Source organism: Toxorhynchites rutilus, chromosome 3 (genome assembly GCF_029784135.1).
Source record: "Toxorhynchites rutilus septentrionalis strain SRP chromosome 3, ASM2978413v1, whole genome shotgun sequence".
Taxonomy (NCBI): domain Eukaryota; kingdom Metazoa; phylum Arthropoda; class Insecta; order Diptera; family Culicidae; genus Toxorhynchites; species Toxorhynchites rutilus.
The window spans coordinates 83,944,764-84,521,479 of NC_073746.1; the positions used below are offsets into that span (position 1 = coordinate 83,944,764).

Sequence of the window (576,716 nt, forward strand, 5' to 3'; positions counted from 1 at the left end):
AAAATTCTCGTTTTAGTTTGGCCTGTATAAAAACTTTTCTAAACTCTAGTCCATCAAATTTGGAGCCCTGAAAAGGGCCGTTGATTATATGCTAAGCTAATATAGCACCCTTTCCTTGGATTCGATGGGCCAGCTGAATGTCCTTGGGCATGATGTGACGCGTTTTGCGTGGATAGCACACAAATTTGTATCTTCGAATAAGCCTCTTGCAGCGTCATAACCGCGGAACTTTGGAAGCGCAAGTCTGTTTTGAAGTCCTGAGCAATTCCACGATCCAAAAGCTGCAAAGGTAGCTTGCGGATCAGCAATTCGGTCGACTTCCGATAGCGATGAATTTCACGCAAAGTTCCCGGTCGATAGCGATGTGGCTTCTTCACCTATCCTGCGGCTGGTGCGCTTATCCGAGCTGCTTTCGTGTGCCTTACCACTGAAAGACTAACTAGCTATCTGCTTGATCCCAAACAAACGAGTCGTCACGGTGCGAGAGTAGAGTAAAGCCGGGTTCAGACGGTGCGAGTAAGCATACGAGTCGGTCTAGTCAGTTACTGCAGTGCAGCTACTCACACCGTGTGAACACATCATGCCAGTTATTGTCATGTGTGATCCGGCGTGCGAGCTACTTCAAAGTTTTTTGAATTTACTCGCACTTGCATGCTTCACAACGTCAAAAACAGAATTTAGCGTTCGAATCAGTGATGCCAAATGTAATGAAATGTCTCTATTTTTAAGATATTTGAAAATATGTGAAGATATTTATAGACTTCAAAATTATTGGAAAAACAAATAAAACCCTCATAGTTTCTAAACGAAATAATTGTTATTTCGTTTTGCACGCTGGCGGGGCACGCTTTCTTTTTGAGATAGTTTTCTTGAGAATCTCTAATATAGAATCATTATCAGATCACAACTTACAAAAAAAAGTATTGTTCTAAGAAACAGAATACATATTCGATTTAAAAAAGTACATTTTCATTCATTATTAAAATTTTTGAAGCGTATTTATTGCACCTGCAAATCGACTATCATTTTCATTTCACAAAATAAATAAAATTAAAAAAAAATCTTTTAGACTACCATTTATAACATCACATCCTTTCGGAATTATCTGAGCTATGGATGTTTTCGAGATTCTAAAAAATATCGACAACAATCCCAACGATATTCCAAAACAAAGGCACATCAATGTCATTTCTAATTTAACTCTTGCAGGTACAGCATCCCTCATGACTGTATCTTGGCGTTGTATTCGTGGAGCAATTAAATCCAACAGTTTTTTTCACTTGTTCAGGTGTTATTATCAACACTGCTCTGTAATCTCGGGGATCCTCATCGTAGAGTTCCTTCAATATTGTATTTGTTGCTCCTTTTCTTTGCATCTAATTCCTGGCCCGAATCCTTTTCTCTTTCTGCTTTTTCGGATAGTACCTTCAGTTCAAAGAAATTCAGCACAAAGTATGTATTTTTAAACACGATCAGCGTTTGTTTTGCTATAAAATTGTGTGATGATACATTCAACTGAAAACCTAAGATGAAAACTGCCAATAAAGAAGTCGATTTTGGACCAATCATTTGACAAATTCGGACCTGATTGCTGTTTCTGACTATTTGATGGACATTTGAAAAGTCGCCTGGCATCCCTGGTAAACCCGTGCCGTAGTATCTAGTTTCTCGCCAGCAGCTCACACTGTGTGAACGGACAAGGCGAGTCAACCAATTGTCAAGCGAGTCCACCGGGTCAGTAGCTGCTCATTGTCAAGTCAGCTACTAGCAACGTATAAATGGGCCTTAAGAAATGAACGAAAGCAAAGGAAGCGTCATTTAAAAACCATAAAAGTATAGAATCTAAACCCCACCCTTATTATATTCGTTGCTTACCCTGAGAGAGAAACGAATCCGCGTTGACGGCATTGAACTTCGTATTACGAAATGGGGGAGCAGGCATGACAATATGGGTTTGCAAAAGACATAAACGTGCTTTTAAAATAAAAATTATGAATGAAAATTATTTTTACCAAACCAAATTAGTACTCTAGGTAAACTAAAATCACTTTTGCTTGCAAGTAGTAAAAAAATTTCATACACAAATTGTGTTTAAAGATAATTTTGTATTATAATGGCAAGTTTTGGTGAGAATATCTGAAAATTGATAGAAAATAGTTTGAATTGGGGTCAGAACAGCGTACTTATAGAAGGCAAATAACGCAAAGAAAAAAATTTCATTCAAATTTTAGCAATTTAAAACTGCCTTAGGGTCGACTAAACTGATAGAGAATAGTTGACCTCATACAAACTAATATCGTATCCAGATGTCGACACCATTCCGCCGTCAACGCGAATAACATCGAAGTAAGTATACAGTAATGTATTTGAATCCGGACACTTTGCGTTACATTTAATACCATACCGCAGCCACAACATCTTCTGCATGTTGAATTAATGCGATTGATTAGTAACTATCAAGAAACTATCAGTAACTATATTAGCAACTATTAATCGCATAAATTCAACATGAAAAAAATGTTATGGCTGTGGTATGATATTGAATGTAATGCAAAGTGTCCGGATTCAAAAGTATTACTGTAAAAAAGAGTTAACTCGACTGAAATTTTTTCGGTTCGGCCTGCAAAAACGAAATTAAGAGCCCTCGCCGACTGCAGACTGACTTGTCGACCGATAGTTCGGTCGGCTTCTTAATCAGTACGGAGAAAAAAAGTCTGTAGTGTACAGCATAATGCATAGACGTAAGTATGAGCTTCCCCATCTCACATTCCAATAAGATTAATGGGTTTCCAAGTGGGCGCGCTAACATACGGATACGAATGATTTCAATAACCTGTTTTCGAAGCTATCATTAAGCTATTGAAACAATTTTTCGACTCAATAAATAGCAATCATATAACTCTTGGACATTTTATCTTTTGTATGGAATGATTATCATACTGTTCCGTTGATCCGAAGCAGAATGAATCACGCTTAAAGAAGGAATGGATTTTTTCTTGGAATTTAGTCAGCAGAAATAATGCCCTTTCCCAACAATTAAAAACGACAAACGGTAAACAGTTTCATCAAAGTGATTTCTTCGATATGGGGATATATTCACTACATCATGTCATATATTGCATATTTTTCATTATGAAATCCATATCCATGGCACCTATCGGTATCGAATTATCATCGACACCACGATTTTCGCTAAATGCTCCTTTCAGTTCGGCCTGTAAAAAACTTTTCTGAACTCTAATCCATCAAATTTGGAACCCTGAAAAGGGCTGTTGATTATATGCTAAGCTAATATAGCACGCTCTCCTCGGATACGATGGGCCAGCTGGATGTCCTTGGGCATGATGTGACGCGTTTTGCATGGATAGCACACAAATTGGTATCTTCGAATAAGCCTCCTGCAGCGTCATAACCGCGGAACTTTGGAAGCGCAAGTCGGTTTTGAAGTCCTGAGCAAATTCCACGAACCAAATGCTGCAAAGGTAGCTTGCGGATCAGCAATTCGGTCGACTTCTGATAGCGACGAATTTCATGCGAAGTTCCCGGTCGATAGCGATGTGGCTTCTTCATGCTTCCTGCGGCTGATTCGCTTATCCGAGCTGCTTTCGTGGTGCCTTACCACCGAAAGACTAACGAGCTGTCTGCTTAGTCCCGATGAAACGAGTCCTCACGGTGCGAGAGTAGAATAAGAAATGAACGAAAGCAAGGGAAGTGTCGTTTTATAAAACATAAAAGAATCGAATGTAAACCCCACCCTCTTTATTGTATAAGCTTACTGTATACTCACGAATATAATAAGGGTGGGATTTAGATTCTATACTTTTATGGTTTATAAAATGACGCTTCCTTTGCTTTCGTTCATTTCTTACTCTACTCTCGCACCGTGACGACTCGTTTGTTTGGGATCAAGCAGATAGCTAGTTAGTCTTTCAGTGGTAAGGCACACGAAAGCAGCTCGGATAAGCGCACCAGTAGCAGGATAGGTGGAGAAGCCACATCGCTATCGACCGGGAACTTTGCGTGAAATTCATCGCTATCGGAAGTCGACCGAATTGCTGATCCGCAAGCTACCTTCGCAGCATTTGGTTCGTGGAATTGCGCAGGACTTCAAAACCGACTTGCGCTTCCAAAGTGCCGCGGCTATGACGCTGCAGGAGGCTTATTCGAAGATACCAATTTGTGTGCTATCCATGCAAAACGCGTCACATCATGCCCAAGAACATCTAGCTGGCCCATCGTATCCGAGGAGAGCTTGCTATATTAGCTTAGCATATAATCAACGGCCCTTTTCAGGGCTCCAAATTTGATGGATTAGAGTTTAGAAAAGTTTTTTACAGGCCGAACTGAAAGGAGCATTTAGCGAAAATCGTGGTTTCGATAATAATTCGTTACCGATAGGTGCCATGGATATGGATTTCTTAATGAAGAATATGAAATACATGACATGATGTAGTGAATATATCAGAAGAAATCACTTTGGTGAAACTGCATTATAAAATTATTTGTGTACGAATGCCGCAATCGTCGACTATCGACTCTAATTTGCGCTGGGTAATTTCCTCGGAGGACTCGATTCCTCCTTTGAGCATTAATAATCTCTTTCTGGCAAAACGATGTGGTATGAATCACATTATTTGAATGATAGAATGAAGAAGTTTTCTGCCAATTTCCTTCAACCTCCAAACGTATCTTTCTCCCGTTTGTCGTTTTCGCGTTCGCTAATCCTTTCTCACAACACCCATTTCTAGTTTGAGAAATTGTTGAGTAAACATTGTTTGCCAGTGCGCGTAGAGCGGGAATTCCTAAATATTCATTGCACCTCTAATAAATTGCCGAAAGACGTGGTCTTACGTTGATCGCACTTGATTGAAAAAATCCAAAACGAAATGTATTTGGTCGCAGCATTATATGAGTAGAAAGCAAATAATCGCTCGAAAATGACTTGATTTTCGCGATGTAAAACATTTTCCGTTTTTCATGTTATGCATCCAACATTGGATACGAAAATTTCCACTGAAGGGGAAAAAAATATTCAGAAGCTTTCCTGTTAATTGCGATTGATTGAAAAATAACAAAACCAAATGTATTTGGTTGCAGTGTTATATGGATAGAAAACATTAAAATAAACTATTTCGCATGAATGTATTTTTCAATTCCCAGGGGAACTGGCAGATTATTTTTCAGCAACGAGAATTCCACGCGTGTATGTGTGTGTGTGTGTGTGTGTGTGGCGGCCGCTCCGATGTTTCAAGCGGAACCGTGGCATCACTCTCCTCCTGATGGATTCCCTTTTGGCCTTAGGTGCACAAACAGGCTCTTGGTGACACCGTTCATCAGCGCTTTCATGATAAACGAAATTAGCTTCACAACAACAGCGACAACATGCTCCAATCGCTGTTCAATCATAACTGAGTGGGTTTACGAGCGGCGCTCGCTTATATACCGATTTGTGATTTCAATAGCCTGTTTTGAAAGCAATTTTAAGACTATTGAAACAAGTTTTTGGATGAAAAAGTAACAAGTATTTGACGCGTAGACATTTTATCTTTCAAATGAAGTGTTTATCATACCATTTCGTTCAGTTGTTTAAGAGCTATTAACGCTCAAAATCTCGGTCTCCGGCGTAACGCTTTCGTTCTCGAAACTTTGGTTTTACACCCCGGTATAGAAATGAAAGACGTAGTCCTACGTCAAAACATAACGGTTATTCTTCAAAATAAGTCAGTGAATGTTGGCAAACGGGCAGTGCTCAGCCATACGGCACAACTTGGTGGAGATGCTCTCACAAGAGCACTGGATGGCACTGACATCCATCTTCCGGTTGCGATTCCGGATCCTCGTGGTCAGCTGCTCGGTGTCCGTGGCCCGCCAATTATTCTAGTACACTTGCGTATTAGCGTCACCGGAGCCAAAATTCGATAGATAACAATTTTATTTTTCGCACGGGCAATCAGTTATCTTTTGTATTGTTGTTTTTACTGTTTTGTTATTTTTAGTGCTACTAAATTGCGTATTTGAGATTTACGGTATTTACGTATGAACGCCACCGGAGCTTCATTCATATTTTAAAGCAACAATTAACCGGACAAACGTAATGCGCCAGGTAAGCGTATGCCGTCAGATGCTCGCTAAAACTCGGTCGAGCCAAACTGAGGGACCGTCTCCTATGTTTCAAACTGACTGGACAATCAGTGGAATACAGGTATGTTTGCGAGAGACCACCGCTTGCGATGGCAGGTCTGCGGTCGACTCGGATTGTGTCACCTCGGCGACTTCAGGCCGCTTCAATTTTTTATCCTCGTTAGATGGAGACTTCATCACCATTATATTTACCCTAGAATAAATTTCATTAGGAAAAATAAATTAATAATGAAAATTGCGCTCCAGTGATGTTAACGTATAATGTTCGATTCACATAGAACGATACAGAAAAGAACGTCCATGTTCCGTCACCGTCTCCACCAATTCACACATGCAGTCTACGCTTGCAGCAGCACCGTCACGTCAAATGTCAAACAAATGATTTATTCAATGTTATTAATGGTGTCGCTATCTACAACAGTATTAAATTGCAATGCCCTCTTACGAATCAGCATGCCTAGAACCAGTTCTAAATTTAGAAAAATTCAATGAAAATCATTGAATTATGTTATTTAAATGCTTAAACCCCGTAGTCCCGATCCTTATTCAACAATAATCATATATAAACTATTTTCCTCAGCTAGTCGCGAATGATTTTGACTCCGAAATTTGGAACAAAGAGATATGTTGGCATAACGAATATAACCAAAATCAAAACAAAAGCCGAGACATAAAGTTCATACAGAAACCCAACTACAAATCCTGTCTGTCGTTTTCGTTGAACGTATGCTGACGGGTCGTTACGTTGCCGGTGTATGTGAATGTTTTCATAAGAATTGCAAGGCAACGACAATACAAAAGATAACTGGGAAGGAGCCGAAAAAATCCTCGATCGAACGGCACTGGGGCAAGTTGGTTGTGTTCCGTTCCTTGGGTACGTACGGTATCTGTTTTTCCTCGAGATACGCCAACGTCTTCGTGGTGTAATAAGAAGACCCCTTGTCTGGCCAGAAGACGTACTTTCCATCAGAATGATGCTCCTCTAAAAACGGAACCAGAATCTTCTCCAGGCACTCCTCCTGGTACGCCTTCTGGTTGATGGAAAGTCCGCTCGGCTTGTCAAACAAGGGCTTTGAAATTCTACTGTCGGAGATTGCAATATCTTTCCAATATCTTTGCATAACTTTCTTCTCAAACTTAGGCTTGCATTTGTATTTCACCCCGAGGGTGTGGACGCCTTGTCGCTGGTATAGTACTGGTCATTGCCGGGAATGTGGGACTCTTGTCGTCCAGCACGAACGACGTCCCGCGATAATTCTTTGTCATCCACTGGCACTGAAATTTCAGGGTCGCTATCTGCTCGTCCGTGTAGACCTAGTCTTCTTCCGACAGACCATGCCCTCCTGCTTGAGGGTTCTGTTGATGTAGAAATGGGAGTGTAGGAGATGAGATAAGGATAAGAGAAGAAATTCTTAAATAATTAAAATAGGTATATGTATATGTAAATTTAAATCGATTATAAAATCCTTGTGTTTCATCTGCTCATGGTCTATGGTAAAGCTTTGGCTCTGTGTGAAAGTTAATTCATGGACTACGCATACACACGAGCAAGACGTGAGAATATTCCTCCACAAACAAGGAGAGGAAAATAATATAAGAGTGAAAAGAACCAGCGTTGCCAAATGTCTTTTACAATAATCCAGATGCATGAGAAGTATAAATAAGAAAATTGGGAAACATTGGCACCATTGGTCCGAAAGAGTATACGAAAAATGAGCAATTATCGGATATCTCTTTGGCTGATGCGTATCACTAGTTCGATGGAACGTCAGTCTCTAGAGTAAAGTTAAAAGAAACGGTCGCTTAATTTTAACGATTCCAAAACGGAAACACGACAGGGAGCCGCGAAATTTTCGGCCGGCGTCACGCAAACTTGTACCGTCTTTGTTGTCGAACAGTTTTTTCAGAGATTCCTTTTTCTTTTTCGTCATAATCTTCGCCGGACGGCCACTACCGGTCTGCCGCTCGACGTGCGGGATGCCAGGATCCAGTAAACAGTTTTCACCGGCACACACCCGAAAGTAAGCCACTGTCATCTTTTCCCCTTGACTTTTACACGTTTCGAAGAACCGTACAACGCGCTCGCCGAGTGCTTGTTGTTTCGACACCATCTTTGATCGAACTGACAGCACCTGAGCGAAAAGAATCGAGCAACCCGCATTTCTCTCGGTCAGAAAAAAAATGTTATGTGGTAGAATCGGTAAAAAAAGTTGTGTTTTGTGTTCCTCGGGTGCAGTTGAATTTTGGATGAATGTTGTTCTATTGCAGACTATTTACGCCACATTTCATACACCGAGATTGTGAGCTTTGAAAATATAATTTTGTTTCAGCGATACAAAAAAATATGCTTGTGTCCGTGGAGATAAGGGGATTAAAATGACACCCAAAAATTTCACTTTTAATTCGAATGAAGTCAATCACTTTGAAGGCAATACTGAAGTAAGTATTGGTTTCCATCCTGTCTAACTAGAGTATTTGAATGAAAATCTTTCAGGATTCGTCAATGTCTCTTGAGATTTTCATTTTAAAAACGTTTTATATATAGAAAAGTAGAGTAAGCTGAGAAGAATATCTGGGACTTTGGAGGATCTGACCTTTGCCCTAGTTATTGATAAACATATCAGACATTTCAGAACACATGGAATGTTTTGTATTCCCTCGTAAAAATACCGATCACCGACCAAACATCTAACAATGAAATTTATCAATCGAAATTCTATATATATTTTTTGGAAATTCTATTACATTTTATTTTTTTCTACTCAATCAGCGAGTAATTAAAACGTAATATCCATATGCACTTAATATCTCACCTGTACTTAGAAAAATCCTCGGTAGAAAACTACCAACTGCCTTCGGTAATGCAAACATTAGTAGAATGTATAAATGATTTGTACATATTGTTAACAATCTCACATCCCTACTAGAGGTTAGTATATTTTACTCGATAATATTAGTAAACATGAATGTTGTCATATCTGAAGGCTGGTGAGAAAAGCGTGTATCAATCATTTTTATTGTTGCCATAAGGCAATACGGAAATATAAACAGGAAATACAGTAGAACCCCGATTATCCGCGGAATAGTCGGGCTAGCTCCCCGCGAATTACGAAAATCACGGATAACGCAATAAAAGGCTAAAAATAAGGTGCAAACACAAAAAAAAAGATATTTAGGCATGAAAACTATGTTTCACCAATACAGAAATCATTAAACTATCCATCTGTAAGAGCGTTTACACCAGTAATCAGATAATGTGCAAAACATGACCAAAACAAAAGAACAAAACCCTACCGCTCACTGGCAAATTACGGGAAGTTCTACAGAATTATAAATGAACTTGCTTTCGCGGATAATCGACTACTGTAATTCTAATATGTGCATTTTCGTCGGGAAAATGTAGCCTATGTTCTGCTTACGGCTTACGAATCATGGTTCTGCTTGACATATATCTTTATTAGTACGGTAGAAAATGACTATAGATTGGTAGTATTTACCAAAAAAATCATTATATTTACTAATTATTTCCCTCAGTGTGGCATCTCTGATCAGTGAGGATTGATTGATGACACTTTATACGAAATCCACTAAACATTTTTGCAAAGGGCCTCCGAATTGTATGAAAGGATATATACGCTTCATTTCGTTTTCACCATGAAGTGGCGTTCGTGATCAGGCGATGATTCCTCTCTACACTGGAGAAATAGTTTAGTAAAAGCAGCTACCAAATCTTTAGTAGCCAAAACATTGGTAAAATATACAAATGTTTTGTAAATATTACCAAAATTGCGTAAAAGCGATGTCAGACGCAATGAACGTTCCTACCAGAGATTCGTAGATTTTACTTCATACCATTAGTAACTTTGTTTTTTGTCATACCTAACATCTGTGATGTGCGCACTTTGCAATCGCCGATTCTGTTTTGGAGATGAAGCGATTCGGAGGTAAGCATTTTTTTGATGTTACGTTTCATTACATATATACATATTTAATATTATTAACATATGTATTTCTTTTCTTCATAGAGACACGAGAGAACAAAATGCGGATGAAACGTGATGGTGCTACCGACACTCCCTAAATAATGCAAACTAGAGCGATGCAGCAGGAAGAGAAACGGGAACTTTCCTCGTGTACGCTGCTCATAGAATAAGTTATACATTATTATTATAATGTATTCTATGTATGTGGAGTTAAATGTAATCAAATAGAATTTTTTAAATTAAAAATAATTATTAAAAAAGTCACAGGAGGGTTGTGTCCGAGACACGACCGCATAGTTGACGTAGGATTCCGTTAGGTTATCTGTTACATCTTCTTCTTCTTCAATGGCACTAACGTTCCTAGAGGAACTTCGCCGTCTCAACGTAGTATTACTTGCGTCATTTTTATTAGTACTTAGTTGAGATTTCTATGCCAAATAACACGCCTTGAATGCATTCTGAGTGGCAAGCTCTAGAATACGCGTGATCACAGTGCAAGTCGGAGGAAATTTCTTGGACGAAAAATTCCCCCGATCAGAACGGGAATCGAACCCGAACACCCGGCATGTTAGTTATGACGCTAACCACTCGGCCACGGGAGCACTTGACATGCTGTTACATGCTGACTTTGGATATGTTTGAAGAATTACATCGTTAATCTCTTGGTGGCCCTGAAAAGGGCCGTTTTGTCTGGTTGTTAGGTATTCTTGGTTCACTCCACCAATGTCCATAACCGAGTGATAATGATAGAAAGATGGTGATTAGTCATTTGATGGTGTGTATCACGATAGGAAATGCCTAACTGGAATGAGATATGATGAAAGCCGCGCTCTGTGGCCCTGGACGAGATGGCTCCTGTGTTATGTATGGATGAAATAAAGAAAAAACTCATCAATGTAATAAAAGATAATTATCATTATCGAACACAATTATCAAGTTTTCTCACCAGAAAAAAAGTGTTGTTTTATTATAGAGAAAATATATTTGAAATGGAAATGGCATTTTCGCTTTAAACCCAACGGAACACGATGCTACATGCCTCAATGCGAATTTCAATTGGACAATAGTATCGGTCATTGATATGAAATTTCACGAAGCAACCAACATAAAAGTTCCAAATTTAAAGTTTATTTATATTCTATCACACATAGGTTTTACTCAGTTCATTTAAATATCATTCTTCAATTAATCCATCGAAAGATTCTTATTGGAACGAACTCATTCATCGCTCCCTACTAATTCGCCAGCAAGTATGCAATCAGCAATACCCACGCTAGTTACAATAAGCACTATCCATTTGTTCGCGTCGTTAGTTAAACTATCGACCACGAGGGTATTTACATGCTGATTTCCCCCAGGCAGCTTGGTTTTGATGTCTCTGTTAGGGAATACACTTCGGTGGGAACAAAAGTTCCCTCTACTTCGATGTGCCGATTTCTCCGTATATTATATTTCGACCAATCAGAACGAGGTATTTCCGTTTGGAATTTTTTTTATTGTTTGCTAGTTAGTTTCATATGATATATTATTTTATCAATTGTGATGGATAGTTATGGAGTGCTCAGATCGATTGATGCAATTATCTCGTAAATCCATCAGGAAATAACTTACCAATAACTGTAAGTACATGAGCCACCGCATGTGTCGTCAATTTCGACCAATCAGAAGTGTGTATTTCCGTTAGGATAGGGGTTGAGATTTTCTAATTATTCGTTAGTTAGTTCCATGACATATATTATTCCATTCAATGTAAAAAATTGTTATGGAGTGCCGAAATTGATTAACGCAAAAATCTCATCAATCTATCATGAAATGACTGAGCAATAAGCGTTTGAAATCGGACAATTTTCACGATGTGCTAGAATTTTCGATTTTCAATTTGTACCCCAATATGTTCCCGAAAGACGTAATCCTACGTCAAAACATTTTTATTATCCCTGATGATTATCTCTCACAAATGAGAAGCCAAAATTTTCATTGATATTGCACCAATGTTGGACCAACAAATCGTAGTTTGCTTGACGTTTGTGCCTACCATTTTTCATTCGTAATATGTACCAATGATTAGTAGGGTAGAAAATGACTAGAGAATTGGTAACATGTACTAAAAAATTCGTCGTATTTACTAACTATTCCTCTCAGTGTATATGTCAATCGTAGACTCTGACTCCGACTCCCCACAATTATTAGTTTCGACGTAGACTCCGACCCCTTCTGAATAAAATGAAATAATTTGAAACCAGGTTTTACATTTTACGATTTTCTCTGATTGGACAGTTTAGACAGTTGCACCAAATTTAGAATGCTCGTAAAAACAGAATTGCTTCAGCCAAATCTTCCTCCATGGAGGCTCGAATGTCTGACATCACGAATTTCAAAGCAGAGACCAGCTTTTCAAAGCTAACTTGAGTAGGTGGCGTGGCAGTGAACGTTCGTGCAACATCCATGATAAGCTCAGGAAACACCAAAAGATGCAAATCAGCAATAGAGCGAAATTTGTTTGAAGGCATCGTAACCGTCCAAGCACGAGGAGGAAAAGACCACATGGTGATTTCAATGAACTGGAAAGCATGTGCAGTATTTTACTTTTAATGCGATATGCCGAGGCACCACTCAGTGTCGCATTGGATTTTGACCTGTAATTGGACATTGGCGATGAACGTGGTACAGTGTCGACGTCTGGTGGCGACTGTCAATGTGGGGCCATAATTTGGGCCCCGAACTCGATGTTTGAAAAAATGTCCAATTAAAGGTAAAAATGTTCAATTAAACTTGTCGCATTACAGGTCTGTCCAATTAGCCAAATGTCGCATTAAATGTAACTTACTGTAATATTTTTCATTTGAAGGTAAATAATTTTTCAATCTACAGTGTATTTGTGGATTACATTTCCACAAATTTATATAAACCACTTGGTAGTATACTTCTGTTCATCTTGCGGGAAACAAAATCTGAGAAAACAAAACTAACTTCATTTTCTGTTTACCTTCAGTCGAATAAACAAATCATTTCCTTCTGCATTTAAACTCCGATCCATTCCGAAGCACCTACAATGTCTTGTTGCATATTCAAGGACTGCTACAACCGGCCAAGGCCATTCTCGAAGCTGACGTTCTTCAACGTCCCGAAGGACAACCGACGAGGAATATGGCTCGCGTTGTCCGGCAATGAGGACGTTGAAGACCTACCGCTGAATTCGAGACGAGCTGTTTGCGAGATACATTTCAGTGAAAAGTACCTCCGGAGACAGTTTCAAAGAACGACGCTGAGCCGAGATGCTATCCCGTTGAATTTCAACATACGCAAGGACACACCGCGCGGTAAGTGGAGAAAGCTCCCGTGTTTACCTACATACTTCTTATTATTTAAATTCTAGTTGCTGTTCCCAAAGTTTCGATTGGGGTAAGAATCGGAATGCTGGATACTTACCATGAGGTGCCCGATTCAAGGTAAAGTATAGATTTGAATTTAATCTTTTCTTTGCTCTAAACTTTTCGTTTTTTGGTTACAGTTCTGAAACAAATCCAGCAGATCTGGAGAGCGAATTCACATTCGGTGAGGGGTATTTCACTGGCCAGCGAAATTCTTCAGAGAATAACTTTTCAGCAAGAGATCAAGCTGAACAAGACGACGACGACGACGACGACGATTCGATGCAGGAAGACTCGTTTTCGCAAAATGATGAATCTAACAAACGGAAGCTAGATAAACGTGTAGATGATTCGACGCCAGCTGCAGGCAGTTCTACAGCCAAGCAAGCAAGAAGACTTGCTGAAGCCGAAGACCATGAACCACCACAAGCGATGACTCAACATTGTACGAAAGATTCATCTGATCGAATATCAGAAGAGGAGCATTATGCCCTTTCACTTGTTGGTCCGTTACAGAGACTACCGCCAAACAAACGAGCTGTCGCAAAAGTGAAAATACTAAGCTATCTCACACAGTTGGAATGTGGCATGGATGTTGAATTGTGAATAATCATCAATTTGCCCATTGAGAGCAAGATTTCCAAAACACGAAACATACTTATGTTGAGATTTGTAAAATGTTTCAACGATATATTTTGCGAACATTCAACTCGCATTCATGAAATCACTATCAGTTTCATAATCTTCAGGTATATGATACAACACTTGTTTGTTCTAATATTCAATGCATTTTTTTAATTTCTTTTCCACATGTTTTTTTCAATATATAATATGCAATCAACATAAATCAACAAAGTATTGGCCGTTTTATTCGATGACCATCCTTCTCAGGCAACTTCATGATACTGGGTTTTGGGAAATTGCTTTCTCTGTGGATACTTGTCAAGATCGATTTTCAAAAGCGTTTCGCCATTCACGGAGGTTTGTGAGATGTGGAATGTGCACACATCTGATGCGACATATTCAGGGCTGTAAAGAGTGCGCCACGCAAAAAATACGAAAATGTTATAACTTTAATATTGGCTTAATTTGTACAACTAATGCTTAATTTATGTTAACCGTGACAGTGTTGACGAAACGCCACTTGATTACTAAAGGAACTATGAGTGACTTGTTCAAAGAGATTGCTTTCTTTGTTGAAGAAGAAAAAAAAATGATAATTCTGTTCTTTGACGGAAAACTGTTCAGCATCCATGCTATGTCCAAACAGTCGCAGCACAGACCGGTTCATTTTACTGAAAAAAATTGAGAGGATGTTTATAGTACGGTACTGATTTCGATATTTGGAAGCCGCTCGTTTCTTAAATTTGAAGTTCAGATCCAACACAAATTTGCTTGTGGGAATCTCTATTCTCTGTTCTACATTTGTATTGCATGAATGGCTGCACGAGCGCGAGACTCATGCTTTCTTGTTTCTCTAGCTATCAGAGTCTTTCGGCAGGGGTTTCCTTGTTCATAGAATTTCAAAACCTCGCGAGCGCCTCGACATGAACTGTGCTCAGGATGATAAAGGGTATCGCTCGCGAAAGCGCGACCAATGAAAGCACAGAGGAACTTATGACGGTATGACTTGGTTCTCACATTGGAAATCGAACCCGGGCGTTCCGGACGAGAGCCGGATATCCTAACCACTAGACAATATGGCTCGGTATGAAAACAATAAAATTCGAGGGGTTGTATCCGAAACAGGACCGCTTAGGACGTAGGACCACGCAATATTTTTTTTTAAATTTGCTGGTTTATCATTTGGTAAAAAGTTCCGGGGACCCTGAAAAGGTTTAATGGCTTGCGTGGTTTTGTAGGACCATTTCGAGAAGCAACGATTCTTTCTTCCCTTTGTGAGAACAATACACTATTGGTCATATGTCGCAAGGTTTTCATATCAATGCACGCATTGCACAGAGTAATTAACGAGAGGCATCCTCCGTGTATCGTCATTCAACAAGCATCAAACACGCTTCAAACAGATGCACACAGTTGCAGCGATAAAAATGAAACATCGCAAGAATTACCGTTTATGAAAAATCGTTTCTCGACTCTCGGTCAAACCGTCAACAAAGCTAGGAACTTGTTGCATCAGAACAGAGCTGATGCGCACGAGAGCAAATACGAATGGCAACTAATAGTATCGAAGGTATGCTATTTAAATGTACAAAAAATGAACAAGTTCTAAGTTTCGCGCAACGAAAACAAGCAACACACACAAAGCCAAACACTGATGGCTAGAAGCGACCTAAAATCATTTGCACTCTTCTTATTTCCTCTTTCATGGCTCGGATGGTTGTGTTAAATGCAATGCCAGATGCACTTCAAGTGAAATATTTGCTAGCGTTCACAGCTCGAGAGGAAACATAAAACACAAAACGAGCAGACTAAGCGTCCTTTGTTGTTTCGAGCACAGAACGATTCTGAGAATTTTCCTCAGAGGAGATGCAATACTTATACGCTAGCGACAGCTTACTTGCTATGCAAGGGTAGAGTTTACTTCGCAAATATTCTCTTTTCGCTATCCTCCTTCGTTGTTTCCATTCTGCATAAGCTGCATAAGTTGCCCGTTATTGACAGCTCTGTTCGAGAAATCACACAAATGGAAAGAACAAATGTATGGGGAAATGGGAATGTTTCCAATTCTCATCAATACAAACAATATACAGACTATGGGATTGTGATGTATAGCATATCACACAAATCTTAGAAAATTTCCGATTCGATTGAAATTCGTTCGCAGCAAAAATAGTTATTAACGTTAACTTGGTTCATAAAAACTTGACCTGTTTTCTGATTTGCCCTTAATGCAAGATGAAGTCCTACGTCAAAAAACTTTAACACACTGGCTGCATGATGCAATTTTGCATCGATTTTTACCCGTTATTTTTACTCTAATACGCGAGTCTCTCCTGCCTCTTCCACGTCAGATCAGCGAGATACTATTTGGAACCGGAACTATGTAATAGTTAACGATGTGAACTATCCAACCATTTTTTTTTCTTTTTTTTATGTTCAATAGTTCTCAATAGTGTAACCCGCGACGCTGGTGGAAGCGCGCGAGCTAGTCGCTACCGGGGTTTTGCGCAGATTAGCGGCTGATTTGAGCGCCACTCCCGCGAGGGAGACCAACCGCCGTGTTCTTAGTTGTTGCCCGACTATTGAGACACCCAACACCTTAGGGCGGGTTTGTCCTTTAATCTCGAAAACCCGGTTTGTTCCACGACTGCTTCCTGCGCTCTACAAAGACCCGCGACACCACTCGACCGCGATAAAAAGAAAGCACAGAAGAGCTACAAAATCGGTTCCAGAAACGTCGTTTCTGCCGAAAATCTCCTCATCGGCCCTACTCGTTATAACGATCTTGCATCCACCTTGAAACTAGCTTCAGAGGTCGGGGAACGGGGGTTGATGAATGTACTACAAAAGAAAAGGAGTCCCAATCCTGGGCTCGTGACCTAATTTCAAACTAAACACGGTTTGTCGGTAATTAGGCTACCGCTGGCCAGTAAATGAATCAGATTTTTTTCTAATTCTACATTGAACGTTATTTATTGTTCATAACAAAAAAAAACAGAACGCCAATTCAATTCTAGCGATGCATAGATATTTAATTAAAAAAAAAGAACAAATCATAATACTACGTTTTCAATATTCAATCATCCTATCATATAACAAAATTTCGTTCATTCCATTCCTGAGTCTTGAACCTCGACTCATCGAGCTCAGAATACGACGCGTCTTCTCACTGACCTAATCCTCCATTCCTATATGCATTCGTTTTATTCTGATGAACTTATCATCATCACTGTGCTATTTTAGCACGCTTCAAAATGTGTGGCTTTGTGCGTGTGGCATTGTTAGTAGGGTTGCATTTAGTTCTCTATTGTTCTCTTATTTTTGGATATATCCCTACATGCGCATGTGTTAATGGGTATATATTTAGAACGGTACTCACGACCTTTTACTTGGTGAATTTTCCGCCGGCGGCTTTTCCCCACTCATGGGGTGGTTGACGATGAACGCAGGTGGTGAATGCTGGCGGCGAATCCTGAAGATTTCCACCGCACACGCGATCGTCGTGCGGAGTTCCTTCCAAACGAATCGTTTCAAGCTTGCCGATCCTTACGTGGTCACCTTTATCGACGGACGTGTTGAATAAATCCCACGTGATGAATGTGGATGGTAATCGATGATGAATGCTGCGATGAGCGATTTTACTCGCACACGTGTTCGTCGTGCGGTGTCTCTTCCGGGAGCAAATTCGCGCTAAAATGACCTTGCGCGGCCTCGTTCAAGATGTAGGTGATAACAGAATCCCAAACGTTGATCGTGGGGTCAGAAGCGGCCTGTCCGAAATGCACACACAGAGAACAGAGAACAAAACCACACATGCCACATTGATTAGATTCAGCCACATGCCAATAGGATATTCAACCAAGCTTACCTCCTCTTTATTTCAACGGATGCACTGGAGAAACTATTTATAAACTATTTTATAATCTACATCTGCTAATCTAGCTAACTAAAAAGGGAAAAGAAACTGTCAGCACACTAACCACGAGGTAACTATTACCGACTACCTTTCCGTCTATATAGCGCGATATAAGAAAATATATCCGCTCCTGTCCTCTTCCACGGTCACGATCGGAATGAAAGACTATAGTTTTTGGTCCTCAGATCAGCGGGACATTCTTCGAAACCGGAACTACGTAATTGTTAGCGAACAATTCCGTAGTTATACCGAAGTTCTTCTGTGCTAGCTTCTATCTCGTTTTTAAACATTCTCGGGCTATATTGTCTTTAACTCCCGAGCACAGTTGAAGTCGATTCTCTTCCCGGGTTTTGAGACAAAAAACCCCACCAAGAGATTTGCGGAAAAGTGTTCATAACGAAAATGAACAAGGTTTATTTGATGATTTCGGGTTTCAATTAGCGTCCTGGCTTAATTGAGCCGCCGAGTCACATCTGGCACTCAAAATGGTTAGCCGCCCAAATGTAAAAAAAAGAGTGGCACTCGCATTGCCGTCCATCCAAGACACACACTTCTGAACAGAAGAACTCAGACTCACACAAGTGAGTTGTGTTGAATGTGGATTTCAAATATAAGAATCGAGGGGATCTACAATGTTGGAATATGTGGTACCATGCTACAATAGATAGCTGAGCACTTTAATAAGGTGCTACGTGACCCGTAAAATCTACCTGAATTCAAGAACATTCGCGGAAGATACACTTGAACCTGCTGTGCACAGTTCAAGTCGAGGCGCTGTGGGTACCCGCTGAGAATGTATTTGTATTGATTGCTCAATTCCGAGATGACCTTCAAACACTGCTGAATGGTGAAGTCGTTCCAACTAAAGGGTAAGTTCTTCACGTGGTTATTAGCATTTTTGATTCGTTGGGCAGATCCGAGCGAACTCGTAGAGGAATTGTGAGCAGTCCATGTACACCACGAAGAGAAATTTTAAGAAACTCTATTCAATGTCAATGATTTTTCTCTCTCGTCCAACGGAACTATACTGCGGCAGACAAAAATATGTAGAAAATTGTGAAAAAAAATATTTCGTTACGAATTAGCTTTCCTTCAAAAGAACGCAAATCTGCCACTGAACAAACGAAAACGTCGAACGAGGAAATCAAAGAGAATATGACGAGGGAACTAAAGGCCATCCCTTCGTCGGTCTACCAGGGATGCATGAAGGACTGGGTCAAGCGTTAACACATGTGTGTTGCTTCAGATGCAGATACCGAGTAAGTCGATAGCATCGAACGTTTGAAAGCTAAAGTTGCAACTGTCATAGTTTTTCGAGTTGTTTGATTTGTTTGTTGCACATCTTCATGGAAATATTTCGTTTTGGTTTGCGTCCCTGATTTTTCCCTTTGGGAAACGTTTCAGCATGAATATATGCAATTTGCAACAAATGAAGTTCAAGCTCGGTAAGAGATCATTTCGATTAACAAAATACGAAATTTTGCTCGGTGTGAAAGTGATAGTGATTGTATCGACTAATCGATTCGATTTATATAATAGAGCCCATAATAGCAAATATACAACTCTCAGGGTCAAATATACAACTTCCCAACGTCCTGTGATTGATACTGTCTTTCGACAGTATAAAACAGCACTTTTACCAGTTTCTCGCCGAGGAACCAAACGAGTTCAGGGAGGATTAAATTTTCAAACTGCGTGAGCGACGTCAAAATATTGTGGAACAGAACGTTGCATATATATAACTGATTAAATGTAAAATATCTTCAACATTTTCACTAAAAATCGGCAAAAACTTTCCGAACAATCCTTTTAAATTTAAATCTGTTGCAAAATAAATTAGCGTAAACTTAGTAAGAATATTCTGGATTTATTTGTTATTCATTAACATTTCAACATTCTTTTATTGATTAGTGATATTCCTGATGTGTTAGACCTTCAGGAGTGGGAGGAAAGGAGAAAAGAACCTCAATTTTCAAACAATGTGGCAAAACTGGCGCAAAATCTGTCTGCAAGGCCGTGGTTATCGGAAAAGAAATTCAATGTTGGTAGGTTCTTTTCAAAAGTTATGCGAGATATAATTTTACAATAATTTTTTTGACAAATTGAAATCCAATCGTAATGATTGCATGAAAAATAAAACTAATGTCCATACATCAGCTGTCGAGCTCACTGGGCAGCGGTGACAAGCTTCGCTCAAGTTATCAAGAAAGTTTTCCCCTACGTAAGCAAGATCAAGCGGGTGAAGCCCGCATGAGCCGAGAGGGTCTCTCACCGCCGGGAGTACGCAAGAGCCTTCAGTTATCGTTTCGCTCGCGCACTGCGCTGATGTTTTTGTCCGTTTGCTCCCGTGTCTTGTATTGTTATTTTTCTGTGTGCTCTTGTTGCGTTGAGGAACGATTCTCGAACACACTCAAGCCCTGTCCGGTGACAGCATTGTATGAGCGCCCTGTAGTGTTTTAGCATAGGAGGCTGCTGCGCGCTTGGGTGATCGTGTGGATTTGTGTTGGTGTTGTTCGTCGCTCGAGGAACATCATCACACAGAGAAGGAGATATCAAAATGGCTACTAGTGATGATGAACATTACCATCTCTATGAAGTGTTTCAAAATTGCTTCAACAAAATCGCCAACAAGCAGCCTGGTAAGTGTGCAAGCGGATCCCGAAGTCTTCAATCCACCCGCTAGCGTTGGAATTGGAGCTTGAAGTGCGGTTCGAAAGTGCGAAATTGCTAGTGCATGTTGTCGGGTTCTGTCCGTGGAGATTTTTTTTTGTCATTCGTTTCACTTTATAGTTCGGAGCTCGTTGCGTGTGTGGTGGTGTTAGTGCGCTAGGTGTGTTTTAAAAATTTGATCGCTGCTGTGTCGTCGAGCAGTCCCCCGCCTCCCGATGAAGTGTGCCTGTGTGTGTAGAGCACTGACGACAATCACTCGGATTTTGCTTATGTGCTGCCGCCTTGTGTGTACAAGTGTACGGATATATCAGTGCGCTCCAACGGGAAGAAAAACGAATCCAAAGAAAAAGCCTTTATGTCAAACTTCGATAAATATTTTGTTGTCAAATAGTGCTGCTGCTGGCCGCAAAAGACTGGTGAACTCCAGCTATACATGTGCATATGATGCAGTGAACCGCTCCTGCTGTTGTTGAAACATTAAGCGTGATGCAATGGTGGAGATAAATATGCGTTGAAGCTGTTTAGGCTAATGATTTGGGCGCTGGATGGATGCAGCGAATCGGAGAATAATGGTTGCCAGAGTTGCTCATCATGTGGAGGGAATGGAACACTACACGCACTGTCGGATGATATTGGTATCTCAAGGGCTCAACAGATAAGCGAAACATTTTTATTTTTGGAACTATTAATTTGATACTGTTATATTACAAATTTATATACATATATTTAGACGCACGCTCCATGCAAAATGCAACATGATTAAGCAAAAATTTCATTGAACAGATTTCTATTTCGTGTTATTATCTTATTGCATTTGAATTCATGATTCTATAGTCAATATATAGAATTTGATTGGAATCGCCACCTTGATTATCACAATATATCTGTTCTGATGTTATTGTCTTTATAATCAGTTATGTTATTCTGTTGAGTTATGATAATCGTCAATAAATTACATAGTTTCTCCAACGACTATTGGATACAGCCGACATCACTCGACAAGACCGATTATGTCGAAAAATGATGCACTACAATAAACTACAACCATTGACTTCTTCTTCAATGGCACTAACGTTCTTTTAGAGGCGAATGAACTGAAAAGTTTAAAGCCTCTTTAATCCAACATCATCATCATCACTAACGTTCCTAGAGGAACTTCACCGTCTCAACGTAGTATTACTTGCGTTATTTTTATTAGTACTTAGTTGAGATTTCTATGCCAAATAACACGCCTTGAATGCATTCTGAGTGGCAAGCTCTAGAATACGCGTGATCACAGTGCAAGTCGGAGGAAATTTCTTTGACGAAAAATTCCCCCGACCAGAACGGGAATCGAACCCGAACACCCGGCATGTTAGTTATGACGCTAACCACTCGGCCACGGGAGCACGTTATTGCATTGACTTGCAGCATGTATCTTTTTTTTTGTTTACTGAAAGTCAATGATATAAATTGGAGTTCGTTAACAATTGGTCGATGTTATGTCAGAGAGGACTAAGTCGCATAACAAAAAAAATGTTGATAGGTCTAGGGGCCCGGACGGGATCTTGACATAGGACAGTAATTGTGTGTAGTAATTGCATTTAAATTGAGTTTTCATTTAATCTTTTTTGATACATCAAACGGAATCCCTGACCGTTTCCTGTATGAACTTGTATCTTGTATTGTAACTTGTATACCGTTTCCTGTATGAACTTGTATCCTTTATGGGGTGAATGAGATATCGTGATAGGATCCGAAATCACATTCTATTCAAAAATATACACAAACATATCATTAAAGCCATTAGGCGTCGTGCACAAATTACGTAACGTCAGAAATCCGGATTTTGGACCCCTCCCTCCTACGTAACGCAATTTCCTTTCTCTAATACACAGTAAATAACGCAACAGAAATCAAAGACATAGTTCTATGTCAAAATTGAGTTATTGAATGCATTAGGTTAAGCATTTTGTATGCTACATATCATATTAATCAGAGTTGCCAAATCAAGCGTACAGCAGGAATAACGTATCGAAATTGTTTTAAATGATCTAAGAAAACCCATTGTAGTACTAAACTTTAAGTTCGTTTTTCTCGAAATCATAAAAATGTTACATAGTCCGGTCTGACTTATCAACGACCAATTTACCTTACCATTTAATGCCTAAATTTCATAAATAACGTATAGAATCAACACATTGCGAAGCGTATTTCCATCGAATATCTTAGAAAAATGGTCCCGAATTTTTGCAACTAGCGAAGATGTAGCGTTTAGCCCAATCAGCTCTACAACGTCTCTGTCAAGATATGAATGTTTAAATTTTGACACCACTGTCCTACGTACAACATGTATGTATTGGTTCTAACTTAACAAGTCTCTCTGATACGGCGTTGCAGCAACAACATAGGGTCTGATTCTCGAATACACTTCACGGTGGAAACGAAATAAACGGCACGCCATTGAACTACGTTTTACGAGTTAGTGAAGTGTCGAAGATAATAATGAGTTTTCAGGCAGAATGAGCACTTTTCAAATAAAAATTCATTAATGAAAATTAACTTCTTCGTATCAAACTGGTATTTAATGTGAGTGGAAAACTTTGTTTTCTTCATGTGATGCAATAATCTCATACAAAATTTTCATCTGAAGATAGTTTGATATTATAATGATAAGTTTAGTGGGAAACTAATCTCGTATCCAGATGTCGGCACCGTACCGTTGTCATCGCGGATACGTTTCATTCCGTTTCCACCGTGAAGTGTATTCGAGAATCAGGCCCATAATATTTCATGGACGTGTTGGATGTTTCGTATTCGACCCCTTCTCGGAACGGGTTTATTAGAGAAAATTTGTTTGTAATTTTTTTGAGGAAATGTTCAAATAAAGCATGAGAATAGAATGAACATGTTTTTTCATGGCGATGTGCGCTACAACCCGTCTTGATGTCTGGTTTTCGACTGGCTGTCTGAGGTGAACGACGATTAGGCGAAGGCAAAGGTTTAGGAAACAGAGTTAATCATCGGCGAAATTTTCATTTTAAGAGATTAGAGGGGTGGAGCCCAGGACATGACTATATTGTTGATTAGGAGGTTTTCTTTTTAACGAGCGCATTTCTGAGCATGCATTTTGAAAGTGGAAGATCCTCACAAGAGCAACGTTGTATTAAGAGGCTTGAGACTTTTCATGTCTTTCTACTCGAGTTTTTAAAATGGTCTATTAGAAGTTCTAATTGGCCATTTTAAAAACTCGAGTTCTAATTTAAAACATCAAACCAACACTTTGGAAGCTTTCAAAAAACACAATTCAGAAATTTCCGAATAAACTCAGGATTACGAAATGTTGTTGAGTGAGGGTCTCCGTAGCCACATTGGTGGCGACAATTGGTGGGTACAACTGCTCTGCTCTGAAAGAAACATCGTACTGTTGTGCTATGAATAACACAATAATGATCATATCGTCTCCGCTGTCCGGTGTTCTAACAGGAATACTCTTACACCTGAATGGCTACTGTGTAATGTATCATATGCAATGGCACACGATTGAAATCCGGCTCTGTTACAGCTAAAAATGCTAACGAGTCCTAAATAAATAAATAAATGGAATAAGAAAATGTTGACTGTTCGTTGACAGGGTCGAGATAAGGATGAAATGAATGACGACTGATGTGAATGTTTCTGTTATCTATAAAACACTGACGAGTTTTATAGATAACACGACGAGACGAGATTTTTTTTTATTTGTTTCATGTTCAATTTTGAGACTTTTTTTTTCCATCAACGTATTGCTTAGCCATCATTCTGACTGAAGACTGAAGAACTTTTTTCACAACTTATCAAAACTGGAATTAAGTTAATTACGAATTGAATGTTGACGGTATGACATTTTATTTCTCTAACGTCATATGGAATGGTTTAACAATCTAAAGGGTTCATGTGGAATGAAAATCTCACTTTTTTTGAGGCATGCCGCTTCTCTGCATATTAAAACAGGAACGCAGTCGTTGGCAGCGCCTTCTGCATACTCAGAAATCGCCATCCTCAAAGATTAATTACAAATTAGTAACGTTTGTAACAAGTGCAAGTAACGTTTACAAAAGACTAAATGCGGATCTTTACAAATCATACGTGCTAAGGGTGCAGTTTGGATCTAAAATCACTATGGACTTCGCAAACAGCAAGCGAAAAACGTGTCAGTTCCTATAAATGTGATTGTTGGTGGGAGAGAATTTGAAAGTGAAACAGAAGCGTGTGATTTCCTCGCGATGCGCATTCCCTCCGTTCTTTAAACAGCCAACGTCATATAGAGCGACAGAATATGCTGCATCAAATGTTTCGCTAATGCTGTAGCTATTGACGAACGAACAAACGTGATGAATTATAGAGGTTTGAAACTTTTCAGTTCATTCGCCTCTAGTAGCTATTGACACGTTTTGAGTATTACCCGTAAAAATTGTTGATGCGTTTAAAAAGCAGTAGAGTTTCCATGCTCTTGGTCCCGATGGCATACCCACCGTTGTTTTCCGTTAATGTGGAAGAGCAATAGCCGAACCACTAGTCACCATTTTCAAGCGCACTTTTGTGCGAAGAGTTTCCAATGTGTTGGAAAACGTCTTATATGTTTCCCGTAAACAAAAGTGGCGACAGGCGGAATGTAAAAAAACTATCATGGGACAACCAGCCTCTCTGCTGGATCTAATCTTTTTGTTCGATCACATTCTGCGAGCCACGATGATCCATATTTCGTTCGATCAACATGATTGAATTTAACTATCATCTGTTTGGTGGCGATGGGAAGAAAACACAGGTTGATGTTATTTATACGGACCTAAAACCTTCTGAATTCGAGTCCAAGAGTTGTCAGCTAATAAGACCTGCCTGGTGAAATTTCCCCTTTACTAATTCTTAAATTCCAAAACTTATCTATTTCATAAATTTGTATATAGCGTTGCGTACGTACGAGCCATCGACTACACGTCGATTGAAAGTCGCCTGGCCAGTGTGCATTTTCAAATTGCGCATCTTAGCCTTTATATAAAATAGCCTTCTTTGTTCAAGTTTAATTGGTTCAGCGTTTGGGTTGACAAATATTATAAACATTAAAAGTTCAATAGAACACTCAAATTTGTTGATACTTGACTTTAGCAATGATTGTCTATCGTTTAACTCTTTGCGGTCGTATTTAATTTTGGCCCGGGTGTCGTACTGTTCGGAGTTAATTTCCCATGAAATAGCAGTGACACATATCGTGTAAAATTATGAAAGGTAACTAAGATCTATTGTTTTTATTGTGAGCTGTATATATTCACTGAACAATTCCATTCCGTCATTTTGGATGGTAGAAAAGTTCGTATATGTGTTATTATAACCCCACATTATCTGCAAGTTAGTGGTGCAGAATTATTTAAGAAAAAAACAATTGACGCGAGAAGATTTTGTTCCCAAAATACATTCCTTTTTAATCCGATGCATTCGATTCACCTTATTACTGCTCAAATAATACGATATTATTCATTTTGAAGTTTTAAATTTCGAAGCACAAATTTAAATTAGATACAACAAGAATAGAACAAGCAAATGTTAGATTCTTCGCAATGCTAATTCTGTTCTAAAGAATAATAAACATATTTGGCAACCCTCCATCGAATTGGCTTTTGCACACATAGCCACAGCGAAATGACACCTTCAGTCGTATGTAGTGGCTTTCCCACCCTCATCTACTCGTTCCCTCCGTCATCGTTTGAATGCTACATTTGCTTTGGCTGGCTTGCTGTCTGACATAGTGTGAGTGTCGCTACAATGATTGTTATTCTTTTTGCCCTTCCTCCCTCGGTTGCGCTCCGTTTGGTTGTGCCACCACCAGCAGCAAAACCAGCAACGGACGGGGAGAGAGAGAGATACAACACAAGAAAGCGCACACGACATACGCATACAAATCCTGCCCCTCTCCGTCGCTACGCACATTGGGTGAACCCCGCAACCTCCTAGAGCATATCTATCTTTCATCGCAGCAAATCTATTTCGTTTTTCGGTCAACTCCCTCGTTCGCTTATGGGCGCGAATCACGCGTCATGACTTCCCTCGAAAAACTAAATAGTAACTTTTTGATTTCACAATCGCGCATACTTAGGACTGCACATACATATTTACATACACACACGTGAACACATTCAGCAATAGTGTTGTTGTTCAGCGCTATGAAATATGAATTCCATCTTCGAGATTACTATCGCTAGAGCAAAGCTCTGCTCCCTTCCTTCCAAACGTCCGAACTGAGTGCCTTCGCGCACAGTGCATAAAAGATTCTGAGTAGGAGTTACCGTCTTTTTTTCTTGATTTTCTCCGTCGATACCGCGAGATACTGCGGCGGATAAGCAAAGCATGCAAACTGTGTGTGGAAATGGTTTGTGCTCTGGCAGTCGCCTAGTAGCACAGCACCACGGCCAAGATTGCGACGCGCTATAACGAAAATAGAGAATTCTGAGGAGCTCTGATGCTGATGATGAGTTTTTGCTGCTGTGGGATCCGTCGTTCTATGCTTTGTTTTGATGAGGTGGATATGTCATGGACGAATATTTATACGAATATCGTATATTCACCAGGAAGCAGATGCTTTTGTTGAACGGATTCTGCATTAAAATATTCTGTTTTGGGAAGAAATGGCTATATTGGAAATATCCTATTGTCATTCATATAATATGGGCGTTTGAGGCGCGGAGCTGAAAGATCGCCATAAGGAAGTGTGATATCTTCTGGACGCTGTGTAAAGTATCGTTGACATGAATTTTGCAAATTTGCATTCATTAGTGTTAATAAAATTGACAGTTATTCGGAATTTCCGCATATATATTGTGGTCATCGACCAATACTGGTAACATTTGCCCGGAGCAAGCTTTTTTTCAAAGATGCTTGTAGTTAACACTTGATATTTGAAAATCTTGCGATCGTTTGTAATTACTAGTTTTATCCACTTTGTGATGTTGAGTGTGGATTAATAACTAATGATAATCACACGGTTTGAAATGGTGTAATGGAACCTGTCTGATTATTAAATTGGCTACCGCAGTAGATAGCAATAAGCAGTTCGTTAAGTTAAATTTTTACTTCGTTGAAAAAGCCGAATTTCGTTGAAATAAGCACCATTTGCGGGAAGTTTTGATTTTCTGTTTCCATTGCACAATAAGAAGCTTTAAAAGTCGTCCGAAGACATTTTTGATATAAAGTTTGAAATATAAAAGTTAGAGTAAAGAAAACCTTTTTTTCATGGTGACTACATAGAAAAAAGCGCTAAATCGGTTATTTTGAAAGATTGAAAAAAACCTTGTTCTACAAAGTTGATTAAAATAACTGGAGCTACAATATTGTCGAACTATGTTTACCTTTATCTATAAAAATAAGAAAGTCAAATTTTGAAAGTTTGAAGACGACGAATTAGAGATATAACTACTTATAAACGTATCAAAGTCGCAGGACACCTCCCAAAGCAAGAAAATTATATTTTATACCAATTGAAAGCGAGAATTAATAACTCGATTTTTTAAATTTTTTTAAAGATAACTCGATTTTTTAAAATTTGGTCCCCTCTGACTTAAATCGGGAGAAATGGGGGAGTTCAAAAACTGAAATAGAGTGGTCACCCTGTAAAGTTTGTAAACCACTTCTGCACGGCTTCGATTTTGTTCACCCCATTGAGGTAGTACGGATTTCAAATCGTGGAAGCATATTCTATTGTTCCAGCACTGAACAGAGATTTCAAGAAAAGTGGACATTGGACGAATCTCTCGCAGTTCGCATAATGAATTCAAAGCTGCGGGAGGCTTTTACAACGATATAGTTGACATGAGCTAACTCATCCAAAGAAAAAGAAGAATATCCGTCGACAATACCGTATTGGAGACATCCGGTTCGATGGATTTCAGTTTGTTGAAAGCTGGTCAGCACTGGAAAAGTGACAGACAGGTTTCATGAACTTAAAACTATTTCAGATGTTTGAATGATTGAAAAAAAAACTGATGAAAGTGCTTCGAGTTAATAGATTATATTGATTTGGATTGAATTCTGGTACTCTATCTTTGTTTAAATGCGAGCCGAGAGACTTCTCTCAACGAAAGGTATCTGGTATATTTTAATCTTCAGGGATAGAACCGGAAGATTCTTTAGACAACTTCAATTTATACTCAACTTGTTCCAGCCACCTTCTCTGTAATAACCTCTATCGTTTCAACAGAATGCGACGTAAACACGAGGCTAAATGTCCCGCCCATTGCACTACGCACTTGTAGATCTGGACTGGACCGCCAAGGGCTTGAGAGTGCTCCACAACAATTTGATAAGGGGTTTTCGTACCTGTACTAGTTACGCCAATAATGTGAATTGCATCACAACTGTTTCTGTCTGTTGTCATAAGCGAATCGTGGGAGACACTCTCGTCGATCATCTCGAGACTGTGCCTTACATGACATTATGATTAAGAGGGATCCTGTTTCGTTCTGTTTTCCCCTAACATAAATTTCATTCAAAATGCTATGAATTAGTTACAGTCGCACACCAGAATAAGTCAACTTTACGGGAAAACCGGTTTCGTGCCAATTTCCCGCAGTTATCTTCAATCGATCTATCCTATGTAGAGCTTGAGAAACGACCAACTTCTCTCATTTTAGGGCTTAACTTTTTGTGGTCGTTTGTCTGCTCTAGCCACCACAGCAAGGAACCATGTTAATCTTTAATTTTACTCAACCAAGTATCAGTTTATGCTTTTCCTAAACGAAGCTTGATGTCTAGTGAAGCTTTTCGAGAATCAATACGGTGGTCCTATGAGTAATAGATAACGGTACTCAGTGTCAAACAAAGTAGTCACCCACACAAGACAACGCACAGTGCGTTTTTTTTATCCCTTTTTGTTTATTTTAGGCTCATTAGCATTTTAGCTGTAACAGAGCCGAATTTTAATCGTGTACATGTCACATATTTATCATATCTATAATTAGCACATTACACAGTTGCCATTTTTCGGCGTTAGAATATTCCCTTCTATACCATTGCAAATGGTACATATTTACACAGTAGCCATTTAGGCGAAAGAGTTTTCTATCTGTTCTTCCATTATCCACAGCTAAGACTAGACAGCGGAGACAGTCGTTGATCCATTGTTGAGTTATTTTTAGAACAGCAGCCCGATATTTCTGCAGAGCAGAGCAGTTGTATGGATGAATCGATCTTATTTCGACCGTGGATCGATCTCCATCGCTGATGATTGTTGCGTGGACGTAGTTATTCTGTAACAATACAAAGATGGTCAATGGGGGCCCTGAGTTTTGAACTCACGATCGATCGCTTACTAAGCGAACGCGCAACCAATGTAGCTACGGAGACCCCCGCACAGTGCGTTGAATGCATAGAAATGTGGGACAAAAATCATAACAGCAGAATTTAGCCATTGTAACACTTTGGTGTGATTAAAAAAAAAGGTTGTTTATAAGTATCAGAACTACTGTTTGCATAAATATCTCATGTTATTTGAATAATCACATAAGTGTCTCAATCGACAAAATCTTTTTTATGTAAAAACATCACATTAAAAAATATTTTTCATAATTTTGCATGTATCACTGCGTTTACAAGGAAAAATAATTCCGACCAATACGACACCCATGTCCAAATTTTATACGTCCGCAAAGGGTTAATACGACTCCGTTTTTCATCGAGCCGGTGAAGTTTGCGACACAATACTTTTATCGGAATTCTTTTTTTATACTATTTCTCTATTTTTAAGAACAATATTGTTGTTTGGCGGTGAGTTTTGCTGTCATCTCGTCTGTCAGTATTGTTACTTTTTCTCAGCTGAGGTTCTTGTTTGAGGTTTGTTTTAGATGATGAAAAGTTGTATAGCATGACAAAAGAATCAATGTGAGGAATTATTGATAGGATTGGAGATATGATCCTATGTTCTTTAATATCGAAAGTATGCAAAAAAGTGCATTCTGTGTTCCTCAATGTCCGCAGTCAGTTAATTTATCTATTTATTGTCGTCAATCAAAATTGTAGACCGATACATTCTTAATACTACTTAAAACGACTTACTTAAAACTAAAAAAACTAAAGAGAGCTGGCTGGATAATTTATCCGTTTGATTCAAAATAGGATTTTAGCAAGTTACATGATCTAAATTTTTATTTATTTATTTTTTCGTCAAACCAGCGTAGACTCAATATGCTGCCCAAATATTACAGAGAAATTTAACTATTGGGTTTGGGAAAAAGAAATGTCGTATATTGTCAATATATGACAACACTTAAACATATCTTGTGTTGTACTTATCGCATCGGGTCATACGGCTGTTTAAAGACGACCATCTGTGCTACAAGTGTCGTTTTGACAGTGTTGTCCTTTTCAGTCTCAAGCTATAACGCGTCAAAGATGGAGTCCACCATGCAAGAAATTCGCCATATTTTACGTTTTTAGTACCTGCGAGGTAAAACTTCAACGAAGGCGGCCGAAGAAATTCGTGTAGTTTATGGACCCGATACTGTAACGATTCGCACAGCACAGCGTTGGTTTGATCGATTTCGTTTTGGTGTAGTGGCTGTCGAAGATACACCCCGAACTGGTAGGCCAATCGTCGTGGAAACCGATAAAATCGTTGAAATCATCCAAGTAGACCGGCATGTGAGCACTCGCTCGATTAGTCAGGAAGTGGATATAGACCATAAAACCGTTTGGAACCATTTGCAGAAGATTGGATTCCAAAAAAGCTGGATGTATGGGTGCCACACGAGTTGACGCAAAAAAAAATCTTTTAGACCGAATCAACGCCTGCGATGCACTGCTGAAACGGAACGAACTCGACCCATTTTTGATGAAGATGGTGACTGGTGATGAAAAGTGGATCACGTACGACAACCTAAAGCGAAAAAAGTCGTGGTCGAAGCGCGGTGAGCCGGCCCAAACCATCGCCAAGCCCGGAATGACGGAAGGTTTTGCTGTGTGTTTGGTGGGATTGGAAGGGAATCATCCACTATGAGCTGCTCAACTATGGCCAGACCCTCAACTCGGTTCTCTACTGTGAGCAGCTTGACCGTTTGAAGCAGGCGATTGACCAGAAGCGGCCAGAAATGATCAATAGGAATGGTGTTGTTTTCCACCAGGACAACGCTCGGCCTCACACATCTTTGATGACCCGCCAGAAGCTACGGGAGCTCGGATGGGATGTTCTATTGCACCCACCGTATAGTCCGGACCTGGCTCCAAGTGATTATCATCTCTTCCGGTCCATGCAAAACGCTCTTGGTGATACTAAGTTGGCTTCAAAAGAGGCTTGCGAAAACTATCTGTCTGAGTTTTTTGCAAATAAGGAGGTTTTTCCCCAACCCAATATATCTTATTCTATACAGATAGTCTTTAAGCATTGACCTTGACATGGTTACATAAATTATTTCACTGTGTTTGTTACAGAGGCTCATAATACGATTATAACGACTATATTTGGTATAATTCGTAGTAATCTATGTAGAAAATGTTAGGGTTCCTCAGGTGCCTAATCTGTGCGTAAAAACTTAGCATTCCTAATATTTTTTCTGAGTCCACTCGTTGTGATATGATGTGAATAATAAATAGAATCATGGCAGAGTTCCGACGTTCTTTTAGGCTTTTAATATTGATTAGCATACATCGTACTTCATATGGAGGGAGATGATACGAAGACGAGTCTAAAGGGTGTGTCACATCAAATTGCATCACGGAAAAAACGCTGTAGAAATTCGCCCAGTAGACCGATCCTTCTGAAAATTTTAGACAGTAAAATAAAAACTATTAAACAACTTTTGGCATTTTCTTCTTATTCATACTTCGAGCCCAAGCCCGTATGCTCGCACCTTCCTCTTTACCTCGTCCATAAGGTTCTGTACAACGTCAGGTTGTAGTTTTTTTTGAACAGAAATCCATTTTCTCTTGAAGTCCGCCTCCGATTTGACAACTTTTGGGTTCTTCCGGAGGGCCTGCTTCATAATCGCCCAATATTTCTCTATTGGGCGAAGCTCCGGCGCGTTGGGCGGGTTCATTTCCTTTGGCACGAAGGTGACCCCGTTGGCTTCGTACCACTCCAACACGTCCTTTGAATAGTGGCACGAAGCGAGATCCGGCTAGAAGATGGTCGGGCCCTCGTGTTGCTTCAATAGTGGTAGTAAGCGCTTCTGTAGGCACTCCTTAAGGTAAACCTGTCCGTTTACCGTGCCGGTCATCACGAAGGGGGCGCTCCGTTTTCCGCAAGAGCAGATCGCTTGCCACACCATGTACTTTTTGGCAAACTTGGATAGTTTCTGCTTGCGAATCTCCTCCGGAACGCTGAATTTGTCCTCTGCGGAGAAGAACAACAGGCCCGGCAGCTGACGAAAGTCCACTTTGACGTAGGTTTCGTCGTTCATTACCAGGCAATGCGGCTTCGTCAGCATTTCGGTGTACAGCTTCCGGGCTCGCGTCTTCCCCACCATGTTTTGCCTTTCGTCGCGGTTAGGAGCCTTCTGAACCTTGTATGTACGCAGGCCCTCCCGCTGCTTGGTCCGCTGGACGAATGAACTTGACAAATTCAGCTTATTGGCGACATCCCGGATCGAACTTCTCGGATCACGTCTAAACTGCTTAACTACGCGCTTGTGATCTTTTTCACTGACGGAGCATCCATTTTTGCCGTTCTTCACCTTCCGGTCGATGGTTAGGTTCTCGAAGTATCGTTTTAGTACTCTGCTGACCGTGGATTGGACGATTCCCAGCATCTTACCGATGTCCCGATGTGACAACTCCGGATTCTCGAAATGAGTGTACAAGATTAATTCACGACGCTCTTTTTCGTTCGACGACATTTTTCCAAATTTACGAAAAATTGACAGTGAAGCATGGCCAACGTGATCTATACACTCTTATCTGATTATAAAACCAAAGCTGAAGATATAATTCCTAAAAATTAAATTTCTGCAGCGTTTTTTCCGTGATGCAATTTGATGTGACACACCCTTTAGTTTACGAAGTGCAAATAATAAAAATTGTTTTTGTACAGATTGAATTCTGTCTCCGTGTGAAGTTATGTAGGTGGACCATACAATACTACAGTACTCGAGAATTGATCTTACGTACGTAATATACAATGTTTTTATTGTGTACGGATCGTGGAAATGATAACTAAAGCGTTTGATGAAGCTCAACATATTATTTGCTCTATTGATGATTGTATTATAATGATCAACGAAGGTTAGTTTCGAATCTAAGACCACGCCTAAGTCTCTTACTCGTTGACATCTTTTGATGGGTTGATTTCCCAGCTTAACACCATTGTTCAATGGTGTTCTTCATCTTGTGAAAGTCATCAAAGTGCATTTCCTAACATTGAGCTGTAATAAACTCTTAGTGCACCAACTATATACTATGTCAACTTCATTTTTGAATGTTAGAGAGTCTTCTTCATATGTGCTAATGACACATATCGTCTTCTTTCTAATTCCAGTCCAGGTCGGAGAATTTTTTCACAAGAGATCATTCTATTCCTATATCAGGAAATTATTCTCTGGTGTCTAGTTGCATCAAATCGGTATGTGATCTAAGACTTGGACAAATTACAAACAACATTCGCGACAAGAGGAAAAGATTCGCATCAGACGGAGGCAAAATTGCCCAACTTATTCGCTTGGCTCAACGACGATACAATGACGCAAATACAAACCTCACAATGTTCCCCCGATAAAAGCGGCGGAGAACGGTAAAATTTAAATCAGCCTCCCTCTCACCCCTCCCCCACCACTGGAATGGGGCCTCGAGCCGCGTGACGTTTCCGTCCGGAACACGTTTTTTTCGGGTGACATCGACATAAAAACGTGTACATGCTTTCCCTTCACGCGTGGTAACACGCATGGTTATCCACAGGGGGATAGAGGAGACAGAATCGCGAGGCTCTGTTTGCAGCAGCAACCAGCGTCAATATGCAACCCCCTCACTCTCTCGAAACACGTCGATTCCAGGCAGGAGTATAAAATACACATTATGTTGATTTGATTTGCTCCAGTGGGTACTGGCGTTGAGGTTGCTCCCGACTGGCTGTGAACTCGTTGGATTGCAAAACGTTAAATAGACCCCAAATCATAACTGCCGATTTCGGTTCTGGCGCGCGCCTTCCAAGACACCACCAACCTCCAACTGTGTGGCTTGGTGGCGGCGGCCAAGGGGAGCGACAATTGAAAGCCCTCGTCGTTCCCTGCATCTATTACTCTAAGCGTGAGTGGATTGTGTGTCGGTTCGCTTCTTTCTCGCACTCTTTTGCATCACATATAGTATATGTTGCGTCCCTCGACCGATATCTCTCGGTCTCGGGCGGCTTCTCTCCATAGGGTCGTCGGGTGTTGTGTGTACTTTCTGGTACACTCTCCTCCGGTGCTGTGAGCGGCGGTGAAGGTGGCCACATACTGACACTGGCAATGCGCTCTACACCTAATGCTGCCGCTGCTGCTGTGACTGTGTGGTGATGGTGCAGCATAAAACGGGCGACCGAGAGAATACATGAGCACCACAACATCATACACGCACGTACAGTAGATGGCAGACACAGGGGATAGGGACGTGGAAGTGGAAGGCAGCCGAGAAACAACAACAGCGGCCACAGCAGTAAAAAAGTAAGAAAACTCCATAGAAAGAGGCTTTCGTTCCTTTCTTGAGAAAACATATAAAATTATACGGTGCCTACAGTCGTCAGGTTCGCTTTTGCTTTTGCAGCAGCAGCAGCCAAAAGGGCAAGAAGCGAGGATAACAGTTCAAAATTTTATTATATTTTGTGCCCCAACCGCGCGTATTGCGTATTCCGAAAGGAGGAAACAGGGAGACACAGCGCCCAGAGCCCGTAACAGGGGCAGCAGGGGTGTTATTTGTCACGGTTCGTTTTTTTGGGTCATTTGTAATTTCGTAGACAGATATTAAAATTGCAAGCTTTGTTGGAGGGTAAGATTGTCACTGTTATTCCTTTCCTGCGACTTTCCGCGAATTTCCAACTGTGCAATTTGCAACGACTCTATATGGCCGTATACATTTCATTTTTTTATGTAGTTCGTGATAAATATCGAATAGCGATAATTATTTTAATGGATATAATGAGTATGCTTAACGTCAAATATTTTTTTAAACCGCGCGGTATCATTTCAAGATTCGATGATAGTTATCCAGTTTTCGGTTGGAATACTCGAAATGGAAAGTAATCACCCTGAAAACAGCGGTGGGCTGTTTCATTAGAAATACATTCAAATTCGGGCTTCGTTTTTCTAATATGATCTCGCTTCCCGCTGCTAATCAAGGTCACCAAAACTACTTCTGCTGATTCGCGGTTTCCCTGTCATATTCAGTATGCTAAGATGTCCATATGTGTAAAATTCCTATTGGAGAGATTTGGCAGACAGATAAAAATATGAACATGATTAATGTGGCGTTAAGTTAACAACTTGACACTTCCCTTAGTTTCTAGAAACAAAATTCTACAGATCCTTATTCCTTGTCGGCATAGTTTCTGTTAGCGGCGGATAAATGCGAAAATTATTCAATTTAAAAAAAAGAGTTAAATATTAACGCGTAACACAAATCAACTCGTTGTTTTTAACGTAGGATTACTTATTTTAAAAAAAACACTTTGGAGTTGTAAAGTTAAAAAATCGGTCGTGTACACGGAAACTTGTCAAATTCTGAGCATTTATGGCTCAGTCATTTCTTGGATTTACAAGATTTTGACACCAATAGTTCTGAGCACACCTTAATAATCTTTTTCAATTTAGAAAATTTCAACAAATTTCAATAGCTGTTTCGTTAAAATAGCGTTGTATCAGATTCCCCATTTATTTGTGCAGACCGCAATACAAAACGATATAGGCGAGCGCTAGAGATGAATGATTTCAAAAAGAAAACCAGCTTTTTTCTCTTTTTTGAGGTAGGACTACGTCTTTCATTTCTATACCGGGGTGTAAATTCAAAGTTTCGAAAACGAATGCGTTACGCCGGAGAACGAGATGTTGAGCATTAATAGCTCCTAAACAACTGAACGAAATGGTATGATAAACACTTCGCGTTATATACTTGTTATTTTTCGATTCAAAAACTTGTTACAATAGCCTTAAAATTGCTTTCAAAACAGGCTATTGAAATCACCAATCGATATATAAGCGAGTGCCGCTCGGAAATCCACTCAGAATGCTGTCGCTGTTGTGGTGAAGCTAACTTCGTTCATCATAAAAGCGCTGATGAACGGTGTCACCAAGAGCCTGTTTGTGCACCTTAGACCAGAAGGGAATTCATCAGGAAGAGAGTGATGCCACTGAAAAGGCGACCAAGAAAGTAACAGCATCGAAAATTGGTTCCGCTTGAGGCATCGGAGCAGCCGCCACACATACACATACACGTGCGCAACTCATTTCGTTTGGTGGTTTTCGAGCATCGAGAAGAATCCGGAAAGATGTCATGGTTGCTGCAAAATAATCTGCCAGTTCCTCTTGGAATTGAAAATTACATTCAAGCGAAAGAGTTTATTTTAATGTTTTCTGTTCGTACTGCGATCAAATGCATTTCGTTTTGTGATTTCTCAATAAAGTGCAATTAATAGGAAAGCTTCTAAAGATTATTCTTCCCCGTCAGTAGAATATTTTCGTATCCAATATTGGATGCATAAAACCTTGTGCCCCCAACGTAACGTTCTCGTTTTCGAAGTCCCCCAAACATTTATTTATTCATTCATTCAGAATGGATTCAGATTCAACTTCAAACAAATGATCACTAAATCAACGATAGTCCTACGTCAATCTTGAGGTTATACCACAGATATAACCCACTTCCTGTTTTTTCATTTCTTTCACACATTGACAAATTGTTTAATTCTCATTATAATATCAATATCAATATTTGCTGACATTCAATGCCATTGAATGTTACAACATTGGTAGGATGATTGGTAGAAAGTATTGTGCTACTAACAGCACAAATATTCCGATGTTTGTTGTTAGTATGCAGAGCGTGAGTAAAGGGAGAGAGGCTGGATCACCGTCACTTGATGATTGTTGCTAGTCCTAAATGATAAGGCACGAAGATGATTACTTGAGGGTCCTGAGTTTTGAACCCAAAATATCTTTGGTAGAAAAAAATGCTTTTTCGTTTGCTGAAGGGTGCACCTTTTTCAAGAGTTTTAAAATGTTTGTATGCATGGAAGTAGGCCTCTCTTTCTCTCAGATTGAACGTCAGCTTGGAATTGTACCAAAAAAAAAAAAAAAAATTCAACTGATGCCAAGCAGGGATCGAATCAAGACCGGATCTATGGAATGCAAGCCTGTTTTACACGATTACGCTATCCACATAGCCACTGGGGTTGTTGTGCAAAAAGTGAGAATTTCACATTACGAAATAAAATTGGATCATATTAAAGTATGCATGGAAAGTTTTCTAAGTGTAAAAAGGAGAGTATAAACCGTGAATCAGTATTGTTTTCGGTCGGGGCCGTGTATGTAGCAAAGTATGCGGAAAGGGTTAATGCGTGATTATCTGCAATGTGACTCTTGTTTCGTTCTCTCATATTGCTCTTATATTGATACGGCATATATTTTAAACAAATGCTGTACCAGTATGGGAGGTTAGCATTTTTGTTGTTGTTGTTTTTAAGCTTATTTAATGTTATAAATCAGGATGTCAAAAGATGTGTTTCTATTACGAAGAATAAATATTCAAAATCTTCATTCATAATTTTTATATTAGAAGCATGTTATTTTACCTGAAAATCCATTATGATTTTCGCTTTATATGATAGAGCACGGGGCTCAATGCCGTCAATGCCAATTGAATGATTGAACATTGAGGATAATGTTGCGAGATCTCATTTCTCTACTTCTGAAAATTTACGAAAAAGACGACAGATTTACAGAACAGACATTTGACATTTGACAGATTCGCTGATTCGATATATAATATATGTATAGAATATGTAACATTCTTATGCGTATTCAAACACATATATTCAAAATTTGAATTGCGTCTCTACATAATCATTCGAAATTGATCACGAAGCTGAATTCATTTATAAAACCGTTAGGATGTGTGCGTTGGTCATTATTTGACCGAAAAAAGTCATTCTCTGTGTCTAAAGGGATTGGAAAGGAATTCTGTATTATGAGCTTTTACCAACCAATCAGTCGATAAATTCGATAAAGCAGTATCACATCTGGACAAATTAGAGGCAGCGATAAAATAAAATTTTGGAGTCCGGCTATCCTCTAGCTAAACTAACCCGATATTGTATCTTCATCTTTATCATCAAATCTCTCTCAAAGTTGGAAAAAGTAGATTTTACGGACAACCCTAAAATGGAAATGGTCACCCTACTGAAAAAATAAAAAAATATGGGTCTAATGTTTTGTACCACTTTTCACGAAAATCTGAGAACCACTATATCAGTTTGGCATGGAATGGCTGTAAAATGGAATCAAATAACATCGAAATAAAAAAAAATCTATAATTAATCAACTGCTGATATGCTTCCCTCATTTAGTGAGTGATGATTCATTTCAAAGTATGGACAATGAATTCAAAGAATTTAGAATATTGATTTATCTGCCAGTCACTGTAGTGATACTGTAGGTTTTTGAGAAAAAAATATAAACGATCGAAAGATTCCTGCAAGATTTTTTCAATGGTAAAACCTTCAAGTCTATGGCCGGCCGAAAACATATCTTGAACAGTTTTTGACATAAAACCGTTGTTTTGGAGGGGACAGATTTTTTAAGCCGCGCGAAAAATGGGGAAAGATTGTAATACAAAATGATGAGAACTTAGAATCTATATATATATAAAAATGGATTTCTGTCTGTTTTTCTGTCTGATTCTTATGGACTCGGAAACTACTGAACCGATCGACATGAAAATTGGTATGTAGGGGTTTTTGGGGCCGGGGAAGGTTTTCATGATAGTTTGAGACCCTTCCCCCCTCTCTAAGGAGGGGCTGCCATACAAATGAAACACAAGTTTCTACATTACTCGAGAATTAATCAAGCAAATGCAACCAAATTTGACATCTGAAGGTTTTAGGATGCAATAAATGATTCTATGGTGGTTAGATACTCCTTCCCCCTCTCTTAAGGGGAGCTGCCATACAAATGGAATGCAAATTTCTGCATTAATCGAGAACTAATCAAGCAAATCAAACGAAATTTGGCATGTGGAGGTTTTTGGGTGTAATAAATGTTTCTATGGTGGTTAGACTCTTCATTCCCCTCTCTAAGGGGGGGGGGGGTGGTCTGCCATACAAATGAAACACAAATTTCTGCATTACTCGAGAATTAATCAAGCAAATGAAACCAAATTAAGCATCTGAAGGTTTTAGGGTGCAATAAACATTTCTATGGTGGTTAGACACTCCACCCCCTAAAAATCTTGAACGAGAATTGTGTCTGAAAATAATCTGATATTATAATGATGAGTTTTGGTAGAAGTACTAGGAATTTTTTAGTAAAAGGTAAATTCAACGGTGTCGATTAGAAGATAAATCAATGAACAGTTCTGCGGTTGGACTCATGAACTTGCGCTTAGTAAGAAAATGTGAATGTTTGAAGGTATTGATAACAAAAAACAAATTTTGGGCGGGCCGAAGTTTGCCGGGTCACCTAGTGTATAATAGAATTGAACACATGTAAGTTCACCTATTAATTGCTTTTATTTTCCTTAAAAACCGGCATGAACCTTCCAGTTGTTGGTGAAGATACTAATACCAAGATGCCAATAACTTCTTATTACAACTGGCACCTTCTCCCGAGAGTATTCTGAGGTGGCGGAGTCTTGGAACTGACCCATCCTGTCATATGAACCATTTGAAATATCAAGAATTTTTTTTGTAGCCGATAGAATGTCAATTTCATTTGGATTAGACACACTAGTCTTCTATTAGTCATAAAACCGGTGGTAGTCGGCTAAAATAATCGTTTTTGAATTTGAATGACGGCTCAATAAATTTGTCGTTCAGAGCAAAAAAGTAAACTTAGGTCGACTTACATGCCAGGAAACTTGTTTGATCCAACTCAACCAAAAAAAGGCTTGGACAGAAAACGAGATTATGTTTTATGCCACAATTCCAAGTGTGGCCCAATTGAGTGTTTGAACTCAATCAATTAAAGATAGAAGAACAGAACAACAAAGCGAGTTTCTAGAGCAATTACACTACGATTGGGCGATCTTGGATTGATATTTAGGATATTTAGAAGATCGGTCTTTTTTCTTTCGAATTTCGATTTTTTGGATCGATTCTCTGTACTCCGAAAAATTGCGAAAATCGATCTTTTTGATCGTAGAATTTTTTTGTAAATTCTTCTTCAGTGTAAATTGTTCTTCAGTAAACATTGATTTTATTCTTACCAAAATCCACCCGACAAATTTCATAAACATTGGGTCCCTTTCAAAGTTGTCAAATTAGCAATCGAAAATTTTAGGAGAAGCAGCTTTAGTGGTCTGGTCATTACAAAACAAGTGGTCGCAAGATATATTTATGGTGACATCAGGTCTAGCGGAAGCATTCTTTTCTAGAATTGGGATTACTACGAAGATTTCGACAGAATCTATTTATTTATTGTTAATTTTTTAATTAAATTTATTTAATTTAATTAAATAATTGCATGACGGTACAAGATGAATGCACTGGTAAATACCTGATTCCTGCTGAGAATCAAAATAATATACCTTTAATTTTTAAATAGAGTTTGTGAACCACTTATATAGAGCAAGTAACAAACTGGAAAAAATCATTGGATTTTTCAAAGATCGATTCAGCAAAGATCGATTCTTTGGTACTGATTTAATCAGTGAATCGATCCGTACGCCATTTAGAAAATCGATCCGTAAGAATCGATCTTTTTATAAAGATCGCGCAATCCTAATTCACACAGGAGCAACATAGGTATTCGAATACAATTTATCCGTATAGAACTTTTATGTGAATGTTAAATGATCCCGAATGAGAATGAAAGAAATATTGTCAAAAAGGCCACAATTTTTGTTGATAATCTTGCTAATAAATTAAAATCAGTTGAATACCACTTGAATGAGAAGCTTATTTGTTGAAGAAGGAACAATTTTCAGAAATCATTGCAATTTTATATTTACATTTGGTGATCCCAAGATAAAAATTTAGAAACAAATAAACGTGTAGAATAGTACATGTTTAAAGAAGGAAAAAAAAATCAACAAATGCTGTAAATGTTAAATGTTATAGTCAAATTACCTGCTTCAGTTTCGAAATGTTCTGAAGCTCGAGGAGAACTAACAAAACTTATAATCGTATTTTGCGGAATTCTTTTTTTTTCCTTTCGGGTAAACATTTCATTCGGCGAATGTTGCTTTCGGGTGAATGTTACATTCGAATGATTGTTGCTTTCGGGTAAATGTTACATTCGAATGATTGTTGCATTCGGGCAAATGTTACATTCGAATGATTGTTGCATTCGGATGAATTCGAAAGAAATTCAATTCACGCTTCTGGTTTGAATAGATATTTCCTGAAAAACTTGTCTAAACTCCTCAATTTGCCAAGAATTAATGCAAGTAATACCACCGTCATCAGTGACGAGACTTCTTCGATCATGCCACTCCAGAAACTGTCATAAAACAATAAAATAATCCACCTTTAATCCGTACCTTTTTTCTACCAATGCGCTTGATAACATTGATTGAATCTAAGGTTGATAACCCTGAATTCGCTTAGTCGCGTCAGACGTTTTTCGGCAGCCGGACGCAACTTTGTTGCCGTAAATCGATCGAGATAAGTTCGCGCTGGAACGGAATCCACAGTGAGTGGCAGAATATATCCGATTACCTCTCTCTTCCTCTATTCAGAGGTTACAAATAATAACTTTACACAATCAAATCACGCAAAGATGATGATCGTCGGAAAATCAATTATTCGGAGAGGCAATTATTTTTTTTCGCCTAACCGGCGCAATGTTGCAACGGGGGTATATCATTACCGGGGAACGATCGTAGAAACGAGCCAAAATTAGAAAGAAAAAATCAATTAAAAAGGGAAGATGAATTTGAACATTCAATTTATGATTATCCATCGTTTTATGGTGGTTGTATACGCTCTTCGTTGTTGGTCCGGTGCGGTTGGTTGGCTGAAAATGGATCTTCTTGATAGAAAAGAACGGCCGAAGCGAGACGTGATTGATGGGCAATGGAATTATCCCTCTCGATCTCGCACTTCACTCATTACCGATGCCGCCACCATCACCACACCCAGAGGGAGCGGATCATAACGGCGCACGCGAGTATGTTATTATATGCTCGTGCTGCGAAGTTTTTCGTTCGATCAGGAATATTTTGACAATTTATACAATCACTTCTCGGTACTGCTACGCTTCAAGTTATGTAACGCACTTTAATCTGGGAACGACCTTGGTCAACGGTGATTCCACTCTCTGTTAGTGTCTTCGACGACTGTCGACGCATGATCAGGTGCTTTACCCCAAAATATCTCGCATGTAGTACCCAAAAGTGCATGAACACGAGGTTCCTGAATCACGTTCCCGTGCCGCAGAGAGGGAGTGAGCTCTCAAGCTGAGATTTTAATTGATTTTTTACACTTCTAGCGGTGGGGTAATTGGTGTTGTTTCAATTCCAACGGGAGTAAAGACGCTGGATGGCTGGCGGTGGTGGTGTTGCTGCTTTAGCGCGCATCAATCACGCCCCAATATATCCATCCAATTTCGACCTTCCGCTTCAAAAAAGTTGTAAATGGACCATAAGTGCTGCTGCGCGCCTTCACCACCGGGCGGAGGTGATTATTTGCTTCCGAATTTCACTCGTTCTTGCTGTGTCTCTTTGATCTCTCATCTCATCAACATCGGTGCGTTTATGATTCGTGTTCATCTGCGTGGTCTGCTGCGCGGATTTGTTTGAAGCAAATGCGCGCATAGGAAGCGCATAATGATGGTTCGGCGGCGCTAAGCTCTAGGTTGTTGCACCGGCGTTTTGGGTCATTGCCAACCACATTGTTCGTTCGTTGGTTGGTTGTTGATTGCGAGATGAATTGTTTAGAGCGGGCTGCACTGATTGATATGGTGGATTATAGGTGAAACGGACGTCCGCAATTTGTTCTGAGATATTTTTTAGCCTTATCATTTCTATAATAATGTTTGTGTCTGATAATCCTATTGTAGATACTAGTCGAGGTTTTGTAACTTATAGTTTGACAAACATGAAAGAAATCAATAATGTGAGACAGATGACGACTTTCTGCCGGATATATTAGAATTTTGGAATTGTTATGTTTGAATTTTTAGAAACACATCATATATCTGACAACTTTTCGGTTTTTCTTTTTTCCGCGTCGTGATGAATCATATCCAAGAACATTCACGATGACACACTGATTATCGATTTTTGTTAAATATTACCTTCGATGGTTCGTCGTCCGCTATCTAGTCCAGACTAACTGTAGTCTGGTGTATTTCAACAGCGAGAAATATCCACATGCTTCGTGTATGGATCGCAGGATCTTGCTTTCAAATACAAAAAGTGCTCGACAATTGGCGTTTTTAACGTCCTATCCTAGCTGACTACCCAATCCTTGAAAAAAAACTTATTCGTGGTCTCAAATTCGTTTCGTGGCTTATATCGTTATCACACGAATTTACCAAGATAAAAGAATTCGTAGACATTCTCAAAAATTCGTAGAAATCCTCATCGAGCATCGTCGCATTACCAAAACCAGATGGGCTTTCTATCAGTCAACGTGTAATTTGTTTTGATAGAGTTTACGATGGTCCAAGTTCTTGCTTTAATATCAATTGTATTGACGATATCCGTGAAATCTGGAAGTTTATGAGATGATTTGTATCGCTCCTCTGTACACCCAATCCAAATTTTCTCTAAATTTTGTAAACTACATCTTACCAATATCCATAAAAAACGTTCTATTTACTACAATGATTCTACATCCTATCAGGATATTAGATCTTCTTGGTAATGTTTCGCCAATGCACCCGATCCAAGGTTTGAATACCATATCTGCGGGACTGTTGTTCGACATTCTAGCGTTCGTATGTTCGTACCCTGTTCATCGCACTTGTCCTGCCTTGACAATTTTATGGATGCTGGATCTGCCGTAAAGTTGCGCAAGTTCGTGGCTCTCTCTCATTTCCAATATTCCGTTTTTTAGTATACCTCCGTAGATTGTTCTGAACACTCAACGTTTGCAAACACCAAGTTTTTCGAACATTATCCATGTTTTGTGCCCGTGGAGAACTGCCGTACATGGTACACTTCGTACGAAGTCGGATTTTGGACGACCTTAGAAATTAATGGAGCCCATAGCCTTCCGTCAAAGAAATTCCTTCCGACTGGCACTGTGGTCACGTGTATTCTAGAGCATACCACTCCAGAATACATTCAAGGCGTGTCATTCGGCATAGAAATCTTAATTAAGTAGTACTAATAAAAATTACGCAAATAATACCTACGTTGAGAAGGCGAAAGTTCCACTGGGAACGTTAGTGCCATCCAAGAAGAGCTTCCGTTAATTTTCCGTCTTCGAATTTCACGACTATTTATTTTTTTGGTTGTTATCAACGAGCCAAGACAAACTCGCCGACAAACTACGAGCTCATCGCCGTCGATTACAACATTACTTTTAGGAAGAGGGAGCTTGCTAACCTCTTCCGTTAGTATATAGTTAGTCTCAGACACCTTAGTCCGGAGCCCGGAGTGTTGATGCGGGCCTGAATTCGACCTGATAACCTTGTGCTCCCTTGGCCGAGTGGTTAGCGTCATAACTAACATGCCGGGTGTTCGGGTTCGATTCCCGTTCTGGTCGGGGGAATTTTTCGTCAAATAAATTTCCTCCGACTGGCACTGTGATCACGCGTATTCTATAGCTTGCCACTCAGAATTCATTCAAGGCGTGTTATTTGGCATAGAAATCTCAACTAAGTACTAATAAAAATGACGCAAGTAATACTACGTTGAGACGGCGAAGTTCCTCTAGGAACGTTAGTGCCATTGAAGAAGAAGAACCTCTGGTAATCTGGGGCAGACCTAGGACTTGTGGTGGCTTGATTATCTAGGGTAGAATTTTGTAGGCATCATTCAGGATCGTGATCGAATGGAAGTTCTAATAATCCAGTTTGTCGCCTTTTCATCGATGGGGGATATTACCCAGTCTTTCCACCTCATTCGGTAGATTTTCTGTGTCCCAGATTGTGACTATCAACCGGTGCAAATATTGTATACGTTTTACCGGATCTCCCTAGGATAGCTCCGCTGCGAAGCCATCTTTATCAGTTGATTTGTAGTTCTTCAGCTGGTAAATGACCACCATAACACCACTCATCGTAGGGGGTTGCCTCCAACGCCGTCTTAGTCTCTTATATGCACGCTGATCAGGTGTTCTTCGTAGTATTGTCTTCGAAGTTCGTTAACTTCGCGTTTGTTCGTTAAGATGCCCTCTTCCTTGCTGCACATCTCGACCTACGGGACAAAGCTTTTGTGCGAGGTGTTTAGCTTCTTGAAAATTTTCCACGATTTTCGAGAACGATGACACAGATTCAATTTCTCAAGATTTCTTCAAGACGGCGCTTTTTCCCGGAATTGATTCATCATGGGGAGCAATACTTAGTTCATTTATTCGCGACAACGCAGCTTCAAGACGTTCCGGTCCTGTAGCCTCCATAGGCGGTACGCAATTTAACCAGCACCATCTGAACACCGCGATAGGTTATGACGTCGATGATGTCTGAGAAATGCCGACCATCGATCAGATGATGAGATGATTTCCAGGTTTTATCAATTTTGGAGGCTGTCCTGGAAGAAGGCACGAGCGGGTGCTAGACCAGTCTCTTGTCGGTCGACATCAGAGTTTAGATCCCTGAATACGATTTCCATGTAGTGTTTTGAACATAGATCGTATTCACGCTACAGGTTTGTGTCGAATTCTTCTTCATCGTCATCGGTGCAGCCTAGATAGCTGCTGTGGACGTTCATGATACGAATCTACGCAATCCTTCGCATATCCTTCATCATGATGAAAGCTGTTCCCAGCCTGTTTGTGTTGCCGCTGCTCTGGTAGGTGGTCCTGTCATTTTGAAACGATCGTATCTTAGAACTCAAAACGCGGGCTCTCAAAATGTCCGAAAGAATTCGGGGACTCACAAATAATTTGAGAGACTCTCAAATCCATATAACAAGTCTACATTCGCTAGTGTGGGTTCTTTGTTTGAATCTAGTCTGATTGTCCTATCTCGAATTTATTAGTGAATTTTCCTGCGCAATTTGTGTTCACGGATCGGCTGCAGGGTCCGCACCGACTCCCCGTGTCGACGAAGAACCTCCGTGAATACACCCAAAATTGATTTTTAGCTCATGTTTTGTCATCCCGATTTATGACATTAAATGAGACATAACATAACAGAAAATGTCATGACTTACAAATACTGGTAAGAAATTGTATAATATACATGGTACAGCAATATAAGATGAATACGAGCGAGCAAAACAAAAGACAAATAAGCTTTCCGCATACTTTGCCACATACACGGCCCAGACTTAGATAGACATTTTTCTCCTTCATGCGCTCCTTTTATACTCTTAGAAAACACTTCCCAACTTCATTTTATAATCAGGTGCAATATTAGCACGTATTTGCTGAACTACTGCTGAGGTATCATTAGCCATGTGGATAGCGTGGTCGTGTAAAATAGCTTTGCATTCCAGCCGGCCTTGGTTCGATCCCCATTGACGTAGTATGGACTTTTTTTTTAGCACAATACCAAATTAAATGAGAAAAGAAAGCAGAAAGAGATGTCTGCACGCATACATACAAACCATTTTTAAGCTTTTAAAACAGCTCATTATTTGCGCATTTGACTCTCCCGCACACTAAATGGCATCATTTCTGCCAAAGATGAAATGTTTTCTGCCAACACTAGTTTGGGTGTAGCATCAAAAATAATGCTTGAAATTCTACAATTATTCAATTATTTATTTTAAAACTATGAATGGATCATATCTATGATACAACCGCAAGGTTGACGTAGGGCTATCGTTGATCTAGTAATCATTTGTTTGTATTGATCAAATTATTGATTAAACTAGCGACTGAATGAAACATTTTACGAATTCAATTGAATTCAACAAATTTACTTTACTCAATTCTTGCATTGTAATAGATTTCGTTCTTCGTTGTAATTTAATGAATAAGTCTGACCGTACGATCATTGCATTGAAGTGAATTGAAGTTATTGCATCTCTCAAGTGTACGTATCTCTCGAACCGCAAATGCACATTGAAAGCATTGCCTAATCATCAAATGGTATGCGTAGATGTTCAGTAAGCTGAAGGTATGAAGGTATATCTTCCAATGCCGCTATGATTTACTGAGTCAAAGTGTTGTGTTCGCACCCGCTTTTGTAGTCCGTTTAAGGAAAACATTCCAGTGCACAATGGTCCAGGAGATGCATTTAAGTGGAAATTAGCATTTAGAGCTCGACAATTATTCTCTAGACAAAAGCTGTCTTAGACAAAGTTGTTACTCATGATAGAGCGCTCGTTTTTATGTTGTCAAAAATAGGGTGATTGTCAATGAAATGAAATAAAAAATCTAACTTTCTTATCTTTATAGATAGAGGTAAACATAGTTCGACAATATTGTAGCTCCAATTATTTGAGACATCTTTGTAGAACAAAGTTTTTCTCTATCTCTTTAAATAACCGATATAGCGCCTTTTTTCTAAGTTACGTTAGGGTCACCATAAAAAAACTGTTTTTGCTCTAACTTTTATATTTCAAATTTTGAATGCAAACTGTCTTCGAAAGACTTTTAGAGCTTACTAATACAAGCATTTTTCGATGCAGAACTTGTCAATATCTCAACTTTACTCAAAGTTATTTATATTTCTTCCCAAAAAACATGCTCTTTTCATTTGTTTGTCATTCTTTCTGGGGCAAACATAAAAAAATGTTTGTTGAAGGAATTTGATAGAATAGATTTCACTCTATATAATGTGTGATTTTCGAAACTATGTTATTTTTGGTGTTTGAGTAAATCAAAATTGAAATCATGAGTTTTTGGATGAAGAGCCATCAATAACTTTGAGCAGGATTAAGATATTGACATGTTCTGCATCGCAAAATGTTGGTATCGATAAGCTCTAAAAGTCGTACGAAGACCATTTTGATGGATTTTGTTCGCCATTGAAAACGCGTTATCGATAAAAGGGGTGGTCACATCGAAAATGTCCTAAAATAAGCTTTATTAAATCGGTTCACTTTTGTAGAAGTAACTGAAACTTGTTGCGTGAACGTTTAATCTGAAAGACCCTGTATTTGTCTACCAGAAGCTTTAAGCATTTCAGTTTGGCAATACACCGGGTTTCTATAAGCAGTACACTTTGTTTAATGAAATGTGAAAAGTTCCCCTCAATTGAATCAATCAAGCTTGATTACGGTTTAAAAATACATGATGGGACAGTTATGCCTAGAATAACATGGGACAATTGAACTTGATATTGTTTTTTTGAAATACTGGGAACAAACAACAAGTTTTTTGGCGTTTTTCCAAGAGATTATTCATAACAACATCGTTTATGAAGAAGGGAGTGATCTGCACCATCTTTGCAGAATACAAAGCTAATTGTTATAAGGCATTCGCTAACAAAATGTACACGTGTTCTGCTAAACTTTTTTTTATTTGTTTGAGAATTGGTTTGTTCTTTCAAACCAGAAATGAGGGCAATAGTCCTGCCGGAAGCGTGACACAAAATTGTTGTACTTGAGCTTGAGCTTGGGTAGACTGTACAATTCGTAGTTGCTCTCCGTGATTGACCTGAACCAACCAAATTGTACAAAGAACACACAGAATAACGCTTGGGGCTAGCAAATCATTCTCGTTGTGCAATTTTCGGTGATTCGAGCTTTAAATGGTCAATAACGACGCCGGCCACGTCCTTACAGTCACCAGGGGAAGGGAAGGAATGTTAGTATGATATTCGCCGCCCGAAGGCCAGAAGGGTCGCCTCTATAGCGTGGTTCCCTAGCGTTTATCGTGGGAGGGATAGCTGTTAATGGGGAGAGGTATGAATCAGGATTCACTGAGGTAAGTGATGTGATTATGTAACTATTATTCTAATCTATTATTCTCACATACTTTTTGTCAATTTTTAATCTTGACAACTGTAGGAAACCTGATAAGGTAACCGAGTGAACTCATTAAAAATCAGTCGTCTCCAATTGCGACGGTGGTGAGTTATATTTAGGAAACCTGAGAGGGGTAAACAAAAGAACTCCTCTAACCTTCTGGTACGAATGGTTTTAATCATCGAGTGTACTCTTCATCGAACTTTAATCGCGACGGCGTAAAAGAATTTGAGAATTTAAAAACAGAAAAATTAAAGGAATTATTAATTAAATTGTCAGAATTTTACAATTATACAATTTTATTATTTAATAGTTTTATTATTCCATGATTTTTTAACTTTATAATTTATAATTTCACATTTTTAGAGTTTTAAATTTCAAATATTAGCTATTAATTATTAGATAAATTCATGTGAACCCACAGTGAATCAGACACACTCGTACTAAACATGTGCAAATTTTCAAATTTTACAACTATGTTTCACAAAAGATCGCGTCCACAAATAGCTCCCTCAGAACATAAAATCCGTATCAACCTTTCCGATAAGCTAACATACGCGCCTTTCAAGCTATAACTAACACACCTATATTAAATTTCTAACACTTTGATTGCTGTTAGCAGTTGTCACATACTTTTGCATTGCATTCCATTGCGTTCCTAGAGTTCGCTCTGATTTTTGCACTCTGTATGCGTTTCTCTTTCTTACACTCGTGCATTTTATACACACATTGTAGAGTGGAACCTGTTTTGCTATACTCGTCAAAAATCATACACATACACATGCACGAATGAAGAAACAATTCGCAACACGAAACCGAGTGAACGACGAATTCAAGCATATTGGTGTATAAATACAGACCAAGTGGAAGTTTATAAAAATTTGGATTGAAATTAATTCCAGGAAATTGGAAAACATCCATCAAGCTTTAATGAGCTAAGGTAGAAAGCACATTATCTAACGAAATAATTCTACTCTTGTCGAACCAAGCAATAAAAACACTCTCGAATAGAGAACAACGCGCACGCTTAACCCGTATTCCCTTCAGCACATTTCCTTCTATTTAATTGCAACATTTTCTTTTCACTACTATTTTTATCACCCGATTTGAAAACACACAAAATAACATTTTTCGATGAAACTTTACGGACGCTTCACAAAAAATCCAAACACTGAGATCACACGTCAACCGATTTCTCACACCGACAATAAAATGGATGAAGCCAAAGCATGTTCAAACATGTCGACGATGCCTCTTCATCTAATACGAACACTTTTTTTGATTTACAAAACTACTCGAAAACAAGTTCACATTCGGTATCTTCACGGAAAACTTTTGAGCTGTGATGGAAACCATGCAACATAGCAACAAATAATACGTCTATTCACGACGGCTGCTCACGAGAGACTCCCGTGACATAAAATTCTTGTACTTGAATCGATTTATTTACTATGGATCTACAAAAAATACATGGTCGGACAGATTTGCCTAGAATATCAACATGGGACAATAGGGCTTGATGTAGTTTTTTGAAAATCTGGGAACAAACAAAAAGTTTTTTTTTGTAGTTTCTGGAAGATTAGGCATAAAAACATCGTTTTCTGAAGAAAAGTGAAAGTTGCCCAAAAGTAACATGGGACAACTATGCGTAGAACGGCAGTACTGCTCTCAAAATTACAGAAATATATTGTTTCGGTTAATCGAATGTCCTAGAACACTGCTAAATTGAGCATAATTGAAAAAAATCATCATTGTTCTCCCCTTTCGTGTCATTTCGTCATGTATGACATATTTAGTCCGGGCCCCTCGGACTATCGGATGATGTGTTTGCGATGGGGAACGAATGAACCCTCCAAAAATTCCCGTGATTAACAGCAGCAATCGTCCCCCGGCACTATCGTTTAGCCGCCGTCGATAAGATAGCGGAATTAGATTATAGCCGAAAAAGCGCTAAATTTTTCGCACTTTATTCCAGCCATCAGCAAAATAACCTCAATCAACTAAGCCCCATGTTATCGAGTTCCTCCTCGTATTCCGATTCGCTTCATAACTTTTCGTATTGATTTTTGATCCGATTGTGTGCGACGGATTCCAGCGGATTGCAGCTCCACCAGTACTGTGCATTCCATCCTGGCTGGCAGCATTTTCACACCTAGCCAGCTTATTTCATGAATATCATGCGGCTTGATTAATGTTGGCGTCTTTAAATGCAGTGAATTAGATTTGGAAATTTCTGCTGTGAACCACCATCATGCTCCTTCCTTTTCCCTCGCGGGGCTTTTGTGTGAGGTTTATGACTAGCTAGCGACACGACGATGCGTGGTGTGGCGTGAAAGGGGGGCGTTGGTGAGACAGTTTGCGTTGAAATGAAATTCATAATCCAATTAGTCACCCACTCCCGCCGCACAAAGAAGCTGTCTGAAGGGGCCAATAAATCCACCACGTAATCTGGGGAATTGGCGATAAAAAAAGCGAAATTCCGTAATCGTTAGGGACCACCACACTGAGAGAGTGCCCCGAAGAGTCTTATGGGAGGAAGATTAAGAAATGCGCTTAGTGGCTGGCTGACCGACTGACTGTGTCTCATGCGTCAGTTTGAGTAATTATGACTCTATTTTGATTAATTTCATATGTAGCACAGAGAGACAGAGGACCGGTTTGCGCAGCAATACGTTCGGGATTGGAATGCTGGAATTATCGTATACTTTGTATCAATGGTATGTTGCGAAGGACCGCAAAGATCTGTACATTTTAAGGAAATCGTCACTAACGCACGCGGGTCTAATAATTGGCACATATTACAGCTAGCATTCCGTGAAATATGAAGAGATGACTCAGATTACTGACTAGCGGCGGTTCTTCGTCTGCTTAACCTCCGCATCCAGTTGCGTTTTTATTGCTTTTTTCCATTTTTTCGCTCCCGAAGATTAACGCGCGCGTTCGCTCTTTTCACTTTCTGCCACTAATCTCCCGACTCTAGCCTAGGAGAATTTAGACGCGGGGATTTCCCGGCTCTCGGAGTGGATGTTCTTTATTTCGCTAATGTTTGTTGTTATTTCGCTTTTGCGTTCGCGTTCTTGTTGTGAACGCCACGCAACCGCTTCTCTTCTTACCGCCCATCACATCACTTGCATCACACTTCATTGCGTTTCCCCTCGATCGACTTATCGACCAACCCCCTGACGAACGACGATTGAGACGTCGGGGAGGCGCGTTTTGCTAAAGCGCACTGGTGCTGGTGATGGTGATGATAGGTTCTTCTGTGCTGCGCTCTAGGGAGAGTATCATCATTACCACCCATCTCAGAACACAACGAGCGCTAGTTTTTGCTGTGAACCAAGCCAGACTCAGCGTTAGTAAGGGAATAGATACATAAATAATGAAATTATTGCTTTTTCATGGATTATATTTTTGGACGAGAACAAGTTTATTAGAGCCCGTTCTGTGCTACTATTCCGCCACAAATGCTTCTAGAAGTATGTGTTGTTGGGCTATCGACTCGAGGCGAGAGCTCTGTTTTCATTCTAAGCGCAATGTTGGTTGATATTTCGATCAGCTTAGAGTCCGGCTCGCTCTCTCTCTCTGTCTCGTTCTTGCAATGCGGGGGGAAGGAGTTTTGCGAGTCGGTTGAATCGCAATTCATGCGGATATATTTTCGCCTGGAGGCAATGAAGTTAACCTAAATTAAGCATTTGAAGATGGTTCGTCGTTGATCTCGGAATATTATTGCAGAAGAAAATTTCAAACCGGTCCTTTTGCTATACGGTCCATGGAGCGCACGCCACAACGCACTATCGTACTGTTCGACCATTCAATTAGCCAAATTAGGATCGTAAGTTTCGCTTTTTAACGAGGGCTTTACCGTCCGTGTTCTTATTAAGCTTCAAGCATTGAATTTACAGTTCAGATTAGATTCTAAATTTTCAATATTTCTACTTGGAAGGACAGCGGCGTAACGTCGAATACACGGCGCATATGATACCGTGGAAATGACACTATTTCAATTTTGCAATCCTTATCGTTAAAACATTTTTACGTAATCGAATTCAGTTCTCTCTGCAAACTCGAGGAAGCGCGCTGCAAAAACGTGGAAGATTTCTATCAACTGAAAAACTATGGGTGGGTTATATCTAAGATAAAACCGCAAGGTTGACGTAGGATAACCGTTCGCTCAGTAATCATTTGAGTGTATTTCAGTGATCGAATAAAACATATTCAATTGCGAACAAATTTCAATTTCAATTTTATGCATCGTGATAGATTACGTCTTCCGTTGCAAGTCTGACGTATGGCATGATACCTTGTTCATTTCATTCATTTATCGTGGACTCCCAATGTCCTGGAAAAAAGGTAATGAAGCTGGTAGAGTTTGGAAGGACATAGCATGCGCTGCCAAAACCTATTTTTCAAATAGTGACGTCAGTCGTCGTGTTTATCGTTGATTGCCCACCGCAACCGTGTGAAAATTCATAATAACTTTTTTCAATAAGTGTGTTATCAATGAAAAACATACATTTTATTGATGTTTCCGCATAATGTGATAGCGTGCAGTGGAAATTTGCGAAATCACGTCGAAGGAAACCAACAAAAGTTATATTTTAGCGAAACATTTTCACTCCCCCACGGCAATAGAAACAAACGAACTTTCCTTATTCTAACGATACCATATCAATATTACTATGGCTCTCAGTGTGGGTGTGTGTGATGTGAGAATATAGTGTTCAATTAAGCAGCGTTTCACTGAAAATGTTACTGCTTTCGAAGACTAAAACTACGACTACTCTCTGGATTTTTTCACCATATTAATAAGGGAAATAGGCCACAATACAATTGTCATCTGTCAAAATACAAAAAGTTGCAAGATTTCATGAGACATTTGGCACAAACCATCATGAAACCGTGAGTATTTTAAACATTTGTTTGTTTCTTCCATATACACTTCGTCAAGAACGCAAATAATTACGAAACCACATTTTGGTCGCCAATACAAGTATACTTCGCCTACTGCTTCACCTCCATATGTACCGCATTGGTGGACTCCCAAAATATGTGAGCGGAAGAAATCTCCCAAGTGTAAATACCCGCAGCTTGTATCTACTTTGCAGTGCTCAATCAATAAGTAACATCAATAAGTAACAAGTATATAACAAGTATATAACGCGTAGATATTTTATCTTTCGAATGAAGTATTTATCACACCATTTCGTTCGATTGTTCAGGAGGTATTAACGTTCAAAATCTTATTGCCCCGGCGTAACGTTCTCGTTTTCGAAACTTTGAACTTCCACCCCAGTATAGAAATGAAAGACGCACGTCAAAATGGTGTCTTGAAAATATAATCAGGGTAATTGGGCAGAGGACAACGTCAGTCCTTGCCATATCGAGTGAATACGGTGGCTGCTCGAAACTATTTGATGGCTCTCAGATTTCGCGGCGGGCCATAACCTCCGTGCGTGAAGTTTGGTTGCTCGCTGGCTAAAGCAGAACTAGATATGATCTTGAGACGAAATTTATTCTATATGCGCCTAGTTAGTATTTCTTTTTTTGTTTCGCCTTTGTACATCAATACAAGCTTCGCACTATGCTTGCTTTTTGCATATTCTGAGAATGTATTCTAAGGCGAAAAACGTTGCACGTCCGTTCAAACACGGTGGCAGAATAGAAGCTGTGGTTGGCCAGAGCGAGCACAATATAGTGGCTTCTTTTTCTTTTACTCTTGGAGAGAATACGTGTGGAAATTCAAGGCATGGCCTAAAATTTTAAACACATCTAATATCAACCTTGGTATATTTTCAAAATTTCAACCATCTTAAAATTAAATGTATTCCGATGATGTAATATGTCAATATGTTTTCCTAAAGCTAATGATAGTAAGTATCCATTTCGAGTACAGTAGAACCCCAATTATCCGCGGAATAGTCGGGCTAGCTCACCGCGGATAACGCTGTAAATGACTAAAAATGAGTTCCTAACACGAAAAAAAGATATTTCGGCATGAAAACTATGTTTTATCAATACATAAATCATTAAACTATCCATCTACCAGGTGGAGGACACCAGTGATCAGATAATGTGAAAGTCAACACCAAAACAAAAGTGTATGAGTCTATCATTCACCGACAAATTCGGGGAAGGCCTGTAGATTTACTATGGGGCTTGCTTTCGCGGATAATCGGGGTTCCATTGTAATTTCAATTCTAAGTTCAGCACGCCTTCTTCTTCTTCTTCTTCAACGGCACTAACGTTCCTAGAGGAACTTCGCCGTCTCAACGTAGTATTACTTGCGTCATTTTTATTAGTACTTAGTTGAGATTTCTATGCCAAATAACACGCCTTGAATGCATTTTGAGTGGCAAGCTCTAGAATACGCGTGATCACAGTGCAAGTCGGAGGAAATTTCTTTGACGAAAAATTCCCCCGACCAGAACGGGAATCGAACCCGAACACCCGGCATGTTAGTTATGACGCTAACCACTCGGCCAAGGGAGCACGCCTAAAGAATATAAAAAAGTCACAGGAGGGTAGTGTCCAAGGCATGACCGCGTAGTTGATGTAGGATTCCGTTATGCTATCTGTTGTATGCTGATTTTGGATATGTTTGAAGATTTACATAGTTAAACTTTTTGTTAATGATTTGATGGCCCTAAAAAAACGTTTTGTACCAGGATAGAAGATGCCGAAGTGGAATGAGATATGATGAAAGCTGCCCTCTGTGGCCCTGGTCGAGATGGATCATGTGTTATGTATGGATGAAATAAAGAAAACTAGAAATGGGTTATATCTGTGATATAACCGCAAGGTAGACGTAGGACTATCGCTGGCTCTGTAATCATTAAAATCGTATCTGAATCAATTCTCAATGAATGAGTATATAATTATTTCTAAAGATTGCTGAAAGTTATCCTTGTTAGTGTGTGAGTGGATGAGTATGAGTATGAAATTGTTATTAAAATGGAATTCAACTATTTCGAACTTGTTGGTTCAGAAAAGAACTGTTGGGTTTGCGTGGTTTTGCTAAAGCAACTGATACATAATTCTATTTTGTTCTCTTGAGAATAATACACAAGAGTTTTCATGATCAATCCACGCGCAAGTAGCATAGAAACTGATGCTCTTGGATAGGATTGCATCACTGAAACCGAATGCGCAAATCTTTCTTCGCTCGACCGCAATTACAGGCAAACATTTTTTCGTGACCATTACATGCGAAAGCAAAACAGAAACTGATGCTCTTGGATACGATTGCATCAGGGGAACCGAATGCGCAAATCTTCCTTTGCTCGAGCGTATTTCCAAGCGAATATAAGAAATTACGGCCTGCATGCATGTATTCGCGATGACGGTTTCTCCAGGTGCCTTGATTTTGCGACCGTGTTCTGGAACACATTCCGATCACCACAAAAGCAATCATCATCAATGAGCTAGATTGATTTCAATAGCCTGTTTTCAGAGCATTTTTAAGCTATTAAAACGATTTTTTTACCAATAAGTGACAATCATATAACTCTTTGACAATTTATCTTTCGAATGAAGTGATTATTATACCACTCTATTCAGCCGGTAAAGAGGTATTAACGTTCAAAACCTTGCACTCAAGTGTCACTCTCGTTTCCGAAACTTTGAACTTACACCCCGGTACAGAAATGAGAAACGTAGTCCTACGTCAAAAAAAACTTACCAATGTAATATAAGATGATTATCATTATCGAACACAATTATCAATTTTTCTCACCAGAAAAAAACATGTTACTTTATTATAGAGAAAACATATTTGAAATGGAAAAAGGATTTTTTTTTATAATTTTTACTTCATGAGTGCTTATTCAATCCATTTCCATTTTCGCTTCAAACCCAACGGAACACGATGCTATATGCCTAAATGCGAATTTCAATTGAACTAACATCTAATACGATATCTAGAGCATATAGGAAATCACTTTTTCGAATATTCATCCACTTTTCCAGTTTTTCACGCCGCTTGAACTTTTCTTGGGTGAAATGAACAAAAAAAACATAAAGCCTCACCCGGACGATCCGTTCCCGAGCGGGAACACATATTGGGTTTTTTATGAAAATTGAAATAAATCGTTTCATATTTCTAGTCAGTCAGACACAACCGCTACCATATACAATTTTACACTTACACCTGTGCTAAATGTTTCACAATGCAAGATCGGTCATTGATATGAAATTTCACCAAGCAACCAACAAAAGCTCCCCCTACTTTCACTTATTTGCAATCTTTTCCTTCTTCTTTTTGGCTTTAAGAGGCTCTAAACTTCGCAGTTCATTCGCCTGTATTCGCATGTATTTGCAATGCCGGGACACGATCTGGTGTAGTGGTAACATCCGTACCTCTCACTCTAAAGGTCAAGAATTCAATTCTTACTCCTGACTGAACTGAATGACTGAACAATAAGCGTTTGAAATTGGACATTTTTCACGATGCGATCGATTTCCGTTTTTCAATTTATATCCCCAATATGTTCCCGAAAGACGTAATCCTACGTCAAAACTACACTCTTTTCATAAGTGCATATCTCCAGTAATGAAAATTGGTGTTCGAATCGTGTTCGATAGCGTGACGGATAGGTGAACAGTTTACAAGATATAATTATTACAATTAGCTTGATTAAAACAACTATTTTTCATTTTATTTACATTTTTTGCTACCTATTTTTATATTCTAGAAAAATCATATTTATACATTGAACTGTTTTTTTACTACATATTTATATACATAAAGGATCCTCGGTACCAGGATTCGTTATTTTCGAAACAGAAAAATGAAAACGATTTTACTTGTTTGTTGTTCTTCAGCCAGAGTCATTTTCGGTTGAATCATTTTAGTGTACCAGGGTGATGTGAAATCGGTATATTTAGTACGATACTGGGACCCTTTTTTCTCTGTTTTGTTCATACTTGCTGTGCTCGATTGGGCTTAATTCGTTGTCATCGTCGAGCATGCGAAAAGACGCTCGCAACTATTTAATTGAATGTTTCATCCGTTTCACTTCACCAAAATGTGGATTATGGATTTTTGTTCCATAGTGGTTTATTAGAATGTATTGCCTAGTCTCACACGCTTTAATTTTGTCAATAAGCGTCGCGAATGGTTGTTTTTTTTACTTCCAAGAGTTTCTTCTTTGACTTTCTGTAGACAAATTCCTGGATTGGTTACTTTGGTTTTTGAACACTCTCAGTTCATTCGTCTCTAGCTTTGAAAAAAGGCTAATTTGGGAAGCTTGAACTAATTTCTCGGCTTTGAAAAAGGCCGTTTGGAAAACCTCGCTACTGCTATTGTCTGGTAGCTAGCTGGAAGATTGATGAATCGTGAATGCAGAACATAAAGTTGTTCACTAGATCCAAAGGAAGTCGTCCTGGAAATGCAGATTTTAGAAATCTACATTTTTATTTGGATGGAAGTTTGTATTTGTTTTGGACTAGAGGAAATATGATTTTTCCACAGGAATTGGGACCAATCTGACTCAGTATCTTTTTGAAGGGGGGTATCGTTTTTGTAGGAGAAATCTTGGATCAATTTTATCAATTTAAACTATGAGTCGTACCGAAATAGTCTTAGAATTACTCGTAGGGAACCGATGATTAAACGTGGAATTAATATATAAGGCGTCGTGCACAAATTACGTAACGTGATCATTAGAGGGTCGTTAGCGTTAGAGGTTGCGTTACTTTATGTGTATTAGAGATAGGAAATTGCGTTACGTTAGAGGGGGGGGGAAGGGGGTCCAAAATCCGGATTTTTAGCGTTACGTAGTTTGTGCACGACGCCTAAGTCTAGAATAGTATATAATCGAATCTCTATACAATCTAGTTCGACAGGTACAATACAATCTCTATACAATCTAGTAAATTTTATAAAAATCTATCCGCAGCAAGAATAGTTATTAACGTTACACTATTTCTGAAAGACTATCTGTACTGAAAGACATAGTTCTACGTGAAAAAGGTATGTAAGCAGCTCCAATTTCGATGAAAAATTTGCTCGCCGAAATATAGGCGACAATTTATATACACAGAACACGTGGAACGCGACAGGACACAACACTTATGGTTCTTACAAAATTAAAAAAGGTTGGTAAATTTACCTTTCTTAGTCGACCGGTTTCGGGCTCGATGCTGCCCATCTACGGGACGATGTCCGACTGATTACAACACAAAGAAACAGCTTTGCACTCTACGGGGCTCAATCATGAAATTGACTGGGACAACGCGAGACTCAAAAAGTGGATCAGGAAGGCCTTCCATCTAAATGCATGGGAATCCATGTACATTCACACTGCTGAGCCGCCGCTTATGAATGAGTTTGAAGCTCCGATAACATCGAATTTATTCAACTTGACCAAACTAAACATCCAGTGACTTCATCTTTCATGACGTGTAATATCTTTTAACCATGTACTTTTGATTTGAAAGTATAGGGTGTGAATGGAAATCTGAAGAGTTAACATGTAACGAAAAGATGAAAGATTTCGAATGCTTATATCTCGACTATTTCTTGATAGATCGTCCAGATGTTTGCATCAAACGATTGGTATTCGATATGTTAAAAATACGGTCGAGTTTTTAAAAAAATGTTTCAAATATATCAATAATGTTTTATACAGCATTTACATAAAAAAGATATGCAAATATTAGGGAAAAACCCAAAGTGAAAAAATGGGCCTCCGAATTTTTGGTGTAGATACCAAAGAGACTGTTTACATCATTTGTGGAAGGCTGAGATTTTTTACATATATACTCTTTCCCAGATGATAGAAATAGTCTTTTTGGCATCTCGATACAATACCTTGAAACCTTAAAAAACTTTTTTTTTTGAATTTTAATCTTTTTAACACAAATTATTTTAAAAAGTTAATTTACATGAAAAAGTAAATTATGAAAGTAAATTAAACTCACCCCTGTTAAGCTGTCAATGACTAAGAAAAGAGTTGCAGAAGATATCGATTTAGCCATCGGAGCTGCTGGTAATTCACCCGAATTGATGGCTCACAAAAAGCACATTCAACAAGCAGTGCAGCCGTTCCAGTTTTTCGACTCACCTAAAATTCGATTAAATCCGACTATAAACACAAACAACAACCAGCTTTCCTGTCGAAAGACGTAGGTGGATATCGGAAATGCAATGACACTGGAGTGGCGAGGTAGAAATAATGCTACTGCTGCTGCTGCTATTTCCCCTTCTCTCACTCCCCCTAGCCGCCAGGATTGGGCAATCCGCTTTACCACCAGACGTGTGGCACCACCCTCGCAAAGCCCCATGCTACCTGTTTACGTTGGGCAAACACAAAAAATGGGTACCAGTTTTTGTTTGCAGTTTTTTTTTCTTTGTTGTTGCCTCCCTTCCCGACCAAATTCATTCCATACATACTTTCAGAGTGCGCTCGTTCAGCTTTCTGGTTGTAATTGACTCGATTCTGGGCTGCTGCACGGCTGAACTGATTATACGGAACAAATGGAAGCGAGAAAAAAAACTATGTATACAGTTATTGCCAGGAAGGACAACCGAATCGGCATGGTGGCACAAAGGTGTTGGCTTTGGTGGTGGTAACGGCAGCCAGGCAGAGGATAAAGTTTATCCTTTGTTCCATATTTTTCATTTCATTAATTTTTCAACTTTTGCTATCGCCGGCATATAGCACACACATCCACATATACGCAGAGGGAGGCAGGGATATCAGGAAGGATTCTCGTATATCCATGTATTTGTTTCAAAACGCATGTATGTACTGTTGTAGCCTTCCCCGCCAAAAGATATCCTATTTTGGTTTTTGTTTTTTTTTCTTTCCTTCTCCCCCAATCTGCTTCTGCGATTGACTGGTTTGTTTCCGTTAAAATTCCATTATAATATCGGTACCTGTGTGTTATTCCCACTCGTGTATGTGTATTCATTTTGGTGTTTTTATCAAATTCTTATTTTTCCACTCGTTAGTTATTTATTGGAGCTGGGGTTCCTTGTCGAGGATTCACTTGCTTTTTGTTCTCAACATTCAACCATCATTGTCTGTTTTGGAAATGAAACGCTGAACTCCACAACAATTGGTTATTCGCGAGTGGCGGGGTAGTAAACGGTGAATCGAATAAAAATTACTTTATGATGCGATTTTTTAAATCAGTTCACGCTTCGTTGGGTTATACACAGTGCGTGTAGGTTGTTTATCATGGAGATATAAATTCAATAACAGTTTTTGTACTGCTCTTGTTTCAAAGGTGCGTGAGAGGGTGGCTGCTTCTATCGAATGAGCAATTGGTAATTTTAACTCGCAACGTGTACATTAGGGTGGCAGCCATGTACATTTTGTTAATTGGCACGAAAAATGATCTGTGCCAAGTTTCAACTCAATCGAACATGATTTAGGGGTGCCTCAACCCGCTCAAAGTTTTGATTTTTTGATTCTCGAAAAACTTTATGCAAAATCGAACTTTTTTTCGATGCTGAATGACTTAAAAATGCATGATACGAGATCTGCTGTCATCTTGAAAAAATTTTTTTTTTGCCGAAAATCGGCCTTCTGGTACTTAGCTTGAGTGACAAAAAATAATCATCGAATTATAAAAACCGATCATGTACATTTGGTTTATTGGCCCAAAAAATGATCTGTGCAAAATTTCAGCGCAATCCGACACGATTTAGGGGTGCCTTAAAGCTCTCGAAGTTTTGATTTTTTTGTCCTCAAAAATTTTCCAAGTGGAATGGTAAAGGAAATTTAGAAAATCGAAATTTTCTTTTCGATGCCAAATGACTTAAAATTAATAAAACGTCGAGATCAGTGTGTTATCCCAAAAAAAAAATTTTTGGCCGAAAATCGAATTTTTGGGACTTAGCCTGAGTGACCGAAAAATCAAAACTTTGAGTGCTTTGAGGCACCCCTAAATTATAATGAAAAAAAAAAACTTACAGCACGATTTAGTTCGATCAACGTAACGTGCACTATTAATAGTTTCAGATTACATTTCGTTCATCACAGAAAATCCAAAACATTGTATTTTAAGAAGCAATCTTCCTCGCGGTTGATGTAGCCGTTTTACCGGATCTTGCGCTTGGGATTCTCGAAATATATACACTTTCATCCCCGATCAAGATCCGGTGCAATTCGTTCCTCGTTCCCTACATCCAAACTACAATTACCAATTTGCGAATCTGAACCATTTTTTTCGTCTATAGAAAATAAAATCAATTATATTGCCAGATCATAGTTTGTAGGCACAAAATTCATCATTTTGAACACCAAAAAAAAAATTCCCTTAGTTCATATTTCTCCTTATCTTAGTGGCGCATTCTATCAAGATTCTCACGTGAGTTTTTTCACCCGGATTTTTCAAATAACGCGAGTTTTTTATGCGGATCCAAATGAATATTTGAGGCACTTCGAAAACGAGAGCTCTTTCGCTTGCATGTTATTTTCAATGCCAAGAGGAACTGTCAGATTATTTTGCAGCAGCGATATCTTTCCGGATTCTTCTCGAAGTCCACCACCAGTGGTTAATGCTAACTCGATAACCACCTGTTAATAGCACTTAATTGAAAAATATTTGGTCGCAGTGTTACATGGATAGAAAACATTAAAATGAACTCTTTCGCATGAATGTATTTTTCAGTTCTCATGGGAACTGACAGATTATTTTCAACAACGATTGAATCTTTCCGGAAATTTCTCGATGCTGAATGGCATCCAAACGAAAATAGTTCCGCGCGTGTATGTGTGTATTTTTTGGCTGCTCCGATGTTTCAAGCGGAACCGTTTGTGGCATCACTCTCCTCCTGATGAATTCCCTTTCGGCCTAAGGTGCACAAACAGGCTCTTGGGGACACCGTTCATCCGCGCTTTTATTATAAACGAAGAGCTTCACCACAACAGCGACAACATGCTCCAATCGCTGTTCAATTATAACTGAGTGAATTTCCGAGTGGCGCTCGCTTATATACCGATTGGTGATTTCAATAGCCTGTTTTGAAAGCAATTTTAAGACTATTGAAAGATGTTTTTGAATCAAAAAGTAACAAGTATATAACGCGTAGACATTTTATCTTTCGAATGAAGTGTTAATCATACCATTTCGTTCAGCTGTTTTGGAACTATTAACGCTCAAAATATCGGTCTCCGGCGTAACGCTTTCGTTTTCGAAACTTTGATTTTACATCCCGGTATAGAAATGAAAGACGTAGTCCTACGTCAAAAATCTTCGGTGTACAGTTAGAGCCCGATTTTTCGCGGAATAGTCTAACAAGGTTATCGTGGAAAACAAGAATCGCAGATAACGCGATAAATTACTAAAAATGTGGTGCAAACACAAAAAAGACATTTCAACGTGAAAGTATATTTTATTAATATGGAAATCATTAATATGGAAATCAAAAACTTCTTATGTAAAATTTCGTACAGATAATGTAATGTGAAAGTCATGATTAACAAAAAAGAGCAAGAGCCTACCACTCAATGGCAAATTTCGGAATGTCCTAAAGAATTGAGATAGACTTCATGGCGCTACCTAGTGATTTATAGTAGTTTCAAATAAAAGGTGTCACAACGTGGACAATTTGTATATGAACCTTTTTACCGCTCTCGCCATTCAGGCGTTTCTGAACCATTTGTGTTTCCGGTGCTTCAAAACAGGAAAAAATACATTTTTGATCTTTATAAAACATGAGTCAAATATTTTTTTAGATGGCGAAAAATTACATAACAAGGTAATACCGGTTGCTGACAATCTGCTCATCAAAACAAGCTTTATAAATTGGATCCACCTGTTGCCTGTAGTACACAATATGCCGTTATTTGAAACACAGTCGAAGAGGCCACGAACCGACTTCAAAAAGATGATCCTATACCGATCCCCTATTTTTGCTTCGTAGTGATTTAACGGTTTACTCCGGCGCCATCAATGGCTCGCACAAGCCTGGATCATAGGGCGGCGTTCACTACCAGGGGAATGCATTTGATTGTACTATTAGATACCTTTGCGTAACTCCCGTCCGTCGTCAGCGGCGTGATCGTGTTAAGAAATGCATTTGCGTCTGCGTGTGTATGCATGTGCTCGTATCTGTGTACTTCTGTTTTCCTTCTGTTTTGTTTTACGTGTTTTCTACACTTATCAGTGCTTTCACCATTCATTCAAATTTGAATGAACGAACCGTAAAACAGTTCAGTTGCTCTAAAGCTCTCACACTAACGTACCGAGCAACTGCTGTTCGCGCTGAAGATACCACACGAGAAATAAAAGTGAGAACGATTGTGTCCATCCATATGTGCTGAAGAATTTGTACTCATAACGCTGAAAAGTCGTGAGACTATTTGGAAGAGAGTCTAGCAATTCTTTTTTATCCCCTGAACGTAGGCTGTAAGCAGTATATTTGGTTCAGTAGCATATGAGATTCACGTGCCAGTTTGCAGTTGAATCATTCAAATTCAGTGTGTGCTACTGAATTTGAATGCAAATAATTCCTCAAGCGTATTTCATTTGAGCCAGCTAGAACCTATATTTTAGAAATGCGCGCGAGATCGTCGACATTATTTTGAAGCAGATTCATATGGCGCTCCTTCATATGTTTTGAGTTTAAGTTTATGTGAATATAATGTGATGATTGGGTGAGCGATGCAATGTTCGATAAATTATAAGATATTTTTAGTCTCACTTGAATTACCGTATAATTATCTTTAATGATATTTCATAACTTAACGTTCATACGTTATATACTGGATTGATATGTAATATTACTCCTTCCACCAAGAAATTTACGGTAGACAACACTGTACATATTTGCTGTATTTCGCTGTACGAGGAATGTACTCACGTGAATAAAGCAAGCAGTAAACTTACCTCAAAACTTTCTGAAATCGAATTTATTGCAATATCGTGTAATAGGAACGATATAATGTATTTTCTAACAAACTTGTCTATGTCTTTCTGTAACTTCGATTATGTTTTTAATAAAAACGCGCATCGATAATGACAAGTTTAATTAACAAATCGTTTAAAAGTTAAATGTTTAGATTTGTACTCTTGGAATTATTGCTTGAAATAACAATCAATTGTTTTGAAACTACTATGCGAAGCAGTATGTAGTTGTTGTTCTGGACATCGCGTATAGCAGTTTCTCTATAGTTTTCAACAGCGTTTCATACTTTCTTACAGTTTCGAAATTTGCTAATATACATTACGAACTTTTGACGAACTTTGAACTGTATATAATCGAATTCTGTTTTTTATCGAGTCAAAAACATTGTTCTATTCGTTTTTTATGCATATATTTTCGTTTTATTAATATAAAAGTAAAACTTAATTTTTTGATTCATTTCCTCAAAGTCACACCTTTCTCATACGAAAAAAATAAATTTATTCAGAATCTCTCAGGAGATGATAGACGATCATATTTGATGAGAAAAATCCTTCTACGCATATGTTTGAATTTCAACAATGACAGAGTTATAGAACTATTTGTTGTTTCCATTTCTGATGCCTCTAACTGGATCTACATTAAAAAGTACGCTAAAGTATAATGTACTGGAACATCTATATTAGTGTATTTAAATAACATTTTGGAAGTGAAAAACTTAAAAGTTGGTAATTTTCAATATGTCATTATTAGTTTTATCCCAGAAATTCATATTAAACATTATTGTTTCTATCGATTGGATTAAAGTTCTCTAGTTCTCTACAATTTGTTCTTCGACACCCAACTTCTGTCTTTCTTAATTTTGCTGCAATATCGATATAAAAAATTCCTGGTAAAAATTCAACTAAATTTTCAAAAGTCACGATTTTCACCCCACTGTACTTATAATAGGCACTTATAATTCACCTTAACGTTAAAAGGTAACTTTTTTTTCGAAATAAGTCATATTCGAAAAATAAAAAAAAAATATTTCTCTTTCAAACTGTATACAGTTTCGAGTCCAAAATTGTATATCGAATAACTTTTTTTGGGTCAGGTTTGTCAAGTTGTGCCTTTCATCAAACTCTACCATGCCTAATAGAAGTATAAGGAATGGCTTTGTTCTGATACTGTATATAAGTTTAAGTCAATACATGCAACACCAAAGCGCTTATCTTCGCGTACTAAAGTTTTTTACTTTATAAAAAGCGCCAGTTTCCGGTTTGCAGTTGAAAAGGAAAATGTAATCCGTGTTACATTCCTAAATGAAACAACATAGCCCTACTATTGAAGTTCAAAAATTATGATGATTTTCTGAAAAACCTATTTTGGTGGAGATAATTCGAGCCTAAAACCATTGTTAGGTAGATTAACTTGTTATAAATAGAATATTTGAACTACCATAATAGTTCAAGTTTCATATTATTACCTGAAAGATACGTAACGTTCAAATAAAACGTTATGACATTAAAAGTTTAATAAACTTCACGTTTAAGCCTAGTAGTTTGCTGTGAATAAAATAAATGCGAAACTAGAAAAATGCTTCAATCCAATTCTCCTCCCGTGCACCATATGTGCAGCCAAGGCTCGGCCACAGCCCGCTAAGAGAGCACAAGCGCCTGTATTTAGTTTACAGCTGTGAGTGGATGACGTCCGCAAGTATGTATCATAGCGAATAGAAGAAAGAATGAGCTGAGAATGCTCGAGCTCCTCTTTTAAAATTCAAGCTTCGAATGTTGATGGTTCACCGATGTCGATGGCAGTGAATCAAGGCAATTCGCCTGGCACCGTAGTGTTGAATGGTTCAAAGGGAGCAACGTACATGAATGAGAAAACGAATGAAGGGCATAGGCTCATATTCAGTTCATTCAAAATCCAAGCACTGACACTTATGAATAATACAAATCAGCAGAAAACTCAGTTAAAGAGTTATACTATACATTTAGATTCTGAGGTCGCAAAAAAACTAGAATTTTATGTCATAAATGGTCGTTGTTCACAGTTCGACTGTACACAGCGGGACAGTTGATATGAAGCTTCCAATTGTTGTGTTATTAATAGCACAAATAGTCCGATGTTTCTTGTTGCAAAGCAGTGGAGCGTGTTTGAACGGAAAGCGTCACCGTCACTTGACGGTTGTTGCGTGGACGAAGTAACTATTATAACAAACAGCTGAGGGCCCTGAGTTCTGAACTCATGTTCGTATGGTAAGCGGAGTAGTCTGGCTACGAAGACCCCATTGCTCACAAATATTTTATTTTGTGAATTTTCAAATTGCACAACTTATCTCCCAAAACGCCCAATTAATCTCGCCCTCCATTATTTGTCTGATCTTCTGGCAAATAATGATTACACATAAGATTTTTTGACTGAAAACGATAAGATCTTCTTGGAAATAATCTCAATGGTTAATGGACAATATGAGAGGATTTCTTTTTGTGTCTATCATCATTGTCACCGACAGTTGTGTATAGAAATAAAAAAAAAATTTAAAAAAATTACATCCATACGCGGAATCATGTTTGCTTTTTGGTTTTGGTATCCGTATTCCACTTTTGATCAGTATTTATTGCCATAGGGTGGCTTAAATATTATAGAATAACATGTAGAAGGTGTTCTCATTAACAGAAATCTGGAATTCAAAATGCAACTATACAAATCAACCACCTGTCCATTTTACCCTACTGTCCGTATTACCCACGGTTCCCTTACTACTCTGTTGGAAAAATATTGCTTCTTTTTGGAATTTCGTATGTATTGCCTGTCGTTGCATCAAAATAATTAGGCGTTTAAAGTTTGTCATAGACATAGGCATAGAACAATCTATACTTTCTTATTTTACTGTTAGTTCTTACCCTTAGGGTGGTCTTAAAATTGTTTTTTTGCCGATGTTGCCGATGTTGCCCATTTTTCAAAGTTCGTTACCTTTGACCCGCTGGATCGACTTCTGATCTATCCCTAGCAAATGAATGGTATCTAAGTGAGCTTCCTATCAAAAAAACTGAACAGCACGTCAATTGTTTACTTTTAGGCGAATCTTTTTTAAAGTGTTCTTTCGTGGTATTTAAGATGTCGAAACCAAAAAGAACCTGCTTTTTTTGACATTTTTACATAACATATAAAACATAGTGCTCCCGTGGCCGAGTGGTTAGCGTCATAACTAACATGCCGGGTGTTCGGGTTCGATTCCCGTTCTGGTCGGGGGAATTTTTCGTCAAAGAAATTTCCTCCGACTTGCACTGTGATCACGCGTATTCTAGAGCTTGCCACTCAGAATGCATTCAAGGCGTGTTATTTGGCATAGAAATCTCAACTAAGTACTAATAAAAATGACGCAAGTAATACTACGTTGAGACGGCGAAGTTCCTCTAGGAACGTTAGTGCCATTGAAGAAGAAGAAGATAAAACATTTCGAAAGAAATATTTTTTCGAGTTTGAGATTTTTTCTTTTTTTTTGCTGATTTCAACACATTACTCAATTTCAATTTTTTATTCTAACTTTTGAACCGCTTGACTGAATTTTGATTCTATTTCCACAAATGAAAGGTATTTGAATGACTTTTCTGAGAAAAATAATGAACCATACACAAAATGCGTACTTCTATGCAAAAACTTTAAACATTTCGTTTGTTTTAAATGGTTTTTGATGTGTCAAGATCAAAGAGACCCTCGCTCTTCATATAATTTTTGGAAAGCTGAGACTCCACATATCGTGAATAAAATTTAGCAAGATAAGTCATTTTGATCTGAATCTCGAGATATATTTTTTATTCAACGAAATATATGACATAATATTGAGAAAAACTATATCTCAATTAGCAGACCCGGCGAATTCTGTCCCGGCCAAAATTGATTTCTCTTGAAATCGTTTTTCACTCGTATATTCGACATCGATAACATCTCCAAAACGAATACGCAATTAGATCGGCCATTCTGCACAAGAGATGACAGTCATTCGAACAAACAATTTGATTAATAAACAGAAGTAGTTTATTAAATAGAGATGAATGAATTAGATGAGAGAACTGAAACTGGAAAAAAGAAACGAGAAATATTATTACTAATTTATAACTAAAAATTGAATTAAATGAATAATAATGCGTATTTATTCATTGTTCCCTGACTATCCTCAGTTGAATATGACTTTGCCGAGCCCTGGCTGCGATTCTTATTCCGAAAGATTTCTGTCAATAAATGGGAACTTGGACCAGTTTTACTAGTATGCATACGAACTCCAATTAACGTGTTCACCTGCCCATGGTTTGATCGGTATGGTATGTTCTCTCCCACCAATCGCATTCTGCGAATTCTTCACTATTTTAAACAACCAACAGAATCATTGACCTACCGCAAACCACTTGTATAGCCCAGCCAGTCCCAACAACGTGAGCCGCTCAGATGTGCGTCTGTCGACGATTTCGGCTCACGTGTTACCACCACTTCACGGACGCAATGAGTGCACGGTACACCACGGAACGTGGATTCCGTATATATCGCCGTTTGCCAGTTGGTTGTGCGTCGCTCCATCTGTGGGTTGTGTGGAAGTATTTCACCGAGACAAATGACGAAAAGTATTTTTTTTCCGCAACCCACATTTTAGAAACAGTGATTGAACCTCAAAATACGGTACATCATATCATTCACTATTATTATAGCAAATTAATGGGTCTCACGATTAAATTTTGTTTATGTTCAAAGCTCCAAATTGAATTAGACATGGGAAAATATTACCTAAAGATGATGTACCCTCTCAACCATATGTAAATATCTCATCTCCTTTCCCTTTCACGTTTCGTACATCCACATGACAGACAGGAGCATTCGAGACAAAAAAACATCCTAACTCTTTTTTTAACCACCGCGCGCATCTTTTAAGGCTTCTCGCGCGAGAGGTTCCTGAACCCTACTTGTGTCTGCTGTTTTGGTGTTCTGTCGTTGTTCTTCCTCCTTTTCGTTCGTTGGTGTTCAACGATGGGGGGGGGAGGGGGGGGGAAGATTTTATTCACGCTGACATCCGGCTGGCAGACTAATTTTTCGAAAAAAAAACGCTCTAACGATCGAAAGGGGAGGGGAAGATGAACAGCACGCACTGGCGGAACCGAAAGTGCTGGTGGTGGCACGATACCCGCAATCGAACAACAACACCACTAAGAAGTGCATCTCAAACACCGGTGGTGGTGCAATGTTCTGCTGCGGGTCGGTGGTGTTTGGGTGGCCCTTTGTTGGATTATTTTTAATTATTTTGTTTTGAATCGCTTATCGTTTGAGCCCTTCATATTCCAATGTCAACAGACTTTGGGTGCAGTATTTCCTCCGTATACGCATAGATGAGTAACTCGCATTTATTTCGATACATTCTGTTTATCCATTTCAGCCGCTGGATTTACGCACCTCCCTAAAAGCCAGCACACGAATGTAAGCGCATACACACTGACGCAGCAAAACACTCCTGGTGGTAACTTGTTGGATGATGATGATTATGGGAAGGATGCATCAACCGTAACGAAACACGTACTCGGAGAAATGAAAAAGGAAACACACACAAACACAGGTCGCCGTTCCCCTGTGTAGTAGGAGAGATAGACGACGAACATCATGACCTGAAAAAAAAAGAATCTTGTGCACATATTGCCTGGCGGAAAAAAAGAAAGATCGAAGGACAACGACTGCCACGATCGAGGAAAAGAGAATTGATCACGGATGAACTTTGGATGGAACCCCAAAATCCACGTGCATGGCTTTAGCTTTTACTCCTCGTCGTCTGTACTCTGCTCTGTACGTGTGGCGTATGGGTCTGTTGGTTTTAGCATTTTAGGGTCAGGTTGTGGGCCCTCTTGAACAATATTTCTTGATCGATACTACGAAGATTTTCAGTTAAAGCTCGATTCCGTTAAAATCTGGACACATAAGATTATTCCCTTATTCCCTTATATTTTTTATGAAAAAAAAATGTTGATATGTCAGAACTGGGACGTGGGATTACCTTAGCTTGGCAATCATTTGTTTGTATTGATTCAATTTTTGATTGAATTAAACAATTTCCGAATTCAATCGAATACAATATATTTGCTTTGTGAATAAAGAGATTGAATAAATGCCATGTAAGGTCAATTCATGCATTGTGATAGATTATGTTCTTCGTTACGAGTAAATTTAAGGACAGTCCTTTTACGTTTGGTATGATGCATAGGAAAAAAATATGTGAACGGAAGAATTATTAAACGTTATGGTTATCAACTTTTTACCTAATCATCAAATGGTATGCGTAGAAATTCAGTGAGCAAAAGATATGAAGGCATATCCTTCAATGCGATATTGAATAACCGAGCCAAAGCGTTGTGTTCGTACCCGCTTTTGTAATACGTGTCAGGAAAACAGTTTTCGGAGTGCAAAAAAAACATGCGGGTGCAGAAGTACCACCGGCTTGCATTAATCAACAACTTCAACTTCTACTTTTTATACTATAGAGGCTTTGAACTTAAAAGTTCATTCGCCTCTCATGTCTGCACGATTTTCCCAGGCTCCTAAGTTTAGAAGACCGTGTTAAGGAAACATACTCTAGTCTGCACAAAGACAAGCGAGTACAAAAGTACTCGCAGTTTGCATTTATTTGCAAAGCCGATTCTCCCAGACACCTTGATTCTGAAGTCTGTCTTGGGGAAACACATTTGAACCGGAAAAAAATACCCCCGACTTGCATGAATTTATAATGCCAATTTCCCCACGCTTCATGGATTTGAAGTCTGTGTTAGGGGAACATATTTCAGTGGGAACAAAAGCTCCCCCAACTTTCATGTATTTACAATGCCGATTTCCCCAAGGCTGCTTGGTTATGATGGCTGTGTTGGAGAAACCGTGAATCGGACCAATCAAAACGAGGTAGTTAGGGCGTTTAGATAACGCTTAACATTTTACAGTTATTCAATTGTTCATTTAATGAAATATAACATTTTATTAAATGCGCTAGATGCGTAGAAATATTCCCTATCAATTGATGCAAACATCTTTCCGATCCAGTAAGGAATGTGCGAGTTATAAGCATTCAGAATCTTTCATTTTTTCCTGCATGTTCTAAGTTTAGTTTTTCATTTACCCCCCATATACTCCGGTTAGACGTAGTCTCACGTCAATATGATTTTGATGAATTCGAGAGTCTCTGTTGCTCGATTTTTGAATCATTTTAACGATCTCATTAAGTTTTGCTTAATGATTGCCCAATATTTCTCGATTGTGAGATTGTGAAGACAAAAGCTTCCAACTGGCTCCTTGTTTGATTTTATATGTGGTTCAGCAGAACGCTGAAGGCGATCGAACCGATCTATAATAGCGACAAAGATAGCCGTCGAAGATTTTGTAACCTTTGTCTACCCTCGCTGTTTTAGCAGAGATTGGACAACTACACTTCGACCGTCTCGTTATGAAGATAATAACCAGTAGGGCTATCTGTTACCTTTCACTTACATGACTACAATGTCCCATTGATATCTCGCGAATCAATTCAACGAACACACTAATCAGTATCTTTCCGATATATACTATGACCAGAAAGTACCGGGATTTTTTTTTACTTAAACGTGCATGCGGGAACCGGTTTTTTTCCTATGTTGGTACGACTGTAAGACGCAAATCTGTGTTAGGTTTTGAGTGCCATCCGATCATTAGTATCTGCCTGTACGTCGCAAACGGCCGGAATTGTGGGCTTGGATTTTGCATGATGATAACGCACCATCGCACCAAGCCCGAATTGCAATGAATTATTTGACCAAACGTCAAGTAAATACCTTCGAGCAAGCACCTTATTCACATGATATGGCCCCGTGCGTTTTTTTTTTTGTTCCCCCAGTTGAAGTTGCAACTTCGTGGAAACAGATTTCAGTCGATCGAGGAGATCAAAGAGAATGCGACGAGAGGCCATCCTTCGTCGGTCTACCAGGGATGCATGGAGGACTGGGTCAAACGTTGGCACATGTGTGTTGCTTTAGATGGATCATATTTTGAAGGAGATAAAATAAATTTGCCTGAAATTTTACTCTATTTTGTTTTATTCAAAAATTCCTGGTACTTTTCGATCATAGGGGGTGTATACATTTTACGGCCTTGGAAAGGAATTGGAATTAAAAACCGCCGATTGCCAATTTGGATAAAATCGAGCATATTCTTGCGAGCGATCTTAACCCTAAAGCCTGCTTCAAACCGCCTTATTGAAACACATTTTAAAATGGAACATCAGATCTACATTAGTAGTTCATAAGGCATCGACGGTGTCGGTTGCGGAATTTTTAGGGGAAGATATACTGGTAGCTTCTTTTTGCCTTCCCGATGGAAAATTTTGTGAGCTGTCTCCAAGTTCATTAAAAAAATAAAAGTCTACACCCATGGATTGTTTAAATAGAGGAAGGTGCATCGGAAAAGAAATTTCCCGGTCATTCCAGAATTCCTGGAGATGTGGTCGCCTAACATGCCCTGTCGTCATTCTGATGTTTACCTTTGGGTTGAACAACATATCCCCGAAAGTTGGAATATAGCCTGAGGAAGCGCTACCTCATGCGCCATTCAGTTCATTGTGCAATTTTGCTTGTTTGTGTCAATCACTTAATTAGCTCCAAAATTCGACAAACTTTTCGCTGCAAAACATATCAACGTATGCGTAATCGAGTTTTTGGAATTTTCCCTTTTTTTCTACTATATTTTCCAATCTATTTTATCACTCTAATTTGGATGGAGACGAACACAAGAGTATAAGGGCAACTCAAATCTGACCATCTTGTGATGATTAGTTATACATACGAAAAGATGGGTTCAGTGCAAACGTAATGTAAGTAAACTAAATTCTTGCATTGATCGCAAAGCATCGGAGCAAGGAAAAATTCGAAAACTTACTTTCAGTTTTAGCATGAACATTAACAACATTAACAATTGCTCGTTGTCTAGAGCGACATTGAAACACTGAATTTATTGAATATCCTAGTACCTTCTCAGTATCTTTTAGCAAAATTACATTTCCTTCAATCTCAAAGGCATCATTCTCAATTGAAAAATCCACAAATCAAAATATGCCAGCATCTTTCGCAGAACGGTAACAAAAAATCCGAAAGATGAGATGTGAATTGGCTGGTTTTGTGCCTTTTAGAAGACAGAACTGGCCGTCAAAACGTCGAATTTTGATCTAGATAAGGCTTGTTTTAATTTCTGTTTCTAAAAAGTGTATAACTAGAAAATAATAGTAAGTATGCATTTATACTGACGCCCGGAGCAATCTTGCATAATTTTACGCAATGATTTACTCTCGGACGAATATTGGCCAACTGCGTATCGCAAGTCCATGATTGCAAATAAAGCATAAACCGAACCCCGAAATAGTCCGTTTAAATGGGCGCATATCAAACATGAAAATTTGCATCGACACATAAATTTTCATATACACCAAGGTTGTTTTTACGCGTTTTTTACGAGGTTTTTCTACCTGGATTTTCCAATTAACGCGGTTATTTTCATGCGGATCTTCCAATTAACGCGGTTTTCTTTTACGCGCTACCAGCATAAAAAAAACCAGAGCAATATCACATCTTTCCCTCATGCCCCCTAAGATAATATGATAGGATTGATAAGAATTTTCTATCACAATAATGAGAGTTTTGTGGGGTGTGCCTTCGGGGATGATTATCTAAGAAACTTCACTACAAAACATGCTTTATGGCTTTATGGAGCAATGCGGTTGGCTTCTGATATCGTTTGATTAAATAACATGAATTATAAGTTCTAACCTCTCTTGTATATTAGAGGTAATTTATCATTTTCGTGCATGAAAAGCATTTGGTCTAAGAAGAGATTGCACATATTGCCAGCGACGGGTTCAGGAAAAATATTCTAATGTTAAAGAAAGCGACTGTTATGTGAAAATACTTCGAATCGATCGCAAATCTGACATTTCAGTAATCAAACATTGTTTTTAATTATGTATGATTGATGTTAACGGTCCAGTGTTGAATAAAATCATCTTCGCTAAGCTCAAATGCATAGATTTTCGGGTTAGGTTGCATCGGAAACCTATATATTCCAAACGAAAATTGAATTGTTCTTCAATATGTTTTGAAGCTCATTTTTCCACCCAGTGTCATTTGCACCTTGATTATTGAAGATGCCAGAATTGAATTTCATTTTAGCCAAATGAATATCAGCTGTTGTTTACTTTTAACCTGAGGCAGCTGTGTGCGGTTGGTTTTTATTTATGCCTTTGTTATCGTCTCGCCAAACAAAATCCTGCGTGGTTTCTTGCAAAGTTCGTTTCATCGTACTCTGGCGTTTTTGTTCTCTAAATGGTCCAGGCTGACTAATATTTTTATTTTTGAGTTTTGACTCAAAATCAATCCAGAACGAATATCGTTTCTAATTTTTTACTTTTGATATTCAAACTATAAATAACAGCGGAGTTATGAACCCCACTCAATGTCGCATTCATTCATTACAGCAAATTTGTTCATATATCAGCGATATGAACAAAATTAACTCGTTTGTTATTGTCATCAATATAATGAGGACAGTGTGTATCAAGCTGAAAAAAGTCATTCACACTGAAATAAAATCATATTCGTTACTCGTGAATATTTGTTATTCTAATATTCTAAGACACTGTCTAGGTCTATTAGGTTATGGTTTATCTCGTGTTAATGAGAATTTTTTTTAATTTTATAATATCTGGTACCCGGCCGGATATACCGGATATCGGATAGTTACCGGATATCCGTTCCATCTCTAGTAATAAAAGCTTGTGACGGAACTTAGTTCTTATGACGAAAATAAGTGCCTCGCCTGCGCCTAAATCTTAGGTGGATTTTAGGTGACCTGTTTTGTAGGCGGGTTTTCCAAATGACGTGGTTTTTTATGCGGATTTTCGAATCAACGCGGTTTTAAACGCGTTTTTACGAGGTACGTATCCCCCGCGTAAAAAACTAGGGTGTACGCTAATTCAATCAATTAGAAGGTCAAAACAAAAGCTTTGCTCCCACACGCCAATGCCAGCTCAGTACAATACTGCATATACCGAGAATGCATCCTGAAGCTAACCACTTCGCATGTCCGTTCAGCACGATAGTAAACCATAAAGTGAAGAACTACCGGCGAAAATTTATTATGCTGCTTTCTTGTGTTTTCTTCCTTCAGATTGATTGATGCCTGTTTGTACCCACGGTTTTTTTTCGCAATCGTATGGATATATCTTAATAGTGATTTGGTGTTACTCCACTTGCTCCTTTTAGACGGCAATTTTGCGGAACAGAAATTGAACAAATCAAAAAGTGGCATTCAGCGCATTTAACAATTAGTCAATAGTTTGTTTAAAAAATGTATAATTTGCTTTGTCATGATCGATGTGTAGAAATATTTCCAATCAATTGATGCAAACATCTTTCCGATCTATTGAGAAATGGTCGAGTTATAAGCGTTCGATGTCTTCCACTATTTCCTACAGGTTCAGTGCCTAGATTTCCATTTTACCCCCACATCGTTCGTCTAGACGTAGTCCTACGTAAAAAAACTTTGTTTTATATACAAGATATCCGCAGTAATAAACAAGCGAATTCAATCAAATAATTTCGTAGTCATACGTCAACAATGCGGTCGTGACATGGACATAACCTACGATATAAAAAAAAATAAAAGGAACAGAAGAATCGATGTCCTAAATGACTCTGGCTGAAGTGAAAGAATCGAGTAAAAATATTATTTTCATTTATGAGTCCTTATTTATTATGAATATTCCGATCACTAAGATCTATCCGATCGATAGTATTTCGTTCAATCTTTAAATACACCACAGTTAATACGCTTATCCCAATTCAACAGCTACAGCATTAATTTTCTTGTTTTTCTACTTTTTTTATCTGCCTTAAACTTTTTTTTTGTAAATTGAGTAAGGATAAAGTTTTCTGGAACACATCATCAGGAACGTTTCAGAAAAAATCTCATTGCGTCCAGATTTTTATTGGTTCTACCTTTGTCAGTTTCATTACTATAACTGAAAAGATAATTTTAACCAAAAATAATATAAAGCAATCATTTCCGCTAAAAGTTAATGAGCCTTAAAGAGAGTCACACCACTATGTAAAGGAGTTGCACCACTATGTAAAGGAGTTGCCATTTCCGCACTGTGTTGCCGACAACTGAGCGAATATTTTGCAGAACGCTTCAACCTAAATGCTTTATATTGAGCTATCAGTGCATGATACCGATCCTCATTACCTCGAACGGCGGTCACACCTTGACAAGGCTGCATTAAAAGTGTGGAAATCTAGTAGTGAGCTCTCTTCAGTTGTAGAAGCGAACAGAATTATGTCAACATGTGAATCAGAGGCTGGTACGTCTGGCCTCTGGAGACATAGTGCCGATGCGCATCCAACCCGAAGAAATCATACGGCACATAATTTCAAATTTCGTATCAAACTACCAAACAATCGTTCTGACAAATTATTGTACAAGTATTGACCAGTGGCTGTGGGGCTTTAGGAAGAACCTAAAAATTGCCCAATTTCTCGGTGAGAATTAAAAAGCAAGGGCATGCAGATGCGTGCCTTCCCCGGAGTCTAGTAATTTGGCAATTAAGTCCGGAGACAAGCGAATCATTTCAGGGTAGTTCGTGCTATGAATTTGGTAGCCATCTACAAGACAGGATTATGCGAACAAGAAATCGGTACGAGCGATACGTCTAGTATAATCACGTTGAAGACATATACATGATGTGCAATCTACTCCAAGAAAACATAGATCCAATAATTTCAGACGTTCTAACGCGTTCTAATCAGTCTACACAGAGCACCGCAACAACGTGATACGTATTCTCCATGAACAACTAGCGTTCCAGTGTGGTCTACTGGAAGGCCTCGAATCCAACTACCAGTCTAAAGCTGCCCTAGAAAATGAATATGCAAGAAATATTGATCACTAGCCGTGGAACTCAAGGATCTTTATGAGCTTGAAGTCGGTCCCAACAATTATTCCAGTAGTTTGCAGAAGCGTGTTTTCCGCAGAGTCTATCCCCTTTTGGAGTCAGAGCCCAAGGGTTTGCCGATTCTTCTAAGTGCAACTAACAAAGACGAAGGCTTACCGCCGTTGACATTGTCGTTCGCCGAAGGAGAGTATTTGATGGACATTATCCAGCTCAAATTTTGATGGGATTACATCGAAGCAAGAAAGCACACAAACTCAAATTATGTAAATGCCAATGAAGCTTGATAAACAAACGAATCGAGAATACCTGTTGACTGCAGCGGTGTCGCGCGGCGTTAGTTTGCGGTCCCAACGGGTTGTTGTTGTTTTTGTGCATTCACACAGCATCCATCCCGCGCGTCGGACGTGTGACATCGATAATACGCTAAATCCCTCCGAAACCAGTGTGTGTGGTATTGGTGGAACAGGTGTTGATAAACACCCCCCGATCACAAATCCCCCAAAGCGAGTGTGGAAAAACACGAAGGAAAAAAGTAAAACCAGAGTCTACACAGGCGAACCCTGTCCCGTCCCGATGAACTGTTGCATTTTATGTTTTGGTTGTGTAGGCTAAACGCAGCGGAGAAATTCGATACATCCATCCATCCATCCATGCCTTGCTGCTGGCGGCGACGCGGCAGGTAGAGAGGGAAATGGCCACGGCGAACTGTGCAATGTGTTTGGTCTCCTTCTGCATTGTTATATGTATGATGATGTTTAGCGAGCGGGGTACAAGCTTTTGCAGGACATCATAACCACCGGTGCATGCAGTTCAGAGCCTAGATATGGAGGGAGCAGCAAAGCGCCGCGTGTTCAACTAGTGTCAGAGATAGATACACGATTGGCGGCCGATCGATGGTTATAACCCTGCAGAAATAAATTGTTGCAAGGTTCATTTTTACTTATTGTGTCTTTCGAAACGGTTGGCGGGTTGCTTCTTCCTGCTTCTTCCCCTCTCGAACGTCTGGTCGTCGTTCGCTGCGATTCCAGTTGTACAGGTGGTACTGTGCAATTATTAACATATTTATGGTTTCACATTGGCGACGGATGACGACCGATGATGGTGGTTTTGTTATTATTGTTGATTGGAACCAGTCCTTCAGCCTTCCAAGTTGTATGATCCGAAAAATCATACCCCCTTCCTCGTGTCTCTCGTCGGCATATTACGGGTACGAATGAATGTGAGAGGAGGATTTTTCGAGTGTATGCTGTGTATTTTGAGTGAGCAGATGGCTTTTTTTGAAGGCTCTTTCCACAAATAAGAATTGATTTTTTAAATCGCCTTGATGATGATGATAATGTGTTTGCCATGGATGGATGATAACCAGTTAGGGCATCGGGTGCGTTTGTATGCGTGTTGGCGTGCGTGATTATGCGTACGCGCTTCCTCTCTGTGTGTTTGGGATATGCAAAAGGTGTTTCTTGTGTTATTTTCGAAATGATTTTAATTCCTTTCTCCTTGTCTTTTATTTCTCATTTCCAGAAAAAGCAGGCTATCAGTCTCCATATGGCGGCATGGACAATGGCGTGGTGAGTTACCTTCTTTGTTTTCCTTTTGCTTTTCCCCACCCGAAACTGTTCATTAATGGGGCCCCCTTTCTGGGGGCTGGGATCCTGCTGCCGTCGCTGCTGCTGCTGCAACTGGTCAAGCTGAGCCAGGCGTGCAATCAACTTTGTAGGTTAAGTATAGGTTCTCGCGAATATAACAACACAGCATGATTTTGAGCTGATGGATGCGCTAAGGTTGTTCCCCTCTGGACGGTAGGGACTGAATTGACCCTACGATATGTGGGGATCTGGATACGTAACCGGGACATTGAACTTCGCTGTGTACGGTGGGGAGATTGTCATGCTTGGTTCCAAATTAAGACGACGGGCCGTAGAATGCATAATTCAATAATTTTGGGTACATTGTTCGACACAAAGTAATTGAACTCTGAACATATGAAAATGTAAGGTTGATAATACGTTGTGTAGTCCACCGGACGTTACTTCCAATATTACCCCATAACCTGCGGCGCCGAGTGCTGTTAATCGATTTGCTCATATGTTCATATCTTTTAGACTCTATCTTATCACAACGATCACATGCGAACTGGAAGAAGAAAATCGGGTAGTTGGTCGTATCAGGTTTATCGGCAAATAAAAAGAGCCAATCCAGATGGACAGCACAGCTGAAATCTTCATCATTAGCATGTGTCTTCATGTGTTGACAGAAAACAGGTCATGGACGAAAGTTTTCTTATGCAGTTCGAGTTTTGGGAGTAATTCTTAGTTCACTTAGTTCAAAAGATGGCAGAGATAAAAATAGGCCACTCAAATAAAATTATTAACAAAACGCTGAAGCTGAAATCTATCCAAATGATTGGAATACTTCCGGGTCAATAATTTCATCGTGTACCGGAATGACGAGGAATTCCAGAAACGAGGTGTTTGTTCGCAGTGAAACTTGGACAACGTTACGCAAAAATCGGTTGTAGATTGATTTTTTTTGTCCCTAAAACACGAAGGAAAAGGCTATTCGTATTCCGGAGAGCAATACGACATTCCTTGGATGTGTTTTTCTCCTTTCTGGTGAAATTCACAACACTAGATTCCGATGTTTTTTTCCAATCGAAAAATCCGATCAAAATATTTATATTTTTTTTATGACTCAAAAAGCACGAGCGCTTCAAAGTGGAGGGATCCATTCCAAAATAAGAACGAAAACAGAAGCAATTTGTTTTGAAACAGATTTGAAATAATTAATACAACAATTGGCACGAGCAAGAACAATTTCTCGGCTGTTCCCTTTTGAAACTGTCGGTCTTCTTGCATGATTGTCAATATTTTATCTCAATACCCTCATATCATCTCCCCTTCCTGAAGAAAATATGTTATTCTAGAGCAATTCCACGCCAAATCGACCAAAAAACTGCAAATTTTGACCCGACCCCCCTACGTTTTTTTTTTGATACATGTTACTTATGATGAAATCCACCCAAAATCACAATTTTCATTATAATATGACCAATATAAATCGCGATTATTTTTTGAAAAGGGCACGTTCAAAATCATTGATATTTCTTCAACAAAATCGTGACTCAAAATCCAAAATCCAAATCCAAACATTTAGAATATATCGAATCTTACTCGAAAAATGAGTTTAATATTAAAAACTTGCATATCTCAAAGTTCCCCCTTTCATTTTTTTTGTATATTTTTATTGGAAAGCCCTTCCAATTTAACGGTATCCTTTTGTTTCGCCTTTATCTTCAAAAATTGTTTCACGGCTAAACTAGTATTGCATAAGCAAAAAAAAAAGACATCTTTTATACTCTTGTCCGGTGCAGAATTGCAGAATTGCCACCAATACACAGAGCAGCAGAAAAGCAAACGCATATTCTTTCGCCCATTGTTTTTCTTTTGCTTTTGATTAATGATGCATGATGCTTAGCGATGATCAGTTTCGCAAAATCATTGATTGTTTGATTGCGGACGATCCAAAAAACTGACTTCATTCAACCCGTAGCGAATTCTTTTATATAATAACTAGCTGACCCGACGAGCTTCGTCCTGCCCAAAATAGATTTTTTGATTTGAAAACTTTCAAACATCGACGTTTTCTTACTAAGTGAACGTTAGTGAGTCCAATCACTGAGCTCTTCATTGATTGATTACCCTTTGACCCTTTACTATAAATTGTCTAGTACTTCTACAAAAACTTATTCTTATAATATAAAATTATTTTCAGACACAATTCTCGTTCAAGATTTTTCAAGCATTTGGAAATAACATGTTTCTCCGTTGCATGGAATACATGTTTGATATTGAGAATATTACAAAATAAAGACAGCTCAAATCGGACCATTCCTTCCTCGGGTTTAGGGCACACCAACACATTTGGCCTTCCATTTTTGTTTATATAGATAGAAGATTCGCGTTGACGGCGGAATGGTGTCGACATTAGTTTGTATGAGGCAAACTATTCTCTATCAGATTAGTCGTCCCTAAGGCAGTTTTAAATTGTTAAAACTTGTATGAAATTTTTTTCTTGGCGTTATTTACCTACTTCTGACCCAAATTTAAACTATTTTCTATGAATTTTCAGATATTCTCACCAAAACTTACAATTATAATATAAAATTATTATTGGACACCATTTTTGTATGATATTTTTTCACTACTTTGCAAGCAAAAGAGATTTTGATTTACATAGAGTACTAATTTGATTTGGGAAAAATAATTTTCATTCATAATTTTTAGTTTTGAAAGTGTGTTCATTTCTTCTGCAAACTCATATTGTCATGCCTACTCCCCCATTCCGTAATACGAAGCTCAATGCCGTTAACGCGGATATAGGAATGCGTTATTCCGTCTGAAAATTCATTTCCCCTTCCGAACAAAAATCAATTTCGTTAGCACCAACATCAAATGGACTAACAACGCTTAGCTAATTTGTAGAACATATGGGAATTCAATTTTTCGAATTTTCCGATTTTTCTCTCCGCTATATTGATCTACGGGAAGAGACGAATACAACGAAATATAGATGACTCAAATTGAACAATTCCTTCTTCGGGTTTTCCGCTTACCAACAGATTTTGCCTTATATTTATATTTATATAGATAGATAGATAGATATAAGATATGGTAATGCGTTATTTCGCCTGAAAATCCATTTCCACTTACGAACAAAGATCAATTGCGATAGCGTAAACATCGAATGGACTAACAACGCTTGTTATGATGTAATTTTCGAACATGTTGGAATTCAATTTTCCGAATTTTCCGACCTTCCTTCAGAGTTTTCGAAAATTTTCCGATTTTTCTCTCCACTATATTGATCTACGGGAAGAGACGAATACAACAAAATAAAGAAGGCTAAAATCGGACTATCCCTTCTTCGGGTTTTTCGCTTACCAACAGATTTTGCTTTACATTTTTATTTATATAGATATAAGATATGAAAATGGGTTATTTCGCCTGAAAATCCTTTCCATTTTCGAACAAAAATCAATTTTGTTAGCGCCAACATCAAATGGACTAACAACGCTTAGCTAATTTGTAGAACATATGGGAATTCAATTTTCCGAATTTTCCGATTTTTCTCTCCGCTATATTGATCTACGGGAAGAGACGAATACAACGAAATATAGATGACTCAAATTGAACCATTACTTCCTCGGGTTTTGCGCTTACCAACGCATTTCGCCTTCCATTTTTATTTATAGATATAGAGCAATTTTTACTTTTATTGAAATTTGGTACATATGATGGAAGCTACCCAAAATCAAAATTTTCGTTATCATATGGCCAATTTGAATAACGACTGATTTTTTAAAACGGCGTGTTCAAAATTATTGATCTTCCTTTCAAAAAATCGTAACTCAAAATCCAGATGTATGATTAAGATATGTTGTTTGACAAAATTAATGAATTATTTAGGAAAATAAAAAATAATTTAATATTTTAAAACGTTTATATGTTGAACACGATTTTCTGTTCCATAAATTGTTTAAATTGTCCTATATTGGAAGCGATCTCATTTCTCATCCATTTGTTTTGTACATCTCTGTGTTTTCCTACTCGTGATGTCACTAACGTGTAAATAATGTAGCGGCGCGGCACATTTTTTATATATCACTACGTATCAGGCGCACGTTAATCGATCGCGCGAAATGAAAATGTTCTGCTGGTTCTGCGAAAATATTGGAACTACGCTCCGCCCGTTTGCAATGTATTGGATATAGAAGAAGCCAATCGCGATTTCTATTGTATACATTACACACTATTTCTATTGCTTCAGCCCAGCGTTGACAACTTTCCAGATTTATCTGGAATCTTCCAAACTCTTACAGGTTATACAGAATTCAGACCATCATTCGTCAAATTCAGACTTTTTATGATCCGTCCAGATTTCTCCAGATATATCGCAATAACATAACTTTATCTTGTCTGACTAGCTTCAACTTTTACTAAAGTTGATGAGCTTATAGCAATTACTCAATTACATCTCATAGAGAAATCAATAGATATGTCATGACGTTTATAGCAATCTAAGCTGTAGTCTCTTGCGAAGCAGCAAATTTGATGAGATTCGGAAGCATCTGGAAATGAAGAAGAATGTTACATCCATGCGCGGAAAGAAGGCCGCCATTAGAAGCAATTGCTTGTGGAGTCCTTGCATCATGTAATTGTTGTATGACGCTTTTTAATTTAAAACATTCCTCAAAACATACCATTATTAACGGACATAAGATAACACTTTGAGCTTCAGAAAATGTTTAGTACGGTACGGTACGGTAGCGATTGTTTGTTACAACTCCCTGTGTTAACATTCTGATCCAAAATTTGTCTTTGGGTTGGCCAATTATTTTTTTTGACGTAGGATTACGTCTTTCGGGAACATATTGGGGTACAAATTTAAAAACGAATATCGATCGCATCGTGAAAAATGTCCAATTTCAAACACTTATTGCTCAGTCATTTCATGACAGATTGATGAGATTTTTACATCAAAACATTGCGGCACTCTATAACAATTTTTCACCTTGAATAAAATAATTTATATCATGTAATTAACTATCGAACAATTGAAAAATCTCAACCCCTATCCAAACGGTACTGATTGGTCGAAATTGACGTCATTTCTTCTTCTTCTTTTTGGCTTTAAGAGGGTTTAAACTTTTCAGTTCATTCGCCTCTAGCTCTGAGAAGAGCCGTTGAGCACCAGTCTTGAGGAGGCTGGTGAAAAAGAAGAAAAAAACATATTCAGCGGACCTGTCTGTTCAGATGTAAAACCGGGCGAAGGTAGGAAAGAATCCTATGCCATGTAAGATGTTTAATATAAGCTGTAACGTAATAGTATTGTTATTAATGAGTACCAAAGCAGCGACAAAGCATCGTAGAACCTAGCTCTAGATCAAAAGGAAATGTATGGGGAGGGGGAGGTGGGGAGGAAAAGGAAAGGAAAGGTAAGGAAAAGGGGTGGGATGGAGTGGGAAGGAATGATGTGATGTTGGATGATTTATAAATGTAGTTAAATTTAATGGTGTTAGTAAAATGCTGGATAAGTATGAATTAGTGTGGTTAGAATTGAGTAAATAAAATAATAATATGTTTAAAAGGTATGCTGTTTGATTATATAGTACTGCTGCATATGCTGGAAAAAGTTAATTTGTGAGTTATATATGGAAGATGTTTATTTTTATATATTTTTATTTGTTTTAATATTTTTGTATGTTTTATGTTTATAGATGCATACACATACATACGCCAATTTATTTGTTAGATTTGTAATTTTGTACATATACCTGTGCATGCATGCGCATATATATACACATATATATACATTTTATTTATTTATATCTACATGTATATGCATACGCGGCGGTGAAGTGACTAACTGAAATAAGAATGTATTTTAGATTTTACCAAAGAAGCCGGTTTCTTTCAGAAACGCAATCAAATTGGTTTCCTGTGTCTCGTCTCTACTGAGAATGTCTCGGAGACTCTGACCTATATTGTGTCGGGCACGAGCATCTTTGGTGTGTTGGCATTCTAGTAGAAGATGCCTAACTGAAACTTGGGCTGAGTTACATGCGCAAAGTGGTCTTTCGGTTGTCTAACGTCATTTCTTTTTCGCCTGCTTCGCTTCTTTCGTTCTCCGATAAGTCAAATATTTGCATGGCGAGCGAGTGGGGGCGCCTATTTCTCACATACCAACTGATATAAAAGGACGGTAGCATTTTTGGATTTCTCATTCTCGTTCAACGCTCAGATCGGCAAACATCTGGGCTTCTAGTGTGCAGTGCTCTACAAATCATCCAACACCATACGGTGCGGCAAAGGAGAGAAAGCCATCGGCAACCAACGATGGATGCGGTGAGGCAAAGGGAGCAAAGAAGAGGAAGCAGTGGAGAGCATCGAATTAAATCTAGTGTGCATTGCTGATGCGCTCCTCTTCACATCAACAATTGGATGCGGCAAAGGAGCGAAGTGCATGGTATCACACTCGCTATCCGTCGTTTAGCTCGTCGTGGTTGTGCCAATCAAACCCTCGCAAATCGACGCACAGAAGCCGATGGCGCCAAAGTCAAGGAAAGCATCAGCGAATCCGTAAAAGCACCGCTCCCAAAACTAAACTGCTACATCCGACACAGCATATTCCGTACAACCCATTAAACCATTCCAGTCCTTCTCAGGACTATCAATTTGTTTTGAAACAAAAGAGTTTATTTTACTGTTTTCCACTTACCACAAAAACTATATAAAACTATGAAAAAAAATACTGTTTATTTTTACATTTTCTACTAACAACTAACAGGAAACCATCATATCACGTCTAGAAATGTCTAAAATTTTCGTAGGGGCATATTGCAATAACCGATTCATTCGAGGAAATGTCTATAAGTATTCGATTAATCGAGCGAATATTCGTTGACCAGACATCGATAAAAGTTACGTCAAATATAATTTTAAATAAACATCGAAGTGCTAAATAATATATTTTTAATGAAATCGTTTTGACGAAGGATTACGTCATTCGGGAACATATTGGGGTACAAATTGAAAATCGAAAATAAAGCACATCGTCAAAATTGTCCAATTTCAAACGCTTATTGCTCAGTCATCTCATGATGGATTGATGAAATTTTTGCGTCAATCGATTTCGGCACTCCATAACAATTTTTTATATTGAAGAAAATAATATATGTCATGAAACTAACTATCGAACAACTGAAAAATCTCAACCCCTATCCTAATGGAAATACCCACTTCTGATTGGTCGAAATTGACGACACATGCGGCGGGTCCCTAACAGAGACATCAAAACCAAGCTGCATAGGGGAAATCGACATTGCATATACATGAAAGTAGAGGGAATTTTTGTTCCTACCGGAATGCGTTCCCTAACAGACACATCAAAACCAAGTGTCTTGGACACAACCCTCCTGTGACTTTTTATTGCTCCCTTTGTGCTTCACAGCCTTTCCTACATTTTTGTCTGCAAGTTTCTACCCAGACTTTGTCCAAATTCGTAGCTTTTGTCCCCAAACAGTTCTCACGATTCCAAATAAGGCATCATCATTGGTTGTAGACATCCGATTCTTTTTTCTCTGTCAGTTTTGTCTGTCACACATCGAAGTTCTTCAATTTTTTTTTGCATAGTTTTTGAACTCCTACCATAGATTTTAATATTTTCGAGCAATTTCATATTCAAAAGACTTTCAATTTTTTTTTACGACGAGCTAACAGAATTTCCCATCTCATCAGTAGATTCACTTGCCAAGTTCGTCAAGGTTATCTTGGCAACTAGGGGAGGACTTCGGAGTATGTTTCATTTGGCTAAACGGTTACTGGAGAATATCATATCAGGGTTTGGAATTGAAGCAAATTAGGTTCAAAATCCACCGAACTCAACTTGAATACACCGAGTCCACAGGTAACAGAATGTGCGTAAATTTTTGACTCAAAATAACGTCAGTCAGCAACGCTTAATCATCATCCACCGTATTCACATGATTTGGCGTTCTGTATTTTTTTCCTTTCTCAAAATTTAAGACAAGTTTAGAAGTCATTTTTTGATGATATAGAGGCCAACAAAACGAAGTTTTAAACACCATTTTTCAATATGAACTGGAGCACGCATTTAAACTGATATTAAATCGATTTAAAAAATAGTCTTGAAGCTAGAGGAAACTAACTACATTGAAGAATAAAATAAACTTTTTTTTTATAAAATAAAATGAACAAATGAAAAGTGGGTTTATTTTGAGAATCCCATGCACAAAAAATATTACACATAGATGCAACTTCCACATTGACCACAAGTGGGATTAGTAATATCGGTATTATCATTACTGAAAGCCAGTAAAAGCCAGTATCGAAATGCCGATTTTGTATTGCAGAAAATTCCTTACCGAACGAGGTAAAATAATCGAAAATACCGATAAAATATCAAAAATACCGATTTTGTATTGCAGAAAATTCCTTACCGAACGAGGTAAAATAAAAATTTCAAGAATTTTGTTCAGTTTTTCCAATTCTTAGTAATTTTAGGATAAATATAGATTCGTGATGCGTAAGCCATTTCATAAACTTGGTGAAATAGCACATACATGCACTTTATGATACCGATGTGAAGTTGACCAAGATCAATCACGATCTACAGCGAACTAAGAATATTTTGATGCACTGGAATCATCAGAGGCATATGTTCAACAACTATGCCGTAAGAATGTTGAACTATGATGACCTTTAACTTATACTGACTCATGTGTGTAAAAAGGAAAACTTTCAGAACTGTTGGAACACTTGACGACCTAATCTCGTAACGAAGTTTTAAACTACAATTGATCTATTTAATGGGGATCGATTGCAAATTTGCAGAAGAAATTAATCGATTTAAATTTCTAGTGTTGCTCGAAAGAAAAACAACTAGAATTCCAAAAAAAGCTGAACCAATTGGTGATTGAATGATTGGTTCGCAGCAAAAAAGGGTATGTCCGAATGATCGGGAAAACGTTCAACTAACAATGGAACTCATTCTTGAATTAATTTCTTTTTATTACTTTTTCAAATTCAACGATTTTTTCAAAACATATTTGTACAGCGGCTACAAAGAAAGGTTAAAAAAATGTTTGTGTACATTACAATTATCTCTCACAATTGCTCGCAGAAATCTTTCGATCTAATTGCCAAACCAACCACCAGCGAATTACATAAAAAAAGCCAAGCCTGCAGTGAGAGGTAGCATAATTCGTACAAATTGCTAGCAATTCAGGAAATTGCTTTTTTTTACGAAAACTATGGGAGGTTAAAAAAGGGAACATTAAAAACACGAGTTATTATGCTGCACATGAGCATAAAAAGGACACGGAGAGGAGCCAACAAATTGCTAGTCCCAGACACAAGTCGGGACCAAACTAATCGGTTGATGATACGAAGGAATGGAATGGCGAGTCAGTAGACTCAGCACGCGAAAATTGGGAGATGCGAGTGTTCGTACGGAGAATGCACCACGGAGCTTAGGGTAGTTTGGTTATTTGTTATTCGCTTTACATAGTGTTTCATCTCAACATAAAAGCTAAGAAAGGGATGAAATGTTCTATGTGACCACAGAACAGAATCCTCAGGAGAGAATTATCACACACTTACCAAGTGAGAAAAAGTTCTCCAAATGAATAATAACGAAATAAAACCGTTCCGTCGCCGCGAATAGTACGAGTTCATTCTGGAAGATAATTCCCATCCAATGCAACGCGAATATATGCAACGACGCGACAACCCTAAACCCTAACCCTAACCCTAAAAAAAAATTTGAAATGCAATTACGCGATACCTCTTCAATTTCCTCCGATTCATCTTCCGAGACGTTTCGATTGATGCTCTCCGCCGCCAGAAGGCTATTGTTTTTTCCCGAGAAAAAAGGGAGAAATAAGGATGGAGGTTATTTAAATCTAGATTTAAAATGTAGGACGATACTTCCGGCTCAACGAAAGGGGTAAGAAATAGCTGCGAAACCTGTTTCTTAGGGGTGGTGTAACGAATTTGTGTTGCCTGTGCGTGGTAGCATCCGAATGTGGAGTAATGGATTATTTAGCTTGGGCAATGAATCGAAAAGGGTAGCCTAGTTGGGGGATGATTTCACGGTTGGCGGCGCTGATCAAATTGAAGGACACGCGCTCCCCATCGATGGGAAATTTGATTGTCATGATTATGATGTTTGCGTTTGCCATACCAACAAAAATCAGCAATACCATTCACTCTTGCATGCGTGAAGATAAAACGTAAAACTAAATCTCATTGAACTCTGCTCGAGGTTTCCTTCCATGTATGTAGTTCAAAGATCTTCCTTTCGTATCCCTTGCTCTGCATGCGTCTATCGGGGAATGAACCGCACTGCATAAATACATATACGATGCCTCGTTTTTTTGGCTTTCTACGAGAAAACATCTGTTAACCTAAAATGCGGGCCCTTCAACTTTTTTCCACTTTATTTTATTATTTTCGTTGCTTTTTTATACCCATTCTCTGTATCTTTACTGTATGTTATAAACACACACTCGCTCACACACAACCACCTTCTCAGCTCCTTCAGCCTCCTTCGCGCCGCACGGTTTTCTGGTCCTTTTTGATCTCCTTCTACGCTGACTGTGTTTTTCCATGTACACTTACCTCCAAAGTACCACTTCTTAGTTTTGTTATACTTCTTATATCTCTTTCTCCCTCGTGTTCAGGTTTTTCGGTCAAATTTCGTCGATCGTTGTCTCGCACCGTTGCCTAGTTCTCGTCTTTTACGTGCTCCCCCTGTGTCGTGTGCACGACAAATTTACTACACATCCCAGACCCATTCGAATTTCGGATACCAACTGTCCTGCCCCCACGCTCCCGCTCCGTTCCAAAGCACGTTTAGCTGCCTTGTTGTTCCCCCGTTGTCACCATCGTATCACACGGGGGCAAATCCGTTCGAGAGAGATAGAGGAAGGTGTGTGTATGGTGGTGGCTATCGGCTGCTACTTGCTTTCTCATTACTTTGCCCCGTTCACTGTCCATTTGGAGTCGTTATCGTTGTTGTTGTTGTTATTACTGGTTGTGCCGTTCGGCGATTACGTTGCCTCTGGCACACTTCGGCAAAAAGGGGCAATAAAAACCATTTCATATTATTTCTCCCTTTGGAATCAAAAGCAACCAGAACTCACAACAATACTACCACCACCATCACCAGAGTCGACCATTCGTATGATCGCTCGTAGCACCGCGCAGCGTGCGCGACCTTCTCCACTCTCCGAGTATCCACCGAGTGTAAACACGGTTGACTGTTTACGCCAGAGACCCTCTGGAGGAGGCCAAGTGGTGAAGAGGAGGAGGTTTCGAGGGGACGACAAATAACCCTGATGAGACACGGGACCGGGTACAACTGCAAGCTGAAATACACTGAAGAAGAGCGACCCGAGAGTTTTCACAAATTATAATTTTACTTTCTCTGAAGCACAAGTGTGATGCTGCAGCATGCCTATGATTCATAGAGATTCTTCGATGAAGAACCGTTCGAGATGTTAGAATTTTGGGACGATACCTTGTGAAATATACCTGTTCCGTTTTCTATGTTTGTTTCGCAAATTTGGCAATCTGTATATATAAAAATGGATTTCTGTCTGTCTGTCTGTCTGATTCTACTCGGAAACTACTGAACCGATCAACATGAAAATTGGTATGTAGGGGTTTTTGGGGCCGGGGAAGGTTTTCGTGGTAGTTTGAAACTCCTCCTTCTTCTCTAAGGGGTGCTGCCATACAAATGAAACTCAAATTTCTACATTACTCGGGAATTAATCAAGCAAATAAGACCAAACAGTGCACATTGAGGTTTTATGGTGCAATAAATGATTGTATGGTGGTTAGATTCTCCACCCCCCTCTCTAAGGGTGAGCAGCCATACAAATGAAACACAAATTTCTGCATTACTCGAGAATTAATCAAGCAAATGAAACCAAATTGGGCATATTGAGGTTTTAGGGTACAATAAATGTTTCTAGGGTGGTTAGACTCTCCACTCTTCCTCTCTAAGGGGGGGCTGCCATACAAATGAAACACAAATTTCTGCATTACAGGAGAATTAATCAAGCAAATGAAATCAAATTAGGCATATTGAGGTTTTAGGGTGCAATAAATGTTTCTATGATGGTTGGACTCTCTACCCCCCTCTCTCAGGGAGAGCTGCCATACAAATGAAATTTAAATTTCTGCATCAATCGAGAATTAATCAAGCAAATGAAACCAAATTTGGCATGTGGAGGTTTTAGAGTGCAATAAATGTTTCTATGGTGGTTTGACACTCTTCTCTCATGTTTAAATAACTCATGAACGAAGAAAAGCAAATGGAATCAAACTTGACATATAGAGGTTTTAGGGATCGATAAACGTTTCTATGGTGATTCGACACAAACAAATGAAACACAAATTTCTGCATAATTCGAGAACTATTCAAGTAAATCGAGCCAAATTTGGGATGTGAGGGTTTTTTGGTACGTAAAATGTTTCTTTGGTGGTATGACACTCCTTTCTCCGATTTGGAATGGAGAGGGGGTCCCGAAAAAATAATACACTTATTTCATCCAAACATATTTCAACCAAACATGACAGTTGAAATTTTTCGTAAAATTCTGAAGGAAAAGGAGAAAATGGGAAAATTCGGAAAATTCAATTCGCATATGTTCTACAATTACATAGTGACAAGCGTTGTTAGTCCATTTGATGTTTGCGGTAGCGAACTTTATCTTCGTTCGAAAGTGGAAATGGATTTTAATGTGATAAAACTCACTCCTAGATCTTCTTATATCTATATAATTAAAAATGGATCGCCGAATGTTTTGATAAGAGCAAAACTTGAGAAAGGAATTGTCCGATTTAGGGCTGTCTTTATTCTATCATATTTTCTGTATCAAAGATTTATGCCATGTAACGGAGCACATGGGAGGCGTCGTGCACAAATTACGTAACGCGTTAAGGGGGGAGGGGGGTCGAGGTTGCGTTACTTTCTGTGTATTAGAGATAGGAAATTGCGTTACGTAGGTGGGGGAGGGGGTCCAAAATCCGGATTTTTAGCGTTACATAATTTGTGCACGACGTCTTATTTGCAGGTGGTTGATAAATCTTGAACGAGAGTTGTGTCTGAAAAAAATCTGATATTATAATGATGAGTTTTGGTAGAAGTACTAGGAATTATATAGTAAAAGGTAATTTTAAAGGGTAGATTAGAAGATTAATCAATAAACAGTTCTGCGATTGGACCCATGAACGTGCGCTTAGTAAGAAAACGTGAATTTGATTACGAAAAGTAAATTTTGGGGTGGACGAAGTTTGCCGGGTCAGCTAGTGAATTATATTTGTAGCTTGAAGAAAGTTATTGGTTTCAGTTGTTACATAATTTTGGGTCAAAGAACGAATTTGCTGGGCATAAAAAAGGGTCAGAAATTTAGTTTGAATTTCTGTGAGAATGCATCGGCCGCACATGTAGCACACATTCAAATTTCAGAAAATTGATTCTGACATTTGCAGCAGTGATCAACATTTTATTGTTCATTGTATTCATCGAAAGGCGATATACAGTTCATTTTGTAAATTGGACACATAGTTTTCATTGGCGGTCGTTCATTTTCGAGCAAATTCGTTAGTTTAAGTATCGCACATTGAGAATAAACCATGTGAATCAGGAGATTTGTTCTTAGTTTTAGGGAATCTTCCAACTTTTCTGATGCTATTATGTCTCACAAGGTTTTTCATAACTTTCATCGTAACATTCCATACGTAAAATTTTCTTAAGTTTTCAATGGATGTAGCTTCTTTTTCATTCTTTTTAAAATGGGTTTTGTAAGCTAAACGGAAATCTGAATGAAGAACAACTGGAATGAGATAATAAACACAACAAAATCATTCTAGAACATCACGGACCATATGTTTATGGATCTGTCAAGAATTATCTAGAAAGAGTAGAATGGAAAGCCCTACTTCATGCGCCATATTCCCAGACATTGCTCAGATTACTGTTCCAATTCACGGACCAGCCCATTTTGAAGAGCGGTTCCGATCTTATGGAAAAATCAAAATTGACATGATAACTAGATCGCCTCGAAGCTACCAGACTTCATTCATCTTGTAATATTTTCCCCGAATGATGAATCATTGTTGTGGCTTACGTAGGAGCATACATTCTGTCATATACGAGAGTCGTTTAAAAAATTAAGTTTCAGTGCCTCAGAAATCGCGGAAAAATAAAGTTAGGACAAAAAACAAGGTGATTTTCGTAATTTACGTATTATTTTCTATTTTTCTACATAATCGTCGTAACGTTCGAGGCATTTTTCATAGCGTGGCACGGGTTTTTTCTATTCCGAGCGCGAAGTGCGTAGCGTCCAACTTTTTGAAGTACGACATAACTGCGTCACGAATTTCTTCAGTGTTATCGAATCGTTGACCGCCGAACGCCGATCGTTTTTTCGACTGGACAAACCAAAATCATTTACCTTACCATCTTTCTAAAACAATATTTTGAAAATTAAAATAGATTTTTTTCAAAAACGTATTTTTTTAAATTCATGTTGAAAAATCAGTTCCATTTATTACTATTTTATAAGCAGGTTCTGGGTGCCCCCCATTGACATTTTGTCTCAGATTTATTGAACACAATTCTGAATTCAATCAAATCAGATACTTTGTACTCGTTTACTCCCGACAGCATATCTGACCATATGATTTGGATTGGCTAGAAAATCAAACTTTTCATTTTACCTTAACCTTACCCTGAACTACTACTACTTCTAAACTTGATTTTCTGAAGACCCTCCATTCTGTACCAAACATAATGATCACATTAATACATATATGACGACAACCTTAACAACTTCCTCAAATAACACAAGCTATTTAGCCTCTTTTGTCAAAGGTGTGAATGTGAAGAATGAATGCTCTTTTCAATAGAAAGACATTGCATCAGGTCACCGAACTGATGATGTTGAATATAAATTCGAAGCAAATAGTACTATGATGGTCAAGATTCCTAGCAGGCTGGCGAAGAAACTACAAGTTATGAACATTTCAATCAACAAGGCCAAAGGTCATCCCCTAGCTTAATGAGAAAATTGAATGATCGACGAATTTAAATAATATACAGGGTTTTCCAACTTTAAATTCCGAAAGTAAATTGAAATAAAACACACATAGAATTCGAATTTCGATGAAACTTTTATTTCAAATTAAACTTTGGTTTATGCCATTATGTGAGAAATACAACATAATTCAAATGTCCACCTAGGGCTTCCTCGCACACCTTGATCCGTAACAGGTAATTTTCGATGACTTTTCGGCACATATGGAGCGGTATCTCGGTCATAACTTCACGAATGTTGTCTTTCAAATGTTCAAGAGTTTGTGGAGAATTGGCATAGACACGGTCTTTCGCATAACCCCACAAAAAAAAGTCTAGCGGGTTCAAATCGCATAATCTGGACGGCCAATTGGCATCACCAAAACGCGAAATTTTGCGTCCCTCAAATTTCGTTCGCAATATGGCCATGTTCGGTCGTGTTGTGTGGCACGTGGCGCCGTCCTGCTGAAACCACATGTCATCCGTATCCATATCTTCAATTTGCGGCAAAAAAAAAATCGGTTAACATGAGGCCATAGCGCTCACCATTCACAGTTACCGTCTCGCCGTCCTCATTTTCAAAGAAATACGGCCCGATGACTCCACCAGACCATAAAGCGCACCAAACAGTGACTTTTGGCGGATGCAATGGCCTCTCAACAATCACGTGTGGATTTTCTGAGCCCCATATACGGGAATTTTGGGTGTTCACATAGCCACCGAGCTCGAAATGTGCCTCATCGCTGAAGAAAATTTGATGCGAAAATTCAGCATTTTGCTGCTGTTGTTCGTTCACCCAATCGACGTATGCCCGACGCATTCCATGGTCACCACGCTCTGATTTTTGTACCAGTTGGACTTTATATGGATGTAGGTGCAAGTCCAAATGCAAAATTCGCCACAACGATGTGTTTGACAAGCCCAATTGCTGAGCACGCCGTGGAATCGAAACATTCGGGTCATCCTCCACACTGGCAGCAACAGCAGCAATATTTTCGGCCGAACGCACATTACGATGATGCACAGGTTTCACAATATCCGCTACGGATCCAGTTTGTTCGAATTTACGCACTACATTAGCGATTGTGTGCTCTGTAGGCCGTCCATGACGACCAAAATCCATCCGTAATGCTCGAAAAACATTTGCCGGTTTTTCATCATTTTTATAGTATAATTTAACAAAATTAACACGTTGTGCGATGCTAAAACGATCCATATTGTAAAATGGCAGACATTCAACTAACGATATGACGCTTTGGTTGACAGCTATGTCAAACGGTTGTCAGCGCAGGGCTGGAAAAATGGAAAACCCTGTACAAAAAATATCATTGTAAAATGCGTATCTTAAAAATAAATTTTTGTCACTACAATTAAATTCTACCTCAATTACTGAAACTAAGAGTGAACACATTAATTTGTTGCTGATGAGAGCAACAGTGGTGATAAGAATGAGAAGAAGAGATTTACTATGAGAATCGATTTTTGATCAATTGGCTGACATCTTTTTGGATAGAAATCACTTTTCCAGTAAAAGAAAAGAAAACGAAAGGGTTGATTATAAAAATTCATCGGATAAAATCTCTCCGTGTACTAAGGTGCTATTTTTGCGAAAAAAAAATCTTCAAATTCTTCTAAGGTAGCACCTTTTAAAATGAAAACAGGGTACTTTTATTTGCTTTGAAACGCATGCCGTGTAATCGAATCGTGTCATTTTTAAACCAGTACATGTTCCATTCGATGGCGTACGCTGAACTCAGATTTAATTACAGCAGCCGGTGTGTCACGTCGTCATTTTTATTATTCATTTGGTCGATAATTGATCATCAAATCGCGCACACCCGAGAACGGCTCACACCGATCGAAATCTCCAGATTGCACGTTAACAGGTAATTTGAAAATCCGCAGAACAAAGTTTGCGTCGTAGGTCGTCTCCCCCCTCTAGCGAACAGCAAGAATAATGTCGATAAATCATAAATAATAAAGGGTTTCCATTCGAATGTCGAATGCCAGGCTCGTATGTGTATATGCATGTTATCACACAGACACTACACCGGAATTATGTCTCAGAATTATACCCTGCTGAATAAATTAACAGAAGAATAAAAAAAAATAAGAGACAGCAACAAGTTATCTATATTCAGCAGTCGTTCGTTCAGAACCGATTGCGATTGGAAGCGAACAGTGTTTTTCAAATATTCATGAATGGTTGAAGCAATGATTCACAGCTACGCGTGACAAAGCTGCCAACTCTCTGTCCCGGTTTGAAATCGGAAAGCAGGCACACTGGCACACTGACAGAGGCACACGGCACCAGGTTTGTTGTTGCCTGCTACCACCCTCACCTACCCACTCGTTGTTCTGTTGGGTCCTAGCCGCATATTCAAGCACAAACTCCCCCCGTACTCCTGCTGTGAGTATGCTTTTGCCTATTTTTGCCATTTTTATTCTTACTGATTTTATTATTGCTCTGCTATTGTTATTGTTATTATTCGTTCGTATTTGTTACAACAAACGAAAGTGCTCATTAGAGTCACACTGTGTGGAGTCGACGAGTGGAATGTCGCAAGGGACGTCACCCACCACATAGCCACCCGCCACCATTTCCATAGGTCGACCACCGACGACCGACGTTCGGTGGGTCTACCGTTGCTCTTGCATTTAGTTAGTTCTACTGTTGCTGCCAACAATACAGCAGCATACGCGCGTATGGTTTGACTGCTTTCAAGCATCCGCGTGTTGAGTCGCGTGGTGTGGTTTCGACCCGCCGCCAACCCGCCGTTAACAAACATTCGGCAAGGGTCTCTCCTCTCCCGGAGTAGGGCTGACTGGCTGGCGAAGGGTAGGTCATCTACTGCCGGTTTGGTTGTCCGGGTGTTTGTGTGTGCGCACAAATAAATGTACCTTCCATAATGGAAATGTAACCATTTCAATAATTAAATTTCACGAGGAGAACACGATACAAGTTTGCCCCTTTTGAATTGAGTGGGATGAATAAATCTGTTGTTACGCTGCTACAGGGTGAACGCGCAGTTTTTAACCGCACACTTTATATTTTATTTTGAGTTAATACTTGAACGTCAAATTTTTATGTTAGCATTCTGAGCGAACGCAAATGATTAATCGCAATGACACAAGGAACATGATCTTACGTCACCACCTGCACTCGTTGGAGTTCGCGAAATACAGCATAAACCATGGCAACAGAGAGTTTGACTCTCTCCATGGTGGATTCCTAAAGTCTCTTCTGCATCCGCCACACGCATACTCTCGGCCGCTGTGTGTTCTTGTTATGATAAAGAGCTACTTAATATTTTTTTCGCCTCGTACAAGTATAAATTGCTAATATGTAAATGAAATCGTAAACCGTCCAGAATTTATGGATTTTGGCTGGTTCGAATCGTTGATGCGCGTTCCCTGGAGTATTCCCGTTCCCATCCCGTGCTCCCTCTGCACCAAGCTTCCTGAAACACAGTAACTATAGCAGAAGACGAGAAGAGCCGCGTACACACCCATTTCTGTTGGACGACGAACCCCCTTGAGTTCAGATTTTCACCCCTCGTCCTTCGCAAGGCAAAAAAAATGATAATAAATGGGACAGAGAGAGGGTGAGATTTTTTTTGTTGGTTCTGCTTCGGATTCTTTTCTTCTGCCCGCGCTGTTCCGCCGCAACTTGTATCTTCAACCGGGGTTTTTGTGCCTCTTCCACTGTGCCTATCTGATCTAACGCTAACGACCCACAAAATTTGGTTCCGACCCGGCAGAGTACAGTGGTATGAGGATTCTTCGCTATTGAATTAAATATGCGCGCCTCTGCCTGCCTTCAACTTCCCTATCGGGATTCGCCTTTTGTGACGGGAAATCAGCTCCGATGATGTGATGGTGTTTCTGCTTGTTCGGGTGGATGGTTAATGTGGCGTATGTGTGGGAAAATAGTTCTTCTAGGGTTGTTGCAATTATTGCTGAAATTTGATTGAAGGTGGTGCAAAGCACTTTCATCACCCATAAGAATGATAATGATACCATGAACATGATTATGTACGGCAATCTCTTTTTCTTTTATACTTTTTAAATTTTGAAGAATCCTTCATATAGCTCAATAGTGTTACGGAGAACGGGGAAAATATGTACCATGATTATTATGTTATTGAGATACGATCTGCTCGTACCAGATTGTTCAATGAATTTTGTTGAACGATAATAAAAACACGATATCAAATTTTGAACTACAGTATATCTGCTCCATATCACCATTTTTCCAACTTCGATCCACACCGATTCTAATCAAGTTCTGCTCCACCTGGTCCAACTACCTCGCCCATTGGGCTCCCCTTCTTCTTGTTCCCTTCGGATTCGATGCAAACACTATCTTTGCGGGGATCATTGTCCATGCTTCGTGCCCGTAGAGGACTACCGGTAGAATCAAGCATTTGTACCATGTTCAAATCCCTGATTCGACACTTCGTCCGGGGCGGAGTTTGTTGGACCTTAGGCATTTGTGGAGCCCATAGTCGGTTCGACTTCCTCTGACTGATGTTGTTGTCGGTTGTCAACGAGCTAAACTAGACCAATTCGTCGATCACCTTGACTTGTTGTGTGACTTGTTCGTCGCTCTCTACCTTCTCGTTTTAGTTTTGGATCATGGATCTTTTAACCCCTCTGAAACCCTAAAACCCTAAATCCCTAAAAGATGGCAAGTATTTATTTACGTCGCCAAACCCGTTAAAACTTACACCTGAAACCCTCAAATTGGCTTGATTCGTCGTTAGCCTCCAAAGATGAAGATTTTTATCATAACGGTATTCGAGCTCTGTCAGAAAGGTGGATAGAAAGATTTTAGCTGGCGATGGGCAGTATATTATATTTGACTCATTTGTCATTTTCACAATAATTTTATTTGAAAAAAGGGCGGGAACATATTGAGTGTGCAATTTAATTCGTTCCGGCAAAGCCCGATCGAAACACTAGGAACATCAACGCCGCAACATCAAAAGGCTGTGATCTAATATGAGTTACCAAAACCTCAAATAATCAATGGAGACTTCCTCTGACACTAATTGATCCGTTTGAAGTTTAAGCTATTGCCGAAAAAACAAACATAATATAATCATATTCCATCATGACAACGTTCGGCCTCATGCTGCTGTTCGAGCTAAAAACTATTTGGAAAATAACTGATGAGAAGTTGTGGTTCACCCGCCTTATAGCCCAGACCATGTCCCTTCCGACTAACATCTGTTTCGATCGATACAGAACGCTTTGAGTGGAATACGTTTTACTTCAGAATAGGTTTCGCATTTTATGTACGAGGTCTGTTGGTTCATCTTCGATTGTTGCCTGTTGCAAAAATGGATCAAAGAATCTGTATCAAATTTTGTGTGAAAAACAAAATGAAAGTGAAAGTGCGCGAACACCTTTCGAGTGTTGATTGTGACATCTGGTGAACCTACCTTGGAGCGAAACATCGTTTATCGGAGTTCGAAAAAATATTCTCGAAGAGTCGAAAATATGTAAACGACACAAAGCGAGCCGGAGGCCTGAGCACGTCAACAGCTGAAATCGAATGTAAGTAATCCGTGGGTATACAAAAATCGTGATACTTTTATAACAGCTCGTGTAGATGGAGTGGTCCACTCTTTTTGAACAGACCTCATACACATCGTAGCAAGAATTCGCTCCACGAAAGTGAATTCCTCTATGGCAGTGGTACTCAACCTTTTTAGAGGGACCACAAACACGTGTTAGTTATGGTGTCACGGGCAACCAAAAATAGATAAATAATGAAGGATGATGTCTAAAACACGACTGCTTTCTTAACATACGACTAATAAATTATATCCATTTTAAACGCTTCCAGAAATAACGCTCAAAAGAACACTCAGATCGATAACAGGAAATCCGAACGGAACGATATGTGGTCGGGTGACGGCGTCTGCAACAACTGCTGCAGTACAAAATTTCACCTTCAGTTTTCCACCGAGGACCGCAGCTCTCACCGCTGAAAAATATCTTCCTCATATTCGGCTTGAAATGCGCTGTAATTTTACGCCACTTTTAACCCGGAAACATTACTCGCATTCACGAAAACGAATTGATCGTTCGGTCACCAGTAAGTCATCCATGATGGATCAGTCAACCTGTTAACGACCACATGACAACCACAGCGAGGATTTCCAAATGCCTTTCTCAAGGCCGACTGTTTAGTTTAGTTTTCCAATCCTTTTTAAGGCTAGAAGCGAATGAACTGAGAAAGTCTGAGAGTTTCTATAATGCAAAAAGCTCATTATCATTACACCACCAAATCCATACAAACTCCTAAAATCATAGAACTGTTTTCAAGTTGAAATTTCGATTCGCTTTTGATTACTTCGAATATTATTTTAGAATGCATCGAAACTTCAAAAATAACTATTTTAAATGAAAGTTACGATGGCCCTGAAAAAGACCGTTTTTGTTGTTCATTCTTGTTCTTGCGAGAACGATACAAAAGATTTGTGTCCTGGTGCAGCTCGAGGCGATTCCATATTTGTTCCCCCCGTTTCCCGTTATGCTCGAATCATGTATCGCAGGCAACGATTAACGAATACCTGGAGTTTTTGCGTTGTCTCCGCCGCCACGTTTCGCAGTCGTACAGCAGTACGGAATTAACGTTTGAATTAAAGGTTCGGGTTTTTTGTGTAGAGTGATCTGCTTTAAGCGCCAGGTATTTCGTAGACCTGCAAAGGCAGCTCTGGCCTTTCTGATCCGTGTGGCTATATCGGTCTTGGTCTTGGCAATTCTTTGTCCCGATACTGTGAAGAGGTATTGTCAGTGTTCACTACCATGGAATTAGTTTCGGCGACATTTACTGCGAGACCTGCTGCTTTGGAACTCTCGGAGAGGTCGTCTAGCTTGCTCTGCATATCACTGCGACGTTGGGAAAGCAAAACAATGTCGTCGGCTAAATCCAGGTCGTTTATGTGCTCCATTCTTAAAGAATTCCAAAGCAATCTTCTGTTTGGTCCCCTGTCAGTATACCGTATTGGGTCGGACAAGACGCCATTGTGCAATACCTTGCACGAAAAAGCCTCATACTGAGCCTCTATAAGATGGACTAGCTTCTCTGGGACTCCTCTACGCCTGAGTGCGCCCCAGACGTTGTCGTGGTTGAGTCGGTCGAACGCCTTTTCAAAATCAACGTACGCCAGCAGGAGAGAGTCCTGGAATTCGTTGATCTGCTCCAGAATAATACGGAGCGTTGCAATATGGTCCACGCATGATCGGCTGGCACGGCTTGCTGCCGCCAGAGAGTGGCGTCGTTTTTTCCTGAATCCGGTTAAGGATTACCTTGCAGAGTACTTTGAGAGTAACACAAAGCAGCGTAATGCGCGCCAGCTCCCGCATTCAGTTGGGTCTCCTTTCGTATGGCGGGTTTACATTAGGGAGATCTTCACTGTGGTTTCTCGTACCCCAGGCGGCACCACGGGGAGGTAGGGATAGGAGTTATTGGACTATTGGGGTCTATTTTATACCTGCAGGTACGCGAAGTATCGATTACGCATTATTCAGTCATTTACCACCCAAAATGAATGGATTCTGAAGCGATTTCGCACGTCCGTTCAACATGGTAGCAAATTGAAAACTGAGATTTGCCAGGGCGGGCACAATATTCAAGTTGCCTTTACGGCCACCCGATGGCAAGCGTCAACCACTGAACAATCTTGACTACGATGGATTTTAAAGAATTTTTATAGATTTTTGTGATTTAACCAATATTTCTAGATTTTTTTTTTTTTATTATTAAATCGTTTATTTTTACTGGCTCAGTTACATAAGTTTAAAGGAGCCAAACTCCTGACTGTATTGTTACAAGTATATATAAACTTTTTTCCTTAATTCTAATGTTAATGGTGTAGAAAACCGATTACTCGCGGTCTACTCGAGTTTAGAAGGGTGACATATTTTCTTCAGGAAAAGGAAGGGATAAAAGGTTCTAGATTTTTGTTCAATAAGTAACAAACATTATTCATACACGTTTTATCTTTCGAAAAAAATATAACGAAATGTGTTAACACTCCAAATACTTGCAAACGTAACACTCTTGTTTTAGAAATTTCAAGCTTACACTCCAGTACAGCGAAATGCAAAAATACAGAAGCACTCTCCACCAGATGGCATGAAAATCGATGCGGTGTCTCCACCGAACAACATAGCACGATATCTGCGATATGCGATGCGATATCATTCTTCCTTCTACCTTTGTATCGAACAAATCAGCTGTGTTCGACATCAGCATTCAGAGAGACTATAGTCTGCTAACTGGAGCGAGAATTTGAATATAGATGATCATGCCTTGAATTATGGAGGCGTTAAAACTTGTTTTAAAAGTTCGTCTCTAGCCTTGGAAATGGTCAATTCGGAAAACTCAACTAAACTCCCGACCTTGAGAAAGGCCATTTGGAAAACCTTTCCGCCGTCTAGTCGATAGCTAGATGACTGATGAATCGTAAATGCTGTAAATGCCTAGTCCTCTTATTTTCATTCTGTACATTAAAACGTTCCGAACGAGCAATGTGACCTACAATGAACATTTCATCTGGCTCACTTCGGCCCCTGCGAATTGATAGTGGACTTTTCTAAAATTCATTTTGTAACTCTGTAACTGTCGTTCCCAGTGACATTCTTCAAATGAACAGCTTTATTCATCAGTGTCATTTAGTCTCAGTGACGAGAGACCGACCCGGGCCAATGAGCAACGTATTTGATGAAGTTTTCAGCTATTTCGTTTTTTCACGATCCTGATTTTTTTCGACGTTATCATTAACCATCGGCAGTCATAATCCCGTTGACCTGCGCTAAGTTTCCAACCCCATGCTTCCGTGCTTCATAGTCGGTAGAAGATGCCAGTCTTGGAGGCCCTCGTCGCTCTTCTGTTACTCTCGGAGTCGCCTTTACTTGTTAAACAGCTCGAACTTGGACTCGTCCGATCAAATAATGCGCTTCCAGAACTCTAGCGGCTTGTTGACATGTTCCCTCGCAAACTAAATCCGTTTTTTTTTTGTAGGTGTTGTTGATCATCGGTTGCTTTTTGGCGAAGTAGCTCCTCAGGTCCCGTTCCACCAAGCATCGTCGAGTGGTTCGATTGGAAAGGTTTCAACGTTTAACACTTCAATCGCCGAATGGTCGTTCGTGGATTTTTCTTTACTTCCCGGATGATCAGCTTGTCCGTTCTTGCATCAGTCTTACGTTTCGGTTCTCTTCTCGGTCGATCGGCCACGCAACCGAGCATCTTCTTCTTCTTCTTCAATGGCACTAACGTTCCTAGAGGATATTACGACGACTGATTTGTCTCCTTGAAAACTAGCCTCGTTTCCGGTCTGCAAAATGCATGATGCGGCTTATTACTGAGCCGCCATCATGTTCAAAGTGAATTCTGCTGTATACAGCTTGAATCGGCACCGACACTCACACACCTGACCACCAACACGCATGCACAAGTAATAAATGCTCACTCACCAATATAGCCAGATCGTCCACTCCTCTGATTGGCTGCCTGGGCGTCCCAGCGCTCTTTGTCCTCAGCACTTCCGTTTTCTTTCTCGGTTCGCTTCCCACCAAGATGGCCGCCACCACGTTGCTGCTGATCCGGCGACTGAACCACGGTGACGCGGGCCAGACAATGCCACCACCAATCTTCGCAAGTCTCAGCTGCTTCCACCGTTGACGATCTGCGTCGATCTGCCTGCCTACTGTGATCTGGCGTACCTCGACCACGACTTCCAAGACGATCTCCCCACGTGTGCCACCGACAAACTATGACCCTAACGGCAACTTTGTTCCGTCGGCTTCTAGCACCCCGCGATAACAATATAGCAGCGGCAGCACCAATCACTATTCAGCGAATACCGATCTCAAAATTTTCTATTTAATTTTTTCCAATTATTCACTCCTAAATTCCATAACAGGGATCGCAGCCCCACTTGAATGCTTTCTGCGAATTATCATTCACCACTCGAGCACTTATGATTTCGCGAACAACGCGCAAGCACGCTTTATCGAGAATCAACATACAGACGCCCCAGAACTTATGAATTTGCAGTGACCGCTCACGTCTCACTCCGCGGTAATAGCAGCTTCGACGCCTTTATCCTTGGCGGGTCAGTTTTCCACGGAGAGCTGACGAGCGGAAGCAATGGATTTCACTTTGCGGTAATAGCAGCATCGACGCCTTTATCCTTGGCGGGTCAGTTTTCCACGGAGAGCTGACGACCGGACGCAATGGCTGCCAATTTAAAGCTCCCGCATTGGACGCCGCGTTGTTTGCCACCGCGAAGATAGAAAAAATGAACCGTTCACCACCGTGGTCTCGCAATTAATCCCCTTTTTATCTCGCTTGAGGCGTGCGTGGTTAGTTTGCTCTCCTTTGTGTTAGTTTTCTAATAGCAGTCTACCACCAATACTACCACATGTGTGTGAGTGTTTGTCGGCTGGTGAGTGCCGTCATGTTGCGTGAGTGAGCGCATGTTGTGTTGCGTGTTGGAATGTGTGAGTGCCACATGAATAGCTGCAGCAAAAGTGACTGCAAATGTTACACAACTCCACCATGAGAGCAGAGTTTTTTGTGAGACGTTGCTGAATGTCTCACAAAAAACTCTTGAAGGTTATGATGATTTTGTGGTATGAGTGAAATGTGCAGATTGACGTATTGTGAAGTCGAGCTTCACTTCTGGAATCCTGACCTTGAAACTGAGTTGCGCAAGCCATTGTGCTCGCCATATCTAATGTATACAACTAAAACTGATCTACTATAACAAATAATACGAACTAACCGATACATTCGGTTGAAAATTTTTTTGTTTCTGCTCATCGCTTTTGCGAATAAAATTTTCACTCGGTCTGAATTTCATGCTTTCTTGATTTGCTCCCATGGTGTGTGGAATGTTCGAATCGATGCGTAAATAAACATGATCGAACCATAAAATTTTGGATTTCGTTTATACTCATTTTTGTGTTGATGTGATATCAATTCTCAGCTTGACCGCACCCTGGGAAAGGGAGCATTTCCTCTACCCAAATCGCCATGAGCCCTATGAGTGGATTTAAGGCCGCGCCTCTCGTTCGCGTTGCTTTGGTATTGGTACAGTTTCATGACGATCCCCATTTGGTCTGTTCGAGAATTGTTTTTATCATGAGTGGAAAGAGGCATTTCGCGAACCCTAGATACACACACTAACGCTTTTGTACGGAGTTTTCTTCTGTGTCAGAATATGCACGCAGGGTCTTGATTTTGAACTTCATTTATGTCGAAGTTTGTCCATATGTAACGTTGCATAATAAGCTGCTTACCAAGATGGTTGTTGTCTCTCAATTTTTATATTCCGTACTTGACAATTTTTTTTTTTTTTTTGTGGGATTTGGAGGGGTGATAACGTTGAACAATAGTTTTTTCGCGATTGCGTAACTCTTCGTTTGAATGGACTTAGTGGGTTTATTCTCTGCGATGTCTGTTTTTTTCGGCGATATTTAGCAGTACGTTGTCAGCGGTTTCAGCCGTTCGTTGCTAGCGGGGTTGGCACTTCGTCTCCAACATTGTGACAGTCAACGGCATTTTTGGCAGTTCGTTGCCAGCGCTATGACAGTACGTTGTCAGCGGGTTTTTTGGCAGTTCGTTGCCAGCGATTCAGCAGTCCGTTGCTAGCGGTGTTTGGCAGTTCGTTGCCAGCGAATAGATAGGATTTTCCGTGCCACGACAGTCCTGGCTGTAACTATTGCTCCATAATTTTTTTTTTTTTAATTCTTCGTGCCACGTCATCCTATAGCTGTATAATTCTGACCTTGTCTTGGTGGGGAGGTAATTGTAGAACTGTTGTTGCTCACCGCACCTTGACGAATGTCGTGTTTTCATGAGTACGAGACTCTTGGTTGGTAGGTTTTTACCTATCGACATAGCTTTATTGATTAATCTGCTTTTATGTCCTTCGCGTGATATCGACCTTTCTTTCCAGTCGCCACATCTTCTAGCAAGTACAAATTTGCGCCCAGCATTTCTTTGATGATTGCTGGTAAAAACTTCGGATTTAATTTCTGATTTATTCTGTCTGTTTTTGAAGAGAGACTAAAATTTCTTCGCCATACTAAATCATTAACTTTAAATGCCACAACTCTCGTTCGAAGATTGTATCGCTGTTTGGTTTTTTCATGATTGTTTTTGATTCTCTTTGTTATGAAATCTTGTATGCGTTTTACCGATGATAATCGTGTATCTTGTGCGAGTTTTGGGTCCTCTTTTGTGTTCAATTCTTGCTGAGTATAAAGATCTGTGTGAAGGATTAGCGACCTTCCGAAATTAGCGAAGTGTGGACTTACACCTGTGATGTCATGCTTTGCGCTATTTATCGCAGCAGTTATGGCTGATAAATTTTCATCCCATGCTTGATGGTCTTCATCTAGCAACGCTCTGATGCTCGTTGTCAGTACACGATTCACCCGTTCTGCATTGTTCACCATGGGGCAATAATAAGCCGTTTTCATGTGCGTTATTTTGTGTTTGGCAAGAAAGGCCCTGAATGCTGCTGAAACAAATTGTTTTCCGTTGTCTGATAGTATTATTCGAGGTCGTGAAAATCTCAGGAACACTTGTTGTTCGAGGAAGTCGATCATCTTCAATGAATCTGCGGAGCGCATCGGGTGGACTATTACGTATTTCGTAATCCAATCGACTATGACCAGCATTACAGTATTTCCGCGACGTGAGCGTGTGAAAGGACCAACAAAGTCTATACTTATCAGCTCCCATGGCAAGCGCGCTGGTTTCGATGCCCCCATGCTCGGCATCATTGCGGTATTCGGCGCTTTAGAGGCTTTACATACGTTACAGTTCTTGATGTATTTGGAGATGTCATCCCTCATTTTGGGCCAGTAAAAGTGTGATTGTATTTTTTGCAGCGTTTTATGATACCCTAAGTGCGCTGCTGAAGACTTGTCATGAAATTCGTGGATGATTTTAATTCTTTCTGGTTCTGGTACAACCTTTTTCCATACATGAGTGCTTGATCCCAGCTCGTCCCTACATAAGCAATTTTTGTACAACTCGTTGTTCGCGATTCTGAAGTCGGGGAAGTCATCCTGGTTGGTTTGGACACGTTCTGAAAGCCGCTGGTACCATGCATCTGTTGACGCATTGATGGCGAATACCGCTATCGTTTCTATTCTGGATAGTGCGTCTGGTACTACATTTATCGCCCCTTTCCTATATTTAATGTCGAAATCGAAAGCGTTGAGGCGTAACAACCATCGGCTCATTAAGGCTGTGGGGTTTTTCATGGATTTAAGATAACTGAGCGCCGCATGATCACAGTGAACTGTGAAACGTACTCCTTCTATGTATCCTCTGAACTTTTCGATTGCCCTGATTACCGCCAGACACTCTTTTTCAGTTACAGAATATTTTCGTTCTGATGACGAAAGCTTCTGCGAGAAGTAGCAAATTGGGTGTTCTTCATTATCGACTTCTTGTGTGAGGACGGCTCCTATGGCCACGTCACTAGCATCGCAAGCTATGGCGAATGGTTTTGAATAGTCTGGCATTGCTAAAACTGGCGCAGCGACTAAAGCGGATTTTAATTTTAGAAACGCATCTTCGGCTTCCATTGACCACTTGAATTTTGTCTTCGTTTTTGTCAACTCCGTAAGTGGTGCTACAATTTTTGAAAAATGTGCGATGAACCGACGATACCAGTTGCAAACACCCAGAAACCGCTGTACTTCTTTTCTTGTCGATGGAGTGGGGAATTTAACAATACATTCTATCTTTTCGTCATCGACATTCCAGCCGTTCTCATTGAGAATGTATCCCAGATATTTAAGTTCACTTCGACAGAAATGGGACTTTTCTATCGAAATGGTAAGGTTAGCGTTCCTCAACCGGTGTGCTACTTCCTCTAGTAACTGAATGTGTTCTTCGAAACTGTTCGAACATATTATGATATCGTCCAAATAATGAAAGACTTTAGGCTCCATATCAGCAAAAATGTGAGTCATTAACCGTGCCAACGCTTGACTTGCTGTGCATAATCCAAAAGGCACTACTTTAAACTGAAAATGCCCACGCTGTGGTATAGTGAAAGCCGTCATCGGGCGAGATGCTTCTTCCAAAGGCATTTGCCAGAAAGCGTCTTTCAGATCAATGGATGAAATATACGTGCAACTGCTCAGGTTGTTCACAATTGACGATATTTGAGGTATCGGGTACCCCTCAGTAACCATTATTGAATTAAGATGACGGGCGTCCAAACACACTCTGTATCTGCCATTTTTCTTCTTCACCGCGACTAACGGGTTGTTCCAGGGTGAGAATGTTGCTTCTTCTATTACATCTAGTTCTAGCATGCGATCTACTTCCTTATTAACCTCGTCCAACACATACTTTGACATTGGGAAGTGACGTTGTTTGCGCGGTTTTGCATCGCCTACATCTATCTTATGAATATATTTATCGGTTCTTCCGAGTTTCTCTTCTACGGCGCCGGGGAACTTTTTTATGGTATCTTGCAGGATTTTCATTTGATCTTCCAACAGTGGTCTTGTGAGTTCTATGGGTGGCTCCTTCCCTTCATTTTGTGCCGTTTGTAATGAGCAACATACAGGTTTTACGCCGAAGGTGTTCCAGAAATTCATCCCGAATATAATGCAATCTGGGAGTGTTGGCAATAACAGTGCCGTTATCGGTTCATTTTTGCCGTTATAAACCACGGGAAGTCTAACATAGGATTGAATTTGGTGCTCTGTCCCATCTGCCGTTTTTATCGCGCCTTTGAGCGCTATTTTCTGTAGCTTCATGTCATTTACCGTTCGCACAAGGGAGCCTCCTAATATCGAACAGTTTGCCCCGCTGTCTAGCAAGCCAGTGAATCGCTTGCCCAATATTTGCACCGTTGCATGTGGTCTATTGTCGTTTTCTAGGTTGATGATTAGCGAGTTAATTTGAGGTAAATCGGTTCTGAGCGAGGGGTCGTTGAAATAAGGCGAGGATACCTGCCCCTCTGTTATAGGTTCCCCGCTTGCGAGTTTCCCGGACGTTGACGGCAGGTTGGACAACTCCGAAGCGAGAATCCCTTCTGACCACAACGATAACAGAACAACACTGCCTGCGGTTTTGTGCAGTCCATAAAACGATGCCCGTTCTCATCACAATTCCAACATATCCAGTTGGCTTGCCGCTGGATATTTGTTTCGGACGATTGTTCGACACGTTGTTCTTGCTGTCTGTTATCCTGATGATTTTGCCTCCCTTCTCTTCTCTCGAAGCTCATCTTCAATGCACTGACCTGTTGTCTAAGCATTTCTATGTTTGAGTGTACGTCTTCCGCGTCTTGCTGCTCTTGTTCGTTTTTCGAGCGTATATTTTCTGATTCCGGCATAGAGCTCTCCGTTTCTACAACGTGAACCTTTCCATAGCGTGGAATCATTTGCTGGCTTTTCGAAATATTGCTTTTCATCACAGGAGTGGCTAGTGTGGGCTCCAAAAGAACATCATGTGGAAGAGGGATGCGTCGTTGTACATCTTGTAGCTTCTTCAGTTCGTCATATTCCTTGCAGGCTTGGACAAGCTGGTGCATTGTTGTTGAATGCTGAGCTGCCACTATCGGAGCGTAGGTGGAGTTCATGTTCTTTTTTATAATAAACACTTTTTCCTGTTCGCTCATCGGTGGATCCACATAGTGGAATAAAGTCGATATGTCTTGATAGAATTTGTGGAATGACTCGGTCTCCCCTTGCAAGCGATGGTATGCTTCTACCCGTAGTATGAATGCGTAGCTACTTGGGAGAAACTCGCAACGAATCCTCTTCTTAAACGCTTCCCACGAATCGAGTTGACCACTAAGGTATGCGTTCCCATACCATGTGAGAGCATCATCCAATAGCAAATGTTTGATGTTCTTCAATAAAACTTGCTCTGGCACCGTTTCAGACAACGCAAAAATTTCTACCCTTTGTAAAAATGTGTTTAACGACGTACCATCTTTCTCGCCTTTGTAGCGAAAAGGCCAGTTATGAATTGCTTTGCATACTCTCCTTTCATCTATCTGCGTCCGCCATGCTGCATTTTCCTCGGGCCGTAGATAACTCGTCACCCATTCGTTTCGCATGCGATCGTTGTTAAACTGATCTCTCATCATCGGTCTGCTACTCGGGGCAGCGTACGGAGGAGGTGGATACTCCTCATTCAATCTTCCTCGCGATGTCGGATGGTTTGCTGTTTCATTCACACCGTGTAGAGCTGCAGCAGCTAGTCGTTCTTCTACTGATCTCCAACCTCGACGATTTAAATTTGGCAGAAGGTCGAATCTCTGACCCCACGATTTATCTGCTCTGGTTTCTTCTTGTGGATGTTGGTTTACAGCGCCACGGTCACTTAGTTCTACCCGGTCGACTGGTTGATATACGCTCGGCGTTTCCTGCTCTGAATGAGTCCCCAGTGGTGATTCCTGTTGCGACTGGCTTTCCGTATGTTTCGCTGTCGTATTGACTTCTGTTTGTGCCGACGTACGCGTCGTCTTCGGTATTGTTCCGGTGGCACCCAGAGTATCATGTTTATTATTCAAATTTAAATTTTTGTTGCCCTTCCCCAGTGCATCGTCTATGTCTTCCAGTGCGAACTGCACTAATAGGCATAGCGAAGTGTGTGTATCTAATAGATCGGCTGTCGGCTCAATTATTGCCAAACGGTCACGATAATGAAATAATCGAGATCGAGCTTGGCGAATAAATGGTAAGTCGCTCTTTTGGAAGGCCGTGTCTAAAGTCAACAAAAGTTCATTGACGTTGAACTGGCATGCATTTATATTTATATCTGCTTCCATCACATAGGACGATGTCTCATAAAATTTATGCTTCGTTGCATCTTCCTCCATCAGTGCTCTCAAGCGCACTGCTCTAGCCCTGCGTGGAAGGGAGTTTAGACTCGAAACGTGGCGTAACGCCAATTCATAACTTATTTCCTCTTCCGTGAGGCACGCAGGATCCATAATTGCTCTTAGTTATGGATTTATTATTCTCTTATATTCGATACGAAAAATAAATTTAACTTAAATTCATCAAAAATTAGTTCTAATTATAATACACCGAAGCTCACTGGCTTCAAACATGCACCATGTGCGAATATGAAATTCAAAACCTAAGCTGAAATCCTCACCAATTATAAACAACTTCAAAGTTTTTCAAGAACAGATAAAATCTTTCAAACATTTGAATTGTTTGTATTATAGACTACGATATTATTGAAGTTTTACATCAACACGATAGAGCATGAGTGGTTCGGGATTAGTTGGGCGCCATTATTACGACGACTGATTTGTCTCCTTGAAAACTAGCCTCGTTTCCGGTCTGCAAAATGCATGATGCGGCTTATTACTGAGCCGCCATCATGTTCAAAGTGAATTCTGCTGTATACAGCTTGAATCGGCACCGACACTCACACACCTGACCACCAACACGCATGCACAAGTAATAAATGCTCACTCACCAATATAGCCAGATCGTCCACTCCTCTGATTGGCTGCCTGGGCGTCCCAGCGCTCTTTGTCCTCAGCACTTCCGTTTTCTTTCTCGGTTCGCTTCCCACCAAGATGGCCGCCACCACGTTGCTGCTGATCCGGCGACTGAACCACGGTGACGCGGGCCAGACAATGCCACCACCAATCTTCGCAAGTCTCAGCTGCTTCCACCGTTGACGATCTGCGTCGATCTGCCTGCCTACTGTGATCTGGCGTACCTCGACCACGACTTCCAAGACGATCTCCCCACGTGTGCCACCGACAAACTATGACCCTAACGGCAACTTTGTTCCGTCGGCTTCTAGCACCCCGCGATAACAATATAGCAGCGGCAGCACCAATCACTATTCAGCGAATACCGATCTCAAAATTTTCTATTTAATTTTTTCCAATTATTCACTCCTAAATTCCATAACAGGGATCGCAGCCCCACTTGAATGCTTTCTGCGAATTATCATTCACCACTCGAGCACTTATGATTTCGCGAACAACGCGCAAGCACGCTTTATCGAGAATCAACATACAGACGCCCCAGAACTTATGAATTTGCAGTGACCGCTCACGTCTCACTCCGCGGTAATAGCAGCTTCGACGCCTTTATCCTTGGCGGGTCAGTTTTCCACGGAGAGCTGACGAGCGGAAGCAATGGATTTCACTTTGCGGTAATAGCAGCATCGACGCCTTTATCCTTGGCGGGTCAGTTTTCCACGGAGAGCTGACGACCGGACGCAATGGCTGCCAATTTAAAGCTCCCGCATTGGACGCCGCGTTGTTTGCCACCGCGAAGATAGAAAAAATGAACCGTTCACCACCGTGGTCTCGCAATTAATCCCCTTTTTATCTCGCTTGAGGCGTGCGTGGTTAGTTTGCTCTCCTTTGTGTTAGTTTTCTAATAGCAGTCTACCACCAATACTACCACATGTGTGTGAGTGTTTGTCGGCTGGTGAGTGCCGTCATGTTGCGTGAGTGAGCGCATGTTGTGTTGCGTGTTGGAATGTGTGAGTGCCACATGAATAGCTGCAGCAAAAGTGACTGCAAATGTTACAAGGAACTTCGCCGTCTTAACGTAGTATTACTTGCGTCATTTTTATTAGTACTTAGTTGAGATTTCTATGCCAAATAACACGCCTTGAATGCATTCTGAGTGGCAAGCTCTAGAATACGCGTGATCACAGTGCAAGTCGGAGGAAATTTCTTTGACGAAAAATTCCCCCGACCAGAACGGGAATCGAACCCGAACACCCGGCATGTTAGTTATGACGCTAACCACTCGGCCACGAGAGCACAAAAAAGCATCTGATGCTACCGAATGACCAGTTGTACCGCATCACGTCTTACTCCATACTTCCCAGCAATGTTTCGTTGAGACTACGCTGGAAGTCACGCACAATCACAATTCGGACCTGTGTTGGGATTTGTTTTCCATCCATTTTCCGGAAGCTTCCTGAGCCTCAAAAACTCGTCCCTATACACAAAAAGTTGACTAAACAGCTACGAAAATAATATTTGTGTCAGATGTAAACAACCAGCTTTTGAAAACCGAGGGGTGTATCGATGAAGAAAACAGGGTAAAATAAGTTTGCCCAAGTGGCTTTTTTATGCCATAGCCTAAAAGTACCCATTTAGGAACGAAAGTCATTTTTTGTTTCTCTAAAAAATAAATCAACTATATTGAAATGGCAAAATGGTCTACTAAATACCTACTTTTACGTAGTTTTATCTTGAATACCGAAAGATTTGAAAAAACTTTTAATGTTAGAACACATTGATTTCAAATGGGAGTTGATTTGTGCCCATCACTGTATAACTTTCATTGATCGTACTTTATTTTCTGTAAATAATTGAAAGATCTACGAACCATCAGACGAGGTAGAATCACATGTTCTTCCGCTGACACGTGTGTGAAGCAGAAAGTGTAAATAAACAAACCCCCACAATGACGCTACGATAATAGTAAGTTCAGCGAAGAACGACAAAGATTTCCAACCGTTAATCAAAACACCACGACCCTTTGTTCCAGCCACCACTCACGTAAGCCACTTTTGCAGCTATCGCCGCAAGTTGCTCCCCACCCCGCAGAATTGGTTTAGCTCCTTTCTTCGACTTCTCAGCCTATTCGCGTTTCGCACTAACGACCGTATCATCTTCTATATTGACATTGTGGGGGAAAGAGGAACACGATGGGCAGGCAGGCGGGTGGGTGGCTGAGCGAGCCGACGCACAAAGAGACGAGAACAGAGTCAGGCAGCGGGCGGAGGAGAGGTGGATGGATGAAGTGTGGGTTTACGGGGGGGCGCAGTGTGATAATACTTACTCCGTGGTATATCCGACGCGGAAGAAGACAAAGGAGAAGCAACAGCGAGAAAAAGGTCTCGACAGCGATAGAGAGTAAGGGAGTGTGTGGAGGGGCAGTTAGACGAGTTAGCGTTAGATAGAATGTATCGCTTGATTCGCGCAAAAGTTTGTGTATTATCTCTCGCTCCTTTCTTCGCCGCTTATTGTTTTGGTGATGCCGTTCCGCGTGGATAACCGGACTTCTCCGGCCACGGTAATCGTGTTGGTGAAGCACTGCCAAATATTGATATACGGGCCTCGACAGGGGGAGGAAGAAGAGAGGAGATATGCGGTGTGAATGAACACAGTGTATCCATTCCGGGTCGAACAGGAAGTAATCCAAAATGGTTAAGAAAATACCCACAACAAAGCGGAGATCCACTCGTTTGGGCTGATTAAGATAAGTATGCTAAAAAAAAGGAAAAGTTTTTTTTCGTTGTTCTTTTCGGACCGGTCCCGTGATAAATAGTATTAATTTGTCAAATATGAAAATTAGTTTCACGATATTGGAAGGGACTATCCGTCTGTATCACGACTTTTCTCCCTTCACACACACACACACACACACACACACATACACACACGCCGCATCAATCGTGGCTAGAAAACTGTGTCTTTGTTGCCATTTTAATGCCATTTTTCATAGCCCCATCAATCTGGGGGAAACTCTCGATTGATGTTTTATGGTTCCAAGGTTTACTGGTTTTGACTAGTTGTGTGTTTGTGTGCATGCCGCTGTCACTCTCTGTCATCGTCACTTGCTAGAGCCAGGACAGGGGAGATAGTAGTGTTGATTGGTTTGGATTTATTAGCACGATGATCTTTTCGTGGTTAGGATCCTTTGTTCCGCAAGATGTAGACGGGTTGGCCCCGAGTGCGTTCGTTGGACATTTTCATTCGTGCGGTTCATGGGGAGACTATTTCTGTTAAAACATGATTCACAGAGATTCGCGCAGAGGGCATTGTACAAAACGGTATTTCTTTCGGTCTTCTCAAAAATTGGCTTTAATTTTATGCGTCGATCATCTAAATCGGTCTAGTAGTTCAATAGTTATGAATTTTTGAAAAAAAGTCATTTTTGGAAAAAAGAGGAAAAAGTTGATATTTCGGACAATCCTGAAATGGAAATGGTCACCCTACTGAAAAAATAAAAAAAGTACGGGTCTAATGTTTTGCAGATAAAGAACAAACCTACCAAAACTACCCACTTATAACGGTTTGGCATGGAATGCTTGTCTATGTACTCATTGAATAGTTCGTTTTTATGATGAAGTGTTCAGAATGCATTCAAGGCGTGTTATTTGGCATAGACATCTCAATTAAGTACTGATATAAATGGCGCAAGTAATACTACGTTGAGACGGCGAAGTTCCTCTAGGAACGTTAATGCCATTTAAGAGAACAGAAGATATACAGTATACGTCGGGAAAGAATGAGACTAAAACAATCTCTTTGAACCGACTACTGACATCTGGAACACGTTACCCGTGCGATGATAAATGACGAAAACTTGTCAATTCTACACCCACAATTGATTTTTAGCTCATGTTTTATCATCCCGATTTATTACATCAAATGAGCCTAAAAATAACAGGAAATGTCATTCTCTCAAATACTGGTAAACATTTGTAAGCATAATATATATGGTACGGCAATATAAGAGTAATACGAGCGAGCGAAACAAGAGACACGTTGCAAATAAGCACGCATTACATATGTACACGACACAGACCGAGATGGATAATTATAAGTAAAATTAGAAAATACTTTCCAATTTCAATTTGTAATGAGATGTAATATTATCACGCGTTTGCGCAACAGCATCATTTGTTATGTGGATAGCGTGGTCGTGTAAAACAATCTTACATTCCAGTCGACCTTGGTTCGATCCTAGTTGACTTCGTTTGGACTTTTTTGGGTGTAATCCCAAAAAAGATTAAAAAAAAAGAAAGAGATGTCTGCTTCAATACATACAAACATTTCAATGCGCTGGGGGACAGATGATTTTATTTGCTTATTCGACGCTTTAAGACACGGACAGGCATGGTCTCTGCCGAAAATGAAATGCTTTCTAGCAACGATAGTTTGGGCGTACAACCGATAAAAACTTCAAGTTTGTACTAATTCAAATGACGCTTGTAACAGTACTTCGTTGAGACGGCGAAGTTAGTGCTAATAATACTAGTGCCATCTAAGAAGAAAAAATGGGTCAATGTGGGTCAAAAAATGGGACCTTCTTGTCATCTAAGATATACAACGCGTAACAACTAATTTGTGTTCCCTGGTAGACTGGAAAACTTCTCGAAGCTTAAAAATTTTATACGTATAAAAGTATACTCCCATCCTTTAAGAACATCGTCCTGGGGTTCCTAAAATCGAAATGACATACCGCTATGAACCATCTGAATCGATACCGCAAATAAGATTAGAACATTTGAGATGTCTACTGGAACCTACGGAACGAAACAGGTACCATTCTTGACTATGGAGCGATAGATCCTCAAAATCAACTGATAAAAAGCGAATGATTTAGGTTATGGGAATGGGTTTCCAACTGCGAGGATGAATTGCAAGGCTCACCGGAGCAGGATTTTGGCTTGGGAACACGTTACCAAGTTAAATATGACCTTGATCTAGCAGAGCGATTGGGACGGAGAATGACATGGTTGTCGAAAACTGATGTACTAAACTGCAGTTCGCAAGACCGGAGACACATTCAATCGATTCATTGTCAAAAAAAATGTTCAGGACTGTTCGATTGCCAAGGTGCAGTAATCACTTCTACAGTGATAGATTTTCATGTAACGACTGTGGGAATCTGGCAAGAATTTCATGAACAGCTTCCTATTTTGAATAGTATAACCTGATCGTGATCTTGTATGGCAGCGAATAATATTGCTTTCGTCAAAATAAAAGGTAACACCGTCAAAAGCTCAACAGAGCGCTGCTAGTATCGTAGTTATCGGAATATATTCTAGCCATCAAACTTAACCTAGCCATAGACATCCTTCATAGCCAATCCAGTAGAAGTAGATCCCTTTCGTAACCTGTTACTACTGGATTGGCGTGTTAATGCGGCAAAACCTTTCCCGGCAAGTCTGGTATTGATTACATTGATTGTTTGTGTTAGAACTAACCATTCCCCATAAGTGTAAATGTATGATCCTCTATCCTTAAAAATGTCTAAACTATTCGTCTGCAAAATCTCTATTCAATCCTTGTCCACGTAAATTATGAGAAATTATTAAGTTATAGCGAATGGTATTCGTTAAATGCAGTTTAATGTATTGTAGCGCACATGTTTGAAACTTTGGAAGATTTCGCGTGTGCATTGCTGCATTCATGGCCCCAGCGGAATAATTTTTGAGTGCAGTACGGCACTCATGGCCGTCTGAGTGTGAAAGTCAATGAGGAACCGTTTTCCGTTATCTTCGTTTGACTGCATTGTTTTCTTTTACTAATTTTCTTTACATAGAATTCGATTTTAAAAATCTTGACAGACGCGTGCTAGAGTCATTCACAGCTGCTGGATAAAACGTGTTCAGCTTTCGATGGGCTTTTGAAAAAAAAATTATTAAATGTTTGGGATTCAAACTCATGACTTTTGCATCGATGATCCTCCTACTGTTGTACAAAAGCTGCTTTGCAGTTGAAGAAACGTTTTCAAACTTAACTTTAATTTGCTTTAATTTGGTGTAGATAATCTTTTATACAACCTATAGTTCAACGTATCGTTTTATAAAGTACTCAGTGATAGTGTTCGAACATTTTTCGGCTGATTACTTTAATAACAATTAATGATTGTGTGTTGGGTATGGTAATTCATCAAGCACCACGTCGATCTGTTTTCAAGTCTCATGTTTTGCCATGTTTGTCTGCGTATTTGCAAAGACGGTGCACCTAGAGATGATAATTGACCTTTGTACTGAACGTTTTATTCAGTTCGAAGAGCCAATGTTCGTTAGGGATATAGACTCTTGCCCTCGATTACTTTGAATTTGAAGAAAATGAAAATCAACTCGCGAGCAGCAGCAGCTACACTCCTGAAATACTTCATCTTTTTCGGATCTATTTCGGAACCATGTTAATGAAATACAAATGTTTAGTACTCAAAACAAAGGTGTTTTTTTGCATTTTGGAGGAAAAATAGCATAACAAATATTCCTATCTATTTTTGATAAAATTTAGAACTTTCGAACTTTTCTTTGAATGCCATTCATCATATTTTGTACACTCTGTTAGCTAACCTGAGCGTTCATATCACCATCTCTTAATTTCAGTAGCATCCTTAGTCATCTTTCCACGACTTCTTCAACTTTTGTATGGCTATTCTCCACCAATCTCACCACCACTGTTGTACTTCTCCGTAGTAGTGTCAGCTTGCCAAAACGGGCCAAATCACTACAGGTCCATTGTAAGCTTTAATGTACCTGGAATACCTTTTTTCAAGCACTCCTGTTTGTACATTTTGGAATCCATAGTATTGTCTATCACGAAAACTTGTTTTTTGTCCGATCCTGATCATATGCTTTCTTGCGAATTCATCGACAATAACAAATTTGAACGTACTAAGGACATTACCTCTACCAGTGGCTCTATAAAACTTTTGTCCGGGAAGCTATTCATAATCCATCTTCTCGTACGTTCCGTCGTCCATGCACTTCGTAAGATCCCCACCGTACAACTTCCGGGCACATCTTTTGGCCACTAGATTCTGCTTCAATGTATCCTGCCGATCTATTTCGTATGCAAAAATATTTCTACAGCAGAAAAATTTTGAGGTGAAATAGTCTTTTATTTCTTATGCTCAATAAATTACAATTTCTGTTAGATAATCTCCATTTTTTTATTGTTGTGAATTAACCTTTCATTCATCTATAATGAACATGTCCTCATATCAAGCCTTACGAATGTGATATTCTTGAACTTTGCGTCGAATGTCTCCTGAGAGTTCTGTACAGTGTTTCAAAGCCGATGCATTTGGTAGTCTTTTAGGTTTCAAAGAGATACTACTACAGGGTTTTCCATTTCGGGCTTCCGAAAGTATACAGCCCTGCGCTGACAACCGTTTGACATAGCTGTCAACCAAAGCGTCATATCGTTAGTTGAATGTCTGCCATTTTACAATATGGATCGTTTTAGCATCGCACAACGTGTTAATTTTGTTAAATTATACTATAAAAATGATGAAAAACCGGCAAATGTTTTTCGAGCATTATGGACGGATTTTGGTCGTCATGGACGGCCTACAGAGCACACAATCGCTAATGTAGTGCGTAAATTCGAACAAACTGGATCCGTAGCGGATATTGTGAAACCTGTGCATCATCGTAATGTGCGTTCGGCCGAAAATATTGCTGCTGTTGCTGCCAGTGTGGAGGATGACCCGAATGTTTCGATTCCACAGCGTGCTCAAAAATTGGGCTTGTCAAACACATCATTGTGGCGAATTTTTCATTTGGACTTACACCTACATCCATATAAAGTCCAACTGGTACAAAAATTAGAGCGTGGTGACCATGGAATGCGTCGGGCATACGTCGATTGGGTGAACGAACAACAGCTGCAAAATGCTGAATTTTCGCATCAAATTTTCTTCAGCGATGAGGCACATTTCGAGCTCGGTGGCTATGTGAACACCCAAAATTTCCGTATATGGGGCTCAGAAAATCCACACATGATTGTTGAGAGGTCATTGCATCCGCCAAAAGTCACTGTTTGGTGCGCATTATGATCTGGTGGAGTCATCGGGCCGTATTTCTTTGAAAATGAGGACGGCGAGACGATAACTGTGAATGGTGAGCGCTATGGCCGCATGTTAACCGATTTTTTTTTGCCACAAATTGAAGATATGGATACGGACGACATGTGGTTTCAGCAGGACGGCGCCACGTGCCACACAACACGACCGAACATGGCCATATTGCGAACGAAATTTGAGGGACGCATAATTTCGCGTTTTGGTGATGCCAATTGGCCGTCCAGATCATGCGATTTGAGCCCGCTACACTTTTTTTTGTGGGGTTATGCGAAAGACCGTGTCTATGCCAACTCTCCACAAACTCTTGAACATTTGAAAGACAACATTCGTGAAGTTATGTGCCGAAAAGTCATCGAAAATTACCTGTTCCGGATCAAGGTGTGCGAGGAAGCCCTAGGTGGACATTTGAATGATGTTGTATTTCACACATAATGGCATAAACCAAACTTTAATTTGAAATAAAAGTTTCATCGAAATTCGAATTCTAGGTGTATTTTATTTCAATTTACTTCGGAATTTAAAGTTGGAAAACCCTGTACAATAGAGCCATGTATTTTTCAATTGAGTCAAGCACTGTACAACTTGACAGATAAATTGGTTTGGGAACAACGAAGCTGATTTTCTTTCCCATAAATGTTTTTGCTGATGATGCTAATTGAAGCGAAACTTTTAGACATTCACTCATAGTTGCAAATGATTAGTCAAATAAAATGTTTTTGGGAAATTTGAATGCTTTTTTCCGTTTGGAAATATTCAGCAACGGTATTTTTTTAAAAGCGCTGTATAGAAAGCTCAACCTGTAACTGAATATATAAATATATAAATATATAATTAAGATATACAATGATTTTTCCTCGCTATTCGGCACTGTTTAACTTTGTGTTTCCAATCCATTCAGTTGCTTGCCGGTGCAATTTGGTTGGTTCAGGTCAATCACGGAGAGCAACTACGAATTGTACAGTCTACCCAAGCTCAAGCTCAAGCCCAATCCATTCCGTTGCTTGCCCTTTCATCAAGTATAATTATGGCATACGTTCTCAAACTCACCACTATCTGGTACCACCCAGAAACGTTTGGAGCCTAGGAAGCGGAAGTCAGAGCAAGATTCTGACATCGTCTTCCAATGGAACACTGGGATTTATTATATATATTTAGGAAGAGGCCGAATCTTCGTATAGAGCCAGAATCAACCTTAACGACTTTACAAGGTTGTCTTGCCTTTTTAAGATTAGATTTCACATGAAATTCAACGTGTCGACGGGATTACAAGAAATGAAGCTATATCAAATCGTTACATTGCCTTTCTGTATATTTTTATAAGTTTTCCTATATTTCCAAATATTTATTTCTTCAGCGTTTTCCGATTCCAATTTCAACAATTGTCCCCAGTAATGAGTAATCTGAATGCGCATTGATTAGCGTAAATACACTCATTTAATGTTGTTTTATGTTATCTCATTTAGTGTATTTCAAGCATTGATCGTTCATGGTCCTAAGTTTATTAAACATCTTCCTATTTATTTCGTTTTCAGTACGCGCCAGAGGAATATACTCACGAGAGTCCAGTGTCCGGTGGCCAAAGGTACACATCGCCCAAAACGGGTGGCGCGCTGTACCAACAGGATGCATACTACGATGCACCGGGCGGATCATGGTACCCCTCATCGTCCAGCGGTGCGTACGCCCCCCACACAACCGGAGCAGGCTATCACAACGTAGGACATGGGGCACATCTCGGAGGACCCCAACATAGCCATGATCAGTATGCAATGTCGCCTGTTGGCGTTTCCCACATGGACGGACATTTAAACCAAGTGAGTAGCGCCTTCAATGTCAGGCTTCTCGTATAAACGAACAGCTACCTTTTTTTAGAATCAAACACAAGCACTTCCACCGATGAGCACGTTTAGGGGAAACACTGCTCAGATACCGTCAATAGGTCCTCAAGGACAGAACTCACCTGCAATCTACAACGCAATCGCCGGCCATCACAATCAACATGCACAACATAGTCCAATTGTACAAAATGATACACTCGTTGGCAACGCACTTAAAACGGTTAGTAATTTGAGTAAATGCTACTGACAAACAAATAAAAACTCTAACATTCCACTCCAACTGCTGCCCCCTCCTTCGTACAGATGTATCCTACTGAGCAAAGTATCAGCAGTTATGGCTCGAACCCAACGACACCAGTGAACTCACCCCCTCCACTAACATCACAACAGCAGCAAGCGGCCGCCGTGGCAGCAGCCGCCGCAGCCGCAGCTCATCAGCAATCCGCCGTCAGTATACATGTTCCCGGTGCGCCCGGATCCTCCAGTGGTGCTGCCGGATCTTCCGCCGCATCTTCAGCGGCAGCAGCGGCGGCGGCGGCGGCAGCGGCAGCAGCTGCAGCGGCCGCGGCTGGTCCCTGGCAACAACTCAACCCTGTGATCAACAACGGTGCTGGACCGGCGGCGGCGGCTGCTGCTGTGGCAGCGGCTGCGGCTCTCAATGGCCTACCCAATGGTTCCTACGCCCCCGAGCTCGTGCATCGAGGTCTTCAGCACATGGTAATTGCAGCTTTGTCTTCTACTTTTTTTTGTTCCGCGTGCACCCAAGAATGTTTCTTTCCTTCTTTTTTCATATCCCTTCTTCACAAACACGCTTGTTGTTCCACCTAGGTTTGAATTTGGCTGTTTATACAGTGATCCACAACGAAAAAAAACCACCCGAATTCATTTACGCTTTCATGCCTGAATGATTAGAAATATGCAATTGATAATTAAGGTATACTCTCAAATTGAAGTTCATATAAAGCGTTTTTGAACAGCATTGAATAATTTCAATTCGATTCGCATTTTTTCATGTTCTATGCATAATTGGTATTTTTTTGTTAAAACAGATATTACATGGAAATATATCCACAGGAAAATTTCACAATATCTTGAAACAAAACATTGACGCACCTCGTTATTGTTGTTGCCTTGCAATGATAGGCATAAAAAAGCCTTAGAAGCGAATGAACTGCAAAGTTTAAAGCCTCTTAAAAACAAAGAAATGAAAAAAAGCCCTCCTTGGATGTTTTGAAACTTTTCTCAATTTCTCGCCTATTTTATTTCTCACTACTACCTTAATTTTATAAAATTGTTGGTTAATTATTGCTCTTTCAAGTAATTGACAAGTTTTGCCTTTTTTTGCCAGATTTTGTTCACTCCCTTACATGCCTTTATTAATGTGTGCAAATATGCGTTGACAAAAATAAAAGCCCACCCAAAAATAAATGCAATCCCTCTCGGTTCTTGGGTCTCTGAACGAAAGACTTGGACAGATTCAACTTTTTGGCCACATCCCTGACATGAACATTGAGACTCCTCTTAAACGCTTTCATGACACGCTTGTAATCCTGATCACTAATAGAACATCTATTTTGACCGCTTTTCTCCTTCCGTTCGATGCTCAGAGTTTCGTAGTAACGTTTAATCACACAACTCACCGTTGACTGCACGATTCCGAGTTGTTATCCGATGTCCCGATGAGAGAGGTGAGGATTTTCCAACTACTTGCGCAAAATCTATCCCCGACGATACTTTGTGGGTGACGTCATTTTTTTCAATTTTCGGAAAACTGACTGCGGCAAAAATACAGTGTAAACAATACACTCTAAACTACTTCTACCCAAATTTTCAAGAGAAAACACCCAGTGGGCAATTTTATACAGCTTCTTTTTTCGGTGATGCAATTTGATGTGGGACACCCTTTAAACTACGATACATCAGTCCCAAAATTAAAAAAGCACGACTAGAGTTCGCAAAAAATATCTCTACAAGCCGGTATCTTTCTGGAAACGTGTTTAGCGAACTGACCAATCGAAATTTGAGATCTTTAATCAAAAATGACGAGTGAGAGTTTGGAGAAAATCAGGTGAAGCGCTACAAGATCTTCATCTACAGCCTACGGTAAAGCACGGTGGTGGAAACATTATGGTTTGGAGCTGTTGCCTGGGCCGGAGTAGGAAACCTGGTTCAAATCAACGGCATAATGACAGCTGATGCCTACCTTAACACCATCAATAAAAATCTCCATGAATCCGTTGCAAAACCGGCGTAGGCAAAGACTTCATTTTCCAACGGGACAATGATCTTAAACATACTGCCAAAAAAACGAAGAATTTTTTTGAAGTATATGCGAATGAAATTCTGGAATGTCCATATTTGAACATAATTGAAAATTTATTGGCTATTCTGGACAATAAGGTGGATAAAACAGGCGTACCGAACAAGGACACGTACTTCACAGCATTATCGAAAACCTGGAAGGAGATTAACGCACAACATCTGAAAAATTTGGTGGAAAGCATGCCCAAACGTCTGCAGAAGGTGATTAAGGCTCGCGGTGGTCATAGTCCATACTGCAGATCTTGAGTTTGCGTCATCACATCGTTTTTTTGTTATGAATATTTAAAGTGGATTTATTCTCTTGTCATGTTGTTTTATGAATACATTTCACTAATTTCCTTCGCCAGAAAAAAAATACTATATTGTTGTTTCAATCGCTGTGTATATAGGGTATAGGGTAACAAACATTGTTTATTTAAGTCTCATGATATGATGATGGTTCAAATGGATTTTTTTCGTTGCGGATCACAGTAGTGTTGCTTAATGATTTCGGATGATTGCTTCATTCTACGCTCTGCCCATGAAGCATATTTTGTCGGCTATCAGTTGTTCAGTTATTAATGCGGTCAAATATTCCGATCAATATCCTCATTAACCCTTCTTCTTCTTCTTCAATGGCACTAACGTTCCTAGAGGAACTTCGCCGTCTCAACGTAGTATTACTTGCGTCATTTTTATTAGTACTTAGTTGAGATTTCTATGCCAAATAACACGCCTTGAATGCATTCTGAGTGGCAAGTTCTAGAATACGCGTGATCACAGTGCAAGTCGGAGGAAATTTCTTTGACGAAAAATTCCCCCGACCAGAACGGGAATCGAACCCGAACACCCGGCATGTTAGTTATGACGCTAACCACTCGGCCAAGGGAGCTCATTAACCCTTCGGCAGCTCAATTTCAGCGTCGATTCTTGTCAGCCAAGACTCATTTAAATTTTTTACGGATCTTCAGAACAACAAAAAATGTCCTACATTTTTTTAAGTAAAACAATAACACTACTCCCTTTCTGTAGCTGCTGTTCCTTTTTTGTAAGCACACTTATTTTGCAAGTCCACAAATCACCGAAGTACAATATGTTGCACATTTCGTTTGTATGCCCTAATTTTTTCTCTTTCACTTTGATCGATTCACACCTTATCACACCGTACCCAGTTTACTGCTGCAAATACTACTACCAACCGGGCAGTTTAATGATTTTACTTGCGTTTATAATGATTTTCAATATATTTTTTTCTTGAAACGATTATGTTGATGCATGTTTTTCTTTTTTCTTTTTGTGTTTCTCTTTTTTTTCGTCGTATCTCTCCATACATAAAAAAATACTCCGCGTCTAGGCTAACTCGCCCGAGATCCAACCGCTGGACGATGCGATTGTGTCACTGCTTAGAGAACACTCTGAGAACGGAACGGTAAGTGGTGGTACTCGATGTTTGTTTTTCGTTGGATCCCCTGATGCGACACACTTATGGTTGGGGTTGAATGTAAAATATACCATCGAATTAAGTTAGATATCATGTAAAACAACTATTGATCTGTTTTCTCATAAGTCTAGTTATTTAATGTGTCGTACAAGATACGGATTGAAATTGAATGAAAAAATCGAACAGCAGATCACAATTTGTTTTGCGTGCGTTTGTGTTTGCTTTTGAATATCTTTAAGTATTCATGAATATTTACTCTCACAATCAGCTACACACTAAATCAACGTGTGTGCGGGCCATTCCTTTAGCGTACTGAATTCATCCCTAACGCTTGTCTCTGCGCTTCCAGGGTACCCGAATGGAGGAGCGTCTCGATGATGCGATCAACATCCTTCGGAATCACTGCGAACCACAGGTCGGTGTATCGCTCTCTTCGCTCGATGCCAGCTCACCGTACGGTAGTGCGTCCGGAAGTGGGGCACAGATCATTCCACCACCCGGCAGTGCCCAGCTACGCCAGGACCCGAACAGCGATCTACCACCATCGGCGGTGACTGCTAGTGGACTCGTCCCGGTGAAAACGGAGAGATTACCAAACACCCCCGTCGGAGTTAATACCAGTGAGTATTTTGCACGGCACGGAAATACATTACCATATAGATCGTATTATTAATGCGTCGATTTTCAATTCACAGAGAAACGCAAAGAACCTCCAGATGCGGATAGCAAGCCCAGCAGTTCCGTACCAGGCTCAACGAAAGGTGCAAAGCGGCCGCGAAAATAGTAAGTAACGTAGTTTTATCATATTTTTTTTTGTTTATTCCAATTGGTCACTCTTATCGAAAAAAGTTCGTTTTACCTGCCAAAAGATTAGGCTTCATTACAGTAGCAGTAATTAAAATATTGTTTGTTTTTCTTCTTTCTTTTCATTTCACCAACCTTACGTTGACGTGATGTGTGTGCGCCTGTATGTGTACTTCTTAATTTTCGAACATATTTTCTTTCGGATGTGCCTCCTCCTATGATTTCGTTTGCGCCTTTCGCCATAAACTCTGCTGTATTACATCTCTAGTAAAAATTCGCGTAGTTGTTCTAGTGCTGACGATGATGATGATGACGACGACAATGATGATCCGGTAATGAAGGACAGAAAGGAGAAGGAGCGAAGACAAGCGAACAATGCGCGCGAGAGGTGAGATTCCCTGACTCTGGTTTCTTAGTCATTATTTTTTTTCTAACGGTTATTGGTAATTGATTCCGTATTTCTTATCTGAGAGGTTCAAGTATGCTAATGAACTATGAATGCATAATTCATTATGCTTCTGGTGAGATGAGATATGTTTTGTACCCTCAAAATTTGACGATAGCAATCTTTGAAGCGCTAATGGTCCATTATTTCAGGATATTGTTTTACATTGAAAAGATTTATGTTATATGTAGTTGATGCCAAATGTCTTAATGTTAGCATTGATCGTATCACCTTGAGGAAGGAGCACGTAGTACACTGCATCTTTCCAGTCCCACTGAAAGCACAAAAGAATCATCTTCGGATGAAGTTCAGGCTTCGCAACAGTTAAAAGCCTACTTTCCTTCGATCAAGTGCGTTTTCGATGCTCATTTTGGTATGAAATCCGTGTCCCGTTTCCGGTGACAAGCTTCGTCAAGAAAGGATCCCGATTCTTAAGTCAACTCAAGTCAAGAGGTGCAAAACCCAAACTTCATATCGATTCGTATATCTCATCTTGATTAAATGCTTCTTTTGCCTCTCCATTTTGATTGATGCAGACATCTTACCAAAAATAACTCTCCGTCGTTGCGATTAGATTTCTATGAAGTGCACGTGCGATGAATAAAATAACATATCTCCTGGACGATTGATTTCAAAAATCGCATATTTAGCGTTACGTAATTTGTGTACAACGCCAAAGTACACATGCGTAAGCCTGCATGTTTGTACAAACAGAGCATCTTAGAGTCACTCATAGCATGGTGCGGAAGAAACGTGTAGGACAACTCTATAATATGTTTTATGTTAGTGAGGTGGTAATATCTGGAACCTGGTGTACAGTAAGCGCTGTTGAATGTGGCCGGACATAACGACAACTGCATCCACGTGGGACATCGTCGTTTGCGCCGAAATGTGAAGTATGATTCGAAAAGAAAATGGCCCGATTTCCGTCCCCAAAGTATTGGAATCAAGGTCTAGTTGGATGGGAGATCTAAGCTACGCCGACTGGTGATGAACGACCTTGAAAGAAGCAACGCCAAGCCGGAAACTTATATTATTTACGTTTCTTTTAACCCTGTACAGCCCAAGCCCGCTTTTAGACGGGCTTCGCGAATTCTATTTTCAAATTATTCAGACATTATTTTCAATGTTCACCCCCACTAGAACGTCTTTAGAATATTTTCATCTATCACACATACACATTGTTTTTATGCTGGCAGCATTCTGCTAGGAGTAATTTATGTTGAAATCCGGAAATTCAGAATAAAATTGGAGTAGGTTTTTTTAGATAAATAAAAAAACTTGGGCGATAGAGGGTTAAGCCCTTAGTTTTTCCTTTTCCTTTTCCTTTGTGAGAGATCGGATCCCTTCTTAAGAATAAGATGAAATGTAAATACATATTAGATATAAGATAGGTTTAAGAATTGAGTGTGATGAGTGTGATTGAGAGTGTTATTGAGAGTGTGAGTGTGATCATTGTCAATATATCCTCATATCCCCTCCTTTTCCTGAAGAAAATATGTCACCCTTCTAAACTCGAGTTGACCGCGAGTAATCGGTTTCCTATATTATTAACATTAGAATTAAGGAAAAATGTATATATACTAGTAACAATACAGTAAGGAGTTCGGCTCCTTTAAACCTATGTAACTGAGCCTGTAAAAATAAACGATTTAAATAAAAAATAATAAAGAGGGTTAAGGGCTGCATCAGAACATCGGAATTGTTTTATTGCAAATTTGTGGAAATGTGCACCAAAGGAGTGATTACGAATTTGCTGCTCGCCCAAAAAACGTCGAAGAGGATTGCCAAAGTGGTAGGAAGTCATTTAGTCACAGTTTATCCCATCAAAAAGTCTCCACAGGATGATCCGGCTCGTATGCCAAACGTGAAACGTGTTGAAATCGGTCCGTACAAAGATTGATCGCAATCTTCCAGTCTTCCAGAGCTAGATTGAAACGTTTGATTACGGAGCGGGTAAAGAAACTACGAGTGACTCGTTCGATGAGATGGTTGAAGAAGGATACTGTTCCAGCAGAATCGAATCTTGTTCCTGGGAATGGAAATTCAACCTCGCAACGAACAGTACATCATTCCACTGGCAACATTGACAAGATTGTGTATCGTTTTGGATGCCAAGATGACAAAGCCTCGGATAGTCCCATGGATACGGGATTGGCATCGAACATCGATACAAACGCAACGTCTCCTGATAACATCGAATATAGAAGCCTCGTCGGAGCGCCATTTTATGTAGTTTACTGTATATCTACTGAACAGCAGCTAAAAGAGTGATTCGAGGGCGACTGAATTTCGGTGACGATACAGGCTTCGTTGGATATCCCGATGCAGACTGGACCGGCGATTTGACAACACGTCAGTTTACTTCCTGATACTTATTTATGCACGTAGGAGCAGCAGTATTATTGGCAAGCAAATTGCAGCATTGCGTGACCCTCTGATATCGGAACGTGACTATTCAGGAGGCTTTGTAGTTGAGTTAACTATTAGGAGATCTCGAAGCGACTTTATGTGGAGATGAAAGAGCGATAGATAAAGGATCTGTGAGATAAAGAAGTACAACAGATTGCCTATTGCCTTGAGGGAGACGCCATTTTTAACGAGCCAAGGATGAAGAAGTTCAAGAAGCGTTGCCATCTATTGGATCTGTACGACTGTCCGATGAATCGTTGAAGCTGCTATAGCAGAGGAGTATCGTACTACCTTCCAGTACCTTAAGCCGAACTAACTGACAGCGTGGATCTATCCCCACTCGTGTTGCAACTATAATTATCTTTCGTTATTCTCAATCGAGTAACAGAACTGTTATCGTCAACATAAAGTAGATTGCCGAAAATACGCTTTTCTTGTTCGTCAAAACTGATTCTGACCAAAAAACATAGTCTGGCTGCTCAGAAGTTCCGCTTGTATGAAGGCATGAAAAATGATTTAATTCATGAATAGTCGCAAAAGTCGAAGACTTCAACCGTAACAAACCGACCCCGGATACATGATTTTAAGGGTGCAGAATGAACCGAACTTATATGAATAAATTGAATCAAGGCGTCGCACAGTGGTCTCTCAGAAATTCGGATACGCAAAGTTCATTTTTCAACTCGGTTTCGCCTAAAAACCAAAAGGGGGTGGGGGGGGGCAAGGTGGCAAAGTTCAAAATTTTCAGTTTTTATCGTGTTTGGTATCAAAATGCATGTTTTCGGATACACAGATTTCATTTTTCAACTCGGTTTCATAAAAAAAATGAGGAAAAAATTGAGTTTTCGAACCATCGGTTAACTTTGAAAAATCATAACTCAAAAACTAAAAAAACGCCTTCGATTCTGGAACGGAATGATGTGTGTTTCCTGAGGCAAGATGATAAATGGGCTAAAAAGCGGTCAATAAGCAGGCATCAATTAATGCATCTCGAATTAACGCGATATTCTTCTAGATCATGATTCTGTCGTGGCTGCTAATCATAAGCTTATTCCATAGGTTATAGCAGATGCAGAGAGAAGCTAGGGCACTTTGGTCATGCTGAAGCAGTTGGATTCAGTGGTCCGACGTACGTTGCAGTTTGTTCATGAAGGTACTGTTCATCGAACACTGAGGCTGGATTTTAAAAAAAAGTTAGCGAGCTCCCTGAATTCGAAATTATTCGGTATCGAGGACTGATTAAGCCAGTAATCATGATTAATGTAGATGGAGGACCGGACGAGAACCCTCATCTTAAAAAAGTCATAGATAAGGCGATTCATCATTGAATCAATTGAATCTTGATGCAATATTCTTTGTTACAAATGCTCCAGAACGCTTGTCTTTCAACCGAGTTGTACGCCGGATGGCTCTTCTTTCCGAGAGTTAGAGGGTTTATCTTCCTCATGATAATTATGAAATTCACTTAGATGAAAAACTCAAATCAAGACAGTGACAGTGTGCAGTGATTATTAATGAAATGATGTCGGATAATATTAATAAAAGTGATATTTTTGTGTGTCATTTTCACTCTCTCACCTTCATAGAAACAAACAAATTTTCGTTATTTTCGCGATTATATGATGATGTTTTGAGGGCTCCCAGGATGTTTGTTTTCGTTCGTTTAATAGTGTTTGTGCAGTGTTCGAATTTGATATGTCCAAAAATATTTTTAAAAATAGGATTACGGCTTTATCGATTTAAGTTCAGTCTGTGGAATTGTTCATTAACATTCGAGACGTTGCAAATAAATAAATCCATTTGTATGGTAGCCCACCTAAGAGAGGGGGGAGGAGTATCTAACCACCGTAAGAACATTTATTGCATCCTAAAACCAGACAGACAAACAGACAGACTGACAAAAAACCATTTTTATATATATAGATTGAAAAACAATCAGTTATAAGATTTGATGTGTATTTTGGCTCATGACATCATCAAATTGAGAGTTATTTAAATATTGTTCCGTTTCTTCCATATACATTCCATATTGAATGCAAATAATAACGACACCTTATTTTGTTTACCAATACAAATATACTCTGCCTACCAGGAACCGAAATCTTCGAAGGTGAAAAATGAAGACCGACTCTACTCTCAGTAGCTTCGCTTCGACTAGAACTGCTTCGGCAGTCGCCGTCAACAAAAAGTGACTTGAATAGAAAATGAATTGACTAGCGTTGACTTGCGAGGATGATTGGTGAACTAGTCCAGTCAATGGTTATTTTAACTGACGCGACTAATGAATACAAATCTGCCTCTTTCCATTTTCCCTTGACACTAATTTCATACCCGCGTACGCAATCTTATTATACGTCCATATAAAGAGGAACAAAAACCTGATTTCTGATGCAGAAAAGTAGTTACCCCATCAATGGACGGTTTATTTTCTACCCATCGTGAACGCAAACCAACGAACTTAGACATTTATCAAGTATGCTATAATGGTCCTCGCGTTAGTATTAGTATATTGCGAGCAAAATAGCGCACACACACTGCACGCTATTTTATGCGCGTGAGTAATTTTCGTGTACGATACAAAAAAATGTAGCTCACCTGTAGCTTCAAACCACGTTGAACTCTAACATCGATGCATGCATAATGATACTTGGGGAGAGAGATGAACTAATTCGTTTCGGGGGAAGTCACTTCAAAATGCAATGGAGACAATTTGACTGGGAAAAATGAAATGATATAGTCGAGTCGGTAGAGGGAGATAGCGACTAATCGCCCGACTGACTGTTTAGTCGTTTTGGCGGAGAAACTGCGTGAAGAAGCCAAAAGTCATTTCCGACTGAATACGAATGTAGACAGCATCTAGAGTCATATGTGAATGAATGTCGAATTTAGTCAAATATATAGGGGAAGGTGATCCTGATCAGACCCCCTAAATTGCGAATGCGTTCCCCCAATTGATGGTAAGCACATGAGTGAACGTGTTGAATAACTACGAAGCAAACACAGAGGGTCACAGAGGGTTTGTATAAATCAACATTAATTCATACCAGCTCCTGTTCCTCACAGCCAAACACTAGATGGTTTAAAAGCACAAATCTCAACAGATGTGAGCATTAATTTCCTTCTCTGTTTGTTCGAAATTCTATGAACTTGTCAAACTTCATTCGAAGAACCTTTGATTCCGACCTGGGCAGATGTCTGATTTTCTACGTTGATATTTTCATTATTTAATAAAATCTGAAATGTTATGAAAATGAAAAAAACCACTTTAATTTTGCGTTATGATGGGAAGGGGGTTTGACTTGCGTTACTTATTGTTACACAGGAGGGGAGGAGAGGTGCTCCAAAAATCGCACTCGCGTTACTTAATTTGCGCAGCACGCCTAATATGTTTCTTTCGTTTTGGGGGCGTTTTTTTGCTGCTTACTTTTGACTTAGTTGTTTGGGTAAACCTTTTTTTAAAATCTCTTCATAGCCTCCTTTTAGGCCTATAAACATCGTCCAATGCTGCTCTAGTTTGTTCCGAATGATAGGATTTCTCCAAATCTGAAAAATGGCCATTCGTTTCTACAAATACTTGCCCATTTAAATAAAATCTTTTTCCCGTCAGTCTTTTCTTCAAATTGGGGAACAAAAAGTAATCCGAGAGAGTCAAGTCTAGAGAAAAGAGGGATGTGAATCGAGTTTCCATTAATTTTGTGACCACGACTGCTGAATAGTCTTCAAAAACATACGCAGCGGTGCCCTTCTAAATTCTAGCGCCCGCTTCGTCTTCGCTCGTCTTAAGCAAAGCATAAAAACAACAGCGCGTCTCTATACGAACCGTTTACGCTTGTGGGAAGAAAAATATCTCAACAGAGCGTGCAATCCAGATTCAAGCACGCAGTATAGAAGTACGGCGCAAGCACGACGCAAAATACAGCGCAAAACTGGGCGCAATAACGGTGCTGACAACAAAACATTCCATCTATGTTTCGCAGTGTTTGCCAATTGATTCATTCACTGAAAAAATCGCTTCCGTTCGTTCAAATATGATCATACAGGAATAATTTCCCCCAGCGGCATTATTTTGTTGTTACGTGCTACAAATCACGACCCAAAATAGAACGAGACAACTCTGCATCGGTTCGCACTTCATGATACACCAGCACGCAAACAAAACCGTCATGTACGCTTTCGGTGCAGAAAGTTTATTTTCTTCTTTGCCTCTAACATAAACATATCGAACCTCTCCATGCATCATGAAACAGCAGGATCATACGGACTACGCAAAGCGAATAATTCATATTCAGCTAATGTAGCAGATCCTGATTTTTAATGGCGGGTTTACATTAGGGAGATCTATAGCTATAGATGGATTTATTCACGTGAAATAGGTGTAAACGGGTGAGAATAAATATGATACACTTATTCGAGGTATATATAACTTGAATAAATTCAGCATATGTAAACGCTTGAGAATTTCTCACTGGTGAGAAATCACTAAAGTTGGATGCAGTTCTACTTCAGGTGAATAAATTCACCTAAAATATGAATATATTCATTATAGAAGTTCACGCTAGTGTAAACGGTTGAGGCGATTTCTATAAATCTCATCATATTTCTTCACATGAATATATCACTAGTCTAAACCCTAGTCTATATATATATATATATATATATATATATATATATATATATATAAATATATATAAATATATATATATATATATATATATATATATATATATTTATATATATATATATATATATATATATATATATATATATATATATATATATATATAAATATATATATATATATATATATATATATATATATATATATAAATATATATATATATATATATATATAAATATATATAAATATATATATATATATATATATATAAATATATATAAATATATATATATATATATATATATATATATATATATATATATATATATATAAATATATATATATATATATATATATATATATATATATATATATATATATATATAAATATATATATATATATATATATATATAAATATATATATATATATATATATATATATAAATATATATATATATATATATATATATATAAATATATATAAATATATATATATATATATATATAAATATATATAAATATATATATATATATATATATATATAAATATATATAAATATATATATATATATATATATATATATATATATATATATATATATATATATATATATATACATTTACCGCTGAAGTTTCGCAATTCATGTTTGTTCAACTCAATTTTTGAAACAAATTTCATTTCAACCCTCCATCACCTTTCAGAATACGCATTCGTGACATCAACGAGGCACTGAAGGAACTCGGCCGTATGTGCATGTCCCACCTAAAATCGGACAAACCGCAAACCAAGCTCGGCATACTGAACATGGCCGTTGAGGTTATCATGACATTGGAGCAACAAGTGCGAGGTATTCAGTGTACAGCTAACATTAAGGTTGATTGTTTTAACTCCTTTCTTCTTTTTCCAGAACGCAATCTAAACCCGAAAGCTGCTTGCCTCAAGCGGCGGGAAGAGGAAAAAGCCGAGGACGGTCCAAAACTGCCCCCACATATACTGCATCAAACGCCGTATCCCTCACTACCCGTAAGTAACCTCAAGCAAGAGCGAGAGTGAGAAAGCGTGGCAGACAAGGCAAAAAGAAGCGACCATGCTTAAATAATTTAGTAAAACGTAAAAAACAACAACCCCATTGAATGACCACCCCAGGCTTGCGCGTGCAGAGATGAATGGAGTGTTACGAAACCAATACTAACAACAACAAAAAATGAACCCTAAATGCAATCTTTTTCTTCTCATATCTCTCCTCTCACTGCTCACGTAATGTGTACCTCCATCAAAAACTGGATGTTGGTTTGGCTGTGCTATCCATCCAACTAACTACAAACAAACAACCATTGTGCATCATCAAAATATGATGTGTGGACCCTCCGAAAACAACAACAACATAACAAATTTGTCCAAACACACGTTCATACCGTTGCCATCGCGCGCGCTATTCACGCGCAAAGTAGGGTCCGCCGCCAAATCTTCCCCACAACCCCGGACCGCCACAATAGCATAATAATTTAAATAATTTAATTCGAAGATAACACAGCAAGCGGCAGCAGCAGCAGCAACACACATGTACATATACAACAGTAGTAGGTGAATCGTGCGAGTGCTCGGACTGGTGCATGTGGATGATGTGAGAATGAGTTTGCCGTGGTATGTGTAATGAGAGCGCGCGCGCTGTTGTGAATAATATGAGGCAAGTTTACGTTTTAAGACGGAGTGTGTGTTATAAACGCTAGGAACAGGAACAATATGGCAAGGAAAAAACAATGTTTTGCCGACACGTCTGTGAAAGCGCGGACCCCCAGAAGATTCTCTAGTATTCTATAGAAAATAAAACGTGGATTGAGGCGGAGTAGTAGCAAGGACAAAAGCGATGAGGAAAGGATGTAATCACACACAATCACAGCTTGCTGCAAAAGTGAAGGGGAGTGCACTCCATTACTACAGGTCAAATCCGCGAAAAAAGTGAGTCAAATCCGAGAGTGTTTTTTTCGCAACTGAAGGAAACTGTCCCATTTGTGAAATTTTACCAAAATTATGATTATTTTTCAATAAAACGATCTGATGATTGAAATATTTCACATCAATGAATGCATTTTGTTGTGAAACATTTCACTCGATCGGTGTGGGAGGGATAAAAAGTAAATAATGGTGAGTACGAAATTATTGCCACACAGTATATTATTGAATCAGATATTCAGATCGAAATATATTTAGATCAGGGCTGATGGGCTACATGTTACAACACAGTTCGGAAGCAAAAGGCAGTGCCAATTTCGATCAACTTGACCACAACAAATCTGTGGCTAACGTGCGGTGAGAGTCATGTCAATAGGACACTCAGGCTGTCCCAATTTAGCTAACAGCACCGATAGTCACGTGGCATGAATTGTCTATAGACGATCGTTATTGACCTGCATCTGTCAAAGATGTCAAAGAAAATGCCCGCTTCAAGCTGTACAGGGACCACACGATTCTGACTGATTTCTCGATCCCCCACACACGTTCTTATATTGGATCCTATTGTATAAATCGAGTCGATAAGAGTTTTGGTCGTTAGCTCTGTTTTGCTTTCATAGTCGATCGCATCGACTCTACATCGATTTTTCGAGTTGTTCTAATGTTTTCCTTTGGTAAACATTTCAGAAACGCTTAAATATATGCAATTAGCAAGAACTCGACTCGATTATCTCGATTTACAAAATACGATTTTGCTCGATGTGATAGTGATAATGATGGTCGATTCGATTTACATAATATTGCCTATCATGGTAGATGACAAGAGCTTCCGATGAGCCATCGATGACTTTATTCCACTGAAGGAAAATCAAGAGGAGGCTCATGGTCACAAAATCTGAAAGTACCGGTCTTTGGCCGTGGAATTCATGGTTTTGTGGGGTTCGAAGGAGGCCCACGAATTGATCCAGCCGTTCTCTGAGACCTTAGTCGTTCCAAATAAACTTCAGGAAGCACTAAAGGTGTTGAACATGGAGAAGGAATCGACTGGCATCTCAAAGATGACGGTTCTTAGCATCTGTGTGATCGTCAGGACTTAGAAGCACGTGATACGTTCATTCTACAGAACCTTTTTCCCCTTTGACAACAAGAAATTCGGGCAGACAACTGTTTCTGGTAAGGCTGTGTCTGAGCGAAAGAGTGTCAAAATTCAACACTTTTCTTGACTTCTGAACCCTAACTTTGTGGAACCACAACCTTCTGACGTAGGAATACGAATTTCATTTCTGTACTGTGGTGAAGGTTCAAAGTTTTGAAAACTAGAACGAGAACGAAGTGGTATGATAATCACTTCATTCGGAAGATAAACGGTTTACGAGTGATTTTTGATAATTAATGATCCAAACACTTGCCCCTATAGGCCAAAAAATGCCTTGAAAGTAAACTATTCAAATCCCGACAATCTTACTTATTGACGGTGCACGTAAGCCGGGAACACTTCTATTCGTATGCTTCGTATGCAATTGCACGCCGGAATGTGTTTTCCAAACACGAACTACGGAAGCGTGTGCCATTAGTGTTCTCCGAGGGAACCTTTTCCCTGGATTTGTACAATCTTTCCTTTCGGCTTACTTATGGACTGAATCCCCTAAACCGTAGCAAACCCCAACTAGGGCAGCCACTAACTCGTCATGATCCGCCAGCTCCAAAATGGTCCATTCGATACGGCGGAGCACGTGATCTGCTATTCAGTTTGGGATTTACTTTTCTTTATATTTACCTTGAACTCCTTCCCTGTTAGGAGTTCGGATGACGATGGTGATTTCGAATTTGGAACTTGTGCGTTGATTGATATTTCTTGAATAATTTTTGCTTGATCCGGTATCCTTCATTGGGCGCAACTACTTGTCGGTGATTGAACTGAACTTATTCGACTTCGTCCGTCCGTTTTGTTCCTCTATTCTTAGCTTTCACCCGCATAGGGTCCCAAATAAACATTGCATTATGTGCCCTATTCTTTCGTGGCCTTTGCGCACATCCCATGCGCGATGAAGGGTGAGACCTAGAAATACAATTTTATCACCTCTCTGGCTCATACAGCGCTCTCGCCTTGGGTCTTATCAAAACATGCTTTCCACGAAAAAAAGTTCAAGTGGGAAACATGTGGCTAATTGCGAGAAATAAAATGTCTATTTCTATTCCTTCGCCTAGCACACTACCGCTAGAACTAGAACGCTAACTAGTTTATTCGCCCATATCTCGCTTGGGTCTTGTTTATTATAAATTCTGGCGCATTTATCTTTGAAGCTATACATACAGATTTTGAAAGAAAGGAACAGACACGTGGTTCTCCCGCTGGCATTGATTACATTCGATTCTTTTCTTTGTTTTTCAAATGCGCCTGTATTTTATTTATTTATTATGCGCTTGTTTGCGCTCAAATTGCCGGCCCTGTTATCTAAGCTGGGTCCGTAACAGCGGGATTATCGTCACTGATGATGCAAGCAAGCTGCGAGAGATCCCGATGTCATTGGACCTTGTTAAGACTGCCAACTAAGAGTACTTTATAATGTTCGTTCACGCCGACAATAATTTTCCAGTCCTACGTTAACAATGCGGTAGTGTCTTGAACATCACCCTTCTGGTTTTGGCTAAACCACGGTTTCATGGTTCCTCGGTTTTAGCTTAAAAGTTTTAGCGGTTTTAGCGGAAGACAACGGGAAATGAGCAAAACGCACCACAACATGGGTGATTTTGGAACCAACTCAACCAGCGGATGCCGAGCAATGATCTCTGGGGTCGTTTCGGAATTCGAGTTGAGGACTTCGGGTTAGCCATAATGGACCGGAGATTTCGAGATTCAAAATGAAGACTTCCGGTTAACCAAACTGAACCGGAAGTCGGTAGGGAATGGCCATAAAATCTCACAACATCGATATTTTCTCAACAGTCTCGGCTCAAGGAAGCTAAATATTGATCTTTTTTTATTTTGGAATTCTAAATGGCGACTTGCGGGAAACGGGAAATGGCCAAGAGGCGCCACAACATGGGTGATTTTGAATCCATCTCGACCAGCGTATATCAAGCAATGCTCTCAGGTCATTTCGGAATTTGAAATGAGAACTTCCGGTTATCCAAACTCGACTGTAAGTCAGTCCGGAATGGTCATAAGACCCCCCGCTCTTAATATCGACATTTTTAGAAATGCATTGACCAGCAGAAGTTTAATCTTTCTGAGGTCATTTTGGGATCCAAAATTCCGACTTCAGGTTGGCCTAAAAAAACAAAAGTTATCCGGAAATGACCATGAGGACCCATTAGAACTCACAACGATAGCATTTTCGGAATCGATTCGACCAGCGACCATCTTAGAGTTCATTTTGGAATCCAAAATGGTCACTTCCGATTAGTCTGGATTGAGTTCGTGGTTCAATAGTTGTCAGGCTTGACATAATATCTTTGGCGTTTCAGATTGACGTAGTGAATCCGATTTTTGTCCGCAGTGACGATTCAATGCAAAAAAGACAAAATCGTCATTCGACATCTGTCACCTTCAAATCGTGTGGAACATAATTTCCTTGCTCTTGGAGGTATTCTGCGGCTTTGAGTCGTTTAGAAATAGCTTGTCGAGTTACTCCCACTGACTCTGCGAGCTATGTTTGCGTTTGACACGAATCTTGAGCGAGTAATGTCTCTGATTTCTCGTCTTCAAACTTTTTCAGTTGACCCAGATGCTTTCTGTCTTCAACAATAGAATCACCATTTTAAAATCGTCCAAACCACATTCCCTATCCGATCAAATTCGACAAGCATTCGATGCGGTTTAGCTGCATTTTTCTTTAAATGGGAATAGAAAATCAAAACGTCCCGAAAATCGTGCTTATTGGCAACGAAACTCGAATAACGCAGTAAAAATTGAACTTATGCAAAACTCAAAGACTTGTAGAAAATGTTTAGATGACAGAAGTTGACACTTCCCGAATCAATCGACTATTTATAGCACCTTGAGTCATCTTGCGGAAACGAAATTACACAATTTTTTACGTCATTTTTTTTTTTTTTGCGCGGACGCATCGACCTCGAGAAAAGTGATTCCAGTCTAATAATAAGGCCACCCTAAATTTTTCGCATTTGCTCTCATCTCGGCAGGATGTAAACAATACACTACAAAGTAAACCTATGCAGAGTTGGGTAATTTCTGTGTAATGTGACCAAACAATTACAAGCATTCGAAATTGTGGCAATAATTTCCTACTCGTCATCTGTATTCATTTAGCAATTTTATAATTTTATTTTTTCCAGGATAATGATTTAAAACTATTATTGTTGTGTTTTGTGCTCGATCAATGCATTCTGTTTTAAAATAAATGTTTTGTCGGTAGACTCGTCATCATTTTGATATCATTTGCTCAAGATGAGATGACTCTACGGAAGGTAGTTTCCAAGCATGTTACTAAAACTGCACTCGGAGAGGGCACTCGCTAATAAAATCGAACATTTACCGTCAACAGTATTGCTCCTTGTATTCACTACACAATCACTCAATCATAGAAAAAAGGTTCATGAACTATGAAAGCAATCAATGTAATCAGGCAGACTCAAAACATGATATGAGAAAAAGTCTCATCTAATCTCTCGGTTTTGTTAATCATCGCTTTTTGTGTGACTCCTTCTTTCCCTTTTCACAACAAGCTCCATCCACAATACGGAAGATTTCCACTTAACCTGTACTGGTAACCGAAACAAAACTTATTTTCGCAACAAACAGTTACTTACATTTATATACTTAATTTCGCGCAAAATTTCACATAGTGAGATAGCATCAGAGAGACCGCCATTTAGACCCCAGGACAAGAATATGACCGCAGAATATGCACAAGTGACAAATCAGTTTTATATTTATGATTTCATCATCCTCCATCCTCTGTATGTATGTATGAGTAGAAGCAAGAAAGAGTCCTATTTTTTCCTCTCGTTCACTTCACAAGCGTATTTAGTACTCTTAGTAGGCTATAAGTTTCTTCGTTAGCTTTAGTTTTCCTCTGTTTACTGTCTAACGAAAGGTGTAGAGTTAAGCTTCTAGTTTTGTTTCCTGTGTAAGGCAATCATGAAAAAAAGGTAAGGTGTATCTCTGTAACGCACACAAGAGTGTTTTACGTTGTGTTTTTTGGTAACCTATTTCTTCTGCATACCAAGAGCGAGAAAGAGCGGGAAATAATAAGATGTAATGTGATATGTAAAATTAAAGCAAGGCTCGGAAATGATGCACACCACCCCCACACTTTTATTCAGAAACAGAAAAAAAGCGGCGCACCGATTGTAGGGATTCCCCTATGGGGAGGGATTATCACCTGGAGGTGGAGAGCGGAAAAGGTAGCTAGGCATTGAAGCATCACATTTTTTTCCCACAATTGAAGATTTCCGAAGAAATCTCTCCATCGGGACATCGAGGTGATAAGTGCTTTCCCACTGGGAGTGAAAATTTACTTAATATTCTTTTTACCTCTAGTTGCTAAGTAGATGACAGGACAAATGAGTTATATTATTTCAATACTGTAAAATGCAAACACAGCAAGAAAGATAGAAAAATTTTATGGTTAGTTATTTTTTAATTTTATTTTAGTTTTCCTTTTATGAATATATTAAAAATTGTATTTTAACTGGTAGTTTTATTGCTATTTGTAACAGAGAATAAGCACATGAGCGCAGAAATAAATCGAAAGCAGATAAAAAAAAAGTTCATTTTTGGTATGAGATAAGCCCGCAGATAACGCAAGAAAAAAAGAGTCTAACGCGCAAAGAGATGTATAATTGATTGTATAAAGTATCGAAGAAACAGCATTTCTTCGAAATCTGCGGAGTGAAACTTTGGATCACAAAGCAGAACATTTCAGTTTTTTTTTGTATTCAAATCTTGATAAACCGTTTATTTTATTAACCTAATTTTAATAGAGAAGTAGAATGCTTTCGGCGAAGCTGAGTCTTGCACCGGGGCAGCAAGGAAAACAAGAAACAGAAAGGTATTTTTATGGAAAAACTATATTTTATAACGTTTTATATTCGAGTCGTGAGCGTGAGCTTAGAGTAAATATTTCTTGAAAGTGAAATTTTTATCGTCTTGATTTTTCATCATCAAAATGCAGACACCATTTGCACAGTATCTTTTTTTTTATTGAGTCAGACACCAACGACAACTGAATGAGAGGCACAGAATATAAACATTTTTTTTCTTCTGGCGGAAGCTTGTTCTCACATTGTTTTATATTAATTTTCCCCGGTAAATTTCTGTCTTATAACTGAATAAACACACACACAGGCGCTCAAACTTTGGACGAAACGGAATGGTCAAAACATAATTGTTCTACCACTAGAAAAAAAAATATAAGAACACGGAATATTATGAAAGAGATGGAATTTGATCAGTATCATATAGGATGTAAGCAACAAAAAACGCATGGCAAACATTTCACTCAAACTCTTTTAAAAATTAATAAAAGAAATCGAGCCAAGAGACACACACAAACGCGCGAATTCAGCTCTATATAAAACGAAAGTATTACGCAAATCAGCAGAAATATTTATCGCAAAACAAAATAAAAAGAAATCCAAGTAAAAGTTTCTGTGTTACAACAAAAAAATGCAAGTAAAAAACAATGAAAATTAGTATAAAATGATGATTGGAAAAACGGTGGAGAAATTGTAAATGCTACAAAAGAAAAAAGAGGAAATCAGATAAAAAGAAAATCACAGTGTATATTATGTTATAAAAATAAATGTGCCATTTTTCCATAATAAACAACGCGAGGTAGGGTTTTTCTTTCATCCGAACAAATTCTACTCTCTGTTCGTCGTTTACGTCAGAAACGTCTTGCATTTGCTACTATAAGGGCACACACGGTACAAAAAAACAATCGAAACGCACAGAATCGCGTTGTTAATCGATCGACGGAAGCGACTGCATCTTTCGCTGGACGCGAATTTTCTCCTTGAAAACCGGAATCTCCGCCTTCATGACTTTCCCCTGCAACATAACGCCATGATCACTACCTGCTACTGCTGCATTAGCATCCGTCCTCAGCTGCACTCGGCGAAGCAACTCGTCGCCGAACGTTGCCGACATTGTTTTCAGCAGTATTGGCGAGCGAAGAACCGGTTTCCGGGGCACCTTCGGACCATTCTGACGCCGGGAGGTAACTTGGAACAGAGAGTTCGCTGGGAAGTGTGCTCCGATGTGGCAGGGGAATACGGCGTCACCCCCCGCTGCTGCACTGCCGCCGCCGCTGTCCAGAGAGGATTTGGAGTTGTCGGCCGTTTTCGCTTTTTCCTCCTCGCTTGCAACGGCACGACGTTTCTTCTCTAGCTTGATCGTTTGGAAGTTCTTGATGAAGTTGCGCGTCGATTGGGAGATCATCTTGCCGTCCAGGAGTACTAGAATGATGATAGATGAATTATTTGAACACTCAGGTTTCTACACCAACAAGTGCAATACATAGCTTGTGACCGGCGGCCGCCGTTATCTTCTCCCGGTAGTGTACATCCTTTTGGGCGAAACATCCTTGGAGGTCCAACACTCGGAGTGAGTAAAGTGCGCTGATTACGGGATTGATATCTTCGGTGGTTTTAAAATTGTTCTCGGAGGCCAACAAAACTTCCAGCTTCCACAGAGGCTCGAGAGCGGTCATGTGAGTGAGTTTGAGCTTTTTGATGTTTAGCACTTTGAGATGGTTCTGGAAATAGGTTTGTAGATAAAAGGTATGTAGATTTTTTAACTGAACTTATTCAATTAATTTTTAAGTTGGTACTACCGTCAGTGGTCATTTTGATTAATTTTGAGCGCAATCTGTTATTCAGTTTGTTTACAGCGTCAGTAGAAACAACTTTTTTTGCTCGGAGATTTTTGATATGAATAATCCTACTGGTCAACGATATTATGTGAAATTTTGTGTTGCAAACGAAGTTTGTTGCGCCGAAACCTTGAAAATGTTGCAGAACACATTTGGTGACTCAACTACGCCGAAAACACGAGTTTATGGGCCCTATTCCAGAAAACGAGACGAGCAATTCGTCTCGTCTCGTCTCGTCTCGATTTCAGTCACTGTCGAGTCGAGCAAAATATCCCATTCCAGTACACGAGTTTCATTGAAATGTTTTATTTGGTAGACTGGAGAGACTTCAGTCAGTTTTTCTCGGTATGATCAGTGATGTCAGATGAGAAGACATGTTTTTGTTTTGAGAACAGTTTTAAAGTTGATCAATCGATACTCTTTTCTCAGTACCAAAATATTTAAAAAAAACACAACAAAAAAGAATAAGTTTCATATATCTTTTGGTTCCATTGATATTTTTCCTCGAGCATATGGGTTCAACACTCAGACGTTTTGTTATTATGGATTTATTGGGGGCAATGTTTGTTCTTCACCTAATCAACGATTTATCAAAAAAAGTTTGAAATCTATATATATGTATTTCCAATAAAGTAGTTGTTTTGAATTACTCATTTTCGTTCAATATGTGAAGACCCTTTTCGTGTCGTGTTAATATATTCAAAACAGTCATCTAGCATAGAATACCGATGCTTTCAATCAACAAGGTGAACAAACACACCAAACAAACTAGACGATTCGACTGATTCATCGGCGAACGCGGCCGAACGGTCGTCGAGCCAGACGAGCTACTCGTCTGTTTTCAGCCGAGCTCGGCTTCTGGAATATGAAAACAAACGAGACGAGCGCTCGTCTGCTGGTGAAAAATGGTGAAAAATCGTGAAAAATCGATCTTTTTTTGCTTGGAGGTAAAGTCACCTAGTGGGGGCAAAGCTAAACAGAATAGATTTATGCGTTTTTTTCGTCCAAATTCATATTCAATATAGTAGGTATATGTATGAAATAAGCTTGGTCTATTCACCTAGAGTCTCAATTTAAATTTTCTCATGCATACAAAAACGTTGTAAGAAACACATAACTTTCCGCAAAATGAGGCTTGGTTTAGTTGGAGTGGTATATTTTTCCAGGGTCAAAGCCACGAATAGAACCTCTTCAAGAGCAGAATGTGATGAGGTTAGTAAATAGAACATTGTAAGTCGTTATGCACCTATGACCACTTTGCCCCCAAACATCAAAGTATGTTCTATGATAATTAATCACTGAGATTGAATAAAATCACCCCTATTCTGTATTTCGAACGATTCGAAATATTTCAAACGACTTCATAAAATTCCATTATGTATTCCGTTCGAGTTGTTTTTGCATTTCATTCGATCTGTTTCTCTTCGAACATTAAGGGGCAAAACGTTCGAAATAGGGAATGCGAAATTATAACTCGAACGAAATAACGGTTTCGAACGAAATGGCAATCCGTCGGAATACAGAATAGAGCTGAATATCTTTTCACCTCTCCTAGGATAAGTGAACAGTAGTCCAAACTGATGATTGTCCAAAATATCAGATTGAATAAACTAAATTTTACGAGAAATTCCTTAGATACCATGCGCACAGAACTACGACCGAACGGCTATCAAGAGAGCAATTTCTGTTTTTATTTGTATTTTTACATGCGACAGGTCTATTAAAGTACAGGGTGACTCAAAAGTCATTAAATTCTTCAAACATAGACGACTATCAATACGGTGTCAATAGTCAATAGTTATACTATCAAACAAGCAGGTAACCACTTTGCCCCCCATGACCAATTTGCCCCCACTACCCTTAGTGCCATTTGTCTTTCAACAACATAATTAAATTCGTTCTGTTTGGAAAACGAACAGGAGTTGAATTATTTGGAAATTGTCAATATAAAATACTAAAATGACGATAAACCAAAAAAGGTTGGAAGTAGACGGGTAAAAATTTGAGGTTATAGATAATTTTGATTGCAACTTAAAAAAAGGAAAAACATTCAACACAACAAACGGACATCGTGCGGCACTTTGTGGACGCCGGATACGCCCGTTCCGGAATTTACAATATCTTGGCACTATTGGACAACAATCAGAGCATCGAAAGAAAGCCCGGTTCCGGACGGCCGAAGACCCTGATCGACAAGAAGCTCCAAAGGATGCTGAAGAGGAAGATCGAGAGAAAAGTGGCTACATCACTGCGTGCGGTTGGCCGGGAGGTCAGTGTAACCGGCCAAACAGTGAAAAAGTACCTGGCGAACATGGACATACATGTCAGGAACGGACAACGAATAAGATGCTCAAGTCGATTTTCCCGACGAATCGCGACGTGGCGGTGGTGATGAACGACGAGACCTATTTCACCCTGGATGGCAACGACTGGCAGGGCACTTCGTATTTTACTTCCCCTACGAAGGAAGTAAGCTCCGAAGGTGCTGCTGTGGCTGGTAATCAGCGAGAAGGGGATATCAAAGCCGCTCTTCTTTAGCTCCGGACTAGCCATGACCGGGGAATTTTATAGTGCGAAGTGCCTGCCGGAAGTTGCGTCGTTCATCAAGAAATACCATAAGGGCGAAGACGCTGAGTTCTGGCCAGTTCTGGCCACTATTCGAAGCGATCTCTAGAAGAGATGGAGCGACTGAATATCGATGTGGTACCCAAGTCGGCGAACCCACCCAACATCCCCCTGCTGCGTCCCATCGAGAATTTCTGGGCAAACCTGAAGCGTCAGATTTACTCCAACAATTTAGTCGCGAAAACTGAGAAGGAAATGATAAATAAACGAAAAAAGAATTTAAAAACATGCCTACACGCATGTTTTCGTCCATCATGACGAATGTTCCGGTTAATTGCTGGAAGGCCGCTCGCAAGGGCGTAGAATTTTTTTTGCAAGTAAGCTAACATAATTACCTTCGATGAGAAATTTATCAAACTCAATTATCTGGCTTAGTCTTTAATCACCATCCGAGAAAAGTCCTTTTTTTAATTCCAACGATAATTATCAAATATTTAACTGCTGCATCATTGAACCTCAATTGCGGATCTCGATCGCCGGTACCGTCCAGAAACAGCCAGAAAAATAAACACCCCAAACATTTACTCACAGCCAGCGCCTTCATACAGTCAGCGTCAAATTCGAACCGGGCCGCACCCTCCAGCAACTGCCGTTCCACATGGACCTGTTCCAGCTTCTTGAGGTTGCCCAAGTTTTCCAACCGAGCGATTTTGTTGTATCCCAGATAGAGTTGCTTGAGGTTCTTCAAACTGTCCAGATTCTCCACCTTTCGGATGTTGTTCCACTGAAGGTACAGGTGGGTGAGATGCGTAAAGGCTCCGAGCTTTTCGATTCGCGATATTTGGTTGTTGTGGAGGTATAGCACCAGGATGCGTTTCGTTGGGTAGATCCTCGTCTGGGGGAGCAATAAAAGGACAGGTCGTCATTTGCAGTGAAAATCGGATATTGTCCCCGTAGTGTGGAGACGTATTAAATCAATAAAACATAACAGCGAATAACTGAGCAGTAGTGCTTCAATATATTTCAACCATGAGAGCAGTTTGACTTCAAGTGCATAACCCGGTTCTGTCTACGGTTTAAACATGACATGCACTATTTAGTCTCATCCATACCTGAATACATACTATCAAAAAACCCTGAATGTGAAATGAAGAATTACAAAATGGATAAATGGAGTTACAATTCATGGACAAATCATGCAAAACCAGTTGCTCCGGCGAAGTATATTATCACATTAGGGTACTTACAATTTGGGTAATGTTCTTATCGTTCAGGTAGATATGGGTTAGGTTGGTGTTGGCTTTTTTGGCGGATTTCTTATGTTTCATTGCGTAAAATTCCAAAAGTATTATGCTGCCGGTGCAAAAATGATTTATCCTTCAAATAACTAACGTGTTTCTGCTAAACGTAAAGAGAGACAGACCAAAACGTGGATAGCGGCGAAATGTTCTGCGTTTCCGTTGTGAGAAGCCAGTAAACAACCGCTTCCAGTTGGCGGCTGGTAACCGTTGCTATGTCTAGCCTGTAGAGCGGCATGTTTTTTTGTTATGATTAACAAAAAAAGAGCTGCCAATGACGAGTCACAGGGAAAGGGTAGCCTAATACCACGAAAAGCTCCTTTGATTGCTAATTTGTTATTATTAGATTTGTGGGAGCATTTGGGTGCGGCTTGGTGGTAGGGTTGTTCTTATGCTGTTGAGATCAACTCAACAGAATTCTTGATTATTACTTGAATCGAAATTAACAGTAATTCATCCCAATATGTTCGTCGATTTCGCTAAAAAGGAAATATTTCAATCATTGGTCATGGTCATTCAATGTAATTACAATCTGTCTACACCCAAAATTGATTTTTAGCTCATGTTTTGTCATCCCAATTTATGACATTAAATGGAACATAACAAAACAGAAAATGTATCACAAATACCGGTAAGCATTTGTATAATATACATGGTACATCAATATAAGATTAATACGAGCGAGCGAAACAAAAGACAAATAAGTTTTCCGCATGCTTTGCCACATACACGGCCCAGACCGAGATAGATACTGTTCTCCTTCATGCGCTCCTTTTTTACTCTTAGAAAACACCTCCCAACTTCATTTTATAATCAGGTGCAATATTATCACGTTTTTGCTGAACAATTTCTTAAGCACCATTAGCCATGTGGATAGCGTGGTCGTGTAAATTAGATTTGCATTCCAGCCGGTCTAGGTTCGATCCCCATTGACGTCGTATGGACTTTTTTTTTGATACAATCCCAAATGAAATCAGAAAAGAAAACAGAAAGAGATGTCTGCACGCATACATACAAACCATTTTTAAGCTTTTAAAACAGCTCATTATTTGCGCATTTGAGTCTCCAGCACACTAAATGGCATCATTTCTGCCAAAGATGACATGTTTTCTGCCACACTAGATTGGGTGTAAAAGTTGATTTTTTTTGGTGAGTAAAGCATAGTCTAGCCTGTAGAGCTTTGAACGGATTACAGACGAACGTCGTTTGCTAGTGACGAAGCGTTGACGACGTTGAGCTTCGTATCACGATTTTGGGAAGCCACAATTACTATAATGGATTTTCACTTGGAATGAGCACACTTTAAAATTAAAATTATGAATGAAAAAATAACTTTTTTCTGTATCGAATATGTATTTCATTCACACGAAATCCACATTTTGTTGTAAGTGGGGAGAAATCTTATACGAAAATTTCGTTTGAAGAAAAATTTACACTATAATGATGTGTTTTAGTTGAAACATCATTTTCCAATCTATATAAATAAAAATGGGAGGCCAAATGTGTTGCTAAACGCGAAACCCGAAGAAGGAATGGTATGCAAATCACACCGTCTTAATTTTGTTGTATTTGTCTCTGTCCATGGATCAATCTAGTGGAGAGAAAGATTGGAAAATTTTCGGAAAACTCTGAAGGAAGGTCGGAAAATTTGGAATATTGATTTTTCATATGTTACATCATAATAAGCGTTGTGAGTACATTCGATGTTTGCGCTAACGAAATTGATCTTTGTTCAAAACTGGAAAAGGATTTTCAGGAGAAATAACGCACTCCTATATTTAATAGGGTGATGGGCGTGATTTAATAGGGTGAGGGCGAAAATGGTCATGTTAAATTTAAAAAACCGATCATGTACAATTTGTTTATTTGTCCTGAAAATGACTTGTGCAAAGTTACAACTCAACCGAACATGATTTAGGGGTGCCCCAAAACGTTTTAATTTTTTCGACCCTCGAAAATCTCTCAAGGGGGAAGTAGGGCAAATGGGGGGAAATTGGACCCCCTAAGCAAATCGCCTAGTATTTCCAAAACAATATGGTCTAAATAAAAAAAATCACATTGTACTCTTAGTTACACTTGTTTTCTCTCAATCAATAATGTTTAATCATTATATCAAGCTTCAAATTACCAAATATATCATAAAATAAGAGAGACGGTTTTTGGACATTAAAATTTGATGCGGGGTGATTTGGACCGTCTGTGGGGTGATTTAGTCCAGTGTGTTTTTCATCGAAAAAAACATACCTATGTTTATGTAATCTTGTATTACGATAATATTACAATCAGTAACAATGTTCTGGGATCGATACCAGGTGTCTTGGCCAGACTCCTGTACACAGAAATTGCATTGAGACCATTTCCAATTCTGCATGGATCTTTTCACTGTTGTTCGAGCATTTTCAAACACCTTCGAGGCTTGGTCAAAGAAAATCCGTCCTTGATGGCCTGCGTTGCTCTTTCAAGCTCCTACTTCTTCCAACATTGTCTGCCCATTCTTTTTTTGTAATTCGGCGGCATCTGGAATCAATTAGACCAAAGAAAAACTTCAAATCCGTATGACCAATTCACCCCACAGAAATGGACACGCTACAAAAATTCACCCCACACTACAAAAATTTAATATGCAATAATATGCAAAAATAATATGCAATTAATATTATTTATTGTTATCAAACATACTGTTTCGCTGCATGTTCCTGCATTGTTCCTGTTCCTCAGGCGAACAGAACTTTACTGCACAATACACGAAAAGTTTGTTTTATCAGCGGAAAAAACCTTAAAACCACGATCGAAAAACTCACATTTTCTGACAATCAAAGTGCTTGATGTGTACATGCTACCTGTTAAATGTTACCAAAGTTTTTTTACGTTCGGTACGTAGGGTCTAACAATAGAAGTAGATGACATTATTAAAAATTCCAGTTGGGCCGTACTTTTCGAGATAAAGGGGTGGTCCAAATCACTCCGTATGTCCAACTCACCCCGTGTTACGCTCCATGAATTATGAAATCGGTTTGGTATGGAATGGCTGTATATAAAAATGGACGGCCAAATGTGTTGCTAAGCGTAAAACTCGAAGAAGCAATGGTACGATTTGAGCCGTATTTATTTCGTTGTATTTGTCACTGTCCATAGATCAATGTTATGGTTAGAAAAAGTTTTGAAATTTTTGAAAAACTTTGAGAGAAACACATAACATTGTCGTTAGTCCAATTGGATCTCGCGTTTGCGCGTTCAGTTAGTGTAAATCGAAAATGATTCTCAGGCGGAAAATAAAAATTATGAATGAAAATTTACTTTTCTGTATCATAGAATATATATGTAATGGAGAAACATGTTATTTGCAAGTGAATGGTGAGTTTTGGTAAAGGGTGTGTCACATCAAATTGCATCACGGGAAAAATGCTGTAGAAATTCGCCCAGTAGACCGATCCTATTGAAAATTTTAGACAGTAAAATAAAAACTATTAAACAACTTTTGGCATTTTCTTTTTATTCATACTTCGAGCCCAAGCCCGTATGCTCGCACCTTCCTCTTTACCCCGTCCATAAGGTTCTGTACAACGTCAGGTTGTAGTTTTTTTTGAACAGAAATCCATTTTCTCTTGAAGTCCGCCTCCGATTTGACCACTTTTGGGTTCTTCCGGAGGGCCTGCTTCATAATCGCCCAATATTTCTCTATTGGGCGAAGCTCCGGCGCGTTGGGCGGGTTCATTTCCTTTGGCACGAAGGTGACCCCGTTGACTTCGTACCACTCCAACACGTCCTTTGAATAGTGGCACGGAACGAGATCCGGCCAGAAGATAGTCGGGCCCTCGTGCTGCTTCAATAGTAGTAGTAAGCGCTTCTGTAGGCACTCCTTAAGGTAAACCTGCCCGTTTACCGTGCCGGTCATCACGAAGGGGGCGCTCCGCTTTCCGCAAGAGCAGATCGCTTGCCACACCATGTACTTTTTGGCAAACTTGGATAGTTTCTGCTTGCGAATCTCCTCCGGAACGCTGAATTTGTCCTCTGCGGAGAAGAACAACAGGCCCGGCAGCTGACGAAAGTCCGCTTTGACGTAGGTTTCGTCGTCCATTACCAGGCAATGCGGCTTCGTCAGCATTTCGGTGTACAGCTTCCGGGCTCGCGTCTTCCCCACCATGTTTTGCCTTTCGTCGCGGTTAGGATCTTTCTGAACCTTGTATGTACGCAGGCCCTCCCGCTGCTTGGTCCGCTGGCGAATGAACTTGACAAATTCAGCTTATTGGCGACATCCCGGACCGAACTTCTCGAATCACGTCTAAACTGCTTAACTACGCGCTTGTGATCTTTTTCACTGACGGAGCATCCATTTTTGCCGTTCTTCACCTTCCGGTCGATGGTTAGGTTCTCGAAGTATCGTTTTAGTACTCTGCTGACCGTGGATTGGACGATTCCCAGCATCTTACCGGTGTCCCGATGTGACAACTCCGGATTCTCGAAATGAGTGCACAGGATTAATTCACGACGCTTTTTTTCGTTCGACGACATTTTTTCCAAATTTACGAAAAATTGACAGTGAAGCATGGCCAACGTGATCTATACACTCTTATCTGATTATAAGCGAAAGCTGAAGATATAATTCCTAAAAATTAAATTTCTACAGCGTTTTTTCCGTGATGCAATTTGATGTGACACACCCTTTAGAAGTAATAGGAATTTATAGTAAATGAAAATTATAAAGAACCAAATGGAAATTGAAAAGATCAATCAATGGAGAGCTCTGCGATTGAACCCACAAACGTTCGATCGGTAAAACAACGTGAATGTTCGAAAGAAATTCATAAAAAAAAATTGAGTGGAACAAAGTTCGTCGGGTCAGCTAGTATATATATATATATGAAAGTGGGCAAGTATTGCTCAGTACTATATGTTTTATATAATCAGATAACATGAAGTCAAAATGTTCATTCTAATTTTAAAAGTTTAAACAAAGGCAGTTTAAACTTTTAAAATTTGAATGGCACTGCTAATTCGATAGAAATTAATCTGCCTCCCTAAATGAATACTGCCAAAAGATGTCGACACTGTAGCCAAGCGTAGCTACTGATAGGTATGGGCAAAATCGCATCGAAATTCGTTCAACAACACTCATTCACAGATAAAACTCACCTTTCTATTCTGCGTTTATGCCTCACTTTATTTGAGACAGAAATCATTCACCTATCATCTTCGCAAAGTTCATTCTCTAGTTAAACGGAAAAATACTGTCTCGATTGCGCTCATCTATTCTCAGAAAATTTTGCATTCCCTCTTTTGCCTCTCGGGATCACGTTAGATGGTGAGAGAATCAAATTGGAAACTTTTGCTTGCGCCAGGGAGTGTCTCTGTAAAATAATTCGTTTTTCACTCAAATAGCAATCATTGAGCCTCGATCGTGGCAGTAAAATATAGGTAGATAGTTGAAATGGAGTTGTTTCCTGTGCACTATTGCAATGACTTTTTTGTTTGTTTCTAGTATGATACGATCTAAGCCAACGCAAACGACCACATTAACGCATGTTATTGGTGAGCGGGAAGGTGGATTCTTGTGCACTTGAATGCTGACAAGGAAAATAGTAGAAGGGAAAATAAAATCATACATACACAAGACTCAGTCTATTTTGACTCAATTGTTATTTTGTTTCGTGCGATTCTTTCAAAGGAGTATTCATTCATTGAATGTTGTTTTCCACTCTTTGTTTTGTTATGTTCACTCTCAGTCCCGATTGAAGATGGTCGGGGAGTGAAAAATGATTAATCGTGCAATCTCACTATCACTCTATCACTACGTATTGGTTTTTTTATATACTACAAAAGAATCAACAAATTTCCCATTGAGTGATTTTTTTTTATCCAAAATATATATTTTTATTAAGGTTCATATGGCGTCAGCCTAACGGGGCCGGGAGTTCAGTATTTCGACAATGTTTGCTTACAACTATGTTAGTAATATGTAACCGATTACTCGCGGTTGGCTCGAGGTTAGTATTACAAGTGTTCTCATAATTGGTATGTTGCAGTCTTCGATGCTCTGTACGTGTGCCCGACACGGGATACCTCCTATTGGGATGCAGCTGACCATTAATCAGCAACGCCCCCCTAGTCTGTACCCCATGTTGAGTGATGTTTTTGGTCACTTTACACACTACCTTTAGTTCTCTGTTTATAATTTCCTAGTATTTCTCAATTGGCCTGAACTGAGGACAATTGGGTGGGTTGAAGATTTTTGCAACAAACTGGACTGGACCTGGGATCTGACTGAAATAGGCCTTCACGTAGGATTCATCGCTTATGAGCAAACATCCGTCGAGTTTGTTCACCTGCTGATCTCTGTATTTTGTTTAAGGCAGTATTCTAGTCTAGAAATTAAAAAAAAATCTCATATTTCTGAAGTTCAAGCATTCAAGAATATACCCTAGAAATGACTTTTTGAAAACCCCATTATTTTCCTAGCTATGGCCATTTCAGTGATGCGGTATCTAATTTAGTATGGGCATTACAATTTACTTCAAACCCGTTTTCCTCGAAACTTGTTTCTTCGAAGTGGCGTACACGATATCTCAAGTGTTACTGAACCAATTTATCTGTATGCATCTCTCTATCGCATGAACCAATAAAGAATCATAACTTTTTAATTTTACTATTTTAAGAAAAGGGAAACGTAAAAACGGTTTAAAACAGTTTTTTTTTCTTCAAACAGCCGCCATTTTGTCAGAAAACATGTTTTTGAGTTGTCCAAGGTTCATGCGATAGGATTGGTCGAAATTGACGACACAAGCGGCGGTTTTTGTTCTTACAATTATTGCTCAGTTATTTCCTGATGAATTTACGGGATTCTTACATCAATCGATCTGAGCACTCCATAACAATTCGTCACGATGAGAGTGGTACAGTGTCGACGTCCGGTGGCGACTTTCAGTGTAGGCCCATAATTTAGGCCCCGAACTCGATGTTTATAAAAATGTCCAATAAGAGGTAAAAAGGTCCAATTAAACGTGTCGCATTACAGGTCTGTCCAATTAGCAAAATATCGCATTAAATGTAAATTACTGTATATATGTTTTGAAACTACAGAGTCCAAAACCAAGGTGCCTGTAGAAATCGGCATTGCAAACACACGAAAGTAGGAGAAATCGGTTTTGTAAACACAAGGAAGTAGGGGGAGCTTTTGTTCCCACCGAAATGTGTTCCCTAACAGAGACCAAGGTGTCAGGGGGAAATCGGCATTGGAAGTATATGCAAGTCGGGGGCATTTTTATATTGCAAGTAAGATGAGAGATACGATTAATGCTAGCAATAAAATTCAAATTTGGAACTTTATTGTTGGTTGCTTCGTGAAATTTCATCATGCATTGTGAAACATTCAGCACAAGTGTAAGTGTAAGTGTAAAATTGTATATGGTAGCGGTTGTGTCAAAATGACTTGTAATTCGAAACGATTTATTTTTATTTTCATAAATAAAAAACCAATATGTGTTCCCGTCCGGGAACGGATCGTCCGGTTTAAGCTGTCTATTTTGTAGTGTTCATTTTCACCCAAGGAAAGTTCATTCGGCGAAAAAAATTGGAAAACCTAAGGAGTATCCGAAAAAGTGATTTTCCATATACTCTACATATCGTATTAGATGCTATTAGACCGATTGAAATTCGCATTGAGGCATATAGCGTTGAGTTTAAAGCGAAAATGGAAATGGGTTGAATAAACACTCAGAAAGTAAAATTTAGTTAGAAAATTACCTTTTCCACTTCAACTATGTTTTCTTTATAATAAAGTAACATTTTTTTTCTGGTCAGAAAAATTGATAATTGTGTTCGAAGATAATGATTATCTTTTACTACATTGGTGAGTTTTTTTTCTTTGATTCATAAATACATAACACAGGAGCCATCTCGTCCAGGGCCACAAAGGGTGTTTCGTCATATCTCATTCCACCTCGGCATCTTCTTCTATACGCACCTTCAACGACAAATCACCACCCTTCTGTCATCATCACTCGGTTGTAAACACTGGTGGAGTGAACAAACAATACACAACAACCAAGAAAAACGGTCCTTTTCACGGCCACCAAATCATCATCAAAGAGTGTAACGATGTAATTCTTCAAACATATCCAAAATCAGCATGCAACAGATAGCCTAACGTAATCCTATGTCAATTATGCGGTCGTGTCTCGGACACCCTCCTGTGACTATTTCCGTTCAAATTTTGTTCTATTGTTAAAAGATAGATAAACAAATATTGATATAATGGATAGTAAAAAAATGTTTGCCTTAATTCGAAAAAACGTCTGAAATTCATACCACTAGAATACATCCATAAATCTTCTTTCTGGGAACAATAAAAACGTAAATAATATCTCATGTTATGGATAATACAAGCGAAGCAAAAACGCAGCTTTTAACATTTTGCCACCCCACGATTGGTAAAAAGGCTAATTCGCTATGACAGTGGTACAGTGTTGCCGTCTGGTGGCGACTTCCAATTGGAGGCGAATGAACTGAAAAGTTTATAACCTCTCTAATTAATCATTAGTCAGTCAGACTTCCAGTTAGAGGCCATAATTTGGGTCCCAAGCTTGTTAGTGTAATCTCAATCAGATTAGCAGACACGAAGCCGATATTAAAATGTTAAAATTTGAATGAAAATTTTCGCATCATGTTATATAATTACTTGAAACACGTATTTCTGACTCTTATTCAAACATATGGCTATAAATTTTCAACGCTGTTACTGAATCTTTTCATTATAATATAAAGTTGTCTTCAAAAACAATTTTCGTATGAGATTTTTTCACCACCTGCAATTACAATTCTGAACGAAAATCTAATCAAATTAATATTCTATTTAACACTAGAACTACCGACAGTTTTCATAAAGGTGCCTTTTTTCACCAAATGTAATATTTAGTTGTTTATATATACAAATTCCAAAGGAAACAAACTTTATTGAGAAAAACTTATAACATTATTGGAAAATATTTTTGAAAAGTTCAAGATGAATTCTTGTGAACAAATGATACAACTGGTCATTTTGACCGGTTGGTAGTTCTAGTGTTAAATATAATACCAATTTTATGAGAAAAAGTTAATTTCATTCAGAATTTTAATTTTAAAAACGTGTTAATTCCGCCTGAAAACAACTTACGAAAATGTCCATGATTGTCCACGGTGAGGGGGGAGGGGGTATAGATTACATTCACGTGGACACTAACAAATATTTCGAAAAATATATATATCCGTATTCAACAATATATGAAAAATATTTTCATGATACAGCGCGGAGGAAATTGTATGTTTCTTCATATCGTTGAAATTCTTTGCTGAAATTTGTATTTTGAGATTATCGCACATGAGCTGAGAGTGATCGATTTATTTTCATTGATTTTATATTAGATGCCATTATCGGCAGGATTCAGATGCCACAAAAGCATGTTGGGACGTTGTTACATTAAAAATACACGACATTGTTTCCGATGTTTCGATTCAGCGTTCACTCTCATTGTAAAACCCGTATATGTTTTTTTAGAACTCGAACATTCTTTTAGGGGCCCTGGAAAAGTCTCCCAAGCAATGATGCTCTTCTTCGTTGAATTGTGAAATTTTCTGGAATACGCTTCTAGTTATTGATGTTCGTGTGCGCAACTGATGATAATCGAACGCTGATCAGGAATAATCCTTGGTTTACGACACATCAATAAGCAGGTTTCTTACAAGCATCTATGTGCTCATGAACCTGGTGTAGCTTGATTACGTAAAACGCTACAATGTATGAGTTCCACATTTTTTTAACGAAAACATTAAAAGGATCACATATCTATCAACAACTCGCTTTATAAATGTAATGAAAACTCGCAGTTTGAAGCAAAACGTGACAGGCGAAGAAAAATATAATCAATTACCAGAATGTTGAGCGAAAAAAATCTTTGAAGTGAGCTAAATGAATCATCATTGAATATCTCAAAAGCCGGTCTTCACGACCAGAAAGTCATTTTGTTTGTCTAGTGAGGAGAGAAATTTTGCTTGTTTCTGATTGTTTCTACAAAACAATCAATCGATAAATTCCAACAAGTACTATTTACAACTAATCGAATCTAAATCGGCAATCGGCAACTCAATATTTCCTAAGATTTATGAAGTTGAACGAAGAAAGATCATTGGTAGAGTTATTATTGAAGCTTAGAAGAAGAAAGATTTTGCAATAGTAAACTGGTCTTAATGGGATGACGGATTTGCGGATTAACTAAGTGTACGGCATTAAATATTAGGCACTGCCTTACATCTATTAGTTTTATCGGCAATTTTGGAAAAATGACATAGCATAACACAATGTGTTTATATCATCAAAGGCATGATAATACCCATATCGATTCCAATAACGAAGCACTTAATTTCATCGTCTGATTTTCTTGGAAACTTGAACATTTCAGCCAGTTTGCGACGGTTTATGATAGAAATATCCGAGATTAGATTCATATCTCGTGATCGTGATCACAATGTAAATGGAATTTGGAAGAAAACTAACAGCCATACAACTAACTTCACAAGTTGTTCTTCCTCAAAATCGTTCAAATAATTGAGAAAAAAATGTTACTATTAGTTAAGTTTACATTTCTCTAATGTAAAAACATAGGATAACGAATAGAAACAAACATAAAATTGAATTTAGGCGCTATTTAACTATTTTTCTGATTATTTTTTCCAATAAAATAGAGAAATTTCCACGTGGACAAAAGGTGGAGGGGTATAGGAAATGTCCATGCTTGTCCACGGAGGGGGAAGGGAGTGTCTGAAATCGTACTTTTTCTGTCCACGTTGTATGTGGATAGCCCCAAATCAGTTATTCGCTCCCCTAAACTAGTAAATGAAGCTCAATGTCGTCAAAGCGGATAGGAGTAGATAAATTCTCCCGACAAAAGCCACTAGTTGTTTTAATTAAAGGTGGCTCTTCGGAAAGGCTGCAAGATCAACCTGGAGATTAGGATAGGCTTTTATACTTGTGTTTTAAATTCTTGAGAAAAATATATTTTTCGAGAAATATGATTCACCTACTGCACATCCGCTCCGCTGGATACCACTTTGATCAAAACACCCCTCGACGGCTGGCTTTGAATTCACCGCCATTACAAAAGTACACAATCAGTACATCCAACATTGAACGCACTCTTCTCGCTTCGCCGTCAATCGCACAAGTGACAGTCCCGTACTCACGGCACTGGGCAGCACACACACACACACCGCCAAGGTTAATATTTTTTTGCTTCTTGTTTTCACAATGATACAATGGCCACACAGAACTATGCATGAATGAAGCAATTTTCCTGCACTGGCATGTGTACGTGTGTGTGTGCACGCGCTGAGCGATGTATCATTTGAACTCACCAATACCGTTCGCTGCCGCACTGGTACGCGCGGCAGTGCTGCCGAGTGTGATGCTTTGCTTTGGAAGACAATTAGCAGCGATTTGTTTTCAATCGGAATGAAGGGATGTGGTGGTGGTGACGTTATTTTGATATCAATTGCAATATTGGTTCATATGCAATATTGGTTCATAACATGATTAAAGGTGCAATAAAAATGATATTATGAAGCCAATCTGCTAGCACTGGTCGTTGTGTGAGGAATCTAGCTGGCGTTGTCTGACACACAGTCGCGCGAGCAGAATAAGTTATTGATTTGCCACAGAGCTGGCCGGAGGAGTCGCCGTTCTACGTTGGAGGAGTGAGAAGAGAAAAAAAACGGGGAAGATAGTCATTTATGATTTGTGATAGTTAAAATGAATTAGCAGTAACCGAGGGCAGTTTCATCGCGAGATATAGCCAAGAGTGTTGTGTGTATATAGGCGAGCGCGCGAGTGCAATAATTTTTAGGATACTCGAAAGTCAAGCAAAGGTATTTTTCAGTGGCTCGGGGCGGGTACGAATCGAGAGTATCTTTTTTGCCCTTCGACGGCCACAGCGCGTTTGTCAGATCACATCGATAGGAAGTTCGCCCAGTGGATGAAACACCAGGCAGGCGAGGTCGAGCGTTTTGTGTTTGTGATTTGTTGCCCCTTTCATCGCCTTGGAATTCGAAGCATCAGTAATTCCACAATAGCCCCGCTGCAAAACTGGCCGAGGAGAAAGCAGCTTCGAGACGGTGGCAGTCGATTACACGGACAAACATCGCCTCCCGATTGCCCAATTCGGCGGTCCGATAAGAGAGATAAGTCCGGGCCTTCCTGTTAGGTGGTGGTGATGATGATTTTTGTGTGATTTGTCATAATAAATCACTAGCGCTCTGCAATCTTTGGAGAAAACACGAAACATTGCCAGAGAGCGGAAAAATAGTGCCAATATTTAGTTGGATGTGTTGAATGGAATCAAGTAAGCAAGGGAAATGTAATTATCCTACATGTGTATTACATCGGAAGAAATTTGACCGAAGAAAATCGATCCTTGTCGTGTCGGGCAAGAAAAAGTGAGCCCACTGGAGTTTCCGGTGGAATGCAAGTGTCTATTTTCGGGCACTAGTTCAACCTGCTGAAGAAGTGAATCGAAGAAAAGTAGGAAAAAAATCAAATAGAAATAGTATTAGTTTTTGCGCTGTGAGAAGAAAGTGTGAAAGAAACCAGCATTGGCTGAAAAAAAAAATAGTGTAGTTTCACTTCCCTCCGTGTAAAGGAAGGAACACAAGAAAGCAAAAAATTCGGGCGACACTGATAGAGACGAAGGCTGGAACTAGAGCCAGAACGTCGTCGTCTTCATCGCCGTCGGTTTGAAGCTAGAAGCAGCACCGAAAGGACTAGTAGAGTGGAGGAGCTTAGCCAGAGTTGCAGCGGAAGATGGCCTCCGGGGATACGGCAGCCATCGACTCGATTGATGTGGAATCGGCGCTATCCACCAAGAACTCCGAGTACACCACCAGCAGCAGCAACTACAACAGGGATCAGATAGTGGAACAGGATGAATATGGTAGGTTTCTTTGCGTCGATGAACCTGCTTTGAATTACTTAATCATTAAGCAGCCCTTTGGGAACAGGTGTCTATACTTTTCATTACCTCTCAGATTAATTAGGAATCATGACCTTTGAATTCCTACGAATGATATTTCTACTGCCATACCCATCACGGCACGAATCTATGCAATATACATCGAGTCTGAAAAAAGAATCACATTAAGAAATCATGAGGTGACAACATGAACTCTCTACATTGTGAACATATTGCGCAAATTCAGACCACAAAACATCAGTCGACATTGATAGACGTTGCATAAGCCTAGCAGCTAAGCTAGGTCAGAACAAATGGCTTTGAAGATTTATGAACAAAGTGTCGGTCGGTGGTTTCTGGTGAAATTTAGTTTCTCCTCGGGATGCCCTTATGGGTTTGGCCATGCACTGGAATCCGCTTCTCCGTCGAGGTAGTGATTACTACCGTTCTTCACTGTGTCCTCGATAATTTTAATGTATTAGGACTAGTGATGAAACCGATAGTAGTTTGGCCGGATACCGGATATCCGGTAAGCTTCGAGGCCGGCTGCCGGATATTCGACTTTTTATTTGTGAAGAGCAAACTGAGAGAAATTGCATGTATGCATGAAACAAACAAAAGGATTACATTTTAGAGACAAATAAACACATTTTTATATGAAAATAATGAACGATGATTCAATTTTCCGTTTATAATAAAAATTCTTCAATAGATTATTAAGTTTCCTGCAAGGAATCTTGACTAGACTTTTTTCTGATAAGCTTTTTCTATTACAATGATGAGATTTTTGTGAATACACTCAATTCTCCCTTATGGCGGGTTTACATTAGGTAGATCTATAGCTATAGATGGATTTATTCACCTGAAAATAGATATAAACGGGTGAGAATATATATGATACACTTCTTCGAGGTATATATGTATAGAATAAATTCAGGCATATTTTTTTTTATCTGTATTATAGTGATTTTCAACTCATTTGGCTGGTTCGTCACTTTTTACTTCCATTTATGGAAGAATGTCGGGAGTGAGAATTGAACTCGTGACCTTTAGCGTGAGAGGCATGGATGTTACCACTACGCCAGATCGGCTCCACAAATTCAGGCATATGTACTCAGGGTGTCGACTACCTTGAAAATCAGGGAATATCAGGGAATTCAAACAATGTCAGGGAAAGTCAGGGAATTTCAGGGAAGTGCGTCACCAATCTGGAAAAAATGAAATTCCGTCAATTAGAATTTTGATCAGTAATTAGAAAGTTAATGATACCAAAGAAGTTGTATTTGACTAGTTTGACTCTCTGTAGGTTTTTCAGTTTGCTTTTGCCTGTAGGTTAACTTAGTCCTTCCGAGGAGTAAAAAGCGCAAAAGTAGACGTCTTTCACATGAGCGATGTTTTTCTGGCACTTTTTGGCATCAGTATCTGCCGTCCAGCTTCAACCAATTCTCTTCCTTTTCTTTTTTGAAAACTATCGATAAATCAATGTTTGAAAATCATACTATGAAAGCTGAACTCCTGTGGTGCCTGGAGACAGTTATGTTGCACAAATCACTCCACACTGCTGAAAAATACATGGTTGTATTGAGAAGAATGTTTCATGACAATCAGGAAGCTGAGAAGGTCTAACTAGGGCGTGATAAAATTAGATTTATGATGATTTTTGGTTTGATGAGACTTTGTAAGCTACAAATTGTCGTTGGTTTCGGCGAGTCTTTGAACAAGACTACAAAGAGGCTACAGAGGGATCTGAAGGTCAGATTTTGGGATGAAGAGGTTGGGTTTGGTGAATCGTTACATGACGTCAATGTTCTTGGGACATTCTCAAGCATCGGGAATGGACTTGCAGCTTTTGAAGAAGGCATGGGAATTATACATTTGAACAAACTTCTTTTTGTGTCGATGGACAGTATAAACGTGAATTGGTCATATAACGCGAGCTGCGACTGGTTATTCAAAATGAAGAAAAAAAAATAGGTTGGGTTATATCTATGATATAACCGCAAGGTTAACGTGGGACTACCTTAGGTTAGTAATCATTTGTTTGTATTGTTAAAATTTTTAATTGAATGAAACGAATTCCGAATTCAATTGAATTCAATATATTTGCTTTGTGAGTAAAAAGATTGAACGAATGCCTTCTTCTCGAATGGCGTCACAACCGCTGTGGAAATTTTTCCATCTCAACGTATACATTAACTAGCGTCATTTATTAATACTTATTTGAGATTTCTTAAGCCAAAAAACACGCCTTGAATGTATTACGAGGGGCAAGCTCTAGAATACGCGTAACCACAGTGCAAGTCGAAGGAAATTTCTCTGACGATAAATCCCCCGGCCAGAGCGGGAATCGAACCCGAACACCCGGCATGATAATGTTAAACGAATGCCATGTAAGGTCAATTCATTCATTGTGATAAATTATGGTTCTGCGTTACAAGTAAATTTAATGACTGTCCTTTTACGTTTGGTATGATGCCTAGGACTAACAAAATATGTGAAAGATGCAAACTAAATGTTTTAGGAGCTACATTAGGTAGATCTATAGATGGATTTATTCACCTGAAAATAGATATAAACGGGTGAGAATATATATGATACACTTCTTCGAGGTATATATGTATAGAATAAATTCAGGCATATTTTTTTTTATCTGTATTATAGTGATTTTCAACTCATTTGGCTGGTTCGTCACTTTTTACTTCCATTTATGGAAGAATGTCGGGAGTGAGAATTGAACTCGTGACCTTTAGCGTGAGAGGCATGGATGTTACCACTACGCCAGATCGGCTCCACAAATTCAGGCATATGTACTCAGGGTGTCGACTACCTTGAAAATCAGGGAATATCAGGGAATTCAAACAATGTCAGGGAAAGTCAGGGAATTTCAGGGAAGTGCGTCACCAATCTGGAAAAAATGAAATTCCGTCAATTAGAATTTTGATCAGTAATTAGAAAGTTAATGATACCAAAGAAGTTGTATTTGACTAGTTTGACTCTCTGTAGGTTTTTCAGTTTGCTTTTGCCTGTAGGTTAACTTAGTCCTTCCGAGGAGTAAAAAGCGCAAAAGTAGACGTCTTTCACATGAGCGATGTTTTTCTGGCACTTTTTGGCATCAGTATCTGCCGTCCAGCTTCAACCAATTCTCTTCCTTTTCTTTTTTGAAAACTATCGATAAATCAATGTTTGAAAATCATACTATGAAAGCTGAACTCCTGTGGTGCCTGGAGACAGTTATGTTGCACAAATCACTCCACACTGCTGAAAAATACATGGTTGTATTGAGAAGAATGTTTCATGACAATCAGGAAGCTGAGAAGGTCTAACTAGGGCGTGATAAAATTAGATTTATGATGATTTTTGGTTTGATGAGACTTTGTAAGCTACAAATTGTCGTTGGTTTCGGCGAGTCTTTGAACAAGACTACAAAGAGGCTACAGAGGGATCTGAAGGTCAGATTTTGGGATGAAGAGGTTGGGTTTGGTGAATCGTTACATGACGTCAATGTTCTTGGGACATTCTCAAGCATCGGGAATGGACTTGCAGCTTTTGAAGAAGGCATGGGAATTATACATTTGAACAAACTTCTTTTTGTGTCGATGGACAGTATAAACGTGAATTGGTCATATAACGCGAGCTGCGACTGGTTATTCAAAATGAAGAAAAAAAAATAGGTTGGGTTATATCTATGATATAACCGCAAGGTTAACGTGGGACTACCTTAGGTTAGTAATCATTTGTTTGTATTGTTAAAATTTTTAATTGAATGAAACGAATTCCGAATTCAATTGAATTCAATATATTTGCTTTGTGAGTAAAAAGATTGAACGAATGCCTTCTTCTTCTCGAATGGCGTCACAACCGCTGTGGAAATTTTTCCATCTCAACGTATACATTAACTAGCGTCATTTATTAATACTTATTTGAGATTTCTTAAGCCAAAAAACACGCCTTGAATGTATTACGAGGGGCAAGCTCTAGAATACGCGTAACCACAGTGCAAGTCGAAGGAAATTTCTCTGACGATAAATCCCCCGGCCAGAGCGGGAATCGAACCCGAACACCCGGCATGATAATGTTAAACGAATGCCATGTAAGGTCAATTCATTCATTGTGATAAATTATGGTTCTGCGTTACAAGTAAATTTAATGACTGTCCTTTTACGTTTGGTATGATGCCTAGGACTAACAAAATATGTGAAAGATGCAAACTAAATGTTTTAGGAGCTACAGCTAAAATACATTTAGAGAATTTAATTACTAGTCTACACCAGGAATTTTTCTGAAAAATTACTGGAAAATCAGGGAATATCAGGGAATTTATTTTCGGATTTTGTGTCGACACCCTGTGTAAACACCGGTGAATTTCTCACTGGTGACAAATCACTAAAGTTGGATGCAGTTCTACTTCATGTGAATAAATTCACCGAAAGTATGAATATATTCATTATATTAGGATGTCAAAAAAGTCCTGCGGTATTTCCGCGAAGTGTCGTTGTAAGCGCGTAGTTCTAGTTGTATTCATTGTATCGAGTCATACTATAGCTTGTTGGAAAGGTATTTTTGCGCTATAATATAGTCCTTGACAGTGTTTTGTTTGGTTAAGTCGTTCGTGAGTTATAGTGTCGCAAATATGAAGCAACATAAAGTGAAAATCCGACATATTTTACAGTACTACTATGACAAAGGCAAAAATGCATCTCAAGCTGCCAATAAAATTTGTGCAGTTCATGGACCCGATACAGTTTCCATTTCCACCGCACAACGATGGTTTCAAAGTTTTCGTTCTGGTGTAGAGGTCGTCGAAGATGCGCCACGCTCCGGAAGGCCTGTCGTCGAAAATTGCGACAATATCGCTGAATTAGCCGAAAAAGACCGGCATAGTAGCAGCCGTAGCATCGGCCAAGAGCTGGGGATAAGTCATCAAACCGTTATTAACCATTTGAAGAAGCTTGGATTCACAAAGAAGCTCGATGTATGGGTGCCACACACGTTGACGCAAAAAACATCTTTGACCGTATCGACGCATGTGAATCGCTGCTGAATCGCAACAAAATCGACCCGTTTCTAAAGCGGATGGTGACTGGCGATGAAAAGTGGGTCACTTACGACAACGTGAAGCGCAAACGGTCGTGGTCGAAGCCCGCTGAAGCGGCTCAGACGGTGGCCAAGCCCTCTTTAACGGCCAGGAAGGTTCTGCTGTGTGTTTGGTGGGATTGTCAAGGAATAATCTATTATGAGCTGCTTCCCTATGGCCAAACGCTCAATTCGCACCTGTACTGCCAACAACTGGACCGCTTGAAGGTAGCACTCATGAAGAAGAGGCCATCTTTGATAAACAGAGGCCGCATTGTCTTCCATCAGGACAACGCCAGGCCACACACTTCTTTGGTGACGCGCCAGAAGCTCCGGGAGCTTGGATGGGAGGTTCTTTTGCATCCGCCGTATAGCTAGGTAGTCAGAAGTTAGCCACAAAAGAGGCCAGTGAAAATTGGCTATCCGAGTTTTTTGCCAATAAGGAAGCGAGAGTACTTTTTCCTTTTCATCTCGCGCACGCTCTTCGTATACAGCAATAATACTTTCTACTAAAATATTAATCTTTCCTATAACAGGGTGATCCACGTAACACAATTTATGCAGAATCTTAAAGATTTCAAATAAGAAATTTTGTTATTTTACAGGGGTAGATTTTCAGACCTAGTCGGCCCCCAGAATCAATTTTTGTTTGTGTCGACCCCTGGGAAACCGAATTCGACCCCAGGGGGTCGATATCGACCACTTTGAGAAACCCTGGTCTAGTGTATGTCAGAGTGAATTTCGTTAAGTATTCAAAGTAGTTCTACACGACGATATTTATAAAGGTTACTCAGCCCTAAATAACGCGAATAAATAAATCAATGTTTATCCATTTATCACCGTTTATTGTCTTCCGATTCGTCTGATTCGGATGATTAGTAGTAGACGATTATTCATTGACGAAGGTCAATGCATGATCGTCAATACTTCGGCGCTCAATGTCAATTATTCACTGAGGCAACAACCGGAAATTGTCACAATCGTTACCTGCAGTTTTTACCGGCTGGTATCTGTATTCTTCATAAATGCGGAAATGGATAACATTGTTGCTCAATTTCTCCGGTCTTGTAACCGATCCAACGTCTTCGATGCCGTCCTTCACGAAACGATTGACAGCGAGCTCTGCAACAAGTGGGGGGGAAAATGTGTGAAAGAAGAGCATTCTTCTTATATGTACTACAATCTATGCTAGGTTTCAGAAAGGATACAGAGTGTCGCTCATATTTGCAATTCAATTTTTTATAAAGACTTCTCCATTGTGCTTGAGGAAGGGTGTAAACAACTTGTGATACGAACAATAATTTTCTGTATAACTGTAACTTATGATTCTCATTTCTTTATTTTGCAGGAAAATTCATCAAGGACAGCTCCGGCAAACAAATCCTACCGGATGGTGTAAGTTGTAATGCTTCTGCCTCTCATTTAACAACCTATAATTACTGGTGCCAAGATGTGTACCTTCCGCTCTCTCTCTGTCTTCGGGGGACTATTCGAACATGAACGATGACAACGACTACGTCGATAGTCGTAAATGGGGGGGGGAGGCTATGGTTAGGAACCGATTATCATTGGACAGTGTCCGTTAGTAAGGCAGCAAAAAATGAAAAAAAGGAAAGAAGAAGAACGGTTGAGCACGTGCTGCTGTCATCGTTCTATGATTGCATCACGTTACTGGAAGCCTTAAATGATTCGTCACCTTTCGGTTTTCTATTTGTTACACATCGATTTGGATAATGTTCGGCTGTTAGGTTCGAAGGTGGTGGCTCTTATCTGTGCAAAGTGAAGGATGCGTTTCAATTGCGCACGATTTTGGACGTGCTAATAATGAGTGATGAATGGAAAATAATCGTAAAATTTAAACTCTTCGAACTGTATGTCGTGATAATTGATTATGATTGATTAAATATTGTGTGTGAGAACTATTAAAAAAAAAACAAAGGTCTTCAGTCAAATCTTTTGACCTTTTTCAGATTCTTTCAAGTTACGATATTAGTATTTGTATGGACGTTGATGCTATTATGAGCTAAATTAATTTGAAAATAACACCAAGTATACATTCCATGTAATATGCAACAACTCTGGGGATGATTTTGACATGCCCCTTCACTTGCCGTCACTTTATTCGCAACGATATTATGTGTGCAGAACAGAACCCGTTCCACGATGGTAAATATGGTCTGCAAATACCTATTTAGAAGAACTGTGGTTTGATCTGAATTTTCAATCAGCGAAGCATGAAAAATACTATTTTTGAACCATGAAGCCAAAAGTTTTGCGAGAAAAGAAATCAATAGAGCTATTGATTTGATTTTTGAAAAACATCTGTTCATGTGACAGTATAGACAAACCGGGAAACAAACTCAATTCTGCCTGGGTTCCACAGAAAATCACTTTTTCTACACCAATCTCTTCCCGTTTTTCGTTCGTCGATTTGCTTTCCATCCCATTGCCCTCGTGAACAATACTGAAAAATTCATACAAACCGCAGCAGAACGGGTTTTCTGGTGAATCAAACCCTGCGCATAGCAAGGTGTTAATAGTCAGCGGTAGACAGAGGAATAGTTGTATCCGTTTTGACTGACAACCTGTCAGCCACACAAGAGATTTTTTTTCTGCTTATTGTCTGCGCTAAACCACAGCAAAAAACCGCCATGCGCTGCGGTGCGTAGTGTTCCATTCTCTAAGCAGGAAAGTACCTACATATCCACCGGTGTATGCGCGCGCGTTCGGTTTGTGTGTTTGTTGTTGATTCATAAATATTAGATCCATTCACGTTGCTCTCCGCCGTCATGAGCATACAGCAGAGAGCAGAGGAGCGCAGGATGAAGAAAGAGCGCACAGAATGCCACAAAACCTCACACACAGCTGACTCTCGGCAGAAGGTTATCGTACTTTGCGGATGAAGGCAACAGTAACAATTACAATTACTGGTGGAACCGCGAATACAAACTGCGGTGGAAAAAAAATGTAGCTCTCCCAAAGATCGGGCAGAGGAACAGCGTTGAAGAAACTAATTCGTAACCGCAATAAAAATCGACAAAATCTTAATTCAAACGGTCAGTTTCAAAAAAAAAAACTACATGAAATAGGCGTTTTCCTCGTTCAATATCTGAGCGATACCGCCGATTCTCACCAGAATGGTTCCAACCAGACAGGAAGCACATTATTGCTATTGTGGCAGAACGAGATGTAATATACAACCGTTTTTTTTTTTTTTTTTTTTCCAAAATAATTTTTTTATTAAGGCACATGTGGCGTTAGCCTGACGGGGCCGGGAGTCCAATATTAATATACAACCGTTGTACGGGACTACTTTCGACTTTTCAAGTTATTTAATGTTTTGTACCGGTTTATTTAAATTTTATTTTCAACAAAACGACAGCCAACATCCGTATCCTAAATATTCGTGTGGATCTAGGATGCATGCAATAGTTCCACACGACGAGCCTCGAGGTTCTGGCAAGTTTATTCATACATATTTCTCATTCGCTGTAAGATTATGAACTCATCATAATTTTGAAGAACTGCTTGGATTAAATTCAGAGTCAAGGTTTTTTACTTTTTATTTTCTCCAAGAAATGCAACCTCCACTATGAATCTTCAACCAAGTCTGCCTTTCCTTCTTCTGCCATCTCGCTGTAGCTACCGATCTATTAATGCATCAAGGAATACATGCAGAGATGCCAACCTTCCTGATTTTTCAGGATTTCCCAGACTTTTTGGCACGCTCCCTGATATCCTGACAAACACTCAATTTTCCCTGATTTTTATAAAATGATCCGGATTTTTCCTGATTTTTTACTTTTTGCTAAATCAGAAAAAAATCCACATAAATATAGTGGGAGTTTGGCTGGTTCTGTATGAGAACTGTCATAATAGTCTACATTAATAAGCTTTTGGGTCCGCGCTTATATAATGCTTACTCTTTCTTTCGATTATACTCTATCTGTTCGCATTTTCGAAGGTTCAGTGTCGACATTTCATAAATTTTGAAGTTAACGTGAAAGAAATATAATCTATAAGAATCGTATGCCCGAAGGTTCTCGCAATTTAATCTCAAAAAAACGAAGATTAGAAACAGAATAGGAGCGGAAACGATGAAAGGAATATTAGCGACCAAAATTAAGTACAGGACGGATTTCACGCCAACTCAACCGGTCATTGGCAGCACCATTTCAGATTGCAGTGAAACGTTTTGGGTGTAAAGATATTCGTCATTCAAGCAACATTGCATACTTGAAATATTCCAAAAATAATTAGACTACTTTTTAAAAAGGGCCAAAGTTTTTTTTAATTTTTTTATCAAAAATTTATATCTTAAAAACTATAACACTTGCAATATTTTGGTCAAAGAAGAAATTATAGAAAATCGTTTAAATTTTCATAAAAAAATATTTAAAAATTTATTGTTTTTAATTTACAATAAATTTTTTTTTTTCCAAAAACTAAAATTCAATTTTTACAAAAACGTATTTTTTTTTAAATTCTCAAAAAAATTTGTGTGAATGGCCCGTACAATTATCAACAAGTCGTCCATACATCCGAAGATGAGCACTTTTACAGGAAAAAAGTTTTTCTCACAACAACTTTTCCATGTTTTTTTTGAAAAAAAAACAACGAATCCTAATTTTGTTTGAACTCACGATATCGATGTAGTATGTTCGACAAAGTTTTAGATGATATTAAAATATGAACTTTTGTCGAAGACTTTAACTTTCTATCATTAATAATTTCTTGAATATATGGCATTTTCCCTGAGGACTCCTGAAAAAATATAATTTTTTTCAAATTTTTTGATAGCACCCCATATTTTTTATAATTGGGGGTGACTGTAACACCGTGCATGCACACTTCATTCAAGTAGCTGCTGACGACGATAATATTTCATGTGCTAGTATTGGGCACTGTTCAACCTAGTGAAGCTAGCTAGATACTGGTTCCTCACAGTTCTGTCGAAATGAATAAGTTTAATACGCTCTATTGTCGTGCTGGTATTTCGAATTCAAAGTGTAATAGAAACAAGCTACGTTTCTTAACGCCGGAATTGATTAAAAATATATATACTATGGGATATAATCACCATCTGGATGAAAATATTCGGATTTGTGAATCATGTCGTGCTTTTGTGGTTCACAATAGATGTCCACCGAGAGAATCACAGCAGTTGGAAATGAACAAAAGAATATTCTCATTCGTCGACCCTACGCAGCCTTCAACAAGTGGAAAACTAGTGGTTCAAGATATAGAAGGTAAAAACAATATCTAGTTGATCAGTGTGATGCAAGCACATTTCATTTTTGTTTATGAATTGGGGATGTTCGCATAGGTAGCAAATTCAAAAATTCAAACGTCAATTATAAGATAGATGTACGGTTATTGTGGAAGCATTTAACAGCATCGTTCAAATGTTGAAAATTTCACAAATTTCAATGAGAAATATGAGGAGCTTAGACTACCGTATTAAAAAATCGGAAGAAATTGCGCAAGCAGTGCGGTAACATCTGTTCGCACTGGATCCAGTGGACAAAAACAAATCAGATGATTTTGACGAGATTGTTATGCAATTGAAAGAAAAGTTTAAATCATCTGCTAACGACAGAAGCGAGCAGATAAAAATATTATCAGTATTACCCAAATCTTGGCCTATAACCAAGATCGTAGGAGAGCTTGATGCACCGGAATACATGGTTAAACAAATGCAAAAATTAGTTTATGAGCAGGGAATCCTTTGTACCACCAAGACCAGAAGTGGCCATGGAATCAGCGAACCCGAAAAAGCCTTTGTAACAAATTTCTACGACAGTGATGATATAAGCAGACCTATACCAGGAATGAATGACTACGTTTCTGAACTCAAAAATGGCCAAAAAGAAAGAGTTCAAAAGCGTCTTTTGATTATGTCTCTTAAAGAGGCATTTATGATTTTCGAGAAACGGAATCAAAATTTGAACATCGGTTTCACCTCGTTTATCATGCTAAGACCGAAACATTGTAGGCTACTCGATAGTACAGGAATTCATAATGTGTGTGTATGCACAATCCATGACAATGTGAAATTAATGTCTAAAAGTTTAAGAAGTCCCAAGAAGAAATTACTAAGAAATTGCTTTGTAATACATCTGTAAGAACGATAGAATGTTTTTTTCGTGCTTGTAAGGAATGTGCATTAAAGGAAGAAGTAAAAGAGGAACTTGAAATGCTATTAGAGGAAAACGAGATAGAACACATTGTTTTTCAACAATGGTTGACAACTGATCGTTGTTATTTAGAAAACATTATGAAGCCGGTAGATGAGTTTGTTTCATATTTTGTTGATAAAATTGATATGTTGATCACTCATGATTTTATTTGTAAAGAACAGTCTAAGCCTTTCTAAGAAACAAAAAAGAATCTTTAAAGCATGGTGAATTACTTGCAATTTGCGACTTTTCAGAAAACTATTCATTTATAATCCAAAACGCTGCTCAGGGTTATCACCGGAATAATTCGCAAGCAACAATTCACCCGTTTGAAGTATACTACAGAAGTAGTACAAAATTAAAAAATATTAGTTTCATTATTATATCAGAGGTACTAGCCCACGATTCAAAAGCAGTTCAGTTGTTCATTTCAAGATTAATAGGATTTATGAAACAGTTTACTGATTTTACAAAAATGACATTTATGTCAGATGGAGCAGCTAGTCATTATAAAAACAAACAAAAAATTGCCAGTCTGTGTAGGCTTAAATCAGAGTATAATTTAGAAGCTGTATGGCATTTTTTCGCGGCATCGCATGGGAAAGGGCCTTGTGATGCTATTGGTGGAACACTTAAACGAATGGCAAAGAGAGCAAGTCTTGCTCAAGAATACAGAAATACTATTAAAACTCCACGAGAGCTTTACGAATGGGCAGAACAACAAACAGATAAAGGAATAACTAAACTAAATTTCAGTTACATAACGACTAAGAATATAAAAAAATGTCGGAGAAACTCGAAAAAATATTTAACAACGCAAAGACAATTTCAGGAACCCAGAAATTTCATTGTTTTGTACCTATTAATGATGAACAAATAGCTGCTTTAAGATATTCGAAATCGAAGGAAACTCCACGAATTTTCACATTGTTGGGAAAAGCCAGAAAATAATATGTATAGTTATTCTATAGCATTATATGTATAGTTTTTATATGATGTTGAATAAATTTTCTAGTTATGATATTCACCGAAAGTGTGTTTTGAATAATGAGGAAATGGTTGGAAACACCATCTCAGATTGCAATGAAATTTTGTGGGTGTAAAAACATTGGCCATTAAAGCATCTTTCCATACTTGAAATCTTCTTGTTAAATCTAGGTGACTTTTTGAAAAGGGCCAAATTTTCTTCCTTAAACTGTTACAAAAAAAAAATAATCAAAAAACTTTAAAATTGTGCCCAAAGACCAAATATAGTGGCCAAAGAAATATAGGAAATTGCTGAAATTTTCATTAAAAATAACTTTTTTTTAAATTACGCTGGAGAAAAGTATTAAAAAAATAAAATTCATTTTTCTCGAAAAAGTTTTTTTTAATTATAAAAAAAATCAGCTCATATTTTAACCAACAATTCATCTAAACATCGAAAGAAGGGCACTTCTATAGGAAAAGAGTTTTTCTAACTTTTTATTCCTTTGAAAAGCTACTACTAAGGTTTCACTTGACATTTCCATTAGCTAGAAACATTAGTTTTTCAATAGTCATCAGGCAACAATGCCGTATATTCAAGAAATTATAAAAGATAGAAAGCTGAAGTCTTCGACAAAAGTTCATATTTTAAAATTATCTAAAACTTTGTCGAACACATTATATCGATATCTTGACTTCAAACAAAATTAGGATTCGTTGTGTTTTTTTTTAACATGAAAAAGTTGCTGTTAGAAAAACTTTTTTCCTGTAAAAGTGCCCATCTTTGGATGTTTGGACGACTTGTTGATAATTGTACGGGCTATTCACACATTTTTTTTTGAGAAATTTAAAAAAATACGTTTTTGAGAAAATTGCATTTGAGTTTTCGAAAAAAAAAATTAGTGTAAATTAAAAACAATAAATTTTTAAATATTTTTTTATGAAAATTTGAACAATTTCCTAAAATTTCTTCTTTGATCAAAATTAATAGGCTTATAGAAATTTTTGAAAAAAAATTAAAAAAAACTTTGGCCCTTTTCAAAAAGTGGTCCAATTATTTTTGAAATATTTCAAGTATGCAAATTTGCTTAAAAGACCAATATCTTCACACCCAAAACGTTTCACTGCAATCTGATATGGTGCTGCCAACTAGTTGGCGTGAAATCCGTCACAGTTAAATAAAAACGACGGTTACATTTCCGACATCACATTTCCGCAGCATCCAAGTATAACAATCGATTAATCTTTTTTTTTATTAAACTGTAATTATTATTAAAATGTGTTTTATTTCTTGAAGAATATATATCAAATTGTTTGTAAAGCAAGAAGTTGCGAGAATGATCTGTGAGACACGACAAATGAATTAGCAGGTTCACTACATATGTTTAAAATCTCCGTTCATTTGCATCAGTTGAAACATGGTTACGTAAATGGTTACGACTTGTGCGTTTCATCTATGCGTCGATTTTTTTTAAAGCAAATTTTGGCGGGTGATGAAAACGGGTCATTTGAAACAATCCGACTGACTCGGTCCCGGACAACCCAATATGAGCTATCCTGATTTTCCCTGATTTTTTTTCCATTCTCCCTGATTTTTCAAAAAAATAGTTGGCAACCCTGGGTACATGATATCCTAGATCAGGGGTTCTCAAACTGTTTTGGGCAAGAGACCCCTTTTCCAAAATTAAGTCATTCCTTAGACCCCTATAGCCAAATTTTTTCTTTAGTTTTTTTTCTTACTGAATAATTTGAAAGCATTGCAGGTGGTATATGAATAAACTTTACATTATTTTTTTCACGGAGGCGGTCTACCGTAGTGGTAACATCCGTACCTCTCACGCAAAAGGTCACAAGTTCAATTCATACTCCCGACAACCTTCCAAAAAATGGATGTAATGTGACAAACAGCCAAAGATGTTGAAAGTCACTATAATACAGAAAAAAAATATTTTCTCATCATATTCAACAAAATAAATAGAGAAAAAATAGTAAATACAGAGTTTGATAAATAATTATTAATACAAATTACTCACAAACTATAAAAACATTCAAATCGCAAACCAATCTATCAACAACTACCAAAATATCAACATACGGTTCAATATTGGTTAAAGCCTTAAATCTTCGCGTTCGTTGATTTTCAAAGGGTTCCTTCGGTTTCGCGTTATTTGTAACCATGATGAAGCCTTTTTCGACAAAGTATGATAATGGAAAAACGAGAAGATATTTTTCAGCAATGTCTCACATCGCAGGATACTACTTTTCAATGTTTCATTATAACTAAAACACATGACAACCTTGGTTGTACCAACTTTTCTTGCATTAACACCATGGATGTTATATAGTGCTGATTTATTATCCATTGAGGAATTATAAAATTTTGAAGATCTTAAAACATTTTAGTAAAATCCTTGTGTAATGCATCCAAGTGATAATATGACACGGTCTTGAAGTTTTTGTGATAATTTTGAAAAAAAAGAAACTGTGAATCTTCTACTTAATTATTTTTTTAAGTTTTGTCAGAAGGGCTGTTATTACTGATATTGTTTCAATCAAGTTGAACCCTGCAGCTGAAACACAAATTCAAAAAAGCTGAAAATTCTGCTATGCAAGAGGCTCTTGGTGGTCAGCGAACTCCAGCGTGTAGAAGTAACCGAGTAAAGATTTCGTCGTTTTTCTCATATAGCTGAGCAAATAATCGAGTGTCCAATGAATTGCTTCGAAGGTTTTTGATAGCACTCATAGCATATAATAAAGACTGATACGATCTAGGGCTCAGATTTTTTGCTACTAAATGCTGTCTGTGAATCACGCGGTCTATGACCAGTCCGTTACGCAGTTGTAACTTTGAGTGAGGTGTAACACCACGATGACGACCAACGTCATCCGTCCGTCTCAATGATCTCCCATGGAATAGCTTTTTCGGTAAAAAAAACCGATCGTTTCTCCTGAGTATCTCCAGAGTCTTCATATATGTAGCAAAAATCATTTCTTTGCACATATTTTCTTCTTTAATACATCGAACATACCCTAACAACAAAGCTTCATTGCTGGGTGATGTAGACTCGTCCAGCTGGAGAGAAAATCTGTTGGTCTATAATAAAATTAAATAAAATTTTTCCCTCTTCGCGACACATCTCAGGTTTCCTGAAATAATTTTAAAAAAAACTGTTGTTGCGCCATGCACATAGGTGACTTAGCATTTTGTAAATTATTTTTCAATCAATTTATTCTAGTTCACTTCATTTAGCTATGTAAATACCTTGTAATCTCTTGAATTAAATTTGAAGTTTAGTACATTATCATTCAAGCTCCAACGTATTTCAGAACGCAGATGAACTTGCAATTTAAGGGCAAGCTTGTTATACAGTAAAATATTGAGAGCCTGTTTGGACATGAATTTGATGATGACGCGATTTCGTGTTGAATCGCGTATATGTTTAAAATACAGTGAAATGTTAAACATACCTGAAGAACTCGTACGCTCTTGCACGAACCTGTACACGTTTTTTTACTTGCCGAATTTTTCATCTTATACTTTTTGTACTTTTATATTTTCACCTTGTGCACACTCATCGTCTTGTTGAGTTTTTAAAATGTACAGCAATAATATTTTCTACTAAGATATTAGTCATTCTCAGGATTGCCATATATATTTTACAGATTTTTCGCCAAATTTCAGATACAGAATTACAGAATTTCTGCAAGATAGAGAATTTAAAGATATTTTTCCAAGTTCGAATTTAAATGTTAAATTATTTACATCAATTACATTTTCTCTGCCTACCTTCTTACTAATAAACTTTGTTTTTTTTTTTGTTATTGTTGAGTCATGAAGATATGTACCTTGATTTATAAAAATGTTGAACCATATGTCACCTAACTTCTCCATTCCTGCTAAGGATGTTTTTGGGACGCTTTTTGATAATCCATAGAGGCGAATGAACTGAAAAGTTTAAACCCCCTTAAAGCAAAAAGTAGTAGTAGAAGAAGAAGAAGATAATTCCACATTCATCAGCGTGTGTTGAGTGAATATTCTCGCTTCACAATTCCAACAGAACAAAGTTCTTCCACAATGATGGATTATATTTTGAAAGCAAAGAGCTTATATCGGCTCAAGGAGAAGCGTCAAGGATGAAATTTACTGAAAATTTAAGAAAAACAAAGTACAACAAAACCATGTACAAACATCATACAATTTATTATGAGAAAACTTTTTTTATGATTTATTTTGTTGTATGTAATGTAATAAATTCAAAATGAAAATAAAACTTTCTTTTCATTAGTTTTGAACAATTTATCCAAATCAGAGAGACGTTTTTCGTTTTTGAGTTATGATTTTTCATAAATATTCGATGGTTCGAAAAATCATTTTTTTCTTTTTTCTTTGCAAAAAAATCCGTATGAATAAAAGTTTACTTTACAAATTTCATTTTCGAATTCGAACATAGTTTTTACTTTGTCAAACATCTGTCAACTGATTGTTTAGGTTTCGTTTCAAAACGTTTTTTTTTAACAAAGCGTGAAATCGCGTTGAAAAAGGAATAGTGTCGACGTCTGGTGGCGACTTTCAATTAGGGACCATAGTTTGGGTCCCTATCTCGTTAGTGTAATACCTATCATATTAGAAGACACGAAGCCAGTTTTCAAATGTTAAAATTTGAATGAAAATGTTCACATCATGTTATTTAATGACTTAAAACATTTTTTTCGACTTTTATTTAACCCTTTGTTTATACATTTCCAACATTATCACTGAAACTTTTCATTATAATATAAAGTTGTCTTCAAAAACAATTTTCGTACAAGATTTTTTCACCACCTGCAAACAAAAGTGTTTTTTATTTAAACAGAATGCCAAATTGGTACGGAAAGGTTATTTTTCATTCATAATTTAAATTTTAAAAACGTGTTCATTCCGCCTGAAAATCAATCAATTTTTTTACGTTCCCCTAAACTAGTAAACGAAGCTCAATGCCATCAATGCGGATCGTTAACTTGTTTAACTTCAAGCGCAAGATAGCAGTATTAAACCTAAATCGGATATGACATCAAAGCGAATGAAAGTGTTTTCAGATCCAAAGTATGCTCATGAGCATACTTGATAATTACAAAGTAAATACTTGATGAATGCTGTTTTATTCATACGAAATCAGCTAAACATCCATTTTCGAAAAGTAAATACTTTGTTGTTTCTTTTATTCATACCAAAGTAGTAGTAAAAACTTAATCTCACTGCTCGACTGCTCGTATGAAGTAGAGTAAAGGTGATTTTTGTTTTTATTCATACGGCCTATAAGCTGTAAGACGAGCTTGAGACGAGCTTCCCAAAGAATCGCACACGGCACGCACCTGGTCCATCGGTATCTCGTTCCAGACCTTGGAAATGAGCTCCTTAAATTGGTCCATTGTGCTCACTTTATGTTTGCTCTGCTTGGTCAGCTTGTACGTTAAAAGTCCAGGGGATTGAGGCCCGGAGTGCTGGGATGGCACAAAGTCTTATCGAGACAATCAGTCAAATTCTCCCGACACCACGATTGGACGATATTCGCCGTGTGAGCCGGTTCGCCCTCCTGTTGAAAGACGTAATGATTCTTCCCGTATAGATTCCGGAGTGTCGGGTCCACAACCCCTTCAAGAACCTCGGTCTTGATTTTCACGTTTTTCCAGATAAACACAAGTGGATGCTTCCCATGCCTGGATACGGCCCCCAAACAATCACCGCGTGGCGCACTGATCAACATCGGCGCCCATAGCCAATCATTTTGGACATTGTGCAGCTGTTGCAAGGCAAAGAGTTTCTCATCAGAAAACACGAACTTCTGACCTGCGTGCCGCGAAAGTATCAGTTTGGCTCTGTCCAGCCTTCGTTCTTCATTGTAGTCTTAGTTACCATGTGAATCTCGCGTTTCTTGTACGACTTGTATGCCAGATCCTTTGTCATGATGGTGTGAGTAGTCCCGATCGACACATCCAGGTCAGCTACGGTCTTCCGGATCGGTCGGTTTATTTTTCGACGGACCCGCTCACTCACCACCGCCCGGTATCGCGGAAAAAATGCTGTAGAAAGTTACTCTGTACCAAAACCGTATGCTCGCACCTTACGCTTAACTTCACTCATAAGGTTGTGTACAACATCTGGCTGTAGCTTCTGCTGTACGGAAACCTTCTTTTTCTTCGTGTCTTCCTCAGATTGGACTTCCTCGGGATGCTTCCGTAGTGCCTGCTTCATAATAGCTCAGTATTTTTCGATGGGCTTTAGTTCCGGTGGTTCTTGGGTACGAAAGTGACCCCGTTGGCTTCGTACCACTCCAGGACATCCTTTGAATAGTGGCACGAAGTTACATTCGACCAGAAGATCATAGGGCTCTACTGTTGCTTCAACAGAGGAATAAGACGATTCTGTTGACACTTCTTGAGGTAGATCTGCCTATTTACAGTCCCGGTAGTCACGGCTGGCGCACTCCGTTTGCCCCATGAAGTATTCAACATGAACAAATCATGAATTTCTTGGCAAACTTTGGAAGTTTCTGCTTCCTCACTTCCTCCGGAACATCGAACTTGTGCTGGGCGGTGAAGAACAGTCCCTCCCGGTCCTTGGCTCTCTGAACGAAAGACTTGGACAGATTCATCTTTTAGGCCACATCCCTGAGTGGAGCATTGGGATTCCGCTTAAACGCTTTCACGACAAGCTTGTGATCCTGCTCACTTATAGAACATTCATTCTGACCGCATTTCTCCTTCCGTTCGATGCTCAGAGTTTCGTAGTAACGCTTAATCACACGACTCAACGTTGACTGCGCGAGTCTGGATGGCGCCTACTTCTCCAATTTTCGAAAAACTCACAGCGATATAAATACAGTGTAAACAATACACTCTAAACTACTTTCACTTAAATTTTTAAGAGAAAATACCCGATGGGTAATTTTCTACATCGTTTTTTTTTCCTTTATGCGATTTGATGTGGAACGCCCTTTAGATTGATAGCCTAGGTAAAAGAACAACTGGACAGCATCAGAAAGTTGGAACGAGACTTCAGTCACGATTTAGACACTGAAAGATCGCTGAAACAATCGTGTTAGTTCCTCGTTAGAGTGATATTTTTTAAGCTCTTAGTCCGAAAAATCTCACGGTATTCCATTCCAGGTCGGTACGCGCCACACAATTGGAGCGAAGATAACAAGGGTCGCGGACTGCACATAATTATTTTAAAGGTATCGACAAATTCATCTCAGCACTAACATGTTCATTGCTCGCTGTCTAGAGTGAGCAAGAAAATCCGAACCGAATCGAGAGTGAGATGGCGGTGGCGGTGGTGACAGTAACCGTTGTGGAACAAGTTTTTATTTTTCCACCAAAGAACACTTCTCACTACTGGAAAACACCTTCACCACATGCACTAAACTTGGTCCCCACTTCTAATCCGAAAAAATGCTTAAATTTACTCCTGAATTCACACAAGCTTTTTATTGCAAAGACGTTATGGAAATCAATTCACCTTTTGTTGTTTTCTGATATTTTTTTACAATGTATCGAAATGATTCAAATGACTCTTTTGTAGAAGGTTTGGGGAGCATGAAAAGGGTCGATGAATGGTTTTTAGCAACAGTTGAAGGTGACTCGATTACTCACTTTTGACTTCGCGAGAGTAATTCACTCGAGGAGGCTGATAATATGTTCAAATTTTGTTCCCTTCTAACAATGCAGCAATGCAATATTCATAGCGAACTATATCGCAGCAGTCTTTTTTGCCAGTGACACGTTCGATCACAGACGATTATATATTCGTTCCCCTAGCACCTTTGGTGCACATTTCTTAGCCACGCAACGCAAAAAAAAACATTGTATGACACACCCATGCATACAGTAGTGGCGTCTCGTCTGCTCAAACTGTTCATAGGATAGGTAGACAATCTCGGAAAAAATGTGTATTATTTCACATTTAGCATGAATGAGAAATTATCGAAGGTTATTTATTTGTACTTTCCATATTATCTCGAATACTCTTTTTAGGTGAAACTTCTCCACCGTGAAGAATGTAAGCTGATAGCTACACTTGACTACACCACACAACCCGCACGCAACACAATACTACGGTATAAACAGTAATGCAGACCGAGTTCAAACCATTCATCTGAACCCGTCGTCATTTAAACACTTTGCATTTTCAAGTGTGACAAGGCAAACGCATTCAGCTATGTATGAAGCGATCACTACTACTAATGGGCCGCTTCACTTAAAAATTACATTTGAGGTTCAAAGTTTTCTTCTGAATGAGGCCGTTGAAAACGATATAAAACACACAAACATTGCCACTTTTCAGCGTTTGTCTATTTAAGAAATAAAAATGGTCAGATCAGAATACTGTTGTTCTAATGTTGAAAATGTTGATTGAACCGGTAGCTCACATGGTCACGCGTCGCCCCTGGCATACAGAACCATTCTCTCCAGAGGACATGAAAGTCTATTCGATGCTCGCATACACCACTGTTTGCTTTTTCTTCCGTCTTTCTATTCTTCCTATGTATCGTGCAAAACTTTCTCATCATCAGGAAGGAATGTTGTTTGCCAGGTCGTTGGATTGCGACCGTTATTTGAAATCGCTAATGGGTAATTGATACTCAGTTGAAAACAGGCGGAGCTTACATTGCTGTATTTCCTCTCTTCACATTGCCCGTAAAACGAACGCTGCATTTGATTCGCAGTGGTATATGAATATTGTGACTCACCGATACATAAGTGGAACCTTATTCACAGCACGGATTGGAGAGCACACAAATGGAATAAATGTGTAGGAAAATGGGAATGTGTTGATATTTTAGCCCCACATTTAGCAACCTTGCCGTTATCAGTGTCAATCACTGGCTAGAGAAGGGAACTGACACAAGATTAAGCAAACGAGATTGGTTGAATACTTGACGTAAAAAAATATTTTTTTGTTATATGAGGATAAAAGGTTAATTGGTTTTATCAGTGTTTGCCAAATGATCCATTCACTGAAAAAATCGCTTTCGTTCGTTCAAATATGATCATACACAAATCATTTCCCCCAGCGGCATCCTCTTGTTGTTACGTGTTGCAAATCACGACACAAAAGAGAACGAGACAACATTGCATCGGTTCGCACTTCATGATACACCGATACGCAAACAGCACTATCATACACGCTTTCGGAAAGTTTATTTTCTTCTTTGCCTATAACATATGCATATCGACCTCTCCAAGCATCATGGAACAGCAGGGTCGTACGGACTACGCAAAGCGAATGATTCATATTCAGCTAATATAGCAGATCCTAATTTTTAAGTCTCAGAGAGTGCAAACTATATGATTATTTAGCTCGATAGAGGCTATGGGAAGGGTAGACAGATAATATTTTTCTTTTTTAACGCCGCTATCCCTTGAAATATGTATATTCATATAGACCGCATAGTTTTACTAGCAACACTGCTCTTTTTTCACATCCGTTGCTCTCCGCAAATGGTGACCGAATGATGACGTAATTTTTCTTGCATCATTTATTGCTTTACACTTGTCTGTGCAGTGGGTTTCGCTATAGTAGAGCGGGACGATATATGCGGTTCAAACTTGTATGCAGGCTTCGAAAATGGTTTGCGATGTTTGCTACAGCTCGAATATGCAAACAACAGTCTTCGGTTCTCTCTTGGTTTAATCATGTAATGTTATATAAGTGATTACTGTCATTCATACAAGTATCTGAATGATCCTCTCATATTTAGTTATATGTTCGTGAGAGGTTACTTGCATGACACATTGTGTATCATTTGATTTTGATCGAAATCCAAACACTGGGTTTTATTGCATTCAATTTTGAGTTATATTAGTGTAAAACATTTTCTGAAGTAATTAACACTACATTATAGCTGTCGACTACAGATAAAAACTTATTACAATTGTGTATGACCATTCCTAAAGATTAAACCATGTTTCCATAGCAATCCCAAGAGTAAACGCACGCACAATTGAGTTATTCTTACAAAGTATAGTTCAATTTAATTTAGAAGTAAGTCTCCTATTCCTATCAGTTATCAGAATTTTATTGAAATTAAATCCATTATTAGGATCTCAAAAGGAAGTTGATATCTGTTCGAGGAGTAATAAGGCTAGAAAGCCGTACCGAAGCTGTGAGTTCGTTGTACGATAGACTTGTTAAACGTGTAATAATTATTGAAACATGGAATTTCTAGCTTTAAGCATTACGCTAAAAAGAATCGGAGTTTTAATTCTATTCCCGAACAGGAATGCTTCCAATATTCGTTGATTCAACAGTTTACCGATTAGCGAATCAAAATGCATAGAATAACAAACAAATCTTAGAGAATTTGCGATTCGTTTGGTGTACAAATCATCAAAATTGATCAGTTGCGTTATATCATAAAATCTCGACCTGTTTTCGAATTTGGCACCATTACTGAAAGTCCTACGTAAAAATGTTGACGTTGTTAAAATGGAGGAAGGGTGTGGAAAACATCCAAAAAGTTCGAGGACAGAGAACTGCGAGCACTTGACACGAAGATGACACTCAAACGCAACGATAACCTACGGAAAAATCGAATGTGACTCAATAATCCATTTCCATATGGCCATGACAAAGATCCAGAAAATGGGTTCTACGTTAACTGAGGAAAAGACGGCAGAAAAACAGGAAATCACGGATTGTGACTGGTGATGGAAAATGAATATATTTCGAGAATCATAAGTGTCAAAGATCTTGGATAAGTCCTGGTTCCATCGGTTGTACGGTCAAACCTGGCAAAACTGTAAATACTAAATTATCGACTATAGATACTACCGACAACAAATGATCAATTTAAAACGCGCTTTTGGTGAAAAACGACCAGAGCACAAAAAAGGCAACACAAAGTGATTTTGTTGCATGACAATGCTCCATAACACACTGCAAAATCGGTCAAGAAAATGATTGGGTCATTTGGAGGGGAAGTTCTTTCACATATGGTTTACTCACCAGACCTATTTGCATAGATGGGACATGGGACAAATTCTGGTTTCATATTTGTACACCTGGTATACAAACCTCAACGAGAACGATCTATAAACTATGCAGCACAAGGATCACTTTGTATCAATTAAATTGAAACCAAACTGTTCGTCGTGGAAAATAACCTCCCATTAAAGCTCATTGCTTTTAAATGCATTCCGCGTAGCTTCGGAATGTGAACAACGTGACTGCTATCGTAATTGTACACATGAAGTCATCCATTTGGGCAATTTAGCTATGTGATTATCCGGAAAAATAAGATTTTCATCGTACAAGACATTTCCAACCGTTTCTGTTTGTGTGTGTGTTTAATCGTTGTTCGTGAAGTGACACGAGACGGAGTGTTTTCTCTCTCTCATTTAATTACATTTGTTAATTATAGTAATATATAGAAACATTACACTCGAGAAAATGTAAACATACACTAATGGGACCCCTCGCGATGTACACTAACCCTTTCATAGGCGGTCGTGTTGTTTGTTCTTATGTTTCTTCCTCATTTTTGTTGTTATTGCGTTCAATCCTGATAACACCGGAGCTGAGAAGTGTGTCTTTCCAACAAGCAGCAAATCTCTTATCACCACCGAGTAAATGTACTAGTTTAACCCGACGAGAAGAATGCGAACTGCCGATAAGCGTTATTTAGAGTTTTCCCTACCGACGATATTTGTTCCATTATTCCATTCAAATATTTCATTATCATCGGAGCACCTGACGGTTGATAGTGAACGAAAATGTTGTATCAAAACAGGTCAACGAACCACGAACGCATGAGAAAGAATATTTATACAGCAGTTGTTAGATGAAAAACAAGCTCAAAAAGGAACCAGATAACAGAGGAGCGCGTCTCTCCTCACTTGAAATTATTTTCCATGACCAACAACAGCGGAGGAAATATTTTGCATAAATACCGCACAAATTATTCTGTGTACAAATATTTTGCAACGCTCAATGGAACACAGCGCGCAAATTTCACCGGTTGCATCCAACAGCCGGGTTCCTGCCGAACGACCGATGTGATTCATTTGCAAGAATTATGACCGGCTAATAAATTACTTTCCTCATTCGTCGTCGTCTGATCAGCAAAAACAATCGCTCCCCACAGAACTGCGTTTTCCTACATTTTTTTTTGTATTGAGAATCTGTAAACTGACAAAGCCTCAGATCTTGCTCAAATCTTCTGCGATATAGCCCTATACAAATTTTGTAATTTATGGGAATGCTATGCCGGTGAAGCTACACAAGGTTAGATTACAAAACACACATGAGCCAAGTGAATTCCGGTCGTCAGCCGCACTTTGTTCATCCAACTTTTGAATATTTGAATTTGTGTAACAGGAAAACACTGATGGTCGTAATCGACTCCGCCCACCCACGTTTCGGGGTATTTAAAACAATATTAATTACCGGCAACAGAATTTGTAGACTTTTCCCTCCTTCCGCTTTCGTCAAAAAAAAGGTACAAAATTACCATTTTAGTAACCCGCTGTTCTGCTCCCGCTGCCGGGTAAACGATGTGATTTGAAACGACTACAATAAATATATTTATTAGACACACACACACACATCCGGAAGTAATACTGGAAAAATCTCGATAATTAGCGGGGCGAATATTTGAAGCGTCCGCAAGCTGAATAACCGCTCACGTTTCTCTCTTTTTCACCCGCTCACGGTACGCAGTTTTAATTTATGCTAAAGCAATGCATGTTACACGAATCGAATCCCAATTATTTGAAAATCAGGCGCGACATAAAGCACACATCGGAGATGGGATACGGCTCGGGTTGTCATTCACAACTGTTCCATTGATTGATCGTGTGTAGAAGCACACGAACCCGGTGGAGGAAGACGAGCTGAAGATGTGTTACGACAGGCTACGTGAGAATATTGTATGCGCCTTGCAGTTGTTTCTTTGATTAGTCTAATTTGCATTGGAGATATTCAGGCAACCATGTCTTTCGCAGTTTACAAGCGATAGCAAATCGCTTCGAAGTGGAATAAATTACGCTTTCCATATTTATGAATATCGTATTGGGAAGTTTTCCCCAACCGTCATGAGCTCTGCATAATATGTAGCAGTTTGATGAAACATTACGATTTACGTTAATTTGAAATCAATTGTCAACGGAGCAAAATGATTGCAGAACTCCTCCTAAAGGGTGTGTCACATCAAATTGCATCACGGAAAAAACGCTGTAGAAATTTGATTTTTAGGAATTATATCTTCAGCTTTCGCTTATAATCAGATAAGAGTGTATAGATCACGTTGGCCATGCTTCACTGTCAATTTTTCGTAAATTTGGAAAAATGTCGTCGAACGAAAAAGAGCGTCGTGAATTAATCCTGTGCACTCATTTCGAGAATCCGGAGTTGTCACATCGGGACATCGGTAAGATGCTGGGAATCGTCCAATCCACGGTCAGCAGAGTACTAAAACGATACTTCGAGAACCTAACCATCGACCGGAAGGTGAAGAACGGCAAAAATGGATGCTCCGTCAGTGAAAAAGATCACAAGCGCGTAGTTAAGCAGTTTAGACGTGATCCGAGAAGTTCGGTCCGGGATGTCGCCAATAAGCTGCAAACGAAAGGCAAAACATGGTGGGAAAGACGCGAGCCCGGAAGCTGTACACCGAAATGCTGACGAAGCCGCATTGCCTGGTAATGGACGACGAATCCTACGTCAAAGCGGACTTTCGTCAGCTGCCGGGCCTGTTGTTCTTCTCCGCAGAGGACAAATTCAGCGTTCCGGAGGAGATTCGCAAGCAGAAACTATCCAAGTTTGCTAAAAAGTACATGGTGTGGCAAGCGATCTGCTCTTGTGGAAAGCAGAGCGCCCCCCTCGTGATGACCGGCACGGTAAACGGGCAGGTTTACCTTAAGGAGTGCCTACAGAAGCGTTTACTACCACTATTGAAGCAGCACGAGGACCCGACCATCTTCTGGCTGGATCTCGCTTCGTGCCACTATTCAAAGGACGTGTTGGAGTGGTACGAAGCCAACGGGGTCACCTTCGTGCCAAAGGAAATGAACCCGCCCAACGCGCCGGAGCTTCGCCCAATAGAGAAATATTGGGCGATTATGAAGCAGGCCCTCCGGAAGAGCCCAAAAGTTGTCAAATCGGAGGCGGACTTCAAGAGAAAATGGATTTATGTTCAAAAAAAACTACAACCTGACGTTGTACAGAACCTTATGGACGGGGTAAAGAGGAAGGTGCGAGCATACGGGCTTGGGCTCGAAGTGTGAATAAAAAGAAAATGCCAAAAGTTGTTTAATAGTTTTTATTTTACTGTCTAAAATTTTTAAAAGGATCGGTCTACTGGGCGAATTTCCACAGCATTTTTTCTGTGATGCAATTTGATGTGACACACCCTTTATAGGGGAAGAGGAAGCATAGTGGTCACCCTAAGGAATATGCCCATTTCCAGTGTCCACATACCGCTACAATTCCCGTTTTTCTTAGAGTATTATAGTTCAACTCATTGTTTTTCAAGATAGCATACGGCTTTTACTATAAAAATTCAAAATAGTACGTTTTTCATCATTAGAAAAAAAGTGAAAAATCGATTTTTTTTTTGCTTGGAGGTATAGACGAATTTCATGCCAACTCGTCTTAGGAGTTGACCGCACCATCTCAGATAGAAGTGAAACGTTGTGGGTGTAAAGACATGGGTCATCTAAGCTACTTTGCATACTTGAAATATTTGAAAAACAATTAGACTACTTTTTGGAAAAAGCCAACAAACATTTATAACTTAAAAATTATGACACCTACAAAATTCTTGTCAAAGGATGAAATGTAGGAAATTTTTCAAATTTTCGCCAAATATTACCAAAAAATTGTTGGAAAAAAATTTCGCTGACAAAAAAGTTATTTAAAAAATTAAAATTAATTTTTCTCAAAAACATTTTTTTTTTAATTCCTAAAAATATACATATGAATAGCCTTTACAATTTCCAACAAGTCGTCCATACATCGGAAGATGGGCACTTTTACAGGGAAAAAGTTTTTCGAACAACAACTTTTTCATGTTTTCTTTGAAAAAAATACAACCTATCCTATTATTGTTTAAAGTCAAGATAGCGATATAGTGTATTCGACATCTTGTTAAAATATAAACTTTTTTTTTATAGTTTTTGGAACATAAGCCATTTTTGTATGAAGACTCCTGAAAAAAATAATGTTTTGCTCGTAACATTTTTGTGTGTGAATTCTCACGTTTGACATGTTCTCGACATGTTTCCAAATAGAGAAAAGTGAGCAGAGCATTCAAAATGCGATAATTTATACAAAAAAGTGTTACGAATTAATAGCATTTTTTCAAAGAAAAACATGAAAAAGTTGTTGCTCGAAAAAACTTTTCCCATGTAAATGTGCCCATCGTCCGATGTATAGAAAACTTGTTGGAAATTCTATGGGCTATTTATGTCATTTTTTTCAGAATTTTAAAAGCATATGTTTATTAAAAATTATCAAAAAAATTTTTGGAAAAAAATTTCATTGAAAAAAAATATTTTGAAAAAAATATTTTTTTTCAATGAAATTTTTCTCGAAAACATATGCTTTTAAAATTCTGAAGGAAATAGATATAAATAGCCCTTAAAATTTCCAAAAAGTTTTCCATACATCGAACGAGGGGCACATTTACATGAAAGAGTTTTTCGAACAACTTTTTCATGTTTTTCTTTGAAAAAATACTATTAATGTTTAATTTGTAACATTTTTATGTATAAGTTATCGCAATTAATGTGCTCTGCTAATCTTATATTCTATTATATTTTTCATGATGGTGCTGCCAACGGCCAGTCGAATTGGCATGAAATTCGTCTATAATAATGTAGTTTTTTAAACTCGCCTCTCTCAAAGGTTGGTGCATAAAAATTTAATTTATTACAAAAAAATTATGATATAACTAGTGCTTATTCAAATAATTTTGGGTTGTATTTTGTTTTTGACAAATTTAGTGACAACAGATTATCTTGAAAATACCTACAAAGAACAGTCGGCTAATTTTCTATATTTGATACGACGAATCTAGAGTCAGAGCATGGATAAAACAATGCTGTATCGTCAGTGAACAATCTAGCAGTTCCTATCAATGGCAGATTACCGATATCATTGTTGTACAACAGAAACAACAGAGGTCCAATTTTGCTGTCCTGTGGTACACCAATGTTTATTGGGTACTTTTAGTATTGTTCACCGCAACATCTTGCTGTCTACCGGTGAGATAGCTATATACGAGGTCGCTAGCTATTCCTCGGAATCCATAGATATTCCATTTTTTCAATAATATGTTATAGTCGATTGTATCGAAGGCCTTTTTGAGGTCAACAAAAAGTGCACCAACTATCAATTTGTGATCGATTTCATCTATCAACTCATCCACAAGCTCAGTGATGGCAGCTATAGTGCTGCTGTCACGCCGAAACCCATACTGAAGCTTGTAAGAGATTAGATCAGTATTTCTCATTTTGAATTTAGATTATTTAAATGAATAGTTAATAATAATTAACCCAAAATTTTGTTTTTGTTTCCGAATGTTTTAAACAACAACTTTGCGAAGGACCACTTTCCTATTAGACAAGAGATTGCCATACAAATGAAACACGAATTTCTACATTACTCGAGAACTAATCAAGCAAATGCAACCATATCAGGCATCTGGAGGTTTTAGGGTGCAATAAATGTTTCTATGGTGGTTAGATACTTGTGCTTCCATACAAATGAAACACAAATTGCTTCATTACTCGAGAATTAATCAAGCAAATGAAACGAAATTTGGCATGTGAAGGTGCAATAAATGATTCCATGGTGGTTAGATACTCCTCCCCCCACTCTTAGGAGGAGAGGGGGGTGTCGGTCTGCCATACGAATGAAACACAAATTTCTGCATTACTCGAGAATTAATCAAGCAAAGAAACCAAATTAGTCATATGGAGGTTTTAGGGTGCAATAAATGTTTCTATGGTGGTTAGACACTCCACCCCCCCCCCCCCCCCTCTCTAAAGGTGTCCATACCAATGAAACACAAATTTCTGCGCAACTCGAAAAATCAAGCAAATGGAGCCAAATTTGGCATGTGAAGATATTACGGGGCACGAAACGTTTCTATGGTGAATAGGTACTCCTCCCCGTCTCTAAGTGTTGGAGAGGGGAGGGGTCTGTCTTTATTTAATCATATCTTCTGTATCAAACATTTATTCCATGTAACGGAGAAACATGTTATTTGCAAGTGGTTGAAAAATCATGAACGAGAATTGTGTCTGAAAATAATCTGATATTATAATGATGAGTTTTGGTAGAAGTACTAGGAATTTTCTAATGAAAGTAAATTCAACGGGGTCGATTAATAGATCAATCAATGAACATTTCTGTAATTGGACTCGTGAGCTTGCGCTAGTAAGCTACTAAGAAAACGTGAATATTTGAAGGTATTGATAATAAAAAACAAATTTTCGGCGGGACGAAGTTTGCCGACTCAGCTAGTTACGTTATACAAAATAGCCGCAACTGAAATTGGTCGTATAAGCCGTCAACATAGCTGAATGTTCCAATCAAATCGAGAGCGGGTCAGCTAATAGATTGCTCAATGATGTTCTGAAAGTTGTACTTTAATTTATCAAATCCATGAACGGTATATAACGGTATCATTTCTCTAACTTCCGATCTAGTTTGATTTATTCTGAGCGTACTAAGTTACACGCAACCTCGATTCTATTTAATTTATTCTAAACAACGGACTTCGCGGACTTCCGAAGCACGATTTCTCATTATGGCATATTGTGTCAAAAGACAAACGAGTTTCGACCCCAAGGTGAGCATTTTGTGTGATGTATTGCTTTCTAAATTTCCAGATAGGGAGACAACAGGTGCTCCACGAAGTCGAACACGAACTGATCAACAGTTTTGCCTTTAGTGTTCGTGTACTGCTATCACGATAATTCGAAAAGTGTGGCTTTCTATAAGCAGAACTAAAAAAATACGATGATTCATTTTATATGAGAATATACTTCAAAGTAGAAGATAACACAGGTATGGGTATGTGGAACCAGCTAAATTGACCTGTTTCATTCTGTAGTAAGCCACTGATTTTGTGGCGTAACATAATTCGTATCGTTTAACTGTGCCAAAAATGAACGGAATTCCACCACCTGGTTCCGTTTTTTTTGCGCTTCTAGTACCAGAGAACAACCGGTAGAGCACGAAGAAAGCAATTAAATTTACTGCATGTTTACTCCGCACGAGCCCTGTGATTCTCAGTGTTCTCGATGTTGGCTGTTGGAAGTTCTTTCACCCCCTTCTGTCGGTTCAGCCAACTGTGACGACGTCTAGCGGTTTTTGTTTGAGCTGACGAACAAATTTCCCTCCGAAACAACGGTGGTTCATGGACGAATTTATATTCAACAGAGTTGTCATCATATTACGTTGAATCGAACCACCCAAACACACTCGAGTGGTTTTCTATGGATGCGCAGTATTTATTATTTTTCGTCAGAATTAAACTGAATTCGCTTTCTTCTGTGTCTCCTTTGTGCAATTTCGCTCTTTTTCATTCTTACAGCGGATTTTGTTAGGCACACGTTAAGTTCAAATTGTTATTATTCCATTAGATTGAAATATATGGCCAGACTCGATTTATGGCACCACATTTCTCGAGAAGCTGTTGTAAATTTGCACAACACGGCCAATGATCCCTTTTTGTTCAATTATCAAGCCAATTTATAGTTCAGACATACAAAGAATTTCTCCCGGATGGGTTTTTCTAGACCCCCACTAACGTTATCAACGGATCGCTTTATTTGCCGCTATTAAAAGTCCAAGTTTGTCCAACTGTTGCCAAATATTTGACAGCGCGTGTATGTGTGCCTGTGTAAACGCATCTGAATATTTCAGGAAAACTTTCGCGTGCCAACACACGGGACGATCTTTTATCAGCAAACATGCGCCGCCACGAAAATATATGTTGACATGGCAATAGGAAAACCTGGATACGCGACATTTCAACATACTCACCAACATGATAAGTTTGCGGATAGCCACATGAATAAGCAAGAAAGACAAACGACATTACAGCAGAAGCTTCGTTTTTTCCCCTCTTGCCGAAAGCTTGGTACTGGTTGGTTTGCCTTGCGTTCCTCTTCTGGCGGTGATATTATGTCATCACATCATAATTCACCCCGTACCTTGGTGCTACCTTTACTTTTACGACGAGGACGAGGACGAGGCAAATGGGCTAGGTTGTATCCGAGCACATCTACACTCGGGCATAAAAGTTTTGACCACGAAAAGCGCACATCGAACCTACACGTTCATGTGTGTATTGCCAACCGCTTGAAAATATCGTTCCTAACTTTTTTTTTTGGATAGCTACAATAATCAACGATGGCATTTATACCATTTATACCCAAGAGTGGTAACAGCCAGTCAGCAGAAACTTTGGAAAATCGGAGCTCTGTGCGAACCATTGGACATAACCAAAGATATTTAGTTCAATTTTGTGCTGTGCGCAGGATAGAGACAAGGTGGTGGGACAAAATTCAATCAATTACGAAATTGTGCTACTCGACTTGGAACATGGAATGGAAGATGCCGGTAATGTTCACCACATTTGAAGGGTTTCGCTGGGGTTGGTGGGTCGACCTGGTCATGTCGGAAGTATTTAGGCCACATGTATCGCTTTCAGTGCTTTGGTTGACCACTTTTTTCCCTGATTATAGCCTTCTTATCATGTTTCTATTTGCCTTTGTGAAAGAAACAGGTGATTGTATTTGATTACTTTTTAGAAATATTATTCATATATTTTTTTTTTTGATGTTTGATTTTCAAATTTTTATTTCTGATAGCTAATTGTTTCGAAGTAAAAAAATTGTAAGGGGATGTATCTAGGACACGACCGCATATTTTCGACGTAGAACTACGCAATTATATTATGCACTTGTTTACCACTTCGAATATTATTCTAGAATGTATCGAAATTTTGGTAACAGATTATGTTCTTCGTTATGAATAAATTTGATGAACGTCCTTCTGCGTTTGATATGATGCCTAGGACTACCAAAATATGTGAACGGAAAAATTGTCAAACGAGCATTGTATTCTACATTTCCCTCTGAAATTATTGCACATCTCATGTTTATGTCGTTCTCGAACCGCGAATAGCGGATTCCCCCAGGCACATTGATTTTGAAGTCCGTGTTAGGGAAACACAACTCGGTGGGAACAAAAATACCCCCGACTTGCATGTATATTTGCAAAGCGGATTTCCACAGGTGCATCGATTTTGAAGTCTGTGTTGGGGAAACCGTAAAACGGGCCAATCAAAACTTGGCAGTTAGGGCGTTTAGATAACGCTTGGCATTTTACAGTTATTCGATTGTTCATCTCATGAAAATTAACATTTTATTAATTGTGATAGACGTTATAAATATTTCCTATCAATTGATGCAAACATCTTTCCGATCTGTTAAGAAATGTTCGAGTTATAAGTATTCGAAATGCGGGTAGGGTTAGCACACAAATCGGCAGAACTAATGTATGGGAAAAAAGGAAGTTCTTCCAGTTTTCATGAATTTAAACCGCTTAGAGATTAGCGAATTGTAATGTGCAGCATATCAAACAAATCTTAGAGAATTTCCGATTCGATGGGTATGCAAATCATGAGAATTCGTTCACAGTGAAAATAGTTATTAACGTTAACTTTATTTCTTAAAAATGTGACCTGTTTTCTGATTTGGCACCCTTCCTGAAAGACGTAGTTCTACGTCAAAAAATACTTATTTTGCATTGCCATTTTATCATGGAAAGAACTACACCCACGCAACACGTTTACAATACATTGAATTTTATCATCAACATTCGTGCTCTACGAAAAATGTGTTTCACAAATTCGAACAATATTCATGTATTCAGAGGTGAACAAAATTCCTGGTTGAATGGATACGTCAACAAAAAAAGGGAGATTTGGTATGATGAGCAGCAGACACATACAGTACATGAACTGTCAGTGCATTAAGAAAAATGCACTGTTTGATAGTGCTGAAGTACAGACGGTATTATTGGTCCGTATTTTTTTCAAAGATGGCACTACTAGCCACACAGCACGCGAAACAATGATCTAATCGAGATTTTTTTGACGTAGAACTACGTCTTTCATTAAGGGTGCCAAATCAGAAGACAGGTCACGTTTTTATGAAATAAAGTTAACGTTAATAACTATTTTTGCCGCGAACGGATTTTGTCGATTTACATACTAAACGAATCGGAAATTCCCTAAGATTTGTTTAATATGCTATACATTAGAAAGAACAATTTACAAAAATGGTTAAAATTTATGAAAACTTTAAGCGTTTCCATTTTCCCATACATTTGTTCTGTCCATTTGTGTGCTTTCCCGAACAGAGCTGTCAATAACGAGCAACTTATCGACGACCAACGGAGGGGAAATCGTGGGATTTAAAGTCTCCATGAACAAAGTAAAAGAAGAAGAATGAAGGGGAATACTTGCCTAGAGTATAAACAGTGGATCTCGCTGAGGAAAACTTTCATTCGGCATCGGACTGTTGAGCAATCCAGTTCACTTTGCTTTCGCTGCGCTTCGATCTAAGATTGGACCCCACCAGTGGTAATTCAACTTGAATATCGTCGTGTGGTTTTTCCAGTTCGTTTTTCGCGTTATTCGTATCGTGTGTTTTTTTTTCCGCGTCATAAATTGGATGATTCGCATAGTATGTGATGAAGAAGAAGAGGAAGGCAAGCTCGAGCCCTGCAAAAAACGAACGCATTGCCAGGGGCGATGAAATTTCGAGGCAAGCGTCATCTAATGATGCACGCGATGCTGGTGCAGTGAAAAGCGCTCGCACTGAACCGAGCCTTCGCATCGAACAACAGCGAAGTAGGCGACTTCGGCGCGTCGGTCGAAAATGTAAACGCCGTTACCCAGGCAGCAACCAGCTCCCCCCCGCTGGTGGTGAAGGCGGTTGCTCTTGACAAAATCATCAGCGAATTCGCATCGACGGGTGTTACAGCAGACTACAAGCTGTGTGGCATGATTCAGTCTTTGTTTGTTTTCCGTCATCATAAGGGCTTCGTTGGTGCTTTTGACATTGCATGAATGCATTAAACTGACGTTATGGCGAAGCAGGCGTTAGGTTGTGCGCCAAAAAATCATTTGGGGAATACCAAGCATCTTGAATGTCGTACTGGGATGTTATAAGTTATTTGGGTTCGCGTGCCAGTCGCAAAACTGCCTTCAGCTAGGATTGCATTTGCACTAGTTTTGATCATAGTGAAGCAATGCTACTGTTTTCGAGGTTATTGATATTAAAAAAAGAGTTTATTTGACTTGTTTAATCACCAAGAAAGTGAATGTCGTTCTGGAATTTTGTATGTGATTTGGTTTCGCTTGCCAGTAGCAAAACTTCCTCCACTAAGGGTGACAGCTGCGCTTATCTCGAGTATGAGAAAGTTATTCAACTTTTTTCGAGGCCAGTAATATAAACAGAAGTGTTTCTTTTGAGAATAGTGCAAAATGATGAGAAGTGTTTATATTCCTAGTAGTTTCAAGCCACCAATGTATGGCTCTGTATGCATGCTATGGCAAACGCTTGTTTGGCGCTTGGCTTACTTTGTACGAACGATGATTGGAGGTGCAATTCCACTGAGACAATACTAAAAACATGTAGCATGATATTTGATACTTGCAAATGTTGTCATTGTGCCAAAGATATATTGATATAATCGACTGTAACCGAGTCTATGTCAATTGCGAAAAAGGTCACCGGAATAGCGTTCGAGGTAAATTTTCAATGCATTGACATGAAATGAATTTCGACATACGATCAGCTAGTGTATTGTTCTGCGAAGGCAATAATGAATCATCAGTCAATTATCGTCAACTGATTCTACAATGAAAAAAACATTTCAGAGATTATTCTACTAAGCAGTTGTTTCTAAAATTTCACAGCATTATAGAATAATATCCGAAGGTTTAAACAAGCGACTTTTATAATATAACAGCGTAGTTCTACGTCAACAATGCGGTCGTATCTTGGACATAACCTCCTATAATTTTTTGTAATTTATTAGTATTTTGATTTTGTAATAGAAACTTTCACTTGTATTGGTAACAGTTCGACTGAAAAGTTTATAAGGTAACACAGTAAAACTATTTTTGTTTGCAAAAGTTAATTTAATTATTCAACATAATTGCCTTCGAGGGCGATACAGTGATTTTAGTGATCTTGCATCATTTCGATATTTTATTACTCTTTTGGTTTTTTCCAAAATAGACCTCAGTTTCGGTAATCACTTCATCATCGGTCTTAAATGTCTTGCCAGCGAGCATTCTCTTCAGCTCTGCGAACAGAAAATAGTCGCTGGGGGCCAGATCTGGAGAATACGGTGGATGCGGAAGCAATTCGAAGCCCAATTCATGCAATTTTGCCACCGTTTTCATTGATTTGTGACACTTTAAGGTGTTTCACAATAACAAAAGTAACTTCACTCTCAATCCTGTAACTCACGAACCAATCGACCGATTGCTGTCAAATTTTGACACGTATCCATTGAAAGATGGTGCTTTGTGATAGTCAAGTAGATTTTTGCAAGAGGCGCCATCTAGACGTCAACCTTATGAACTTTTCAGCCGAAACAGTTAGATGCATATTCTCGAACATGCCACTCAGAATACAGTCAACACATGTTATTGGCATAGAAATCACATCAACTTAAGAAAAAGAAGAAGAATCATCAAATAAAACACACGATAAAGAAAAAGACGAAGAATTTTGTTTCATATGATGAAACGAAATCACCCTTTATGAATCATTATTTTGGTCTGTTGTTATCTCTCTTAACATATGATTTCAAAGGCGGACCTCTATAGATGAATTTTCGTAACATCAATATTATTTCTCGCAATAATTGTTAGGTGGACGAAACTTACTGTTACCGCTTTGTCTCAAATTCCTATAACTTCATTTTTAAATTTTAACGTACTAAACATTAATGTTTAAAACTATTATTAATAATTGAATAATGAAAACCCTGACATTCTTTGGGGTATACGCCTCATTTTAATATCATTTACAGGTATCGATACAGCCTATAATTTATAATACTAAGCATTTGTAAAAAAGTGATAATCAAAACTAGTGTTAAAATGTTGGTGTTAGCAAACTACGTAAAAACAGTTCAGATTTTGTAGTTGTTTTAATTATTTTGTTTGCTGTTTTCATGTTAAGTGCTGGAAAATATAAGAATCTATTATAAATGGATCAACAAATGATCTTTCATGCAGAAATCTTTATTAATATTAGTATTCGAATAGTGATCGGGATCTGAAAACAAATGTAATTGAACATATTTTTAGTTTTTTTTTCCAAGAATATGTATTTCTAAATCAATTTTATTGCAGTCATGTAAAAAAAGGCTCTATTTTTTCCATAAATCGAATTAATTTCTCGAAACAGTACCATTTTGATTAATGAGACACTGTTTAATGGCCAACATAGCTTATGTGTTCGAAATTTGTGACAAAACGTTATGCAAAGTGTTCTCCATCGGAAGCCACAACTTTAGCCCTTCTTTCAGGAAATACACGGATTCCTCTCTGGTAGACGTCTGGTTGTTTTGTAGCGATACGATTATTAAATCAATTTTCGTATTTCTTTGAAAGTTAGGAACTGCTCTTCAGAAAGTGCCGATGCTATGGGCCGGAACAAGTGGTAATCTGAGAGAGCCATGTCTGGGGAATATGGCGAGTAACGTAGAACCTCCTAGTGTACTCTTTCTAGATAATTCTAGACAGTGCTCTCGAGATCGAGTGGTTAGCGTCACACATTATTTATTATGCCGGGGGTTCGGATCCGATTCCAGGAAGGTTAGCGTCATTGAAAAATGTACTGAATTTGGAATCAGGTATACAGAATATGCTTTCTCAACCTGATTTTGTAAACCAAATTTGATCCGATCTTGGATTTTAACTTGAAAATGAATCAGTATCTGCAATGTGGAATTTGTAGTTTGGAGCCTGTATACTGATTTTTTTTTCAAGGCAATAGAGATAGTAATTCAATCATGATGATATATTTTTACCATAATGATGTATTCGGAAAAGTTGTTGAAAATTATAAGAAAATTCATCAAATTTCTTGAACATGGCGGTATAACGCAACAAACATATTAAAAGAGCCTATCTATCTATATATATATAAAAATGGAGTGATGTCTGTCTGTCTGTCTGATTCTTATAGACTCGGAAACTACTGAACCGATCGACATGAAAATTGGTATGTAGAGGTTTTTGGGGCCGGGGAAGGTTTTGGTGATATTTTGAGACCCCTCCCCCCTCTCTAAGGGGGGGCTGCCATACAAATGAAACACAAATTTCTGCATTACTCGGAAATTAACCAAGCAAACGAAACCAAAGTTGGCATGTGAAAGTTTTAGGGTGCAATAAATGTTTGTATGATGGTTAGACAGTCCTTCCCCCACTCAAAGGGGGGGCTGCCATACAAATGAAACACAAATTTCTGCATTACTCGAGAATTAATCAAGCAAATGAAACCAAATTTGGCATGTGGAGGTTTTAGGATGCAATAAATGTTTCTATGGTGATAAGATACTCCTTCCCCCTCTCTTAGAGGGGGCTGCCATACAAATGAAACACAATTTTTTGCATTACTCTTCCGAGTAATTAATCAATCAAACGAAACCAAAGTTGGCATGTGAAAGTTTTAGGGTGCAATAAATGTTTCTATGATGGTTAGACAGTCCTTCCCCCACTCAAAGGGAGGGCTGCCATACAAATGAAACACAAATTTCTGCATTACTCGAGAATTAATCAAGCAAATGAAACCAAATTTGGCATGTGGAGGTTTTAGGATGCAATAAATGTTTCTATGGTGTTAAGATATTCCTTCCCCCTCTCTTAGAGGGGGCTGCCGTACAAATGAAACACAATTTTTTGCATTACCCGAGAATTAATCAAGCAAATTAAACCAAATTAGGCATATGGAAACTTTAGGGTGCAGTGAATGTTTCTATGGTGGTTAGATACCCCTCCCCCCTCTCTTAGGGGTGGCTGCCATACAAATAAAACACAAATTTCTGCATTACTCGAGAATTAATCAAGTAAATGGGCGGGACGAAGTTTGCCGGGTTAGCTAATTTACTATAAAAAAAGATGATACATTAGAAATATTTTTTTAAATATCTCGAGAATGACTGTATTTAGAAGGAGATTGATAAAGAGTTTTTTATTTTAAATCACATCAGGGTTCATAATTTGTGGCTAAAAATGATTGTTAACATACAAAAATTTGATGTTTCGAAAATTCATAAAAATTCGATGTTCCACAAAGTTCATCAAAAATAGTTCTACATCTGGTTTCCTTTTTTTAAATTTTCTACATGACTTCTATTTTATATGAAAAAATTTAAAAACAAAATAAAAATATGTATTTAGATATTGCAAATTAAAGTTTTTTTTGTAAATAAAAAAAAATATACTTATTTTTTTTCTCAGTGTATATTTTTTTCGCGTTTGGACATCAATACTCTATAACTCTTTCTAAGACGCTATTTCGGCAGAACTCATAGTTTTTGAGATATAAATTATAAAACATTTCTTTTACTAAAATCGATACGCTCTTTCCAAAAGTTACACTTGAGTAAAAAAATTCACAAATGCTGTGGACAGCTCATAGTTCTTCCAACCTGAATGAAATACAAACTTTCATTCGAATCAAAAATACTCATGTTTTGTCATTTGTCGATTTCATTTGGAATTGCTCTAAAGTAAGTCTTCACCCGATTTAACTTGGTCATTACCTTGGATTCTAACTAGTATAGAATCTGAGGATTTTAGGGGATGTTGAAAATTTCGATAATGTAATCGAAGAACGAAACTTTTCGATTTTTCGATTTTGAATCTCAACAAAAGATTGAATTTGTTTTTGAAATTAGAGTCAATTAGAAAGAATAAAATTATATAAAAAAAAGTTTTTTCTATTAATATTAATCCAAGGGGTACCTTGGGAACGATACTGAGGTTTTTATTAGTTAGGCGTGGATTGACTTGGACTAACAGTTACTAAAAAAGAAAATTTAAAAAAAATGTTTTTTTTTCGGATATGTTACTAAATGTGACTACTTTCTAGTCGAATTTCTGACGATTTTCTTTGGGAGCTAAGATCTACACTGATATTGTGCTAATGCTCTTGATGCGGACTGAATGAACAGCGCAGCAAGAACGGGGCTCAACGTGTTGATTTTGAGAAAAGAATCTTCCCATTGTCTATTTTGATCCCACAGTCATCAAATGCATAATGCATGCATGCGACAGGGGACGAGACATTGATATATGAGTACGACACGCGGGAAGAACATCAATCAAGTGGACATCGAGCGAGGACAGTTTTCCAGTATCCTTCAGATGAAATTTTGTATTAATAGAATAGTTGAAATTTTTAAATATTCCCTGATCATTCATTTCCTCTGTGAGGATTGTTAGATTAGATCACCTTCATTCAGTGTATTTGCATGTGAATTCGCGAATTACTGTTGCGAACCTATAAAGGGTGTGTCACATCAAATTGCATCACGGAAAAAACGCTGTAGAAATTCGCCCAGTAGACCGATCCTTTTGAAAATTTTAGACAGTAAAATAAAAACTATTAAACAACTTTTGGCATTTTCTTTTTATTCATACTTCGAGCCCAAGCCCGTATGCTCGCACCTTCCTCTTTACCCCGTCCATAAGGTTCTGTACAACGTCAGGTTGTAGTTTTTTTTAACAGAAATCCATTTTCTCTTGAAGTCCGCCTCCGATTTGACAACTTTTGGGTTCTTCCGGAGGGCCTGCTTCATAATCGCCCAATATTTCTCTATTGGGCGAAGCTCCGGCGCGTTGGGCGGGTCCATTTCCTTTGGCACGAAGGTGACCCCGTTGGCTTCGTACCACTCCAACACGTCCTTTGAATAGTGGCACGAAGCGAGATCCAGCCAGAAGATGGTCGGGCCCTCGTGCTGCTTCAATAGTGGTAGTAAGCGCTTCTGTAGGCACTCCTTAAGGTAAACCTGCCCGTTTACCGTGCCGGTCATCACGAAGGGGGCGCTCCGCTTTCCGCAAGAGCAGATCGCTTGCCACACCATGTACTTTTTGGCAAACTTGGATAGTTTCTGCTTGCGAATCTCCTCCGGAACGCTGAATTTGTCCTCTGCGGAGAAGAACAACAGGCCCTGCAGCTGACGAAAGTCCGCTTTGACGTAGGTTTCGTCGTCCATTACCAGGCAATGCGGCTTCGTCAGCATTTCGGTGTACAGCTTCCGGGCTCGCGTCTTCCCCACCATGTTTTGCCTTTCGTCGAGGTTAGGAGCCTTCTGAACCTTGTATGTACGCAGGCCCTCCCGCTGCTTGGTCCGCTGGACGAATGAACTGGACAAATTTAGCTTATTGGCGACATCCCGGACCGAACTTCTCGGATCACGTCTAAGCTGCTTAACTACGCGCTTGTGATCTTTTTCACTGACGGAGCATCCATTTTTGCCGTTCTTCACCTTCCGGTCGATGGTTAGGTTCTCGAAGTATCGTTTTAGTACTCTGCTGACCGTGGATTGGACGATTCCCAGCATCTTACCGATGTCCTGATGTGACAACTCCGGATTCTCGAAATGAGTGTGCAGGATTAATTCACGACGCTCTTTTTCGTTCGACGACATTTTTCCAAATTTACGAAAAATTGACAGTGAAGCATGGCCAACGTGATCTCTACACTCTTATCTGATTATAAGCGAAAGCTGAAGATATAATTCCTAAAAATTAAATTTCTACAGCGTTTTTTCCGTGATGCAATTTGATGTGACACACCCTTTAACACTTTTTTTGTTTGCTTTATATTTCCTATAGCATTTTTTCTACAGAGCACCAATGTTCAATATTTGAATAAATTTTCAAATTCTCAGTTCATTGGATTGTTTCTTTAAATATATTTTAATAAATATAATTTTTAATGGTGGTGTTCAAACAGATGTAAATTCCTCCAATTTTATGTTGGTTGCGGATGCCTAATGCGTACCAACGGAAATATGACGAATTTGAAAAAAAGCGTATCTTTTCGATTTTGGAAATCATTGCGAGCTAATTTTGGTTAAGAAGTTTTATATTGCAATGCAAACCGATTTGAACTTGAACAAAAAAAAATAATTTCAAACTGTTAAAAATTTTCAAACAAAGGGGCACTTAACATTCCTCTCGAATATAACACTCAAGTACTGAAGGTAACATTCATGTCACAAAGATATTAGCGTTGACCTTTCCGCGTTCTGCTTTTTTAAAACAAAAACAACACTTCAGAAGGCTTCAGATTTGGCCCTGGAGGAGCAAAAAGAAACATTCCACATTTACAGTCAGCAGAAGTCGTAAAGCCAACTCGATTTCGTTGTGCCCAATTTATCGCCCCCTCTCAGAAGTCAGCGCGAGCGAAAATTCTTTTATTTCTAATTAGACTATTACTAAGCTCCGTAAGCAATAACAATCGGACGGTACTGTTGTGGAGAGTTGAGGGTTGCCCATAGTGGTAATGTTCATTCACGGCACTAACCTGAACGGCCGCTGGGAATCGCACGGAACATTGGGGCCTGATTTATGGTCGCCTTGGTACGCCACTGGTACGATGGATGATGGAACGCGTGGAGATAAGTAGCTGTTTTAAATCTACGATATACGCTAAGCCCCTCGAGGGGGCCATCGAAAAGGGGTGAGGTATTCACCCCCCAGAATCCCGCCTTTGGTCCTAAAAATAGACCCTAATTAAGATGCGAGAAGCTACTGAATGCTTGAATGTGGAGTTGTTGTATATAATCAGTATGACTTTGTGGAAACGACCGGCATTGAAATATTATGGATTCAAGGGAAAATCGCAAAGATAGAGAGAGAGCTGCTGATGGTAATATAGATATGAACAAAACGTTCCGACAGTTTGTAATCACCATCCATTAGTTGTTGGGTGCGAGATATCGTTCCGATGAGAAACCGGCACGCTATGAAGGGAGCGTCTTAGTGTGACAATGACACATGTGACACAATGAAGGAACGACTGATGAAACGACTCAATGAATATTCCAAACAGATAATGCTTCTCATATTTGGGTTGTCCACAAAAAAATTATAATATTTGGACAAACAGGTACCGAGAAAAATCCGACTTTTAAAACAAATTACACAAAACAGTTTTAAACGATCTCGCAAATTCATTACAGGTTTGTCCTCAATTAAAAAAAAAGTCACTTCAGTTTGAACGTTTAGCCCGTGAGGCTAAACCGCAAATTCTACCTCACGAATACACTGAGTCACTGAGTTTCGTCGGCGCGTTTTAATCGGATATCCCTGTATGTGAAGAACCCCGAAATGGGAAATATAACATCACGATTGTGAATTCGCAAGCCTCGAGGGTACGTCAACCGAGAAGATGTGCAAAAACGTTCTAGCTTTTACCCCACTGTTTATGGACCTCGTTCCACGAAAACAAATTAAAATCCAATACACAGACTGTTTGAAACAAGGATAAAAACGGTTGTAAGGGGTTGTATCTAGAACACGACCGCATATTTTCGACGTAGAACTACGCGGTTGTGTCCCATTCACCCGAAACACGTTTACCCGAAGCACATTTACCCGAATGTAACGCATACCCGAATGACATTCACCCGAATGTAACAAATACCGAATGCTACATATACCAGAATGGACATTTACCCGAATGCGACATTTACCCGAATGTGATGTTTCATGAAAAAAAATTCCGACAAATCAGTTTATGAGTTTTGTCGAATCTGCTGTTAGGAAGTTACGAAGTAAACTGAGAAATTGTAATGAGGTAATTCGAAAAAGATGTTGAAGACTTCGCTGTGTTATTTTTAGAAATTAGTGTAGGCACAATTGACATGCTGTCTTCTTTTCTTCCCGTATTGCTCTTTAAGACCAGGATCATTCAGAAATTAGCATGGGTTATCAAATATTCCGAAAATTAAACAGGTAACTTTAACATAATTTTTTTTAATGAAAATGTGAAAAGAATAGATAAGAAAAAATGGTACTTACGTATTTGCCGCCGCAGCGCAATTTTTATCATGAGTTATTATTTCGTGATGAAATTTATTTTGAGATCAACGTAATGGGAGCGAAGTCCCCATTTAACGAGGATAAGGAATCGAGGCGGCACCAAGCCGCAGAGGTGACGCAATCCGAGTAGGCCGCCGACCCGCCGACCCGCCGTCGGCAGCGGCGGCTTCTCACAAGCAAACCTGTGTTCCACCGATTGCCCGGTTTGTTTGAAACATAGGAGACGATCCTTTAGTCAGGTCCGACCGAGCGTTAGCGAGCGTCGGACTGCATACGTTTACCTGGTGCATTACGTTTGCCCGGTTAATTATGCATGTCATGCATTTTGATTGCCTGGTTGCAAACGTGATGCACCAGATAAACGTATGGCGTCCGACGCTCGTAAACGGGTTGCGTCATCCATAAGAATGGATGGACTTAATAATACGTTATAAAACTGCTTTCTTCACTTTTCATTATTTTGAAAAGGATTTTATTCAATGCCGGTATTTCTCGTATTGTACTTCCCACGAAAAAATACTTTTTGAATGAAAATGAAAGTATGAGACAAATATGATCTTTATATAACACTGATCAGAATTAAATATACAAATACAAATACAAATATAGTAAAATTTGTGTATTATTTGAATATATCCTTCTTTTGGGTAAGTGTCGCTTTCGGGTAGATGTTACATTCGGGTAATTGTTACATTAGGGTAACTGTCGCATTCGGGTAAATGTTACATTCGGGTAATTGTTGCATTCGGGTAAATGTCGCATTCAGTTTAGAGATTTTCGAATTGTAATGTATAGCTTATCAAACAAATCTTAGAGAATTTCCGATTCGATTGGTATGCAAATCATGAGAATTCGTTCACAGTGAAAATAGTTATCAACGTTAACCTTATTTCATAAAAACGTGATCTGTTTTCTGATTTGGCACCCTTCCTGAAAGACGTAGTTCTACGTCAAAAATGATATTTGGTGAACGATATGTTTTTATTGCCCATTGAGTGAGGTGATTATAAACGGACATTTGGGACATTTGTGGAGCATTTTTCCTCCTCAATGATTTCGAACTGAAGTCGTCTTATATGTTCACAGCAAATCTCAATTATTGCTGAATATCCGCGGAAATGGAAAACGAAATTTTCCCCAGAAGGAAGCATTATACTGTCTAAAGAGCAATTTTTGAAAAGGGCTATTGTATATCCCAGAACAACTTGAATTAAAAAATTTAAGTTCTGAAGCCTTTGGTTGTATAGATTTTCTAAATTGCAGGAATTTGATAAGGTTTTGTAAAAAAATACAAGCTGAGAATATATAGCAATTGTTGAAAGTTAGCTCTAAATTACAACTTTACAACTTTTATTTTTCTTAGTGGCACAGAAAACTAAATGGCGTTTGGGAGATGTCATCTTTTACAATTCGTGACAGCGGAGGTTATCAAACTACTATTTTAGAAAGAAACCAGAAGACTTCTTTATAATAAAAAAAAAAAATCAAATCAGAATATCCCCAATTTTTTGGGGATAGTTTTAATGCTACTAACTATTTTTTCTGCGAACAAGTTTTGATAATCTGTATATCAATCGAATCGGAAGATTTGTTTGATAAATTATGATTTCCTAGTTCGCGAATGATTCAAACTGAAGAAAATTGGAAGCATTCTCATTTTTCAAATCTTTGTTTCTGCGCACCTACTCGTACGTGGCAGCGCGGCACAATTTTTATATACCACTGTGAATCTGGCGCGTAAAATGACCGCTCAACTTTCTAGATACATTTTGTAGAGAGGAAATATTGCAACTTAGGCCCCACCAGTTTGCAACTTATTGGGTATAAAGCCATTAATAAGCGATTTTTAACAAACAACCGAGGCTCTATGAAATCAACATTATTCATTACTGCTTAAGTCATCCACAGCTGTTTTGCTTGATACCAAGCGTGAGAGCAAAATCGTTACGGAGGGTCGTTATTGTGTTGTGAATTATTGAACACTGTGTGGCGATTTTGCTCGCAACTCGCAATCCAAGGTTGAGGCTTTATGGAATTTTCTCCGTTTGTTTATTTACGGTGTCTTCAAACCACTAGATTCATTCGTCTCCGTCTCGATGATATGATACACCGCGCGGGTTTTAATGCCGTTTTGTGTAGAGTGTTTGTGTATTTTTGCTTCATACGCACAGCCGTTGTTGTTTTTGTGGAGGCTTGAAGTAGTTAAGAAATGTGTGATAATGTGATAATGGTGGTGAGATATCGCATGTGACCGAGTGTATGTCAATTGCCAAAAAAGAACGCCGCGATAGCGTTCGCGATGGATACTCAGTGCAGTGCGGGCATTGACTAAAGAAAACAAATTGCGACATATGGCTAGCTTGTTTATTGTTCCCGCGAGAGCAAGAATGCACTTCAATTAACTTTCTTTAACCCTCCTGTACTCGCGTGCAAAATTATAACACATATACTCGCGCACGGTGTCACAGACCGAAAATTGAACTTCTCTGTAATGATGCCGTTGTGTATTTTTCAGGCTTTATTGGCATTTATTTGAAGAAGAGGGTATGATTGAATGAAAAAACTCCAAAAAATATGTTTTCTTCATCTTTATTAGGTTTTAATAGTCATCTAATTCAGCCTCCTCAAAACAGAGTATTTTTTGATACTCTAACACAAATAACGAAGTTCGAATTTTTCACTGTTATTAATTAAAAGTAAGCAACTGAATATAATTCATGGAAGTATAAAGAGCTATAAAACAACATAAAAAAGTATCAATCGATTGTGGTTTCATTGGAGTAAGAACATAACTGCATGCTCGAAACGAACATATTTTGTACATTTCATGCAGTATTTTTGCGTATTTTTCGGGTCTTTTATCAAAGAGAATAATGTATAACAACCTTCTAGACAATTACCAGATGATAAAGGTTCTGGAATATAAAGTTTGCATATTTCTAATATTCTTTGCCTCTGTATTCTTGACAAACTACAAATTAATGCCTTTTTTTTGATGGGGCATAAAAAGATGATATAAAAGGATTTCTAGGAACTTCCTTTTCTTTTTCTTGTTTTCTTGTCGATAAAAAAAAATATCCCCAAAATTATAACTGTTAAAAATTACCATTAGGGGGTCTTCGTAGCCACTTGGTTACGCGTTCGCTTACTAAGCGATCGATCGTGAGTTCAAACTCAGGGCCCTCAATTGACCATCTTTGTGTTGTTATAGAATAACTACGTCCACGCAACCATCATCAGCTATGGAGATCGATCCACGGTGGAACAAAGATCGATTCATCCATACAACTGCTCTGCTCTGCAAGAAACATCGGGCTGCTGTTCTATAAATAACCCAACAATGATCAATATCAACTGTCTCCGCTGCCCGGTCTGCAGAACAGATAGAATACCCTTACGCCTAAAAATGGCTACCACAGTGCAATTTACCATAATGTAATGGAACAGAAAACCTAACGCCTAAATGGCTACTAATACTACTACTGTGTAATTTACAATTTATAGAAACATAAACATATGTACATGTACACGATAAAAACCCGGCTCTGTTACAGATAAAATACTAATGAGCCTGACAAATAAATAAATGGGATAAGAAAAAAATTACCATAAACCACCGATTAGTTTATAGTTTACTGTTTACAATTATTCCACAAGTGGAATTCTTTCACAAGTGTGTATATGTATGATCATTATATTTAGCGAATAACTATACAAAAGTGTTAAAAAAGTGGCACACGCCCCCTTTGTACCAACACATGCAATACGCTAAACGATGACGAACGACGAATAACGAAGCTAGAGAGAATCGCAATGTCGTAGTGTTGATATTTTCTGAGAAATGAACGATTTATTGATTTCTCGGTCTGACAGACCAATGCGCGAGTATAGGAGTGTTAACAGTTTTCATAAACCAATTGAATAAAATAATTTCAAATCCCTTTTTAAGCTCAATTTCCAGAGAGCTTGAGCTTGGATGGACTGTATACTTTCTGGATGCTTTTCATGATTGGCCTGAAATTGCACAATGAACTTGGGAAAAAAACAATTCATTTTTATCGTGCAATTTCCGTTTATTATAATTTTAGATGGTCAGTAACGACGCCATCCCCGTCTTAACATACACGCGGTGTTTCTTCCCGTAATAAGAATGAGGATTGACTGCGGTTAATGATGTGGTTACGTAAACGCAAACAGGAGGCGATCTGGTGTAGCGGTAACATCCATACCTCTCACGCTAAAGGTCACGAGTTCAATTCTCACTCCCGACATTCTTCCGAAATGGAAGGTAAAAAGTGACGAACAAGCCAAATGTGTTGAAAGTCACTATAATACAGAAATAAAAAAAATAAAAAAAAAATAAATAAACGCAAACATACGAACTGAAAACATAATCGAGCCATTTTCTCTATTTATGACATCTTAACACTCCTATACTGCCGTTCTACGCGTAGTTGTCCCATGTTTTTTTTGACAATTTTCACTTTTCGTCATAAAACGATGTATATATACCTAATCTTCTGGAAAAACACAAACAAAGTTATTGTTTGTTCCCAGCTTTTGAAAAAACAAAACCATGCTCAATTGTCCCATGTTGAGATTCTAGGCATAGCTGTCTCGCCATGTATTTTTGACGTAGAACTAACCCTTGTTCATTGAAACTGTCTTCAGCTGCCGTTATATTCGATTTTTTGTGTATTCTGGAGGAATATTCATCCATTCATTCATCAGGTGATTTTCAAACTCGTTATTTTCAGAAATCTAATGGTGTGTAGCTTTCCTACCCAGATTACTCCCATAGTTTTTTTTTTACTGGGATTGACATCGGGAGATTGTGGAGGAATATCAAAAACTTTTGAGCAATTGTAAAGTGACCATGAGTGAACTTTATGTGCCATGTGCTTTGGGTTCTAGTAAAATTTAAATCCTCGATTCAATCTCATTTTGTTTACACTTCGTTTCATATTTTCCTTCAGGATGTTCAAAAAAAAAATATCACTTAAGTATCATTCATTTGTTGGTAAAGTTTCGAAATCGACAAACGGTTTTTCTTCTAAATAGGCTACATTAGGGTGGCAATGAAGGTATGGAAAAAAAATAATTGTCGAATTTAAAGAACCGACCATGTACGTTTTGTTTTTTGAGCTTGAACTTGAGCTTGGGTAGACTGTACAATTCGTAGTTGCTCTCCGTGATTGACCTGAACCAACCAAATTGCACAAAGAACACACAGAATGACGCTTGGGACTAGCAAATCATTCTCGTTGTGCAATTTTCGGTGATTCGCGCTTTAAATGATCAATAACGACGCCGGCCACGTCCTTACAGTCACCAGGGGAAGGGAAGCAATGTTAGTATGATATTCGCCACCCGAAGGCCAGAAGGGTCGCCTCTATATCGTGGTTCCCTAGCGTTTATCAAGGAAGGGATAGTTGTTAGTAGGTGGGGGTTGTGAAATTTAGGATTCACTGTGGTAAGTGATGTGATTATGTGAATACGAACTATCGACCACTCGACGAAACGAAAACTTAAAAATCAGAATCGAATATCGAAGCGGCAGAAGATATCAAAGCTTGACCTGAAAAGGTTTCCTTTGCAGTAGGATCGGAACTGCGGTAAGTGATGAGATTCTGTGAGTGCGCAAACAATCACTAGACGAAACGAAAACTCTGAATTGAAAACCATTTCAATCCAGAGTTTTCCAACCACTAGACGGAACTGAAGATATTGAAGGATTGCTTGAAAAGGTCTCCTTTGTTCGACGAAATGAAAACTCGAAAATAAAATCCATTTCGCAGGTCTCCTCTGTAATAGGATCGGAACTCCGGTAAGTGTTTTGGTTTTTTTAAGCGCGGATACGGTTACAGGACGAAACGAGAACTCGAACATCAGATGCATTTCGAAGTAAAACTATTGCAGGGTGTCCTGAAAAGGGTTCCTGTGTTCGATGAAATGACCACTCAAAAAATGGGTGGGTTATATCTTAGACATAAACGCAAGGTTGACGTGGGACTATCTTAATTTAGTTAGTTAGGGACTATCTTAGCTAGTTAGTTAGTTTAGTAATCATTTATTTGTATTGAATACATTTTTGATTGAATAAAATAATTCCCGAATTGAATTTAATTCAATATATTTGCTTTGTGAGTAAAAATATTGAACAAATACCTTGTAAGGTCAATTCATACATTGTGACAGATTATGTTCTTCATTACGAGTACATCAAATTACTGCCCTTTTACGTTTTGTATGATGCCTAGGACTTATAAAATATGTCAACGGAAGAGTTATCAAACGATTATTGTATTTTACATTTCCCTCTGAAGTTTGTATCTCTCGTGTGTACGTACTTCTCGAATACTGAATTTACTTGATTTGATGAACTTCAGGCACTCATTTTCTATTTTGACATGTACTTCGAGCGCATATTGTTTAATCAATAGGCGTTCTCGCAGCAAATGGTTGTCAACATTTTGCCTAATCTTCCAATGATATGCGTAGAAATTCAGATAGCAGAAGACATGCAGGCATATCCTTCAATGCAATCTTGAATAGCTGAGCCAAAACGTTGTGTAATCCGTGTTAGGGAAACACTTTCCAGAAAGCAAAAAAAAACATGCGGGTGCAAATATATCATATTCATATACTATATTCCAGTCTGCACAAAGGCAAGCGAGTACAAAAGTATTCGCAATTTGCATTTATTTGCAAAGTCGATTTCCCCAGACACCTTGTTTTTGAAGTCTGTGTTAGAGAAACAACTTTTAGTCGGAATAAAAATGGCCCCGACTTACATGAATTTGCAATGCCAATTTTCCCACGCTCCATGGATTTGAAGTCTGTGCTAGGGAAACACATCTCAGTCGGAACAAAAATACCTCCAACTTGGATGTGTTTGCAGTGCCGATTTCCCCCAGGCACCTTGCTTTTGAAATCTCTGTTAGGGAACACATTTCGGTGGGAACAAAAACTCTCCCTACTTTCAGGTATTTGCAATGCCGATTTCTCCAATGCTGCTTGGTTTTGAAGTCTGTGTTAGGGAACACATCTTGGTGAGAACAAAAATCCCCCTACTTTCATGTATTAGCAATGCCGATTACCTCAAGGCTGCGTGGTTATGAAGTCTGTGTTGGGGAAACCGTAAATCGGACCAATCAAAACGAGGCAGTTAGGGCGTTTAGATAACGCTTAAAATTTCACAGTTATTTAACTGTTTATCTAATGAAAAATAACATTTTATTAATTGCGATAGATGCGTAGAAATATTCCCTATCAATTGATGCAAACATTTTTCCGATCCAGTAAAAAATGTTAGAGAAATAAGCATTCGAAATCTTTCATTTTTTCCTGCATGTTCTGTGTTTAGGTTTCCATTTTACCCCCCATGTATTCCGGTTAGTCCCACGTCAAAATCAAATGCACATCGCTGCGGTTGAAGATATCAAATATGAAAAGGTCTTCCCTGCAATAGGATCGGAGACGCGGTAACTGATTTGATTCTCTAAGCAAGGACACAACTACTCTACGAAACGAAACTCGAAAATCAAATACATTTTACTACGGTTGAAGATGTTAAATGATGGCCTGAAAAGACTATTGTGTCTTTACAATATATGTTATGCCTAGTCGCACGTAGTTCTAATAGAAATCAACCGAGAAAGATCATCACAAACACATCAAATCGATAATATACCTACTATTACTATACGCGCGTAGTACTCTCTCATTCCGATACGTGGCGACGGAGGATTTCAAATGATAATCTAATAAGCGAACCTACGAAACTTACCTAAATAGGTTGGACCGCCGATATATTAGTGTTTTAATTGCACTCTTAAAAGATTGACATTAAATCGAATAAGTAAGTAGGGGAAATGGGGGGAATGTGATCACCCTAAGGAACATGTCCATTTCCTGTGTCTACATACCACTACGATTTCCGTTTTTCGAAGAATATTGTAGCTCAACTTATTGATAATCAAGATAGCAAGCGGTTTTTCCTATGCAAATTCAAAATAGTACGTGTTTCATTTTTAAAACAAGATTAAAAAAACGAACATTTTTAGTGAGGAGGTAAAGTGGTCACTTGTGGGGGACAAAGCGGTCACTCGCGCATATCATGCTAGAAGGGATATATTTATGCGTGTTCTATTGTCCAAATTTGTTCAAATCATTATTGAAATAGTAGGTACATGTATGAAATGAGGTAGGTCTATTCATCTATTCATATTCAGAAGTTGATAAGGTATAACAGCTTTTGAAAAAAGGACACACTCCACAGACCACTTTGTCCCCAAAAAAAAGGTAATTTCTATGCGAAATAATCGCTGAAATTGAACAAAATATCGGTTCGCCCTTTCTATAATATGTGAAGAGTTGTACAAACTGTTGATTTGTCTGAAATATCAGGTCAAACAAGCTAAATTTCACTAGAAATTCCTTAAAATCGAAACGCACAAAACTGCGGCCGAATGGCTACCGAGAGAGCGATTTTTGTTTTTATTTATATTTTGACATGCGACAGCTCCACTGAAGTACAGGGTGACTCAAAAGTCATGAAATTATTCAAACATAAGGTGACTATCAATACGGTGTCAATAGACAATAGTTATACTACTAAACAAGCAGGTGACCACTTTACCCACCGTGACCACTTGTGTGATGTCAACTCGTTATGCCTGCACTTCCTTCTATAGGGCTCTTGCTACACATACAGTGATACAAACTCGTAATCGTACTCCACCGTGCAAATCTCTTTTCCCTTCTTTTGAAAGTCGAAAACAAGGTTTCGGAACATTCTATTTAGATGAAGTCATAGTGTCATGTGAGAGTTAAAAAGTTTGCTATCTGTTTTCAGAGTAATGGTTTTTATTTTTCTATGAATTGAGAAGTATGTGCGAATGTATGGAAATTGACTCAAACTCATAATCGTACTCTGGTTGAAATTTCAACTCGATTCATAAAGCGTTAATCAATTTCAGGATTCCATCATTAGTATGGTATCCCTTGTTCATTGCAACTATCTTTAGCTGTCTTTAGCCGTTATCTACGAGTTTTTTGGTGTATTCTGAAGGAATAGTCATCCATTTTTTGATCAAGTGTTGGTGGTGGAGGGATGGTATGAGGGTGCATGTATGGGGTAATTTGGTTTCCATCGATGGTGTATTGGGTCAGAATGTTTAACTGTACACACCAAAGAAAAACATGTAGCAAAGTGTGAACAAAATGAGATTGAATCGAGGATTCAAGTTTTACCAAGACGATGACCCTAAGCACATGTCACATATAGTTCGCACATGGTTACATTATAATTGCTCAAAAGTTATTGATACTTGTTCCCAATCTTCCAGCACCAATCCCATTTAAAAAATATGAAAGTCATCTGTGTAGGAAATTTAGAAATCATCAAATTTCTAAAAATAACGATTTTTAAAACCACTTGATCAAAAAAATGGATGAATATTCCTTCCGAATGCACCAAAAAACTCGTAGATAACGACTAAAGACAGCTAGAGATAGTTGCAATGAACAAGGGATACCATACTAATGATGGAATCCTGAAATTGATTAACGCTTTATGAATCGAGTTGAAATTTCAAGCAGAGTACGATTATGAGTTTGAGTCAATTTTCATACATTCGCACATACTTCTCGATTCTTACAGAAATAAAAACTATTATTCTGAAAACAGATAGCAAACCTTGTAACTATCATATGGCACTATGACTTCATCTAAATAGAATGTTCTGAAACTTTGTGTTCGACTTTCAAAAGAAGGGAAGAGAGATTTGCACGATAGAGTTTGTATCACTGTACATGCAGAGCATCTGTTGGGCAAACATCATTTGTTTACATTCGTAGCTTTTATGCAGCAGAAGCGGATTCATTATCAATCGACGTTCTTGTAGATGATTTAAATATAGTTGCGATCTTTCTATTAGCGCGAAATATTTCATAGAACTAACATGAACTTTGTGAAGCAGTTGAGCAAGCTATTTACCGAATAAGAGCTTTTGTATGACGCATATTGCTTAACTTACTAGCACCTATTTCGCTATGTTCATTGAGCGACTTTCCCACTTGATTTGAATCGGAGAAAAAACAGGAAAGGTTTATCAGCATGTTCGGACCTAAATTGAAGACACAGAGGCTCGAGCTCACGTTCGAATGCTTCCTTGTATTTTCCATGAATTAGAGAATTGATGGATTCTCTTCGTTTCCGATCAATTTTCTTATAACCATATTTCATTTCTCCGCGAAGCATTCAGGTCCCGGAAATCATATCTGAGCGTTGAATGATCTTTCTGGCTGAATATGTTCTTAATTTCAACATTATCATCTGCTTTTTTGGCGAAACTAACCACAGATTAAGGATATCTGCAAAAGAATTTTCATTATAGTTCACTTTATCACGAGACCAGCATTTCAGGGCTAAAAGCACAAAGCCTAAATGAGAGCACACTTCACCTAATCCGGCTATACAATCGCAATGTGCAATTTGCATTGTTTCTGTGAATTTTTTTGAATAATCAATCTGCTTCCATTGATATGGATCATAGCCATAACAGGAATTTCGCATGTTATTAATATAGTGTAGTGCGCAATTTCTGTAACAATTTCGCTAAAATTATTATTTAAGGTGAAGGTGGAAGCTAGCCATTGTAGTAGTATAGGTAAACCCACGAGTAAAAATGGGGTAATAGTGTTTGTGAGAGAAGAGCAAAGCACACGTAAATAGATCAATTTACTTATCAGACTGTGTGGCGCTTCATTGACACGAGTCTTTGAATACATTTGAAAAAAAATAACAATTCAATACTAAAGTTAAATGTACGAACGATATGTTCCGATGAACAATTGCAAATATAAATATATATAGAAGGTGCATTTGCATATGAAGCAAAATTCTGATTATACGCGAGCGTAACATGAGCAAATTTATAACACATGCGAATTGGGGGTCTTTTGGTATTAAATAGGTTCTTCCGTAACTCGTAACTCGATGTTGATAATTCCTTAATATTTTCCTTCGTTGATCGTATTGTTTTCACATATTCACGTTGGAGAGCCTTAATTTTGATTGAATGTAATACTTTTCCGTTTACTTTTTTTGAGAGCATAGGCAGCCGTGGCAGTGTTCCGAGCTCTGCGATACAATTTTCTTACCCAATGTTAAAGTTGCTAAAACATACATTATAGACCCATTAAACGTAAAAATAATAATTGTATTGATATCAACACAATTTCATTCTATTGATTTTCATGACATGAAACGCTATGACTCACAAATAACATTTTATTGAGTGGTTTTTATAGCTGTTTCGATGATGTTGTCTGGCATCAGTGTCGAAAAAATAACGATGCTTTCACCAATACAAACAAAACCAATGCCGAAGATTGAAAAACGAAAATTTAACTTTCAGAGCACTTGCTAGAGTTTTCCGACGTTTTTCACTATACAGTGCGACAGCAGATCAAAATTCAACATCTTGTAAGTAATCGATTAGAATTTGGTTGATATTATTCGATGGGAAGTGTGCGAAAACGATCATTTTCTTCACACTGTTTCGCAAAATTATTGATTTTCGGGCGAGAGGTGAGGGAGGGAGATGAATGAAATGAGCGCCATTGTGGCAGCCATTTGTGGCTAGCTTCCACCTTCACCTTAAACAAGGCTCAATCTTGTTGATCCATATAAATCCTATGCAGCGATCTCTTTTGCCTGCCCAACAGATCACTAATACATATGCACGCTGCAAGCGCTCTATAGTGATATCGACACTGCGGTACACACTCTTGCTACACATACAGTGATACAAACTCGTAATCGTACTCCACCGTGCAAATCTCTTTTCCCTTCTTTTGAAAGTCGAAAACAAGGTTTCGGAACATTCTATTTAGATGAAGTCATAGTGTCATGTGAGAGTTAAAAAGTTTGCTATCTGTTTTCAGAGTAATGGTTTTTATTTTTCTATGAATTGAGAAGTATGTGCGAATGTATGGAAATTGACTCAAACTCATAATCGTACTCTGGTTGAAATTTCAACTCGATTCATAAAGCGTTAATCAATTTCAGGATTCCATCATTAGTATGGTATCCCTTGTTCATTGCAACTATCTTTAGCTGTCTTTAGCCGTTATCTACGAGTTTTTTGGTGTATTCTGAAGGAATAGTCATCCATTTTTTGATCAAGTGGATTTTATAATCGTTGTTTTTGAAAATTAATTGTCTTGGAAAAACTTGAATCCTCGATTCAATCTCATTTTGTTCACACTTTGCTACATGTTTTTCTTTAGGATGTTCAAGTAAACATTCTGATCCAATACACCATCGATGAAAATCAAATTGAACAAAAAAAAAGTTTGTTATGTGCCGAGGAAGAACATCTTGAATGTCCGAGCACAGACGGAAAAACCGTTCAACGGTAAAATAAATCAGTAACTCCAATTTCCATTTTTTTTCAAACAGCATGAAACACACCAATGTCTTACTAGGAAGATGTTATTCCCGTAGGTGAGTCGAAATTTAATATTTTTGACTCTGATGATTGTCGTTTCGTATCGAGGAAGCCGAACAATGAATTGAGCATAAAAATCTGAAAGCAACGTATAACATGTTGGTGGTGGAGGGATGGTATGAGGGTGCATGTATGGGGTAATTTGGTTTCCATCGATGGTGTATTGGGTCAGAATGTTTAACTGTACACACCAAAGAAAAACATGTAGCAAAGTGTGAACAAAATGAGATTGAATCGAGGATTCAAGTTTTACCAAGACGATGACCCTAAGCACATGTCACATATAGTTCGCACATGGTTACATTATAATTGCTCAAAAGTTATTGATACTTGTTCCCAATCTTCCAGCACCAATCCCATTTAAAAAATATGAAAGTCATCTGTGTAGGAAATTTAGAAATCATCAAATTTCTAAAAATAACGATTTTTAAAACCACTTGATCAAAAAAATGGATGAATATTCCTTCCGAATGCACCAAAAAACTCGTAGATAACGACTAAAGACAGCTAGAGATAGTTGCAATGAACAAGGGATACCATACTAATGATGGAATCCTGAAATTGATTAACGCTTTATGAATCGAGTTGAAATTTCAACCAGAGTACGATTATGAGTTTGAGTCAATTTTCATACATTCGCACATACTTCTCGATTCTTACAGAAATAAAAACTATTATTCTGAAAACAGATAGCAAACCTTGTAACTATCATATGGCACTATGACTTCATCTAAATAGAATGTTCTGAAACTTTGTGTTCGACTTTCAAAAGAAGGGAAGAGAGATTTGCACGATAGAGTTTGTATCACTGTACATGCAGAGCATCTGTTGGGCAAACATCATTTGTTTACATTCGTAGCTTTTATGCAGCAGAAGCGGATTCATTATCAATCGACGTTCTTGTAGATGATTTAAATATAGTTGCGATCTTTCTATTAGCGCGAAATATTTCATAGAACTAACATGAACTTTGTGAAGCAGTTGAGCAAGCTATTTACCGAATAAGAGCTTTTGTATGACGCATATTGCTTAACTTACTAGCACCTATTTCGCTATGTTCATTGAGCGACTTTCCCACTTGATTTGAATCGGAGAAAAAACAGGAAAGGTTTATCAGCATGTTCGGACCTAAATTGAAGACACAGAGGCTCGAGCTCACGTTCGAATGCTTCCTTGTATTTTCCATGAATTAGAGAATTGATGGATTCTCTTCGTTTCCGATCAATTTTCTTATAACCATATTTCATTTCTCCGCGAAGCATTCAGGTCCCGGAAATCATATCTGAGCGTTGAATGATCTTTCTGGCTGAATATGTTCTTAATTTCAACATTATCATCTGCTTTTTTGGCGAAACTAACCACAGATTAAGGATATCTGCAAAAGAATTTTCATTATAGTTCACTTTATCACGAGACCAGCATTTCAGGGCTAAAAGCACAAAGCCTAAATGAGAGCACACTTCACCTAATCCGGCTATACAATCGCAATGTGCAATTTGCATTGTTTCTGTGAAATTTTTTGAATAATCAATCTGCTTCCATTGATATGGATCATAGCCATAACAGGAATTTCGCATGTTATTAATATAGTGTAGTGCGCAATTTCTGTAACAATTTCGCTAAAATTATTATTTAAGGTGAAGGTGGAAGCTAGCCATTGTAGTAGTATAGGTAAACCCACGAGTAAAAATGGGGTAATAGTGTTTGTGAGAGAAGAGCAAAGCACACGTAAATAGATCAATTTACTTATCAGACTGTGTGGCGCTTCATTGACACGAGTCTTTGAATACATTTGAAAAAAAATAACAATTCAATACTAAAGTTAAATGTACGAACGATATGTTCCGATGAACAATTGCAAATATAAATATATATAGAAGGTGCATTTGCATATGAAGCAAAATTCTGATTATACGCGAGCGTAACATGAGCAAATTTATAACACATGCGAATTGGGGGTCTTTTGGTATTAAATAGGTTCTTCCGTAACTCGTAACTCGATGTTGATAATTCCTTAATATTTTCCTTCGTTGATCGTATTGTTTTCACATATTCACGTTGGAGAGCCTTAATTTTGATTGAATGTAATACTTTTCCGTTTACTTTTTTTGAGAGCATAGGCAGCCGTGGCAGTGTTCCGAGCTCTGCGATACAATTTTCTTACCCAATGTTAAAGTTGCTAAAACATACATTATAGACCCATTAAACGTAAAAATAATAATTGTATTGATATCAACACAATTTCATTCTATTGATTTTCATGACATGAAACGCTATGACTCACAAATAACATTTTATTGAGTGGTTTTTATAGCTGTTTCGATGATGTTGTCTGGCATCAGTGTCGAAAAAATAACGATGCTTTCACCAATACAAACAAAACCAATGCCGAAGATTGAAAAACGAAAATTTAACTTTCAGAGCACTTGCTAGAGTTTTCCGACGTTTTTCACTATACAGTGCGACAGCAGATCAAAATTCAACATCTTGTAAGTAATCGATTAGAATTTGGTTGATATTATTCGATGGGAAGTGTGCGAAAACGATCATTTTCTTCACACTGTTTCGCAAAATTATTGATTTTCGGGCGAGAGGTGAGGGAGGGAGATGAATGAAATGAGCGCCATTGTGGCAGCCATTTGTGGCTAGCTTCCACCTTCACCTTAAACAAGGCTCAATCTTGTTGATCCATATAAATCCTATGCAGCGATCTCTTTTGCCTGCCCAACAGATCACTAATACATATGCACGCTGCAAGCGCTCTATAGTGATATCGACACTGCGGTACACACACAAACATATTTCATATTCAAACATATGGAGAAAAAACACACACGAACAAAGCTGAACCAGTCCAACGAAGCCTACCGCAAACCATCACGCCACCGCTGGCAGAAGCTGTTTCCTCCTTGTGCGGAAAAAACGAAACAACCTATCACTGCACCTCACCTACACAGAACACACAATTTTTCACTCAACCGACCCAACACTGCACATCATAAATTGCGAATCGACACCTGCAGTGCGATAACCCAACTTTTTGGAAAGAGGAAAATCACTGCTATTTACACTATAAGAAAATTGAACCAAACTTCCCGATCATGTACATTTTGTTTATAGGCCCAAAAAAATGACCTTTGCAAAGTTTCAGCTAAATCGGACATGATTTAGGGGTGCCTCAAAGCGCTCAAAGTTTTGATTTTTTTACCCTCGAAAATCTCGGAGTAAAGGAAATTTGGAAAATCGAATTTTTTTTCGATGCCAAATGACTTGAAAATGCATGAAACGTCGAGATCTGGTGTTATTCAAAAACTGACACTATCATCTTCCGTCACAGATTATCCTCCAAGCTTATCCCAGCGCCTAATTGTAAAGTAGTAATTGATGGTGAGCCAATAGAGTGCTCTTCACAAGTCACTTATCTTGGCGTAACCATTGATTCCAAACTACTCTTCAGCCAGCATGTGGATAAAGCTTTATTCAAAAGCACGATTTTGATCAAAGCCCTATTCCCGCTAATTTGTCGAAAATCCAAGCTCTCCAGGTGTTATAAACTTGCCATATACAGACAGATAGTAGCCCCTGCATTCTTTTATGGTTCGCCGGTATGGGACTCTTGCGTGACAACGCACCATAATAAAATCCAAAGAACACAGAACAGGTTCCTGCGAATGATCCTTAACATGCCTCATAGAACCAGAATTGCGGAACTCCATGAAATGGCCGACATAAAAATTGTGGAAGCAAAGCTCTCTGAAACGAAAACAAAACTTTTCCAACGATGTTTTGTTTTCGTTTCAGAGAGCTTTGCTTCCACAGTTTTTATGTCGGCCATAAGGCTGACATAAAAACTGCTGAGGCACGAAAAACTTACATTCCAATTTAAAATCATGGAGTCAAATAAGTTGAAAGGAAAACCATTAGAACTAAAGATGAAAAGCCTCTAAGCTGTATCACTTGAATTAAATTCTGTAACTGTGTAATACCCAAAACAAAAACTATAAATACATACTCATTTTATGTATATGTATGAGATCTGGTGTTATCTCGAAAAAAAAAAATTTTGGCCGCTCACAACATGCATTTGGCCGCGTTTTATGCATTTTTTTTCGAGATGACACCAGATCTCGACGTTTGTATGCATTTTTAAGTCATTCGGCATCGATAAAAAAATTTCGATTTTCCAAAATTTCGATTTTCCAAAATTTCGATTTTCGAAGATTTTCGAGGATCAAAAAATCAAAACTTTGAGCGCTTTGAGGCACCCCTAAAGATCGAGCTGAAACTCTGCACAGGTCATTTTTTTGGGCCAATAAACAAAATGCACATGGTCGGTTTTTGAAATTCGATGATGATTTTTTTTCCATACATCCATTGCCACCCTAATGATCATGTTCGCTACCACCCTAGGCTACATATAAGAGCAAAATCAGAACAATTTTATTTGAGAAGAGGTAAAAGTGGCCTTCTCATATTACCCAGGAATACTTCCCGCCGCCGCTTGTATAGTACAGGGTGGCCACCCATTCGGAAAAAGCGGGAAATGCGGGAAAAAGTCGGGAATCAAAATTCATCGGGAAAAATGCGGGAAAAAGTCGGGAATTGTTCCACGAAGTCGGGATTTTTTTGCGCAATGTTTTTTTCAGCTCTCTAATAAGTTACTGCATGTGTTTTAGCGCATTACGTCCTTTCCTTAGCAGTTGCAAGGACGTGGCCAGGACAATTCTTAACTGTTGGAGAAAGCACACCTTTATCTAAGAGATAATACTAATCATCAGCAACGGATGGAGGCTAGCTTTTAACTGAACAGTTCTGAATTCGTACCACCTACGATATTGTGCAACTTGCTCAATGCTAATGCATGTGTTTTAGCGCATTACGACTTCCTAAGCAGTGTGAATCTTTGTTTTTCAAAAAATCCTGTCGGCGAGGTAAGGAAACAAGAGAAGAATAAACTTTAAACGGAGTTTTGCATTAGTTTTCCGGTCAAAGATGCTGGAACTAAAATTGTTTTTTTTTTGTGTTACGGCAGCATCGACTGAAAGTAAAATCTAAATCGCGTCACAGAAACCATTCTACTGCTAGCTGGAAGTATTAAAATTGGATTTGCAACGAAATCCGCAATCAACAAGCAAGGAATTCCGCAAAATTTCTGATGAAGGTGTTCTAATATTTCGTACCAGCTATCGTGAGTTCTACTGTGGATTTTTAAAGAAACTGTTCATACAATCTCCTTTGACATATCGCACTCGTTACCTAACTTTCCGGATATAGCGAAGAAACGGACGGAGTTATGCTAGGAAGTATTCGTCGATAAACAACATCTGCCCGGCGTTTATGCAGATAAAATAAAGAATGAGTATGGACAATTGTGTCCAACGTCTTTTGCTGAAATTGTATTATCTGCAAATCAAATAAAAGGTCAAAGATTGCATAACTCTTGGATGTAAATTATCGCTCAGTCGCAGAAGGAGCTTCCAATTTTGACCTTGTTTGCGAAAAAAGTTCTGAACCTATCGCATGGCAATGCATCATTGAAGAGAGAGGATTTTCTTCAAAAAGCACGAACGAAGCTAGAAACTCGAAGATGTTGGGCGAGAGACATGCAGTCTTGATGGCAGAGAAAATTAAATGCTTGAAAGTGTTGAAAGTTGAACTGGATTTGTAATAACGCTCAATAAACATAATACGTTTAATTCAACTTCTCATGGTTTCCTTATGGCATCCAATAGAAACATTCGTATCATTGAAAAAATAGTAGTTGATAGTTGAAATGTAGATCCAGTATACGGGTCGAACATGTCCTTAATAAATCACAATTTTTGAATTGGGAATAAGTAGAGGTGGGGTGGATTTGATACGTTTGAAACCGATTCAGGCCCCAAATACATATATTCCAGAAAAAATTTCGTCCGTATCTCCTGAATCCAATATTCAAGCAAAAATCTGTTGCTGAGATACACACCGTCCAATATTTTGTCACATGCCGAACTTGGAAACATAAAGTAAAAAAAAAAAACATTTGCAATTCGGGTTTCAAAAATCAATTTTTAACTAACGAAACGACAAAACATTATTAAATTCATTTCTGTGAGTCGAGAATTTCGTGAAATCATGCGGGAAAAAGTCGGGAAAAATGCGGGAATTCAAAAATTGAGATTGGGTGGCCACTCTGTATAGTATACAATAGATTGTAATACCTGGCATGGTGAAGTCTCGGTTGCCAGCTCAAGTTCCTCAAAGATGTCACCCCCTAGTCTGCACCCCATATCTAGCGTGGTGCGTCTTTTTCGACTCGAGGAATCCAGGATAGAATGGTCACTAGCCGGCGCAATCATCAGCTCGTGTAGAGTTGTCATGAGCGGTACAACCTTTGGCTCTTGTTGAATCATCAGTGGACTGCACAACCTTCGGCCCGTGTATCTGTAAAGAGTGTGTGTATGTATTGCCGCGACTAAGTAAAAGTTTATAGATCGTTCATGCACATTTTGCAAGTCTGATGAAATAATCCTTGGTTTCGTTCAAAGAAAACATTCTCTGACTAGAAAGAAGCTTTCTACTTTTTTTTTTGCGTGCATGTTGGCAATTAAAGTCTGGGGAGCCGACTGCATAGCGGGCGACGTCGTACAAATGCTGACCAAAAAAATAAATACCCAAAAATTAGTTTTAGATGCAACCTTCAGCGGCACACAGCAGAACCAGCAGAGAAATTTCAGCGGCTAAAACACACCATTAATTTCTCGATGTTATCACAAACTGAATGAAGGAAAAAACTAAAAGCTACACTTACACTGCACTACATATGCTATGTGTGCATGCGATTGCATCATCCTTTCTTCTCCTCTTCTCCGCTCGTTTTATAGCTCGGGTCGCGATCGTCGCGAACAAGCAGTATTGGCCATTTGTATTCAAAGATCCAGCCAAAATTGTTGCTCCCGTGTTCGAGTGGTTAGCGTCACGCCTAACATGTCACTGCTGAATAATTCAATTTTAGTACTTGTTCAAATAGCTAATAATAGCGAATGTTACATGAATTCAATATATAAATTGATGCGTGCACTAAATAATGATATTAAATGTGAAAAACTCTCATATCAATCGATGTTTATTTTGTTCAGAACAGAAAAAGAGGTTTATTTTATTTGCCCAATATATTTGATGAAGCACCCATTGTGATGAAAGGAAAGCATTTTTTCCATGTCAACATACCAACACACCACGCGTTGAGTGGTGGTGGTGTGGTGTCCGATTCGCTTCTTCTACTCTACGCACTGCCGGTGCGTGGGGTGAGAAACTGTACACCATGTTCGAGCATCATGTGAAACATTGGGATTAAACATCGTATGTCCAAACAAACCACGAATACAAACATGTCACATTTTCTAACATAGGTACGAAAAAATCATGTTTGTACTCAAACACAAAACTGTGAACAGCAGCGTGGACATGTTTATTCCGGACGCAGTGTTTTTTATGAAACATGGAAGACTGATTCAGATTAATCATAGAGAATAACTGCGATTTGTACTGATTGTCTTTCTATACTCGAGTTCTGAAAATAAAGAAAACATTGCTTTTTAGATGGTATTTTGAAATTTAAAGTTAATTTTGATTTTTTATCTATGAAAAAACCTAATTCGAAAAAAATATCTCTATTGCATTTGTTCGATATTTTTTAAATTTCCAGTATTTTTTGGACATTGGCCCAAAAATCCATGCAGTGTAGATGGTCGAGCCTGATCGATTCGTCAATTTGGCGTGCAATCGCTCTCCATCGAAGGATCATGATCTGCTGTCGAGCGAGAAGCGAGGAGTTTGAACGCAATATTTGCTCCGCTTGAACCGAAACCACAAAACTACACCGTGGCCATCATTGTTCGCGGGCGACTTCTAATTAATGTATGTTCACAAACGGGAAACTTCCCGAGTAAATTAAAACAAACAGAACCGCTTCTACTGTGCTCGGCAGGTTTCCGCCGCAGAACATTGACGTACGAATTTTGTTGGCAGTTATGCAAACAGCAGCAAAAGCAAAAGCGTCCTCCCCCGCTCTCTCGCTCTATTTGCAGAGACGATAAACGTGAGTGTTTCCTCTTATCTTTATTGAGCTCGCTTTTTTTTTTGATAGCGCAAGCACTTCTTTAAAAAAGGGGGGAATCGTCGTTATCTAATTTTAGAATGCAACAAAACCATCCGCCGCCGCCGCCGCTGGATTTTGTTTTCTGCGAGTCGCGCTGACCAAGTGTGAATTGCGTTCAACGCCGGAGCGTCACACCACTAATTGATGCTATCGGTCGGTCGGTCGGTGACGGTCGTAGATGATAATTGTGAAAATATTCACCACCAGTTGAGCTGAGCGTTTCGCCGAATTGGTCGCAGAAAGTCGGTTGACGCTTGCAAGTGGGACGCCATATTCGAAGAAATCGAAGAACAAAAAAAAAACAAACAAACAATAAGATCTGGGGAAGGGCCCGTTACGACCACGGTACAAAGTGTGAATACTGATTAATCGCAAATATCTTTATTCTGACGTCATCCGTGCGCGCTCACTCGGTCCGATTCGCAAAGTGTGTATACCGGTGTGAGAACTTCAGTGATTCATTATGCTGAAAGCAACATTTATGCCGGGCCTGATGCTGGATCTGTTCGAAGTGAGCGAAGTAAGCAACGTACTTGGCGATCATTGTGTAACAACAAAAAAACTGAGATGCCCCTGGTCACAGCCTGGATTCATTTGGTCCAGGTTTTTCGCTTTGTGATGAGCAGTCATGGGGCGCGGGGGTGTAGGTAACCATGCAACTTCATCGCTCCAAGCTGCCTTCACTGCCGGCTGATTCGTTGCTGGCTCAATGAGCAAGCAAAGTGCATACAGACGACTAATGCGTTCACATTTTGTGTGATTTTGTAATGTGAGTGTATGCGAGTACGCGAGAGTTGGACGAGAATGCGACGAAATGTGTACAATCATCCATCCATCCACCTTGGCATCGTTTGTGCCGCCGAGTGACTCCAAGGTCCTACTCTCTCACTTGCTCTTGCTTGGTTGAATGAAGATTTGTTTTGTGTCGGGTTTGGTGGTGGTGGATATGGGGCGCGAGGTGTGAATAGCATATGCCTGTCAGTTTGTGTGGTGTTGTGAGCGATGTGTCGGTTTAATGACTGGAACACATCAGCTGAGAAGAGCAGGCTTCGAATCAGGCATGGCTTATTGGAATGTTGATTAGCTCTCAGTGTCGGTTATTATCGTTTGGAAGGACGCTGCCTGGTAATAAAGATGTAGGCAAAAAAAAAATGATGAAGAGGAAATGTTTTCATCTATAACGCGCTAATGTACATTACTCTCGCATTTTTTCCATAATAATATTCGGTTTTGATTCAATATATTTGTCGATGAATGAGATGTAATTATATCCTGAATCAATAAAAATACACACCTTCAGTTTGATGTTTAGTGTATTTGGTGGTCATACAATGAGCAGTTGCACTTCGTAATTGTCTGGCCATAATCGGTGTAAATGCACGATAATATACACCAGGGATGGCCAAACGATAGTCCGCGATCTACCGGTCGCCCGCGTAGGTATTCCTAGGCGCCCGCCACATGGTCTAGGATAGTGTCACCTCCAAACGCAAATCGCACTTCACTTTTTACTGTGATCATTCCATAAGGTGGTTAGGCTAACCACAATAAAATATATTAGTTGGAAGAGTAGATATTTCTTCGTTAAAGTTTCCGTTTTAATATTTTCATTCAGATTGTTAGTTGTTTAATATTAACACATCCAGTTGCTCAACCATAACTCGCGATTAAGCAAAAAATTGTCACTAGGAACAATTTAAACAATGTTTTCTCCAAGCATAACATTTGTTAAATGACCAATTGAAAATGCTGGAAACATTCGGAAACAAACACAATTTTGTTTTTATTGATATTCGAAACCTTATAATTAATATGAACTAAATTTTTGGACAAAAATTCGCCTTTGAAGACTGCGAATGCAAGTTTTGACGAAGTATTGTTAGTTTGATATTAAAACTATGATAAATAATGTGAATTAATTGCGCAGATTTCTTACAAGGAATATATATTCTGCAACTAGTGAATGAGAAAATTCAAAAATTAATTATTGAACTCTATGATGTAATCCAAGTTGAACAGAATTTTGCTCGTTAGCTCTATTTTGCTGTCATAGATAAAGTCGGGTGAAAGCTGTCGGCATAATTTTCCGAGCTGTTTGGTTTGCTTGTTGCATTTCTGATATTTTGCTTTGAGAAAAATTTCGGCAATGTTTCAAAATATGCAATTCACCGACGTACGAGAAATAAGTCGATTCGATAAGATTCTATTGATTTACAAAATACGTTTTTTTTTTCGGTGTGATAGTTATAGGGATCGAATCGACCGATTTCGATTCAACTAAAATAATAGGGGCCAATATTTCCGATAGATAGTTTCATGAGGGAAGATAATGAGTTCAAATTTATTCTGGCTGTAGTTCAACTCTTACATTATAAGAATAAAATTCTATTTCAGTTATATGACCATAACGGGCCCGTTTACAGTGATCGATCGGTGAACCCAATTTTCCACTACTCGATCACACATTTGGACCGAAATGTTGCGAATTTCCCGTTGGATGTTGTCTCTGAGCTCTTCTAAAGCTGCTGGCTTGTTGGCATAGACCAGTGACTTGATATAGATCCATAAAAAGAAATCCAATGGCATCAAATCGCATGAACGAGGCGGCCAATCGACATTTCTCGAAATAACACATTCACCAAACTTGCTTTTGAATACATCCACTATAAGGGCGCTGTGTGGCAAGTGCCACCGTTTGTATTAAACCACATATCATTGATGTTAAGATCTCCCAATTCTGGTCGAAATCAGTTTTCCAACATGTCGCGATAGCGCTCTCCACATGACGATCGTTCTCATCGACGAAGAAATGCGGCCCAATCACTCCCCCGGCATTAAAACAACACCAAACAGTATTTTTTCGGATGTGATGATGTTTCTCAAAGCACAAATGGGTTTGTATCTGACAAATAACGCACGTTTTGCTCGTTGATCATTGTTGGTCGTTTGGCCAGGAACGAGCCTCATCGCTGAATATGATTTTGTGATAAAAATCTTTTTTTCTTCTTGATTCGCTAGAGCCCAATCGGAGAAGTTTCGGCGCCTCATATGGTCAAGTGGCTTTAGTTCTTGATTCAATTTGTTCCTGTAAGGATGCAGTCCAAAAACTTTTCGCAAAATACGCCACAATGAGGTCTGAGAGTTGTCAGTTGGATTCACTACTAGCGGCCGCGATATTTTCGTTGCTTCGTGCGGGGCGGCTTCTCGTTAACACGAGAACCTCCAACTCAAACTTGGTCACTAAACTATGCGCAGCCTGTAGGCTGGGACGATTATTACGGCCGAAAATTGGAGTAAGCGCTCTTAAAGTTGCAACCACTGACTCCGAATTTCAGTAGTAATTTTTAACAATTATTAAGCATTGCTCGTTCGTGTACTTCACATAGTTGAAAATGTTGGTTTTGACTAACGTTTTGACATTGACAGATCATTAAAATAATTTAAGGATTCGTTCACACGAAAACACAACACTGTCAAGTCGCTTACCCTTTGCCTCTAGATATTCGAGGGATATAATAGTCATCTCGGATCTATTTTTTTGAAAATAATTGCTTTGTATAATCATAAATGACGATTTCCTTAAACAAATCAACGATTTTGATTGATGAAACTTTACAGAAAGTAAAGTAATACTTATCAATTGTTTAGCAACCAATAATGATTTTTATTATTTTTAGTTTTTTCATTTGACTATATCTGTTTATGCTTTGAAAAAAGTTTCGTATTGCTAAATTACAGAAACACGCACAGTCTGTGGCATACGAGCTATGATTTTGCGCGGGAGTTATGGAGGGCCAAAACGATGTTTTATTGTCTTGTACTACATTCATGGTAGACCGCGGCCTAGTATTTGAACAATCAGTTGCCCGTAATGCCCAAAAGTTTGGCCACCCCTGATATACACTGATGTTTAGCCGTTGCAATCCTCTTTTAATCAAAATTTTTTGTTAATGGACAGATTGCCATTGATGCTTCAATTTGCTTTTTTCACTCAAGCATCAACTAATCGCTATGTTTATTTCTTGAATTGCGATTTCAGCGATACTTGTATAATGGAATTGGTAATACAGGTCGGATTGGATTATATACAGACTCGATTATATGTGATTCGATTACAGTAAAACCTGTTTTAGCGCGAATTTTTTTGTGCGGTTTTTTTTGTGCGATTTTTTTTGTGCGGCATCTGAAAAGAAGCATGTTTGACGAAGTTATCGTCCATTTTGTTTTTTTCGATGGTTTATTTGCATTTCAGTGCTAAAAAAGCATGTTTGCGTCTCAATTATCCACTTTCGAAATCATTACCCTCCTCCCATCAAATGCTCTAAGTTTTTCTAAGTTTTTGCATGACATGATATCTAACAGCATCACGTTCGGCATGCAACTAAAAGCACAAACAGCCACGCGCAACCGAAGGGGCAAACTGTCCCATCGCAAAACAGGGAAACAAAAGGAATTTAAACGGTGAACGGCGGGGATTTGAGTTATTTTCTTGGGGGAAACTTTTTTATGCGGTCCTCTCAGGAGATGAAAGACGATCATATTTGATGAAAAAAAATCCTCCTACGCATATGTTCGAATTTCAACAATGACAAAGCTATAAAAAAATTTTTTTTTCGGACTATGTTGCCTCAAACTGACTCTAAATTAAAAAGTACGTCACGGAAGACGATTCTGATGGTTTCATTTGAAAGATGAGAAAATTTAGTACAGAATATAGTAGTGGGACAACTAATGTAGTGGATAATAATTTTTAATGTGCTATTATTAATTTTATCCTAAAAATTTAAATTAATCTAGATTGTTTCTATCAATTAAATTGAAGCTCTCTAACCGCTCTACAATTTGTTCTTCGACGCTCAACTTCTATCTTTCTTAATTTGGCTGCAATTTCGAATCAACAATTCCTGGTGAAAATTCAAGCAAAATCTTCGAAAATCACGATTTTTACCCCACTGTACATGTAATAGCTACGCCTTAACGTTGAAAGGTAACATTTCTTCTTGAAATGAGTCATATTTTTTTTTTTTTTTTTTATCTTCGCTTATTTTTCGTCGGCCTATTTCCGCCACTTTAGTGCCAATCACCGACAACAGGGAGGCGACTCCACCTGTTCCTACCTATCAGACTCAACAACTCATGAGCCGGGCCAACTTCTTTTACTTCCTCTCCGAAGGAAGACGTAACCAGAGATTTTTCGCCTCAGAAAATCCCAACGACGCCAGCTGGGATTGAACCCAGGCCGATCGGATTGTGAGGCTGTTACGCTAACCACACAACCACTGGCGCCGTCTGAGTCATATTTGAAATATAAAAAAAAAAAAAAATTCCAAACTGTATATAATCGAGTTTAAAATTGTACATACAGGTAAACCTTTTTTTGTGCGGGGGATAGGGACTGCATAAATAAAATCGCATTAAAAAAATCGTGCAAAACTTCACCTGGAAAATCCGCGTAAAAAAACCTTGGTGTAGAAGGCTACAAGATGGACGAGGCAAAACTTCCCATTACCGTTTTTTTTTTAAATTTTGTATATACCAGGTGGCACCCAAATTAACAATTTTCATCATTGTAGGTCCCACTCTAATGGTGACTGACTTTTTGAAAGGTTGTATTTAACATCATCGCCTTTTTTCGGAAAACCTCAACACATGCTTAACCGGCCAGAAAACAGCAAATTTTGATCCGATCCTCTCCGACTTATCTGAAACTTGGTACTTATGATGAAAGCTACTCAAAATTTCAATTTTGATTGTAATATGACAAATTCAAATTACTGATTTTTAAAAATGGCGTATTCAAAACCATTGAGCCGGTTTGGCATGGAATTACTCTTTCAAAAAATCGTAACTCAAAATCCAGATGTCTGATCAAAAATTGATATCTGAGAAATTTGTTGAAAAATCAATTACCTATTTAGGAAAATAACATTTAAAATATACTCTTAAAAAATATAACCCAAAAATTTAATGTAATATTAAAATGGGGAAATGGGAATGCTTCCTATTTTCATCAATTTGAACCATATACAGACTATGAGATTGTAATGTACAGCACATGAAACAAATGTTAGAAAATCTCCGATTCGATTGGTATGCAAATCGTTGAAATCCGTTCGCAGCAAAAAAAGTTATTAACGTTAACGTTAACATAAAAACGTGATCTGTTTTCTGATTTGGCACCCTTAATGTAAGACAAACATGAAGGATTTTAAGTTTGAGATTTTTTGAAAGAAAGATCAATGGTTTTGAATACACTCTTTTCATAAATCAGTCGTAATTTAAAGTGGTCATATTATAATGAAAATTGTAATACGTACCAAGTTTCAAAAAAAAATCGGAGAGGGTCGGGACAGCGGCCGGAGGATTCGACGTGGAATTGCTAGATATGATGTTGGATAAAGTTGTTGTGAAGTCAATGTTCTCTCTAGAAAAAAGCGACATATAAAACACATCGTTGGAATTTAATTGAACATAAAAACTATTATATCTAAAAGCATCCTTTCTTCGATATTTTTCGAATATTGTTTTATTAGAACACTGTTTCAATTGGTGCATTATCAGCAAAGTTTAAAGCCTCTTAAAAACAAAGAAGTGAGGTGAAGTGTTTTTTCAAGTTTTTCATATTAAATTTTTGAACGTTTTTTCCAAGAAACGACTATATTGTTAACGTGAAACTCATTATTATTTTATTTGAATCTGTTTATAACTTCTGATGTTATTTTAGAAGAACCGAAATTTTATAATTACCAATAAAATTTTGTTTGAAAAAGTTATTTTTGGAAGAAGGAGAAAAAAATATTTTTCCGAGCATCGTTTAGCTTAAAAAGAATAAAAATCACATCTCTGACTCTTGCATATATAATCAGTCATTCCATGCCAAACCGATATAGTAATTCTAAGATTTTCGAGAAAAGTTGCAGTTTTGTTCCTTATCGCAAAACACTAGACCCCTTTGTTTTTCCTATTTTTTCGTTAGGGTGACCATTCCCATTTTAGGGTGGTCTGAAAAATCATTTTTTTCTCAGTTTTTCCAAAATTGACTTGTTTTAAAAAAAATTCATAACTTTTCAACTGCTGAACCGATTCAGATGATCAACATATCAAATTAAAGCCAATTAGTTGAGTCGCAGAGTCGCAGAAAATTTGAATTTTGTTTACGTTACTAATTATTGTATTTTTTTATAGCTTTCATGATCCCGGGACCAAAAGCGCTACATTTTTTTTCTGGAAAGCTGATAATTTTTCACGAAACATATCTCGAAACCAGAGAGGCTTTTTTTTTGTTTTTGAGTCATGATTTTTCAAAGTTAACCGATGTTCCGAAAAATAATTTTTTTCCTTATTTTTCTACCACAAAAATTCATAGCCTTTGAACTACTGGACCGTTTTAGACGACCGATAAATCAAATTTATGAGCTAGTCTTCTTTAAAAAAATATCACATTTGCAAAAACATGGGTTTTGTTTTTGTAATAATTGATTGTAATTGTTTGGTATAGTTTACGTGGTTAAAGATAGAGTGCGAATTTTGTTTTAATATTTTTTTTTGCAAGCTGAAGATTTTAAACGTAACATATCCATGATGTGCTTCTCTTCGTTTTTGAATCATTATTTTTCAAAATTATCTTGTTTTCATTCTTCGTTCCATATTCCTATGCGAATAGACTAGATCTATGCGACTAGGAACCTATTTTTCGTCAGTCTAATATTTTTTTTAAGAAGAAATAGCTGATTGGCTTCAATTTGACATTTCGATTGTTTAAATCGGTCCAGTATTTAAAAAGTTGTGAATTTTTGAAAAAGGTGTTTTTGAAAATAAGGGGTAAAAATGATTTTCCGGAATATCGGTTAACTTTGAAAAATCGCAACAAAATACGAAAAAAACACATCCAAGAATCAGAATATGTAATGTTAAAAAACCTCAGCCTTCAAGAAAAAATATAAAAAATATAGCGTCCTCTACTCAAAAGCCATGAAAACAACAAAAATAAATACAATCAAAAATTACGAAAAAAAATGTTCAAAATTTTTGCAAGCGTAATACTTTTCCAAAAAGATAAATCCTGCAGTTCCCTTCCGAGTGGGTTGATCCTGCAGTTACCTTCCGAGTGGGTTGCGACGAACATGAAAAACATCTTGATTCTTTAATTTCTCTTTTAGAAGCTCCATCGTCGTGTTGATGGCCTCATAAAATCTCACCCCACATTTGATAATGTTCTCCGTTAGGTGTAGCGTGACCTGGAAACCATCAGCAGAACGATCAGGTTCGCTCTGTTTTCTTTGGAGCCCCCTCAGACAGGTCCATGGTCCCCGGGAGTATTCACACGAATATTAAATACCTCCTATAGTAAAGGGTGTGTCACATCAAATTGCATCACGGAAAAAACGCTGTAGAAATTTAATTTTTAGGAATTATATCTTCAGCTTTCGCTTATAATCAGATAAGAGTGTATAGATCACGTTGGCCATGCTTCACTGTCAATTTTTCGTAAATTTGGAAAAATGTCGTCGAACGAAAAAGAGCGTCGTGAATTAATCCTGCACACTCATTTCGAGAATCCGGAGTTGTCACATCAGGACATCGGTAAGATGCTGGGAATCGTCCAATCCACGGTCAGCAGAGTACTGAAACGATACTTCGAGAACCTAACCATCGACTGGAAGGTGAAGAACGGCAAAAATGGATGCTCCGTCAGTGAAAAAGATCACAAGCGCGTAGTTAAGTAGTTTAGACGTGATCCGAGAAGTTCGGTCCGGGATGTCGCCAATAAGCTGAATTTGTCAAGTTCATTCGTCCAGCGGACCAAGCAGCGGGAGGGCCTGCGTACATACAAGGTTCAGAAGGCTCCTAACCGCGACGAAAGGCAAAACATGGTGGGGAAGACGCGAGCCCGGAAGCTGTACACCGAAATGCTGACGAAGCCGCATTGCCTGGTAATGGACGACGAAACCTACGTCAAAGCGGGCTTTCGTCAGCTGCCGGGCCTGTTGTTCTTCTCCGCAGAGGACAAATTCAGCGTTCCGGAGGAGATTCGCAAGCAGAAACTATCCAAGTTTGCCAAAAAGTACATGGTGTGGTAAGCGATCTGCTCTTGCGGAAAGCGGAGCGCCCCCTTCGTGATGACCGGCACGGTAAACGGGCAGGTTTATCTTAAGGAGTGCCTACAGAAGCGCTTACTACCACTATTGAAGCAGCACGAGGGCCCGACCATCTTCTGGCCGGATCTCGCTTCGTGCCACTATTCAAAGGACGTGTTGGAGTGGTACGAAGCCAACAGGGTCACCTTCGTGCCAAAGGAAATGAACCCGCCCAACGCGCCGGAGCTTCGCCCAATAGAGAAATATTGGGCGATTATGAAGCAGGCCCTCCGGAAGAACCCAAAAGTTGTCAAATCGGAGGCGGACTTCAAGAGAAAATGGGTTTCTGTTCAAAAAAAAAACTACAACCTGACGTTGTACAGAACCTTATGGACGGGGTAAAGAGGAAGGTGCGAGCATACGGGCTTGGGCTCGAAGTATGAATAAAAAGAAAATACCAAAAGTTGTTTAATAGTTTTTATTTTACTGTCTAAATTTTTCAAAAGGATCGGTCTACTAGGCGAATTTCTACAGCGTTTTCTCCGTGATGCAATTTGATGTGACACACCCTTTAGGTTAATACACTTGCCAAATAAAAATAAAAATCTTCCAACGGTTAGCGATTCAGTCAAAATGGCTAGTCAATCTACTATCAGATATGCCAATAAGCCACTTTGACGCAAAAACGAATTGTGGTTCGCCGCTGCATTAGTTGCTCGTTATTGACGGCACGGGTCGAATAGCACAGCATACAAATGTATAGGAAAAAGGACACGCTTTAAATATTCGTTAATTTAAAACATTAGGGAACATTCAGGAAGGAAATTTTTATGTACAGCATATTAAACATATTTAGATAATTTCCGATTTGATTGGTATTCAAATCATTAAAATCAAATTTTCAAGGTTAACATCTCCGGATTAGAATTTATGAACCAACGACAGTGAATGCTTCTTCGGTGCTATTCGACTCCAATCAAAACATTCACTACAAATATTCATCGAGCGATATTAGCAGCCCAGATTGATAGTTAGATAGTGACTTTTTTTCCTTTTTGTCAAGACGCAATAACGAAAACATTTAAATTAACAAACTGATTCCCTCGTTTGAAAACAGACTTCCTGTGCGCGCGCTTTATTTTCGAGAGATGAGTATCGATTTTCTCTTCTTCACAACCCTTCCATGTGCAAGCGATGAGATCGGGCTTTAGCACGCGAGCTTGGGATTGGCTCTTTCTGTTTTCTTTCGTAAAATATTGAGAGGTTCTCAGACTTCCTGTGCGCGCGGCTAAATTTCGAGAGACGAGTATTGGTTTTCTCCTCCTCACAACCCCTTCATGTGCAAGCGATGAGATCGGGCTTTAACACACGAGCCTGGGTTCGGCTCCTTCTCTTCTCTTTCGTGAAATATTCAGATGTGCTCAAGAATACTTCGTTGCACCTCAACATGTGTGATACACATGTGTTGGTGCTCGCGAGACTTGCTCGTGTGCCTCAAAGTGACATTTGGTGCTGTCGGGGGAAGTTGTGCTTCTGGTGTTAAAATTTTAATCTTTGTAATATGGCACGTAGAACAATCAGTGATGAAGAACTGTTTCACATGAATATTGCTGCTAAAGTCATCCAATCAATTCATTCATTTGTTGCACACAGCTCATAATTTTTTTTTATCCCATTTATTTATTTATCAGGCTCATTAGCATTTTATCTGTAACAGAGCCGGGTTTTTTATCGTGTACATGTATATATGTTTATGTTTCTATAAATTGTAAATTACACAGTAGTAGTAGTAGTTAGTTTTTTTTTGTTCCATTACATTATGGTAAATTTACACTGTAGTAGCCATTTAGGCGTTAGGGTATTCTATCTGTTCTTCCATTGTTCAGCAGATCGGACAGCGGAGACAGTTGATATTGATCATTGTTGGGTTATTTATAGAACAGCAGCCCGATGTGTTTTGCAGAGCAGAGCAGTTGTATGGATCGATCTCCATCGCTGATGATGGTTGCGTGGACGTAGTTATTCTATAACAACACAAAGATGGTCAATTGAGGGCCCTGAGATTGAACTCACGATCGATCGCCTGGTAAACGAACGCGTAACCAAGTGGCTACGGAGACCCCCATAGTAGTTCGCAATGATTGTGTGAGATATGAGGCTGACTAGGGCAAAGCACATTGTCTCTTCTACATGCTGTGCGAGATCTCAGAAAGTCTATTTGAAACTCTTGTCAATGTAAAGCAGATTCAAATTGCACCCAAATAATTAGCACCATATAGGCAGGTGCTGTATCAACTCACCTAAATTGGTTTGAGGTTTTTTAATTTTCAATCTGAAACTTTTAATTTATGTTGCCCTGCACGAAGTACAAGAGGATTTTTCCACATTGTACACAAGAGAAGAAAACATGTTTGATTGAGCTATGCGTTTTAAGTGGAAGATTGTCAAATCAATTATGAGCCATCGCAAAATTTAGACCTATTTATTGTCCAATGAAGTTAACACGTTGAGCCCCGAATTTTTGTTCCTGCCCTTTTCATTCATTCAGGGCCAAAAATTTTCGAAGATGAAATATGAAAATCGATTCTCCTCTCAGTAGCTTCGCTTTGAATTGGATTACTTCGGCATTCGCCATCAACACGATTTAGATTGACTAGAAAATGAATTGACGAACGTTGAGAGCGAGGATGACTGATGAACTATTCAAGTCAATGATTATTCTAATTGACGTGACTAATGAATACAAATCTGCCTCTTCATTCAACTGACTCCAATCCACACTTCTACTTCCCCCTGACACGAATCTCTTCACCCGCGTACACAATCTTATTTCTACGTCCTTATAAAGTGAAACGAAAAATTGATTTCTGATGCAAAAAAGTAGTTACACCATTAATGGGCGGTTCATTGTCTACCCACCGTGAACTCAAACCAACGAACTTGTTATCAGGTACCACTATGTCTTCGAGTTTATATTTGTCAAAAAAAAAACAGAAAAACGGGTTTATATAAAAAAAACACAAATTTGTCAGTGTTTCTGAACACAACACTGCACGCTTTTTTTTATACGTGTGAGTAATTTTCGTGTACGATACAAAAAAGGTCTAGCTCATCTGTAGCATATGTCAAACCACGTTTAACTCAAATATCGATACATGCATACGGGATACATGAGAGAGAGAAACGAATTCATTTTGAGAGGAGTCACTTCAAAATGCAATGAAGTCCATTTGACGGGGAAGAATGAAATGCGATAGTCGAGTCGTAGAGTGAGATAGCAACTAAATGCCCGAATGACTGTTGAGTCATGTTGACAGAGAAACTACTGGAAGAAGTCGAAACTCATTTCCAATTGAATTCTAAGGAGAATTTCTTCATAGTCCGCTGATTATCCTCAGTTGAATATGACTTTGCCGAGCCCTGGTTACTACTTTATCAACTCAACAAAATTGGTTTGAGGTTTTATATTTTTAATCTGAATCTTTTAGTTTATGTTGCCCAGCACGAATTAGAAGAGAATTCTTCACACTGTACACAAGAGAGAAGACACGTCTGATTGAGTTATGCGTTTCGAGTGAAAGATTGTCAATTCAATGCCATGAGCCATTGGAAAATTTTGATCTGTTTATTGCTCAATGGAATAAACTAATTAAAAATCAATGTAAAGTAAATCTAACATCATGATATCATGGCACAAAGACTGATAAGGGCAATTTACATTCATAAACATCTTCATCGGTCCGCTTTCAATATTTCAAGTGCCAGTGGCCCAATCAACATGGTTCACATTTTTTAGAATTGGAACACCACCAGTGTGTCCCATATCTCACGCACACAGCAGCATCCCTTGACAATGAATTATGGCGTCTGTGTCGTCAACAAGACATCATTCAGGCCAGCTTAATAGCACAGCGCGTCAACAAGTCGTGTAACTCCAATTAAACAATTTGTAACAACAACAGCACGAATCGCCTATCATCTATCGAACACCGAGAGAGAAACAGAGACAGGCCGTCCGGACATTTAGGGAGGAGGACCTTTGTAAATCCAAACTGACAATGAAAGCAAACATAATGAACGTTATTTATGGAACGCGGCGTTTATGCAATCGGTTGGCTTATTAACCAGTAGCACCTCCCATTAACAATTCCTACAGAAATCCAGTTGATTGTTAAATTTTGTTATGTAATTCGTGGCAACTCTAGCCTCCTCAAAATTTACAACGCTTAATTTTCGGAAGATCAAAATTACGGAAGGCGAGCTGTGCCGCCGTCACATTATGAAATTTGGTTTCCAAACGCGCCGTCATCTTATTCGGGCAGGTTCATAAATGAATTCATTGATAGCTAGACCTCGAGTCTGCAGCTTCAGCTCCTACTGTGATTCTGAAAAAAGCTTACAGATTATTCATCATCCGAGAGAGTCTGTGGCAACCAGATTGTGTGCGGCGACGACGAACGAACACTTTATGTGTCGTTTCGTTGATGATAGGGACAGAGCTAGAGAATATAAAATTATTGTACATCTAAGCACATATATCTGGTTGAGAGTCAAATTGCGAAAGGCCGTTGATTTTTCAATTAAATTTTTATTCAACACGCTCGCGCTGCTGCTGCCACTGCGCGTTCCTCACTTCCATAGATCACTTTTTCAATTAAATTGATACAAATAGTTCTCTGAGATGGTGGCGATTGGATTATAACCATCGCTACTGCTGTTGCTAGGTTGCGGGAAGTCGGCGTTTTTCTTACCCTAAAGACAAGCAAGAAACGAAGCATTATTGTGTTGAACAGAGACCTCGACGTGACGTGAGATTGGGCCACCACAGAAACAAAAGTGTAAGGAAAACGCTCGCACGCAACACCTCAACAACTGTTAAAGAATTTTTTGTGGGTCAGCTTCGAGCCAGCGGAATTATGCAATTTGTGGGAACCAATGTCTCTGTTGATTATTGCATTCAGGCAGTTTTTAATGATCTTTCAAAATATTAGGTTTCACGTTTACGTTTTTTTATGCGCCCCCAATGGTTAACTCGGCTAGGTTTTAGTAAATTGCTAATGCACGCGAGAGGGTTTGTATTTGAAGTGAGCAAATAAGTTTCATTCTGTAGCTCCCATGGTCGTGTCGTTAATCACGTTAATTTTGCGGTGGAAATACATTTCTTTCCATTTCCGATCAGGCCACTAAGAATTTCATCGAAATGAAAATTAAGTCGGCAACCAAACTATGCTATTCGATAATTCGAAAATTCGAAATCTCAACTAAGTACCTGCAAGATTGTTGTAGTATCAATATTTTTTTATGTTAGAAACGAGTACCTTTTTCTTTATCAAAAGTTTTAGGGGGTTGTGTTCAATACACGATCGCATTATTGACTTAGGATTACGCGATTATTTTTATCACATCGGACATTATTTTGGATATCTGTTATTCCGATATTCAATTTCTGATTACATTATTCCGACTCGGCTTTGACTTACATCGAAGCATTTTCGTTTCAAAGCTCTAAAAAAACAACATTCTAGATTTATATAAGTATAAGCGGATGACGAACTTACATTCAGATTCCAGATTCTGAATCGCTAATCGATCGTCGTTTCAATTGTTGGGAAGGAAGTGATTCCGGAATCCATTCCTTCTTTAAGCGTTAATAATTCTGCTTCGGATCAACGAAATGGTATGATAATCGTTCCATACGAAAGATAAAATGTTCAAGAGGTATATGAGTATATGATTTCTATTCATTGACTCGAAAAATCGTTCCATAGCTTAAAAACAGCTTTGAAAACAGTTTACTGAAATCACACAAATACGTATACACTATGGTCAGAAAATACCGAATTTTTTTATTTAAACATACCATGCATCCGGTTTTTTTCTTATGTTAGTACGACCTTAAGACGCATATTTGTCAGGTTTTTGTGCCACTCGATCATTAGTGTCTGCCTGTACGTCGCAAACGACCGGAAAGGCGGGCCGATAATTCTTGGATTTTGCATGATGATATCGCGCCATCGCACCGAGCCTGATGTGTACTGAATCATTTGATCAAACATCGAGTAAATACCATCGAGCAAGCACCGTATTCACCTGATATTGCCCGGTGCGCCTTTTTTTGTTCCCCAAGTTGAAGTTGCAACTTCGTGGAAAGAGATTTTAGTCGATCGAGGAGATCAAAGAGATTGCGACGAGAGAAATAAGAGCCATCCCTTCCTCGGCCTACCAGTTATATACTTATTAATTATAAGTTATATGCTTGTTAATTATTGAACCGAAAACTTGTTTCAATAGTTTGAAAATTGTTTGAAAGTTGAAAAACTTGTTTCAATAGCTCCCGTGGCCGAGTGGTTAGCGTCATAACTAACATGCCGGGTGTTCGGGTTCGATTCCCGTTCTGGTCGGGGGAATTTTTCGTCAAAGAAATTTCCTCCGACTTGCACTGTGATCACGCGTATTCTAGAGCTTGCCACTCAGAATGCATTCAAGGCGTGTTATTTGGCATAGAAATCTCAACTAAGTACTAATAAAAATGACGCAAGTAATACTACGTTGAGACGGCGAAGTTCCTCTAGGAACGTTAGTGCCATTGAAGAAGAAGAAGAAGGGGGGGGGGGGGGTGGCGTTCATTTTGGATTTACATTTTTCACAAATAACTGTGATCTACTAGTCAAGCCCTTTCATTTGATACCCATATTGATGGGGTTTTGACAAAATTAGTTGTCTGCCATTTTGTAACGGCCACCATCTTGAATTTCCATTTTACATAAATAACTGTGTTCTACTAGTCAAGTACTTTCATTAGATACCCGTATTGAGGGGGTTTTGAAAAAAAAATACATATTTCGCCATTTTGGAGTGGCGGCCATTTTGGATTTACATTTTTCACAAATAACTGTGATCTACTAGGTAAGCCCTTTCATTTGATACCCATATTGATGGGGTTTTGACGAAATTAGTTGTCTGCCATTTTGTAACGGCCACCATCTTGGATTTGCATTTTCATAAATAACTGTGTCCTATTAGTCAAGTCCTTTCATTAGATACCCATATTTATGGGGTTTCGAGAAAATATGTAATCCGCCAAAATTTACAAACATACAAACAGCCAAATGAAACCGCTTAAAAAGCAGCATGGGAAACATATATTTCTCCCGCACCACCGCAAGCCACAGTTCGTCGAAACAAGCGTACTATTCACGGTTCTCTATCAATAAGCCGACTCTTTTATGAACCACAGTTCTTTTTTTAACTGTGGTTCTGAAATGAACGGCTCTTAAATGAACCGCGGTTCAAAAAGAGCCACGGCTCATAAAAGAACCGTGGGTCTTTTTTGAACCGTGGTTCATTCAAGAGCCGTTCATTTGAGAGCCGCGGCTCATTTTTAAGGAACCGTGGATCGCACGCTCTTTCTGACATACCGGCTCGAATGAGCGGCTCGTGAACGCTCGCCCATCTCTAATATAAATAGCTGCCCGCTCGGAAAATCCATTTCAAGAACGTCGTTTGATATTTGTTGAACGACAAAGTGTGTTTGTCAAGGCAGATGGAGAAAAAGTTTGGATTTAGTTGTCCCCAAGGGCCCTTCTCAGGGTTAGAGACGAATGAACTGCAGACGTTTGGAATCTCTATAATTCAACAAGAAGATGAAGAGATTCATTTAGTTTTGACATGAGAATGGTCTTGCTGGCTCGCCAAGCACTTATCTCCCAATCCCATTTCTTTTCTGCCGCCGGACTGAACAGAGCCGCATTTTTTGGCAAAAGCGGTAGTTTTATTATCGAATGCTCACGAATGCCGCTATCGACCGAAGATTCCAACTCTGTCTGGGGTTGAAGAGGGGCTATTATTCGTGCTGGGTATTTCCGAGGAGGAATCGATTCCTCGTTAGAGCGTGAATAATTCGTTTCCGGCTAAACGAAGTTGTATTATCATTTCATTCGAATGATGAAATGTCTAAGATCTATATGCTTTGTTACATATAAACTCTAGTTTTGTTTTCAAATTTCGATTTTTGTATGATTATTTTGATTTTTGATTTTTGAAAGGGAAATATCTATAATTTCGAATATTCTCTAATGAAAAATTATTGATACTTGTCTTCATCTGCTGTTTTTCCTTTGAATCAATATTCATATGCTTTATTTACTTTTCATGCTAGTTTGCATATTTCGTTCTAGCTTCTCGTGATTCATTGCCTATAATTGCGTCACTTCGAAAACCTTGACGGTTTCACACACATCTCCGTACTACCGCATGACGTCTCCCAGCGATAGTCATCATCCTTCAACGTTCAGGAATTCCTCTGACTCATTCAATCGAGATAACGATTGACCGTATCGCGTTTAATATTCAATCACAGTGGAGCATGGCATGGCATCGCTCGCTGGAATGACTAAGTCTACGACCGATAATTCGCGCATGAAAACAAAACTTTCGCAGTAACGGCTGCCATGCCGCTAACCGAATTCGTTTTCCGATTTGTGTGCTATCGTAGAAATTCTCACGTGCTCGTTCCGCCCCTCCGCCACACAGTACAGAGAGCTATGCTCTGTTATCTCTGGCTTGTTATCGAGAATATTCCACCCACATTCCATCAGTACTGCTGGTTGGTATCCCCTACCAGAATGGATCAACGTTGCTATGCTCGCCGTCGGTTATCGTGCCAATTTGTTCCCGGCTACGATTTCAGATTTAAGCTCGCAAATCGCCGTTCGATTGGACGAAACTGAAAGTGCTCCACAGGACGCGGCACTGCCTCTGTCACATGGGTGGCGAATACCGATGCCGCCGCAGGGAGGAAGATGCTGAGTAATCTAATAACATCATCAGCTCGGAAGTAACGACGAGAGACACCTACGCTGCCATCTTCTTCCAGTATTGCGCCAATCTATTCCATTAAAGTCGTAAAAGGTGGCAATTTGATCGCGTTCCTAATCAAATTACATACAGATAGGGGCGGCAGCACATACAACATACCTTGTCAGAGAGCAGCGCGCACACCCACCAACAATTTTCAGACTCTCCAAATGAGGAGAAAAAAAATCAATTGCAACAGCTTTGTCGCTGTGTTGCGGGTGTATTTGTTTGCATAGGTATGTGGGTATGTGGGTATGTACACATGGAACATTAATCGACACGATCACCTAACCTGCTAGCCTGACATCGGAGACGGCGACGAAGGTGTCGATTCCGTTGGGGTAGGGGAAGGGTCTCGGTCGGAGGGTAGATAAAATCCAATCTAGCAATGCAAATAAATTCTTGGCTTTAAGCGATATATTTTTGTTGCTGTTACTCGTCGCTTGGTGCTAAGCGCCCAATCCGACAATCGCGACAAGTGGCTGTTATACGAAGAGATGCGATTATTTGAGACGATTGCATCTTTGTGGAGAGCGCTGGAATGCAAACTGAATGCCGAAATGGTCTAGATGGGACACAAAGTTCAATAGGTTGTGTCATCCAAATCCATTCTCATGGCCGTCGTTAGGTCCGCGTAAACATGTTTACCGTTTATTTCGTCGACTCCGTGGTAACTTTCGTTCGCAAATTGACCATACCAACAGCAGAGCGTCGTGCCGAGTCAATTCGAACGTTTCTGAACGCTGTTATAAATATCCATTCCGAAGTCTACTTGTTTTTTTTGTTCGTCTGTGGAATAATCATCAGCAGAGGTTTAATACACACCAGTTGCGGTTTCAATTGCCAATATTTTCCATCAAGCATATATATCGCCATGTTTGATCCAGAGATGCCAAATCTACGTAGATGTAAATTTGTAGGTAAAAGTAAGAACTTCAGTGTTCTTTTTTCGTATTGCACAATATATTCCCGAGCTTCGATATATTTCTTTGCTCAGGGTACTAAAGGGTGTGTCACATCAAATTGCATCACGGAAAAAACGCTGTAGAAATTCGCCCAGTAGACCGATCCTTTTGAAAATTATAGACAGTAAAATAAAAACTATTAAACAACTTTTGGCATTTTCTTTTTATTCATACTTCGAGCCCAAGCCCGTATGCTCGCACCTTCCTCTTTACCCCGTCCATAAGGTTCTGTACAACGTCAGGTTGTAGTTTTTTTTGAACAGAAATCCATTTTCTCTTGAAGTCCGCCTCCGATTTGACAACTTTTGGGTTCTTCCGGTGGGCCTGCTTCATAATCGCCCAATATTTCGCTATTGGGCGAAGCTCCGGCGCGTTGGGCGGGTTCATTTCCTTTGGCACGAAGGTGACCCTGTTGTCTTCGTACCACTCCAACACGTCCTTTGAATAGTGGCACGAAGCGAGATCCGGCCAGAAGATGGTCGGGCCCTCGTGCTGCTTCAATAGTGGTAGTAAGCGCTTCTGTAGGCACTCCTTAAGGTAAACCTGCCCGTTTACCGTGCCGGTCATCACGAAGGGGGCGCTCCGCTTTCCGCAAGAGTAGATCGCTTGCCACATCATGTACTTTTTGGCAAACTTGGATAGTTTCTGCTTGCGAATCTCCTCCGGAACGCTGAATTTGTCCTCTGCGGAGAAGAACAACAGGCCCGGCAGCTGACGAAAGTCCGCTTTGACGTAGGTTTCGTCGTCCATTACCAGGCAATGCGGCTTCGTCAGCATTTCGGTGTACAGCTTCCGGGCTCGCGTCTTCCCCACCATGTTTTGCCTTTCGTCGCGGATAGGAGCCTTCTGAACCTTGTATGTACGCAGGCCCTACCGCTGCTTGGTCCGCTGGACGAATGAACTTGACAAATTCAGCTTATTGGCGACATCCCGGACCGAACTTCTCGGATCACGTCTAAACTGCTTAACTACGCGCTTGTGATCTTTTTCACTGACGGAGCATCCATTTTTGCCGTTCTTCACCTTCCGGTCGATGGTTAGGTTCTCGAAGTATCGTTTTAGTACTCTGCTGACCGTGGATTGGACGATTCCCAGCATCTTACCGATGTCCCGATGTGACAACTCCGGATTCTCGAAATGAGTGCACAGGATTAACTCACGACGCTCTTTTTCGTTCGACGACATTTTTCCAAATTTACGAAAAATTGACAGTGAAGCATGGCCAACGTGATCTATACACTCTTATCTGATTATAAGCGAAAGCTGAATATATAATTCCTAAAAATTAAATTTCTACAGCGTTTTTTCCGTGATGCAATTTGATGTGACACACCCTTTATATCCTTCGCTGTTGTTCCAAAAGATTCTTTGTTCAAAGCTTTTAAACTATTTTGAAAATTCAGAACATCTAGCATTCACGATAATGTGTTGTTTGTTCTGATCTATTGAGACGCGTTCTGTTGATTATGATATCGTCCTTGTTCATGTTGATATGATCGACGTGAAGTCAAAGCGGAATAATTAAATAATTATTAAAAAATGACATACTGAAAGAGTTGAATCAATATGTTTTTCATCTACACTTTTCTGTTATCAGATTCGACAAATATTACAGAATGGCATACAGCATGCAATCATCTTGAATGATTAACTAAACCCAATCTTAGTATACATTTTTAGACGATTCTACGGACTTACTTACACTTATTTCCTTATTCTGAGTCTCAGTCTCAGTTTCGATCTCACTCTCACTCTCACTCTCACTCTCACTCTCACTCTCACTTTCGCTCCCAGCGCCCTCTCACTCTCACTTACTTTTATTCTCACTCTTGCTTTTCCATCCCGGAACGGAATCACTTCCTGAAAAATACAACACGCCCAAAAATTTAACATTGCCAAAATCGATTCTTGTCAATATAAAAAACTATGGATGGCTTATACCTATGATATAACCGCAAGGTTGACGTAGGACTGCCGTTGGCTTAGTAACCATTTGTGTTTTTCAATTAGCAATAATCGCACTTCGGATGTTGCTCATTGGGTACGATATCGCTGCTGCGCAGAGCTGTTTTTTATATGTATTGATTAAACTAGTGAATGAATGAAACAATTTACGAATTCAAACCATTCTATTTATAAATCCCAGTTTCCCCAGGCTCCATGGTTTAGAAGTCTGTGTTAGGGAAACATTCCGATTTTCAAAAACGCGAACGAGTAATAAAGTTCCCGCTGCTTGCATCTTATTTGCAATGCCAGTTTCCCCTGGCTCCATGGTTTTGAAGTCTGTGTTAGGGAAACATCCATTCATTCCAGCGATAGTACCTCAATCGTTGCGCAATCATAACTGAGTGGATTTCCGAGCGACACTCGCTTTTATACCGATTGGGGTGATTTCAATAGAGTTTTGAAAGCAATTTTAAGGCTATTGGAACAAGTTTTTGGATCAAAAAGTAACAAGCATATAATGCGTAGACATTTTATCTTTCGAATGAAGTGTATATCATACCATTTCGTTCAGTTGTTTTGGAGCTATAAACGCTCAAAATCTCGTTCTCCGGCGTAACGCTTTCGTTTTCGAAACATTGGACTTACGCCTCAGTATAGAAATGAAAGACGCAGTCCTACGTCAAAATTGTCCACTTTTATCCCGAGAAGGAATGATTCAGTTTTCTTTTTTTTTGTTGTTGCAAGACCTCTCCTAGCCAACCACTAATTGTGTTTTTTTGCTGTTGTAATATGTTAAGACGTTGTTGGTTTGTAATTGCAAGTTGCGGAAAACTTCAATTTAAAAAAAAAATGTATATAGAGCGTAGTGGCTAGAACGCGACCGCATGGTTGACGTAGGATTGTGGAATTCTTCGTAGAATTATGGAATTCATCGTAGGATTGTAGAATTCATTCATCAATCATCATTTCGCTTTTTTATTACTTCAAATATTACATGTATGTTAGGGTGCCAATGAATGTATGCGAAAAAATCGACCCTAAAATTTCGAAAAGTTACCCTACACAAAATGTTCACTACCACGAAATAACACCCTATGCAAAATATCAGCTCAATCGGACTTGAAGGGACTTGTTTTTTCGAGGTAGTGAACATTTTTTATGAAGTAACTTTTTGAAATTCGAGATGATTATTTTCATTGGGCGAAGTGAATTGTATACAACGTTATTACGGCTGCCACCGTGTGTGTATAATTCGGAAGAGTTCATCCGCCGTGACAACTTTGATGAACTCGGTGTTATTATGAATATCACGATACTGTCACGTCACGGGGAAAAACAAATACATTTGTCACTTGTGTTTTAGATGCTGAAAGCTAGTCACGCGGAATGGAGTACGTTTAATTTCGGATTTATTTTGCTTTTTTGCTAACATTTTGAATCTTGTCTTGCTTTTTAAGAAAGAAAAGATAAGCAAACCGCAATTTACCCGCTTGGTAGCAATTTTAGAACGAAATCCTGACGTATACAGAGGACATAAATTTGTTCATTTGGATTCGATGAATGCGCTATGGGATGTAATTGAGGACTAGAAATGTAGCTCCCGTAGACCGATTGAAACATGGGGAAAGATCTAATTTTGATTGTTCTAAATGAATAGAATTTTTTTGTTTCTATTTTAAGGATTAGACTAACAGAGAGTTGCAACCCCATAAAATGGCAATGGAGGTCAATGGCCCAAAACGATCATTATGATTGATTATGTATAATATTGATTTGTTGATATTTTGAATATAAAATAATAACTGTAATGTTTTTCCAACATTGCAGAGCTGGTTTTTGTAATTCAAACATTCGCAATTGGTGGACAAGTCCCGAATCAGGACGATAGTTACATCGAATAAGGCAATTGATCTTTTGTTTTTGCGTAATAGATATATTTAACGATATTGTTTTGAAGACATACTTTGAATAAAAGAATATTTAAGTTTCAAATAAGAAAAAAAAAATAATCTATCATTGTAAAGCTTTTAAATTCATAATTTTTAAATTATTCTCTAGTTCTTTTTCCATAGTTTTGTTATCCGTCTAAAGAAAATCTGAATCATTTTCTGCTTTCGGCAAATTCCTTGTAACTCATCAGATGTTTCATATGAAAATTATGCTTCTGACCTACGCTACTGACCAGTTTCTGTTTAAGTAATTATATCAAACCTCATGTCCCGTATATCAAATTACACCAGAATGGGAAGGAAAAGAGGATTAAACTTCAGAATCTCATATGGACGTAGCTCAGATTATACTGATCATGAGATGGATAAATTCGGGTTTCGGGATATAGAAGAAACTAACGCACCAAGCAAATGATTCATGGAATGAGTCCGAATAGTTGGCATTGAAATACCGAATCATCGAATATAATCGCAAATTGTCATTCTAAAACATACGTTAAATTAAATGGAATATTATCTCATACACTTATTAATTTTACCTACATAACGTTCAAACGTCCGTGGCACCCTAATGTAAGATTCACTCGATACAATGTCAACTATGTATCATTACTGGAAAGTTCTGAGCATGTTCAGTATATCATGAAATTGTATAGCTGCGTCATTGCAATTGCATGTGGTTTGGAATCCCGTTAAAGTTCATCTAGATTTTTAAATCCATAAAAAAATTCCTAAAAATCTAGTCAAATTTCAGTCAAACACAAAGTTTGAAAACAATATCTCTTAGTTAACGTCAAGACAAGACCAATACGGTAATACAGAATGTAATTTCATAACAGCTGAAAAATTGAACAAATTTTTCACGTCAAGTGTGGAGTTAATCCACAATGGTATTGTGCCTCCTACAAATCGACTAAATCTTGCTTTTCCTAGTTTGTCTTCACAATGGAGATGCTTTAGAACCATCAGTATGGAAACACTGAGGAAGGTTGTGATGGATTTAAGAAACTGTGCGGGTGTTGACGATATCAATAAAACGGTATTAGTAGATGCATTTGATTTAATCAAAGAGAATCTACTATATATAGTAAATGAGTCGATGATTCGAGGTGAATGCCCACATAGTTGGAAGAAATCCGTTGTCATACCGATTCCAAAAAATCCGAAATCGACCAAACCAGAAGACCGTAGACCAGATATATTAATTACCAATGTACGAAAAAATCCTAGAAATCGTTGTCAAAGATCAACTTCTGGAACATATAACGGAAAATGAAATACTGGTAGATGAACAGTCTGGATTTAGGAAAAACCACTCTTGTGAAACGGCTCTTAATTTGTTGCTTCTAAAATGGAAACAGGCTATAGAGGAGAAGAAAGTTATTTTGACGGTATTTATTGATTTGAAAAGGGCCTTCGAGACAGTAGACCGGTGTAAATTGATAAAGCTACTTTCCAGTTATGATGTAACTGGACCTGTATTGACGTGGTTTGAAAGCTACTTAAGCGGGCGAACACAAATCACTATTTATAGGGACAGTAAATCACCGGCGGGATCAGTGAATCTGGGTATGCCTCAAGGAAGTGTTCTGGGGCCGTTACTTTTCTTGCTTTATATCAATGACATCAAACAGGTGTTAAATGACAGCGACGTGAATTTGTTCGCTGACGACACAGCGATATTTGTTGTGGCAGATACATTGCAAGACTGTTACAGAAAAATGAATCTTGAACTACAAAACTTAGATAACTGGTTAAAATGAAAAAAAAAATGGAAATTAAATATAAGTAAAACGAAATACATGATAGTATCGACTTCATATTTAGAACTTTTAAGATGCTGTATAAGTTGTCTTACGTGAACTAACTTGACTGCTATTAGATAAAAAGTATTATTATTGTAATTCGTATTAATTATTATTAATTACAAGGGGCTGTCCATATACCACGTGGATCGAAAAAAGCACAATATATGTCAATTCAAAATGATAAAAGAAATTCAAGAAAATAATTAAATATTCAAAAAGTAAAAAGCAGTAGGTACTACAATTAATTTGTCCACCTAGTTGATCGTTATACACTCGACAACAAAACTAGAGGAACAGAGTAGAAAGTCAAAATTTTTAGTTGATTTTTGGAATGATGTAACTTTGTAAAAAAATCATTGAATGAATATGAGATACACATATTTTTAAACTTTCAACTTTCACGTTTTGATACACTCTTCGTACACATTCTCATCTTGATGTGTGTAAGTGTGGTGGACAAAAATATTGGAAAGGAATAGAAAAATCGTTTTTTTTCTATGTTCCCTTAGCTTTTGTAAACAAACAGAATAATGTTCTAACCAAGTCAATAGCAAATTCAGTTAAGCTTATCAGCCCTCATTTGACTCTTAGAATGATCTAGCAAGACCTTTCACAGCAGAGAAATTTTGATGGAATAAAAAATTACCCTTTCGTCTTTGTTGATGATTTTTTTTAACAAATAATGATCGCACCGCAAAACGAAACGCGCTTCAAAAAACCGAAATTTTCTACGCCGATTTATAATTAACTAGAAACTTTGACGGATCAGCTAAGAAAATGGAAATTTTTAAAGAAATTTGGCTTAGGGGTCGATGGTATCACTTCATTCTGCAAAAGGGGTCTCTTGCCTAAAATAGTTTGAGAATCCCTGTTTTAGACGAAACGCTGCTTTTTGAAGAGAACATTAATTATACTATAAAGAAGGCAGCTCAAAAATATGGAGTGCTTTGTAGAATAAATCGTTTCGCGCTGATCGCTCCACATTTTGATTATTCATCTGTACTATTTCTTGCAAATAAGAGACAGATGCAAAGAATGCAAATGTTGCAAAACAAGGCTATGCGCCTGATATTGAGATGTGATCGACGAACTCCGCGGAGATTCATGCTAGAATGCCTACAATGGATGTCAGTCAGTCAGCGTATTAAATATTGCACGCTCACGTTTATATACAAAATGACTAATAATATGACGCCGAACTACCTACGAAACACTATAATGTATGGAAGAGACATGCATCGATATAATACAAGACAAGCAAACGACCTCAGAACCATGAACTTCCGAATGTCGTGTACCCAAAATTCAATTTTTTATAAGGGATATCGACTGTATAATACCTTACCCAATGAGGCAAAGACAGCAACAAGCCTTCGTATGTTTCGTAGTATTTGTAAAGAGTTTTTGAAGCATGATTTAAATTTTTGACCTGGGGTATAATCAATGTTAGTATGTAAGATGACGAAGCTATAACGGATTTTTTTTTGTGCTTTTGTCTTTTTTATCATTAGACTATGATGATGGTGGTATTTTATTTGTTTGTACTCGTTTTTAATTAATTTATTTTTTTTATACATTTCGAGTAGTCTACAACAGTTTGAGCATCGTGCACGTGAAACGGCATAGAGAAGCTTAAAATTGAGCATTGGCTAAAAAAATGGTTCTGTTTTTAAGAAAATCATATTCTAAGGGATTGAAAGTGGAAACTGAAAAGAAGCTAGGGATAGCTCAACCGGAATACTTGTAAATTTATCCTTTTGACAGATGATTGACGAGATCTTTTTGTGTTGTGGCAGATCTCATTGCAGGTTCAGATTGACGCGATTATACCCCAGGTTGAATGAAGGGCCTGAAGTATCGGCTGGAATTAGGCTTAGGTTTGCTCAGCTGTCTGGTCTCGAAAACGATTAACAGATCGTTGTCGGGTATCCAGTAAAGCGGGATTTCCTTTGTAAATTCAAGGCTGGTACTGACATAGGTATTAGGTTCAATTCCTGATCGGTCTAGGGTCTTCCCGGATTGGAAATTCTCTTGACATGCCATGGAATATTTAGCGTTCAGATAATGCCCTTACTTGTTCTTTTGATAAACAATCTATGCCAGTGGTACAACCGGACCGTTTTTTGTTTTTAACTTGCTTACTGGTTGATTTGATATTACAAAGAAACTCCTCCATATAATTATCCACAAGATAACTCGTCCAGCTCAAACCTATGTAGGGGAAAGAGGTGGGACCATCATCATTTAAAAAAAAAAAGACCAGGTATAGATTCCAGCATTTAAAAACAATCAACAAAAAAAAAAATAGCGAGCTCATCATAGTTATAAAAAGAACTGGACAATCAGTTATGAAAAATAGACATCATTTAGGTAAATTTCAAATGGTATTCATCGCCGGTTGATTTTCAATACGCGTTTTTGAGACTTCTAATTGAAGAGCTTCCTTGTTTGCTTTTCCAAGCTACAAAATCCATAAAAATCGTAGACTCGGAAAATCTTGCGGATTTACACGAAAAGAAATTTGGCATCCATGGTTGGATCATGCGGAGATCGGAAAACCAGCAATCTCGGTTGCGCCATAAATTTGTTTATTCCGGTTTTTGGATGCCAAATTTATACGTTTTTCGATTGTTTTCCCCTCGAGGGGCTCAGAGCAAACGCTCTCTATCGCAAACGATGACGACCTGGTCCTATTGGGGGGGGGGGGGGGGCGCGGTGGTAGGGGCTGGGGGTTGAGTATAGATAGGGTGCTGATACTCAACAAGTAGGAACGAAACGTTAATATCGTGCGACGTTATATTTGTGCGAATATGTATCTGATTTTGTTTGGTACTATCGGAGTGGAGCCCTTCATACGTAACGGGCTCCTTCCGGTTCGAGTAGTTCTTATCGGTGCATTTATAGACAGAAGTCAATGTACCTTTGTCGAAGTCATAAAATGCATGCTGACTCATCGTGAGAGATCTCCTTGTTTTTGAGGTTCCAGTTGAATAAACTTTCTGGCCATGGAAATTCATCGATTTACGCAATGATCGTATGACGCCTATGTGGCACTTGACCTGAATTCATCAATTCTAGTAGAAAAAAAGCAACTAAAAGAAACGCCAGCTACACCCGATAGTAACTAAACATTGTGCTTGGACAGCTTCCAAATCAGCATTCGCTCTCGAGACAGCCCAGACATTGTGTCGTCACATCATACCAATAGCTCCAGATTTTTCTGCTGCTGCTGCAAACGCCGTGTTCTCTTTTGGGAGCTTTTCGAGCTATCGCGCGTGTCTTTTGTGAAATTCAGACACGTGTCAAACTGACAGAGAGACGGGAGACCAAAATGAAAATAATCTGTCTCTGGTATGGATATATAGCTGTATTTTGGTGTCCGGTTGGGGTGTCAATTGTGGCTTTGTGTTTGTCGCAATTACACAGAAAAAAGAGTCGATATGAATGAACGCACTGTCCATCTTAATTCTGCCTAAGCAGAGTGACCATTTTTTTTAGAAATGGTTTATTTATAATGTTTATTGTGATTTCGAGTCATATGAGTGATATGCGCGCCTTCCTTCGCTTGGGTTTCAAATGCAGACAAGATGTGTTGATGATTAATATTGATTATGCAACGGTGCACATTGTTATTGTATTATTCTAAGAATATGGGAACTGTTCACGAAATTATTATTCCACCTTGAATACCATTCATTCCATCATCTTTTTGCACCTTTCCACTACCTGTACACATTCATTGGATTTTGGACAAAAGAAGATTTTTTCCTCAGCTGTTGCTTCATTATTTTCCATTATTGAGTTCTGTACTGTCTTGCGGATTTCAGTAATTGTGTCCAAATTTATGTTGTTTGTTTGGTACTTGTCTAGTGCCGTTTTTACATAATGACGCGATGCCAAACCAAACCAAAAAAGTTTGAAACCACAATTTATCCTCGAAAAAGATAGATTATGGTTTTGATGGAATTTCATAAACTAATTTCTTTTATTATAGATTCGTTAGTGGAAAAAAGAATTCTATCGTTTGTGATAACTACAGGCGCATGAGACGATTTCATGTACGATTATTATTTCTATAATTATTGGTTATCAAAGGCAAAGGGTTAACTTCGAGATATTTCTGTTACTTCAAAGAACCTTATGGAACGTTCTATGAATCAAAGGAAACCTGAATTATTGGGATACGTTATTGGTTTGGGTACTAAAATGTCAACGAGATCAATTAAAATGAAGTGACAGCCTTTCAAACATCACTTAAAAAATTATATAATTAAAAACTCCCAGCCCGTGAGTTTTAATTGACAAAAGTTGAAAGCATGAAAGAGCCGATAAAAACGAGCACCTAATGTAGCGTTCCATTTCCACCTTCGAACAAAGTTCAATTTTGTTAGCGCAAACATCAAATGGACTAATAACGCTTATCTTTATGTAATTGTATAACATATGGGAATTCAATTTTCCGAATTATTCGACCTTCCTTAAGAGTTTTCCGAAAATTTTCCGATCTTTCCCTCCGCTATATTGATCTACAGGAAGAGACGAACACAACAAAATAAAGAAAATGAAATCGGACCATCCCTTCCTCGGGTTTTGCGCTTACTAACACATTTGGCCTTCCATTTTTATTTATATAGTTGTTGACTTTTACTTTCGATACGTCTCAAGCAAGCCATCGGCATTTTTCGTGGTCCCAAAATTGTCTACAAGAAGTTTAATCAATATTTTCATTCCATTCTAAAATAATATTCGATGTAACAAACAAGCGAGTCAAATGAAATAATTTCACAGTTCTACGCCAGTATTGTTTAGCATTCACATATGTATTAAGTTGTAGTCTGTTCGTCGTGAGCTTACACAATTAGTCGATAAGTATGCAGATTTCGATGACCAATTTCCTTCAAATAAAATTAACAGGAGATCCAGCTTCGTATAAACCCATATGTCTGTTGGATACAGTTGGATGTACTGAGAAGGATCGTAATTCAATAGACCATTTAAATTTTCCTTGAATTGCATAAATTAAAGTCAATCGTGGATGCTATCAGTATGTACTGCCGGTTGGAAGGCCATCGCTATCCTATGAATTACCCTGAACCGAATTCTGATCTACGAAATATTCATGGAGTAGAGATCTATGAAGATCAGGGCAAAAGTTCCACAAGGCTCCTGGAACATAATGTATGACGGTGTTAACAGCAGGGTTACCATATCTACAGAATAATCTGTATTTATACAGATTTTTCTGACTTTTTGAAAACAAGAATCTGTAGATACAGATTACAGATTTTTTTTGGTTTGAATACAGTTTTACAGATTTTTCAAAATAACGATCCAAAATTAGTTATGGCTTGATCTCAATGATACTTTTTTCCCAATTCATTAATTTTATTCATCTAGCATTCGAATCAGTTTGAATGAGAGTTACAATAAATAAATACTAAAGCACACTGAATACGAATACGTGGATACCATCAACATCGTCAAATTCATAATAAATAACTATGCCAATTAATGAAACTAGAGCTAAGATTATGCTTCAAGATTGAACTTATCAATTAAACCTTTTTTATGAATTTAACCGGACGGCGCCAGTGGTTGTATGGTTAGCGTAACAGCCTCACAATCCGATCGACCTGGGTTCAATCCCAGCTGGCGTCGTTGGGATTTTCTGAGGCGAAAAATCTCTGGTTACGTCTTCCTTCGGAGCGGAAGTAAAAGAAGTTGGCCCGGCTCATGAGTTGTTGAGTCTGATAGGTACGAACAGGTGGAGTCGCCTCCCTGATGTCGGTGATTGGCACTAAAGTGGCGGAAATAGGCCGACGAAAAATAAGCGAAGATAAAAAAAAAAAAAAAAAATGAATTTAACAATTTTTTTACATGATAAAGCAGTTATGTATAATTTTGTGAGATTATGAAAGATGAACAAGATTCCTTTATTTGTTGTAAACTTTTGATAAGAGTTTACTAAACCTTGTTCTTATGTTTATTTTTAAAAATAATTGCTATAATTCTTCATCATGTGATATCTTTCACATGTATCACTAAAATAATTAGTTTAGCGTCTTTCGCCGTTTTCTTTCTGTTTGAACATAACGAACAATGCTCTTTACATCTATCTTGACAGTGCCGCAATACATGGAGTTTTCCATAAATTTTTTCCTCAAGCATGGATGGCAATTGAGTACCGTTCTCTATTATTCATAGTAGCGCCGTTTTGGTTCGTGAATAAGTTCACAATACATTAAACTTCGCCTAGAAAAAGTGTGAACTGATACATTGTTGCATAAATTATAATATTAGTATACTTCTTTGCTGTGGTGGCTGAAACAACCGCAAAGGGTTAATACAGATTTCGATACAGATTTTTTGAAAAAAAACACAGATAAAAAGATTTTTTGAGACCAAAAACACAGATTTTATTATGGCCCTGGTGAACAGTAGCGGACAGTCTGAGAAGAAATTTGATTGTGTCTTTGACGCATATGTTTCCCAAAACTTATTTGCATCGTTGCATCGAGCAAAAATATACATTGTTCTGCTTCGTGGTTTTATTTTCAGTTTCATCCTAGGCAGCGATCAGCAAACACCATGTGTTAAAAACACCTGCAAGCTGAGCTGAAAATATTGCTGCTGTGCCGATTGTTTGCGCCGCTTAATGGAGACATTCCGAGGAATTAAATTGGCGTTTGTTGAATGGAATAACGGACTGTGCTATGGAATATGGTTGTTGTTTCTCTCTGTCGATTTGAGAGCCGATGTCGTGCATGTCACGTTGCATCGAGCGAGAGGTATAAGTTGTTTTGCCATTTGGTTTCAGAGACGAATGAACTGTAAACATTTGAAGCCTCAAAAATGCAACGCATACTTTATTTTTTTTGATTTTTTTTTTCAATCTAGACAACGATTAGCCAACACCACGTGTTAATTTTTCTAATTTTTTTCCTTCTGGAGGGGGTTTGTATGAATTAAGGAGTGTCTGCGGGCATAGTGATGGCTTTTTCCGATCGATAATTCAATTTTCGAGGATTCGAGCATTGTTTCCGTCAAAGTTCAGTACGTTCCAATCCGGATGTAAAGAGCGTTGAGATCTGTGTTCTTCGGTTATACACTAAAGGTTGCCGACATTTGTTCCTCTGCGGTTGCTGTCACCGCCACCGTCATCACACTATCGATTCGGTTCGGATTTTCTGTTGCCGTTCTGTGAAATTTTATGGGAATAATGTTTTTAGGGGCGTTGGCGATGTAAATTTGCTAAGGGATACTGGAAAACTACACCCAAAGTTAATTTTTAGCACATGTTATGGCATCCCGATTTATTACATTAAATGAGCTGAAAAATAACAGAAAATGTTCTACTCCCCAACACATGTATATCATTCGTATAATATGTATGCTAGAGCCAATATGAGCGAGCGAAACTGGAAACACATTTAAATGAAAACATATGAAAGCTTTTCGTATAGTTTGCCAAATACACGGCCCAGACAGAGAAAGATATATTCTCGTTCATATTCTGCTTTATCCTCTTAGAAAACACTTTCCAACTTCCAACATTTTATGATGAGGTGTAATATTATCACGCTTATATATAACAGCACTGGCAGCTATATGGATAGCGTGGTCGTGTGAAATAGCTTTGCATTCCAGCCGGCCTTGGTTCGATACCCATTGACGTCGTATGGACTTTTTTTTGGCACAATCCCAAATGAAATGAGAAAATAAAACAGAAAGAGATGTCTGCTCGTATATATACAAACCATCTTTAAACTTTTAAAACAACTCATTATTTGCGCATTTGACCTTCCAGCATACGAAATGGCATCATTTCTGCCAAAGATGAAATGTTTTCTGCCAACTCTAGTTTGGGTGTACATGGATAATCATTGAATTAATTAAATTGACAGCCCTTGATGGAGTCCTATGTCCCTCCGGTTATGTTCCCGACATCACTCATCTTTCTTATAAATAATTCGTTTTTTACATGCTCAGTTAAATAGATTTTAAGAAACCGAACTGTTATGTTTTAGCATTCTCACTCAACTCTGTCTTTAATAGAATACTAAATCGATTACTCGCGGCCGACTCGAGTTTAGTGAGGAGATATATTTTCTGGAGTTGAAGTTGATATCTGGATATCTGGATATCTTTTACGCGGTTTTTTTTTCGTGATTTTATTTTACGCGAGAGCGTGTGCGAGTGTGGTTGTGACGAGCGCGCGCCGGTGACGGGGCAATATTTTTTATGCGATTCTCTCGAAATTACGTGATTTTTCTTGCACGCACGCATCAGTCGCTTAAAAAAGAATTCAGTGTAAGCAGAATGTGACAATGTTGATGATTATGCCAAAGTCTTAATGCTATTCTTTTTTCTATTTTCTATTTACATTTTGAACTAGTTTACTGTTAATAGGAAGGAAACCGATTTCTCGCGAAGAAAGAAAAAAGGTATGAAGATATAAAGACAATCATACACGAAGAACGATATCCTTAAGGCCATCGATTCGGGCCATATAATAAAGTTCTGACCGAATCAACAAATTTTGTTTAAATTGTCGATAGAATGAAATGTGGGAGTTGTGGGGCCCAACATAAAAATATTAAACTCTTCGTCTTACCCACATCTACGCTACATCTAATATATACAGCAAATAAAGACATGAATATGTGAGATCTTCTTCTTCTTCTTCAATGGCACTAACGTTCCTAGAGGAACTTCGCCGTCTCAACGTAGTATTACTTGCGTCATTTTTATTAGTACTTAGTTAAGATTTCTATGCCAAATAACACGCCTTGAATGCATTCTGAGTGGCAAGCTCTAGAATACGCGTGATCACAGTGCAAGTCGGAGGAAATTTCTTTGACGAAAAATTCCCCCGACCAGAACGGGAATCGAACCCGAACACCCGGCATGTTAGTTATGACGCTAACCACTCGGCCACGGGTGCACATAAATGTGAGATCTGGAAAATGCTAATTTTGATAAGTTCCGAAATTATTTTAAAAGACTTAACAGTTCCACTATTTGAGGTACAAAACAACCTTTCAAAATTGATTTCCAGAAAAAAAAAATCATCTTGGAAGGTTGCCTTAATCAAATCAATTTGTTTCCTGAACAAAGTTGAACGTTTTTGATAGAGTCTGATTACATTAAACTGCAATTGTATTGCAGTGGTTCATAAAATAGACCTCAAACGCAGGAAAAAGTGTGTGTTAAAGATTTTTGAAAGCGGATTGATATACCGTAGCATAAATTGGCTGTTTTTCTATTTTCAGTCGCAGACTGGTTCATCTCTGATTGACACTTATTGTTTTGATAATACCGGAGGTAATATCTGTTATTGTAGAGATATTTATGTATTTTTATTTATCTTTACAGAATGTCATCGAGCTGATTGATGTTGAATAATTGTATTTTTATACACATCAGAGATATTTGGAATTATACTTGATATGTAGCTTATGCCATAAACCGGAAAGCTTTAGTCACATTTACGGAAGAAAGAAATCGGAAATCATAAACACCTTTGAAGCTTTTTTTCTGTTGTCGTTGGCATAGTATTCAACGCCCCATAGACGCTACGTTTGTTCGCAAACAGAGCGAGAAGGTAACTTATGTCTTTTGTTGGCTTGTTTCCGGTGCAAAGTTCTATCAACTTTTCCGATGTTTTTTCGTTCGCCGAATATCGGAAGCAATTCGAGAAAACCTTTTCTTTTGTTTCGATAAGAATCAAATACACAGACTCTCTGCAAATTGCACATTGCGATGACACTCGGACGGAACTTAGTGCTTTATCAAAAGTTAATTTTCAAAGCGAGAGCAGCTTAATTCCACCACCCGTCCCGCATCAATCCCCCCCCCCTCGTTGGGGTGGCGAGAAAATAAAACGCATGAGATGAAAAGATTACATACGTGTGGGAAATACAAACGAGAAGAGTTTTAATGCTCTGTTCATTCGAGAGATGAGGAGAGGCCCTCTGCTCGTCGTCGTCGTTCGTCGGGTTGAAACCCATTTAAGTGCCTCATCTTAGGGATAAAAGGACTTCTTACCTTTATCGTAAACATACATTTGGCAGTGGAACTTGAAAGGTTCGGAGAAGATTATAAAAAAGGTTTTTTTTTTCACATAAAATAACATTGTAGAAATTAGAACACGATACAGTGGGAAAATCGATTTTCAGCAAAGTTTTATATCAGATCGTTTTTTTTTTGTTTTAGAAATACTCCTTTCGATCGTTTTTAAATCATGTTATCACATTTTCATAGCCTCCATCCTGTGAGGAGTTCTATTTCTAACACAGCTCCATGTTCAACGGCACATACAAACACAGCGCAACATTCTGATTTCTCGATTTCTTTACGACGAGGAAATGGCCGAGGGAAGGAGAAAAACGGTCACATTATCATACTGTTATCGCTTGTATGCATAATGATATAGTTTTTTTTCCTTTTTTTCAAGTGAAAGCATAGCTCGCCCGTTGCTTGCGCTAATCAATGTATTGAAACAATCTCAGTATAAATTGCTGCAGTTTTTCTTCTTTTTCTACTCACAACACTGTGGTTCTCAGCTCAGTCCTGGCCAATAAAAAATGTTATCCTTATTCAGGGTTCATGTTTCCTGAGCGAACTAATGAAATGTATTCAGGTTAAGGGATAGTTTTTGTTTGTAGAGCTATTGCCTTGAGATGCTACTAGCATATTCAAACAATTGCCGGCTGTATACGTAATACGAGCATCGTCTGGTGGAGAAGATTGTGATACTATGTAATGTAATCGATACAAAAATACAGGGTGATCAGGATGAACGATCATTTTGGACTTTTTGCTATGAAAAAAATTTTGGTGGAATTTGCGCAAAAAAAAAAGGTTAAGCAAAACTGTGATATCACAGCTGCGGTTTTTGAGCCTGTGTGGGACCGCGGATAAGGTCAAAATTCCTAGTTGTAGAGGGACTTTGGTCATTTGAAAAATACGAACGCTGATAACCTTTTTTTTCTGATCACCTTGTAATTACAGATATCTAGTTATCAAACAATGCTCTAATTATTTTCGTTTTCTTTTTTTTCCCCCAGATGTCGGCAGAACTGGGGCCGCGGCCCCACCGGCCGAAGTCGGACAAGGAGCGCAAGATTGGCCATCGGCGGGTGGGCGAAGGTGGCGAGATTACCTACAAGAAGATCCAGACCACCCAGATTATGGGCTCGATCCAGCTGGGGATTCAGCACACGGTCGGCAGCTTGGCCTCGAAACCCCGACGAGATCTGCTGATGATGGACTTCTGGGAGCTGGAGACGATATCGTTTCCGCCGGAGGGATCCAGTATGACGCCGGCGCATCACTTTAGCGAGTTTAAGTTCAAAATCTATGCTCCAATAGCTTTTAGGTACTTTCGGGATCTGTTCGGCATCCAGCCAGATGATTTCATGGTGAGTTTGGCGGTTATAAAACATTTGCTTGCATCTGCCCGAAACACATTCAACCGGAAGATATCCATCCTAAAGTAACAAATATCATAATGCCGTTCGCTCTAATTCTATTTATCCGGATGTTTAACAATGAGGAAGGAGGTAACATTCCAGATTCGAAGATGATGGTTTTTATCAAATCCCCTAACGATACATCAATTCAAAGGATGAAAAAGATCTGAATAAATACTTTCAATTTTGCTTAATCTTTGTATTTTTATGTGCAGACTATTAAATCATGGAATCATACCGATATTATCGATTGATAAATAAAAAGTGGAATCGTTTATCGTTTTATCTTTTGAACGAACTGATTATCAAACCACTCATATTTGCCGGCAAAGAGGTACGACCGTTCAAAACCTTGCATTCCAAGAGTCACTCTCTCGTTTTCGCAACTTCGAACTTACACCCCGGCACAGAAATGAAAGACGTAGTCCTTCGTCAATAATGAAGGATTTCGAATGTCTTTAACTCAACCATTTCTTAATAGATCGCAAAGATGTTTGCCTGAATTGATAAAAAAATAGTTCTACGCAACCATCCATAGTATCATAATGAAGAAAATTATATATTTTTTAAACGAGTTATAGAATAATTACATTATCTAAATGCGCTAAATCCTACATTTTGATTGGCTCAATTTTTGTTCCTCAAGTTTTTCCGTCTGAATGGAGCAACCAAAGAAAGCACAATTTGAATACATCCATACCATTGCGGAAACAACCGTAGCTACCTACCATCAGGTATCATTCTATCTAAGGGAAGAGAAGACTAAGACTTACATTACATCTGTACTGAAATATGAATAGGAAAGCGCTATGTAGTTCTACGGCCCTCCGGTTATGTCCCCGACATTACCCACCCTTTTTGACTAGTCTTATTCCGACGACATCTCAAAATATCCATTTACTTATCATCATGTCTAGGTCGGTCATCGCTTATTTGACCCAAAATGTCTTAAGCTGATTTTTTTTTTTAAAATTCGGAAACATGAAAATCTGTAGCGAAATTAGTGATTTTTGGATACAATCTTTTTGCTAACTGTAATTTCAGGAGGCTTCAATTAATCTGTAAGATGAGTGCAAACGATTCCACTTTGAAGTATGCAAGAAGTTATCTTTTGTACTTCTATACTTTTTTTCTCAGCGAACACTATTAGTATTCCAACAATGTTTCTTGAGAGAAAAGATCACAGATAGTAGATAAGTCGTCTTATAAACGATCCCAATAAAAAAAATGGAAATGGAATCCTGACTAGCTACCACCAAGTTTTAAAAATGATTAACGAATGAGTATTAGGGTTGAATCAGCTATTTTTGTCTTTGTGAAATTATGCAGATAACCAGTACCCAATCATTAAATGCCTGATACTTGGCAACGAGACATGAATATAAGAGTATGACACGCACAGAAGTGCATTTTGTTGCAACTAAGGCCGTTAACCGAAAATTTTTATAGCAATATTTTTTATGTATGTCAGCTTTCGTTATGAACAAGAGTTACATGATTGTTCATGATTGATCCGAAAACTTGTTTCAATGGCTAAAAATTGCTTTGAAAACAGACTATTGAAATCACACAAACCTGTATATAAACGAATGCCCGAAATGCCCGAATGCCGGAAATCCACTCAGTCATGATTGCGCAGCGGTTGATGTACGATCGCTGGAATCTGTCAGATTTCAAAACGAATAAGTTAGGGGAAATCGGCGTTGCAAAATAGATGCAAGGTGCGTGTAATTTTGTACCCGCATGCATTTTTGCACTCCGGAATGTGTGCGGACTTCAAAAGCGGTATGGACACAATGTTTTGGCTCGGTTATACAAGACTGCATTGAAAGATATCCTTTCATGTCTGCAGCTCACTGAACTACTACATATACCGTTTGGCAAAATATTGATAACAATTTTCTGCGATAACGTCAATAACGTGGGTTGAACAATTTGCGTTCAACTTGCATGTCAAAATCAAAATTAAGCCCCTGAAGTTCATCGAATCGAGCAAATTTGCGGTTCGAGAAGTACGTGAGTCCACGATAAATGAATGAAATGAACAAGGCATCATACCATACGTCAGACTGGCAACGAAGAACGTAATCTATCACAATGTATGAATTGACCTAAATTGGATTTGTTCACAATTCGGAAGTTGTTACATTTAATCACCAGTTTTATCAATAATTTAATCAATACACTCAAATGATTACTAAACCAACGGCAGTCCTACGTCAACTTTGTGGTTATAGCTTAGGTATAACCCACCCATAATTTTTCATGCATGTTTGGTGTTTAGATTTTCAATTTATCCCCCATATCATCCTGTTAATTACGATGACGATGAAGTAGTCCTACGTCAAAATCTTTGAGCAAAGTGTGTTGTGAAAGATGAAAATATATTTTGAAAAATAAATGGTTTTGATAAAACAAATAATCATTTTGATGTCGTTGCTATGTCGAGAATTTCCCTCCTAGCCCGAGTAACCGGGATATATTCATAAAAAGCAATGAACACGAAACAAACACAGGTGCACTCTATCTTTCAAAGTAGTGACGTCATTTCCTCTTTTGTACTTAGTTGAGATTGTGATGCCCCTGGACTGGAAAAAAAAATTTGAGTGGTAAGCTAAAAAAACGCTTGTGCTAGTGCAAGTTGAAGTATTTTTCTTTGATGACAAAATCCGTCGGCGCATGAACGGGAATCAAGAAGTTTCAACACGTCAAGAGATTCGTCCTCGAAGGCTTTCTGAAACATGATTTTTTGCTGGAGGCATGACGTTTTTTTCTCTTTAGTGGTTTTTTGAGTTGGTCACATTAGAGGTGGGCAAAACGGTTCATTTCAGTGAGCGGCTCAGAGCCGCTCGTTCATTGAAACGACTCAGCTTATTTGAGCGGCTTTTTTGATCCAAGACTCTTTTGAACCGCGGCTCTTTTTTGAGCTGAGACTCTTTCCAAAAGCGGCTCATTTTTGAGCCGAGACTCTTTCCATAGTGGCTCTTTTTCGAGCAACGATTTTTTTGAGCCGAGACTCTTTCCAAAAGCGGTTCTTTTTTGAACCGTGGCTCTTTTTTGAGCCGAGACTTTTTCCAAAGACGGCTCTTTTGTGAACCGCATCTCTTTTTTGAGCCGGGACTCTTTTGAACCGCGGCTTTTTTGGAAAGCGGCTCGTTTTTTTGAACCGTGGTTCATTGGTAAAGAACCGTGGATCGTACGCTCGTTCTGACGAACCGGCTCAAATGAGCGGCTCGTGAGCGCTCGCCCATCTTTAGATCACATTGTGCTATTTCAAGACGATGAAAAATTTGTTGAGTGAGATTCGTATTGTTTTGCTCGCGAAAAAAAAAGACATCATGAGATGCACGAATCTATGATTCGTTTAAAAAAAAAGGGATTTTCTCTTCTCGTATCGCCAGCGTGATATTCTTTGTTCACCATTTGGCTCACGTGAAATAAACCTATCATGGAAGATCGCTCTAATCGTTTGAAACAGTTGGGTAAATAATTTCGTTGCAAAAATTGTCATAACCTAATAATATTTAATTATATTCGCATCGACCGATTATGTTTCTGAATTTTAATAGTGTAAAAATGTTTTATTTTGATTGATTTTTTTTGCTATCGTGATTTTGACGTAGGACTAAGTTTAACCTTTCAATAGAAGGGCCTATTTTAAATGTAGTAGACATTTCGAGCGCAGTTTAATTTCTTTGACGTCGGATTACGTCTTTCATTTCTGTACCGGGGTGTAAGCTCAAATTTTCCAAAGCGAGAGTTACACTTAAAGTACGAGGTTGTGAACGTCAATGCCACCGGATGAGTGGTATGATAATCATCCGACCCGAAAACTTATTTCAATAGCTTTTCTTTGATTTGGAATCAGGACATTGAAATCACACAAATCACAGTGTTTGAAATCACACAAATCACAGTGTTTGAGTATATTGATATTAAATTACTGTTTTAAAAACTACTTTCTACACTATTCTCTTTCTATAAACTACTTTCTACACTATCGAACCCGAACCCATGATAAGGTGTGATGCTAACCACTCGGCCGCGGGAACGCTAACAGGGCGAGGTAGTCTAACCATTTTATGCATATGTGGCAGGGTTCGCCCACATGTTGCTCTCCGCGATTGGCACAGCGCTCTTTGGTGCAATAAGCTGCTGTGTGACCAACTGACTTGAATTTTTGACAAGTTATTGGCTTTGGCACGAAGATTCGCACGGGTAGTCAAAATTTTACTACCAGAACCTATTCAGAGAGGCGGAACCAGCAAAAGTGTCGCTCGGCGTAAATTCCTTTCCCGGGTTGACGACCGTCCAAGATTTTAGTCATTTATCAATCTTCTCTTTTTCTACGTCATGGGAGAGAATATATACTAGCTATTCTAGGGTAAAAGGCTTATCAGCAATAATCACAATTGCTTGCTTTCGATCAGACACGACAGTTTGCAGTTTATTCGGTCTAACCTTACAAATTTCTGCTGCGGAGTCTGTCATGATCTGAATGACCTTCAGAGCTTTACTATACGGTTGGGATCGGAAAAAAACAACCAAGGACCAGTGCATTGTACGGCACATGGAGCGGAAACAGCAGAGGGGAAATTCGAGAACAGTGGGAGAAGTGAAATCAAAAGTGGGAGAGGGAGAGTAGAAATATTGGAGGACTGAGGGGAGACGCTGACATTTTTTTTTCGAGGAGAACTGGTATGGTGAGCTGACTCGTCTCTGGAAGAACCATCATCCAACGTAGAGACACGTTCTGTGTTTTCATACAAAAGAAGGAGTCACTCGTTCAAAATCTGATAGTCTCCTTTGACCACTGTCTCCACACTTTTCGGATTCAATCAACCGAAGACTTAGCTGAATATTTTTTTGTATTTTATACTAATTGACATACGAAAGAGAAACAATTACCTACGAATTCTTGTTCGACCAAATTTTGATCGTAACACCCTTTATGTTTAACATGTGAGCTACCCTTTCACCTAGTCTCATTTATCATCAGAAGATTTTACAAAAATCATAATCTATTTTTTGAAATTTTTCCTTTTTGATTTGAGTGGATATTAGATAAGGGTTAATTGAACTCCGACGAATGTCCTTCGATGAATGTGTGGTATAAATAGCTTTCGGGTGAATGTTATAAAATCTTGTTTGGAAACATGTGATCGATGAGTAGTTTTAAACTAACACACGTTATGCCTACCTTTTTTCAGATGTCAATGTGTTCAGCTCCACTGCGAGAGCTCTCGAATCCGGGCGCGTCAGGTTCGATATTTTATTTAACCGACGACGATGAGTTCATCATTAAGACTGTGCAGCATAAGGAGGGAGAATTTTTACAAAAACTGTTACCAGGGTAAATTACAACTGTTATTTCTCACCATTGGTTTTTCATGCTAATTCCTCTCGTTTCCTTTCTAGATATTATATGAATCTGAATCAGAACCCCCGTACGCTATTACCCAAATTCTTCGGGTTGTACTGCTACCAGTGCAATAGTAAAAATGTCCGACTGGTGGCCATGAACAATCTGCTGCCCTCGTACGTGAAGATGCATTTGAAATACGATCTGAAAGGATCAACATACAAACGAAAGGTATGTGTTTCTTCTCAATCCGACAACCAGCAAATTATTTTCTTCTAAACTACTCAACAGGCCAACAAAGCGGAACGAGCCAAATCTTCGCCCACCTACAAGGATCTGGACTTCATCGAGCACCATCCGAACGGCATATTCCTCGAGGCGGACACCTGCAACGCACTGATCAAGACGATCCAGCGGGACTGTCGGGTACTGGAGTCGTTCAAAATCATGGACTACTCACTGCTGGTTGGGATCCACAATCTGGATCTGGCTCTGAAGGAGAAGCAAGAAGCAGCGGCCAAAGCGAAGTCCGAGGGCGAGTCTGACTACGAAGATGCACCGGAGGCGGATCAGTATATGGTACAGGAGCGGGAAGAACAGCGGACGACGGCTCTCAACAGGAGTAGGTAAGATGGACAAAATCTGAAACCAACACTCGATGATGGCTGTATATGTTGCCTCGCTTTCGCTGTTTCTAAACGGTTCTTTTACGGTTGATGTCCCGATAGCCGAGCTCTCAGTCGTCGGTTTGCGGCTTTTCGGTGGAAAATTTTATGTTTGGGTTTGTTGCTTTAATTGCGTTTCTCGACGACGGCTGAGGGATGCATCGCATGCAGGATTGGCTTTGAAGATTGTCGTTTTTCGATGGTACTGCTGCACCCACACTGAACCAATGACACGCATATATCCCCGGTATACATAATCGATTTTTGATTGGATTGTATGCAGGGATAATTCGGGAATGGTATTCATAACAAATATACTCTACAGATGTGTTTTTAAGGTGCATGAATATATAATAAACTGTTAGGACAGTTAATTGGGTGTTCAATGTGATCATAACCAAATTATGGTTGTGATAGATAATTTAATTTACTAACAGTTAAACAGACATTCGATTTTTTTTAACAAATCGGAGCCTGAACATTCGTTTGAGTTCATTATTGTCGTTAGTTTTAGGATTGTAAATATTTAATCATCAGTGTATGCATCATCCACATTTCATATTCAGAAAAACCGTTCTTTTATAAACTTCGTTTCTGATCGTTTGTGTCAACACACAATCTGGAAGGATTGAGCACTGGATGGGAAATTAGGAGACAACAAAGAGTTCAACGTTCATTGCTCGTGTGATAACGGTTTTGTACATATACCCCAACCAGGGATACATTTCAGAGGACCAAAGTTAGCACAATTATTTAAACACCTCACAGCCAATTGCACCAATACCCTTCGATGTCTCGTTTTATTAGTTCTCCAGTTCGGTTCCTTACCTACGCAAGCAGGAAATGATTTCTTAGCGAAGAACTGTGCTGATTTGCGTTATTCGCTTCATATTTTAAAGCCTGTTTGTTCCTTTTTCCTTCGATTTTTCCGCGCCTCCCCATTTTATCTAGCGTTTATTTCACTGTCACTAGCTGTAGTTCCGGATGCAGCGTCTGCCCAAAACTTTCCAGCACGTTTCTCGAGGAAACAATAATATTAAACCACTCATTTTTCCCGTTCTCAACCCGATACAGGAACACTAGCTACGGAAGAATGCTAATTAGGTATGGTTGATTCATTGATATGAGACACATAATACTAGGAAATGCCCTTGCTTCATCATACTCATCTCTGTCAGACCTTTAGCTAGGGAATTGTGAATCCTAGAGATGTTACTTATTTATTTTATGTTTACTTCATTAAAATTCCGATTATGTTTCTATATACATAGCGTGATGTTTGCCAGGGGTCCAATCTTCCAATGATTCCAAATATACATTTTTGCCAGAAGATCAAAAAACAAAAACTAAGGATCGCGATACGTACGGGGTATTTGTCGAACGCAGTGTATCCATTCCTATGGAACGTTCGGACAAATACAAACTTTTGGTAGCCCTGACAAGAGCCGATGAATGAATGCTTTCATTGCGTGAGAACGCGAACGTTTCGCGAAGCAAGGAAACACCAATTTGAGCAGGTTTTCAAGTAAACTCTCAAAACTAACATGTATTGTTGATTGCTCACTGTCTAGAGCGGCGCTGACACACTGAATTTACTAAATATTTACGTAGTTTTTCAGTATCTCATAATAACATTGTATTCCCAACGCTCCAAAAATACTCTAACCAGCAACAGAAACGCCACTTTGACGCCACTTTTAACCCGGATACAATGCTCGAATTCACGAAAATTAATTGTCAATCGGAAAAAGTCACCAATAAGTAATTCACGATTTATCAGCAATCCAGCTAGCGACCAGATGCCAGCGGAAGCTAGGGTTTCCAAATGGTTTTTCTCCAGGCCGAGTGTTTAGTTTAGTTTTCAAATATTATCTTTTTAAGGCTAGTGGTGAATGAGCTGAGAAAATTTGAGTCGGAGAAAGAATTATTTGGAAAAATTCGATGCACTCTAAAATAATATTCGAAGTAATCAGTAATGATGATGATGTTTTTAATAGTACAGAATATATTCTATTTATTATATATATATATATATATATATATATATATATATATATATATATATATATATATATATATATATATATATATTATTTTGAAGTGCATCGAAATTTTCTAAATGATCATTTAGTCGAACGTTTTCATGGTCTTGAAAAAGACGTGTTTGTGTGGTTTTGAAGAAGTTCGAGATGGGTGATTTATGATTCATTTTTCTCGCGGGAACAATACACGAGATTTTTGCCCTTATCGCCAGTGTTCGTAGTGCACTCAGCATGTATCGCGAAAATTATTCTTATGCTAGACACAGCGCGGCCCGGGGACATTAAATATTCCCCCCTTTCACCGTTATCTATTTGATAGCGCATGAAATCTACAACTCGTACGTGTGGTTCTATCAAACACAACCGGTCGCCACATAACAGTATAAAAAAAAACGATGCAGTAAGTTCTTCTTAATATTTCTTTTCTGCTTTGCTTCTGCTCGTCAGTGCAAACTCTGCACTATGCTTACTTTGCGCATATCCTGCGAACGCATTCTGTGACAAATAAAATTGCACGCCCATTCAACACGGTAGCAAAATAGAAACTGATGTAGACCAGATTGAGCGCAATATTTATAGTGCTTTCAGGGCCATCCAGCGACATGCATCAACCGCTGAACAATCTTGACTTCGATGGACTGGAGCATATCTATAAATTTGAGTGGTTTCAGTAATTTGCTTTCAATGGAGTTTATGAGCTATGGTGAAACATTTTTGGGTCATTAAGTAACCAACATCACTCATACACCTTGTGTTTTTCGAAAGTATTTGTCTTACTACTTCATTCAGCCAACAAATTTATTATTCCTCAAATCCTTGCACCTCAAACGTAACGCTATCGTTTTCAAAATTTCAAATCTAGACCATTGTACAGATCCAGAAATGGAGTGGTGAAAAAACACAGAAGCACTCTCTACCAGACCCCCTGGGCATCGACGGACAAAATTGTATCATTGTGTGCGATATCTATCTTCCATTCTTCCTTTGTTTTAAGCAAAACAGCTCTGTCTTACATCAGCTTTGAGAAGGACTGCTGTCTGCTAGCTAGTGCGAAACTGTGACTCACATAATGATGATCATGGTTTGAATTATAGAGGCTTCAACATTTATCCACATTGTCCGTTGAACGAATACTGCATTTACTATTTCCATTTCATAAAATCATACCTTATTTTCTGATTTGGTAATGCTTAGTAAGAACTCTTACGTTTCCGTTATTGTCACACTTACAAATTTATTTCAATTAGTTTTGATGTGTTTTGAAAAAATTGGAAGTGTTTTTGAGAGCCAGAAACCGTTATAGTATAGTAAATTTGAAAAAATGTCTTCCCGATTAGAATTCTAGGAATTTCTATGAAGCATGCTCGTTGACCTTCTCAGGTTGCTCAAAGATAACCCTCCGTTTTGAAGACTACGCGTATTGAATAACGGAATATATCGCCGGTCCGATTGGATTTTGAGGAGTTCCCTCGGTTACCTTCTCAGGTTTCCCACAGTTAACTTTCCACTGTCGCGATTAGATTTCGTGAAGAAAGATGCGATTAATAATAGAATAATGGTAGCCGGTCCAATAAATTGTGCAGGGGGCCTTTCTCGGGTTACCTGAAGATAATCTCTGCCACGAGTTGTTACACATGAAATTTTGAAATTTTCGTTTCGCCGAGTAGTGGATAGTTCGCGTGTACATAATCGTATCATTCTCTTCAGTAAATCCTGGTTCTTACCTCTTCCCACTTACAACTATCCATTCCATGATAATCAAAAAGGAACCACGCTATAGAGGTGACCCTTCTGGCCACGAATATCATGCTAGCATTCCTTCTCTTCCCCTGGTGACTGTAAGGACGTGACCGGCGGATTGCTTCTCTCAAGAGTCATTCAGTGTCTTTTTGTTCAATTTCGCTGGTTCAGGTCAATCACGAAGAACAACTACAAAGTGTACAGTCTACCCAAGCTGAAGCTGAAGAAGAGCCTGCCGGGCCACATGTGGCTCGCACGTTTTTCGTTCTAACCATAAAATATTGCTCAGAATTCCCGAATTGGCCGAATCCGATGATATTCATCAAACGCATCACTACTGAAGACGAGACGTGGGTTTATGAGTAGAATATGCAATTCAGATATTAGGCGACAGCTAAATCATGTCTACTCAAAAAATGAAAACTCTTTTCATAATTCATCCTCCGTATACACTAACAACTAGTAGAGTTCATTTATTCATTCAATCAGCCAACATGACACGCTGACAATAATTTCATCAAAATCGAAAGTATGATTTAAAACTCCATTAACAAAATCATCGAAATATATTATAAACAAAATATAAAAAAATATATATATTATACTTTGAGGAAACTATTATTGTTGACACCGTTTTCGAGCAGCCCGAGACTTATGCATTCTTTTTTTGAGTAGGTCAATCAACCGGCAGCGGCTTGTTGCTCATTCGACTGCAATGGAAAGTATTCAGGCTGAGAGCGAACCGATCGATGAGGAGGATGACGTACCGTAAGTTGGCTCCTCTACACTACATCACTAGATCTCTTAATTGTTTTAACATTAACTTCCTGTTCATCGCAGACCGGGTGGTATTCCTGCGCGTAGCGAGAAAGGTGAACGACTGCTGCTGTTCATCGGAATCATCGATATCCTGCAGTCCTACAGGTTACGGAAAAAGCTGGAACACACCTTCAAGAGTATTATACATGATGGTGTAAGTTGTGTAATGTGGAGATAGAAAATTGTGGTTGTTCTGACCGAGCTGTTCTTTATTTTAGGATACCGTATCGGTACACCGGCCCTCCTTCTATGCACAACGCTTCCAGGACTTTATGGCCAAAACAGTTTTCAAAAAAATTCCATCCCGTAAGTATGTCGATGTCCGGTTGTCTAAACTAGGTTTTTTATTGCGAAAATTCTCGTGTGGTTCTAGCGAGTAGTGTTCCAATGGTGGAGAAAATTCGCCTTAGTTAATTTGAATTTTGCATTGTATTCTAAATAGCGTTTGAACAACACGGCTTTCCAACCTTCTCGAAGAAAATGTGAAAAAATAATTTGATGAAAAAAATAGGGTAGATAGGATTTGCCCAATATTTTTTTTTATCTTTATCAAGAAGGCCATCAATCTTTGGTCGGTTCGCCGCTGTCGACTCCTTCTTCTTTCTTTGTTTTTAAGAGGCTTTAAACTTTGCAGTTCATTCGCCTCTAATGTCGACTCCTTGCATGAGAAATACATAAATCCTACTTATTAGCTCTCTCAGAAATATTTGAGATTAGTAGTTTATTGATATTACACCAAAATACTCCTCTGGATTACTTCATGGGCTACTCTTCTCTTAATTTTCATATTTCAATGAATTTAAAATATTATTCGTATTTTGAGCTTATTCTTAAACTTATGAATTGACCTTGTAGGGGATTTGACGATAATAATCGTTAGATTGAATTTTTACAGGCTAATATAACAATTACACAGTAATTATAAGTAATTTGACATCGAATACTCAACTGTATAAACAATTCACATGTTGATACAAATGGCAATTCATTGAACTCATCGCTGATTTGTCGGTGACATTGCACACATGAGGACCAACGTAATCAATCATGTATTTTTGTCTCTTCCAGTTGTGATGTTTCTTCAACCACGGAAATCAATTTCAGATTGTTATAAAGAAGCATAACGTTTTATGGCTATTGCCTATGCTAATGGGTTTATATTCCTGAGATCCACATAAAATTAATGAAAATACATTTTTGTCATATCTCTGGGTTTATAAATATCGTGATAAGAAAGCGACGCGATTTCGGAACGAGAACATTCATTCAATCACTTCTTTGGTATTAGCCAAGTGCTGTCCATCCGGGCAACGTGAGCGATCGGATCGGATCGAAACGGATGGGATAAAGACTAGCGAATATGACGGAACAACAGATGACATATGTAACCTCCGCACAAGACTTCCAGTGTCCCAACCGGTTTGCGAACTTCGACGGAGTCTGCCTTCCCATTGTCAACGATTGACCAATGTGAGGAGGCCCATACAAAGGTTATCTTGTGAAACCTTTCAATCAGTACACTCATCTGTTCCCTCACTTTTGTGAGAAAAGTAGATGAGTGCCTACTAGGTTACATTGATCGAAAAGCTTGAATCTAACTGAAACTATCCGGAAGGATGAAGTAATGGTCTTCAGACTTGTTGGAAATAATCCTTGATGCGAAGTTGATGAAACGGAGCAAGGTTTCTGAAGTTCACGGAGGACGCAAGAGTTTTCATTGAATTTCACTAAAGGCAGTGGATCCATTGAGACAAGACTCAAGAGTGGGAGTGAAATATCTTTTTATGCAATTGACTTTTTAGTACTTTCCAGTAAAAATATGAGGAAGAATAGTAGATCGAACCTGATCTGGGATCACAAGAATTGCTTGTATGATCGACGGATCGTATTCTATTGAGGAACGGATAATAGTGAAATGAGCACGGTCTCGAGTAGATAATGGAAGGCAAATACCAGACGATGAATAGTGGTGATAAATTCTCATAAACCTAGATTGTGTGTTTAGCCTAAGAATTTCTTAAAAAAAAATAATTAAAAGTCTGTTCGTGACTCCAAATTTCATTAGTATTCTGAAGAGATTTCCCAGAACCGGTTCTCTAGAGGTCATATTCCTGCCAAAACTCATGCATGTGTTGGGTGCATACAACCGAGAGCTACACGCAGACAATGTTGATGACAATGTGATTGTATTCGTTCCATTTTTGGAAGGTGGCTTCTAGCTGCTGAAGAGTGCGATGAACGCCCGGATGAGCCTCACACCATTTGACGCAAATCTTTTGGAGAAAGTTAATCACCTTTTGGCACTTTTGCTTCAAATACGTTTTGTGGTGGAACACCCAGTGTATTTTGAATCAAACCAGACCCTAAGGTTATTGAGGGTCAATGACTGGGTGATATTACTACCCAAAATATTGAGTTGCAATTGGGCTGGGAATCGCTTTCGAGTAAATACTACCAGTTCGGTTTTTTGCGGCGAGATATAGCAAGGCAATGAATATAGTCTGGTCTGCAAGTTTTCGGAATGTGGGCCTTTTATGGAAACCACGTCGTCGTCTGTCTTTGCGTGCATTGTTATGTCACTGATCTATTGATCGAGTTTCCAGGAGGTCATTTCCTCCGATAACTTCCCGGAACAGAATGAGATTCCCGGAATACGATTTAGTTCGACCTGATTCCAATCAGGCGGAGCCATGTTGTTTTCTCGTTGCGATACCAGGAATATTTATCAGAAGAAAGAATTTGATAATTTCGCTTCCGGGAGAAGAGTTGCTCGATGAAAAACAGGCATAGAATATTACAGCATCGTGAACGGTCTATTCAAAGAATCGCCGCCTACAAACGTTATTTGAAGACTATTTTGTGCTGGTAATTTTTTCCCTTTGATTTACTTCTGCAAGCAGCAGCGAAGAACGATCTAATGATCTGCAGAACTGAACAACATGTTGTTGTTTACATTGTGCGAGTCGAGTTTACAACAGGCTGAAGCATACATTAAAATGCCGTCGTTATGCAACTCTGTACGTATCTGTTGCTAAAAAATCGTAAATGTGGTTTTCGTAATACAGTGCGAGAAATTCCAATGTATAGTTGAGCAACTATTGGAAATGGTAAGGTATATAATCTTATCTGACTACAACGTGCTTCCAATAGCGAACAACAATTTGAGGTTATTGGAAGCACCTTTCATCTTTCATTTTCAAAAATCAATTTAATTTTTTTTTTTTTATCCAAAATATATATTTTTATTAAGGCTCATATGGCGTCAACCTGACGGGGCCGGGAGTTCAATATTTCGACAATGTTTGCCTTATAACTATGTTAGTAATATGTAACCGATTACTCGCGGTTGGCTCGAGGTTAGTATTACAAGTGTTTTCGTAATTGTGATGTTGCTGTCTTCAATGATCTGTACCTGTGCCCGACACGGGATACTTCCTATTGGGATGCAGCTGACCATTAATCAGCAACGCCCCCCTAGTCTGTACCCCATATCTAGCGTGGTGCGTCTTCTCGAGGAATCCAGGATAGAATGGTTACTAGCCGGCGCAATCATCAGCTCGTGTAGAGTTGTCATGAACGGTACAACCTTTGGCTTTTGTTGAATCATCAGTGGACTGCACAACCTTTGGCCCGTGTATCTGTAAAGAGTGTGTGTATGTATTGCCGCGACTAAGTAAAAGTTTATAGATCGAATAGGAGGGATACGAAACAGGGACACAACGAAGGAAAAATCATTAAACGTTGACATCGGCGATCAGGATCACGGCTACCTAAGATATCCCGGACGGGGATATCCGATTGTCTGCCTTTTGCTCTCAGTGCTCTAGAGAGCTGAGAGCGAGCAGCATGGAACCGGATACACGACCAGACAATATGCTCGATGTCGTGGTAGCCATCGCCACAATCACAAAGATTGTTTGCTGCGAGCCCAATTCGATAGAGATGCGCGTTTAGGTTGTAGTGATTGGACATAAGCCGAGATATCACGCGAATGAAATCACGACCGACATTCAATCCCTGAAACCAAGCTTTCGTCGAAACCTTAGGGATAATCGTGTGTAACCAACGACCGAACTCATCTTCACTCCACATGCGTTGCCAACTAACGAGTGTGTCCTGACGAGGAATGTGAAAAAATTCGTTATAAGTAATTTGCCTTTCAAAAAGTGTGCCTTCTGAAGCGTCCACCTTAGCTAGCGAGTCCGCTTTCTCATTCCCCGGAATCGAGCAATGAGAGGGAACCCATGCTAAGGTAATCTTGAATAAATTAAATCAATTTAATTGTTAAATTAAAAATCAGTTCATCTGCAATTTTGAGAAGTGTTCCATGAATTAAATTTTGCATTGAGTTAACAGGCTGTACGCTTTTTGAAATCTCACGCCATTCATCCCTTGCACTCTGTTCCGAGCTTAAATCCGCCAGAAATATACATTATAATTGAAGTCTAGACTCCGTATAGGCCTGGTCAAAACATAGATTTTATCTCGGAAAACTATGACATCGACTTTTTCCGGGGGTAAATTGATCACCGGGGTGAAATTGATCAAACGTACTAATGAAAACAAATTGAAATTTTTGAAGGTACAGTAGAACCTCAATAATCCGTGAGTATGAACCTTCTCTAAATTTTTCGATGAGTGGTAGGTTTTTGTTTTTTTGTTCCACATCAATACCGGACATAACAAGTAATGTCCGTTATTCGTTCGATTAATCAATTAATGACAGCAAAAGGGCTGTTATTCGACCAACTATTATTCTAAGCTACTAGAAAACAAAGCGAACCAATAATTTGTGCCGATTAATTTAATGAAAATTCAGAGTAAATCCCGAGTGAAACCACATCAGGTTTATCGGATTATATCAAATTTACCTCGTTGTGATGTTTCATTCCATCTTTGCAAAACACCTTAGTCCGTGTGTCAGTGGATTTTGGCACTGTCATTGGTCATTTTACGAGGGCGATCCGATAAGCACTTATGGCGGGTTTACACTAGGGAGATTTATAGCTATAGATGAATTTATTCACCTGAAAATAGGTGTAAACGGGTGAGAATAAATATGATACACTTATTCGAGGTATATATAACTTGAATAAATCAACATATGTAAACGCTTGTGAATTTCTCACTGGTGAGAAATCACTAAAGTTGGATGCAGTTCTACTTCAGGTGAATAAATTCACCGAAAATATGAATATATTCATTATAGAAGTTCACGCTGGTGTAAACGATTGATGCGATTTCTATAAATATCATCATATTTCTTCACATGAATATATCCCTAGTCTGAACCCACCCTTAGCCTCATCGCCCGATGGTATCAGTGTCGCATGAGAGATTACTTATCGTGTAGTTCATTCTCTTAAACGGCTACTGTCCAAATTACAGTCGAATCGGACTCGTAGTTTTGTTTTGACCGTGTGTGGAAGCGGACGTGTCTGCGGCTTTTAGAAAAATAGAAATTCCGCCGTCGCCACGGCCAAATTGGTCGAATTGCACTACGAACTGCTGCCCCATCCACCGTATTCTCCAGATTCGGCCCCGCGCTACTTTTTTTTGTTTCGAAACTTGAAAAAGTCACTTGCCGGGCAGAAATTTGAGTCGAATGAGGAGGTCATAGCCGACACGGACGTCTGCTTTGCAGGCCTCGAGAAAACGTATGTATTTTTCAGATGGATTAAAGAAGTTGGAGCATCGCTGGGTCAAGTGTATCGAGCTAAAAGGAGACTATGTTGATAAATAAATCGCCACTTTTCCAAGATTTTTGTTTTTTTCTGTAGGCTAAGTACACTCTGTCCAACTTCTATAAGACCACCCCGATTCTATATCGTTGCAACACAAACAGTTAGAATTCCAACAAGATACAGTTTTTGGTTCATTGGTTCGACAACTCGCAAGCAGATCGGACAAGTTTTTAATCGATCCAACAAAGGTGTTTTTTTCACATCGAATAATAGTGTTCTTTTTCACCGGTTGCGCTTGCGAGTGGAGCGAAGTTTAAAGTGGTGCGCGCTGAGGATCCAAATCAGACACATTCATCACACACGCCACACAGCCGCGGCAAGTAGAAATTTATTTTTCTTTTGTTTCCCTATCATTCCTTCTACCTTCTGTGCACGATTTACACCATTGTTCAACTTTGTGTTAACCAAATCGGCAAACGTTGGCATTAGGGGTGATCATTATTTCTTATATACCGTTGAACTTTTATTGGATTTTTTTTTTCATTTTATCATTTTATTTAACATAAAATAAATTGATTTTAATATTCGCATCATAACCCTATAAAAAATATTTCGAGGCAACAGTCACAATCTGGTTTGCTTGCGCTTTCTGACCTGGTGGACAACATTTTAAATGCTCTAAATATAAATGACCCTCTTAAAAGCATAGTATTATGTTTGCTTCCGATTGTGAGAACATTTTTGAAAGAAAAATGTGGTTTTTTAGCAGCGTTCATTTCCCTCGATGCCTGATTCAGTGCAAGAGGTCAAGGATTTGACCACTGTAATACAGTGGAATTGCAGAAGCATCATCCCTAAACTAGATCAATTTAAATTTTTAGTTCATAGTTCTAACTGTGATGTATTTTCCCTCTGTGAAACATGGCTTTCTTCAGCCGGCGAGCTGAATTTCCACGATTTCAACATTATTCGCCTCGATCGAAATGACTCGTTTGGTGGCGTATTATTGGGGATCAAAAAATGTCACTCCTTCTATAGAGTCACTCTCCCATCGATGATAGGCATTGAAGTTGTCGCTTGCCAGACACAAATCAATGGCAAAGACTTCTGCATTGCCTCGATATATATTCCTCCAAGAACCATGGTCGGCCGCCATCAGTTTTTTGATATCATCGCGGCATTGCCGGAGCCGCGGCTAATCTTAGGTGACCTCAACTCCCATGGAACAGCATGGGGGTCACACTATGATGACAGCCGTGCCACGTTGATTTATGATCTGTGCGACAACTTCAACATGACAGTTTTAAATACAGGGGAAGCAACTAGGATAGCCAACCCTCCTGCACGGGCAAGTATGCTAGACATATCACTTTGCTCTTCTTCATTATCCCTGGATTGCACGTGGAAGGTAATCCAAGATCCCCACGGTAGTGATCACTTGCCAATAATTTTATCGATCGCCAATGAATCAGGTTCTCGTGAGTCAGTCGATATTGCGTATGACCTCACGAAAAATATTGACTGGAGAAAATTTGCAGAAATAATATCTGAAGCACTTGTTTCAATGCATGAACTTCCTCCACTCGAAGAGTATAACTTTATATCGAGTTTGATTTACGAAAGCGCACTTCAAGCTCAAAGGAAACGTGTTCCTGCTACCACTTTCCGACGTCGTCCTCCATCACTTTGGTGGGACAAGGAGTGCTCGAAGGTCTACCTTGAAAAATCATCCGCTTTCAAAAAATTCAGGAAAACTGGATTAGTGGAATGGTTTCGAAAGTACCAAGCTCTAGAAGCCAAACTAAAAGGTCTGATTAAAGCAAAAAAGCGTGGATATTGGCGGAAGTTCGTCAATGGTTTGTCAAGGGAGACAGCTATGAGCACTCTTTGGAATACGGCTAGGAGAATGCGTGGCTGGAACCATACAAATGAAAGTGAGGAATACTCTGACCGTTGGATTTTCAAATTTGCAAGGAAGGTTTGTCCCGATTCCGTTCCTGCACAAAGCGTCGTACGCAACATTCCGCTCCAAGGCGATTATGAGAATTTTTCGATGGTAGAATTCTCAATTGCACTTCTCTCATGTAACAATTCAGCTCCGGGGTCGGACAAGATTAAATTCAACTTATTGAAGAATCTTCCCGATTTGGCAAAACATCGTTTGCTGAACTTGTTCAACAAGTTTCTGGAGCTGAATATAGTCCCGCATGACTGGAGACAAGTGAGAGTGATAGCCATACGAAAACCCAACAAGCCGGCTTGCGATCACAATTCGTATAGGCCGATTGCAATGTTATCCTGTATTCGTAAATTGTTAGAGAAAATGATTCTACTTCGTTTGGACAAGTGGGTTGAAACGAACAATTTGCTGTCAAATACGCAGTTTGGCTTCCGCCGAGGTAAAGGGACGAACGATTGTCTCGCGCTGCTATTTTCTGAAATCCAAATCGCATTTGCTCGCAAAGAACAAATGGCTTCCGTTTTTCTCGATATCAAAGGGGCATTTGATTCAGTTTCCATGGAAATTCTCTCAGAGAAACTTCATAATCGTGGACTTTCACCAATTCTAAATAATTTCCTGTACAATTTACTCTCAGAAAAGCACATGTTTTTCAATCATGGCAGCTTGAAATCTTCTCGTTACAGTTTTATGGGCCTCCCACAAGGCTCCTGCCTAAGCCCCCTCTTGTACAGTTTTTACGTCAATGATATAGATGATTGTCTAACTAGAGATTGCACGTTGAGACAACTTGCAGACGATGGAGTTATTTCCATCACGGGTACTAATCCCGCCGTTCTGCAAAATTCCTTGCAAGATACCCTGAACAACCTGTTCACGTGGGCTCTCAAGCTGGGTATCGAATTCTCTACGGAGAAAACCGAAATGGTCCTTTTTTCTAGGAAGCACGAACCCGCCCAATTCCAGCTTCACCTATCCGGCAAAACGATCAAGCACTCGATGTTTTTCAAATACCTTGGAGTATATTTTGACTCTAAATGTACCTGGGGAATACACATTGCGTATTTGAAACAGAAATGCCAGCAAAGAATCAATTTTCTCCAAACAATAACCGGAACATGGTGGGGTGCCCATCCAGGAGACCTCATTCAGTTATACAAAACAACGATATTATCAGTGTTAGAATATGGCAGTTTTTGCTTCCGATCAGCTGCCAGGATTCATATTCTCAAGCTGGAGAGAATACAATATCGTTGCTTGTGTTTGCATTCGACACATACGATGAGTCTCGAAGTTTTGGCAGGAGTACCCCCGCTTACTCTTCGGTTCACAGAATTATCCTACAGATTTCTCATCCGTTGCAAGATCATGAATCCATTGGTGATTGATAACTTCGAAAATCTACTCCAACTGACTCCTCAGTCAAGTTTTATGTCTCTATACCATGAGTACCTTACCCATGAAGTGCACCCTTCACCGGGCATCTCCAACCAAGTTTGCTTCCCATACTTTTGCAATCCCTCTGTCATTTTTGATCTGTCCATGCGACAAGAAATCCATGGAATACCAGATCACCTACGCTCCGATTACATTCCGGAGATATTTTCGGCAGAATATGGGAAAGTTGGATCTGATAAAATGTTCTTTACTGACGGTTCATGCATAAACGGGTCCACAGGCTTCGGCATCTTCAATGAAAATTCCAGTGCCTCTTTCAAACTCAAAGATCCTTGTTCCGTGTATGTCGCTGAACTGGGTGCGATATATTACGCATTAGGGATCATTGAAACATTGCCCATCGACCACTATTTTATTTTTTCAGACAGTCTCAGCTCAATAGAGGCAATCCGCTCAATGAAAGTTGATAAACGCTCATCTTATTTCCTAACAAGAATAAGACATCTATTGAGTGTTTTGGTCGAAAAACTATTCAAGATTACCTTAGCATGGGTTCCCTCTCATTGCTCGATTCCGGGGAATGAGAAAGCGGACTCGCTAGCTAAGGTGGGCGCTTCAGAAGGCACACTTTTTGAAAGGCAAATTACTTATAACGAATTTTTTCACATTCCTCGTCAGGACACACTCGTTAGTTGGCAGCGCATGTGGAGTGAAGATGAGTTCGGTCGTTGGTTACACACGATTATCCCTAAGGTTTCGACGAAAGCTTGGTTTAAGGGATTGAATGTCGGTCGTGATTTCATTCGCGTGATATCTCGGCTTATGTCCAATCACTACAACCTAAACGCGCATCTCTATCGAATTGGGCTCGCAGCAAACAATCTTTGTGATTGTGGCGATGGCTACCACGACATCGAGCATATTGTCTGGTCGTGTATCCGGTTCCATGCTGCTCGCTCTCAGCTCTCTAGAGCACTGAGAGCACAAGGCAGACAATCGGATATCCCCATCCGGGATATCTTAGGTAGCCGTGATCCTGATCTTCTGCTTCATCTATACCTGTTCCTCAGGAACGCCGATGTCAACGTTTAATGATTTTTCCTTCGTTGTGTCCCTGTTTCGTATCCCTCCTATTCGATCTATAAACTTTTACTTAGTCGCGGCAATACATACACACACTCTTTACAGATACACGGGCCAAAGGTTGTGCAGTCCACTGATGATCAAAAGCCAAAGGTTGTACCGCTCATGACAACTCTACACGAGCTGATGATTGCGCCGGCTAGTGACCATTCTATCCTGGATTCCTCGAGAAGACGCACCACGCTAGATATGGGGTTCAGACTAGGGGGGCGTTGCTGATTAATGGTCAGCTGCATCCCAATAGGAAGTATCCCGTGTCGGGCACAGATACAGATCATTGAAGACAGCAACATCACAATTACGAAAACACTTGTAATACTAACCTCGAGCCAACCGCGAGTAATCGGTTACATATTACTAACATAGTTATAAGGCAAACATTGTCGAAATATTGAACTCCCGGCCCCGTCAGGTTGACGCCATATGAGCCTTAATAAAAATATATATTTTGGATAAAAAAAAAAAGATACAGTCATACATTGTTGAATGTTTAGAATAAAGTATATTTAACGTCAATTTCGTTCAAATGATCTGTCCAGTTGAAGGATATTATCGGCAAAAAGAGGGCCTACGTGATTTTGCGGATTATAACTTTGTCATGACATATCTTGACCCACTGTCGGTTCATGTGAGCTTTGGCAAAACTCAGACGTCTTCCGATGTGAGATAGTGTAAGATGAGGAGTTTTAACCTTTTAAGCCCTCTTTATATGAGGATTTTTTACCAAAATTTGACGAATTGTCACCCGAGTAGTCATCTCCTGGTCTTATAGAAATTGGACAGAGTGTAACGGGTTTAAAATAAAAAATGAGAATTTTTTCAATCACATATAAAAAATATATTTTTTTTTTCATCGATTTCAGTATTTTTTATTAATAACATAATGTATTTTCTTCAAAAAAATGTCAGTGAATGTTTGAGTAAGGGCCGTGGTCTGCTGTTCGACGCAACTTTGTCGCGATGCTCTCACAAGAACGTTGTACGGCACTTACGTCCATTTTCCGGATACAATTTCGGATTCTTGTAGTGAGTTGCTTCGTGTCCTTGGCCCTCCAATTGTTTTTATACACTAGGGCACTGAATGAGCCAAAGAAATCCTCTATTGGGCGGCACTGGGGCAAGTTTGTTGGGTTACGATCTTTCGGCACGAATGGTATCTTTTTCTCCTCAAGATACGCCAGCGTCTTCTTGACGTAATGGGAAGACGCCTTGTCCGGCCAGAAGACGTACTTCCCATCCGCGTGATGCTCGTTCAGGAACGGCAGCAGGATTTTATCGAGGCACTCTTCTCGATAGATTTGTTGGTTGATTGCCAGATTTCCGGCTTAAACCAAGGCTTTGAAATGCCCCGGTCGGAAATGGCGATGTACAACATTACCTTTTTTCAAACTTGTGCTTGCATTTGTATTTCACTTCAGGCGGTGTGGATGACTTGTCGCTGGAGTAGTAATTATCATTTCCTGGAATATGCGTTTTGGACAGCGGAAAATAGCTTTCGTCGTCCAGAACGAAAGACGTCCCGCGGTATTTTTTGGTCATTCACCGACACTGTGATTTAACCGTCTCAATCTGCTCCTCCGTGTTCTCCGGTGACCTCGTCTTCTTCCTGCAGACGATTCCTTCCATCTTGAGGGTCCGATGGATCAATACGTGGGTGCAGCCATATTTCCGACCGGCGTCACGCAGGCTGGTTGCGTCCTTGTTGTCAAACAGCTTCTTTGACGATGTCTTCCTCTGCTTCGTCATTATCGTCACCGGACGACCACTTCCGACCTTCCGCTCTACGTTCAGGGAACCCAGGATACGATATACCGTACTGACAGGTACATTTTCTTCCTTAAATGTGCCACCGTGAACATTTTTCCTTGCTGGGAATGCGTTTCGTAGAACCGTACAATGCGTTCGCGGAGCACGTGCTGTTTCGAGGCCATCTTTGCTTTGACTAAATTCAAACTAGCACAACCAAACAAGCCTACTGTTTCTAGGGAACCCAAAGAGCAATTTTCTTGGAGAAATAAAATTTTACGCTCTTTATTTGAGTTACTGAAAGGTATTGAAAGGTTCTCATTTTTTATTTAACACCCGTTACTTATCGGATTGCCCTCGTAGAATCGCCTGTGGGTGTTCAAAAGAAGGGGAGCATATCGGCAATAAGGATGCAAGATCAGCGATGAACAATGACTTTCTAAAAGAACCACTGGAACTTTCTACTAAAGAGCTATTCAAAATGTTTCGATTTATTCTAATATAATATCTTAAGTAATAAAGAAGCAATTACTGTTATAAGTTATAAGGCATCGTGCACAAATTACGTAACGCATGAAGGGAGGGGGAGGTGGGTCGAGGTTGCGTTACTTACTGTGTATTAGAGATAGGAAAATGCGTTACGGAGGGGGGGAAGGGGTTCCAAAACCGGATTCTTAGCGTTACGTAATTTGTGCACGACGCCTAAGTAATAGAAAGCACTTTGAGGAGGCGATCGGGCGTTAACCCATCCATACCTCTCAGGCTCAAGGATACGAGTTCAATTCTCCCTCCCGACATTTTTCCTTCGAACTGGATGTTAAGACGTGGTCCGTGGTGACGTACGAGCTAAAAGTGTTGAAAGTCTATATAACACAGATTAAAACAAAAGAAAGCAAATTGATGTTTTTTTTGTTTTTTTGGGGATGTTGATGATGATGATAATGTTTTGGATTGTAAAGGCCAATTTGGCAAACATTTGTTGATTGTGAATGAATTCTTGGTGACTTGGTAAATTCAATATATTCCATGGTGACGGTTGTGTTCTTCGGTGCTAATATGAAGTGAAAATTTGTTCCGCATCGGTTGCTGCCGCCGCCGACGCCTGATTCTGTTCGGATTTTTTATTGTCATTCCGCGAAAAGTACTACATAGTATAATTTGTGGATTATTTCTTTGGGGAATAAAGGAATATGTTATTTCGGGAAAATAATTAAAACTAGTATCAGAACCTCTCCGTTTGCTTTTATGCATGATTCATGCAAATTAATGCGGTGTTGTGTTTGATCCTGTTTTGTTTCTCATTAAATTCATTCATCAGAATACGCAATTTCTGTGAGGCATTTCCAGATTTAATGCTAGAATAATTCTTAAACGGATACTTCATTTCATAGAATGAAACGTCAGCGGTGAACGCATTGGATTTCCATCGCATCAGAGAACGCAAACACGATGCATCGTATGTCATACGTTTCCGATGCATCGCAACAGTGCGAACGATTCGTAGACGGAGACGATCTGGCGTAGTGGTAACATCCATACTTCTCACGCTAATGGTCACGAGTTCGATTCTCACTCCCAACATTCTTCCGAAAATTTAGAAATGAAGTGAAGTGTGGATAGTGTGGGACGTTAACCACTCGGCCACGGGAGCCTTCATCACCTCCTACTGTGTTTAAATGTACGAAACTGCTGACTATGGATGTTTCGACACTATCTCGGGGTAGAACTCGTTGTTGTCTCTTCCTGATTAAACAAGATTTTCTGGAGCTAAGTCTATGGCTATTACCCCTTAAGAAAGTCTACTGGGATTGTGTGGAGTAAACACAAGTCAAGTCTGATGACTCTGACTGATTTTTAATTCCTTACATGGGAATGGGGCTGTCATGAATCTTTCAACGGATAATTGACGAACACATTTTGGGGGTGAATCTATAACTACAGGGTGGGCCATTTAAAGTGGAAGCATCTGGCAACCCCATAACTTTTGACAGAGATGTCAGATTAACAAATGTCATACCGCGTTGTAAGCGTCATTTCAGTACAATTTTAACCATGGAACAATACACACCTAAACAACGCGCTGAAATTGTTCAGCTGTACATTCAAAATAACTTCTCAATTGTGTTAACTAAACGTGCGTGGAAAAATAAAAATAAAGTTAAAACATCGCCTGGAGACAACACTATACGTCGATTATATGCCAAATTTATATCGTCTGGTAGTGTTGGTAATGCCAGTCATCTGTCCAGACAACGACCAAGACGTTTCGACGAGAATATTGATGCCGTTCGAGCCAGTGTTGCAGAGACTCCATCGACATCAGGTCGCCATCGTTCGCAAGAGTTAGGCATCTTTTTATTGCCATTTGTTCGTGAATATGAATTGGACAATTACTTGTTCCAACAGGACGGCGCTACATGCCATAAACCACTTCTTTACTTTGCTATTGCAAAAACAAATCCTTCCACTTTTAATGGCCCACCCTGTATTGAAAATAATATAAGGGGTCGGTGGGTCAATACATGGTGTCAATGAAATGAATCTGTGCCAAAATGAGAAAGAAACTATCGTAACAAGCAAATTCGCAAGTTGTCAAACTTCGCACTGCTAATTATTGCAGAGCCAATCCATCGGAATCGATGTCGACCCATGCTACCCTGTTCTTGTACTATTTTGATATAACTCAATACAACAACCCACCGCACATGTTCTCTCTTTCATTTCTCTCTTTCTCTCTTTGCATACACGCTGCATTAAACTGTACGATACTTGTATAAAAAAAACAAACAAATAATGCCCGACGAATTTTGTAACCATGCATTACAATGACGGCACAAAACCATTTGTCAATAAAAAAAAAACTCCCAGTGGATCTTCCCGAGATCAAAGGCAATCATAGAAAATTTCGCACCTTGGTCACCAGCTACATAGGTAATCTAACATCTCTCTGATTTCCACTCATATTCTTTTTTCGTCTATACTATGCCTATGTAAACTAGCGTTTTTACTGCCAGCGAATAAGTTTATAGCGTTGAAAATCAAACTAAGTTAAATTGCTTCTTTTCCCTGTTCGAACGAGTGTTACTATTTTCCGATCTTCTCTGCCCTTTTTGTTTGGATCCTTAGTTACTGGTAGTTGTGCTTCCCGAGCAGCTTCTACTAATTTGTGATGACCTCTCTTGTGTCGAGTGATTACCGATTTTAAGTTGTGGTTTTCCTAGCATAGACTAATAGAGTTTGAACTTTCGTTTCTGCTGCCTGCTTGCTATCTTGATACGCTCCCGACTTGCATTTTCAGTTGATTCTTTTCCATCTAGCCTCGAGTAAAAAAAAAACTAGCCTATTGGTTTGACCTTCCTCATACTTGCTATGGATTTTATTTTTGCGAAATGATTGCTGTATATAAGTTCAATTTTCGAGATATTTATTTTTAGAATTTCGTTGATAATTGGTTGATTATGTTTTGAGTTGAACGGAAAACAATCATATGAAGTAAATATTTTCGATGATTTCTAGATGAAAATCCTTAGGATTGTTAGCAGTATTATTCTAGACCTAGGTATACTGCCGAATGCTATGATTTCTAGTGCTTATGCACGGTTTTCCGAAAGCTGTTTAGCCGATGATTGTGTAAATATTGCAAACACCAGAGAACTTTTTGTGAGGCGTGAACATGTAATTCTGTGGTTGGCACTAGAGAGCGTTTTTTATAACACTGAGCGCTTTTCACCCGTACCTGTACAGTACCTTGCATAATCCTCGATTCAAGAGTCCTGAGTTGAATCCAGTTTTGGCTTTAGTTAGACCGTCAGAGGATCTGATGGCGACGGATAGTGTGTCTAATCCTTCGTTCCACTTTCATTTGAGTTTGGCATGATTTTGTTTGAATCCCAGTTCTCAATGCTAAGGAAGTAACGATAAAGAAAAAAAATTAGTTTAACTTTTAAACATTATGTTTGTACACTGTTTCTAGAGAACATCCGATTAAAATTAACGGTCATGCGCCATTTCATTCGCGATTTGTGTTTCGTTCGTATATTTTGCTTGATATACAATATTTTTCTAATTCCCTACAGTACTTGATTTTTTGAACCCTCACCGAGCAGAGTTATTCCATTTTTTTGTTTTGTTCCACTTAGCATAAAACTTGAACTTGTTCCCAATCGTTCCATTATATGTTTTTCTTTTTTCTCTCTCTTTTTATTTTCAATTCCCCGATCATTCCCGAAATAAACAATCAAAACTGCCTGCGCGCTGCGAACGCTGCAATCGCAAACGCATTTTTTTCTCTCGAAATATGATATCATATCTCGCTTCGCGTGAAATCGAAATCTCAGCGCTAAAACACTCACCGTCGAAGAGAAAAAGCCTCTCGAAAGCAGCACAGAGAACTAGAAACGATGAAACCGATAGTCAACGTAAGTGTGAAGTATCGTTTTGATTATGCTTTCGTTTGTTTTTTGCTAAGCACGTTTTTTGGTTATGGAAAACAGCAACAAAAACCTTGCGCGATTGAAACTTTTGAAAAAGCTTTGCGCAAATCGCATGGGTATCTTTGGAAATGAAAAGCTTTACCAATGCTTCTACTATCATAAATTATCATTCTAAAATGTCCAAAAGATGTGCTTCGAGCTATACGCGTTTGGAAAGAAGTTTTCTGCCAAACAGTTTTCTTTCGTTGTGATGGTTTTTTTATAGGTACTTCTCTCACCCAGTGCGTGTTAACCTCTCTTCTTCTCTGACTGAGTTTTTGTTTTAATGTTCGTGTATTTTCTTTTTTCCGAAATGTTTCGTCTTTCTCTCAAACCAGCCTCTTCTTTCGATGCTTGCACGGATGTTGTGTCCGATTAATAAAAAAGAAACAAGAAACATTTTTTCCATTCATGTCTTCTAACAATTTCCTCGAATTTCTATCCTTCCGAGATTTGTGTGTAAGCTAAAGCTGTCTAATAGAGAAAAAAACTCCTATGACATATTTTTTATCTGCAATTCTAACAATACATCATATTTTTGTCGTTTTTCAAAATTATTCGTACGGGTAAATGCCGATACAGCTGTTGCGGGCAGTTCACACCAACACCACCATCACCACCATCAGCATCAACAGCAACAGTTCCATCCAACACAGACGCATTTCAACCAGCACACGACGGGTACATCCAAGCCTGGTGAGTAGCAAAGATCGCGGTACCGCTTGGTATCTGGGTGAGGTAGAACAACCACATATTTGTATTTCCATGACCTGTTCGAGACTTGTAAAGACACTGGACTTGACAATAGGGTACGGGAGCATAAGGTCTGAATATCCAAAACGGTTTTTTAATAGGTGTGGGGGTGTGAACCCATTTCACCGGTTAACAGTGCGGTAACTAATAGCGAATTTGTTCAGTTTCAACCCCAGTGCCGCACTAACTGCTGTCAAAACGTTTTTTTATTCACTCAGTTTCGCACTCAGTGTCGCACTAGTTCGCCCCGAAAGCTGTTAGTTTCATACTGAGATGTTTCACGGGTTGGCACTCGGGTTCATCAATACAACTATACTGAACTGTCAAGTTCCGAGTATTGTTTTGGAAAATATAAAAATAAAGACTTTGAAAATGGAAAACCTGCTGCTCTTGCTTTTGTATTATTGGAATCGTAATCCAATTCGCATTCTGATTTTGAAGAGTATATTCGTGTAGACGGCATTAAGCTCCGTGTGCTTTCATTGGGAGGCGAAAATTACTATGGATATTCAGGAGGAATAAACATGCTCTCAAAATCAAAATTATGAATGAAAATTTACTTTAACGTATCGAATATTTATTTTATGGAGAGGATTTTTTCGATATCGCAGAAACATTGAACGAAAACTGTGTCTAACGATGATTTTATATTATAATAGTAATTATTTGTGGAATAAACAGGAAATGCATCGACAAATGGTTAAGTGAGTGTCAGGACTACATGTGTTAGGTAATCAAACAATATGAAGTAAAAAATTTCATTCAAACTTTTATATTTTTACACTGCACTTCGCCCTTCTGATCTGATAGAGAATAATTTACCTCCCAAGCACTAATATCGCCACCAGACGTCGACACTGTACATTTGTCGCCGCAAATATAAACAAATCAGACTATATAACGCACACCAACAAACCACCGCATTCATGAAACTGAAAACGTTTTTTGACGTGGGACTACGTCTAACCGGAATATATGGAGGGTAAAATGAAAACCTAAACACAGAACATGCAAGAAAAAATGAAAGATTTCGAATGCTTATAGCTCGAACATTTCGTACTGGATAGGAGAGATGTTTGCATCACTTGATAGGGAATATTTCTACGCATCTATCGCAACTAACAAAATGTTGTTTTTCATTAGATAAACAATTGAATAACTGTAAAATATTAGGCGTTATCTAAACGCCCTAACTGCATCGTTTTGATTGGCCCGATTTACGGTTTCCCTAACACAGCCATCAAAACCAAGCAGCCTAGGGGAAATCGGCATTGCAAATTCATACAAATCGGGGGTATTTTTGTTCCGATTGAAATGTGTTTCCCTAACACAGACTTCAAAACCGAGGTTTCTGGGGAAATCGGCTCTGCAAATAAATGCAAACTGCGAGTACTTTTGTCCTCGCTTGCCTTTGTGCAGAGTGGAATATGTCTGTCCTAACATGATCTTCTAAACTTAGGAACCTGGGAAAATCGTGCAGACACTAGAAGCGAATGAACTTCCCAGTTTCAAGCAAATTCGAGATTCGAGAAGTATGTACACTTTTGGGATGTAAACTTCAGAGGGAAATGTAAAATAAAATAATCGTTTGATAATTTTTTTTTGTCTTTATTGGAAAGATTTTCAGCCTTAGGCTGGTTCATCAAACGTTTGATAATTCTTCCGTACATATATTTTGTTCTAGTCATCATACCAAACGTAAAAGGTCCGTAATTAAATTTACTTGTAACGAAGAACAATCAATCACAATAAATGAATTGACTTTACACGGCATTTGTTCATTTTTTCCACTCACAGAGCAAATATATTGAACTCAATTGAATTTGGAAACTGTTTCATTCAATCAAGAATTTAATCAATACAAACGAATGATTGCTAAGCGAAGGTAGTTCCACGTGAACCTTGCGGTTATATCATAGATATAACCCACTATTTTTTTTATTACAGAGTCAGTGTGGCACTGATTCAGTTTTAAAAACGAATTCGCTATAAGGGAGCGTGTTGGCTTAGCTTTAAATGCCGTGAAGATGTCCCCCTGGGTACTGGGAGCAAACTAATCAGTGCTTTTCTTGATCAATTTTAATCTTCTTCCTATACCATCCTCACCCAGAATTCAAACGAGATCATGTGACCATTTTCCTTCGAAATTGATTCTTCCCTACCGAATCAAATTAAAGTCGGTGACTTGTCGGATCTTGTTCCATTCTCAGTGTTGAAACCTTTTGAAAGCTTCTACCCTTAACCCTCGTCAGTCTGATAAACCAGCGGTGGTCAGTGTTGCCACATTTTTATCTGTACCAGAGGGGTAAAAATCTGTCCCATCTGTACTTTTTTCCCAAAAATCTGTACCATCGAAAATATTCGTTGTAGAGAAAAAACTATTTTTTTAGCATGAAAAAAAATATCATATATATATTTACTACAAAAACTACATTTACATTTGCAAGTCATTCGTGTGTTTGATGATGCTTATACATAGTTTTTCTGAATCTAGATAGCATACCATAATTTATTAAAATTTGCGAGTTGACGCCACAATGTTTAATCAAATACATTGATCTCAAAATAGCGTTCATCGTATCGCTGCTGAGCCGATTTCGAAGCTTATTTTTGTTCTGATTATATTCAGAAAAAATCGCTCGACATTTGCCAAGGAGCGAGACATAGCGAGAACGTTACAAACAAGATATCGAAGCGCCGAAAATGCGAGCCCACCGTCTATTAATTTTAGACATCCAATTTTTGTCCACCAATCCTGAACATGCTCGTTTTCTGAAACTGTGATTTCTTTGCAGAGTAATTTTATCTTTAGGGTACGGATTTGTTTCTCCAGATCTTGTATATTCCCATTGCAGAATCCTGGAAGCGCTTCTAACACAACTGCACTTGTCAAACTTGGAAAAGTTTCTGGGATTGAACAATGCTTCAGCCTTGAGCGTCGGATCATTAAAATCGAATCTTTTTCTCATTTGCTTGATCAGCTCCACAAAAAAAACTGCAACAAATATCGATCACCTCAGTCATCTCATTCTCCATTTCTACGACATCATCTGCGAAACAATAATCTTTACACCTTTCCTACCTTAGTCTTCGTCTTTTTCTGCCACATGCATATCTCGTAGACCAGCAATAGATCCTGGAAGTGGCTTCCTCAAAATTCACATAGGTAGCCAGGAAGTGTACTGTGGTGAAGGTGCGACGGCCTCCCAGCCGGCGATTTGAAATTTTTCGACCACTATTTGGATACATCCACAGTAGACTTTTCTTTTGGGATCTCTCCGTGAGTTTAGTTAACCTCATTAAGGATTATACTCTCTAATAGTTTTCCGAGTGAAGCCAGCAGAAATATGGGTCTGTTCGGAGTAGGATCTCTCGGTGACTTCCCTGAATTCAGCATCAGCATCAACTTCTGGATTTTTTATTTGTCAGGGGTGTGATCTTTCAATGCCACCTTCAATGCTATGTTGCGGATACCATTGGGACCGGGCTTTTTTTCGTCACTCCTACTAGTTCCTTGTTGGAGACCTGTACGCGTTTGGCTACTTCTCCGCGATATGGTTAGTCACACGTGATTTAGAGGGAGTTCCTCCACGATAACCTTCAATTTTTCTGGGCACGATTTTACCGATATCCTTAAACTTCGGATCTCAGCCATCACTATTCGGTATGCGTTCTTCCAAGCATTAGCTACAACGTTTCTATTTCGCGCTCTGAAGCAAATCTTGGCCTCTAGGATCTACTTCCCCATTTTACAACCCAAGCAAGGAAATCTCTGAAAACGATGGATTTTCAGCTGGTTTAACGAGTTTTTCCATAAGTGCATCGTCTGGTGGAACTGATCATTGATCTATTGATCAACTTGACGTAGACATTGCACATATAGCTCTCATTGATTTTTGCGATCACGCGATCACCACAATTTGTATTGCAGTCAATCTTGACCTGTCCGCCATCCAGTTTACATTATCGAGATGAACTCGATACAGTTTTGCGATGATTGCAACGTCGATTTTTGTTTTCGTCGCCGATCGCTACAACAGGTGCATCGCAGAGTTGATTTGGGTTACCTTCATTACCGCCGATAGACTTTCTGCCGTATGCTCGTTTTTCAACTGGAAGGTTAATAACCCAGATCAAATTGTAGCACTTCTCAGCTCCTCCTCCGTAATGGTCTCGTCTAGGTTATTTTACCCAGTCTTCGCCTTGCGACATGGCGACGAGTTTTTTGAAAACTGCACTCCTCACCGTTGAAGTTTTGTACATCTCGCCCCTATGAAAGCGCCTAGTTTTCGTTATGTTTTATCCCAGCATCTTTAGATTCGAATCGGCTTCCAGAGGAAACTCGCGTATATCAGCCCTTCCTTCGCCTTGACGATTAAGGGTTTCCTCTGGTTCCGATCTCTTAATTCAAGATTTTTTTTCGGTGTCTCTTCAATCTCAAGGGTCGTCTGCTGTGTCGTGTACTGTGTCACCTCTGAGTCTCTCTTTTCGACAACCTCTGCTCTCTGTATCAGCGCGTTACTAGTTGCTCACCGAATGCAATCCTTCTTTAGATGTTCTACCGCTAGCTTACACCGAAAGCTAGCGGTAGAACATCTAAAGATCTGGTTCAGCATTTGTTGCGATACTTACTTACGATATATTATGGGGACTATCGTACCAAGAGGCCAAGAGGTTTCACATTTTCAGGGAGCAGGATAATGATGTCGGAGCATTGAATATCTTTTATTTCCGTATCTTCTCCGTTGTCTATGTTGTAATCTTGACCTTTATTGCGTCGATCGTAATGTGCTGGTTGGTACTTCTTCCATTTCTGCTGTTCACATCGCTCTTACCCGCGTTGTCATCTGGTTATGGACCAAGACCCGGACCGGTAGCTTCATGCAACATTCTCAACGGATGTATGAATCATATCTGGCTGCGGAATTTGAAAAGAGTTTCAATCGAAGCTCTATCGTGGAACCGGTGAACTACTGAGTGCTCTATTGATAGCTTTATTTTGGTGCTGGAAAACTATAGAAGATTGATTAAAACACACGATAGCATTGTTGACGTAATATTACGGAATAATTCTATTCGATTCGTTTGTTTATTGCTTAGGACATTATTTTATTCATTTTTCCCATCTGTTTATTTTATTTAGGCATATTAGCATTTTAGCTGTAACAGAGCCTAATTTGTGGTATCGCCGAAAAGCGTCAAAGATTTACTTGGTTTTGTCGCTTGGGACGCATCGGAATTCTTGATCTACCTTAGATCTCAACCATTTTTTTACACCGATGTTAATGAAATAATATAAAATAGGAGATGATGTCCAAAACACGACTGCACTGTTAACGTAGGACTACCAAATCATCGCAATCTATTAACCTATTTATCGCTTCCGTTATTCTATTTGGAAGGAACGAAATTTAATAATTAACTCTTTAGTAGATTTTCAACTGATTTATGGCAATCTGTGACTTTTTTTTTTGTTCCAAAAATTTGAGAAAATTAGAAGCACATTTCTTGGTGACACTAGGACTTTTCGAAAAGCTTCAACTTCAACAAGGTTTAAACGTCTTTTCTTCAAATTAGCTAGGGCAAGCATTTGAATCGCTATTAAATTGATGTAAGAAGTGGAATCTGGGGATTGCTTTGAATAAATAAAATAAAAATATTAACATAATTTGTTGAAATTTCGCTACCAGTCCTTCTTTTAGAATGCCACATTACATTCTGTGATTTCTGGGAACCTCTCACATTGATCACTTTTTTTTTAATAAATCGTTTATTTCCACAGGCTCAATTACTAAAGTATAAAGGAGCCAAATTTTAAAAAGATTTTTAATTCTAAAGCATATTTACATTTTTACTTGTACTACGGTTGATAGGAACAATAGCACTTTGTTATGCACGAACGAGTGAGTTTTTTGTTGTCTGCAGACCCTGACCTCGATCCTTGACATCTTGCCCACAATGTAGACACGTGTTTCAAAAGTAGTCTCATCATGGCTCTCCACACAATTGGTGTAACATAGGCTCAGCTACTGACACATGCTGTGATTCATTAGCCAAGGACAAGCAATCGAACAAGTAAATGATGTACCGCAATTGTAACGTAGCTCGGAAGGACAGAGGCCTCAAATTTAAAGAGAAAATAGATAGTTTGTTTGATCATACCTTTGTTATTTTGCAGTATTTTTAACACTGATATTGGTCAATCGTATTTGAAAACCTTTACTGTTTTAGTGGAGAGTTCATGAAACGTCTAGCTCTGCTCTCGAGTATTTTCTGACGAGTTAAGCCCTTCCCGGCGATTACCTTATCTTTTGCTAGGTCACGAAAAGACCTCACGATACTCTATCGCAGAAAGGATTTTTCCGATCCATTCGATTTGTCTCGGTAACATCAAAATGCTTCGTCATCTTTTTTGGGACTCATTTGAATTTTTAGACTTCCGTCTAAAGTGTACATTTTCCGATACCTTTTCGGAATAGAAGGAAGAAGGATAAACTATGAATTGGTGCTGCACTACACTAGGTCCAGTATCTTGAATATCGTCTAAAGGGTATAAAGCGTTGCTTACATGTCGTACAGCAGACGGCTAAGATGGCATTTCCATAAAATCTGGTGAGACAAAGAAGAATTCAATTCAGAATTCAAACCAATTTTCACAAAAATCTGTGTAGATTCCGCGAGGTTCGAAAACTCCGCCAAGGGCTGGGTTTATTGGTTAAGGGCTGTGGAAAAGATCTTGTCTCCCTGTGAAGCAATATCCAGGGCCTTACAAAGGCACTCTCATTGACAAATCGTCACCCAATAATATACCTACTGCATTTCAAGTTGTCGCTCATTCACACTAACTGATTATTTAACTGCTCTCTTTTCACGCTCAATAAAGAAAATATCTCTTCTCCTTCTTGCCCTCTCCTTTCGCTTCGAGTACATTTGTTTGATTCTTTACAATGAAGCGAACTATTAATAGCAAATTTCAGAGCGATTTGAATCATTCATTTTTGCGAGCAGCTTATATTGAAATCAATTTTTCGTTGTTGTATTCGAAACGTATTCACCAAAACAAATAAAAACCGCCGGTGGTGTTGTGGTAAGCGCGACTGCTATGTCATTCTATCTCTCTTATTATCTTATTACTTTTTTCGGATGACGGCCCGAGACAATCCCTTTTTGGTGAGATGAGGCGAGTTCATTCAATTGAAGATGCGAGCGCCTCTTCGCATTCAAGCCCACGCTTTGACGACGATAATGCATAGAGATCCCTTTCGAAAATTTTGAATAAAAGCTTCTGCTATCAAATTTGTAAGAGACAGCAGAAATGAACGCAACAGGAAAACTTTTGTTCGGTGGACGTAAAGAATATACCGAATATACCATCGGTAATGACTCTGGCTGAAGTAAAAAAACATCATGTAAAGTAAAGTAAAGTAAAGTAAAGTGAACATCATGTACATTTCTTAGTCTGGAAAATGTCAAGACCTGATAATATCAATGCGAATAAATGCGAAAAACGTAAAGATTACAATTCAAAAGAGTTGTTTTCATATTAAGAGCACTTTGGAAGAGATGTAACAATAATTTCATCATCACAGATCGGTGTGAACGGTCACCTGTCAAATGTCAAATTTGACATCAGCGTTGCATGATTCGACGTTTTGACGTAGGACAAAAATGAGAACGTTGCGTTTGGTTTGTGAAGTTTTGGGCCTTCACGAAAAATTATGGTGAGAGTCCGAATCGGGCAGTCGTCGGGCGCGGACGTGTTTTTTTGTTACTCCGCGCACAGTTTCGTTTGAACTGTTTTTTTTTCCTTCATAGTGTGGAGCGGAGGGCTTGAGCTACGCCCTAAACTAGATGTGCGAGTTTATGCTGTGTTAATTATATTTTGAATTTACGAGAAAGTGTGTCATCAAACCAGCGGAATTTTCTGATGAAAAAATGATTGGTGAAGTGAAATATTAAACGAAGCCATTACCATCCTTCGTATGTGATCGTGAATACTCTATCGTTTTTATTGCATTCTCACTCTCGCGTGTCGCGTGTTGTGATATTGTGTTCTCTTTCCTATGCGTGTATGATTTGTGGCGAAAGGTCGGCTTGCCTTCGTCTGATAGAGATATGAAAATGTATAAGTGTTCGTTTTTGAGTGCGATGTTATTGCGTTGTAGTAGATATATCACAAACAAAAGTATCTCCGTCATGGATGAACAGCTAAGTTTTTTCATTTCATTCTCTTACACACAGCTTATTTCTTCCCATAATTTACACTTTACCCCATACATACAACTTGAATGTTGGTTACTTGTTTAGTTCTATTCATAACAGTCCGCAAAATTACGATTGCATTCATGTTCTTTGTGTTAGGCCTCTATCGAACTATTATTTTAATTTAGTTTTCTATCTCGCTTGGGGGAGAAGCTCCACCTTTGCCCATTCTGTATCAAGAAATAGCAATTTCAACAGGAATCGTGGGTCTGCCGAGGTGGAAGGTGTTAGAGTGTGGGAGAAAGAGAAGTGAACGGGATAGATGTTGCCCCGTGTGCCAAGTGAACAATGAGAACGAAAAAGCGAAGAAGGTTCCTAAATTAAACTCTCGGCTCAGAGTTCTAGAATTATAAAAACTCAAAACATAAAATTCTAATGGTTAAAATTTTAATGGGCAACTTAATTTTTATTTTTCGTTCTATCATAGTGAATGTCTCTCATGATTACACCCAATATTTTTTATGCGGTGAATGGGTACCTCATAAAAAACGCGTAAAAAGCCGCGTTGATTGGAAAATTTGCGGCCCCAGGAGCCAACATGGAACTCATCGTGTTAAGGGAGAGTAAGTTACAGTGGAACACCTCGATTATCCGCGAGCGGAGCGGATTATGTGCGACAAATTCCCGGAATTTGTCAGTGAGTGATTGACTCATGCACTTTAATTTCCACAAACAGTATCCACAAACTTGTTTCAATAGCTAAAAAACTGCTTTGAAAGTAAACTAAAGGGTGTGTCACATCAAATTGCATCACGGAAAAAACGCTGTAGAAAAAAATGCTGGTTATGTGAATCTAACCGTAATTACGTTATATTTCGTGAGGAACGCCCCAAAAAGGCTGTTGAATCAGACTTTGTATGGACTTCTTGGGCAAAAACATTGATATGATGGGTCACCCATCCGCTTTATAGCCCGGAGCTAATCCCAAATGATTTTTCTTATTCCCACACATCATGAATTAATTAATAAATTATATGCCCTATATGAAAATAATTTGAAATGATTTTTGATTGCGACAATTTATAAGTCTAAGTTTTGCTGTGCACATACACTAATACTGATTATTTTTATAGACATTATTGACTTTTGAACTGACTGGTACTTTTTTTTGTAAAACAGGAAGATATTGTTATTGACCACATGGAAATACAAATATTTTGCTCTATTTTCACGATACAATAGATAACAGTACTATTGCTATTGGGGACTTATATTTGTTCAAAAAATAATTGTCACAAAAATACGCAAGTTTATTCATATACCATTCGCTCTTGATACGCTGCTAACTTCGGGACCTGTATTGTCACTGCCATTATCCGCTCAAATCTGTAATCAATCCAACCAAAAATAAAAAAAAACCTAATCTAGACGTGGACGACTCGTCCAATGTGCATACGATAGGCGCGCTGACCACCACTTCGAGCAGCAGTGGTGGGGTTAATGCCGCCGCACTGGCGGGACCGAGCGCCGGAACGACCGGTAAGGGTGGGAAGGTGACCAGCGGCACCGGTAGCGCCATAACCCCCACGATGCCACCGTTGAAAAAGAAGACTTCCATCGTTAAGGCAAGTGTTCCGCCACCCGTTCCACCCCGGGGTTCACCCAAAATGAGCAAAGCCGGTATGAAGGGTGGAGCAGGGTCGGGTTCGCTTCCCAACCAATCATCCAGCCATCGGGGACGGTCTAGTGCAGGTGTGTGTGTGACGCAAGCCAGCGAAAATATTCACTTTTCAACTAGACTCGTAGACACACTTGTAGCTGTTTCACTATTGTGTTTCCTCGTTTCCACGTAGAAGGTTGTATCTCATGATTTGATTTGTACTGCATGAGTTGTCGTTGTTGTTGTTTGTTGTTATTGTTTTTTCTTCTACTTCTATTTGTTTATTCGTATCGGTGGCAAATTGTGTCCGAAAACAGATGAGTACATCAGAGAACCCTGGCGCTAGACTAATTCATTATTTGGTAGATAGTCGCGCTCGTGTGTAATCTGTGGCCATCCGGTCCATCTCACAGTCCATTAACTAACTCATCACTTTCGCTGACATTTCGTCCAGGTAAGATTGATCAACGTTTCAAGCAAAGGTTTACACCGCTCAGTCCGACAACACCCGAACTGTTAGATACTGTTGACAACTTTGTACGATCTCCGAACAAAGTGCTTAGCTGGCTAAGCCATCCTGAGTTTCAAGTGGTCGAGAATGGAGAACAGATGGAAATGGGTGAGGAGTCATCGCAAGAGGTCAGTACGACTGGCGGCGGTGTAAGAAAACTCAAGCAGAATTTTGAGAGATCCTCCCCCGGGATGAACGACAGCATGTCTTCGGTGAAGCAAATGATCCATAACTTCGAGCGGTATGCACCCGTCAGAAGACCCGATACGCTTCGGGAAAGAACTAGGAGATTCTCGGTGCGGGACGAACCAGCAAAGGTTGAGCTCTCGAGACGAAGTAGCTTCGTTGTGCCGTCCGTCAGGGAACATTTGACGGACGATGAAACCAATAGTAATGTGGAGAGCAGGAAGAACTTCGTTCCGATGGCGGAACGTATCCAAGAGTATGAAGAAGAACGAAACGATGATCTGGTGCTGTCAAAACTAACGGACGTTGTTCGCAGTAGAAGGGTAATGTTTGCTTCGCCGAACTCTACGCTGGAACGGCCGCAACCAACCAAGAAGCAGGTCGGAAATGGTTCTGTTGTCAAACATGTCACAATCAGACTGGACAATGATTTACCCAGGAAAACAAAAAATCCGGATGAGCTTCGGCGACGAATCGAAGAGATTGAGCGCGAGATACGTGAAAATGAGAAGCGCCTGAAGGCCATTCCGGATGTGATCAATAGGCGGCCTCTGAAATCGACCAGAAAAGTTACCAAGAGCGACAGTCTTTTATGTCGTCTTAAACCCAGGTCTGCTGTGGTTGAGCCGCCATCGACTAGGAAAGCGAACATTATACGCCAGCTGGGACTGCCTTTGGACGAAAATCACAACCTGGAAAGCTACCTGAGCCAATTCAGCTTGGAGGGGGAGTTCGTCTAGACTGCTAGTACCGGTGCTCTTTGGATCCTATCGAGTTCTCATTCGTTTCGAAACCTTCTCCTCCTATGCGTAGCATTAGTATTGGGGACTATATAGTGTAGTGTTGGAAATAAGTTTTTTCGTGTAGAACTATGATTTTGCGAGTTTGTTTTTTTTTGGCTTTTTACACTGTCTATCTCCAAGGATATATTTTATATTTTTGTGACAAGTGGATCTTCAGTAGATGAAGATACTTCACGGAACAAAAATTTTAGAAAGTGTACACGACAGAACAATTTTTGTGCTTATTAGCAACATACTTTAGCTTAAATGTTTGGAGACGATTTTATTCTTTTTTTTCGTTCCATCAATACAGTTTTGCCAGCTCAAATAATTTGTACGTTTGACACACAGTTAGTGTACACGTATAATACATAACATTCATTACATACTTTTGGGAACAAATATGTCCACAAACACACACACACTGAGTTAATCACCGAACGGCAATTGCAACATACATAATTTAGCCGCTTCTCCTCGTATCGCGCTAGGCACATCTCCTTCCTGTTCTTCCACCCCTCCTCCCGCTTTCGACGATATCTCCGAGCACGGTAGCAGTAGTCATCGGCACTCGTCGGACGATAAAACGGTCAGCGGTGGCGGAGGTGGCGGCAGTGGCCGCAATGGAGGACTCGGCGGAGGCGATGGCGGTGGAACAGTCGATCGGCGGAGCACTTCGTGCCGGAGTGATAACTACAAGGAAGACTCGATAAGGTATGTTTGAGAAACAATATTATCCGTTATATTGCGGACAGAGAGAGAGAGGAACGGTGTTATTTGCATTCGCGCGTGTTCTTTGGAATGATGATTTAAGCCTGTGTTAGTTTATTAATTAATTCATTAAATTTCGTTATTTGCTGAAGATGTTGTTGAACAGAAATAACTGCACTGCAGAGTTTGATACGAACAAATAGAACTAGATGCGGTATTTAATATTCGAATCAAACACATCACTCAATAAGTTCGCAATACGACATATACAGTGTCGGACAAAAAATATCATTTATCATTGAAATAGATTCAATTGCCAGCATTATTAGAATAAATCTTAAATTGTATGATTTCCATCACGATAAATTACGTAAAAAAAATACATTTAAGAGTTATAAAATTATTTGAAAAAAAAAACACTACCCTTCCAGCATTTCTTGGTACAAAAACTTAGCGTCAAATGATAGGACTATTCATTTTGTTATTTAACAAATATACTGCTTTAACCATTAATATTTGCTGATGCAACCATTGTACTGGATCACTCCAAGCACTCTCTTCGGCTTTGATTCATAAGGTTCCGGCTCCTACTGACAGGAACAGCACATCATGCTTCCTGGACTTTTATCCACAGTGGCTTATACTTATTCTCCTGAACACAAATGGATTTATTCGCGATGTTGCATGAGTGAAGGTTGAATTTGGAATGTAGAATTGTGGTATTGGTAGGGATCGATTGGAATGCTTTCAAATCCTCGCTTTTTTTTGAAGTGGGACTACGTCTAACCGGAGTATATAGGGTAAAATGAAAACCTAAACACAGAACATGCAGGAAAAAATGAAAGATTCCGAATGCTTATAACTCGAACATTTCTTACTGGATCGGAAAGATGTTTGCATCGATTGATAGGGAATATTTTTACGCTTCTATCGCAATTAATAACATATTATTTTTCATTAGATAAACAATTGAATAACTGTAAAATGTCAAGCGTTATCTAAACGTCATAACTGCCTCATTTTGATTGACCCGATCTACGGTTTCCCTAACACAGCCTTCAAACCCAAGCAGCGTAAACAATATGCGTTCGACATGTATCAAAATCGGAACCAAGTGCCTGAAGTTCATCAAATCAAGCGAATTCGCGGCTCGAGAAGTACATACACTTGAGAGTAAAATCGTAAAATAAAATAATCGTTTGATAATTCTTCCCTTCACATATTCTGTCCTAGGCATCATATTAACCGCAAACGAAGAACATTATTTAGCACAATGCATGAATTGACCTTACATGGCATTATACAATCTTTTTGCTCACAGAGCAAATATATTGAATTTAATTAAATTCGGGAATTGTTTCATTCCATCAAAAATTTAATCAATACAACCAATGATTGCTGAGCTACGTAGTCCCACGTCAACCTTGCGGTTATATCATAGATTACACCAACCCATTTTTTTATCCTTCATATTTCTGTTGTTTAGGCATTCAAGAATATACCCTAGAAAGGACTTATCGAGAATCCTATTATTCACCGAGTTAAAGCTATTTTAGTGATGCGGTATCCTAACCTGGTACGGCCAATGAACGTTTTTCTCGAAACTAGTTGAACCGATTTATATGGATACAATCTGCATGCATCTCGCTATCACATTAACCTCCAAAATATGATATTTTTAAAGTTTCACTATTTAAAAAAAATCGGGAAACGTAAGAAAAATTGTTTTAAACCGCATTTTGTTTTTCAAACGGCCTCCATTTTGTCAAAAAAGATGTTTCTGGCTTGTCCGAGGTTCATGCGATAGCGGTATCTTTACTGATTTAGAATCTGTTCGATTTTTTTTGTTTCAGATAACCAGAAGGGTTGGAATCGTGCGCGCCATGGCACAACTTTTTTTTGAAACTTCTGACTTCATCATATTTGTTCATATTTGTTCATCTACCTTTTAACAACAGAACAAAAATTGAACGGAGAAAAAAAAATCATAACTAGAATAGTTAAGAGCTTAACTATTCTAGTTATGATTTTTTTTTCTCCGTTCAATTTTTGTTCTGTTGTTAAAAGGTAGATGAACAAATAATGATATAATGGACACTAAAAATATTCTTTGTTTTATTTTTACGGAGCTCGAAAATCGTCCGAAACGCGTGTCTCTACACTAGTGTACCCCCTTAAAAGTATTTTCAAATTTTTCGTTATTCCAGTCGATACTACGTAAAAGTAGGCAATTAGTAGACCATTTTGGCATTTCAGTACCCTTGATTTATTTTTCAGCAAAACCAAAAAAAGAATTTTATCCTAAATGGGCTCTTTTAGGGTATGAAATAAAAAAAAACCACTTCATGGTTTATTTCATAATTTCAATATGACCCCCCTTGGTCTTGATAACCAACTGACAACGCTTTGGCATATTCTCCGCGAGGTCCCGGAGGTGTTGATGGTGCAGCTCGTCCCAAGGCTTCTTCAACGTTGCAAAATAGTTTTACTTGTTTTTTAACGTCAGTTTTGTTCACCTTGTTGTCCAAAATCACCCATATGATTCAAGTTGGGGCTTTGGGGTGACCACACCATTGGTTTGATCCACGCCGATCGGAAGAATGCTTCTTTTTCCTCACAGTATGCTTCGGGTCATTATCTTACTGAAAGGTGTAGTAATCATCCAGTCCCATTCTCAGCATGGATTCTTCCAGGTTCTCGCACAAAAGTTAGATGAAACCATCGTCAGTCATAATACCGTTGACCTGCGCTAAGTTTCCTACCCCAACCCAAGAGAAACTGCTCCCTACCATGATGCTGTGACCACCGTGCATCACTACACACCAAAAGTTGACTAAACAACTACGAAACTTATGTAAAAATCAGCTGTCAGAACCGAGGGGTGCATCGATGAACCAAACACGGTAAAACAAATTCACCCAAGCGGGTTTTTTTCATGTCATACCCTAAAATTACCCGAATGTCATTTTTTGATTTTCTAGGAAATAAATCAATGATACTGAAATGGAAAAATGGTCTACTAATAACATTCTTTACGTTGTATTGAATAGAATACTGAAAAGTTTGAAAAAACTTTTGATATTGGAACACTTTGTAGTTGTGCCATTTCTTATGAGAGGGAGCAGATTGGATAGGAATAAGGATGGGATGGAAAAAAATAGCTGCTTTATCGGAGACTTGATCATAATTCGTGCAATTTTTCGGCATTGTCCCATTCCGCATGTGGTAGCGTTACATTTCCCAAGATCCCAGCATAAAGCCTTTTATTACCATTTTTGGGGCCAACCCAAATGAAGAGATCCTTCGCAAATTTTAGTGATGCTTGAAGATGTTCCCGTATAAGCATCGCAATTTTTTCGTGGCTTCTACCGATGAGCTACTTCTCAACAAGGCATCTCTGTACTGTTAATGGAAATAATGGATAAGCTTAACTCGTTTATAATCTCCGTTATTGGTTTGAAAGAATCAATGTTGGAGAGTCATTTATGTCTGTTGATCTTGACCATAGTTTTACGGGTCGTCCAGTGATTACGCATGATTTCGGATCATGGAGCATTGGAAGTTAATTTTCGAGTTTTTTTTGGATTCTCCTAGAATTGCAATTTCACTGAAATCATTTCTGAAATTAACATTTAAATATTAATTGTTCAATTGTTATTGATATTTGTTCAAAATCAGTTTAAATGAGAGACTGGTCTTATTATTTTGTCGCACGTTTCTACTACTTTTGAGCATTACATGGTGTCGCATATTGTATGTATGATTAAAATTGACGGTTAGAGCACGTTTTGAAATTTTCTCCAGCTTAGAGTTTTGTCGCCTTCAAAATTCAGATAAAACTCTTACCTCAGCGAATAATCCAATCATCAAAACATTTTTCAAGCACTTTAAGTGGAACAGACAGTTTAGACTTTTTTGACGTGGGACTTCGTCGTTCATTGCGGGTGCCAAATCAGAACACAGGTCACGTTTTCATGAAATAATATTGACTTTACTAGCTATTATCGCTGCGAACGGATTTTGATTGTTTTGGGTACCAATCGGATCGGAGATTATCCAAGATTTATTTGATTTGATGGTATACATTACAATTCGCTAGTTCGTAAGTGGTGACGAAAATTGGAAGCATTCTCATACATTTGTTCTATGCTTTCTGTGCGTTCTTGTCTCTATTCATCCGTGTTGTCTGTAGCGAGCAACTTATGCAGCTGGAATAATATACACAACAAAGGGAGATAATGAGAAATAAATATTTGCGACTTAAACCCGACCCTTGCACAAATATTACGCTGGCGCTAAAGTGAATATAGTGGATCTTCGCTGGCAAATTATCAGTCTATTTCGGAACTCAAAGCAGCGAACAATGCATGTTCTGCTTGTTTTACGTCATCATAATGACTTCGTTTCCTCTGCTGAGGACGCGAGCAAATATCGCAGACGTCCGCATAAGACTCTACGCCACATTATGTAGGGATGGGGATCAAGAGAGTCGTCCGGCTCACCAAGAAAATGTGGGGGTTTCCGTGGCTCATATGACTGCGTGTCCGTTTATCAAGCGAACGATCGTGAGTTTAATCCAAGTACTCTCCATTGATTCTTCGTAGTTTAAAGCATCTCTAATAGTTTTTTTTTATTAAGACACTAGCTGACCCCGGCAAACTTCGTCCCGCCCAGAATTTATTTTTTATTATCAATACCTTCAAACGTTTCTTAACGTTTCACGTTTTCTTACTAAGCGCAAGTTCATTCCAATCGCAGAACTGTTCATTGATTGATCTTCTAATCGACCCCGAAATAAAATTCCAAGTACTTCTACCAAAACTCATCATTATAATATCAGATTATTTTCAGACAAAATTCTCGTTCAAGAACCGCTTTTCAACCACTTGCAGTTAATATGTTTCTCCGTTACATGGAATAAATGTTTGATACAGAAAACATGATTTGGTTTCGTTTGCTTGATTAGTTCTCGAGTTATGCAGAAATTTGTGTTTCATTTGTATGGAAGCCCCCCTTTGAGAGGGGGGAGGAGTGTCGAACAACCTAATAAATGTTCCATCCCCATGAAACCTCCACATGCCAAATTTAGTTCCGTTTGCTTGATTAGTTCTCAAACTATCATGAAAATCTTCCCCGGCCCCAAAAACCCCTACATACCAATTTTCATGTCGATCGGCTCAGTAGTTCCTGAGTCCATAAGAATCAGACAGACAGAAATCCATTTTTATATATATAGAAGAAACTGAGTGTCTTGGTGGAATATTACATGTGAATTGATTTCGCGTGCCAGTCTTACAACTGTTGCCCCTCACTAAACAATCTGCCCTTTTCAGGGCCTCTAATATTACGAGAAAAAGTTTATTTTGAGAAGAGTACAAAATGTTGAGAAGCGTGTATATTAGTGTGCCAATGAAAATGGTCATCTCTAATTTCAAAAAGTTACCTCATAAAAAATATTCACCACCTTGAAAAAACACCCTATGTCAAATATTAGCTCAATCGGATTTAAGGGAGAGTGGCACAAACCGGTCAAAGTTTGAGTTTTTTGAAACTGAAACACTTGTAATAGAAAACACAAAACATCTGAGTGTTCGTCAACAGAATGTAAATGTATAAATTGCTTGAAAGTAAATAAGTAACGAAAAATGAATTTGGATGAAAATCATCCAACTTATAGTACACAGTGTCCTGTATATCGGAGATTGCTGGAGAAGCAAAAAAGCAACATTTTTCAAACTAAATAGCAATTTTGGAAAACTACATGTGGAAGTAAGTTAGCAATAATCTATTTTAACATAGCTGGGCTTTCTACAAATTACGCAAAAATGCGATTACTTGCAGAAAACGTGCGTCCTCAAATGGTTTTTCTTTCTGAAACTCACATAGTTAATGAAGAATCATTTGACCAGTACAACATACCGGGTTACAAAGTTGTTTTTTGCTTGTCGCGCTCTAAACACACAGGAGGTGTTGCAATTTATGCAAAAGATTCAGTTAATTTCAACATTCCATTAAACGAAACTGTTGGAAATAATTGGTTCTTGGCTATTTCAGTTGAAAGGGGCATGCAGATGGGAAATTATGGAATTGTATACCATTCCCCAATGAGGTACATATCGAGGTGGAGCAGTCGGCGAAGTATATCTGTATTGGCAAGCAAAATATCGTGTCGTAATTATTTGCATTCAATATGAGATGTATATGGAAGAAACAAAACAATGTTCAAAGTACTCACGGTTGCATGATAATTTGAGCCAAAATTCTAATTAAATCATGCAACTGTTTGTTTTTTAACAGATGACAACTGTATCGTGGCTAATTTCGATTATTCATGTGGTAAAAAGGTCCAGACAGCAGTCGTATGCTTAGTTCTCGAAAGCAGTAACATTCTCGGTGAAATTTTGAACAATTAGCAATTATTCTCTCACTGAGAGCCTTCGAAACATCAACTTCATAACGTTAAAATATGAATCTTCGTTTGTTTCTACGAACGTGGGGGAGTGAAAATGGCACATGGAAATATCACTTTTAACCGTCTTTTTCGACGTGATTTCACAAATATTCACTGCACACTATCACATTAGCCTTTAATCAAACTCTACTCTAAACAAATGTGCGTTTTTAAATCATTAATCACTTCCTGAAAATAGCATTTTCATATGGATGCGGTGGGTAATCAAAGATAAACACAACGACTGACGTCACTATTTGAGAAATAATTATGGCAGCGCATGCTATGTCGCTCGAAACTCGACCATCTTCATTACCTTTTTTCCAGTACATTGACCATTCCCCTAGTTCCAGTGACCAGCGATTTATTGAAATTTTGGAGAACTGGTGGGAAAACATCGTTGATTGCAGTACATTAAATGTAATTGGTGGTAATTTTAATATTGATTGGCTCAATGTACGAAATTCGAATCAATTGAAACAATTATCGCATTATTTCAACTTGAAACAAACGGTTATCGAAGCTACTAGAATTTCTAAACATAGTAGAACTCTGATTGATCACGTCTTTTGAAATTTCGTTACTGTTCATTCTTCGACCGAGGCCAATTTTAAAATAATTAACCATGAGACAATTTTTGTTTACATTGAGAATGGACAGAATGACAGTGATAAATAAAGTAAAGATCAAATGTTGGAAACGATACTCTAAAGAAGCCATGTCTCAGCTTGTGTCGGCAAGCCTGGAATTTGTAGCAATGACTGGACATCTGAATGATAAAGCAGCTGTTGTAACTAATATTTTGAGAGAGTGTACGAATAAATTAATAGTTGAAAAACATATTGATTTAAGCAATTCGAACAGCTGGTACTATTTGGATCTGATGCGCCTCAAACACAAAAGGGACAAAAAATACAAAAAGTTTTCCAGAACTAATTTGAAAAACCATTGGAACATGTACACCTTAGCGCGGAACATATATTCACGGGCCTTGAAAAAGACTAGATGTGAATATATACAGAGGAAAATCGATAAACATCAAAATAATAGTAAAAGACTATGGAGAATATTAAAAACATTATTAAATTGGAAAAATAGTATACCTCGTTCCATAGTTTTCGGAGGGTCAGAAGAACAGTCAGACCAAATTATTGCGGAGAAATTTAACAGTTATTTCGTTAATAGTGTTCTGCTGATCAACCAAAGTATTGCGTTGGTCAAAGAACTTGACGAAATAATAGAGAAAAGAGAATATCGAGGCGATATTCTCTTTCCTTTTTGCTAATTCCAGATTCAGCGCGGTTTCACAAGAGTGTGTCTCTCGATATCCCGACTGTTCTGACATTAGCAAATTGTTATTACCTATAAAATGTATCAGCTGACCTTTCACAACAAGTTCTAACAGTTTTTCTAATATGTGCAGCATGTTAATAGGGCGGTACTCTTCGGCTTTATCCGTCCCATTAACTTTGGAGATTGGAATCACAAGGGATTCCTTTCAAATCTTTGGTACATATCCAGTTCGTAAATATTTATTTATCAGGTCCAGCAGATCGTGTCCAATGATATGAGAGCAATCTTGAATCACTTTCGCGTTGACATTATCGGTACCAGCCTATTTTTCCAATGGAAAACAGATACCTTTCAACTCAGCAAAAGTGATAGGTGAAAAACAATCTAGTCTGCAATTGATAGTAATCAGTATTATTTCGTCAAGTCTATATTTGCGGTATTTCTGGATCTTAAACGCGCTTCTGAAACAGTTTCTAGGCCCTTATTGTTACAAACATTGAAGCGCATTGGAATTGTAGAATTGTAGAATTGAATTGCATTGGAAATGGCGCACAAATGGTTTGAAAGCTATTTGTGCGACAGAACTCAAAAGACTCGTTTTAACGATTCTGTTTCCGATCCCATTGACAACTCACTCGGGGTGCCACAGGGAAGTGTTTTAGGGCCCATTTTGTTTATTTTATGCATAAATGATCTGCGACGAGAACTAATTCGATCGCGGACGATGCTGTCCTGTTCATCGCAGCTAAGGATATAAAAGAAACGCTGAACACATAGACGAAGATTTGCATTCTCTGACTCAATGGCTTAAATTTAAACAATTAAAGTTGAATATTGGCAAAACAAAATATCATCAAAGATGTGTGAGGCCGAGCGTTGTCCTGGTGGAAAACAACACCATTCCTATGATCATTTCTGGCCGCTTCTGCTCAATCGCTTGCTTCAAACGGTCAAGCTGCTCACAGTAGAGAACCGAGTTGAGGGTCTGGCCATAGTTGAGCATCTCATAGTGGATGATTCCCTTCCAATCCCACCAAACACACAGCAAAACCTTCCTGGCCGTCAATCCGGGCTTGGCGATGGTTTGGGCCGGCTCACCGCGCTTCGATCACGATTTTTTTCGCTTTAGGTTGTCGTACGTGATCCACTTTTCATTACCAGTCACCATTTTCTTCAAAAATGGGTCGAGTTCGTTCCGTTTCAGTAGTGCATCGCAGGCGTTGATTCTGTCTAAAAGATTTTTTAGCTTCAACTCGTGTGGCAATCATACATCCAGCTTTTTTTGGAATCCAATCTTCTGCCAATGGTTCCAAACGGTTTTATGGGCTATACCCAGTTGCTGGCCAATCGAGCGAGTGCTCACATGCCGATCTACTTGGATGATTTCAACGATTTTATCGGTTTCCACGATGATTGGCCTACCAGTACGGGGTGTATCTTCGACAGCCACTACACCAGAACGAAATCGATCAAACCAACGCTGTGCTGTGTGAATCGTTACAGTATCGGGTCCATAAACTACACGCCTTCGTAGCAGTTTTACTTCGCAGGTAGTAAAACGTAAAATATGGCGAATTTCTTGCTTGGTGGACTCCATCTTTGACGCGCTATAACTTGAGACTGAAAAGAACAATCACAACACTGTCAAAACGACACTTGTAGCACAGATTGTCGTCTTTAAATAGCCGTATAGTATGACCCGATGCGATAAGTACAACACAAGATATGTTTAAGTGTTGCCATATATTGACAATATACGACATTTCTTTTTCCCCAACCCAATATATAGGTATAAATTTCTTCAATTTGATGCCCAGAGAAATTAAACGCGCGCGTTTGGTGGGCCTGGACTATGTTAAGGGAACACTGGCAGAACACTGATACATAATGAAATTTTTATGTGGGGTCTGAAATGGAAACTGGGAGGGGGATAGCTCATTCAGAATTGTCGTAAACTATTCTTTTCTAGGATGGTTATATCGATTATTTCTAAATGTGGCATATCTCTATCATGTTTTAAGTAGACACTTTCAGATATTGGGTTCGATTCCCAATCTGTCAATGATCTTCCCGGGTTGGAAATTTTCTTGGCATGCCTTGAAAAAACTTTGGGTTTTCCTTTTACAGTTTTTGCCTATTTATAGTGCCTATTTATAATGTTCGATTGATAGAATTTCATGCCTGCAACAGAATCAGTTCGCTCTGATTTTTGTTTTATAATGCTGATATCTTAATTTGGTTAAACATAAATATTATCTATTAGATAAATTGGCCTGTTCAAACCTTTGTAGGGGTATGAGGGTATCTTCATCTCAGACCTCGGTGATTCAGCCGATCAGCCCGGTCAGTTAACCGCATATGAATACATAAAAAATGGCTTAATTCGTGGATAATCTCCAGAACGAAGATTTGTACCTTAAAGGAAAATCTTACGTATCTTGCAAGTGTAATGATAATAATAAACTCATTGAGTGATGTGTTATCAAAGTCCAAGTTGTAAGAGTTGACCTACTAGGAAAGGAATATCGAAAAAAAAGGAAAGTTAAGTTTGCAAAGTGAATAAGTAAAGCATGTTCGATCTGTTCTGTTCAACCACATTTTCAGCTGTGATTTTTCCCATTAATCGTTCGATTGTTTTTTTTTTCACGGCTGAATTTTAACGTTGTTATATTTTATGCCATTTACTCTATCGCCAACTTTCATTCTCTTTTTTTTTTATCTCTCTTTCCTTCATCTTAACTTTGTCGTCCGTCATATGTGTCTGTCGTTCAATGGAAAATCAAAAACTCGACATGAAAAACAAAAACACTGAACATATACAGTATATCAGAAATAAGATTAGAAAGTCATTTAGCAGTCGAATCGTCATCCAATAGCAATTACGGATCTAGAGGTGCATTAGCGTGGACACCACCAGCCTCAGTTGAGGGCTCCACACCGACCTGGACTGAAGGTACACCTAGCTTTACGGACTCCAGCTCCAGCGGTGATATGGGAAGTAAGTGGCGTATGGCGTAGATTCCTGTTTTTCAACCTGTGCTCACTGACTGACTGACTGGGTGTATATCTCGCTTTCAGCATTCTCAGGCCATTCATCTCCACTGCATATCACCCTCTCGGACCGGGATCGTCACAAGCCAACGGTCGAGAAGGCCCTCAACTCGCTAACGTCCGAAATGGTAAGCTTTTCCAAATCACACTACTCCTCTTCCACCTCATCGGTGTCGTCCGCTTCGGTGAATATTAAAAAATTGCACAAGCAGGTAATTTACGTGAAGAACAGCAGCTGTTCTAGCATAGAGCAAACAAGCACTGTGTGCGGAGGTGGCAATGGGTCGTCGGCAGTGGTTTCACTGTCGTCCCAAGAACCGTCCGCATCCGTTACGACCATCGACCACTCGACCGATGTGTCCACGGCGTCGTCATCTCCGGTGACGGTGTTCGTGGAAAATGACGTCCCAAAGCCTGGCGATGGTAGTTTCGGATCGTTAGCCGAGTTCGAGCGTAATGTGCTGCGAATCAGCGAGTAAGATACATTCGTTATCTCTCGCGCTCATCTAAGAAAGTAGAACAAATCGCGTTGTGATTTAGATAATATATTTAAAAATATTATTTATTCTTTCTCTTCTAACCGATATAACTTATTTTTTATCATCTACAAACAGTGGATTGTAGTTCACGAAACACAAAAAAAAAACTTAGCAAAGAACGAAAGTAATTGTTATGATCAAAAGATAGAACATAGTGAGCCCTCATCTTGGGAATCTCGAACATTCGAACTCATTCAAAGTTTAGATTGTGTTAATACGTTATTGTTAAGCTCTACCATAGCATCATTGTATATTAAGGTTGATTCACGAGTAAAGAAAGGCGAAGCACCAAGATTGTAAATAGAACCTTTTTTGTCCCCTGTTTCGAACAAGGGCGGTACAGCTTCCCCTGTGCTTAAACAACAACAGCAAAAACCAGACACAAGTTAACCAAACATCGTCAGTAGAATCAACCTGTGCATAATTTGAGAACAGCATTATTGAGGATAACACCTAATACACAAGTGAACCCATCAAATTATGTAACCTTATTTTCATATTGTTTTGTAATTTATTCTTAGTGTCCTCATTTGGTTAGATTGATCAGCTATCAACTCTCATCCCCTCAATTATACTAGTTCTAATGTAATCAGCGCTTATCGTATTATTTTAAGTTAAAAAGAAAGTCAATTTACTCGAATACAACGCAAATCAACGGTACACACCTTTCATCTTTTCGTTCCGTAATTGTCTTTTAGTTTTGTGATTTTTTGTTGCTCTCTCGGCGAGGGAGGATCCCCTATGTGTGTTCTATCTGATTGTGGAATACATTTTTGTAGGCTGATGCCGCGGAGGAGTCTGAACCTGCTGAGTATAACGGTAACGGTAACGGTACGGTGGGATGCATTGCGTTCTCCACCGGAAGCTTCCGGTCAGCCTTGAGGAGACTGTTCTAAGTTAGTATGGGATTGTGCTTTGTTACTCCTCCCTTCCTCGTTGTCGACGTACACATTGTTGCTAACCAAGTCACTGTTTTGTCAGTCACCATCACTAATGTTGGTTTAACCTGCTTGGAGTGAAGGTGGGATTGATTGCGGGTGGGTTTGGAACGCTTGTGTCGTAAGGTAGTGCGATTGCAAATGAGGAAAAAATAATACATTCATTTCAAGGCTTCTTTAACTTCTAAAATTTTTGAGGAAAACGTTAATTCGTTGGCCTCAAAGTACGCTTCAGTTTTGGCAAATTTTTATTTCATCGCAGCCGAGTCTTTTTTCAGTAGTATAGATATAGGAGAGTATTGAATATCTGAAACTGATGAAACTCGTTTCTATTCGAAAAAAGACTTGATCGTGCGCCACTAGCGAATTCTTGCAAGATCGGAACTTCCTAACTGCAAACATTCCAAACAACCGTAGCTTTATAAAACTTCTAACCCTGAACAACCAGCTTTACGTGCATCTCAGCGACTATAAACACACATTCTTGGTACTTTGTTAGAACCTTATTTTCTTAACTTCTGAGAGCATGTCTTTCAACATTTGAGATTTGCTGCTTTCTAATTGGTAGATTCCTACGGCGATATAAAAACTCGAGGATCCAGAGCTTGCTCCGTTTGTTATCAATTCTTTTCAACGCGGATACCGATAGTAAATCAACTACAACGCGTATTCTGATTAAGTATGGGAAATAAACGAATTTGATTCAATTCGCGATTTATCAGATCATTTGTCACTAGACTGTATCTAGATCGGACAGTTGAGATACGAGGGTGGACTGTGCATCCTCCTTACACCCCAGACCTCGCCCCTAGCGACTATCACTTATTCCCGGTGATGAAACAGGCGTTCGACGGTCAACGATTCGATAACACTGAAGAAATTCGTGACGCAGTTACATCGTACTTCAAAAAGTCGGACGCTACGCACTTCGTGCTCGGAATAGAAAAACTCGTGCCACGTTATGAAAAATGTCTCGAACGTTACGGCGATTATGTAGCAAAATAGAAAATAAAACGTAGATTACGGAAATCAACTTGTTTTTTGTCCTAACTTTATTTTTCCGCGATTTCTGAGGCACTGATACTTATTTTTTGAACGACTATCGTATTTTCACTCGTTCCGCGTACAAAATGCAGGAGGAATTTGCTCTGCGAGGCTAGATGTAATTCTAGTATACGATTTGCGCACTCTCGTCCTCTCCGCTCAGTTTAGATTGTCATGACCCGAACATTAAATTTGACACTTCGAGCGCGTTTTCTTCCGTCAATGCGAAGGTGAATCAAAATTCAACATCAGAGAGAATGGCATGACTCATTAGAGTGCCAATGAAAATGGCCATCTCGAATTTTCAAAGCTAACTTGATTAAAAATGTTTTTTTTTATTTAAATCGTTTATTTTTACAGGCTCAGTTACATAGGTTTAAAGGAGCCGAATTCCTTTCTGTATTGTTACTAGTATATATACATTTCTCCTTAATTCTAATGTTCATAATATAGGAAACCGATTACTCGCGGTCGACTCGAGTTTAGAAGGATGACATATTTTCTTCAGGAAAAGGAGGGGATATGAGGATATGTTGACAATGATCACACTCATATTCTCAATCACACTCATCACACTCAATTCTTAAACCTATCTTATATCTAATATGTATTTACATTTCATCTTATTCTTAAGAAGGGATCCGATCTCTCACAAAGGAAAAGGAAAAACTAAGGGTATAAGGACAATCACACACGAAATTAAAAATGTCGATTCTCACGAAAAACTACCCTATGCAAAATATCAGCTCAATCGGACTTCATTTACTAGTGTCGCACAGCGGTCAAAGTTTGAGTTTTTTGAAAACCGAAAAATCACCCAAGGGGGGAGTAAAGGAAATCGGGGTTTCCGAAAAAAAATTTTTGATGCCAAATGTCTTCAAATTGCATGAAACGTCGAGATCTACTGTCATCTCAAAATTTTTATTGTCAAAAAATCGACGCTCTGGTCGTTCTTTCGGAATACGAGGCAAGACGTATGGTTTAGGGTGCCGATGAGAATCGTCATATCGGTTTTTCATACGGGACTCCCTGCGAAACGTTAATTTGCACGATAAAATACCCTCTGCAAAATATTAGCTCATTCGGACTTCATTTACTATTGTCGCAGATGTAAAAATTTAAGTTGTCTGAAAACCGCAAAATCACCCAAGCGGGGAGTAAAGGAAATCGGGGTTTTCAAAAAATTTTTTTTTATGCCAAATGTCTTAGAATTGCATGAAACGTCGAGATTAACTGTTATCTCGAATTTTTTTTTTGTAAAAAATTGACTTTTTGACACTTGGTCGTTTTTGTCTGAAAAGTCGATTTTTGACGAATTTTTTTTTTTCGAGATAATAGTAAATTTCTGAGTTCAAACTCCGGACCCTCAATTGACCATCTTTGTGTTGTTATAGAATAACTACGTCCACGCAAACATCATCAGCGATGGAGATCGATCCACGGTCGAAATTAGATCGATTCATCCATACAACTGCTCTGCTCTGCAAGAAACATCGGGCTGCTGTTCTGTAAACAACCCAACAATGATCAATATCAACTGTCTCCGCTGTCCGGTCTGCTGAGCATTGGAAGAACAGAAAGAATACCCTTACGTCGAAATGGCTACTACTGTGTAATTTACCATAATGTAATGGAACAGAAAACTTAACGCCTAAATGGCTACTACTAACTACTGTGTAATTTACAATTTATAGAAACATAAACATATGCACATGTACACGATTAAAACCCGGCTCTGTTACAGCTAAAATGCTAATGAGCCTAATAAATAAATAAATGGGATATAAAAAAAAATAGTAAATTTCGCCGTTTCATGCAATTCTAAGACATTTGGCATCAATTTTTTTTTTAAAACTCCGATTTCCTTTACTCCTTGGGTGATTTTTCGGTTTTCAGAAAACTTAAATTTCCACATCTGCGACAATAGTAGGGTAAATGATCTTGGTTTGTCCGATTTGGGGTGTTTTTACGCAACTAGTAACTGCAAATCGATTTTTCTTCATGAAAATCACATATAATCGATACGAGTTTGGGTTTGTTTGATAAGCTCCAAGTCTCTAGTTGCTAATACTACCATAAGGCGTTGAAATTATTCAAATTTTTATGTTTTTTAATGATTTTCTTCAAAGAGGAATTATGATCATGGTTTAACCACCTCTGATCATGGTTTGTCCAACTTTAGAAATCACCATTTTTCATTGAAAACACTTGAGTTCTCAATTAGATATTGCATTTATCATTGCTTGAGTTTACTGTCATCATATTGATCTATTCATAATTTAGGCTTTCTTCAGAATATTACATTTTCTTGGGCATTTTAAAAGTGTTCACCTCAACACACTCAATATAGAGAAACTTTATTCCTGCTATGCGCGAAGGACACAATAAACAAACTGCAGCGCGCCAAGCGTTTACCATAGAAATCATGTGGACAAAACAACATTATTGAATTGAACAACTCATGATCAGAAATGATTTCACCAAAATGCGCTAATTTAATGGTTTAGCAATTTAAATCTGATACAAATGGTGTGCAAGAATGATTTTTACAATATTTGTAAGTGTTATAAAGGGTGTGTCACATCAAATTGCATCACGGAAAAAACGCTGTAGAAATTTAATTTTTAGGAATTATATCTTCAGCTTTCGCTTATAATCAGATAAGAGTGTATAGATCACGTTGGCCATGCTTCACTGTCAATTTTTCGTAAATTTGGAAAAATGTCGTCGAACGAAAAAGAGCGTCGTGAATTAATCCTGCGCACTCATTTCGAGAATCCGGAGTTGTCACATCGGGACATCGGTAAGATGCTGGGAATCGTCCAATCCACGGTCAGCAGAGTACTAAAACGATACTTCGAGAACCTAACCATCGACCGGAAGGTGAAGAACAGCAAAAATGGATGCTCCGTCAGTGAAAAAGATCACAAACGCGTAGTTAATCAGTTTAGACGTGATCCGAGAAGTTCGGTCCGGGATGTCACCAATAAGCTGAATTTGTCAAGTTCATTCGTCCAGCGAACCAAGCAGCGGGAGGGCCTGCGTACATACAAGGTTCAGAAGGCTCCTAACCGCAACGAAAGGCAAAACATGGTGGAGAAGACGCGAGCCCGGAAGCTGTACACCGAAATGCTAACGAAGCCGCATTGCCTGGTAATGGACGACGAAACCTACGTCAAAGCGGACTTTCGTCAGCTGCCGGACCTGTTGTTCTTCTCCGCAGAGGACAAATTCAGCGTTCCGGAGGAGATTCGCAAGCAGAAACTATCCAAGTTTGCCAAAAAGTACATGGTGTGGCAAGCGATCTGCTCTTGCGGAAAGCGGAGCGCCCCCTTCGTGATGACCGGCACGGTAAACGGGCAGGTTTACCTTAAGGAGTGCCTACAGAAGCGCTTACTACCACTATTGAAGCAGCACGAGGGCCCGACCATCTTCTGGCCGGATCTCGCTTCGTGCCACTATTCAAAGGACGTGTTGGAGTGATACGTAGCCAACGGGGTCACCTTCGTGCCAAAGGAAATGAACCCGCCCAACGCGCCGGAGCTTCGCCCAATAGAGAAATATTGGGCGATTATGAAGCTGGCCCTCCGGAGGAACCCAAAAGTTGTCAAATCGGAGGCGGACTTCAAGAGAAAATGGATTTCTGTTCAAAAAAAACTACAACCTGACGTTGTACAGAACCTTATGGACGGGGTAAAGAGGAAGGTGCGATCATACGGGCTTGGGCTCTAAGTATGAATAAAAAGAAAATGCCAAAAGTTGTTTAATAGTTTTTATTTTACTGTCTAAAATTTTCAAAAGGATCGGTCTACTGGGCGAATTTCTACAGTGTTTTTTCCGTGATGCAATTTGATGTGACACACCCTTTAATCTAGAAAAGGTCTGAATACGTGCGAAATAATCATCTGGTGATCGATTAAAAGTTAGCTCGAATGACACCAATAGATGGTGTATTTTATAATGCTTTAAAACATGTGATTCCGTAAAAATATACTACAAAACTACTGTAAATCATGAAAAAGACAATTTTATTCATACAGGGTGTGGCAGCTTAACTTCCTTTTTTCAAAACTCAATAAAAACTATTGTGTGCATCGGAAAAGATTTATTTATTTTTGATAATGTAGGTACATGTCTAAAGTTTTTATTTACATTGTTTTGAAGATCAAATCTGTTAGGTGACGTCCCTCATTCTCCATACATTGCGTAAACCGATTACTGGCGTTTGTCATGACTCTTGTTAGCATAACAGGTGTTATGTTGGCAATTTCTTCTTGGATGGTGGTCTTCAAATCTTGTAGGGTTCTTGGACGGTTCACATAAGCACGGGATTTAAAAAAACTCCATAAAAAAATCTCAAGGGGACAGATCGGGAGAGCGTGCCGGCCATTCCAAATCGCCTCTAATTGAGATAAGGCGCTCTGGAAAGTGTTCCCTCAAAACAGCCATCGATGCTCTTGAAGTGTGTGCTGTTGCACCGTCTTGTTGGAACCAAGTGTCCCCCAAATCAAATTTTCTAGCCGTGGGAAAAAAAATGTAGCATGTTTACATACCGGTCCGAACTCACTGTCACTGTAACCTCATTTTCCTCAAAATACCAGGGACCAATAATTCCAGCTGAGGAAATTGCACACCACACTGTGATTTTGGGTGAATGCAAAGGCTTTTGATGCAATTCTCGAGGGTTGGTGTCAGCCCAGTAGCGCATGTTTTGTTTGTTAATCGACCCACACAAATGAAAATGGGCTTCATCGCTAAAAAAAACAATGGCACCCTCGGGAACGACATCAAGAAGAAGCTCACACGCGTTCATCCGAGAATTGAAGTCACGTTCTGATAGTTCCGGCACTATCGCCATCTTATAGGGATGAAAATGAAGATCATCACAAAGAATTCTTCTCACAGAACGATCGGACAGTCCAAGGGCAGATGCGTGTTTGCGCGCAGAACGCCGTGGTGATCGCAACATTGACGCTCTCACTGCTTCAATGTTCTCAGGTGATCTAACGGGCCGAGGGACTCCAGTTCTTCCTTTTGTCGCACTTGCAGTTTGTCTGAATGTAGTGACCCATGTAACAATTGATTTGCGGTCTGGGACGGGAGCCAACGGGGCTAAATTAATGAGATTTCGAAATGCACGCTGTGTTGCAATAACCGAACATCCGCTTGAAAAGTAAACCTCAACGGCAAAGGCACGCTCCTCACTACAGGGAAACTTCGATATAACGTACCCTCGTTATAACGTACCCTCGATATAACGTCACTCGATATAACGTACACATTTCCAAAGTGTAAAGGAAACATTTTTTCAATATTTTTTTTTCTGATAGAACAATGAATTATCTTTATTGTGATGCTGAAACAAGTTTTGTACCTTCAATCAATTCCGAAATACAGCTGGTTTTGTGATTCCGGATTCTAAATGAATCGAGCTTTAATCAACTGCACGAAGGGAAACATCATGAGAAAGGCTGGCTTCGTCTTCTGATTGAAGTTATTTATTAACTTTACTAAAACAGCAACACAATAATGTAATATAGACTACGTTTGTGAGTACTTTATTATGCTTCGATATAACGTACAATTCGATACAACGTACAATTTTGAAAGTGAAATGTACGTTATATCGAAGTTTACCTGTATTCCAACGCATGATGGCGACTGAACCGTGTCGGGACAAAACTTTACAGTATCCCCTCTTGAACGAGACCACAAGCGCTCCGCTATGACATCAACTAACTGAGTGGCGCGCATTTTATAAAAGGAAGTTATGCTGCCGCACCCTGTATGTTTTGAAGCATTCGAAAGCCTGTTTAACAAAGGTAGGCTGAATTAGAGCATTCAAAAAAATGGACAAACCATGATCATATTTTCGACTGGACAAACCAAATCCTATATTTGAGTACAAAAGTTTTAATAATGACTAAAATTTTGTTAGCTTGTAAAGAGCGAATCCAGCATCTCCCTTAAAATCTTCCATCTCTTCTCATTCGAATTGTTCGTTTTACCGGCCATGGTGTTGTTTTTGTGTTTTATCTCAATATTCTAAGTTGTTTTCTTAATGACTAAATGGAAGTATCATTTTACCGACGAAATGCGCTGGAAGTACCCTTGTAATGAATTGTAACCTTGTAACTAATGTACATTTTGTCATTTTCTTGAAACAGAAGTTTGAAATCAACAATGAACCGTTACAGGTTAATCTGATTTGCAAAAGCATATCCATTAGGGTGCCTATGAAAACGGTCATCTCGAATTTCAAAAATTTACCACATAAAAATTGATCAACACCTCGAAAAAACACCCAATGCCGAATTTCAGCTCAATCGGACTTAAGGGAGAGTGGCGCAAAGCGGTCAAAATTTGAGTTTTTTGAAAATCGAAAAATCATGACAAAAATTTGTTTTTGAGATAACTGTAAATCTCGTCGTGTCATGCAATTTTAAGACATTTGGCATCAATTTTTTTGAGACCCCCGATTTCCGGTGATTTTTTTTGTTTTCAAAAAACTCAAATTTTAACGTCTGCGACACCAGTAAATGACGTCCGAATGAGCTCGTGCAAATCAAGATTTCGTAGCAAGTTCCGAATGAAAATTCGAGATAACTATTTTTATTGGCACCCAAAACCATACTTTTAGTTTCGTACTCCGAAAAAAAAAGAAGTCCCAGAATGCCGATTTTTGACAAAAATTTTTTTTAGAGGTGACACTAGATCTTGACGTTTCATGCAATTTTAAGACATTTGACATCGAAATTTTTTTTCGAAAACCCCAATTTCCGTCACATGCGACGTGGATGAGACGAAGGCGAGCCATCCGTAGGTCTTGTTAGATTCTTAGCAAACCAAGGATTTAACCTTCAAATGTGGAAAACACGGGTTATTTCGTGATCCATCCGTAACAGACGAAACGCGAAACACGAGATAACTCGTGAGCGGTCCGCAATGTGTTAAGAGTTTTTGATTGATTTACCGTAGAGTTTTGTGATGATGACAGTCCGTAAGTTTTGCTTTACGTGCTCTTCCGGGAGTTGTTTCCACGCTTTGAACGGAGAATCGTTGATAGATGTCCTGAATCGTGTTCCGCATGTTGAACTCCGCTGTCCGCACAACACCGTTGAAGAGCAGATAGTAGAGTCCATCGCCCTGTCGAAGCCCTCTGTAAGTCTCGAAGGATTCCGACAGATCTTAGATCCGCACACTGCACCGCACATCGTTCATCATTGCCTTGGTCAGTCTTGTGAGCAACAGAGCAACGTGTTTTGGGCAGCGATCGTATTCACTGCGTATAGGATTCTTTTTATCGTCATCGGTGCTACCTGGGAACTGTGGACGTTGATGTTGAACAAATTGCCTCGCATCCTCAATCTGCACATTTTTTCGTTGATTGATTTCTCAATCGCCCGTTTCTCCATCTCCTCCATCACGATGAGCTGTGTGTGTTGCCGCTACTCCGATAGATGGTAAAACCACCTTGAAAGATCGCACCATCAAACCTTTCCAGCACATTCTCTGCCGCACGATGAAGTTGAAATGGATACAATATCTCCGAAAAAATTCGGGTACTCGCAGGAAAAACGAGTGATTTGCAGTTCATGTTCCAAGTCTACAATCTCTAACCCGTGTTCTTCGCGTAGGTCTGGTCCGATTGTCTTTTCTCGAATTTATTTGTGAATTTTCCTGTGCGTTTCATTTTACGGATGGCTTGCAGACTTGCACCAGACCCCTGTGTCGTCGGAGGACCATCATACACAGCTCTGTTTAGAGTCCCAAGCTGGCACAAGGACGGTGATTAGCCGCCCCTGACATTGCTACGATCTTGAAATTGAGACGCCTGATTATAAAACTTTATTATAAACAGATTCTTAGGTAGGTTACATCCTTCGTGGAGAGAAGGTTACCCGCGCAAGGTGCGCTTTTCAAAAATACCTGAACGGATTTGACGAATTAAAACTGTAACGTCGAGACCATAAACACTATTCATATATTCAGCCGTCTGGCTTACACTTTCGTCTTCATTATAGAAAAACTGTAAACTGCCATGTTTGATGTTTTGATTTACATGAGGCTAAGCGTTGTCATGCTGTAGAATCACTTTTTGTGTCTGCTCGTTTTTCGCACCCTGCGCATTTCTACATTGGGAGTGATTTGACGAATGAAGAATAGTGAATGATTCAAGTGACGATTGTTGCACTTTTAAAAATACATTTCGATGTATTGTGTATTTCCATTGGAACAGTCGAGAATTTCTCTTCAAATATCCCGCATCGTATGTAAGGAAGTGTACTGATTTCGCCATCTCTTCTTTTATGCAGTATCTCGAGATACCTTGTCACTCTTCTCCATCATTCATATAGCAATCACCCAACATTGTGTTCAGGCGGAACTGTTGGTAATTAAATGATTTGGCTCTTTCCAATGAAATTTGTTCGTTCTCGCGGTTTCATGAAAGTAATGTAGTAATCATTAATTCTATAGGCCTTTCCGGAATTTTTCGGCGGACAGAAGGGTCTCGCTCTCCTGTTTGGCAATTGCTTCACACTGTTTTATCACTGTTGTTGCATACGTCAGAGTTTAATGCGGGGGTTTTCAAATGGTGCTTCGCGAAGTTTTAGCAAATACTCTCACTTGAAAATCCTCCTTGGAAGAAAAAACACTTTTATTAAATTTCACTAGGCATATAGTTTTTTATCTTGATTACTCCGGGATGTCGTGTAACTGTGACACGCAACCGAAATAGAGTTGTTCCCAGTTGGGTAATGTCAATGCAAATAGGATTTGTTTAATTGATTAAAAATACAAGTGCTCCGTCGATTGTTTTTGCTATTGACCCCTTACCGTATCATTTGGTTTCAAACAGCATGGACTAAACAAGAAAACAACGATGCGTTTCCCTGCTATGCTGTGCGTGGATATCTGAGTTGTGCCGGTGAATGAGACAAGTTCTTAGCCTTGCCTTGCTTTCTCACGAATACAATGCGCCCAGAGCTATGTAATCATTTCATATCGATACACCACGAGTGAGGTTCGATGTTGTACGTTCAGGCACAGTCTAATCGTCACGAGTGTTGTTCGATGTTGTGCGCGAAAGGGTTAAAAGTGCTCAGCCATGAAAAAAACCCTGGTTCAATGAATAGTCTTCATGCTGAATTATCTTTTTTGTGGCTGCATATTATCTTCATACGAGGGTCACTATTTATATTTCGGGAATAGGAACAAAAACAAATAGTTAAGCTGCAAATATATTTTTATTGTTTTTCAAAGTACTCGCCACGATGATCGATACACTTTTGCATGCGCTTAAACCAATTTTCAAAGCATTTATTCCAATCGACACGAGCCTTTTTTGAGCGATTGTCAAATTATGTGGGATCCAACGTGAACATAATTTTCGCACAACTAAGTGTTCATGTAAAATCGCATATATGCTGGTGGAACTAATGTTTAGGGATGCCTCAATCTCACAATAGGTTACATGACGATCTTGCTTAATCATTTCGTGCACAGCATCGATGTTTTCTGGCACTACAGTCGATTTTGGACGACCTTCACGAAACTCGTCGGACAGCGAACTACGACCACGATTGAATTCACTATACCAGCGATACACAGTGGTTTTTGATGGAGCTTCATCGCCAAAAGTCAAATTAAGTTGATTGACGCACTCTTGTTGGGATAATCCACGTCGAAAGTCGTGAAAAATCATCGCGAAAATGTTCACGATTCAGTTCCATTTTTTTGCCGAGACCAAACTTTCAACTAAATATAAAATAAACAAATAGCGTCCGTATGACAAAATGTTCTGAGTACGTATATCGTCAAAATTGTCAAACTTTACGATGGAACCGTTATAAGGACTCACATGACATCAGTGTTGCCAATTCCCGAAATATAAATAGTGACCCTCGTATAAGGTAAATGATTTTGGTTTGTCCAGTCGAAAATATGATCTGGTTTGTCCACTTTTTTGAATGCTCTAATTTAGCTTACCTTTGTCAGATCAGGTATCCGAATGTTTCAAAATATATAAATAAAATTGTCTTCTTCATGATTTACAGTAGTTTTATAGTATATTTTTACGGAATCACATGTTTTAAAGGATTATAAAATACAAATTCTATTTGTATCAATGCGTCCCTCATTCGAGCTAACTTTTAATCGATCACTAGATGATTATTTGGCACGTATTCAAACCTTTTCTGGATTATAACACTTACAAATATTATACACATCTTGCTTGCAGAACATTTGTATCAGATTTACATAGCTAAACCAATAATGTTGTTTTGTCCACATGATTTCTATGGCAACCGCTTGTCGCGCTGCAGTTTGTTTATTGTATCCTTCGCGCATAGCAGAAATAAAGTTTCTCTGTGTTGAGTGTGTGAGGGTTATCACTTTTAAAATGCCCTAGAAAAGGCAAAATTCTGAAGAAAGCCTAAATCATGCATGGATCAATATGATGACAGTAAACTCAAGCAATGATAAATGCAACATCTACTTTAGAATTCGAATGTTTTCATTCAAAAATAGTGATTTCTAAAAAGTTTTGAAGCCTGATCAGAGGTGGTCAAACCATGATCATAATTCCTGTTTGAGGAAAATCGTTAAAAAATATAAAAATTCGAATAATTTCAACACCTTATGGTAGTATTAGCAACTAGAGACTTGAGGCTTTTCAACAAACGCAAACTCGTATCGATTATATGTGATTTTCATGAAGAAAAATCGATTTACATTTACTAGTTGCGTTAAAACACCCCAAATCGGACAAACCAAGATCATTTACCCTACCTTTGGAACTGATATTCATTCATCTGATAAGGAATCGATACAACGAAATGCATTCAGCTGCCCTTCAATCTTGGAGGACAAATATCCGAACATATTCGCAAAACGATATACTCTTTGGAGTCTTTTAGGTGGTGCTCATTTCAGATATAATTTGTGATCGAATCGTACACAATCCGTTAGTGTTCAAAGAGTTGTTCTCAAGACGAAATGCATACAAAATGTTTGGAATGCCTAACTGAAAAAACCATAGCTCAATCTAGTTATATTTTACAACTAATCTCATGTTTCGTGATGTAATCATATGCTTCCACTAACATCTTCCATTTCTCTATCTTTTCATGCCTTCGCTTATCTAACTGTGGAATAATTGGATATAACATTTTGTTTTTTCTTTAAAAATCATAACAAACAAAACAAAATAAAAAACAATCAGGAAAATCTTAGATATCAAGTAGATTATGATTACAACTGAAAGTAAATTAGAGTCGTTGATTGATTTCACCAAAAGAAACGGATCCATCGTTCGTTATCAGACAATGATTTATCTAGCTAACAAAAAATACTCTTCGGCACTGTATAAAGTTAATCAATCAGTCAAAAATAATAACAATAATCATCATCATCGTTACAGAAATTTTCAATAAGCAAACCAATGCAACTAGTTGATGTAGTTTTACGATATTTAGCCCGATTGTATATACTGAATTCGACGAGAAAGGAACAACAAACCATGATAGAATAGCACTCCATCTCGCGAATAGACATACGTTATTAATCCAGCTCCATAATAAGTAATCGGTACACATCATCTATCAACTTTAGGCTATCGATTATCAGGAGAAATCTGTTGACAACATAAGCGCTATCATACATATTGAAGAGAGGAGAAAAAAATCGACTGTATATCTCATATAGGGTTCAAAAAGTGACATCAAGCTAAGCGTAAAAGGATAATAAGACTTATCTCTGAACATGACATATTCATTAATTTAGCGAAAAGGAACAAAATTATGCACTACCCGTTAAAACTGATAGCTTATCTATTAACCATGGCTTCTGGAGTATTACTGTTATATAATCCTATGTTACGAAGACTCCTTCCCCTCAAGCTAATGAATAAATTTGAAATGGAAAGCCTACCCATATACAATATATCTCGAGTGATCCTATTGTTACAACCCGTATCTAACCGAGTGATGAAACAATATTTAACGCACCCGCTACCCGCGTGGAAGTATAAGCAGCGACAAACATACATATATTTTACATCAGAATCCTATTTTCTTTTCTACTTTAGCTGGAAGTGATTGAAGATTGTTTCAGTAGAAGATTGGGCAGTGTAGCGGCTCCAGTGGAGGGGAGTGATTCAAACGCGACCGAGCAGGGCGATCGGAAGTGACGCGATCGAGCGAACGCCGCGAATGCCTGTGAGTAGTGATTAAGTGTGTGCTTTTTTATCGGTGTTTTCGCGACTTCTTTACCACTCCATGGCTCATCCGTGAAACCGGAACAGGGGAACAATATTGTATTATAGTTCATTGGCCGCAAATCCCCACTTTCCCTTGATAAGTGACAATCAGTTTTGTTTTTTGTTGTTTTCGTGCTACGCGAATAGTTACTTTTTTTTCGCGGCGATCAATTAACTCAGAAGAACCAAAAATGACCCATGCATAGAGAGACCACAACGGGATAGAGGTAGAAGAAATGTGTCAAAATGGCAGACAGGGTTTAAACGAATATACTTACTCTATATTCTCAACGGCGTCATAGACTGGTGTACAGATTTGTGCAAGGAGCTGTGCGGGCAAGAGAATTTGTCGACTGTCGTACGATGAGAAAGGCCTACGTATGATATTGCATGAGGTGCACGATTGTAAAAATATGGACTGACATAGAGTGGATGGTGTGATGAAGGTAGAGTTGTAAACGGTCGACATTTTTGGTGACCATCACATATTGTTGTTGCGGTGAAAATGTGCTACTTTCATTCTACCATTCGTGGTCATAACTATCCTTTAATTCCGGATAATTTGACTGTAGTTTTAAAGTAATTTGACTGCTAATGATATGTATTCTTTTTCTCTCATACATCTACCTCCTCGTACATCCATACACGATGGATGGTACTTACACGGATTGCTCACATCAAAGCAATAGTCAAACCTTACCCTATCAATGCCGAATGTGTTGAATGAACGTTTTAAACGGTGAGCATTCCCCGTGAACACTGTTGTTTAATTACAGAACAATGAACATCTAATGAATGAAATGAAAAAAAAGTCGAGATGTCAAATGACAATTTTAGTTTGATGGTCGTTTGAATGTTCATTTTATGATGTTCATCAATGACACAGAACATACGTCTCCATAACTGCCCATGATTGCATAGGTGACGTAATCGACAACAGCATTAGTGTTGGGAAAACGCATTTTTGTTGTTTTTTGGCCTACAAGCATAACCATGCAAATTTCCGATGAAATAATCTGTCCAGTTGATGGATATTATCGACAAAAAGAGGGCCTAGGTGATTTTGCGGATTATAACATTTTTTTTCCATTTAGAAAACGCTAGCGTCTATTTATGTGGATAATCAATCGTTTCAATGAACATTTGTCCGCATAGCTAGACGTAATCACCAGGTTGCTCTGTTTGTAGCATTAGTATTTACAATCCCGATAATAGTCAAAACGTCTCTGTCGGTAGTTTCAGTTGTTATCGAATGAAATCAAAAAGGTTTGGAAGAAATTTAGTGAAATGTCTGGAAAAGGTGCTCTTGATTTGTTGCGAGTCTATGATAGTATATTTTCCCGAAGAATACTCTGGGATATGATAAGAACAGCAGGCTCGTGTTGTTTCAATTAATTGAATTTGTAAAGGCAATCTGCAATGTTGATAATTTTAGCAACATGATTCACCGATATCACGATCAATCGTATAAAGATGATGGAGTGACTTACTCCAAGGGTAAAGGTAAATGCTGAGTATGTGGAATAATTCAATGTTGAATCCGAGGAGTTATAATGCTAAGAACCAATATTATTTTAATTTTACTACTGATGTGATTGTTTCATTATCTATTTGAAGATTCAAATGCAGAAATTTAGGTAATTATAACATTAAAAACACAATTGCTTCTCTTTGTTCATCGTGTATAGAAAATAGTAATTATATGAGCGGCGTTTCAATGGTTTCTTATATTCATCTATTAGTAATCAGTAATAAGACACTATCGTGACAGACATGTTTGGAATCTACAAAGAATGTGATTCAAATGTAGATATAGCTTATAGCTCATAATACTGACAATTGATGATTTTAGAACGATGTATGAAAGTTGTATGGAACTACGTCTGTTATGCAGACAAACAGTGATTTTTCAGAAACGTTTTTTCAAAATTGCTCAAATATTTTCGAACAAAAAATGTTTGTTTGCATGTTGAGCAAACGTATTACATTATGTAGAATGCGAAACAGCGAAAAATTCATTTTAGAAGGGAATTTGTTCATTTTGTCGTTTATGTCTCCTATACAAACATGGGCAGATAAGTAGTCATACGATGGTGACCACTAGCAAAACTGGTTGTAGGTCAGATTTGAATGTTAAACTTTTGCTTTCAAATTTCTCAAATGTTATCCCCTTCAGCTCGTGTGATGGAAGAATTGTTCACATTAGTACACACTACGGAGGATTTATATAAAAATGACTGTATTATACTACGGTGATAAATTCCAGTTCCTCGTGCCAAGAACATAACGTTTGCATTAAAAAATGAACTAATTTCGGATGAAGATAAAAAAAAACTACAGAAGATAATCCAAAGGACCAAATTCTCCCTAAATCCTACGTTTATTCAGGCTTCTACAAAAATGCATCGACGCCATTATAAGTTGATTTGTAGCACCTTGAGCCGGAAGGTCTGAGCAACCGGGTGGCAAACTTTAGAATTTTTTCGAGGGCCCTATGCTTAACATTAAACAAGCTCAGAGAGGAAGGAGAGTGTGTCTCCCTCTCCCTCTCCCTCTCCCTCTCCCTCTCCCTCTCCCTCTCCCTCTCCCTCTCCCTCTCCCTCTCCCTCTCCCTCTCCCTCTCCCTCTCCCTCTCCCTCTCCCTCTCCCTCTCCCTCTCCCTCTCCCTCTCCCTCTCCCTCTCCCTCTCCCTCTCCCTCTCCCTCTCCCTCTCCCTCTCCCTCTCCCTCTCCCTCTCCCTCTCCCTCTCCCTCTCCCTCTCCCTCTCCCTCTCCCTCTCCCTCTCCATGAGTCTGAGGCTAGGGACAGTGATGGAAGTTTGAGGTAGGACTGTGATTGCTCAGAACAGTTGTTTTTTAAATGTAATTCTTTTCATTGTTCAGAAATCTGTTAGTTAAACTCTTTTGAAACTCTAAATAGTAGCCCTGAAAAGGGCTGTTTGTTTCATGAACTCATAATCGTCAAATGGTTTGAAACGAACAATTTGCTTTATTTTTAATATATATCTATGATATTGTGATTCCTTCCCATTGTCTTATTCTTATTATTAGTCTCATTCTAAGGCATCGGGAGCAGTAGGTTTTTCGTGGAAATAATGTTCGTTTGCAGACTATTACAATCTCAATCTATAGGAGGAATTGAGTCATTGAGAATTATGAATATGAGTCATGAAGATTATTATTATTTCATTTCGTTTCATTTTTGTGATGCGATATAATGCAGATCTCAATAATCTCACATGATAATTACTGCCATCCTCCTAGTATTGATATCATTTCTCGGTGTACAATGTTAGTGCATCTCGGAAGACACTCGTTTAAGATGTTCGTCACCCCGTCAGCGATATACGGCAGTCATTCGCTAACTGGACTTATCTATAACAGGGCGTACGTTAAGCGGGCTGCAAAGCAATTATGTATCAATAATAGATGTCATCATCAATTTGAAGAATAGCTTTTTCTGTTTTACAGTCCAATTAGCGAGTAATATTCGATAATCGAATTGATTTTTCGGCCCAATTAACGAGCGTGGAATCAAAGAATCCACATTGATGAGAGCAGCAGTTATAAAACCATTTATGTACGAATGCCGCAATCGATCGTCGTTTCCAATTAGTGGGAAGGGGGTATTATTTGTGCTGAGTATTTCCGTGGAGGAATCCGTCATTCCTTCTTTGAGTAATAATAATTCAGCTCCGGATTAATGAAATGGTACGGTAATCATTTTATACAAAAGATAAAATGTCCAAGTGTCATATGCTTGTTAATTATTGACCCGAAAACTTGTCTTAATAGTCATATTTGAGCTGTCTATGTGGTTGTGTTATTTTTCCAATTAAAATTCGCGTTGACGCATTTATGTTATTCTTCTGTCATAATCTCTCGGTTGTACCACTGGTGGACTGAATAAAAAATATTACTCAGCAATCAAGCTGAGCTGTTTTCTTCACGGTTACCAAATATTATCAAAAAAATTAATGATGAATGCTTCAAACTTATCCACAATCAATATGCAACAAATAACCCAACGTTATCCTACGTTAATTGCACGATCGTGCTTCGAACACAACCCTTCCGTGTCTTTATATATTTCTCAAAGTAGCTGATAAAGAGGCAACCGCGAACGCTCTGTTCGGTTATCTTATTTCTCGACTGGATTTAACATTGATAAACTGTAGGAAATGGAGACCGAAAATTGTCATTTAATATTTAGAGAGAATCAACTTTTCGTGTCTCATATATCTATTCGTATTACTTCACACGACTGTTTGGGCACAAAAGGCGATAACGTTCGAAAAGAGCCGAAAGGAATGAAATTGGTACAAAAAGTCAATCACGTGAAGGCTGCTGAAGACAGGCTAGAACAAGTCAGTGTTGATTCCACGACCATAAACTACTGTTGATGAGACATAGATTTACGAGTTTGCCATGCAACCGTTGGCTTGCATTGAAGCGAAAGCCGAATGAAATCCAATTGTTAATAGATTGACCAGACGTTGAAGTATTGTGAATGTATGGAAAAGTAAGGATTGTCAGAAAAATTCTTGAAAGTTGCATTAGGATTTTCATTTGTAATGGTTTACACTATGCAAGAATGGGCTGCAAAATAGTCACAGTTGTATATCAAATGTGAAGGCTAAGATCGTCAGATCTTCAAACCTTTGAACCGCAAGTAATCACGTCACTGGTTCAGAATACCATATGGATGGATATCTGGTCCTTTCATCCTTTCAGCCTCACTATTTTCTACAACGGCATGCGAAAGATATTTTGCTCACGTGATACATAACGCGCCTTGTAACAAATGACAAATTCTGAAATGAATGACAATTTCTGGAAATGAATTGAATACACAGTCCATATTTTAGCAATCGCGACTCGAACACATCTCTGTCAAAGTTGGAAGTGTTGAATGTAAAAATTGATGCAGAATGAAATATTAAGCCCCACAATAAGAAGCTGAAGCGAGTTAGACTGGTTGCGATATTACGCGAAAGAAGAAGCATAGAGATAATCCACAGATGATGAGAGAACAGAAAGAAAAATGTTTGCTGCGCGGTATACATATTAGATAAATGAAATATTTACAAGATACAAACAATACAATAATAGTGTAGCTATGAAATAATAAAAAACTGGCGCAAAAAAACGCGGAGGCTGGTTGATAGCAAATAAGAAAACAAATTTCACAAGATATACTTATTACACAATGTTACATCTCAGAAACTATTACTCGTATCTCGGTACACTAATGTAAATTTAACAAAAATGGGACTGGACAGGACGTTTAAAAGTCAGCGAAATTTGCGAATGAGGCGCCTGGGAGATTAGTTGGCCACAAGTTCTACGAGCGAACCAAAATCAAATTCCCATTCGAATAGATAGTTAGGTGTAATACAAAAACAAAACAAAAAACGTGAACCTCATCAACCCGTACTCTGATACATTAACTGTAACATGCGATTACACCGGAGATTCTTTTTCGTTTGACTTCACAAGCAATAAACTTATCTATTGAGTTTCTGAAACATATATTTTGCGTTTGGAAGCTTCCTCCTGTTTTATGTGTATGCAAGGAGGCTAAAAATGATGTAATACAAAACCAATAAAAGACGTAAAGTCAAACTCGTTGTGAACCAACCCCTCGTTGAAGTTCTAAATTCGATAAACAAAACAACAAATTTACGCAAGCAAATATCATACATCTCAATGTATCACCTGGTTGTAAAACTACCAAATAAAGTAAACATCTATACTAAGCAAACTGGAACCCACCTGTGAATTTAATTTTAATCCTATTGTATGTCTGCTACAAAAACCCCTCACCTAGCTTTATTCTTCATGTACTTCCCTTCTATTATCTTCCATGCCGCCGTTTAGTATTTCGCTAATTTTCTCATGTTTTATTTCTTTCTTCTTACAGACCCACCTGTAGTGTAGCACTAACAGATAGGTGTAGAGTAGCAAAAGGCAGTAGAACTCACTAGTACATAATTGCCACTAACATTTATACAAAATACCAAAACAAACAAACAAACAAACAAACAAACAAAATAATCAAAATCAACGCCAAACTAATTCAGCCAACAACGCCTACCCCCACCACCACCACGACATCTACCCACCTGTCAGAGAGAGAGTAGCTCGATACAGATTCTAGCGATAGAAGCGTGTCAGGTGCTGTAGCTTCATAAAAACGCCACTGTAAATATCCACAACGCTTACTAATCTTCTTTCGGTAGAAGATCTCCATTTAGCTGAAAGTGTTGCTGGCCGCTCGAAGTATCCATAAATCTCTAACCAGATCCAAGATTGATGCATTTAGGGGGGCTTTCCCAGGTGCTGCCCAGGAGATCCAAGGCGCTTGGCGCTGTAAGGAATCAGTGCCAGGAACGATCTGTTATAGTTACGCAATTATATTTTGCCCTCTGTAGATAAATAGCTGGCTGTTAGTGGCTTAGCGTAGAGACGAAAGAAAAAAAAATATCATGAAAATTTCCAGTATTTATTCTGCATGTTCATCAGTAGGACCGTTCGGAACTTGATACGTTCCGTTCGTCACTAGATGGGACTTGTAAATAGCCAAAGATATGAATCAAACATTGTTTTCAAGTAGATAGTTGGGTAATGTTCTTTGGAAGAGAAGGTACTAATATGAATTGTACGATACTTTATTTTTGGCATCGTGTATCCATTATTTCTGATTGTACATAGTTCCAGAATGATATTAAATAGTCAAATTTTTAATTCAAATACATCGAATAATCAGCAGTCAGTGAGTTTTCTATTTCCTGGTGATGGTGAAAGAAAAATCCATGATTATACTTTTAAGAAATAAGTCTTTTTTGCACTGAATCTTGCCTAGTATTGTCGAAAATGCTATTGCACCAATAAACGCAATCAATTGATGCTATAGTTGTGGTGGTGGAACAAATATAGCATCGGTAGACTGAGTCAACCAATAAAACGTTTGAAAACGCATAAAATTAACAATGCTTACGTGCGATTCAATCATACACAAACATTTTCCACCTTATGTATGAATATTTTGCTTCTGCCCATCAGTGCAAGCTCTGTTGTATGAGTCATTCGTGCATATTCTGAGAATGCATTCTTAGGAATAAAAAAATTGTAATGGGTTGTATCTAGGACCAGAGCTGCAATTTGTCATTGTCACTGCATATATTTGGGCTACTATGACGACCATTGCAACATTACCACCAAACGACGTGCAACAAAATATAAACCGACAAAACAAGTTCCTCATTCTTCGATACTAAATAGTTTGTCAGAGTGTGTTGACGACCAAAGCATGTTGCAGGTCAGTACCATATGATCGTCAAGACGGGAAATACTATGTCACTTGATGTGATGGAAGTTTACACGTTTACCAGGGTGCATTTGTTTACGTTGGGCTACCTGAATACCATTCTTACACGTTATCGCGTGTTCGACATAGTATACAAACTTCAGTAAATACCGGGTACAACAACCGGAACGAAAATCGAACCTTTGCTCGATGAGAATAGAATGCAGTCTCCGACAATCATCAATTCGATGCTGACAATTTTACCGCCTACTTGGTCGGTCAAAACGTATTGATGAAGCTCAGTAACAGGCAAATTGTTGCATCGTACTCCGTCAGTCACCATTTGACCAACATTTTTGTCAGTATGTCAGTAGGATGTGACTAACGTGGCTCGCCAGTTGTCAGTGACATTGATGAAAAAATGCAGCTCTGTCTAGGACACGACCGCAGTTTTCGACGTAGAACTACGGAATTATATTATTCAATTCACTTGTTCATCACTTCGAATATTCTTTTAGAATGTATCGAAATTTTTGTAATATCTTTTTAGCTATTTAATTTTTTATGACTTCAGTAGACTCGAAGGAGTCGAGTAGAGTCGAAAGCTATCAGCGCTTCTCGTTTATTTGGTTCAACTCGGATCAGACTTTCTTCTTCCCATTCAGATATCTATCACAAACTATAAACCCTTTTGCTCTTGAGATGTGATCGAGCCCCTCAACATGCAACAGTAAGTTTACCCTGCTGGAATTTGAAAGCATACTTTCATGAAATATACGTATATCTAAATAAATGTAGTGTATATCTATACTCCAAAATTCTGGATACTCTTCCACATCCGCACTAGCACAAAAATCTCGTATGCTGCTCTTCTTTGTCGTAACACACCTCGATACAGAGGGCTTCCTCTCCTCTTATCGAGCTGTGTGTGTATGTTTGTGAAATCAGCATTAGGCATGAATGATATCCGCTCGTTGTGTTATGCTAGCTGACTCGCATCTGTGTTTTCATTCTATTCTATTTTGACGTAGGACTACGTCTAACCGGAAGATATAGGGGGTGAAATGGAAATCTAGGCACTGAACAAGTAGGAAAAAATGCAAGATTTGGAACGCTTATAACTCGAGCATTTCTCAATAGATCGCAATGGTTTTTGCATCAATTGATAGGAAATATATCTACGCATCTATCATAACGAATAACATTTCATTTTTCTTGAGATAAATAATTGAATAATTGTGAAATATCAAGCATTGTCAAAATGCACTATGTGCCCATTTTTGATTGGTCCATTTTGTGCTCCTCAAATCGTACCGACCAAAACGGGCAACCAGAGCAGCAGCGAAATAGAATGAAGCACGATTGGAAAGGAAAAAGAAAAAAATGAACCTAACATTGGTCGCCGTCTCACACATGTCAGCTTAAAAATCCCCGCTCCGCTGCCGTAACGATCATTCTCATTCAAACCGTACACCACATCGGTTCGCATCACAACACATCAACAAACCAACCCAAGCAGCCATGTCTGGACATGGTAAAGGAGGAAAAGTGAAGGGAAAGGCAAAATCCCGTTCGAACCGTGTTGATCTGGAGTTCCCCGCAAGGGTAGCCAGGCCGAGCGCGTTAGTACCAGTGCACCAGTCCACCTAGCCGGCGTTATATAGTTGCGGCCGCCGAAGTGATCGAGTTAGCTGGCAAAGCTGCTCGCAACGATAAGAAAACCCACATTCGGAACAGAACACATTCGGTTCGGTGGACATCATGACAACAGGCAGTTGCAGCGAGTGGCGAGAGGCAAACGCAATCGCAAAACGGCATCAGGTAGCAGAAGAAAAACGTTTGTTCTTTATACAAACTGCTTTGGTGGCAAATCCAGAACAAGGCGGCATCGAGGGCGTTCGAAATGGTTTTTTTCAAAACCACGAGTACTAAGTTTTCTAAATTGGAACCATTCCATAAAACAAGGCGCTTTTCAAGGCCATTAAACCTTCCAAAAAAGAGTTTAGGAAATACAGTTCAATGCTTTCTAAAACATTATCCAAAATAATAATAAAACACAAATTGATTTTTTCATAATTTGTTTGCCAGGATCTGATGAGTATGTGAATTGGCAGTTGTTCTGAGCTTATTGATAGTTGGGGACTTTCCTGATTATTCAATTTTCACCAATTCTTAAATTGTTTCCAGATTGAAAGTACAGTAATTTACAATTAGTTAGACATTTAGCTAATTTGACGGACATGTAATGCGACATATTTAAATGAACATTTTTGTAAACATAGAGTTCGGGGTCCAAATTATGACCCCACATTGAAAGTCGACACTGTATCACTGTCATCGCAAATGTTCAATTACAGGTTAAAATCGCCTCCAATGCGACACTGAGTGGTGCTTCGGCACGTCGCATTGAATGTAATTTACTGTACAACATGTCACAAAGCTGGATGGGAAGAAATTTTCCAACTGTGAAAGCTGTGGCGAGTGGCAACAAATCGCTAAACAGGAAGGTTTAGCCGAACAAGATGGGGATATCGAGTGATAACAAAACAATAAACTCTTTAGATTGAAGATAATTTTGTGATCCTGAAAAGGACCCTTTTTAGCCTGGATGTGAATCCAACGAGCGAACAAATCGTAATGAATGTATTTTTTTGCCATCGCTCCCTTTTAACGCTCATTCGTTCGTCTCGTTGTACTCGCCCCTCTGGCTGAGTCTGCCGATTTGTCTCCTGTGAGTGTGTACCGCTAGAGTATAAAACACGCGGACCCCAAAAAAAATATCTTATTTTCTTTCAAACCGTAAACCCGTGTGGTTGTACGGCATCGGCATCGTGGACGTAACAAAGGAGGACAAGTGGAGGTCGGGGGTCTTCGTAGCCTAATTGGTTGCGTGTCCGCTACTAAGCGAACGATCATGAGCTAATAACTCAGGGCCCCTCAACTGACCATCTTTGTGTGTTATTCTAGCTACTACGTCCAAGCAACAATCACCATGTGTCGGTAATCCCAGTCCCTTACCGCTCACATTACGATCTGCTGCATCGGTAATTGGTGCTAATTCTAACACAGCAATGGAAGCCTCATATCAGCAGTCCCGTTGTGAACAGTCCAACTGTGAACATTCGAACAATAGGAATATTCTAACGCCGAAAAAGGCGGCATGTGTTGTGTATCGATAGAAATGGAATACTCGGCATGTGTTGTGTATCGATAGAATTGGAATATTCTTAGGCCTAAACAGCTACTGTGTTATACATAAAAAAAAACAAATGTTTATCGATGGATAGGAATCTTAAGCCTAAATAATATACAAAAATAGTTATCTTAACATAAAAATGTATACGAATAAATTCGGCTCTGTGACAGCTGAATTGCTAAATTTGGCATGTGGAGGTTTTATGGGGATGGAACATTTATTAGGTTGTTCGACACTCCTCCCCCCTCTCAAAGGGGGGCTTCCATACAAATGAAACACAAATTTCTGCATAACTCGAGAACTAATCAAGCAAACGAAACCAAATCATGTTTTCTGTATCAAACATTTATTCCATGTAACGGAGAAACATATTAACTGCAAGTGGTTGAAAAACGGTTCTTGAACGAGAATTTTGTCTGAAAATAATCTGATATTATAATGATGAGTTTTGGTAGAAGTACTTGGAATTTTATTTCGGGGCCGATTAGAAGATCAATCAATGAACAGTTCTGCGATTGGACTCGATCGACGATAAGAATGAACTTGCGCTTAGTAAGAAAACGTGAAACGTTAAGAAACGTTTGAAGGTATTGATAATAAAAAATTAATTTTGGGCGGGACGAAGTTTGCCGGGGTCAGCTAGTGTCTTAATAAAAAAAACTATTATAGATGCTTTAAACTACGAAGTTCATTCGCTTCTAGCCTTGAAAAAGGCCAATCAATCAATGGAGAGTACTTGGATTAAACTCACGATCGTTCGCTTGATAAACGGACACGCAGTCATATGAGCCACGGAAACCCCCACATTTTCTTGGTGAGCCGGACGACTCTCTTGATCCCCATCCCTACATAATGTGGCGTAGAGTCTTATGCGAACGTCTGCGATATTTGCTCGCGTCCTCAGCAGAGGAAACGAAGTCATTATGATGACGTAAAACAAGCAGAACATGCATTGTTCGCTGCTTTGAGTTCCGAAATAGACTGATAATTTGCCAGCGAAGATCCACTATATTCACTTTAGCGCCAGCGTAATATTTGTGCAAGGGTCGGGTTTAAGTCGCAAATATTTATTTCTCATTATCTCCCTTTGTTGTGTATATTATTCCAGCTGCATAAGTTGCTCGCTACAGACAACACGGATGAATAGAGACAAGAACGCACAGAAAGCATAGAACAAATGTATGAGAATGCTTCCAATTTTCGTCACCACTTACGAACTAGCGAATTGTAATGTATACCATCAAATCAAATAAATCTTGGATAATCTCCGATCCGATTGGTACCCAAAACAATCAAAATCCGTTCGCAGCGATAATAGCTAGTAAAGTCAATATTATTTCATGAAAACGTGACCTGTGTTCTGATTTGGCACCCGCAATGAACGACGAAGTCCCACGTCAAAAAAGTCTAAACTGTCTGTTCCACTTAAAGTGCTTGAAAAATGTTTTGATGATTGGATTATTCGCTGAGATAAGAGTTTTATCTGAATTTTGAAGGCGACAAAACTCTAAGCTGGAGAAAATTTCAAAATGCGCTCTAACCGTCAATTTTAATCATACATACAATATGCGACACCATGTAATGCTCAAAAGTAGTAGAAACGTGCGACAAAATAATAAGACCAGTCTCTCATTTAAACTGATTTTGAACAAATATCAATAACAATTGAACAATTAATATTTAAATGTTAATTTCAGAAATGATTTCAGTGAATTTGCAATTCTAGGAGAATCCAAAAAAACTCGAAAATTAACTTCCAATGCTCCATGATCCGAAATCATGCGTAATCACTGGACGACCCGTAAAACTATGGTCAAGATCAACAGACATAAATGACTCTCCAACATTGATTCTTTCAAACCAATAACGGAGATTATAAACGAGTTAAGCTTATCCATTATTTCCATTAACAGTACAGAGATGCCTTGTTGAGAAGCAGCTCATCGGTAGAAGCCACGAAAAAATTACGATGCTTATACGGGAACATCTTCAAGCATCACTAAAATTTGCGAAGGATCTCTTCGTTTGGGTTGGCCCAAAAATGGTAATAAAAGGCTTTATGCTGGGATCTTGGGAAATGTAACGCTACCACATGCGGAATGGGACAATGCCGAAAAATTGCACGAATTATGATCAAGTCTCCGATAAAGCAGCTATTTTTTTCCATCCCATCCTTATTCCTATCCAATCTGCTCCCTCTCATAAGAAATGGCACAACTACAAAGTGTTCCAATATCAAAAGTTTTTTCAAACTTCTCAGTATTCTATTCAATACTACGTAAAGAATGTTATTAGTAGACCATTTTTCCATTTCAGTATCATTGATTTATTTTCTAGAAAATCAAAAAATGACATTCAGGTAATTTTAGGGTATGACATGAAAAAAACCCGCTTGGGTGAATTTGTTTTACCGTGTTTGGTTCATCGATGCACCCCTCGGTTCTGACAGCTTATTTTTACATAAGTTTCGTAGTTGTTTAGTCAACTTTTGGTGTGTAGTGATGCACGGTGGTCACAGCATCATGGTAGGGAGCAGTTTCTCTTGGGTTGGGGTAGGAAACTTAGCGCAGGTCAACGGTATTATGACTGACGATGGTTTCATCTAACTTTTGTGCGAGAACCTGGAAGAATCCATGCTGAGAATGGGACTGGATGATTACTACACCTTCCAGTAAGATAATGACCCGAAGCATACTGTGAAGAAAACAGTAGCATTCTTCCGATCGGCGTGGATCAAACCAATGGTGTGGTCACCCCAAAGCCCCAATTTGAATCTTATGGGTGATTTTGGACAACAAGGTGAACAAAACTGACGTTAAAAAACAAGTAAAACTATTTTGCAACGTTGAAGAAGCCTTGGGACGAGCTGCACCATCAACACCTCCGGGACCTCGCGGAGAATATGCCAAAGCGTTGTCAGTTGGTTATCAAGACCAAGGGGGGTCATATTGAAATTATGAAATAAACCATGAAGTGGTTTTTTTTTTATTTCATACCCTAAAAGAGCCCATTTAGGATAAAAATCTTTTTTTGGTTTTGCTGAAAAAAAAATCAAGGGTACTGAAATGCCAAAATGGTCTACTAATTGCCTACTTTAATGTAGTATTGACTGGAATAACGAAAACTTTGATAATACTTTTAAGGGGGTACACTAGTGTAGAGACACGCGTTTCGGACGATTGAGCCTAATAAACGGATGGGATAAAAAAAAAGTTAAGGTTCGGCGCTCATCAAGGCAACAATTAGTTTCAGTGAGTGGCAAAGTGTTTCTCTGGCACGTCGCATTAAATGTAATTTACTGAACAACATGTCACAAGCTGGATGGGAAGAAATTTTCCAACTGTGATAGCTGTGGCGAGTGGCAAACGCAATAGCTAAACAGGAAGGTTTAACCGAACAAGATGGGAATATCGAGTGATAACAAAAACACAACACCAAAGGTTCTTTTCAGAACCATCAACATATTCATAAAGAGTAAACAGTAAACTAATCCATTTTTCAGGTAGATAGGTAGGTATTCACGTAGGAGAAGAAAATAAAACAATATATTTAAAATATATATTTAACAAAAGCTGTCCCCTTTGTATAGTCCTACGTCACTCCGGTTATGTCCCCGACATTACCCACCCGTCTTTTTTGTTTTCTCCTCTAGCCCTGAGGAGAGCCCTTGTGGAAAGAAACTCTATTCCCTACTCCTCTTTCTTCCGACAAGAAAACAATCCTCTCCCGCTCGACGCTCTGCGCCAACCATGTTTTTTCGATGACCACCAAACGAGAAGTGGTGTGGCTTCATATCGCGAATGGCTTATTCAAACCAAACGTGTTGAAAACGGGCAGAAACGAATGTATTAGTTGCTCGTTATTGACAGCTCTGTTTGGGAATGCACACAAATCGGCAGAACAAATGTATGGGAAAATAAGAATGCTTCCAGTTTTCATTAATTTAAACTGTTTAGGCATTAGTGGATTGTACTGTATAGTATATCAAACGAATCTTAGAGAATTTCCGATTCCATTGGTATGCAAGGTATCAGAATTTGTTCGCTGTGAAAATAGTTATCAACGTTAACTTTATTTCACAAAAACGTGACCTGTTTTCTGATTTGGCACCCTTCCTGAAAGACGTAGTTCTACATCAAAATGCACAGAACACAGTAGGCGTTTGTTGTCAGAATAAGTACATTTGTTCTTATCATGACGTCACCGGATCGAACGCATTGCGAATTAATCCTGCACGCTCGTAATGAAAATCTCAGACTAATAGCGAATTCGTTTTTGAAACTGGGTTAGTTCCAAACTGACTCTGAATTAAAAATTGTTTTCGTAAGCAAGCACTAATATCGCCACCAAATGTACAGTGTCGACGTCTGGTGGCGATATTAGTGCTTGGGAGGTAAATTATACTTTATCAGATCAGAAGGACCAAGTGCAGTGTAGAATTATAAAAGTTTGAATGAAAATTTTTACTTCATGCTGTTTGATTATCTAACACATGTAGTCCCGACACTTACTTTTACCATTTGTCGATACATTTCCTGTTCATTCCACAAACAATTACCATTATAATATAAAATCATCATCAGACACAGTTTTCGTTTAATATGTTTAGGCAATTTCAAAAAAAAATCTCATTTCATCACATAAAATACATATTTGATACGTAAAAGTAAATTTTCATTCATAATTGTTAATTTAAAAGAATGTTTATTCCACCTGAAAATCCATAATTATTTTCGCCTCCCAATGAAAGTACACGAAGCTTAATGCCGTCTACGCGAATATACTCTTCAAAATCAGAATCCGAATTGGATTCCGATTCCAAGAATAATTCCAATAATAACAAAGGCAAAAGCAGCAAGTTTTCAATTTTCATAGTCTTTATTTTAGATTTAACAATACTCGGAACTTGACAGTTCAGTATAGTTGTATTCAGTCTTCCATGTTTCACAAAAAAATTGTAAGTGGTTGTATCTAGGACACGATCTTCGTTACAAATAAATTTGATGAACGTCCTTTTACGTTTGATATGATGCCTAGGACCACCAAAATATGTGATATGTCAATTGTCAAACGATCATTGTATTTTATATTTCCCTCTGAAATTATTGCACATCTCATGTTTACTTAGCTCTCGAACCGCGAAAGTTCATTCACCTCTAGTATCTGAAATGACGATTTTCCCAGGCTCCTCAGTTTAAAAGTACTTTTTAGGAAAACATATTCCGGTCTGCACAACGACAAGCGAGTGCAAAAGTGCTCAACATAAAAAAATACCCCCGACTTGCATGTATTTGCAAAGTGGATTCCCCCAGGCACATTGATTTTGATGTCCGTGTTAGGGAAACACAGCTCGATGGGAACAAAAATACCCCCAACTTGCATGTATATTTGCAAAGCGGATGCCCACAGGTACATCGATTTTGAAGTCTGTGTTGGGGAAACCGTAAATCGGGCCAATCAAAACTTGGCAGTTAGGGCGTTTAGATAACGCTTGACATTTTACAGTTATACAATTGTCATCTCATGAAAAATAACATTTTTAATATAATATTTTTTTAATAATAACATTAATTGTGATAGACGCGTAGAAATATTTCCTATCAATTGATGCAAACATCTTTCCGATCTGTTAAGAAATGTTCGAGTTATAAGCATTCGAAATACGGGTACGGTTAGCGACAGAACAAATATATGGGAAAAAAGGGAGTTCTTCCAGTTTTCATGAATTTAAACCGTTTAGAGATTAGCGAATTGTAATGTATAGCATATCAAACAAATCTTAGATAATTTCCGATTCGATTGGAATGCAAATCATGAGAATTTGTTCGCAGTGAAAGTCGTTAAAAGAAACGTTAACTTTATTCCATTAAAACGTGACCTATTTTTTGACTTGACACCCTTCCTGAAAGACGTAGTTCAAAAACACTGCGTCCTGGATAAACATGTCCACGCTGCTGTTCGCAGTTTTGTGTTTGAATACAAACATGATGTTTTCGTACCATGTTTGAAAATGTGACATGTTTGTATTTGTAGCATGTTTGGACATACGATGTTTAATCCCAATGATTTACATGATGTTCGAACATGGTGTACAGTTTCTCTCGCATTTTCACCCCAAGCACCGGCAGTATGTTGACATGGAAAATATGCTTTCCTATCATCATAATGGGTGCTTTGTCTAAAATATTGAGCAAAAAAAATGAACCTCTTTATCCGTTCTGAACAAAATAAACGTCGATATCAAAGTTCTTCACAATTGATATCATGCAACATTTGCTATTATTAGCTATTTGAACAATTGAATAGAGCGTGGGGGAGATTTTTAGTTACCCTCAACAAATTTTGATTACAATATTTCTATAATTTTAATCGAATATAAAGTACCAGAATTATTCAGCCTTGACATGTTAGGCGTGACGCTAATCAAGGCGCCTAGAAGTATATACTAAGGTGGGCCAACTTGCTAAAACCACTCTTCAGCCATCTTGGAAGTCTACTGTGTTTTGTTTGTAAACAAAACACAATACGCTATTGCCGAAGCTCGCTCGTGATCAGTCTGTCTCTTTCACGCTACAAGCAAATAATTCCCCTTCTACTTTCTTCCGTGCTGTTTTCATATACCGCTCCCCTAACCAACTTAGTGACGAAACGGCCTCACCTAGTACCATAGACCCGTCTTGACGCTAATCACTCGTCCACGGGAGCAACAATTTTGACTGGATCTTTGAATGTTTACAAATGACCAATACTGCTTGTTCGCGACGAACGCGACCCGAGATATAAAATGAGCGAAGAAGAGGAGAAGAAAAGATGATGCAATCGCATTAACACATAAGCGGACCTTATAGGTCAATTTTATTTACAATATGATGTCATTTGAGAGCATAATGACAGCTGAACATGACCGACAACGCAGAAATCCGGATTTTCTGATTTTCGGGCATCAATATACATTTCATATTGATGCATGATGCTGACGTTTTACCTCACGGACTTCCAGACTGAGTTGCCAGATTTGCAAGCGGACATTTTATTTTTGTTAGTCTTTTTTGCGAGTGCAATTAAAATTTTTTTTTTTTTTACTGTTTTACAGTGGAATTGTCGTAGTCTTATCCCTAAATTGGATACATTCAAATTTCTAATTCATAAACTCAATTGTGATGTTTTTGCTCTATCCGAAACCTGGCTCTCTTCTCAAAATGATCTCTCTTTCCACGATTTTAATATAATACGCTTGGACCGTGATGACAGATACGGAGGGGTACTATTGGGGATCAATAAGTGTCACTCATTTTTTAGAATTGACCTTCCACCTACTGGAGGGATCGAAGCTGTTGCTTGTCATGCAAACATCAGAGGCAAAGACCTCTGTATAGTCAGCTTGTATTGGCCTCCGAGAGCTGCGGTTAGCCGCAAGCAACTTGTTGACATGTGCTCACTCCTTCCTGAGCCACGATTAATCTTGGGAGACTTCAACTCTCACGGAACTGCCTGGGGGGAACAGTACGACGACAATCGTTCATCGTTGATATATGACCTTTGTAACAGCTTCAATATGACCGTTTTGAACACTGGGGAAACAACACGTGTACCTAAACCTCCTGCTAAACCAAGTGCTCTTGACCTCTCGCTTTGCTCGAATTCACTATCGTTAGATTGCAAGTGGAATGTAATCCAGGATCCCAACGGTAGTGACCACTTGCCAATCAAAATTTCTATCACCAATGGGTTGAATTCTTCTGAATCAATAAACATGGCATACGACCTCACAAGACACATTGACTGGAAAAAATATGCGGACGCGATTGCTCTAGCCATCAATTCCAGAGATGGTTTGCCTCCATTGGAGGAGTATAACTTCATTTCTCGTTTGATCTATGACAGCGCGGTTCGCGCTCAAACGAAACCCATCCCAGGTTCCACTATTCGTCGAAGGCCTCCCAATCCATGGTGGGATGGCCAGTGTTCCAAGCTTTATGGAGATAAATCGAATGCATTTAAAGTTTTCCGGAAACGTGGAACCCCTGAAAATTTTCAGAAGTATTTGGACCTTGAAAATCAATTTAAAAACTTGATCAAAGGGAAAAAACGTGCTTATTGGCGAAATTTCGTGGGAGGTTTGTCACGAGAAACGTCAATGAAAAAATTATGGAAAGTGGCTCGAAACATGAGAAATCGCTCTTCATCCAATGAAAGCGAGGAATATTCACATCGATGGATTTTTAATTTTGCACGAAAGGTTTGTCCCGATTCCGCTCCAGTGCAAAGAATTATTCGAGATATACCACAAGATAGGTGCGATCTTGATTCCGAGTTTTCGATGGTAGAATTCTCTCTTGCTCTCCTTTCATGTAACAATTCTGCTCCGGGATCGGATAGAATTAAGTTCAACTTGCTGAAAAATCTCCCTGATGTGGCGAAACATCGCTTGTTGAATTTATTCAATCGGTTTCTGGAGCATAATATTGTTCCAGATGATTGGAGACAAGTACGAGTTATAGCTATTCAAAAACCCGGAAAACCCGCGTCCGACTTCAATTCGTACCGCCCAATAGCAATGCTGTCTTGTATACGGAAATTGTTGGAGAAAATTATCTTGTTTCGCCTTGATCGATGGGTTGAAACGAATGGCCTACTCTCAGATACACAATATGGGTTCCGCAGGGGCAAGGGGACGAATGATTGTCTTGCGTTGCTTTCTTCAGAAATTCAAATGGCTTACGCCGAAAAAAAACAAATGGCTTCAGTATTCTTGGACATAAAGGGGGCCTTTGATTCTGTTTCAATAGAGGTTTTGTCAGACAAATTACAATCTCGGGGTCTGCCGCCTCTATTGAATAATATGTTATATAACTTGCTTTGTGAGAAACATTTGAACTTTTCTCACGGAGATTCGGCAGTAAGTCGGGTCTCTTACATGGGACTCCCCCAGGGCTCATGTTTAAGCCCCCTTTTGTACAACTTCTACGTAAGCGAAATTGACAATTGCCTTACACAAAATTGCAGCCTAAGACAACTTGCAGATGATGGAGTGGTGTCTGTCGTAGGATCAAACGAATCCGACCTGCAAGAATCCTTACAAGATACTTTGAACAATTTTTCAACCTGGGCCATTGGGCTAGGGATCGAATTCTCCACGGAGAAAACAGAGATGGTGGTTTTTTCTAGGAAGCATAAACCAGCAAAACCAAAGCTTCAACTTTTGGGTAAACCGATCACTCATGCTATGTCATTCAAGTATCTTGGGGTCTGGTTCGACTCTAAATGTACTTGGGGGGCCCATATTAGGTATCTGAGTAAAAAATGTCAACAAAGAATAAACTTTCTCCGTACAATTACCGGCACCTGGTGGGGAGCCCATCCCGAAGATCTTATAATGTTGTATCGAACAACTATTCTCTCAGTGATGGAGTATGGCAGTTTCTGTTTTCAATCAGCTGCCAAAACACACCTCATTAAACTCGAGCGAATTCAGTATCTTTGTCTCCGTATCGCGTTGGGATGTATGCCCTCAACGCATACCATGAGTCTCGAGGTTTTGGCAGGCCTACTCCCACTAAAAGATCGCTTCAATTTATTATCTCTTCGGTTCCTCATCCGGTGTAAGGTTATGAACCCATTGGTGATCGGAAATTTTGAGCAGCTGATCGAGCTAAATTTTCATTCTGGATTCATGAGCTCATATCATGAATTCGTCTCCATGCAGGTTGATCCTTCTTCGTATATTCCCAACCGTGTTTGTTTTCCTGACTACATCAATTCCTCTGTGCATTTTGATCTGTCCATGAAGCAGGATATCCATGGAACATCAGATTATCTTCGATCGAGGATCGTTCCAACGATCTTCGATGCAAAGTATGGGGATATCAATTGTGATAATATGTACTTTACTGATGGGTCCTCTATGAATGAGTCCACAGGATTTGGAGTGTTCAACGAATTTTTTAGCACCTCACACAGTCTTCAGAATCCTTGCTCAGTGTATATTGCTGAATTGGCAGCGATACACTGGGCGCTGGACAGCGTCGCCTCACGACCTGTTGAACACTATTACATTGTAACGGATAGTCTTAGCTCTGTCGAAGCTATCCGTTCAGTGAGGCCGGAAAAGCACTCGCCGTACTTCCTTGAGAGAATACGAGAAATTTTGAGTGCTTTATCCAGACGCTGTTATGTCATTACCTTTGTCTGGGTCCCTTCACATTGCTCAATACTGGGTAATGAGAGGGCTGACTCATTAGCAAAGGTAGGTGCAATTGAAGGCGATATTTATCAGCGTCAAATCGCCTTCAATGAATTTTATTCTTTAGTCCGCAAAAATACCATAGTTAACTGGCAACGCAAATGGAACGAAGATGAATTGGGCCGGTGGCTCCACTCGATTATCCCTAAGGTTAGCCTCAAACCATGGTTCAAAAGTCTGGACTTGAGCCGGGACTTTATTCGCACCTTCTCCCGACTCATGTCCAATCACTGTTCGTTAGATGCGCTACTCTTTCGTATTAATCTTGCCGACAACAATCTTTGTGTTTGTGGCCAAGGTTACCACGACATCGAGCACGTTGTTTGGTCGTGCGAGCTGTATCTTGTCGCCAGATCGAATTTAGTAGTCACCCTTCGGGCCCGAGGAAGGCAGCCCAATGTGCCGGTGAGAGACGTGTTGGCTCGGTTAGACCTTGATTACATGTCCCAAATATATGTATTCCTTAAAGCTATCGATCTTCGTGTGTGATTGTCCTTATACCCTTAGTTTTTCCTTTTCCTTTTCCTTTGTGAGAGATCGGATCCCTTCTTAAGAATAAGATGAAATGTAAATACATATTAGATATAAGATAGGTTTAAGAATTGAGTGTGATGAGTGTGATTGAGAGTGTGATTGAGAGTGTGAGTGTGATCAATGTCAACATATCCTCATATCCCCTCCTTTTCCTGAAGAAAATATGTCACCCTTCTAAACTCGAGTTGACCGCGAGTAATCGGTTTCCTATATTATTAACATTAGAATTAAGGAAAAATGTATATATACTAGTAACAATACAGTAAGGAGTTCGGCTCCTTTAAACCTATGTAACTGAGCCTGTAAAAATAAACGATTTAAATAAAAAAAATAAAAAATTAAAATTTATAAACTTCTGAAATTGTAGGAATCATAAATGAATGCTTTTGGTTTGGAAAACTGATACAGTAATTTACATTCAATGCGACATGCCGAGGAACCACTCAGTGTCGCATTGGAGGCGATTTTGACCTGTAATTGGACATTGACGATGAGAGTGGTACAGTGTCGACGTCCGGTGGCGAATTTCAATGTGGGGCCATAATTTGGGCCTCGAACACGATGTTTACAAAAATGACCAATTAGAGGTAAAAATGTCCAATTAAACGTGTCGCATTATAGGTCTGTCCAATTAGAAAAATGTCGCATTAAATGTAAATTACTGTACATTAAATAGCAAAATACGGTACTTTTCACGATACAAATCAAAACCTCAAAGTAAACTGACAATGTGAATTGTGAATGAAAATTTACAACGTCTTAGGATTTTTTTAACGTAGAACTCGGTCATTCTTTGTGCTAGCAAGCGGGGCAGCCACTTCAGTCTGAGTTGTGTGTTTTTTCACACTCCACTATAAAATTCAAAGAATGAGAAGATCTGGGAAAATGACAGGTGAAAAAACATCACGTGTTAATTCAAGTTACAGTAGAATCCCGATTATCCGCGGAATAGTCGGGTAAACTCATCGTGAATAACGAAAATCGAGGATGACCTATTTAAAGACCCAAAAAGAAATCCAAACAAGAAAAAAGATGTTTCAACATAAAAAGTATGTTTTGTCAATACATAAATCAATCAACTATTCATCTATAAGGTCGTGTATACCAGTGGCTAAATAATGTAAAAGCCATGACCACAACAAAAGATCATGGGCCTACCACTCACCAACAAATTCGGAAAAGGCCTATTGATTTACTATAGAACTCACAGTCGCGAATAGTCCGCATGGCGAATCACCCGCTCGAGGATAATCGGGGTTCTAGTGTCATAGTCTTATTTGTGGAATAAAAACATTTGCTTGCAAATAATATAACTTGCATATATTTTCGCAAACTAAAATAATCTGGTATCTCTGAAACTGAAAAGAACAGCCTGTATTTGTGAAGCGAGTATTATGATGTGTTTTTGAGAAGGAAAAACGAGTTTTAAAGTGTAAATTATGAATGAAAATTAACTTTTCCGAATCAAATTAGTATTCTATGTGAATGCAAATCACTTTTTTCTGCAAGTAGTGGGGAAATCCCATACAAAAATTGTGTCTGAAACTGATGTTATATTATAAAAATAAATTTTAGTAGGAATATCTGAAACTTCAGAGGAAATAGGTTAGGTTAGGGTTACGACTACGCGCCAAATTACGACAATTAACTAAATAATACCAAGTAGATATTTTCATTCAAGTTTTACCAATTGAAAATTACCTTTTAGCCTTCTAATCTGATGGATAATAATTTGGATCCCAAACTGTCGCCGCTAGCCATCGCGGATACTTTAGTTGTCTCGGGTTGAGGGCGATATTGACAGTGTAAGGTGGCAAAATATTGATTGAGGTTAGATTGGATGTCGAAAGCCTAGCTGTAGATTAAAGGAGGGTTGATTGAAATTCTTTCACAAATCGCCATCGCAAATGTTAATCATGAATATGGTACAGATATACACAGCTTATAGCCTCTTTGTTCATGCAATTCTTGTAATGCGAACTAAATTTCAAGTTCGTTTCTGTGGAAATGTATTCTACGAAGGAATGTTTTAGGATGAATAATTTCTTTCCGTGCATGAAAAAAAACGAAACGAAAGCAATGAATACTGCGACATCCGGTGATGTGTTTGTACATGATGTTGAATTATAAACATTGTGTTTGTTTACACATGTTTATGTTTGTGTATCATTGTTCGCGTTTGGGATAGACATCCAACACTAGCGAAAATCATGTTCGAATTCAAACAAAAACATGGAATTTTCACATCGCGTGGACACATGTATCTGTTATTCGAAAGACTGATTGTATTGGTGAACCCGAGTGCGAACCCGTGAAACATCTCAGTGCGAACCCAACAACTTTCGGGTTGAACCTAGTGCAAAACTGGGTTGAAACTGAGTGAACAAAAAACGTTTTGACAGCAGTTGGGTTGGAACTGGGGTTGAAACTGAACAAAAATGAATTCGCTATAAGGCGGCGGTTACATGCAGCTTCGTACGAAAATGTGGCCGCACGAATCGTATGCAATCGTGAGAAGTAAACAGCTACACAGAATTGTATTGGTGTGGTTACATTCCCATCGCTTTGTTCGAAATCGTCTGCTTTGAGCGAACCAAAAACAAAAAATTGTTTGTTACTTTTTGTCAGTGAACGTACAATCATGTTTTCGTATGCACTCCGAAGCAATTTCACCGCGGTCTAACTTAAATGTTACATTATTCCAACTCCACGATGTGTGACGATGATTTGGATAACGTCTGGCCATCAAAAGGAATTTCGAAAATAGTAGAAATGTAAAGATAGCCGAAGTTATTATCGAGAGCCGCGGCAAAAATCCAATGTCAAAAAAGAAAAGGAAGGGTTGGTATGAGAAGTTTTAAGGTACAAGTAATGCGAGAATTTGCTGACGGAATATTATTGCGTCGTTAGGTATGATGAAATGTGTCGTTTTTTGGACAACATTCTTCCACCTTTTTCGATCGACAGATTGCCCTGCAAGACTGCCAAATGAAAAGACGTTGAAGCTTTCAAAAACCTTTCTCGAAATTTATCGAAAAAAGTACAGTAATGCTTTTGAATCCGGACACATTGCATAAAATTCAATGTAAAACCACAGCGATGACATGTTTTGCGTTTTTTCATGTTGAATTAATGCGATTTATAGTTACTAATCAATCGCATTTATTCAGCATCCAATAAATGTTATGACTGTGGTATGATATTGAATGTAATGCAAAGTGTCCGGATTCAAAAGCATTACTATACCTTCAAAAGAGGTTTTCTGAAGTCACTACTCGAATTCGACCAGTGGTATCAATGGAACTATCGTGAAGTGGCGTTTGTCATTAGGCCCATATTGGGGGTAAAATGAAACATTAAACATGAAACCTGTAGGAAAAAATGAAATTCGAATGCTTATAACTTGAGCATTTCTCAATAAATCGCAAAGATAAATTAAAATAATCTATAACATAATTTATAACAATAAATGAATAAAATTTCATTTATTGTTATAGATGCGTAGAAATATTTTTTTGCATCAGGGATAAGCAATTGAATTCACAGTAAAACCTGTTTTTGTGCGGCTTTTTTGGTGCGAATTTTTTTTTGTGCGATTTTTTGTTCTTGTGCGGTATATGAAAAGAAGCATATTTGACGAAGTTATCGTCCATTTAGTTTTTTTTGATGGTTTATATGCATTCCATTGCGAAAAAAGCATATTTGCGTCTCAATTATCCACTTCTGAAATAATTCCCCTCCTCCCATCAAATGCTCTAAGTTTTGCATGACATGGTTACTAACAGCAACATGTTCGACATGCAACTAAAAGCACAAAACAGCCACGCGCAACCGCAAACTGTCCCATCGCAAAGCAGGGAAACAAAAGGAAATTGAACAGTGAATGGTGTGGATTTGAATTATTTTTTTGGGGGAAACATTTTTGTTGTGGTCCCTATCTACCGCACAAAAATTTTTTTTTTCAAAATGTGTACCGAACACGATTTTTTAAAGCTACTGGTGAAGTTTTACACGATTTTTTTCATGCGGTCCCTATCCCCCGCACAAAAAAAGGTTTGCCTGTATGTGAAATGTCAAGTATTAGGCTGTCAAAAAAGTCCTGCGGTATTTTTTTTTTGAATTTTCATTTGTTCATAAAATTAGTTACAATAATCTGTTTTAAGCCAAATATGCGCCGTTTTGTTCGATGACTTGTTCCCAACGAGATGCCAACTTCATAATACCCCTATTATAGAAGCTCGCTTCCTTATTGGCAAAAAACTCGGATAGCCAATTTTCACAGACCTCTTTTGTGGCTATCTTCTGACTACCTAGCTCGTTCGCCATGGACAAAAACAGGTGGTAGTCACTTGGTGCAAGGTCCGGACTATACGGCGGATGCAAAAGAACCTCACATCCGAGCTCCCGGAGCTTCTGGTGCCTCACCAAAGAAGTGTGTGGACTGGCTTTGTCCTGAAACCAAACCATCGTTGAAACCATCGTTGTGCGGTGGAAATTGAAACTGTATCGGGTCCATAAACTGCACAAATTTTATTGGCAGCTTGAGATGCATTTTTGCCTTTGTCATAGTAGTACTGTAAAATATGTCGGATTTTCTCTTTATTTTTCTCCATATTTGCGACACTATAACTCACGAACGACTTAACCAAACAAAACACTGTCAAGGACTATATTATAGCGCGCAAAAATACCTTTCCAACAAGCTATAGTATGACTCGATACAATGAATACAACTAGAACTACGCGCTTACAACGACACCTCGCGGAAATACCGCAGGACTTTTTTGACAGCCTAATATTATCAAAACGTGCTAAATTCCACGTTTTGATTGGCCCGATTTGTGCTCTTCAAATGTTCCAACCAAAGGAGCAACCAGAGTAACAGCAGAATACAATTTGAATACAAACGGAACATTGCGTTGCAAGAATGTGCTCCAAGGGTCGTGCGGAAGTGATTTACAGCTTTGTCTCCCTAAGCATTGATATCAAACATTACGGTAAATTGATAAACATATCAAGCATTATTCGTTTATTATATTTCAGCATGAGTTGTGATGATTCGATCTTTAAATTAGTTTTCTTGAACATGTGAACAAATTAAATACAAAAGTTACAGAACAGCAATGCGATGGTGGAATGCTCCTCGTGAGATTTCTAATAATACAACAATTCGGGAACATTATTAGTAAACTTTCAAGGACAATATTATTGTATACTAGCCATATGCTAGCTTCGGCTTCAGGAATTGTGGAATCATATCGTGGAAACTAGGAGCTCGTTAGCCTGATGCCATCTGTAGGCGATAAATTTAGAATTCAACATCGAAACGTTGTCATCGACAGTACAGTGCGGCCTCGAATTATGGAAAAACTCCACCTGGAGAGTTGAAATTTCTAAACGTGACTCGAATCTATCTAAGATTTCCGATAAGATAGCTCAAGATAGCCATGCTTTCATTAAAATCGTTTCGGTTGCTTTTTGGGCTACCTACTCTCCTATACTCGCTCATACGATTTCACAGACCGTTTTATGTTTTGAGAATGTTCAATTAAATACTATTAAAACTGAATGAAGTTGAGGAAAAACGCATCAATCGCGTAAAAAAATTAGTGCATAACGGGTGGCAACCATAATTTCTCAAGCTGTCAAAAAAGACAAACATACTTGAAGATCTGATTTTTGAAATAAGAGATATATAGACATTGTTGATGACAATTAATAAACATTTGAAAACGGTCATTAATCGACTGTTCAGCGAAGCTTCTGTTTGATGTCGGAAAAGGAGCGTGAACGTTGCGAATGCATCTCTTAATTCTACAGGTGGGACCAGAATGCCGCGCTATGCGTCGCGTTGCGACAATTGTGCTTTGACACTTCATTTTAAATATGTGTGTTTCTATTTAGTCGAACACAATAATGCGTTGCGTCATTAACATCGTTGTACCAAACGCTAACATTTGTTCTAAACTGCTTGCGCCGAATTCGCGATGAAAGTGGCATGGTGTCGACGTCTGGTGGCAACTTCAAATTAGGGCCATAATTTGGGTCCCAAACTCGTTAGTGTTATCTCTATCAGATTAGAAGACACGAAGCCGGTTTTTAAATTCTAAAATTTGAATGAAAATTTTCATCATGTTATTTGATTACTAGAAACACGTGTTTCTGACTTTCATTCAACCATATGGCTAAACAATTCCAACATTGTTGCTGAATTTTTTCATCATAATATAGAGTTTTCTTCATAAACAATTTTCGTATGAGACTTTTTCACCACCTGCAAACAAAAATGTTTTTCATTTAAATAGAATACCGGTTTGATAAGGAAAAGCTAATTTTCATTCATAATTTTAATTTTGAAAATGTATTCATTCCGACTGAAAATCAGCTATTCTTTCACGCTCCCCTAAACTAGTAAACGAAGCTCAATGCCGCCAGCGCGGATATGTCAATGTGTTGTTTTTAAAAACATTCAACTGATCCGTGGACACAACAAGAACAAGATTTTCATATGAATTTTATTTTGTTTTTGTTTACATGTAAAGTGGTGACGCGAATGCTAGATTGTGACTGCAAATCAACAGACTGCGTCGGGCAAATGTTTTAGTACAAAACGCAAGCAATGACAACTGATGAGAAGCAACGCACAACGCGGTATTCTGTTTCCACCTTACCAATCAAATGTTTGCAATTCGTGGGTCTTCAGTTATTTTTGTACACCAAGGAGTTCAAAATCCTAAAGAAATCATCGATTGGGCGACACTGAGGCAGACTTGTCGGGTCAAATGACATGATCATTATTGTGTTATTAATAGCACAACAGCCCGATGTTCCTTGTTGCAAGTAAAGCTTGTGTTGGCTTCGGGCGCAATGCTTTTTGATCCTCGGAAGAACATACTTACTTAAAAACTTGAAGCAGACCTCTGTGTTCACTTTGTCGCCTTATAGAATGAACACCAGGTCCATTTATTGCCAGCGGAAACCACCAATCGAAATACCATAACGCTAACAGGATACTTGGTCAGATATACGTTTTTATGCTCGTCGGCCACATCTTTTACCGCCAGGGAGGTGGCAACCTTCGCGGATAGTTGTCTTTTCTTTTCTCGGTCTTTCAGCGTCCACCGGGTGATTGAAATGTATTTTTGCGACATTTGCTCGTGCGACATCACGAATACGCTACCATTTCGTCATGATGCAACTGTCAAACAAATGAAATCGGCTCCTTTTGCTCGCAGCCTACTATGATATGAACTATAGCTTACGTGAATGCGAAGATAAACAATGGTGTGGGAATTCGGAGGAGATTAAAAGTGCCACTTCAAATCAGTTCTTTATTCATTGTCATCCAACAAATGACTTACTATTTCATCATAACACGACAGAATCCTCTGAGCAACAATTCAGTTTGTGGCACACAAACGTCCAACAATCCGTAAACTACGTTAACATCGAATGCGAATCGAAAACACTACGGAAGCGTCGAAAGAGCAGATTCCGGGACCGTTGGGCATTCTGTTCGGTAAAATGTAAAAAGTTTGGTATTCGTGAGATGCAGAAGAAGAAGCCAGCGTACTTCCGCTGGTGGAGTTGCACTCGTCGATCGGGAATCTACCGTCAAATTTGTTCTCAATCTTCGTCGCACGTTTTGCACTGTTCGGATCGCTGTGTTGATTTTGGATTTCATTAAAATAGGGGATTGGGCAATTCAATAATTAAACGTTGATTGTTAGCAAGAACGAGCAACATGGAGCGATTTTAGCGACATAAATTTTGACAGTAGATTGACCTAATCGTTCGGTAAGTACAAACAAACTCACACAAATTAGTTCATGGATGTTCGCTCGCAAAAGGAAACGTGTTGTTAAAAATTTATCAGTCAAGGCACACTCGTGATCTGATGGATTATGGGATCGTATTGATTGTTGTTTGGGTGAGTGGCACTATCGAAGCATCTCAGTCCTAGAAAAAAATGTTCGACCAATATTGGAATATAACTACTTTCAAGTAAATCGTAAAACTTAAGCACAAAATGAAATCGATCAAACTACTAACGTACCTCTCGTTTCAGCGCTTGACGCGACTCATAATCAGCTTTGGCAAGTGCTACCCGCACCCATTGTGGCGTGTCCGGGATGGCCTTGTAGATGAACCACGTCAGACCAAGCAGGATGTGTTCAATGACTAGAAAAGTAATGGCATACGCTTCGGCACTAACATTGGTGGCTAGCTCTCTGCAAATGGATGGGATCATCAGCTGTGACCAGTAAACATGGAACAAAACTCACCTCATCTGTGGCGACAAATATAGGATTCCACAGTTCGTCATAACGGCGATGACTGCCAACGTTTCGAACGCCAGCTGCCACGCTCCGATATTTTTGGTCCTTCTTGCAAACGGTCGTCTGAAGAACGAACACAACTTATACGCGTCCAGCCGGATTTCGATCACGTTGTTCAGGATTGCCCAGAAGGCAGTCATCGGAGCAACCGAGGAAAACAGTACCACATAACCGAACTGAATGTACAACTCCAGATAGTCGTCGTACGTGTTGTACTCGTCCAGTATGCATTCCTTCCTCTGCCGCAGTATCCGATAGTCGTCCTCCTCGAGCGATTGGATTCCCATCTGGTCGTACTCCTCGTAGTCTCGCTGTAGCTTTTCGTAGTTCGATTTGCTGAATAGCTTGGAATAGCTCAGCGCTACCTTCTTTTTCAGGTACGGATACATATTTTCGAGCACATTTTGGACGAACTGGAGCACGATCAGTTGCATCATGAGCTGGGTTTTGAGCATTTTCATGTCCTGGGAAAGAGCAGTTCGTTAAAAATGCATATAACTATGATTGATAGTAATTAACAGTAATTTCAAATACAGTCAGCTCTCAATATTACATCCCTCACTCCGTTCACATTTCGTCTTCATGCTCCGTCAGAGCATATGACGGTAATCAGTGCTTGCGACGGAGCTTAGCGCTTATGACGGAAATTAGTGCCGCACTCTATCACGATGCTTACGTAGATTTTAGGTGACCTGGTTTTTTTTACGCGGATTTCCCAATTAACGCGGTATTTTTACGCGGATTTTCGAATTAACGCGAATTACGAGGTACGTATCCCCCCCGTAAAAAAACCACAGTTTGAAGAAAAAAGTTTTTTTATAATTCAAATATGAATAATTTTAAAAAAAATGAACCTTTCAACATTAAAGTGAAATTGAAGTGGCTTTTATAAGTTCAGTGGGTTAAAAATCGCGATTTTTGAAGATTTTGATTGGATTTTCATCTGGAATTGTTTATAGCCTGTATTAAATTTTCTCACCTTTCAAATGAAAGCACGGGGGTCTTCGTAGCCACTTGGTTACGCGTTCGCTTACTAAGCGATCGATCGTGAGTTCAAACTCAGGGCCCTCAATTGACCATCTTTGTGTTATTATAGAATAACTACATCCACGCAACCATCATCAGCGATGGAAATCGATCCACGGTGGAACAAAGATCGATTCATCCATACAACTGCTCTGCTCTGCAAGAAACATCGGGCTGCTGTTCTATAAATAACCCAACAATGATCAATATCAACTGTCTCCGCTGTCCGGTCTGCTGAACAATGGAAGAACAGATAGAATACCCTTACGCCTAAATGGCTACTACTGTGTAATTTACCATAATGTAATGGAACAGAAAACTCAACGCCCAAATGGCTACTACTATCTACTGTGTAATTTACAATTTATAGAAACATAAACATATGTACATGTACACGATTAAAACCCGGCTCTGTTACAGCTAAAATGCAAATGAGCCTAATAAATTAATAAATGAAAAAAAAAATGAAAGCAACAGAATCGGATTACGTAGCGTACTTTTCAATGTAGAGTCAGTTTGAGCCAACAGATTCCGAAAAGAAGAAAAAGTTCTATAACTCTGTCATCGTTGAAATTCGAACATATGTTTTTTTCGTGCAATATAATCGTCTATCACCTCCTGAGAGATTCTGGATTTTTTTTTTTTATATGAGAAAGGTGTTTTTTCACATTAAGGGAATGAATAAAAAAATTCAAATTCATACCATAATTGGGACACTTACCCTAATATATGACAATTTATGACATAAAAAAAATTATGAAAAAAAGCTCTGTGTCTCCCTAACTCGATGGCTCCTTTGGATTTCGAGTTAGGGAGAGTTGACTGTAAAACCGTTGAACTTAAGAAAGTTTTTTTTACTTATTTTATTTTCTAGTTTTTAGTACATTATCTGTTTCATTAGTATATTTCTCTAGTATATAAAACCATTCAACAATTTCTTTAAACTTTAGGATTTGCATTTTTCATAAATAACCGTGTTCTACTAGTCCAACTTTTTCGTTTGATACTCATATTGATGGGGGTTTAAAAAAAATATGGCGCCATCTTGTAGTGACGGCCATTTTGGATTTCCATTTTTCATGAAGAACTGTTTACTAGTCAATCCCTTCCATTTGATACCCATATTGATGGGGCGACCATCCTGGATTTATATTTTTCATCAATGACTGTGCTAAGCCCTTTCGTTTGATACCCATATTGGTGAGATTTTGAGAAAATATGTAATCCGCCATTTTGTAGCTATCTTGGATTTTCTTGGATTTCCTTTTTTCATCGATAGCTGTGTTCTATCAGTCAAGCCCTTTCGTTTAATACCAATATTGATGGGATTCTGAGAGAATATGTAATCCGCCATTTTGTAGCGGCCACCATCTTGGATTTAAATTTTTCATAAATCACTGTTTTCTACTAATTAAGCCCTTTCATTTGATATATATACTCGATTATCCGGAGTATTGATTTTTTTTTCACTCCGGATAATCGAGTCAATAAAAAAACGAATTTTCTCTCGGTACACGTGATATAATTATGATTTGCTCTTCTTTATTAAACGGTTTTACCTAGGTTGACCCGTTTGTATGTTTGTGAAATTGTAACTTTGTAACTTTGTCTGTAGCGCTGTACCACTTTAATAGAAATTTAACTCCCTTCGTGTTGATCGTTTGATCTGAAATTTGGAACACATCTTTATCTCTGATGTCATTATAAAATTGCGTATTCCATGATCTTGAAATTCAAGATGGCGGCCGCTACAAAATGGTGTATTATGTAAATATTTTCTCAAAATCCCATCAACATGGGTTTTCCCAAAACGCCGTCAATATGGGTATCGAATGAAAGAGCGTGACCAGTAGAACACAATTATTTATGGAAAATGTAAATCAAAGATGGCGACCGCTACAAAATGGGGGATTACAAATTTTATCAGAACCCCATCAATATGTATATCAAATGGAAGGGATTCGATGAAAGAAATTCCAAATTTTGAAAAAATATAACATGATTTTATGGAATTCTGTGACTCATAACTTATATGAAAGCCTTCTAATTCTATCGGAACGCTAACTTTTCATGCTATGATATGACAATATTTTTGAGTAGTTGAAGTTACATTCGTAAGCGCTTATGCGTCCGGATTCCGATGCATCACTATATAGAGAAAGAGGATCAAAGAGAAGTGAAACAGTGTCACAGTTATTATAAGTGAGAGTGAGTGTTTGCGAGCAGTGTGTTGGTGCGAGAGCTTTCGGGTGTTATTTTGCTCCGAAAGCCCTGGTTTAAGTTTGTTGCAGGCGCATAGTCTGCCAGTGTAGGTGGTTGGCTCATTTATTTTCGCTCTTGAATAGGGAAGCATATAAAGCTACAAGACTGTGTTGGCAGTGTACCCCACCATAGTTATCCAACCTATCCGGCCGGATACCGGATAGTGACTTACTACTCGTGACTCGATAAAAGATGAATCCCTTACCTGTAGAATAAACGCAATGTAGAACAGACACAGAAAGTTGTTGACAAACTCGAGCACAATCAACTTGTTAACCCGATGGCGCTCGTACTGACTCTGCGTTCGATGGTTTTCCCTGTCCGTCAGATAGGTGGCTAGCCAGTCGTACGCGATTGTCGAGATGGCAATATAAATCGCATTCACTATCGATGGCACATACAGAATGTAGGAATCCAGCCCGAACAACTCTGCCAAGTAGTTTTCAACGTAGAACTGAAAGATTGTCACAAAGCCGGCGATCGTCATGCACAGAATGATGATTGGCGCCGTAACGAAGTACATCTGCACGTACGTCTTCCATTTTGGGTACTGCGGGGTTAGCTTCCCTGTAATCGGGTCCTTTCCTAGCTTGCCGTAGTATCCGACCCGTGGTTCGTCCAGATTGGTCATCGTGATTGTTCCCCAGCGATACGCATGAACTGAACTCTTCCGTTTCCACAGTTCGAGGAACACTTTCATCCAAACAACGTAAAACACACAGAAGAACGGCACCGTTTCCGTTTCCTCGGAGAGGGCCATCTGCAGCAGACCGAGAATCGTTGGGACAACCAGAGCATACGTGTAAAAGCCCAGGAAGGAGAAGTACATCCCAACGTTTTCCCCAAAGTAATCTCGAATCTCGTCAATTGGCTGATGCTCAGTGGGCTTGATCCACACGTGGCGCAGCTTCCGGAGCCTTGGTTTGTCATGGAGGGAATAATAATTCGATATGATTTCCATCCGTTGGGCCGCTTGGATTATGGACTGGCCATGGTAGAGTTGGGTCTTCGTTCCCGGGATGTGATGTTCGTGCTGCGAGGCGCGAATGTTATCTAAAGCGTATTTGATGATAGTTTGGCGATCGGCCGGGGTTAAGATGTCTTCTACGGTCATCGTTTCTGAAGGTAAAAATTTGAAAAACCTCTACCCTATTGGAAACAATGGTAAACATACCATCATAAAAGAAATCGTCCAAACAGGCGACGTTGAAATTTCTAATGATTCCAGTTTTGGTTCGCTTCATAAAACCCATGTCATCGGCGATTTCTAGGAACTTCATTTGAGTGGCCGTCACATGCACCACAAGAGTGTGTGTTTCCCTGAAAATGAAATCACCCATTACATCCTCTATTCTTAATGAAAAGCGCAACACACAATTCCTTACTTGGTGAGTGGCTCCTTGCGCACCAACAGCTCGGCACCTCCATCGTTCTTCTTGCCGCGTATCTTATCGACAATCCACTGGATTGTCTCCGAGTCAGCACTCTCACTGAACTCCAGCACCATAAACGATTCTCCAAATTTTTCCGCATCCTCACTGTTGCTACTGCTCAGCTCTGGGATACGTTTCTCGAACTGGGCACCTCGCTTGCGCAGACCATCGCCCGCATGAGTTACGTCACCAAATTTCACCCCTTTCTTGCCCGCTGGCTTCAATGAGGACCGGAACTCAAACAGCTTGTTCTCCTCTACGTTGTGGTCCAAATTTTCGAGCGCATGGATTTGTGTGTTCCGCTGTCGTATGGAGGGAATCGTGGGCTTCCGGTGGATAGCGAGTTCTTCGATGGCCTCGTCGTCGTCATCGCCGAAGTGAATGTTGGAAATCAACTTGTCTGTGGGGAATTGATACAAATTTTAGTCACTCTCTGTTTCGAATTCAAGGGATTCTGTTGTTAAAGTCAATTACAAACAGTTCACAGTGCCACACTTTTTCCATCACTCGAAGGGTACTCTGATTGTCGGTGCAATGTTAAGAGAATGCTAATATTTAAAAATACAAACAAATCACACTGACTGAGCTATTACATACTCAACCGGCAGGAGGCTCTCATTGTGCGCCATGCCTGAGAGGCACGAGCTGCGATAGGACGCGATTGCCCAGGAAAATTGGTTTTTAGAATCGATCGCTCAGAATCCGATGCTGAGGATGAGGTTGGCTCCAGTGATGATTCTCGAGTTGAAGCGATTGAGTTTTCAAAAATATCATTTAAATAATCTTCAATGTTCGAAAGTAATGAGTGTTGTTATCGCTATTGATTACAGTGCACAATGGTCCAGGAGATGCATTTAAGTGGAAATTAGCATTTAGAGCTCGACAGTTATTCTCTAGACAAAAACAGTCTTCGACAAGGTTGTTGCATATGATAGGGCGCTCATTTTTATGTTATCAAAAATAGGGTGACCAAAATCTTCGACGAAATAAAAAATATAACTTTCTTATCTTTATAGATAGAGGTGAATAAAGTTCGACAATGTTGTAGTCCCAGTTATTTGAGACATCTTTATAGAACAAAGTTGTTTTTCTATCTCTTGAAATAACCGATATAGCGCCTTTTTTTCTCTGTTAGGTTAGGGTCACCATGAAAAAAAACTGTTTTTTGCTCTAACTTTTATATTTCAAATTTTACATACAAACTCTCTCCGAAAGACTTTTAGAACATACTAATACATGGTAACTTCGATATAAAGTACATTTTACTTTCAAAATTGTACGTTGTATCGAGTTCATCGCGTGCTGTGACATACTGATCGCTTTGGATCGCGTTTTTATTTGTGAACATGGTAAATGGAAAGCCCTTAACGTACCGTTTTCATTATACGCATTATGCAAATTAAAATAAAGTTATATAATTCATCGAACAATACGAAAATAATAATTTAACAAGTCAATCTTAACTCTCCACACACAGTTTCGCCGCATTGAAATCGCGTTCGCATCGCGTTTACTATGTCAGGTCCTGGGGGTTTGTATTTGATTTCCAGAGTCGTAATCAAAACAGCTTTCCCGCAATCGATCCCGCGCCCGCGCCCTCACCGCATCGCGTTCACTATGTCCTCGGCCTAAGATGTCGAATTGACGGGGGACTTGTTATTGAAAAACTGTCGTCCGGAGTGAAGCTGTCAATGTTCTGAAAAGAAAATCTACTTCGAGATCATTCTTGGAAAATCAGTTGTACGAGTGGGATCGAAAACTACGCCCTTAAACGTAAAATATTTCGTTCTCCGCGTTCTCAGAAATTTAAGAACAGCATTTATGAATCGTCAAAAAAGGAAAATCAAATTTAGTTAATCAGGTCGTTCAGTTTCGTGAATGAAAACGGTAATATATATGAAATATTATAATAATAAATATTCCTATATTATAATTATGTATTTAGATTCGGTAGAATTTAGAACATTCTCATTTAACATTCCCGATCCGGGATTAATACAAAGGAATCACGAAACGTAAGCAATATAGGTTATTTGTTATATTCGTATTATAATTCAAATATTGTAAATTAATTCTAGGAAATTTTAACCGTGGAAAAATACTCGCGTTCAAAATTCGGAAATTTATTTTCTCCCGGTGCCTAAGCAACACTTACTCTATTGTGTTGCTGTTTGAGTAAGGTTAATGAATAAAATCAGCTAGAAGACGAAGTGATCCTTTCTCATGATGTTTTCCTTCGTACTGTCGATGAAGGATTGATTCATTTAGAATTCGGAATCACGAAACAGTTTTTAGTATTCGGTACAAAACAATATTTAGTATCAAAATACAGATAATTTATTGTTCTTTCAGAAAAAAAATATTCTAAAAATTATTCCTTTGGACTTTGAAAATGTGTACGTTACTTCGAGGCACATTGGGCCTGATTACGAACGCAACTTCACGGTGAAAACGGAATTAAATGCATACAAATTGTATACAATTCATTTCATTTTCACCGTGAAGTGACGTTCGTGATCAGGCCCATTATAACGAGGGTACGTTGTATCAAAGATTCCCTGTACATACTTTTTTCAACGCAGAACTTGTCAATATCTCAAATTCACTCAAAGTTATTGATGTTTCTTCCCAAAAAATACGCTCTCTTGCTTGCTTGCCATTCTTTCTGGTGCAATGAAAAATGTTTGTTGACGGAATTTGAAAGAACAAATTTCACTCCATATAATATGTGATTTTCAAAGATATGTTATTTTTTGTATTTGAGTAAATTAAAAGTTTTTGAGTGAAAACCAATCAATAACTTTGAGCAGGATTAAGATATTGACGAAATCTGCATCGCAAAATGTTGGTATTGATAAGCTCTAAAAGTCGTACGCAAATAATTTTGATGTACAATTTTAAATATAAAAATTAGAGTAAAAAACCGTTTTTCTCATGGTTACCCTAACGCAACTTAGTTAAAAAACAACTTTTTTTTTTTATTAAATCGTTTATTTTTACAGGCTCAGTTACATAAGTTTAAAGGAGCCAAACTCCTATCTGTATAGTTACAAGTATACATAAACATTTTTTATTAATTCTAATGTTAATGAGGTAGAGAACCGATTACTCGCGGCTTGCTCGAGTTTAGAAGGGTGACATTTTGTTTCAGGAAAAGGATGGGATATAAGGATATGTTGAAAATGTTCACACTCACATTCGCACTCACATTCATCATACTCAATTCTTAAGCCTATCTTATATCTAACATGTATTTACATTTCACCTTATTCTATTGTTAGTAAGAAGGGATTTGATTTCTCGCGAAGGAAAAGGAAAAGGAGAATATAAGGATATAAGGACAATCACACACGAAGATCGATAGCTTTTAGGAAGATATATATTTGGGACATGTAATCAAGGTCTAACCGAGCCAACACATCTCTCACCGGCATATTGGGCTGCCTTCCTCTAGCCCGAAGAGAGTTTTCTAAATTCGATCTGGCAACAAGATACTCCTCGCACGACCAAACAACGTGTTCGATGTCGTGGTAACCTTGGCCACAAGCACAGATATTGCCATCGGCAAGATTAAAACGAAAGAGTAGCGCGTCTAACGAACAGTGATTGGACATGAGTCGAGAGAAGGTGCGAATAAAGTCCCGACTTAAGTCCAGACTTTTGAACCATGGTTTGAGGCTAACCTTAGGGATAATCGAGTGAAGCCACCGACCCAATTCATCTTCGTTCCACTTACGTTGCCAGTTAACGATGGTATTTTTACGGACTAAAGAATAAAATTCATTGAAGGCGATTTGACGCTGATAAATATCGCCTTCAATTGCACCTACCTTTGCCAATGAGTCAGCCCTCTCGTTACCCGGAATTGAGCAATGTGAAGGGACCCAGACAAAGGTAATGACATAACAGCGTCTGGTTAAAGCACTCAAATTTTCTCGTATTCTCTCAAGGAAGTACGGCGAGTGCTTTTCCGGCCTCACTGAACGGATAGCTTCGACAGAGCTAAGACTATCCGTTACAATGTAATAGTGTTCAACAGGTCGTTAGGCGACGCTGTCCAGCGCCCAATGTATTGCTGCCAATTCAGCAATATACACAGAGCAAGGATTCTGAAGACTGTGGGAGGTGCTAAAAATTTCGTTGAACACTCCAAATCCTGTGGACTCATTCATAGAGGACCCATCAGTAAAGTACATATTATCACAATTGACACGCCCATACTTTGCATTGAAGATCGTAGGAACGATCCCCGATCGATGATAATCTGGAATTCCATGGATTTTCTCCTTCATGAACAGATCAAAATGTACAGAGGAATTGATGTAGTCAGGAAAACAAACACGGTTGGGAGTATACGAAGAAGGATCAACCTGCATGGAGATGAATTCATGATATGAGCTCATGAATCCTGAATGAAAATTTAGCTCGATAAGCTGCTCAAAATTTCATAAAAAAAACAACTTTGTGGGAGATATTTATTCTTTAGACAAAAACCGACTTCGAAAAAGTTGTTACATATGATAAGGTGCTCATTTTTATGTTATCAAAAATAAAGTGACCAAAATTGTCGATGAAATAAAAAAAAGTCACAGAAGGGTTGTGTCCAAGTAACGACCGCATAGTTGACGTAGGATTCCGTTAGGTTATCTGTTGATTTTGGATATGTTTGAAGAATTACATAGTTAAACTCTTTGATAATGATTTAATGGCCCTGAAAAGGGCCGGTTTGTTTGGCTGTTGGGTATTGTTTGTTCACTCCACCAGTGTTTACCAAGTGATGATGACGGAAAGATGGTAAATAGTCTTTGGATGGTGCTTGTTAGATGAAAGACACCGAAGTGGGATGAGATATGATGAAAATCGCCTTCTGTGATCCTAGACGAGATGCGTTCTGTATTTTGTATGAATGAAATAAAGAAAAAAAATCACCAATGTAATATAAAATAATAACCAATACCGAATACAATTATCAATTTTTCTCATCAGTTAAAACATGTTACTTTAATATAGAGAAAACATATTTGAAATGCAAAATGTAATTTTCTTTTATAATTTTTACTTTCTGAGTGTTTATACAACCCAATGCGAATTTCAATTGGACTAACAACAACTAATTCTATATGCAGAGATATGGGGAATCACTTTTTCTAATATTTCTTCACTTTTTCAACAAAACAGACAGCTTAAACCAAATGACCCGTTCTCAAGCGGGAACACACCTTGGTTTTTATTTATGAAAATTTAAATGAATCGTTTCATATATCAAGTCATTTTTAACACAACTGCTACCATATACGATTTTACACATATGATGAAATACATGAAATTATTTAAAATTTCACGAAGCAACCAACATTAAAGTTCCAAATTTCAATTTTATTTGCTAGAATTAATCGTACCACTCACCTTACTTGCAATATAAAAATGCCCCCGACTTTCATATATTTGCAATGCCGATTTCCCCCAGGCACCTTGGTTGTCTGTGTTAGGGAATACATTTCGGTGGGAACAAAAGCTCCCCCTACTTTAATGTATTTGCAATGCCGATTTCCCCCAGGTAGCTTGGTTTTGATGTCTCTGTGTCATATGTCGTCAATTCCGACCAATCAGAAGTGGGTATTTTCGTTAGGATAGGGGTTGAGATTGTTCCATTGTTCAATAGTTAGATTCATGACATATATTATTTTCTTCAATATAAAAAATTGTTATGGAATGCCGAAATCGATTGACACAAAAATTTCATCAATCCATCATGAAAGGACTGAGCAATAAGCGTTTGAAATTGGACAATTTTCACGATGTGCTCGATTTTCGATTTTCAATTTGTACCTCAATATGTTCCCGAAAGACGTAATCCTACGTCAAAATCGAACTTTGTTATCTTTATAGATAGAGATAAATATAGTTTGACAGTGTTGTAGCCCCAATTATGTTAAACAACTTTGTAGAACGAAGCTTTTTTCTATCTTTTAATATAATCGATTTAGCGCTTTTTGCCTAAGTTGCATTAAGCAATATCTTCACCCTACTCAAACTTATTTTTGTTTTATACCCAAAAACTCATGATTTCAATTTTAATTTACTCAAACACAAAAATTAACATAGTTTTGAAAATTACCGATCATGTTGAGTGAACTATGTTTTTAAAATGCCCCCACTAAACTTTGTTTATGTTTGTCCCAGAAAGAATGGCATGCAATTGAAGAAAGCGCATTTTTTGGAAAGATACATCAATGACATTGAGTGAAGTTGAGATATTGACAAGTTCTGCGTAGAAAAATCTTTGTATTAGTATGTTCTAAAAGTCTTTCGAAGACAGTTTGTATGAAGAATTTGAAATATAAAAGTTAGAGCAAAAAATTTTTTTTTTCGTGGTGACTCTAATCGGTTATTTCAAGAGATAGAAGAAAACTTTGTTCTACAAAGATGTCTCAAATAATTGGAACGACAACATTGTCGAATTATAAAGATAAGAAAGTTATATTTTTTATTTCATCGACAATTTTGGTCACCCTATTTTTGACAACATAAAAATGAGTGCTCTATCATTTGTAACAACTTTGTCGAAGACATCTTTTGTGAAGAGAATAACTGTCGAGCTTTAAATGCTAATTTCCACTTAAATACACATCCTGGACCATTGTGCAGTGTAGGCAGTTGATGGTTATAATATAACGGGTCTCCAATTAAGGTCTTGTCAACTTTTGTTTTTATAAAACACAGGTTTTGCAAATTTATTCTGATTGTAGATCAACTCTTCCATTTTAAGAATGAAATTAGATTTCGGTCATATGACTACAACGAACCCGTTTGCAGCGATTGATCTGTTGGACCGAATTTTTCAATACTCGGCCACACATTTCGATCGGAATGTTGCGAATTTAACGTTGGATGTTGTCTCTGAGCTCGTCTAAAGTTGGAATCGACCATTGGCTTGACATAGCTTTATAAAAAATTTTTAAGGGGTTGTATCTAGGACGGGACCGCATATTTTCGACGAAGAGCAACGCAATTATATTATGCAATCCACTGGTTTACCACTTCGAATATTATTTTAGAATGCATCAAAATTTTTGTAATAGATTATTTTCTTCGTTACAAATAAATTTCTAAACTCGAGTCGACCGCGAGTAATCGGTTTCCTATATTATTAACATTAGAATTAAGGAAAAATGTATATATACTAGTAACAATACAGTAAGGAGTTTGGCTCCTTTAAACCTATGTAACTGAGCCTGTAAAAATAAACGATTTAAATAAAAAAAAAAAAATAGATGAAAGTATACGATTTTCCCAGGCTTCTCAGTTTAAAGGACGTTTTAGGGAAACATATTCCGGTCTGCATAACAACAAGCGAGTACAGAAATACTGAACACCAAAAAATACCCCCGACATGCATGTATTTGCAAAGCGGATTCCCCCAGGCACATCACTTTCGAAGTCCGTGTTAGGGAAACACAGCTCAGTGGGAAAAATACCCCCGACTTGCATGTTTTGACAAAGCGGATTCTCCCAGGCACATTGATTTTGAAGGTCGTGTTAGGGAAACACAGCTTGGTGGGAACAAAAATACCCCCCGACTTGCATGTATATTTGCAAAGCGGATTTCCACAGGTACATCGATTTAGACGTCTGTGTTGGGGAAACCGTAAATCGGACCAATCAAAACTTGGCAGTTAGGGCGTTTAGATAACGCTTCATATTTTACAGTTATTCAAATGTTAATCTTATGAAAAATAACATTTTATTAATTATGATAGATGCGTAGAAATATTTCTTATCAATTGCAAACATCTTTCCGATCTGTTAAAAAATGTTCGAGTTATAAGCATTCGAAATACGGGTAGGGTTAGCACACAATTCGGCAGAACGAATATATGGGAAAAGGGAAGTTCTTCCAGTTTTCATGAGTTTAAACCGTTTAGAGATTAGCGAATTGTAATGTATAGCATATCAAACAACCCTTAGAGAATTTCCGATTCGATAGGTATGTAAACCATTAGCATTCGTTAACAGTGAAAATAGTTATTAACGTTTTACACAATAACAATAGTCCTACGTCCACCTTGCAGCTATATCACAGCTATAACCCAGCTCTTGTATTTTCTCAAAATAATTTCGTTCTTCGAGAACAGACAAGCCAACGTTTAACCAAATTGATAACAAGCTAGAATTCCTCAGAAAATTGTTTGGTCACTTACCTTTGATATCTTCCATTCTATTGTAGACATCAATCAACCGTGGTACCTTCTCATCGGGACAAAGAAATCGAATATTGTTTTCCGCTGGGAGCGAGGCACTACAAATCTACCGTTGAAGTTCGATTGTTTCACCTTCGTATGTATTCACTGTCACAGCGGACCGTTTGTACTGCTCAATCGTTTATACCGGTGATATTGCCAACCCAGCTCCACTCAGAGTTGACGATATCCTACAAATAAAACAAAGAATAACAACGTGGAATCAACTAGAGGCGAATGAACTGAAAAGTTTAAACCCTCTTAAAGCCAAAAAGAAGAAGAAGAAGAACGTGGAATCAAAATAATGCAATTTCTTCTTCTTCTTTCTTTGTTTTTAAGAGGCTTTAAACTTTGCAGTTCATTCGCCTCTAATGCAATTTTGTGTGGGCACTTCTCACGCTTCATTGCCAGCACGAATTTGATTCATAAATTAATTAAGTCGAGAGGTGAGTTTTTTGTTCTCCCAAGTAGTTCAGGTGTGTGAGTCAAGTCATTAAGAAACTAAACTTTGTGTGACTGCTATGTCAAGGCGACTACCAAGCCAGTGATCAGCTGTTTACTTTGGCTCCCGAACTCACGAGCCAGCGTGGATATCTTTGCGTATTAGAAACAACGTTGGCAGCTTTCGACGCATCGCATATTTGCCTCCAAGCGTGGTTGATACACACCCGACTTAGATTTACCGAATGCAAATCGATCTATTTTGTTCTGTACCTCGGATGTATATTACCCACCTGATATCAGTGTTTGTTTTTCCGTCAATATTTCACACCGATTGCCGCTCTGATGCAAAATTTGCTGTTTTGCTGTGACACAATTTTCCACGGGCGGAAAAACCTGACAAATTTCAGTTCTGACTGGGTACGGAAATGCTCAAAATACACTTATAAAGCAGTGTTATTGCCCCTTGCCAACAACACGTCAGAAAGGGACGAAAAATTACTCACTCGAAAGTAGGTCTGCTAGACAGTCGCGCGTGTCTCGACGTCGTGAGGGCCAGTCGCTCACTAAACTCAGATCAGCGCCAGAGATTGAAATGCTGGGATGTGATGGTTGTGTACACATAACGATGAGTACTGTTACTTTTCATTGAATCACGCTCGCGACAAATTTACTCACACTGAACAAACCCGTTCTCATGGGAAAGTGTTTCACCATATTTACGCACGTGACTTGCTCAGTGTGGTTGGCAAATGATTAAACATGCGTTGGAGGGTATTTGATCAGTGCAATATATTCTGAAATTTACTGAGCAGTTTCATAGTGTCACTGAAAATCACAACTCGTGGAAGATTCGATGCTTGGTTCTGTCGGGGGATTTCTGTCCATATAAATTGCTTTAAGGAAAATAATTATTTAGAATATTGGTCATAATTATAGGCGGTCATCGTAATAGCCACGTAAGTCAATTATGTCTATAGAAACCAATTTTTTATTCTTTGCTATTATTTTATTGCTGCACAAAAGTAATATTACGCGAGCTTTCAATCAACATTTCATAGAAATTCTATAGATTTTTTTTTTACAAAATTAGAGCCAGTAACCGGTGTTGGAAGCAGTTCAATGCCTTGTTTATGTATCGGTTTTGATGTTTTTCTGTGTGCTGCTGCCTGTTGCACATGTTATTTATTGAGAAAGATTGTCTTCATATCAACCAGACGGGTCGTAAATATGTTGACTCAGAAACGCGAGCAGGTCTCATCTCCTTAAAATAAAGTTCATAAGAAATCATTGAAAAATTTGATCATAAATGTAAGTCTCGAGTTGAAAATCGGCAATTCTCTTTAAAACGAGTTCATACAAGAAGGCAAGATTCAGCAAGAACAACTATAGGTGGGTTATTCCTAAGATATAACCGCAAGATTGACGTAGGACTTCCGTTGGCTTAGTAATCATTTGTTGGGGAAACTCATTCCTATCTGCAGAAATGCATGCAAGTACAAACATACCCGCACTATGCATCTATTTTGCAACATATATTTCCCCAGACTATGTTAGGGAAACACACAGATTCTAGCTATCGTACATCGACCGCTGCACATTCATAACTGAGTGGATTTCCGAGCGGGCATTTGATTATATACAGATTTGTGTGATTTGAATAGCCTGTTTTCAAAGCAATTTTTAACCTATTGAAACAAGTTTCGGGTCAATAGTTAACAATCATATAACTCTTAGGCATTCATCTTTCGAATGAAGTGATTATCATACCACTCCGTTCAGCCGGCAAAGAGGTATTAAGGTTCAAAACCTTGCACTCCAAACGTCACGCTCTCATTTTCGAAAATTACAGCCCAGTACAGATATGAAAAACCTAATCCTACGTCAAAACTGAACTGCATTCCGTCACGGTTTGATGAGTGAATGGAACCATGCAGTAGGGAAGTAAATAAGTTCTCGGGCGATTGACGGCGGCTCCATGACAGCAGACTGCATAACTACACACAAAAACGGAGTTCTAATCGTAATGAAAAGCAGACCAAGAAATCAAATTGCGTCGCCAATATGCCGAGCCGATTTCAATGGAACCATGCTGCTTTTAGCGATGAGTCTAGTGTCAATCAAAGAGAATCATTTTCCTTATTGATGCAAAAGTCTCGCAGAAGGGGATAAATATGCAAAAATGCATAAAATAAAAGCAGCATGGTAACGCGTATTCTAGAGTTGGCCCTCCGGAATACATCCAAGACATGTTATCTGGCATAGAAATCTCAAACTGGGTACTAATAAAAATGACGCAAGTAATACTACGTTGAGACGGCGAAGTTCCTCTAGGAACGATTGTGCCATTTAAGAAGAAGAAGGCGAATAAGTAAGAACTAATCGAAAAAGAGTAAAAATTCTCGTTGCAGTTTCATATTCATGTCCAATACTATTCCGTAGCACTATTTCCATACGTAAAGCAACACGTGGTGGTGAGTGCGTGCGCTGCCAAACAGTCCAAGCGTGAGTTCCCCTTTGGCGCTGTGAGTGACTGTAGCATAAATTTGTTTTGTTTTGATTTGGTGCTGTATGAGTGCCGCCGGCAATGATTGTGTTCGCTTTAATGGCACTCGCGTTAGATAAAGTATGGTGTCCTGCGAGAGAGGAGCGGAGAGAAAGGATCCACGGTGGGTTTGAATTGCGCTCCAAACCGTTTAATGGATATGATAAAAAGAAACTCTGTACATTGTTCATCCTAGTTCGAGACAATATACTCCCAGATTGTGCTAACAGTTTTTACTTTTTTGTAAAACTATTCGGTGGGCGCGTTTGATTTTTTTTTGACTCTTGAATTTTTCTTTTATTCTAACTGACTAATGGTCAAAATAGTAGCGGCTTATCGGCGAAAAAAAGTTTTCAAGTGTTGAGTTTCACTTGTTAAGTATAATTTTTGATAACGCATAATTGGTCATGTTGAATTCTTGTGTCTGTTCCGACAGTTGGTGCATTAAGAAAATTATGAAGTGGTAGATTGTTATAGAAACAAGTTTACTTTTGTGTTGTTGTTAGTGAAACTAATTAACAATTAATCTGAATCTTGTGTATACTGCAAATGTAAATAAAGAAAAAAGTAGATAACGATTTTAGATCAAGGTAAGACGAAGAGACATTGAATCCTGACTCCATTGTGAATATTTTCCTTTCATTTTAGCCAGCTATTTTAATTAATCATTCAAATTGTTTAAAATGCAATAGTATACATGTAGCGAATATTTTGAAAATATTTTTTGAGTAAATACTGGACTCAACTGCATATAATGTGATAATTGTGTCTCCAAGTGGGTCACGCGAATCACGCGACACACGAATGATTATTCACTTCAAGTATTACATAAATTTTATATTGTTCCCCGGTGATGAAGAACACGATATTTCACAAATACTCACACCAAAGTAATTTGTAACGAGTTTTATTTTCAAATTGATGATGCGAACAACCATTCTGCTAATTAATGTGCAAAACTGTTTCAAAATCTCTTCACCACATAAACGATACAATAATATATAAAGCGCTTTCGGCATTCACTAACGTTTCAAAAAATCATCGAAAATACTTCTGGTAGCAAATGAGTCGGCACTTATCCCAAGGAAAAGATAAATAGAAGAACTTTTCATCAAATGTCTACTTTTAGACGAATGCTTTAAAATAATTCGTTGGTAATGTTTTTAGGGTGTCAAAGCCCGAGAGCCACTTTCCTTTTGTATGATTTTTGAAAAGCTGTGACTTTTTTACATAATAACATATCAAAAAATCAAGAAGATATATATTTCCGCAATTGAAATCGATTCGGGTGGAAAACGACGACTGGTGGACTCGACACTAGAAAAGGTCTTTTCCCGAAACTATGACGTTTCGACCGACCAATTAGAGCACGAATTGGCACGAATCTGTTTCGGTTCAAAGAGGGATAGGTTTTTTAATGCATATTTCAGTTGTTGAGGGTTTTTATTCGGATGAATATTTTTTTGTTTTTTCAACGCTATGATCACAGTATATATTTTCGTTCGATGTGCGTTTGCGTTTTGTGCGTGTTTTTACTAAAGTGAGTGAATGTAGGTAAGAACCATTCGTGTGCTATTTGTGTTCGATTTCATTTTCATATTTTCGTTTGAAGATCTGGATCCATTCCTAACAGAGGTGTCAAATGTTTCGTTTAATAAAAACATATTTCACATATGAATTTATATTGAGAATTAATAAGCTCATCAGAAACTTATACATTTCGTTGACCTCTTATGAATAATTTTTAGTTTTCTTCTAATTTCTTCTGGAGGCATGCTTGTTGGACCAGATGGCAAGGATGTCCTCGGGCCATGGCTCCAGATCAGTGGGGTTGAAGCCTTGCTGTTGAAGATGCCGAAGTGTTCTTATTCCCCTTCATCGTGGAAGGGAAGGAACTAGGATCGTCATGGCTGATCCATTGTTCACACGTTAGATCCTGAAGAACAGTTTGGCATTTTTTAAATAGCAGAAAAGCACTGCTACCCTCGCTGTATCGTCACTTAAGATGTCTCGTACACTCCCGCTGATTCCATAGAGATTTCACAGATCAACGTATTTCTGGCAACCAAACAGGAAATGTTCGACGGAGTTGTGGATTTGGCAGCGCTCGCAGGGTAGACGGAAAGGTTCTCCGTTGAAACCGTGTGAGACAGACGATGTTGTTGCTGCTGGTGAGGTTGTTGCTGTTGTTGTTGTTATTGTTTTGCTTTAACTCCAGTAGTTTATTACCACTTACCATCAATTTCATTTAATTTTGTATAAATTTATTGGGTAATAAATTCGGGTTGAAACAACTATGTGCGGAAAGCGCATAAACTAACATAAAATAACCACAAAACATAACCTAATAAAATACAAAAACATGTAAACTTTTCTACCGTACCACTCTGATGAAAGAACGCATATTGTGATGTAGGGAAAAAAACATTCTCTAGAACTTCCTACAGCAAATAAATGCAGATTTTGGTCACTGTTCTATGTTTTCATCATTTCCGGAGAAATAGAAAATTGGAAAAAATAATTCTTTAACATTGCAGTTTTCTTCAACAGAAAAAACGAAAAAACGTTGATCGCTGGGGCTAACAGTTACAAAATAAGGAATTTTAGAAAAAATTGTGTGTTTTTGATTGTTTTACGACATGTGATTACTATCTGGTTAAATTTTTGAATATTTTCTTTTTATGCAATAATTGTCTTTAGGAGCGAAGACCGCGAAACGAGCGAAGGTCACTGATATTGTGCAATTACTCTTGATGGCATGTGTAGAACGAACCATTTGGGGCACAATGTGTAAACGCCAATAATCAAAATTACACCTATGGCTTTCCGAAAAAAGGATTCTTTACAGCTTGGTTTTTAATAGGTTATTGAAAGAATTATTCCTGGCTATTTGGTAATGTAGTATCTAACGTACAGAATGATTACCATTGACTTATGGTTACGGATTTTGTAGAGTACAGCCAAGATATTAGGTTGGGGAAAAAGTTATCCATTATTTTCTCGGTAGGTGGCTTTAGCGAACAATATCTCACGTAATCAGTGTTGCCACAAGTACAGATTTATCTAGAAAGGTTATTTTTGGTACAGATTCTGTGTGGTACAGGGTACAGATTTTCGTCAAAAAGTACAGGTTGGTACAATCTTTGTGTGCAATTTCTTATATTTGAACAACGCAACATAGGTAAAAGACGATTTTTACGCCGCAATATCGCAATCTAGCAATCTAGATTCCGAAAAACTATGTATAAGCAGCATCAAACACACGAATGACTTGCAAATGTAAATATAGAGTTTGTAGTAAATAAATCAGTATTTTTTTCATGCAAATAAAATAGATTTTTCTCTATAACGAATATTTTCGATGGTACAGATTTTCGGTACAGATTTTTGGAAGAAAAAGAACAGATGAGAATGATTTTTAACCCCTCTGGTACAGATTAAAATGTGGCAAAACTGAACGTAATATCGATCATACAATTTCAAGTTTACGCTCGTTGTAAAGGTGACTAAAAAATTATTTTGCTGTTTTTTGTTTGTTCCACTCAGTTGTGAATTACAGGGTGTTAACAATGGAGGTCAACAAAGAGGAAATTCGGTACATTTTACACTTTTGCAAATTCTATTTTTTTTCAAATTAAAAAAAATATTTAAGTGTATATTGCAATTGAGTTCTCTACTCTTAAGTAAATGTTGAACTAACATTCCTTCCCTTTCCTTAGCAGTTGCAAGGACGTGGCCAGGACAATTCTCAACTGTTGGAGAAAACATGCCTTCATCTAAGAGATATTACCAATCATCAGCAACGGATGGAGGCTAGTTTTCAACTTAACAGTTCTGAATTCGTACCACCTACGATATTGTGCAACTTGCTCAATGCTAATGCTAATGCTAATTGCAATTGAGTTCTCTACTGTCAACAAATTGACCGTTTGAAGCTAGCGATTGACCAGAAACGATTTGATTAAGGAGTCCAAATTCCCCCCATTTCCCCTATAGGCGCACTGGAAGTCAGTGTGTGCCTTGTGTCGATTAGTTTTTTTTGCTGAAATTTTCCTCGGCAACAAATTGTCGGGAACTTTTGCGGAGTGGAGCAAAATATAAACCTCCTTTGTGCTCGCCGAAGTGGCTGAACACAATAATCCTGGGTGAATGATAAATGGTTGAGTGAAAGCACAACAGTAAACATCGTGAATCTTTTCAGTCTACTGGTAGATTCCTTCGTTCATTGTCTATCATGTGGGGTGTTGATTTCGATTTTGATTTTCCCAAAATTTGCGATTTTGGGGAAGATTTTGTAAAAACGATAGGATTTTAAAATTGGAGTAAAGCCCAAAAATTGTGCGAAATAGTTTGATCTGATTATTATGCCGCTTATGATTTGAACTAAATGTTAGCCATATCGAGAATCTGTGGGTTATTACGGACAACAAGGTGAATTTGACCGCTGCTACACATAAGGACAAGTACTTCAAAGCCTTGTTGTGAGCATGGAACTTTATTGTATGATCCATATTGTAACACAACAATTTTAAAAAGATTAATTTAAGTGATTGCACTGAGTTTCTCACATTTTTACATTAATTCTATCGAGGAGTAAACAAAGCACCGGTGTCTTTAGGAAAGAAGCAAACATAATTTAAACAAATATATGAACGTTGAAGAGAAAATTGAATCCAATTTCATTGTCTACTTCGGTGTGTTTTATATAAAAAGAACTATCATTTAGAGAAGTATTGATGGATATTGGTATTCCCATGTTAAATAAGAGATTGTTGTGTCACAATATGGATCATACTAACCTCACTATAACCATGATTGTCATAATAAGCACTTCCCTAGGCAATAATATAAATCATAACAAATGCCACACAAAGGGTTATTTCTCTGACTCATCTTTGCTCTTCCATAAAATCAGTTTTTTTCATTACGAAAATGGTTTATTCTGAGTTTGATTCTCTTGTCACATCCACTGTTTGTTTTTCTTTCCATCGGTGCTGCATTTGAATCATGAATGTGCTCGAGCTACTGGAATATAGCTTCACATATGGTGCTGTACCACAAATGTATGTAAATATCCTACTTGACTCAATGGTAAACAAACATTGAATGTACCACCGTTTTAGCATATTAAATAATATGGAAATATTTCAGGGATTACTATCGTCTTGATGGTCGACATCAACATTATCATCTCACCACGCATAAAGTAAAGAAATAAATAAATTTGTTTGTTTTGTTTAAATATCAAGATCATCATAACGAGAGGATTATGTGTGAGTTGTGACGATGCGTGACTGGGTCAATAAATGTGTCGAGGGGGATGGAAGTAGATGAAACATGTGGTCTGGCTAGGATGTATTTATTCCAGGATATAGATAATCCAACGTCAATATGAAACCAATATGTTATTATTTGACTCCTCCTCTTCGATACGAAGTTTTTCAATATTTCAATATACAGAGGGTAGACGAAAGAACTAAACTAGGAATATTTTGTTAACATTCAAATAGTCATGTCTCTTTAAAAAAAAACTCATTTAGATGCAACTGGTTGCATTAAACTCGGAAAGTTATTGTTTACCATTCTATTTCTTTTTTCTTTCTTTATTAAAAATTTTCAATGGTTCATATCTGCGTCGTTTAAATCATCATTCTGATTTTCGTCATAGGAACGACTTGCACTGTGGTGTCGCGTATTTCAGAGCTTGCCACTCAGACTACAGACTAGGCATGTTATTTGGCATAGAAAATCTCAACTTCTTACTAATAAAAATAACGCAAGTATTTCTACGTTGAGACGGCGAAGTTCCTCTAGGAACGTTAGTGCCTAGAAGAAGAATATTGAAGAATATTGCAAGAAACGGCATTTGAGTTTACGGGAAACATACAATTGTAGTTCTTATCAACCTGTATGTCGTGTTCCCAATTCCCCTACATATTCATTCACTCATTATTTACCAAAATTTATAACTCGAAAACTATAATACAGGGCTGTGGGGGTGACACCCAGGACCATGACAAGTATATCAAATTGAAAAAAAAAACATAATTTTGAATGAAGGTAGCCGTTTATTACTTATGGTATTATCTAACAAAACAAGTCACTATGGGAAAGTTCATGTTATAGTATCTTTCTTGTTTTTTTTTAATTCATTATTTCGATATACTAGATATACTACAAAACTGGGTAAGAGAAGAGGTTTTGTGTTCCATCAGGACAGCGCAAGGCTACAGATTTCCGAGAGCTTGATTGGGATGTTTTATGCATCCACCATATAGTCCGGACCCGGAACCAAGCGATTACCACCTTTTCCACGCATTGCAAAATTTCCAGAGTGATACGAAATTGGGATGAACTTTTTCCACAACCTAACAAATTCAATTTATCTAAGAGGGCGGATAACACATTTCTCCTTTAAGGGGTCTGTCATCTCCGTTTCTTCTACATGATAAGCCCAGACACACTACCCATTATATAACGGTTACTTTGTTACCGTCCAGATGGCAGTGCTAGCAATCACTTACTTCATGTTTTCACCACTAGTCTTCACTCAGCACCTTTTTTTCCGATCCTTTTTCAGCCACCGCTTAGAGACTCCGTACACGAAACCGTTTGAATGTAACGTAAATTTCTCCCCTGCAGAGGGCTATTATTTGCCCTTCACTCAGCCCTCTCCCCCTACCAATAAAGGGCGGTTTTTCAAGTATCGCTTTAATGGCAGTGAAATTTAAACACTACAGGCACGCTAATATGTCACGTAAATTATGTTTCAATTGCACTCAATCCTTCTCATAGGCGTTCCGGTGAGCTTTTTTCTCTTCTCCACTTTCGCCCATTTCAGCAATTTCCGCCCGAATCGGTCGGCGCTTTGTAATGTATATATGATAATAAACAGTTTTTCACGTTGAATTATATTGAAAAGCTGGGGGGGAGGAAATCGGGTGAAAAAACAGTGCACTCGCGTGACCGAAGCTCTTTGTTTTGGGGAGACTTCCGCTCGGCAGCAGCGCGTATTATCGTGTAATTAATTTGACAGCTGAAATGTGGTTGAAATCTAGGCGTGCTGTGAGATGTTTGATGTGAATGCGTTTTTCACTGAATTTGACATGCTGGCGTTTGAGGTTAGGGTGTGAAGTTTTTTTATGAATATTTTCCGCCTTCTGGAAGCAATTACGTGGGAATGGAAATTTACCACCTATTTCATTTCACCTCAGTATCTATGGCACTCATTCATGACACACGAACGTGCTCAATCTATTCGCTAGGGATTGCGCTCAAAAGCAAACAAATTTCAACGACAAGAAAAAATAACATAACTTAATTGTGAGGTCTAATTTAGTTTAAGCTACAAGGATTGTCTTTTTTTCTCGACTGAGTACAACGGGGTACGAATTAAGCCCGTGTAGTTGAAGTGAAACGAAACATAATGTCACGAAATGAAAATCCTGAACGACATGGAAAGATGAAAGACATGTCAGCGCTTTTTTTTTGCTGACAATACACTTCTAAAGGTTTGTGATGCCACGTTGTCCTGGTGTGATGGGAATTACAAATCTCCCATCTGGATGATGTGATTTTGTCGTGATACGTAATTCTTAAATGCGGACCAATATGAGCGGAAGAAACAGCAATTCTGGGATCAAGATGTATTGGTTTATTAAGTTCATAAATCTTGTCTTCGAATTTTGCTGAAAGACCGTGATTGAAATTTACGCAACTCAACATTTTACACATTTTGCGCCCACCAATCTGTTTGCAGCATCCTAGTCCATTTTACATTCTGGCCTGGTAATGTTTTACAGCAATTACCTTCCCCATCACCTTACAATGGACCTTCGTTCTGATGAGAAACCATCGAGAAGCTGCCGGACTGCGAAAGAGAATCGAGTCAAGAAACGTATCTTAGCTTCAAGTATTCATTAAATAATTCGGAGACAGTGTTTTTGAAATGTGCTCGAGAGGAGACCGATGGTTCACCAGGCGCACATTGGGACTAATACGTACAGGTCTCACGAGACAACAACAGAACAACTCAAAGCACCGAAAGGACATGAACTTGAATATGTTCGAAACTATGTTTCGTTGTGTGTGCCCAAGTCGTCTGCACGAACGAACGAACGAACGAACGAGTGTAGAAAGGATTAGATTCCCATTTCTCTTCGGACTGCTGCTGGGATCGCCTGCTGGGGGGAAAAGGTAATCAGCTCTGCTGATACAAGAGCTTCTCTAATCCAACATTTAAACAAGCTGCAGTAGTGTTCTTCCAAAAGCACTGGTTTAGTATGATAAATAGCTGCTTAGCATGGAACACAGCATTGTTCGAGCTGAGGAATTTACATTTTTTAATGAAGGATCATTGGGGGTTAGGTGGGGAGCACACCAGTTTGTTCTGAGAAGGGGAGAAATCTAATCGTTTGAGTTGAGACATATTTGCTCAAGTATAACCCTGTCCGATGGGATGTTATCCTGCGTTAATCTGATCCCCCTATTCCGTGCATGTTTGTTTCGAATACCTGTAGAATACTTCTGGAGTGTTGGTATTTATTTTCGTTCTCCACTGTGCAATTGAAAATTGTAAATCTTCGTTCCTTCTCGCCAGCATTAAAATCATGCTATGTAACAAGAAGCCTCTTCTCTGCTTTTGAATTCCGAAGTATCATTTACTATGGATAGGAGCTCCGTTCGAAATGGGATTAAAGTATTATTTACGGCTGTTTCCTGAAAGAATGTTATTTGACTTGATATACTAGCGCTGTTATTTTAGCTAACGAAGAATAAAGTGAGCTATGAATGTGATAAACAGCATACAAGTTGTTCAAACTGAAGTGCGTTATTTCGAATTGTTCCAGGGTGGAAATAATGGAATCAGTATGATAACGTTTGCATTAAAAAATGGCCAATTTTCGGATGGCGATAATAAAAACTACAAAAGATAATTTAATGGGACAAATTTCCCATAAAACATAATTTCATTGACTACGGTTTTCCCGCAATTAGCCGGGGCTTTCGCCATTGCTGTCGAATACATACATGTTGTCATGTTTTTCAGTTCTCACTTAGCTATATTTATTAGTTCATCCTCGGTTTTCGCCACGATATTGTCCTCCTCTTCAGGTTTGTCCAGAAAATCTCGTTGGAACGCATCTGGGGGACATACGGAGGGCTGACAGCTTCGGACAACGGCTATCTTCAAGCGGTTCATCTCCTCCAGAGACTTCTTCGCGTAATGAGCGGAGGCCAGGTCCGGTTGAAACACCACATCCTCGTCCGGATGATATTTTTGGACGAAGGAAGCACCTTCCGGTTACTATGATAGACGATGCACAAGTGGTCTCAGAACCAAGTGAAAAATTGGCGAAATTTGTCCTTTCCTAATACAAGCGCTAATAAAGTGGCTGAGAGCCACTTTACGACCGGAACATTAAAAAAGGTTCGGTGGTTGAGAGAAGACATTCACTAATCGTGTCGGAAGTTATATTGATTTGAAAATGAGTGAAATTTCTTAATCTGATTTTTTGTGATGCTTTTTTAGTACAGAAACGGCAAATTGCCAACAGAAACATGCAGAAAAAAACACTGGACGCAGGAGTGGTTTGTTTTATTTCGTTCTGGAACGGTTGATGAAATTTTGAAGGATGTGACCTGTGGGCACCACCATCACGATGTTCTTGGCAACCTATTCCATCGCCTTCTTCCCGTAATGTCAGGATACCAAATCCTGCTAAAACAAAACGGTTCTAGTTATGTTTGGTGACAAAAGGCAGCAGTCGTCTCTCCAGGTCCAACTTCTATAAGACCAGGTGATGATTTCGCTGCTTTGTGTCATTGTAAACAAACAATGCTTTAATTTATATTCTAGTGTGTAGGTTTTGGTGACTACCATACACTGCATGATTTTCATATGTGTGTGTGCAAGCGCTGAGCGCAAACGAATGTTTTCATATTTTCAACTGTCATGTTTCTATAAGACCAGTTACATTTTCCATTGTTTTAGTTGTTTTGATCAATTAAATATGGAAAATTCCGAAGGGAAAAGTCCTCACGGTGAGAGAAGAGAGACAAATCGATGCATTTCACCCAGAAAATGTTGGTATCAAAGAAATTTTTCGTCGTATTGGACGATCCCATCAAGTAGTGCTCAATTATTTGGCGAATAAATCGAAACTCTCTGACCGGGTTAAGCGGGAAATAGCTAGAACAGGTTCGAATACCTTAAAATCGTATGTGTAAATAAAGCAATATTTCAACTACTCAACTGCTCGTGTGACGTCAAATTTTGGTAAAAAATTCTCACATAAAGAGAGCTTAAAAGGTTAAAACTCCTCATCTTACACCATCTCACATCGGAAGATGTCTGAGTTTTGTCAAAGCTCACATGAACCGGCAGTGGGACATTGTATGTTGTGACAAAAAATGTTTCCAAAAGAATACATTTGGCTATATACCATAACGAAAAGTTCTTCAATGTATAGGTTATGTTCACTGACGAAAAAAGGTTCAATTTGGATGGTCCTGATTGTTTCAACGGGTACTGGCGTGATTTACGGTAGAAGGAACAGTATTTTCAACCAGGAATTTCGGTTGAGGCTCGTGCATGGTTTGGGCAGGATTCTGTGCAACCGGAAAGCTCAAGATAGCTTTCACGTCATTCAAAGATTACACACATGTTCTGGAATCCTCTCTCCTATCGTTTTTGCGTGGATATCGTCACGAAAAATTAACATTCCAGCAAAACAATGCTACTATTCATACCAGCAAGTAAACTAAGCAATGGATTAAGGACCAAAAACCTAATTTTTTGAACTGACCGGCTCGCTCTCCAGACTTGAATCCTGTTGAAAATCTCCTTGTACGCAGAATCTACACTGAGGGAACACGGTACACCCCGATTGAAGAACTCAAGGTCGCAATTTCGGATAAATGGAAAACTATCGAGAAATCCGTTCAGCAGAATTTGGTAAATAGTAAATAGGTTACCAATTGTTAACATGTAAATCAGCCTACTGTTTTTAATTCTTCATTGATAATACTAATGAATTTTGAAGTGGTCTTATAGAAACTGGACTGGATAAATAAACAAACAACTCTTTTGAACGGAATTGACGTTAAGTATACTTTATTCTAAGCAGTCTGCAATGTATGAATGTATCTTGTTGAAATTATAACTGTTTGTGGTGCAACGAAATAGAATCAGGGTTATAGGCTTATAGAAGTTGGACAGAGTGTATATATCCTGGTCCCGGTGGCGATGGAAATATCGCTTCTCCAATCGCAGGTGTGAATCGCCTGCTAAAACCACGCATTTTTGAAGAACTTGGATAGTTTCACGGTTTTGAAGACATCTGCCACATTTTCTCAACCCGTCATCTTGTAAAACTCATGTCTCGAAAGCTGCTTGAAGTCGGATTCGGCCAATTTCGCGTGCTCGTTTCGCTCGCTCACTTGCAAGCTTATCGGACGCATTCTTCAGTCGATCCGAAAGAGGTGTTTTTTCACATCGATTCTATTGAGTTTTTTTACATCCGGCGCGCTTGCAAGCGTGGTGAATCTCAACCAAAAAAGTGGTGTACGATCGAGACACTGAGGATCCATTCAACAGATCACATACGTCACACCGCAGCGTCAAGTAAAGGGTGTGTCACATCAAATTACATCACGGAAAAAACGCTGTAGAAATTCGCCCAGTAGACCGATCCTTTTGAAAATTTTAGACAATAAAATAAAAACTATTAAACAACTTTTGGCATTTTCTTTTTATTCATACTTCGAGCCCAAGCCCGCATGCTCGCACCTTCCTCTTTACCCCCTCCATAAGGTTCTGTACAACGTCAGGTTGTAGTTTTTTTTTAACAGAAATCCATTTTCTCTTGAAGTCCGCCTCCGATTTGACAACTTTTGGGTTCTTCCGGAGGGCCTGCTTCATAATCGCCCAATATTTTTCTATTGGGCGAAGCTCCGGCGCGTTGGGCGGGTTCATTTCCTTTGGCACGAAGGTGACCCCGTTGGCTTCGTACCACTCCAACACGTCCTTTGAATAGTGGCACGAAGCGAGATCCGGCCAGAAGATGGTCGGGCCCTCGTGCTCCTTCAATAGTGGTAGTAAGCGCTTCTGTAGGCACTCCTTAAGATAAACCTGCCCGTTTACCGTGCCGGTCATCACGAAGGGGGCGCTCCGCTTTCCGCAAGAGCAGATCGCTTGCCACACCATGTACTTTTTGGCAAACTTGGATAGTTTCTGCTTGCGAATCTCCTCCGGAACGCTGAATTTGTCCTCTGCGGAGAAGAACAACAGGCCCGGCAGCTGAAGAAAGTCCGCTTTGACGTAGGTTTCGTCGTCCATTATAAGGCAATGCGGCTTCGTCAGCATTTCGGTGTACAGCTTCCGGGCGTCTTCCCCATCATGTTTTGCCTTTCGTCGCGGTTAGGAGCCTTCTGAACCTTGTATGTACGCAGGCCCTCCCGCTGCTTGGTCCGCTGGACGAATGAACTTGACAAATTCAGCTTATAGGCGACATCCCGGACCGAACTTCTCGGATCACGTCTAAACTGCTTAACTACGCGCTTGTGATCTTTTTCACTGACGGAGCATCCATTTTTGCCGTTCTTCATCTTCCGGTCGATGGTTAGGTTCTCGAAGTATCGTTTTAGTACTCTGCTGACCGTGGATTGGACGATTCCCAGCATCTTACCGATGTCCCGATGTGACAACTCCGGATTCTCGAAATGAGTGCACAGGATTAATTCACGATGCTCTTTTTCGTTCAACGACATTTTTCCAAATTTACGAAAAATTGACAGTGAAGCATGGCCAACGTGAGCTATACACTCTTATCTGATTATAAGCGAAAGCTGAAGATATAATTCCTAAAAATTTTAATTCTACAGCGTTTTTTCCGTGATGCAATTTGATGTGACACACCCTTTAGAAGTTTATTTCTTTTTTTCTCCTTTCTATCATTTCTTCCACTTTCTGTGCATAACAAATACCATTGTTTCGCTTGGTGTTTACGTAATCATCAAGCGTTGGCATTAGGGTGACCATCTTCATATATATTGCACTTGAACATTTGTTGGAACTTTTTTCATTTTTGAATTTAATTTAAAAAAATTAGTTTGAATAACTATAATTTTCTACTGTAACTAAAATAGAAGTTTATCTTATTATATTAATTTTTTAATTTTTTTTTATTACCAATAAATTCTGTTCATATCGAACAGTTGTCGAAATTTATTACTATGGCTGAAGGCGGGGAGGATCCCGCAACGACGCCAACGTATATCTCTGATACGGAACCCCCTGAAGAACCGGAAGGTGAAGTAGAAATTGGAAGAAGAAAGGAAATAGAAAAAGTAATTTCTGATGATGAGGAGGATGAAGAAAAACTGGATTTTCGTCAAAAAGTATACCCTGACGGCTCCATAGGCCCATTCATTGTGTACTTTAGGCGAAAATCCAAACCGCTCAATGTTATTCGCATATCTAAAGAGCTGACATAAAACTTCTCAGATGTTACCGAGATTACTCGGATGGAGCCAGACAAATTACGAGTTGTCGTCTCCAGCCGGACCCAAGCAAATGATATAACCCGTTGCGATCTCTTTGCGATTGAGTATCGCGTATACGTGCCCTGTCTTAACGTAGAAATCGACGGCGTAATCACCGAAAAGGGTTTGACCCGAAATGATATACTCAAGGATGGAGTCGGTCGCTTCAAGAACTTTTCGCTTAAAACTGTGAAGATTCTTGCATGCGACCAACTGAAATCCGTATCTATTATAAATAATAAGAGAGTTCTCAGTTCGACAAATTCTTTTCGAGTAACCTTTGAGGGCTCCGCCCTTCCAAACTTCGTTTCGATAGATACGCTTCGTTTACCTGTTCGATTGTTTGTACCCCGGGTAATGAGTTGCAACAACTGCAAGCAACTTGGTCACACGGCCGTCTACTGTTGCAACAAAAAGCGTTGCGCAGATTGTGGAGAGAGTCATGAGGGGACTTCTTGCGCAAAAGAGCGCAAGTGTCTTCATTGCGACGGGGCCCCCCATGATCTTTCTCAATGCCCGGTGTACATACAAAGAGGGGAAAAAATCAAGCGTTCCTTAAAGGAATTTTCAAAACGGACTTATGCAGAAATGCTTAAGAATTCCGTGCCAACGACGCAGAACAATCCTTACTCCCTCCTGCAGAACGACGAGCCTGTCGCTGACGCTCCCAATGCGGGAAGTTCTGGTACATCGCAGGGTGCCATCAGGAAAAGGAAAATTACTACTTTTCCATCACTCCCCAGTAAGAAGTCCGAAATTTGGATTGAAACTTCGAACCGAACGTGCTGAAAATAGACCGAAGCAAGTACCTCCTGGTTTACACGGTTCTTCTACTAACCAGGGGTTCTAAGCACGTTCCGGAACAACACCCAATACGTCTGTTCCTTTTTCGCGGTCAAAGCAACAGTCACAACCTGGCTTGTTTGCGCTTTCGGACCTGGTGGACAACATTTTGAATGCTTTGAATATTAATGACTCTCTAAAAAGCATAGTATTATGTTTGCTTCCGGTAGTGAGAACATTCTTGAAAGAAAAATGTGCCTTTTTTGCAGCGTTTATTTCCCTCGATGCCTGATTCAGTGCAAGAGGTCAAGGAATTGACCACTGTAATACAGTGGAATTGCAGAAGCATCATCCCTAAACTAGATCAATTTAAATTTTTAGTTCATAACTCTAACTGTGATGTATTTTCCCTCTGTGAAACATGGCTTTCTTCAGCCGACGAGCTGAATTTCCACGATTTCAACATTATTCGCCTCGATCGAAATGACTCGTTTGGTGGCGTACTATTGGGGATTAAAAAATGTCACTCCTTCTATAGAGTCACTCTCCCATCGATGACAGGCATTGAAGTTGTTGCTTGCCAGACACAAATCAATGGCAAAGACCTCTGCATTGCTTTGATATATATCCCTCCCAGAACTACGGTAGTCCGCCATCAGTTCTTTGATACTTCAGTCAATATTTCGTATGACCTCACGAAGAATATTGACTGGAGAACATTTGCGGAAATAATATCTGAAGCAATTGTTTCAATGCATGAACTTCCTCCACTCGAAGAGTATAACTTTATATCGAGTTTGATTTACGAAAGCGCACTTCAAGCTCAAAAGAAACGTGTACCGGCTACCACTTTCCGACGTCGTCCTCCATCACTTTGGTGGGACAAGGAATGTTCAAAGGTCTACCTTGAAAAATCATCCGCTTTCAAAAAATTAAGGAAAACTGGATTAGTGGAATGGTTTCCAAAGTATCAAGCTCTAGAAGCCAAACTAAAAGGTTTGATTAAAGCAAAAAAGCGTGGATATTGGCGGAAGTTCGTCAATGGTTTGTCAAGGGAGACCGCTATGAGCACTCTTTGGAATACGGCTAGGAAAATGCGTGGCTGGAACCATACAAACGAAAGTGAGGAATACTCTGACCGTTGGATTTTTAACTTTGCAAGGAAGGTTTGCCCCGACACCGTTCCTGCACAAAACGTCGTACGCGACATTCCACTTCAAAGCGATTATGAGAATTTTTCGATGGTGGAATTCTCAATTGCACTTCTCTCATGTAACAATTCTGCTCCGGGGTCGGACAAGATTAAATTCAACTTGTTGAAGAATCTTCCCGACTTGGCAAAACAGCGTTTGCTGAACTTGTTCAACAAGTTTCTGGAGCTGAATATTGTCCCGCATGACTGGAGACAAGTGAGAGTGATAGCCATACGGAAACTCAACAAGCCGGCTTGCGATCACAACTCGTATAGGCCGATTGCAATGTTATCCTGTATTCGTAAATTGTTAGAGAAAATGATTCTACTTCGTTTGGACAAGTGGGTCGAAACGAACAATTTGCTGTCAAATACGCAGTTTGGCTTCCGCCGAGGTAAAGGGACGAACGATTGTCTCGCGCTGCTATCTTCTGAAATCCAAATCGCATTTGCTCGCAAAGAACAAATGGCTTCCGTTTTCCTCGATATCAAAGGGGCATTTGATTCAGTTTCCATGAAAATTCTCTCAGAGAAGCTTCAAAATCGTGGACTTTCACCAATTCTCAACAATTTCCTGTACAATTTACTGTCAGAAAAGCACATGATTTTCTCTCATGGCAGCTCGAAATCTTCTCGTTACAGTTTTATGGGCCTACCACAAGGCTCCTGCCTAAGCCCCCTCTTGTGCAGTTTTTACGTCAATGATATGGATGATTGTCTAACTAGAGACTGCACGCTGAGACAACTTGCAGACATTCTTCGGCATAAGCTTCGAGTAACCGGTCATGTGCTGTGAGCGTCTCCGTTAAAGCATTGTTTTCGGTTACCGTTGGCTGTTATTTTTTTTTTTATCGCCCGGGTGTGCTTTTTTCGCGCGTTTTCGAACTGTTCGAGATATCATAAAACGCAGTGTGAACTCGGAATTAGTGAGAAAAGCAGAATCATCAAAGCCTGGCAAGGCCAGCCGGCTTTCAGTTTTCGCCGATTTGTCGCCATCGCAATCGAAGTCGGACATCGGTGCTCAGTTGCACGCACACAATACCAGCGCGATTCGCTGTTCACTTACAGCAGTGTGAAGGAGAGCATCACTTCTTAGTGGTGTGTGATAGTGCCGAGCGCTCAAGCGCTCCGATTGAGAAGCAAGCAGCGGTTGCCAGTTCATCAGCACTGGGTGCATTGTGGTGAATAGAAATAAATAAGATATAAGATTTTTTTTTATTTTTATTTTTTTTTTAATTATTATTATTATTAAAACAAAATATTAGATTATAAGTACCAATTACAGAATGGCAGAAGGAGGGGGAGGATCTCCAGATATGGAGATCTCTGATGATGACTCCCCTCTGGTTGAAAAAACAAATAAAGGAACAGCGAAGACACTTAAACGCGTTCCTACATCAGAGGATGTTTCGTCCGGGGACGAGTCTGCTAACTCTAGCAAGCCCCCCTCTAAAAAACCTGCAAATATCTCCTCTCCAAACCCCCTCGCTCCTACCCCAGCTCAGATTTCGCCTCCCCATCCTGTTGTCCCCGATCCCCTTCAATCCTCGTCATCTTCTTCTCCTCCTGTTGTCTTCTCTCCACGTGTCAAGGTCTATCCTGAAGATGCACCTGGAACTGGTCCGTGGGTTGTTTTCTTCAGGCCTAAGCCAAACGGAAAAGCACTTAATGTTATTCAGATCATGAAAGATCTGGCAAGATACTCCTCCGTGACAGAAATTACGAAGGTTAGACCGACCAAACTGCGTGTTGTCGTGGCTGATCGGAAAGACGCAAACGGTATTGTCGTCGACCAGAGGTTTACCCTGGAATATCGTGTCTACGTGCCTTCCCATGACGTAGAAATCTCGGGGGTGATAACCGAAACGGGTCTGACGTGCAAATCAATTATGGAAGGAGATGGCAGATTTAAAAAGCTGCCTTTGATTAAGGTTAAAATCTTAGAATGCCGACAACTCGGCAAAGTCTCCCAGGAAGGGAAAGAATCGAAATTTACGCCGTCCGACTCGTTTAGAGTCACTTTTGCTGGCTCCGCCCTCCCTGACTACGTTATGGTGGACAAATTGAGGCTACCGCTGCGACTCTTCGTGCCAAAGCCCATGACTTGCCTGAAATGCAAGTCAGTTGGTCACACAGCAGCTTACTGCGCCAACAAGGAGCGCTGTGCCACTTGCGGAGAGCAACATGTGGACAAATCCTGCAGTGCGATTGAGCAAAAGTGTCCATATTGCGGAGGAAATCCGCACGTGCTCTCGGCTTGTGAAACTTACAAGAGTCGCTGGGAGAAGCAGAAGCGCTCTTTAAAGGAACGCTCGAAGCGCACTTTTGCGGAAATTTTGAAGGGCGCTTCTCCATTGGCCCAACAGCAACAACCTTTAACCGCAAACAATGTCTTCGCTTCGCTGCCAGTTGACGAAATGGAAGCGGATACAGCTAACGAGGGCACACCGTACATCTTCCAAGGAAATCCCCGGCGCAAAAATGTGACCACTCCCAAAGTTCAAGGACAAGCCCCTCCGGTTATACCATCTGTTAGCATGCCTAAAAAATCGAGTGCAGCGGACAAGCAAAATCAGGTTCCTCCTGGCTTCCGTGGGAATAATTTACCTTCGAACGACCCAGCACTCGAAGGGACATCAAAAACCCCAACTGTCCCTATTTTACCGTCCAGTTCAACTTCCCAATCGGGATTTATAAAGTTGTCTGACCTTGTGGCTCAAATCTTCACATGCTTCAATGTTTCCGACTCCATCAGAACCATTGTCATATCAATGCTTCCAGTATTAAAGACAATTTTGCAACAATTGATGCAAACATGGCCCCTCCTTGCAATGATTATCTCTCTTGATGTCTAATTCAAATAGAGAGGTCGGAGATATCACTGTTTTACAGTGGAATTGTCGTAGTCTTATCCCTAAATTGGATACATTCAAATTTTTAATTCATAACTTCAATTGTGATGTTTTTGCTCTGTCCGAAACTTGGCTTTCTTCGCGAGATGATCTCTCTTTCCACGATTTTAATATTATACGCTTGGACCGTGATGACAGATACGGAGGGGTGCTATTGGGGATCAATAAGTGCCACTCATTTTTTCGAATTGACCTTCCACCTATTGGAGGGATTGAAGCTGTTGCTTGTCATGCAAACATCAGAGGAAAAGACCTCTGTATTGTCAGCTTGTATTGGCCTCCGAGAGCTGCGGTTAGCCGCAAGCAACTTGTTGACATGTGCTCACTCCTTCCTGAGCCACGATTGATCTTGGGAGACTTCAATTCTCACGGAACTGCCTGGGGGGAACAGTACGACGACAATCGTTCACTGTTGATATATGATCTTTGTAACAGCTTCAATATGACACTTTTGAACACTGGGGAAACAACACGTGTACCTAAACCTCCTGCTAAACCAAGTGCTCTTGACCTCTCGCTTTGCTCGAATTCACTATCGTTAGATTGCAAGTGGAATGCAATCCAGGACCCCAACGGTAGTGATCACTTGCCAATCAAAATTTCCATCACCATTGGGTCGAATTTTTCTGAATCTATAAACATGGCATATGACCTCACAAGACACATTGACTGGAAAAAATATGCGGACGCGATTGCTCTAGCCATCAATTCCAGAGATGGTTTACCCCCATTGGAGGAGTATAACTTCCTTTCTCGTTTGATCTATGACAGCGCGGTTCGCGCTCAAACGAAACCCATCCCAGGCTCCACTCCCAATCCATGGTGGGATAGCCAATGTTCCAAGCTTTATCAGGATAAATCGAACGCATTCAAAGCTTTTCGGAAACGTGGAACCATTGAAAATTTTCAATCGTATTTGGACCTTGAAAATCAATTTAAAAACTTGATCAAAGGGAAAAAACGTGCTTATTGGCGAAATTTCGTGGGAGGTTTGTCACGAGAAACGTCAATGAAAAAATTATGGAAAGTGGCTCGAAACATGAGAAATCGCTCTTCATCCAATGAAAGCGAGGAATATTCACATCGATGGATTTTTAATTTTGCACGGAAGGTTTGTCCTGATTCCGCTCCTGTGCAAAAAATTGTTCGAGATATACCACAAGATAGGTGCGATCTTGATTCCGAGTTTTCGATGGTAGAATTTTCTCTTGCTCTGCTTTCATGTAACAATTCTGCTCCGGGATCGGATAGAATTAAGTTCAACTTGCTGAAAAACCTCCCTGATGTGGCGAAACATCGCTTGTTGAATTTATTCAATCGGTTTCTGGAGAATAATATTGTTCCAGATGATTGGAGACAAGTACGAGTTATAGCTATTCAAAAACCCGGAAAACCCGCGTCCGACTTCAATTCGTACCGCCCAATAGCAATGCTGTCTTGTATACGGAAATTGTTGGAGAAAATGATCTTGTTTCGCCTTGATCGATGGGTTGAAACGAATGGCCTACTCTCAGATACACAATATGGGTTCCGCAGGGGCAAGGGGACGAATGATTGTCTTGCGTTGCTTTCTTCAGAAATTCAAATGGCTTACGCCGGAAAAAAACAAATGGCTTCAGTATTCTTGGACATAAAGAGGGCCTTTGATTCTGTTTCAATAGAGGTTTTGACAGACAAATTACACTCTCAGGGTCTGCCGCCTCTATTGAATAATATGTTATATAACTTGCTTTGTGAGAAGCATTTGAACTTTTCTCACGGAGATTCGGCAGTAAGTCGGGTCTCTTACATGGGCCTCCCCCAGGGCTCATGTTTAAGCCCCCTTTTGTACAACTTCTATGTAAGCGACATCGACAATTGCCTTACACAAAATTGCAGCCTAAGACAACTTGCAGATGATGGAGTGGTCTCTGTCGTAGGATCAACAGAATCCGACCTACAAGAACCCTTACAAGATACTTTGAACAATTTTTCAACCTGGGCCATTGGGCTAGGGATCGAATTCTCCACGGAGAAAACAGAGATGGTGGTTTTTTCTAGGAAGCATAGACCAGCAAAACCAAAGCTTCAACTTTTGGGTAAACCGATCACTCATGCTATGTCATTCAAGTATCTTGGGGTCTGGTTCGACTCCAAATGTACTTGGGGGGCCCATATTATGTATCTGAGTAAAAAATGCCAACAAAGAATAAATTTTCTCCGTACAATTACCGGCACCTGGTGGGGAGCCCATCCCGAAGATCTTATAATGTTGTATAGAACAACTATTCTCTCAGTGATGGAGTATGGCAGTTTCTGTTTTCAATCAGCTGCCAAAACACACTTTATTAAACTCGAGCGAATTCAGTATCTTTGTCTCCGTATTGCGTTGGGATGTATGCCCTCAACGCATACCATGAGTCTCGAGGTTTTGGCAGGCCTACACCCACTAAAAGATCGCTTCAATTTATTATCTCTTCGGTTCTTCATCCGGTGTAAGGTCATGAACCTATTGGTGATCGGAAATTTTGAGCGGCTAATCGAGCTAAATTTTCACTCCGGATTCATGAGTTCATATCATGAATTCATCTCCATGCAGGTTGATTCTTCTTCGTATATTCCCAACCGTGTTTGTTTCCCTGACTACATCAATTCCTCTGTGCATTTTGATCTGTCCATGAAGCAAGATATCCATGGATATTCAGATTACCAACGATCGAGGATCGCTCCAACGATCTTCGATGAAAAATATAGGGGTATCAATTGTGATAACATGTACTTTACTGATGGGTCCACTATAAATGAGTCCACAGGATTTGGAGTGTTCAACGAATTTTTTAGCACCTCACACAGTCTTCAGAATCCTTGCTCAGTGTATATTGCTGAATTGGCAGCAATTCATTGGGCGCTGGACAGCGTCGCCTCACGACCTGTTGAACACTATTACATTGTAACGGATAGTCTTAGCTCTGTCGAAGCTATCCGTTCAGTGAGGCCGGAAAAGCACTCGCCGTACTTCCTTGAGAGAATACGAAAAATTTTGAGTGCTTTATCCAGACGCTGTTATGTCATTACCTTTGTGTGGGTCCCTTCTCATTGCTCAATTCCGGGTAATGAGAGGGCTGACTCATTAGCAAAGGTAGGTGCGATTGAAGGCGATATTTATCAGCGTCAAATCGCCTTCAATGAATTTTACTCTTTAGTCCGTAAAAATACCATCGCTAACTGGCAACGCAAATGGAACGAAGATGAATTGGGCCGGTGGCTTCACTCGATTATCCCTAAGGTTAGCCTCAAACCATGGTTCAAAAGTCTGGACTTGAGTCGGGACTTTATTCGCACCTTCTCCCGACTCATGTCCAATCACTGTTCGTTAGACGCGCTACTCTTTCGTTTCAATCTGGCCGGCAGCAATATCTGCGTTTGTGGCCGAGGTTACCACGACATCGAACACGTTGTTTGGTCGAGTGAGGTGTATCTTGTTGCCAGATCGAATTTAGAGAACTCCCTTCGGGCTAGAGGAAGGCAGCCCAATGTGCCGGTGAGAGATGTGTTGGCTCGGTTAGACCTTGATTACATGTCCCAAATATATGTTTTCCTTAAATCTATCGATGTTCGTGTGTGATTATCCTTATATCGTTATACCCTCCATTTCTTCCTTTGTGAGTAATTGGTCCGCTTGCTATAAACAGAAGAATGAAATGTAAATTCACAACTGATGTACGAATAGATTTAAGAATTGAGTGTGTGTGATTATCAACATTGTAATAATTTCCTTATACCCCATCCTTTTCCTGAGAAAATGTCACCCTTTTAATCTCGAGTCCCCCACGAGTAATCGGTTTCCCACATTACTAACCATAGATTTAAGAAAATTGTTCATATATATAGTTTTAAAAATATATTTAAGATTTCGGCTCCTTTAAACTTATGTAACTGAGCCTGTAAAAATAAACGAATTTATAAAAAAAAAAAACTTGCAGACGATGGAGTTATTTCCATCACAGGTACTAATCCCGTCGTTCTGCAAAAGTCGTTGCAAGATACCCTGAACAATCTGTTCACGTGGGCCCTCAAGATGGGTATCGAATTCTCTACGGAGAAAACTGAAATGGTCGTTTTTTCTAGGAAGCACGAACCCGCCCAATTCCAGCTTCACTTATCCGGCAAAACGATCCAACACTCTATGTTTTTCAAATACCTGGGTGTATATTTTGATTCTAAGTGTACCTGGGGGAGACACATTGCGTATTTGAAACAGAAATGCCAGCAAAGAATCAATTTTCTCCAAACAATTACCGGAACATGGTGGGGTGCCCATCCAGGAGACCTCATTCAGTTGTACAAAACAACGATATTATCAGTGTTAGAATATGGCAGTTTTTGCTTCCGATCAGCTGCCAGGATTCATATTCTCAAGCTGGAGAGAATACAATATCGTTGCTTGCGTATAGCCATGGGGTGTTTGCATTCGACACATACGATGAGTCTCGAAGTTTTGGCAGGAGTACCCCCGCTTACTCTTCGGTTCACAGAATTATCCTACAGATTTCTCATCCGTTGCAAGATCATGAATCCATTGGTGATTGATAACTTCGAAAATCTACTCCAACTGTCAAGTTTTATGTCTTTATACCATGAGTACCTTACCCACGACGTGCACTCTTCACCAGGCATCTCCAACCAAGTTTGCTTCCCATACTTCTGCAATTCCTCTGTCATTTTTGATCTGTCCATGCGACAAAAAATCCATGGAATCCCACATCACCTACGCTCCGATTCTATTCCGCCGATATTTTCGGCAGAATATGATAAAATGATAAAATGTTCTTTACTGACGGTTCATTCATAAACGGGTCCACTGGCTTCGGCATCTTCAATGAAAATTCCAGTGCCTCTTTCCAACTCAAAGATCCTTGTTCCGTGTTTGTCGCTGAACTGGGTGCGATATATTATGCATTAGGGATCATTGAAACATCGCCCATCGACCACTATTTTATTTTTTCAGACAGTCTCAGCTCAATAGAGGCAATCCGCTCAATGAAAGTTGATAAATGCTCATCTTATTTCCTAACAAGAATAAGACAACTATTGAGTGTTTTGGTCGAAAAATTATTCAAGATTACCTTAGCATGGGTTCCCTCTCATTGCTCGATTCCAGGGAATGAGAAAGCGAACTCGCTAGTTAAGGTGGGCGCTTTAGAAGGCACACTTTTTGAAAGGCAAATTGCTTATAATGAATTTTTCCACATTCTTCGTCAGTATACGCTCGTAAGTTGGCAGCGCATGTGGAGTGAAGATGAGTTCGGTCGTTGGTTACACACGATTATCCCTAAGGTCTCGACGAGTGCATGGTTCAAGGGATTGAATGTAGGTCGTGATTTCATTCGCGTGATATCTCGGCTTATGTCCAATCACTACAACCTAAACGCGCATCTCTATCGCATTGGGCTCGCAGCAAACAATCTTTGTGATTGTGGCGATGGCTACCATGACATCGAGCATATTGTCTGGTCGTGTATCCGGTTCCATGCTGCTCGCTCTCAGCTCTCTAGAGCACTGAGAGCACAAGGCAGACAATCGGATATCCCCGTCCGGGATATCTTAGGTAGCCGGGATCCTGATCTTCTGCTTCATCTATACCTGTTCCTCAGAAACGCCGATGTCAAAGTTTAATGATGTTTCCTTCGTTTTGTCCCCGTTTCATATCCCTCCTATCTGATCGATAAACTTTCACTTAGTCGCGGCAATACATACACACACTCTTTACGGATGCACGGGCCGAAGGTTGTGCAGTCCACTGATCATTCAACAATAGCCAAAGGTTGTACCGCTCATGACAACTCTACACGAGCTGATGATTGCGCCGGCTAGTGACCATTCTATCCTGGATTCCTCGAGTCGAGAAAGACGCACCACGCTAGATATGGGGTACAGACTAGGGGGGCGTTACTGATTAATGGTCAGCTGCATCCCAATAGAAAGTATCCCGTGTCGGGCACACGTACAGAGCATCGAAGACTGCAACATACCAATTATGAGAACACTTGTAATACTAACCTCGAGCCAACGAGTAATCGGTTACATATTACTAACATAGTTGTAAGACAAAAATTGTCAAAATATTGGACTCCCGGCCCCGTCAGGCTAACGCCACATGTGCCTTTATAAAATATATATTTTGGGAAAAAAAAATTTCGCGTGCCAGAAGTTTTCGCGTTGCTTGAGCGATACTCCTCTTGCTTGGTCGCCATTTTGAGAACTATAGAGCAAACGTCGAAATCAAACTAGAAGAATCATTCGACACACACTCGCAAACAAATTGAGGGGTGTTTACTGCCGTTCTACGCATAGTTGTCCCATGTTACTTTTTGACGATTTTCCCTTTTCTTCATAAAACGTTGTTTTATGCATAATCTTACCGAAAAAAAACAAAAACCATATAGTCAATTCAAGCTCAATTGTCCCATGTTGATATTCTATTCATAACTGTCCCACCATGTATTTTTTGTAGATCCATGTCATATAAGTCGGTTCAAGTACAAGAATTTCATGTCACACTTTCAGCAGGCCTAATGCACTCTTTTCTGGTTTTGGAGAACGAATTTATTCTCAAACAAATAAGAAAAAGTTTAACAGAACACTAGAGATTTATATGCGAAGGTGTTGCAGATCATTCATTTCTTCATAAAACGATGTTTCTATGCATAATCTTTCGAAAAAACACAAAAAAAAAAGTTTGTTCCCAGTATATCAAAAAACAACATCAAGTTCAATTGTCCCATGTTGATATTCTAGGCATAACAGTCCCACCATGAATTTTTAAACCCGTAATCAAGCTTGGTTGATTCAGTGAGTGGATCTCATCACATTCCATTAAACAATAGTATAGTGTTTATAAAAAAAATCTGGTGTATTTCTAAATTGAATTTGGTAGACAAATATGCGAGAAAACTTTGATTGCGTTTTTCTCAGTTGCTGATTTTGGAACATGGGTCAACTCTGCGTAGAACGGCAGTATACAGATAATGAGGAGAGACAATGGATGGAATTTTAACGTTCTATTATAGTCATAAGATGATATTTGAAGTAGCGATTTCTAGACTATGGCGAATGCCTTTGTTACCTTGAGTTATTCGCGGCGCAGAATAGGGAGCTTGAATTATCACTGCTATAACAATAATCTCCATACAGGAAGAATATGGATATCTTCTAAAACAACAAAGAAACTTTCATAACATTAGTATATCGTTCAGGCCAGGTTTGAGAGAAAAAGGGATCTGGAGCTGACCCCTCACAATGTTCAGGTCTTGTCAGAGCTTCAAGCCACGGATAGCTTTGCGTCATGCAAACACCATGATAGGTGGTCTCCATCATTAGTATTCCCGCCACCTTACGAAATGTCAACAATTGCAAATTTAGAAAGTTAGATTCCTCTCAGAAGGGTACCGATCTGATTATTATTCGGAATGGAAACATAGTTGTTCGCTGTTCGGCCCACACTCCTGATAACACCGACGACTAAAAGTCCGTTTTTGTGAAGCCACCGGAGCCCGCATACATCGCGAGAAAACGGGGTTCCTTTAGTGATCCTGAATGTCCTGACAAGGATGAAGAGATTGCGGCTTGTTTTCGCCGCGTGGTCGAAAGGAATCCAGGCCAGCGAGCATTCGTGCAAACGTGGAATCGAGTGCTGCTGCTGCTCCGGTAGGATTGTTGTTTCGTAAGCATTTTGACTACCTTGCGCACATGCTGTGTGTGCGGGTGGTGGTGAGTGGGTGATGAAGCATCATCCGTTTGTCTGTTTGTTTGGGATTCCGACGGTACACTCCTCGTGTACTGATTGTTGCGGCTACCGAGTGTATGGAAAGCAGCGGGCTAGGATACCTCGAAAGAGTGTATTCATCACCGGAAGAAGAATACGGTGTCGCGTCTTTGATACATATCATGTCACCTGAGTGGTTGATGTGTATGGTTGATTGTGGTTGATGAGGGTACATTGCGAGATGTCTGTTTGTGGGGATGTAAAGCTTGAAATGCTTTGTCCCATCGTGTAACAGTGGGAATAGCTTTGTTATTTCAACATCTTCTTGCAGTTTTGTTTGCCGATCTTTGTGTATTGTGCCGAACAAAATAAGCTCAATTAGCGTAATACATACCAGCGTGAAATTAATTTGCATTATCGATTAGACCCGCTAAGTGTGCTTGCTCTTACGCACCTGTCGTGATTTATGACGACAGCCGGGTGAGACAAGCGTGAAAATCCATGCATCAAAGTACTATTCTTAAGACATCTGCCAGGAGCAATAAATTACGACCGTAAATCATACTTCCTTGACCCAGAAGGCACAATGGCTAATAAGAGAACACTAATGTGATATTCTGGTAAGAAGTCCGTGCGGTTGGTTCGATTCGTGCAACAGTCGTGGGCTCAATCAAAAGTGCTTATTACAGCGACCATATCCTGTGTATTGCACACCAAGATTAGAAGTGCGTTCGAGCCATTAACGAACAATATTAATGAACTACATAACCTGCTCTTTACGCGGTATTACGCCGTCACGCTTCGTTATCCGGTTCCTCCCTCCTTCACCCACGCCTGTATTTACACAATACAAATGCCAAATGGGAGGATGGAAACCACACATTCCATTATACCTCAGCCGCAATGCCACAACTATAAACGTCCAACAACTGATTGCTAGCGGAGAGAAAGGAAAGCGGACTCCGGTTCACGCGAATTCGCGGTCAAGTCCCAGGATGTATTACTGTTTCCTAGAGAACGGACGAAGTGGCATCGAGCCCACTGCTGATCGAGACTGAATGTTGTTGGGAATTAGTGTAAATACACTGAACAATTCAATTAACATATTGTCCTGCGGTTTGGACATACCCTTTTGCTATGGGGCGGGGGTGTAGGTGCGAAGAGGGAAATCGATTTTCGATTAATGAACCTAACGAATATCCCAGCCTGCCCGTTGAACGCTTTTTGCTACAACTGTTCGACCATAAATGGTCAGTGATTATCATGAAGGTGATCAATATCGAGGCTAGCATTAGGGAGACACGTGTTTAGATATGATAATGAATTATTATGTTGTAATTACTCGCGGCTGGTTTCCCGTTTTTGACAGAACGATTCTGTGTATCGTTGAATAGCACCATCATGATGTTTATAGTTCTAGGATGTGTGTGAATAAATTGTCAATCAAATTGTCCGGTGGATGATAATTTACGCAAAAAGGAAGCTTGATTAATCATTCCAGGAAAATAACAATTAGGGGTAGTGAGGGCATATTGGTCACCTGCTTGTTTGGTAGTATAACTATTGACTATTGACACCGTATTGATAGACACCTTATGTTTGAAGAATTTAATGAATTTTGAGTTACCCTGTACTTCAGTAGAGCTGTCGCATGTCGAAATATAAATGAAAACAGAAATTGCTCTCTCGATAACTATTCGGCCGTAGTTCTGTGCGCATGGTATCTAAGGAATTTATCGTGAAATTCAGTTTAATCAATCTGATATGTTGGACAAATCATCAGTTTGGACGACTGTTCACATATTCTAGGAGAGGTGAACATGTATTTCGTTCAATCTCAGCGATTAATTAGCATAGAAATTACTATGATGTTTGGGGGCAAAGTGGTCATAGGTGCATTACGACTGGACGAATTTCATGCCAACTCGACTGGCCGTTGGCAGCACCATTTCAGATAGCAGTGAAACGTTGTGGGTGTGGAGACATGGGCCATTGAAGCAACTTTGCATACTTGAAATATTCGAAAAATGATTAGACACCCCCAGCCAGATTTTTTTGACGAACAGAGCTGTCAATAACGAGCAACTTATCGTCGAGCAACGAAGGGGAAATCCTAAGATTTAAATTCTCCGTGAACAAAGGAAAAGAAAAAGAACGAAGGGGCATATTTGCCTAGAGTATCAACAGTGGATCCCGCTGAGGCAGCTTTCATTCTTCGTGAGGAAATCGACTGAACAACATCGTTGCTGGGCGTGGGAGGCGATCTGGCGTAGTGGTAACATCCATGCCTCTCACGCTGAAGGTCACGATTTCAATTCTCACTCCCGACATTCTTCCAAAAATGGAAGTAAAAGTGACGAACCAGCCAAATGAGTTGAAAGTCACTATAATACAGATAAAAAAAAAAAAATATCGTTGCTGGGCGAGCTGGACGGCGAGGGATCAAATGCCTTTCTCAAGGCAATGAGGGCGGAGGAGTAATATTATGAAAAAGGAAAGTTTTCCATGGGTCTTTTTGAAGGTTAGAGACGTATGAACTGAATAAGTTTAAAGTCTCAATCAAGGAAGGAAGGCAAACTTTCGGTATCGTTCTGTATTCAAAGCAATGAATTTCTCCTTGTTCTTCCTTGTTTTGCGTCATCACATGTCTTCGTTTCGGATTGAGCTGTGGACGCGACCAAGTTACTCACTCGCTGATGTCTCTGACATTGCAATCATTGCATCAAACTGACGCCATTGCATTAAAGTTCTGAGCTACACAATTGTGTGGGGAATCATGACTCGTAATGATAAATATAAACAAGGAGAGGAGATAGCGGGAGGGAAATATTTACGCTAGTGTATTGGTAATGAATCTCTGCTGAGGCAAATGTTCAACCTTTTTCCAAGCAGTTAACAAATTGCGGACCGCTCTCGAGTTTTCTCGTGTTTCGCGTTTTGTCTGTTACAGATGGATCACGATACAACCCGTGTTTTCTATACTTGAAGGTTTCAATCCTTGGTTTACCAAGAATCTAACAAGGCCTACCGATGGCTCGACTTCGTCTCATCCACATCGAAGGAAACGATCTCTTTCGTGGAATCCGAACAAATGAAACGTTCAAGTTTTCCCCAAAACGTGCGGTCCTTAATGTGTTAACATTGTTTGTTTTCTGTCATCAATGCATTGAACTGACGCTATAATGAATCGGGTGTTAAGGTTGTGCACCAAAAAATTATTTGGGGAATACCAAGCTATTCAATAAGTTATATTAAGTTATCAATTTATTTGGGCTCGCATGCCAGTCGGAAAACTGCTTTCAACTAGGATTGCATTTGCGCTAATCTTGATCATGATGAAGCAGTGCTGCTCTTTTCGAGGTTGTTGAGATTAACAGATAGAGTTTATTTCGTTTATTTAGTCACCAAGAAGGTAAATGTCGTTCTGAAATTTTGTATGTTTCGCTTGCCGATAGCAAACCTTTCTCCACTAAGGATGACAGCTGCGCTTATCTCAAGCATGTATTATTCTGCGAGCACAAGAATGAATCATCAAACAATTATCGTCAAACGATTCTATAATAAAAAAAAACATTTCAAGGTGACCAAATTGGTAGAGTGGTTATTTCAAAATTTTGGTAGCGTTATAAAATGATATCCGCAGTTATAAACAAGCGACTTGAATTAAACTACAGCGTAGTTCTACGCCAACAATGCGGTCGTGTCTTGAACACAACTTCCGATTTTTTTTAATTTTTACAAAAAATTATAACTTAAAAACTATGATACCTACAAAACTCTTGTCAAAGGATGAAATGTAGGAAATTGTTTAAATTTTTACGAAAAAAATTCCAAAATTTTTTTGAAAAAAAATTTCGCTGAAAAAAAATTATTTTAAAAATTAAAATTCATTTTTCTCAAAAACGTTTTTTTTAATTCCCAAAAATATATGCCTGAATAGCCCTTAAAATTTCCAACAAGTCGGCTATACATCGAAAGATGGGCACTTTTACAGGGAAAAAGTTTTTCTAACAACAACTTTTTGATATTTTCTTTGAAAAAAAAATACAACTAATCCTAATTTTGTTTAAAGTCAAGTTAGCGATATACAGACAAACCTTTTTTTGTGCGGGGGATAGGGACCGCACAAAAAAGTCGCATAAAAAAATCGTGCAAAACTTCACCAGCAGCTTGAAAAAATCGTGTTCGGTACACATTTTGAAAAAAAACTTTTTTTGTGCGGTAGATAGGGACCGCATAAAAAAGTTTCCCCCAAGAAAATAACTCAAATCCACGCCATTCGCCGTTCAACTTCCTTTTGTTTCTCTGCTTTGCGATGGGACACTTTGCCTTTTCGGTTGCGCGTGGCTGTTTTGTGCTTTTAGTTGCATGTCGAAACGAAAGAAAACATGTCATGCAAAAACTTAGAAAAACTTAGAGAATTTAATGAGAGGAGGGTAATGATTTCAGAAGTGGATAATTGAGACGCAAATATGCTTTTTTCGCACTAAAATGCATATAAACCATCGAAAAAAACTAAATGGACGATAACTTTGTCAAATATGTTTCTTTTCATACACCGCACAAAAAAAATCGCGCAAAAAAACCGCACAAGAACAGAAAACCGCACAAAAAAAATCGCAAAAAAAATACGCACAAAAAAAACCGCACAAAAACAGATTTTACTGTAGTGTATTCGACAAAGTTTTAGAGCTTATTAAAATGTGAACTTTTGTCGAAGACGTCAACTTTCTATCTGTTATAGTTTTTGGAATATAAGTCATTTTTGTATGAAGACTCCTGAAAAAAATAATGTTTTGCTCGTAACATTTTTGTGTGTAAATTCTCACGTTTGACATGTTTCCAAATAGAGAAAAGTTAGCAGAGCATTTAAATTGCGATAATTTATACATAAAAATGTTACGAATTAAATGAGGGGCTTAGAATGAAAGGGGTGTAAGTGATTTCATCGATTTCTCTACATCGACTCTCTCTTTTGGTCATAACTTAGCTGCAAATACATTCCCAGCTGTATTTGACAATGCGGAAGACAGGTCAGAGCCTCATCTATCGGATTCTATAGAAAACTCAAATTGGAACGTTTTTGCAGTTGAGTTATTAACTGAAGAAAAACTATGGATGGGTTATACCTATGATATAACCGCAAGATTGACGTAGGACTGCCGTTGACTTAGTAATCAATTGTATTTCTTCAATTAGCAATAGTCCCATCTCGGATGTTCCTCATTGGGTACGATATCGCCGTTGCGCAGAGCTATCTTTTGTGTGTATTGATTAAATTATTGATTAAACTAGTGAATGAATGAATGAATGAATGAATGAATTTAATTGCAAACAAATACCAATTTAAGGCAATTCATGCATTATGGTAGTAGTTATCGCAGGAAATAGTTATCAACATTTTGCCTAATCATCAAACGGTATGCGTAGAAGTTCAGTGAGCTGGCGCCATGAAGAGATATCTTCCAATACAGTCTTATATAATCGAGTCAAAGCGTTGCATCTGTACCCGCATTGTAGACCGTGTTAGCAAAACGAATTCCGGAGTGTAAAAATGCAGTATTGCCGACTTGAATGTATCTGCAATGCAGATTTTCCCAACTTCTTGGTTTCGGAATCTGTATTGTGAAAACACATTTCGGTTTGCAAAAATGCAAGCGAGTACAAAAGTACCCGCCGCTCGCAACTATTTTGCAATGCCAATTTCCCCGGGCCTTATGATTTTGAATTCTGTGTTAGGAAAACATTCCAATTTGCAGAAACGCAAGCGAGTACAAAAGTACCCGCCGCTTGCATCTATTTTGCAATATCGATTTCCTCAGGCTCCATGGTTTTGAAATCTGTGTTAGGGAAACATTTCGATTTGCAGAAACGCAAGTGAGTATAAAAGTACCCGCTGCTCTCGATTTCCCCAGATTCCATGGTTTTGAAGTCTGTGTTAGGGAAACATCCGTTCATTCCAGCGATCGCACCTCAATCGTTGCGCAATCATAACTGAGTGCATTTCCGAGCGGCACTCGCTTATATACCGATTGGTGTGATTTCAATAGCCTGTTTTGAAAGCAATTTTAGGGCTATTGAAACAAGTTTTTGGATCAAAAAGTAAAAAGCATATAACGCGTAGACATTTTATCTTTCGAATGAAGTGTTTATCATACCATTTCGTTCAGTTGTTCAGGAGCTATTAACGCTCAAAATCTCGTTCTCCGGCGTAACATTTTCATTTTCGAAACTTTGAACTTACACCCCAGTATAGAAATAAAAGACGTAGTCCTACGTCAAAAGTAGATGAAGAGAAATCGATCAAGTCACTTACACCCCTTGCATTCTAAGCCCCTCAGATATTAATAGTATTTTTTCAAAGAAAAAAATTAAAAAGTTGTTGTTCGAAAAACTTTTTCTATGTAAATGTTCCCATCGTCCGTTGTATGGAAAACTTGTTGGAAATTTTAAGGGCTTTTTACATCTATTTTTTTAGAATTTTCAAAGCATATGTTTTCGAGAAAATGAATTTAAATTTTCAAAATATTTTTTTTTCAATGAAATTTTTTTCCTCCTTCCACCTTCATCTTAATTTGATATGTCGATCATCTGAATTGGTTTAGTAGTTCAAAAGTTATGAATTTTTGAAGTAAATTTTCTGGAAGAAAGAGGAAAATTTGATTTTTTGGACTTTCCTAAAATGGAAATGGGGATCCTAATAAAAAAATATATGAGGTTGGGTCCAAGACACGACCGCATTGTTGACGTAGAACTATGCTTTAGTTCAATTCAAGTCGCTTGTTTATAACTGCGAATATTATTCTATAATGCTACGAAATTTTAGAAATAACCATTCTACCAGTTTGGTCGCCCTGAAATATTTTTTTTCTAGTAGAATCATTTGACGATTATTGTTTTATGATTCATTCTTGCCTTCTCAGAACAATAAGCGAGATAAGCGCAGTTATAATCCTTGGTGGAGAAAGTTTTTCTACTGGTAAGCGAAACCAAATCACATACAAAATTCCAAAACGACGTTTACTTTCCTGGTGACTAAATAAACGAAATAAACTCTTCCTGTTAATCTCAACAACCTCGAAAAGAGAAGCACTGCTTCATTATGATCAAGATTAGCGCAAATGCAATCCTAGTTGAAGGGAGTTTTGCAACTGGCATGCGAACCCAAATAAATTTATAAATTATTATAACTTATTGAATAATTTAGTATTCCCAAATATTTTTTTGGTACAAAACCTAATACCTGCTTTACCATAGCGTCAGTTCAATGCATTGATACAATGTCAAAGGAACCAACGAAGCCTTTATGATGACGGAAAACAAACAATGTCAACTGCTTGGAAAAAGGCTGAATATTTGCCTAAGCAAATTCATTACTAATACCCTAGCGCAAATATTTCCATCCCGCTATCTCCCCTCTTTGTCGCCACGTTCGGATCGACATGTTCACCCGCAACAGCGAAATACGTTAAAATGCACGCACGTACACACACAAAAATATCCATATCTCGATGGCTTGAAACAGTTAAATATGCACACACTTATCTCCGTTTTGCGCTCTTCTCAACAGAAGCCCTTTTTGTTAATATTGCCGGTCTGAATCAGCTTAGCCGTCATCGTTTGTGGAGAGAGTTTTCCTAACGTCATGCGAAACCATATCACTGACAAAATTCCAGAACATTTATTTTCTCGGTGAGCTGACGATGACGTGCAGCTCAGAACCTTAATGCAATGGCGTCAGTTTGATGCAATTATTGCAATGCTAGAGACATCAGCGACTCAGTAATTTGGTCGCGTCCACAGCTCAATCCGAAACTAAGACACGTGAGACTTTAAACTTCTTTAGTTCATTCGTCTCTAACCTTCAAAAAGGCCCTTGGAAAACTTTACTTTTTCCTCATATTACTCCTCCACTCCTCACCGTCCAGCTCGCCCAGCAACGATGTTGTTCAGTCGGTGTCCTTACGAAGAATGAAAGTTTACTGTAGCGAGATCCACTGTTTATACTCTAGGCAAATATTCCCCTTCGTTCTTCTTCTTTTCCCTTGTTCACGGAGACTTTAAGTCATACGATTTCCCCTTCGTTGTTTGTCCATAAGTTGCTCGTTATTGACAGCTCTGTTCGGGAAAACAAACAAATGGACAGAACAAATATATGGGAAAATGGAAACGCTAATAGTTTTCATGAATTTTAACCATTTATACACCATGGGATTGTAATGTATAGCATATCAAACAAATCTTAGGGAATTTGCGATTAATTTGGTATGTAAATCGCCAAAATCCGTTCGCGGCAAAAATAGTTATTAACGTTAACTTTATTTCATAAAAACGTGACCTGTTTTCTGATTTGGCATCCTTAATGAAAGACGTAGTTCTACGTCAAAATAAACAAATGCGGGTCTAATATTTTGCGATAAGGAATAAACCTGTACAGCAGATCAGCCGTTATTCTGTGATATTTTACACGTACGTTGGAAATTCCTTCTTTTATATATAAAGATATCGAAGGGGGGTGTTTTGAGATATAAAAGATTTTAATATTAAATATATAACATTACAATTTTGGGTATGTTTTAACAGTGTATTTGAAATGTTTTTTTTTTTCATAAGATAAGGCTCAATAAGTCTCGAAATATTATTACTGGACACCTTAATAACGCAGAAGATGTCTATAATCCAAAGTAAACCTCTGATGAAAAACAACTTCCGGCAACTAAAAAAAAAACAAAGCCAATTTGTCTTGATACTTACTTTCGTCACCCGTCGCTTTCGTTGGTCCAATCCAGCTCGAAACCTCCGGTGGGCCTTTGGGCGAGAATAAATTTCCGCTACGTCTTACCATAATCCGTTCGGATGAAGCCTAGCTCATTCTAGACGACGTTACAACTGCACAAACAAAATTAACGTGACAAAGTAGAAAGGTAAATCCGAGGTGACAACCCGTTGTTCTGATTTACTCTCGAAATCGGATACCGAGGAAGGTTTGGAGGGACGGAGGGGACGGCGTGGATGCCCCAAAACCACGAAACATCGGCACTGCAAATACAGCAACAGTTCGTCCTGTCAAGAGATTATTTACGACGAATTTCGGTCTGTTTTATGCTGCTCGTTGGAGCATAAACAAATGTGGCGTTTATGGTTTGAGGTGAACGTGAACGGGTTACACTAGGTGGATAGAAGGCGAAGGCAAATGGCGACTATCACTATTCGGGGAAAGAGGTTTCCCTACCTGTATGCCGGCTGAAATTTTAGGACCGGTAAAGCCACAAAAAGTGACAACGGGGAAGGATAGAGCGTGGTTCGAATACATTCTAGTGCGAATGTGATGGCTGCTCTTGGAGAAAGGGTTTTCTCAGTGGAAGAGATTGTTGATTACAGAATACCCTTAACACCAGCGTTGAATATTTTGGTTCATCCGAAAAACTAAAACTGATCTTGCACTTTCTGCAGAACGATTGATAATTTGGATCATGTCCACGGCTAACTTTACAGCATTGCGGCAAATTCTCGGCGAATACGGTATTCAAAGAGCACATTCCGAAACCCAGTCTTGCTTGCTCACAAAAAGCTACGCTTTGTGCATTTTATTAATCGCTTTTGTGTGCTAATTTCTCTGCCTTTCCGTCCAATTAAAATTGGCCCTCCCACCTTGAATTGCAGTTAGAAAGTGCTAAATCCCATTTCAGCATTTCCACCTAGTTTCTATCGTTTCTATCGTTTCATCGTGGCAACGAAGGGCGGCGGGGAATTTTCCGTTTTAATTTTAATGATTCTTTCGACGTCACTCCAGGATGTGTCCAATCTCGCGTTAGTTTTTGCCGCGATTTTGCTGCTTTTTCTGGTTGCGGTGTTGTATGCGGAAAAGTGGCCAATACTGTCGAAGCCATCCAACTTTTGGCGCAGATCAGCAAAACAAACGACCGACAACGATTCGCTTCCGGGTCTGGTCAGAGCATTTCCTAAAACGTAAAACTTTTTTTTTCGCACTGGAATCTATCTTTCCATGCTGAGGTTAACCACGGTATGGCACAAACCTTGTGTCCGAGACATTTACTCCGCTGGTGGTGATAACAATGAGGTGAAAAAAAGATAGCCTTCCTTCCTGGCGAAGCCCAGAGATACATAGGACCCTGTGTAGCACTGGAAACCGGAGGGTAAAGAACCAAAACACAAATATTTCCGGTACGTGAACAGCATTCCCGGTGGTGGTAATGAGAGTAGGACCTTCTGTGCTGGCCCTCAGGAATGTTGCAGAATTTAGCGCTGAGATGGCATTAGGAATGAAAATAACAGGAAATAGATCTGTCGGTCGGCGGAAATGCGAATTGAATATGTTTGAAATTTGGACATTTAAAATAATAATATCAACAACGGCAAATGAAAGAAAATGGAATTGTTTTGAAAAGAGATTCCTTTTCATCTCTTTTCAAAACAATTCAAAACAAATTTTGTTTGCTATCTGTCGCAATTATTGCGAACCGCATCTGAGAATTTTACACCTTAAATTGCTCGTTGTATGCATCCGAACGCATCTCTCGAAAAATTTTAACGACAAACATTTGGCAGTAATACTTCAATAAACAGGCTAAGTTTCTAGCCTGTCCATGAAAGTATTAAGATCGATCGATGGGAAGAAAAAAATAGAAAGATACCGGTTGATGACTTAACAAGTTGAGCCCCGAAGTGTTATTGCTGCACTTTCCATTCGGCCCAGCTCCCAAAGATACTTGTTGTATAAATAGAAAATGGTCAGAAATTCGACTAAAAAGTAATCACATTTTGTAACACATCCAAAAACAAAGCATATACACCCAGTTTTTTTATGCGGGAGATACGTACCAAAAAAACACGTATAAAACGGCGTTAATTGGAAAATTCGCTTGAAAAAAACCGCTATAATAGGAAAATCCGTGTAAAAAAACCGCTTTAATTCGAAAATCCGCGTAAAAAAATCGCTTTACTTGGAAAATCCGCGTAAAAAAAACATGTCGTCTAATGATTGATATCTATCATTAGGACTATCCTTCTACCGCTGAAATATTTGTAACGCAAGTTAGTTGCATTTCTATCTGTTCAAAATATTCCAATTGGAATTCTATTATTCACGTCCTCTGTATTGTTTTTTTTTGTCATACCCATTATAAGAAGATTCTCTTGTGATTTGTACACTCTACTGCCGATGCACGTTCAGTACCACTGTTGGACCGTCCAGAGCTAAATAGACAGGGAAATCCATTCACGAACCGTTGCCCGTACAAACCCCGTACTGTTGTACCGCCCGGTGAGCTACCCGTTACTCAACACCTAAAATACAACTGTGCGGCACTAATTTCCTTCATAAGCGCTAAGCTTCGTTACAATTACGATTTATGTTCTGAGGGAGTATAAGAGAGAAATATGAGCTGAGGAAGAGATGTGATATTGTATTGGTCCGCGTTAATTGGGAAATCCGCGTAAAAAAACCTCGTAAAAAACCGCGCAAATAAACCTAGGTGTACATATATATATTTATTTTCTAATTTTGCAACTGTCCGTCCCAGTCAGTCAGCGATTTACTACCAAAATGCTCAATGACCACCCCGAGTGACTCAACATGTTAAGAATGACATTTCATGTTTCGGACATTAATATTAGGCTGTCAAAAAAGTCCTACGGTATTTCCGCGAGGTGTCGTTGTAAGCGCGTAGTTCTAGTTGTATTCATTGTATCGAGTCAAACTATAGCTTGTTGGAAAGGTATTTTTGCGCGCTATAATATAGTCCTTGACAGTGTTTTGTTTGGTTAAGTTGTTCGTGAGTTATAGTGTCGCAAATATGGAGCAAAATAAAGAGAAAATCCGACATATTTTACAGTACTACTATGACAAGGCAAAAATGCATCTCAAGCTGCCAATAAAATTTGTGCAGTTTATGGACCCGATACAGTTTCCATTTCTACCGTACAACGATGGTTTCAACGTTTTCGTTCTGGTGTAGAGGTCGTCGAAGATGCGCCACGCTCCGGAAGGCCTGTCGTCGAAAATTGCGACAAAATCGCTGAATTAGCCGAGAAAGACCGGCATAGTAGTAGCCGTAGCATCGGCCAAGAGCTGGGGATAAGTCATCAAACCGTTATTAACCATGTGAAGAAGCTTGGATTCACAAAGAAGCTCGATGTATGGGTACCACACACGTTGACGCAAAAAAACATCTTTGACCGTATCGACGCATGTGAATCGCTGCTGAATCGCAACAAAATCGACCCGTTTCTGAAGCGGATGGTGACTGGCGATGAAAAGTGGGTCACTTACGACAACGTGAAGTGCAAACGGTCGTGGTCGAAGCCCGCTGAAGCGGCTCAGACGGTGGCCAAGCCCTCATTAACGGCCAGGAAGGTTCTGCTGTGTGTGGAATAATCTATTATGAGCTGCTTCCCTATGGCCAAACGCTCAATTCGGACCTGTACTGCCAACAACTGGACCGCTTGAAGGTAGCACTCATGAAGAAGAGGCCATCTTTGATAAACAGAGGCCGCATTGTCTTCCATCAGGACAACGCCAGGCCACACACTTCTTTGGTGACGCGCCAGAAGCTCCGGGAGCTCGGATGGAAGGTTCTTTTGTATCCGCCGTATAGTCCGGACCTTGCACCAAGTGACTACCACTTGTTTTTGTCCATGGCGAACGAGCTAGGTAGTCAGAAGTTAGCCACAAAAAAGGCCTGTGAAAATTGTCTATCCGAATTTTTTGCCAATACGGAAGCGAGCTTCTATAACAGGGGTATTATGAAGTTGGCATCTCGTTGGGAACAAGTCATCGAACAAAACGGCGCATATTTGACTTAAAATAGATGATTGTAACTAATTTTATGAACAAATGAAAATTTAAAAAAAATACCGCAGGACTTTTTTGACAGCCTAATATATCATTTTTATATATGTTCAATATATACATTGGGATACAGTTAAATCAGAAGCATTTACATTTGTTCTACCCATTTGCGTGCTTACCTACCTGCACCGTCCATAGCGGATAACATCATATCGGATAGCGGATAAATAATGATTTGAAATCACGGTCTTAATCCAGCTAGTGAGCGGGCAAAATTCATTCCTAATGCTGATATCACATATATATACGAACGTGACAATAATCACGGATTTTCAGGTAGAATGAACACACTTTTGAAATAAAAACTTACTTGACGATCTGAGATACAATCGCATAGTTGACATAGGATTATGTTAGACTATTTGTCGCATATTATTTGTGGATATGTTTGAAAAATATATTATAGCTAAAAATAGCATTTTCTCCTTCGTCGCTACGTTGTCCGAAACATTGTTTGTAGAGGGTTGTAATAACTTTATAGCCAAGTGATGTATATTGAGCACGACATGTATGGGGAGCATAATTAAGCAGCATTAAGATCGCTTTTACTCAAGCTATCATAATCTGATATGCGTAAGTATACCCTGTCGATTTTTTAAATCAGCAGTGCAATTCATTTTACAACCCAATAACATACTCGATATTAGGACATCCTGGACCACAATTACATCAATTGTTAGTAGCAAGACCTATACGATAAAAACGTTAATTGAGCAGGAATTCATCGGGCAACATACAATACAATAACTAATGAATGCCTATTATCGGTAAATGGTCGGTTCATTCTACGCATCAACTCACATTGTGAACTAACGCCCGAATTTAGGCAAATCGAAATCGAGTGGTTATTGCAAACGAAAGAAAACATACCCATTTATTGGTCAAATTGTTAACTTTTTTTACTATATTCACTGTTCATGTTTAAAGCAAAAACAGGAAGTGGGTTATATCTATGGTATAACCGCAAGGGTGACGTAGGACTATCGTTGATTTAGAGATCATTTGTTTGAAGTTGAATCTAAATCCATTCTGAATGAATGAATAAATGAATATTTGGGGGACTTCGAAAACGAGAGCGTTACGTTGGAGGCACAAGGTTTTATGCATCCAATATAGGATACGAAAAACCTTGTTCTGAAGAATAATCTTCAGAAGCTTTCCTGCTAACTGTACTTGATTGACAAATCACAAACCCAAATGTATTATATGGATATTTTATGGATAGAAAACATTAAAATAAACTCTTTCGCTTGAATGTAATTTTCAATTCCAAGGGGAACTGGCAGATTATTTTCCAGCAACGATTAGATATTTCCACATTTTCCTCGATACTGGAAGCCCACCAGTGGTTAATACTAACTCGATAACCACCTGTTAATAGTACTTGATTGAAAAATATTTGGTCACAGTGTTACATGGATAGAAAACATTCAAATAAACTCTTTCACATGAATGTATTTTTAAATTCCCAGATTATTTTCCAGAAATGATTAGATCTTTCCGGAACTTTCTCGATGCTGAATGGCATCCAAACGGAACCGTTTGTGGCATCACTCTCCTCTTGATGGATTCCCTTCTGGCCTAGGGTGCACAAACAGGCTCTTGGTGACACCGTTCATCCGCGCTTTTATGATAAACGAAGAGCTTCACCACAACAGCGACAACATGCTCCAATCGCTGTTCAATTAGAACTGAGTGGATTTCCGAGCGGCGCTCGCTTATATACCGATTGGTGATTTCAATAGCCTGTTTTGAAAGCAATTTTAAGACTATTGGATCAAAAGTAACAAGTATAGAACGCGTAGATATTTTATCTTTCGAATGAAGTGTTTATCATACCATTTCGTTCAGCTGTTTAGGAGCTATTAACGCTCAAAATCTCGGTCTCCGGCGTAACGCTTTCGTTTTCGAAACTTTGATTTTACACCCCGGTATAGAAATGAAAGACGTAGTCCTACGTCAAAAAATAATTTTCCTGTCTAATGGTATATAACACAACATATGTCGCAATAACGATTTTGAGTAATATGCGTTTGAAAACTCTTAATGAATCGTTACATTTTTCGAAGAGTTACCCCCCTATATAGAAATCAAAGATATTGTCCTACGTCAAAAGTCACAGGATGGTCGTGTCCGAGACATGACTGCATAGCTGACGTAGGATTCCGTTAGGCTATCTGTTGATTTTGGATATGTTTGAAGAACTACATCGTTAAACTCTTTGATAATGATTCGGTTTTAATGTCTCTGTTAGGGAGCACATTTCGGTAGGAACAAAAGTTCCCCCACTTTCATGTATTTGCAATCTAGATTTCCCCCAAGAAGCTTGGTTTAGATGTCTCTGTTAGGGAACACATTTCGATAGGAACAAAAGCGTTTCCTATTTTTATGTATTTGCAATGCCGATTTGCCCCAGGCAGCTTAGTTTTGATGTCTCTGTTAGGGAACACATTTCGGTGGGAACAAAAGTTCCCCCTACTTTCACGTATTTGCAATGCCGGTTTCCCCCAGGTAGCTTGGTTTTGATGTCTCTGTTAGGGAACACATTTCGGTGGGAAAGAAGTTCCAGAAACTATAGACGAAATTCGTGAATTTTAAAAAAGTTTCGTGATTTTCAGTAAAATTAGTTTCAGCAAAACTCTTTGAATTTGAAAAAGGTTTGTATAATTTTGATGCAATTTAAAAAAAATTATAGGAGGTTGTGTCCAAGATACGACCGCATTGTTGACGTAGAACAACGCTGTTATTTTATATAAGTCGCTTATTTATACCTTCGGATATTATTCTATAATGCTATGAAATTTTAGAAACAACTGTTGCGTTGTTGTTGAAAGTTGCATTACTTTTTCATTCTCGAGAGAAGCGCAGCTGTCACCCTTAGTGGAGGAAGTTTTGCTACTGGCAAGCGAAACCTAATCACATACAAAATTCCAGAACGACATTTACTTTCTTGGTGACTATACAAGCGAAATAAACTCTTTTTGTTAATAACCTCGAAAACAGTAGCAATGCTTCATTATGATCAATATTAGCGCAAATGCAATCCTAGTTGAAGGCAGTTTTGCGACTGGTACGCGAACCTAAATAACTTATAACATTCCAATAAGACATTCAAGATGCTTGGTATTCTCTAAATATTTTTTGGCACACAACCTCAACGCCTTCGCCATAACGTCAGTTTAATGCATTGATACATTCTCAAATGCACCAACGAAGCCCTTATGATGACGGAGAACGAACAACGTTAACTGCTTGGAAAAAGACTGAATTATGCCACACAGCTTGTACTCTGCCCATGGATGCGAATTCGCTGATGAGTTTGTCAAGAGCGGTCGCCTTCACCACCAGCGGGAGGAGCTTGATTTTGGTTGCTGCCTGGGTAACGGCGTTTACATTTTCGACCAACGCGCCGAAATCACCTATTTCGCTGTTGTTCGATGCGGTGTCACACTCGCGAAGGCTCGGTTCAATGCGAGCGATTTTCACTGCACCAACATCGCGTGCATCATTAGATGACGCTTGCCTCAAAATTTTATTGCCCCTGGCAATGCGTTCATTTTTTGCAGGGCTCGAGCCTGCCTTCCTCTTCTTCGTGCTTATCACACACTACACGAAGCGTCCAATTTATGACGCGGAAAGAAAAACACAATACGAATAACGCGAAAAACTAACAGAAAAACCAAACGACGATATCCAAGTTGGATTACCACTGGTGGGGTCCAATCTTAGATCGAAGCGCAGCGAAAGCAAAGTGAACTGGATTGCTCAACAGTCCGATGCCGAATGAAAGTTTTCCTCAGCGAGATCCACTGTTTATACTCTAGGCAAGTATTCCCCTTCATTCTTCTACTTTTCCTTCGTTCACGGAGACTTGCAATCCTACGATTTCCCCTCCGTTAGTCGTCGATAAGTTGCTCGTTATTGACATCTCTGTTCGGGAATGCACACAAATGGACAGAACAAATGTATGGGAAAATGGAAACGGTTAAAGTTTTCATGAATTTTAACCATTTACAACCCAGGAGATTCCAATGTATAGCATATTAAACAAATCTTACGGAATTTTTTATTAGTTTAGTGTGTAAATCGTCAAAATTCGTTCGCGGCAAAAATAGTTATAAACGTTAACTTTATTTCATAAAAACGTGATCTGTTTTCTGATTTGGCACCCTTAATGAAAGACGTAGTTCTACGTCAAAATCTTCAAAGGATTTCTCGGAACTTCTGCAAAGCTCTATGAACTCCAGGGAAGTTTTGTATACCTCTCGCAGGCTTGTGCCCTGATTACATTGATGAATTTCAGGCAATCTGATTTTTAAGATTTTTTTTCAAGGAAAGACATAAAAACACGATTAGATTTCATATTTTCTACATTTTTCTACATTTACTACAATGATAAAATATCAGATTACTGATATTTAGGAATATTATTATAATGTTTTGAAATATACGCAATCTGCGTATATTTGATCTTCTCCATCTCGTGATTATGTCGTTTTATTTGTTTGTTTTTGTTTTTAAGAAGCTTTAAACTTTGCAGTTCATTCGGCTCTATGTCGTTTTCGTTCACTCAGATGTTCTTTAAGTGTGGCATTCACGCTGATTGTCGCTGAAATGAACCAGATCACTCAAATTCTTGTTTGAGTTATTTAACAGGGATTCCACATTGATGTGAAATTTTTGTTGTTGTTCGACTTGCAACTCTAACAGCCTCATGGTAGAAGGGGTGGATCTTGATCTTGATAATTTTATTGGGTTCTCCACCTATCGCCCTTTGATTCCGTCCGTTGTGAGCGAGTTTTCGCTTCAATCCGAACTTATAGTCCACCCAGACCTACACAGAAAACCAGGGCAAAAATAAGTATATTAATATATGTTTCGGATTAATTTCAGTACATACCTTTTTCCAACTAGTTTCATCGCGAATAGGCGGTCCCAAACTATAGGCTTCTGCTGCCAGATTATCGTAGAATGGGTCCGGAAATTCCTCAGAAGAAACCTTTGGCTACGTCCGCCACTAGCTCCAGAAGCAGCACCATCCGCTCAAACTTCTTATTGTTGGTCTTTTTGGTCGTTTTGGTTGTTTTGCTCTTTTTATCCCCGTTGAATAAATTTCTACTAATTTACAAGAAAACACAGGACGAAAATTAGCTTAAATTTTTGCAATTCACCGCTGATCCGTAGCGGAAATTATTCACTCATTGTTTATGTAGGTTTGACCTTTGGTTAGATTCGAAAAGAAGAATAAGAATAAGAATAAGAATAAGAATAAGAATAAGAATAAGAATAAGAATAAGAATAAGAATAAGAATAAGAATAAGAATAAGAATAAGAATAAGAATAAGAATAAGAATAAGAATAAGAATAAGAATAAGAATAAGAATAAGAATAAGAATAAGAATAAGAATAAGAATAAGAATAAGAATAAGAATAAGAATAAGAATAAGAATAAGAGTAAGAGTAAGAGTAAGAGTAAGAGTAAGAGTAAGAGTAAGAGTAAGAGTAAGAGTAAGAGTAAGAGTAAGAGTAAGAGTAAGAGTAAGAGTAAGAGTAAGAGTAAGAGTAAGAGTAAGAGTAAGAGTAAGAGTAAGAGTAAGAGTAAGAGTAAGAGTAAGAGTAAGAGTAAGAGTAAGAGTAAGAGTAAGAGTAAGAGTAAGAGTAAGAGTAAGAGTAAGAGTAAGAGTAAGAGTAAGAGTAAGAGTAAGAGTAAGAGTAAGAGTAAGAGTAAGAGTAAGAGTAAGAGTAAGAGTAAGAGTAAGAGTAAGAGTAAGAGTAAGAGTAAGAGTAAGAGTAAGAGTAAGAGTAAGAGTAAGAGTAAGAGTAAGAGTAAGAGTAAGAGTAAGAGTAAGAGTAAGAGTAAGAGTAAGAGTAAGAGTAAGAGTAAGAGTAAGAGTAAGAGTAAGAGTAAGAGTAAGAGTAAGAGTAAGAGTAAGAGTAAGAGTAAGAGTAAGAGTAAGAGTAAGAGTAAGAGTAAGAGTAAGAGTAAGAGTAAGAGTAAGAGTAAGAGTAAGAGTAAGAGTAAGAGTAAGAGTAAGAGTAAGAGTAAGAGTAAGAGTAAGAGTAAGAGTAAGAGTAAGAGTAAGAGTAAGAGTAAGAGTAAGAGTAAGAGTAAGAGTAAGAGTAAGAGTAAGAGTAAGAGTAAGAGTAAGAGTAAGAGTAAGAGTAAGAGTAAGAGTAAGAGTAAGAGTAAGAGTAAGAGTAAGAGTAAGAGTAAGAGTAAGAGTAAGAGTAAGAGTAAGAGTAAGAGTAAGAGTAAGAGTAAGAGTAAGAGTAAGAGTAAGAGTAAGAGTAAGAGTAAGAGTAAGAGTAAGAGTAAGAGTAAGAGTAAGAGTAAGAGTAAGAGTAAGAGTAAGAGTAAGAGTAAGAGTAAGAGTAAGAGTAAGAAGAAGAAGAAGAAGAAGAAGAAGAAGAAGAAGAAGAGCGTTGGTCACTGAGACCGACAGTTACAAAGTAAGTAAATGAATTCATATCGTTCTCCGTCAAGATGTCTTTCGTTGTCTTCGATAATCCGTAAATACTCCGAAACAAACTCTACCGGGTTCTCAGGTAGAGGCACCTCAAAACCGCATCTCTGCTGTCGGCCGGTCGGGACCATAGCGAGCACCGGAAGGTGCAACCGTTGCCACATGAGCTGTAAACATGCTTTCGGTTTTTGACGCCAGGGCAACAAACAGGGTTGGGATGCTGATTTCACGGACGAACAAAATGAAAGAACACCCGCTCATTCGTCTCGCGGGCGACGATGATGAGATGATGAAGCACGACGATGCCACGTTGTGTTCGTTCTCTGGTTCATGGTACCACTGACTGCAAATACTGGCGATGATTTCTTTCGTCTGGTTTTTTTTTCTGTCCGTGGGAAGAAATGAGCGGCAAGAAAAAAAAAACCTTCATCGCAATTTCTCGTTACAAATTTTAGTCATGTCTCGAAAATGCACCGGAAGAACTTTTACATCCGTGAAGAAGCAACAAAAAAAATTGTTGGTTGATGCTCCATGCATTGCATTTCAAGTTACTGTGGCGGGAGTTGTTGAGAGTTTGGGTGTTGTGTATTTCCGTTCCGAGTTTTCCGGAGCAATGTTATTATTCGGACGTGAAGATAAGGGTGAGACATTTTGAAATGACGACTTGTGAAGCTTAAAACGATTGGGATTAATCGATGCTCATCTTCAGCGTTGGTTCCCAAGAGGCGTCATCTTCATTTCGGAACAATTCGTTCTGTGATCTGTAGTGTAACCGCGATAGCAAAAAGATTCGATTCATGCTGCACAACAATCGACTCGGAGTAAATAAAAAAAAACTCTAAAAGCTGCATCCGAGATGGTGCTGATTGTAGCATCATTCTTGCAGACATTGTGAATCCGAAGGCAGGCTGTGGCAAAAAAAAACAGAAACTATGTCATGGAAACAGCAACGGTGGTTGTAACGTTTTTACACCGGGGCATCAGTGTTTCGCCACGGGAAACATAAATTTGAGTAACGTTCCATCCAACCGCGAAACGTGATTGCAAGAAGAGATGTATTATTTCAATAAAACATAGTTTTTACACGGCGCAAATTAATGCGTTCATGTTTCTTCTTTGTGCTTAACCGGCGAATCTTTAAGAGTGCATTTGGGTTGAGATAACACTCACTCAATTTAAAGCACTTAGTTGCTTTATGGCCCCGAAACGACGTAAAGCGTTCAATCGGTTAATCGCGTTTCCACCGGCTTCCCACGTGTGCACAAAATCTAGCGAATGATATTTAATATGAGCAAAACAATATTAAACAAACATTTTTTCCGCTTCATTTAGTATTGAAATCGAAGCCGCAATTCAGCAGTGAAATCGAATTATTTAACTGAAAATCCGCAAATGAAAAAAAAAAATCTCGAATCAGTGCCGTCCCGGATGCTGTATCAATTAAATCCTTTCAATTTTTAAATACCATCGATGATTTAAAGCCAATATAGCAGTATAGCAGCAGCTATTATTGGAAGTTGCCTTTTAATATTCATTTGATTAAAGTCAGCACCATCAATAGAGCTTGTTAGGCTCTGAACGTGGGGGGGTTGAGAGCATAAAACGAATTGGGCGCCACAATATGCAGCAGCAGATTGGCCACCCTTCGTCGGCCACCCCATATTCAGCAGTGTTTCTGAAGGGTTACGTTAACGGGCCCGGCACCGATCTGACCACGGTGTGATACCCGCCGAGAGGATAATTCCGTTTCGGCTAATTTAATCAAACAATTATTTACAGTTCATACATTATATTGTAGCTATAAAATACTTATTTATTGGGGCTCGAGTGGAAAGGGAAGGTAGAACGCGAATGTAGGAAATCGAGTTGGTGCCAGACGATAAAGATATACAATCTTCGATAATAAGGTCACTGGATTACGGTTATACGGTATATACAAAACATAAACTTTACGGATATTATTTGACGAGTAACACGAAACTGATAAGATACGTCTGATCGTTACAAAATCTTTATTAGAACTGACTTAACTAACTTAGCATATCTGAGTACGCGGTCCAATTCTCCTGTAAGCATTGTTTTGTGAGATCTAAGAGCACATTCTGTTATGTTTCCCTCACATAATCATTGTCTACATTATTTTCCATTAGATATAAGAAATATCAGCGCTTTAAAGCGCCAATTTTGCTTGTAATAGTCAATTATCAAAGCTGCGTGAAAACAGAGTTCGCCAACCAGTGCGGGTGAAACCGGCACCCTATGAGGGTAACACTGGTACCCTCAACTTGTCAATAAATATACTTGACACCAGCTGAACCAGTTTAAATGTGGCAACCACCAAATGGGAGGTATTCTAATTCGAGATGTCACTATCGAATATGGTTCGAATCGCTCAACTGATTCCGTGAACATGGAATATGAAATAGAAAGGAATTTGATATTAGGCCAATCTATCATGCGGCACCTCAAACCACACCACAATTCAATTACTAGTTCGATGGAATCTAGGTCCTAGTTTCGAGCTTACCACCTATCACAAAAAGCACGATTGACAGAAACTCCACCAACGATAGCCGCTTTTGCAAGGGTGAGGTTCTCCTGGGACCCACTCTCACAATTCAATTTCCTTGGGAGCTGCGACGCATCTGAAATAGATGGAAAATATGTCCCAATAACCTTCAACGAACTGGAAATCATGCCGGGTTTACTCCACACAAAGGGTGACGGTCTTACCCCAACAGCATACATTTTTAAGGAGACAATTTATATTAACGCGTTAATCCCCGTATCGGTCCCTGGGGACTGACACTGAATTTTTTGTTTTTTTCATCCCGATCTCATCGGACCGACAGTAAACTTTTCGTTCGGGGAGTGCCGTCATTGGGTACGACTATAACAAACCTACAAAATGATACTTAGAAAAGTCCACTATCGATTCACTGGGACTGACGTGGGCCAGGCGAAAAGATCATTGTCAGTCCCCTAGTTCTGTCGGGGCTCAACGTGTTGATTGTTTGCTTTAACTTTAACTTACTCAACTCGAATCCCAGTGATAGTTAACAATCCAGGGGACAAACTGTAGAACAACAAAAAGGTTTTGAAACCTCGTTCAAGAATAAAAGCCTAAATTCCGCTACCGAATAATTACATCCGGTTGCACATCATTGGCACTCGCGTTTGTTTTGGTTAATATTTTATCATTTGACGAATCACGGTGGGTTGGATTTGAATTAAAACGTCTAAAATAATAAATACTAACATGTACAGAGTTAATTAGAGTTTTCTAGTAAAACTCAAGGCCTCAACCCCTTGTTCTTACCCCCAGTTCCCTCACACATTTTTATCTCAGTGTAAGTAGGTGTAGTGGATAATAATATAGAAAAGAAATAAAAAAAATTTCTTTCCTTCTTTTCGAAACATTTGTATCCATCTATTCGACTTACTACATGCTACAAGTAAATGATAAACAACAATGGATATGATACTTGCGCATTTTTTTTATTTTGTTTCCACCTCGAACACTACACAGGTGTAGGGGAACCGGGGCAAGAGTGCCCATCTGATTATTTTGCCTATTTCCATCTTTTACAATTGTTTAACTACAGAACTTTGTTTTATACAGATACTGCATATATTTCAAATATTATCAGCCAGAACGTTAAATATTTTTTTTTATTGGAAAACAGATAAATACTAACCGAGCTTCTTACAACTGCAATCTATATAAGAACGCACAGGCGTAAATTAACGAAATACCCTCAGTTTCTATATGTTTGCATGACTCCACCCATAAATACGAATAGAATAATCATTTTTCTTCAACTTACTGCATTTAAATCGTACGCATTTATTTCAATAAAATATAAATTTGTTATCTTTCAACTTCCGGGGCAAAAGGAGCCATTATTACCGGGGTAAAAATGCTATAGTCGTAACTTCGAATTCGATCTGTCAAACGCAAATAGTGTAATCGTGGTTGTGTTTGTTGTGGTCATGGTTTGTAAATATGAACGGATTACGTTCCGAAACCAGTAGCAGATGAAAACTATGGTCGTTGCCGAACAATCTGTAAATCGTGGAGACGAGCTGCGGAGGAATATAGTTTGCCCAGAAGAACATTGGCCAAATATGTGCAGAAGTTAGCCCTTTTTAAAACTGTGTTTTCTAAACAACAGGAGGAGTAACTCGTGAGTCACATCCTTAATATGCAGAAGTTATCTTATGGGCTGACAACACACGACATCCCGAACCTAGGGTATAAAATCGCAGAGTGAAATAATTTAGATCACTCTTTAGCCAAAACATCCAAATTGGCAGGGGAAGATTGGCTTGCCGATTTTCGTGAGCGCCACCAGAATTTCAGTTAGCGTTCTTTGGAAACACCATGAATTTCACAGTGCTTTTGTCATCAAAAATTATATTTTTATAAGGATGGCACTCTTGCCCCGTACTGGAAAAATACAAGCCAAAAACATCATTTTTGTAAATGAAACATTTTCATAGTAAACATAACTTTTGAACAATTTGATGCATATCTACACCTAAATAGGAGTATAAATGAACAAACCAGCAAAAAAATGGAAAAAATATAACAGAAGAGCATTCAAAAACGCGTATTAGCTTAAGGTGGCACTCTTGCCCCGGGTTCCCCTATGCGAACGCTCACTGCAACACCATATCTGTTCTGATGTCATTGGATAAGGCCAACATTGCTCGACAAGACAAATTATGAGCTTGAGCTTGGGTAGACTGTACAATTCGTAGTTGCTCTCCGTGATTGACCTGAACCAACCAAATTGCACAAAGAACACACAGAATGACGCTTGGGACTAGCAAATCATTCTCGTTGTGCAATTTTCGGTGATTCGAGCTTTGAATGGTCAACAACGACGCCGGCGACGTCCTTACAGTCACCAGGGGAAGGGAAGGAATGTTAGTATGATATTCGCCGCCCGAAGGCCAGAAGGATCGCCTATTGCTCGACAAGACAAATTATGTCACAAAACGAGACACTCCAATAAGCAAGAACCATTGACTTGTAGCATGTAGCAAGATGAATAGATGGAATTCCGCCTTTACTAACCAAATTAATAGCAAATCTAACTAATTTTATCAATCAATTTTCATTTGATTCCTAACGTCCTTATAGGATTTTTTACTACAGACATGTTTTTGATTAAATGAATAATTAACTCTTCGTTTTTGATGATGAATAAGGCGGCTCGCACACCGGAGCAATAAACAACTAGCAAACTGCAATACGCAATATGCAACAGGAAACATATTTTGTTGTTCTTCGCATACCAGAGCAATAAAAACCCCCGACATTATGCAAACAATCGGCTTAATGTACGAAACTTGTCAAAATATGGGCGATAAGTTGCTCTTCAACCGACACGCCGTGTTGCTAGCGACATGTGTTGCTCTGTAAAGGCGACAGCGATATCGTATTGCGTCGGTATGCGAGATCAACAAAGATTAAATGGAAAAATCCATTGGCGATAATATTGCTTATTGCATGTTGATAGTTGCTAGTTGCTTATTGCTCCGGTGTGCGAGGCGCCTAAATAATGATTGCACAGCAAATCGAAAAGCAATATTGAAAACTCCAATAAGTTCTATACAAAATTCAGTTGTTTTGTTGATGAAAAAATGGTCATTTTAAAATTTTATTTTAAAAAATGGCATATAAATGTTTTTTATAGCATTTTTCAAAATCCTCTGTACTTTGCAAATATTGCAGTAAGTTAAACTGACCAGACGTCCCGCATTTCAACAAAATGTCCCGCGTAAGATTCCGTCCCGCGAAACGTCCCGCATTTGGCAAAAGAAACGAAAATGTCCCGCGATATCAATATATTTCAATATCACAATTTGATCATGTTGATTTTCTTAAACCTCAAAAAAAACTTTTATTTGGCAGACTGTTCAAGAGCGCTTCTGATGCATCCAAAGATTAATACGTTGAGTTGGTTTCATCGCACCGACATTGGGCTTTTTGTTTAGGAAGCAACAGTAACAAAATTGGAAAACGGTTTTCATAAAAGTCCCCTATTGATCCGCAGGGACCAACGTAAGTCAGACGAAAAGTTCATCTTTGGTCCCCTAGCTCGGTTAGGCCTTAACGTTTTAAATAAGCAGGAAGAACTAGTGTATACTCGACAGGAAGAGGCAGCGTTGTTTGATGAAGAATCGTAAATGAAGCGCTGGGCGGTCTTACGGAAGTTGGCCTGAACCTGAACCATGGCCGATGAAAAGATGTATATCGGCGTGTTATTTCACCTTTTCGTGGTCGTCTGTCTCTCTATTTTGGCCATTCGCCCAAAAGATTTCTATCGGGGAAGCTGGAAAATATTCGGAAGGTTGATGGTCTTCGCGACAATGTCTATCTCCAGCCGATCCATCCTCCAGTGATCTTTTGGCATAATGGTTGATCCCAGGTTCGGCATAAAGACCACATCACCTTCCCAACTCCGGCAAGCACTTCGTACTATATATCTCCCCGTTTACCATATGACTCGAAAGAAGAGCGGCTTGGACATTCCCTTCACGTCTGTCAGAGAAGGACCTTCTTCGAGAACTTGATGAGAATGATATATTCGACGTCATCGCTTACCTGGGGAACGTAAAGTACCCGGTCCCCTGCCATTCTTTGAATTCTAGCATCAAGTACGTTTCGTCTTTCATTATGAGTACGAAAACAAGTTTTTAACTTCTTTCGCCGGAAAAAAAGTTTTTCACCAGCGCCTCAAGCTACTCCTTCTGGGTGATTGCCCGCTGCTCAGATGGGGGGTGGAGCTTGCAGTATGGAAAAATCATCACGTTGTTTGACAGTTCTGCTGCTACGAAACAACATCCTTGAATATTTTTTGTTGTAGACTTAATAAACGTAAGATTTAAAGAAAATTTGTTCTTATAAACTATCTTTCATTGCCATCCGAAATTAGGTCATTTTTTTGAATGCATACGTTAACATTAAAATCGATGAAAAATTAATTGGAATTTTCGAGCATTCCATTCGATAATTTGAAGAAAAATGTATAATTTGAATCGTGCTTGCCAGACGTAAATGCTCTGATTAAGCGTAAACAAAATCTAAATCACCGAAAAATCACAACTGAGTGCCGATACTCAGAAAGAAATAATACTGATCAGTTTAGACTCGCTAAACTATGGTTTATGTTCACATAACGTATTTGTTTTTTGTGTCCCGCGTTAGACCTCTGACCATCTGGTCACTTTACAGTAAGTACTTATGTTTGCAGATTTTTTAAAGAGCCTAATCTATAAAACGCCATGCAATTTCAATAAAGATACGTTTGTATACAATATATCGGCCATTCCACGCCAAACCGATATAGTGGTTCTCAGATTTTAGTGGTAAGTGGAAATTTTGTTCTTTTTATCACGAACCATTAGACCCGCATTATTTAATTTTTTTTGTTAGGATGACCATTTCCATTTTAGGGTGGTCCGAAAAATAAAATTTTTCCACTTTTTTAAAAAAATGTTTTTTTTAAACTCATAACTTTTGATGTACTGATTCGATTTAGATAATCGACATATCAAATTAAAGTCAATTAGCTGATCTTATGAAAAATATAGTGCCTTTGGTCCCGAGATCATGAAAACTAAAAAAAACCAACACAACCAATAATAACGAAACCAAAATTCAAATTTTAAGCAACTAAGAAATGGGGAAAAATTGGATTTTTCGGACCACCCTAAAATGGAAATGTTCACCCTAACAAAAAATTAAAAAAATGGGTCTAATCGTTTGCGATAACGAACAAAATTTCCACCTTTTGGCCGATATTAGGTGCATCGCTAAATTTGTTCGGTTTTACAACAGTTGGCGTAACTTGATTATTATTCCAGGGAATCAAATTTCCAGACATTAGTTGGAAAGCTACTGTCATTGCGCGTCTTTTTCATTATATGTCAAAAAGTTGAAGCGTAAACAACATAGTTTTTTGCCACTTCGAATATGTCGAATTTCGTACCAACGTGGAGTTCGTTTTTGCGTGGAGTGTTACTTCATTACTTCAATATGAAGAAAAAAGCTGCGGAGAGTCATCGCATTTTGGTGGAAGTTTATGGTGATCATGCTCTAACTGAGCGAACGTGTCAGACGTGGTTTGCACGGTTTAAGAGTGGTAATTTTGACTCGGAAGACGAAGAACGTTCCGGACCGCCAAAAAAGTTTGAAGATGAAGAATTGGAGGCATTACTCGATCAAGATCCGACATAATCGCAACAAGAACTTGCAGATACACTTGGAGTAGCTCGGCAAACCGACGCCCGATGGATGACACTTTCTTCGCTCGAATTGAGTAGGATTTTTAGAAGGTATTTGATAGAATAGGCACCTAAATGTAACTATAGGATATGAAGAAAAATAATAAAACCATAACCATAATATTATACTGTTTATACTATACTTTTTATTAATTTATAGTACGGTACTGCAGTTTTTTGCAAAACCTCAAAACCTCTAAACCTCTAGACTTTGGCATGTGTTATTGTCATCAATTCGTCTTCAATTGAAAACAAACATTGCTAGATCATGTAATAGTTATCTATAAACTAAGTTTGATCTTCATTTAATAATTTAATCGCAAGTTGGGCTCTGCAAGAAACTCAAAAACGTTGCGTTGGGCGTCGAACGTATTAAAAGCAATGGAAATTATCCGACATGGATTTTGATCAAGTCAGAATCCATCGATTTGTGGTTAGCCGGCAAACCGGCCGATTGTTTCCGCAAAGGGATCCGTGAATTTCCAGAAAGGTGGGAAAAAGTTACGACTAGCGATGGGCAATACTTTAGTTAATAAATAAAACTAATTTTATTTTGACGAGAGCGAGGCTCTTCGTTTATTGAACACTAAAAAGGGACTGGTCATTATATCTATGCTAGAGTCTTACAAAGCCTGGCTCTAGCATTATCTCATTTTTACACATTATCTCGTCTCGTTCTTATCGCATCTCTTTCGTTATCTCCTTCTGGTAACATGTGGCAGGGGTCTGGTTTTTATAACGGATCGTTATTCCAGGATGCGTGCTGACGGAATGGTACAGTACCGATTGCTGCACTGTGTGTTAACTCTTTGAATATTACTCGCTAAATTTTCTCTTTCTCTACTCTAGGAGTCATCCGAAATGCCGCAAAAAAAAATCAGCTTAATGATGAAAAGTGAAATTTATTTTAGTTGCGTGATATTTCGCTATGCGGTATTCTTTTTCATACAAAACAACTTAATTCGTTACATGATTCATCTAAAACGTTGATGCGGTACATTTCCGTACTCGAAAAATTCAAACAAAAAATCGAACATTTAAAAAAAAGGAACTTGTAAATTAATTTACTGGTCCACTCGAAGTTGTAGGAAAAAGTACAAATCGAAACTAATAATTTTCTGTTGTATTTTGTTCATGCAACATTCACTTGTAATACATAATATGTAACACTAATAATATTAGTGTAAATAACTTGTAATATTAGATTTGTATATTTGTACTTCTACATATGCAACAAATATCTACAAGTTACAAGTTACAAAACTATATTAGTAGTGAAATTTTGATCAAGCGACAGAGCCCAGGTGATATCGAATGTTTGATTTGTGCCGTTTGTTAATTTATACTGGTTTGTGTGGCTGTGTATGGGTCTGTCCTTTCGTTAGATCGTCATTGTAGCATACGCATGAATCATCCGACTATCATTTATGACTTTATGACTTTGTTGGACTTTTACACCCATATAATTTTGGAACGAATCTTAAACACTATACAACGGAATCAGTTCATTTCCTAGACATGTGCTTACTAACATTATTCTGTTTTAATCGACATACTGTTTAAGGCGGAACAATGACTGTGAGTCATGTTGATTATTTTTCAATCATCATAGTAAAGCTGACGCATAATTGCAGCGCAGCGCGCAGCACATACTATACGACCATACGCGTGCGTGATAAACTGACCCACTTTACGATCGTGCGCGTATACTCGATGAAACATAACAAGCGCGCGCCAAACAAACCAAACTTCTATGTTAATGTTTATGTTCATTTCTCTTACTAACTTAGAATAAGGAAACAAAAATGTAAGAATTGATAAAACTTTGTGAAGTGAATAAACAAAAAGACAGTCGAGTTCGGAACGTAAACGGAGCATGTTGATATCCCTGATGACAAAACCCTTGAGCGGAACCGATGCCCTTTTCTCCGCCACTTCATTGTGTTGTGTGTTTTTCGCTACTATAGTACTTGTTACAATACAAACCATATGTTTCGCTCTATTTTTGACGTAGGACTACGGAATATATGAGGGGTAAAGATTTCGAATGCTTATAAGTCGAACATTTCTTAATCGATCGGAAAGATGTTTGCATCTATTGATAGGAAATATTTCTACGCATCTACCACTATTGATGAAATGTTATTTTCCTGAAACAAGCAATTGAATAGCTGTAACATGTTAAGCGCTATCCAAACACGCTAACTGCCACGTTTTGATTGACCCGATTGACAGTTTCCCCAACACAGCCATCAAAATCAAGGTGCTTGGGGGAAATCGGCCACCCAAATGTGTTCCCTAACATAGCCATCAAAACCAAGATGCCTTACATTACATGACGTTTGTCCAGATTCTTTACTTACACAGCATTTGTGTTGAATTCAATTGAATTCGAAAATGGTTTAATTTAATAAATAATTAAAACAATCCAAAAAAATTATCACCAAACCAACGGTAGTCCCACGTCAACCTTGCGGTTAAAACGTAAATATAACCCACCCATTTTTAATCTGAAGTGTGTGCGTGTATCTTTGAGGAGCGAAACTCACGTGTGATTTCCTCTTTTTCTCCCCTGTTGGGTGTTAGCCACTGTGTCCATTATTTTGAACTATTGTGGTAACGTGTGATTTTACCGTTTTGCCATGGGTAAACGTCATTTGAGTGAACATGAAGTGGCTTGATTAGTTGGTCTGATTGATGAGAATCATACGCGGCAGGTAACTTGATAGGCGTTTCTGTTTTCGTTGAGTCACGTATTTATAATCGGTTTTCAGTAACGGGAGAGTACCGCCGTAGACATGGGCAAGACCCGACGTCGTATGACAACTCCTTGCGTCGATCGAGCAATAGTTCACCGAGCTCGACAAGAGCTATTTTGCCAAGGCAATCCGGATACCTATGTTGTCAATTATGTTCATCGTCGAGCTCGTTTGGGATATGCAGAACAACATCTCCGTTGCACCTTGAGTCAATGGAATAATCTTTGTTTTACTGATGAGTTCTGATTTAGGCAGCGGTGCCATTAATCAAGCCTATGTGCGAAGACGTGTTTCGAATTCGTATATATATTTTTTTTCGAATTCGTACATATTTTTTTCTAATGAATTCGCAAAATGGTATGGAACTCTTCTACATACGAAAACCGAACAATATCTTTTTCGCATCGATGGCTATCAGACTCACAAGCATGAATATCGCCACCAGATGTAGACACTGTACATTTGTCATCGCGTTCATTGATAAACTACCAAAGAAACGCTGACTAATTTCGCTAATTTCTTTATTCAAAAAATTTTATTCTACAAATCAGAAAAGGGATGAATGTGACTGAGTTGGATGATTATGATTTGGAATATTTTATGGATTCTCCGATTTTACGATACTAAATGTTGATGGATAAATTGGAAAAACGTGTATGGCTGATTTTTACAATTAAAACGAAGCGTTTCTGAGAAATTATGTACAGCTTAGACCAAAAGAAAATGATAATCTTTTTTTTGAATTCACTCACATGAGAAGCTCTACCTTCGATTACATTCTTAACGCCACCGAAAAAAAAACATAGAAATTACTCAAACTTTCGCCAATGTGTTTCTCCACAGGAAAAACAGTTTATAACATTAAGGTAAGAGAAAAAAGTAATATTCCAAAGAATGTTGTTTATTAAAAATATTCCATATTTATCACAAGAAATGAACATTGAAGCTTTTGGATCCAAAAGTGTGATCATGCTGGAAACTTCTAAGATAATGTTCCGCCGTTGATTTTTTTTGCAAGTCTACTGTTAAAATTTTAAGTTGGCTTTTTCAAAGATATGCTTTGAGATGGCGAAGATGTTACGGTAGAGTGATGTGGCGTCGCATGTTTTTGTAGGGGATGCGGCATATCCTTTGAAATATTATTTAATGAGACCTTTTTCAGGATGCCTGACAATAGAACAGGAAATTTTAATCCAAATCAGTCCCGCCTTGTTGAATGTGCATTTGGCATAATCGCATCAAAATTTTGAAAACTGAAATTGAAATTCAACCTGGAAAAGTATATATTATTGTTAGAAGTATTTGTTTGCATGTGAAATATATTATAATTGATCTGGAAGGTATGCCAAATGCATTTGATGCCTTTCAATATCAGCAACCATCTTCAAACAATTCATCACGTCATTTCAACAGAAGTTGGAAAGAAGCGGTGAAGAGCCGCAATAAGTTCGCTAGACACTTTAGCACTCTCTGATGGCTGATATTTTAATGCATATCATTATCATTCTCATAGCCACGTTACAATAGTGTTATTATAGCATAGAATAATAACAACATTAGTGGATATTCTATGATATAACCGCAAGATTGACGTGGGACTACCGTTGGCCTAGTAATCATTTGTTTGTATTGAGAATTTGAATGAAACTAATTTTCGAATTCAATTGAATTCAACATATTTGCTTTGTAAGTAAAGAATTTGAACAATTTCCATGTAAGATCAATTCATGCATTGTAATAGATTAAGTATTTGCAAAGCGGATCCCCCAGACATATTTATTTTGAAGTCCGTGTTAGGGAAACACATTTCAGTGTGAACAAAAATATCCCCGACTTGCATGTATTTGCAAAGCGGATTCCCCCAAGTACATTGACTTCAATATGTTGGGCAAACCGTAAATCAGGCCAATCAAAACGTGACAGTTAGGGCGTGTAGAAAACGCTTGACGTTTCACCTTTATTCAGTTGTTTATCTAATGAAAAATAACATTTTGTTCAATGTGATGGATGCGTAGAAATATTTCCTATCAATTGATGCAAACATCTTTCCGATTTTTTAAGAAATGTTCGAGTTATAAGCATTCGAAATCTTTCATTTTTTCCTGCATGTTCTGTCTTTAGGTTTTCATTTCACCCCCATTTACTCCGGTTAGAAGTAGTCTCACGTTACAATGTATGTTATTAATCGTAGAAATTAATTTAATTAATTCGCTACTTCTTTCCACCACACCAATTCGCATGAAAAGATTGTTTTGTACTTGAACATAAAAGAAAATTATTATACAGAATTTGAATTGGTTTGTGAAGCGTGTGAACGATTTGAAGTGAGTCACATTTTGTTAAAAAATTTCTATAACAGTCGTAGGTATGAACTTATTTATATTATTGTGTGTAATCTCCTAAATATTAAACTATGTGTCCATAGCAATCACCGGAGCTAACTCACGAATAAAACCGTGGATGTTATCGAGCCTTATTCCATCTAACTTATAAGTAGGTTTCCAATGTCCTGGAAAAAAGGTAATGAAGATGGTCGAGTTTCGAGCGACATAGCATGCGCTGCCATAACTATTTCGCAAATAGTGACGTCAGTCGTTGTGTTTATCTTTGATTGCCCACCGCATCCACGTAAAATGCTATTTTCAGGAAGTAATTTATCAATTAAAAACGTACATTTTTGTAGAGCTTCCGCTGAATATGAGGCTAATGTGATAGCGTGGAGTGAATATTTGTGAAATCACGTCGAAAAAGACGAATAAAAGTGATATTTACAAGTGCCATTTTCACTCCCCCACGATCATAGGAACAAACGAAGTTTCATTATTTTACCGTTATGAAGTTGATGTTTCGAAGGCTCTCAGTGTCGGCGTGTATGTTGTGAGATAATAATCGCCAATTAATCATAATTTCACCGAAAATGTTACTGCTTTCGAAAACTAAACATACGACTGCTCTCTGGGCCTTTTTACCACATGAATAATCGAAATAATCCACGATCTAATTGTCATCTGTTAAAAATCAACCAGTTGAATGATTTCATGAGAATTTTGGCTCAAATTATCATGCATCCGTAAGTACTTTCAACATTGTTTTGTTTCTTCCATATACATTCCATATTGAATGCAAATAATTACGACACGATATTTGGCTTGCCAATACAGATACATTTCGCCTACTGCTCCACCTTTATATGTACCTCATTGGTAGGTTTCTATATTTAATGAATTTCTAAATTCGATTTAACTAAAATAATCATTCGGGCCTTAGAGAGGAACCGAGAATATTTGTTCGAGGAAGAAGACAAATCGAAAGGCGTACCGAATTTGTGAGTTAATATGATAACCTTCCTAAACACTGTATTAATAAATATTAAAATTCTAGCTTTAAGCACTACGCTCAAAAGAATCGGCGTTTTGATTCTATTCCCGAACAGTTAGTAATTAATTATAAGGCGGAATGAACACGTTTTAAAAATTAAAATTATGAATAAAAATTAACTTCTCCGTATCAAATTAGCGTCTATATATTTAAAAATGGAGTGATGTCTGTCTGTCTCTCTTTCTGTCTTTATATCTGTCTGATTGTTGTGGACTCGGAAACTACTGAACCGATCGACATGAAAATTGGTATGTAGGGCTCACTAGGGTAACACGGGGTGATTTGGTCAGATGGGGTGATTTGGACCACCCCTTTATCTAAAAAATTACGACTCAACTTGGATTTTTCATAATGTCATTTCCTTCTATTGTTGAACCATATGTACCTAAAGTAAAAAAACTTTGGTAAAACTTCACAAATAGAGGGAAACGGTAGCACAAACACAGCAAGCACTTTGATCGTCAAAAAATGTGTTTTCCGATAGTGGTTTTAAAGGTTTTTCCCGCTAATTAAACAAACTTTTCGTGTATTGTGCAGTAAAGTTCTGTTCGCCTACAGAAGAGGAACAATCTGATGTAGCGAAACTGTAAGTTTGATAACAATAAATGAAATTAATTGCATTTTAATTTTTGCATGTTGTGTGAGGTGACATGGACACGTTTCTGTGGAGTGAATTTGTCCTACAGGTTTGAGACTTTTCTTTGGTCTAATTGATTCCAGATGCCGCTGAATTACAAAAAGAGGATGGACAGACAATGTTGGAAGAAGGAGGAGCTTGAAAAAGCAACGCAGGCCATCGAGAACGGATTTTCTTTGATCATGCATCAAAAGTGTTCGAAAATGCTCGACCAACAGTGAAAAGATTCACGCAGAATTCGAGATGGTCTCAATCCAATTTTTCTGGTCTGGAATCTGGCCAAGACACCTGGTATCGACCCCCAAAACATTGTTACTGATTGTAACATTATCCCAAAATATTTTACATAAACATAAGTTTTTCGATGAAACACACACTGGACCAAATCACCCCACAGACGGTCCAAATCACCCCGCATCAAATTTTAATGTCCAAAAATAATCTCTTTTATTTTATGATATATTTGGTAGATTGAAGCTTTATATAATGATTAAACATTATTTATTGATAGAAAACAAGTGTAGCTCAGTATACAATGTGACATTTTTTATTTAGACCGTCTTGGTTTGGAAATATTGGGCTTTTCCCCTACTATAGCTTCTTCTATCTATACCAATAAACAAGTATCGCCGAATGTGTTGATAAGAGCAAAACTCGAGAAAGGAATTATCCGATTTAGGGCTGTGTTTATTCTATCATATTTTCTGTATCAAACATTTATTCCATGTAACGGAGAAACATGTTATTTGCAAGTGGTTAAAAAATCTTGAGCGAGAATTGTGTCTGAATATAATTTGATTTTATAATGACGAGTTTTGGTAGAGGTACTAGGAATTTTATAGTAAAAGGTGATTTTAAAGGATAGATTAGAAGATCAATCAATGAACAGTTGTGCGATTGGACCCATAAACGTGCGGTTAATAAGAAAACGTGGATGTGATAACGAAAAATGAATTTTGGACGAGACGAAGTTTGCCGGGTCAGCTAGTTCCATATAAATGAGAAACACTTTTTTGCAGGAGGTGAAAAAATCTCATACGAAAATTGTGTCTGGAGACAATTTTACATTATAATGAAGAGTTTCAGTAAAAATATAGTATAAAAATATAGCATCAATATCTTGACATTTAATATAAATGCATGATGTTGACGTTTTTCTTCACAGATTTCGGAACTGATTCGTTTCTTTTTTGTTAGTTTTTTTACGATTCCAATTGATCTTTATAAACTTCCGAAGTTCTATAAAACATAAATGAAAGCATTTGGTTTGGAAATACGATACTCTTTTCGCAATTTAAATCAAAACCTCAAAGTAAACTGTCAATTTGGCGTTGAGAGTTTGAATGAAACGGAACGTCGTTTCAGGAATTTTTTGACGTTCTGAACTTGGTCATCAAACGGGATAGTCACTTTAGTCTAAGTTGTGCTTTTATTCATATTTCGTTCTGTGCATAAAATTGGAGAATGAGAGAATCTGCTAAAATCACAGGCGGAAAAAACACCATGCGTTAATTCAAGGTATTGGGTCAAAATAAGCTATAAGTTATATATATAGTCTTATTTATAGAATATAAATATTTGCTTTCTGATAGTATAACTTGAATATATTTCCGCAAAATAAAAAAAAACTGGCATCCTTGAAACTGAAATAAACAGCCTGTGTTTGTGAATCGAGTATTTTGATGTGTTTTTGAGAAGGAAAAATAACTTTTAGAGTGTAAACTATGAATGAAAATTAACTTTTCGTATTAAGTTAGTATGAAAATGAAAAATGATTTGTTTCTGCAAATGTTGAAAAAATCCTATAGGAAAATTGTGTCTGAAATTGATTTTATATTGTGATAATAAATTTTAGTAGGAACATGGAAAAAATTAGAGGAAATAGGTTTAGTTAGAATCAGGATAACGTACGTCACTTCAAATAACGTAGAAATGTTCATTCAAATTTTACCAATTTAAAATTGACTTTGAGCCTTTTAATTTGATGGAGAGTAGTTTAGATCCCAAACTCGAATGTCGTGGCGGATAAATTCGTTTTATATAGTCTTATTTATAGAATAAAAATATTTGCTTATATTTCCGCAAATTAAAAAAAAACTGGTATCTTTGAAACTAAAAGGTACAGCCTGTGTTTGTGAATCGAGTATTTCGATGTGTTTTTGAGAAGGGAAAATATATTTTAGAGTGTAAACTATGAATGAAAATTAACTTTTTCGAATTAAGTCAGTATTCTATGTAAATGAAAATCGCTCTGTTTCTGCAAATGGTGAAAAAATCCTATAAGAAAATTCTGTCTGAAATTGATTTTATATTGTGATAATAAATTTTAGTAGGAATATCGAAAAAAATAGAGGAAATAAGTTGAGTTAGGGTCAGAATAACGTACTTCACATAATTAAATAACGTAGAAATGTTCATTCAAATTTCACCATTTTAAAATTGACTTCAAGCCTTTTAATTTGATGGAGAGTAGTTTAGATCCCAAATTCAAATATCAAGGCGGATACTTTCGTTGTCTTGGGTTGAGGGTGATATTGACCGAGTAAAGGCTGGTTTAGACCTCACGTGAACATGAACAAATGGAGAAATAGTACGATCAATTCACGGTGAACACCATTGTGAACAAACAATCCAAAAAGTCGTGGTGGAAAGAATGTTCTTGTTCACGCTCACGTTCACATTGAATGTTCGTCAGTGAACGTGATGTAAATAAACGTCGAGCCTCAATAAATTAATTTGGATAAAATATAGAGTTGTTCACGAAGCAACCATAAGCTTAGAGGCGAATGAACTGCAAAGTATGAAGCCTGTCAAAAACAAAGAATAGAATACAACCATAAGCAACTTAATTTTTCGACCTGTGAAGAGATCCGATTGAATGAAATTACATCCATATGGAGATTTTCACTGAAAACTCGAGAGTTGCTCAACATATCCTTTTACAGTTTACGGTGGAATAATTTTCAGAATGCCTTGCGACATTCGAACGTAAACATGAACGGGGAAATATTTTAACGTCTTTATTCACCACTGTCTTCGAGTTCACGTTCACCGATGTCGGCGAACTATGGTGAATTAATAACCCATTAGTGCCCAGCGTATGAAATTTAATACGCAAAAATGTCCGTTTTTGACAAACTGTTTTTAATGAAACTAAAGTGTTAAGCGCATTTTAAATGATACCACATGACAATTTAAGAGTGTTTTTTTGTGTCAGTGTCATTTTTGTTGTTTTTTTGTGTATTGAAGCTTGCAAAGTTCGAGTTTAATGGAGTCGCAAAAGTAAACATAAATTTATCAAAGTTTTACCTCTTAAAGGATTCTAAATTGCTCAAATCTGTGACACAACACCCCTAGACGAGTGTAAGAAATGATATCTAGCAAAAATCCGAAGAAAATTATGAAACTCCAAAAAATCCTATGTTTACTTTTGAGCGTATGAAATTTAATACGCTGTGCAACTACGGTACATTTTTTTCTCAATAGGATATATCAGCTTGCCGATAATCCGGAGTAGTTGTACAATTTTCTGATTGATTTGGACGAAGACGCTTTCGAAAATCTAGTGTCAACAAATGATATTGATTTTGTCATCGTGCCCCCGAGCGGTGGAGACAGCGATGTGGATGCTGGAGATAGTGACTCAGAGGACGGCCCTACCGGTTTCGGCAAACAAGTGAATGTCGAGAGCAACATTGAACTAGGCCATCACAAGAATGCTCCTCGGGCAGCAGCAAGAAGCGGAGAGCCAGACACTGGGAAAAAATGACCTTAGATTCGGATGAGTGACATAAATCCAGCAAGAATCGAGTTCATACAGATCAAGCCTAAACACTCGAAGTCATCGGAAGTTAGGTTTGACGGAATAAATCATTTCATTAATACGAATCCAACTGATACCCAACGAAGGTGTATGTATTGTAACCGATGTACGACGTATATTTGCTTGAAGTGTGATGTGAGTTTGCACCCTTCGGAGTGCTTTTTCCGGTACCATACTCAGTGATACTATATCCGATACACTGCCGTTCTACGCTTAACTGTACTATGTTCTATGCAATCTCTATGAGCCGTGGGACAATTATGTGTAGAACGGCAGTACACGAAAGTGCTAATAAACCATGAAAATGGCTGTTGAAGTTGGTTTTTATGAAATAAAACCGTTTTGTTCGATATTCAAATGATTTCCATTTTTGATACTGTATCGGCTCAGCGTATGAAATTTCATACGTCAGATATCTCAACTTCCAAAGAACTCCAAACCAAAATAATGCGTTCATAACTACCCCCCCCCCTCGTTTCGGGACAAACCTAGATGGACTAGAAAGTTTCATGCCATTTGGGTCAAGTTCTTGTACACCTGGGCAGTAATGGGTTAACCAACATCTCGATTCCACGGTGGAAATTCAGAATCGTAGTGAAATATTTAATTAATCTGTTTTTATCGATATATACATGTTTAAATATGTTTTTCAACTAGAAAATGTTTCTTCCTATCGTTTCAAGATGTTTTCTTCGAATCTTATATATCGATTGATGAATTATTAACAAAAAAAGGGTTTGTTCACGTTCACGAGACGTCTAAACCAGCCTTAAGGTGGAAAAACGTCAATTGAAGTTAGATGGGACCAAGGCGCCTCTATATATACCAGGTGAAACAATCATATGAAATGCACTTTCAGCCATATTGGAATTGCTGTCGGTATTGTTTACAAACAGTTGCCGGCAGCTCTCTACAAACTGCCACGACGCTTATTCGAACGATGCTTACAATGTTCTGCTTTCGCGAATTTATGTGAAAAAGAAGGGATGATTTTGTAGAATTTCATTCTCATCCAGTTCATTCACTACTCTCGCATGTGAAAATGCAATAATGGCGTATCCTAGCAATAACAAAACAAACAACCCCCGCTCCACAAACCGTAATTCCCTTCTTATTGAAGTGATGATGTTGCTTCACCTGTTATACATTTATACAAGCGCCTTGGATGGGACGACGAAAGGCTGGTTGTCAATATATTGAAGACATTTTTCGTCAATAATATTGATCGTGTAAGGTGTCCTTAAGAGTCACCGCGGCCTTATGCATCAAAAACAATTTTGTAGTCCGCCGTCTTACGTCAAAACATAATTTATTTTCAACAGCGTATTAAAATTCAAAATCATTCTTTCCACATCAGCGTCTTCCTTCGTTCGATTGATCTACATCTTCGATAGTCGCCTTACCGTATTGTTTCTCCCACCAGACAGTGTACTCTTCCTTCCGTTTTTCGCGACGCGCAAAGTATTCTGGAAAATGTGCCTTTTCCAGTGGATGCCAATAATCCAGAATCCAGTCCGGTGGAACAATTTCCCGCTCGAAGGCATCACCGCCGGGAGAGTTGGCGACTAGAACATAAAATCTTGTAAACAATCTGATACATTAACAATTTAAATAAACTCACATTTTCTCGGCTGAAAGTGTTGGGTTTCGAACAGCTCCCGCTCACCGTCCGCTACGAGTTGGGCAATTTTCGTGGGATCGTTCTCGTTCTTGTGCGCATCGAACCGGGCTCTCATGAGTGTGGCCTGATAGCGGAAGACGTGTCTGAAATTAGACCCATATCAAAACATGCTCAGCTCGAGTGACAAGTAAATAAAAAAAAACAAGCGTTTTTTGTCTTGCTTCGAATCTTACCTCCTGTCGTACCATGCTTCAAGATTTCGAATAGCTTTTTTGTACAAAGTACAAACGCGCTTGGCGTGAGGCGATGCCGCTGAAGTGGACATTATTATTTATCCTTTCGATTGAGGAAAAAAAATCTGTGTTTTTATACTGGACGAAACAGTCCATGAATTCGGAATAAGTTCTAGGAAGTTCAGAACTGGTGAAAATTTAGCAAAGCCAACTTCGATAGCATCCCCGATTTCCCTTGTGGTGTATTTTCGCCTAGCTTTTGATTGTTTTGATACACGAAAATAAAAATAAGTAATGACTTACCCTTTCGCTCCTGTTTTTGTAAGTCGATAAAATTTAAAAAATGTGTGTGGATTTTGTTGTTGCATGCCAATATAGGATTTTTTTATAGATTGTTTGATATAATGTGCATAAAGATTCCCCAATCCGTAAATGGTTTAAATTAACGAAAATAGAAAGCACTTCCAGTTTCCCATATATTTGCTATGTGCACTGTGCTCTGTGTGTACAAATTCCATATTCCACTGCGAACCAGGCACGCGTAAATCGCTCGCTCGAAATGTAAATGCAGCGCTAGTTCTACGGTCACTGCGGAGAGAGGAAACATTTCATTTGCAGATTAACTCCACTCGTTCTCAACTTATTGAATATAAATGAGACATTCGCGATTCGAAATACAGCTTGCTTCAGCTTGTGAGCAGCAAAAAGTGTTTTTTCTTGATGACGGAAGGCATAGCGTGCGAAACGATGCAACGTCTAAGAACAAAATCATTTCTAAATCATTAAATGATTGAATGTAGGTCGTGATTTCATTCGCGTGATATCTCGACTTATGTCCAATCACTACATCACCTTTCTTTGAATGAAAGATTCATACTCTGTCTGCAACAAAACTTTGTTCATGTTTGTTTTGCGTGCAAACATTCAAAAACATTGGTTCTTTTTTGGAATCTATAAACACATGCAAATAAAAAAAAATTCAAGCAGTTGAATCAGTTGAATCAAAATTTGTTTCAAAATCAGAAGTTGGTGCTCAAGACACAAACGCACTGTAGACCTATCTGTTTTGATCGATTCTCTTCATCGACATTCTCTTCATCGACTGTGCTAAAATCTTTTTATGATGTGTTGGATGATCTGGATTCTAAAAGAAAATTTCGTTTATCTAACTACCTGACGAAATACCGCAAAATCCGTCTACCATTCAGTTGTTATTTAAAAAGAAAGTCAATAAAGAGAATCGATTAAAACAGATAGGTCCCTTTGAGAAGATGAGCGTGAATTGTGAATTGTTGTTTTGACGTAGAACTACGTCTAACCTTTCAATATAGGGGCCCATTTTAATATTTCAATGTAAAAAGTGTTCAGGTTTTGAACGCTAATACCTATTCAATTATTTGATGGATTTTGATTCCAAATACACGAATTGATAGGAAATATCCTCAGCAATTTTTATATGCTCTACATTACGATTTTTCAGTTAATGTAAAGCTCAAATTGATGAAAATTGGAAGAAAGAAATCCCTGGTTTCCCATACATTTTGTCTGCGCTAACGCAGCAAACAGCTACTCATTACAAGCAACCACAGGAACGGGTGAACGTAGGGACAAGATGAAGACGAGTGGGGAACGCAAAAGAGATGAATAAATATAGGCGGTCGCTACAACGGTAACTATATGGCTATATAAAGTGAGCGATGGTGGTGCTTGTCCACAGTGCTTATTCTTTGTGTGGACACCGACTGGACAACATCGTTGCTGGACGGGCTGGACGGCGAGGGATCGAGTGCCTTTCTCAAGGCAAGAGGGCGGAGGTGGTAGCGCTGGAGTAAAGTAGAGTAGAGTTTTCAAAGGGCCTTTCTCAAGGCTAGAGACGAATGAACTGCAAAAGCTTAAAGTCTCTATAATACAATACCTTCCTTCCTGCTTGTCCACATTCTATCATCGGACGCCAATCAGGAAAGACACTGAGGAGAGATTGTGAACGAAAAAACGTTTGTGCGTTGCTGTTTTTTTTTTATCATGTGGTGGATGGTTCTGCATAACGCCGATTTCGGTCGCTTATCGAAATGTGTTAAAAGCGGTGGAAGCATCGCGCCGGATGAAGAAGATGCTATCGCCCTCGATTTGATTGAATGCTAGAGTTTTTAAAAGGTTTTATTTAGCTGTGACTTATTTGTATGTTTGTATGTAACATGTTTGTCTATGGCGCTGTACCACATTAATTGAAATTTGAACCCCTTTCTTGTTGACCGGTTGATCTGAAATTTGGAACACACCTTTATCTCTGCAGTCATTATTAAACTGCGTATTTCATTATCTTGAAAATCCAAGATGGCGACCGCTACAAAATGGCAGATTACATATTTTCTCAAAGCCCCATCAATATGGGTATCAAATGAAGGACATGACTAGTAAAACACAGTTATTCATGAGGAGTGCAAAGCCCAATTATATCACGATACCAGACGGTAAATTCCTATTACGATATGCTTGCCATCAAGTATGTGTTCGTTGCCGGCTGAACAATAACCCCTGCAACCAGTCTTCCGTGTTTCACATTGAACACTGGGTACGAGACGAACAGTGTTCTCCCTACTCTCGCAGTTTTATGTTTGCAGACAAACATTATTTTTTGTACCCGTTGTTTAAGAATGTGCCATGTTTGTTTCCCATAATGTTCAAACATGATGTTCAGTTTCTCTCGCATTTTCATCCCAAGCAACAGCAGTGTGTAGAGTAAAAGAAGCGAATTAGACAGCACACCACCACCACTCAACACACGGTGTGTTGGTGCGTTGATATGAAAAGGGAAGGGAAGCATTTATCATGACAATGGGTGCTTCATCTAAAATTTTGGGCAAATAAAATACACCACTTTAACTGTTCTAAACAACATAAGCGTCAATTGATATCAGAGTTCTTCACAATTGATATCATTATTCAGTCCACGCATCAATTTATAAATTGAATTTATGTAACATCGGCTATTATCAGCTTTTTGAACAAGTACTAAAATTGAATAAAGCGTGGCGGAGATGTTTAGTTACCCACATCAAAATACCAAGAATTGGTGTGAACTTTCCTGAAACTGCATCTAAAACATATTTTTGGGTATTTAACTATTTAGCCAGTATTTGTATGACGTCGCTCCGCTGCGCACTCGGTTCCGTAGAAAAATAGTTATTAACGTTAACTTTATTTAATAAAAACGTGACATGTTTTCTGATTTGGCACCCTCCCTGAAAGACGTAGTTCTACGTCAAAACGAAGAAGAGGAGAAGAAAAGATGATGCAATCGCATACACACATAGCATATGTAGTGTAGTGTAAGTGTAGCTTTTAGTTTTTTCCTTCATTCAGTTTGTGATAGCATCGAAAAATTAACGGTCTAGCCGCTAAAATTTCTCTGCTGGTTCTGCTGTGTGCCGTTGAAGGTTAGTGAAAATTTGATATTATTCCAAGGTGTTTTACAGTGAATGTGTGCCGTGTTAGAGCAAGCTGAGTTCTGTTTGTGCGACGTTTAGAGACAAAACACTCCTCTATCACTTCGAGTTTTTGAAGGCGAAAATCTCGGTCAATTTTGTACATTCAAAGTAATGGAGCAATAGTAACGTTTTAATATGATATGTAGGGTTACCGCGTAGTCCATCCCATAGCATATGTGGATTATAGCGCTAGTGGTTTTGTTTATTATTTTTTATTTTTGTATTTTTTTATGGTCCTAAGCAAACATGATAACCAAAATAAACAGATATTTTCGTGCTCCAATCATTTGTTAACGAGTGGGATGAAAATAAGGGCTTGTAATGAATAATGGGACCCTACATATTTATTTATCATTGTGGTCTGACATATTTTCATCGTTCAAAAAAAACAGGTAAAATGGCGAAAATAAATGTAAAAGACAAGTTTTTCCAACTTGACGAAGCTACGCAGCTTTATAAATGTTTGGTACAGGGATGTCATAGTATGTTGAAAGGTGCCGATAACAGTTTGAAACGCCATATTGTTCAGCAACATCCAGTTGTTGTGAAACTAGTTGGCCTGGAAGGATATAAGAGGAAATCAGATCGACAAGCTGACCAATCCGAAGGGCTGTCAGTCAAAAGAATTAAAAGAGTTTCAGTACCGGTAAACCCTGACGATTTTTCATGTGGATTGGTGCAAATGGCTGCAGTCAACAGTGTGCCATTTAACTTTTTCGATAGTGATGCTTTCAATAAAACAACTGGTGTTCTTGCTAAGGCTCTGGGTATCCCATGCAATTCCAAGGCAATGGTCTCTAAAATTTCAAATGTGGCCAATCAAGTTCGTGCTATGATTGCAGCTGAAGTGAAAACCCGTATGGTTTGCTTTAAATATGATGGTGTATCACGTCACCAACGGAAAATTTTTGGAATTAATATTTAACATATCCAAAATGGTAAGCTCGTTATCCGAACGTTATCAATGCTTGAAATGAAAGAAAGGAAAACAGGCGAGAATCTAAGAAAGCATATTGAAGAAGTGCTCAAATGCTACGGACTGAGTCTTTTGAATATATACTCTGCTACGACTGATAATGGTCTCAATATGTTGAAGTGTACTGATGGTCTACGAATTGGGCAAGACATGGTTTTGATGATGCAGACAGATAATGATGTTCCAGCTTCATCCGAACAAGATGTGGAAATTATTGAGAAGTCCGATACAGACGATGATAGTGATGAAAATGATTCCTGCTTGGATGTCATGCTAAGTGATCTAGAGGATTCATTTTCGAATTCAACCGAGGGATACATCGAAAAAATCAAATGTGGAGCTCATACCCTAAATCTTATTGCCAAAGACGTTTTAGATGTGGAGTCCGAAGCAATTCTCAAAGTGGTACGCAAATCGGTTAAAGTCACGAGAAAGGTGGAGTTCAAGACATATTTTGATCTTGCCAGAATTCCTTTGCCACTTATTGATTGCGAGACGCGCTGGGGATCAACGTGGGCCATGATCGACAGTATACGTTGTACAATGGGCCATGATCGACAGTATACGTACTCATGAAGGATTCTACAGAGATATCGGAAGACAATGCTCAGAACTCTTAATCTGCAATGAAACATGGGATTTCATGAAGGATTATAACGAGGCGTTTGAGCCTCTGTATGTGGCTACAAAAACATTCCAACGGGAAAACTTCATATACGGAGATGCATTCAAAGCGTTTAAGAAAAGCCAATATGAACTAAAAATTAAAGTAAGCACACAAAATCGATTTTCAACGAGAATTATCGAAACTTTGAAAAAAAGAATGAGTGAAATGTTTAATAATAAGGCTTTCAAGGCAGCATTGATCTTTGACCAAAGATGGTGCTTTGTAGATTCGCCTTTTTTTCGAAGGAAGACAAACTATCTGCCATTGTAAGTATTTTTTATAACTAAAAATTTGTGTAGTCATGTATCGTTGCAATTTTCTATACGATTTAAGTAAATGTTAATATATTAGGTTGAGGAAAAAGTAATCCATTATTTTTGAGTGAATTATTTTTTATATTTCGGATTGTCCGGTTTGGGTCAAATATACACCGTTTTGTTGTGAAATTTGTTGCTATTCTAAAGGTAGCTTCATAATGTCTTTATCATAGAGGTCTTGGTCCTTATTGGCGAAAAACTCGAGCAATAGATTGTTACAATCTTCTTCTGATCCCAATTTCTTATCACTCTGAAAATTTTGCAATGCGAGAAAAAGACGGTAAACAATTTTTAAAAAAACTAATAAAAAAATAAAAATTAAAAAGATTAATTAAATTGCATGTATTTTGCTGTTGCAGTATCGGCCTGACTTGAATTTTCGCATTTATGAAAGAAAAGTTGTAAAATGTTCTGAATTTTCTCTTTGTTGACCTCCATTGTTAATACCCTGTAACTCAATACTGAATGGAACAAACAGAAAACAGCAAAAGATTTTTTAGTTTGAAATGTCACCTTTACAACGAGCCTAAACTAAAAATTGTATGATCGATACCACGCCTGATATTGATCACTAAAGCCAGCTACCGTGAAAATAATGAATAACTTTTTCCCCAACCTAATATGTGCACAATTATGCTAAGGACTATTCACAATTTGCGTAATACATGCATGAACTCTTTTAGTCGATCAGGGAAAAAAATGGATCAGTATTTATTTCGCAGATTCGTTTGTTGTAGTTGTAGTTTACATCAAAACGTAGAAAGTCTCATTCGAGACAAATCAATCCGAAGCAAAAAAACAACAACAATCCAATCCAAAGCAAAAAACAACAACAACAACAAAACCAATGCCATATTATTTTCCATCTCTGCCCACTTTTAACCCATATTTTATATGAATTGAAGTCTTATGCGGACTTTCCATTCCTTACCATATTGCGTAATTTTGAATAGTACCCTTAATACCAAATGGGGTCCAGGAAAGCTCCCTGAAATGTAAATTAATTTGATAAAAAACTTACTTTACCGTATATCGTTAAAATGAAATAAGTTGTCTTAGCTACAGTTTTGTTGAAGACCTGGTTTTGCTCGATTAACTACAAAGCAAATTAACTATTATTTAAAGAAAATGTCAGCAAAAAAGCTAAGATCCACTAGAGCATACCAGTTAGAATATTGTATATAAAAGTGGACTGTGGACAACTTTAATTCAATTAGTAGTCCTTCAAATTGCACCCATATAAAATAACTCAAATGGATAGTAGAAAGTGTGTTCATTTTTATCGAATCATTTACAATTTGGGGATGCTCTCAAGATCATATATGTAAATGTTGTAGAACGGAAACTTCAACGTTCACATTGTTTTACTCTTTTTTTTCTAATATAATTTTCTTTAGGATCATTTACTTAAAGTGGATACAATTCTTCGTAAGTTTAAAACCAGCATTTGCACTAAAATGGAGAACGAAAAATCATCCGCCAACGAAGGACCATTAGATAATAGCGAAGATGATTTTGATGCCATGTTAGAAGAAGAATGTAACCAGACTAGACCGTCAATTGAAACTACGCAGTTAGATCTCAAACTGAAGCTTCTACAATTGGCTAATGCCAAATCACGACTACCGACATCTATGGACATCATTCAGTACTGGCAAAGTAAACAATTCGAAGACCCGGAGTTGTATGACTTGGCTATGACCGCATTAGCTGTACCAGCAACTCAAGTTACGGTGGAACGTTGCTTTTCAGCAGCCAAAATACTAATTGATCAACGGCGTTTGCGAATGTCTGCAGCTTTGTTTTACGAAAATGTCCACGTTTGTCCATGGTGAGAGGGGAGAGGGTATAGATTACATCCACTTGGACACTAATAAATATTTTGAAGAACAAATATATATTTGTATTCAACAATATATAAAAAATATTCTGCATTGCAAGAAAATTTATACTTATTTCTGCTGTCTGATAGTACTGCGCGGTGGTAATTCCATATTTCTTCACATCGTTCAAATTCTTTGCTGAAATTTGTATTCAAAGAGTATCGCACATGAGCTGAGAGGGATCGTTTTATTTTCATTGATTTTAAAGAATCTGGCGTTATTATTATCGATCAGAATTGGGACGCGGCAGGATTCAACAAAGCATGTTGGAATGTTGTAATATTAAAGAAATATACGACATTTTTTTTCGATGTTTCGATTCAGTTTCCGCTCGCAATGTAAACACCGCTTCGTTTATGTTATTCAAGAACTCGCACAACAAATTCATTCACGTGGACCTATCGTTAGAGAAGTCTTCCTATCTATGTATCTATGTTCAGGAACACCTGGTGGAACTTGATTACGAAATGCTACAATGTATGAGTTCTACACCTTTTGACCGAAAACATTAAATGGATCGTATCTCCATCAACAACTCGCTTCATAAATGCAATGAAAACTCTCAGTTTGAGACAAATAGTGTCAGGTGAAGAAAAGTATTATCTTTTAAAACAATGTTGAGCGAAAAAAAAACTTTGAGGTGAGCGAAATGAACCATCATTAGATATCTCCAAAGCCGATCTTCACCTGCAGAGAGTCATTCTTTGTGTTTAGTGAGATAGGAGAAAAAAATCTGCATTATAAGCTTCTACCAAACAGCCAATCGATAAAATTCAACAAGCACTATTCGTAACTAAACGAATCAAAATCGTCAATCTAGAACAAACGTTCAGAATTGGCCAAGGCACCCTCTTCCAGAATAATGCCAAACCTCATGTTTCTTTGAAAGCCCGCCAAAATTTTTTAGAGCTTGACTAGGGATGATAGTCTACTCGCTATCATCAGATATTGCATTTTTTGTTTATCACTTGTTTGGACCCCTAATAAAAAATATTGAAGGTCAAAAATTTCGACTCCGTAGCCACATTGGTCCACGCAGCCACTACGCAGCCACATTTCGACTCCGTAGCCACTACGTCCACGCAACAATTATCAGCGATGGAGATCGATCCACGGTCGAAATAAGACCGATTCATCCTTACAACTGCTCTGCTCTGCAAGAAACATCGGGCTGTTGTTCTATTAAAAACACAACAATGATTATATCGACTGTCTCCGCTGTTCAGAGGTCTAGCTGGACAATGGAAGAACAGATAAAATACTCTTACGCCTTAAATGCTATTGTGTAATGTACGATATGCAATGGTATTAACGGAATACTCTTACACCTAATATGGCAACTGTGCAGTGCGCTATTTATAGATTCGACAAAAACATGTGACATGTACACGATAAAATGCTAATGAGCCTAAATAAATAAACAAATGGGATAAAAAAAGAATTTCGATTCATTGGACACAGTTTTTTGACGAGAAAACAAAAAAAAAGAAAATGTATGCCTTACTATTTTCCTTTCTATTTTTTTTTTAAATCGGCATGATTATTCCAAACAGTTCAATATTACCCAATATTTTTAAGTTGAACGAAGAAAAATCATTGGTAGATGAATCGCGTGGACTTATTATTGAAGCCCAGGCGAGGAAAGATTTTGCAATAGTAAACTGGTTTTCATGGGATGATGAATTTGCGGATCAGCTAAGTGAACGGCATCAGTTATTAGGCACTGACTTACATCTATTAGTTTGATCGGCAATTTTGGAGTTGAACTCGCCAAAACTACATAGCACAACACAACATGTTCATATCTTTATGCATGTTATGATTCTCAATCATTGTATTCCAATTACGAACCACTTGATTTCGTTGTCTGATTCTCTTGAAAACTCGCAGTTCAGCCAGCTTGCGTCGGTTTATGATAGAAAATGTCCGAGATTAGATTCACATGTGATGTTTTGCTATAACGTAAATATTATGTTTTATAACGTGATCACATGGTAAATGAAATTCGGAAGAAAACAAACATCAATACAAATAGCTTCACGAATTGTTGTTCCCCAAAGCTGTTCAAAGAATTGAGAAGAAATCGCCTCTATTAATTATGTTCACATGTTCATAATGTGCAAAAATAGAATAGAGAATAGAAACAAACATAAACTTAAATTTAGGCGCAATTCAACTATTTTTACGATTATTTTTTCCAAGGAATGGAGAAATGTCCACGTGGACAACAGGGGAAGGGGTATAGAAAATGTCCATGCTTGTCCACGGAGGAGGAGGGGGATGTCTGAAATCGTACTTTTTCTGTCAACGTGGTATGTGGACAACCACTATAGAATGCTTAAACCTAAGGCGCCTAGAAGTATATCCTAAGGTGGGCCAACTTGCTAAAACCACTCTTCAGCCATATTGGAAGTCTACTGTGTTTTGTTTGTAAACAAAACACAATACGCTAGTGCCGAAGCTCGCTCGTGATCAGTCTGTCTCTTTCGCGCTACAAGCAAATAATTCCCCTTCTGCTTTCTTCTGTACTGTTTTCATATACCGCTCCCCTAACCAATTTAGTGACGAAACGGCCTCACCTAGTACCATAGGCCCGTCTTGCTTAATCCTTGCATGGTGGGCTAGTATTTTTACCGATCATTTTACGATCGTCTGGGAGCACTGACTCCAGTGTTGTCTGCAATTGATTATGCCCATCGCTTGCAACTTTTAATGATGGGAAACCAACCGAATTTGAGCTCCAATGGCCTATTGGCTTATCGAAACTTTGGAAGCTAGTTTTCTCATCTTAGTAATGTGATGGACTATGTGACCATATTACAAATCAGTGTGTGAAAAACAGTCTCATTCTTCGCTCTAGAGCACATCCCTGGTATATGACGACGTTGTGAAGGGCGCTTATTTGGGAGGAACCTGTCGAAACAATACACAATTCAGATTGGAATTCAACTGTTGTTGAGTGCATTCTCACAGAGAAAACGCGAGTAAATGTTGTCCCATTTAATATACACCACATGCCCTTGCGCTGTGTATATGGTCAATGCGTAGCAATTTATTTATTCCTGTGTTTGATATTCTTTTGATATTCGCTGTGTGTGGCCCCATTTTCGCCCTACTGTTTCCTGTTTAGTTTCTGTAACGGAAAATCATTTGTTGTGGAATTTGTCCTTTTACTGCTCTTCATTGCGTATGCATTAATTGTTTTTGATAGCAATTTATTGTTTTTCTATTACTGTTATTATTTATCTGTAGTTTCATATGATGCAAATTTGTTTATAAATTTTTGAAAATGAACACGCTTATTTCTAAAAGTTCTTTTCGTCAAACGATCTGTGATTAGTCAGTCAACGGGGGTCAATCAACCAACATTTACTATGAACGCGTTCGCGGTTTGATATACCGACTTCACTGGAATCACGTGCTTGCAGTGAAATAGCTCTCAATTATTTTTTTCCTGCCGACAATTAAAACCAAAACCATTGGAAAAAATCATAGGTGCACGAAGCTCGTAACATCGAGAATCGTAACACACTTTGTTCGCCCTAAACAGCTAAATACAGCGCTCGCCACCGCTGTGAACAATTATAAATGTATTTCACATTGTGCCGGAATATTTCATTATGTCATGAAACGATATCGTGTGCAGTCTGGTGCCGATTTGTCGTCATGTCGTCCCTATGAATATTTAATTAATATTTAATAGACAGATTAATTGCACGAAACGATGACTTTTTTCGCACTTCCATAATTTTTATTTATATCTCAAAATGTACATTAAACGAGAATCATGATCGGCCTTTTTTCCGTTGTTTCAAAGGGAATTTTTTTTTCAAACGGATGATTTAATGAATCCTGTTATTACGATAACAATTTTTATGTCAACGGTTAGTTCTGTTTGGAACCACTTTTTTGTTTTGTTATGCAGCTAGTGTTGAATGAAATCGATTTATCTTTTCCCGGTAAGTTGAAAAGTTGAATTCAATGATTACGTTGGTTGGTTGGTTGGTTGGTGGGTCAAAAGTTTCCTCCCTTGATCACCTTGAGGACGATGGCCATTGTAGTCGAGGAAAGCGAAGCTCAAATGCTTTTGTTCGAATGAATTGTTTTCCTACTTCCATTTCCTCCATTTACTTACGCGACAGTTCAAGATTCAAGGGGCCCATCCAACCGATAGAAGAGCAGAGTCGAGTTGAGTTGGAGAAGAAATATTTGGGTCCCTGGTAAAACTGTTTTTCCCTTTCTGCGAAAGCAGAAAGTGTTACAATGAGCGTCTCGCTGTGGAAGAAAATTTCACTTGTACTCCTTCCTTTAACATCCAGTTTCTTGTCTATTCTAAATGTTACACTGAAGTAAATATTTTTTCTCAAAATTTCTACTCTTGGTTCACCTTCTTATAATTAATTGACGATTGAATTAAGATAACACATCTATTCCAAGCCGCAATTTGTTGAACTCCCCGGGACTAATTGTCCCGGAACTGGCGTGAAGTTCAGTTGAATGGTATGCCCACACCCACACACCTCGTAAAAAAACGACGATTCGGAATAATTAATTTGAAAGTTTAACATGTTGGTACAGTGCGCATATCAAATAAATGAGCTCAGCAAACATAAATTACCGTAATAAATCGTTGTGTTCACACTTTTTCATCCTTCCCCCCTCGTGGTGTTTCCGCTTCGGCCAACCCGCTTTGGTAGCAATAAATGGTCTGAACGGAAGTACCCTATTTAATTTTTCTGCGTGAAAGCCGGCCAGCTAGCAGCGGCAGACCGGAGTGAAATTAGCCCGGAATAGTTTCGTTGGGAAAGTTTTATCATTGCTTTGCGCTTTGCAGCTTTTTCAGTGTGCGAACGAACGGTTCCGAGAACTCGGGAAAGTGGATTAGGTAACTAAAAAAATGTACCACAGAGAGGGAGAGGATACGAAGGATGCGAATTTCGAAGGATTGCAGTAATTTTTGTTGCCTTTCTATCGATCGTTATGAATTTGTATGAATTAGAGTCGGGCCGAAAAGGTCACTCCGAGCAAAAGTTACATTTTATCTACATAGGTTCTGTTTATTTTTTCGAGGGATTGGGTAAAAGTATACTTTCCATTATCTACCATTAGGGCAGGTGATGCTGAGCAGCAAGTTACTTTCTCGTGGGTTCTCTTATCGGTTTGATATATCAATGTGGATTGTTGCAGGGTGTTATCCATTGGAGTAAATTCGGTATGCCGTAATAATTTTTTACGCGTGGTGATTTAAAATATATTGCCTTTTTGTTGCTACATTGCTCCGCAACGAAGAAAGCAGGATTGAAACACCGCTGTGTAGTATAAATTTTATAAATTTTGTGAATTTTTTTACGCTATCTGCCCCAGATCGATAAACCTTGGAGCCGATATTGATCCCAAGGTATCCGAAGTGGGTTCGTGCCATCACTTGTTCCAGTAAATCTTCATGGCTGAAGATTTGCAAACAAGTGTCTATTCATGGTTTGCTTGGAGCCGTCAATTAACCCATGATTTCGGTGGTTGAGCGATGTCAGTAATATGAGTTCACTTAATGTAAGAGCGAAAATTTTCGTCTAAGTCGGTGATTTTTCATCTGTAGAGAAAATCCATCTTGATCAACTTGAATTTCACTGTTTTTTTTCTCTAAACAGAACATGAATGAATCATCTTTAGTTCATAGGGCTATTCACTATTCATTCTCCTTATGCATGAACTGCGTGTTGTACTAGTAAGTCCACGTCCAATTTCATTGTGTTCAGTCTAAAAATCATTTCTTCCGGTTTTTGACGTAGGATTTCGTCTTTTGGGAATATATTGGAGTACAAATTGAAAATCGAAAATCGAGCACATCGTGAAAATTGTCCAATTTTAAACGCTTATTGCTCCGTCATTTCATGATGGATTGATTAAATTTTTGCGTCAATCGATTCCGGTACTCCATAACAATTTTTATATTGAAGAAAACAATATATGTCATAAAACTAACTATCGAACAATTGAAAAATATCAACCCCTATCTTAACGAAAATACCCACTCTGATTGGTCGAAATTAACGACACATGCGGCGGGTCCCTAACAGAGACATCAAAACCAAGTTACCTGGGGGAAATCGGCATTGCAAATAAATGAAAGTAGGCGGAACTTTTGTTCCCACCGAAATGTGTTCCCTAACAGAGACATGAAAACCAAGCTGCCTGGAGGAAATCGGCATTGCAAACATATGCAAGTCGGGGGCATTTTTATATTGCAAGTAAGGTGAGTGACCAAAAAGAAAAAAACTGCATCTGCAGTCTTTACATCTTGGGGGAGAGGAAATAAAAAGCAGCGCTTCAGTGAAATATCTAGGTGTAATCTTAGATGCTAAATTAAAATGGAACGCGCACTTAGATTAAATAATCAACAAGGCCAACTCAGCTCTATGGGCATGCTCTTAAATGATAGGAAGAACATGGGGCCATAAACCAAAAATGGTTATGTGGGTTTACACTGCAATTGTGCGGCCCAGGATAACCTATGCCTCACTTGTATGATGGCCAAAGACTAAGGAGACTGTAGCTACAAAAAAGCTAAACAAACTCCAACGACTAGCATGCGTTGCAATTACTGGAGCAATGCGAAGTACACCCTCAAAGGCATTGGAGGCTATCCTTCACCTGGTACCTTTGAACCAATATGTTCAGCTAGAGGCTAAAAAAAGCGATCTAAAGCTTAAAAGATGGAAAAAAATACTAGACGGGGACAAAACTGGTCACTTGAGCATCCTGAATCTTATACCCATTGGACCAGCCTCAGAGATGAACAATGAATGGATGGAACCTAGGACCAATTATGATATTTCATACAGAGTGATCGAACATTCTCGCTCAGTATGGGATGAAGGTAGCCCCAACGTTCGTAATGGTTCAATCATGTTCTACACTGATGGGTCGAAAATGCCTAAATGCCTTTAAGTGCTCTTCAAAAATTGTCTGGGAATGCATTTCTCTTTTACGGCAATTAAGTCAGATAAGTTCGGTACAATTGTACTGTATTCCTGGCCATCGCAGGTATAGAGGGCAACGAGCGAGCAGATGAACTTGCCAGGAACGGCTCAAACTCACCACTCACTGGTCCAGAACCATTCTGTGGACTCTCCGACTGTGTGTTGAAAAGCGAACTGAAAAAATGGGAAGACCGGGAAGTGATAGCCAGTTGGATGGCTGCAAAACCTAAACAGGTGAAACAAATTTATTACGCCGAGTATTAAACTTACTCAACAGCTGCTAAGCCTTAATAAGAAAGACTTAAGCACGTTCACTGGTCTTGTAACAGGACACTGCCCGAGTACATACCATCTTAAGAACATAGGTTTAGCACAAGATGATATTTGTCGCTTTTGTAATGCCGAAAGCGAAACCTTGGAACATTTGCTCTGTAACCGCGGAGCTCTAACTAGACGCAGACTTCAACACCTTGATAAAGCTATTCTGGAGCCCAAGGAAATTTGGTCTGCGTCGCCGATCAGGATTATAAATTTTATCAAACAGATTATTCGCGATTGGCACCTATCACGCTATAGCTTTCAGTCTACTCCTTCATCAATAAGTAGTAGATAAGCTTGAAGTGTAGTATAAAAAAGAGGTATACCACAATAGTTCAAAATAATGGACGCAGTGGTTCACACCCAACAGGGGGAAAAAAAGGTGAGTGATACGATTAATTATATCAAATAAAATTTAAATTTGGAACTTTAATGTTGGTTGCTTCGTGAAATTTCATATCAATGACCAATCGTGTATTGTGACAAGTGTAAGTGTAAAATTGTATATGGTAGTAGTTGTGTTGAAAATGACTTCATATGTGAAACGATTTATTTCAATTTTCATAAATAAACACCAAGGTGGATTCCCGCTCGAGAACGGGTCGTTTGGTTGGTTCAAGCTGTCTGTTTTGTTGTTTTCATTATCACCCAAGGAAAGTTTATCCGGCGAGAAAAATTGGAAAAATGAAGAAATATTAGGAAAAGTGATTTCCCATATGCTCTACATATAGTATTAGTTGTTTTTAGTCCAATTAAAATTCTCCTTGAGTTGAATAAATACTCACGAAAGTAAAAATTATAAAAGAAAAATACCTTTTGCATTTCAAATATGTTTTCTCTATATTAAAGAAAGGTGTTTTTACTGATGAGAAAAATTGATAATTGTGTTCGGTATTGTTAATTATTTAATATTACATTGGTGATTTTTTTTATTTAGTTCATCCATACATAACACAGGAGGCATCTCGTCTAGGATCACAGAGGGCGGTTTTCATCATATCTCGTTCCACTTCGGTAGCTCTTATCTGATACGCACCATCCAACCACTGTTTACCATCCTTCTGTAATCATCACTCGGTAAACACTGGTGGAGCGAACAAACAATACCCAATAACCAAACAAAACGGCCCTTTCCAGAGCCACCGAATCATTATCAAAGAGTTAAACGATGTAATTCTTCAAACATATCCAAAACCAACAGATAGCCTAACGGAATCCTACGTCAACTATGCGGTCGTGTCTCGGACACAACCCTCCTCTGACTTTTTGCTTAAAATTCACGTTTACTGTACAGAATGTGCAGCAAAATAGCGGAAACCAACACGGAATGGATCCATAGCCAATGTTGATCTCCTCTGTTAGCTTCCTAATAACTTATTTGGGTTAATGTTCGGTATTGGCGGGCTTTTAAATCTTGGAAAGACCCGTGATCAAGAGAAGCGTTCATATCCTTAACGGGAAAACGACTGTTTTCTTGTTACCTGAATATTTCCATAATTTTTCCAAGGGTTTTGTACTGTTGAATTCGTTTCAATACGAATCTGTTATCTGAATCTGTACAAGTACTGTAGAATCGCGGAGCTCTCATATCCGAGAGCAATTATGCAAGAATGTGAATAATGAGTTCGGCAACTTAACAGAGAATGGACAGAAAATAAGTGACGTATACATCTTTTCTCTTCTCCGAAAAAAAGACGACAAAAATAAATGCATGTAGATTTTGTTTCAGTGTATTTATCTTCCCAGAAAACATTTGAACCACCTTTGGGAGGTATGAACTTATTTATGACGCTTAACAAACAAATATTGAGTCAAGTTCAGTTCTCCATACGGTCGCCCGATCCACACTCTTAACATTATATTTTTTCCATACTGTCGTTCCGAGCCGTACCTTTTCTGCGCGGTCGTCCCGATCCGCAAAAAAATTTACTTCCACATTTACACAGCACGGTCGTCCCGATCCGCACTCTTATTATTATCACTTTTTTTCATACGGTCGTCCTGATCCGTAAATATTTTCACTTCCATTTTTAACACAGCGCGGTCGTCTCGATCCTCACTCTTATCATTATCATTTTTTCAAACCTTTTCAAGCATAAAATCCACAAGCACATAGAATGAATTCAACAACAAAGTGATTTTTACTTCAAACTCTGGAGAACTTCCAGCGGTCTGAATACATACTGTCTCTGGAAGACCTAAGTTCATTTGCACTCGAGAATTCGAATGATTGTGAATTTGTTTTTGACGTAGAACTACGTCTTTCAGGAAGGGTGCCAAATCAGTTAACGTGAATAACTATTTTCACTGTGAACGAATTCTTATAATTTGCATACCAATCGAATCGGAAATTCTCGAAGATTTGTTTGATATGCTATGTATTACAATTCGCTAATCTCTAAACGGTTTAAATTCATGAAAACTGGAAGAATTGCCTTTTTCCCATACATTTGTTCTGCCGATTTGTGTACTAACTCATGCTTTGTAGCGTCAAATGAGCAAATATTGCCACCTGGTCCCCAACGCTTTAAAATGTTTGTATGTATGGAAGCAGACATCTCTTTCTTTTTTTTTGCCCCAGGGAGAATGGCAAGCAATTGAAGAGAGCATATTTTTGGGAAGAAATATCAATAACTTTGAGTGAAGTTGAGATATTGACAGGTTCTACATCACAAAATGTTTGTATCAGTATGTTCTAAAAGTCTTTCGAAAACACTTTGTATGTAGAATTTGAAATATAAAAGTTAGAGCAAAAAACAGTTTTTCAAGATTTTTTCATTTTTTTTGGGTGAAATATATACAGTGAGTGATTTTTACTTCAAACTCTGGAGAACTTCCAGCGGTCTGAATACATATTGTCTCTAGAAGACATAAGTTCATTTGCACTCGAGAGTTCGAATGATTGTGAATTTGTTTTTGACGTAGAACTACGTCTTTCAGGAAGGGTGCCAAATCAGTTAACGTGAATAACTATTTTCACTGTGAACGAATTCTCATAATTTGCATACCAATCGAATCGGAAATTCTCTAAGATTTGTTTGATATGCTATGCATTACAATTCGCTAATCTCTAAACGGTTTAAATTCGTGAAAACTGGAGGAATTGCCTTTTTCCCATACATTTGTTCTGCCGATTTGTGTACTAACTCATGCTTTGTAGCGTCAAATGAGCAAATATTGTCACCTGGTCCCCAACGCTTTAAAATGTTTGTATGTATGGAAGCAGACATCTCTTTCTTTTTTCTTTTTTCATCTTTTCAAACGGTTTTATTTTGCTTGCCCTGTAATCTGTTTGTATTTTTGTAACATGTTTGTCTGTAGCGCTGACCCTCATTAATAGAAATTTGACCCCCTTCCTGTTGACCGATTGATCTGAAATTTGGAACACACCTGTTGTTCGTTCACCCAATCGACGTATGCCCGGTGCATTCCATGGTCACCACGCTCTAATTTTTGTACCAGTTGGACTTTATATGGATATTAGGTGCAGGTCCAAATGCAAAATTCGCCACAATGATGTGTTTGACAAGCCCAATTGCTGAGCACGCCGTGGAATCGAAACATTCGGGTCATCCTCCACACTGGCAGCAACAGCAGCAATATTTACGGCCGAACGCACATTACGATGATGCACAGGTTTCACAATATCCGCTACGGATCCAGTTTGTTCGAATGTACGCTCTACATTAGCGATTGTGTGCTCTGTAGGCCGTCCATGACGACCAAAATCCGTCCGTAATGCTCGAAAAACATTTTCCGGTTTTTCATCATTTTTATAGTATAATTTAACAAAATTAACACGTTGTGCGATGCTAAAACGATCCATATTGTAAAATGGCAGACATTCAACTAACGATATGACGCTTTGGTTGACAGCTATGTCAAACGGTTGTCAGCGCAGGGCTGTATACTTTCGGAAGCCCGAAATGGAAAACCCTGTACATGGGTTTTCACCCAAAAAACTCACGATTTCAATTTTAATTTACTCAAATACAAAAAATTACATATCTTTGAAAATAACATATTATATACAGTGATATTTGTTATTTTTAATTCCGTCAACAAACATTTTTTATGTTTGCCCCAGGGAGAATGGCAAGCAATTGAAGAGAGCATATTTTTGGGAAGAAATATCAATAACATTGAGTGAAGTTGAGATATTGACAGGTTCTACATCACAAAATGTTTGTATCAGTATGTTCGAAAACACTTTGTATGTAGAATTTGAAATATAAAAGTTAGAGCAAAAAACAGTTTTTCAAGATTTTTTCATTTTTTTGTGAAATATATGAGGGGCAGAATGAAGTGCCCAAATTCATTCTTTTCCATTCTTTCATTTTTCTGGTTAAAATTCAACGAAAACACATCGTGATCATTTTTAAAATATTATTTATTATGTTCTTTTCAAGTTTTGTTCATGTTGCGCTGGTAAGAAAGAAAGTTTTTCTGATAGAATAAAAACAGTTAATATTCAAAAAAAAAAAAAAACAGGGGCAAAATAAAGTGTCCAGATCAGTACAGCTTCAAATAAATCAAACTGAAGGCAAGCAAAAACGATTTAATAATGGGTATGGCCTCCTTTAGCCTTCAACACCTCCTGCAAGCGCTTCGGCATACTTTCAACAAGGTTGTGCAAGTGTTGTGGATCGAGTTCTTCCCACGCGCGCTCCAGGGCATCAAAACAAGTATTTTTATTTGTCACACCAGTCTTATAAATCCGAGCATCGAGAATGGCCCACAGATTTTCGATGGAGCTCAGACCAAGTCTTTGTGGGGGCCATTCAAGGGGTTTGATGAGGCAGGAGCGGAAAAATGACTTCGTCAGCTTGGCCGTATGCTTCGGATCGTTATCCTGCTGGAAAAAGAAGCGCTCTTCGAGGCCCGTCTTGATGAGGGATACCTCGAAGTTTTCCCGCAGGATATTGCAATATGACTCAGCTGTCATGATTCCGTCAATTTTTACCAAACTGCCCACCCCACCCCAAGAAAAGCGCCCCCACACCATCACGTTACCTCCTCCGTGCTTGACTGTTCCTTGGATATGGTGGTCTTGGAGCTCCTCACCCGACTTGCGCCACATACGATCCCGCTTCTTCCGGTTGAACAGCTCGAATTTGAATTCGTCGGTCCACAACACTGTTTTCCAGTATTCGAGCGGTTTATCGACGTGTTCCTTGGCGAACTTGAGCTGCTTAGCCTTATTTATCTGGCTGATGAAAGGCCTTCTCACTGCGATCTTGCTATGGTACTCCTACGCTTGACGCGATGCCGAAAGTTGGAGCTCTTCCTGTATCTGCCGGATCGTAATTTTTGGGTTTTTCTTCACCTCATGAATGATTTTCTTGTCCGTTCTGGCATCTGTCTTGGGCTTCCGTCCTCTTCCCGGGCGATCCACCACCGATCCGAACGTTTTCATCTTCTTCATGATTTTTGATACCGCTGTCTTGCTGATTTCGTAGTGCTTGGCCCCTTCCCGGTGCGTTTGGCCGTTATTGACATCACGAACAACCAGTTTTCGGATGGACAACGGAATGGAACCGGAAATTTTTGCGTTCTCCATATTTTACAACTTATTCGAATGTAGACACCTGTTTGAATGCTCCAGAGCCAAGCCAGTTGTTTATGAAACGTCAAAATACACAAAACAAACAAATTTGAGGGGCCTCACGATGGAAACTTATCGACATTATATCGATTTTCGAGTTGGACACTTTATTTTGCCGCTGTTTTTTTTTTGGAATATAACCTGTTTTTTTCTATCAGAAAAACTTTCTTTTTTACCAGCGTAACATTAACAAAACTTGAAAAGAACATAATAAATAATATTTTTAAAATGATTACGATGTGTTTTCGTTGAATTTTAACCAGAAAAATGACATGGAAATGGAAAAAAAATAATTTGGACACTTTATTTTGCCCCTCACTGTATATGTATTGACTCAACAACGTCTTTTAATGCGATGTTTCTACATAAAAAATATTATGTCGCTTGAGACACTTATGCGATTATCCAAATAACATGAGACATTTATTCAAACAGTAGTTCTGTTGCTTATGAACAATCTTTTCCATCACCCTAAAGTGTTACCATGGCTAAATTTTGCTGTTATGAGTTTTGTCCCACATTCCTATTCACTCAACGCGTTGTGCGTTGTCTTGTGTGGGTGACTACTTTGTTTGATACTGAGTACCGTTATCTATTACTCATAAGAGCACCGTATTGATTTTTTTATTCTTTATTAGAAAGACTTTCAGCCTCCTGGGCTGGTTCGTCTCTACGAGCCGTGCCGTGAGATGTATTAAAACATTAAACATATACTTCACAACGTTTGAACAGTTTTAACAAGGAACTACAATTAAGTTTTCACATGACAAAAATATAAAATCTATAAGCCCACTCCGTTCGAAGATGCCGAGTGTTCAGCACCCTATTGATTCGTAAACAGGTTCACTAGGCATCAAGCTTCGTTTAGGAAAAGCATAAACTGATACTTAGTTGAGTAAAATATAAGATTAGCATGGTTTCTTGCTGTGGTGGCTGAGAGCAGACAAACGACCAGAACGGTAAAAAAGTTAAGGTGGCTAAGAGCAGACAAACGACCACAAAGAGTTAAACTTTTTAAACTGCTCGCGATTTCACAAACGGAACTGCACACTGCTGCCTCTTCCACGGGCCAAGTTGAAATGGGAGAATATTTCTTCTAAGTCCTCAGATCAGCGCAATGACCAAATGACCGGAACTACGCAATTATTAACGATGTTAATTATACGAAATCCTACCCTCAATTCCCTTGCCTAAATCTGTCCTCTTTTCTAACATTTTCGGGCGATTATTTGTAATCTCCCGAGCGCAGCTTAAATCGAGTCGCTCGCCGGATTCCGAATTCAAATATCAAGAAAACCCGCCAAAAACTCTGCTGGTTACTCAGATTCCTCACACGGGAGTTGTGTTAAATCTGACGTTAATACTCAGGGAAACGAGGGGCTCAACAATACTAAATCAGTGCAGCACTACAACAGTTAAGCTACTGTACGCCTTTTTGAAAACTAATGACTATGCACTCCGATGGTAACGAGAAGTCAAGCGTAATTCTAATGTAGTGTTTAGTTTACATGATTTTAATGAAAACTCAACTCAGTTTCGCACAATGCTTAGAAAGATGGCTTGAACAGAAAAAGGACAAAAAAAAAGTAATAAGAAATAAGTAAAACCAATATTGCTGGTAACGAGATCTACTGCAAAAATACTTAATTTCAAAAATTTGAAATGTTTCAAATAAAATCAAAGCAGACTTTCTGGCGTGAAAAAATGGATTCAAATATATGGGAATTCGTGTGTTTTTGCTCATGCCGAGCTAAAGTTTCAATCTGTGAGCGAAGGGGACAATTACACGCAAACATTTCCAAGCAGAACTATATTTTCTAATTCAAATTTATTCATTTTTCTTCGAGATCTTCTCTCCGATTATCTGATGAGAATTTGTGAAATCTTGCTTGGCACAGTCTAAATCCACCGCAGCGCGCTGCGCTCACAAACCTAATTCGACCCAGCAATCATCTTGCCGAGCGATAACTATCCGGTGCTTAGGATGTTTCCGTTGTCACAATAACCCATCTGCTTCCGAGATCACGAGCCATATTTTCTGTGATTTTACGAGATAATCAACTTTTGCCCCTCGGAATTTCCACTCGCTTTATTCATGAGAAAACACACAAAAATAGAGCCGGGAACACGCACTAATTTCGATGCCGCTGCCGGACAAGATCGCCGGATGTGGGGCGCAATGCAGGCCCAGCTAGTCTCACATCTTCCGGTTTTATCTTTGGTTGTATTTTTTCCACCCTAAATGGGACGGAAAATGCGAAACTTTCCCTACAGGTGCCGTTCTAGTAAGTGGCCAATATATTTGATCCCACTAGTAGCCAAGAACTCGTTTCGGGGGTAATGGAGATTTGGGGGAGGATAAAATTGACCGTTGGAGCGTTAGATTCGGCGATTTAATCGCTGGGGGCGGCTTTCGCTATTGAGCTGGCTCCGGGCAAAATTCGTTTATCGGTGTAATTCTTTTCCGTGGAATTTGTCAGATCCCGGGATTAGTTGTGTTTCGGTATTTGCTTTTCTCGTGAAGGAACAAAAAGTTTGTTTTAGGCAACAAACATACTTTTCTCAACCAGAAGATGAAAGGCACCGTTGTGAAGCAACAAAGTTTCTATTCAATCTAAATTTTGTTGATTGTTGCAAGGTGAAACTATCGATCAGAAACCCTACGATACTTTGCTATGACGTCAGTGTAGTACTGGAATATATATATATATATATATATATATATATATATATATATATATATATATATATATATAAGATAGGATCGTGGTATCGAGATGGATAAAAAAAAAACTTTATTCTCTCATTTAATACACGTCTTCTTATGTGTTAACACTTTGGAATTCAATTTGGGACTAACTCAGGCAATCCAGAGTAACCTATTTTATTGGGACGAACTACAGCGTCAGCATCCGTGTGTGGTGGCTCGCGGGTTTCGGATTGCACCTCTCGCGCGTGCGGTTCATCTTCAATTATGCTGCATGCGCGTCTCGTTGGTTTCGGGTTGCGTTTCCTGATTATGCTGCTATGCTGCGGGGGCGGGATCCCGTCGTAACGCCTCCCCCCTAGGTGTCGAGCGTCCTCGTTTGACTCTTCATACTCTTCAACAACGCAACCATTGCCTCTGATGGTTGTTGCGGGGTGGATGGTGATTCGTCCTTTTCCGTGGGTTTTGGGTTAGGATCTGCTGCGGCTTCATGCATCTGGCAGGGAATAGTGGTATTGGGTTTTGTCTTCCTATTCTTCAAGTATCTGCGAATAAAGAATAGGAGAATTGCAAGGACGAGTAAGGAGGTCAACAGTGATCCTCCAACGGTTTGTGTTTTGGACAAATGGACTTTGATTTTGTTCAACTCTTCGAGGTTGTCTATGGTGATGGTATGAAGTGTTTCTGCATCGGGGATATGTTCTTTGGCATCTATAATTTTCCCAAAGATTGGTGTCATGAATTGTAACTGTTCGATAACTTTGTTTACGTTGTGGAATGTACTGTTTCCTATTTTAACTGTACAGTTTTCAGTTTCTATGATGGTTGGTGTTGTTATTTCTCTCGAGTCGCCACATGAGTCCGAAATGTTAATTCTTACTGTGGTATCCACTATTATGGTCCCTGGAATTATTTCTCTGATTTCGGGGTTTTCCTTTTGTTTTGAAAAAATGCATTTTGCTTTGAAGTTATTTAGAATATTGGAGATGCATTCGTCGGTGATTGCCTTTGCTCTTTCGCATATCGTGCATTTGCCGGATTGTTGGAAGAGCTTTTCCTTATATTTTGCTACGTATTTTATGTTCGTGCTGATCTTCGAGCTGTTTCCGCCGACTGGTTCTAACTGCAGTAGTTCGTAGTCCCTATTTTCTACTATCGGAATTTTTACAATGACAATAAAATGATTTCTTTTTATTGAGACAATACTATTGATGTGAACAAATATTTCGTCTTCATACGTCAATCTTATGTTTTGCTTAGTTAGAAAATTCCAAATATAAAGTTTTTCTGCTGGGCTAAGTATATTTTTATTTATCAAGTTTAGTTTAGATAGTGTTATTTGTTCTTCCAAATCTTCTAGTATTCTTATAATAATATCTATGTTAAAAATAAGGTTGATATATCCTAGCTCATTTTGAGATTCTCTTACTGATTCCTCGATATCTATTAATGTTTTTGATACATTGCTCAAATGGATTTCTAGGAGATTGTTAATTCGTATTTGTTTTGATTCATTAGTTATAAATTTATTCAAGGTTGTTTCGAGTTTATCAAAATTTTGATTGATCAACAAAAGATCTTCGTGATCGGGATTTCCAGCTATGAATTTGATTGTAGAACCTAAAGCGTCTATGAGTCCTCTTCTACTTCTCCTAGGAGATAAGCTGTTGGTTTTGGCGTGCGCAATTTTTAACTTGTAATCAAAGGTATTTTTTAGATGGGTTGTTGTATTTAATGTGTTTGCTAGCTTTTCTATGTATAAGATATTATTTTTAATATCGTTCATATTAATTTTATGTATTATTCTTTCGTATCCGAGTTTAATTTTAACTTGATTGATTTTAAAGACTATTAAGCCATTGTTATTTGATACATCCTGATACGTCGTTGCGGATGTAAGGGCGAACAGTCTGCAAGGAAATGTAAAGTTGTTTATCAAATTAGTATTATTATTCCTTTAGGATTTCAAGCGATTTTTGTGAATTTTTATGTTGTTTTTATCGGTAAAAGTTAAATCGTTGTCTGTTAGTACGGTTGCTATTTTATAAGGATCTCGATCTTTGTTAAGTCGTTGCGTTATTTTAATATATTTATTATCGTTTGTATGAAGTTGGGGTGTTTTTTTATTGTTTTCGTGCTGTTTTTCGTACGCTGCTTTCCTTTTGTCAAGTTCTAATTTCACTGCGGATTGAAGTTTGTTCACGTTTTCAGTGATTTCTTCGATGTCGACCGTGTTTCTTTGGTTGAAAATGAGCTCGCGGGGTTTTCTCTTAGTGACCGAATGATATGTGTTATTATAAATATCTGTTATGATATTCATTTGGTCATTAAGCGAAATGTTGGTGTGTTTATGTTTCAAGGTTCTGTATAATTCGATCAAAGTCGAATGAAAACGTTCTACGATTCCATTCGAGTTTGAATTACTCGCAAAGTGCATTTCGATGCCAAGATCATTCAAAAATCCGACAAAGTCGATTGATTTAAAGGTTGGTTCTTGATCGCACACTATGGTTTGTGGTCTGCCGAATATTCTGAGGTGTTCTGTGATTGCTTTTTTCATGTCTACTATTGTTCGGGATTCTAAAGCGATTATGTTAGCGAATTTTGAGAAAGAGTCGACGATCGTAAGCCATTTTGATCCTTTCATGAAAAATACATCGATATGAATTCGTTCGAAAGGTTTTTCTCCAAATGTGCTTTTTTGGATAAGCTGGGGTGGCCTCCTGTCATATTTACTTTTCTTGCAAATGTCACAGGATGCTACGTGAATTTTTAATTTACGATCGAGTTCCGGGAAAAAGTATCTTTGTAAAATTTGAATTTTATTTTCTTTCATTCCGCGGTGCGCAAAGGAGTGTGTCTGTTTTATGATTTCATCTTGGGTGTTTTCCAGTCGTACATCTTCCAGTAGCGTTTCTGAAATAAAAACCTTGAAAATTTTATTAGTCGAGAAATATTTTCTGTATGTTTCTTGAATAAGTTGGATCAGAGAAATAGGTGCTTTGATGCCGCTCACACCTTTAGGATTCAATAGCATTTTAAATACTTTGGTGATTTCCTCCTCATTGTAGAATGGTCTCACTATCGTGTGTCTATGGTATCTTGGGAATATTTCTTCGTATACGTCGGTGTTTATGTTTGCGATTTTGAAAATAATTTGTGTTCTAAACATGTTCAGTGGTTTTTCTGTGGTCCATATGTAATAATCGTCACTCGTATCCGCTGAATGTATTGTGCTTAGATCTGTATCGTTTCCTTCCGAATATTGGTGCTGGTTATTGATGTCTTGGATAGAACTGTGGGTGATCTCTTCCGGTTTTATTCTCGATAGAGCATCTGCTACGGTATTTGTCCTTCCTGGTTTGTATAAAAGTTCGTAATCGTATTCTTCGAGTTTGAGTTTACCTCTAAGAATTCTTTTGTTTGTGTTTGTTAGAGAATAAGTTAAAGGTTGGTGATCTGTTATTAGCTTGAATTTTCTACCATATAAATATGGTCGGAAATGATTTACCGCCCAGTACATAGCAAGAAACTCTTTTTCGGTCGTTGAATAATTTTCCTCTGTTTTGTTCAGTGTCCTAGATGCAAACGCAATCGGTCTATCTTTCCCAACGGGCCCCTGCGAGAGTACTGCTCCGATGGCGTAGTCGCTTGCATCTGTTGTTAAAATGAACTCTTTCGAGAAATCAGGGTACTGCAAAATCGGGTCCCTTGTTAGGATTTCTCTACATTTCTCGAAACATGTTATTGTTTCCCTAGAAAATTCGAACTCAGTGTCTTTCCTTAGTAATTTTGTAAGGGGTTTTACCAATTTGGCAAAGTCCCTAATGAATCTTCTGTAATACCCAATTGTGCCTAAAAACTGTTTCAATTCAGTTTCGTTCTTCGGGATTGGCCAGTTTCTGATTACTTCGATTTTATCGGAGTTAGGTTTAACTCCTTCTCTCGTAACTGTGTGGCCAAGAAATTGTGTTTCTTTCCTAAAGAAAAAACATTTTTCAAATTGTATTTTTAGATTTGCCTCTTTTAGTTTTCCAAATATGTTCCGAATGTCTTTGATATGTTCTTCGAAGGAACTTGAAAATACGATAATGTCGTCCATGTATACTAGACAACATTTTCCGATGAACTCGCGAAGTACAGCATCCATCACCCTTTGAAATGTTGCGGGTGCGTTCTTTAAGCCGAATGGCATTCTAGTAAACTCGTACTTTCCGCCATTGACTGAGAATGCTGTTTTTTCTCTATCGCTTTCGTCTAATTGGATTTGATGGAATCCAGAGACCAAGTCGATAGTCGAAAAAAAAGTCGCTTTCCCAAGTTTATCCAGTATCTCTGTGATATCTGGTATTGGGTAACGATCGGAAATCGTTTTTTCATTTAATTTTCGATAGTCAATGACTAATCGAAATTTTTTTCTTCGCGTGGCGTCGACCTTCTTCGGCACTATCCAAATCGGGGACGTATAGGGTGAGATTGATTCCTGAATTATACCATCTTTCAGCAGTGTTTGAATCTGCTTTTGCACTTCTTCCTCATAAATTTGAGGATATCGGTACGACTTGGTATGCACCGGGATATCATCGACTGTTCTTATTTTGTGTTTAATTTGGTGCGTGAACGATAGCGCTTGATTTTCTGAATAAATTATTTCCGAATTTTTCCTCAAAATTTTATCGAGTTCGATTTTTTCTCTATCGTTTAAAGAGTCATCTGTGATTTTGAACTGGGATTTTTCGAAATTCTTACTTGGGAGTTTCGAAATAACGAATTCTTCATTGTTAATGTTTAATTCCGAAAGGTTAATTTCAATTCGAGATTTTCTGTAATTACGAATGGCTACAAAGGCTTCCCTGTTGGAGCTGTGGTACACCCCAGGGAGTATTGAAAATTCGCCCAAACTCTTTTCGTCCGATATAATGAAATCGCCATCCTTTTCCGTCGCAATTTTTATGAACTGAAACTCTTGTTCATTCAGATGTATGTTATTGCTAGTCGGGAACTTCTTCTTCAGGTTAAATGTTTTCCTTCCGATTCTCAACTGATTTTTGCCAATGTCGAGCTGAGCCCTTAGATCTCTCAAAGTCTCGTACCCAACTAGGCCGTCAAAGTATTCGTGAAACTTGAAAACATAAAATTTCACTTTTTTCTTGATACCGAATGGATCGAAAGATACTGATTTAGAAATTTCATGGGTTCCATTCATGTTTGTTACTCGAATTCCGCTTTCCGGTTTGGCGTTTTCGATGTTGACATGGTCTTGTGAAATATAATTTTTGTTGGCTCCTGTGTCCACCAAAAATTTCATTTCACCCTTAGTCGTATTTATTGTGAAATAAGGTATGAAGTTGTTATTTACGTTAGTACGTTTGGCGCGTGTTCCTGATGAAAATTTAGTTCGTCATCGAAGAAATCATCGTCACCTGAGTCTAGTTGTGAAACGTTCGCCTCTTCGGTTTTGATCTGTTCCGTTTTGGGCTCTGGCTCTTGCCCTTCGTGGTTGTTCATTTGCATCTTTGAGGTATGTGTCCTCATTGATACGTCTTCGTTGTTATAATTATTATTTCTAAATTTCCCCGAGTTCTGCTTATGGTTTCCTGATGGAGGGTATACATTGTTGTTCCTTTGAGGAGGATTAGCATTACTGTTACTACTGGTGTTGCTTCTTTTCTCTAGTTTTTGTCTAAATACCGCGTTTGTGTATTGCAGCGTGATCGATAACGCTTCATCAAGCGTATCTGGCTTGTGACTTCTCACATTCATTGAAAGATTTTCCCCCAGGCCATCTACAAACCGTGTTAGCGTCATGAGGCTTACTAATTTATTTAGGGCTGTAATTGACCCTTTATATTCGTCCATTAGCGCGAGACTCGTTTTAATGCTGGAGTCTATTGCTTTTATTTTGTTATAGTAATCTGTAACATTTTTGTTGCCCTGTTTGGCATAAAATAGAGATTGAATTTGTGTTGGGAGATCTCGTCGATCTCCGTGTGCATTTAAGAGGACTTCTTTGATTTCCTCCCATGTATTCGGGTTGCCGGCCGCAATAAGCGTGTCTTTCGCCCGTTCTGTAATTTTGCTTTTTATGGCCCTAATGTATTGAAAATACACCATTGAGCCTTTCTGATTTTTAAATAGCTCTAACGTATTCTCGACATCGTCGATCCACGCTTTAGTTTCACTTCTTCTAGTTCCTTTGAATTCGTGTAAATTACGAATGGGGTCAGGAGTCCTATATTGGAGAAAAGGATCCTCTGCTTTTTGTTTCAGTTTTGCAATAGTTTCAATTAATTTGTTTTGATTTTCTGTTAAGTGTTGAATGTGTTGTATTAATTCGTCCGCAATTGTACTTTGCTGTGCAACTATTGGCACAGACTCATCAAAATCCGGAATCAAAGGCTCCGGTGAAGCCGAATTTCTATCCATATTTGTGCTTTGTGGTTTCACTTTCACTTTTTATTCGCTAGTTTATTCTGCGTTTCTTGTGGGTTTATCGTTTGTGTTTTTTTTTTATGTTAGTATTTGTTTATTCACTTGTGATATTCCAGGTATTCGCTTACCTCGGGTAGGGGCTAGCACCTCTGAATTAGTATCGTTTATATGTCGTTGCAATACATTCACTCAATGTGTCTGATTGCTTTTGTGTTAAAAGTAAAAACTGGGTTACTTACAGGAAAATGTGTATTCTCATCTCCTGGAGTCCTCAAATTGTTCCTTTCGTGCGGGTTCTTTGGGAGGGTTCTGTGTGTGGATCCGATTTCGCTCCTCAAACACACAAACTGCTTGGTATTCGTCCTGCAGCGGTTTCCCGGTGGATGAGTTGTTGCACTGTTGGAACGTAGCTAGTTCGGTTTTCGCGATCACTATTATCACTTAATTACCACACACTTTCACTTGACTGCGCCAGATAGGATCGTGGTATCGAGATGGATAAAAAAAACTTTATTCTCTCATTTAATACACGTCTTCTTATGTGTTAACACTTTGGAATTCAATTTGGGACTAACTCAGGCAATCCAGAGTAACCTATTTTATTGGGACGAACTACAGCGTCAGCATCCGTGTGTGGTGGCTCGCGGGTTTCGGATTGCACCTCTCGCGCGTGCGGTTCATCTTCAATTATGCTGCATGCGCGTCTCGTTGGTTTCGGGTTGCGTTTCCTGATTATGCTGCTATGCTGCGGGGGCGGGATCCCGTCGTAACGTATATATATATATATATATATATATATATGAAAGCTATTAATATCTCGAAGGATGAAGTTGTACACATTGGCTAACAGCATTCTATTCTCGGAACCCCAAGCTTCATCTACAGACGTTATGGTTATGATTTCTCAATGAACTGAATGTCTGGCAAAGATATCGCTTCACGTTGCGTGGGTAAGTCTACAAACTTCTGGTTGAAGCAGCTTGAAGTAAGTTTGAACTTTATTGAGCACGTGAATATTGGGGTGTATATCATTCTAAGTATATCGAGAGTAAAGTTAGTCGATAGTAGTTATGTGGGTGTTGGTCGGGTGTTGTGGTGGACACTTCTTTGCTTTTTTGAAACGCTTTACAACGAATCGATACCCAAGCAGATAGTGGCTGTAATATGACGAGATTTTTCATAACCCAAAAGATATTCGAGCAATGTACGGAGGCAGCGAATGATTATTGTGTCGTGGTTTATCGAAGTTGTACTTGTGTTTAGATGCTATATTCAACACTCGATGGTGATAATTCGACACATCAAGATCAGTTTCTACCTGTGGCGGTTTTGCTGGAAATTGTTGATTTCTATCACAGAATTCACTGCATTGATTCCAACTATATTGCGATTCGCGACATTAGCTGTGTTCATCTGCTCGAGTTTTTATCCGTCATCTGAATGAACACAAACGACTCTGTCACTCGATCGATGTCCACAAGAATGGGTACTCAGTTTCATGTATTTTCGAGCGGTTATGGACCCGATGTGGACCGAATGTCACAAAGTACTATAAAAGTACTGGATTAAAGCTCCTCTCTCACCCCCGCATGAAGGACTGTCTATAGTTTGAACTATAAAAGTACGCGATAACTGGTGCTGAGCGAAATGGCATCACTGCTGCGATTGCCTTCCCTCTCTCGCATTGAACTGTCATTCATATAAACAAAAACGAGAGAAGTGAATGGATTAAACAATTTGCTTGAGTGAATATGTTTTTCTTTAATTAATGTTTAATTTTGATGTCTTTTTCTTTGAATTGCAGCTAACAGAAATTCGAGGAATGCGAAATAATGGGTTGATTTTAAGGATAATAGTACCATGTACTATTCCTACGTAATAGTCCGGAATATGTTCCAGTTGTGTTTCCTTGTGTATAGAACCCGCGATTAAGTGTGTGTCAATAGCAACTTGGTATGTATATTCTTTGAATATGTGCAATAAATTGTTTAATGAAATGCATTTCATTTCAGAGTACGCCCCAGTTGTGGAAAAGCTTCTGTTGCTATGGCTCCAATTACCGAACCTCAAATTTGCAACTACTTCGTCGACAGCCGGAGTAGAGCCCGTATCGATTGTATTAAACACACTCTTCGCTAATGCTATCAACATTCAGGATATGAACCGGAATAAATAGGAATATTCAGGTAAAACTCAATTGCACAATTTATAATAATCAATACATTTATGTCTACATTTACTTTTTAGTGAAAATTTGATTCATCCACACCGGTGAACCAAAATGTTCTCTCTGAACGGTGTAGCATATAATTTGTTCAAAGGAAAATTTGGTTCGCTCATTATATAGTGCTTTTATCTATTATAACTGTAGTACAGCCTTGTATTAGTATTGATGTATATAAACCAGCATTGTAAATAAATTAAATAAATTCCATCGCCGGTTTTTTAAATGTTTGTTTCAACTTTCATGAAAACAAATACCGCCATAATGAGGGTTGAGCAGTTTTTCAATCGGTCAAACGCGGTGCCAGATTGGCACAGGTTTGGCTCGAAATTGGTTGTCGTATACGAAGGGTAGGTCGATAAAATCGTTGCAAAATGGCACGATATCGGTACCAGTGTCGACACCATTTGTTGGGACCAATCTGGCACAACAATGTAGAGTGGGTAGAGACAGAACAACCCATATTCCGTTTTGCCTGCCAAGATTGGGTCGATGAAATGTCAACAATCGACCTCAAATGCTGCCACCCAGCCGGGTGCTATGATTGATGCTAGGATCGTTAGCAAAATCTCAAGCAGAACTGTCAGTGGGATACCCAATTCATATGAAAACAAAGGGAAAATGTCAGTGGGATACCCGTTATGTTGGCTCCTGTCAGTTCAATGGGGGTTCTCTAAAGACGTCACCCGGCTGCTGCCACCCCTTGCAATCGATTTATCGACCTTTTATATGTATTCATCGAACAACTTGACGCCACTTTTTTGCCAACATGTGCAAGACGTCGAGCTGCTTGCAGCGCTGCTTCCAGCACTGCTTGCCTTTTGTTTGTATTGGTTTGTTAGTAAAATGAAATGAAATATTAAAAGGAAAATACATAATCAATTTTAGTCATTTTATTACACGAAAAAATACGTATTACAAAACAATATGTGTTTGTGATATACAAATAACCACAATACAGCGGAATTTTTGAATCCGGGGTTTCCGGATTGACGATTCGAGTCCAGCTGAGCTCGTTAATAAATACCTCCTGCGTTGAAAGTTTTTATTTCCTTGATACACATTTGTGCCCGAGGATTCGATTCGGCTGTTGCCGCTGTTGTTGCTGTCCCCGGCATGGGTTTGGAGGATACTGCTGATTGGAATTGCAGATGTTGTTGGCTCCTGTGACAATGGTGAAAATCTGCACTGTTGTTCTTGTTGTTTGGCGACTAGTAATGGGGGAAATCATCTTCCGGCTAGTTTTTATTGATGGCTATAGAAAAGCCAGATGTTTTCACATCATAGTCTGTGTGTGGCATATAGAGTAAACGTGTAAATTGAACTTAATTCAGACCTTGTCCCCCGTTGCTATCGTGTGAGCAAAAAGCGGCAGAACGGATAATGTCTTAACACACACATCGAGCCGAACTCGTCCTCGCGCACACACACTCTCGTGAGCGACTTTCCTCCACATCTTCTCATTCTTGGATCAACGCTCGAGAAGGTGAGTTGCACAGTCTGAAAGAAAATGAAATAATTAATGAATGAAAAAGCGATAACAGTTTCCTTACTCACTAGTTATATGGTCCATTTGTTTTTGTTTGAGATGACAGTTTAGCGGACTACCAGTGATATCATTTCGATTTTTTAATTATTTCGTATTTTCAACCAATGAACTATACACTCTTAGGAAAAATTGGTATATATGACGATTTTTTGGGTAAATATTACCAATGATTAGTTGATTTTTGCGATTTGAATTAAGTGCGCTACACATACAACATCACCGTCATCGTCCTGTCAAATATTCTCTTGGACTTATTCTGCCAACGTCACAGTTGCCGGTGATGGTGTATGTGAATGTTACCATACGATTTCCATGGGAGAATATTTGACATTTCATTTCTTTACGTTGACTTCACAGTGACGGGACGTTGTATTTGTAGCGCACTTTATTCGTATATATTACGCGATAACATTAGTAAACAAATGTGAAACCAGCCAGTATAACAGTAATTATTGATCTATTGTATGCATTTTTAGTCATTTATTGAACTATCTAAAATGCGATTTATTAAGTTTGATTCTCGGCTACAAATTAGGAAAAAAAATACAGAATGATTACTACAAACAGCTACGATAGACTACATCAAAGGGCCAGTTCTATGCCCCTTTTCAACATTCAATTGAAGCGCAGCGTCAGTGGAAACGGAACCTTCGTTTTGACGATTTCGAAAACATCCAATCGATCGAACCACCGATCACAATCGTCGGAAAGTAGTTTATGAAGTTGCCCTTGACCAAATCCGACATAATAGCGGTGGAATTAGATCTCAACTAGGCTCGTTTTAGTGTCTCGAATTACCCAGATTCCTCATTATTGAAGTAATGTCTTCACTTTCTCCCGCAACAGACGAGTATGGATCATTATTTGGCTGTCCAATATGTATCAATGTTGATTAAAGAACATAAATTGAATTAATTTTCAAGAACGTCACTCACCTGTCTGGGTAAATTCGACCTTTTTCTGTGGAGAAACAATATCGAAAAGTAGTTCCGCTCAACTCAATTATCAGCTCGACAATTAGGTTAATAATGTTCTGTTTACATTTCTTTCACGGTTTCCAGCAATGACAATCGTCAAAGTTACCGATACCGCGTAGTAAAATGTACCAATCATTGGCAGGGATGTATATTGTATCTAACATTGATTTTACATACAGTTGATTATTATTTACAGAAAATTTGTACATTCTACTAATGTTTGCCTTATCAAAGATTTGGCATATTTTAGTAATCTGTTTTCTGGGTGTAGGCAAGACGGAGAAGTCACAGCATTTCGGCCAATGTTAGGTCGATATTTTGTTCGTCGACTGGATTGTGGGAACGTCGCTAGCACTCAACGTAAACAACAACATCAAGCGATCGAGGGAAGATTTGAATCGAGATGGAAAATGAAAGGTGGGAAGATTTTTAAATCTGTGACGTCACAGATTTTGTTTATGCATGTTACTTTTCTTATAATAGTCCACTACATAGGAAAAGTGTTGTTATTACGAGTAAAAATAAGCAGATGAAATGAACGAACAATTTTTTTTCTTAAAAACAATGTTAGCGTTCAAAATCATAAAAGCCCAACTGACAATCTAACAGAAACTGAAATTTCAGTATTATTGAGGTATTCTAAACATAATTTCAATTCAATTTTTCTTCTCGTTCGTCGACCAAAAACGTAAATGAACAAAGTCAGAGTCAAATTATCTTTTGTTCCTTTAACGGAGAAGAATCAACAGTGGATGGGAAAAAAGGTTGCTTCATGTAAAATTCACTTGAAAAATAAATTTAATTGACTCCGTATAAACTAGATTGAGACGAAAAGTTTTCCGCTTGTGTCTTAGTTTTAGATGAATGAAGTGTTCAACATCCTAATTGTGAAAAAAGTAATTACAATTGCTGACAAGAGAAAAACTTCCATGAAATTGCTCTAAAATCCAAACGTAGTGGACATTAGAATACTATTTCTGATATAAGAAGAAATCAAAGAAAAAAATAAACATTTTAGTTTGTGACATGTTCTGTTTTTTTTATAATGCAAAAAATATATTTTGGAAATATGTAATTAGTTTCTATATATCCTCTTTCAAATATATTCGCTGACACACTCAATGTTGTAACATTTGAGTAACTGACTGGTATGCCTGATATGTGAACTTCCAATCTTCCAGGCTACTAATACAATCAAAGTTTAACACAACCAAAACTCGTAAATCTTTCCACCTTCTATTCTTCATCTCGGATTTGAATCATGTAGAAGTTGCCATGGAATCATTTTATGACCTGTTAGTGAGAATGCAGAAGATGATCCACGAGGGAAATCAGCGTATCGAGTCAAAAATTGAAGCAGGTAACAATGCTCTAGTGGAAGAAATTGGTGCGAAGTGGAAAAGTCGAGAGATGATTGCATTCGTGATATAAATCAGCTGAAGGAGAAGTGCACAAAAACTGAGCTAAACGTTAAATCAAACGAATTGTCAGACTCGAAAAATCTGCTGACCTTTTACTCACTGGCGTTCCATACAGCAGCCCTTCAGAGAAAGCGAGCAGCTTTCTGTTCGAAGTTGCCATTGCTCTTGGTTACTGCGATTCCGATGTTCCCGTCGCCTTTTCAAAGCGGTTGGCCCGTATCCCCATTGCGGTTGGTTCTTCACCACCGATATTGTTCCAGTTCGCCGTTAGAGCGGCAAGAGATGACTTCTTTCAGCGTTATCTGTCTAATAGAAATTTGAATATATCTCAACTTGGTTTTGACGTCAACAAGCGAGTGTTTCTGAATGAAAACAGGAAGTGGGTTATATCTATGGTATAACCGCAAGGGTGACGTAGGACTATCGTTGATTTAGAGATCATTTGTTTGAAGTTGAATCTGAATTCATTCTGAATGAATGAATATTTGGAGAACTTCGAAAACGAGAGCGTTACGTTGGAGGCACAAGGTTTTATGCATCCAATATTGGATACGGAAATATCCTACTGATAATATAGGAAGAATAATATTCTGAAGCTATCCTGTTAATTGCGATTGGTTGAAAAACCACAAAACCAAATGTATTTGATCACAGTGTTACATAGATAGAAAACATTCAATTAAACTCTTTCACATGAATATATTTTGAAAATTCCCAAAGGAACTGGCAGATTATTTTCAGTAACGATTAGATATTTCCACATTTTCCTCGATACTGGAAGCCCACCAGTGGTTAATGCCAACTCGATAACCACCTGTTAATAGCACTTGATTGAAATATATTTGGTCACAGTGTTACATGGATAGAAAACATTCAATTAAACTCTTTCACATGAATATATTTTGAAAATTCCCAGAGGAACTGGCAGATTATTTTCAGTAACGATTAGATATTTCCACATTTTCCTCGATACTGGAAGTCCACCAGTGGTTAATGCCAACTCGATAACCACCCGTTAATAGCCACGCGTGTATGTGTGTGTAGCGATGTCTTCCCAGGGAACCGTTTGTGGCATCACTCTCCTCCTGATAGATTCCCTTCTGGCCTAGGGTGCACAAACAGGCTCTTGGTGACACCGTTCATCCGCGCTTTCATGATAAATAAAGAACTTCACCGCAACAGCGACAACATGCTCCAATCGCTGTTCAATTAGAACTGAGTGGATTTCCGAGCGCCGCTCGCTTATATACCGGTTGGTGATTTCAATAGCCTGTTTTGAAAGCAATTTTAAGACTATTGAAACAAGTTTTTGGATCAAAAAGTAACAAGTATATAACGCGTAGACATTTTATCTTTCGAATGAAGTGTTTATCATACCATTTCGTTCAGTTGTTTAGGAGCTATTAACGCTCAAAATCTCGGTCTCCGGCGTAACGCTTTCGTTTTCGAAACTTTGATTTTACACCCCGGTATAGAAATGAAAGACGTAGTCCTACGTCAAAACTTGAGTGAGTCAGCTCGGCAACTGAAAGGATATGCTCTAAAACTAAAAAAGGATGGCCGAATCCACATCGTCTTCACACGGAACGGAAAAGTCTACATCAACCCAAATGCTGATCTTGCAGCTCAGGAAATTTGCAACAAGGACCAGTTGGTGTTGTTAGATTCGAAAAGGAAATAACCTTTCCCTGCTAAATCTTATTCCCTCCTACAATCCGTGAATCCGCTCAGTTATTTTCCCATGATTATTCCACTCCTGAAAGTAATAAAGGGCCTTATTCCCGAATACACTACACGTGAAAACTATGTGTAGTGAGTCAACCTTATTCCGGAATACACGCCACTGTAAACATTTGGTAGAATTCATTAGCAATACACCGAGTTCATCCAACGATGTTATTCTGGTTTACACTTCACGCTCTTTTCTGTGTAAACAGCGATTCCTCGTGCTCATCATAATCGCCGATCATACACTCTCCCAAAAAGTTCTTGTATATGACGAGCTTTTTGGTAAATGTTACCAATATTTAGTAATTTTGACGTAGGACTACGTCTTTCATTTCTATACCGGGGTGTGAAATCAAAGTTTCGAAAAAGAAAGCGTTACGCCGGAGACCGAGATTTTGAGTGTTAATAGCTCCTAAACAACTGAACAAAATGGTATGATAAACACTTCATTCGAAAGATAAAATGTCTACGCGTTGTATACTTGTTACTTTTTGATCCAAAAACTTGTTTCAATAGCCTTAAAATTGCTATCAAAACAGGCTATCGAAAACACCAATATAAGCGAGCACCGCTCGGAAATCTACTCAGTTATAATTGAACAGCGATTGGAGCATGTTGTCGCTGTTGTGGTGAAGCTCTTCGTTTATCATGAAAGCGCGGATGAACGCTGTCACCAAGAGCCTGTTTGTGCACCTTAGGCCAGAAGGGAATCCATCAGGAGGAGAGTGATGCCACAAACGGTTCCCGTGGACGACATCGGAGCAGCCGCCACACACATACACGTGAGGAACTCTTCGTTTGGATACCATTCAGCATCGAGAAAATTCCGGAAAGATCTAATCATTGCTGAAAAATAATCTGCCAGTTCCCCTGGGAATTGAAAAATACATTTATGCGAAAGAGTTTATTCTAATGTTTCCTATCCATATAACACTGCAAACAAATACATTTGGTTTTGTCATTTTTCAATCAATCGCAATTAACAGGAAAGCTTCTGAAAATTATTCTTCCCCATCAGTAGAAAATTTTCATATCCAATATTGTATGCGCGCGCAACGGAAAATGTTTCGCATCGCGAAAATTATATAATTTTCAATCGATTATTGTTTCATCGAAAGTTTCAAACTCAGAGAGTTCATTCCCCTCTAGTTTGCCTTCCAAATTGCCATCGTAAACCACACCTATTCTCGATTCAATCACGCACAAAAAGCATACTTAAGCGATATTCTGGTGGTGAAACGCATTCAGTTTTCGTGAGGACATCGACAAGACAACATCGTAATTGAACGAGCTAAACGAGCTGGACGGCGAGGGATCAAGGGATTTATTACCTTGCCAGACCTGACCTGAAACGCATTCAGTTTGTTTGGAACTGTGAGGGAGCGCAGAAAAGCCGATCCATCAGAGGAAGAAGAGAAGACGACCGAGAGAGCATCGAAAATTGGTTCCGCTTGAGGCATCGGAGCAACTGCCACGCACACACACACACATACACGCGCGCAACTCTTTACGTTCGCTGGTTATCGAGAAAAATCCGGAAAAAAGTGATCGTTGCTGCAAAATAATCTGCCAGTCCCCCTTGGACTTGAAAATTACATTCAAGCGAAAGAGTTTATTTTAATGTTTTCTATCCATTTAATACTGCGACCAAATACAATTGGTTTTGTGATTTTTGAGTGCAATTAACAGGTGGTTATCAAGTTAGTATTAACCACTGGTGGTAGACTTCGAGAAGAATCCGGAAAGATGTCATCGCTACTGCAAAATAATTTGTCAGCCCCCTTGGATTTGGAAATTACATTCGAGCGGAAGAGTTTATTCTGATATTTTTTACCCATATAATACTGCGACCAAATATAATTGGTTTTGTTAGCATGAACCACTGGTGGATTTCGAGAAGAATCGAGGAGAATCCGGAAATATGTCGTTGCTGCAAAATAATCAGCGAGTTCCCTTTGGAATTGAAAATTACATGCAAGCGAAAGAGTTTATTTTGATGTTTTCTATCCATATAATACTGCGACCAAATACATTTAGTTCTGTGATTTTTCAATCAAGTGCAATTAGCAGGAAAGCTTCTGAAGATTATTCTTCCCCATCAGTAGGATACTTCCGTATCCAATATTGGATGCATAAAACCTTGTACCTCCAGCGTAACGCTCTCGTTTTCGAAGTCCCCCAAATATTCATTTATTCATTCATTCATAATGAATTCAGATTCAACTTCAAACAGATGATCACTAAATAAACGATAGTCCTACGTCACCATTGCGGTTATACCATAGATATAACCCACTTCCTGTTTTTTGCAATACGAATTCTTCGTACATATTACGCGATAACAATGGTAAACAAATGTCAAATCGGCCAGTATAACCCAGTATAAGCAGTCGGTTCAACGTTGGTTTAACATGTACCCTAAACATGTAATGTTAACCCAACCTTTATGCATATATTGTTATGAATTTATTGAGCTTTTGTATGTATCTTTATTCATTTATTGAACTATCTAAACTATCGACATCTGATCCTGCATCGATTGGGTCTGATCCATGGCTACAAATTAGAACAAAATACGCAATTATTACTACAAATAGCTACCACAGACTACTCAATTCTCACCATTATCATCTCCCAGGACCAGCGTGTAATTACTTCTCAGCCAAACACATTCGGGAGATATCACGAAGCTGACGAAACCCAGGCGGAATTAAGTGATGCTTAATCCAATTGATCGAACCACCGATCACAATCGTCTGAAAAACGTTTATGAAGTTGTCCTTGAACAAATCCAACAGCATAAATGCAGAACTAGGACTCGACAGGGCTCGATTTTGTGTATCGAAGTACCCAGATTCCTTATTATTGAACATTTTCTTCGTAGTTGCCAGTAATGACAATCGTAAAAGTTACTAATACCGCGAAGTAAAATGAATCAATCGTTGGTAGGGGTGTGTATTGCATCTGACATTCATTTTAAGCAGGCGCCACACGATGCTACGAACACCCCCGAATATTGAGCGCTCGATGGTTAGACGCATCGTGTAGTCGATGGACGAACTACGAGCCTCCAATGTCGAGCGTCGAATATTCGCGTTGGAAGATAATCCGTTCGTTGTGGATTACCTTCCAACGCGAGTGGCACGAGTCAAAAGATTTTTGTCATTTGTTGATTCGACACTCGATGACATTCGATACACCGCTACATAATTCGTCTGAATCTATCTTTGACAGATTGGTTTGTTTACAAGTTTTAGATGAAGGAACTATGGAATTTTGTTTAATAATGTTGATTTCAAGCATTTTTAATTTACAGCCCGATATCAGTACAATTGCTACGGCAGCAATTTCAATACTCGCATCGTCATCCAGTTTCCTAACGTTTTTGATGGTAAATAAAAACAATAAACATTTGATCCAAATACTCGCCGATTGTTTGAACCGATTGCATTGAATCGAACATTCACTTCACCGTGTAGCAGCACATTCGTCACAACATTTGTCGATTCATCGAGTCAAATGTTTGAGTCCAACATTCGAGTGAAACGTTGGACGAATCGTGTAGCGCCCGCATTACAAACGATTGATAATATTTACAGAAAATTTGTACATTTTACTGTTCGCATTACAAAAGATTTGGAAATTTTTTTAGTAATCCATTTTCTGGGTGTATCGACACAACTCGAGAATAAACAAAACAAAATACAACTGACGTTTCTTTTAAGGTAGGTATAGACTAGTGATATATTCATGTGAAGAAATATGATGAGATTTATAGAAATCGCATCAATCGTTGACACTAGCGCGAACTTATATACTGAATACATTCACATTTTCAGTGAATTTATTCACCTGAAGTAGAACTGCATCCAACTTTAGTGATTTCTCACCAGTGAGAAATTCACCAGCGTTTACATATGCCTGAATTTATCCTATTCATAGTGGTTATCTATACCTGGAAGAAGTGTATCATATATATTCTCACCTGTTTACATCTATTTCCGTGTAATTAAATCCATCTATAGCTATAGATCTCCCTAATGTAAACGCGCCATTCACGACATTGGAAATGAACACAGGGTCACTCCGCATTCTACACGAAGTTCATTTTTACACTTCACGATCGGTGGAAACGCAAAAAAATGAAGTGAGATGTAAGCGTAGTGGGAACATAAGTGTAAGTGGATACGGGAATAAGGCCCAAAGTAATGCTACCCTATCCTTGAAATTGTTCTTTTTTCCCTCATATTACATCCGTGCTTGAACATCCAAAGCTTGTGTGCTCGTGGGATGAGTAAATTTGAAGAATTCAAAGACTTGTTTGTTAATAGTAAGACCGATGTTATCTGTGTTACCGAAACATGGCTTAGCGAATCAATTTCATACGATGCTATTTTAATTTCTGGATATAATATGTAGGGGAAAGGGGGCCAGTTTCGGACAACGCTTGTAAAAATTAAGTGGTACAATTTTCAACCAAATTAAAAAAAATAAGTAAGTTAACAGCCCTTCCACCAAGAGCTGTCATATAGTTTGACATCTCCTGGTCGTTTATTTTTTTACGAAAACAACACAGTACCCTTTTTCATACACTTTTCGAAACTTTTGAGCTTGTATTCGCCTAATTCCTTTGTGAACGATTTGGAAATTTAAGTACACCACCTCAATTAGTGACTAATATGAAATGAAAAAAATATGCATACAACGGGTAAATAAAGGTCTACTTATTAGATAAAATTATGATTTGTCTTCGGATGGTGGTGGGGTACATTCGGACATCGTTCACGGGACACATTCGGACACTGTTTAATTCCTCATAAAATTTATGTCTGATTGTTGTTTACTAACAAACATCAATTTAGTCTGATTCTCAGACCTAATGATGATTCGAAACTAAAAAAAGAAAACCGATAGAACCAGCATCAACGAAGATGAGATGGAAAGAGCTACCGAACTAGTTTCGTATAGAACGTTTTCATAATTCTAGCTCAATGTTTTGGAACATTTAAAAAAGGTAGCAAAAAGCAACGTAAACGAATTGATTCCAAAAAATCAAAAATCAATCAAAAAGTCATTGCACTTTGGAAACAATTAAATATTGCCGAGAAAATTGCACAATTCATGTATCTTTTCCACCTAATGTCACAAATCGCTGACAACCGCTGGATGTTTCAGTTATGGGCTCTTTCAAGCAAAAGCTCTCAGTTTCCCAGAACGATTGGCTACTCAACCATCCTGAAAAAACAATTTCAATACACGATCTTTCAGGTATAGTTGCATTGGCTTATAATACTTCTTTCAATCTGAGTAATATCCTAGCTGGATTCAAAATGACAGGTTGCTATCCATTCTCAAGAAAGGTTTATTCGGACAAGGATTTTGAATGCTCAAATGATTTCACCTACTGGAGCGGAGGTAGCAAATGACTCATCGGGTAATACAACAATGTTGCAAAACATTGCGTCTACAGCATAGATAGATTTTACTTTAGCAACTTGTTGAACCTTTTCCAAAAACAGGACCATCACTCGAATACGGAAGAAAGCAAAATTACGAATTTTTACTGACTCTCACAGCAAGCAGTTTCCTTTCAGACAAATACTGATAAACAGGAAAATGCAGAATATGAGGAAACAGAAGTAATTGTTGATAAATATGAAATTTTAATTTTTTTTTTCATTGTCCGAAAGTGCCCCAGGACTGTCCGAAACTGCCCCACACATGGGGCACATTCGGACAAAAAGGCAATTTTCAAAAATTCAAATAAACCATTCGAAATTGCATCAACGCACACTTCTAACACGCTCATATGATACATTGATGTCCAAATGACAACCAGGATGAATACAGGATTTTTTTAAGTTTACAAAAAATATTAAAAATCAAGGAAAAAAAGTGTCCGAATGTGCCCCCCTCTCCCCTATAAAAACGACCGAAAGTACTGTCGTGGTGGAGGAATCTATGTTTATTTCAAGTCTGATATGAAGTGTAGGATAATATCGATTTCTGACCTAGTTGTGAGTGTTGGAGATTACAATCGTACTGAATATTTATTTATTGAGATTTAGTCGATGCATGAAAAGTTTTTGCTTGGTGTATTTTATTGCCCACCTAGGGTGGACTGTGCTGATGTGTTAAATCGAAAGTTGTTTGAGTTTTCTTTTTGTTACTCTAACGTTATATTAGTAGGGGATTTCAACACGGACTTAAATAAGCGGACAAACAAGTCTATTTCAAATCGAACCGCAACTCGGACGGAAATCAGCTATGGCAGATTTGATACGACTAGGATACGCATGATAAACTTACGCGATTTTGGTCAGAGCGACGATAGATCGAGTGATGTATGTTCTCAAGGTATATTTGATAATGACGAGTCTCTTTGGATCTTGAAAGGGGTTACGGCAAAGTGATGGACTTGCGGGTTTGCTTTTGTACATCGCTTTTACGTCCCATCTATAAGATGCTTATTAGATCGGGAGTTATCTACGGCCACGAAACCTGAACCATGCTCGTGGAGGATGAACGTATCCTAGGTGTTTTAGAACGGGAAGTTGTAACGATTCTGAGATAGCAGAATTTGTGATCTGATTAGCCCGTCACTTGCTTGGACTGATGTATGCTATTTTTGGGAACACAATCCACGAGGAGAATATTGATATTGTGATATTGGAGACTATGCTACAAGAAGTAACTCACATGCCCGAGCGATTCGTATCATGGTCATTATGATGGGGTCTCAGGTTCAATTCCTAATTAATTTTGGAGTTTACGTGAAGGTTCTTAACTGATTGGGAATTGAAATCAATACCTATATTCAAATTAAATTTACAGAAGAAATCCCACTTTACTAGACTTTCAATAATCCACTCCCCTGAGCAAACAAAACATTTATTCCATTTTTTTCTGTTTATTCCGACATTTCAGACTCTTCAGAACCTGGAGTATAAATAGGACCATTTTGGTGAGTTTACCATAGCAACACTGTACGTAAATCTTTGATAAAGTGGAAGGGATTTTCAATAAAAATATACAAAATAATATCGAAGGTGAGGTGTTCTGAGATACAAATGGTTTTAGTATTTAATTCAAATTTTGAGTGAGACTGTTTGGCAGGGCAATTAAATTAATGTTATTTTGCCTAAACGTTCATTAATTTTCCAACAACTTTGTTGAACATCATATTTTAATAAGACATCTGCAATTTAAGTTACGATGATTAGAAAGAAAGATTGGTTGTGAATACGCCCTTGTGATAATTCAGTCCTAATTTGTATTAATCATATGATAATGAGAATTGTGATTTTGTGTAGATTCCATCATATGTACAAAGTTACTATAAACCCGAAGAAGGTCGCGTCAAAATTTTCTTTCTAGAAGAATCCGACAAACAGCTCTATGGATAGGTTGACCGAACAATTCAGGGATAAAAACGGAACACGTAAAGGACTACGTCTAACAGGACTTCACGTGGGTTAGTATTAAGAATGTATTGATTGTCGTGACCAGGGTCTAGACACAGAGCAACCATTTCGGAAATATTTTCCTTTGATCCGGGACACACCTTACTCTCCAGAAATCGTTTACAGAATGAATTTTCAACATGATGCAATCTATCATCCAGCATAGAGACTCCACATCTCTCCCGCTCAATTCTATTCCAAGTCTCTCGTTTTATGATGTGCTGCCAGATTTACAGCAATAGTAAATCTCCAGAATTGACCGAGTATTGCTATAAAACGCAAGTGAAGGCAAATCATCAATTTTATAGCGTTTTCCGATACTGTTATGTAAAGAATCATAGTATAAATTTGATGAATTGATAACTAATGTTATTATGTTATGTTATTATGTAAATCCCACATTGGTCTACATAGATTGACGAAATAAAATGAAAATCTAAACACTGAACATGTAGAAACAAACGAAGGATTTCGAATGCTTATAACTCGAACATTTCTTCATAGATCGCAAAAGTGTCTGCATCTATTGATAGGAAATATTTCTACGCATCTATCACAATTTCTATTGAATGACTAGCTTACCCGACGAACTTCGTCCCGCCCAAAATAGATTTTTTGATTTGAATACTTTCAAACATCCACGATTTCTTACTAAGTGAACGTTAGTGAGTCCAATCACTGAACTCTTCATTGATTGATTACCCTTTGACCCTTTACAGTTTCCTTTTACTATAAATTGTCTAGTACTTCTACAAAAGTTCGTCCTTATAATATAAAAATATTTTCAGACACAATTCTCATTCAAGATTCTTCAAGCATTTGGAAATAACATGTTTCTCCGTTGCATGAAATACATGTTTGATACAAATAATATTACAAAATAAAGACAGCTTAAATCGGACCATTCCTTCATCGGGTTTAGGGCACACCAACACATTTGGCCTTCCATTTTTGTTTATACAGATAGAAGACATAGGAATGGGTTATTCCGTTTGAAAATCCTTTTCCACTTCCGAACAAAAATCAATTTCGTTAGTGCTAACATTAAATGGACCAACAACGCTTAGCTAATTGTAGAACATATGGGAATTCAATTTTCCGAATTTACCGATTTTTCTCTCCGCTATATTGATCTACGGGAAGAGACGAATACAACGAAATATAGATGACTCAAATTGAACCATTCCTTCCTCGAGTTTTGCGCTTACCAACAGATTTGGCCTTCCATTTTTATTTATAGATATACAGCGAGGGGCGAAATGAAGTGTCCAAATATTTTTTTTCCATTTGTTTCATTTTTCTGGTTAAAATTAAACGGAAACACATCGTAATAGTTTTTAAAATATTATTTATTATGTTCTTTTCAAGTTTTGTTAATGTTACGCTGGTAAACAAGAATTTTTCGGATATAAAAAAAACAGTTAAAATCCCAAAAAACAGGGGCAAAATAAAGTGTCCAACTCGAAAATAGATATAATTTTGATAAGTTTCCATCGTGAGGCCCCTCGAATTCGTTTGTTTTGTGTATTTTGACGTTTCATAAACAACTGGCTTGGCTCTGGAGCATTCAAACAGGTCTCTACATTCGAATTAGTTGTAAAATATGGAGAACGCAAAAATTTCCGGTTCCATTCCGTTGTCCATCCGGAAACTGGTTGTTCGTGATGTCAATAATGGCCAAATGCACCGGGAAGTGGCCAAACACTACGAAATCAGCAAGACAGCGGCATCAAAAATCATGAAGAATATGAAAACGTTCGGATCGGTGGTGGATCGCCCGGGAAGAGGACGGAAGACCAAGACAGATGCCAGAACGGACAAGAAAATCATTCGTGAGATGAAGAAAAACCCAAAAATTACGATCCGACAGATACAGGAAGAGCTCCAACTTTCGGCATCGCGTCGTACTGTCTGTCGCCGCATCCAAGCGAAGGAGTACCATAGCAAGCTCGCAGTGAGAAGGCCTTTCATCAGCCAGGTGAATAAGGCTAAGCGGCTCAAGTTCGCCAAGGAACACGCCGATAAACCGCTCGAATAGTGGAAAACATTGTTGTGGACCGACGAATCCAAATTCGAGCTGTTCAACCGGAAGAAGCGGGATCGTGTGTGGCGCAAGTCGGGTGAGGAGCAGTTTGGTAAAAATTGACGGAATCATGACAGCTGAGTCATATTGCAATATCCGGCGGGAAAACCTCGAGGTATCCCTCATCAAGACGGGCCTCGAAGAGCGTTTCGTTTTCCAGCAGGATAACGATCCGAAGCATACGGCCAAGCTGACGAAGTAATTTTTCCGTTCCTGCCGCTTCAAACCCCTTGAATGGCCCCCACAAAGTCCTGATCTGAACCCTATCGAAAATCTGTGGGCCATCCTCGATGGTCGGATTTATAAGACTGGTGTGACAAATAAAAATACTTATTTTGATGCCTTGGAGCGCGCGTGAGAAGAGCTCGACCCACAACACTTGCACAACCTTGTTGAAAGTATGCCGAAGAGCTTGCAGGGGGTGTTGAAGGCTATAGGAGGCCATACCCATTATTAAATCGTTCTTGTTTGCATTCAGTTTGATTTATTTCAATCTGTTCTGATCAGGACATTTTATTTTGCCCCTGTTTTTTTTGGAATATTAACTGTCTTTTTTTCTACCAGAAAAACTTTCTTTTTTACCAGCGCAACATTAACAAAACTTGAAAAGAACATAATAAATAAAATTTTAAAAATTATTACGATGTGTTTTCGTTGAATTTTAACCAGAAAAATGAAAGAAATGGAAAAAAATAATTTGGACACTTTATTTTGCTGTAAGATATGAAAATGCGTTATTTCGCCTGAAAATCCATTTCCACTTACGAACAAAGATCAATTTCGATAGCGCAAATATCGAATGGACTAACAACAATTATGATGTAATTTTCGAACATGTGGGAATTCAATTTTCCGAATTTTCCGACCTTCCTTCAAGATTTTCCGAAAATTTTCCGGTTTTTCCTCTCCACTATATTGATCTACGGGAAGAGACGAATACAACAAAATACAGGAGGCTAAAATCGGATCATCCCTTCTTCGGGTTTTCCGCTTACCAACAGATTTTGCCTTACATTTTTATTTATATAGATTTATTGAGAATGCGTGCACAAAATTTAAAAGTACGTTGAGTTGAGTACGAGTAGAACCTATGGTCTCTATACAATATTTTCCATAGAACTGGTAATTTGGTTTAGGGTCACTTTTTTCATCCTTTCCCACCCAGGCCCGTTTTGTGATTTACTTTCATTCTTCCTGTTCTATAACATCATTGTGTCATCATGTTTTCTCATATGGTAAAAGATCAGAAATGTACTCACAATATCATTTTATTTTCATTTTTGATTGTCATAAAAAATGAATAGCTAAATACTGTATGGTTAGCTTTGCCCGAGAGGCACCAATGAAAACATTGGCTTCCTATTGTTCCCCTGGGGGCGGTCAGGCATCCAAACCAGAGTGCACGTGGAACCAACGGTTGTAGGCAAGAGCAGTGATCTCCGCCTGGTTGGAAAGTATTTACGTTCAGTAACGTTTTCAGTCACTCGCTAAATTGATACTATTAATTTTCGGTAGCAAACGGGTTTAGGTGCGAGAGTTCAGGTCAAAAACACGAAACATAACTATAAGCTCTATCACATTCTCTCCGGCCAGTAGCTGGGGCCTTCCAGTTCTAGCTTTTATTGCACAGTCAGTAAATCCCAAAGTGCTGCTCTGTGGCTACTTATGGGTGACCGAAAATCGTGTCTGTACCAAAACAGTGCAAACGTGTAGTACGAACTAGTGTACACGTGGACTACGGACAGATTTCTATACACTCGGAACTAAACGGCGGCCCGATGTGACTCTAACGCAGCGCGCTATGGCATCTGGCTTAGTTCTCATCCGACCCAGAGATAGCATCCGGGTAGCTTCTCCCTCGTGCGAGTGGGTGGTTCTAAAAATGGTCAGGGTTTTTATAAACAGATTGTCTAATCGTATCTAAGACATCTCGGTGGTAATAAACAAACACTGATATTTTCAAATCGATGTTAGCATTAAGTGGGCTCAAGTTCCTCAAATCAACTCCACCCTAGAGGATACCGCACCCAAAGCCGGACCAACAAACGGAACGTGATCTGTGATGCTGTAAAATAAACTGCTGAATTTATATTTATTCAATTTGGTGTATTTTCAGTTGCTCTCGGAACTTACGAAATCGAGTGTGGGTGGGTGGTTCGTATGCGAAGTTCGGAAGGCATTCAAACACCCTTGTTTATGGTTCAAACGGTTAAATGAATGTTTGTGTGATATTTCAGAGAGTAATTTAATTTCCATTCCGAGCAGCTGACCTGCTGTAAATCCTTCCGGTGAACTGGGTGTTGTTGCATAAACTTCGAGGTCGGTTTGTTAGAAATATCGCGAGCCATTGCGACAACAGCTGCCAATTTTAACAAGCTGTTGGGTGTAAATTTCCGTAAAACTTTTATGTTTCCATTTGATGTAACAACTGGCAATTGTTCTGCAAGTACAATTTCAATGTTCTTGTTTGTTGGCGTATATTTGGCGAAATATTTTGAAGCTCTAGAATTATATTATAATTGTAAACCCTTGCAATCGAAGCATTCCTCCAGTCAATGGTGTTTTAGGCAAAGTTATAGATTATAATTTCGCAATCCTGGAAAAAATACATACTGAAAATCTTTTTTTTATAAACGGAAAAAAAATAGAAAAAATAGAATATCTTTAAAACTACATTTCTTAAAAATCTAAATTTATGACACAATAAAACGCATACTGCCTCCAACGACTGGTATAAATTTGATCCTGGGCAAACGAAACATGATTTTTTATGGCATTTTAAAACTTGCAAAACAATACCTACTAAATTCTCGTCAAAGGATGAAAGGAAATTTTTAAATTTTCATAAAAAAATACCACTTTAAAAAAAATATATATATTTTAAAAATTGCAACTCATTTTTCTCAAGAACTTTTTTGTTTTAAAAATTTTCAAAAATATATATATAGTCCCCACGATTTCCAACAAGTCACCAGAGCTACGGTTTATAATCAAATGATGGTACTCACAGAAAGATAATCAACAAATTTTGTACTTCGATTATCTTTGACGACCATCCCAAAGCCAGTTCAATAGCGTGAGAAGAGTATAATCACAACACTAATACACGGTGAGCTTCAGCTTGACAGTAATAAAACTGAGCTCCATAGTGAGTGCCCTGTTGCTGAAATGTGAGAATAGGACGAGACTCGAGAGCCTGCTTAAATGGTTTGGTGTTTCGATATTCATAACATTCGCTTCTTTGTCTTCGTTCTTTGCGAACAGGGATGCCAGATGTGGATATACAGCTTCATTTTTAATACAATTTGAAGAAAACAGTGTTTTCAAACATGTATTTCCTATTCTTCTTTTCAGATGGTCTTAACGTTTTAAGAACTTCGCCTTCTCAACGTAGTATTACATGCGGCATTTGAATTAGGCCTGGAACGCCTTTACTATATTTTGAATTCAAGAACACGCATGTTGGAAGAATTTTTTTAATGACGAATCCGTAGTTAGAACGGTATTGAACTCTAAATCCGTATAAATCACCAAATATCTACTGAAAATAATGTAATAAATCGTACAATTTTTAGTGTAACTTTTGAAAAGGTCCTATGTAACAAATGTAAACAAATCGAGGTAATGGATGAACAGTATTAGTTTTCAATCATTGAATGTATTGCAAAAACAATCGTTCAAGTATCTATCCTGTTCACATTTTAATCGCCGATACAGAAAATGACCAATGTACAGATTCGGATTACAAGCACTCGACTGTTACTTTGGACGCCACTTTCTTCCTACGCCCGATATGTCCGAAGTAACAAAGAAATCAAGTTGTACTTCGGTCGTTTTGAGTTTCTGTTTCTTTCGGGTGTTAGTATCGTTTTTAGTGCAATTTAACGAGTGATAACAATAATGATCTGCCTTTAGCACTAAGTGTAGGTATTTGGATTGTTTTCAGTAGTTATTTTGAAATGGTTATCGTGCAACGTAATTTGTCCAATGTACAAACGCGGTCTGTGAAACGTCCAATGTAACATTTTTCGCTACGAGGCTTCAACTTTAAACTAAAATCAAGGGTCAACAGCTTCGATTGGTTCTTCAGGGTTATTATTAACTGCTAGTAGTGAAAGTAGTGATAAATATCGATTCCTTTTGAGATAATTCACGGAGCAATGTTCCGATCTTCAGCTCCGTTTTTCTCGAGTTAACGTAGATGTTACATAGGACGTTTTCAAAAGTTACGCGATATTAGTTTTTTTGACGTAGGACTACGTCTTTCATTTCTGTACCGGGGTGTAAGTTCAAAGTTTTGAAAGCGAGAGTGACGCTTGACTGCAAGGTTTTGAACGTTTTACCTCTTCACCGGCTGAATGGAGTGGTATAATAATCACTTCATTCGAAAGATAAAATGTCAATGAGTTATATGATTGTCACTTATTGGTCCAAAAAATGTTTCAATAGCTTAAAAATTGCTTTGAAAGCAAGCTATCGAAATCATAACAATCTAGCTTGATGATGATGATTGGTTATCGCAATGTATAACCGAACACGGACGCAAAATCTAGGCACCTGGAGAAACCGTCATAACGAATACATGCAAGCTGTGATTACCTTTGCTCGCTTGCATTAGTGTTTGGTAAACTATAGCGGACACATGCAAGGCGTGAGTACTTTTACTCGCATCAGTTTCTGTTCTGCTTTCGTATGGAACAGTCATGAAAAATTGTTTGCGTGTGAATGCGTCCGAGCGAAGGAATATTCCCACCCATTTACGCATTCGACTTGGTGTTCCCGTGATGCAATTCAATAGCATCAGTTTCTGTTCTGCTTTCGCATGGAACAGTCATGAAAAATTGCCACATCACGATAAAAACGAAATGAATTTTATGCAAGGTTATATAGACTTCATTTCGTTTTCACCGTGAAATGGCGCCCTCAGTTTCTATTCAGCGCATGGAGTGATCTTGAAAAATCTCGTGTTATTCTCACGAAAACAAAAATGAATCATGTATCAAACATCTTCAGTTACTTTTACAAGGCCACTTAAATTCCATCGGTTCGTTATGGGACCACCAACAAGTTCGAAAGAGTTGAATTTTATGTTAATAACAATTCCATACTTATACTTCCACTAACAAGAAAAACTTTCAGCAATCTTTCAAAATATTCTTTCATTCATTATTTGATTCAGATGCAATTTCAAAAAAATGATTACCGAGTCAACGGTAGTCATACGTCTATCTTGCGGTTATATCACAGGTATAGCCCACTTATTGTTTTTCATTCTCACTTATTCAATATTATTCATTAAATCATACCGTTGAAATCACGACTATTTCTATATACATATACATTAGGGTGCCAATGAAAATTGTCATCTCTAATTTCAAAAAGTTACCTCATAAAAAATGCCACCCAAAGGGAGGATTAAAGGAAATCGGCGATTTCGGAAAAACATTTTTGATGCCAAATGTCTTAAAATTGCCTGCAACGTCGAGATCTAGTGTCACCTCGAAAAAAAATTTTTTGTCAAAAATCGACATTCTGGGACACTTTTTTTTCGGAATACGAAACGAAACGTATGGTTTTCGGTACCAATAAAAATACTTATCTCGATTTTTCATTCGGAACTTGTTGTGAAATGTTGATTTGCACGATAATATACCCTTTGCAAAATATTAGCTTATTCGAACTTCATTTATTAGTGTCACAGACGTAAAAATATGAGTTTTTTTTTTCGTTGAGATTTACTGTTATCACGAAAACAAAATTAGTAAAAACAAAAATTTTTTTTCTGGCACTTGGTCGTTTTTCCGTCTGGGAAGTCGATTTTTAACAAACAATTTTTTTGTTGAGATAACTGTAAATCTCGATGTGTCATGCAATTTCAAGACATTTGGCATCAAAATTTTTCTTTGAAAACTCTGATTTCCGCTGATTTTTTGGTTTTCAAAAAACTCAAATTTTAACGTCTGCGACACTAATAAATGAAGATCGAATGAGTTAATATTTTGCAAAGGGTATATTATCGTGCAAATCAATAATTCGCAACAAGTTCCGAATGAAAAATCGAGATAACTATTTTTAATGGTACCAAAAACCATACGTTTCGTTTCGTATTCAGAAAAAAGTCCCAGAGTATCGATTTTTGATAGTAATTTTTTTTTTCGAGGTGACACTAGATCTCGACATTTCATGCAATTTTAAGACATTTGATCTCAAAAATTTTTTTCGAAACTCCCGATTTCCTTTACTTTCCCCTTGAGTGATTTTTCGATTTTTAAAAAAACTCAAACTTTGACCGTTTTGCGCCACTCTCCCTTAAGTCCGATTGAGCTGAAATTCGGCATAGGGTGTTTTTTCGAGGTGGTAAACATTTTGTATAGGGTAACTTTTTGAAATTTTAGGGTTGATTTTTTCCCATACATCCATTGCCACCCAAATATACATATATCAAACCATCAAAATGGTTGCGAAAACATGTAAAGAACTATTTTCGTGTTATGTGAAGATATTTGAAAAAAAAATCACCTGGCATCCCTATTCGTGTCTACCAAACGGAGTGGCAGTTTGTGTGCGTGAAGCTTAGCATGTCGAAAATGTTTGGAACTGTCTGGTCATCCACAAAAGTTGTAAACAGAGCGATCGGCAGTGAGAGGCGTTGGAACCAAGGGATTGTTAAGATTGCCGCCTTTTAGTAGCCAGCATAGAAAATCATGAGCATAGAAATCATAACCTAAAATTAAAAATGAAGTGCTCCGCGCGATTCTTCAGCTGTGATTTTAATTGCAAATCGTCAAGAAAGCTTCCGGATGGGTATTCAAACATCGCTTGCCAAAAGAAACTATTCAACGTAAACAAATATTAACTCCAAACATTAAAAAACACGTGAGCCCCCTAAGCGCGAGCCCTGTTTTATGTTGCCTACGCTTAATTTGCATTGGATGGGATAGGGTTGCCAGAGCCCCGATTGGAACATACCATCATTAAGTCAGATGTCAGAAACAAATGAGTGTGTATCACAGTGCTGCAAGTCACCCATACATCGGAAGATGGACACTTGGTCAGGGAGAAAGTTTTTCTATCAAGAGTTGTTTTCATTGGAAAAATTACAACTAATCCTAATTTTGTTTAAAGTTAAGATAGCGGTTTAGCTTATCCAACAAAGTTTTAGATCTCATTAAAATCGAAGACTTCATCTTTCTATCTTTTACACTTTCAGAAATATATGGCATTTTTGTATGGAGACTCTTAAAAAAATAATGTTTTACTCGTAAAATTTTTGTGTGTTCTCGCGTTTAACATGTTTCCAAATAGAAGAAAGTTTGCAAAATATATCAGTCGCGATAATCAACACATTCAAATGTTACGATTGAAACATTCATATTATTTTCCAAAGAAAACATGAAAAACTTGTTAGGAAAACTTTTTCCCTGTAGCAGTGCCCTTCTCCCGATGTATGGACGACTTGTTGTTGATTGTATGAGGAATTCGTTTCATATTTTTGATTGAAATCTTAAATAATTTGCTACATTTCAATCCTTAACCGATATTTTGTAGGCGTTATAGTTTTTGAGTTGAGATTTTCCGAATTTGAAAAGAACATGAGAAAAACTCAAAATTTCGAATAAAAAATCTCACTCAAAAACTATGAGACCTACGAAACATTGGTCAAAGAATTAAATGAAATGTAATAAAATAATTTATGTTTTTATTTGAAAATATCAAACAATTAAATAAAAGCATTGAAAAAATATTTTGAGAATTTAAAATTATTTTTCTCTAAAATATGTTTTTCTAAAATTTTGAAAAAATTTATATCAATTGTATATATATATATATATATATATATATATGTATATATATGTATATATGTATATATATATATATATATATATATATATATATATATATATATATATATATATATATATATATATATATATATATATATATATATATATATATATATATAAATATATATGTACATCGGAAGAAGAGCAGTGCTGCAGGGAAAAAAGTTTTCCTAACATACAAATTATTCATGTTTTCTTTGAAATACAATAGAACCCCGATTATCCGCGGAATAGTCCGCATACTATGAGTGTTTAAATCGTAACATTTTAGTGTATAGATTATAGCGATTGACATATTCTGCAAACTTTTTTCTATTTAGAAACACATCAAGAACATGTAGATCGCGAGTATTTACACACCAAAATTTTATGAGTAAAATATTATTTTTTCAGGAGTCTCAATACAAGAATGCCACATATTTTTGACAAAAGCTCATATTTTAATGAGATCTAAAACTTTGTCGAATGCGCTATATCGCTATCTTGACTTCAACAATATTTTGATTAGTTGTAATCCAAAGAAAACATGAGAAAGTGGTGGAACAGCTTTTTCCTTGTAAAAGTGTCCATCTCCCGATGTATGTGTTGGAAATTGTAAGGGCTATTCATATAATTTTGTTTAAGAAATAAAAAAATACGTTTTTGAGAAAACGATTTTTTAGTGTAACTTAAAAGAAAAATGTTATTTTCTTGAAAATTGGGGCAATTTGCTCCATTTCATCCTTTGTAGAGAATTTTGTAGATACCATTTAAAATACCATTAAAATTTATTTTTCATTTGCCCAGGATCAAACGCAAAACCAGTTGTTGGAGACAATATGTGCTTTATTTTGTCAAAAATTTAGATTTTTTAAAAATGTAGGTTTAGAGAGATTCTATTTTTAAATTTTTTTTTTTACTTTTTTAATCAAAAAAAGTTTTTTGACGTAGGCTTACGTCTTTTGGGAACATATTGGGGGTACGAATTGAAAATCGAAAATCGATCGCATTGTAACGAATGCCCAATTTAAAATGCTTATTACTCAGTCATTTGATGATGGATTGATGAAATTTTTGTGTCAATGGATTTGGGCACTCCATAACAATTCATAACAATGAATATCAAACAATTACAAAAACATCAACCGATATCCAAACGGGAATCCCGCGTTCTGATTGATCGAAATCGAAGATACAAGCAATTCTTCACAATGAATGAAATAATATATTTTTTGAAATTAACTATCAGCATTTAAAAATCTCAACCATTATCCGAACGGAAATCCCGTGTTCTGATTGGTCGATTCGGAAAATAAATTTTTGCTTCACATCCAGTTTATCTGTACTCTTTAGAAATGAGAATACGGGACTGTATGATTTTATTTGGTGTTTTTCGCAATGTTTTAGGCTATTTTCGGGGTTATATGGGGAAATTATGTAAAATATTTTATTTTTATTTTAGTTCAAAAATAACACTTGAAGCCTAATTTTCTCAAAAAATGTTTTTATGATTTTTTGATATGTTGCAGCGAACAACTAATGAAGTGTATTTTATTGCACAGTGCGCTAAGATGGAAAAATAATGGACAAAACTTTTTTTTTTATCCCAATAGTTTATTTTATTAGGCTCATTTAGCAATTCAGCTGTAACAAAGCCGAATTCATTCGTGTACATTTTTTATCTTAAGATAACTTTTGTTGTGTATCACACTGTTACCATTTTAAGGCGTAAGAGTATCGCTATCTGTCGATAAACATTTGTTTTATCTATAACACAGTTGCCGTTTAGGCGTAAGAGAATTCCTATTCTATCGATGAACAACACATGTCGCTTTTTTTCGGCGTAAGAATATCACTATTGTTCGAATGTTCACAGTTGGGCTATTCACAGCGGGACTGTTTATATGAGGTTTCCTTTGTTGGGTTATTAAAAGTGCCAATTACCGACGCAGCAGACCGAGCGGTAAGGGATTGGGATTACCGCCACATGATGATTGTTGCGTGGACATAGTAGCTAGAATAACACACTAAGATGGTCAGTTGAGGGGCCCTGAGTTATGAGTTCATGATCGTGCGCTTAGTAGCGGACACGCAACCAATTAGGCTACGAAGACCCCCAAAAAATGAAACCGTTATCTTTTTTTTTGAAGTTCGATTTTTGAAAACTGTTGGAATGATTATAAAGGGTTTTTGACCCGATCTAATGAGAGTACGCATGATTTGCAATAAAAATGTGTATGACAAAATTTTAATAATTGCTATCGTTCTCGAGATACACAGATTTTAAAATTAAATTTACAAAAAATCATATACAGATACAGATCACATTTACAGTCCCGGATGTTTTTCGAGTTTATACAAATAAGAAAATTATTTCTCTGAAAGTTTTATACAATGAAATACAATGATAAAAGATCGCATTTTATTACAAATTTCTTATTGTTTCATAATGCCCAAATTTGTTTTTACTATCATTACATGAGCCTTTAGGTTTAATGTCTCTATAGTATATAATGTAGAAGTTGAAGTTGTTGATTGATTGATGCAAGCCGGAGGTACTTCTGTACCTACATGTTTTTCTTGCCCTCCGGAATGTGTTTTGTAATACGGACTACAAAAGCGGGTACGAACACAATGCTCTGGGTGGGTTATTCAAAATACCGTTTGATGATTAGGCAAAATGTTCATAATCATTTGCTGCGATAACGTCGATTTTAGAATTTTAGAATCACATATACGTTGGAAGTGCATGCCAACATCGAAACTGAATGCCAGAAGTTCAACAAATCAAGCAAATGCACGGTTCGAGAAGTACGTACACTTGAGAGAGGCAATAACTTCAAAGGGAAATGTAAAATACAATGATTGTTTGACAATTTTTCCGTTCACACATTTTAGAAGTATATATATGTATGATTTTTATATTGTAAATATAATAATAAAAAGGGCAAGACCAGTTTTTTTTAGATGAAAGTGTGCATTTATAAAAGTTGTCAATCTGTTCAGTTCGCAAATCATTCAAAAATTACATTACTTGCGAACGAAAATGTACCACCTACATGTGCAATGCCTAAGGATATCATCTGAACATCGAATCCTGATAAAGCGCCTGATCGTGAAACGTACGAAACAGCACACGATGATGGAAGCCTTGTGTTCCATCTCGGGCGCTATTCTCATCCAACTTCCCCATTGATCCAGAAACTATATCATCGAACGAACCCCTCTTTCTCTGGCGTGGAATGATAAATTTAGGCAATATTCGCTAAAAGTCAACCCAGCTGGCAGTAATGATACGCTTTTCCGAAAGGCACACCGATATAATGCAATTGCGCCCCAATGTATCTGTTCGTTCGTTCGTTCGTCACATCTCTTCACTTTGTTCGTTTCGCTATGCAAACTAAGCGGAACAAGTTGAGTGGTTCTATCACTCTCTGCATATCTCCACCGGATTCTCCTCATTTCGCAAGGAATCAGCGGAAACTTTATCGATACCACACACCCACGCCCCACCCCCTCAAATGCACCATGCACTGGTGGTGCAGCGAAATGCAGTTCGCCAACTTATGTGGCATGTGTGTCATTTATCATCCCGAGCACAGATAGACAGAGAGAGAGTGAGATATGTCGCTGGCAAACGTCACAACTTTGCGGCAAGTGATGTGCCTTTCCGACGATTTCTGGGTTTCTTGGTGCCATTCAGCGAAGCGCCGAAGCGCACGACGTGGAAGAGATCCATGTGTGTGGATTATTGGGATTCCACCATCCAGGAAGCTGTTTTAGCTCGGTTCGGTTTGATTTCAATTTGTCATCCGCGATTAGGACTGATTGGTTGAAATGGTTCAATTTGAAACAATTATCGGCACAGATGCACTATCGGCACAGATGCATTATCGGCATCTACCTATGAGTGTGCGACAGAGGATGGTTAAAAAGTGGTGGAATAGAGAGTTTTGTCATTATAAGCAGTTGAGAAAGTGTTCTTCAGAGCCAAACCTTGAACAAGAAATTGTAAGATTTCACGGCGTCTATGAGCTATTCAATTTACTGGGTACTTACATTTTTATAATCCATCAATCAACATTTTTGTAATCCATCAATTCCATGAAAAAGCCAGTGTTTGGAAATTTGTCAATTTGACCACAATGTATCATGCTACTCAACATTCACGACCAGTGATGGTAAAAAATCACATTCAACGATCAATGAATAAGTATATCCCTCTAGTCGGATGTTTTTAAATCAACCCCAGCAGGCGATGCTCTTTTATCCTTCATATGTACACAGAGAGAATACTTAGAACGGTGAGCTACCAAACCTCAAAAAAGCAATATAAAAGAGGAATCCCCACTGTATGCACTCTCGAAGCATTACTTCTACTACTCAAGGCTACTCGTGAGTGCAAGCCACAAACGATTAATCCCATCCCATAGAGCGGATGATGAGTTCTTGATCGGAAAGTGTACAAGAGACGATCAACTGGAATCTTACGATACCCGTCGAGGGATTTTTAATTCTCTATTGCACTGACCGCAGTGATTGGCGTGTCGATTTTATTTTGCTGTCATCTCTCGCCCGATAAACAGCAGACGGGAAATGGATGCAATTGATTAATTTTATTACCAGCAGATTTGGGCGAATCTCATCCCGCCAAAAATCGGTTTTTAGATTCCAATAATCCTGAACATTCACATTTCTCTTCAAATATTTTGCTTCTAATAAAGGGTGTGTCACATAAAATTGCATCACGGAAAAAAACGCTGTAGAAATTCGCCCAGTAGACCGATCCTTTTGAAAATTTTAGACAGTAAAATAAAAACTATTAAACAACTTTTGGCATTTTCTTTTTATTCATACTTCGAGCCCAAGCCCGTATGCTCGCACCTTCCTCTTTACCCCGTCCATAAGGTTCTGTACAACGTCAGGTTGTAGTTTTTTTGAACAGAAATCCATTTTCTCTTGAAGGCCGGCTCAGATTTGACAACTTTTGGGTTCTTCCGGAGGGCCTGCTTCATAATCGCCCAATATTTCTCTATTGGGAGAAGCTCCGGCGCGTCGGGCGGGTTCATTTCCTTTGGCACGAAGGTGACCCCGTTGGCTTCGTACCACTCCAACACGTCCTTTGAATAGTGGCACGAAGCGAGATCCGGCCAGAAGATGGTCGGGCCCTCGTGCTGCTTCAATAGTGGTAGTAAGCGCTTCTGTAGGCACTCCTAAAGGTAAACCTGCCCGTTTACCGTGCCGGTCATCACGAAGGGGACGCTCCGCTTTCCGCAAGAGCAGATCGCTTGCCACACCATGTACTTTTTGGCAAACTTGGATAGTTTCTGCTTGCGAATCTCCTCCGGAACGCTGAATTTGTCCTCTGCGGAGAAGAACAACAGGCCCGGCAGCTGACGAAAGTCCGCTTTGACGTAGGTTTCGTCGTCCATTACCAGGCAATGCGGCTTCGTCAGCATTTCGGTGTACAGCTTCCGGGCTTACGTCTTCCCCGCCATGTTTTGCCTTTCGTCGCGGTTAGGAGCCTTCTGAACTTTGTATGTACGCAGGCCCTCCCGCTGCTTGGTCCGCTGGACGAATGAACTTGACAAATTCAGCTTATTGGCGACATCCCGGACCGAACTTCTCGGATCACGTCTAAACTGCTTAACTACGCGCTTGTCATCTTTTTCACTGACGGAGCATCCATTTTTGCCGTTCTTCACCTTCCGGTCGATGGTTAGGTTCTCGAAGTATCGTTTTAGTACTCTGCTGACCGTGGATTGGACGATTCCCAGCATCTTACCGATGTCCCGATGTGACAACTCCGGATTCTTGAAATGAGTGCACAGAATTAATTCACGACGCTCTTTTTCGTTCGACGACATTTTTCCAAATTTACGAAAAATTGACAGTGAAGCATGTCAACGTGATCTATACACTCTTATCTGATTATAAGCGAAAGCAGAAGATATAATTCCTAAAAATTAAATTTCTACAGCGTTTTTTCCGTGATGCAATTTGATGTGACACACCCTTTAGTTTTATACATATATTTACTTCAAAAATCAAAAGAAAAGTTAATCGATGGAGCCTTTAGTGTAAAATTGAACGCATTTTCGCTTGATGCCCTCCATCAAAGTCTTTACAGTGTCATCCGGTACCAGTTTCTCAGTATTTTTCCATTTTCTTAAAATGTCCTTCTCGTCTTTGAGTGTCTTCTTACTCTTCCGAAGTTCCCGCTTCATTATTGCCCAGTACTACTCCACCGGGCGCAGCTCCGGACAGTTTGGCGGGCTCATGTCCTTTGGAACAAAATGTACAGAATTGGCCTCATATCACTCCAGGACACTTTTAGAATAGTGGCATGATGCCAAATCTGGCCAGAATAGCGGAGCTTCGTCGTGCTGCTGCAAGAACGGCAAAAGACGCTTCTCGAGGCACTCAGATTTGTAGATCTAGCCATTTACTGTGCCCTTGGTCACGAAAGGCTCACTCCCCAGTCCGCAAGAGCAGATGGCCTGCCAAACGATATATTTGGAGGCGAACTTCGACATTTTCTTCTTCTTAAATTTGTCGTCCACATCGAACTTGCTCTTGCCGGTGAAAACTCCAACCCCGGAATTTGCTTAAAATCGGCTTTTATATACGTTTCGTCGTCCATCACACAGCAGCCATATTTTGTCAGAATCTTCTCGTAGAGCTTCCGTGCCCGAGTTTTAGCCGTCGATTGTTGCCGCTCATCGCGGTTTGGGAAGTTCTGTACCTTGTATGTATGTAGTCCAGCTCTCTTCTTTGCATTCTGGACGTAGCTCTGCGACATGCCGATCTTTTTAGCCAAATCACGGCTTGAGACGTTGGGATTTGCGTTAATCATCCGCTTCACCTTTCCCTCCGTCTTTTTGTTCTCCGGTCCCGGTTTGCTTCCAGCTCCTTTGCCGTGGTCCAACGTCAACTGCTCCTGGAATCGCTTCAACACTCTGGAGACGGTTGAATGGTGAATGTTCAACATTTTCCCCAATTACCGGTGCGACAGGTCAGGAAATTCCAGGTGTTTGGAAAGAATTTGTTCTCTCGACTCGCGTTGGTTCACCTCCATTTTCGTTGAATCGAAAAACACGACTTCGAGTTTGACAGCATGTAGACAATACACATCAATGAGAAAGTGTGCAAAATTTGGTTGATTTTTACCCAATGGTAAAAAAGTTATGCCCTGTTGATTGTGTCGCAATAATTTAGTGTTCGCCCTTTACAGCTACATACACATTATCTTCAATAAAGCAATGTTGTTCCTCAAACTTAATCTCGTTGTAATTTCATAAATTTGTCAGACAATCTGGTTTCATGAAATTTTCTAGCACTGCTTTGGGAAGCCACGAAACAATTGAGGGTAGAGATAAAAAAGTTATGTACACAGTTTAACTTAAAGGAAGATATGACATGTGCGAACCGGAGCACTATCATGACAGAAAACTTTGGCATGAAAACCAGTATATTTATTACGAATAATGTAAAGAGTACAAAAATCCTGAAAAATCAGGATCATTTCAGAAAAATCAGGATAAATTGAGTAGTCTGGGAAATTCTGAAAAATCAGGAAGGTTGGCATCTCTGACAGTGACAACAAATCTGTTCCAATTCACTTCCGAATGTACTAACCACCTGGAGAATGGAAAACAAGTTGATGCCATCTACACCGATCTGAAACCGGATTTTGCTATGTAAGCTCTCTAAACCACTGGCTCAAATCCTACCTGGTTCAAATGAAAACCTCTTAATAAGAAAGAAGAGGAAGTAAGGTTCAGTCCTGTTCATCAAGTGCCTGTGGGAGATATTTTTCCTGGACGTTGTAGTTGTAGACTGAATAGTTGAACAAGCAAAATAAAGGGTGTGTCACATCAAATTGCATCACGGAAAAAACGCTGTAGAAATTTAATTTTTAGGAATTATATCTTCAGCTTTCGCTTATAATCAGATAAAAATGTATAGATCACGTTGGCCATGCTTCACTGTCAATTTTTCGTAAATTTGGAAAAATGTCGTCGAACGAAAAAGAGCGTCGTGAATTAATCCTGTGCACTCATTTCGAGAATCCGGAGTTGTCACATCGGGACATCGGTAAGATGCAGGTCCAATCCACGGTCAGCAGAGTACTAAAACGATACTTCGAGAACCTAACCATCGACCGGAAGGTGAAGAACGGCAAAAATGGATGCTCCGTCAGTGAAAAAGATCACAAGCGCGTAGTTAAGCAGCTTAGACGTGATCCGAGAAGTTCGGTCCGGGATGTCGCCAATAAGCTGAATTTGTCCAGTTCATTCGTCCAGCGGACCAAGCAGCGGGAGGGCCTGCGTACATACAAGGTTCAGAAGGCTCCTAACCGCGACGAAAGGCAAAACATGGTGGGGAAGACGCGAACCCGGAAGCTGTACACCGAAATGCTGACGAAGCCATATTGCCTGGTAATGGACGACGAAACCTACGTCAAAGCGGACTTTCGTCAGCTGCCGGGCCTGTTGTTCTTCTCCGCAGAGGACAAATTCAGCGTTCCGGAGGAGATTCGCAAGCAGAAACTATCCAAGTTTGCCAAAAAGTACATGGTGTGGCAAGCGATCTGCTCTTGCGGAAAGCGGAGCGCCCCCTTCGTGATGACCAGCACGGTAAACGGGCAGGTTTACCTTAAGGAGTGCCTATAGAAGCGCTTACTACCATTGAAGCAGCACGAGGGCCCGACCATCGCCGGATCTCGCTTCGTGCCACTATTCAAAGGACGTGTTGGAGTGGGACGAAGCCAACGGGGTCACCTTCGTGCCAAAGGAAATGAACCCACCCAACGCGCCGGAGCTTCGCCCAATAGAGAAATATTGGGCGATTATGAAGCAGGCCCTCCGGAAGAACCCAAAAGTTGTCAAATCGGAGGCGGACTTCAAGAGAAAATGGATTTCTGTTCAAAAAAAAAACTACAACCTTACGTTGTACAGAACCTTATGGACGGGGTAAAGAGGAAGGTGCGAGCATACGGGCTTGAGCTCGAAGTATGAATAATGAGAAAATGCCAAAAGTTGTTTAATAGTTTTTATTTTAATGTCTAAAATTTTCAAAAGGATCGGTCTACTGGGCGAATTTCTACAGCGTTTTTTCCGTGATGCAATTTGATGTGACACAATATAATGCGTTACAGCATCGAATATTTTCCGTTCGAATTCATATGGATTTCCATATTTGAAGCATTGATTGCTCTCGAAACTAAAGCGAAATTTTTCGTATTCTAGCTGCACAAAATTCTTTAAAATTTCATCCCATCATCAGCAGGGGACATTAAAGTTCACCTCGACTTTTCTACTTTCACTGGCAATTTCTCGCTTCAACACTCGCTTTTGCCCTTCGTCCTTTTTCAGACTGTTGGCTAGCTGGCGGTTATTGTGCGATTCTGTCGACAGATTGCGGTTTTACTGCTACTGCTGCTGTTATGCTGTTATCAGTGTGCATCGCAAACCCATCGTCAACACGAGATGCAGACACCAGTAATCACTAGGATCCTCGTCCCAACAGGGTGCCACCGCTACCTTTTTGCACCCGTTTTCTTACACTTTTCATTTCGGGGAGGGGGCTGCAGTCCGGTGAGTGTTGGTTAAATTCTCGGCGAAGATTTATGCTCTAAGATAGCAGCAGTTGAGCAAACCCCTTTGATGGTGCCAACTGTGGTGATGCTGGATGCTGTGAAAATAGCTAACGGTGGCTTGCGGGCGGTGTAAATACATTTTGCTCCCGGTGCCTTTAGTTTTAATTGGGTCATTATCACCCACATTTTGTCGTTCATTATTTTCAGACCGCAGTAAAAAAACAACCACGAGGTGAGGTGAAAAACCAACAAGTGGTTAGTGAAAGTTTTAATTGAATGACTGTTTATCGAGACGATGCGATAGCTTGATGCGCTGATTTATCACTCTACATTGGAAATTGTTTCAATCCATCAGTGACTTGCTGCTGATGAAAGTTTGAGAAATCAATCTGCTCTCAACTTTTACACATTCTGCGTATTCCGGCGTACGATACGATAAGCTTCCCTCTCAACTTACTCTTTTTCGCTGCGTCGAAAGCATTGTGCACCATTTAGACGAAATGGTTGTAAATTTTTAATTTCCCCGTTCCGTCACCAGGATGGGAAGGATGCTGAAGAATAATTAAAAACTTTGTTTCCGCCCGTCAAGTCGTCGTGAATTCACTGTTGCTAGCGCTGTTTTCCAATGGGACAATCAAAAGCTTAAAGAGTAAATTTTCATATTATGGAGTTGTTCCACAAAATAAAATCGGATGGTGAGTGCTTAAAAGCATACTTATAGAATTTGAACGATTTAAAAACTGTCATTCAAAACAAAGACTGGTTGACTGACAATCCTTCCAATTCCATATTCCAGGTGCTCTGATGAAGTTGATAATTTCAATTCAACTGAAACAGCAACATTGTGCCAATGCATCAGAACAGCCATCCGAGCTATGCGCTTCAACACAAAAGTATCTTCCGAAATTTGAAACCTTTATCAAACTATTGATGCGCACCCGGAACGATGAAACGATCGCCTGTACAATTTTGTTTGAAAATTATGCAAACATCTCGCGTTCGCCTCGTACAGAGCAACTGCAGCCATGCATAGTCCCGTGGACATTTTGGCAAGTTTTCAAATCACCATTTCCCTCCACGCAGGCAGGTATTTGTATCCGGTTTCGTGCTCACTGAACCGGTGAGACCAAAAATTGAATATTCATATTCGACGAGAATAGTTCATGAATAAAATACTTTTTTTGCATAAGAGTGGGAGAAAAAAGAAGTGGAACCGTCATTATCGCCCGACCAGAGTATGTTCAATGTTCACAGTTGCGTGCGGGAGACAGCAATTCTACAATCGCTCGAGCCCTCTTCGGATAGCTCTGCACTTTCCAGCAGCAGCATCAATGGATGTACCATTTGATATCACCTCTCGGTTCGGAATGTATTCAAATGACATCTGCTTGCAGTGAGCGAGTAGCGCATGAAAAAAAAAATCTCCAGCTTCGACGGTTAGTGATACCATGCAGTGTCTCTTTTCTAATATCTTTTTTTTCTGTTCTATTTTTGCGAACCGATATCCGGTAATGGTTGGAATGCAAATTGTATTCACCTTGGAGCTTATTGCAGCAAATCATGTCGAACAGAGCTTATTCTGGTATAAGTAGTGGCTTGTAGATGCAGTTCCATGCGTTACCAAGCATGATAGTGGTACACCGAAGGGAGTCTATCAGGTTGGAATAGTAATACGCTTGAGAACGGTAACCGTCCCATTCGTTACTTTGTAGAACGATTAGACAGGCTATTTCCCTATCAGGGAATTCCAGAGGGATTAATGCGTTCTGCAGGAATACCTCGTTTCAAACAAGGAATTAACTCATCTTCGATATCGATGAAGCGTCCATTTGACCTACTTTTATTCATCATGTCCTGCGAATCCGGATTCAGGATATCCGTTAATGAGGAGACAAAAGTCAATTAACACTTTCGTCGCCGAGAGCGATTCGATCGAGTTCCTTGCGGGGCCCAAATTCAACTCTCGGTGCGCTAGAGAAATAAGCGGGCAACGATAACAATGAGTTCGGGTTCGATTTAGGACTACATTTCTGTTGAATCAGAATGAAATTAACCAACTGCTGATTAGAAAACTTATAAAAATAATTTTTCAGCCAATTGTACAGTGTTGATAATAAAAAAAAATAAATTCAACCGAACGTACTCACTCCTATATACTACGGGGTTTTCCATTTCGGGCTTCCGAAAGTATACAGCCCTGCGCTGACAACCGTTTGACATAGCTGTCAACTGTCAATAGCTGTCAATAAAGCGTCATATCGTTAGTTAAATGTCTGCCATTTTACAATATGGATCGTTTTAGCATCGCACAACGTGTTAATTTTGTTAAATTATACTATAAAAATGATGAAAAACTGGCAAATGTTTTTCGAGCATTACGGACGGATTTTGGTTGTCATGGACGGCCTACAGAGCACACAATCGCTAATGTAGTGCGTAAATTCGAACAAACTGGATCCGTATCGGATATTGTGAAACCTGTGCATCATCGTAATGTGCGTTCGACCGAAAATATTGCTGCTGTTGCTGCCAGTGTGGAGGATGACCCGAATGTTTCGATTCCACGGCGTGCTCAGCAACTGGGCTTGTCAAACACATCATTGTGGTGAATTTTGCATGTGGACTTGCACCTACATCCATATAAAGTCCAACTGGTACAAAAATTTGAGGGTGGTGACCATGGAATGCGTCGGGCATACGTCGATTGGGTGAACGAAAAACAGCAGTAAAATGCTGAATTTTCGCATCAAATTTTCTTCATCGATGAGGCACATTACGAGCTCGGTGGCTATGTGAACACCCAAAATTTCCGTATACGGGGCCCAGAAAATCCACACGTGATTGTTGAGAGACCATTGCATCCGCCAAAAGTCACTGTTTGGTGCGCATTATGGTCTGGTGGAGTCATCGGGCCGTATTTCGTTGAAAATGAGGACGACGAGACGGTAACTGTGAATGGTGAGCGCTATGGCCGCATGTTAACCGATTTTTTTTTTTGCCACAAATTGAAGATATGGATACGGATGACATGTGGTTTCAGCAGGACGGCGCCACGTGCCACACAACACGACCGAACATGGCCATATTGCGAACGAAATTTGAGGGACGCATAAACAACTACAATTTCATTGAAAAATATGGCATATTTTGTTCAATCGATGTGAATACAGTAGAACCCCGATTATCCGTGGAATAGTCTGGCTAGCTCACCGCGGATTACGAAAATCGCGGATAACGCAATAAATGACTAAAAACGAGTCGCAAATACAAAAAAAAATATATTTCCGCATGAAAACTATGTTTCATCAATACATGAATCATTAAACTATCCATTTGTATGGTCGTGTACACCAGTGGTCAAATAATGTGAAAGTCATTATCAAAACAAAAAAAAAAAAACGAAAACCTACCACTCATTGACAAATTTAGGGAAGGTTCATAGAATTACTAAGAAACTCGCTTCCGCGGATAAACCGCTCCGCGGATCATCCGCTCGCGGATAATCGGGGTTCTACTGTATATCATACCAAGAACCTATGTCACTTTTGTGGGAAAATAATCGTCATGAAATATATCACATTTGGCAACTCCGATGTTTCACGTGATTCGTTTTTATTGTTCTTTGCGCTTGGTAGATAAACAGCTAAATTAAGAAGCGAGTTGACAAAGTTTTCTGAGAATGAGAACAATCATTGCGCAACTCGGATAGGCCCCTGTTTATTCAAAAAAAAAAATTTTTCCTAGGCGCACTGAACGGCGTAATAGTAGAGGAGATGTGTCTAAAACGAGCCTGCCGGGCAATTAGACCCGCCTGATTTTATCGTAAACCAGCAAGAATAGAAATGCAGTGGATATAGGCAATCGTGTTAGTTAATGATAGAATCCTATCATGCAAGTTGTACATTTGTAACATGCTTTAAAAAAATAAGAAAAATAATTTTCTTTGGAAGCGATTTTCGATGTAATTTTCTACATTCAGATTCAGAGGCGATAACTGTGGGTCATATTTATTGAGTCGAGTTCCCAGTGAATATCTCAGATGAAGAAAATGGAAAGAAAGGATTCTTTTCTTTCTCAATTTGATATTTTCCGTATCAGCTTACCATCGGGCAGTATGGCATGACCTCGATCGGGGCAATTTGCTCGCTTTCGGCCGTAAACACTCTCACGAAAGAAATAGCTTCTATGTGAGGGATGCCAGATGATGTTTTCAAATATCTCTGCATGGCACGAATAAATGTCTTCAAATGTATTCATAATGAACAAAAATGAGCAAACCATCACGATATTTCTAAATCATGTTAGATAAATCACACAAAAAATTGTTTTCACATACTTTGTAATGACCTCAGTATGTTTTCACAAAATTAAATGTCTTGAAAACGAAAATATGACTTCACATCTGGCATCTATATTATGTGCTCAGAGAATGCAGGGAAACAAGAGCGCGGACTGGAGAATTAATGCACGAATACTGGGAGAACACGTTCACCGGAGGATCGGTTTTTGCTCTTCGCTGGTTGGCATGAAGGGAATAAATAGATGGAATCTCTCATCCATACAAGCTGTTTTTCTGAGCACTTCTCCTATAAATCTGAAAGCGAGGAAAGTAGTGATGACAAAATAGTGAGAAGCATTAGAAGAAAAGGTTCGAGTATTATCTCAATGAGTTCCGACCATACTATATTAAATTAATTATTAAAGACTATAAAAGTTTTTAATATAAAATTGAATTTTTGAGAATAATTTTTTATGGTACATTCAAAATGTGATTTTTCTCAAACGGTTTATTGATTTTCCAATAACTTTGTTAAACTTCATATTTTAATCATGCATCTGGCTCAAAACCTTTGAGTAACCTCTCGTTTCTTCATGTTATGACAGTTAGAGCTGTGCAGTATTGTTAGCAATTGATATTGGAGCGATATAAACAAAGTGTTGTTTACATTGTACACTGCGTTTCACAACTATAGAACTATTAATTTTTTTCTGAGTTTCCAGAGATATGTGAGAAGTCGGTTAAATTTAAATATATAATGCAACGAAGTACTTCAGAACCATTTACTGTTGTTTTTGCATCAAAAACAATGTGATAAGTAGGTAATTTGGCATCAATCCATTAAATCCGAAAAATCATGGCATGGTTTGATGAATAAGGGCTTCAGATTCTGGACTGGTCAGCTTGTTTAATCCTATCAAGAACTTATGAGTGATCGTACGAATAGTAGATGCAGCTTACAAGCAGTATGAGTGATTTGAAGACCTTAAACGAGCAGTATCTTCTACGTAGAACGGGATACACACTACAACATGGCGCAACTTGGTCAAAACCGACCCAAATGAGTTATTTGATCTGATTGAGAACTAAAGATTACCTTCGAATTAGAAACTAATTGTAATTCATGTGAAATTGACGTTAATTTTGCAAAGGAAAGAGAGTTTTTCGATCAGCTTCTATAGTTATGAAACACTGGAATTTTACAAATGAAACACATATTTCTGCATTGCTCGAAAATTAATCAAGCAAATGAAATAAATGTTTTTATGGTGATCTGACACTCCTTTTCCATCCTTAAAGAAGGCGAGAGTAGGGTGCTGAGCGACTCGAGAACTAATCAAACAAATGGAATCAAACTTGGTATATGGAGGTTTTAGGGATCGATAAACTTTTCTGTCAGTGTTGCCACACGTACAGATTTATCTGGAAAGGTACAGACTTCTTAGTTATTTTTGATACAGATGCTGTACGGTACAGAGTACAGATATTTCGTCAAGAAGTATAGATTGGTACAGATTTTTTTCCGCGTGTGAATTTTTTTACATTCGAACCAAGCAACATTAAGGTACAATGTACTTTTACGTCGAAGTATCGCTTGGAACGATTTTTAAAAAATAATGAATTCGTAATAGTACGCAATCTAGATTCATAAAAAACAATGTATAAGCATTATGAAACACACGAAGGGCTTGCACATGTAAATGTAGTATTTGTAGTAAATAAATAAGTATTTTTTCATGCTAAATTTCTACAACGAATATTTTCGATGGTACAGATTTTTGAACGAAAAAGTATAGATGAGAAAGATTTTTAACCCCTCTGGTATAGATTTAAATGTGGCAACACTGGTTTCTATGGTAGTTCGACACTCCTCCTACAAATATCTGCATAATTCGAGAACTTATCAAGTCAACTGAGCCATATATGTCATGTGAAGGTTTTAGGGGACACGAAACGTTTCTATGATGGCTCGACACACTTACCCCCACTCTAAAGGGAGCTGCCATATAAATGAAACAAACTTATGCATAACTCGAGAACTAATCAAATAAATGGAGCCAAATTTGGGATGTGAGGGTTTTTGGGTACGAGAAATGTTTCTATGATGGTATGACACCCCTTCCTCCTCCCATAAAAATAATGCACTTATTTCAACCAAACATATTCCAAGCAAACATGACAATTGAAATTTTCGGAAAACTCTGAAGGAAAATTCGAAAAATTCAATTCGCATGTATTCTACAATTAAATATTGACAAACGTTGTTAGGCAACGTTAATCGAAAATAATCTGATATTATAATGTCGAGTTTTGGTAGAAGTACTGAAATTTTATAGTAAATAAACATTTTAATGGGTAGATTAGAAGATCAATCAATGAACAGTTCTGCGATTGGACCCATGAACGTAGTAAGAAAACGTGAATGTGATAACGAAAAATCAATTTTGGGCGGGACGAAGTTTGCCGGATCAGCTAGTTTATTATAAAAACAACATTTTTCATTGCATTTCCATTATTTAGCGGGATTCAATTCATAAAACTGAAACTAAACATTTTATTTCAAGGGCACGCAAAATAAAAATAGAAATCAAGTATGAAAGCCCGAGTTCGAGAAATAACAAATTACGCAATAAAAGCAAAATAGTTAAAAACATTAATATTTGGTGTGGCCTTCTGAAGCTTCAATGACCTGTTGGTGATGTTTGGGCATACTATCGATCATGTTCTGGAGGTGCTGAGGATCAACTTCGTTTCACGCCTTCTGGAGAGCCTTGAAAGAAGTGTCCTTATTAGTCACATCATCTTTTACTACTTTGTTGTCGAGGAGGGCCCACAGATCCTCAATCGAGTTGAGATCAGGATTTTGTGGTAGTCATTCAAGGCGTTTTATTTTGCGTGAAAGGAAATAGGCTTTGGTCTTCTTAGCAGCATGCTTCGGGTCGTTGCCCTGTAGGAAAACGAAGTTGTTTCATATGCCAGTTTTTGGAGCGATTCCTTAAGGTTGTCCTTAAGGGTCTCAATGTAGACATCTGCTGTCATGATTTCGTGAATTTGCACCAGATTTCTAACACCAGCCCAGGATAAGCATTCCAACACAATTACATTGTTTCCTCCGTGCTTGACTGTAGCCTGCAAATGACGTTCTTAAATCATTCGTCATCGTTCCGCCACACTCTTTTGTGCCGCTTCTTGTTGAAAAGCTCAAATTTCTATTCGTCAGTCCTAAGAAGGGGAACCGCGGGTAAGACGGAGAGTGGGGGTATGATGAACAGGTTGATTTGTATAGTTGTATTATGAATTTCGAATTTCTATTGATGGGCACCCCTTCTACATGCTATTCTATAATATTCAAACCATTCTGTGACAATGAATACTGATTAAAAGTGGAATAGGGGAACAAAAAACGAAAATCAAATTGATTCCGCGGGTGGATGTAATTTTTCCGGCTTCGATATTAAGCATTTAGAGTGGTTTAATTGCAAAATTTAATTTTCTGATGTATATATATTTGGGTTTGTGAGTTGACAGAGAAGCGATATTAGGTATGTACGGAAAAGTAAATTCTTTCGTAAGTGGTAAATTTAAATTATTGAATCAATTTCACTGGTGGGGTTAAAATGGACAGTCACATTCATTATCACATCCAATGCAGGATAGAAATGGAAGGGAAGAATATTTAACTCTTTTTTATATTGCTTTCTCTCTCTCACAAACACTGAGAGAGAGCGAAATTATTCCTCTCGCGAGCGATAAACTTCTGCGCTTCATATATTATCAAACTGTCCATATTCCCCACATTACATGTCCATTATACCCGTTTCGATAAAAATGTTGTACTTTTCGGCTTGTTTTAGTTTCAGTAAAAAACATGGGAAAACAATCTATCTATATATATAAAAATGGAGTGATGTCAGTCTGTCTTTCTGTCTGTCTGATTCTTATGGACTCGGAGAATACTGAACCGATCGTCATGAAAATTGTTATGAAGGGGTTTTTGGAGCCGGGGAAGGTTTTCATGACAGCTTGAGACCCCTCCCCCCTCTCTAAGGAGGACTGTCATACAAATGAAACACAAAATTTCTGCATTACTCGAGAATTAATCAAGCAAACGAAATCAAATTTGGCATGTGTAGGTTTTAGGGTGCAATAAATGTTTCTATGGTGGTTAGACATTCCTCCCCCCTCTCTAAGAGAGGGCTGCCATACAAATAAACCGGAAGTTTTTGCATTACTCGAGAATTAATTAAGCAAATGAAACGTAATTAGGCATGTGTAGGTTTTCTTAGGGGAAGGGGGGGGGGGTTGTTTGCCATACAAATGAAAGACAATTTTCTGCATATCTCGAAAACTAATCAAGAAAATGCCACATTTGGCATGCGAATGGTTTTAGGGGACACAAAACGTTTCTATGGTGAATAGACACTCCTCCAGTCGCTCTGAGGGGGGAGGGGGGCTGCCATACAAATGATGCATACATTTCCGCATAATTCAAGGACTAATCAAGCAAACGGAACTAAATTTGGCATATGGGGAAGAAACAATTCTAAGGTGATTAGACACTCCCCCCCCTCTTATGAGCTCCCATACAAATGAAACACAAATTTCTGCATAACTCGAGAATTAATCAAGCAAACGAAACCAAATGTGGCATCTGATTTCTGCAGAAAATTCATAACTTTTCAACCATTGAGCCGATTTCAAAAATTGACATATCAAATGATACCTTATTCTTCTATGAATCAACTTCAACCTGTCATTCAATAAACTCAGAACTTTCATTATAAAGCTGAGAAAATTTTCCACAATTCGTTCGTTCAAAACAAATTACTATCTTATCACAATTTTTTCGCAATTTTAAATCTCTCAAATGGAACTGTCAAAATGATAGATCAAAGAACAAAAAACAGGAAAAATTGACAAATAATGGGGAGTAAATGATAAAGCAAAGGTAATCATGGATTTTTAATAACCATATCAGAAAAAAATATTGAATTGAATTGAATTGATTGTTGAATTTTGATAAAATTGCACTGAATAGTTAATATAATGACAATAATAATATTTGAATAAACTTATTTAATTATGAACATGTCTCTATAAACATTCCCATCTTATCATTCTTCATTAAAGACCTTGCGTCAGGACAGCTAGAAATCGATACACTTTGGGAACTCGCGACATCTGCTATATGCAGTTGATCTATATGTTTGTGAAACGGGCTAGCATAAGAATTTAATGCTTTTGTGTGTTTTTTTTCTTTTTCGTTATTAGTTTGTTTGTCTTGTCCCTTCATCTCACCGTCGCCCACCCTCGACAGATAGTCGAACACCAGATGCTATCCCTGGTCTTTATGCACAATGCTACAGTGCGTGCGGCAACTCTCGGTTGAGACAACGATACCTCATATCCATATCCCTAATCTGATTCATCCCACAAATATTGTTGCCCCTCTATCCTCGAGTAAACCGCGAGTAATCGGTCGAAACCTACTAAACATCGATTTAAGTAGAAATTCTGTAAAAACAAATTATGAATTAGTGGCTCCGCAAAGCTCATGCGATTGAGCCTTACAAATAAATGAATTGGAAAAAAAATCGATACACTCTCAAATCAAGTATGCCCGAAAAAATGTATTCTTCATGAAAACAAGGATTGAAAATGTGGACACTTCTTAGTCAGTGAATTGTATGGAGTTCCACTGCTGTGCTGGAAGGTTGTAAATAATATCGCACAGCCCTAGCTGTCATAACATGTGGAAACGAGGGTTTATGGAAGTCATGTAAGGAAGAAAACAAAATCTAACAAAAATGGCAAAACTTGTTAATAACATTAAATAGCTATAGTTAACAAACAAGTTTATGAAATTATGGTAGTAGGTTTTGATGAAATAGTCCAGAAATTTAGAACAGTTTTTAAATATGTAAGGTGGGCTTTAATGCATTTTACTTGTACAAAACGCGAGGAAAAATATGATTTCGTGATTATGGAAGTTTTCGATCAGGGGTGCCACTTGTTCAAAGATTCAAGATAAGGTCGAATTCAACACAAATTTAATATCATAATATTTTGGTGTTGAAGGCAAGAGCGATATTTAAAATTACCATAAATTGATTTAACTCTTTGTGGTCGCTTGTCTGCTCTCAGTCACCATTCCTTTTTTACCGTTCTGGTCGTTTGTCTGCTCTCAGCCACCACAGAAAAACACCATGCTAATCTTATATTTGACTCAACCAAGTATCAGCTTATGCTTTTTCTAAACGAAGTTCGATGTCTAGTGTCTTGTTCACGAATCAATACGGTGCTCCTATGAGTAATAGATAACGGTACTCAGTGTCAAACAAAGTAGTCACCCACACAAGACAACGCACAGTGCGTTGAATGTATATGATTGCGGGACAAACAACGTAACAGCAGAATTTAGTCATTGTAACACTTTGGTGTGATGGAAAAGATTGTTCATAAGTATCAGAAATACTGTTTGCTTAAATGTCTCATGTTATTTGAATAATCGCATGAGTATCTCAAGAGACAAAATTTTTTTTTATCTAAAGTAAAGTGAAAAGTTCTGCTCATTTCGAATACACTGAAATCATTATTTGAGTATCTACTGGTTTGAATTTTAATCTAATGTAAACAAAATCTTTTCTAAATATTCCATATTCCTAGCAATAATTACACATTTATTGCATCAATGGCAAAAGTGTATCATATCCAAGAGATAATAAAAACAAAAGTATGTGTTGATTATACTTCATATGATTTACTCTTGGAGACTGTTTCCTGAGATTAATGTATTAAGATGCTTCAAATGTGGAGAATTTGGACACAAGAGCACGGATTGCAAACAAAATTTTGAAACGTGCTCAAGGTGTAGTCAGAAACACAAGACATCTGAATGCAAGTCAACTGTGTTGAAATGTGTTAATTGTTTGAAAATGAATAAAGAACGGAAATTGAATTTGGACGTCAATCATGCCGCATTTAGCTCTGAATGTTTAGTATATCAGAAACTTTTTGATTTGAAAAAAAGCAGCTTGCATTTCAATAAATAGCAACCAGGTTCCAGAAGAATTGTGAACTAATATTATATTTTGTATTTGAATATTGCAGGACTGTCAACAAACTACGTAGCGTTACGTCAGATTGTTGAGGAAAAGCGTCCATTTCTAGTCCTTTTGTCTGAAACACACATTGTTGAAATAGAATCATTTGATCAGTATAGTATTCCGGGATATAATGTTGCTGCGTGTTTATCACATTCTAGGCACACTGGCGGTGTTGCTATTTATGTCAAAGAATCAGTTCAATTCAATCTTCGCCTCAACGAAGTGTTTGATGGTAACTGGTTCTTGGGCATTACAGTTGAACATGGCATGAAGATGGGTAATTTTGGTGTTTTGTATCATAGTCCCAGCTCAAGCGACTTGCGTTTTGTGAAATTTTAGAAAACTGGCTTGAAATGTTCCTTGACTCTAGCAAATTGAATATATTAGCTGGTGATTTCAATATTAATTGGCGTGATGACTACAATTCGAACCATTTGAAGCGTGTATCCGATTTCTTCAATTTGAAACAAACAGTACATGAATTTACGCGCATTTCCAGGCACAGTAAAACTTTAATTGATCTTGTTTATTCCAATTTTGATACTATTTACACAGTCACGGATACCAATTTGAAAATAACCGATCATGAGACTTTAATTATCAATATTGTAGATAATCTCGTGGTAAATGAAGATGTTGTGAAATTAAAGTGCTGGAGGAAATATTCGAAGCATGCTGTTTCGAATCTCGTAGTGAGAAGCCTGGATTTTCCATTCGAGGTCGGTAATTTAGATGAATCATCAGCTGTTCTAACTAATACCTTGAAAGAGTGTACAAATCGGCTTGTTACGCAAAAATTTGTTCCTATGAAAAACTCGAACAGCTGGTACAATTTGGATCTTTTACGCCTTAAACGTGAGAGAGACAGATGGTACAAGAAATTTTGTAGAACAAATGATGGAAATCATTGGAATATGTACACAAACGCGCGAAATATATATTCACAGTCGATTAAGAAAACTCGTTGTGAATATATTCAGATCATTCTTCGCCGATTGCCCGTAGTAACCAGACGAAGGAAAGTCGCGTCCAAGTTCCGTTATCGGTTACAGCGTGATTGTTGTTTTTTTGCCGCTGAAGAGTTCATTTCGCTATCTGGATAGTGAGTGAAGTGCCCTGCCTGCAAGTGGATAGAGGCTTTCATCCTCGGAAAGCCAAGCATTGGTTTTTGTTTTGTCGCTGCTTCGCCGACATTGGAGATTTCGCCGAGTCATCGTGCCAACAGTGACAGTGCGGGTAAGCTTTCACCGACGACTGTGTGTAGTGGTGTCGTAGGCACATTTCCACCATCAACGAGCTTTCAGCACGCTGCCGTTCATCTGCACTGGAGTGCGTTCATAGGTGAATAACATTAAATATACTGAGAGAAAATATTTAATAATTATAAGTTTTTTTTTTTGGTTTTTGTGAATTATTTTATTGTGAAATATTGTTTAAAAAAATACTTAGAATATAAGTGAAAATTTAAAATGGCAGAGAGTGGGGGACCTTCGGATATGGAGGTCTCTGACTCTAGTTCCCTCCTAACGGATAAAAAAAAGTCACTCAAACGTGTTCCAAATACGGAAGATACTTCTTCTGGGGACGAGTCAGCTAACCCTACCAAGCCTCCCTCCAAAAAACTAGCAAATCTCCCATCTGCCCTTAACGATCCCACTCTACCTTCAACCTCGTCTTCTCCCTCTGTTCTTCCCGCTCCTTCTCAACCTTCGCCTTCCCACTCTCAATCCCCGTCCTCGCCTTCCCCCTCTGTTATTCCCACTCCCCGTGTAAAGGTCTATCCAGAAGATGCGCCCGGAACTGGTCCCTGGGTTGTTTTCTTCAGGCCTAAGCCAAATGGAAAGGCGTTGAGAGTCATGCAGATCGCGAAAGATCTGGCAAGGTATACCTCCGTTTCGGAAATTTTGAAGGTTAGACCAAACAAATTGTGAGTTGTCGTGAATGATCGAAAAGACGCAAACAAGATTGTTGTCGATCAGCATTTTACAATTGAGTATCGGGTCTACATTCCCTCTCACATAGTCGAAATTGAGGGTGTGATAACCGAAACGGGCTTGACGTGCGAATACATTACGAGTGAAGGTACTGGCCGTTTTAAAAAACTGCCCTCGACGACTGTTAAGATCTTGGGTTGCCGCCAGCTCGGAACAGTCTCCCATGAAGGAGAAGAAAAGAAATTTACGCCGTCCAACTCGTTTCGAGTCACCTTCGCTGGTTCAGCTCTCCCTGACTACGTGATGGTAGATAAATTGAGGTTAGCCGTGCGACTTTTTATTCCAAAGCCAATGACTTGTGTAAAGTGCAAGTCAGTTGGTCACACGGCTGCTTATTGTGCCAATAAAGAACGATGTGCCACTTGCGGAGAACAACATGAGGGGAAATCCTGCAGTGCGACTGAGCATAAGTGTCCATATTGCGGGGGATCCCCACACGTGCTCTCAGCTTGTGAAACATACAAGGCTCGCTGGGAGAAACAGAAGCGCTCTTTGAGGGAACGCTCTAAACGCACTTTCGCAGAAATTTTGAAGGGCGCTTCTCCACTGGCTCAAGAACAACAACCAATCAATACACACAATGTCTTCGCTACGTTGCCAGTTGACGAAATGGAAGCGGATACAGCTAACGGGGGCACGCCGTTTTTTTCTCAAGGGAATCCCCGGCGCAAAAATGTGACCACTCCCAAAGTTCAAGGACAAGTCCCTCCGGTGATACCCCCTGTTAGCTTGCCCAAAAAATCGAGTGCAGCGGATAAGCAAAATCAGGTCCCTCCTGGCCTCCGTGGTAATAGTTCACCTTCGAACGACCCAGCACTCGAGGGGACATCAAAAACCCCAACTGTCCCTGTTTTTCCGTCAAGTTCAACTTCCCAATCGGGATTTATAAAGTTGTCTGACCTTGTGGATCAAATCTTCACGTGTTTTAATGTTTCCGACTCCATCAGAACCATTGTCACCGCAATGCTTCCAGTACTAAAGACAATTTTGCAGCAATTGAAGCAAACATGGCCCCTCCTTGCAATGATTATCTCTCTTGATGTCTAATTTAAATAGAGAGGTCGGAGATATCACTGTTTTACAGTGGAATTGTCGTAGTCTTATCCCTAAATTGGATACATTCAAATTTCTAATTCATAAACTCAATTGTGATGTTTTTGCTCTATCCGAAACCTGGCTCTCTTCTCAAAATGATCTCTCTTTCCACGATTTTAATATAATACGCTTGGACCGCGATGACAGATACGGAGGGGTACTATTGGGGATCAATAAGTGCCACTCATTTTTTCGAATTGACCTTCCATCTATTGGAGGGATCGAAGCTGTTGCTTGTCATGCAAACATCAGAGGCAAAGACCTCTGTATTGTCAGCTTGTATTGGCCTCCGAGAGCTGCGGTTAGCCGCAAGCAACTTGTTGACATGTGCTCACTCCTTTCTGAGCCACGATTAATCTTGGGAGACTTCAACTCTCACGGAACTGCCTGGGGGGAACCGTACGACGATAATCGTTCGTCGTTGATATATGACCTTTGTAACAGCTTCAATATGACCGTTTTGAATACTGGGGAAACAACACGTGTACCTAAACCTCCTGCTAACCCAAGTGCTCTTGACCTCTCGCTTTGCTCGAATTCACTATCGTTAGATTGCAAGTGGAATGTAATCCAGGATCCCAACGGTAGTGACCACTTGCCAATCAAAATTACTATCACCAATGGGTTGAATTCTTCTGAATCAATAAACATGGCATACGACCTCACAAGACACATTGACTGGAAAAAATATGCGGACGCGATTGCTCTAGCCATCAATTCCAGAGATGGTTTGCCTCCATTGGAGGAGTATAACTTCATTTCTCGTTTGATATATGACAGCGCGGTTCGCGCTCAAACGAAACCCATCCCAGGTTCCACTATTCGTCGAAGGCCTCCCAATCCATGGTGGGATGGCCAGTGTTCCAAGCTTTATGGAGATAAATCGAATGCATTTAAAGCTTTTCGGAAACGTGGAACCCCTGAAAATTTTCAGACGTATTTGGACCTTGAAAATCAATTTAAAAACTTGATCAAAGGGAAAAAACGTGCTTATTGGCGAAATTTCGTGGGAGGTTTGTCACGAGAAACGTCAATGAAAAAATTATGGACAGTGGCTCGAAACATGAGAAATCGCTCTTCATCCAATGAAAGCGAGGAATATTCACATCGATGGATTTTTAATTTTGCACGAAAGGTTTGTCCCGATTCCGCTCCTGTGCAAAAAATTGTTAGAGATATACCACATGATAGGTGCGATCTTGATTCCGAGTTTTCGATGGTAGAATTCTCTCTTGCTCTGCTTTCATGTAACAATTCTGCTCCGGGATCGGATAGAATTAAGTTCAACTTGCTGAAAAACCTCCCTGATGTGGCGAAACATCGCTTGTTGAATTTATTCAATCGGTTTCTGGAGCATAATATTGTTCCAGATGATTGGAGACAAGTGCGAATTATAGCTATTCAAAAACCCGGAAAACCCGCGTCCGACTTCAATTCGTACCGCCCAATAGCAATGCTGTCTTGTATACGGAAATTGTTGGAGAAAATGATCTTGTTTCGCCTTGATCATTGGGTTGAAACGAATGGCTTACTCTCAGATACACAATATGGGTTCCGCAGGGGCAAGGGGACGAATGATTGTCTTGCGTTGCTTTCTTCAGAAATTCAAATGGCTTACGCCGAAAAAAAACAAATGGCTTCAGTATTCTTGGACATAAAGGGGGCCTTTGATTCTGTTTCAATAGAGGTTTTGTCAGACAAATTACAATCTCGGGGTCTGCCGCCTCTATTGAATAATATGTTATATAACTTGCTTTGTGAGAAACATTTGAACTTTTCTCACGGAGATTCGGCAGTAAGTCGGGTCTCTTACATGGGACTCCCCCAGGGCTCATGTTTAAGCCCCCTTTTGTACAACTTCTACGTAAGCGACATTGACAATTGCCTTACACAAAATTGCAGCCTAAGACAACTTGCAGATGATGGAGTGGTGTCTGTCGTAGGATCAAACGAATCCGACCTGCAAGAATCCTTACAAGATACTTTGAACAATTTTTCAACCTGGGCCATTGGGCTAGGGATCGAATTCTCCACGGAGAAAACAGAGATGGTGGTTTTTTCTAGGAAGCATAAACCAGCAAAACCAAAGCTTCAACTTTTGGGTAAACCGATCACTCATGCTATGTCATTCAAGTATCTTGGGGTTTGGTTCGACTCCAAATGTACTTGGGGGGCCCATATTAGGTATCTGAGTAAAAAATGCCAACAAAGAATAAACTTTCTCCGTACAATTACCGGCACCTGGTGGGGAGCCCATCCCGAAGATCTTATAATGTTGTATCGAACAACTATTCTCTCAGTGATGGAGTATGGCAGTTTCTGTTTTCAATCAGCTGCCAAAACACACCTCATTAAACTCGAGCGAATTCAGTATCTTTGTCTCCGTATCGCGTTGGGATGTATGCCCTCAACGCATACCATGAGTCTCGAGGTTTTGGCAGGCCTACTCCCACTAAAAGATCGCTTCAATTTATTATCTCTTCGGTTCTTCATCCGGTGTAAGGTCATGAACCCATTGGTGATCGGAAATTTTGAGCAGCTGATCGAGCTAAATTTTCACTCCGGATTCATGAGTTCATATCATGAATTCATCTCCATGCAGGTTGATCCTTCTTCGTATATTCCCAACCGTGTTTGTTTCCCTGACTACATCAATTCCTCTGTGCATTTTGATCTGTCCATGAAGCAAGATATCCATGGATATTCAGATTACCAACGATCGAGGATCGCTCCAACGATCTTCGATGAAAAGTATGGGGGTATCAATTGTGATAATATGTACTTTACTGATGGGTCCACTATAAACGAGTCCACAGGATTTGGAGTGTTCAACGAATTTTTTAGCACCTCACACAGTCTTCAGAATCCTTGCTCAGTGTATATTGCTGAATTGGCAGCAATACATTGGGCGCTGGACAGCGTCGCCTCACGACCTGTTGAACACTATTACATTGTAACGGATAGTCTTAGCTCTGTCGAAGCTATCCGTTCAGTGAGGCCGGAAAAGCACTCGCCGTACTTCCTTGAGAGAATACGAGAAATTTTGAGTGCTTTATCCAGACGCTGTTATGTCATTACCTTTGTTTGGGTCCCTTCACATTGCTCAATTCTGGGTAATGAGAGGGCTGACTCATTAGCAAAGGTAGGTGCAATTGAAGGCGATATTTATCAGCGTCAAATCGCCTTCAATGAATTTTATTCTTTAGTCCGCAAAAATACCATAGTTAACTGGCAACGCAAATGGAACGAAGATGAATTGGGCCGGTGGCTCCACTCGATTATCCCTAAGGTTAGCCTTAAACCATGGTTCAAAAGTCTGGACTTGAGTCGGGACTTTATTCGCACCTTCTCCCGACTCATGTCCAATCACTGTTCGTTAGATGCGCTACTCTTTCGTATTAATCTTGCCGACAACAATCTTTGTGTTTGTGGCCAAGGTTACCACGACATCGAGCACGTTGTTTGGTCGTGCGAGCTGTATCTTGTCGCCAGATCGAATTTAGTAGTCACCCTTCGGGCCCGAGGAAGGCAGCCCATGGTGCCGGTGAGAGATGTGTTGGCTCGGTTAGACCTTGATTACATGTCCCAAATATATGTATTCCTTAAAGCTATCGATCTTCGTGTGTGATTGTCCTTATACCCTTAGTTTTTCCTTTTCCTTTTCCTTTGTGAGAGATCGGATCCCTTCTTAAGAATAAGATGAAATGTAAATACATATTAGATATAAGATAGGTTTAAGAATTGAGTGTGATGAGTGTGATTGAGAGTGTGAGTGTGATCATTGTCAACATATCCTCATATCCCCTCCTTTTCCTGAAGAAAATATGTCACCCTTCTAAACTCGAGTTGACCGCGAGTAATCGGTTTCCTATATTATTAACATTAGAATTAAGGAAAAATGTATATATACTAGTAACAATACAGTAAGGAGTTCGGCTCCTTTAAACCTATGTAACTGAGCCTGTAAAAATAAACGATTTAAATAAAAATTAAAAAAAAAAATATATTCAGAGGAAGATTGATCTGCATCAAAGCAACAGCAAGGAGTTATGGAAAATTTTGAAATCTTTATTAAAACCTAGTAATAGCAAACCGCGGTCCATAACTTTTAATGACACATTTGAACAGTCTGAACAGGCTATAGCATCTAAGTTTAACGATTATTTTGTCAATAGTGTTTCATTGATCAATCAGTCCATTGAATTGGTTGATGAACCTGATGAAATAAAACAGCCGGTTAACAGTAGTTGTAGATTTGAAAGTTTTCACCCAATTACATTAAATGAACTTAGAACTATTTGCTTTTCTTTAGGAAAAACGGCTGGAGTGGATAATGTCAATGCTAGAGTTATTCAAGATTGCTTTCATGTCATCGATCACATCTTGCTGGACCTTATTAATAAATCTTTGCTAACTGGGCATGTGCCTAAGGTGTGGAAGGAATCTTTAATAGTTCCAATTCAAAAGGTTGCTGGAACGATTAAAGCCGAAGAGTTTCGTCCCATCAATATGTTGCACACGCTAGAGAAAATATTAGAAGTAGTCGTTAAAGGCCAGCTGCTGGAATATTTAAATTGCAATGCTTTGCTAATACCAGAACAATCGGGATATCGGGAAGGTCATTCCTGTGAAACCGCATTGAACTTGGTATTAGCAAAATGGAAAGAGAAACTGTGCAAAGAGAATATCATTGCTGTTTTTTTGGATCTAAAACGCGCTTTCGAAACAATTTCTAGGCCCTTGTTGTTGAACACGATTAAGCGCTTTGGATTTACGAGTACTGCATATAAATGGTTCGAAAGCTATTTAAATGACAGAACTCAACGGACTATTTTTAATGATACAATTACGAATCTCCTAGGGAATAATCTTGGAGTACCTCAGGGAAGTGTATTAGGGCCCCTTTTATTTATTATGTATATCAATGACATGCGAAGAGTTTTACGATTTTGTGATATCAATCTTTTTGCAGATGACACTGTGTTATTCATTGCAGCTAATGATTTAGATCAGGTCGTTTTACATTTGAATGGAGATTTACATTCTTTAAGTAGATGGTTGAAGTATAAGCAATTGAAATTGAACATAAGTAAAACTAAATATATGGTAATCTCGCGAAATCGTTTAAATGAAAACGTCTCCATCGTTATTGATAATGAGACTATTGATCGAGTTCGGGACATTAAATATCTTGGCGTGATTATTGATGACAAACTCAAGTTCAACACTCACATTGACAATGTCATCAAGAAAATTGCCAAGAAGTATGGAATCTTATGTCGATTGAAAAACGATTTAACTATTTGCAGCAAAATACAGCTATACAAATCAATCATCTCTCCTCATTTAGACTTTTGCTCTTCCATTTTATTTTTAGCCAATGACACACAAATATCGAGATTATAGCGCTTGCAAAACAAAATAATGCGGTTGATACTAATATGTAACAGATTCACTTCCTCATCTTTAATGTTGGACGCTCTGCAATGGTTATCCGTGAAGCAAAGAATTGTTTATTTAACTATGGTGTTCATTTTTAAAGTAATTAACGGTTTGCTGCCTCGATATTTGTGTGATCGAGTTGAAAGAGGAAGTGACTTTCATAGTTATAACACTAGAAACGCGAATGAAATAAGAACACCTAATTTCTTGTCATGTGCTTCACAAAATTCGTTGTACTTCAAAGGAATAAATGTGTTCAACTCGATGCCAAGACATATTAAATGCGCAACAACACTTACAGAATTTAAGAGGCACTGTATTTCACATGTAAAAGCTGTGTTCTCTTAACAGCTGAACGAGTTTTTGTTTATTTTTACTGACGAAGTTTTATACGAACGGATAATTTAATGTGGACAATTTTTTTGCAGTTTGTTTTCAATATTTTCAATGAATCTGACGAGGTTTTTTTTTGAACGGATTATATTATGTAGATTATTTAATTTTTTTTTAAATCATCATTTTTTAAAATTTGTATTGATCTCTATTATGTCTGTCATGATCTTGGTGATGATGGACTATTTTTATTTTTATTTTGTCGTTCTTATAGTTGTATTAGTTTAAAAAAATAAAATAAAAGTAGTCTACAAAAGTTTGAGCGTCGCGCGCGAGACACATATATAAAGGATATTAAATTGAAAGTTTTTTTTAAGTGCCGGTCTAGGAATTTTTCGAAAAGGAAATTTTCTCGATTTCTCTGAATGAGGGTATTCACAGTCAATCTAAAACAAGGCTGGCGGTTGGACTTGCGCTCTGGTGGACCACTTGGCTGCAAGGGCCTCGTCGGGACAGTATCGGCTCTGTGGCGGACATGACTGAGTATTGGCTTTTTTGGACATTGCAGTTTTTTGAACTTATATCTGTAAATAAAATCAGTTCGTTTTTCATGTTTGCTAAACTGATTTCAATATTGAAAAAAAAATTATCTTTTAGATAACTCGTCTTTCTCAAACCTCTGTAGGGGAAGGAGGCGGGACCATCATCATCATTATCATCATTATGTTTCAGTATATAGTTAAAATAAATGAAAGAATGTTTATTTTTCATAATTTTGCATGTATCACTGCTTTTTCAAGGAAAAATAATTCCGACCAGTACGACACCCATGCCCAAATTTAATACGACCGCAAAGGGTTAATCAATTGTAGCGCTCAGTTAGAGCATCATATTGTTGAAAACAGCGCTGATTCTAATGGTCGATATCAGTTTTTGTTATATACAAAGCAGCAACTCGACTTCTATTTGTCTGTTGTTCATGAATTCATGACGGGAAGCCAGAAAATTATACCTCTAACTGAGGCAATCATTAACGGGCCACATTATAAAAAGTTGTGTTTGCCATGGAACGCATTTCGTATTTTACAAACAAATATATTTTTCGAATATAATTTGGGATGTGAGGGTTTTTGAATACGAGAAATGTTTCTATGATGGTATGACACAACAACACCCTTCCTCTTCTGGAAAGGAGAGGGGGTCCCATAAAATAATGCACATATTTCAACCAAACATGACGATTGAAATTTTTTCGGAAAACTCTAAAGGAAAATGGGAAGATTCGAAAAATTCAATTCGCATGTGTTCTACAATTACATATTGGCAAGCGTTGTTAGTCTGTTTGATGTTTGCGGTAACAAAATTGATCTGGAAATGGATTTTAAAGTGATAAAACGCACACCTATATTGTCTTCTATCTATATAAATAAAAATAGATCGCTGAATGTGTTGGTAAGAGCAAAACTCAAGAAAGGAATTGTCCGATTTAGGGCTGTCTTTATTCTATTATATTGTCTGTACCAAACATTTAATCCATGTAATGGAGAAACATGTTGTTTGCAAGTGGATGAAAAATTTTGCACAAGAATTGTGTCTGATTTGCGATTGGACCCATGAACGTGCGCTTAGTAAGAAAACGTGGATGTGATAACGAAAAATAAATTTTGGGCGGGACGAAGTTTGCCGGGTCAGCTAGTAGTGTATATACACACTTTCTCAACGTTCATATTGGTGCAACAATAGACAACGCCCGCTAAGGAGTAACTGCGGACAAAGCAGCTCAAAAGTCTTGTGCAAGGCCATGAATCACTTATTCATGAGCAATGGTTCATAAAGATTCTCGCATTTGCAGGCCAAGAGGCTAAACCAACTTTCGGCGGCTATGTTTCAAGCCACAAACCTAATAATAATAACGAAACTGTACCTACACTTCACCTTACCTCACCCTGATGGACGATGCAACGATGGAAGGTGTAGCGCTCCTAGTTGTAAAAGTAGTATCCCGGTGCTTTAAAGTATAGTTCCCAACAATTTGTAGCACAGTTTTGCCGTCACAACGTCTTTTTAGGAGGGGGCCTTCCTTCCGTTCCGGTTGGTCGGATCACTTAAACTGCAACAAACTCCTTCTTCGGAGCGTTTTCTCCCGAGACTATCCGTAATGGATGCAGTCATTTTTTGTTGTTGTTGTTGTCTAGCGTTTGGGAAAATGTGGAAAAGTTTCGCACTGGGTCCTTCCGCCAAGCGCGCGAGGGCAACGATGGCGGCCGCAATGCAAAAGGCGAGTGCTTCTGCTCGGGTTGCGGCGCGGGAAAACTACTATAAGTGTTCATACGTAGAGAGAGGTGGCTCGGTAAATAAGTACTTAGTCTGGATTGAAACATTGCCCAACAACACCACGGATGGAACTGGATGCGAGGTGCGAGGAATTCTTTCAGCCAGAGCGAGACGACGCCTTAAAAAGGCACGTGGATGATTTACGAGATCGGATGATAAAACTTGCAAACTACCGAAACCCAAAATTCCGAGCACGGAAGTGGAGGAATGAAGTGGGGAAAGGTATAACATTCTTACAAAAGAGGTAACTTTGGTTAACCCTCCTGTACTCGCGTGCAAAGTCATAACACGTATACTCGCGCACGGTGTCACAGACCGAAAATTTAACTTCTCTGTAATGTTGCCATTGTGTATTTTCAGGCTGTATTGGCATTTATTTGAAGAAGAGGGTATGATTGAATGAAAAAACTCCAAAAAATATGTTTTCTTCGTCTTTGTTATGTTTTAACAGTCATCTAATTCAGCCTCCTCAAAATAGAGTAATTTTTGATACTCCAACACAAATAACGAAATTCGAATTTTTCACTGTTATTAATTAAAAGTAAACAACTGAATATAATTCATGGAAGTATAAAGAGCTATAAAATAACATAAAAACGTATTAATCGATTGTGGTTTCATTGAAGTAAGAATCAGAACATAGCATAATTGCATGCTCGAAACAAACATATTTTTTACATTTCATTCAATTGTTGCGTGTTTTTCAGGTCTTTTGTCGAAGAAAAGAATATATAACGAACTTCCAAAGGGTGTGTCACATCAAATTGCATCACGGAAAAAACGCTGTAAAAATTCGCCCAGTAGACCGATCCTTTTGAAAATTTTAGTCAGTAAAATAAAAACTATTAAACAACTTTTGGCATTTTCTTTTTATTCATACTTCGAGCCCAAGCCCGTATGCTCGCACCTTCCTCTTTACCCCGTCCATAAGGTTCTGTACAACGTCAGGTTGTAGTTATTTTTGAACAGAAATCCATTTTCTCTTGAAGTCCGCCTCCGATTTGACAACTTTTGGGTTCTTCCGGAGGGCCTGCTTCATAATCGCCCAATATTTCTCTATTGGGCGAAACTCCGGCGCGTTGGGCGGGTTCATTTCCTTTGGCACGTAGGTGACCCCGTTGGCTTCGTACCACTCCAACACGTCCTTTAAATAGTGGCACGAAGCGAGATCCGGCCAGAAGATGGTCGGACCCTCGTGCTGCTTCAATAGTGGTAGTAAGCGCTTCTGTAGGCACTCCTTAAGGTAAACCTGCCCGTTTACCGTGCCGGTCATCACGAAGGGGGCGCTCCGCTTTCCGTAAGAGCAGATCGCTTGCCACACCATGTACTTTTCGGCAAACTTGGATAGTTTCTGCTTGCGAATCTCCTCCGGAACGCTGAATTTGTCCTCTGCGGAGAAGAACAACAGGCCCGGCAGCTGACGAAAGTCCGCTTTGACGTAGGTTTCGTCGTCCATTACCAGGCAATATGGCTTCGTCAGCATTTCGATGTACAGCTTCCGGGCTCGCGTCTCCCCCACCATGTTTTGCCTTTCGTCGCGGTTAGGAGCCTTCTGAACCTTGTATGTACGCAGGCCCTCCCGCTGCTTGGTCCGCTGGACGAATGAACTTGACAAATTCAGCTTATTGGCGACATCCCGGACCGAACTTCTCGGATCACGTCTAAACTGCTTAACTACGCGCTTGTGATCTTTTTCACTGACGGAGCATCCATTTTTGCCGTTCTTCACCTTCCGGTCGATGGTTAGGTTCTCGAAGTATCGTTTTAGTACTCTGCTGACCGTGGATTGGACGATTCCCAGCATCTTACCCCGATGTGACAACTCCGGATTCTCGAAATGAGTGCGCAGGATTAATTCACGACGCTCTTTTTCGTTCGACGACATTTTTCCAAATTTACGAAAAATTGACAGTGAAGCATGGCCAACGTGATCTATACACTCTTATCTGATTATAAGCGAAAGCTGAAGATATAATTCCTAAAAATTAAATTTCTACAGCGTTTTTTCCGTGATGCAATTTGATGTGACACACCCTTTAGATAATTACCAGATGATAAAGGTTCTGGAATATAAAGTTTGCATATTTCTAACATCCTTTGTCTCTGTTTTCTTGGTAAACTGAGAATTAATGCCTTTTTTTTAGATGGGGCATAAAAAAGTTATATAAAAGGATCTTGGAACTTCCTTTTCTTTTTCTTGTATTCTTGTCGATATTGTCCATTATAAAAAAATATCCCCGAAACTGTAACTGTTAAAAATTACCATAAGCTACCGATTAGTTTATAGTTTACTGTTTACGATTCTTCCACAAGTGAAATTATTTCACAAGTGTGTACATGTATGACTATTATATTCAGCGAATAACTATGCGAAAGTCAAACATTTATATTTTGTTTTTGAACGTATGAATCTAACGATGAATAGTTAATATATGGATCCGTTCAATCCAGTTACAAAAGCGACTGATATCAAATAAGAATAATCCGGAAATGATCTTATGCATTATATTCAATAAATATTCCACGCCACTAACATTAATTTATACATTTCATTCAACAATATTCTAGAATATGAAAAAAGGCACTTGTCCAAAAAAGTTACTCCTATACTCGCGTCGGTGTGTCAGACCGAACTTGTTAAAAAAGTGGCATACGTCCCCTTTGTACCAACACATGCGCTAAACGATGACGAACGACGAATAACGAAGCTAGAGAAAACCGCAAAGTCGTAGTGTTGATATTTTCTGAGAAATGAACGAATTATTGATTTCTCGGTCTGACAGACCAATGCGCGAGTTTAGGAGTGTTAAACAAAGCGGTAAAGAAAACTTTATATTGTGTGCCAGTAGATTACTCTCAATGAAAGAGATTCAAACACATACGGTAAATCAAATTGTAGGCACAAAGATCTAAAAATGTTACCAGCATAATTAAAAATAATAAGCCAGAGGCACAATAGGAATGTTTATGTTTGTTATTTAGCTTACCTTACGAATTAACCATCAAATGGGAAATTCATAAAACTCTGTGTGAATAGGCCCAGAATGGAGTGTAGAACAAATGAATACCAAATAAGGCTCTACAAAATGGAAGAAAGCTCAAATCCCTCCCAATAGGTCACTGACGATGAAAAACAGAAACTCCAACCAGCACACAAACACATAATCACCAATCGTCTTCCCTGGAGCAGAGCTTTCCCCGCTCGGGATGTTTGGTAGGGCGGGTCGAATAAATGTTGAACACTAATCATTCTACCATAAATTTAAATATTTATTCTTCTTTCCTCGACTGGTTTTGCAACTCTGGACCAAACCAGAAGAACCCAGTTTTAGGGGGGAGGCTCGTCCCATTTCGAGGTCGGAAAGAAAGGACAGATATTCTCTTCCATTGTAGAACTTCCGGCCACACTCCGGCTCAACTCTGCTCTCCATAGCGACTCGAAAAGTGTAAAAATCTATGGGAAAAAGTGGAAACTAAAAGAAACCCTATCATAAATATTCCATTCGAGCAAACAATAAACGGCACATGAAGGGGTGTGGAACGGAAAAATAGAGGGGACAGACAGCGTCGTCGTTTTCCAGCATTCGGAAAAGCCCCATTTCTCGGAATAAAGCTCACATTCCATTGCCCGGTGAGGGTGGCTGCTGCTGCTGCTGTTCTGTTGGGATATTTGCCTTTGCTTTTGCACACTATTTGCTGTTCACGACCTGACCGGAGACTTTTGTTGACACACTCCGAAGACTTCTATTTTTTTTTAAGGGAGAGAACCGAGCGAAAATAACAACTTGTATTACAATTTACTAATGTCATTTCACAGCCGCTTTTGGTTCCGGTCAGTCCCGGTTACAGGGGCAAGGGCTGTGCGGCTAGCAGGTGCCAAAGTGGACAGCAAAGGCAAATACTTAAGCTGACACTACATGTTGGTCTATTTTTAAACACGCATGGCAAATATTTCCTCTTTGTGTGTATATATATATATGGGGCAAGCGTCCGTCCGGAACGATAGATACGTGTAGAAATGAATAGAATGCTAATTGAGTTGCCGTTTCCCAGAGTCGTTTGGGTTGACATATCACGGGCTGACACCGGAAGGAACCGGGGCAAATTTGTAGAAGAGACCAGTACAGGCTCATTTTGTCATTCGATGCTATTTTACGTGTGATTGTGATGCATGTTGAGCCTAATAGCTGCAATTGTTAGTTATGGTGTTGGGAATTTTGCGGTCGAACTTTTGGGAAAAAAGACGCAATGACAATTTTTTTGACGATGCAAACGTTCTGACAGATTGCTGTTGGAAAATTAAAATTATTTCTCATTAACTGTGTTTGTGATCAATCTTAAAGTAATGCAAAAAAAAAAGACGGTGGTTAATGTCGGGGACATAACCGGAGAGACGTAATGCTACACCAAGGGCTGTCGATCTAATAACTTTTATTATTATTATTATTATTCTTTATTTAGTAACTTAAGATCTACATCTTTTGAATTGTTACAATGATATTACCTGTGGCGGAACAACAACATCAAAAGTAAAACTTCAAATTTAAATAACAAAAATAATAACAAAACACATATTTTCATTTCTAATTAAAGTGCTCAAAACAACTCTTCCTAAACAAACTCTCAGATCTGACCATTGTCAGCTCATTTGGCAAACAATTCCAAAAAGCGATACCTCTCACGAAAAAAGAATTTCACATAAACTTTTTAGAGCGTGTCCCTCTCAATGGATTTAGCTTGGAAAATAAATAGTCGGGCATCCCACAGTTTATCAGTTTGAACAAAAACAGGCTACAGCGTAGTTTACAAAAATTTTCAAACGGATATCCAATCAAGATGCTTTGTAAGTGCGAAACATGTGCATAGTTGAAAACATATCGTACGCAAGCATTTAGTGCAACGCGTAGTCGTTCACACGCGGTGGCCGATGTTTGCATCAACCATTAGTCACATGCAACGTAATGTGGAAAAATCAAGCTTTTGAACAATTTTAATTTTATGTCCCTACTCACAAGCGATGCTTTCATTTGAAGAAATCTAAGTTTTGCGTATATCTTTCCACATTGGCGGAGTATCAAATTATCCCACTTGAGATTAGATGTGATTTTATACCCAAGACAGTTGGCGGTTTCAACAAATGCTAGTGGGGTACTATTCAAATGTAGTAAAGGTTTTCGAACATTTAAATTGTTTCCATTCACAAGCATAGCATACGATTTTATAGTGTTCAATTTGAGGTTATTTTTTTCTGACCAATTGTACAAGTATCTGAGATCTTCATTTATTTTCCGAGTAACATCCTCCAGCTTGCAGTCAGAACAATCGAAGTACAGTTGAACATCATTAGCATAAATATGTATATTACAATACTTGAGAATGGAAGCAAGATCATTTATATAAAGGGAAAATAAAATAGGTCCTAATATCGATCCTTGAGGAACTCCAGATGTAATCGGTAATAGATTTGAAAAACAATTATTGTTGAAAACCTTCTGACAGCGTCCAGTCACATAGGACTCGATCAAACGAACGGAATCTGAGGAAAACCCAAAGTTATTAATAAGCTTTGCACAAAGCGCTTCGTGAGAGATTGTGTCAAAAGCCTTTGAAAAATCTAGTAAAATCAGGACTACTGGGTTTCCTCTATCCAAAATAACACCTATGTCACCAAAAACTTTGAGCATAGTAGTTTTGGTACAATGTTTTGAACGATATCCAGACTGGACCATAGTGAGAAGTTCGTTGTAATGAATATAACGACAAATTTGAAATTTCACAATACGCTCAAATACCTTGGATAAAGCACACAGAATACTGATAGGACGAAGGTTGTCAAACGAGTTTTTAGATGCATTTTTCTTAATAGGTATAACTTTCGCACATTTCCATGTTGAAGGAAATCTGCTCGATCGAATAATCGAATTGAAAAGATAAACAATCTGGTCCAAAACTTGAGGCAAAATAATCTTGATAAATTTTAACGGTATTTCATCTAGACCAATTGCATCTGGTTTTACTTCATACATCGCATTTATAACGTCAATTTCACTGATTAGATTGAAGTGGAAAGAACTTCTATGGGGTCGGGCTACCACTAAAGAATTACTAACGTAGTTTGTAGAAAAATTATTCGCAAATGATTGATTGATCTCATCGGCATCGAAGCAATTTGAAGAATCAATGGATGTTTTGAAAATCTCTTGATTTCTAAGTGTTTTCCATAATTGTTTGGGTGGCAGCTGAGGATTTAATCTTTGGTTGAAGTATTGTGCTTTTGTAGTACGAATCATGGTAGTAACTCTGTTACTAAGTTGTTTAAACAAATCATGATGTTCTTCTAAACGGGTAGCTTTCCATTGCTTGAATGCCAAAACACGGTCAATCATGGCTCTGCTGATTGAATTATTGAACCAAGGATTCGCTCTTTGATTAGGAAAAAATGTCTTAATAGAAACGTATAAGATGTTTGATTTTTTCATTGAAGGATCAATCATAATAATCATCCCAGTCAATAGCATCACACTCTTCTCTTAACCCATCAACATCCATGCGATGATAGTCACGGAATCTAACAGCGCTCACATTATTCACTGTATTGAAATTCAACGTTGCAAATACAATATCGTGATTGGAAAAAGGGGGGCTTCAATCTGGTTGAACTTGAGTATGCAAGATGCACTATTTGTCAACATGAGATCTAATTGCGAACAACCATTTCTGTAGAAAAAAGTTGGCTCAGTTCCTACATTGTGCATATCATAAGTCGTAAGAGCGTCTTTAAGCCTTAAGCTTCTATGAGGATCTAACATGTTTGTATTGAAGTCTCCGAGAAAAAAAAGATAATTGTAATAAGGACCGAACTCAGAAAGGAGTGAGCTTATTTCGCTAGTGCAGTCAGTTTCAGGAGGGTTATAGAATGCTCCCAGTAAAATTTTGTTGTTATCGAGTTCTAATTCCAATAGCAAATATTAAGTTTCAATCGTATAGATATCGGACATTGATTTCTTTAGTACTTTGAAATTAATTCCAGTCTTTATGTGAACTAAAACGCCTCCACCAAGTCGACCAACTCTATCGTTGCGAACTGCACTGTAGCCATTCATATTTATCACATCATCTTCTACAGACTCATTCAACCAAGACTGACTGATACATACAACATCAACATTTGTGTGCACAATTTGCTTCAATTCATCGAGTTTTTCCAAACGACGAGCACACACGCTTTGACAGTTAATGGAGCACACAGATAACTTCCCCGCAACAAACGCAGATCTCATTACTATCCCCGGAATACACAGGGTCGTGGAGGTATCATTCCTTATGATGTCATCCATGATAGCAGTTATGAATATAGAGCACAAGGAAGAGAATTGTTTTGAGAAATTCATTGGCAGTAACTGATACAATGTCTGTTTCCATAATTATTCTATAAATCTCAAACACAAGATGTCAAAAAAACAACATAGAAATCAGATAAAAATCGCCAAAAAAAATTATCATCCAACCTCAGAAACAATAATGTTAACGGTATCCTACAAAGCAACAACAGGCAGCAATTACAACAGCAGCAGCATCAAGTTCAACAGAATCCATCTAACGTGCAGTATATTATCTAATTCGCTTTCCAACGATATCTTCATCTCACGATCGCCTGACTTCTGCCGAATGTAAACAACTCCTTCTCTCGTATATACCGCCTGCAGTTTTCCATCCTTTTTCAGTTTAAGCGCTTTCGTCCGAATACTCCTGGATGCATGGGTGAGATTTGAATTGACATAGACTCGTTTGTTGACCGAGAATCCAATATCCGATAGTGATAGTGAGCGAGACTGAAGATAACGTGAGAAGAACTCATTTTTTTTGAGTGTTGAAGGCAATTAGCAGCAGAATGACAGATATTGAGCCGTCGTACAAGCTCCCTTTGGAGAAGCGGCGGATATCTAGCAGAGGAAAACCTTCGTCGGTATATCCGAGCTTGCGACACCATCCATGAACATATTGCAGCAGATTTTCCCCTTTGACGTAAGGTTCACCAGTGATGATAAGATCATTTCTTCTGGTCGTTCTCTCCACAGCTTGTGATGCCTCAACTTTGTTGTTTCGTACAGATTCGGTTAACTCACCGACGATGGGTTTGGTTTCATCTCTCAGTTTCTCGATATCTGCTATCAGATCCGATTTTAAGTTCTGCATCTGAGTGGTGAGTTTATCTCCCAATTTTTTAATACCATCTTTCGTGCTGCGCTGGTATCCGTTGAACTGGGATTTCATCAAGTTCACGAGCTCAGATACAGTCATATCTTTGTTTTCACTCGACTTTGAAAGAGTGTTACTACGAAGGCGTTTCGCTCCCACTTCTTCGTCAGATATTTCGATCGTATATTAACGGGAGGCATTCAAACTTCTCTTGTTCTTCCGAACTGCTCGAAATATGGCTATTTTTCCACAGAAATATTGTAGAAAAATCCAGTCAATCAAATTTGATTTTGTGTGAAATCATAGACTGGAATATCGAGATCAATGCACAGCAGTAATGGTGCCACAACCACAATCCAACAGCGATGTTTTGACGGTTTTTAATGGGAAATTGCAACGTGAATTTGCAACTTGCGCGACGACCGAATTATACCTGTATCATTGTTTATGACGATACAGTACTTATCGAATATTCGTGTAGCTTTTCTGTATCTTTATGTAAATTACATATCCATTACATAGCAATCGCAGTGGAACAAGTTTTTCCAGTTTTCAACCAATGAATACTGCTCTCACTGCTTCCTTCTCTCCATCAGGGATGCCATAATAATGTTTTTGGCCTGGTTGGTCTTCGAATTAATCTGAGTGTAATCAGGTGTTTCAGTTTATTTTGTTCGACAATCAATCAATAGCAGAGAGTACACTCGACAAAAAAAAATCAGAGGAACAGAGTACGAAGTCGATATTCTTTTGAAATGCTCTAACATCGTGAAAATTCTACGCATGAAGATGGAATACATTTCATTTTGAAGCTTCAATTTTCAAGTTTTGGAATAATTCACGAAAATATGTTTATTTAGGTGTGTGTAGATCTAAAGAACAAAACTATTGGTAAGAAATAAAAAGACGGGTGGGTAATATCGGGGACATAACCGGAGTGACGTAGGACTATACAAAGGAGACAGCTTTTGTTAAATATGTATTTTAAATATATTGTTTTATTTTCTTCTCCTACGTGAGTACCTACCTTTCTACCTGAAAAATGGATTAGTTTACTGTTTTCTCTTTATGAATATGTTGATGGTTCTGAAAAGAACCTTTGGTGTTGTGTTTTTGTTATCACTCGATATTCCCATCTTGTTCGGTTAAACCTTCCTGTTTAGCTATTGCGTTTGCCACTCGCCACAGCTTTCACCGTTGGAAAATTTCTTCCCATCCAGCTTGTGACATGTTGTTCAGTAAATTACATTTAATGCGACGTGCCGGAGAAACACTTTGCCACTCACTGAAACTAATTGTTGCCTTGATGAGCGCCGAACCGAAGCTGCTCTGTTCTTGAAGCGGGTTTTCTGATTGTCGTGAGCAGTTTTGCAAGCCAACTCGATCACTTCGGCGGCCGAAACTATATAACGCCGGCTAGGTGGACTGGTGCACTGGTACTAACGCGCTCGGCCTAGCTACTCTTGCTGAGCAATTGGCGGATACACCTACGGGGAACTGCACACCTGCACGGTTCGAGTGGGACTTTGCCTTTCCCTTAACTTGTCCTCCTTTGTTACGTCCACGATGACGATGCCGTACAACCACACGGGTTTACGGTTTGAAAGAAAATAAGATATTTTTTCGGGGTCCGCGTGTTTTATACTCTAGCGGTACACACTCACAGGATAGAGACAAATCGGCAGACTCAGCCAGAGGGGCGAGTCCAACGAGACGAACGAATGAGCGTTAAAAGGGAGCGATGGCAAAAAAATACATTCATTACGATTTGTTCGCTCGTTGGATTCACATGCAGGCTAAAAAGGGGACCTTTTCAGGATCACAAAATTATCTTCAATCTAAAGAGTTTATTGTTTTGTTATCACTCGATATCCCCATCTTGTTCGGCTAAACCTTTCTGTTTAGCGATTGCATTTGCTACTCGCCACAGCTTTCACAGTTGGAACATTTCTTCCCATCCAGCTTGTGACATATTTTACAGTAAATTACATTCAATGGCACGTCGCATTACCACCACTCAGTATCGGATTGGAGGTAATTTTAACCTGTAATTGAACATTTGCGATGACAGTGGTACAGTGTCAACTTTCAATGTGGGGTCATAATTTGGACCCCGAACTCTATGTTTACAAAAATGTCCAATTAAATATGTCGCATTACAGGTCCGTCCAATTAGCTAAATGTCGAGATAAGTGTAAATTACAGACTTTCAATCTAGAAGCAATTTAAGAATTGGTGGAAATCAATAAGCTCAGAACAACTGCCAAACTCACATACTCATCATATCCTGGCAAACAAATTATGAAAAAATCAATTTGTGTTTTATTATTATTTTGGATATTGTTTTAGAAAGCATTGTACTGTATTTCCTAAACTTTTTTTTTGGAAGGTTTAATGGCCCTGAAAAGCGCCTTGTTTTATGGAATGGTTCCAATTTAGAAAACTTAGTACTCGTGGTTTTGAAAAAAAACCATTTCGAACGCCCTCGATGCCGCCTTGTTCTGGATTTGCCACCAAAGCAGTTTGTATAAAGAACAAACTTTTTTCTTCTGCTACCTGATGCCGTTTTGCGATTGCGTTTGCCACTCGCCACTCGCTGCAGCTGCCTGTTGTCTTGATGTCCACCGAACCGAATGTGTTCTGTTCCGAATGTGGGTTTTCTTATCGTTGCGAGCAGCTTTGCCAGCTAACTCGATCACTTCGGCGGCCGAAACTATATAACGCCGGCTAGGTGGACTGGTGCACTGGTACTAACGCGCTCGGCCTGGCTACCCTTGCGGGGAACTCCAGATCAACACGGTTCGAGCGGGATTTTGCCCTTCCCTTCACTTTTCCTCCTTTACCATGTCCAGACATGGCTGCTTGGGTTGGTTTGTTGATGTGTTGTAATGCGAACCGATGTGGTGTACGGCTTGAATGAGAATGATCGTTACGGCAGCGGAGCGGGGATTTTTAAGCTGACTGGCTGGCTCGAGAATGACGCATGTGTGAGACGGCGACCAATGTTTCGTTCATTTTTTTCTTTTTCCTTTCCAATCGTGCTTCATTCTATTTCGCTGCTGCTCTGGTTGCCCGTTTTGGTCGGTACGATTTGAGGAGCACAAAATGGACCAATCAAAAATGGGCACATAGTGCATTTTGACAATGCTTGATATTTCACAATTATTCAATTATTTATCTCAAGAAAAATGAAATGTTATTCGTTATGATAGATGCGTAGATATATTTCCTATCAATTGATGCAAAAACCTTTGCGATCTATTGAGAAATGCTCGAGTTATGAGCGTTCCAAATCTTGCATTTTTTCCTACTTGTTCAGTGCCTAGATTTCCATTTCACCCTCTATATCTTCCGGTTAGACGTAGTCCTACGTCAAAAAACGATTTCTTTCTAATAACCGGTACCGGTAAGAGTACCGGTAAGTTTCTTCGTTTTTTTTTTAAATTAATGCCCAATGCTCAATCACCTATCGCTAGTCACAACTTTTTTCCATCTTTCTGGCAATTCACGGATCCCTTTGCGGATATAATTGACCGGTTTGTTGGCTAACCATGAATCGATCCAATTTTAGGCTTCATCAAAATTGGAGTGGGTGCTGGTAAACCAGGCCACGTTGCATCGATCGAATAATGTAGTAATCGCTCGGAGCAATGTCTGGAGAATACGGCAAGTGGGATAGATCCCCCGTAATGGTTTCATTCGGTTTTAGCAGCTCATGGTACACCACACCTAGCTAGTCCCACCAAATAGACAGCATAATCTTCTCGCCATGAATATTCCGCGCGGCCGACGATGTTGATGCATGGGCGGGGTATCCATACGTTGCCCGACGTTTAGGATTGTCGTAATGGACCCACTTTTCATCGTCAGTAACGATTCGGTGCAAAAAAAAAAAACTCTTTTATTTATTCCGTTGGAGCAGTTGTTCGCACATGTAAAAAACGGCGCTCGACGTCTCGTGGCTTCAATTCATATGGCACCCAATGTCCTATGTTTCGGGTCATTCCCATTGCGACCGGATATGGTTTGGTGAGCTACTCCAAGTGTATCTGCAAGTTCTCGTTGCGATTGTGACGGATCTTGATCGAGTAAAGCCTCAAATTCTTCATCTTCAAACTTTCTTGGTGGTCCGGAACGTTCTTCGTCTTCCAAGTCAAAATTACCACTTTTCAATCGTGCAAACCACGTCTGACACGTTCGCTCGGTTGGAGCGTGGTCATCAGAAACTTCCACCAAAATTCGATGACTTTCCGCAGCTTTTTACTTCATATCGAAGTAATGATGTAACACTTCCCGCAAAAACACTCTCGTTGGTACGAAATGTTTACGCTTGTTTACGCTTGTTTACGCTTCAACTTTCTGACGTATACTGAAAAAGACGCGCAATGACAGTAGCTTTCCAACGAATGTTTGGAAATTTGATTCACTGGAATAATAATCAAGTTACGCCATCTGTTGTAAAACCGAAGAAACTTACCGGTACACCTAATAGAAGGGGGTTATATCTGTCATATAACCGCAAGGTTAACGTAGGACTCTTATTGGCATAGCAATCATTTGGTCGAAGTTGCATCTAAATCAATTCTAAATAAATGGATGAATGGATATATTGTGTTCCCCTTGGAATTGCCTTGCGCTCTGTTCAAATACAAATGAAATAATATTATTTCCTTTGAGGTCTCTTTTTGATGTTCGACATTCAAATCATCAAGACAAACTTTTTCAATCCTCCGTACATCCGAAATATTTGTGTTACCCCTCGAAGGGTGACACCAGAGGCGGACCACCGCTTCCCCCCCCCCCTACATTACGCCACTGCTCCTGGTGCTGATGTTGGGTTGGATTACCCTGTTTCTTTTCGGGTTTTTCCTTTTGGTTCATGATGTTAAATGCTTCCAGGTTAGAAAATGACTGATCGATTCGGAGAGGAGTAGATAATTTTTAATGGATATTGACTGGCAGGGGAATCACAAAGGGGTGGGCCTTGTGACGCAATGTTATGCTTTCCTTCTGGAATTGTATACAGAGTATACGAAGTGTTCCATTGTATCAAGCAAATTCGTTTTATGTGATAGCAGCATTAGGAAAGACTGTTGTCTGCTCGTTAGCCTATGTGAGACTGAGGTGGCTTGTTTTCTCATTTTTCTTATTTTCTTGGATAGAATGCTTTTCGCAGTGTATAGTCACGATTGTTTTCGCAGAAATATATGTGTACTCAAAATGTATTTCACTGCTATTCTAGTCACTTCTTTTGGTCGGTACAATTTGAGGAGCACAATTTGACTAATTTAAAACGAGGGACTGAGTGCATTTAGATAATGTTTAACATTTTACAATTATTCAAATGATTATCTAAAAAATATAATTTACTTTGTTGTGATGGATGCGTAGAAATATACTTGGGCAAACTTCGTCCCGCCCAAAATTTATTTTCGTTATCACATCCACGTTTTCTTACTAAGCTTACTAAACTCGTCATTATAATATCAGATTATTTTCAGACACAATTCTCGTGCAAGATTTTTCATCCACTTGCAAATAACATGTTTCTCCGTTACATGGCGCTATGATTAATTCCTTCATTGAAAAACAATCAACAGTTTAGAACGCTTTATCAGGTTCATTAGATAGGTTTTTATCATTGTAATTATTTTTGTTAATTATTACGTATATTTGGAAGGTATAATATAAATTTTCATCTGTTGATATACCTGAGAGCTGAGAAATTAAAAAAAAATTTTGATTTTCATGATTTTTGACTTAGGATTGCGAATTTAAATTTCTTGTGCCGTCATAATTTTCATGTATAACTATGAATCAGCCGCGTTTCGATTTGGTTGCTCGAAATGCAAAAAACAGTGCTTGCTTTATATTACATCCGTGTTATGGCACCCTCTGTTTACAAAGTATTGAAACGGGGGAGAATATAAAAATGCCATTTGCGATTTCTCTTCTGCGAGAAGAGAGAAGAGAAAAGAGAGAAGAGAGAAGAGAAGAGAAGAGAGAAGGAGAGAAGAGAGAAGAGAGAAGAGAGAGAGAGAGAGAGAGGAGAAGAGAGAAGAGAGAAGAGAGAAGAGAGAAGAGAGAAGAGAGAAGAGAGAAGAGAGAAGAGAGAAGAGAGAAGAGAGAAGAGAGAAAGAGAGAAGAGAGAAGAGAGAAGAGAGAAGAGAGAAGAGAGAAGAGAGAAGAGAGAAGAGAGAAGAGAGAAGAGAGAAGAGAGAAGAGAGAAGAGAGAAGAGGAGAAGAGAGAAGGAGAGAAGAGAGAAGAGAGAAGAGAGAAGAGAGAAGAGAGAAGAGAGAGAAGAGAGAAGAGAGAGAGAGAGGAGAAGAGGAGAGAGGAGAGAAGGAGAGAAGAGAGAAGAGGAGAAGAGAGGAAGAGAGAAGAGAGAAGGAGAGAAGAGTGAGTATCCTTCATTTAGACAACCACTGTCTACTAACCTCAATGAGGTCTTACAGAAATGATGTAGAAAATTTCGTTATTTTTTATTTTTTTTCGAAACATGTTAAATGTGTCAATTTTGCACAGTTGTCCTGAACGGTTTTAGTAATAAAGTGCTGATGTGTTCCTAGTAAAGAAATGCAACCACCTAACAAGAAGTAAACTCCTAATGTGTGACTGGAAGTGTCACATAGTTGTTGTTTCCAGGAACTTTCCGATCGAGCTGGTATTATTCATTCATTGAAGTGTGTTAAATAATTCCAGTAGCTCCGAAATACAACGTTTTTAATGCATTTTAACGATTTTCACTTATCCTTACGTATAACAAATAATGCGTATAATCTCGTTATCTCATCTAATTGCTAATAAGATAGGTGAAATTTAAAAAAAAAAAAACTCCGCCAACATGATACCTCGTTCAAGCCTGGTGATCCGAAAATAGGATATGTTCCGGTGAAAATTTTGTCACGTCGCGCTCAATCAAAAATTGGCTCTCGGTACAGTTTTCGGAGCATCGGAAGCTGTTCAACTATTCGACACGCGAATCTATGCCTCCGGAACAGTCATTCAAATCACAATCAAATTCCCATTCGCACACATTTTTTCTCATTCTTCCTTCTACACACTTTTTGTTTCACTTCCGGGAACCGAATATTTTCAGTCGCGCCTGAGTTTTTAGGTGTGACGATTTGATAATTTTTTCAGCGATCTTGTTTCTGTCGAATTCTATGTGTGTGTCCAACTGTGTGACAGGGGAATAATTTTTTTTCGAAGTCCGTTCAACATTGTTTCCGCGATGGATCAAATGAATATAAAATGCATCAGGACACACTGCTAGCAAAACAGTTATCATTAGCAATACCGTTCTAGAACAGCTGACTCTTCGCAGTTTTAATAAGCCTGTTTTGTAAGCTTCAGGTATCGGCTATAAGAAACAGAACAACAAGCTCGTTACTTTCCTCGACGGCAATAACAAACGTCATTTGCAACTAATGACCATCGTTAGCCTCGTTTTGCTATGCTTATTGCAATTTAAACGTCGTTTAAACTACCCCCGAGGGGAAAGCAATCGGCGAGCTGAGCTAAAGAATGGAAATTTAATCCTTACCATCCAATGGGACGCAGAGAGTACTCCAATCACAAAATGGGTGAATTTATTTTTAATAACTTTTCATCACATCTCTTGAAATTGATCTTTATAATGCATTTCGATTTTAATTTTCGTCTTTCTTCTGGATGAAAACTTTTTTTTTCAGGTGAAATGAGACACTCCTCCGGCTGAGAAAGTTTTCAAGAGTGAAGTTGTTGAAAGCGGGAATTTATGCGATTATCAGGGAAATTTACATTCATCTTCAATCTTCATTATTGGACTCGCATCCGGCAGTGGTGGGTTGTTTCCCGAACGGTTTATTTTCCACGTGTGCGCCAGCAGCGTTTATTCATCATCTCACCTTTAATTATCTTCATGTTGAGAAAATGCTCAGAATTCGTTAAGCCGGAACGGGAAACAATGTTGACATCATACAGCCGGAGAACCCGACCTACTTAGGACGAAGCGAGGTTGAACTTGCAACACTAAAGCGTTTATGGAAAAGCTCTCATGATTTACTGCTCAACGCAAACAATGCTGCCTTCGCTGCAGACACGTACCTATATATCAACGTGTAATTCCGGCCGCAGCAACTCGCAGTCTCTCTCTCTTGCTCTCTCATTGCCTTGCAAGACACCACACGAACGCGCCCAGGACCATGGGAAAACGCAGGATCTCATTTTGTACGGCGATGAAAAATTGTTCAGCCTCGTAAATCAGGGCCGAAATGATTAATTATTCGGTGAATATAATGAGTTGTACCGAAAGGATGAGGAGGAGTAGTCCTTTTGTAACCGTGTCATATTTGAGTGCTGCGAGCGGATGCGGGAGTAGTGATATGTTTGATATGTTTTGTTTATAAATCACACGAGCAGATATGTAACTTGTGGTAGGCTACCTAAGCTATACCAACCAAATACATGTGCTCCGTCGTCGATTGTCGCTTAGGAATGTTAGCACAAGAACTACAACTAGCAATGTTTCTAGCTAAACAAATAGAAGTTTGAGATTACTGCACATATAGTAGTTTCCCTAGTGTTTCCCAGAACAGATCATAGCATTGAATCAACGGATTTATACTGCAAAACAAGACAAGAAAGCTTCCATTTCACTACTTTAGTATCTTTTCAAAGCTTTTTTTTTTGGTTTTACTCTATTATTGTTTAGTTTTCAATTATTATTGTATATTATTGTATATAGACGAATTTCATGCCATCTCGTCTTAGGAGTTGGCAGCACCATCTCGGATAGCAGTGAAACGTTGTGGGTGTACAGATATGGTTCATTTAAGCAACTCTGCATACTTAAAATATTAAATCTTAAAAAAAGAATTAGACTACTTTTTAAAAAAGGAAAAAAAAATCTTATTTTTTCACAAAAAATTATAACTCAAAAACTGTGATACCTGTATAATTTTGGTCAAAGTATGAAATGTAGAATGTTGGAATTTTCATAAAAAAATAAAGAAAAAAAATTCGCTTATTAAAAAATATTGTAAAATCAAAACTCATTTTTGTCAAAAAATTATTTTTTTAAATTCTCAAAAAACTTTCCCTTTAAAGGTGCCTATCTTCCGGGTGACTTGTTGGAAATTATAAGGGCTATGTATATTAATTTTTTCAGAGTTTTAAAAACACTTGTTCTCGAGAAAAATTAATTTCAATTTTCAAAATATTTTTTTTCAATGAAATATTTTTTGAAAAATTTGTTTGATATTTTAAAATAAAACTAATTAAATAATTTCCCCCTTCCATTCTTTAACCAACCTTTTATTAGGTCTAATAGTTTTTTCGAAAAATACTAAAAATTTCAAAAAAAAATCATACAACAACTATCAGTCTTACAAAAAAATAGTCAAAGAATGAAATGTTGAAACTTCTACAGGAGAAAAGATTTTCGAACAACAACTTTTTCATGTTTTTCTTGAAAAATTACTATTAGTGCTAAACTCGTAGCATGTATAAACTAGCTGACCCTGCAAACTTCCTCTCGCCCGAAATGGTTTTTTGTTATAGATACTTTCAAACATTCACGTTTTCTTACTAAGCGAACTTCCTTGGGTTCAATCGCGGAACTGTTTATTGATTCATTTTGACTTTTTACAAATTCCTTTTACTATGAAATACCTAGAACTTTTTCCAAAACTCGTCATATATAATATCAAATTATTTTCAATCACTTGCAAATAAAATGTTTCTTCCTCGAGTTTTACCCTTACCCCTTTGCTTGATCAGTTTTCGAGTTATGCAGAAATTTGAGTTTCATTTGTATGACAGCATCCCCTTAGAGAAGAGGGAGGGGTCTCCAGCCACCATAGAAACATTTATTGCCCCCTTAAACCTTCACATGCCAAATTTTGTGTTTCATCTGTATGGCATGTAGCGGTCCGGTGTAGACCGATAATGAGAACACCGCTAGCTTAAAAACGTAGACCGAATCACGTGGTCTTGAAAGAATTCAAATTCGGTTCCCTTTGAGCGAGTGGCTTATGCGCCACCTCATGAGAGAACCACTCGCCAGTGCTCGATTTGCCCAGCTTGTGAGACTCATTTTTCAGAAGGTCCTATTGCTTTTTGAGAGATATCGGAACTCAATCTAGTAATCTTCAAGTTTTCCCGCGTCAGACTTACGAATTTCAAACCTAAACGTCCACAATTCCGAACTCCACCCTAAACTACGGAGTGCTTCACTATAGAAGCTTTCTCCAAACACTTCCCAATCTATACGCTCGTTGTCGCCACCGTCCCTGAAGGGGAAACGTAACACTACACAATTTGAAAATTAACTAAACGAAACACGAACGCGAAAATTCCTGAAGCATCACCACCCACAATGTCCTTCGGGAGATCTATACTAGCTCCATAATTAACATAAACGCATTTATTACAATTCTATAACATTTATTCTAACCTAGGTTTTCATTCTTTTGTTCCTTTATCTGTACTCCCTCATGTACTCAATTTTAGTAGCTTTTGGACGTCACATGTGCACACGGACATAATACCAGGGACAGACATACAACTGTACTTGCGCTGTAAGGGTACAGCGTTGTACAGGTACTATCGTACCATGACAGACATACTTTAGTTGTACATTGTACCATATGTCAAACTGACAATCAGAATTTTTTCCAAATTTCACCACATATTTCAATGAAAAAGGTTTTTATTTAGCGTCTAAACTATCAAACACAACAAATATGTTTCCAATCTGAGTTATTAACTCAAGAGAAAGTCAGTGAAAAGAATGTTTACCAAGTGTTTTGATTCGATTTGTTCATGCTACCGACCACTAGCCGTCTATGGCGCTGGGCACAGTACAACTGTAGCCATGTACAGCGGTAAAACAGGTCGGTACAGGTACAGCGATTGTACCGAGTTGCTTGCATGGTTCTAGCGCTGTACATGGTGACAGACATACAATTTTCGAAGTACAACGGTAGTACAGCTGTATGTCTGTCATAAGTATAAAACACAGAGAATTTACTCACGGGAAAAATCCACGGTGCTCGGGTTATCGGATTGCCTACTTTTTGGCGAACAAATTATTTGAATATGCGAAGCGTATTTGAATTTAATTGGCGGAAGTGAACCTTGAATTATGGCAAGTGTGAACTAACATAATAAATAACGAAGAATTAACAACGGAAAAATTAAGATTTCTATGAATAAATAAATAACGAAAATAATTGAATAATTTATAAATATAATAAATACAATAAATATAATAAATATAAGTCAATAAGTACAAATGGGAAATTACAAATGAAAAGCTAAATACATATCATACACCTATTACAGGCAGCCTCCCTTAAGGAGGGAAGAGGGGTCTCAAACTATCATTAAAATTCTTTCCCGGTCCTAAAACTCCTACCTACAAATTTTCACGCTGATCGGTTCAGTTGTTTCCAAGTCCATAAGAATCAGAAAGACAGGCAGACATCACTCCAGTTTTCCCAAAATTTATTCTTTGTTATCACCTTCAAACATTCACGTTTTCTTACTTACTAAGTTCATGAGTCCAATCGCAGAACTGTTCATTGATTGATCTTGTAATCGACCCCGTTGAGTCTACCTTTCTCTAAAAAAATCCTAGTACTTCTACCAAGACTCATCATTATAATATCTGATTATTTTCAGACACAATCCTCGTTCAAGATTTTTCAACCACTTGCAAATAACATGTTTATCCGTTACATGGAATAAATGTTTGATACAAAAAGTATGATAGAATAAAGACAGCTCTAAATCGGACAATTCCTTTCTCGAGTTTTGCTCTTATCAACACATTCGGTGATCCATTTTTATTTATATAGATAAAAGAAGATGTAGGAGTGCGTTTTATCACATTAAAAAAATTTCAATTGTCATGTTTGGTTGGAATATGTTTGGTTGAAATATGTGTATCATTTTTACGGGAACCCCTCTCCATTTCAGAGAAGGGAGGGGTGTCATACCACCATAGAAACATTTCTCATATTCAAAAACCTTCACATGCCAAATTTGGCTCCATTTGATTGATTAATTTTCGAGTTATGCAGAAATTTGTGTTTCATTTTTATGGTGGCCTCCTCTTAGAGAGGAGGGAGGAGTGTCGAACCACCATAGAAACGTTTATCGATCGATCTAAAACCTCTATATGCTAAGTTCAATTCCATTTGTTTGATTGTTTTTCTGCACCCTCTGCTCCTCCTCTTTAGAGAGGAGAAAGGAGTGTCTAACCACCATAAAAACATTTATTGCACCCTAAAACCTCAATATGCCTAATTTTGTTTTATTTTCTTGATTAATTTCCGAGTAATGCTGATATTTGTGTTTCATTTGTATGGCAGCCCCCCCAAAGAGAGGACGAGGAGTATCTAACCACCACAGAATCATTTATTGCACCCTAAAACCTCCAGATGCCTAATTAGGTTGCATTTGCTTCATTGATTCTCGAGTAATGTAGAAATTTGTGTTCCATTTGTACGGCAGATCCCCCCCCCCCCCTTAGAGAAGGTGGAGGGGTCTCAAACTATCAGGAAAACCTTCCCCGGCCCCAAAAACTCCTACATACCAATTTTCATGTCGATCGGTTCAGTAGTTTTCGAGTCCATAAGAATCAGAAAGACAGGCAGACATCACTCCAGTTTTCCCAAAATTTGTTCTTTGTTATCACCTTCAAACATTCACGTTTTCTTACTTACTAAGTTCATGAGTCCAATCGCAGAACTGTTCATTGATTGATCTTGTAATCGACCCCGTGGAGTCTACCTTTCACTAAAAAAAATCCTAGTACTTCTACCAAGACTCATCATTATAATATCTGATTATTTTCAGACACAATCCTCGTTCAAGATTTTTCAACCACTTGCAAATAACATGTTTATCCGTTACATGGAATAAATGTTTGATACAGAAAGTATGATAGAATAAAGACAGCTCTAAATCGGACAATTCCTTTCTCGAGTTTTGCTCTTATCAACACATTCGGTGATCCATTTTTATTTATATAGATAAAAGAAGATGTAGGAGTGCGTTTTATCACAATAAAAAAAATTCAATTGTCATGTTTGGTTGGAATATGTTTGGTTGAAATATGTGTATCATTTTTACGGGACCCCTCTCCATTTCAGAAAAGGGAGGGGTGTCATACCACCATAGAAACATTTCTCATATTCAAAAACCTTCACATGCCAAATTTGGCTCCATTTGATTGATTAATTTTCGAGTTATTCAGAAATTTGTGTTTCATTTTTATGGTGGCCTCCTCTTAGAGAGGAGGGAGGAGTGTCGAACCACCATAGAAACGTTTATCGATCGATCTAAAACCTCTATATGCTAAGTTCAATTCCATTTGTTTGATTGTTTTTCTGCACCCTCTGCTCCTTCTCTTTAGAGAGGAGAAAGGAGTGTCTAACCACCATAAAAACATTTATTGCACCCTAAAACCTCAATATGCCTAATTTTGTTTTATTTTCTTGATTAATTTCCGAGTAATGCTGATATTTGTGTTTCATTTGTATGGCAGCCCCCCCAAAGAGAGGACGAGGAGTATCTAACCACCACAGAATCATTTATTGCACCCTAAAACCTCCAGATGCCTAATTAGGTTGCATTTGCTTCATTGATTCTCGAGTAATGTAGAAATTTGTGTTCCATTTGTACGGCAGATCCCCCCCCCCCTTAGAGAAGGTGGAGGGGTCTCAAACTATCAGGAAAACCTTCCCCGGCCCCAAAAACTCCTACATACCAATTTTCATGTCGATCGGTTCAGTAGTTTTCGAGTCCATAAGAATCAGACAGACAGACAGAAATCCATTTTTATATATATAGATGAACAAAATGGGTCCTAAAACACTTCCCTGTGGCACCCCTAATGAGTTACCAATGGGATCGGAAACAGAATCATTGAAACGAGTCTTTTGAGTTCTGTCGCATAAATAGCTTTCAAACCATTTGTACGCCATTCCTACAATTCCAATGCGCTTCAATGTTTGTAACAACAAGAGCCTAGAAATTGTTTCAAAAGCGCGTTTAAGATCCAGAAAGACTGCAAATATAGTCTCTTTCGCCTCGATGTTCTCTTTCCATTTTGTTAACACCAGGTTCAGTGCGATTTCACAAGAGTGCCCCTCTCGATATCCCCACTGTTATGGTATTAGCAAATTGTTGTTATCTATTAAAAAAATTCAGCCTATCTTTCACAACAAGTTCTAACAGTTTCTCTAATATGTGTAGCATGTTGATAGATTGGCTCCAATTCGCAGAGATTTAAATACCAGGTCGAGCAGATCGTGTCCAATGACATGAAAACTATCTTGAATTACTTTTGCGTTGACATTATCAGTACCAGCCGATTTTTTCAATGAAAAACAAATACCTTTCAAATCAGCAAGAGCGATCGGTGAAAAACAATCTAGTCTGCAATTGATAATAATCAGCTGTATTATTTCGACAGATTCACTATCCAACTCAATACTTTGGTTGATCAGTAGAACAGTATTAACGAAATAACTGTTAAATTTGTCTGCAATAATTTGGTCTGACTGTTCTTTTGACCCTCCGAAAACTATGGAACGCGGTATACTATTTTCAGAATTTTTAAGAATTTAATATTTAATATTTTCCATAGTCCTTTGCTATTATTTAGATGTTCATCGATTTTCCTCTGAATATATTCACATCTAGTCTTTTTCAAGGCCTGTGAGTATATGTTTCGCGCCAGAGTGTACATATTCCAATCATTTTCTAAATGAGTTCTTACAAACTTTCTGTGCTTTTTGTCTCTTTTGCGTTTGAGGCGCAGCAGATCCAAAGAGTACCAGCTGTTCGAATTACTTAAATCAATACACTTTTCAACTACTAATTTATTCATATACTCTTTCAAAGTATTAGTTAGAACAGCTGCTTTTTCATTCAGATGTCCAGTCGTTGCTTCAAAATCCAGGCCTGGCCGACATAAGTTGGAACATAGCTTCTCGAGAATATTGTTTCCAGCATTTGATCTTTACTTTGTTTCTATGACAATCCTTCTGTCCATTCTCAATGTTAACAAAAATTGTCTGATGGTCAGTTATTTTAAATTTGACATCTGTCGAAGAATGAACAGTAGCAAAATTTGAAAAGACGTGATCAATTAGAGTTCTGCTACGTTTAGAAATTCGAGTAGCTTCGATAACCGTTTGTTTTAAGTTGAAATAATACGATAATTGCTTCAACTGATTCGAATTTCGCACATTAATCAATGTTAAAATCGCCAGCAATTACATTTAATTTACTGCAATCAACGACATTTTCCCACCGGTTCTCCAAAATTTCAAAAAAAACTAGTCACTGGAAGTAGGGGAATGGTACACAATTCCACAATTTCCCATCTGCATGCCTCTTTCAACTTAAATAGTCAAAAACCAATTATTTTCAACAGATTCGTTTATCCGAATGTTGAGTTTAACTGATTCTTTTGCATAAATTGCAACATCTCCAGTGTGTTTGGAGTGGGACAAGCAAAAAGCAACGTTATAACCCGGTATGTTGTACTGGTCAAATGAATCTTCATTGACTAGGTGAGTTTCAGCAAGAAAAACCATTTGAGGTCGCATGTTTTCTACAAGTAATCTCATTTCTGCGTAATTTGTAGAAAGCCCAGCTATATTCAAATAGATTATTGCTAACTTACTTTCACGTGTACTTTTCATAAATTGCTATTTAGTTGTTTGAAAAATGTTGCTCTTTTTCTTCTCCAATAGTCTCCGATACACAGGACACTGTAATATAAGCTGGATGATTTTCATCCAAATTCAATTTTTGTTCTTTATTTATTTTACAACAATTGATGCATTTCCATTCTGTTGATGAGTACTCAGATGTTTTATGTTTCTCAGTACATCTAGAACATGTTTGTTCTTTGTTGCAAACTTTACTCTTATGTCCGTATTCTCCACATTTAAAACAACGTAAAATAAACGTAAAGGCCTCAACCACGGTACATCTATCCCACCCGATGCATACTTTTTGAGCAGGTTGACGTAAGTATTATGGTCAACTTCAATGATTGTATTTTATTTGTTATACTTCAAGCGTGGATTTTCATATTCTACAGCAACTTTAACATCCTTCATCGAAATGTTTCCATTTTTGACTCTTCAAATAATTGATGAAAACACCATAGGAATATCGATCACACATCCCAATAATATTCAATCTTGGTTTTATTGATTTTGGTATGAATGTGCTACACCTTTCTACAAGATTGTTTTCCATTTTTTTACGGAATTTCAGCTATGTTCCTGAGTTCTTTATTATGCGTTATATCGAAGTTTCCCTGTATTAGTGAAAAAAAAAAACTAGAGACTGTTTATAACCGAGTCCGCCTTGTGCAACTTCCGTCTACAGTCATCTCAATCTTTTTCCACAATCAGTACATTTTCCAAACAAGCCGACACATTCTCAATCCCTGCCGGAATTTGTTCTATGGTTTTTAGAAGATCGCCACACTGGAAGATACTCGTTGAATTAAACGGATAGATCAATAAGCTCTGTATAAATCCTCTGATTTATTAAAGGCACGCTGGATATACGTTCAAAAATACGCAAAATACTCTACCTTCAGACAATCGCACGAAAAAAAAATTGCGTTACTGGTAAAAATCAAGTGTTAGGAATGATCGATTTTTGAGTACCAATTCAACCTCAAAATTCACAATTGGTGATGAAAAATGTTTCATTTCCCTGTCTTTTATCACATATAGGGGAGGTGGAGGTAAAACGGTAATGTTAAGAAGAACTTCAATCATATCTTTGGAAACTCATGTTTCCCAAAACTTAGATGCAGTTTCTTGTTATTCAATATACTGTTTTTCTACCTAATTGTCCAAATATTTTACAAAAAAGAGTTTTTCAATGTTTTTCACTGAAATTCAAACAGACCGAAAAGTATAACATTATACATCAGCAAGCCATGGAATAAAGGTGACGTATAATTTTCATCATAACGAATATTTCAGATTTTCTTTGTGATTTTTCTTTCTCTAAGACATTTCAGCGTTTTGAAAACCTTTTCCGGAAGAAATAGTGCAGTTACTGGACCCATTTGTTCAGCGAGTGAAATTCCCCGAAGAAGATATTCGATTTTTGCATTTTCAAGTACTTTCGGTGTGTGAAGCTGTATTGAACCTTGGAACAGGATTTTTGAAGATTTCTTGCCACTGGAAAATATAAAGCAGCTAAGTTTTTGTTTTGTTTTATTCTATTTATCTGTTTCTTTATTTATTTAATTATATTTTTTTTAATACATATATAATTATTTTAACTTATGTGCGTGTTAGACGTTTTATGCTCTTTCTACTCTCAGTTTTGTTTCACAATTTTTTCTAAATGGAGGGGAACGAAACCTCCGATGTTGATATGACCATCGTAGATACTCCTCATAATTGTTTTTCTGAAGTTCGTCCTTCAAAGAAAAAGAAGAATCAATTACTGTCAAATTCGACACCCAACCCAACAAAAAATTCTACACATCCAACAAATGATCCTGTTTCACTCACCTCGGTTCAAAATTCAATTAATTCTCTTCAGCATTCAATCATTGAGAATGTTCCTTCCAAGAATCTTTCTCGAATTCGACAATACCAGAACGTTTCGGGATCATTGAAAACACGTTGGGTGGTATTCTTCCGTCCCAAAGGGAAACCTTTAAGGGTGACCCAAATTTGCAAAGACTTGAAGTCTAAGTACTCAAGTGTCTTGGAAATTACAAAAGTGAATAAAGACAAACTTCGTATTGTGCTCTCGGATTGCAAAGACGCTAATGCGATTGTTAATAATTCTTTGTTCACTTATGAATATCGAGTGTATATTCCGGCACACATTGTTGAAATCGATGGTGTGGTTTCGGAAAAATCTCTACAACTAAAAGATTTCGAAAACGCAGAGGGTATTTTTCATGATGTAAAACTTCCTCAAGTGAAAATTTTGGAAGTAAGATCCCTGAATTCATTTTTAATGGATGGTAACGAAAAGAAATATTTCCCATCTGGTTCTTTCAGAATCTCCTTTGAGGGCACAGCTCTTCCAAATTATGTGCTCATTGATAAGCTTCGTCTTCCAGTTCGATTATTTACTCCCAAAATTATGACATGTACTAATTGCAAACAGTTAGGTCACACTAAAACCTTCTGTTGCAATAAAATTAAATGTTCTAAATGTGGAGTCGACCATGATGAAAGCACTTGCAATAAGGATGCTGATAAATGCATTCTTTGTGGAGGTGTTCCTCACACAGTTAAGGAATGTCCAAAATACAAATCCCGTTCTATTAAACATAAACAATCACTTAAGGATCGTTCTAAGCGAACCTTTGCTGATATTCTTAAGGCAGCTTCACCTCAGGTATCCGAGGTTTCAGAAAATCGTTTCTCTGTTTTATCAGAGGATGATGAATCGAATACTACTTTCGATCCAATAATCGCGAGAAGAGCTAGAAAGAGAAAAAATACTTCCTCCTCCAAGCCTGCTAAAAAAAGAGGGTTATCCTCTAATCAACCAGAAGCTTCTTCTCATTTTTCTGCTCCTTCCAACAATAACCCTCCTGCTTGGGGATCCTCTAACTATGACGTTCATTTCCCTGAATTGTCATGTCATTCTAGATTCGCTTCTCAATCGGCTCCTGAACCCCAATCATTTACAGGAGGTATTTCTTTTTCTTCGATTGTTGGATGGATCTTTGATTTTCAGATTCAATGAAATGTCTCATTTCTGCTTGGCTCCCTACTCAGTTAGTCAGTTAGCTAAGCAAATGGTTTCAAAGTGGCCCCTTCCTCTCCTTCATTAATTTCGATGCCTAATTTATTGAATGAGTCAGAGCTAATTCTATTTATGATCTATGCGATGAATTCAACATGACAATTTTGAATACAGGTGATATAACAAGAATTGTTCCATCACCAGGCCGCGCAAGTCGCTTAGATCTATCCCTTTGTTCTTCCTCTTTATCATTAGATTGTTATTGGAAGGTTATCCAAGATCCACATGGAAGTGATCATTTGCCAATCACCGTTTCTATTTCGAATTATTCTGAATCGTCAGGAACTATGAATGTTCAGCATGATTTATCTAGAAACATTGATTGGAAGAGATATTCTTCAATTATTTCAGAATCAGTGGCATTAGTTCATGAGTTACCCCCGTTAGAAGAGTATAATTTTCTAGCTGGATTAATTCATGATAGTGCTATTGATGCTCAGACGAAACGTTTTCCTGTGAATTCGTTTCGCAGTCGTCCTCCTAATCTGTGGTGGGATCAAGATTGCACAGATCTTTATAAAGAAAAATCGAATGCGTTCAAGGATTGGCGTAAATCGGGTTCCGGCGAACGTTACGACAATTACATTTATCTGGAGCGTAAATTCAAAAGCTTCATAAAAGCCAAAAAAAGAGGTTATTGGCGTAATTTTGTAAATGGGCTTTCCCGAGAGTCTTCTTTGAGCACTCTTTGGAGAGTTGCCAGACAAATGAGAAATTCTTCTCATTCAAATGAACAGATTGAATATTCTGAAAGGTGGATTTTTGACTTTGCCAAGAAGATATGCCCAGATTCAGCCCCCGCTCCATCTCCCTTCCTGGAGACATCTGATGATATTGCTCCTCCATTCAGTATGGCTGAATTTTCGCTTGCACTCCTGTCATGTAACAATTCGGCTCCGGGGTCAGATAGGATCAAATTCAACTTATTGAAAAACCTTCCTGATAATGCGAAGAAACGTTTGTTAAAATTGTTCAATGTTTTTCTTGAGCAGAACGTTGTTCCGCATGAGTGGCGACAGATCAAAGTTATAGCTATTCTGAAACCTGGTAAACCTGCGTCTGATTATAATTCTTATAGACCAATTGCAATGCTCTCTTGCATTCGAAAATTATTAGAGAAAATGATTCTATGTCGCTTAGACAGCTGGATAGAATCCAACAACCTTCTCTCACCTTCGCAGTTCGGGTTTCGTAGAGGCAAAGGAACTAATGATTGTCTTGCTCTGCTTTCATCAGAGGTTGACATCGCCTTGAGTAAAAAGCAACAAATGGCATCAGTGTTCCTAGACATCAAGGATGCCTTTGATTCAGTTTCCATTGAGGTTCTTTTTGAAAAACTTCATCTAAATGGGTTTTCTCCAAAATTAAATAGTTTTCTGTTTAACCTTATGCGTGAAAAACATATGAGTTTTTCCCATGGTTCTTCGTCAGCTTTACGAATTAGCTACATGGGTCTCCCTCAAGGCTCATGTCTTAGTCCAATCCTTTACAACTTTTATGTAAATGACATTGATGTTTGTTTATCAGGTAATTGTACTTTGAGACAATATGCAGATGATTGCGTAGTGTCGGTAATGGGCAAAGACAGTATTGATCTGTATAATCCCTTGCAGATTTCTCTTGATAATTTGGTTGATTGGGCTTGTAAATTGGGTTTTGAGTTTTCTACTGAAAAGTCAGAGATGGTTGTGTTTTTAAGAAAACACCATCCTGCTCAACTGCAACTTAAACTTTTGGGTAGAACAATTAGGCTCTCTTTGTCATTCAAGTATTTAGGAGTTATGTTTGACACATAGGCTACTTGAAACAAAAATGTCAGAAACGAATAAATTTTCTTCGATCCATAACAGGGACTTGGTGGGGGCCCATCCTGACGACTTAATTAGGTTGTATAAAACAACCGTTCTATCTGTTATGGAGTATGGAAGTTTTTGCTTCAGATCCGCTGCCCGTACTCATATTCTGCAACTGGAGAGAATTCAATATCGCTGTTTGCGTATTGCTCTAGGATGTATGCAGTCAACGCATACAATGAGCCTAGAAATTTTAGCTGGCATCCTTCCTCTTTCTGTGCGCTTTTTCGAGTTATCATTCCGTTTTTTGATACGTTGTGAAACACTCAATCTGATAGTGAGAGAAAACTTTGAAAAAATGCTAACCTTAGGTACTCAATCTAAGCGAATGTTACTATATCATGAATTTCTGACCCTGGAAAGCCCATCGGATTCATCTGGTTTCCAATCCATTCCTTCAATTTTGTTCAATCCTTCTATTAATTTTGACTTGACAATGAAAGTTTATGTTAGTGGTATTTCAGGTGATCTCCGCCAAATAGTTATGCCTGCAATATTCTTGTCAAGATATAAACATATTGACTCAACCAAAACTTTTTTTACTGATGGATCCAGTCTTCATGGTTCCACAGGCTTTGGGGTATTTAATATTGACTTCTCCACATTCCGTAAGCTTAGTTTACCTTGTTCGGTGTTTGTTGCGGAATTGGCTGCGATATACACTGTTTTACAACATATTCAGTCCTTGTCACCCGAACATTTTTACATCTTTTCTGATAGTCTCAGCTCTTTAGAGGCACTTCGTTCGGTAAGGTCTAGATATTCTTCGTATTTCTTGTCTGGAATCCAACAGCTTTTAAGTGTTTTGATGAGTAGAATATTTAATATCACTTTTGTATGGATTCCCTCTCATTGTTCGATACCAGGAAATGAAAAAGCAGATTTTCTAGCTAAAAAGGGCGCAATGGAAGGAGTCTTATTTCATAGGCCCATTACTTTTGATGAATATCTCAATATTCCTCGTGAACGTGCACTTGAATCTTGGCAGACAAGTTGGAATGGAAGTGATAAAGGTCGGTGGCTGTATTCTATCATTCCTAAAGTTTCCCTCAAATCATGGTTCAAAGGATATAATTATTCTCGTGATTTCATACGGGTAGTGTGCAGACTAATGTCTAATCATTATTCCTCGAATGCACATCTTTTCCGAATTAATATTAGTGATAGTAACTTATGTGTTTGCGGTATAGGTTATCACGATATTGATCACATTGTGTGGTATTGCTCTGAATGACACCCTATGTTTCGATCCGCGACGTTCTGGCTACACGCAAGCTACACGCTATTTCGTTGATATATTATTTCCTCAAGTCCATACACTTTCAAGTATGAGTATGTGTGTATTTTTTCTGTTATTTTTAATTATCGTTTACATCTCCAACTTTTTTTGTTTTTTGTTATTAATAATTCTATTATTTACCAATAATCTATGGTTTTGATGTCTTCATTTTTCTCCAACTATTTCCCTCAGAACTTAAACACATTCAGATTCACGCATTCGCACGCAATCTTCAAGGAGGTGGTTATCTCTATCAAAAAATCCTCAAGAAGAAGCCTCAAATATTATTTTATTATGTATTGTTATATAATTATTTATATTGTATCATTTCTTGAAAAAACTATAGGGTTTTTATGCCTTTTTGAGAAAGAACATTTACATAGTTCTACTCACAAGGGCTTTTCCCTATTCACAAACACGGTTCATTGATGCTTAACGTTGCTGAGCCAATTGAAAATAAATGATTTAAAAAAAAAGAAAGAAAAGTATAACATTTTTTTCGATGCGGGTAAAATGGACATATAGTATGGGTAATATGGACAGGTTTGTAATACATGAAGCGTGGAGGTTTATCGATCGCGAGAGAAATAATTTTATTCAACCAAGGTTTGAACTCATCACGAATGTCCGTTAAATGAGGAAAAAATCGAATTAATCCATCTAGAAGTGATATCGTGCTTTTCAGCAGTATAAACGGACAGACCCTCAACTATTTTGCTTTTGGTTCCAGTCAGCTTCTAAACAGTCCACATTTGGCGATTTAATTTCCATTTATAGGCAGGGCATTCCTTAGGAATAGATTAAACAGACTTTTCTCAGTCCATCTCACTCCCACTGGCAATTGTTCTTTTTACCCCACCAATTTAAATTTTCCACTCAAAAATTAATTTACTTATCCGTACATACCTAATATCGCTTCTCTGTTAATTCACAAACCGAAATATAACCATTAGCGAATTGAATTTTGATATTAAACCATTCAAAATGCTTAACATCGAAGCAGCTAAAATTACATCCACACGCGGAATCATGTATGATTTTCGGTTTTTGTTTCCCTTTTCCACTTTTGATCTGTATTCATTGCCATAGGGTGCCTTAAATAAAGGGTGTGTCACATCAAATTGCATTACGGAAAAAACGCTGTAGAAATTCGCCCAGTAGACCGATTCTTTTGAAAATTTTAGACAGTAAAATAAAAACTATAAAACAACTTTTGGCATTTTCTTCTTATTCATACTTCGAGCCCAAGCCAGTATGCACGCACCTTCCTCTTTACCCCGTCCATAAGGTTCTGTACAACGTCCGGTTGTAGTTTTTTTTTGAACAGAAATCCATTTTCTCTTGAAGTCCGCCTCCGATTTGACAACTTTTGGGTTCTTCCGGAGGGCCTGCTTCATAATCGCCCAATATTTCTCTATTGGGCGACGTTCCGGCGCGTTGGGCGGGTTCATTTCCTTTGGCACTAAGGTGACCCCGTTGGCTTCGTACCACTCCAACACGTACTTTGAATAGTGGCACGAAGCGAGATCCGGCCAGAAGATGGTCGGGCCCTCGTGCTGCTTCAATAGTGGTAGTAAGCGCTTCTTTAGGCACTCCTTAAGGTAAACCTGCCCGTTTACCGTGCCGGTCATCACGAAGAGGGGCGCTCCGCTTTCCGCAAGAGCAGATCGCTTGCCACACCATGTACTTTTTGGCAAACTTGGATAGTTTCTGCTTGCGAATCTCCTCCGGAACGCTGAATTTGTCCTCTGCGGAGAAGAACAACAGGCCCGGCAGCTGACGAAAGTCCGCTTTGACGTAGGTTTCGTCGTCCATTACCAGGTAATGCGGCTTCGTCACCATTTCGGTGTACAGCTTCCGGGCTCGCGTCTTCCCCACCATGTTTTGCCTTTCGTCGCGGTTAGGAGCCTTCTGAACCTTGTATGTACGCAGGCCCTCCCGCTGCTTGGTCCGCTGGACGAATGAACTTGACAAATTCAGCTTTTTGGCGACATCCCGGACCGAACTTCTCGGATCACGTCTAAACTGCTTAACTACGCGCTTGTGATCTTTTTCACTGACGGAGCATCATTTTTGCCGTTCTTCACCTTCCGGTCGATGGTTAGGTTCTCGAAGTATCGTTTTAGTACTTCGCTGACCGTGGATTGGACGATTCCCAGCATCTTACCGATGTCCCGATGTGACAACTCCGGATTCTCGAAATGAGTGCACAGGATTAATTCACGACGCTCTTTTTCGTTCGACGACATTTTTCCAAATTTACGAAAAATTGACAGTGAAGCATGGCCAACGTGATCTATACACTCTTATCTGATTATAAGCGAAAGCAGAAGATATAATTCCTAAAAATTAAATTTCTACAGCGTTTTTTCCGTGACGCAATTTGATGTGACACACCCTTTATTATAGAATAACATGCAGAAGGTGTTCTCATTAACAGAAATCTGAAATTCAAAATGTAACTATACAAATTAAACACCTGTCCATTTTACTCCCAATGTCCGTATTACCGCGTTTCCCAGTTTCCGTCAAATGTCACATCTTAAGTTTCATATAGTTATCCCATCATTGAAATCAAAGATGTAGTCCTACATCAAAATCCTAAAATGGGCTTTTCCCTAGTCCAAAATAAAATAAAAAATTAAATAAATCCATCGTATCCATAGTTTTGGTTTTTAAAACGTACTTTTTCACTTCACTTGCCATGTCATGAAACGATATGCAAACTGTTTTCTCTCGGTTACATCAAATCTTCCAAATACATGAACTAGTCCCGATATCCATCGAGGTCGTATCGAACCGAAAATGTTTTGAATGTCACAGATGTCACCATTACGAACGCACCGTCATTTCACCAAATTCCGGAAGCAATGATGGCCGTGAACCCAGCGTTGCGAGATGCAGTATAAGTTTTGATATCATACACCAAGCTGGTAATAAAACTTTCAAATCGTCAACCGCTTACGACCGGTATATTTACGAGGAAAGCCTGTACATAAAACAGATCGAAGCGCATTCGGATTTTATCTAAATTTGGTTATAACCTCGAGCAATTCTGTTTCAACTTTTCGCCAAGTGTTTGGGTGTCGTAATCCTCATTTTATTTGATGATGCGTACTGTTGGGATAATTTCAACTGTCTACACTGGTCTGATTTGCGTAACGTTTGACTGTTTATTTGCTTCGATAACTTTTGGCGAAAGATGTGCCCGTTATGTGAATGCTAATTTATTCTTCAACTACGCATAGCATCCAGCGATGAGAATCACCCGAAACCACATTAGCAGGAGGAAGGTGCAGCACTCTAAAACCAACACAAATAATAGAGCCACGAGAGCACGCTAATTTTCTCATTTGGCGTAAAATTGCAATTTCACGTGCTACGAGCCGCGGCTGCCGTCGTTGTCGCCTGCGAAATATTCGGGAGCTCACTAATTTGAATTTATTTGTGGATTTGCGCACCGCCTCAGAGAACCAAACAAAGCAGACAAGAGAGCATAAATCCTTCGGTGTAAAAACAAACGACAAACAACCGACGGTGGCTTTCGGAGCGAAGAAAATTTTCCATTTACCATTTTCCGTTTTCCGCGTGCAGCCGGCCAACTTGGCTGTGACATTCCCGGTCGAAACACACCGTTTCCCTGTGTGTGCCTCGCGAGACGAATATTTTAATTAAAGAAACAATGGTTGTAAAGTTTGTGAAATTTTACCCTCGGGGTGACGCTTCCCTTTCGTCTGGCGCCCGGCGATAGATGGGACTTAAAACTTGTGCACTGTATATTGCCACTGTGGCATAGGACATTCTAGGGTTACGTTTCGGAACTATTATAATCTCCTTCCGATGTCGGATAAGGGTGGATGATGGGACCGAAGAGCTAACATAACTTTAAAGTTTCCTCCCTAAACTTGGAATTTAATGTACACATAGTTTCGCTTCTGAGATCCTGTAGAACCAATCGAATGTCACAAATTGATTCGACTGCTCAGATGACACCTATAAATGGTGCTCATCCAACAATGCAATTTCCAATGCTTCTTGCCTCTGAACTAGGCCGTGCGGGTTATATATTCATCCTTGGTGAGAATGATGCCAATGGTAGTTTGAACATCCACAGCAGCCACGATCTGACGTTTGCCTTTTCAACAACAACAGTCTGAGTGCCTATGCAGTTAGTAGTAAACAGCACATGCAGCACTGAGAGCATAACGATTTGTTTGTCCCAAAGTGGTACTCGTATTGCCTCGAATGGTTGCGGTCCAATCGATGGTCTGGAATCGACAGCAGCTCTTCCAATAGTTGAACACATTCACATGGAAGAATAGTTCGTATGCAGTATGCAGTGGGGGATGATTGCGTGCATCAAAGTGCATCCAATAGGGGTAGGAACGTTTTTGTGCGCCGAATGTGCACTTGAAATCTCAGCTTTAGAATATATGAACATACACGAATACGTGTGTTTGCCTATGCAGGAAGTGATTAGCACGGATCCAGCAGTCAATTCTATTCATACAATTCGATGCACTAGGTTTGGATGAAAATTTGCGTCAATGGCGTAGTTTTTTGTTTGTTCAAAAGTGTTGTATAGGGTAGGGCGAGGCTGGTTGGTCATATGGGTAAGTTGGTCAGTGACGATATCTTGGAATCTGGAATGAGCAATTAGCGATCTATGGATGAAAAATAGCGAATTGCTGATGCAATAAAATAAGCAAATTGGAAAAACTTTTTATCAAGTAGATTTAAAAATACGAACATGATGCCGATTTTTCCAAAAATCATTCACTGTTTGCGCCTTATGAAATTGGTTCTGAAAATGGTAAATAATCATGAAAAAATCGGTTCTAACGTAAAACTAAAGTATATTGTATGTATTTGTTTTAAATGTTAATGGAAATCGCTTTTAAAATTATTTTTACTGAATTTTTATAAATATTTTTTTTCATATATAGAGGAACTAGTTGGTCACACTAATTGCTCGTTTGAGAACAACGCATATAAAATGTTCAGGTATGCCGTGTTTTATTACGCACGCTATAAACAATTATGTAAAGCATATGATTACTGCTAAACTCAGTGTATTTGAAACGAGACAACCTGATACCAACCACAGCACAAACCACTTGCAATATGATTTTCATATTTGTATTTTTGCTGTAATATTACCTTTAAATAAAGACTGCCCCAGAAAGTATGGACGCAGTCAGAAACCGCTGCCATTTCACAATACTTTATATTTGGTCCTTTTTTTTTGGCTGCGTCCCGTTGTTTACTTTTGTCTCTCAGCACCTGTGCAGTGGCATATTTTTTCTAGCAGTGTTTTTCCAAAATGCGTGGCCTTTCAGCAGAACAACGGCGAAAAATTGTGCACAAATGGTGTACAGAACCCGGATTGTCATTAAGAAAGTTAGCAAAAATCGAAGGTGTTGGTGAGAAAGCCGTGCGAACAGCGATCAGGAAATTCAGTGAGGATAACTCTTTTGAGGATAAACCGAAAACAGGTCGAAAAAAAGGTCCTGCCAGTCCTCGTTTGGATAAATGTATAATGAAGGCGTTCGAGCAAAAGAAAGAGGTATCCGAACGGGATGTGGCCAAAAAAGTTGGCACGTCGAAATCAAACGTTCATCGCGCAAAAGAACGTTTGAATCTGCGAACATATAAGAAGCAGAAGCAGCCAAAACGAACCCCAAAACAAGAAGCATCGATCAGGCCCAGAGTGCGAAAGCTGTACGATACGATGCTTGCTGGGAATTCGAAGTGCATAATAATGGACGATGAAACATACGTTAAATTCGACTATAAATCCTTGCCGGGGCCACAGTATTATACGGCGCGAGAAGGGCAAGTATTAGACAAGTCTGAAACATCCGTTCGAGTCGAAAAATTTGGTAAAAAGGCTATGGACTGGTAAGCTATCTGTGGCTGCGGTAAAATTTCGCAACCGTTCATTACAACTGCTTCAATGAACAGCGAAATTTACATCAAGGAGTGTTTAAAAAACGGCTTCTACCCATGATTCGTAGCCACAACGATCCTGTTGTTTTCTGGCCGGATTTAGCGTCATGCCATAACGCGAAACTAACGGTAGAGTGGTATACCTCAAAAGATATAACATTCGTTCCAAAGGACATGAATCCCCCTAATTGCCCGGAGTTCGCCTTATTGAAGAATTTTGGGCATCGACGAAGGCACATCTTAGGAAACATGTATCTCCAGCAGAAACCATTCAACAATTTGAAAAGGACTGGAAAAAAGTGTCTAGACTCGTCGCTAAGAAGTCTGTGCTGAACCTCATGAGGAACGTTCGCAAGAAGGTGCGCCAGCTTGCATACAATCGATAGATAGCAGAAATTGAGAACACCGGGCTGTTGTACTAATCTTATGTTAACAATATGTCGAAGAAAAACTTAACATTTGTGTTTTATTTATACTAAAATCTGGGTGCGTCAATACTTTCTGGGGCACTCTTTATATTAAACGCTATCATTGAATAACAGAACTCACAATAATGCATCGATTAATGTAGCATACCTGCAGGTTATTTCAATATACTTTGGGGCGAACGATACAAATGTCATCAAAACAAATGCAAGCAAGTGTTTTTTTTTCAAATGTCTTCACATGGTACGAGAAAATGTCTTCAGATGTCTTCACCATAACATCTGAGGAAAGTTCTTCACACAAAAACGGAACTGTGATAACTCTGTTTGTTTATTTCAGCTTTGAAGTTTTGTTTGTAACTCAAACCATATCCATGAAACTAATTGTAGAAAAAGTATGTAACCGAAAAACCTTCGATTTGTGAAGTGGTCGTTCGAAAGATCTAGGTTAATCTATCTATAGGCCCAAAATAATAGTATTGCAATGTCACAATCATTCGAATTTTCGAGCGCAAATGAACTAATGTCTTCTAGAGACAATGTGTATTCAGACCGCTTCGTTAGCCCAGACTAAAGCCCTACTTTTTTGACGATATTTTCCGTCAATAGTTTCATGGAAATAAAATCTTTTAAAAATCCACGTACGCTATCATACTGAAATATCTTCATATATTTTATCATGCCTTCGAAATGTTTTCACAACATCAAATGTCTTTAAAATGAAGACATGGCTTCAAACCTGGCATCTCTGATGCGCTACAAAGTAGAAGAGAGACGAAATCGCTAGAAAAGATTTCTTGACTAATTCCCAACAACGATGAGAATTTGATATTTTCATTAATTTGTTTTTCTACTTGACTACAATGATATTTGTTAACTATTTTTGTTTTGATTTGATTATTTAATTTATAATGAAGGACACTTCTATTGGAAAAACGTTCATTTTTTGCTCAAAAATAAGATGCCTATTATTGACCAACTTACCCAGTGCGAGGGGTTAGTCAATTTATTCTGAAATATAATGACATTAATTAAAAGAAAAATGTCAAATAAATGATTCTCTGGTTATTTTGCATGTAAAGGCTAAACGGTAAGCTTCACTGTGGTACACAACATTGTAATGTAAAACTTCGTACTACAAAGTTAAAGCCAAATTTATTCAAAAATGACCAACTAGCCCCGCCCTACCCTACTAATCCACTATCTCTATACAAAAAAAAAATTGTTTCATAAATAGAAATTTGTGGGTAGTGGTGTTCAGGGCACGACTGTTAACGTTGGACTACGGAATAACTTCAGTTAATTATTTTTTTTACTTACCATATCATTTTCGAATGCATCGAACTTTGGGAATTAATTCTTTGAGATATATTTTAGTGGCCCATGAAAGCAGGGTTGTCACATCTACAGAATATCCGAAAGAAAAATCCAAATAACTATTTTTATTGGCACCAAAAATCATCCGTTTTGCCACGTATTCCGAAAAAAAAACCAGAGTGTCGATTTTTGACAATTTTTTTTTCGAGATGACATTAAATCTTGACGTCTCATGCAATTTAAGATATTTGGCATCATTTTTTTTTAAACCCCGATTTCGTTTACTCCCCCCTTGGGTGATTTTCAAAAAACTCAAACTTTGACCGCTTTCGCCACTTTCCCATAAGTCCGATTGAGCTGAAATTTTGCATAGGGTGTTTTTTTGAGCTGGCTAGCTTTTTTTATGGGGTAAGCTTTTGAAATTTTAGGGTCGATTTTTTCCCATGCATTCATTGGCACCCTAGTATACATATTCCTGAATGCCTAAACTTCAGAAACATGAAGATTTTCTTTTTATTTTTTCAAATTTCCAGACTAGAATATTGCCTCAATCCAATTTATATGTTCTAAAAATGAGAATGAAAATGGAAAACGGTCAAAATCGCTCTGTGGTGCGGGAAATATTTCATTCACAACAACATATCAACTGTCTGAAGCAATTCCGCTCTCGATCTCTTCGTCTGGTAAAAACTCTGCATCAGTATTAAAAAAGTCTGTTCAATGCTTGCTAACACCAGCGGGACTAGGATAGAAATTCCATTTAAAATTTTTTTGTTTCAAACTTTGTTCCACAATGTATATCCACTAGGGTGCCAATAAATGTATGGGAAAAAATCGACTCTTAAATTCCAAAAAGTTACCCTATACAAAATGTTCATCACCTCGAAAAAACATCCTATGCCAAATATCAGCTCAATCGGACTTAAGGGAGAGTGGCGCAAGGCCGTCAATTTTTTTTGTAAATCGAAAAATCACCCAAAGGGGGAGTAAAGGAAATCGGGGTTCTCAAGAAAAAAAATTGATGCCAAATGTCTTAAAATTGCATGAAACGTCTGAAACGATCTAGTGTCATCTCGAAAATTATTTTTTTTTGTCAAAAATCGATACTCTGGGACTTAGTTTATGAGCTAATATTTTGCATAGGGTATATTATCTTGCAAATCAACTTTTCGCAGCAAGTTCCGAATGGAAAATCAAGATAACTATTTTTATTGGCACCTAAAACCATACGTTTGTCTCGTATTCCGGAAGAAAACTAAGTCCCAGAGTGCCCATTTTTGATAAAAAAAATTTTTCGAGATTACACTAGATTTCGACGTTTCATGCAATTTTAAGATATTTGGCATCTAAAAATTTTTTTCAAAAAATCCGATTTCTTTTACTCCCCCCTAGGGTGATTTTTCTATTTTCAAAAAAACTCAAACTTTGCGCCACTCTCCCTTAAGTCCGATTGAGCTGATATTCGGCATAGGGTTTTTTTTCGAGGTGGTAAACCTTTTTTGATTGGGTAACTTTTTGAAATTAGGGATGACTATTTTCATTGGCACCCTTATATCCACACACACTAAATGATTACCCAAAATTCTGCTTTCGAAGTCAATATTGGGTCGAATACAATGTCAACGATCGATACCTTGCAATTGTTTCATCGACTTTTTGTATGTGTTTGATGGACAATTTGACGCCACTTTTTCGCCAACATGTGCGAAACATCGACCTGCTTGCAGCGGTACTAGATACATATTAAGGTATTTTTTGAATTTATTTAAGTGAACAGAAAAATAATGAAACACCATTGATCACAAATAACAACTTTATTTTACATTCATTGTCATTATCATGTCATTATCTCAAAACCCCATCAATATGGGTATCAAATAAAAAAAAAACTTAATTAGTAGAACCCAGTTATACATGAGAAATGCAGTCCAAAATGGCCGCCACAACAAAATGGCGATCGATTATATACAGTATCTGATTCCTTTTCACTGTATATAATCGAATCCTGTATATAATCGAGTCAAAAAAAAAATTATTCGTTTTTTGCATGTATTTTTCGTTTTTTAAATATAAAGGAGGATTCTCACATGAAAAAAATAAATTTATCCAGATTTTCTCACGAGGTGATAGACGTTCATATTTGATGAAAAAATACCTTCTACGCATATGTTCGAATTTCAGCAATGACAGAGTTATAGGACTTTTTTTCTGTTTCGGACTCTGATGCCTCAAACTGGCTCTGCATTAAAAAGTACGCTATGGAAGACGATTCTGTAGCTTTCATTTGAAAGATGAGAAAATTTAGTACAGTATATAGTAGTGGAACATCTAAATTAGTGGATTTCAATAACCCTTTGGAAGGGAAAATCTCAAAAGTTAATAATTTTAAATGTGTTATTAATTTTATCCTAAAAAATTGTATGAAACTAGATTGTATTTATCAATTAAAATGAAGCTCTCTAACCGCTCTATAATTTGATCTTTGACATCCAACATCCAAATTCAAGCAAAATCTTCAAAAATCACAATTTTTACTGTACATGTAATAGCCACTTAAATTTCACCTTAACGATGAAAGGTCACATATCTTCTTGAAATATTCATATTTGGAATATAAAAACAGGAAGTGTGTTATATCTATGGTATAACCGCAAGGGTGACGTAGGACTAGCGTTGATTTAGAGATCATTTGTTTGAAGTTGAATCTAAATCCATCCTGAATGAATGGATAAATAAATATTTGGGTGACTTCAAAAACGAGAGCGTTACGTTGGAGGCTCAAAGTTTTTCATGTTATGCATCCAATATTGGATACGAAAATTTTCTACTGATGGGGAAGAATAATTTTCAGAAGCTTTCCTGTTAATTGCGATTGATTGAAAAATCACAAAACCAAATGTATTTGATTGCAGTGTTATATGGATAGAAAACATTAGAATAAACTATTTCGCTTCAATGTATTTTTCAATTCCCAGGGGAACTGGCAGAGTATTTTTCAGCAACAATTAATTCTTTTCAGATTTTCCTCGATACTCGAAGCCCACCAGTGGTTAATACTAACTCGATAACCACCTGTTAGTAGCATTTGATGGAACAATATTTGGTCGCAATGTTACACGGATAGAAAACATTAAAATAAACTCTTTCACATGAATGTATTTTTCAATTCCCAGGGGAACTGGCAGATTATTTTTCAGCAATGATTAGTTCTTTCCAGCCCTCCAGTGGTTATTGCTAACTCGATAACCACCTGTTAATAGCACTTGATGGAAAAATATTTGGTCACAGTGTTACACGGATAGAAAACATTAAAATAAACTCTTTCACATGAATGTATTTTTCAATTCCCAGGGAACTGGCAGATTATTTTTCAGCAACGATTAGATCTTTCCGGAATTTTCTCGATGCTGAATGGCATCCAAACGAAAATATTCCTTTCAGTTTGGTCTGTAAAAAACTTTTCTGAACTCTTATCTATCAAATTTGGAGCCCTGAAAAGGGCCGTTGATTTTATGCTAAGCTAATAGCACGCTCTCCTCGGATACAATGGGCCAGCTGGATGTCCTTGGGCATGATGTGACGTGTTTTGCATGGACAGCACACAAATTGTTATTTTCGAATAGGCCTCCTGCAGCATCATAACCGCGGAACTTTGGAAGCGCAAATCGGTTTTGAAGTCCTGAGCAATTCCACGAATCAAATGCTGCAAAGGTAGATGGCGGATCAGCAATTCGGTCGACTTCTGATAGCGACGAATTTCACGCAAAGTTCCCGGTCGACAGCGATGTGGTCACACTCCCCGCGGCTGGTGCACTTATCCGAGCTGCTTTCGTGGTGCCTTACCACCGAAAGACTAACGAGCTGTGGGCTTGGTCCCACACAAACGAGTCCTCACGGTGCGAGAGTAGAGTAAGAAATGAACGAAAGCAAAGGAAGCGTCATTTTATAAACCATGAAAGTATAAAATGTAAACCCCACCCTTATTATATTCGTAGCTTACTCTGAGAGAGAAACGAATAACATCGAAGTAAGTATACAGTCATTCTTTGTGTGGACACCAACTGGACAACATCGTTGCTGGACGGGCTGGACGGCGAGGGATCGAGTGCCTTTCTCAAGGCAAGAGGGCGGAGGTGGTAGCGCTGGAGTAAAATAGAGTAGTGTTTTCAAAGGGCCTTTCTCAAGGCTAGAGACGAATGAACTGAAAAAGTTTAAAGTCTCTATAATACAATACCATTACCATTACCATTACCAAGTATACAGTAAGCTTATATAATAAAGAGGGTGGGGTTTACATTCTGACTAGAGACGAATGAACTCTCAGAGTTTAAAGTCTCTCTAATTCAATACCTTCCTTCCCTTACATTCTGAACTTTTATGGCTTATAATAAGATGCTTCCTTTGCTTTCGTTCATTTCTTATTCTACTCTCGCACCGTGAGGACTCGTTTGTGTGGGACCAAGCACACAGCTCGTTAGTCTTTCGGTGGTAAGGCACATGAAAGCAGCTCGGATAAGCGCACCAGCAGCAGGATAGGTGAAGAAGCCACATCGCTATCGACCGGGAACTTTGCGTGAAATTCGTCACTATCAGAAGTCGACCGAATTGCTGATCCGCCATCTACCTTTGCAGCATTTGATTCGTGGAATTGCTCAGGATTTCAAAACCGACTTGCGCTTTCAAAGTTCCGCGGTTATGACGCTGCAGGAGGCCTATTCGAAGATACCAATCTGTGTGCTATCCATGCAAAACGCGTCACATCATGCCCAAGGACATCCAGCTGGCCCATCGTATCCGAGGAGAGCGTGCTATTAGCTTAGCATAAATTCAACGGCCCTTTTCAGGGTTCCAAATTTGATGGATAAGAGTTCAGAAAACTTTTTTGCAGGCCGAACTGAAGAAGCATTTAACGAAAATCGTTGTGTCGATGATAATTCGATACCGATAAGTGCCATGGATATGGATTTGATAATGAAGAATATGAAATATATAACATGATGTAGTGAATATATCCCCATATCAAAGAAATCACTTTGATGAGACTGTTTGCCGTTTGTTGTTTTTAATTGTTGGGACGAGGGGATTATTTTTGCTGAGTAAATTCCAAGAAAAAATCCATCCCTTCTTTAAGCGTGATTCATTCTGCTTCGGATCATTTCATACAAAAGATAAAGTGTCCAAGAGTTATATGATTGCTATCTATTGACTTGAAAAATTGTTTCAATAGCTTAATAATAGCTTCGAAAACAGGTTATTGAAATCATTCGTATCCGTATGTAGCGCACCCTCTTGGAAACCCATTAATCTTATTGGAATGTGAGATGAGGAAGCTCATACTCACGTTTATGCATTATGCTGTACTCTTCTAATTAATTTCGTTTTTGCAGGCCGAACTGAAAAATTTTCAGTCGAGTTAACTCTCTTTTACAGCAATGTTTTTGAATCCGGACGCTTTTTAATCCGGACACTTTGCATTACATTCAATATCATATCACAGCCATAACATTTTTTTCATGTTGAATTTATGCGATTAATAGTTACTAATATAGTTACTGATAGTTACTTGATAGTTACTAATCAATCGTATTAATTCAACATGCATAAAATGTTGTGGCTGCGGTATGATATTAAATGTAACGCAAAGTGTCCGGATTCAAATAAATTACTGTATACTTACTTCGATGTTATTCGTTTCTCTCTCAGGCTAAGCTACGAATATAATAAAGAGGGTGGGGTTTACATTTTATACTTTTATGGTTTATAATATGATGTTTCCTTTGCTTTCGTTCATTTCTTACTCTACTCTCGCACCGTGAGGACTCGTTTGTGTGGGACCAAGCACACAGCTCGTTAGTCTTTCGGTGGTAAGGCACCACGAAAGCAGCTCGGATAAGTGCACCAGCCGCGGGGAGTGTGACCACATCGCTATCGACCGGGAACTTTGCGTGAAATTCGTCGCTATCAGAAGTCGACCGAATTGCTGATCCGCCATCTACCTTTGCAGCATTTGATTCGTGGAATTGCTCAGGACTTCAAAACCGATTTGCGCTTTCAAAGTTCCGCGGTTATGACGCTGCCGGAGGCCTATTCGAAGATACCAATCTATGTGCTATCCATGCAAAACGCGTCACATCATGCCCAAGGACATCCAGCTGGCCCATCGTATCCGAGGAGAGCGTGCTATTAGCTTAGCATATAATCAACGGCTCTTTTCAAGGCTCCAAATTTGATGGATAAGAGTTCAGAAAAGTTTTTTGCAGGCCGAACTGAAATGAGCATTTAGCGAAAATCGTGGTGTCAATGATAATTCGATACCGATAGTGGCCATGGATATGGATTTGATAATGAAGAATATGAAATACATGACATTATGTAGTGAATATTTCCCCATATCGAAGAAATCACTTTGATGAAACTGCATTATAAAATTATTTGTGTACGAATGCCGCAATCGATAGGCGACTCTAATTTGCGCTGGGTTATTTCCTCGGAGGACTCGATTCCTCCTTTGAGCAATAATAATCTCTTTATGGCAAAACGAAGTGGTATGAATCACATTATTCGAAAGATAAAATGAAGATGTTTTCTGCCAATTTTCTTCAACCTCCAAACATCTCTTTCTCCCGTTTGTCGTTTTTGCGTTCGCTAATCCTTTCTCACAACACACATTTCTCACTTGAGAAATTGTTGAGTAAACATCGTTTGCCAGTGCGCGTAGAGCGGGAATTCCTCAAGATTCATTGCACCTCTAATAAATTGCCGAAAGACGTGGTCTTACATTGATCACACTTGATTGAAAAATCCAAAACGAAATGTATTTGGTCGCAGCATTATATGAGTAAGAAGCAAATGATTACTCGAATATTACATGTTTTTGGCGATGTGAATTTTTTTCCGTTTTTCATGTTATGCATCCAACATTGGATACGAAAATTATCTACTGATGGGGAAAAATAATAGAAACCAAATGTATTTGGTTGCAGTGTTGTATGGATAGAAAACATTAAAATAAACTCTTTCGCATGAATGTATTTTTCATTTCCCAGGGGAACTGGTAGATTATTTTTCAGCAACGAGGATTCCGCGCGTGTATGTGTGTGTGTCGGCTGCTCCGATGTTTCAAGCGGAACCGTGGCATCACTCTTCTCCTGATGGATTCCCTTCTGGCCTAAGGTGTACAAACAGGCTCTTGGTAACACCGTTCATCAGCGCTTTCATGATAAACGAAGTGACCTTCATCACAACAGCGACAACATGCTCCAGTCGCTGTTCAATTATAACTGAGTGGGTTTACGAGCGGCGCTCGCTTATATACCGATTGGTGATTTCAATAGCCTATTTTGAAAGCAATTTTAAGGCTATTGAAACAAGTTTTTGGATGAAAAAGTAACAAGTATATGACGCGTAGACATTTTATCTTTCGAATGAAGTGTTTATCATACCATTTCGTTCAGTTGTTTAGGAGCTATTAACGCTCAAAATCTCGGTCTCCGGCGTAACGCTTTCGTTTTCGAAACTTTGATTTTACACCCCGGTATAGAAATGAAAGACGTAGTCCTACGTCAAAAAAAAAACAAACTGTATATAATCGAATCACATATAATCGAGTCTGTATATAATCGAGTCTGACCTGTATATATTTTTTTCCAAAACACAATCGATATGGGTATCAAATGAAAGAGCTGGCCTAGTAGAACACAGTTTTTAATGAGGAATGGAAATCCAAAATGGCCGCCCCCACAAAATGGCGGATTTAATATTTTCTCAAAACAAACCCCATCAAAATGGGTATCAAATGAAAGGGCTTGACTAGTAGTTATTTATAAAAAATGCAAACCCAAGATGGCTGCCACCACAAAATGGCAGATTGCATATTTTCTCAAAACAAACCCCATCAAAATGAGTATCAAGTGAAGAGGCTTGACCAGTAGATCACAGCTATTTAGGAAAATTCAAATCCAAGATGGCCAAGATGTTTTATTCAATTTGATCTGTTTTTATGTATGTTTGTAGGGTTGTCCCACGTTAATAACAATTTGACCCCGTCCCTTTTGATTTATTGATCTGAAATTTGGAACAAACTTTTATCTCATCTGTCATTATAATACTGTGTATTCCATTATCTTGAAAAATCCAATTTGGCCGCCGGTAAAAAATGGGTGAATGGCTTGACTTGGAGAACACACTACATTATGAACAACATCAATTCAAGAAGGTGTATGTATTTTTTTTTGTAATCCCCTCAATATTGGTATCGAATGAAATGATTTGACTAAAGAATACCGAATAGAATAATGACAGTCTACGTGATAGGTTTTTTGGGAAGAGACAATAGTCTCCTTTCCTGAATTCAATTTGAGGATATAGCTATTACGTTAGTATTGCTGCCAGAATATAAATCATAAGTTCATAAGAAAAGTTTCACCGGGAAGCTTCTTCAGAACCAAATTAAGAATTCTGTCAATTTCAGCCGTCTCCTAGTTTTTCGTTATGTTAAATCGTAGATTAAGGGGTTAAGATAAAGGGTTTCAGAGTTCAAAATTTTGCGTGGAAGTTTCGGAGAGGACTGGTTCAGATCGGGGTCAGAGCAGGGTCTTTTTCATTCCATTGGTTTATTTGATTTGGGTTCAATAGAATTTTAGCTGTAACAGAATCGGAATTAACATTTCGGCATAAGAATATTGTATTTGTTCCGTTGGACCGGACATTAAAAAGAGTTGATATGATGCTTCCTTTGTGGTGTTATCAATAGCACAAATAGTTCGATGTTTCATGTTACAGGCATCAGAGCGTGTGTGGATGGAGAGAGACCAGCATTTCGATCGTGATTCAATCTTCGGCATGGTAACCACCGGAGTCTGTTGGCTGGCGTCATCGATCCTCAGGCTCGTCATTAACGAAGGGGGGATTCACTTGTTCCGTTTGAGTTACACGGCCTGGGGAAATGAGGTCTGTATATTCTAAACGATGTCTATTCCCTTTTAATCCATCTTATTCTGATTCACCTGTTTATCTGCAAATGAAACCAAAATGGAAAACTTTAAATCAACTGTAAAGGGTGTGTCACATCAAATTGCATCACGGAAGAAACGCTGTAGAAATTTAATTTTTAGGAATTATATCTTCAGCTTTCCCTTATAATCAGATAAGAGTGTATAGATCACGTTGGACATGCTTCACTGTCAATTTTTCGTAAATTTGGAAAAATGTCGTCGAACGAAAAAGAGCGTCGTGAATTAATCCTGTGCACTCATTTCGAGAATCCGGAGTTGTCACATCGGGACATCGGTAAGATGCTGGGAATCGTCCAATCCACGGTCAGCAGAGTACTAAAACGATACTTCGAGAACCTAACCATCGACCGGAAGGTGAAGAACGGCAAAAATGGATGCTCCGTCAGTGAAAAAGATCACAAGCGCGTAGTTAAGCAGTTTAGACGTGATCCGAGAAGTTCGGTCCGGGATGTCGCCAAAAAGCTGAATTTGTCAAGTTCATTCGTCCAGCGGACCAAGCAGCGGGAGGGCCTGCGTACATACAAGGTTCAGAAGGCTCCTAACCGCGACGAAAGGCAAAACATGGTGGGGAAGACGCGAGCCCGGAAGCTGTACACCGAAATGCTGACGAAGCCGCATTGCCTGGTAATGGACGACGAAACCTACGTCAAAGCGGACTTTCGTCAGCTGCCGGGCCTGTTGTTCTTCTCCGCAGAGGACAAATTCAGCGTTCCGGAGGAGATTCGCAAGCAGAAACTATCCAAGTTTGCCAAAAAGTACATGGTGTGGCAAGCGATCTGCTCTTGCGGAAAGCGGAGCACCCCCTTCGTGATGACCGGCACGGTAAACGGGCAGGTTTACCTTAAGGAGTGCCTACAGAAGCGCTTACTACCACTATTGAAGCAGCACGAGGGCCCGACCATCTTCTGGCCGGATCTCGCTTCATGCCACTATTCAAAGGACGTGTTGGAGTGGTACGAAGCCAACGGGGTCACCTTCGTGCCAAAGGAAATGAACCCGCCCAACGCGCCAGAGCTTCGCCCAATAGAAATATTGGGCGATTATGAAGCAGGCCCTCCGGAAGAACCCAAAAGTTGTCAAATCGGAGGCGGACTTCAAGAGAAAATGGATTTCTGTTCAAAAAAAAAAAATATAAAGGGTTGTATCCAGGACACGACCGCATATTTTAGACGTAGAACTACGCAATTACATTATGGAATCCTCTTGTTTGCCACTTCGAATGTTATTTTAGAATGCATCGAAATTTTTGTAATAGATTATGTTCTTCTCTACAAATAAAATTGATGAATATTTACGTTTGATATGATGCCTAGGACTACCAAATATGTGAACGGAAGAATTGTCAAACGATCATTGTGTTTTATATTTCATAAAAAGACGGGTGGGTAATGTCGGGGACATAACCGGAGTGACGTAGGACTATACAAAAGGGACAGCTTTTGTTAAATATATATTTTAAATATATTGTTTTATTTTCTTCTCCTACGTGAATACCTATCTATCCACCTGAAAAATGGATTAGTTTACTGTTTACTCTTTATGAACATGTTGATGGTTCTGAAAAGAACCTTTGGTGTTGTGTTTTTGTTATCACTCGATATTCCCATCTTGTTCGGTTAAACCTTCCTGTTTAGCTATTGCGTTTGCCACTCGCCACAGCTATCACAGTTGGAAAATTTCTTCCCATCCAGCTTGTGACATGTTGTTCAGTAAATTACATTTAATGCGACGTGCCGGAGAAACACTTTGCCACTCACTGAAACTAATTGTTGCCTTGATGAGCGCCGAACCGAAGCTGCTCTGTACTTGATGCGGGTTTTCTGATTGTCGTGAGCAGCTTTGCAAACCAACTCGAGCACTCCGACGGCCGAAACTCTATAATCGCTGTTAAGTATACTGGTGCTCCGGCACCAATCCGTTCGGCCTAGTTACCCTTGCGGAGCAATCAGTGAATGCGACCAACAGGGAACTGGAGACCTGCACGGTTCGAGTGAGACTTTGCCTTTCCCTTAACTTGTCCTCCTTTGTTACGTCCACGATGCCGATGCCGTACAACCACACGGGTTTACGGTTTGAAAGAAAATAAGATATTTTTTTGGGGTCCGCGTGTTTTATACTCTAGCGGTACACACTCACAGGATAGAGACAAATTGGCAGACTCAGCCAGAGGGGCGAGTCCAACGAGACGAACGAATGAGCGTTAAAAGGGAGCGATGGCAAAAAATACATTGCACTTCTGAAGCTCCTCAACAAAGTCTGGGACAGTGGAACCCTCCCCAGTTGCTGGAAAGAGGGTTTAATGATCTGTATCCCGAAACCAGACATGAACAATCATCTTCTCGACAATTTCCGCCCCATCACTCTTCTAAGTTGTGTTGGGAAAGTCATGGAAAAAATAATAAATCGACGCTTAACGACCTTTCTCGAGTCAAATAAGCTGATTGATTCCAGACAATTCGCATTCCGCCCGGGAAAAGGTACAGAAGATTGCCTCGTAGCAATCGAAAAAATCCTAGATCGAAAAATTACAGAACATAGATATCGTTTCCCTTGACCTATCCAAGGCCTTCGATCGGGCATGGAGATACCCAGTGCTGAAAAGCCTTTTCAACTGGGGGATTCGTGGGAGGTTAGGCCTCTTCATAAAAAGTTTCCTTGAAAACCGGTCTTTCAAAACCATCATCAACAACCATAGGTCTTCTTTAAAAATCCCTGAAAACGGTTTCCCCCAAGGCTCAGCACTTTCACCTACCCTTTCCAACATTGCTATGCAATCCATCTTCGAACTAATTCCCGATCACATAAAGATCATAGTCTATGCAGATGACATAACTCTTATCTCTACGAGCTGCTTCGGCTTAAATCAGAGAAAGAGGCTTCAAAAAACCTTAGACTCCATCCAAAACTGGGCTCTAAAAACAGGTTTTAAAATTTCCCCGGAATAATCCAAGCACATGTACATTGGAAAACATCTCAGTAGGAGAACCTATCTTCAACTTAACAAAATCCCGATCCCCACAACGAGGACATTGAAAATACTAGGAGTTATTTTTGATAAGAAACTCATCTTCTTACCACATTCCCAAAAGACCAAAATAGCCACCAGAATGAAGCTGAACATCATCAAGGTAAACGTTTGGTTGGTCCCAAAAATCCTATACGGAATAGGCACCTTCAGCCGCGGAGGGGACGGTGTGTCGACAAAAGCCATCACAAATAAAGCCATCCGTCACCTGTCACTTCCCGACAGTGACCACATTGTCCCACTAATACGCAGGGCCAAAACATCAAGTCCGTGAAAGTTGGGACATAGACTGGATAAACAGCCGTCCCACTCATCTTCATCAAATCAAAAATTCCACTCTCCCTTGGGAGGACCGTCTCAATAGAAGGGAAAGGCAAGTCCTTACCCGTCTTAGAATTGGGCACACTAACTTCACCCACTCACACTTGTTCTACAGAGCCGAAAAACCCCAATGTGCTTGCAACGTAGCACCCGTTTCCGTTAGCCATCTTCTATTAGAATGCCAACATACCAAAGATGCTCGAGCCCGACACAATATAGGTCAGAGTCTCCGAGATATCCTCAGTAGAGACGAGATCCAAGAAACCAATCTTATTGCGTTTCTGAAAGAAACCGACTTCTTTGGTAAAATCTAAATCGAAATACTAAGTACTTTCGAAATTGTTTATTTATTACAGTTCGCCACTTCACGGTCATGTATGCGTGTTCATGTGTGTATATACATGTATGTAACCACATACATATATATACACGCATCTATTAATACATATTCTCACATATATATTCCATTTATTACATTACTTAACTGATTTCCTAACTTTACAGCCACACTCACCAAGGAGGATAAATTCATTAAATAAACCTCTCCATTTTTCAGCTCTACTATATACCATTAAATTCAAAACCACTATATTTTATTATCTATTCAAACTGTATTTCATTTCATTGAAAAGATTTTAGTCGGAACGAAAATACCCCGACTTAAATTTATTTGCAATACCAATTTCTCCACGTTCCATTGATTAGAAGCCTGTGTTGTGGAAACACATTTCAGTCGGAACAAAAATACCCCCGACTTACATGTATTTGTAATGCTGATTTCCCCCAGGCACGTTGGTTTTGAAATATCTGTTAGGGAACACATTTCGGTAGGAACAAAAGCTCCCCCTACTTTCTGCATTTGCAAGACTGATTTCTCCAACGATGGTTGGTT

At 38.7% G+C, this 576,716-nt stretch overlaps 7 protein-coding genes across 35 annotated transcripts; 4 read left to right on the forward strand and 3 right to left on the reverse strand.

The window, feature by feature from the left end:
• Nucleotides 1-13,039: 13,039 nt before the first annotated feature.
• LOC129777979 (uncharacterized) lies at nt 13,040-14,346 on the forward strand. Its single transcript, XM_055784593.1, has 3 exons — nt 13,040-13,444; nt 13,501-13,573; nt 13,636-14,346. The coding sequence occupies exons 1-3, from the start codon at nt 13,177-13,179 to the stop codon at nt 14,099-14,101; spliced, it is 807 nt and encodes a 268-aa protein (XP_055640568.1). The 5' UTR covers nt 13,040-13,176; the 3' UTR covers nt 14,102-14,346.
• Nucleotides 14,347-20,343: 5,997 nt separating this feature from the next.
• LOC129773931 (protein daughterless) lies at nt 20,344-143,095 on the forward strand. 5 transcript variants are annotated; one of them, XM_055777602.1, is made up of 12 exons: nt 20,344-20,674; nt 80,210-80,256; nt 122,512-122,793; nt 122,852-123,037; nt 123,121-123,534; nt 126,473-126,547; nt 126,909-127,179; nt 127,255-127,342; nt 127,632-127,751; nt 135,542-135,687; nt 135,748-135,863; nt 136,289-143,095. In XM_055777602.1, exons 1-12 carry the CDS (start codon nt 20,593-20,595, stop codon nt 136,289-136,291), a joined length of 1,830 nt encoding a protein of 609 aa, XP_055633577.1. In that variant the 5' UTR covers nt 20,344-20,592; the 3' UTR covers nt 136,292-143,095. The 5 variants fall into 5 exon arrangements, with proteins under 5 accessions (XP_055633577.1, XP_055633575.1, XP_055633576.1 ...); XM_055777600.1 differs by having other exon boundaries at nt 136,292-143,095; XM_055777601.1 differs by having other exon boundaries at nt 127,647-127,751; nt 136,292-143,095.
• A 488-nt stretch (nt 143,096-143,583) lies between these two features.
• On the reverse strand, nt 143,584-159,677 carry LOC129773932 (protein phosphatase 1 regulatory subunit 42-like). Of its 2 annotated transcripts, none has more exons than XM_055777606.1 (4): nt 159,550-159,677; nt 147,789-148,094; nt 144,280-144,517; nt 143,584-144,218 (listed from the first exon to the last, which is right to left on the reverse strand). In XM_055777606.1, exons 1-4 carry the CDS (start codon nt 159,619-159,621, stop codon nt 143,725-143,727), a joined length of 1,110 nt encoding a protein of 369 aa, XP_055633581.1. In that variant the 5' UTR covers nt 159,622-159,677; the 3' UTR covers nt 143,584-143,724. The 2 variants fall into 2 exon arrangements, with proteins under 2 accessions (XP_055633581.1, XP_055633580.1); XM_055777605.1 differs by lacking the exon at nt 159,550-159,677 and adding an exon at nt 148,447-148,653 and having other exon boundaries at nt 143,587-144,218.
• A 442-nt stretch (nt 159,678-160,119) lies between these two features.
• LOC129780063 (phosphatidylinositol 4-phosphate 5-kinase type-1 alpha) lies at nt 160,120-333,736 on the forward strand. 19 transcript variants are annotated; one of them, XM_055787953.1, is made up of 19 exons: nt 160,128-161,450; nt 167,890-167,936; nt 261,161-261,514; nt 266,776-266,918; nt 266,984-267,158; nt 267,219-267,553; nt 268,667-268,696; nt 272,050-272,142; nt 272,215-272,347; nt 272,412-272,499; nt 286,993-287,055; nt 288,462-288,542; nt 289,179-289,292; nt 298,980-299,303; nt 301,158-301,404; nt 311,968-312,143; nt 312,224-312,324; nt 313,515-313,631; nt 332,902-333,736. In XM_055787953.1, the coding sequence occupies exons 1-18, from the start codon at nt 161,321-161,323 to the stop codon at nt 313,629-313,631; spliced, it is 2,751 nt and encodes a 916-aa protein (XP_055643928.1). In that variant the 5' UTR covers nt 160,128-161,320; the 3' UTR covers nt 332,902-333,736. The 19 variants fall into 19 exon arrangements, with proteins under 19 accessions (XP_055643921.1, XP_055643926.1, XP_055643918.1 ...); XM_055787955.1 differs by lacking the exon at nt 313,515-313,631 and adding an exon at nt 326,809-326,938; XM_055787952.1 differs by lacking the exon at nt 332,902-333,736 and adding an exon at nt 326,809-329,580.
• A 21,841-nt stretch (nt 333,737-355,577) lies between these two features.
• Nucleotides 355,578-370,623, reverse strand: LOC129778932 (anoctamin-10). Of its 5 annotated transcripts, none has more exons than XR_008743531.1 (10): nt 370,295-370,556; nt 369,522-369,751; nt 361,918-362,058; nt 361,273-361,720; nt 361,062-361,207; nt 360,093-361,006; nt 356,546-357,063; nt 356,317-356,491; nt 356,078-356,219; nt 355,578-355,772 (listed from the first exon to the last, which is right to left on the reverse strand). XR_008743531.1 is itself a non-coding variant. In XM_055786109.1 (10 exons), exons 3-10 carry the CDS (start codon nt 369,535-369,537, stop codon nt 355,698-355,700), a joined length of 2,433 nt encoding a protein of 810 aa, XP_055642084.1. In that variant the 5' UTR covers nt 369,538-369,751; nt 370,295-370,397; nt 370,508-370,541; the 3' UTR covers nt 355,578-355,697. The 5 variants fall into 5 exon arrangements, 4 of the variants coding, with proteins under 4 accessions (XP_055642084.1, XP_055642085.1, XP_055642088.1 ...); XM_055786109.1 differs by lacking the exon at nt 356,078-356,219 and having other exon boundaries at nt 370,295-370,397; nt 370,508-370,541; XM_055786110.1 differs by lacking the exon at nt 356,078-356,219 and having other exon boundaries at nt 370,508-370,623.
• A 67,677-nt stretch (nt 370,624-438,300) lies between these two features.
• On the reverse strand, nt 438,301-439,158 carry LOC129780199 (NADH dehydrogenase [ubiquinone] 1 beta subcomplex subunit 9-like). 2 transcript variants are annotated; one of them, XM_055788210.1, is made up of 4 exons: nt 439,110-439,158; nt 438,807-438,909; nt 438,574-438,716; nt 438,301-438,517 (listed from the first exon to the last, which is right to left on the reverse strand). In XM_055788210.1, the coding sequence occupies exons 2-4, from the start codon at nt 438,896-438,898 to the stop codon at nt 438,306-438,308; spliced, it is 447 nt and encodes a 148-aa protein (XP_055644185.1). In that variant the 5' UTR covers nt 438,899-438,909; nt 439,110-439,158; the 3' UTR covers nt 438,301-438,305. The 2 variants fall into 2 exon arrangements, with proteins under 2 accessions (XP_055644185.1, XP_055644184.1); XM_055788209.1 differs by lacking the exon at nt 439,110-439,158 and having other exon boundaries at nt 438,807-438,984.
• Nucleotides 439,159-485,144: 45,986 nt separating this feature from the next.
• Nucleotides 485,145-485,579, forward strand: LOC129773286 (uncharacterized). Its single transcript, XM_055776883.1, has one exon. The coding sequence runs from the start codon at nt 485,145-485,147 to the stop codon at nt 485,577-485,579; it is 435 nt and encodes a 144-aa protein (XP_055632858.1).
• Nucleotides 485,580-576,716: the final 91,137 nt, after the last annotated feature.

Bases quoted from the DNA above. Each gene is read 5' to 3' on its own strand.
- LOC129777979 (XM_055784593.1), top strand. From the start codon at position 13,177: ATGTCTTGTTGCATATTCAAGGACTGCTACAACCGGCCAAGGCCATTC. The intron at 13,445-13,500 runs GTAAGTGGAGAA...TTTAAATTCTAG, and splicing joins ACGCAAGGACACACCGCGCG to TTGCTGTTCCCAAAGTTTCG. The intron at 13,574-13,635 runs GTAAAGTATAGA...TTTTGGTTACAG, and splicing joins CATGAGGTGCCCGATTCAAG to TTCTGAAACAAATCCAGCAG.
- LOC129773931 (XM_055777600.1), top strand. From the start codon at position 20,593: ATGGCTACTAGTGATGATGAACATTACCATCTCTATGAAGTGTTTCAA. The intron at 122,794-122,851 runs GTGAGTAGCGCC...ACCTTTTTTTAG, and splicing joins TGGACGGACATTTAAACCAA to AATCAAACACAAGCACTTCC. The intron at 123,038-123,120 runs GTTAGTAATTTG...TCCTTCGTACAG, and splicing joins TTGGCAACGCACTTAAAACG to ATGTATCCTACTGAGCAAAG.
- LOC129773932 (XM_055777605.1), bottom strand. From the start codon at position 148,527: ATGAAACATAAGAAATCCGCCAAAAAAGCCAACACCAACCTAACCCAT. The intron at 148,095-148,446 runs GTAAGTACCCTA...TTGCTCCCCCAG, and splicing joins ATAAGAACATTACCCAAATT to ACGAGGATCTACCCAACGAA. The intron at 144,518-147,788 runs GTGAGTAAATGT...ACCTATTTCCAG, and splicing joins ACTGTATGAAGGCGCTGGCT to AACCATCTCAAAGTGCTAAA.
- LOC129780063 (XM_055787943.1), top strand. From the start codon at position 161,321: ATGGCCTCCGGGGATACGGCAGCCATCGACTCGATTGATGTGGAATCG. The intron at 272,143-272,214 runs GTAAGTTGGCTC...TGTTCATCGCAG, and splicing joins GATGAGGAGGATGACGTACC to ACCGGGTGGTATTCCTGCGC. The intron at 288,543-289,178 runs GTAAGTGTGAAG...ATGCCGATACAG, and splicing joins CGATGAAACCGATAGTCAAC to CTGTTGCGGGCAGTTCACAC.
- LOC129778932 (XM_055786110.1), bottom strand. The intron at 361,208-361,272 runs GTAAGGAATTGT...TTTCATTTTCAG, and splicing joins CGCAAGGAGCCACTCACCAA to GGAAACACACACTCTTGTGG. The intron at 356,492-356,545 runs GTGAGTTTTGTT...ATCCATTTGCAG, and splicing joins TATTTGTCGCCACAGATGAG to AGAGCTAGCCACCAATGTTA.
- LOC129780199 (XM_055788210.1), bottom strand. From the start codon at position 438,898: ATGTCCACTTCAGCGGCATCGCCTCACGCCAAGCGCGTTTGTACTTTG. The intron at 438,717-438,806 runs GTAAGATTCGAA...GTCTAATTTCAG, and splicing joins GAAGCATGGTACGACAGGAG to ACACGTCTTCCGCTATCAGG. The intron at 438,518-438,573 runs GTGAGTTTATTT...TTTATGTTCTAG, and splicing joins ACACTTTCAGCCGAGAAAAT to TCGCCAACTCTCCCGGCGGT.
- LOC129773286 (XM_055776883.1), top strand. From the start codon at position 485,145: ATGGAGAACGCAAAAATTTCCGGTTCCATTCCGTTGTCCATCCGGAAA.